General features: G+C 27.5%; 2 protein-coding genes, 7 long non-coding RNA genes and 2 other non-coding genes across 28 annotated transcripts; 7 read left to right on the forward strand and 4 right to left on the reverse strand.

The window, feature by feature from the left end:
* Positions 1 to 33,022: 33,022 nt before the first annotated feature.
* On the reverse strand, positions 33,023 to 197,003 carry LOC147802184 (uncharacterized). Its single transcript, XR_015429616.1, has 4 exons — positions 196,875 to 197,003; positions 175,861 to 175,991; positions 104,811 to 104,844; positions 33,023 to 33,502 (listed from the first exon to the last, which is right to left on the reverse strand). It is a non-coding gene; the product is annotated as an uncharacterized LOC147802184 (long non-coding RNA).
* LOC107450669 (homeotic protein antennapedia-like) lies at positions 195,318 to 435,499 on the reverse strand. Of its 7 annotated transcripts, XM_087152612.1 has the most exons (7): positions 435,290 to 435,497; positions 402,366 to 402,412; positions 347,510 to 347,786; positions 318,052 to 318,419; positions 316,198 to 316,288; positions 241,834 to 242,667; positions 195,318 to 198,426 (listed from the first exon to the last, which is right to left on the reverse strand). In XM_087152612.1, the coding sequence occupies exons 6-7, from the start codon at positions 242,540 to 242,542 to the stop codon at positions 198,152 to 198,154; spliced, it is 984 nt and encodes a 327-aa protein (XP_087008738.1). In that variant the 5' UTR covers positions 242,543 to 242,667; positions 316,198 to 316,288; positions 318,052 to 318,419; positions 347,510 to 347,786; positions 402,366 to 402,412; positions 435,290 to 435,497; the 3' UTR covers positions 195,318 to 198,151.
* LOC147802185 (uncharacterized) lies at positions 225,039 to 244,145 on the forward strand. The gene is made up of 2 exons (XR_015429617.1): positions 225,039 to 225,501; positions 243,938 to 244,145. It is a non-coding gene; the product is annotated as an uncharacterized LOC147802185 (long non-coding RNA).
* Positions 245,897 to 415,756, forward strand: LOC107450670 (uncharacterized). Of its 3 annotated transcripts, XR_015429618.1 has the most exons (11): positions 245,897 to 246,132; positions 268,806 to 270,390; positions 274,742 to 274,818; positions 275,492 to 275,571; positions 285,347 to 285,407; positions 300,317 to 300,397; positions 334,095 to 334,161; positions 335,693 to 339,651; positions 399,916 to 400,009; positions 402,368 to 402,521; positions 415,653 to 415,756. It is a non-coding gene; the product is annotated as an uncharacterized LOC107450670 (long non-coding RNA). The 3 variants fall into 3 exon arrangements; XR_015429620.1 differs by lacking the exon at positions 274,742 to 274,818 and having other exon boundaries at positions 245,984 to 246,132; XR_015429619.1 differs by lacking the exons at positions 399,916 to 400,009; positions 402,368 to 402,521; positions 415,653 to 415,756 and adding an exon at positions 371,750 to 371,861.
* LOC147802186 (uncharacterized) lies at positions 356,480 to 364,366 on the forward strand. 7 transcript variants are annotated; one of them, XR_015429557.1, is made up of 5 exons: positions 356,480 to 356,774; positions 358,486 to 358,515; positions 359,874 to 359,969; positions 360,521 to 360,565; positions 364,197 to 364,366. It is a non-coding gene; the product is annotated as an uncharacterized LOC147802186 (long non-coding RNA). The 7 variants fall into 7 exon arrangements; XR_015429556.1 differs by having other exon boundaries at positions 359,874 to 359,907; XR_015429561.1 differs by lacking the exon at positions 356,480 to 356,774 and adding an exon at positions 356,781 to 357,185 and having other exon boundaries at positions 359,874 to 359,907.
* Positions 397,677 to 397,749, forward strand: TRNAV-UAC (transfer RNA valine (anticodon UAC)). The gene has a single exon. It is a non-coding gene; the product is annotated as a tRNA-Val (tRNA).
* On the forward strand, positions 418,528 to 457,104 carry LOC122269178 (uncharacterized). Its single transcript, XR_015429622.1, has 4 exons — positions 418,528 to 418,653; positions 437,802 to 437,966; positions 453,542 to 453,616; positions 456,966 to 457,104. It is a non-coding gene; the product is annotated as an uncharacterized LOC122269178 (long non-coding RNA).
* On the forward strand, positions 437,367 to 437,438 carry TRNAA-CGC (transfer RNA alanine (anticodon CGC)). Its single transcript has one exon. It is a non-coding gene; the product is annotated as a tRNA-Ala (tRNA).
* LOC139426192 (uncharacterized) lies at positions 456,565 to 483,018 on the reverse strand. Its single transcript, XR_011637386.2, has 2 exons — positions 482,596 to 483,018; positions 456,565 to 457,202 (listed from the first exon to the last, which is right to left on the reverse strand). It is a non-coding gene; the product is annotated as an uncharacterized LOC139426192 (long non-coding RNA).
* A 4,581-nt stretch (positions 483,019 to 487,599) lies between these two features.
* LOC107450673 (uncharacterized) lies at positions 487,600 to 519,384 on the forward strand. Of its 3 annotated transcripts, XR_015429629.1 has the most exons (5): positions 487,600 to 487,708; positions 502,331 to 502,427; positions 505,404 to 505,516; positions 512,841 to 512,999; positions 519,264 to 519,384. It is a non-coding gene; the product is annotated as an uncharacterized LOC107450673 (long non-coding RNA). The 3 variants fall into 3 exon arrangements; XR_006225032.3 differs by lacking the exon at positions 519,264 to 519,384 and having other exon boundaries at positions 512,841 to 513,240; XR_001584979.4 differs by lacking the exon at positions 519,264 to 519,384 and having other exon boundaries at positions 505,404 to 505,476; positions 512,841 to 513,240.
* Positions 494,322 to 541,640, reverse strand: LOC107450671 (homeotic protein ultrabithorax-like). Of its 2 annotated transcripts, NM_001323822.1 has the most exon segments (3): positions 494,325 to 494,536; positions 497,791 to 498,540; positions 540,570 to 541,170. In NM_001323822.1, coding segments are annotated over 2 exon segments (798 nt in total). In that variant the 5' UTR covers positions 541,009 to 541,170; the 3' UTR covers positions 494,325 to 494,536; positions 497,791 to 498,181.
* Positions 541,641 to 576,716: the final 35,076 nt, after the last annotated feature.

Here is a 576,716-nt window from a genome sequence, read left to right on the forward strand (position 1 = left end):
GGAATTTATTCTACAGTAATAAAAAATCTTCATTACCTTTTTTATATATTGCTTCTTTTTTCTACTAATAGTAGATATTGAGGTGAGTTTCATGTAAATTTTTTAAAATTCATTTGAAATTTATTAAAAAAGTATTTGTAAGCGCAAATCATTTTATTTCTTGTAAGCATTTTATTTTTCTCTCAAATAATAATGTTACTTATAAGTTATGATAAAAGCATACCTGAAAATTATCTTCTCCTGTTGCAGCAATCTTTAGTGATTTATCATTTTACTACCTAGAAAAAGAAATTTAAAAATTGAATTAATTTTAAAGTAATAATAATGAAAAATATGCTTTTGCAAAATAAACATTTACATAATTTGACCCTTATTATGGGCTAAAATTAATTAAATATTATATAGAGCATTAAATGTAACAATATTGTTAATTGAATCACATCGTATATAGTATGAGAAATCAAAATTTGCAGGATATTTTGCTTGGATTACTAAAATTTAAACAAATTTGCAGTAACATTATCGTGGTTCAAAATCAAAAAATTTTTAACAATATATTGAACCACTTAATTTTAAGTTTAAAAATGGGCAAACAGAAAAAGAGAAAGCTTGTTAATCTTGAAATTTCATTTATGAAAAGTTTTTAAAAAAATTTTTATAACTAAAAATTGATGTCATAAATCTTTTAAATAACAGATATTGTGTTCAATTTTTAGCAATCTGATGTTCAAAAACTTAATTTAATCAATAATTAACTACTTGGCGTTTTTATTTATCAAATTACTAAGCTCATCAAATGTTAGCTGCTTGATGGTGTTCTTTCAACTACTAGCATTTTTCATTCCTACTTTTAATATTTATATTTTACTAATCAACACCCTACCTTCAACAATTTACCTTCAACTAATTGATTTTTTATTATTATTCCCTCACCTAATTGTATTTTTCATTCCTCTTTAACAACTTCTATTTTTTTCATTCCTTTAATTATCGCATTATCAAATACATGCATCAAGTAATAGTGATTTTAAACTGTGTTTGATCTTAACTACTTATGTTTTAGTAATTTTTTAACTACTTGACTCTATTATCAGTTTATTGAACTCTGTTATCAGTTATATGATTCTATCACCAGTCTATTAGTTACTTCAATTTTGAACTCTTTTACTTGAATTAATTCTTCAAATTCAATTTTTTTTTTTCAGAAATAAAGTTAAAAATTATGTTAATGGAGGAAGAAGTTAAACAGGGGTATACCTTTTTTCCCCAACTTCTTTTAACAGAATGATATTTAAAAGGAAACGCCTAATTATTACTCTTCATTGTTTGATTCCGAAATTTATTTTCCAAAATTATTATAGAACGTTGAATTATTGAATAATTTCTAACAAGTTGAATCTGTTGTTAAATTATCAAGTACATCAAGTAATAGTTTCTTGCTAGTGTTTTTGATTATTAACTACTGATATTTTTTATAATTTTTTCAACTAATTAAGTGTTAAAAAATTATCAAACACATCGGTCATCTGTTATAAGATGTTGTGTTTAATCTTATAACTACTTATATTATTTATCCTCTAACTACTTGACTCTATTATATTAAGCACATCAAGAATTAGTAACAAGAGGTTTGTATTTAATACACTAACTACTTTTTTTTTCAAAATTTCTCAAACTATTTCACTCTCTCAGCAAACTTTCACGCACATCAAAAATCATTAAATAAATAATCCCAAGAAACTGAAGCAGTAATATATTACTTGATTCGCTTCAAAAATATACAGATTGGAAATGACGGCTATTATAATTTTTTTTTAATCCAGCAACATCAAGAATTAGTTATATGATGTTCCTAAATTTAACTTATTGCATTTTCCATCGCTGCACGACTCTATTATCAATATTTTAGTTACTTAAATTTTGAACTCTTTTTCTTAAAATTAATACTATAATTGCCATTGATTGAATTATGAAGATAGCATCAGATAATAAAGGGGGTTTAAGAAGCAACCTTGAAGAACTTCCTGATTTTGACTTTGCAGACGACTTATGTTTACTGACCAACACCCTTCAAAACGTGCAAACAAACCCAAACATTTTAAACGCAGAGACAAGGAAAATGGGCCTTATTATCAACCACACTGTTAGAATTTTCATTTTAAAATTATGGTAAAATAACAGGCAGCAGTCTGTCCATCCGTAAATTTAGCAGTAAAGAACATTTTTATCTTTATTGTTCTGAAACCATTTACAACTAATATGGTTATGAAACCATGAATATAAAACTATACGATTTTTTAACCATTTACAAACAGCATGGTCGCATAGCCGTAGAACGGAAATTTAACTGGACATAGGAGCTAGGCTTTACGTCAGGTAATGGGAATTGGAGAGTGTAGGACACAGGAAACTCTTCATGTGTTGAAGGGAATGGAGGAAATATTGTGGTGTTGACGCCGGGACTCGAAAGACAAATAAGCCCTCTCGGCTATGATATGTACGCAGTTGTTAGTAAATAAGTGGCTTCATTAGGTGAGCTTAGTTGGTGCAATAAAATCCTAGTTACTTAACCGTATTAAGTGAAAGCAGTTAGTAAACTGTTTTTCTCACAGATTACAGTTTGGTTGCTAACTTCTTTATAGTTTTTTGACTGTTTTGTTTGATTATGGTACAGTAACAATCAAATAAATTATCATTTAATAATATTTTCTGCGAAATTTCTAACAGTACAAAATAAAACTAAGATTTTAAATATTAATCCTAAGTAATTAAATGACATATTCTTAGAAAATAATAAACTGGAGGAGGTAAGAAGTTTTATACGTATCTTCGGAGTATAATTAGAAACAAAGGAGAAACTGATGAAGATATAATAAATAGATTAGACAAAGTCCGAAGCAGTCTTAATAAATTCTTAAGAAACAAAAAAAAAAAAACAAAAAAAAAAAAAAAAAAAAAAAATTTCTGCAAAAATTCAATACTAATGTTAAATCTGTCCTAGTATATGGATCTGAGATATGACACTGCAATAAAAAGAACATGAAAAAACTACAACTGTTTATTAACAATTGTTTAAGAAGAATCTTGCGTATCAAGTGGTTTCATAAAATTTGTAATGCAGAAATCCTTAGAAAAGCAGAACTGAAACTGATTGATCTGGAAATTAAATAATGTAAATATAAAATGAATTGGTCATGCTGCACGTAAACCTGAAATTTTTTAAGTAAAACAAGTTTTAGATTGGAACCCTCAAGGCGATAGAAAAAGAGGAAGACCTAAAACTATTTGATGAAGGACGATTCTAAAAGAAAACAATAGGAAAAACATGGAGAGAGGCAAAATATCTGTTGACAAATAGATTGAAATGAAAAGCTATGACAGAAGCCCTATGATCCGATTCGGAGTGAAAAGGAATGTGTGTTTGTGCAATTCTTAAATTCAATTTTCTTTTTCTGAAAAATAAAGTTATTTAATTATGTTTTTGAAGAAATAAGGTCAGACTGAGGTAAACCCTTTTTCTCACAACTTCTTTCTGACAAAGGAAAAGACAATAATTTCTCTTCATTGTTTGATTCTGTTATTTATTTCCCAAAGTTATTAAAACATTTTACGCAAACATAATAAATATTTAACAGAATGAAAATTCGAGCATTGCATTATTGAACATCTTTACACTACTTGACTTGATTATTAAATCTATAGCAAGCAAATATAAGTACAAGTATTATTTACTTGTTATTGTCTTAGACCTTTTAACTACTTCTATTTCTCCTCTTTTCTTTAATTACTTGAATCTATCAAATTATCAAGCACATTAAGCATTAGTTATATATAGTGCTTGATATTTTCACTACTAAATTGAAATCAGTAGCGCGACAGCCCATTGAGAGCCAAGGCCTACTGTGCCCATCTCAGTTTTCTTGACCTTTTGGCGCTGGGGTGCAAGAGCACGCGTTCCGGTTTGGTGGTCAGCCCAACGCGGAACCCCCAGTGTTTAGCTCCCAAGCATGCTTGGTACTCATTTATCGACCCACTGAAGGGATGAAAGGCTGAGTCAACCTTACCCTGCCCGAGGATCGAACCAAAGACCTGTAGAACGACAGGACGTAGTCCTACCACTCAGCCACCGGGTGTCTGATATTTTCACAAAGTATCTATATTTTTCACCATTTTTAACCATTACTCAGTATTTAAGTTACTTAACTCTATCCTCACACTTTCAGTTACTGACATTTTGAACTCTTTTTTTTATTTAAATTAATTCTTTAAATTCAATTTTCTTTTTTAAGAAATAAAGTTAATAAATTATGTTTTCGGAGAAATGAGGTCAGACTGAGATATACCTTTTTTTTCCTTCTCTCTAACTTCTTTCAGACGAATATTCAGAAGAAAGAGCCAACTATTACTCTTCATTGTTTGATTCGGTAATTTATTTTCCAAAGTTATTAGAACATTGCATGTCGGGAGATTTTTTTTCTCTTCTTTTTCTTTCTTTTCAGAATTTGATCCGTCAGAACAAGAAGAATGGACATTCAAATTCTTCTTTTTTCTTCTTCAACAAAGACCAGAATCTTTTCTTTCTTTTCGTCCATAGAAAAGGACGTCATTTTTCCTCAAATGTGTCAACAGCTTCAAAGGGGGCTCTCTTTGTTTGATTCTTCAGGCAAAAGGTTTCTTAATTACTCGGCGACAACCTTTCCGGAAAACTTTTCTGGAAAACTTTTCCTCCTCCCCAAAATAAAGAAAAATTCCAAATGAGTCGATGTATTCGACATGGTCGATCCGTCGATAGCACAGAAAGGGGTGAACCCAGCCGACATAGTAGATCGTGATTATTGGAAAATGTTTGATTAATGCCAGTTCCAGGTAGCACATGACGTGTTCCTCTGCTAGCTTGTCGAACAACAGCCCCTGGAAATAATACTTAATCATAGAATGGGTTGAAAGCTTTGAAATTTTGCTTCTACTATGTCCCTTTCTTACTCGAATGTTCAAGAAACATTTGGGGCGTTGGAAAACATCCATTTCTCCTGTCATCAATGATGACAAATGAGAATATTTAGTATTCAGAATGTTTTGATTCTTTCGAAACGAAGAAAGAGAATTAATAACAGAATATGGCAAAATGTTTGGTGAATAGACATTGAGCATCTCATAGCTTGAATCAATATGCAACTGTTTATAATAAAATCAATTTTTCGAAGATGTTGCTGTGATTAAAATGTATGCGAAAAGATATTATAAATATTTAAATGTAATAATTACAAGATCCAAAATATTCCGCATAATATTTTTTAATTTTAAAAGTATCATTTGTATGATGTCTGTGATTAGGGTTTTCACCGGGTGTTCTCAAATGACAGTTCTTAACATGCATTTTTTCTTAATCTTTGCTTTGTAGAAACTTTAATTTTTTCTAATATGTCGAGCGCTTTAAAGGCACTTAAAAGTGCCTTTAAAGCTTTAATTGCTTTAAAGCTGATAAGTGATTTAAAGGCACTTTAAAGCAGATGATGGTTGCACCATTATTTGGAATTTTTTAATGCTGGACAAATTCGGATGGTAAAAAATTTAATAATTTCCGTACGTGCTACTCCTTTTTTTTTTTTTGGCACTAACAAGAACTTCGATTTGAGCTTTCATATTTCATAAAATTCTAAGCATATTTATTTACTGGAAAAAAAAGTTATTTATTTAGTTTATAAAATAAAATTTCACTTTCTATTTAGTTCGTGTATGGGTCATTATTATAGGTGTTGCACGAATGCGTATTTCGCCTGTTATCATCAAACAAATTAAACATAAAAAGCAAAAAAAAAAAAAAAAAAAAAAAATTTGCGTACAGTTTTTGCGAACTATAGTTATTGTGAAAAAAATTATTTAAAGTTGACAAATAACAATTGTTTAAAAGAATAAGGGCAAATATAATACTAAAAATATGTGTGTTTTTCTAAACGAAGTGTTTTTTCAACTAAGCCATTAAATTAATCTTAATGTGCTTGAAAATATATGTTTAATTTTATTTTATAATTAATGTTGAGCAGCTGACCCAATTCTGAGTTTACGACTATCATTGATCAACTCCGCACCCTTGCAATTTTGAACCCAATCCGAAAGACAAGGGAACTGCTGAATCAGCTAGCCTTCGCGGAGGACTTTTTGATGGAATTAACCTGCATTTACATTACATTGAGAGGAAAACCACTAAAACCTCCCTACGGTTAGCTTGACGGTAAGGAGACTCTAATGCATGATTCGTCCCCCACTGAGGACATTTTTACGTCAGCAATGTGGTCGCTGCGAACAGGGAGCAGAATTCGTATCAACCACCTACAGTTGGGATTTGAACCTGAATCACCTCATTGATAGGGGAAAACTCTATCCTATAAGCTACCACAGCTCGAAAATGAGTTTTGTAGGTCAACGAATAAACAAAAAATGAAAAATAAATAATAAACTAATAACAGTAAATAAAATATATGACTACATACATTATCAGAAACTTTAGTTTCTCAACTGTAAAAATGGTGGCACACCGAAAATATTTACAGCTTAAATAAATAGATATTTGAGGAAACCAAACTTTAGTACAATCATTTGCACCATGGAGGTATTACGCTATCATATTTACCAATATATGGTGCAATCAAAATGCTTTTCAATCAAAGTAATTTTTGCTTTTACAAAATTTTGGTGCAACTAGAAATTTTGCTCCAAATATTGGACAAAGATTTACCACGTTTTTTTTTGCAGTGAATATTTCATATAAATTCGTTATGCAGTTTATTCATTATTTGTTAAATCGATCAGCTATCGAATCATAATGACAAAATAAATTGCTTCATTATTTTCATTTAAATTTGTTTTTTTTTTTTTTTTTTTTTTTTTAAAGGCAACGGACTTTCTGATCCTGTATGATAGACTGATAAAATAGATATTTATTTATCATTATTTAAATCGCAAAATATAAGAATTATAACTTACATATAATTTATATTTAAATAGCTTAAAGTTTATGAAATATAACTTGTTATTTAAATTATATATTGTAAGAACAACATTATTCAAATCATAAGTTGTTATAAAATTATTATTTAAGCCAAAAATTGCGAGGACAATATTATTTAAAACCATAAATTGTAAGAATAAAGTATTGTACACGCAATCCGTACAAAAACGTATATTAGCAATGAAATGATTCTTAATAATTGCAAACAAATTTAAAGGCAAGAATTGCAAAACACAAAAGAATATTTCGAGTTTTGAGTCGCAATATATGTACATTGCTTAGTACAGTTCTTCTCTTTTTCAGTGAAAATAGAGAGAGAGAGAGAAAAAAAAAAGAATTTCGTTGATGGCCCATAAGAGGATGGTTGGTTTGAAGTCATTTCACAGGAAAGAAGAAAATAAATAAAAAAAATTAGTGATTGTTATCTGTTCATTGACAAAGTAAAGATGTGAAAATACTTTTACGGATCGTTTGATTGTTCTCGGAACATTCTATGTTATTACCAGACTACCATCATACCCACCTCCCATTCACGGTGCAATCGGATTTCGAAGTCGAAAATTTTCTCAACCCCTTGATGACTATGTGTCGGCGATCTCTTTTATTATATTTTTTCCACAGGTAAGAAATGAAAAAAAAAAAGGGGGTTGAATGATTGGAATTGTTGAAAGTTTGTCTCTCTTTTTTCAAGGTTACCGGGCCGGTCCTCGGTCCACCAATGAAGCAAGGATTCGACTGAAAAAGTCATTAAAGGTTGCAACGGAGCTGCTTGGATTTTGCACGCGATTGTTCACTCGTCCAACCCCCATTCCTGATTATTATCATTTTATGTCACCGCCGGTGTCATGACAAGTTTTTTTTTTTCTTCTCTTCTATCCCCCATTCACCCCAAGAAAAAGGGGAGGAGAAGTGGAATGAAGTTCGTCCACACTTTATTTCGAGAAAAGAAAGAAATCCATTATATAGCTATTTTTTCGTGTTGATCGTGCGAAAGTTGCGTTTCGTGACTTTTGTTCAAAATAACTTTTTCTTCTCTTTTTCCGGAGGCAGAATTTTTTTTTATTTTTATAAATCCTATTTTAAATTATATTTTTGCATATCAGTCTATTATTACTTGGGTTATTCGGCCAACCATTATAATGATTTTTTTTTCTTATTTTGTTGCTAAACTATAATTTCTTTTTATAATCCACTAGAGACCATATTTTTTATAAGAAAAATTTATTGATTGTTACGATACTTTAATATACATAACTAATTATGCTAATTTCTTAACACTGAAGCACTAATAAAAATCAATCGATTATTACGGCATCATATCAAATAACAGAATTTACAGGATTTCCCTTCAAATATGTATATATATATATACATAATACTAAAAGAAAACACAAATATTTTTAATTCTAAATAGATAAAACTTCTTTGAAAAAAACGCGCTAAAAAGCAGCAGAAATTTCAGAAAAAAGTATCAATAAAGGAAACGAAGGAAAAATTATTTTGATTAAATTTCTAGGTTTAGGTGTTTTCTAAATATTTTAAAACGTCAAAAGGGTTTTGTTGGATGTCTAGGTTTTATATGTCTAATTTAGTATTTCCTTTTAGGTTAATTTTAAATCAATGCAAAGTACAATATATTTCATGTTTTTTCCTGGACATCTATACAAAACCATCGGGGTACTGAGGGAGCTAATTTAAGCATTTGCTTCTCCTTCAATTAGAAATGGTTTTATTTTTATGGCTACCGAGGCCGGTACCCCCTGAAGACGTTGGCTTCGGTGGTCATATTTTTATTCCTCATATTAGTATATATATATATATAGTATATATATAGTATATATATAGTATATATATAGTATATATATAGTATATATATAGTATATATATAGTATATATATATATATATATTCTGTTATTTAATATGAAATTGATTAAAATAGAAATAATATGAAATATATAATGCATAATTTTTGAAAGGGAAATCAAAAAAAATTAAACTTTAGTTGTTGCAAGATTTTTCTTGCATTAGTTTATTAATTTATTTTGGCAAGAATGAGAGCAATAAATTATATAAATTTAATTAATTTAAAATACGTCAAATGGATCGATTTTTTAAAATCAAATTCGTGGCTTACGAATTTCAAATTATAAATATAAATACATAGGGAATCAATGAGAAATTTTGTTACAAACTATTCAAATAATTAGTTATTTTAATTTAAGAACAAAATGTGCAAATAATGTTAACTTTCAAATAATGAATGAATAAATATAGATATAAACTTTTTGTTAATTAACATGACAATTTTGATTCATATTAAAATATATGAAGAAATTCATAGTTCAACTGCAATTTTGATTTACCAAATCATGTAATATGTTAACCAAAAATTTAAATTACATTACAGCTGCTTCATGTGAGAACCTTACTTCAAATTTAATGAAAAACTTAGAGAATTTAAATTTATGCTTTTCGCACTTCTTTCGCTTTGACGGTAAACCTAAATTGTAGCCTAAATGAATTTTGAGCTACAAGTTATATTTGCCGTCAAAGAAGCATAAAAATATATTTATCGTTGCTGCGCAAAAATAATCCTACTACTTTATATGAATGCCATTATCATTATAGTTTATTTCAATTAATAAAAAACTTTGAGATTTTTATTTAACTTTTTTTCTCTCCGGCTTCTTAGTTTTTGTGAACATTAGATTGTAATATATAATCACTGTAAAAGAAGTACTATCTACTCTTGCTTGAAAATGATCCTTCTATTTCTTATGAATATTTTTATAAAGACTTACTTAATGGGATTAGAATTTTCGAGATTACGATATCAGCGCTCGTTTTATTCTTTTTGTGCATGAACTTTAGATAAAATTACTAATCACTGTCAAAGAATTATTATCCATTTTTCGCCAAAAGGATCCCATATTCTTAAATGATTATTTTCATCATGGCTTATATAATGAAAAATTCCGAAAATATAATTCAAAGTTTTTTCTCCCTTTTCTTATTACAGAAATGTATAACCACTGTTAAAGAAATATCTATCTTTGCCAAGAATAACAGAAAATAAATAAATAAATAAATAAAATATTACTAAAACTTTGAGATTACAGTCTGAAATTTTTTCCCTAACTCTTTTTATCTTCTTTTTTCTTCCTTTCTGCTGAATTTAAACTACAATGTCAAAACATTTATTATATATTTTTGTATAAAAATTATCCTATCCCTTGAAACTGATCCTTCCCAGATTTCCTCATAAATATATTCATGATCAGTTATTTAATGGAAAACTCTGAAAACACAATTTAAGTTTTTACTAATATCTATAATCACTGTATAAGAAGTATTTTCCATCTTTGCCTAAAAATATTCCTAATAATTTTTATGAATATATTTTTTAGGACTTATTTAATTTTTTAAAGAACTTAGCGATTGCAATTTAACGTTTTTTCTATTTCTTGCAATATAATGCATAACTTTTTTTAATAAATACGTTGCGTATCTATCTTTGCTTAAAAATATGCTTTGATACTTTGAGTGAGTGTTATTTGTGTTGCGTATTTAATTTATAAAATTTTTTAAATTCTTTAAGACATCAACAATACTTTTTAAAGTGTAGTTATACACATTACGCAGCCTCAAAAATTTTATAGATTTCCTCTCATATTTTTTTTTCTTTCAGAGCTTCAGGAAAGCTAGTAATATTCCGCACTTACAAAAAGAATTATATAATACATTCTATAATGATATACAACAGAAGTTTATAATACCTAAGAAATAAAAAAACGGGGGAGGGAGTGAAGATAAAAGAAGATTATGTGTACCAAAAGAATATGCTATAGACGAAAATATCTTTTCCCACTTTCACATTTTTTGTAGTCAAATAAACACACTGACAGAGTTGGGACACTTCCCAGATTTTAATGAGGGAATTAGCACAGAGCCTCCAGCTGCGTCTGCTAACTCAGCTGAAGATGATGAATCCCTAAAAAATATGAATCTCGGCAAAGCTAGGAATGATGGAATGTTTATTCCAATGGAAGCACAAAGGGCATCTTTGAAGAACATTGCCTGTTTCTAACGAGGCAGCGAAAAAACTCATCAGTTATGCTTTTTTGTCTTCTTTGGAAGATGTATCACATCATTCTAACTCCCATTGATCTTCTGCGAAGATTCTCTGCATCTTCCTCCATCCCCCTCCCGAGACGGCCACTGACTCCTAAATAATAAATGAGCTCAAAGACGGGTGGGGGACAGAAAAGAAAAAAAAAAAAAACTAAGAAAACAAGAAATGATAGAAAGAAAAAAAAAAGGAAAGAGATTGGATATATCCAAGTTTTGCTGAGAGTTGCACACCAGTTGGAACGTTGACAGGCGATGGTGCCCATTTAGCGTTGATGCAAAGGGCTTATCGGCCTTATGCACCATCTGGGGTACCCTGGGTTCTTCGCCGAATGATCTTTTCAGATTAGAAATCCTTCCGATTTCTTGAAGGATACAGAAAGGATGAGATACGGAGAAAAAGTGAGGAAAAATAAGATAAAAAAAAATAAGGAGAAAAAGACGAAATTGTGAAAAAATAGATCTTGCCAAAGAAGGATTCTGATGTTGACATGTATTGAACGACCGTTGCAAAATGGATTTTGCCCTTTTTCATAAGTTTACGTTTTTTTCCCCCTCCTCTTTCTTTCTTTTTCTTTGGAGGTGCCATCTGCTTGCTCTTGGACTCTGAAGATCTGCATTCACTGATTTCTTTTCCAAAATAAAAATCACTTTACTCGGATTTTTGTTTTCGTTTAATAAATAATAACTATAAATGGAATAATAAATTTTAATAGTTTAAATTTTTGGTTATTTTATTATTTTTCATATTTTGTAAACATAATTTGGAGACAGCGTCACTAAAAAAGTAAGTTACTTTAATTGAAAAAAAAATATTTTTTTGTGCATCTAGCGATTTAAGAAGATAAAATAAACTAGTAATAAATCAAGTCACAATCATAAAAATCAACTAGTTTAATATTTTTCATATTATTTATACATAATAAGCAAAAAAAGTACTGTAATAAAAGTCGATATTTCAATATATTTCAAACTTCCTATGTCCAAAAAGCAGCTTCCGTCAAAAGGAAAAACTGAATCAGTTATTTTAATAATTTTTATGTTTATGTTTGACAAATCCCTGAAACAGCGTCACAAAAAGTTGATTATTTTATTAATTTCCATGGTTTATAAATATAACTAGTCAAAAAAGTATAGCCTAAAAATATCAGTTAGTTTAATATTTCATATGCTGTGCATATATAATTAGTTAATGTGAGTAAGAAAAGTCAATAATTTTAATATTTTTCATGTTTCATAAATGTTACTATTTTATAAAGCAGCATCCGCCACAAAAAAAAATTATTATTTTACTAATTTTGATGTTTATAGCCAGTCCTAGAAGCAGCATTTAAAAAAAATAGGTTATTTTAATAATTTTCACGTTTTGTAAATGTAATTAGTGAACGAAGTAACGCTTCATTTATTTCTTGTATTTTCTATATTACTAGTCCAAGCTGTATTACTAGACTAGCAGATCCTTATAATAGGCATATCTTCTTAAGCAGATACGCATATTTACTGTTAAAGTAGCAATAAAAAGACTAAAAAAGGAAATATAGACATGAAAACTTTTTATTTTGTATAATATTTTGATTAAAAATACATAATATCTAGAGAGTACACATCTTTTGCCTGTCTTTTGAAGTGAACGACCGTTTTTAAAAATGGTGTAAAATTTCGCTCGTTATAAAAAAAATAATAACTTAGCCTTCAGTCACCCACACATTGTTTTTTAAAAAATTAGAGATTTAAATTGTGAAAAGTGAACATATTTATTTCCTTTATTAATACTAGAAATAAATAAAAATGTCTTAATTTTAGTTCTTTTCGCATAATATTGCTCACTTTGAACAGCAAAAAATATATTTCCTAAATATTTTTTGGTCATAATAGAGGAAGAATTGTCATTTTTAATTCGTCAAAAACACACAATTTTTGTATCTTTATTAGAATTTTTACGATGACATGAAAATTTGTCGTAACAGCGGACTTTTCGTAATATACCGTCTGCATTATATTAAGATTTCATTGTATTTATAAATTTCTAAAACGAAATGGTATTGAGGGTTGAAACGCAGAATTTTTCAAACTATTTTAATGGGTACAAGCTCAAATAAAAAAGCTCAACTTAGCTGAAATAAAAAATAAATTAAGTTTAAATTATTGGGAAGAAAATGTCTGCATTCAGTGTGAATTGCATTTTAATATTTTTAATTGTAATCGAATTCTCGTTTTCAAATTTAGAAGCACAATCGGAATTGAAACATAGTTCTGATTTGTAATAAATACTTTTATGACTTATTTATGATTTGCTATTAATTTTACCTTTATTATTAATTATGATTTATTATTAATTCAATTCATTTGAGCGAGTTGTTTTGTTTATAAGCGAATTGGTGTACATAGGAGAAGCAGCTTTTATCACATAGAAAGCTTTCAAAAAATAAATTGAAAATAATTGCTTTTGAAACGCAATGAACTATAATGTTGTTCAAACTGCTGCAACTTTAATGTGGGACCAATTTGAACCACATCAAAGTATAATACAAATTAATCGTTTTTAAGCTTGGTTACACAACAGTTTCAACTTGAGTAGAAATTTGGTTGAATTTACCACCTTATAATAGTTACGTATATTAGTTCCAGCATATTATGGTTCATGTTAGTACTGCGGTCCAACGTTGAATAAATTTTTCTAAGATTGTAATAATTAAAACAATTAAATTGCAAAATTTGTACCACTTTGTATCTCAAGATACAAATATTATGGTACAACGTTGAACCAATTTTTCTGCTAGTGCAAGTATTAAAATATTTGAATTTCTTAAGGTGATAATAACATAATGACTATTTAACTGCCAAATTTGAACCGTATTATGCTTCAATTTTCTAATAGTAAAGATCAATGTTGAACCAATTTTACTGAGAATGCACGAATTAAAATATTTTAATCTTATATGATGATATAATAATAGCTTTTTAATTGTTTAAGTCAACACTAAAAATTTCTTATGGAATTTTTTTTCTGCCACGATATATTAGAAATATTTGCCTTGTCTTAAGTTCTAAAAACATCTCAAGATGTTCTGAAATGCAATAAAATTTCCCTCCTTACATCGTTAAGGATTTTAGAATCAATCTGATCCAAATTATGCCGCATCACGACAATTCCTTATGCGAAGGTATAATAAGAGATTTAGAAATCGAGAAAAGAGGGGGTTAGAATTCTGCAAAATTACAATTTGATTACACCGCGTATGCCTCATTCAAGTATGTTCCTCACGTTAACAACAATCGTCAAAAACTCTTCTTCGTGAAACGTCGAATCATTAGATTTTTTTTTCTCGTGTTAAACGGCTTGAGTTTCGTTTTAAAAAATAAATACGCTGCAGGCGAATTGCTCAAAATGCTTTTCCGACCAAATGGAGTAAAAATTGGTCTTCACAATTTTTTTTCCTTCTTCTTAAAATTGCTTTACATCTGTAATTCGTCACAGTAATCGCTTTACATCATTGGCAGGTATTCAAAGAAATTTCACGAATATTTGGTTTTAGCTATTTGTTTTCTTGCATAAGGATACGATGATTGTTTTTTGCTTTAAAAAAAAAACGATATCGAGCTTAAATGGAAAAAGTTTCAAATGATTCGAAGGAAAAAAGAATATTAAGAAATCTACTTATATTTTTTATTTTACTTTAAACTTGTTTTGGATTCAATCTTTTAAATAAATAAAACGATCACCATGTCGAGCAAGCTATAATGTAGGCTTTGAGTATTAAATATTACTGTGCGGCTACCACAAGAAATCCTACAGACACCAGACTTGAGTTCTGGCGATTTCTATAGTTACGACGATAAGCGATGAGTAATTTCGTTTAGGGGAGGAAGATTTTCACGAATTTTTCGCCACAGAGTCTTAATTATTTTAAATTCATACATTTAGTTGAAAATTTTTCGAAATAAATTTGGTGAAAGCCTATTTGAGCAATCTGGAATTTTTTTTCTTCATATTTTAATACCAGATATATATTTAAAAATATTTTTATTTGTGACGAACAATCTTTAATACTACATTTTCAGGACTAATGAATATGTTGTAAAATTTTTATTGTCAGCTTTCAAAAAAGATTTTTTGGCGGCTTTTCTATTAATTAGAGAATACTATATGTAGAAAAACATGATTTTGGTTAATAAAATCAAAATATACGGTATTTAAACCATTCATTTGGTAACTTTTTCCTTTCATATAGTAAAGGTTTACCGGAAATTCTGATAGTATAGTTATTTACCACACATTTAGTAAAAATACAAAACTGAATGAAGTAATTATAACGGAATAAATGCTTTTCATGCCATGCTCTAAGTTATCACACAAATTACTCAAATTACAAACTTTTACCGCATTTTCTACCAAACTGCATTGTAAAAAAACATATTTTATTGTTAATTTCACCAAAAGTCAATGAAAAAGAGCTTCGGTAAAAATTACCGAACTGTGTAGTGTTCACATTAAGTCAGAGACACGGTAAATTTTGCCCTATTGGGGCAGTTTTGACCATTTTTTTTCTGACTTATTTTAATTAAATCTTATGACTGATATATATTTCGAATTTATCTGTGTTAGAAAAATATAATACGAAAATAAACGCATTCCACACTCCGTCCACTAAAACAAAGCATTTGCACGACAGCCCGTATTATACTTTTAAGGAAATTACTTTGGAAGAGTCGGTAAGAATAGCTTTTATGGAAAAACTAGAATTTTGTGACTAACAGCATTTAGCACCAGCCGCCTTTACACCCTAGACAAGCTGGTAACTATCGAACTGAAACTGAGAGGTTTCATGCCCCACCAGGGATTGAATTCCGGTCCTTCACAGTTAGAGCCACCTTGACTTGATTAATTTGTCAAATGCATCGAAAAATTTTGCGTTGCCACAGTTGTAGGGAGAAGCAATTTTCAAACCGAGACTTCACCCTGTGTACACGAGCTTTATTTTCCATATTTTTCAACATGGTTATAGATTTTTAGCACCTGCACTTAATAGATTTTGACTGGAGTAGTTAAAAATCAACCATCTTGTGATCATAAGTCTTAAACTATATGTGAATGAGCATTCATTTGAAATGCTGAGTCATAAAAAAATTTAGCTTGTACTGCATTTAAAATCTATATAATTACACAACTTATTTTAACTTTTCTATGATTCACATTCTTGTTTATTAAACGAAGTAGAACTAAATTTTTATTTGCAATACTTTCGATGAACTTTAGCAATTTAAAAGATAGAGATGTTTTGCGCTAAAAAACAAGGTACTCGCATAATAATCAAACTAACAAAATTCATAACCAACAAAAATGTAATAAAACAAGGTAATCCATTGATTACTTTTTTTAAACTTATTCTTATGAATATTATTTTTGTTTATTAAGCGAAGTAGAACTTAATTTTTTATTTGGTATATTTTCAATAAACTTCAGCTATTCAATAGATAGAGTTAGATAGAGATGCTTTATATCATGAAAATTTATAACCAACAAAAATGTTTCAGGAAACAAATTTATTTTAGAGAAATTTCGATTTTCTGTTGCTTTCGTCCTATAAATAAATAACATAAACCAGAAAATTGCAAAATAAATTCGAGGCATTATTATTATTTTATTTATTTATTTCATCAACTTCTAGTGAAATTTTTTTTTTTCTCTTTACATTCTTTTTTGGTTTGAAAACATTCGTCTTTTCTGCTCCTTTCTTCCATTTGTAATAAATCTTCCAAACTTTATAAAAGGTTTGTTCTCTAGAAGATAGATGAGGCAATTTATCTGTTAAATGTAAACAGGAAAACCATAGTTCATGGTATTGAAATTGTCTGAGTAAGAAAATCCGATCCAAAATTAAAAAAATAAATGATCCTTTCTATTACAATATTTGTCATTTATTAATTTAAGCTGATTTCATGTATTTAAAAAAAGAAGAAAAGTCCTCAAGCTTCTTTGAGAATTTTAACCATTATTATGAAAACGCTACAAAAAATTTCAAAAACTTGAAAAAAAAAAACAATTTACATACATAAAAATACTGATATTCTAGATCAAAGCTTTTCTAAGCTGTTTACGTTTCTTTAAGAATTTTTACTATTATTACAAAAATGGGAAAAAAGTTTGAAATATTAATTAAAATTTACTTGAATTTTTAAAAAAAAAATTATCCGAATTGTATTTTGTTGCCTTTCTAAGTTCTTTGAAATTCGTTCAGAAATTTTACTATTATTACAAAAAATGGTAAAAACAACTTTCAAAAATTAAAGTTGTTTTCCTAAGTTCCGAATAACTCGCGACCTGAGAGTACGCAATTGCTAGACTTCTATTGCTGGCTGCCGCTGATGCGGAGGTGGGTTTTCATTTATTATTGGTATGAGCCTCCCAGGTTGGGTCGTGTTTGAAGAGTGGGAGGTTTTTCGTGGTTTTCCTCTCCATGTAACGCAAATGCGAGTTTAACGGCCTATTTCCGAACTCAACTATCAAAGAGGTGAGGACATGAAAGAAAAATTCTGTATATGTTTTTTTTTTAAATTTTTAAAAACAAACTGATGGAGATGATGTATAGAGCGTTTGCCTTCCGATGACGTGAACTGGGTTCGAATCCCAGCGATGCCTGTTCGATACAAATTCTGCACCCGACTCACACATACCACAGTACTGAAGTAAAATATCCTCAGTGGCAGTCGGATAATGTTTTAGAGTCCATTTGAGGTCAGGCTATCTGTGGGAAGTTTTCGTGGTTTTCCCCTCCATGTCACGCAAATGCGGGTTAGTTCCATCAAAAAGTCCTCCACAAAGCAAATTTCTCGTAATACTTGATCCAGGAGTTTCCTTGTATTCTGGATTGGGTTTAAAATTACAAGGCTATGGTGTTCAATATTGGTAGTCGTAAACTCGAAATTGGGTCGGCAGTTCAACTAATAAAATTTTAACTAAAAACGAAAAAGAATAATAAAAATAACTTGAATTAAAGAAAAAAAAATACTGAGGTAAAAATCGTAGTTCGCCGCTTTTTCTATCTCCATTGAATTCACTGACAATGTATTTACTTATTAATCCTCTTCTTCTCACAGGAATAGTAGACGAAGGAAAAAATATCTATAATTATATTTAGCAATTCAATTTTCCGGAATAAACTGGTGATTCATAAATTCAGTTCAGAAGAATCATTGAAAATTTGTAAAATAGCACAAGGTCATTGCTCTATCGGAATAAAGAAATATAGCACCGCCTTATTCTTATTTTTTCTGACAAAATATACCCAAATAAATCAGCATTTACAGCGAACTAATTTGGTATAGCACGATCCTTGTTTTTTGGGATCTTTGTCCTTGCATCTTTTTTACTGTCTATCCAACTGAAGAATTCTTCTAGCCAAAAGTGTTAAACACTGTCGGTAACCATGGTTTCGAGATTGAATTATTTCAAGCAAGGCTCAAGGTTTCTAGCAAGAAACAAAATTTCTTCTCTTTGAAAAGCATTTTTCTTGTTTTTATCGTAACGGACGTTGAGGCTGGAGGAGTTCCCTGATTTGACCGATAATAGAGTTTTAGGGCATTAGTGTAAAAAAAAAAATATATTATAAATATTTAGAATGAAGTTAACTTGGACAACTTGAATTGAATAAATTTTTATGTATTAACAAATACAAAAATATTATGATAACTGTCAAACTGGAAGAATAACTGCATTCGGTTAAGGGAAAATTGGATGCCAAGGGCCAGCATATTTTTATATTAAACTTAAAAAAAAAATAATAATATTAATCACTTCAAAATCTATAAAAAGTGATCCAAGTGACTATGATTTAAAGTAATTTTGATTTAAGGTAATTTTGATTTAAGGTAATTTTTTAGTACCTTTAGAAAATCAATTTTCGTCTGTTTGATAGAAATAAAAGTAAATTGTAAGAGCTATTCAGAGACAGAAAATGCGCATCTATAGAGACATAATTTTATTGCATTATCCTTTTATTTAAAGGAATTTCGTAAAATTTCTTAAGGTCATCAGGTCATTTTGAATCCAAAAAAAAGAAATGCTGTTCAATGAAATTTTACTATAAAAAATGTATTAAGAACGGAAGAAAACAAGAAAATGAATATTAAAATTAAACCTAAAATCCTAGAAGGCCTTGAAATCAATTAATTTCATTGAGCATATTTGGAAATGTGTTTTTGTAATAGACATAAGATATTGAGCTTATTTATCAAACATATGGAAAATTACCTAGAAACGCATGCCTTTATGTTATTGTTTTGCAATTTATAATGATTATTTCAAAGTTAAAAAATAAATGCCACGATTAATAAAGACAAAACAGAAACGAAAGCCATTCATAATTACTTTTATTAAATTTTTGATAGATTATCTAAGTAAAATGCAGCATTTGAAAAGCCTTCTACTATGTAAGCTTTATTATTCTAATTCACTAGATTTCTAAAAGTAGGCCACCTTTACATACAACAGATTCTTACAAAATATTGAATCTAAAAGACGATCTACTTAATTGAGTCAAATATAATTCAGCGCCACTTTCACGCCAATCTCAATTTACGTCCATCACCATTTCACGCCAAAAAACGCCGCTATTAAGCCTTAAAAAAAATCCCACTTTTAAGAAGAGTAAGTGTTGGAGGAGTTATACAAAATGATCGAACATTACTTCGTCTTCTTGTTAAACAATCATTTTCTGGATTCGCAATAAATTGATCCCGTTCAACATCGTATGTCCTTACAAACGCTTTTTTCCCCTTCCTCCACCCCCTCACATGCTTTTTGAGCGTTTAAAATGGCGTTTATTTGAGAAATGGCCATTGCTATTGAGAGTAATCGAGAGCAAATGAAGTCCATAAGGTTTATTAGGTGACTCCTTTCCAGACATTGAAAATGGCCATCTTCTCGTCTGAATGAGGAAAGACATCCCCACAAAACTGCCCATAATCGGCCTTCTCTCTCTCAAGATATCGTCCCGCGAGATGTTTTCCTGAAATGGGGGTGAAGTACAAAATTTCAAATCACGTGTTGCAACATCTCTTTTTACATATTTTATTTGAACCCTTTTATACTCTGAACTTCATTTTTTTTAAGCTGTAAGCACCATTACAATTTTCATTCTTTCTTTCTTTATTTTTTTTATAACCATATTGATGATTTGCTAATAAAAATAAAAGATTATTGTTAATAAATTGTAATATTGTTAAATAAAGGTTATTGTTAATGGAAAAAAAATCATGATGAAATAAAAAATAATAATTAATGGCAAAACAATAAAACTTTTCATAAAAAATAAGTAAAATGTATATTTAATCAACGTGTTGTAACATCTCTTTTTACATATTTTATCTGAACACTTTTATACTCTGAACTTCACTTTTTTAAGCTGTAAGCACCATTACAAATTTCATTCTTTCTTTATTTTATTTATTTATAACCATATTGATGATTTGCTAATAAAAATAAAAGATTATTGTTAATAAATTGTAATATCGTTAAATAAAGGTTATTGTTAATGGAAAAAAATTACGATGAAATAAAAAATAATAATTAATGGTAAGACAATAAAACTTTTTCATAAAATAATAAGTTAAATGTATATTTAATTTTATTATTTTACCGGTGATAAAAAATTAAAACAGATGGATGTTGTAACAAAATTTAGAGATTTATAGATAGAATTGATATAATGTTTAGACCAGTGGTCGGTAACCTATGACTCGAGCGTCACTTAATGTTATTGGATAAGGTATAATGGTTTATACCATCTGTATAACGTTTTTATTTTCTACATTGTAAGATAATGCGTGATCTAAAGTGGGAGTGTGTGAAATCTTTTTCCTTTTTTAAAAATGACAAACTTCGAAAAAAAAAGAGTCTGGTTTAGACCAATGCATATTTAATTAATGAAAAAAAAAGTTACATGTATGGTAGAACTGGGAGAAAATGCAGTTGTGATTTTACAGGTAACAATTATAAAAATAACAAACCAGAAAGCATAGAATTATATGCATTAATTAATGACGCATTGTTTGGTGAATTTGCACTGCAATAAAGTAGGCGGGTAATGCCAACCCAGAACTTTAAATTTGTTTGTACCATTCAAGTTTTAGAGAAATGTAGCACTTGCACGTAGCCCCCTGCCAGCTCACTTAGATGTGCTCTGAGCAAGCTCTGTAATGTAGAGGACGACTGAGGTTGTTTTGCAGATACTTAGCTATGCAGAACATATTCCATAGTGTAGAATTTAATTCATCTCTATTGAGGATTCTTTGTGAAAATCTATCCTCCATGAATTACGCGAAGAAATCTTCCCACGGTTAGTCTGATGGCAATCTGATTGCTAATTCATCTATCATGGATGGTATTTTATGCATACGCTGCTTTTGCGAGCGCACATAGCCAGTCTTCGAATATAAAGCAATAAAAATGTAAACATTTTATGAACTTTCAAGACATTCTAATTTAACAAATATTAGAAATTTTTGTATAAATATTTAGTTGGCTCGTTTTTGACTGCTTTTCATTTATTTACTTTTTTTACATAAGGTTTTGATTATAGTTAAGGACTCTGTATTTAATTTCTTCTTTTTTATTTTTCTATTTAATTTTTAAAATAAATTTTGCAATCAAAAACAACTGTTTGTGAATTTTAAAGCAGCTCTAGAGAACATTAAAGCGGAAAAAAGGCTAGATGAATCAAAGCAAAGTGTTATTGAAAAACCGATTTTCATGACACTAAATTGAATAATTGTATTATGTTGCAGATTTTTCACGCAAAGCACAATAGACGTTACTAGTTTAAACCTAATAAGTTATAACAATCAACTTATCAATTATTTTTTAATATAATTTAGCATTAAAATTAAACGATAGTATTTTTGTAAAACAAGTTTTAATTTTCTCGAGTTTGTAAAGACAAATTTTAGAACTAGAATGTTTGAGTACTAAGGTCATTGTATAACTACGTATCTTTAATTATATCTTTCTTATTTATGTCAAAAACAAGATAATTTTAATAGTAAATACATTATATGATTCAACGAAGTACTATTTAATTTACGCCTTTGCCTCTAGATGGCGTATTAACCCTATTCCTGCATATTTGTTGGCATCAATTCAAAACTATAGAAGGAATAGCCATCAACTTATAACTATGCAGATATTATTCATTAAGAGAATATAAACTTGGCAACACGAAAAAATAAAATAAATATTTGGCTATTTTTATTTAAAATTTTTGTTTACGCAAGTCATGTAGTTTTTAAGTTTCTCAATTTATCTTTTTTTATTTATTTTAAAGCAAAATGTAGTAAAATAGTGATTTAAAACTAAATTTCATTATTAATAAAGTCATTGAAAGAAGAAGAATTAGATAATTATTTACACTGAGATGAACAAGAGCAAAAAATTATAAACCTTTAAACGAATTAGCTGAGTTCTAATTATAAAAGATTTTATTTTAATAATTAGAAACTTAAAATAGGTTGTAAACTAGACATTAATTACTTTAGAATACAATAAAGGATTGCCAGTGTTAATATCATACTGTTGTATGCATTAAAAAATTCAAATGAAATTGTTTAATTGATTTGCATTGATATATTTGTACGTTATTGTTTTTATTATTTTAAATTTACTTCGTTATATTGTGCATTCAGACGTATCGCTTTTCCCTTTTTTCTTAAAGGTAGCAATGGAAACTTAAAATTATTGGTCATAATTTGTATACATTGACGTCATGACACGAAAAATTATGACAATCATCGATGTATGAATGTTATCATCTTATTATATCGCTCACTCAGATATATCACATGTTATTTATCGCTCCTACAAACTTTATATTACAAGGTTTAGATGTGCAATTAAAAAGTTTTGTAATTAAATTCTACAGTTCTCGATTCTGTGGTTTAAATAAATTAGACCAACTAGCCAGTATACTGAATAACTTCTTCGTTATCCATAACTAGGAAAAAAAATATGCATGGTTAGGGGGTTTGGGAGAGCTATACGGAGAACTGAGGATATATCTCCATTTGCTTCTTCAATCTAAATTGTAGTAAGCAACGCATGCATAAAAAGGCATTGTCTTCGTATAGTTCTTAAAGATTAATCTCAGATAGACTCCAATTGATCATTTGTGAAGTTGTACACACTCAAAAATAAAACTCTGATTTTGAGCAGTAATTTGCTAATCTTGGCAATTTTTTTTTTTTTTTTTTTTTTTTTTGGCACGAAAACATTTAATTTTTGACCAAGCGTGTGAACATTCAATTATTTGATTAATCTATTACCCCCACTTGTGTGTTTGCTAAGTGGGTTCTGAAAGTTCTTAAACATTTTAAATTGTTGTAAATTTGTTTTCTCTATGAGACAAAGTTGCTAACGAAGCATGTCTACCGTGTTTGGATTCCGCTGGCTTATAAGAGCTTATTCATTTATGCTCCTTTTTCTTCTTCTTTTGTACTTACTAATCAATTGGTTCATAGATATGATGCATTAAGGCTGCTTAGTGCTAGTGCTTATGTCGAAATCCTGTCGTATACCGGAAAAGTAAAGCTGGTAATTTCTTGAATTTGACGAAATACTCGTTTGAATCCTTTTTAAATTTAATTTCATCAAAAAAAGTTAATTTTGAGTATTAATTTTTTCCACTGTAGCGTGACGTAAGCAAACCAATTTTAAAAAATAATAACTAAATTATGACTCAGCTCTCGCTTAATAAATATTGCTACCTGCATTTCTAAAAGAGTTAAAGTAACATTATTGTCTCCGAGTGTATAATTCAATTGTGAAAGTAACTGCGACTCATTTGTTTTACACATCAAGTTACTCCTTACTTTGCAACAGGAGCATTTTTAAATGAGCTTTCATTACCATAAAATGTGAGTGAATATGTATAATCATGCAAATGTTACATTATATAAATATTAAATTATAAATTGTACTACAAAATATACGATTTCCTGAATAAAGACAGGATGTTCCACATCGTAACCTATCTTTCAGTTCTCAATTGAGCCATTTTGTAAATCAACTATGTGTGCAAATGCTATCATAAGCAAAATCATGTATTTTGTCCAACAATATATAATTAAAAACTATATCTTAATGTCATCTCGTGTCATCAAAGTTACATTTTAAGTTATCCACAACGACCTTGAACTCTTACAATTGATAATCGACCAATAAAAAGAGAGTAAACCAATTTAAGTATGGAATCACGTGATTTCTGCATAATAATTAGGATTATGTCAGACGCATTATTGTTTCCTGTTCTTTTAGTTTCAGATAGCTTTCAACTCCCCCCCTCTTTTTTTTAGCATTATGTAAATGGCTTAAAATGTAATGGCAAGATGTAATCTATTCGTTAAGGTGAAGATCGTGAGAAAAAGTTTCAGCGTTAGGATTTACAAAAATCATAGTATTGCTTCCAACATTAATACTACGTTAGTGTTATTGAATTTGTCTGAAGTATGCATGTTCATATAAAAAAATTGCAATTTGAAATTAGAAAGTGTCTAGTGATTCGAAACATTTAAACGCCCGAAACAAGAAAATGTGATTTTTTTTCCTTTAAAAAATAAAAATATATATATATATATATATATATATATATATATATATATATATATATATATATATATATATATATATATATATATATATATATATATATATATTATCTTAAATATATTATCCTGTTTTTAAAATAGGAGGGGAAAAAAAAAACAAATAAGAAACAAATTGTGAGTTTTAATAGACCATAACTTTTTTTCCCCAACCGTACTGAACTTCAGATGAAACTAAAACTTAGTATGCTTTTTATTTTCTTCTTTCGCATTTATGAAACTTTTAAATTACATTTTTTAACTATTAAAGCTATCTGCAAAAAATTTGAAATGAATATATTTTAGTGAATTTATTGTAATTATATTTCTGAAAATTAAAGAAAAATGTTTCAATTTTAATAAATAAATCAATAAGCAATTTATAATGTGTATAATATGTTATTTATATAATATATTACAGTCGAACTCGTTTATAACGAGCACAAAAGGACCGTAACATGTACTCGTTAAATCCGAGTGCTCGTAATAAACGGGTCCTTAAGACAGACGTGCAACCAGAAGAGGGAGGTCAAATGATTGAGTTTACTTAGAATTTAATTAATACTTACTTACTTTAATTACATTATATATTAATAAAAATAAGTAATTTTGCTACTCATTACAGTTTAGAGAACTTTGAATATTTTATTTTCCTTCATGTTTACTTTTTACACATATATATCAAACTTCAAAACTGCATTTTAAAAAATATATACTGTTAAAGAACGGTATATATTCATAGAAATTCTAAACAGTTACAGAAATTTAGAACACGCATATTTCAAACATTTTCCTTCAACTTGCTTACAATAAATTGAAGAGAAATTCTCGATCTCAATAAAAAAAAATGAAATAAAATAAATAAATAAAATAAAATGCATAAATAAATAAAAAATATGCAAAAGATAATAACAAAAATTTATGAAACCAAATTATAAACGCCTTCAAATTGAAGAAAACTAATTTTGATTTTGATAAATAAATTTCAAAACTAATTTTATAAATAAATAAAAATATATCAATTTTAAATCGTCGAAATTTACAAAATATAACAGAAATTTAACACGAAGCAAATATGCATTTTGATATAAAATAAATTAAAAACTTCGAAAGCTTAATTTTAGCTACATAAGAATTTTTGAAAATTCGCAAATTAAAAATTCTAAATAACGAATTTTTTTTAACTACTTTAGACTTTATAATTATATTTAAAAAAATAATTAAAATTACTTCTACTGCAAATTACTTATATTTTAAATTAGAAAATTATGAAAATGTGACATTAACTTCTTATCAAGCATTTCCTGAATTTTTGAGATAATTGAAGAAATTAGAAGTTGGTCATTAGGTCATCCAAAGTAATATTTTGGTAAGATAAAACAAATGAATTAATGAATTTTTTTTTTTTAAAACTTGAAGAATTATTAGCGAAGATAATCACATGGTTTAACTATTTTACATTGCACACATGTGAGATGTAATTCAAAAAATATGTGAAAACCAGTTATCAAACTTTTCTTTGCTTTTTTTTTATTATTATTATTAAAAGAGCATTTGAAATCATGCAAGAAGTTAATTTATTTCCGTAATAATAACGCAGCCATGTTTGTAAAAGCGTTACCGTAATAAAGAATTTTATGAATTACTATAAATAAAGAATTTTATGAATTTTATAAATTACAAACAATAAATTATTGTTCTTTCAATGTCTTCTTCATAATATTTTTCATAAGACTGTTCATTGACGATTCTTCCGTCATATAAAATATCACTTTTTGAAGATTAATATGCCATTTTTGTTACTGTTGTGTCTTCGTAACAGTTAATGGCGATTATTATAACCAAGTTTTATTCATCTCTCATTAGCACTCTCTACGCTGATTTTAATCGGATCAAAATTCCAATTTTCTTGAAGAAAAAAAAATGAAAACTCTTACCAATCTAATTTTTTTTATTTGTTTGCAATCTAATATTTTTTATTTAATTCTTTCTCGCATATAATTGTCATCTATAGGCAAAGAAAATCTAGTCTAATTAATGATTTTTTATTTAAAAAAAAATTTAATAATTTTTAAATATTCAAATCTTTTTCCATCACTTCGTTTTAGCTATATAGCATAAGTAGCATTATGCTATACTCGTACTTGGAGTTGTATTTAAATTCTAGTTCTGTTTTCCTTCAGAAAAAGTTTTGAAATATAGTCTTAAATAAAAGTTATTTGTTTAAAATGCGTAACAAAAATTTAAAAATGCTATTTTTCTGCAGTTAGTACACAATTACACAAGAGTGATTTTTGTACTTGCTAAAAGATTTAAGTTTAATAATTTTAGAGTTATTTGTCACGTTTAGAGTTACCTTTGTCACTTTCAGCTTCAAACGCGACTCGCCCAATAAAAAAAATTATACATTTAAACTAAGAATAATTCCTTTTTGTCAAGATAGAGGCAAAATATAAAATTAATAAATACGTTTGATATAATACAATCCAAGGGTAAAAACATGAAGTCAGTACTTATAACTTTTTTTCACCGCCAAGTAATTTCGGTGACTGTAGAAAAATTTACAAGACAAGGTTTACAAGGTAAGTTCTTACCAATGGCATAAGTAATCCCTATTAAGGGATTACTTAAGTTACCATCTTTAACTTCCATGTATGAAAATAAAGAGGTCAATTGTAGACACAAATTTTACAAAGACTTATTTGCCTCTGAAGTAAATACACTTGAATTGGCTGTCGTCTTGCAAAGTATTTGAAGTAACTCTGAATGACGTTAACACTGATTTAAATTTAGTTATCTAGGGTTAATTAGTACAGCATCAAACTTCTGACTAAGCGCCCAAATTAATTATTTCTTCGTTGTTTTAAGAGCTATTTGCTTCCTTATCGTGTCTGTTACCTTTGTCACGTTCAGCTACAAATGCGACGCATCCAACAGAAAAAGAAATACATTTAAACGCGGGGCATTTCCTTTTGTCAAGAGAGAGAGAGACGGAACACAAGATTAATAAACGCGCGTGTAGAGATCTAATCCAAGGGCAAAAACATTAAGTCAGTACATATCACCTTTTTCCCCGCCTTTCCAAGTAACTGATTGCCGTAGAAAAGTTTACTTTACAAGGCAAAGGACGTCTCCTCTTTCGTCCATCAAGAACTAATGACACTTAGTAGAACAATGGCCAAGAAAGATTTCAAAAGTGCCATGATGTCTTCATTAAGTGTCCTGCTTTTGCCAACCTCCTCCCTAACTCACTTGTAAAAGGTAATGAGGAACTAAATGTTTTAGATTTTCTTAAATGTCCCCCATCTTTTGCAAAAAAAAGCATCTCCTTTTCCTTCCGGCTGCGGTTTTGGATATTAATTTCTCATCAGCATTTTGTTTGGTGCGCGGTTATCTCATAACTATGCGCTGTAATGATGACCGGGCATTTTTCAGGATTGTTTGACTTTGTTTCCCGATTTCTGCCGGAAAAGTTTTAAAATGTAAATAAATAAAAAAAGAGCAATAAAGGAGCCTTCCCTTTATTGTGTAGTTTAATCTGTTCGAGTTTTATTCAGGAATGTTTAAGGAATTTGATAGTAAAGTGCGCTACTTGAGAAAACCATTAGTTTACTTTAATTATAATCTAATCAAAAGGGCGTTATTTTTTCTTTTTAAAAATAGAATTTTTAAACTTTAAGTTATCTCTTGCAAAACTTAACTTCTTAGAATTACTTAGATAATAATTAATTAAACTTGTGATTTGTTTAGCTAATATTAGTGTTGAAAGAAAACTTTAGGTTAGGGGTTGTACATAAAGTACTCGTTTTTAGTAATTCTGGCTCTCTTTTTTCCCTTACAATGTCAAACATTAAACGATATCACGTACATTGTACATATTTGGTATCAACGATAACACTTTATATTTGCGTCGATTCAAATGATATCAGAATTCCTCTTTGTATCAAAACTCCTATAAGTACACTTTCATTTTGTCCCGTCTTTTGAAGGTTTCATATAGAAGTGTTGACAGTTTCGTAATGATTTTAGTTTACAAGCAATGAGCAATGGACCTGGATTTACTGGATTTGTGACACAACCAATATTAATATCCATAGAATTCTGGTCTTTATTTTAATCCAGAAGAAATGGGAACTTTTGAATCAAGGATTGAAACAAACTCGTCTTCTTGGAGAACTTTTTAAGTGAAATTAATCCGCCTTTACGTTACATTGAGGGGAATACAACGAAAACCTCCTGTAAAGCAAAATCTTAAAACTGAAATATAACTGGCGTCATCTATCGTGAGAGATGAGAAATACTACTCAATGTGTTAACCAGGTTTGTGATTCTCCCACCTAATACGTGAATGAGAGTTTCGTATTCCAATAGGCCAGGGTCAACCACTGAGGAGTGCAGAACACTAGAAACTCTTTATGTGCTCAAGTCATGGAGGAAATGATGTGGTGTCAACGCTAGGATTCAAACCCGCTTTCAACCGGTCCTGAAATTGACGGATTACCCCTCTCGGATCCAGGAAGCAAGGACTAAATGGATTCATAAGGTGTTCACTGCACGATCATTACTACAAGATTATTGGGTATCCGATGATGGAAAATAAAAATATGAATTCTCAATTCTTATCACCTGGCTTAGCATCCAGCTTACTGTCAATAATATTTCTAAATGTAAATAATAATAATTTCTAAAACTATAATTTCTAAAACTAAACAGATGGCGCTCTGCGCAGTAATGTGAAATCATATCATTAATTGTAATCAGTTTCCTCCATGCCACTGTATCATTACCATCATCCGTGTTTGTTATTAAATATATTTTGTGTTAAAGGCGTTTTGTAATGATTAAATCCCGAGATCATCTCACCGTATTTAACACTTACGGTGCAGTGCTCTCAATTCTCTTAATAAATTGTCATTTAATCTTTTTTTCAGAGAAATTCCGAGCAGTGGAAAGGAGAAAGTTATAATATATATATATATATATATATATATATATATATATATATATATATATATATATATATATATATATATATATATATATATATATATATATATATATATATATATATATATATATATTTTTTTTTTCTTTTTATTTTTTTTTTTTTTCTTTTTATTTTTTTTTTATTTTTTTTAACAAAAATAAAGTTTTGTGAGAACTGTTCAATATACTTAAAATATCTTCGTGACACAAAATTCCAAAAGATGTCTAAAATTTAATACTTCTAGGAGAGCATTCATCATTCGGTTGCAATTTAGACAGAAAACAACTCTCATCAAGGGTTAAAATGATGGATGTTTATTAAAGTATTACTAAGTAAAACATCAAACACACGTTTTTATTTTTATTTTCTTAATTACGAGGGTAGCGTAACAAAATAATAAAAAATAAATAAATAAAATTGCATGGGGACCGGTTGCAGAATTTGAAATAATGTAATAAGAGGGGAGGGTTCATGGCCTAAAGACTAGGAAGTTATCAAGCCATACATCAAACAACATGCCTTCTCAACTTAAACAACTAAAAAATAATAATGACTTATTTTAATCTAATGCCTGTGTTTTATGATGTTTCACAAGGGCCCGCGCAAATCGGGTGAACGTGACTGAAATAATTTATACACCTCGCTGGTATTAATTTCGGTTCGTAAACAGAACTGCGTAAACCACATTTTTGTGGTTTATAAACACGCACAATTTCTTTTAAGGTTTTTTTTCTTCTTGTTATCATTGAGAATTAATACATAGAAGCAAATAGAAATTTGAAATATAAATATTTTAGAGACAACCGTTTCGGTGAATCAAACAATTTTTTGATTCTTTAGAGATTTTTAACTTTAGTTGTCAATATTTTAAGTATGAATTGAAATAAATAAAGCTATTATTGAAAATGACGTTGAAGTAAATTATTGATAAAAAATGTATTAATTTTTTTAAATTGATAAGAAGATTTATCACAAAGTTCTAATTTAAATAAGTAACATATTTGTAAGGATTGCTTTATTTCAAATTGGAAAAAGAAAAAAAAAAAGAAAAAAGGAAGCTAAACTAATCATTTTTTTTCTAAGCAAGAGGAAGTTCTTTTCGAGCTTTATTGTAGATTGAAAAAGTAAAGGAATCAGTTATTAATTAGAAAAAATTTAAAAAAAAGTATTGGAGAAAATTCATTAAAGCTGTATTCTTATTGTATTGTTTAGCCTCTAATTTAAACTTTAACACTTCCAAGCTATTTTTGCTCAATTTCCAATCTGAACTTTTTTATACCTCCAAGTTATTTTTATTCAACTTCCCTGTTTCTGCAGCTTTTTTTTCCCTTCATTATTCATTAAGTAACATATTTACTAACTTGATTGAACATTAAAAAAAAGAAATAGTATCTAAATAGTAGCAGTAATAGTAATAAAAAAAATCTTATAAGTGGTGCAATTTTTGCTTAACCTTAACTACCAAGTTTAAAACTAAGACTTTATGCCCCCCCCCCCAAAGAAAAATAAACTTATTAAAATTTACTTATTTGACTGAAAAAGTAAAGGAAACTTATAATTTTTAATTGTAAATAATTAAATATTACAGTAAAAATTTAATACAGCAAGCAAATATGTATTCCAGAAAAAAAAATTAGTTTATTTAGGATCTTTTTTAAAAAAATGTCGGACAATGTTTAAAATCCTATTTTGCAAATATTTAAATTTGAATAAATTTATTAAACTTATATGCACACTAAAAATTTTCGTACTTATTAACCACGCCACGCAAATTTATAAACTCAAATTAATACTTCTAAATGAAAAAAAAAAAAATGTTTTTTTTAATAATATTTATATTTTAGACATAGTGTTTTTTTAAAATTGTTTTAGTAACTAATTACTTCATTTTTCATAATTAAACATTAAAATAAGTTATAGACATCAAATTGGGGGACGTTTTTTTTTCAATATTAATTTTCTTTTAATTATATCAAAAAAAAATTTAACATTACTATTTTTTTATAATGCGTTATACTTCATTTTCTAGTGAAACAAACTTAATAACTCTCTTCACAAATTTCAATAAAACTTAAAAGAATACAGAAAAAAATTGTTTTTATTATGGTACATTGCAATATTGAAACAGCTTTTTTTTTTAAAGTATACCATACCGGAAGTTGAACTATATTATTATGTTAGGAGCTCAGCAAAATAAAATAACTTTTAACTTTCTGAGGAGAAATTTTGTTAAACTTACCCTATATTTTTTAACTAACTCAAATTAAGCTGGAGAAGTCTTAAACGCTTTTGTCGCCCATAATCGATACCATTATCGGCAAAAATAACGACATTCTTTCAAATTAGAGTTAAAAATCTTTTTAGTTTAATTGCTTTAGATTTCTTATTCAATTTGGTTCGTAAAAGAGTTCGATGCTCCACCTGTTTCTTGTCATCGTTTATAGCGGCTACTGTATAAGTCTCCTCCTAGAAAACTTTTAAGAACTCACTTAGTTTATTTAATTGTACTTTTATTGACCGTAGCCTAAATTTTATTAACTGTCTTTTAAGTTGTACAAACTAATCACTTTAAATAGTTCTTAAGAAAGTGTACTTAAAATGGGCATGATTTAAAAGTAAGGGGAATTAAACTAACCATTTCGTTTCTTTTACTAAATTAAAATTTTTTTTTTTAAAGATTATTTTGAAAACATATAGTAATTTATTCTTAAAGGAAAGGTATTGTTAAAAAAAATGTATATGATTGTTATACATTTATCTTAAAAATCTAGCACAGAATGCCGTAAATTTAACATAAATAGTTTTAGGACAAATTTCAAAATTTTGCCCACTTTTTCTTTGTGTAATTAAATTTCAACAACTTAAAAATACCATATATATTTTTTATTAAAAAAAAACAATTGAGTGTATGAAAAAAATTGTACCGTCATTCGGGGCTACTTTGTGCAGGATTTCGCAGTTTTTGAACTTTGAAGTGTAAAAAAACTATGTTAATTCAAACTTCAGTAAAATTTATTGATATTATATTCATAACTGGACTCAGACGAGAGAATTTGATCAATATTGGCATTATTTGCATGTAATATTTAAAAATAATAAGTCAAAACATGCCTTGTACAAAGTAGCCCCCAAGTGGGGTTACTTTCTGCAGGCGATAGGAATTCAGTTTAATAATCATGTTTTTAGTAAAATATTGACATCAAGATATGTAAAGATATTAGTTTAAAATAATTTTCAGCGTTAAAAAACCATTTTCTATTAAGAATTTTTTCTTAAAAAGAATGTTTATTTCTAAATATTTGAGTTTAAACAAAAGGAAACCATATACATTTTTAAACATTGAAATGGATGAAATTTTAAAAATAATAATTATTACATATTCATTAACATTTATAACATTGTTAAATTTGAACATAACATCCTTGAATGAACATGACAGAACTTGCTCTTCAGTTTCTGTCAAAATCACCTGATGTCCTAAAAAATATACTTTTATGAGTTAAATCGCTTGATTAATTCATTAGAAAAATCTTTGTAGAAGAAAAATAATAGTTTACCAGGAAGTTTCACGTGTTTCTTGTGAATTTTATTAGAGATAGTATTTTTGTGGATTTTATACTTCCGAGAAGCTTCTGCAATCGACATACCACCAGCAACTGCTTGCAAACATTGTTGCAGTTTTTCCAAAGTGTAATCACGGTAGTTTCTCGTTCCAGGTATTTTTTTATAACGTCTGACCATGTTTCTGTCGAAAAAAAAAAAAAAAAACGAATGAAACTTTGCACAAAGTAGCCCCAAAGTGCATTTTTTTTCATTTTCCGCTTATTTGTTATTAATTTTCAAATTTTTTTTAACGCTAACATGATATAATTGTTTATTAATATATAAATAAAAAATTTTGCACTTACGACAATTGTTTTATCAACGTCTTTGCATTTCACAGTTAAAGTTTCCACGCACACTTTTCGACATCCGACGTCCTCGGAAAGTTGTTGACATTGGATGAACGAAACACACTCTGAGACTATTTTAAAATTCGAAAAAATGTTTGCAGTAATAGAAGAGACTTCTATCTTCAAATTCCACACATTTTTAACTTGAAATAAACATAATACTGAATAGCAGCACTTGAAAAATGCCAAATTCGAATTTGCACAAAGAACGACGGTATTTGAAAGAAATTAAAATTCATTGTAACTCACTTTCAATAATAAGTTACCCAAAATTCGATAAAAATTGCGATTGTTATACTTAACAAACCACATCCTGAAAATTCTTATTCTTGCTAAACTTTTGATGAAACTTCTTTTTTCATTTTACGCATTAAAAATTGCCTTAAAAATAATCTAAAACCATTTTTTTTTCAGTATTCAAAGATCAATTCAGTGTATACCGACAAAAAAAAAAATCGCCTTAAAAACCATTAAAATAAGTGATAGTTCGTTTGAAATGGTAAGTAATAGTTCATTTCATTAATAATAATTATAATTTAATTTTTTAAATTTCTCATTGAACTTCAGAATTTTAATGTTTACAGATTTTGGACAAAATTTTTAAAGTGCTTCACGTAATTGAACATTGCAACAATATTGAGAACTCACCTTCGATTCGAAAGCTTAAGATCTAAGATATTAACTATCTTAGAATTATAAAACTTAAAATTTACATTAAAAAAAATTTTTTTTTTAATATAAAAATGTGAATAACTTTAAAATAAGAATGCCGAATTCCTTCATGCCTATTTAATTAAATATAATTAATTAAATTTTTATTAAGAACTAAAACGACGGTTTTTCTATTGAAATTGCTATAAATTACTTGTTAATTAGTGTAACTCTATTTAATCCTTTTAACATTAGTTTCTTTTAAAATTCTGCCTGCTAATTAATAATTTTTATAAAAGAAAATTGTAAAAAATAATTTTTATAGAAAGTATATTTTTTATAATAAAAAAATAAGTAAAAATAAAATAAATTTTATAGCTGTATAAATCAACATACAACAATCACGTACAGCTCATACATTTATTTTGCATTATGTAATTTTGAGTGAATCCTATTTCTAACGCCAGAGTGCGCTAGCGTACAGTGAATTACTTCTTTCTTCAGTCAGCTCGCAATGAACGGATATTTTAAAAATTATTTATTCCATGAAAAGAAAAATAAATCGAATCTAGTTTAGAACTCTTTTTAATTTAAAAATGAGAAATGAAATTTTATAATTCATTTCTTATTATGAAATTTATAAAGAAAATCAAATATTTTAAAACAGTACAACATTTCTGCGTTTTTTGTTTATGATTGACACCGTTCTTTATTGGTCTGAATATATATCTACCATACTTATTATTTAATTTTATGATACATATTTGTAATTTCGATATGATTTGTTTATCATAAATTTTATTTATGAAATAAATTGTTTCGTTTCTTCTTGGACAAAATGGATAACTATGACATTTATTTTAATTTGACCATAATATGATTGTTTCCTATACTTTAATTTATGACGACTTACTTAAGATAAAATTTATTTATTAACTAATCAACGACATCTTTTTTTAAACTTTAGCTTAAAAAAATTTAGTTGGTTAACTATGATAATTATTTTATTTCATTTGTTATGTGACTATTTTAAACTTGATTATAAATTTCATGAATTCTTTGATTTATGGTTGCTTGTAATATGATTATTTATAACATGATTTGTGTACAATTAATTTTTCTTAATAATAAAATGATTGACGTAGTTTCTTCTCCGCTAAATACCTATGAAGTTGTTTTATCATTAAATTTTTCATGAGACGGTTAACGCAGTTTCTTCTCAGACGAAAGGAATGCTTATAATATTTTCTACACTTATCAATAAATTTTCTATAGGTGGATTGTTTAAGGATTAGATTTCCTTTTTAGTCAAAATATATATTTATGACCTTATTTTAATTTCTAGTTCATAGTTTTATTCTAAATAAACTAATTTTCCAGCATTAAAGATTTTACAATGATTGAAAATGTCTTTGTTAGTAATAACCAGCACGTCAAAATATTTTTACGTTGAGTTTATTCTCTCCTTGCCCATCTCCAATTTTTATGTATAATTTATTTTTAATTAATAAAGTTAAAATAATTTTTAACAGCTGACATTTATCAACGACCAATATTTGTGACTCACTGGCGAAAAAAACATAAAAGTAATTTTTAAAAAATAGATATTATTCTAACAACATTTGCATTTATATTTAACTATTCGTTTGGTTTCAATTTTATCTTGTTAATACAATAAATTTATATTTTTATCATAATGGATTGACTACACATAGGTTCTATCTACTTACATTTCAATCGATTCAATACCATTATAATTTGTTTACATTTCTGTGATTAAATTTAATTTGACTGTATGATTTTTGTCCATATTTGAAGAGATTCAATCCAATCACATCCGATTCGATGATATTTGAATTAGGCCATATCCATCATGTTCTGTTCTCCTGGTTTTGTTTAGATTTTACGTTTGATTAATCAATAATAATCAGTTATATATATATATATATATATATATATATATATATATATATATATATATATCTGTAACCATGTAACGATGTTTCGTTATTAAGTCAGCTATGAAATTACGCTATGTATATTTGTTTACTATTTTTTTATACATAGTTTAACAGTGTGAATTTCTGCAACTTTTCAACTTCAACTCTTATGAATCAGATACTTTCACATTTCGGTTATTAAAATTAAGACTTCTATCAAGTTTAAAATTCACGCGTTCAGTTAAAATATTACTGCTCACACTTCGTAATATAAAGAATTTGTTTTGCAATAAAAATAGCAATGCAATTTCGCAATGTATCTTTCTTATATAAAGTTTAAAATTCAACATTTCTGCAATAGAGAGCATTTATGAATCGGTAACTTTCAAATTTCCTTCAAATCTCGGTCATTAAAGTTTAGACTTCCATTCTACTTTAAGATTTACGCATCCTAATAAAATATTGCTTCCCACACTTCATAATATCAGGGATTGGCGGACTCTTTGGCATCAAAATTCTCAGCATCATCCATTCTCAGAAGAGGTTCACTGCCTAGAGGCTTAAGTCCCAAATCCTTCTATAATCTCACGTCGCCGACAGAGGAGGCTTATTTTCTGTCAGGACAGATCGACGAAATATGAGCTCTTCATAACAAACAACGATCCAAAGAAAAGCGAGAGTAGAAGACGAAGATGATAAAGGCCAACTCTTTGCATATTTATTTCAGCCAATCCAGACACAAATGACAGATTCCATCCATCATGGCATAGATTTTTTAACGTCCAGAGCTTGGCTCGTTATCATCCTGGGTTTCGTTGTCGTCTTCTGACATTGATGAAGTCCATTGCGTCATGGAGCTAATAAATCCTGGCTCTAAGCAGCCCTTTGCCTTTTCTACGATGAAACAGTGTTGCCAGAACTTAAGATTAAAAAGTAGCGAATGGGAGCTCCAAAAGTAGCGGATTCGAACATTTTGTAGCCCAAAAATAAATCATATATATATATATATATATATATATATATATATATATATATATATATATATATACACAAATTAACATGAAAAACATGAATAAAATAAAAATAAAAGACTAAATGGTAGAGAAACAAGAATGGTATAAGCAAATAGTCGTTGTCAAGACACATCTAATTGCCATAAATAATGCGATATTTCTGAATAAAGAATAATTATCCTAAGATAAAAATTATTCTTTATATGTGTCGATATCGCAAAAAACCTTATTTTGAAAAAAATCATGAAATAAAAGAAAAATGTAATAGGAAATCAAACTTACCGGCGTGAATTAAAACGCGGTTTAGGTTTAAAGGTACAATAATAAAACAGTTAACAAAAATCGCGAAGATGTAAAATATTGCTTATAGCTTGAATCGAATATAATAAAATTAAAAAAACATTTGATCGAAGAAGAAGAAAAAAATGTTTAGGTAAAAAATATTAGTGCTGCCATCTATGAGAAACAATTAGTAAAAAGGTAATAAAATTGAAATAATAATAAAAATGTTTAACGGATTGAATAAATTAGCAGTCTTAAAAAAACAAAAAATAAATAAATAAAAAAATAAAAATAAAAAAATAAATAAATAAAAAAATAAAAAAATAAAAATAAAAAATTAAAAAAATCATTAATAGGGAAATTAATTTAAAAGTCAGTCTGTCAGGATAGAAAGCCGTTTATAGACCCATCCTTCATTCATAATTTTACAGAATACACATATCCATCTTTCATAGGGTGACTTATTTAAAAATCAGAGCCTGCATACAGGAATAGAAAACCGTTTATAGGTTTTATTCTTCATTCATACAACCTTACATAATTTTAAAGTATACACGTATCACCTGCATTTATCTGGGGTGGTTCTTTACGAACCAGAGCCCATTCCACTTATACAAAAATAAAAAATAATTAAATAAATAAATAAAAAAAAAAAAAAAAAAAAAAAAAAAAATAATAAAAAAAAAATAAATAAATAAATAAATAAATAAATAAACTGTTTATTATACTGGACAATTAAAATTAAATTAATTTTAAGAGGCTACAAATATTAAAAAGTAACTAAAAAATACTTAACTAATCCAGTATAAAAGGTCATACATCCAAACTATTCCGTCCAGTGGCTTTAGGAATAGTTTATCATAGTTAGTTCCTACCTTGAAAAAATCAGAGCTTATTCTTAAAACAGAAAAATTAAATAAAAATTAAAAATTAATGTACCAAGTTTTTTAAGATATTTTTAAAATAGAAATTAAGAAATGAACTAGGAAAATGGCTATTAATTAAATCGTTTTTATATATATCAGTATCTAATAAAAACTCGTTATAGTTAGAATTATTCCTGTAAAATCTATGAATTTGATTGGCAATAATATTAGAAAAAACCTTATTGGCTAAGTTAGAGTTGAAATCTATGCATTTTTTAACTGGAAATTTAAATTCATTTCTTTTGTCAAAAAGTTTAAATGTAATATTATTATCTGCATTAATATTAAGAGTCAAATCTAAAAAATTTGCTGAAGAATTACTATTATTTGTTTTATTAAGAATTAATTCATTTGGATAAATATGTTTTGCTAGAATATCGAAATCATTAAAATTAATAACTAATAGATCATCAATGAATCTGAGAAAGAGAGAATCAATTGGAAAATTAACATGTGATTTTACAAATCTATATTCTTGTAGAAAAAGAAAAATATTGCAGATGTTAGTACTAAAATTATTTACTAGTACTAAAATTAGTACTAAAATTATTAGTATTATATTTATTATTTAAATATATATATATATATATATAATATATATATATATATATATATATATATATATATATATATATATATATATATATATATATATATATATATATATATATATATATATATATATATACAGTAGACGCCGCTTAATGTGATCACGGTTAATGTTATCAAACGTTTAATGTTATCAAAATCGCTTAGTCCCGTCCGCTTATATCAAAATACATTGAAAAATCATCGTTTATTGTAATCAAATGTTCGTTTATTGTTATCAGTTTATAGGTAAACTTATTTTCCTGAAATCAATAAAAACAAGAAGGAAAACTTTTTTTGTGTTTTGTGAAGTGTTTCCTGAAACTTACCAGAAGTCCAAACGGGGCTCGTATATTATCTTTTAAACACGTGTTATTATGAGGGGGGGGGGTATTTTGCCATTTTCGATCAAGCATTGTAAAATTCCGTAGCACTGTGCGATTCGAAATTCCCGGAAATCCTAAATAAGGAGAAAAGAAGACCTGCCAGTAACGAGTCAATGTTTGTCACGAGCCCCTTTTTAGAAGAACTAAACAATGTGACAGATGATATGTCCCAGCCACTATGGGAAGGGGGGAAGGGGTGACCTTCAAAAGAGAACATTGTTTAGGGTATGCCACTTGATCTGGGCGGGTCGCTTAGCCAGTCACTATTGGTCAAACAATAAAATTGGGGGAGGGGGTAGTGGAACTGCCTCATCTAAGTGCTTAAAAGACGCATTTAGAAGAAGATCAGCATAAATTTTCACTTTACCATAGTTCCTACGGTTTGTAACCTGATTTGTTTTTTATAATGGAAAGGAAACGGAGAGATCTTACAGTGAAAGAAAAGGTTGACATTTTAAATCGCTACGATAAATTGCCGAAAATGAGCCAAAGGAATGCTGCTGTTTAATTGAAAGTTTCGCAGCCGCTTTTGTGCAAAATTTTAAAAAATCATGAAGATATCGAAAAAAAGTGCACTTTAAACGAAAATCTGAATTGTAAAAGAAATCGAGATGGAAAAGACAAAGAGGTTGAATCTGCATTAAAACTTTGGTTCGCAAACGTTCGTGAGAGGTACGCTCGTGTTAATGGTCCAATTTTGCGCCAAAAAGCTGAAGATTTGGCTGCAAAATTGGGTAAAGGAAACTTCGTAGCCACAGAAGGATGGTTCCACCGCTGGAAAAAGAGGCAGAACATACTCTTCCGAAGGACACATGGTGAGCAAAAAGATGCCGATAATGTAGCCGCAGACCAGTGGATTAAAGAAGAATGGCATAAACTTATTGCCACATATTCACTTGAGGATGTATATAACGCTGATGAAACTGGCCTATATTTTCGTGCGCTGCCTGAACACACCTACATGTTTCAGAAGGAAAGTACGCAAGGGTGTAAAACCTCCAAGGAACGCCTAACTGTGCTATGTTGCGCTAGTATGGCCGGCACTAAAGAAAAACTTTTAGTGATTGGAAAAAGTAGGAAGCCCCGCTGTTTCAAAGGTGTGAAAAATCTGCCCGTCGATTATTTTGCCAACAAAACGGCGTGGATGACTACCACCATCTTTAACGAATGGCTGTTGAAATGGGACAAGCGTCTAAAACGGAACATACTCCTGCTCATAGACAACTGCACTGCGCATGATGTAACTGTTTCATTAAAAAAGATAAATATCGTGTTCCTACCACCAAACACCACTTCTTTAATTCAACCGTGTGACCACGGAATTATCCGCACCTTGAAGGCATATTACAGAAAGGAAATGCGTTCAAGGATCTTAGAAAATATGGAAGACCAAGACGCTGAAGATCTTAATGCTAACGCTCTAGCCAAAAAAACAAATGTTTTGGATGCCATACATTTGTTAACAATGTCATGGAATAATGTCTCGGAAAAAACAATTCGAAATTGTTTTAGTCATGGAGGATTTTGTCAACCAGAGGACAACAATGCTGCTGTAATGAAAGAAATGGAAGACGTTTTCAATCCCCCGCCCGATATGAATGCTGAGGATTTTGAAGCATGGATGGAGATCGACGAGAAGGTTGAGACTTCTACTTCGTTAATTGATGAGGACATTTGCGAAGCCGTATGTGTCAAAGATCCAGCTTCGTCACAAGATTTTGATGTCGATGATGAACCCGAAAGTGCTATCGAGGACATAATTCCGACGCCTGCTCAGATGAGGGAGGCACTTCGAGTCTTACGGCTAGGTGTGCAAAACAAAGCCGACGCGGAACACTTTCATAAACATTATGATTATGAGCGATTCGTAAATGACTTGCTTCGAAAGAATGCTAAACAATCGACAATTGATGATTTCTTTTTCAGTTAATAATTAACCTTTTGTATTTTGTATCGTTTTCTGCAGTTCATCATTAAATATGTAACTATACTAACTAATTCTTTTTCTTTAGTGAAAATTAATTTCTATTAAATACTTTAAAGTTTCACAGCAACAACTCCGAATTTAAAATAATTTTTATTTTAATACGTATGTAAAAAAATCATTTTTTACCTTAAATTTTTTTTGTTTATTGTAATCAATCGGTTATTGTTATCAAATCATGTTCGTCCCGATGTGATCACATTAAGCGGCGTCCACTGTATATATATATATATATATATATATATATATATATATATATATATATATATATATATATATATATATACAGTAGGGAACCGATTATCCGGAACGATCGGGACCATCGCTATTCCGGATAACTGATTTTTCCGGTTTTCTGTATCGCTACAAAAAGCCGTTTTTTTATTGTTAAACCCAACTAAAAAATAAAAAGTTTTGGAAATAATCTTAAAAAGAAGAAAAAACGATGAAGTAATACACTAATGATCATTTCCAAAATGATGGTAAGGTGAACATCTTTCATAAAAGAAAGAAAAATCCGAAAATCTTATGAGGAAGAAAAAAAAATTTTTTTTTTAAATGGCGGGAAAATTTATCGAATTTCGTTCCGGTTTTTTGGTTTTCCGGTTTTCTGATTTCCAGATAACGGGTTCTGTACTGTATATATATATATATATATATATATATATATAAAAATTTATTTACTACACTAATTTATTTGGCAATATTTATGTAAAACAGCGCCGTTTGCCAGAAAACACTAAAATTATAATAACATGGGCTAGCTCGTTTTTTTCCAGCTTTTTTATGTGTAAAAATCAGACGGAACTGTCTTCGATATTTTAATGTTGGTGCGGTCTTTGAGCTGCATAAGAATACTAAGAGGTTTCGACCTCAGCTCGCTTCGTTCCCCAACCTCAAGAATCTTAATTACTCGCACATAAAAATGTTCTCACTAGCTAATTTTTTTTTTAATAAAAATTATCTCGCGTTTCGAGGAAATTAAAAATAAGACCTAACTAGGACCCAATCTCCAACAAGAAATTCAGAAAAGTTCAACTTCATGGGCCTACATCAGTGTGTATTTAAAAATAAAAGGCAAAAAAATCTTTTTTTGATAAGCAAAATAATTTATTTAATCATTTCTGCTCTGAAGTTCGAAACAATACAGAGTACAAACATTCAGCTCGCAGATGAGAAATATGACTTTGCTTTTCTTTGTAACCGCATCAATAATTGTTTCAAACTCGATTGAGAATAGTTTTGATAGTAATTTAGTGAACAAATGAATATTTTGATTTGAACCACGTATGAAACAGTATTTTAAAGTATTTATATTATGAACAGTATTTATTTACAAATATTTTTAACTAATTATTTTTTCATTTATAGTAGCCGTAACATCTGTTGTAAAGTTAAAAAAAAAACAATGATAAAAAGATAGATTTGCACTAAATGCTCGTAAATATTTTCTTTTCTCGCAGCTCGCCTTAGTTGCTGTGCTTACTTTACTTGCACAGTGAAACCTGTTAAGTTGACCATCTCTATAAGTTAATCACCTATCTAAGATTTTGATGATCAAGTGCAAAACTGGTAAAAACAATTTATTATCATTTTTATAAGATGACTTCTCTTATAAAACCATCAAATTGTAGTTCCACTTCTGATCAGTTTACGCCAGTTTCACTGTAGTAGCTTTAATAATTTTCTAAACTCCTTTTATAACACGCAGCATATACATTACCGAGTTTATCATTTAAAGTAATTATCTTTCCTAGTTATTTTGCAATTACTATAAATGTTTCGAAAGGTTTAAAATGTTGACATTTTCGAATTAAAAAAATTGTCGTTATTCAGTTTTCCTGATCCCTAAGTGCATTATGTTTCAATTAACTTAGTCATTTTTATTCATAATTTCTTTGTTATAGTTAATTATTATTTGAAATTTCATAGTATATATTTTTGTTTTAAAAACAAAATCCATCTTTTGCGTTTCATCGTCATCATTGGGTGGGCCTTGGCCTTCTATGAAATATTTCTTCATGTCATTCTCCTTGATGCCAATTCTGATTATCATTTGCGGTTGGTAATACGAATTTTATTTTAATATGATAACTATCCAAAACTTAATTTTTATTTGTTTCATTTATTTATTGCATATTTGGCAAAATGAGGTGAAAAATAATAACTGTAACCATAGCAATACATATTATAGCTTCCTTAAAAAAAATAATTTCATCATTTACAACGGGCAAATCTAAGCTCTAGAGCAGGGATGGGCAAACTTTTTTGGTCGAGGGCCAAAAATCGAAAAAAAAAATTTTTGGTGGGACACATAAAACTTTCAAAATTTAAAAAAAAAAGCGATATACAAGTTTTAATTTAAATATTTAGTGAGATGAATGAAATTGCGATTTCGTTTTTAAAAGTTCCTTATATTAAGGTTCGAAGCGAGATGTGCCTATTTTACGGAACAAGGCTAAATGCTTTTCTGTTAGTCCACTTCTGAAATGATTCTTTCTAAGGTTCAAAGTTGAAAAGTCTTGTTCACATATATAAGATTAAGCAAACATAGAGCTGATTTTCTGGGCATGAAATATTAAATTTTGGAAACTAGCTTTTGGTAATGATTTGTAAAACTTTGGCATATTTAGAAACAACTGCTTCAGATGATTGTTAGATTGTCCGCTCGTTGGATCTTAAAATGCGTAGTTTGCCAAATGTAAAGTACAATTTACCTATATTAGATTCCTCGAGAAAGACAAACGCTAGTTAGAGCCAATCTAAGACTATTCTATGAAGAACTTCAGCTTTCAACATTTTACCAATTGAAGCTGTCTGTGCTAACTATTTCCATCAATTTATGTTTTGTAGAACAAAAATAGAGAAAGTAAAAAGGTCATCAGTACTTTGTTAAGAAAGGAAAAACAGTTGACAAGAAAATAGACAAGTTGTTGACAAGAAAATGGATGTATATTGTTTATGTATATTGCCACTGATCGGCAAATTAAAATTATATCCGCGGGCCGGATAAAACCTTCCGGCGGGCCACCCCTTATGAAAAAATCGAGGCATAAGTGAGGTATAAACGAGGTATATTTTAAAGGTATAAAGGAGGATGAAAAGGGTGCAAATGAATACCTCAAAATCAACCTCGAATATACCTTAAATATACCTCCAGAGGTATATATATTTCAGCCTGAAGTATATTTTTTTACACTTGTGGATGTATTTATTCAACAACCTAAGGTGTGTCATTTTACACTTCATGTTATTATAAATCAACCTCAGGTGTATTTTGTTCGACTTCAGGTAATTATTCTTCAACCTCAGGTATATAATTTTATGCTTGTAGAGGTATATATTTTTTAACCTTAGGTGGGCCATTTTACACTTCTGGTTGTTATAAATCAACCTGAAGTGTATTTTCAACAATTGGAAAGGTTATTTTTAATTAGCGCCATGTGTTCCATGTTCTACCTTAAGTTATTATTTCGTAACCTCAAGTATATATTTTTGTATTTTTAGAAGCATTAATTTATCAACCAAAGATGTTTTTTTTAGCACTTACGAAGGTGAGGTGTTATACGGACCACCTAGTTTATTAATTTTTAGACTTACTATATAAAAAATATAATATATATATATATAAAGATATTATATATATTATATGAAGAATAATGTACATTACATTTTTTTCACTAGTAGAGATCATTTATCAACCAGAAATTTTTAATATTAAACCTTCGGCAGTAATTGCTTCTCTTGTTAAGCTATAAAAGAAAGTTTCAAATGCATAATTCTTCTATAATTTTAATAGATTGATTTAAATCATCTTAAAATAACACTTATCCAAATTCTACAGTTAGTAAAAATTATTTATGGGACTCATACTCGTATTTTTAGAAGATAGTTGTCTAAGGTGCTTGAATTTTTAAAGCTATAAAACTATAAATTTAAATAATTAGTCAGCTGAAATTCAAAGTACTTTTATTTAAAACTAAAATTTCACTTTTTTTACAAACCAACAAAATTATTTTAAATACTGTTTCCGTCTACATGTTGAAACTTGTAATTATTGGAACCTAAAAGGAAAAAAAATATAAATTAGTAGGAAAGTCATATTTACAATAATAGTGGCAGGTCTTAAAATATTAGAAAGTATTTTTTTTATCATTTAAATTAACTGGATGAAATTAATTTTCCTTTTCAGATAAATATCTTCTGCCATTTCTATTCAATCCTCGTAGCTAAAAAGCATGACATGTATCACAGCCACAATATAAAATACACTGAAGACAGTATTACCATTAACAACATTTACAGAAATTCAAATCTACAGGGTGTTTATAAAGTTTCGGGCCCATTTTGATGTTTAATAACTCATAAAATAATAAAGATAGATTAAAATTAATAACATAATGGTTAGATAGACTCAAAAACTTTCATGAACCTTGTCAATGAACTTCCAAGTGTGCCCCCTTCGTCGCACGGAGAATATCATGTCGATAGTCAATTTCACGCCAGGTAGCGGCAAGCATGTCGGCATCCACAGAGGCTATTGCGGTTGTAATTCTGGCTTTTAGGCCATCAATGTTCGACACGATCCTCCTGTAAACATTGTCCTTTATAAATCCCCAAAGAAAAAAGTCCAGCCGCGTTATATCAGGTGATCTGGGTGGCCAAGGAATTGGACCTCCTCGCCCAATCCATCTTCCTGTAAAATGGTCATTCAAAGAACTACGAACGATGATACCCCAATGAGGTGGTGCACCATCTTGTTGCAAAAAGACATGTGGCTGAAGCTCTTCTAGTTGTGGAAATACGAAGTTTTCCAACATGTCTAAGTATACGACTGATGAGATTGTCTTTTCTGTAAAAAAGAAAGCTACCTCTCGTGAAATTGACTATCGACTTGATATTCTCCGTGCGACGAAGGGGTCACACGTGGAAGTTCATTGACAAGGGTCATGAAACTTTTTGAGTCTATCTAACCATTAATGTTATTAATTTTAATCTATCTTTATTATTTTATGAGTTATTAAACACCAAAATGGGTCCGGGACTTTATAAACACCCTGTATAATTCTAATCTTATTATGCAATTTTAACACTTTTTATTTTTCTATACATCTGTAACATTATGGTACTTGTAAGTTTAATAATTAGATTTCCTTCCCTTTCTTTTTTAAAAATCTTTAAACTCAATAAACCTAGTCTATATTTTTCAACTTTTGGTCAGACTTCATGAAACTAGCAGCCGTTTTTTAAATTTTTGACGCTGATTCTGAAAAGGACTTATGTTATAGTCAATCACATCAGAGTTTCTTAAAAAATAGTTATTTTAATAATTTTTAATCAATGTAATCAAGAATCTACAATCGTTTAATAAATTAAAATTTTAAAGTTACGTACCAATTTTTATTCTTTTTTTACACTCAATCGAATAGAACAAACTACAAGCTGATAAGGAGCATTTATTTTAAAGTAGTGAGTAATTTTATGTGAGGAAAATGTCTAGGAGAGAATGATTTGAAATAATACTTTTAAAATAAGTTGAGTATAATATCTCCTATATAACTTATAATACCGAGCAGAATAAAACTAATAGTTGTTACAAACACTTGTTTAAATATAAATACACATCCCATAGGATGAAACTCAATATAATGCATATTACTTTCAACAATAAATGTTTTTATTTGCAATTGATTTTATTCAATTCAGGATTAAAATTGCATACTATACTGACTTATTTCTAAAATATTTAAGATTTCTGAAATTCGCACATTTTTGAAGTAGTGAACCATAAACAGCTGCATGAAAAAGCTCATAACCTTGAAACAAATTGTCATATAAACTTGAAATTGGATTTAATTTAATTCTGCCCAATATTCGAATAAGTAATAACAATCTGCTTAGTAAATAATTAACGTGGGTAAAATGCGAGAAAATAACATGTTGTGAAAATAGCAGTTTTGTGATCAAACATAAAGAAGTGAGCTAGTACAGTTACTAGTTTTCAATTATCAAATATCTAGCAAACTATTGTTATCAACAATTACATAAATTCTGTAGTTTATTAAGAGAGATTACTTTTTCTTTTAGGTATAAATTCAGAACTATATCCTAGGGGAAGGCTGAGCAGTAGCTTACTTGTCTCTTCTTCTGCGCCGCCGCGCATGTGCTATTTACAGCCTAGGCCATCTCAGTAATATCAGGGAACTGTATTTATATATATATATATATATATATATATATATATATATATATATATATATATATATATATATATATATATATATATATATATATATATATATATATATATATATATATATATATATATATATAAACTTTGTACAGCTATAGTAGAATTTTAAAGCAAAATTGCTATTTTAAAAATCTTTCAATTTTCAATGATTTATTTATAAGAGAAATTGTGAACATTTTTCTCAATTAATCAGCGTGCATACTGCTACGTTAAAACATTTACATTTAAGCAAAATAAAAAGAATAGTTCTATTTGACTGAACTACAAACAATAAAATATACTGTGCATAACCTGCTGTAACGATTCACCAGTAATGTTACCTAAAACAGTGACGAGAAATATTTCGGTTATTCTCTCTTATTGCTAAGCCTACAACGATAGCCTATAAGAATATCCTCCAACTTAAATTATTTAAGATCAGGACGCGTCGTTAAAACAAAAATAATAAAATTTAAGTTTCAAAATTGAAGCATATTTGATTAAAAGTGATAAAATTAAATTAATAAATGTCAAGCACACTTACCGAATTTCGAATAGACTTTCGATTGTCAACACACACGCCATTTGCCGGCTCGCATGGAACTCTGGGAAGTGAGTTAGTTAATATGAAGTGTACTTTAAGCAACCTTAAAACAAGCTTAGGTATAAATAAAACGACTTCAACTCCTCAGTAAATACCTCACTCTCGTTAGTTGAAATAAGGTTGATTTTTTTATACCTCATAAATACCTCTTTTGTTACAAGTGTAAGAGAAACAACCTCGTATACCTTAAAAATCATCTTATCAGTCTGGATGATTTGAAGTGAATTTTAAACAACCTCAAAACAAGCTGAAGTATATATAAATCAACCTCGTACACCTTAATTACAACCTTTACGAGGTATAATTTTTATTGCTGTTTTCTCTGCAACCTTAAATATACCTCAAAACAACCTTAATACCTCAAAAATACCTCAAATCAACCTTAAATATACCTTAAATTTTCATAAGGGACACTTGGCCCGCGGGCCGTAATTTGCCCATCCCTGCTCTAGAGAGATATAAAAATTTTCCTATTTTTCGTGCAACTGTGAATTGATCGTGATTTACGAAAGTGAAATGAATTCACTAAAAAGCATTTAACAGTACGATATTTTTTGGAAACTCATTGTCATTCACAACAACTATTTTCATTCTTCACGTAAAATGACTTTGGATTTAATTTTTCTAAGTTTCAAAGCGAGTAACGTGATTTTTTTTCTCCAGAAGATAAACGATTAATAATAGTTGGAGTTAAAAAACATTTCCCCCATCATACTCTCCGTGCATTTTTCCATATATATCTTTGCGATTTCCCGAGTCTACGATTTGAAACATAAACATGTAAGGATTATAGACTCGATCAGTAAAACATATCAAGAATCCAAAACTGAAGCAACAACGTTTTCAACAACAACAACAAAAATGTCCTTTTTAAAAATGGTAAAGAAGCTGCAAACTTTCAGAATCATTTTATAATGGGAAGGGAAAAAATTAAAAAAATATATATATACTAGGAGGCTTCGCCCCCTGCTCGCTGGCGCTCACCATCCCCCGGAACTGCTTTCCCATTTCATTTCGGATTGCTTCGCAATCCAATGCTCGCTTTGCTCGCTCATTGGATACGTTCTAAACGTCTAGTTTTCGTATACTTTTTTGAATACTGAAGTTCCGAAAACTTTTCACTGTAGAAAATTCTAAACCTGTACATTTCAATATTAATTTGAAATTGAAAACAGTTCACATATTTTTCTTAATAAACTTATTCCAAATTTCAGTTGTTGAGAAAAGTAACTGTTGTAGGTTTTGTTTTAAAGTCTTTCCCACCAGAGGGCTAAAGCCATGTGTTGTAAAACAATATGAAATAGTAGTCAGCCACTGAACGCCGGATGTAAAGCATCGGCTTTGATGAAGATAATTTTGTATTTTTAATTCTCTGAACGGCGCCACCTTAATAATATGGAATTTGTAAAATAAATGTATATATTTTTGATTGTTGATGAAGCCCATCATTTTGTGTTTTCATCAGTGTTCAGAAGTAGAACAACTATAAGTTTTTTATTTTATCACAAAAAAATAAAATGTGTAAAAAGCAAAGAGAAGAGTAAGAAAATGACTATAGTCATAGAAGAAGTTGAAATTATAATATAGTATTTGTCAGTTAAAATAAAACATTTTGTTTAAGTCATTGCTAACAATTCAAATTTCTCCGAGGCAATTCTAAAGTAGTATTGTTAAGGTAGTATTGTTAAGTTGAAACACAATATTTTTATTTTTGATGTCAACAATACAATTCAATTTTTCACAAAAACGATTGTTTCCATTGTTAAGTTCAATGTCAACAATTCAAATTTTTCTTAGGCAACTCTTAACCTCTAAATATTAATTTTTTTATGTACGCGTTTCTAAATGTCAGTATTCAACCACAAAACAACTTAAAGTCCTCAAATTTAGCATGAAGTTGTAAAATGTAATGAAAGAGGGTCATAGCAATAATGAAAATAGAAGTAAAGATAGTACTGAAAAATTAAAACAATATTTTTAATCAATGAGCCAAGTTCTTCAAGAAGCAGTTGTAGAAGTAGGTTGTTTATTTAAAACTTTTTATAGAATTTCTTTAAGAACACAATTGTTAATTTGGGCATTTGGCGATACAACACTTTTAGAATTGAAGGATTTGTTACGTCAAGCGCTTAGGTATCATAATTTTGATCTAGATGCGCTTCTATGTCATTTTGATTTATGTTGCTAAGTTAACTTTCAAAAAATTCTATGGCTGGCAACAGCATTTTTATTTTTTAAGTTGTTTATTTTTATTTCTTTTAGAATTAGTTATTTTTTTAGCGAAATGTTTTTTAACCTAACAGAATTCTTTGCCGACTGTTTTATCTATGAATGAAGAAAATAAAGTAAATATTTAACTGTTGTGAAAAGAATCTTATTTAGTTGTACAAAGTACTTCAGCCAAAATTTGGGAGCCACGTAAGAGAATTATATATATTAGATCAGAAACACATCATTAAAAGTCAGAATGCGTTGGTGTTTTCAAAATAAAGCAAACGTTGCCACCGACGGAAAAGAAATACAGCCAAAATTTGGGAGCCACGTAAGAGAATTATATATAATAGATTTCAGTAAGGAAAAAAAGTAGCGCATATTTAAGATTTGTAGCGTTCGAAAAATAATAAGTAGCCCAAAAAGTAGCAAGTAGCGAAAATTCAATTTTCAGTAGCGGGGTCTTCTAAAAGTAGCCCAATCCGCTACTTGTAGCCCAATCTGGCAACACTGCGATGAAATATTCGCTTCGTTTGCTCTTCGGGGTGGGATGGAAAAGCTTATATCTTTGGTGTGAATGACCACGAAGTATACTTTTGGAAGGGTTGAGGGGAAGGGAAGATTAGATAACAGTAGATGACAACAATGAGCTTTTGTAAACAAAGCGTTTGTTTTCGCGTTGCTGAATCTCTTCTTCCGTTGAGAGGAAGAAGAATGGGTTTTGCAAGCTTTCGCACTTTGCAACTCTTTTGTTGGATTAGTCTTTTGTGGAAAGTTTCAGCTTTATTTTAAGAATTAGACTACATCTGAGAATGAAGAACTGCGTAAAATTTGGCTGAGGGATGATCTAATAATAAATGGTTATTTTGGACCCTCCTCTGTCTATTTTGAACTCTAGGCATTACTTAAAGTTACCTAGATGTAAGCATTGGAAGTCTATGATCAAACACTACGATTTATAGTAAAATTTCAACAATCAGAGCATGTAGTTTTTTTTTTCAGCAAAAAAAAAAAAAAAAAAAAAAAAAAAAAAAAAAAAAAAAAAAAAAAAACAAGCACAGTAAAAAAAAAAAAAATTATCATTAAAAATAGCCGAATCATGTGCCAATATTTATTAAGGAAAATATTAAGAATTATATATTAAGAATAATATTAATAATAAAAATTTATAGTTAAAAAAAAGTATAGGTAAAAAATTTACTTCGTTTTTGCAGGGATTCAAATCCATGGAACTAATTTGACAAGCTCGTATCAAGAAGCCTTATCAACAAGCTCGTATCCAGAAGCTCGTATTAACCTTTTTACTGGATCGTCTCACAGTATAGACGATTTTAAAATCAAATGAAATATGACAGAAAACCTGTCGTGACGTCTTTGTGAATGAGCGGAAGGCTACCACAGTCCTCTATTAAAACATATCTAGAATTCTTTTCCCGTATGATTGTACTGTATAAGTTGAATATTATTGAAACAAGATTTTATTGGAAGTAATTAATAAAGTGCGCTAAGATAATTGTTCTCTATAAAATAATGAGGTTTATTTAAGTAATTTTTGAATTATAAAATAACTGACTATTTGATCGATTCCTTATCCGTATAACTAAAATTAATTTGGAGACCACCATAACCGAGGTCACAATCTTACGACGCAGTAGTCGCAGGTTCGAATCCTGGCTAAGACCAATAAATTTTATAAACTGTTTTTGAAACGAAAGAATTCCTTATACTAATGCGACTGTGATAATATATTTGATAGTTTATGTGCAAGATAACAAAGATACTGAAGTGAATGTAATAAGCTCAAGTAATAGGGTAGTGTAAAATGGTATGAGTATAAACGTTTGTTTACGACGCAGACTGTTTCAGTAGTAAACTCAGAAGTGGAGGTTTTATATAAAGCTTATGGTTTCAGTGTTAACTTAAAATAAGCCATTAACATCAATCTAACTTTGATAAGTATTCTTTAATTATCTCTAACTCGATAATGAAGTTTAGTTACAATACAAAGTGGATTTTGTTATGATATATAATTATTTGACGTGCTCTGAGTTGAAAATTTAGTTTCTCTCAAGTTTTCATAAGCTTAATGGAAGAAAAATTTTCCCCCCCTATTTATAATTCAGATATCTCGGTGCTGCCATCTAGTGTGGCAGAAACTAGACTTCCAAATTAACATGACCAACGGTATCTCACCCATTGTGGTGGTTCTGCAAGAGTGGATACCACCTCTGGAGAACGCACTAGGTCTGTTCATCGGCAAGACCGATTAAGCAGCTCATTGCAAATAAATAATAATAATAATAATTCAGATATTTTTATTCATTTCCCCGTCTTCCAATAAATAAATAAATTTACTCAATGCATCGACAAATAAATGAACGTACAATTAAAATAGAAATAGAATATTACTAATCTAAGGGATTTTTAAACAGATGAATTAAATGTCTTCTCGTTCAGATAGAAAATGTAAATATTGAATTTCAGCATTTGGGAAATTCAGCATTACGTAATTAAAATGAAGCGCTAAATAAAAGTGTGCCCCATAACAGAAATTCCTCCACATATTTGATTCTTGGTGCTATTTAAAATCAAGTAAAATAAAAGGTTAAAAAGTTACAATAGATGGCAGATATCAGTCCTCAGTGTCAAAGGAACGATTTATGCGAGGCAGCAGGTTCAAAACAATCCTCTCGCAATCCGCGCTATCAAACACACAGAGCAACATATCTTGTACGGCCTTTTAATTGGAAAAGCGGGAAATCTAAGCTCCCGAGCCTCACACAGGTGTCCCAAACTACCCAAACTCATCAAAGTACTGTTAGCCAAGGGAATATCGGAGAACGTCACATTTGTCAGCTTTTAATGCCTTGGAGGTGGGGCTCTAATGGTCTGGGGAGGAAAAGGCTTCTGATAAGATGGCCGGGGATTCTTCTCTTAAGTCCTCATGCTGGATGTCTTTTCTGAAAAGTCGCTGATCGGATTTAATTTGCATGTAGATTTGATCGGAGTGATTGGGTGTATTTGCAGACAGTAAAGATAAGCAAGATTGTTAATATATGTCGTCGTTATTATTTTCATTTAGTTTGATTCGAAACTGGATTTAAAATACTTCACATATTTAACAAGGATTCTTTTGTAGCATGAAATGTTTTTCAATCGAAATATGCACTGTTGTTAACTGCAATTTAATAATTTTAAATCAAGTTTAATGTCTAGCGTCCGCCTTACGTGGTAATAAAATGATATTAAATTTTGATATAAAAAAAATAGGTAGTTTTATAGAAAGGAAAGGCCTCAATGTGCTTTTCTTTTAATATTTGAAAACTTGTTTCCTGACCTAGTTGCTTAGGCTCATACAAATATATGAAGAAGCTGGGAATTATTCATTTCAAATTGGTGATTTAATTTTTTTTTTTAAATATGTGTTTGTTTCTAAATGCAATCAATTAATTTTAGAGAGATAATATGAAAGGTGTTCCCTAATCACCGCCCTTAACCTTGACAAAAGGAAATGGAGTTACTCAACTTGAATGGACAAAAAGAAAATTACACGATACAATTGCTCAATTTGAATGAAAATATGATTTAATTTACTTCCTCAACATAGGTACAGCAAAATTGCACGGTATTATTGTTCAAGGTACCGATATTATGGTTCAACGCTGAATTAATTTTTGTGAGAGTGTATAATTATTGAAATGGAAAAATTGTACAACCTTGGTCTAAGTTGAAACTAACTTTAAAAATACATTGATTGGTATTTTTCTTCTTTTATCAAAATATACATTTATTTTTTTTTCCCAACGAAATTAAGTTTCACTAAGAAAGATGAATGTAGGCTTTCCAGTTCAGAAAATATATATTTTACTTATGTTAAATCCATTCTATTTTCTGGGTCGAATCGATTAAATTTTACTGTGTTTACCATTGAAGTTTCTTTTTTCATTTTCTTTTCTTTCTTTCTAAAAGTAAATCCAGAGGAATTGAAATTACATGTGAAAAGGTAAACACTAGAATTCCAATGTATATCGATCAGCTTTAGTATTCTTAAAAGAAAAGGAAGATTTATAGAGAAAAAGGAGTAAAAGAAACGGAAGAAAAGGGGAAAAAAAATATTTTTCTTTTCAAACGGAATTGAAAAGGGGAACTCTATTGGCTCTGGACTGATCAATAGCATTCCTGATGTAGGCGGAGTCCGGTTCAATTCCAATCTACGGCACACGTCATTCTTCAAAGGGTGTAGGGGTGGTGGAGGCAGGAGTGGACTTTTCTTTCAGTTCTCTTTTCAAAATCAAACAACTTTATCAAAAACAAGTAAGTAAAAGAAAGAGGGGAAAAAAAGTCTATTACATACACATAGACTTAAAAAAATAGAGATGAAAAAAATACGCAGATTGAAAATAAGAGGGAAACAGATTCAAGACGACGAATAGGGTTCCCGTGTAAAGGTGAAAATGCTTGGCAATGCGTTTTTTTACCCCAAAGATATTGGCGACTTGGCTTGGCAGTCGAGGAAGAAAAAAAAAAGGATGTTCGAATTTGAAAAGTTCTCGGTGCTTTTTTGTTTGTTTGGAAAAGATTTTTTTGTCGTATCGCCTCCAAGAACGATATGGCTTTTTCGTGTTTCGTTACGAATAACAAGGAAATCATTTCTAGAACGCTGCATATCGATAACGGAAAAGAATCGCCAGTGTTCCCGCAGTAAAACGTGATTGCTATGAATGAATTTGAATCGTTTGTCCTTCCTTTTATTGAAAGCGATTCAATATTGCATTAGTTCGAATCGTTTGTTTTCGTTTGGCACACAAGCTGAGAAAAATACAATAAACTGAAATAAAGCGCTCGAAAAGTAAAGACAATCGTAAAGCGACAATTTTATTGTGAAAATAAACAAAAGAAATAAGTTAAAAGAATAAAAACACAGCTCGTTTAGTGTTTCAAATTTGACACAAAAATAACTTCCTGACTTTCTTTTCCTTCAAAGTATAGAATATAATAAATGGTGTTCCATAATGAACACACGTATATTTTTCGAATGTTTTGCATATTTCTTGTATATTTTTTGAATTTTTTGTATATTTTTTTGAATATTTTTTGTATTTTTTGTGTATTTTTTGAACGTCTTGAATATTTTTCGAATGTTTTTTATATTTTTTGTATATTTTTTTAATTTTTTGTATATTTTTTTAATTTTTTGTATATTTTTGTATTTTTTGTATATTTTTTGAATGTCTTGTATATTTTTTGAATGTTTTGTATATTTTTCGAATTTTTTGTATATTTTTTGAATTTTTTGAAAGGGATAGAAAATACATTGCATACACAGAATATTAAAAAATAATTATAATAATTTTGTTTGATATTGGATACAGTTTATCATCGGAATCATAAGATATCCGGGGTACTTACATCAAATCACCTCCCTCCCTCACCTTTATACTACCAGCCTGATGTTGAGTGTATACTTTATGGGTGTTTTTCAATGTTCTTTCGAAGTAATAATAAAGCTATCGATTAAGTGCCTCATTCCCCAGTCAAAGCAATGATTTTAAACTTATATGTCATTGTGTCTTAAAGAATAATCTGGATTTTAGAGCAGGCAAATAGCTTAAATATTAAGAAAAAAATATAATTTTCTTTTAAAAATTACCAATTTTACAGACAATGCAACATTGATGCAACTTTTGAAACATTGAAAAATCGAATCACAAACACTTTTCTTTTTCTCCAAAACTTTATAACTTGACAATTTGCGCAATTTTCAGAATCGACCTATGGGGTGCTGTTTGATAAACATAGCTTAACCTAACTGTCATGAATAACTGTTACAATATCACAACAGTAACGAAAACAGCGCTATTTCATTTTAGGACGCTCATTTTATCAGGATATCTATGCATTCATAAACAGAGATAGACATAAGGATATTTATGCACATCTCAATGCTTTATAGTTGATGTTTAACATCGGTTTGATCAGATTAATTGAATAGCTAAGACATTAATGTTTATTATATCCAATCTTGACTAAATTAAAGAGTAACAAATAACAAAATTCTCTACTAAACCTTTATTTTATCATACTTGGCTGCTTAATAATTAAGCATAATGTAATTTAAGCATATAAAACTAATTTACTTCCTTTAATCTCAGTTTCGAATAAATGCTTCAAGATTATTAATTCTCTAAATATAAATAATTCAAGTATGACTACTACCAATATATGTACAAGAATTAATCTAATACCATTTCGTCATAATGTATTCTTTCATATTTCACTTTATTTACACAACAATAAATTAACATGCAAATTAAAAACTAATGTGTCTGAAAGGAGACCAACTGAAATATATGAGATTCCCCACTTTACAAAAGAAATTTCACGAAAACAGTTTTTTTACTTAGCACCTAAATTATATAATAAATTACCATTTCAGTTGCAAAATATCCAAATATATTCTTCTTTTAATTCAATTTGTGATGAACATTTTCGATTTAGATCTCTATTTTTCACTTTAAAGGAAGCATTTGATTTTTTATACCAGTCTTGTGCCAATCCAAATGAATTTCTTATGTTACCTTTGTTATTATTATTATTTTTTTTGTATAGTCTCATGTATTTTTTTTCTCTATTATTACAGTGTTCAACAATATATGATGTCTTATGATGAGCAAAATAATTTATGATTGTAATATTCCCCCCCCCCTTTTTTTTTCTATTTTAAATTTATTGTATTGCCTTTCTTTGTCGACTGGGCAGGGTTTTCCTCTTGGCGACGAATATATATTATTTGTATTTATGTGTTTGTTTTTGTTCCCAATAAAGTTTGTTTTTTCACTTAAGAAGGAAAAAAAAAACTTAAAATTTCACAGCAAAAAGAACTGCTTGTATGTCTATACTTTAGCTTTTAAGATGTCCAAAGAAAAAAAAATCAAACAGTTTGAATTATATATTATAGCAGACCCTGATTAAGTCCAATTCTTGAGGGGAAAAAACTATTGCGAAAACTTATATTATCAAATAATCTGATCACACTATTCATTAAACTATTAAAAAATGCTTGTTTCCTACCACTGAGATTTTTCCACTTTGGAGAAAATTTTCTTAGATTTTACAACATCAAAGGAGAACGTATCAAAACTCAATTTATTGATGCACATGAAAAGAAAAGTTTGGACTCACAGTCCACTGTAACCACGATGGATAATTTTGCATGTCTAAAATGGTAGTAAGTTTTTAAATTTCATTGTCAAAGTTTTTAAAAACGTTTTACAATTTTATGTTGTGTAAACTTTAAAGATTAATGCTTCAGAATTGTAAAATTATTTTGAAAAGCTTCATCAAAGCTTACAGAAATTTCGATATGCATTTTAATGCGACATTTACTCAGACTGTAGTTTGTGTACAAAATAAAAAAATTTGGTACTATTTTGAAAAGCTGAAATGAGATTTTTAAAAAAGTAATAATGTTAGGAATAAATTTTACCCAGTGCTAAAGCTACTAAAACTACAGTGCTTTTATAAATGAAAAACAAAACAAAAAATCTGTAAATTAATTAAAAATTAACCATAACACAATCGAATAAAAAAGAGAAAAATCGAAATGAAAAAAATGGCTACTAAAATACATTTAGAAACCACGTACTGGCATGACTGAAGAATAGTTGTCGGGTTTATTTTCCCCAGTTTTCTTTGTCCTTTCCTCCCCACCCCCCATTTTTTATGATTAAGTCATACATATTTTTTTAACATTAATTATTTTACATGTATGTAGATGTGTTTTGAACTACTTTTTTTTCAAAAGAATGTTTAAATTTTGATCGCGAGTAATAGTTTGTAAACTTTTTGTTTCAAAATAAATGATGAAAGCTTTGATCACAGATATCTCAATAGTTTTAAAATATGAATTGAAAGGAATAAAAGTTATGTTTTTCATAGAAATAAAATGCATTTGTATGTGAAATTTTTGAACTGAACTTTGATTTATGTTAATTAATCTCATGTTAGTGGATTATTTAGATACAATATTAAGTTTCCTTCCAGTAATAAATCGTTACAAACTTACCTCTCTCTATATATGTAATTGAAATGTTATTGGAGTATTTAGATGCAATATTAAGTTTCCTTCATGTTATAAATCGTTACAAACTTACCTCTCTCTATATGTGTAATTAAAATGTTATTGGAATCTTTAGATGCAATATTAAGTTTCCTTCCTGTTACAAATCTTTACAAATTTATCTCTCTCTATATATATATAATCGAAATGTTATTGGAATATTTAGATGCAATATTAAGTTTATTTCCAGTTATAAATCTTTACAAATTTATCTCTATCTATACATATAATCGAAAATCTATCTGGATGTACATTTGATGAATGTATAACTCAAAAACAAGAGCATCGATTTGGATGGTGCTTTTTCCAGCAGTTTTCAAATTTTTTAAAGGGTGGTTTGTAAACAATCACATCTTTCCGCTATTATCTGGTTCGGGCACAATACCGAAAAAATGGAATTTTAATTGATGAAAACCATTGTTACACGAAGATTAAAACGAGTGCTATCATGGAAACAGCATTTTTACACAATATTTTTTTAAAAAAATAGAAGCAGACGAAACGACTAGAAAAAATTATATATTTTTAAAGTTTGCTAAACTCATAGTTCTATCACAAGTCGCAAATATGCAGGGAAATATAATTTATCGAAATTTTAATAAATATTATGTGTCACCATCAGTTTTAATGTTAAGCATACATAAGCTTTTTCGGCCAAACATCATTTCAATCTCAGGCCTTTTAAAATTATTAAATTCTAATACTAAAACAAATCAGTGACCAGTTTTATCTTGACAAAGTTGCTAATTTGATTTGTTATCCATCAAAGAAGTCATGGAGATAGTCAGCATATTTATTTCTTTTAATTATCTCGGTATATGTTGTATTAAAACATTTTAATAACAAATTCACCATAATACCTCGATACCATACTAACATGTAAGAGATAAAAATTAAAACCTCACTAACTTAAGCAAATTATGCCTACTTGTTGTCTGCAAATTTTAAATCTCGTAATACTTAAGATTCTATTTATTTAGCAAGGTGGACCAGCTGGCGGATAGTAAATAATAAAATTATAAATATTCTTTTGAATTTCTTTTTTTTTTTTTTCATTTTTATAAATACAAAGTTCAAAAGCTCGTTTTTTGCGACTTTCTCAAATGATCAACTAGTAATGCTTTAAGGAAGAAACATTTAACTTTGAGAATTGGGAAAGGCAGAAGGGGAAGGGATGAAACCATTATCCCCAAAAGAACGCGACTCATTATTAAAGATAACAACCCTACTTTTTTACGTTTTAGAAAAGTCGCCAAAAATGACTCGATGTTCCTGCCTTCATTATCTATCTAATGAAGCCTGACCGACGTAAATATCATTTCAGGTTTTCCGGAACATTACCTTGATTTCCAGGATTCTTCCGTTTCTGATTTTCTCTCTCAAGTGCTGCTTTTAGAAACGATAACTTATTTTGGTAACTTTTGTTTCGACATAGATTTTCGACTCTAGAGTGCAGAGTTTTCCGTAACTGCACCTTCCCCACGGGAGTTTTTGATGTATAGAGTTGAGGTGCCGACTTGCTGGAGCGATGAAAGAGATGCGCAAAACTGCTAATTGGAATAAATGGGAGGGGTATTTGCAGAAAGTGGGAACTTGCAAAGTTTAAATTGCAAGCCTTGCACTTGCAGATAAAAATATTATAGCAAGCTTTTGAAAAATTGTTACAATAACCAACAATAGCACATGAAAAGTTATTAACATGTTTCAATAAATTTACTCTTTGAACCCACACAATGGTTGGGGCTCTCAGTTGCCATTGAGACTGATCCGGGTTTTATCCCTGGTGACGGGTTCATACACATCAAGCTTCAGATCTATAAGTACCAGACATGCTGGTAAGTAAAGGTCACTAGTGCTGGATGCTGGTCACTTTGTGGCCATAATGACTTTGGTCCTGAATTAGCGGTCCCTTTCATGACCCCTTCGAAGGCAAACCTGAAGAAGCCTTTAAAGTTAGCAATAATTCTAATCAAATCTAATTCTGAGACTATTGTTTAATTTATAAAGAAAAAATTCAAGTTCAACTAGGTACAAAAATATAAGGTATGTAATAAACAACAATAATATATATTCTTAGAAATAAAATGATATGCAAAAAACGAAGACCACAAAAAAGATCTCCCATTTATTTAGAAACACAACTAATTAGTTCAATTTTTTTCATATTTATGTCATTTTAAAAGTTATTTTCTTATGTAATCTCCAAATTAATAATTTCCCATCTGTCAATACCGTGAGATTTTTATATATATGCATGTCATACCTCATACCCATTTCCATGACCTCGTCAAAAAGCTGAATCATCTTTTCGCCAAATGTTCTGAAATGCAGCAGAAAGCATTGATTTTCAAATCCACAGTACCATATGTTGACGAAACTTCAAAGCAATTTTTAAACTTGGTGAGAATAACATTATTTTCCTAAGCAGAAAACAGCAAACCTTACATTTTTAACCTCTCCTGATTTTTTTGCTCATTTTGTGAGCAACCTAGAGCAGTTCATAATATCATATACTAAGTTAAATATACATTTAGTTAATTTTCAAATTTATTTAGGTAGTTCGATTTGAAACGAGTGTTTATTTAAGAGCTACAATTTATTTAAAATGCTTTAACTCTTTTTTATTTGCATCTACACATCCGGTCATCTATCTGAATTTAGTCAATTGATAATTTGTTGGGACTTACTTTATCTTAACCAATTATTAATTTCCATTTAAATATCTTTGTATTTTCAAAAAAAATTCGATAGCTCCCTTAGCTTTATTCTGGAAGAAATACCAGTAAGAGATCACTCACATCTGAAAGTTTCTAGTTCTGAGTCAGGTGCCAAATCTCAGTTCACACCATTTATAATTACAAGACAAAAAGGACATTTTCTCAAGGGAAGATATTTCTTGGTTTAGGTGGACATGCCATTTCTTCAACTTCCGTTCCCAAGAGAGAGAGAGAAAGATACAGCTCTTCGATGGGGGTGGGAAAGGTCCATTTATCTGCTTTGCCCAGTAAATAAATGACTGTAACAACAAACAATACAGATGAAGGGGGGCCGGCCTAAGACCGAAAAGAAATGAAAGTGCGACAAGCGATATTTCACTATTGGGCACAGAGAAATGGCCACAGAAGAAAAAGAATGGTAGAAAAGAGTTCAAACTAGGCTTAAGTTTGAAAAAGCCGAAAGAGAAGAACTTGTGCAAGAGAAGATGGAGAGCATGTCAGAAAAGAGACTTTCTGAAAAAGAAAGTCTTCTTTCTTCTTTTCCTGGGTGGTTGTCATCCGATTTGCGGCCGTCCACAGCAGGTCCACGAAGAAATATGTCGTCTCTGACAATTGGTAATACCTTCTTATTTTCGAAAGGTCCCGGATGTGGTCCAAAAGGGATTAGCATCGTGTTGTGGTATGTGTGTAGGGATTTTGAAAGTAAAAGTTTTTGGTAAATCCTAGCTATTTTTTTCCCTTAAAATTATTTTTTTAACCTTTAGTTTTCCCATATAGAGTAGTTTTTGAATTCAGAATTTTTTTCTATATGTTTTTAACAAACATGTTTTTACGTTTTATCACATACATTTTTTAGTTACAACTTGAGATGCATGTTTTCAAAGTGGGGCTAAAAGGGGCTGTTCACAGATATCGTTGCAATTGTTTTGTTATTTTTCTTCGCCTTTCTATAAGTTAAGAAAATATTATCAATGACAGAGTTCCGCTATTTATAATTTATCAGCATCAATAGATATCTTATGATATCGGTATCTGTCATTTAAGTACATGAAATTCTAAATTCATTTTTTCAGTTTTTTTTTAATTAAAAATCCTTTGATTTTGCATATTTGTATTTAGATTTAAAAAAATTTTCTCGCAAAATATATGCTCTCGAAATTCTCTTCCAAACTATAAAGTGCAATTAATTTACATTAAAAGAATTTTTTTATACATAAAAAATAAAAGATTAAAAACAAACTAATGAATTTTATAAGAGATAAAAAGCCTTATTTCATGGCTTTAAATTTTTGAGAAAAATACTGTGAGTTTCTGGGAGTTATCTAGTTCAATTTATCACACTCCATTAATTCTTACACTTATACGATTTCATGTACCTTTTTAAATATTCTACCGAATGGCATTCTATCTTCAAAAGTATAAGAGCAAAAACATCAAGAACATATGAAATTTACGAACATATGAATCATTGAAAAGTTAAATAATGATCTGCATTTAAAAAAGCGTAAAAAACTTTGAATAAGCTAATAAGACTACTGTAATTAAGGTAAAGAAATATAATTTTTGAGGGAATAAAAAAGAACAGTCAGTGAGTCCTAATGAATTTTTATTACACTAAGCTCATTCTATTTTCATAAGCATCCCATCTTAGCTTAGAAGAAGCTCTAAATTCTCGATATTTTTGTTCGTAAAAGAAGTGGAGAATATCTATATCAAGCTTAACACTAGATTAATTTAACCAGACGAAAGAATTAAAGGCAAGAACCCAGTGCTTTTAAAATAATCAATAAAATGTAAGATTTTTCTCAATTTTTTTTTTAATTTTATAAAATTTTTCAACCATCTCAGAACTCAATGGCAGAACACAAACACTTTTTGTTATTTTGTTTTATGTATAAAACTTACATCGTAAATGTATAAAAATTAATGGAGATACATGTGATTCTTGCAAAATGGTTAAGTTTTGAACATAAACTTAACCTTTGTTAAAAGTATAAAGAGTTTGTATACTTTTTCCTAAATAATAATACGTATTTTGTGTTATGAATATGAGAGATTTTTAGAGGGATGCATTGACAGTATCTTTTGATAAGGCTTCAAAGAAAACGTAATTTTGAAAATAGAAAAATGTCAGGAATGTTAATGTAAATAAGGTATTATCAATTTATTAAAATCTAAATGAAAAGCTTTTTTTTATCGTGAAGGTGATATAAAAAAATAACTATTTGGTGTAACGAGTTTATTTAAACTGACAATACTTTGAATTTAAACAAAATCTCACCCTCTTTTTCTTCTTCTTTGAAACAAAAAATAATTTTCATTTCACAAGTTTACAAGTTTCAGTTACAAGTTTCTATACTATAATGCCATTTCTAGTAAAAACAATCCGGTAATAAAAACCGAAATATACGATATTTAAACCATTCATTTGGTAATTTTTCCATTTTTAACTTACTACGCAAAATTCTGTTATATTTTATATACACACAAAATTGAAAAGTAACTATAACCGAATAAGTGGTTTTTATACCTTACTCCAAGGTACCATGATTTACCACATTTACCAAACTTTATTTCATGTTATAAAATCATATTTGATTGTTAATTTTACTAAAATCATTACGAAAGCGCTTCGGTAAAAATTACCGAGCTTTTTGGTGCTCTCATACATCCAGTAACAGGGCAAATTTTACCATATTCTGGTAGTTTTGACAATGCTTTTCTTCTGAGAGTTCAAGGCTATTGGTTTTGAATAAAAATAAAAATAAAACAAGCAATATTAACAGCAGAATATAATATTTTATATATTATTGTAATAACAGGTATAACAGCTAAATATATACTGCGATAACTTTTATTTACCTCATCTACTGGATCATCCTAACTCTTTTTTTTGCTGAGAATCGTACTATGTGACTTTTATCGAATGAGAATACTCTGAAAAATTTGATAAGGTTTAAAGAAATTGACCATGTATGAAGAAACTTAGATTAATAAAAGTGGGCAATTTATTTAAAGAAAGATACATTTAATTCCTTTGGAACTAATAAAGATCAAACAATAAATCTTAATGGATTCTCCATCGCAATTTATCTTATTATATTTTAATAAACACCCATCTTAATGAAGGAAAAGCTCTAAATTTTGAAACAGTCCCGAGACACCCCCTTGATAAGGATGGATGCGAATTTCCAGAATCTGAATTAAAACAGTCTGCTGGGATTATCATTGTCAAGGCACGACGCTGATGTATAAGGTTAAAGCGCGGTAGCTTGGCTGCAAGAGTAATTAGTAATTTCGGGCATTAAAATTGAGATTAATGATTTCAGAAAGAATTGATGACAACGGAATGTGTTTAATGGCCTGTTTTGTCAGAATAAAATATTCTTTCGAAACCTGAAACGGCGAAGATACCAAATAAAGCAATGAATATGAAAGAATAATTATTTGTGAGCTTCTCCGGTATAAAGCGAATAATTACATCTCACGAATTCCGAATCCCTCTTCCCCTACCCTGTTAAAAGAAGCCTTCTTCTTGGAGATAATTCTTTCGAAAAATGAAACTTAACTCCTTTTCCTGTTCGAAAGTTTAATCTTCAAAATGCTAATAGTTGTTTACGAATTAAATAAAAAGAACAAGTAAATAATAACTTACTGTTTCCAATGAAGAATGCATAATTCGAAATGTTGCATATCGATTTTCCGAAATTATCATAATTTCATGTTTTGTTTTTATTTAATAGCAGATTATAGCTTTAAAAAAAGAAACCATGAACTATTTATTTATGTACGCAATTACTTTTAATTGTTTAAGTGAGTTAATTTTATTGCTGCAGATGCAAGTATTTTATTGTAGATTAAGTATTTGTTTACGTATTGAGTTTCATAGCATATTTTAATTATTTATTTACACATTTATGAAATAATCACTAAATTAAGTTAAAGCTCTAAAACTTTCATTAAAAGAATTATTATTAGATTTAGGAAAATGAGCTCTTTTATAAGGATTTCTTTTGTTATTTCGAAAACTTAAACACATTTAAACTGAGCAAAATAAATTGAAAAGATAAACTTTTAATAAACTAAACTAAGCAGATGACTCTAAAATTTCAAAATAAACTTCTTAAAAAATTCAACATGTAAGTACGTTGAATACGTAAAAAATGAGATAGTTTAAGCCAATTCTATTAATTTGAAATTACTCATATACGACATACATGGAAAAAATATTTAGACCAGCCCTTCTATTATTTATGATAGATTTTTAAATACAAAACTAAATTAATTTTTAAGTCATTAATTATGCTTTGTTTTCAAAAATGAAAAAAAAAATCGTGCAAACATGTAAATTAAAATAGTTTTCTAGATTTTTATGGAAATTATATGCATGTCATATTTTAAATAAATTACTAAATTATTTAAAGTTAAATATTATAGGTTTTATTAATTAGAAATTATAATTACAATTATGCATAGCTCAAAGTTTTCTTTAATTCTTATTAAACAAACTCCGGAAAATGAAAATGTTCGCACAAGTATTTAACCAATAGAAACTAATTCCAAAAGTAAGTGATATGATTATAATTATTCACTAATTAATTATTTATATATGAATTAAATTGAATTCCTAATATTTAATAATATATTCCGCAATTTACTTTATCCATTGTTATTAAAACTTATATTCATACATTCACTTTCTCCATTAGTATTAAATATATTTTTGTAAATGTAAATTAGACTGGGAAATTTTTTTTCTTCTTTTGCCTGAGATTTGACAGATTTTAGAAGCTTTTATACTGCTGATTTCAAATCTGCAATCGTTTTTCTGTCTAAACAACGTTTATTTGCTTATTTATTTATTTTTTCATATTTGTATGATATTTTCAATTTTCGGTCTAATATCTTTTTGCCGAAATATACAAACTTTAAAAAGCTACGTAAAAAAAAGGGCTCACATACATGTTGCGACAAACTTCTATTGAAGATAAAACACATTATCTGGATTAAAACCGAATTATGACGTCATTATACGCCGTTAGGTCCTTTGCCTGCTATGAACTATTTCTTCGTGTGTTTCTAAACCTTTAACTTAATAGCCTCCAGCCACGTACGATGATGTTTCCAGGATTGGGTCCCTATGCAATTTTACTTCCAATTAATTTTACTTTTTTTCCGAAAGAAGTTTGCCTCTGTTAACGTTTCAAATTGTACATTTCGACAAAAAATGGATTAAAAAATTTTTTAGCTTTTGAAGCAAATCTAGTTTCAGACTTGAGATTCCTTTAAATGAATTAGAGTAGAACAAGCATTTGAACAGATGCAACAAAAAATTTGTCTCCAGGGTTATCAATAATATGCAAACTTATTTTAGAATTTAAATTACAGTCACAGATGACTTTGAATGTATTAAATACAATGAAACCTCCTGGGAGCGACCACTAATAAAAAAATTTTAAAAGGAGGTTAGTCGTTCTTAGGGATTACCTTAATTAACTTAAAAATATTATCGAAGTTAGATGAATTTTTGAATGCAATTTTAATTTTATTCAGTGGGAATTTATTAGTGCGGAAATATCATGTGTGTCAGCATCATGAAAACCAGATCGATGTATAAAGTTCAGTGTCAGTAAAAATAACCTTTACTTATATATTTATACTTAAAAACAAAGTTACCAATTATGAATGATAGAACTATTTTAAATAAATAAAAAGTTATATTTAAGTTTGCTTTCAGTTTTACATTAGAATAATTAATTAGCTTTAAAAAATGAGAAGAAGTTTGTTTGTTTGGTTGAGATGCTTAATTTTTTTCTCAAATAATTTTTCTTCTAAATTTAACTTAAAGCTTTAAAAATAAATCATTTATAGCATCGTCTTCAGTGTACTTGGACTGCAACATGCTGTTGTCGACCTCTTTCAGAGATCGTCAAATCATTTATAGCATCGTCTTCAGTGTACTTGGACTGCAACATGCTGTTGTCGACCTCTTTCAGAGATCGTCAAATCATTTATAGCATCGTCTTCAGTGTACTTGGACTGCAACATGCTGTTGTCGACCTCTTTCAGAGATCGTCAAATCATTTATAGCATCGTCTTCAGTGTACTTGGACTGCAACATGCTGTTGTCGACCTCTTTCAGAGATCGTCAAATCATTTATAGCATCGTCTTCAGTGTACTTGGACTGCAACATGCTGTTGTCGACCTCTTTCAGAGATCGTCAAATCATTTATAGCATCGTCTTCAGTGTACTTGGACTGCAACATGCTGTTGTCGACCTCTTTCAGAGATCGTCAAATCATTTATAGCATCGTCTTCAGTGTACTTGGACTGCAACATGCTGTTGTCGACCTCTTTCAGAGATCGTCAAATCATTTATAGCATCGTCTTCAGTGTACTTGGACTGCAACATGCTGTTGTCGACCTCTTTCAGAGATCGTCAAATCATTTATAGCATCGTCTTCAGTGTACTTGGACTGCAACATGCTGTTGTCGATCTCTTTCAGAAATCGTCAAAAAGAACTCTCTAAATAAGAGCCACTCACAAATGTTTTGAATATATTTGACGCTATTAATTTCTTTTAATAATATTTTTTCCTTGGTATTTTTTCGTGTTTTTTTAGTTGACCTTTTTTGCATTTGTTGCAAAGATTTTGCACAGTCAGTTGGTTAATGGTCTCTCCTAAAGGGTTTCTTCAGCAAAATATCTATGGAAAAAATTCCATGCCTTCTGAAAGTGGTCGCTACACAGAAGTGGTCTTTCCTGGTGGTTTCACTGTATTTATTTTAGGATTTTTTTTTGGAATTGACATATCTTTTATTTTTAACAACAATACCTTATTTTTAAAGAAATATTTTTTTTTACAGATTTATTATGCTTCTTTTAATGTAAAAACAGAATTAAAATTGACTCAATAAGCATGCAATTTATTTTTTCATAATCTTTTCTAACAATATATTTTAAAAAATAGGAGTTAGTAAAGCATCCATTATTATTTATTGCCTTAAGAAACTGCAATTTTATTCAAATATAATTGTCTCATCACAATTACTATTGCAAATTAGCTCAAAAAATGCAGTTCTTGGTATAAACTTTTCAAATTTAATTCTGTACTGAAAAAGCTAAACAGTTTAATTTAACCAAGAAATATATAATGGCATAGTTTTTTTTTTTTTGAATAATGATGTTAGTTTCGAGATTGTGAAGGGCAAAAGCATTTTTTAAATAAACTTGTCACGCAAAAGCTTTTTTGTATGTGTCAAAATTTTTCAAAAGTCTTCTTATTTTAGAAACAAATTGACAAAATTTGCATTTTATTTTGATTTTTAAGCGCAGAAGTTGTAGTTTTTTTCGTTGCTTATTTTAAACAAAAATGACTTATCAAAACAGAAAGTATGTGAAGTTCGGAATCTAACGAAAAATTGCAAAACTGATTTCTTTCAACTTTCCATTTTTGGTTCTTCTGTATTTTTTCCTTTCTTTTTTTTTTTCATTTCCTTTACAAACATACTACTATTTTTTTCTTCTTCCATCTATATGAAGTTCTCTACACATTTAAAAAAATAAGAGAGGACTGAAATTGAAAGAAAAAAGTGAAGAAAAAAAATTCTTGATAAGCGATCTCTGTGAAAAAGTGAAAAGAAATTGAAAAAGAGTGTCAGTGTGAAAAAAAAGAGAGTATATAAAAAAAAAAGTGATTTTCCGTAGCGAGGAGTGGAAATTGTGATCGAATGTGAAAACGAGCTACAGGAAATTTTTTTTACCTCTTCCCTTTTTAACTTTTTAAAATGTCGCTCCGATCTCTAAACCTACGCAGGTTCGAAATCGATTACGATTAAGTTCATCGTTTGACTGATGAAATGGGTCGTAAAAATTTCTGATGACAAATGGCGTTTACATATCAAAATGAGATCGTTAGAACTGTTTGGCGCTGCTATCAAATATCCGTTTTACTACATTATTTCCTCCTCTTTTGCTTCAGCTCACAGAAATTACTTTGTTTTTAATATCCGTAAATGCCACCTTGATGACTGCCCATTTGCCTTTTTTTTCCTCATATCTCTGGATTATTTGAACTTTTCTGTCTTTTTCAACGATTTTTTTGTTTCACGTTTTGTTTTATTTTAAAAGTTCAATCTGCTATCGTTCGTAAACGACCTGGTTTTTCTCTCTATGTGTGTATGACAGACGGAAAGCTAATTTTGCCCTTTTTATTACAGTTTTATCAGGAATGAGAATTGTAAAAAAAATGTACATTTACATTTTTTAATAATGTTTAAAAACTTTCGATTGACTCATTAAGAGTTCGTCGAACAGTCATAATTTTGTTAGGTACGAGGAACTAGAATTTGAAAAACTAAAATAAATTTTAAAATGCAAAGGGGAAAACGGAAGGGAAGTTAAAACTTCAAATGAATGAAAACAAACACCCATTTTTAATACGAAATAACAGATTTTATAATTTTCCAATAAACTAATACTGAATCAGTGTAAAAGAATAAGTTGCATACATATATATATATATATATATATATATATATATATATATATATATATATATAGTTAAAAAAATATAGAGAAAACATGGATAATAATAACGAATAATTAAAAAAACAAAGTGGAAAAAAAATTATTAAAATAAAATATTTTTAAAATAATTTAAAGCCATAAGACAAAAAAAGAAATGAAAAGATATGATTGCTTCATCAACTCACACGATTATGTCCGCAAAAGGGAGTGCTTTCTAATATTGTATCAACATAGCCAAAGCAAATTATATCAATACAAGCGAGTAGCGAATTTACATGTACCGGAATCTTTTAAGAATGATTCAAAATATTTCCGTAATAAGATTGCCAGATTATGAAATATGAAAACAGAAGATGATGCTAATGGAGTAAAAAGCGTAAGTAGATTGATTTTGTTTTTTGGTGCGTTCTACTGCAGTACTGAAGCACGTTTGATTTGTTAGTTACCAAAGGTTGGCCCAAAAATGGATGTGCGCTAGATAATAATATTATACTGGATAATTTAAAGGAGTTTACAATTAATAAGGTTGATAGTTAATTACACAATTTTAATGATTTTAGAAAATATGCATTAATTTAAAAAAGAAAAAGACATAGAGAGAGAGAGAGAGAGTATGGTAAAAATATGGTAAAAATATAAATTAAAAACGAAGTTTTTAGTAAATTTATTAATAATAACATACAATTAACTCAATTATTTTATATAGAACTTAATTACTTTAGTTGGGTATACATTGTTTTTTATCAAATTTTGAAAGTGTTTGTCTATTTGTTTTTTGGATTAATAAGCATGACTACAGATTCTTTTAGTTCTATTCATTTGATTAAAAATGGTATTTAAATAGAGGTTTTTAAGAAACATTAGAATTTTAAGTAATTAGTTTATTTACATTAAAATTTAAATCATTTCTCTTATCGTATAAATCAAGAAAGCAGATATTTTCTTCTTTTTCAATACCGAAATCCGAAAAGTTAAAATTAATAAAATCATCATAATTACGAAGCAAGATTAATTCCTCAGGGCAAATATCATTTAATAAAATTGCATAATCTTGAAAATTAAAGATAATTAAATCATCAATAAATCTAAAATCAAATTTAATATTAGGAGTACTCGTATAATTTTTTTTCTTCATAATAGTGCAAAAATAAGTTAGCTAAGAGTGATAAAAGAATTAATAAAAAATTCCTAGACGAATTAATTCTTCTTCTTAATTTTCTTCGTTTTCCTCATTTTTCTTTTTTTCTGTATTGTGCTTGCTTATATATATATATACATATATATATATATATATATATATATATATATATATATATGTATATATATAATATATATATATATATATATTATATATATATATATATATATATATATATATAATATATATATTTTTATATATATATATATATATATATATATATATATATATATATATATATATATATATATATATATATATATATATATATATATATATATATATATATATATATATATATATATATATATATATAATCCTGTCTATGCCATTCCTGCAATAGTGCAATGATTGAAGCTGAGCACCTACTCGTTTACTCAGCCCTCATTCAATTTAGTGCTTTTTCTAGGTACTGGGAGACTACCGAGAGCATATCTTGTAATTCCCAGATAGTAGAGACCTTTTAAGAAATTTATCCCCTTAATTACGTTTCAATTTTTCATATGCGCTTTGTGGTTTCTTCATCTGTTTTTCTATAATACTACTTAGTTTTTTTTTTTTTTTTTTGAACTTTTTCTTTGTAACTTGTGAATCTGTTTTGTGGGTTACTTTATGTATTTAATTCTGTTTTTATAGTACATTATTCATTTTCTTTCTCTCATGTAAAAAATGTCTATAAATCAGCAATTGAATCGGAAAATTAAAATATTTTTATGTTCTTCACAACGCTTGAATTGTGTTTTTACTTTTTCACATTATTTCAGTTTCATGAAACAAATATATATATAGTTTTGTAATGTTATACTACTAATATTTTACTATTAGTATAACATTATGTTGTTATAATTTACGTATTAATAAAAATTATATGGATTTTTTTTTCTTGTTCCAATTTTAAGAAGGAAATAAAAACATTCCATGTTTTATTAATGCATTTTCTATATTATTTCATTAATTTTATTTACCTACTTACTTTTTAATTTTGTTTCATGATTTTATGAAATAGAAATTATATATTAGTTATTTTATCTGAAATGAGTAGAGGAAATAATCGCTACATTACCATACGTTACGTTTCTACAATTTTATTTTATTAAAAAAAATTTTATTTATATATCACTCTATATTTTTTTTCAAATTTAAAGAAATGAGAGTAATGTTATATTTCTAGTCATTTATTAATCATTTATAAAACATGATTCTGTCATTGCTCAAAATTAGGAAAAACAGCGATTTCAATTAAGTAATTACATATTTTGCAATTTTTTTTAGCCTAAGAAATTACAATCTAATTTCCTATATTATTTGAATTAAAGTGATGAAGTCATAACTGCTAATTTTTTTAATAATTTCACATTTAAAAAAAAATTCTTCATGAAACACTAGCAGGAAAAGAGATAGACACAGATTGAGATGTTTAGAATTAGAGAAGGCAAACTTCTTTGCTATCTAGGAAAGATACTGACGCACAAGTGTCTAAAATAGATCTCAGTGGGACGAAAGTTAAAGAAAGGCACTGGCCTAGCCTTAAATATCTGCTCAACTACATTGATGTTCAAAACTAAGAGTGATTTTTTTATTTGATTGATTATCTGTAGAACTAATTGGCAGATTTTAATAAAATTTGGTTTGAACACAAGTTGATATAATACAAAAATAATAATCATTCAACAGTTATAACACACATCCATGAACACTTATCAGAGATGGATGGTATCAAAAAGTAGTTACTGAATTTAATAAAAAATGGTTTAATAAATGGTTTGTCCGCCTAGTACAGATATATAGACCTCACACCGGGATTTCATGCTGTAAATAAGTCAGTTAATGAGTTCCTGTGGAATATGTGCCTTACTCATTCAGTTACTGCTTTTCTGGATGGTTACGCGTCACAATTGTCTTTCCCAAAGCGTCCCAGATGTGCTATATAGGGTTGAGGTCCGGAGATCTGGCTGGCCTATTCAAACCGAAAACATCTTCATTTTCCCAAAAATAGTCAACCAAAAGTGCTCTATGAGGCATTGTCAGCTATTAAAATGGAATCAGGACACACCGCACCCCTGAAAAGCGAACATATGGCTTCGTAACTTCTTCCTTATACCTCATACCAATCACAATGCCTTTTACATTGACATGGAAGGAAGTGAGGAAATCCAGCTTTATACCTGCCCAGGCCACCGAACCTCGGTCGCCATAATGGTCGATTTCTCTGAGATTAGAGGGCAGGTAGTAGGTCTCTGGTTCTCCCATATAAAGACAAGTTGAGAGTTAGTGGTCAAACTGAATCGGGACTCCTCAGCGAAGAGGGCATTTGACCTTTGATCCATGCCGGTATCTTGAAATTGTTTCCATAAATTGCACGCGATCCTGGCAGTTAAAACTGAAGTCTTCACAAATTTGGTTTTGAGACTGGCTTGCTTCAAGACACCCCACACTTCACCCCTTCATTCCATCATTAAAAAAGTGATGGTTACTCATTTTTGTTGTTTGAAACATTAAAATAATCAGTTAAAATTGTTGCAAAAAAAGCAAATAAATAATTAAAAGACACCAAGAAATTCGGCAAGAAGTGCGAGTGAAGGATATACAGATTTTACCATGCGCGTTTATCAAGTCTTATTTCTCTATTAGTTCCGCGCACACACGTATATGCATGCTTAGATATTTTATACACAAAATTTGCTCTAAGACAGTAACTGCTTTCAGAAAATTCAACAAAATATGCAAATTCTCTTCATTTTGAACATCAGAGTGTGATGATGAAATTTGATGAGGATATATCTTGCACATCATCATCACCCAATCATAGCTAAGCATCTAGCCGTATTTTTAGGGTTCTATCTTTTAACGGATTAGCCATGACAGATTTTAAGTGCTCCTAGCTGATTCAGTACGTCGGTTGTTTCACCAGGATCGAACTCACTACTCCCAAGTGCTCCAAATAGCGGTGTGGGTGACGCCTTTACCATGTGTGCCAACAGAGTCCCAATATCTTACATTACATATGTAATACTAAATTAAATATTTTAGATGATGAATAAATGTGAAATCTTTCAAGTTTCCTTAATATTCAGAATGTATCAATGTATTATGCTTTATTTAGTATTTTCCTTTTAGAAATTATTCCTTGAATTCTTAAAGTTTTCCTGATAATGATTATAAACAATTACAAAAAATTTTGCTTCCAAGTTTAATTACTATATGGACAAAAACTAACGAAACATTATTTATCATTGAATGATTTTATCATAAATATCAAAAATTCAAAGCAGTATTTTCTGAATTTTCTTAATAATAAACAATGCACAGTGAAATGTCGAAAGTTTTCATTTTTGATACTAGAAATTAGTAGCAAAGCTTTCAGGCTTTCATATAATCGTATAATTTTAATTCACATTGATTGTTTAATTGAGTTTATAACATTTTTTCCCACTTTCAATATAATTTTTGAAAAAAAATTTTTAGGGAGAAAATTAACTAAATCAAGATTTCTTTTTACAGAAAACTATCAACACTTGAATGAAAATTGCAATATAATATTTCAATAGAACAAAGCTGTAAAAAAAAAAAGGAGAAAAAAATGGCATTAACATGCAATGCATGCGTCTTTCAGAAGAGCTCAGGAACGAATCTTTTATTTATCAAGTATAGGTGTAATTGAATAAAGTGAAAATACATTTCCATATTTTTTCATTCATGCAAATTTTAACGTTAAAAGAAGTGATAGGGAAAAAAATTGAAACTCTCCTCCCCAGAAATATCTTTTTTTCCTTGGAGCTGTTCCATCTACAAAAGCTTCCAAAATAAAATTCTAAAAATATGAACAAAAAAGAAAGAAAAAAAAGAAACTTTCCATAACAATATTGTTTACAAAAAAAATCTTCTTTCTTTTATTATTGTTTTCTCACAGAATTTTCTTTTTTTTCTTCTTTTTTTTTGCTTTCACTTTTTGAAAAATATATCGTGGCGAGCTAAATAAAAAAGAATAAGAAAAAAGAAGAAAATAAGAAACGAAAAAAAGTCAGACAATGCCTTTTAAATAAGTTTTGACGTTCAGAAATTTTGGAAGTCTTCCAGTGACAAACAATCGATTTGTTCTACTTTTTTGGCAACATTGTAAATGAATGAATGAAAAACGCATCTTTTAAGCTCTGAAGGCTTTTAAAAAAATTTACGAATGTTGTAAACGTTTGCCTAATTAGTCTTTAAAAATAAGCAATAATTACCAAGATTTTTTTTTTCTTAAATTCAAAAGTTTTGAAGAAATTGTTCCAGGTTTTCGTCAATAATGAATTGTTTGGAAGATATTTCATAATAATCAAAAGTTAATTTAGCGTAAATTAAATTTCCATGGCTGGAAAAGAAATGCATGTAAAGCAAACTTTTTTTTTTACTCAACCTATTAGCATATGCTTCAATTTTATTTATTTAAGTGCATTTGTTAGCTTCTCGATTGCACGGTACTAAAAATCAATAGTAGATCTTACCTAAAAACTGAAATTTCAGCAGTTATTTATTTTTTAAACACTTATTAGTGATAGACATTTCTTTCTATAAATTGATTTAAATTCTTGTACTAGAAATTAATCTGAGTTCAGAGATGCATAAATTATGATTAAAAATAGCTGAATATGACACATGAAATACGTAGAATTTTAAAGAAAATACCTGTTTGAAATATCAAAGAAATACATTGCAGGCTAAATAAATAAGGAAAAAAAATTGAATTTATGTGTGCCTAATAATTTTAAGTAATTAAAATAATTTTTAATTAGGTAATATCATTTTAAGGGTATCAATCATTATAAGCAATTCCATTTAATTAAATTGAAGTAATATCAATTATAATGAAAAATTACAATATAAAATGCTTATTATTATTATTATTAAATGAGGCAGTTATTGTTTCCAAATCAAACATTCAAAACTCTTTTGCAGATTAAAACCCTAAATATGCATCAGATTTTTTTAAAAAAATACCTAAACTTCTTAACACAGTTAATTGCCTAAAATATTAATTGATGCAGATTTAAAAATAAAATTAACTGGAAATCATAAAAGTTGTATTTAACTCAATAAACTGATAGATTTTTTATTTATGTGTCCCAGAATATTTATAAATAAAATAGATGAATTGAATGCATTTAGCATACACCACAGTAACGCCCTTTTCAGTTTCGTTTTCGGACTCGTGTGACTTAATCTAAAGTAGATTTGTTAAATAAAAATATTTTAATGTGTTTAAATAACGAATTTACAGCATGAAAGTTGTTTATATATCAAATTAAACTCCTCATATCTCTTTGTAAATATTTTATACAAAAATATTGCTTTTAGTAGAGTTTTTAATCTTTAAGTATCTAGATAGCTGATACAATGCTTCAAGTCATTGTTAAGAGAAAGCTGTATCGCGCGAAAAACCGTTTATGTCTACTTCTCTTTCACTTACATAAATAATTCGAAATTTTAAAAGTATAGAAGAAGTGAATTCTCTTAAGCCTAAAGTAAACCATGAAGTTTAACTAAAACTTGAAAATAAAAAATGCAAGGAAATTATGACAGGATTACGTAGTAGGTAAGTAATTCTTCAAAGGACTCAATTTTTTCAAAACTGTAAATTACACAATACTAACGGGGGTAAAACAGAATTATCCATGATAAGTTTCTTCCTTGGTATAGCGATTTCTTAACAGAGAAAAATATTTGATTACACCAAGAGTTATCCTTAGGAATTTACTGTGCTATTTTTGGTATGAAGTAGTTTACCTTAGTTTGGTGCTAGGATACACCAAAATTGCTTACAGTTAATCAAAATATAGTTTCTACTTTTTTGATACTTTATAATGTACCAACTTATAATAATCCTTGGTATTAACAACCAGCTGTTAATACCAACTTAGTTCTTCAACTAAAACCCTAAAAACTTTTACGCAGATATAAACTCTAAAACAAATAAAAAAAAGTCACTTAACTGCATAAAAGTTTCTTTAAACTTAATAAACTGAGACTTATCAGAATTCTTCACAGACATTTTACCTTTTAACATTTACGTTCGTTAGATTATTGATAAATGTCAAGTAGAAAGATTGTATTTAGATTAGAATCCGGGAAAAATTGCCAGAAGTCAGACTAGACGATAAATAACCGAAGGGATAGAGGATCCGATCTTTAAATTGGAAGAAAGAATAATCTTCACCCAGTCACATGTCTCAAGAGATTTGTCATGGAATACGCGAGTATTATTTTTCACTGGAATAATAAAAGACTCGGATCGCATATCATTCGCACTGTTGCCACCGTAAGGAAAAAAAAAGGGATGAAAAATTCACTCTGTCTTGCTGTGCAAAATATATTAGTGTCTCGCTTGGAAAAAAATTTCTTTCTATCAATTCCTGCCACTTTTCTGTGAAATTGGAGTCAAGACCAAATAATATAGGTTTGGGAAAAGGAACGAAAAAGACGGGAAAAGAAATGCCCGGGCATTGGAGTGTTGGACATTAGGTGAGGCGCGTGCCAGCTATTAGTCTCCTACGGTAAGGTCTTCTAACGGTAAATGGGAAGCGGCCCAGTCATAAGCGAATGCCCGGGCACCATCCTTCAACCCGGGTCCCTGTGACACAATCGAAAAGGAAATCTTTCACGGGGACCCCGACGCCTGTGACAGTTTTCCTGTCAAGTGTGCGCCCAGAAATGGATAGATGCTATAAAGATGACGAATGGGGCTTGTTTCATTTTTGCAGCCCTCCCCCTCACCTGCCCGCCCACGCAACCGGGTTTCAGGGGAGGGTGAGGGCTTTAAAAATGACCCCACCACACTTGCGCCAAAATATCTTTCATTATTTCGCGTGATGTCGCTTTTTCTTGAGAGGTGACGTGAAGTTGGAAAAAAATTCGAATAGAAAACTCCAAAACGGGGTGGACCAAGGGTAGAAGAAGAAATAGGAGAACTGTTTTTACCGAACCGCCTTTCGTTTTCCAAAAAGCAATGATAAATCGGTTGCAAGGAAATTGAAACTATTTTGATAGAGATGTATCGGAATTCGAGTAATATTAGACCCTGAGGGTCATTTGAGAGGGGTTTATTTTGAGAGCAGAAAGTTCCGAAAGACATAACTTACTCTTTAGTGAACCCCGATACTACTACTCGAACTCCGGCAATTTAAAAGAATTTTCGAAAAATTGAACAATTCAACTTCAAATAAACTTAGATTACATATTTTGGAGATAACATAGATCTGACGTCTCTTCGATAATTTGTAAATTGAGATTGAATTAAAGTGCCCATTATTGAATCATTGAAATCATTTTAGCATTATATATATATATTGTACAGTGAACAATTTAGATAAAATTGAAGTATTCATCATTGAATCACTGGAATCATTTCAACATTATATGTTGTACGATGAGCAATTAAGATTGAATTAAAGAGCCCATTTTTGAATCACTGAATTCGTTTTTACTCTATTTATTGCACAATGAAATATTGAGATGGAATTAAAGTGCCTACATATAATATATTTTATAATGAACAAGTGAAATGAAATTAAAATGCCCATTGTTACATATTTTATAGTTTAAGGCTTCATTTTTGACTTCCATTTTTAATTGTTTATGCACTTCTTTTTCAAAACAGGGATTCCAACTTTCTCGCAAAAGAACAATAAAATAATATCATGCGACCAGTGTAGCTCAGAGCATAAAATGATAGCTTATGACACGAACTATCCAAGTTCGATTTGTGGTTATAACTGATGTATTTGTTACTGTCTCCATCTCGAGTAATCATTTTATAAATTAACTAATTGCGGTTCAGAGTTTCATCGCATATTAGATCATTTATGAGTTATTTTTGTGATTTTTTCTCCGTGCAACAAGCGCTGAAAAATTTGTTTCATTAAGTCTTCTAACGAGCCGAATTTATCCAATACTTAATTTATGAATTCCCTTTTATTTGGAGTTGAGGTTCAAAATTACAAGGAAACTGAGAAATAAATTAAATAAATGTTATATGTACAAAGTTCATACACTGTCAAAGGAAAAAAAATGAGTTTACAGTTGAATTTCAATGCCTTGCAAACTTGATCCAACTTTAATGAAGAATCAGGTTGAACCATATATGTCTGAAAGTTGAATTATAATATCATGTAATCAAATTTAAGAGGAATTGATCCATACAACATATTACGGTTCACTTTGACTGCATATTAAGGTTGTAGTAAATTTGTGCTATATTCTGGTTCAACATGCTGCAAAATTCTTAGAGAATCTCTCGTGTCAGAATTTATACTTTGGATTTATAAACCACTGACAATTAAGTATTTACATATTATGTAAGTAACTAATATGTAAATAATTGAGGGTTTTGTGATTTTCTTACCCGCTAGCACCTCTACTACAAATTGTAATGCATAAATCTCAAAATAATTGTTTTTGATCTATAATGTGATTACCTGTGTTTAAATTTTAAAATCTGTTAAATCTTGAAAGCAAAGAACTTTTAAAAAAATTTAAAATTCATTGAAAAATAGAACTAAATATATTGCTCAATGTTGAATTTTTCAAGAAAAATTCTAAATATTTTTACTAAAGTAAATTCAGGCTTAGATCTTAGCTTTTAATTCAAAACATAGCTAACATTATACAAAATCTACATACAAAATTTCAAGAAATTCTATTTTAAACTTTTTTTGCAATGTATCCTAGCCTAAAGATTTTTTCTCAAAATCAACGGTTTGAAAATATTTTGAATTGAACGAAAATGCATTTAAAAGCAAGAAAATTCTGAAATACAAGAAAATTTTGAGATCAAAAAGAATAATAATTCGAAAATTAATTACTGAAATTAAATTTATTTTGTATTAAATATATAATTCAATCCAATCAAAAAATGTTGAAATACCTAAAGTATGAAAAAAAAAACAGAAACATTTAAAGAAACAAAAATATACATTTTAGTTTACCTAGGTTTGGGTTTCGACTATAACTTTATTTCTAAAAATTGATGATCAAAAATTTAAAGAGTTTTAGAAAGCTAAAGAAATAAAGTTAAAATATGGAAAATAATAAAGAAAATCAAACTTTTCGTCAAAATTGCTGATTTTTTACAGCCCCATTAAATATCACTTTAAAATGTATACATTTCTTCTATGTCACTTGGACTATAGCCCAGAATGACGAGATACATTAAAAAAATACTAATTTGAAACACTTTGTAAAATTATGAACTTATAAAAGTTTCAGAAAAATTTAGAATTAAAATTCCGCATTTTGACAATATCTGAGAATTTAATAAGTTTTCAAATTTCATTCAGCATTCAGCTATTTTATTTAAAAATATCATATATAGAAGGGGGAAAAACGAAATTTTGCAAGTTCAAAATGCCTGATTAATTTTAAACCGAATTATTATTTCCGAGAACAAATTTGTTAAGACTTATAAGACATTTACAATCTAGGTAGTCCCTATTTGCCTCAAAATATTAGTTCAAAAAATTTGTAATTTTAAAATTTCAATAAAAAGTTTTCAACAAAGCTCATTCAAAAATATTTCCATTCTAGAAACACAAAATTCTAAGTAAAAGCTAATAGAAATTAAATTTTCAATAAGAACCATGTTTAAAACAACGACGATAAGGTTTTAAAAATAAATTTCTTAGTTGCTTTGCTAATATTTTAGAAGAAACGTGTGATTTTACAACTTTTTCTGATATTTTGCAGGGTAAAATTTTAAATTATCTATTTAAATTTCATGGCAAATACTCATCGAATAAAAGTTAAAGTGCTAGTAACTTTAGTTCTGACGCAGCATGAATAAACTTTAAAAATCATAAAATTTCTTGGAAAAAAAACACATATTTGTTTTGAATTTAATTTTAAATTCACTGCAATTATTTAAATTAATTACTTCGTTAATTAAGTTTAAATTTAAAAAATAAAAAGAGAACATATCAATCCTTTCATTATTTTTCGCTAAAATGCTGAATTAAATTTAAAAAAATTAATTTCCCTTAAACGAGCACACGTGAGGCTTTCATTTTAAAGAAGAAAACATGTAATTAAAATTATAGTGTAACATGATTATTGATTGGATTTGAAAACCAGAAATGAAGAAAAATAATAAGCAGTGGAATAAAGAACATATAAACAAGTAAAATGTAAATAAGTAAATAAACGCATTATCAATTTTAAATGTATGTATATAAAAGGAACTAAATGATCAAGTTTTTCTCTATACAAGATTCCGCATCAATTGGATGCCAAAATATTTTTCAAAACTTTTATTTCGAAATAATGAAAAAAACTTTTCAATAGTTAAATAGCTGTTCTTAACTAACATTTATGCATCAATCATTTAATTCTTTTTCGATCTTTTTTTGAAAAAAAAACTCAAACATTTTACTCGTTCGTAAAAAAAAAATAATAATCTTTTGAGATAAAATAAAGATAAAAAAATATCTGAAAGGCAAAAACTTACATCAAAGAAAGAAAAAGAAAGAAAAAAAACTGGCAAAAATTGCAAAAGAATTTCCAAAACCTCCCCACATCCTTACACATCCTACTCTAAGATAGAAGAAGACTTGAACCAGAAAAACAAACAGCGTCGATCCATCCAAATGTTTTTTTAAGCCATGAAATATTCCGTTCATCCATTTGCCTCTACTCGGCAAGCGTAACATCAAAGTAAAAATAACAACGACCACCAGAAAAAGTATAAAAAAAAATATCTTGATATAAATAAATAATAAAAAAAAATTGATGTTGGAAGAAGAGCAAGAGGAAAAAGTTTGAGCAAATGCTGGTGAATCGGAACATGGGGTCATTAAGAGGACTGACAGACGCAGGAAACATTAGCGGCATCTTATCTAATGGCTGGTCCAAAAAGAGGTTTGCAAACAAAGACGTATCCAGAATTTTTCTTTGGAAAAGTTACCTTGCCAGTTTTTTCCCCTTTTACTATCCAGCTTACCAACACTTTGCTCGTCCTCTTCTTTTTCGAGTGAGTTGTATCAAAGTTAGTCAAGATAAAGAAACTAAAACGTAAAAAAAAATAGTTTCTTTGTATCCAGTTGGGAGACAACGACAGAAAAAAGTTCTTGGATTTGATGAAAAAGAAGAAAAGTTTTACTGATGGGATGTTGTGATTTTTATAATCGAATAAGTTAGAAAGCATCATAAAACAAGCTCTTAAGTTGCTTAAATTATAATGCAAAATAAATATTCAAATTTAATCTTATTTTTAATAGAAGAAATTATATTATGGTCGTAAAATTGCCGTACTACAAGTTGCATGTTTATTAACAAAAATTTATTTATAAACTCTTACTCACTGTTTTCGCCTACTCGCTGTTTTCGCCTACTCACTGATTTGCCTATCTGGTAATTATCCCACCTAAGAATTCACTTATTCATTGCTTTGTATATACACTAATACACTGTTGAACTATAATATCATTAAAATATGCTGCAACCTTTATTTAGTGTTAAGTTGAACAATATTATCGTACTTCTTAAAAATGCTTAAAACTATGGTTTCATGATAACTACAATAACACTATACTATGGCAAAGAATGGGATTTTGTGGTTGCAATAAACCACACATTATTATCAAAAATTAAATTCCCTTTTTGAATAATGATTCTCTTCTAAATAATGAACAATTATTAATTTCTAAATATTTATAAACCAAATCTCCTATTCACTGATTCTCTACATAAATATTGCACCCTTTTGATGATCCACTGACTCGCCCACTCACTGATTGACTTATTCAGTAAAAAAATGATTCACTTATTCATTCATTCACTAATTCTCCAATCAGCTAATACGCCTTTTAGAAGATGCACCTACTCACATATTCGTCCGCTCATTGAACCGCTTATTCATAAAAATGTTGATTCACTAATTCGCCCATTCTCCTATAGATTGATTTGTTTATTTTCTTTCCTCTTGCTTGTCCAAAAAGAGATTTGCAAGCAAAGATGCATATGAATTTTTATTTTCTTTGAAATGTTACTCTATAAGTCCCCTTTTACCATCCAACTTATGCTCGTCCTGCTCTTTTCAAGAGAATTATATCAAAGTTAGTCGAGGTAAAGAAGCTAAAACAAAAAAGAAAAAAAAAATAGTTTCATTGCATCCCGTTTGGAGACAATGGCAGAAAGAAGTTGAAAGATTTTTCAGAATGAATTTGGAAATTTTTTTGAATTTTACTGACAATGTAATCAAAATATTTGATTTGTGTTTCGGTTTATTTATAATCGAGTGATTTAAACAGTATTATCAAAAATTAAATTCTCCTTCTGAATAATAATTCAAAATAAATTCCCATACTCAATCTCACTTTTAATGGAAGACGGAAAAATTATGGTTGTAGACTGCAAAACAGAAAATTACAGGTTTGTAAATATTTTTTTATTAATAAACTGATTCTCCTATTTCCTGATTCCCTTTTTACGAAAACACTGAATCACTAATTTGCCGATTCACTGATTCTTTGATTCTTTTACTTTCTATTCTGTTTTTTTTTTTCTTCCTATCTCTATTCACTCGTTTTATTAAGAGTCATTATTGTCAACAGTCTTTACGGTGGCTCACATTTATAATTTATTATCAGTTTATTCTTAAATTAAATGTAAGTAACCTGAAAAGCTAAAAGAGTAAAAAATAGACTTAAAAAATAGAAAAAAAGCATATAATTTCAAGCTAACTAAAGAAAAGTGGGGGGAAAAAAAAAGAAATGATCTCGAGTAAAATATATTTGGGGAAAAATAGATGATCTTTATAGAAATGGAAAGTATTAATTTAATCACTGAAGCTGGCACTGGTTTCTAAACTTATATAAAATTTTACCGAAAAAAATATAGAAAGTTTTTGTTTACTTTCTACTTATGCACAAATCTAATTAGTTCAATAAAATTTATATGCCGATATTAAGTACTGACGAATCAACTGGAAAGCTACCACAATTTTTTTCAGTTGGAAAATTTGTATCATCTATAAAATAATGTATCCAGAAAGAAAAGAAATATGTTTTAGTGAAAGTGCTCTCCACTCCAAAAGAAGTAATCTGACGTTTGCAATGGTTAAAATATTTGTTAAGTGCGGAGTAAATTAACTAAAAAATAGATTTGCAAACCAATCTTTCTTTTTCTAACAGTACAAAAAATTACTTGAGTATAAAACTTAAAACTAAAAAGCTACCAGCCGAATACTTAACTGATGCAACTGTTCAGAAGTTAATCACTTGTTAAATGTTAAAGTTAGCACACTCTAATTAGCATCAATGTTCGAAATTTTTTCTATGGTTTTAAAGCTAAGCCAAATTCCTGTTAGCAGTTTTTCTGACGCTTGTATTTTTTTAAAATTATACAGAAATCAAATAATTAATTTTAGCCTCAGATGGTAGTATAGCACAAATTAAAGTACGTAACGTATTTCCTTAATAAAAGTAAATTCAAATTCTTAACATTTTACTTTGCGTTAGTTAGTTATTTCTTTATCTTGGATTTTAAAATAAAATTTTAATTTGCTTCTTTTCTTTTTTTCTTCTTTTTACTTAAAAATTTTTTGATCATTTGATCTTTCAGAAAATATTAAAAATAAAGAGGTCTTTTATTAGATTAGAAGAAATAGGGTTTGATAATTTTTAGGAATTCTATTGATTTTGCCTCAGTAATGAAAAACAATAAAATTACGCGAATTGTGGTTTTAGTTAATGTTTTTATTTACTTTTTGAATTCAAACTTTATTACAGTTTAAATTAGCTAACCGACATAGATGATTTTATAAGTTTTTTAACGTAAAATGCGCAGAAACAACGATCTTTAACAAAAATCTAAGAACGGACAACTGTTTATTGCCTTTCTAAAAATACTGATTGCAATATTTTATTGGAATCAAGAAGAAATTAATAGAGAATTTAAAAAACCACACAACTTACATTTCAAATCCTAATTAGAGGACGACCTGGTATTTAACTTGTTTCAAAAGAAACTGCCAAATAAATAAATTACATATCCGCCATTAGATGGTTTTATTTTATTTCATAAGCATCGTTGAACAGTATTTGGGTTTTCGATTTCGAACGTTCAGCTCCGTAGCCTTCTGATTTTGAACTCAATCCAGAAGACAAGGGAGCTCCTGGATCAAGTATTGGGAGAAATTTTGCCTTCGTGGTGGACTTATTGATGGAACTAACCCTCATTTGCATTACATGGAGAAGAAGACCACGAAATCCTCCCGACGGTAAAGGGACTCTAACCCACGATCTGTCTACCATTGAGGATATTTCACGTCAGCACTGTGGTCGGTGCAAGCCGGATGCGGATTTGCATCGACCAACCATCTCCGGGATTTGAACCCGGTGCACCTCACTGGAAGGCCAACGCTCTATCCCCTGAGCCATCTCGGCTCCCATTAGTTAGTTTGTAAAAATTAAAACATATTTAGAATTTTTCCTCCATGTCTTCACTTCTTTGACAGTTGAGTGATGAAATAGGCCTTTAAATGTGACTGGATGAATATATTTTTGTTAAAAAAGTTCTTATGGAAAAAAAAAAGCTAAAACGATCTTTTTAAATTTTTTTAAGAAATTGCGAAAACATGTCACAATGGACATAAAAACAAGTAAAGTAACAATCCGACTTGAATCTGAAAAAAATGCAGTTTCGATTTTCGTCCTGATTATGAAAACACATTCATAATCAAAGGCTTCATTGGACATTGTCTAGTTCAATGAGTTGTTTCAACAAAAATCACTTTTGAAACTTCCTTAAATTTTTCCATGAGTCTGTTCCGAAAAACAAGGAGATCATTTTTGGCACGATCTTATTTTACGACTCCCGCTAGAGCTCTTAGCCAACCGTTTCTATCTATCAAGCCTAATTAAAACTAGATTCATCAGCTTTTGCCGCAGTCATGCTACAAAGATGCCAGGATTAAACTCGCATCAGTTGCCTGATGACTTTCCAGAAGGAATTTGTATGCTTACAACGTTGGCTTCTTCTTTTCCCCGCTTTGAAAGCAAAAGCAAGGGTCTCAGGAGCTTCGAGAAAGAGTTTGAAGTTCTTGTATCTTGGCGTCCTAATTCATTTAATGGCAAGGGAAAGGCAGCTCTCAAGTAATTAGTGAATCTTTCCTCACCGTCCCACGAGAATACGAAATGGCGAAGGCAAGCCACGACTTCGCCAACAGTTCTTGCCGCAGAGATCACTTTTACCTTTTACCCACTGGGGCTTAACCCACTGCTTGAAGCTAACAGACTAATTAGCTTATCCAAATGGATATACACCGCAGGAAAAAGTTTTGCCACTGTGAAAAGAAAGAAAAGTAAGAGATGTCTTTATTTGGCGGGGATTTTTCGATCTAATCTTCTTTGCCAAAAGTCGGAAAGGGAAAAATAATGATTGAAGATGCTACTTTTACACTTTAGCCCTACTTTCTTTTTCCTTCTTGCCCCCGGTGGAATAATTTAAAATTTTGAATCGTCAAAATGTAGGGGAAATTAATTCAAAGAGTGTTTAAGTTTAAAATGCATCGTTTGCGGAACCAAACTTCGAAACCACACCTCATCTACTCGCTGCAGAACATTTTTAAGAAAAGAATATTTATGGTAGTTCGTTATCATAATCTTGTATGAAATATAAAAGGGAAATGAGCCAATTACTCGGTTTTCGTCTAATTACTCTTGAATTCGATCAAATTTTTTTATTTAATTTCAAATGAAATATCTTGCGTATAGTAAAACTTTAAATTTTATCGATTGTCTTAAAACTTTTCAGTGTCAAATACTACAGGTGTGAAAGCAAAGAGAGGATATTTTTTTAATACTGACGTGGCACAGTATATGTTGATAAACATCATGTAATACCTTGGAAATAAAATTAATTTGAAGTTTTCCTTAATAAAAATGCTATAAATTGGAAAATACATAACTAACCCAAAGTAACTAAATATAGATTTTGATAAATTATCAAAATATAGGAGCTAATCAAGTATTACTATAGTAGTCTAAAATTATTGTTCTTTGCATATCTATATTTGTTTACGTATAATATATAAATCTTACGATTGACGTAAGTCGAAAGTTATGAAATTTAATTAATAATGCTGTTAATATTAATTGCGATTTGGTGTTCAGAATATATGTTTGTAAGTGGGTAATTAGAATATTTACTGTAATAAATGGAATCAAAGAGACTTATTGAAAGAATACAGACAAAAAAGTTTTTTAAAATCTAAGTTTAGCACAACATTATATTTTTCACAAAGGTGAATTTCAGTTTTAATAAGTTTGCAGATGCATCTAACCTTTTTTTTTTCTTTTTGAACAAAAGCATCGTTACTATTCTTCGTAATCATATAAAAGCTACTTACTTTCAAATAAATTTTTCAGTGTCTTATTTTTAAATAACATTCTAAAAAAGTTTCACAGTTTTTAAATTTATAATTACATTATAAGTTCTGTATTGGAATTATATTCATTAAATCTTTTTAAAAAACAGCATTGCTTTTTTTTCTTCTTTAATCCTAAATTTGTAAGATAAGCTTTTTTGCATAAAATATATTGGAAGAATTTATTGTACAAATGGCATTTGAACTGAATAATTTTTTCAACGCATTCCATTTTAAGTTGATCTTTCATTTATGATATTTTTCAATGTGAAAGATTTACGATGTAATTTGAGCACTTTATGATTTCATAAAGGAAATAATTCAAGATGAAATTACATGAATTTTTTAACCCCTTAACATAATATTTTTTAATTTTAAAAAGACTTATGAAATTATTTTATAGTGCTTCATTCTTTTTATTCAAACCTATATCAATATATATTAAGATATGAAACAATAAAAACAATTAAATTAGATGTAACCTAATAACATAATCTACTTTAAATTTGTTAAACTATACTAAATTATCTAAACCTACACCAAAGTACCATTATTTAAAAAAAATCTACTGCAATTGCATGCTTAGCATTCCAAATTAAAACAATTTCTTAATCAAGATAAACTTTTTTGGAGATTAAAGAGAATCAATTTGAAAATTAAATTAAAATGTTTAAAATCAATTTAATTCTTTTAAAACTTAGCGTAGCAATAATAATAAAGTTTAAGTTCATCCTTTTAAAAATTAAATGTAACCTTTTCTAGGAATCAATTTTATGCATTTAGAATTATGAAACGAAGTTTTTGTAATTACAACTCCAAAAGTTCAACTTAATTCTGAAAAGTTTACTATTTCATTAAATTTAGTGTGATTTATAAACGAGTGTAATTAGTTTGAAAAATGTTAACTGATTCACAGTTTAATTTGATAAAAGTTTATATTCTATAAGAAATTTTGACACCTTCATGTTTAATTAAGAGTCTAAAATATGTAATGATAATGAATTTTTGTCATTTATAACTGACCAATTAATTCTTAAACTTGACTGTATAAAGGTTTAGAGACGCTTTAGAAGTATCATCAATTCATCTGAGTTCTTCTTGGATAGTTTCAGACTCGTAACTAATTCTCATAAACACGTTCGGTGAATAACACAATCTTCAAAAGTGAATCAATTGACATACCTAAACATGTCTAAATACTTAGATATAATTAGCATAAGATGAGGTTCCCCATTTTAGAATCACAAAAAGATATAATCTCTTTGCTTCCACTATAAGCTGTTCTAAAACAGTTGCAAAATCTCTCCTTCTCTATTATACACTCCAAACTCTGCAAATCAGTATTCAGCTGAAGCCCCTGTTTCACCCCCCATCCTCTAATTAAGGTCCCTCCCTCCGGAAAAGCTAGTTAATTAGAGCCTTCATAATTACTCACACTCTCTGACTGGAGAATGTTACGCGGGATTATAATATAAAGAATGTAGGAAAGGGGAACGAGTTTCTGAAATCCGAAACCGTAGCTATGGTCAGGGGGGGATTTACGGGGAAGGGGGACGGGAAACTTCAAGTTTTCACAAACGAAGAAAATCCTCTTTCCAAATTGCCAGTTTATGGAGATTAGCATTAGATTTTACTAACTGAAGAAGCAAGAAAAAATAATTACAGTGGAGAGAAGCTTATTTGGCTTATCAGACGCCTTCTAGAATGTTTGTGTTTTCCTGAAAATTGAACCCTATCTTCAAAAAGACTCTTTTCGAATTTCGGAATTTCGAGAGCTGACTCTCTGACTTACAATCTTCCGTGATGGAGTTTTTCTTGCTCTTTGTTTCCCTTTGGGCGTCTATCTCAGTTCTGCCAAATTGCATTTTGCTCGCCAAACGAAAGGGATTGCGAATGGAAAGATAGGAGATAAAGAGTAAAAATTGATGTCTGTTGTCAGCCATTTGAACATATTATGTTGGGAATTTGTTCATTAATCAAAGTCTTTTCCTCGAATTAGGTATTTTAACGAGCTGAAGATGCATTGAAAAATGAGGGGGGGAGTAAACATTTTTCTCCCTTATCTTCTTAAAATTAATTATTTACATTCGTTCAGTCCAGATTACATGAAATATTAAATCCAACTTAATTTTTTTTCTTTTCTTCGTTATAAATGTGATCTTTGCATACTCTCCGTGTATAGATTTGGCTGAGTGTTCCAAAAATGAATCAAAATTGGAAAAATCTACTGAAGGAAAATGGAAAGATTTCAAAATGTGGGGTTTGCTTTGTTCTTCTATGAATACAAGAAAATTCGTATCCGCCAAATTTAAGAAATTAGTTGAAAAACTCGTCCGAAGATGGTGTCGCTGACTGAAAACATTATTTAACAATGTTTTATGTGGTATGTTAAACCATCCCTACTGAAATATTAGTACCGGTATTTGTTAATTACTTACACAGACGCGTCATTGTTGTAAATGGAGGTGACTTCGATAATATTATGTCATATGTTTTGAATTTATTAACGGTATCAATTGACGAACTTTGTAATAATTTTTGAAATTTGGGGAGAATATTTTTTTTTATTTCCTTAGTAAAAGCTTCAAATTGCATAGCTTCCATTTTTCTTAAATTTTCAAATTGTCATTCATTTTTAAAACGCCATCTTGAACTAAAGCACCGAAAGGGTGTAAATATGTCATGACGGCGATTTGTCATCTTTAACCAAGACAATTTTCCCATCTAAAATTTAATAAACGATTTTTATTAACTGCATTGTTTTCTGCTTAAATAATTTTCTATGATACATAGATTTAATGAAAGAATATGCGACCATCATATCATCGAAGTACCCCATAAAAAAAGAAGAAAAAAATAAAAATAAAAATGAACTAACTAGACATAAAAATCTAATGATGCTTTTGCAGTTTTGTTATCGGTGCATTTTTATTGGCCGGAAAATCACAATTTAGGATCCAGTTTTCCCATATTGGTTTTCATGTCGGTTTGATTCTCATCAGCATAAAATTCATATAAGGCATAAAGATATTGTTTTTTTGTAAATATGTTTGCATCCCATATTTAAAGGTATTTTCCCTGTACTGTTATTATTAAGTTTTTAATTTTGCTTGTTTTCTAAATTAAGAATTTAAGAGCATAGTTTATACAATTATTATTATTAGAATAACGTAATTCTACGCTACATTTTAAGATAAAGTTATTAAAATCAGTGTCTGATCTAATTAATCGTTTTACAATTATTATTTTTCGGCGCAAATTACATTAATATACGCAAAATGAAAGAGATTCGATAAATAATTTAGAACTTAACTTTCAACTTGTGTCAATTTGCACGAAGTGATGAACGCAATTGTATTTAAAATATACATCCGTTCGTTTGATAAGCAAAAATATTAAATTACAGTTGTACAGCTGTGAACAGTCGTTATAATAATATACTTTTCATTACAATAACAATATATTTCAAATATATTTTAAATGTTTAATAAAAAATTTTAAATATATATATATTTTAAATGTTTAATAATATAACAATATATTTTAAATGTTATTTCAAAAAATGATTACTTAGAAAAATGATTTATGTTTGCTAATAGATCTTAATAGTACAATAAGGGAAATATTTGAAAGTGGGAAGAGGTGAGATAAGTGATCTTTTTGGTATACATATATTTTTAGTTGAATAATTTAGACTGCTGTACTCCAAGAAACAGCAATTATTGCGAAGCAATCATCTGGGTTATTGTAAGCCAAAACTGTATTATTGTAAGCCAAAGCAACTTTGCCTTTTGATGACAACTTTAATGAGTTTTTAAAAAATTATATTCGTACCTCCTCTACCTTTTTCATACTTACTTTCGTACCTCGTCTCCTTTTATACCTCCTCTCCTTTAGCACTCTCCTGAGCGAGTTTAGAGTTCCAAATTAATACAAACATACAATATCTGGACACAATTTTAAACAAGTATTTTATATATAGTTAGGTTTTGGAATTTATGAGGGAACAAAAATAAATTTGTTTCCATTTACGGTACTTTTTTTTCATAAAAAGAAAATAAAAACGAGCAAAAGACTCAAATAATCACTTTTTAAGCCAAAATGAGGGAAAGTAAATCAAAAGATTCTTATCAAAAGTCCTGGTCTAATAAATTATGCCTAGCTAATGCTTGATAATAATTTGCTTGGCCGAATGATTAATTACCGAACATATTAAAATATATTTTATTGGTGGGACAACATGTGGAAAATATTGGATGCATGCAAACATATCAATAATTAAGGAACTCATTTTTCAAAAAGTCTTAATTAATCTAACTTTTAAATGATTCATATCCATTATAAAGTTAGCAATTTTGTCAAAATCGATAAGAAAAAAGAAAGAAAAAAACTAATTAATAAAACTCTTCGAACTTCAAGAAGGGAAAAAAAGCGATCTAAAATCCATCAAATCCTAATTTTTTTCTAATTTCAGTGAAAAATCTCGGGAATTAAAAAAAGAGAAAAATATTATTTTTTTCAATTAAATTGGAGAAAAATAATTACTGGTTGGAGCGAAAATCACTCCAATTCATCAAATAAATGATTAAAACTTGATTACATTAGAGTAAACAGAAATATGGATACTGTGGAGGAAAATTTCAATATCGCACAGCCATTCGTTAAGACTCCGGCCTTATAGCCAACAGATGTCACAGATCAGAAATTAGAAGGGGGAAAGTTTGCTGATTAATATAAGAGTTCCCTCCCCCCTGAACGGCCCCCTATACCCAAGATCCCTTTACTGGAAGGTGCATTAAAAAGCGCTGAGGCCAGAAGTTTTAGGACCAAACTAAACGCCGAGCTGTGCAACTTCGAAATTCGTAATTCCGTTCCTTTTAAACGACAGTAATTAGCGAAGGGTTCAGTTAAGTATTCGGACTGAAGGGGGGGTGGTTCAGAGGTGGTGTGGGGGCATTTCTGAACCACCAGCATTTCCGATCAAGGAGGAAAATGGAATTCAGGAAGATTTAAATTTCCATTTTAGGTGTGAGGGTTGGTAATTAGCAAAAGTTTTCTACGTTTTAAGGCGAGGGATGCAATTTTAGCTGAGTATTTACTGATATTGAGAAGTTTTGAAATATGCAAGTCATGCACTATGTGGCTTCGTTTTCAAAAGTAATTTGCTCGCGATTCAAATTATATTTACATTGAAATCTGATTTTTAAAGAAAACTTGCATCTAGTTTTTAATTAATCTGTAGAGTTTAAATTCTTTGTAGATTTCTGTTTGACAGCATTTAGGCAGGAAACGGTTATATGAACTATTTATAAAGGCTGTTTTTCGAAGAACCCGTCGTAATATTAAATGATGCTTTTTCGCCAATAATATACTATATTTAGAACTGCTGTGACTTTGCAACTGTTACTCAAGACAGTTAGGTCAAGTTTAGCCTAGCGCTGTCTCCGCTTATTTTGAAAATGGCACAAAACTTCAATGTCATGTATTTTATCTTCAGTGTAAATGCGCCTTGCAGCGACTCAACTCAACTCAACCTTTTTGTTATCCCGCGCTAGTCAGTTGTTGTTCAACTTTAAACGTAACAAGATGTAAACGTCACCTTTTCCTTAATAAAATATGATTTACCTTGATTCTTGTATATAATAATTTGGCGACGAGGATGGGATAACAAAGGTTGAGTTGAGTTGAGTCGCTGCAAGGCGCATTTACACTGAAGATAAAATACATGACATTCAATATGGAAAAAAGCCACAGTTTTGTGAAAATGTAAAGTGTTTGCAGTCTAATTTTATAATATTTAAAGCAGTGGTTACCAACTGGCGGCCCGCTAAGCCTGTTTTGTGGCCAGTGAACTCTAATATATTAGTTGTCATTTTTTTGTTGACAATTTTCATAAAAAGTCTATATGGGTTTAAAATACTTTTCTTTCTTTCAAAAAAACCCTAATTTCTCCGTTTCTGGAATAATTAACATACCAACGGTGCAAAAAAAAAAATTTCTCAAGTTTTGCATTCAAGAAAATATTTATTCAATTACAAAAATAATCGTGTTTGTTGCACTTTTTTTATTTTGTAAATATAATTTAGCATATGTGTATCAAAAATTTTCTCGAAGAAATTTGCCGATTTAACTTCTTGAAACCACTCATTTTGGACGAAATTATTTACACTCGTAAATTTTGTAGCCAGAATTTTTTAATATCTGATTAAATATTTTTAAAAATCTACTTCTTATTTTAATTTGTAATTCAATGCTTTTGTGTCGCACAACTTGATAAAAATCTGACAGTATTATTTAATGCTCCTTCGAATATAAAAGAGTCCTATATAAAATTTTGATTAAGTTGCGATCCGTCATTTGACTGGTGTTTTTAATTATGGCCCCCGACCTCATGTAAATTGGAAGTCCCTGATTTAAAAACTTCAATGCTGCACTACCAGGGCTCATAAAAATTTGCAAAAACTGAGAATAAGGCAGTTATTTTGAAAGTTTTCATCTGGGACGAAAAATGTCACCAAATTGGCGATTTTTAAAATATTTTAAAGACTTTTAAAATATTTAAGTTATTTGTCTGTTCTAAGGCCCAGGTAATTCTTCACGGCAAGATTGTATATATAGTTTAAGAGCGTTGCATCGATTCAACACTTAATACATATTCCCCTGTATATATTCCATCACATTTCTGTTTACTAAACACTGAATTATGATGGAAACATAATTTTGCCGTGCAGTTATACTTAATAAAAACAATGTAACAGCAACTATTGATTCTGAAGTTTTTTAAATCAAAATCAAATATTAAATTGTTGTTAATTTAATACATATCTGTAATGCTGATTACAGATATGTATCAATTACAATTAATCTTCATATTATCCAATGCTTGTGACCTTCTGACATAGATCTGTTTTTGTTAAATAATCACGTGCATAATTTTGCTGTGTAGTAATTCTTAGAAAATAAGAGTCGAGACAGTAAACTATTGATTTTCAAACTTTTGAGATCAAAATCAAATATTAAATTGTTGAGAATATTTCAATTATTTCAAAAGGCAATGATAAAAAAAAAATATTCGATTGTGTTTATTAGAGAAAGGAAATAACAGAAATGTTCGAAAAGGATTGCTTTGATGTTTATTATCTCGAAACAATCTCTCTTTTCGAAGTCCGAAATGTGAAGGGGCTATTTGGACGGCTCACTCCAAATAATAGGAAAACGATTCAGGCTCAAACATGGATCGAAAATAATGGGTTCTACTTTTTTTTATTATTTATTTTTATCCAATCGATTCACAGTCGAGATTTTAAGCCGAGAATAGATACTATAAGAGTGAAAAAATAATGAAAGCAAATAAAAAAAAAATCGTCTGAAACTTTTGTAGGCTGCGCGATTTTTCTGTAATATTCAGGTAATTAAGGAAGTAAGCACGACTTGCCGAACGAAATTGCTTTTTCTTTTGTTGATAAAAGGCGACGACGACAGAAAAATCGCTTGGTATTTTATTTTTCACTATTTTTTCCCTTTCGTTTTATCCGTCACCAACCTCACACACCCCAGGTTTTCTATCATTTCTTTTTCTTTTTTTTTTTTCTAAATTTCTCCCAATACAGTTCTAGAATTTTTTTTTTTTTTTCCTCCCAATTCCCTATTCGGTTCCCGGTGGCATTTTCAGATCGTTCTAATCGAAAACTTCTCTTATTTTTACAATTTCAGATGGATTGGAAATGAAAAGAAACTTTCTCGCGGTGTAAAATAGAACGAAAGAAGAGGGGAAAAATTATATACGAACGCTTTGACGGAAGGAAAAAAAAAAAAAAAAAAAAAAAAACTGTATTGGATTTTCGGCTTTTTCTCTTTTCTGATAAATCGAAACTAACATAAATAACTCAAAAAAATTATCGAAAAAAATGTATTACGAATGTGCCATTTTTTACAGACATCCAAAGTTATCGAAAACTATTGATTTTGAGAAGAAAAAAAATGTCCATTATACTTCATCAGAGTTTCATTGGTTTGCTCAATGCAATAAAAGATATTTGTATTTTTAATATCTCAATAGCTAAAAAAACAAATATTGGTAAAATGTTAAACTTTTGTTATGACTTTTCTAATGCAAAAAGTGACAGCAATAAATTTTGCTTGCAAAGCTGAAGAAAAATATCATTACATAATATGTTTATTTGCTGTTATTGATTTTCGTAGTTTAATACATTATAATAATAACACTAATCACCACTTAGCATATCATCAAAGTATCATATCAGATGTCTCAGATTCCTCGCAGAATATCTAAATTTTATTTTGATCCAATCTAAATCAAACTTTAACATTGTGCAAGTTAGCAGTGCTAAATGTACAAATAACGTAACATGTTTACATTTTATCACCGTTCTCATTTGATGTTAAAACATAGTAAATAGTAATACTATTTTAATTTCGATAATTAATTATAAATTTGATTATTACTTTGTCCTAAACTATAATCAATAGAAATTAAAAAAAAAAAAACGAATCCTTTGCAAGATATTTCAGAATGTTATGGTTTAGTGATTACATTCGATTCTGTGGCCAATTAAGCACAAATTTTAATTTAATTTAATTGTAGTCTAATCAAAAATAACACTACAAAAATTTTTGATGCGCAAAATGTCTTTTGATGCACAAAATTGTCTTTGATATCTTTTGATGCACAAAATTGGAATATTTATCACTGAAATAATGTAAAAGCAGCGTACAAATGTATAAAATGGAGTAGAAACAATGTAAAAGGAACAAATAAATTAATTTGTGAAAAAAAAAATATTTGCTGTGTTTACTGCTTCTATGCTAACGAATGCACTTGCTTATGGTACCGAAACAAGAGACTTTCACTAAAAATGAATTTATTTTTGTTTATTAAATATTTGATACGTTACTTGGTACATTTCTATGTTGTTTCTATGCTACTTTACATTGCTTCTAAGTTTCACAAAAAGAACCCAGACTCTCTAAGCAAAGATTTAACAAAAAAATTTCCAACAACATTTCTAATGTAACAAGCAGTTTATGTAAAATTCATTTAAAGCGTTTTGTAAAATTAAAAAGAAATATATTAACGTTTCTAATGTACAAAATTTCTAACGAGGAAAGCAGTTTGAGTAAAAATTTATTTACAGAGTCATATAGAATTTTAAAAAAAATTGCGTTAACAATTTTTTCGGATATATTTAAAGAAATATTCACATTTTGAACAGAATTTTGTTAAAATTCTCATTAAAGAAGTTTCTTATTAGGAAATGCGACTGTATCTTAACAGCACGTAAAATTATTAATTAATTATAAAAATTAATTTAAAGGATATAATGTCAAAATACTTGTTACACTCCACACTTCATCTTGAACGAAATTAATGAAAAACGAACAGAAAATAAAAATTCTTTCATCAAATTATTCGAGCATTGTATAAATAAGTCTTTAACACGCTCATTCTTGCGTGTCTAATTCACAAGACTACCCCCTTCCCCCATATTATAGAATAAAATCGTCACTCCATAATTGGATTACTCGAATAAAGTTATTAAGAAGCTGCTCAACCCTCTTCTAAAAATTTGTTTTGAAGTAAGAAAAAAAAAATTTATATAATTTTTTCTTACTCCCGTTCAAGTCTTTTCTATAATGTTCTGTGGCATATTACGGCAAGGCGTTGCCGTAATATCTTTTCTCGTAAGGGGGAGGAGTAAAAAGGGGGTAATGGGGGAGGGAAACTACTTCTTTTTCCTAAAGTGACCTTAAATGAACTGTGAAGTCGAATGCATTGGAACAAATGACCTATTTATCATGCGAAGAGCATGCTAGGCCCTAGCTTTTTAGAAACTCCGCTACGTTAAAAACGTTTTTTAAATTGATTTTGGGGACGAGCTAAGGGGGTATGCGAAGGTAGGGAAAAAAACATGATGCATGATGTGGTAGAGACCTACAAACGAGTTTTTAATTTATGGAATTTGAAATAATATTCTAGGAGGGTCGTTTCCTTGGGGTAAGTCAAACAAGAAAAAAGACTTTTTCGATTTGCTTCTTTAGTTTTTAAACAGAAAGACTGTTATTTCTTAATTTGAATTATTAGCATAGTAACAGAGTAAAGTAAAAACAACTCTAAAATTTAACACAAAATTTAACAAACATGATCTTAATGATGCTATTTTACTTGAAGCAATATTAGGAAGGCTGCGTCGACTTTAATTAATGCATCATGCTTTGGAACAATTTTAAGGTCTACAAAAAAAAAAAAAAATAATAATAATAAATAAATGAAAAGACGGAAAAAAAATATTGGTAGTTAAAAAATATCATGGAAGTTTTGCTCTAATATCGATGTTATACCAGTTTTCCATAATGCCATTAGTACCATGATGTTTTCAAAAACTGTCCTTAATTAAATGACTGGTCCGTCGTATCAACGCAATAAACGAAATTTCGTATATAAATAGCTAATCCGTTTTGGTGGGTTAATTAAGCTTGATTATTTTATGATTATTTCCCATAAAGATTATTTTCCGTGGGTATGTTTATTTTCCGTAAATAATAATATAAAAATTTTTTTTTAAAAATTAATCATTTATTTTGATAATTTGTGTAGAATTTAACTCTAAAAAAACTTATTTGCAGCTGAAAATAATAATTTAAAAGTTAAATGTAAATTTGAAAGAAAAGGCAAATAGTTATACTTTTTCTTTGATCTAATAAATTTTCTGATTAATCAGTTCTAAATATTAAATAATATTAATTTTAAATTATAATTAAATTAATAAATTAATTAATAGTAAAATTAATAATTAAATTAATAGTTAAATTAATAATTTAAATAATTAATAACTATAATTAAATATTAAATAAATTTCCTACAAACGTTTATTTTTTATTTATTTTCTGGATTTTAATTTACTTTTTCTTAACATAACTATTTTACCCCACAGTATGAATAAACTCTCCTATTTTATTGTTAAAAATTCATGAAAACGTGCTAAAAATGAACAAATGACCGAATGATTTGTAAATATTTTAATAATTTCTTCTAGTTCTAATCTAAAAAAGTTTAAAATTTCAGAAGCCCTTTTTTAGTGACCAAATTACCCCTTTCGACTTTAAGTTATTAGATCTGTTCCTACTTAATTTAAGCACCAGCTGACACAATAAAATGAAATTTATTTTCAGAATTATTCTCTTTACACTAAGCCTAATATATTACCGTGAATGATAGAAATTATGAGAATGTCAACTTTTGCCGGTGAATGTCAACAATCGTATAGTCGCTCTGGTGAATGTCCGAAGTATTTGTTACATCCGATTTTATATAAATTTATTCGTTTATTCGTTTATTCGTTAAATTTATTGTATTAATTTGATATTTTAATATCTGCTTAGGATGGATCAGGATAAAAATCTGTGTTCAGAGTACCGGGCAAATATATATAGTTTAGTTTCTAATTTTTACAAAGTAGAAGAAAATATAGTAGGCTATAAAATCCGAGATGTATTTGGATATAAAAAAAAACAAGAAATATTATTTTTGATCAATTTTAAGGAACTGAAAAAACTTCTTTGAATTACATTTCATGACATTAAAGATACTTTATAACGATAAAGATACGCAGTTTCTTAAGTACTCGTATTTTTTCCAAGTTAGAATGAACATTAACCTCCTTCTACTAATCACGATTTAGCTCAAAATGTTCATTAACTGTTTTAGGTCACTTCAAAATACATTTTTAAAAGCTCCCGAGATTGAAAAATAGCTGCTGCGACAGATGTATATATTTTTAAATGACCTACCAAAACTTTTTCACGACTGAATTTTTATTTCTGGGAAATAACATCTTTATAAATGTCAGTAGACAAATTTATAATATTTAAACAAATGATTTTTTAAAATATTTTAAAATCACAATTTATATTGTTTGCTGATTTTTTTCACATGATTTTGGATGAACGTCCCTTTTTTTCTTCCAGAATTAGTCGTATGTTGAAAAAAAAGAATTCTTATTATTTAAAATAATAATAATAATAAAATTATTAAAGTTGTTTTTAAATAAAAAATGGCTACAAAATAAATTTTCTAAACATTGATAGCTTCTCCCATAAACTCAAAAATATACCATATTATTTACATGTATAAACCTAAAGGTGATAAGAAAAAAAGTTAAAGATAATTTCTTACTTTGCATTTTATTTAGTATCTATTATCGTTATTGTTACGGTTAGTAGCAATATCGAAATGAATAAATTTATTTATAACTACATATTTTAATAAAAAGTATTCATTGTTCTTTACGTATTGATCATTAAATCAAAAATTAACTTCCTTGTTTTTATGATTTATTTATTTTTAAGTTTCAAATCTATAAATATTAGAATTAACCACGAAAAACTATTTTATATTAAGGTTCAATATTATGATTTAAAGCATCTAAAAATTTCTTACATTGTAATTGTTCATTTTATTAACAAAGTTATGAATAAAATTAAAAACAATTAGAAATTAAATGAGCAACAAATACTATTTGACAGGCATGAGCTCTACGTAATGCTGCCTTTAGTAAGGTCGAAGTGGTTCTCGTGTATACTAGATCAGGGATGGTGAACCAATGGCACGCGTGCCATTTATGGCACCCGACACAATATTTCGGGCACGCCACCGATCACATTTGTTATTGCACAAATGGTATTACACTATGAAGCATATGCAACAATTAAATTAAAATTCACCAAAACCACACAAAATAATAAACAATTATTATTATAAAATTAACAATTAATGCTAAAAAAACCAATTAATAACCATAAAAAGCAAGCTAACAATAAATAACTAGCAGAAAAATTAACAGTCCTGCTCAAACTAACATCTTACAACCTAAAATAAGTTATTTGTCATCTAATCTGCAACAACAGAAGTCACACTGATGTTACTTTAAGTTGAATTACGCGTATAACTGAAACATTGCAAAAGAATTTTTTTTTTCAATGTAAATAAAGAGTTTTGAGTTGATAGTATTTAGTATTATTATTTTCCAAATAATCACGAAGTCGAAATTATTTGACGGCACGTCTATGACCTCATCAAACAATTTTTTAGAAAAAAATGGCACGTTGATGTATAAACGTTCGCCACTCCTGTACTAGATACTACAAATTATACTACTTTTTTTTTAAACAAAATTTTATACTTAATAATATTTAGCGTAATGTTTTTTCGTTCATGAATGGTGCATAATAAATTATTTATTTAGATATTCATTTCTCTTCTTTATAATTGGAAACTAAGCAAAACCGACCATAATTGGATGATATGTAAAATGAAAATTAACTTCTCTGGTACTTTTTTCATGAAAGATTTTTGAATGGTAAAATCACGGAAACAATTGAATTTATTATCAAAAAAAAACTTAAGCAACAAATTATTGTTCCCATTATACAGGAATAACTGATGCTGTTTCTTGCTTTATTAATTTAATATGAAAAGGAGAAAAAGAAAAAAAAAAATAAACCATTGCGAAGTACGGAACGAGAGTATGGAGGGGGAAAAAAATGTTCGAAACTTTTGTGATGAGCTAAAAATGTTTTTACTCCAACCTCGAAAACGAAGTTAAAACACAATTACACGAATACAACAAATGACATCAAAGTACTACAAGAAAGATGAAAAAAAGACAAAAAAAGGAGGTTAAAAAAAACGCAGTAAAAAGAGGAAGGGTGAAAACTCAAAATGGAAAGCGAGGAGTGAAACTAGAAAGACTAAAACACAGAAGCAAAGGTGGAAAAAAAAATAAGAAACTATTACGTGCCGACAGAAAGTTTAGAGGTAACAAGTGTTATATTAGAGAAAGTATACGGAGGGAGTGTCACGCAACGGTAGTGTGGGGCCAAATCAGGTGGGTACGGGGAATGCATCGAGATTTATTACGTGAGGAACGAGGAAAGTGAGACGTGACGGCCCCACTGTAATCAAACCCAGATACGTTATGAATACTTTATTGCGGTGCGCGAGCCCGTTTTTGAGATACGACCTAATCTAGTAGAAATGGCATAGACGTATACGGTAGTTTTCTTACGGCTGCCGTATTTTTGCCCATCCCCTAGTCTCAAAATACCATCAAACTTATTAAGACTTCGCATGAGATGGGGCTTTACATTTTTGAGACTTCCCGTTCCCGAAATATAAATCCTTCAAAGGCAAAACCCATTTATATGAGAGACTTTTTTCTCCTTTTTCTCCGGATTTAAGGATTTTTTTCTTCTTTTTATACACATTTGAGTGGTTATCTTTTCTTCTTTTTTTCTTTAAAAAAGAATTTCGAAGTATATAAAGGTTTTCAAACTCTTGCTGAAGTTTTTCTTTATGATGGTTGAAGAACTTAAATTTTTAAGGATTTTAATTGTTCAGTTCATATAATTCTGTATTACTAAACCAAAACAAAAAGTTTACTTACATCTAATTTTTAAAAAATTGTAACAAATAAAAAAAAAAAAGATTGTTAGTGTTTATCATATTGTGTTTTTTGAAATAATAAGGAACTTGAGTTATAAGGAAGTTAAAAATATTAATACAATGAAACATTTTAGGATCTTTTTATGGAATACGTTTTAAACATAGATGTAACAATCCATTACATTATTACATAAATTAATTTTTTAAAGAATTGCACATTTTTGAAGAAAAAAAATTTTCTTAATTCATAATTTTTCCTTAATTTACCTTAGAAAAAATCCACGATAATTATAAATGATAATTAAAAAATTGTAAGCAGTAATGACATTTTTGAGTGTGAAACAGAAACATATATTTTCTAATAAAGTAAAAAAAGTATCCTCCAATTTACAAAAAGAATATGGTTAAAACGATGACTACTCAAACATTTAGTAAAATCGTGATTATTTTTAAGATAAGACCTTTTTAGTTCGGATTAAATGTTTGATATAATTATAAATGATAATTAAAAAATTGTAAGCAGTAATGACATTTTTGAGTGTGAAACAGAAACATATATTTTCTAATAAAGTAAAAAAAGTATCCTCCAATTTACAAAAAGAATATGGTTAAAACGATGACTACTCAAACATTTAGTAAAATCGTGATTATTTTTAAGATAAGACCTTTTTAGTTCGGATTAAATGTTTGATATAATTATAAATAATAATTAAAAAATTGTAAGCAGTAATGACATTTTTGAGTGTGAAACAAAAACATATATTTTCTAATAAAGTAAAAAAAGTATCCTCCAATTTACAAAAAGAATATGGTTAAAACGATGACTACTCAAACATTTAGTAAAATCGTGATTATTTTTAAGATAAGACCTTTTTAGTTCGGATTAAATGTTTGATATAATTATAAATGATAATTAAAAAATTGTAAGCAGTAATGACATTTTTGAGTGTGAAACAAAAACATATATTTTCTAATAAAGTAAAAAAAGTATCCTCCAATTTACAAAAAGAATATGATTAAAACGATGACTACTCAAACATTTAGTAAAATCGTGATTATTTTTAAGATAAGACCTTTTTAGTTCGGATTAAATGTTTGATATAATTATAAATAATAATTAAAAAATTGTAAGCAGTAATGACATTTTTGAGTGTGAAACAAAAACATATATTTTCTAATAAAGTAAAAAAAGTATCCTCCAATTTACAAAAAGAATATGATTAAAACGATGACTACTCAAACATTTAGTAAAATCGTGATTATTTTTAAGATAAGACCTTTTTAGTTCGGATTAAATGTTTGATATAATTATAAATAATAATTAAAAAATTGTAAGCAGTAATGACATTTTTGAGTGTGAAACAAAAACATATATTTTCTAATAAAGTAAAAAAAGTATCCTCCAATTTACAAAAAGAATATGATTAAAACGATGACTACTCAAACATTTAGTAAAATCGTGATTATTTTTAAGATAAGACCTTTTTAGTTCGGATTAAATGTTTGATATAATTATAAATAATAATTAAAAAATAGTAAGCAGTAATGACATTTTTGAGTGTGAAACAAAAACATATATTTTCTAATAAAGTAAAAAAAGTATCCTCCAATTTACAAAAAGAATATGATTAAAACGATGACTACTCAAACATTTAGTAAAATCGTGATTATTTTTAAGATAAGACCTTTTTAGTTCGGATTAAATGTTTGATATAATTATAAATAATAATTAAAAAATTGTAAGCAGTAATGACATTTTTGAGTGTGAAACAAAAACATATATTTTCTAATAAAGTAAAAAAAGTATCCTCCAATTTACAAAAAGAATATGGTTAAAACGATGACTACTCAAACATTTAATAAAATCGTGATTATTTTTAAGATAAGACCTTTTTAGTTCGGATTAAATGTTTGATATAATTATAAATGATAATTAAAAAATTGTAAGCAGTAATGACATTTTTGAGTGTGAAACAGAAACATATATTTTCTAATAAAGTAAAAAAAGTATCCTCCAATTTACAAAAAGAATATGGTTAAAACGATGACTTCTCAAGCATTTAGTAAAATCGTGATTATTTTTAAGATAAGATCTTTTTAGTTCGGATTAAATGTTTGATATAATTATAAATGATAATTTAAAAATTGTAAGCAGTAATGACATTTTTGAGTGTGAAACAGAAACATATATTTTCTAATAAAGTAAAAAAAGTATCCTCCAATTTACAAAAAGAATATGGTTAAAACGATGACTACTCAAGCATTTAGTAAAATCGTGATTATTTTTAAGATAAGACCTTTTGAGTACGGATTAAATGTTTGTTTTAATGTTAAAAGTTTGTTAATTAAATCTTAATTAAATGTTTGTTTTAAACTTGCTAGATCATATTAGTAACTGTAATTCTGATTATTATATGTGTGGGGAAAGACCATTAGACAATGCCAACCATCATCTATCAAGAGGTACCTCAAAATTGGATCAGGTTAGCATGTCTTATATACTAGTTAATTGATGCTTAATAATCGTAGTGGTAGTTACGCCACATATCTATAATTACTAAGAGTCATCTGAAACATTTTAGATGAAGGCACTACTAAAGAAAGAGGAATCTCTCTAACTTAAGACAAACTTTATTTAAAATGTCATTTTACGTTACAATATTATATTATAGGAAACTACTTTAACAGAACAAGCTTTAAATTTTACTACCTTAACTAATTCAACATTTACATAAATTCGTCTGATAAAATAATTGTTATTAAAATAAAACAATACTTAATAAATAATTATATGCATTGACATAACATAATTGTTTTTGTTTTTGTCACACAGTAAATTAGAAACAATTTAAAATACATACCAATAAACGTTAAGACAACGCCAGCTTCATTAATCTGTAATTATTTAAATAAAAAAATTATTAATAAAAGATTAATAAATACATTAAAACAAGATAAAATACTTAGTTTTCGAATTAGGAGAATAAAATAGAAGATGTGTTGTTTTGGTAAAATGTGCTGATTTGGATACTTGGATTTTGCTATGAACATATTAGGGGGACCGGAAAGTAATGTCGTGTCGGTGCAATGTGATGTTTGTTATCAAGATTTTATTTTTAATCAATAATGTATTCACCCTCGTGAGCAACAAACTGTCAATGCAGGATTGAATTGATCGAAAAAAATGAATTGGTTTTCAAGACTAACGAATACTTAATGCGCCGAAACGACGTTACTTTCCGGTCTCCCTCACACATTGAAAATTATTACTGAGTTAGGTCGAGAGCTTTTTCCACATTAAAACTGAGTTGATAACTAGCAAACCGGATTTCTAACCTACAAATTAAGTTGATAACTAACAAGTTGGGTTTATAAGCAGTAACAATTAGGTTAATAAACATCAAATTAAAGAAAATTAATGAATTCCTTATTTACATCAAGCTACTACATCTATAGAAGAAAATTAATGAATTATCTATCTACATCTTACTACTACAGAAATCGTGAGAGTTCAATTTTCTTGGAAATTTATATCTTTTACAATTCATAAACATTAAGTTTAAAACTCATTATATTGAGCTTTGTCGAAAGATTGCAAACGTTATAATTAAGTTGATTACGATCAAATTGTCTTGATAATCGAAAAATTAGGCTGATAAACAGCAAATATTGGGAGAGATAACAGATTAGAATAATAAATAATAAATTCATTCGATCAACTTGGGCTCATAACCGACAAATTGGTTGATATCCCAAAAAAAAGTTGTGCTGATTAATATTAAATTAAATTGATAAACACCAAATTGAAAATATTAACGCATTCGGAATTTATTTATCAGCATTTTACTACTACTTTGATAAACAATAAACAAAAAGAATGAAAAATCAAAGATTTTTTTTATTTATAGCTCATCTTACTAAACAAATAATTTAAAATGTATTTGGTTTTTATTACATTTTGAATGAGAGTTTATGACTGATATAATGTGCTAAATGGTTTTGATGAACAGTAATCTAAATGAATGAAGAATTAATAAATTTTTCATTTGCTTATATCTCCTCTGACTGTACACATAATTTAAAATTTATTTGGTTTTTATTGATTTAAACAAATTTATATGATTGTTATAGCATTCTAAATGGTTTTGATAAACAAACTAAATTAATGATTTTTTTAATTTGGTTATATCCTATCTTACAATCCACATAATTTAAAGTAATATTTGGGTTTTTTTTACATTTGAATAAGAACCTATGACTGATATAAATTGCCAAATTGATTTGACAAACAAGGAAAAAAACAAAGAATTAATTAAGTCTGAATTTATTTACTTGCATACCTTAATCAAGAGAGATTTTAGCGTTTTTGCATTTTGTTAAAGTGCTCTTTTTGCGAGCAATTTTTTCTAATTTTGAACAAAAAGCTATGTCTATAAGAGCAAAAATTCGTTCGATTTTTACAAGAAAACTGTTTACGAGAAAGTAGAAATTTTATTGATATTGATGTAGTCCTATCTCCGATTGAAAATAAGTGAAAGGTTTTTGATTCAATTGTGTGAAAAAGGAACATATATCTTTTACCTCAATTACCAAAACATTGAGACCAGTCTTTTTCTCGCGAATACAGAGCTAATGTTTTTCGGTAAGAAATAAAAGCTAGCTCAATATTATTAGCCTTAAAACATCAGTAATGCAATCGCTTAACAGCTTTTAAAACAACTTTTTCTGTTGTTCTAAAATGTTGTCTTTTTTTCTCTTTTTTTTTTTCACCAATTCTATTTTACGCAGATAGTTTTTCACCTGAAAACAATATTCCAAAGTGGAATTCAATTACTCCCCCGGAAAGCGAAAATTTCTTCCCATCCTTTTGTTCATTCGAATATTTTTTTTTTCTTTTCGCAGACGATATTGCATTTCGAAAATAAGTACAAACAAACGATTTTGTTCTTTTTCTCGTTTGGCAACGAGCGAGAGCTTTTTTGAGCACAAAAGGAAAACAAATGCCCGTTATTTGGCGAGCATTTTTTCCGCCAAATCATAGTCTAATAGAGATTAATGCGGATATTATTCCGCTTCTTCCTACTAAACTATTTCTTCTATTCTTCCTAATGGCGACAGCTCCTTTGTTTGCCTTTGTAAAGATTCTAACAAGATAGGAAACAGAGATACGGACGATGAAAAAGAGCAGGTGCTTTTCCTTTCCCTAGTCTCTCCGTTTTCTATTACATACTACAAAGTGCATGGGTAACGTCTTAAATAACGTTGAACAGTAACGAAAATTCCAGCATTCTTTATTAATTGGCGTTTCTATCATAACCTAAATATATGATCATCATAACAAAGAATTTTCTTTTATATTCTTTAGGTGGTACTGCGGAAGATAATGTAGTACATCTTTGAATACAATTCTAATTTTATAATAAGATAGATTTATTTTACATTCTACTTCTGTAATAAGATAGGTACATGAAAAATTCTAAATTTGATTTATATATTCGATTTTTAACATAGCAAGTCTCGACAGGAATCAAACTTCTTGTAAATAAATTTAAAATTCTAATCAAACTATAAAATACAATTAACTTTGGTTAACAGAAAAAAATTTATTTCATTTCATTTCATTTAAAACTAATAATTTAGCTGTTTAGCCTTGTTTAAATTACTTGCATTCTTCGAGGGAAAAAAAACGTTAATTTTTATCGTTAGCTGTGTCAAAATACTTTAAGGAACCTGTTATACAGGGATCCCTGTTATTGTAATGGATCCTATACCCAGACCCAAGCCATTGGAATCAAAATTAACGAAGAAGAAGCTTTGAGAAATGTATTCATGTTAATTACTAACGTGTCTGTGTAGAAGAGTTTTTCCCAACATGGTAAAAATTCTTTAGTATGGTAATTCTTTAGAATAAAAAAAGCTTTTGATTATTTTATTTTTTTACTGCAGCAACACTTAACTTGTGGGAAAAAAATATTACTTTAAATTTAATTAATTAATTACAAATTTATTAATATAGAATTTCAAACATAAATATTTGCGAGTTATTAAGAAATTTCAAAGAAAAATATAATTTATAATTCGGTTCCTGATTCAACTCATAACATTTAATCTAGAGATTTCCATTATGAATTGTATAAATCTTTTCAAACTTGTTGAAATCCTAGTTAGGCAGTGTTTCCCATTGAAATTTAAGTATTTTTAGGATTTCAATTGATAATTTTCAAAAAAGATAAGATTATTATTCTTATTCATTTCTAGAAAATTAATTTAGAGACATTCTTTAAAACAAAATTGATTTATTAAAAATTTTTAAAAAATTTTGATCCTGTCATTTTGTATTTAAAAAAAGAAAAAGAAAAGCAATTAACGATTTCCTAAACATCGTAACACTTAAGCCATGAGTTTCTATTATGAAGTACTGTAAAACTTGTGTAAGTTGACCACTTGTGGTGCATTGTTTTAGTGGTCAACTTAGACAAGTGGTCAACTTATAGAGGGGGTGGGTCATTGTTTACTTTTTCGTTTCCTAAATCATGTTGCTATACATTTACATTTTTTTTTTTTTACCTGACTTAAAAATTTTATTCAGAAAATACGCAAATGAATACCCTAAGAAATGTGTTTAAACCTGAATGAACTTCAATTTGATACAGATAATTCTAATATTTAACTAATTTTTTTTAAAAAAATTATTTCGTTATTTATGCATGTGAAGTGTTTAATAAGTATAATTTCTTAAAATATCAGAACACGAAAACATGTAATTTGAAAATTTTAACAAGATAAAATTATTTGAACACTTTAAAATTTATTTACTACACTTAAAGATCAAAGACCATAAATAAAGGATCAAAGCATATTTCAGAGCATTCACTTATTCAAATGCTCACTATTGCAACTGGAAGAGCAACTTTTCAACTAACACACCTGTTTTCAATGAACGGATGAAAGAAATGGTCAAAAGCTGACCCCTTACAGTTTCCCCTGAGGGTCAACTCACAAAAGGGTTTAGATTAGCTTTTTACACTATTTCACCAAACAAGTGAAATTTTAACATACATTGCAAAAATGACTGAAAATTTTCTGAATTTTTTTTCTTATGAGGGTTTTGGAATAGAATTTCATAATACTCCTAGACAAAATTGAATTATTCCAGTGGTCAACATACAAGATAGACAGGTGGTCAAGCTACAAAGGTTTTGCTTCCTTATATTATATAGGAAAAATTCCGTTCTTGGTAATTGAGGTCAACTTATGCAGATGCCCAACTTACAAGGGTGGTCAACTTGGCAGGTTTCACTGTATGTTAATGTATCAGAAGTTTACAAATTTAAGATCCCGACTTTGTGCTTTTTTTTCTTCTTTTATCATCAAAGAAATATTCCTTAGCATCTTTAGAAGAAAGACACATTTTTTAAAAAAACCAATTCTAGCATTAAAAACCAAAATATATAGTATATTTTCCTTTAATAATGGTTTACTGAAAAGTCTGCCTTTCAAAATCATAGTTCTTATCACCACACATTTGAAGGGGAAAAAAATACAAAACCAAGAAGTATAATTTATCAAATAAATAGTTCTTTTACCATGTTCAAAGGTATCATCATAAAATTACCAAATTTTATTGAATATTGTAAAACCATAGTTCATTTTTATTTTTACAAAAATCATTTCCAGAGCATTTCGATAAAATTTACTGGGTTTTTTGGTGCCCCATAGAGCCAGAAATGCGATCAATTTTTCCATATTCTTGATTTTCATAATCTTTTTCATTCTAAACACTATAAAAGACATTATCCAGAACAAAGTTATAAAAATAAATTATTAATGATTTTTTTCAAAAATATTTTTTTTACTTTTCAGCCCAGATTTAAAACAAATATTTTTTGATTCTTAAGGCCTTTTTGGGATTTTAGTAAATAATACTTTCTTTTTATTAACATTATTTTTTTTTTTTACTTTACGGTATTTAATTAAAAATCCTTTAATAGTAATTCATACAAGTCAGGCCAATCTTTTAATGTGATGGGGTACTAACTGTTATCTATTTCTAATTATTTTCAATTAATTACGACTGTATTTCCTTAGAACAAAATTAAGTTGTTTTTTATTTTGCTTAAAATCATTAATTTACGCCAATGTTTTAACTTTAAGAAGCGAGATCATGGTAATTTAATTTTTATCATTATTATAATTATTAAATTTTGAAAAAGTTTCATTTACAATTCTTCTCGATTTTACACCTTATTTTTTTTACCAAAAGATTTTTTTATCACATTCTTAATTTCTTAAAACAATTTATTTCTATTTATTCTGCAGCAATCAATTTATGGATTCATTTTGCAAACAATATAAATCTAGTCTAAAATTTATAAATTAAGCAATCAATAACCAAAAAATGTTTCTAAATAAATAAAACAAAAATATTCTTCAATTGATTTATTGTACAACATTTTATTTATAGATCCTTTTCGTTGTAAATAATATAAATCTCGTCTGAAATTTCAAAATTAAGCAATCAACCCAATAAATTCCAATAAAATTACTAAAAAAATAATTAATAAAAATATCTTTTTATATGATTTATTTTACAGCATTTAATTTATTTATCATTTTTTTTTAAAAAATATAAACCTAGCCTAAAGTTTATAAACTAAGCAATTAAAAAAAATTACTAAATAAATACGATTTATGGATCTTTTTTGTTGTAAAATTATGAACAATATTAACTCAGTTCACAAAGATAAATTTTCGTTGGACTTATTCTATATCAATTAATTTATGGATTCATTTTGTTGTAAATAATAATAATTTATAAATATAAAGTAGACAAAGCAAAAAAATGCAAAATAAATATTTAAAAAATAATAATAATATTTCAAATAACAATAATAATTCTAATAATAAAAATAATAATAATTCTTCGGATATATTCAACAAAGTTTCATCTATGGATGCATTTAAATGAATATATTATCCTAGCTCTGAAATAATTCAATCAAAATTTATAAATATGAAATAGAATCATAAAACAATACAACACGCATACAAAGCACAAATCTTTTCCAATATTATAAACAATACAGACATCCCCATTCCAAAGAATACAAGATTAAATTCTCCACACTAAATGATGAAATGTTAATACATTTAAAATAAAAAGACCAATCCTGCCAAAAACAATATTTTGGCGCAAATTCCTTTTCTTTCTTGGCTCTTTTCGTTTCTTTTGTTTATGTATATTTGTATTTGCTTCTTCGCGAATGTTTACTTTTATGATAAGAATGTTTTGTTCGATTCCTTGTTCACGAGTGATATGAGGATTAGCAACTGCTCAAATATCTTAACAGCTTGTACAAACATGAATTTTCAGGTCATCGCATTAAATATGTGAGTAAACAAACAAAACTCGTTTAAAGTATTATTTGTACAGCAATAACAGAAAGGAAAGATTTTTAAAACATATAAAGCATAGAGTTTAAGGCAATAAATTTAAAAATATCGCTGATTTTTCTTTATTTTTTGCACTTTTTCCCTTTACTGTGATACAGTTTGTTTATTAACATATTTATTATATATTTTATATTTAATATACTTAAGCTTACTATACCTACTACTAATACTATTTAGTTTAAAATAATTAACGAAAGTAGTAATTGCAGCGAATTGTCAACTTGTAGTGGCTTCATTTTAACGACAGCTTACAACAAATACTTTTATAACGATAATTTGCTATAATTTTGCTTTAAAAAATTTAGGTTTAGTGTTTAAGGGTGTGAAATGATTGTATTTTTTCCCTGACCTGATTAATATCACCAAAACAAATTGATTCCAAATATAAACTATTATAAACACTTTTCTACAAATGAAAACCGAAAAGTTCTTTTTTTTAATACCTTACTCAGCTGTCAATTATTAAGCTTCTGCTTACAAAATTAACCCCTTAAACTACAATACTCCTTTAACCAATAATTTTACGTCAATTAGTTAATTTATGAGTGGGAACATAATATTAATTCATTATTATAGTATTTCCCCTCAGTTAGAAAAACATTCTGATTCCTCAACTTATAATTGCATATCAATTAGTTCATGAATGAAAAAAATAATATTAATTGTTTATTATTGGACTTTCATTCATTTAAAGTTCAACATGCTACATTCCTTGGCACAGGGTATTAAAAAACACTATTTTTTAGTTGAGGCATGTCTGAAGACATCGTTATAGTAAATGTATTTGATGCAAATTGAAAAAAAGTATACCTCATATAATTAAATTTAAATAAATGTAATTATAATTAAACTATATACAATAAAGCATGAAACTCGTTGTTTTTGAAAAGCGTAATTTCAAAAACAACTAGTTTTGATCTTTAAAATTGCATATAGCTAAAATTTAAATACATTTAAATAAATTAGTTAAATATTTTTTTCAATTTACATTAAATACACTTACGCATGGTTATAATAATGTTTTATTTCTTGTTTATAGTATCGTTACAAATCGTTTTTGCTACTCATCAAGACTTTAATAAAAAAATATTTAATTTTTCTTCTGCATAACATTGTACAAGAAAACAAAATACTACATTATTACCTTTTGAAGGTAAAAGTTAAAACTTATGAATTAAGTTTTTATAAATATGTCTTTACATTGAAAATTACAACCTTTTCAAAAGATTTTCAACAATTATATTTCAGCAACTCATTGAAGTAAAATTTAAATAATTCCATATGATGACCACGGCAAAGGTCAAATTTTACTTTAAAATGTCGAAAGATGTTCAGACGAACAATACGTTCAACATAAATGGAGAGATTTACCTAAGTGCATTATTTTTCCAAATGTTGTAATATTTTTTTTAGTGTTAATGTATACAATTCCAGCAAAGCTTCTAACTTTGCTACATAGCTTATATAGAGTTCATCACTTATCTAAAATTTCTGATTCTGAATTTTGATTTAAAATTTTTTTCTAAAACTTCATCACCTTTGAATTACAATTTTTTGGAAGAATTTCCAGAAATATATTTCAACCATTTAATAAAACGAAATTTAAATAATTCAAGAGGAATACCGTAGAGATCGAATTTAACTTTAAAAAGTCATAAGACGTTCCAACGTGCATTACTTTCATCATAAACAGCAAGATATATCTACTGTACATAAATTTTTCAACGTTAATGTACAACTCAATTCCAACAAAACTTCTAACCTTGTTAGATGATAATCCAATAAAAAAGGACCTTCCGAAGGCAAGTCCCGACCGCAAACAGTTACTTAAGCAAATGAAAGTATAGCTGGGACTTAAGTCCAGGTTGGATCTGCAACCTCACGTACCTTTCAAACTTTTTTTTGCTCTTTTTTTTTTTACGTTCTTTCTTTCCCATCCTTGTTCTTAGATTCCAGAATGATTCAAGAGACTCACGTCCGTATTCAGAATCCCCAAAAGTAGCAGAAGAGCATACCTACTCCTGGGGAAAAAAAGAAAAAAAAAAAAAAAGGAAAAAGAACACACACGCAGAAATTGACTAGTGAATTATTGACAAAGTCAGACTCTCTCGGCAAACTTTTTCTCCCGGAAATCCCTAAGGCAATATCTGGAGAAAGGAAAAAGAGAAAGCAAAAAAGGGAAAAGGAAAAAATCGGGAAAAAAAGGAAAACTCCGGAGGCTCCATTTTCTGCTCGTGTTCTGCCAAATAATTAAGTACCCAATCGATTAATTGATCACCTTCACCAAACAGTAAAGAAAGATTTTTGCCCGGGTACAAGAGAAGAAACTTTTTTCGGGAAAAAAAGGGGCCAGGAGATGTATAGTCTCCCGAATCCCGGGCCCTTACCCCAGTGGCCATCAATTCTGAGGAAAGAGGGGGCTTATCGCTCGGAAATGACTCGCAGGCAGGGGCTTTTGCGGTCGAGGGGCCTCTTAGGTGCCAGGAAGAAAAAGAGGCCCTTTTGCCCATTAACCATGATGCGGGATATCATTAAGGTTCCTTCGATTAGAACTTTCTTGCTGCCGTTCTATGAATAAACAGGTGTGGTATTTTGCTTCGAAGATGTATTTATATGGTCACTGGAAGTGTTGTTTTTATTTGCGCTACTGGCTAAGTTTCATTTTTGCTATTTTTTTTTTTTTCATTTAATATTCTCCATAAATATGAAAGCGCCTTCAATAAATTAATGGTTATAGATTGAAAAGTAATATTATGTTAACATGATAGTTAACTGATGTTAAATTGTTGATGATTTTAATAGGTACAATAAAATAGAAAAAATGGGTTTAAATGAGTATCTTCATATTTGCATTTATATTTTTAAAGTGCTGGAAGCAAATACTGTAATTTATTCTATTAATTAATTATAAATCAGGACACTTTAATAAGATAAGGAAAGTTATTCCTTACAACGAATTAAAAGGTTGAGAAAAAAAACTTTGAAAACATAAATAATGAGATTCATTCAAACCTATTTGTATTTTGATATTACCAGGCACATTTTTATCAATAGGATAAAATGGCATGGACCACGCAATAGAATTGATACAATAGGTTGCTTTAACTGATGAAATAAAAGTGAAAAGATATATTTAAAAGTAGATACAGTTAGAAGAGTGAAAGCATTTGTAGATGACAAATAAGAAACAAAAATTTAGTGATTTTGAAATATTTGATAATTGTGGTGCAACCGCGAGATCATTAAGTATGGGTTCTGTTTGATGATATGAAAAGTGTCCCAGAAATCAAGGTTGGAACATAAGATGCATTTGTAAATAATATGGAATGAGACATACTCTAACCCGTGACCTTCAGTTGTTTTGTATTTTGTATATTACTGTGGTATTTCATGTATGAAAAAAAAACTTTTTTTTACACCTATCTAATGTTCTATTGTTTTTTTAATCTATTTCTAATTTGTTAAATTTTAATTAAAACTTGTTATTATAGATAATAGGGAAAAATAGGGACTCTAATGTTCATGGTGCCTTATGATTCAAATGGTTTCTACGAACGGATGCTACACCGAGAAAAGATATCAGAAAATAAAAGAATATAATAATACTAAAATAAATTAAAAATACCAAAATATGGTAAAATTTAACGCATTTCTGACTCTGGCAACATCAGAAAGCTTGTTTCTTTTACCTGAGCGTTTTGGTGACGATTTTGATGAATACCTGATAAAATATGGCTAAAATTGATAATTTTATTATGATACTTTGTAGCATGACGTAAGAACCATTTATCCTGCTGCATTTACTTTCCTGTTGTTTTTTTTTTTTTTTTTTTTACAAAATTTGAGGTAATAAGAACTATATTTTTTAAAACCAGAATTTGCAGTGAACGATTCCATATGAACTGAAAAATTACCAAATGTACAGTCCAATGACCATTTGTTTTTTATCAACCATATTTTTTTTACTTATTTATTTATTTTACCAGAAATGTCATTACCATACAGTATGTAATTTTACAAAAATTGTATTCTTTTTCTTTAAAATACTCAACAATTCAAAAATCCAGTGCCATGTTATCGCGCTGTAGATAAAATTTCATGGCACCTGCGAGCAAAAGTCTCAAATGCTCGATATTTTTACTAATCTATTTAGAATTGAAAATTTATATAAAAAATTTTACAATAAAGTGAATGTTTAAAATCAACTTTCTGAATAAAACTAAAACACGTTATCATTACTCAAAGAACTGTCGTTATTATAGAAATCGCTTTCATGATACATTTTTCAGTTTTCTACGCTGAGAAAGAGGCAAATATAATAGATTATTTACAATTATAATAAACTAAAACTAGTAGTAATGCAATTATTTTAAAATTCAAACAAACTTGGATAATTAACAATAAATTTAACAAATGAGAATGTAGTAAACAGAACTCAGCATCGTAAACAAAAAGAAAAGAAGAAATCCAATTCCTTACAATAGAGACATGAAAACTAAGTAAATTCGAGATATCTCAAAAGGACATAAAATATGACTAAATTAAAATCTATGGCTAAAGCCTTGCAGTGACATGAATTAGTAACTTCAGCTAAATATGAGTCTACGACTAATAACCTAGAATTAATTAACGTTCCCCAACTCCGAAACTACTCATCGGAGACTAAGAGTTACAATAATTAAGCGTCAAATGAATCATTGAAATTATTTGACTTATTCAATACCCGAGACTATTCAAGAGTAGCTAGATAGTAGTTTTAAACTAACAGGAAAATAGTAATTCATTTAAATAAGTTTTAAAACAATCTGAACTTTAATAATTTTAAATGAAAGTTCTTTTAAGAACTTATATGTTAAAAGAAACTTTATTATATTTTCTAGGAGTTAAATAATTGTTAAGATAAAAATTTGAAATCATCATTTCTATTTATTTCGTTAGTTGATTTGCTTGGTTCTATCGACGTGCCTTCACAATTAATTTAAGCACAAGTTTAAGCTTGGTGGTTAAGGTTGCATGGAAACAAAGTTGCATAAGACTAACATTGGTGGCTATGGTGATAATGGGACGAAGACAGGTTTTTAATGCTCTGATAGTAAAAAAAAAAAAAAACTTTTCATTCACAGTTTTATTAAACTCATTTTAGAAAGGGAATTTTAAAATTTTTTCAATGTTTTTTTTCTATTATTAAAAGCATTTTCGTAACAAAACATATATTAAACTCTAAATTTGATTTTTTTAAATACATATCTGTAAAAATTTTGAAAGGCCCTTTATAAAAATTTTTAAATGTTAGAAGAATTCAAACGGGAAAAAAATTTAAAACTGATTCAATGTCATAGAAAAACATTTCAAATTTGGTTATTTAACTATAAGGCAGGATAAAAAAATGTCCAGCTCCCATTAAAAAAGATGTCCCACAGTGGAAAAACAGTAAGACACGGTTTTCCAGTAGATTTCTGAAATGTGGAATCCCTAGCTGCTGTTAGTGATGACCCGAGGATGCTCGGTATCGGTCCTCGTTAAACTGTTCTATCATAAAGTGCTTGACGTCCTGTGAGGATCTTCGAATACCAAGATGGGGAGCCACGTCCTCTGGAAAAGGATTGAAATTATGATGGCATGTCTTTAGATCATCCTCAGGAATGTTTCTAGACAGTCACCAATTGTGAGTTGCGGTAGCTCAGGGGATAGAGCTCACACTTCAAAATGAGGTGCCACAGGTTCCAACCCCTGCAATCCAACACGAATTCCGCACCCGGCTCGCACAGACCACAGTGCTAGATGGATCGTGGGTTAGAGTCCTCTTGCCGTCTCGCTAAGCGTGCAAAATTTTCGTGGATTTTCTCTCCGTGTAACGGAAATGTGAGTTAGTTTTATCAAAAATTCCTTCATGGAAGCAAATTTCTTCAAATACTTGATCCAGGAGTTCCCTTGTCTTCTGGATTAAATTCAAAATTACAAAGCTACGGAGTTGAACATTGGTAGTCGTAAACTCATAATCAGGTCTACCGTTCTATTGTTGGTTAAAAAAGTAAATAAAATAGCACACTGTGTAGCTTCAATGTGTCGTAAATAAAGTGGTACAACTTCTCCTTAAAATAAAGATTTATTCTTACAGATATAAATCATGATTTCAGTTTTTCATTAGTCATTTTAAACAAACAAAAAAAAAGTGGACTACATATCAAAAATATTTCTTTTTTAAATATTAAAATAATAATTTCAAAGGAAATTGATTCTAGAACAGGGTAACCATTTTGAATGAAAAGCAATCGACGAACCTCAATCGTAAAATAAATAGTATTGTGCAATCATATGTAATGCAACGTTTATTCTTATTAAAATTATAAAGGTTTATGACTTTACTAGCTACAAAAAAAATCGATAAATTACTAGTTAACTATAACATTAAAATACATATTAGGAAAATATTAGTTTCATATGAAAATTAATCCCGACAACATCCATTTACTTAAAGCAATCGATGATAGGTTTAAATAAATAAAAGTTATTAAAAAATAATAAAAGTTATTTTAATACTTGAATTTAAATTATTAATTAATACAGCAATAAACTAGGATACTTGCTTGTTGCTAAAAAAAAAATTTAAGATTTGTATCTCGCTTTATTAAAAAATTATTGTAGGTGCGTCGCCTAAGCTGATTCGGATGTTCAACTTAACGTTACATCCGCATAGAAACTATGCCGCTTAGAAACGTGAAAATAGATGTGTAGAAAAACAATTCAATAACTAATTCGAGAATTATTAATTGTTAAACTAGTAGTAAAAAATATAATGCTGGACACTCTGCAGACCACAGACAAGCAGCTACTGTATTTAAATTAAACGGTCACTTTTATGTTTAAACGCGATTTTTTTTTCTTCTAAAGTTCTAATTTTTTCAAAAGTTATTGAAATTTAATTGTTTTTTTCTTCTTTTTTGCATTCAATGTACGAAGTTCATTGGTGAAAAAATAGATATCTTTCCCGTGATCTTCATTTTAAAGCAAAAAAAAAAAAAAAAAAAAGGATAAATGTCATTAAAAAAAGGGAAAAAAAAGAAGAGATAGAGAGATTAAAATTCCTTCATATAAATTCTAACATTTGTATAAAAATGTTTGATAACATAAAAATTTCCAGATAGGTAAAAATAAGCATTAGTTGATTCTTTTAAAAATCTATTTATCGGTTAATTTTGTTGCAATTAACATTTTGACAATATGTGCTTGAATAAAATTACAGTAAACGAAATATCTTTTTTCACGACTTTTAAGAGAAAATAAATAATAATGCATGAAAAGCAACCACGGGGGTTGGTGAATTACGCAAGGGGTGGGGGCTCATAATTTTTTAATTTTTATTTATTTTTTTTAATAAACAAATGAGCAAAAATTGAGGCATGAGCAATGTTTACATTAATATTTTGAATCACTCTTTAAGAATTTACTTTAAATAAATCGTGAAAACAAATCTGATACTAATACCTGTTGAATACCATTAAAACAACTAAATGAATATAACATTTTAGTATATGCTTCCTATATCATTTTAAGCTGCATATTCACCACCATAAAAATTATGACAATAATTTTTTTTAAAAATTTATATAGTTTTCAATATTTAAGTTGCTTAAATTCATTAATCTTTAACCTTTAAAAAAAACTAGTACCATATTTTGAATTTTTCTCAAGTACCCCATTAGATTGCCACTGTAACCATTTATACTGGGGCAATAAGCATGCCAGAAAACATTAATTTTATGACATTCTCCGACATATTCTAATGGCAAATAATAACATTCAATTGTCTTAAAAGTCTGTATAAAAAAAAAAATTTAAAAAAAACAAAAACAATTTTCCTATTTTTCAATTACTGGTGCAAGTATGAGAAAAATGATCAAAAACTGTTTTATGCAAATAGTCATATATGTGTAAAACAATATAATGTGAGATCAAGATGTAAATTTTAATTTTCATGACATAATAATAATAATAATCATTAGTACTTTATAAAATTCACTTATTATAATTAATAACATTATTATATTAAAAACTACTTTTTTATCATGAAAAGACACAAAATAGCAACTGAAAATACACACATCAAAAAATATAAACTATAAATGGGCATTAAGAATTTTTAAATAGCATAATTATTTCGACAAGATTATTTTTTGTTAGTTTAGTTATTTCGTAACCTTTGAAAATTTTAAACTCCGAAAATATTGTGAACTTGATGTTTGAGTTGCTACGCTGTAAAAAGATTGTGAGTCAAATTACAGTAAAAAGTACCGGCACTTAGAATGCAATTACTTTTCTTACCGTAAAATTCATTTTTACCAGAAATTATTACGAAACAAAAAATAAATAAATAAATAAAATAAAATAAAAATCTGGTATATTGTAATTTTTACAGTAATAATTACCACAATCACTGAATCACTCTAATTAATTAAATATTATTGTTAAAATTACGATATAAAATTTTACTGTTTAAGTGGATCTTTTGGATAATGCACCCAAAGTGCCAGTATTTTATACAGTAATTTAATAAGGAATTTTTTTAATTGTGAAAAACTATCAAAACTTCTTTAAATGAAATTGTTCCCGAAAATCCTTTATATCATTTATGTTTTAAAGCATTATTATTAACGTACTAATTTATTATTTTGCTTACATTACGATTTTTTTTTTATCCTTCAAAATAGTGGTTATTAGTTGCGCTCAAATTAACTTTTCTTATTCTTTATTAAACATCTTTATTTCAAAAGAATAAAATTTCAAGTATATTTCTTGATGGCTATTTCCTCTTAATTATCGATTGGCGGTTATGTGTCGCGAACATTTTAAATTCCCAACTTAATTTTGCATATTATTGTACTTATATTACTTTCAAAAGTAAAGCAAATCAACACAACTAAAGTATTCATCCTTTTTAATTAACATGTAGAAGACCTAAGCCTATAAAATTTTTCATTCCTAGGGTATGTGATCCGCCATTGATTTTAGTTTGTCAATTAGCGTTCCTAAGGTATGAAAAGGTTACAAATCACTGATCTAAATTATTTATGTAAACAATGAAAATGCTTTCCCTTCTAAAAGAAAACCGGTATACTCCCGGGTTTTCTCCAACACAAATAAATCACATATGGAGAGGCTCCAATATTTCTATTACTTTATAATAACGAAACAATTTCATTTCTATGATTAGATACAATCAAATCAGTCCTACCCTTTTCCAAACACAGGAGTGATAAACAGCTTCCACCCCCTATTAGGAAGGGGGACTTCCAATAAGGGATTGAACAAGCTTTGGGAGGGACGGCTACCCACCCGCACGGACTATATGGTCCAATGGGCTTTTAGCGGAACACAAATCTCTGACCCCCCGATAACCCTTGAACCCTCTCAGGAAGGGAAATAGACAGCAACATTACGGAAAGGTTAAAGTAACGCTACATTACGATACGAGGGTTGAGGTGTTTACAGGTGATAGATGCTGGAGGGGCTTTCAGCGTAATGAGGTAGCACTTACGCAGAAGATAATCAGACTTATCACTACGATACCCCCTCTTCCTTGTTGTTCTTTAATCTCTTTCGCCCCTCTCTCAATTCTTCCAATTAGATGACCTTTTCAAATTTCCTTCGAGTATCTTTATTTGTATGGGTATTATCAAGGAATGAATTAAAAGTCAGTTTTTCCCCATTCATTATTTAATAAAAAAAAAAAAAATAAAAAAAAAGCACTTTTTATTTTTGATTCTTCTTCTAAATAAAGTCAAAATTATAATACATAAAAGAAATTTGCATTTTTGCACTTAAAATTCTAACTCACTTTTACATTTTATTTTTACATTTTTCCTAATAATTCAATGGATCACTTTTTCAACAGGTCATTTTTTAATAGTAACATATTAAAAATGGCTTCCTGCAGCCTCTTATTTACATTGTTTCCTTACATTAATATCTGTGTTAAATTTTAGACATTTACGAAAACTTAAAACTGAAAATTAAACGAATGAATGTATGCTTTAAGTACTCCCATAAAACTGCTATTCTAAACGTAAATTTTTGGGTACAGATTTAATTTAGATAAAATTCATAGGTTCAAGCTTTTTCGGTCAGGAACTTCAAGTCACAATATTTTTCGATTGGAAGATTTCATAACTCCTTTTACAGTTGACCAAGTGTCCAGAGCTTTACAGTAAGTTATCGTTAAATAACTATATGCACAATTGTAATAAATTCATTTTGTTCTTCATAATAGTGTTCTTTTTATTGTCCTACAGAAATTTAAAAAAAAAATGTTCTTAGTAACTTTTAAATTATTTAAAATATGTATTGAACAATATATGTTTTAACACGTTAATACTTATGTTATTTATTGTAATTTATAAGTTCTTAATTACTTTTTTTTTAACAAATGTATTTAAAGGTATAATTTTTCTCATATAAAAGATGTCTGACCACTAGAACTTTAAATAAATTACCGTTATTAATAAATCCACGATTTAAAAATGGACAATTTTTTTTGTCACTTCAAGGAATTATAAATTACACTAACTACAATTTTTCTTTGAATAGTGCCTAACTTATACATTAAACTTGGAACTTTGCTTATTAGTTAATCATAAAAAAAGAAAAATGAAAGGGAGAAAAAATGAGCCATATATCTACTTTTCAAAGAAATAAGTTTACCCTTTTTAAAAAACGGACGAAAAATTTGAAATATTTACCCAGAAAATGACTCAACTAATTAGTCTTTAATAAAAGTTGCCCCAACAACTCATAACTCACACGTGCAAAAGCCTTCTCGTAGCTCAAATTTCACTCTCCCCTCCCATCATCTCGAAAGATTTACGAACAGAAACTTAAAGTTCAAACTCCGAAGCCAATTTAAAACCAACATCAAAAATCGCATCGAACCGCACCAAACTCAATAACTCATTTAAGAAAAAGAACTAGAAAAGTCAAAAGTTTCGGTTGAAAAATCTTTTGAAATGAATTGAGGAAACTTTATAAAACGCGGGTCCCATATATTGAAGTAGTAGAACACTAAATGACTCAGAAGCAAAACTTAACTCTTTTTTTTTCTCCCCTTTTGCTCAAAATCCGTTCATATTAAATGAACCCCTCCCTTCGTAATGGATCACCTGCAAAATTGAATTTCACCCCTTGTAACAAGCCTACCTTTGATTAATGCAGCCAAATTATTGATATTTATCGTAAAGCGCAGCGTTTAAAAGTGTTTGCCCCTTTCAGAAAGCATAATTATGATTTAATACGTGCAATATACGTCTGATAGATGTCCTTCATACATTATACGGACACGAAAACTAAGAATTCCCAAACTTCAAAATTAATATTATTAATTACGAAATAGATTGCGTGGAAAAAGAACGGAGGGTAGATTATGAGAAGAATTACTCTTTTTACCTTGCTACTATTTCTTTCATTTTTTTCGCAAAGTATTAAAATAAATAAAGCTCAGCCTTATTTACTTTTTTTTTCGGCATTTAGGAGACTTTTTAGAAAATAATTTCTTCAGTAGAAAATATTAAACGAAATCTTTACGAAAAAATCTATTTGGTTTAGATTTGTTTATTGCTTCATTTGGACAAAAAAATTTTTTTATCAAAAGCTTAAAAAGTTTTGTAAAAATTGTTCAAAAATTTAATTTTACTTGAATAAAATTAACTTGAAAGAAGGTTAATTATGACCTGGGCAAACGGGACATTTTAAATCTCTAATTTTATTATCCAGATATCCGTATTTTCCCATCAAATTGAACCAGAGTATTATGATTCTTAGTTATTCATGTACCCATAAATAATTTTTTTTTTCATTTCATTGTATCTATTGTTTAAAAAAAGCACTCTTGTTAAGGAAAGCACTCTCAGAAACGAAAAATTATCTTTTTTTATTACCATAAGATAATGTAGCTTTTTTACAAGTAAATAGTAAAAGCCTACAGATTTTAGAAGATATTTTAGAAAATAATTTCTTCGGAAGAAAATATTTAGACTCATTAAATCCTTATAAGAAATCTACTTAATATTAATTTTTTTACTTCTTTATATTGACAAAAATTTTTTTTATCAAAAGTTTAGAGACTTTTAAAAAATAAACAAAAACTAATTAAAAATTTTAATTTTACTTAAATAAAATTAACTTGAAAGAAGGTTCATTATGGCCTGGGCAACCGGGACATTTTAAATCTCTAATTTTATTATCCAGATATCCGTATTTTCCCATCACATTGTACCAAAGTATTATGATTCTTAGTTACTTATGAACCTATATATACATTTTTTTCATTTCTACTGTTTAAAAAATTACTTAAAAGAAGTAAAGCATTCTCAAAAACGAAAAATTATCTTTTTCACATTACCATAAGATAATGTAGTATTTTTCTAGTAAATATTTTTCAATATTTTCAAATTTTCCATAAGGTATGAAAAAAGTAGATTCAAGTTCTATGGAAAATGTTCATTTTTACGACTATTTTAAAATCTACTGTATGTCTTCAATTTTGTTTCTTGTCTACTGATACACCGAAACCAGATTTTAGTCATTCAAATATTTTGAAATTAGGCATGCTGTTTTTGTTACAATACAATTTTTCATTGTAATTTTATTTTAGGCAGAAGGCTTGTAGGAAAAAAGAACACTAAAATTTTGGAAATGACTTATTTATTTTATCTTTTTATGTAATGTATTATTCATATATATTAATAACAAACTAACATGGCTAATTTTTTTTAAAAATCAATTTATGTATTTTTTACAAATATAATATTAAAAATGTTGAACCATACTTATTAGTAAAAACACAAATATAATAGATATAATTTGCTCAAGTGATTAAAATTATCAATTTACCATTCAAGTTGAAAAAAAATTTGCAGGGAAATAACAGCTCAACGCAGTTATTTCTTCTAAAGACGAAATAATTTTTGAATTATTTTCAGCCTTAAAGGAAGGGTTGAAACTATTCATTTTATTTCATTTTTATCTATTTAGAAACTTTTGGTGTTTGTTTCATAATCAAAATAAAAACCGAAGTTTAAAATCAGAAAATTTTTATTAAGTTCATACTTAAGCCTAAATGATTGCATACATTTTAGAACAATTCTAAAATCTAATTAGCTCTATAAAACGAGAAACTTTGGCACTAGTTTGAAATTCTACATTTAAACCACACAAATTTAGACCTAGCGCATTAATTAATGTGGAAGAAACAAAACGTTCTCTTTGAAAGTTTGCAAACAAAGCACTCCATATAGATGACATATTACAGAGACAGTCCCTAATTTTGTGCCATGGCACTCTAGAGTTCTATAGAGTGAGACATCGATTACCACGAGAAATTTATGACTTCATGTCCATTGCATATTTTATTTTATAATTTTATAACCATTGTTGAACAGTCGATCCATTTTTTGGAGTTTATGGCTACCAATGTACAACTCCGTAACCTTGTAATTTTTAGCCTAATCCAAAAGACAAGGGAACTCCTGGATTTTATTCAACACAATCCACAAGACAAGGAATTCCTGGATCAAGTATTGGGAGAAATTTGCCTTCGAGCAGGACTTTTTGATGAAACTAATCCACATTTGCGTAAAATGGAGCGAAAAACTACAAAACATCCCGTGCTTAGTCTGACGGCAAGGGGACTCTAACCCATGATCCACCTGCCATTACGGATATTTTACGTCAGCACTGTGGTCGGTGCAATCGGATGCGGTATTCGTTCCGACAAGCCATCGCCGGGATTCAAACCCGGTTCACCTCATTGGAAGACGAAAACTCACTCCCCTGGACCACCATGGCCGTCTAATACATATTTTATATTTTATTTTATAATCGTCGTTGAACAGCTGACCCAATTTTTGGATTTACGGCTACTAATGTTCAACTACGTAGCCTTGTAATTTTCAACACAATCCACAAGACAAGGAATTCCTGGATCAAGTATTGGGAGAAATTTGCTTTCGTGGAGCGCTTTTTGATTAACCAGCATTTGTGTTCATGGAGAGGGAGACCACGAGAACTTCCCGCGGTAAGTCTGACTGCAAGGGGACTCTAACCCATGACAGAGGATATTTTACGTCAGCAATGTGATAGGTGCAAGCTGGATGCAGAATTCGTATAGACCAGCCATCGATTTGAAACCGGTTCACCTCATTGAAAGTGAACGCTCTATCCCTTGAGCCATCGCGCCTCTTTAATACATATTATAGAAATTTGTTGCAATTCAAAAGTTGTTATTTTGGTGTTATGCTCCTTTTAATAGACATTAGTATCAAGTCTCTAGTGAAAACGCTATGGGGGTTCTCATTACCTTTGCTTCTACAAATATATGCGAAGCTGGATTTTCAGCAATTGCTGATTAAAAAAAAATAATATCGCTCGTAAAATAAATATTGGAGAGGAAATGCGAACAGTTAAATCAAACTTTTTTCCACGATTTTGAACGTTACGCCAGTTTACCCATCGCACAGTACAAATGCACAATACCATTGAAAATGAATAGTAATTTCTCTTTATTTACATTTTTCCTTATATTTTTAACTAACCGTCTACGGCAATCAGCTGCTTCGCTTATATGAACTCATCATTTTTTGTTTCCACATTGTCTTTCGCAAGCTCAAGCTCAACTCTTCGTGGCACCAAGCTTGCTCCAAACCTTCCACATTAGTATTTAATGTGTAAATCAGAGGATTTAAAATCTTTTTCGGATTCCCCTGCGATGACCAGGTAGTCTACTCAAACCAACTCACCACTTCGATATTCTACATAGTAATCCACTTGTAAGAATTCATCTCTTTTCGGTTTAATGACACAAATGCTGTAATCGGCTGTGTTGTACTAAACACTTGGATGGAATTATTATTTAGCTTAACTATCAGTTAGGTAAATTACCCGGATCAATACAAAATATCGTAACAAAGCCTTTATAGATTTTTTTTATTTGCACATAAAAACATGATTTTAATTTTTGGGACATCTATCTAGGTTAAAACGTGTTCTTTAGCATTGCTATTTACCCCTTATTTACCCGATAATTAAAAATATCGAAATAAAACTTACATAGTTTTCCTATAAATTTCATAAAGACATGGTTTAAATTAAAGATGTCCATCTACGTAGAAACGAGTTATAAAGCGCTAATGTCAATTTAGGGCTAAATACAACAATAGGGAAAGCCCGGGCAAGATGGACCGCTTAAGGAAACTTAGTTTAAAAAATAATAAACTAGAGCAATTTTATATCTTTCATATTGTAAACACATGGTGGGAACATTGCTCTTACATATCTCATACAGAAAATAAATAAATAATAAAGTTCAATAATAATAACTTAACGTAAACAAAAATAGAATATTGTCCCATCTTGCCCGGGCTGCCCGGGCAAGATGGTAATAAGTTATTTTTGGTCAAGAGTTGACCAAAAATAACTTATTAATTACTACCAGTTACTTATTATGGAATCAGACAAAAAGAATCCAACTGATTACACATTTGGAACCATATTTACAGATTCGGACTGGCTGTCATATTTTTATAATCAAGAATCCAAATATATCCATCGACAGAAAAGTATAAGTTTATTCAGAAAAAAACTACATTACTGTGTTTAATTTCATTACGTAATTAATAAGTTACCTCTTGCTAACTAGCATACATGATACCAGCTCGTTGAAAAATTATTATTGACGCCAAATTCGTAAAAATCTGATCATTAGAACAAAAATTATTCAGAGTTATATACATCTATTTTTTTGGATCATTGTGTACATTTTTTGGTCTAAATAGCAGTCCAATGCTCCAGCTATTTCATTTTCCGTCGTACTAGGAAAAAAATTGTTTTATACTTTGTGTGTGGTTTTGATAAGATAGATTTTTTTACTTATCAACTATCGGCTCAAGAAATTGAAGTAAAACACAAGAAGGAAAGAAAAAAAAGTTAAAAAACTTCTTGCACTGCCGGTCAAGCTCGAACTCCAAACTATTCCAGAGGTGCCATCGCTCAACACACAAACTTTTCACCTTTGATGATCAAGTGAACCCCCCCCCCCCAAAAAAAAAGAACGATTGTAGAAACTTAATAGCCGTGAAAGCGGCGAAAAATGTGCGATTGCCTGTCCTGATGATAACAAACGCGCCAAACTGCCCGAAGTGGCTGCATTGCGCAATATTGATCTTATTTTACTTTTAGCCAGATAAAAGGCAAAATCTGCCAAAGAATTTTCACCAAACTCTTGCATCCAATGTTTGGCCTAATATCCATCAGTGTCGGGCTAAATATAGAAGCTTCGACCCAGGATGCTTGACTGGGGGGTCACAGAAATTTCGTGGACGCAATCCTTTTTGACTCAACTCTTTTCAATAGTTTTCCATAGCTGGCGTAGGAGGAGTCCGTCTTCGCAACCCTCATTCAAAAGACACAATGGCCCAGGGGTAAAAATCGATGCGTTTTCGACCCAAAGAATATATGATGATGTTATTCTGGCCATTAATCAATGGAAGGGAATTGAGTTGTTTGTCCGATACGCCTGGCTTCGCGCCTCGACTTTATTCAAGAAGCTCCGGCGCTAATGAATCTTTGCCTGAAAAATCTGGCTTTGACGCTGCTGCGGCCCCTGGAGAGTGCCACTTTTCCTTTTGCTCCAAAAAGATGAAAAGCATGAAGAGGAGAAAAAGAACTTTCTTCGGAATAAATACATTAAAATAAGCTGGTAGTGAAATAAAATAAAAATGCTGTTTTGCTTTGAAGAAGCTAAAAAAATATTTCATCGTGACATGGCGGAAATGATTAAATATATATAATATTTCATTTATAATTTTATCTCATGATAAAATACTGTCATATGTTCGAAAATATACACAGACTGTTTCGTATCTAAGTTTGTATATAGGGTTTATATATCGAAAATGGTTTATATATCCATAATATAAAATTCCATTAGTTATTTTATCTTTAGCACAATTATATGCTCTTACACTCTCAGAAAACTCAGTTCTATATTGAACCATAATATCGGTACCTTGAACCTCTTTAATAAAAACTTAATAGGATGTGAAATCGAATCATATTTCCGTCCAATTTGCACCATAATATCATGTAATCAAATTTAGCAAAGATTAATTTGCAGAATAATATGGATCAAATTGGGTGCACATTAAAGTTGAGGGGTAAATTTGCACAAGTTTTTAACAGTGTAATTTTTTGTAATTAAAACGCTACAAAAAAAATTTAATAATTTATGTCTTTGTCCTCTACTTTTTTGTCATGGTTTGTAATTTAGTGTTAATTCTCAAAAATGATCAAATATGTATATATAACATTTTTAGTAATTTTGAAAAAATTTATAATGAAGCACTGTCTCTTCAAACTTAAATACGAAGATTGATACCGCAATGAGAAGTGATAGCTTTCTTTGTTTAAAAAAATAGTAATAATAATAGTAATTCAAAAAAACAACATAATTCTTGTAAATAAAACCAAAATATACGGTATTTAAACCATTCATTTGGTACAATTCATATGGAACAGGTTTACACAGATATTCTAGTGCCGTAATGAAATACTTAATTTGTACTGATCATAAAAATAATTATTTCCAAAACTATGTTAAAACAAGCAGAAAGCCGAGTAGCACGAAGCGGGAGTTACTTGGTTTATTTATTCAAAATAAGAAATTCATCTATATATCACGATCAATTCAAGCTGTGGTTCGTATGTATCACGATATATCATAAAAATATTACAACAAAGACAAACACTTTTCTCGTCCGGTATTATAGAAGCTGTTTAGAAAAGCTGTGGTTCGTAATCCTTTGACCATTTTCTTTATATAAAAGTTATAAACATTATAAATTCCATGAAAATTCTGAATTGGTTAAGAGCTAATGAGAATAGATAGAGTAGAAAAATATGCATTACTTTGTAAATAGTAAAATTCAACAAATGTTTTTCCAAACATATAAACTTAATCTCTATATTTTAATTCTTTTTAAAATAGAATGTTCAAAGCAAAATGCATTTATGACATCGTAATTATTTTTTTTAAATCAGAGTTTTAAATCTTTTTAAGGAGAATATATCTATAAGAAAATTAAGAAGAAATTAAAAATGCTTTGCTTCAAAAGGCTGTTTTTTCCTGCAAATTAAACTGTGGACAAATTATAAAATATTTCACTAAAATAATAATCGTACAACGAAAATATATAACCATATATTTATTTGAATGATATGTATCTTTTTTATGAGCCTATATTTAAAAAATTATTATTGCTTTTTGTTTAACAAATATTAATAAATTGCTTGGAGATATGTAATCGTTCGTTTGAATGCTTTTTATTGTAAAATTTGAGTATTATTGCACTTGCTTCCACTTTAACTTTCTGACAATTGTTAAAAACTACTGTTGGTTTCATTTTAATAATTTAAAATTAAAATTTATTCTTTTAACAGGGGAAATAATCCATTTTTGAGCCTAACGTATAGTTCTGTAGAGAAAATATTTAACTGAAGTTGTATTGTTTTCTTCTTCGAGAATTAATTGTTTTAGTGTGTATTTTTCTGTTGAATAAGTTTTTTTATTTTGATATAATGCTTTTGTAGTATAAAGTATTTGTAATGAAAGTCTTTTTCCCAAATTAAATATTAAATAAACTAAAGTATAAATAATAAAAACCTTATTCAAACCGTTTATTAAATAATCATGAAAAAGTGCTTTTTTTTTTCTTTCATAGTATGAATATTAACTGATGATATTTCTTTTATTACAGTAGAAGACTGATCACACTTTTGCAAGAAACGTTTTTAACGGATATCGAAGGACGAACCCCCCTAGGCAAGGCAGGAAAAAAAAAGTTTAAAAAATGTACTTAGTTATTGTTCGTTTTCTCAGCGGAAATCATTAACGAACTTCAGATAAGGAATATGTGTCAGAGTGTTTACTTTCAAACAAAGTTTAACGCCAATAATCAATGAATGAGTAAGTTATAGCCTATCTTTGGCGCACACTTCTGGCATCAAAGCATAGACGCTTTTCCACAATTATCAGGAAATTTTCTGAAGCGTTGATGGTTTTTCGATCGCCACTTTGGATAATTTCTCTTCCATTTCCTTAGAAATTTCATATTTTAACAGTTAGTGGGATATGATAACAGCACACAGCCGATAGTGATTCATTTTTAAATGTATTGTGAAGCGCTGATTTTGACACAAGCGCAAAAGATTTTTGCCTTATTGGAAAATAATTCATCAATAAAAATCATTCTCGTTTCCAATAGCATAGTTTGAAAGTCGCTTTCAAATACTAAAGATTTGAAAAGATCATTTGAAAATATCCTGTTATAGTAAAATTGTTAGCTAAATCTTTAAGGGGTATGAAATTTTCTGTCGTCAAATCGACTTGAGAAACAATTACATTTAAATAGGATTTAACTCAGAAGTTTCTACTTAAATTTAATTGGAAAATTTACACTACCCTCCCCTTTGTACATGCTCACAGAAAAGTCAGAAAAGTTTTCAGTTGCTTCTGATTATCTTAAGCATTTAATGACGAAAAATTTAATTAGGGTAGGGGAGAGTGGGGTCAATTGTAACAGGGTACGATTGTAACAAAGCAAAAATTTCGAGTGTTGGGTTCTAGATTTGGTTCCTAGGTGGTGCACAAGGTGTATTTAATAAATCTACATGTACACCCCTGATGGCAACCATTTTTATGTACTTTTGAAAGAGTTACATCACAAAAGATATTTTCACGCCACGCAAGTACTTTTTTTGGTATTAGAATATTATATTGTAACAAAGTAATTTTGTTTAAACAAATAAAAATTAGTAACCGAATATGTAAGTGGACACCTTAATTAACCTTTCAATAAAAAAAAAGATTAGTTTTGCTAATTAACTAGCATTTTTTTTTACAAATGAAGCTGAAATGGCGTCTTGGGGACAATTGTAACAATAAGTAAAGGGACGATTGTAACAGCTGAAAATAAATAATCTTATGTTTACAAACCATTACTTAACTCTTTAAGAACCACCAATAGTTTCCTATATCATTTATATTATGTTGCATGTGCATTATTTTATTTGTCACTTTTCACAGCATAAATTAAAATTTTTAACCCCTTAAAGTTAAAAGTTTAACCCTTTAGGTTTCTGCTCATTATTATTTTTACTCCTAAAATATCACTACTATTTTGATCAATAAAAAAATATATCACAACTATGATAATATATATAATTAACTATGTTTTAGTTGAATTTATGAACTGTTACAATTGACCCCGTAAGTGGGGACAATTGTAACAAGTGCACGACTGTCAAAAATTGTTAATAACTAATATAATAATATTTAAAATCAGGTATTTATTTTTTTTCTAGTAGAGGATAGTCTACTTTACTCGTCTGTCAATTAATACTAATAATATATTGGATTTTTTGTTAGTTAAAAATAGTTAAGTAAAAAATGTTACAATTGACCCCACTCTCCCCTATAGTATAAAACGTAAACTTGTTTATAAAATCTGAAATGTATGAGGTGTTTCTTCGTTTTTTTAGTACTTAGTGTTTTTATGATTGCTGTTTTCTAAAATTTCTGAAACGCTTTTTTAAAATCATTTTATATTTTTAGAAAAAAATAAAAGTGCTTTTAAAATTATATTCTGTTTGGCTTTAGCATAATAGGGAGCGTAATTTTTACTACATTTCTAAAAACTTTTTAGAGTTCGACAATAAGTATTTACTAAATTAAGCTACTATCTTTTGCATCTTGAATTTGTATTCTTAAATTATTATAATAATTTTAATTATTATTTATAAATTATCAATGTTAATAATTATTATTTATAAATTGTCAATGTTAATAATAATTATTATTAATTAGTATAATAAAGTGTCTTTAAAATAATTAAGTGTCTTCAGTATAAACTTCTCCCTTTTAACTTCCCCCTTCATAGGTATTAAAACTACTAAAAGTTACTCCATCTGAGATATTTAAGTTATTCCCTCCATGCTTATCAATTTTTTTTTAATTTATCTGAACTCCAACAATTTATAACACAATATATTGTAATATGGAAATAATAATAAAAAACTAAACTTTTATTTACAATTTCTTCGAAAAAGAAGTTCATAAAGTAATGAATCATCTGAAAGTGATTAAAGTGTCTCCAGTAATAACTTCTCCATTTTAACTTCCTCCAGCAAAGGTATTGTATACTACCGAAACTGCTAAACTATCGAAAGAAACTACCGAAAGTTAGTCCATCTGAGATGTTTAAATTATCCCCTTCATGCTTATCAATTTTTTTTTTAAATTTATCCAAACTCTAAACAATTTATGATATATTATAATATGGAAATAATAAAAAAAAAAACTGAACTTTTATTTACAATTTATTTGAAAAAGGAGTTCATTAAGTAATAAATCATCTGAAAGTGATTAAAGTGTCTTCAGTAATAACTTCTCCATTTTAACTTCCTCCATCAAAGGAAATCCTTACATTTGAAGCAAGAGTCATCAAAATAGACGATGAAGTTTTCTTTCGGATTCCGATTGTTCCGGGGACACGTTTTCTTTTCATCTGACCGCTCCATGGAGCCCCTGTCTATTAAGAATAAGAAGAAAAAAGATTCCTTAATCTAAATGAAGGGGATCTAAAAGAAACTTCTCCTCTGCCTCCAATTCCATCTGAAGCCGAGAATTTTTAGATCAATACCCAATTTCACAACTAGACTCTTTTTATTCTTTTTCTCTGATCTTTACGTCCTCCATCCCCCCTTGCTTCCTTACGTCAGTCCTCTTCTTCGTCTTTTAGGGTAGAAGCATCTGAAATTGGAAAATTATCGAACATTTGATTACGCCTTCCAGTAGATTTTTTAGTAAGGTCAAGGGCATATATAAAGATCATGTCTTTGCTTGCTATTTCAACCCTTTACGTTCTAATTTTTTTTTCTAAATAAATAATTGATTATTCCCATCATAAATCATTATCAATTCTAAATATTTTAAAAGCGCCAAGCACATCTACTAATTGAAAAAATTTCGTTTTAATTTACAATTCATCATTAAGTACCAAATATCTTTGTTGAACTATATTTCTATGACCATTATTATATCGCATGTTCTAATGAACATGTGTTCATTTTTGTTTCTTTAAGGAATTGATTATTCTTAGCTTAAATAATTTTTTATTCGATATATTTTGAAGACACCTACCACACCATGACAAACATTTTTTTAAGAAATAAATTTCGTTCTAATACATGCAGTCGCAAAATCTTAAGGGGAAGCTAATACCACAGAAGAGACTGCATCGTGAACCTCCATAACCTCATAAGCACCTCCATAAGTACCTCTCACCTCCATAAGCAATTTAAAATTCAAAGTATAGATCGAGTGAGTTCATGCAAACTTTGAGTAAACCATGAAGTTTCAAATGCTGAAGGAAAAAAAAATATTACAACATATCAAAATGAAATATGCTAGAGGGAAGTTCTCTTTTAATAAGTTTGCATTTCGACATTTTGTTTTTAGCAATTAAAACTTCAAGGTTAACCTAAACTTACTTTTTCATAATTTTAATTTAAATTAGTTATAGAGGGGACATAGAATTTGTGATGAAAAGTTTTTCCCGTGGTAAAGCATCCTCTTTACTAATTATCGTAATTTTGCAATATTTTGAGACCATAATAATGATACAAAATAAAATATAAGAACAGGACAAAAAATAAATAATGAACGTAATTTAACTAATTACCGTAGCACCCCAATATTTTTTTAACATAATTGCTCCTTACATTCAAATTTTTTTAAATAAAGAATTGATTATTTTTGTATATTTATTTTAAGGGCACCTGCCACATTTTATTTTTTTTAATTTTACAACCGGTGTTAAAAGGCCGACACAATTTTGAGTTTACGACTACCAGTGCTCAATTCTGTGGCTTTGTAATTTTGAACCCTATCCAGATGATAATGGAACTCCAGGATCAAGTATTGGGAGATACTTGCCTTCAAGGAGGACTTTTTGATGGAACACATCAGCATTTGCTTTACAAGGAGAGGAAAACTACGGAAACCTCCCACGGTTAGTCTGACGTCAAGGAGACTCTAACCCGTGATCCGTCTACCACGTAGGATATTTTACATCAGCTCTGTAGTCGGTGCCAACCGGGTGCGGAATTCGTATCGCCAGCCCTCGCTGGGATTTGAAACCCGGGTTACCTCATTAGGAGGCGAGCACTCTATCCCCTGAGCTACTACATCTCTTTACCACTTAATTTGAAGTGACACAAAGTAGTTCAATTTTATAAGCTCTTTTTAATTCAAATCAATGATACTGCTTTTAATTTTCGTTTAACATATCACGCTATTTACATGGTTTTAAATTGCCTTTTGCAATTAAACCTTAATTCAAGACATGCACATTAAAGTTGGTGATTAGAGAACACTCTGAATGAGACATTTATCCCTTCAGAACTTTAAAAAAAACTTCTCTTTTAAGTAAAAATGATCACCTAAGTTGTTGATTATTTAAAAATTGCACTAAAAATATTGAAGCTAAACTTACATTATTAGTTTTAATATTAATAATTAAGCTTTTCTTAAATCTAAAGGAACGACAAAAAATATTCCAGTGATATAACCATTCTCTTGGAATGTTAAATTACCAACGAAAACTTATAAGTTATATTTAAACAATAATTATATGATACTTAGAAAGTTATTTATTGGCGACAAAAAGAGAAATTATCCGCCAATCCAGAATAGCAGTCAAGAAACTATGGCTTAATTAAGCTGTAACTGCATTGCCATGTCAGTAAGTGGAAAGGATGACGTTTGTCACTGCTACTCGAAGCCCCAAGCCCTGCCATTTGGGAAGCTAATACCCAAGCGCCCTCATCAAGCCCCTGCACCATTTTCTGCCACCCCCTTCTCGCATAAGCCCCCGTATGCGTGTTACGCACATTAACAATTCGGATTTCGACTGGAGACACACCTTATGTTAATACTAAGCGGTTCAGATTTAAGTTTAATGAATCTTGGAAAGGCAGGAAATTAAGAATTAGCGTTTTCTTGATCTTAAGTTGATATTGTTTGTATAAAGTTTGATACGAATTAATCATCATTAAGAGGTGATTAATTCATATTTTTATGCTTTGTATTTCAGCTGATTTATGTCATATATCTAAATTTTTAACACATATTTATATGTTTATCATTCTATTTATATTTTTATCAATTTCTGATATGGACGCTAATTAATTATCATCAAGTGATGCATTTTAATGATTTTTATGCATAAGGCTCAACATAATAATTATTTGAGTGAAGATTTATTATTTAATCAATGAAACAGATTTTGTATTAAAATTTAACTATTTTTGCAATAAATGCTTTGATTTTCAGGTTTGGGGAAATTTATCATGAACTACACTGACCTAAATCTACAGAGTAAAAATTTATTTTTTAAAAAATTAAAATTCCTTACAAAAATTATTAGTTTTTTGATCAATGATTGTTTTATAATTCAGCCCTTTCCATGAAAGTTAGCATATTTTTCTTCAAAAATTTATTTTGAAAGCCTCTTTCTTTAAAAACAAGTAAATTATAATTTTTTTTAGGAAATACGCTTTTAAATTGCTATGCTTTTATTTATTCACTTTAACTAGTTTATTCAGTTGAAGAAGATGGAGAAACTTGATTAATAGTAATTTTTTCATATTTGCTTGTTATTTGAATTTCAAAAAATTTTGCATTTGATTATATAAAAAAAATTACACAGATTTTTCAGTGACAGGAACACTCGCCTAACATTTTAAAAAGTATATTGTATAACGAATTAAACTTAATTTACATACCATGCTGTATTTCTTATAGCACACTTTAAATGAGCAAGTGGTAGTCATTTAGAACTCAAACTAATAATAGCACTAGAGCATATTCTATGTACACCTTGTAAATAGAATAGGTATCTCAACGTTGCGGTATTTCCCGCCTCTCCACACTTTTCCCCTCTCCGAAAACAAGGTAACGGAGAAAGGAAAATCTGTTCGGCATCCATTAAATCACGCAAATCACCATAAGTATGTGTTCGGGACTTTTTAGTAGAGTGGGCAGCAGAAATATTAAAATTATTTTCATCTCTGCCGTGATATAATATTAAAACTCTTCTCAATGTGTGCTTCACACACCTCTTGAACCATAACCTGTATGTCGTATTACATTCATACTATTGCTGGAAAAAGGCAAGTTCCGTCCCTAATAATTGCTATGAAAGCATGTGGCACCATAGTATCGTTTATGTTTAAACTTTCTGCAGACGTTTCAGAAAGGATCAAGAATAAATTCATTCAATTATTTATTTTTGAAAAAAAAACGACACACATTTTTAGGCAGTAAAATTAACTTCAGTAATAATTTACATAAATCAGATTTTCATCACATATTAGCAGAAAAATTTTTTATTTAATAAAACAAAAACTGTTATTTTATTTATAAGCTGATTTTTTTTTCTCATTTAAGATCTAGCCATTTGCTACTCACTTATTTAAGCGGAAAAAATCAAATTATTTATTTACTTGAAGCAGCCAACAATTTTACCTCCACTTTTTAAAATTTCAAATTACAATCAATAATTCCTAAATTTATTTCTGATTACCTTGTTTAACTTAATTAATTCTTTAACGATAATAAAAAAAAGCTGTTAAGGAATAAGTATTAAAACAAGTTAACTGCCAAGTTATTTAATTCACAACTATATAATAAAAGTTGAGACTGACTACCACTGTAAGAATTCATGTTTTTCATAACTCTTGTTTTTAATATGTTACTCATGTCAGATATTACCAAAATGTTGCATAATCAGTGGAAAACTCTCATATTTTCGCCATAATTAAAAGCATTACAAAATCACAAATCACAAACATTAAATTTTTACTTTACTTCATGTAATAAACAAAAAACAAGAACTTCAACTTTCAAAAAGATTAAATTAATGTACTTGAAACCTGCAGTACTTTGTGCTATTATTGTCATTAAATTACAACATTAAAATCCAATTATCAGCTCATCAAAATAAAAAATATAAAACTTAATAGCAGCAAGAAATTTAAAGTAAACTACTGTTCCAAATAACTCGATGATATGCGATAAAAAAATATGATAAATAAAATATAATAGGTAATTACATCTTTAAACTCCTAAAACGTTGTTTTATTAAAAATATAAACTTCTACTTTTATTTAATATGCATTTTTCTTCATCTTAATTCCCCATTGCATATCACATTCTATATTCGATTAAAATTTTCTTCCATTCCACAAAGCAGAACCAATTCTATGGGATGAACCCATAAATTCATAAGAGCAGTTATTTCCCAACGGGTCTTTTTATTTTTAGAATTTGCATAATTACACAATTTTCCTGGCTCTGAACTGTAACAGGACTATCTTTTTAGAATCTTTTTTTTCCTCTTTCTATTTTTCTTACGGCGTACCTACACTCGATTCAGATAGTAAATAAGAAAAACTCACCATAAAAGTGCTCGCGATGAGTCCTGGCCGATGAAAACGTTTACACAAGGCTTTCGATTACTTTTCGTTAAAAGATTAATGTTCGAAATTTAACCCCACTAAATAGCATGATAAATTATTAATTTAGAAAACGGTAATGAAATTGTTCCGTGTTTTTATAATGGCTTTCATTGCGTGTTGGGGATATATTAGCTCACATTTCGGTTTTTATTTTTTTTTTCCTTTATCGTTAATGTTTTTGCTAAATTGCTATCATATTTGATGATTTATTCATTTCATTTTCGAAAACCTGTGGATGCGGAATACTGGTAGCGATACATTTCCGTAAATAAAATAGGATCATTTGAAAATTTAACTGAAGTTACAACAAATGAGTTTACAGTAAAATATATATCATAGCTTTCTCTTTTCAATGAACTCTACACAAATAAAACTTTCATAACATTTTGATAATTTATTTTCAGGAGTTGAAGTTTTGCACATTGAATAATTCATTATAGAAAAACGTTATTTCAAACATTTTACGTGTTCATAAGTTATTTGCAGGCTGAATGATATTGAACTTTACATTAATTTTAGGCATTTGTTAAGTATAATCTCTACTCAACTTTATCAAAAAGTATGTTTTAAACTGGTAAGTTGATTCACTTAACATGTTATGAAACTTGTAAGAAATCGGAACTTTGCATATTAAGATTCAACATTATTTTGTCGTGCTTTTAAATTAGATCATTGTTGTTCATATATTGTTCAAAAAATTAGTTCACATTGAACCATAATATTGGATCATTAAATTATATGAACCCTAAAATTTGTATCATACAAAGAAACAAATTTCAGTCACATTGTTTAAAAATGTTTCACATTGTTTCATATTGTTGCTTCATGTAACCATACAAAGTATTATGAATCAAAATAGAATTGTTAACATAACTGAAGAAACTAAAAGATATAAATTAAAATGTTACGTTAGTTAAAAAGACTTACAGAATTGGATCAATTTTAAAAATTATTGTCATTGATAAATTACTGACAAATATTTGTTTTTTGATTAGTTGTGAAAATGGACTGCATAATAATTTGATGATCCTGATAATGTCCTAACTTACTGCAACTTTTATAAGTGTGAGGACAATAATATGTTTTAAATCTGCTGTAATTCTAAGATATATTTAGATATCTTAGCTAAATTAAGGTATGGTAAATCATAACATGTTTTCCTCAAATTCAATAAGCTATCTACTTTAAACGTAGATATCATTTAAATGCGTTTAATCTAAATAAATGAAAGATGAACCATAGTATATATATATATATATATATATATATATATATATTTGTTGTGATATTGATCTCCGAGCAGTGACCACGATCATGGGAGTACTCCATGACAATTAGCCAACAATTAGCTTTTGCAAAATTACTTCACTTTAAAATAAATTTCGAATCAAATTATAGAGTGGTTCACGTAAGTTGTAATAAATTGTGGAGCAGTTTATTTAAATAATTAATTTATTTTTTAAATATAGTCATTCTATCCTTTACAAAATATTAATGAAAAAATATACTTTCTTAAATGCACATAAACATTAGCTCCAAACATTAGCTTCAAACATACTCGTATGATGTTTAAATTTTAACCAGTAACCCTGAAAACCCAGCCAACTTCTGGAATCATACATATCAATAAATCCTTTGGAATAAAAAAAAGATCCTAAATTACTTGAATTCTTTTCTATTGTTCCACTACGAAGATTATCAATAACCCATCGATGGATTTTCTATGACACACACCTCAATGGCACATAATACGGGATATAATTCAGGTTTCAACCCGAGTCCTTTTCACAATTCCTAACAACAGATCAATATAAAGTGAAAATCATAAATATAGAATAAAACAATAGAATGATAGGGATAATTTCACTTTTTTTTTCTTCTCTCCTAGAAAGGTCCCTATTTTTATTGCATTTGCTTTATTTTTCCTTCCTCTCACAGAAAAGAGGGTCTTATTTTCTGGATTAAGGATCGGAAAAAAACGGGAAAAGAGATGGGGGATTTATGGAGACTCAATATCATCTATAGCGGGTGATGGAGGATCATGTCAGGAAAGAAGATACATCCTCTGCCTTGGAAATCTAAAGGGAGGATCAGGCCGCCCATTAACATGTTAATAAACAGAACCGCGTCAATGGTCTTTCTTGGATATTTTTTCGAACATTTTTTTTTTATCTGTAGGGGACCATCAAAATATTTCTGTTAACACAATGCAATATGAAAATGCAAAATGTTATCAATAACAGCAATTTCTATTTTTTTTTTTTCATACGTCTATTAAGATGTTAGCTTAAAGAAAAAAAAATTATAAAGTAAAGAGAAAAAGTTATATAATTTTTTTTTCTTTAAGCTAACATCTTAATAGACATATGAGAAAAAATAGAAATTGCTGTTATCGATAACATTTTGCATTTACAATTTAGGATAACAATTTAGGAAATATAAAGTAAAGAGAAAAAGTTATATATTTCCTAAATTGTATGATCCAGTTTCATACTTTGCAACTCCATCTAGTTAGTCAGGTCATACCTAGTTGATTGATCAAAACGAAATAAGTTTTTTTCTGTTTAAAATCGGCCCTATCTAGGTTATATAGCACAAATTTAACAGATTCAAAACTGACAAAACCTAATTAAAATTCATAAAGCAAGATTTGTTTCTTATTTGCGCTATGAAAATAAGAAATATTCTGGTAAAAGAAACTAATATTTTTCGTATGTACATACAGCTTTTAATTAAAATTGCAGCATATTTTATGATTAATCATGGTTTTCATTTTAAAATCCTCTGTGACTAATTGCTTTGGTTCAAAATTTGTAAAATCTAGTTTTGGACTTCAACTTCTAATTTGCTTGTCATCTGGTTATTTTGGGCAAAGTACTACGTCTTCTTTGGTTAAGATAGCTAGATCAAATTGTTTATTGAATGCTCATATGTACTATTTTCTTTTTTTCCTACAAAAAATGCATATTAAGTGTACTAAAAAGTCTCTTTTATCTGAAAAAAAGCTCTCTTTTTAATAATATGCTAACAAATTCCATGAAAATTTTACCCATTTTATTTGACTTTTTTTTAATTAGTAATTAAATTTGATTACTTTCTTCAATCTTTCTTTATCTAGTCTTAATGACTTTATATGACATTAATAACAAAACATTTAAACATATACTTTCCTCTGTCTTTCTTTAAACATCCATATACTCTAGTATATGGATTCAGAAGTCGCAAGTTTAAAGAAGAGTTAGGAATATTATTTTTGATTAAAGTTAAACTTTTCCTTGAGTAAATAAACATAAATTTGTTTATTTAATTTACAAAGCAAAAATGTAGTTAGATTTTATTTTACTTTTGAAAAATTACATATCATGTTTAGCAGCAAACATCTATTTCATCCTTAGAGCTATTTTATTACGAGGAATCCGACCTATAATCTCGCCAAAGAAACATTTGATAGCTTTCATTATTCAGAATATACTGTAGCAAAAGGGGGATTCTATTACATGTGACAGCGTGTAAATAGTAGCATATGTTGCAGTCATCAAAGAAATAGAGTAGCCAAGAAGAAGAATAGCCCATATACACAGCCAAGATACAGTTTCTGCATTATTTCGGTTTATGGGGAACTGATATAGGCATATCCCATGTCTTACCTATATCGTTTCTTTTCATGCACATATATCACAGCTAAATGATTCCTTGATGAAAATACAACGGAGAAACGATATTTGTTTCTTACTTTTATTTTTTTTTTATTTTCAAGGATTCTGCAAGATTGAAATTGAAAGCAACCTGTAACGGGATTATTTGAAGAGTAAATGTTTTAGGGAAGTAGTACGCGAAAAGGCAATTAAGACCATATTAACATAAATGCATTTTGATGAAAATAAAAAGGATAAATACAAATTTTGTAAATTTAGAGCTACGTACAATTTTATTTTTTATTAATTACTAGTCGTCTCAAGCAATTAGCTGGTTTACCTTTTTAAAAAGTAAAATTTCAAGTATTTCGGGATTTAAAATCTTACAGTCAAAAACTAAATCAATATGTTAGTAAAATTAACTGATATTGCTCAAGTGAGAATGGATTTAGTTTTAATCTCTGACAAGTTCGAAGGTTGTCGTGGTAAATTTAATATTAAAAAGCTTACATGCAACATATGCTAACATTAAAAAAAAGTTTGTTAATATCCATGGCGCGTTTGATTGGTAATTAATTAATTTAGCAACTTTGTCGAAATTAAATTGTGTACTTATTTTCTATTATTATTTTTGCGAGACAGTGAATTTCATTTATAAGGGTTTTTTCGCCAAAACGAAAAGAACTTTAACTAGTATAAACTTCTTCAAATTAAAAGAACATAGATCATCAGAAAATAGAATATCTAAAAAATATAGAAAATACAAAGAATATAGAAGATCTCAAGCATTTGAAACAAAATTTATTAGTACAAATAATAAATTTATAAGTACATAATAAATTTATAAGCACATAATAAATTTTTAAGTACATAATAAATTTATAAGTACATTTATAAATTACATTTATAAGTAAAAATCAGTTTTTACATTTACTTGAAACGTTTAATTGGTAACCAAAAGACTTGCCGACCAGTTTTATTGTTTTGTCTTTATGATTGTTTTAAAATGATTGTTTTAAAAACAATTTTTTAATGAGACCCAAGAGTTAAGACTTAACTGAGTTGAGTTTTGAATGTGTGTATTCAAATATATAATTTATGTACATTTGAGGCATCTAACCTCTGTTGGATCCATCCTATCATCTTCTAATTATCGGTTATAAGAGCTATTTGTTTCCGATTGCTTTTTCGAATGGTCACCCAGCCAAACATTAACATGTGGTGTAAACACAATAAAAAAAATTAATGTGGTGCAACTTCCGCTATAAATATTAAAGGCCAATTCACTAGTATGAAAGACATGTTAACCTGATTTAATCTAGAAGTACCTTTTCGTAGATGAAGGTTGACATGGTCAATAAGTAAATCCCCATAAACATCCATGATTAATGAGTACAAATTTTAATATTGCGATGCATTGTCAAAAATAATCAAATGTCGAAATTAGTATCCATATTTTTTTTATTCAAATAAAATTTAGCAACATTTACAATAATATCGTATTAATGAGTACAAATTTTAATATCGTGATTCATTGTCAACAATAATCAAATGTCGAAATTAGTATCCATATTTTTGTTATCCAAATAAAATTTAGCAACATTTACAATAATATCGTATTAATGAGTATAAATTTTAATATCGCGATGCATTGTCAAAAATAATCAAATGTCAAAATTAGTATCCATATTTTTGTTATCCGAATGAAATTTAGCAATATTTACAATAATATCGTATTTAATAACAATAACTTTGTATAATTTTCGCGATATTGTCATATTTGATGCATCTATATGTAGTATTATTAGCCAATGACCTATGCAAATCAGAATCTGGCATTTTTCAACTTGTCGGCAAACTTGGCTTCATGGTACCAATAACCATGGTATCAAGTACTGATTTTTTTATAATGTTTATGATATTTTCATTTAAAAGATAATTATTTAAAGTTTGAGAGTTTAAATTCGTGATAAAAGAAAAGATGGGAACAATTAATTATTAATATTTGGTATTAAAATGCTTTAGTAATAGAATTTAATAAATTTAAAAGCCTGGAAAATGAGATGCCGTTTAGATAAATAGGAATAAACATATAAAATATAGAAACATTGTCACTAATGGTGAAAAATAACATTTCTTCAATTTTTCGACAACTTATGTTAGTCCGCATATTTGTCACGATGTGATTTGCAATTGCACTATGAATTTAGCAAGCTTTAAGAATATTTAATTTTTTCTAGTAATTTCGTCTGCTTCATTTTTTCTTTCTTTCTTTTTTAATATTTTGAAAAAATTCTGTTTCTATGACAACGCCCGTTTTAATCTATAAAAATGGTTTTCATCAACGAAATTTTGTATTTTAGATACTATGCCTGAACTACGTAATGCTGGAAAGAGGTGACAAACCAACCCTTGAAATTTTGCTAACTACTGAAAACAAAACACGATTTAAATCGGTGCCCTCGTCATAAGAGAACCATCAGAACCATGAATGTTGGGCCATGAATCATTAATGAAATATATTGAAAAAAAAGTTTTGCATCATGCTTATCTACATAAACAAAGCAGAATTTTTATATGTGTGTGTGAATACATCATATACAAATCCGCAATTTCAGACAGATCGGCACCAAATTTGGTGTACATGTGTTCAAAGACACGGCGGACCTAACTGTTCAGTTAAAAACTTCCTCTGATAACCAATTCTTGCATTAAAAACCAGAGAAAGATTTTTTAAATAGGATTTGATAAATATCTCATATAAAAGATCCGTGGTGGCACAAAGGATAGAGCGCTCGCCTCCCAATAAGGTGACAAGGTTCGAATCCCAGCGATGGCCATTCGATAGGAATTCCCTCACCCCGCTCACACAGGCCGCAGTGCTGACGTAAAATATCCTCAGTGGTAGATGGATCATGGGTTAGAATTCCGTTGCAGTCAGGCTAAACTTGAAAGGTTTTCTTGATTTTTCTCTCCATGTAACGCAAATGCGGGTCAGCACCATTAAAAAGTTCTTCAAAAGTTCTCTCAATATTTGATCCAGAAGTTCCTTTGTCTTATGAATTGGATTCAAAGACTACGTAGGTCAACATTAGTAGTCACGAACTCACAATTGGTTTGGCTGTTCAAATGCGGTTATAAAAATAAAATATTTCATAAAATGAATGATTTGTTAGCTTGTAGAACTAATAAATCAGAAATAGGTTTTATTGCATGTTCTTATGAATTATTTATCTTAGGTCTCCTATTGTAGATTGTCTTGGTGTTACCAATTACTAACCTATTAAAAACAACATAAATAATTTTGTAACGTATGGAAATGATGCAACTGAATTCGTATTTTAAATGTTATATGAATCCACTTGTTTCTTACATTGATACTCATGCTCTTAAAGCTTATTTCAATAAACTGGATCAATTAAAACTCAACAAGAATTAATGAAATAAATTGTGATAAAATAAATGTATCTATTTAGCCATTCAAAAATTTTGATAAATTTGAACAAATAATAAAAATTAAAGAATATTGAAGGTTGTTTATTAAGTGCCATGAATGTGTAGGATGGTGGTATTAGGGTACTTATTCGTTTCGGAAGACTGTGAAAAATCCATTACCACAGTGCTTATAACGGCAATACCCGAAGTATTTAATTCCTTATTTAATTAAGCATTACTGGGGTCCATAATAGTTGCTGCCTTCAAAATAAGTACTCATATTAGTTCGCTTGCCAAAAATGATTTTAAAAAATATTTATGCCGTTATTAATTATTTTGGAGAATTACAGTTGACTAATTTTGGTTATAGGTACAAATTAAAATAACATAAATTTTTGTAGGTACCTTTTCGTGCACGTAAACCGTAAAAAATTGCCATATTGTTATTAACGCTAACGATGCGTAATTAATTTTGGTAATAGGTACAAATTGAAATGAGAAAATAATTTTTGTACTTAAGAGTGAAATTAAGGGGGAAAGATATTTCTCCATCTGAAAAAAACCATAAAAATTGTTGTTGTTTTTTTATTATTGATGCCAATGGATGATACTGCTGTTATGTTAAGTGGTGTATTTTGAAAAGTACTAAATATACTAATATTGGTGCCTCTGTGGAAATAGGTTTTGAGTGCTTACCATAAGGGGAGAAAATTACTGATTACGGTAATTTTTAACTGTCAGGAGTTGACCTCAAACAATATCATTATGCCAAATGATGAAATATATAAATAATCCTTATTTTTAAGGGATGAGCTTCTAAAAACACGTTTTATTTAATCTGATAGCATAAAGTCACCCGGAAGAACAACAATAAATTTTTAAAAAATTGGTATTGTTTGAACTTAAACAATTGTGTCATCATTTCGTAGTGTTGGTTAATACTGATTTATTGATAATTTACTTTTTTTTCGACCCGCATGAAAAATTAGTGTTTATAATTAATATTGTTAGATATTTGTTTATAATTATAACCAAAAATATCTACAATGTATCAATCACTTTCGAAAAAAAAGTATAAAATACAATAAATTTTGATAGATATAAGAGCAATTATTCGTAAATAATTAAATAAGTTTACATTTAATTTTTACTGATACTGCTGAGATTCAGAAATTTAGTTATTAATTATGTATTTACTACACATATATAGTCCTTTGCTACTGAACATTTTTTATAATTGAAAACTATTTTCGTTTCTTTAATTTCTCTTTTCTGTATTGTCCATTAGGTGAAAATGAAAAGTTATTTATTTCAATTCTGGTAGATAAAATTTGAGAGCAAGAAACAACATCAATAACAAAAAAGTAGTTGGATTTGTACTAGCATGAATACATATAAATACCTCGAAAATCTTCTGGGATATATGTAAAAAAAATTATTTTAGCGATTCGGTAAATTCTAATGTATATTGGTTTCCTTATTTATAACTCATCAACTGTGAAGCAAATTGAAAATGTAATACTATATATATATATATACTATAATAATAAAATACTATATGTAATACTATAACTACATGTAATATTATATGTAATACTATATAATACTATATGTAATACTATATATATGAAGCAAATTGAAAATGTAATATATATATATATATTAATAATGTGTTACATTAATAATATGTAACACATTATTAATGTTTAAAAAAAGTAACCAGATTATAAATAAATAAAATATTTATTAAATAAACAATCATTAGATGGAAAAAAAATTTTATTAGAAGATAAGAAATCATCGAAATATGTTACTGATGCAATTATTAATTCACCCTTTGCTTTTCTAATTTCATAATAAATATTTTTTAAATAATTGTTACTGATGCAATTAATAGCAACCTATTTATTTTCGTAACACGCGCAAACCAGTTATCTTGTTTTAAAACAACAAAATAGCAAAATATTTCTTTGTTCTTACTCTGTTAGAATTCTCACTCTAAAATTGCAGTAAAATAACTGAAAACTGCCTGTATATATATATATATATATATATATATATATATATATATATATATATATATATATATATATATATATATATATATATATATATATATATATATATATATATATATATATATATATATATATATATATATATCATGAGGTAATTTTTCTACATATTTACAATCAATAATTTAGCTCTCTTAAAGAAATAATACAACGTATTGAGTTTGCCAGAATTTTTTTTTTTAATTTAGAATTTATTAATATGCTTGTTATCTTGCTGAATGACACTTTTTAATTTCAAAATTACTTACTTAAATAACTCAATATGGTTTAATGTCATGAGAGTTTATACTTTCCAGCTATAGAAACTATACATTCCTATAGTCTAACAAAACTGTCAGAAATGCATAAATTCCTACACCCTCTTGTAAGTGATGGGGGGGGGGGAATACAGAAACCACAAAAATCATTCGATTATAACATTACACCCCTCTTACGCCCATATAAATGTTCTGGAATGTAGGGGTGTAGATACTAACGTTTTCCAAAATGATACCCACAGCATACTCTTGCTTTAATCTATTTTCCTTTCCCCATTCCCGGAGGTGAAACATATTCCAGTTTTAGAAATTCCATCACGTCTTCCTTTTTTTTTTCCTTCAAAACTCTAGAGCTTCTTTTCGGGATGTGCCCGGATGAATAAAGAAGAATCGCTGGAGCAGGGATGAGGAAGATGCGGAGTTAAATGGACGCATAGCCCTCGGCTCACAAGATCTGGGAAGTTTGAATCTTGAGTTTTGGCAGAGAGCAATGGTTGGCTTGTCCGAGAGCTATGACCGGGAACGAAGATCATCCTTTTGAATTTCTGAGGCTCGGGGGTCGGCTTGTGTACACAATAATAACACTTCTTTGAAAAGATAAAAACTTTTTTCTTTCTTTCTCTTAAAGAAAACAATATATAAATGTAGTCAATATTCAGTCCAGAAGAACTAAATTTAAGAAGTTGGTTGTTGGTTGAAGCGTTGCTAAAAGATAGAAAACTGAAAAGTTCTGGAAACAACAAATAGTTATCCCTTACTCAAAAAGTACCAGACTATCCCAACAGTGACAGAAATACCAGAAAATACGAAATTCTATTTAAATTACAAGCACGTTTTTTTTTTCCAACAATTTCTAGGTAGTTTTAAAAATGTTGTATGATGTAGCATATCATTAAGCAACTCTTCTGTAAATGTAAAACATTTCAATTTAATAAAAATAAAGTTTGAGCCATGCATCAAAAAATAAATAAATAAGTTCTGCCAAAAGGAAAAATGTTTCCTATACTTCTCTTACTGTGTGGTAAAAAGTTTAGCACAGTAGTTTTTATTGGGTGCGTTGAATCGAACGAATTCGAGACGAAAGAATAAATAAATTAGAAGTTATTGGAATTATAGTATTAGAAAGTACAATATTTGACTGACATCCCTTTACGGTATGGGTAAATTTCTACCTATGAAATATTTGATTCTTGTACATTTGATTAAGCTGAATTAAATAAGACCAAACACGATGCAATAGTGCTAATAGGTCAGAAAGTACAATTTTTTTATGAATAAAAGGTATTATTTTTGATTTGTACAATAATTTGTGAAAATTGTAGTACAATTTGTGAAATCACTATCTCAAAAGTGTTCATCTGTGGCCAGGCCATACAACCATTTTTATAGATTTTAATCATTTTTTGATACTCGAATTGGTAACAATAACTTTTGTTTAATGTAAAACTTTCGCTTCTTCCATTTGAATAGATTTTTTACGCTTTGGGGACTATATTGCATGCAGAAAATAATTCTGGTAAAAAATTTCGAACTGTATAATGTTTCTGTTCTTATTGTATCGTTTTACTGGAAATTCTAGTTTTCGAAATTATAGTTCTTATTACCACATGTTTAGTAAAAAATACAAAGCTTAAAGTAAATTTAACAGAATAAATGGTTATGTATTGCTCTAAGATATAATGATAAAATTACCAAACTTTTTCAAACTTACCTAATTTTATCGAATATTATAAAACTATATTTGATTCTTAATTTTACCAAAATCATTGCGAAAGCATTACATGGAGAAGAATCATCGGGTATAATATTTATAGGTAGAAGTTGACGGATCGTGGGTTAGAATCCCCTTGGCTTCGAGCTAACCATAGGAAGTTGTTTTTTTTTCGTTTTTGTTTTTTGTTTTCCTCTCCATGTAACGCAAATGCGGGTTAGTTCCATTGTAAAGTCCTCCGAAAAAGCTAGTTTGTCCCAGTGTTTGATCCAGGAGTTTCCTTGTCTTCTGGATAGGATTCAAAATTACAAGGCTATGGAATTAAACATTGATAGTCATAAACTCAGAATTGGGTCGGTTGTTCAACGACGCATATAAAATAAAATAAGGTCACATAGACTAGTCACGTATTTTTAACTAGTCATAAGTAAAATAATTTGGGCAGCAATATCTATTTGTTAAATGCAGGATTATAATGTAAGAGATTCCGGATAAAATTATGGTAAAAGGTACTATTGCCTTAGGTACAGCGTCAACAATGTCCATTTTACTATAAAATCCATTTTTACCGTAAAAGTTTTTACCATAATTTTACAGTAATTACAAGGATTTCATTTAATTACAAGGATTTTACAGTAAATATTTCTGTAAAAATTACGATACATCAGATTTTTTGGTCCGTGAAAATTTAAGGTTAAAAATGGAATTTTTTTCTTTCTTTTTTTTTTTTTTTTTTGCGGTAAATATGGAAAAATGGATTGAATGGATTACCATGAGTGCCAGCACTTTTCACAGAAATTCACAGTATATATGATGAATTATTTTTAACCGGAATAGAATCTTGAAAGAAATCTTTTTCTTTTCACGTAGTCTGGTTTCGTTTTGCTTTCAAATATGATACTAATATATTTTATTTTTTACAAATTTTGCTTTCAACATTCGAACATTGTTAGTGAAGAAAAATAATTTGAGAAGATTTTATGAGGCTTTCTTGATGTTTGAGAAGCATAAAGGATAAGTTTTAATAGATGTAGCAAAAAGGCGAATATTTATTTATTTGTAGGAAGACACAAAATTTCAAGAATATTTTATTTTATTTTATTATTTCTTTTATTATTACTACCCTCGTTAAATAGTACACATATTAAATTTCCTTTCGTTTTTATTACCATTTATATTGAATAGGCATAGTCTAAAAAACAGCTAATTGAAATAAGATTATTATGAGTTTTACTACAGTAGTTTGACAGAATCGCTTAACTAAAAAACATTTAACACACATGAAAACGCATCATCAGTTTTAGAAGCATCCCTCATCAGTTTAGATTGTTTATATTAATGTTGAGAATTGAATACGGAAGACAGCCTATATCTCTTTTGCTTTTTTCCAAAGCTGTTATCTAACGATACTTCAGTTAATAAATAAAAATGGATGAAATAAAGATGACTAAACAGTCAAAATGTATAACAACAGTAAAATATTTTTTTTCACTTTGTGATATCTCCCTTCCAGATATACGTGATGCTCACTCTGTAAAAAATTACTGTAAAAAGTACCACCACTCAGGTACTTTCTACCGTAAAATCCATTTTTACCGAAAAATCTGATATACCGTGATTTCTACAGTAATAATTACACGGAAATCACTGAATCACATTAACTAAATAAAGTTTATTGTAAAAATTACGGAATAATATTTTACTGTAAAAATGGATTTTACTGTAAAAAGGATTTTGCGGATGACACACCAGTCCGGATCCAACTTTAACGAAACTATAATATGTTACTTTTTAAGTACTCTATTTTTCTCCTATATGACACGAAACCCGATCTAAATTGCTACATATAACTGGATCTATTTGAGTATCACATACAGCTACATTTATTGAATCGAGATGCATTTTTTACGATTATAACTGTTTTGGATAAAATATTAGATGGTTAGAGAACTATGAATCGTATCCCTTACATCAAGAGTTGGAATATTTGGAATATTTTGCTAGTTTTTCCAACTAAGCTCTGGCATAAAGTCAAACAATCTTTCCAGCAATGATCTGCATTTCTTATAATTACAGTATCTTGATCCCCCACCCACTAGAAATGAATACTGAGATCTCATGATTTTCTTTTTAGACAAAATACATCCGAAGCCGAGTTAATTCATATAGGGTATTTTTATCTGAATTAACTCGGCCTTCATATACTTCGGCTTGATAACTGCCCTTCATATACATTTCCAATATCTTTGATAAAAAAAAAAAACATAAAAAGCTAGGCACACTGGGAGCCGCTAATAAATAATTAAGTCAGAAAAAAAAATTCAGTCTATTATCTATTGAGCCTCGAGACAATAAAAGCAAGGTCATGAAAAAAAAATTTATTTGATGACTAAACCTCCTTTGCTTTTCCTGATCTTAATAACAATTTACCACAATTTGGAAAAAATTTTGTTTTTTCTCACCTAAACATTATATTACAAAACGTACTTAGATTTTTCCATCTTTTGAAAAGATTCTAAAAATATACGTTAAGGGTGGCCAATAGAGTACACCCCATTTTATGCGTTACAATAAAAACATTACTAGTATTTATGAGATAATTATTACCAGTATAGGTTTTGATAGTATTTAATGGTAGAACATTGAAAATGTGGGTAAATTATGTTTCGCACATAACTGAAACAAAGGACTTTTTAGAAAGTTAAATTGCAATTTAAAGAATAAAAACATTAAAAACCTCATTTGTGTAATTATTTTAATATAACGAAAGATAGTCACGGTGGCTCAGGGGATAGACAGCTCGTCTGTCTCCCAATGAAGTGACCTGGGCATGAATCTCAGAAATGGCGGGGCGATACAAATTCCCACCCTGTTCGCACCGACCACTGTAGTAACGAAAAATATCCTCGGTGGTAGACGGATCATAAGTAAGAGCCCCCTTGCCACCAGACTAACCTGGGGATTTTCCTCGTCATGAAACGCAAGTGTGGGTTAGTTCCATCAAAAAGTCTTGATCCAATACTTGATCCAAGTTTTCCCTTTGTCTTCTGAATTGGGTTCAAATTTGCGAGGCTACGGAGATGAACTTCTTAAACTCAAAAATTGGGTCAGCTGTTATAAAATTATAAAAAAAAAATACAACAAAAGAGTTATTTTATTCAAAGCTTAAGCTTACAAAAAATAATATTTATGCAATAAAAAAAAATAAAAATCTGAATAAAACTAGGCCGTTGATTATTGATTTTTTCAGACCATGTAAAAAAATGTAGATAAGTTAAAGTGGTTATAGTTTTTAAAAAACTAATACACCGATTTTATTGAGTTCACACAGTTCTTTTAGATAAAATTTGCTTATTATTGGACTAGGGATTTAAAAAAATAATACGTATAATTAGATCATGTTTGTTTTTCAAAACAAATTGTGAATAAAGTAAAAAATCCCTCAACAAAACAATTGTCAATTCTATCTACAAATAGCGCATCAAATCAAGAACTTCAAACTTTTAAACCATAATATTGGTAAGGAAAAATATGATTTTCATCATTCAAGTATCAGTACGGCAGATTTGTTGGCCACTCTTTCAGAGAATGACAGAGCTTCCATGCCTTGTCCGGGATTCGAACCCAAAACCTTTCTGTGGAGAGACCAACTCCCTGGCCACTACACAATCCAGACGGCTAATTTTCTTAATTAAAAAGCTTCTATTACCCTAATTTAAGAACACTAATATTTCCCTATTTTGAATATTAAATTTTTTTATAATTACTCTAAAATTAAAGAAAACTGCTGCTTCCTCAGTTCAATCAATGGACATTTTTAGTTTAAAATTACAATTTGTATAGAGTCCCGATACAGGCAATGTTCCGGACTCCCGAATCTAGGCCGAAGATCTATGTACCTTTCCTGAATCCAGGGATTTCAGTATTTCCCCTTCCTCGAAGCCCAAGATAGATGTCAAACTCTTTCCTTCTGCCACAACGCTAACTCCACCTTTCCGTTAACTCTAGTATTCCTGGATTTTATAGAATATCCTGAAAACCAAATTAATGTCCTGTCTCAAAAATCTCTATCCATGCTTTTTCTTTTGCTCTGAGGGACAGAACTTTTAGATTAAACATTGCTGCAAAGTTAATAGATGACCCAGTATTGGATTTCGAATCCCATTTGTCCATCAAATATCACTCCCCATTTTAACTATTTTTGAGTAAACATCGGAATAAAAGGATTTTTTTTTCTTTATTCCTGATGTCGTTGATGAATCTATTCTATCGGATTTAGGTTACTTCCTATTGCTGAAACAGTATTGATTGTTTGTTTTTCAATTGATTTTAGCAAATTAAATTGGAAAAATAATCTAACTGAAAGTTCTTACTGATATTAATCATGCGAAACTAGAAAATTTTAGTTATTCGAAATTGATTTGTTATTATGTTTGGAATTTTTTGAATTCTGTTTCTTCCGAGACAAGCTAGCTTTTCGAATAACTTAAATAATTCCCTTTCACGCTAATCATGCGACCAACTCAGAGTTATTCACTGGAGTAATCAATAATTATTCTATTCAAGAGAATGACACACTGTACACTAGCGTGTATGCAGGTTTTTGAAATTTTTTCTTATCAAAGGTAATTGCGCACCAGGAAAGGACCACAAGATTTGACTGCGAAACAAATTACTCTGTACCTACTAAATGATGAGTGAAGTAAGTCAAAAAGGAATAAAACACCCGTAGTTTCCTCAAATGTAAAGATGCTGGAAAAATTCTTAACCATACCCCTAAAATTTCTTAAACTATACCCCTAACACCTGTTTAGAGTAATAAATGGGCAGGAAGTCCCAATTAAAGTGACCATCTATTGCTTTCTCATCTTCTTAACTAAAAAACGTGAATTCCATTCTAGAGGGCTATCGTATATATATATATATATATATATATATATATATATATATATATATATATATATATATATATATATATATATATATATATATATATATATATATATATATATATATATATATTATCATAGAAATTTTACTTTCTTTATCCTTATTCTTCTAATAATTAATTACTGTTATGGGTTTTTTTTTTTTCAAATTGTTTGAAACTTTGAATAGTTTCGAACAAACTTAATTAAAATATTTAGGTACCGTCATTCGGGGCTAATTTGTGCAGGATTTCGCAGTTTTTGAACTTTGACATGTAAAAAAACTATGTTAATTCAAACTTTAGTAAAATTTATCGATGTTATATTCATAACTGGACTCAGACGAGTGAATTTGATCAATATTGGCATTATTTGTATGTAATACTTACGAATAATAAGTCAGAAGATACCTTGCACAAAGTAGCTCCCAAATGAGGCTACTTTGTGCAGCGATAGGAATTCAGTTTAATAATCATGTTTTTAATAAAATATTGATATAAAATTGTTAAAAAAATTCATTGTTGACATTTTTAAAGACAAAACATCAAGATATGTAAAGATATTAGTTTAAAAATAATTTTCAGCGTTAAAGAAAAAAAATTTTTGAAGAATTTTTTCTTAAGAAGAATGTTTATTTCAAAACATTTGAGTTTAAACAAAAGGAAACCATATACATTTTTGAACATTGAAATAGATGAAATTTCAAAAATAATAATTATTACATATTCATTAACATTTATAATATTGATAAATTTGAACATAACATGCTTGAATGAATATGACAGAATTTGCTCTTCAGTTTCTGTCAAAATCACCTGATGTCCTATAAAATATATTTTTATGTGTTAAATCGTTTGATCAATTCATTAAAAAATCTTTGTAGAATAAAAATAATAGTTTACCAGCACGTTTCACGTGTTTCTTGTGAATTTTATTAAAGATAGTATTTCTGTGGATTTTGTACTTCCGAGAAGCTTCTGCAATCGACATACCACCAGCAACTGCTTGCAAACATTGTTGCAGCTTTTCTAAAGTGTAATCACGGTAGTTTCTCGTTCCAGGTATTTTTTTTTATAACGTCTGACCAATTTTCTGTCGAAAAAAAAACGAATGAAACTTTGCACAAAGTAGCCCCAAAGTGCATATTTTTTCATTTTCCGCTTATTGATGAACGATGGATGAACGAAATACACTCTGAGATTGTTTTAAAATTCGAAAAAATGTTTGTAGTAATAGAAGAGACTTCTATCTTCAAATTCCACACATTTTTAACGTGAAATGAACATGATACTGAATAGCAGCACTTGAAAAATGCCAAATTCGAATTTGCACAAAGTAGGCCCGAATAACGGTAATAATTAATTCAAAGATTTAACTAAACAAAAAATTAATCAAAGACTGAAAAATTAATTTTATTGTTAATAAAGAATAACTGTATTCTATTGCTCTAAGATTAACTTTTAAGTGTAGTCTAAAATAAAATTAAAATTTTGCAAGAATTTTTCTCACGAGGATTGTGAAAGAAAAAAAAATTTCTTTTTTCCTTTAACAATTTTTTTTTTTTGTTGATATTTTACTAAAGTAGCGAACCTTCGAAGGGAACACAGCGGGAAGCTATTGACGCTTAAGATGTAACTTAAAAGAAAAATATTTTTTTTTTCTATGTGTTCTTTTTGTATTAATATGTGTTTGTCATGTGTTTTCTTTGTTTGTTATTGTAATTTTGTTCCTTTTTACTCCTTGTTTGTGTCCACTTAAAGTTGAACATTGTATATGGATTAATATTTCCAATAAAGCCATATGTAACAACAATATTTTGCATAATACCGACCGGCCTGTGTCGGGGGCAGGAAACTGTCCTTGCATCAGAAAGGTTCTGGGTTCGAATCCCGGGCAAGGTATGGATGTTCTTTCCTTCTCTGTACTATCTGTCCTTACTGTGGGAACGACGATGGCCCCTCTAATATTGAGCCTGACCTCTCTTGCCCTGTAAGAGAGGTCAACAAAATCGCCCTGTAGATGCCTGAATTGACGGATGTTAACACAGACGGGCATTAGGAAAAGAAAAAGAAGAAAAAAAAAACATTTTACATAGATGAATTTTTTTTTAATACATTTGATACTGTTAGTGATTAAAATAAATTTTTAACGGTATCATTTAAATTTTCACCGTAGCTGTAATTTAAATTCGAATTTAAGCCTAATCCAAATTATAATAAACCAAAGCTAAATTAGAATTTTATCTTGCGAAATAAATTTTTATTTTAATGAATTAGAAGAAAAAAAATATTGTTATTACTTATTTTGCTAAATCTATAATTTGAAAATAAGAATAATCGAGTACATATTTCTAGGAATTTCAGATTTCCTTTAAATTAAATTTTTAGCCTTCTCTACCCCCTTATTATTTTATTTTTAAATTTAAGTACAAACAGCAACGACTGTTAAAACTAAATGAATTTTTTTTCACAACATTTTGATTAGTATTGAATCATCAATTCATTTATAATTTGCCGTTATATATTATGACAAGAATAAATTTAAAATTTAAAATTAATAACTTAAAAAAGATTTAAAGTATAATACCATGCATACGACTTAAAAATATTGCAATACATAAATTAAAATTAAATTAAATTAAGTCCAATTATTATTAAATGAAATTCCTAATTCCAATTATTCTTTCTTATTTTGAATTATATTGGAAATAAATTCTAAATTTGAAATAATTAATGAATAAAGCATATTACATATGTTAATCAAGGAACTAAACCTATTGTTAATATCATTTATAAAAATCTTAATATGTTTTTTTGACTTTTTATGATGAAAAACATAATTACAAAACCTAGATTTAAAATGTATTAGGAAATACATTAAAGTAAACTTGATTAATTTTTCGTTCAAAGACAATATACACTGAATTATTTTTCTTTTAAGAAAATTGGTTTTTATTAAAATAATCCTAATGAAAAAATAATAATTGCACTGAGCGAGGAAAAAGTTAATGATTTCAAAATATTATCTCTCTAACATCGGAAGTACTTTTATTCAAAACATGAAATTAATTTTCCGAATTCAATCTTTGTCATTTAATTATCAAAACTTTTCATTTGAAAATCTATTTACGAAAATTAATGTTATGAAATTAATTGAGAAAACAATTTTCTTCTATTTTATTCACGTCAGGAAATAAACATAAAATAAGCAATGGCCTAATGTTTGCTCCAAAATTAAGAGTTTTTATCATTTTAATCACGGGAATAATGAAAGAATTTAATCTTTCTCGTTATTCTAAAATTAGAAGTTGTATCAATATTAAATATTGTGATGAGTTTAAATTTAAATGTTATTATTATAAAAGAAATGGAACAAATTTGTTCTTGCTTTAATTTCATGGAAATGAATATCTAGATTAAAAAACGGAAAAACATAACACGAAACTAAATTATTTTTATTAATATGATACTATTATTTTTTTCGTCTCAGCACGTCATATAATTTGAGCGGAGAGTAGTAGTATTTTTTGAAGAGAGTATTAATCTTGAAATTATTTAGAAATCATGTATTTTGTCTGAATGCGGACAATCTCGCAATATGAATGAAATGTGAATAAAAATATGAATAATATCCGAAATATGAATAAAAATTTAAGTTTCAAAAAGAATAAAATTAAAGTGTGAAATAATCTTAAAATGCTTTATCAAAATAATAAGTTAAATATTATTTCAAATATGAAAAACTATTAGGTGATTTCTACAAGAATAAAAACCAACTGTTACTCAATATATTTTTCCCGAAGTTCTAAAAAAATTGATTTTATTTAATAAGGAAATTCGTTTTGCAATTTTTTCATAAGCTAAATCAAATTTATTTCTTAAAATTTGATTTTCTTAAAATGGAAATTGTGCCTTTTGTGAAAGACATTACAGATATAGCAAATAATTTAATAATTTAAATATGAAATTCATTTTTCTATTAAGTTTAAAATTAAACACCAGTAAGTTCAAAAATGATCTTTTGTAAAGTATTAAAATTATAGGCGCATTTTCGTATAAAATGACTCACTATATCTGATTTTTATTTTATATGGAAGATAGTTAATGAATAAAATAAATTGCTTTACTTTTACTCCTTGAAATATTAAATGTTTGAAATAGTATCGTTGGTTTCCATTTTATTTGGCATAGTTGACAAAATAAAATGCATGTGGCATTCTTTGTACTCTAGAACAACAGTAAATACATAGAATAGTGGACAAAATTAAATACACTGCATATGTGGCATTCTTTGTTCTAGAACAGAAAATTCATAAAATAGTGTGACTGATTCTTGTTTTACAAAATAACAAATTGCCTTACTTTTACTCCTTGAAATATTAAATGTTTGAAATAGTATCGTTGGTTTCCATTTTATTTGGCATAGTTGACAAAATATAATGCATGTGGCATTCTTTGTACTCTAGAACAACAGTAAATACATAGAAAAGTGGACAAAATTAAATACACTGCATATGTGGCATTCTTTGTTCTAGAACAGAAAATTCATAAAATTGAGTGACTGATTCTTGTTTTACAAAATAACAAATTGCTTTACTTTTACTCCCTGAAATATTAAATGTTTGAAATAGTATCGTTGGTTTCCATTTTATTTGGCATAGTTGACAAAATAAAATGCATGTGGCATTCTTTGTACTCTAGAACAACAGTAAATACATAGAATAATGGACAAAATTAAATACACTGCATGTGTGGTCTTTGTTCTAGAACAGAAAATTCATAAAATAGTGTGACTGATTCTTGTTTTACAAAGCAAGTGTAAATAAAGAGTTAAATTAGAAATTGCAATACTTTGTTCTCAAAATCATTAAAAATATAAAATAATGTGATAGGTTTTTGATTTGTTAGAGAAGCACAATTATCAAATTCAATTGCAATAATTCTACTTTCTATAACATTAAAAATATGAAAAAAAATTTCTTATTTTATCAGTCACAGTGAGCAAACTAAGTTACATGCTGCATTAATTTTACTCTTTAAAACATTATATGCTTAAAACAGTTCTTGTTTCGTAATACAATCATAATAAAGAATTAAACTACAAATTGAATGACATATGGCTCTTTAGAATAAAAACTGTATAAAAAAAAGCGTGATTTACTCTTGTTTTGTTAGGCAAGCATAGTTAACATAATAAATTATAAATCGCCTTATTTCCCTCTTTCGAACGGTTAAGGTATATAACTGTGGCTAACTGTTCTTGTATTATTAGAAAATATAGATAACGAATTAACTTATAAATTGAACTAATTTTACAAGACTAATTAATCAATAAAAAAGTGTGGTTTATCCTAGTCTTATACGATTAATTAGTTTGCTTATTATTATAGTACATTATTTCATTTTATCTCCCTGCTTTACTCAAACATTTACTCTCTGTCACTGATCCGTCACTACATTTAATAAATATCACTTAAAACGAGACAAGATTAAAATTGGAAAAACCCTTGAGGGAAAAAAAATCTTTCAAATCCCATCGCCAAAGATAAGACCATCTGCTTATTGGTCCTTGAAAAATTGAACTTAAAATCAGCACACAATGAGTACTGACATTAATAAATCAGTCACACACTTCCACTGGAATCAATTTCTAAAAATAAACCCATTAAATACACAGCACATCAAAGCAGTTTCACCCCTTTCAACTTCATCAAAATTAATTAGCGCCATTCTGCAAAACCTGTCCCTTTCTGTCCGAGTTCCAAGCTGTTGCCACCGCCTGCAAAATAATGAGAAAAAAAAACGCAAAGCGTTGATCTTAATTGGGAAGCGACACGTTATGTCCGATAAAGATAGATCTTTGCACTGTATCAGCGAGCGTGATAAGCCAAACAAGGGATTATCGCTTCCTGGGCAATGATTGAAATTCTGAAACAGATTAATGTTTGGGGCAGAAGCGGGACTGATTTTATTTTTTCCCCTGACTGAACTATTAGATTCTTTTTTTCAAAATGTATCTTTCTGAAACAGATGAAGTAGTCAATTTATTTTTAGGAATCTATTAAAATCTGAAAAAAGTGGCGTAAGTCTAGGTGAAAATATTTTATGATTTTAAATGAGATGTTTAAAAATATTTTCAAATTTTAGATGATGTTATATTTATTTGAATGATTTAATGGCTCTTGAATGATGTAAATAATGATTCTAAAATAGATAAGGTAACCATGTTTTAGAATATTTTATTAAGATTTTATTAAATAAACAAGGCAGAGTGGCGTTAGTCTTGGAAAATGTTTAAATGATCCGATGATTTTTTATTTTTATTTTTTTTTAATGATGTTCCAGCATTTATGTAGTTTCTGAGCTAGCAATTTGAAATAAAAATATTTATCTTGATATCTATTAAAAAGTTGGAAATAACAGCCTGAAAATTACAAAAAAAAATTTTTGATCTTAAATGTGGAATTATATTTTTGTTGTAAATTAGTTGGCCAATTTCTTTCAGAATTTTATTTTACATAGGATGTTTAATACTATGCAAAAAAATTTTAATGATTTTATGATTCTTTTAAATAATGTTTTTTTTAACGATTTTAAATGAGATGATTAAAAATATATATAAATTTTTTAGTGACATGATGATTTTTTGAATGACGAGTCTGAAGCAATTAAGCTTTCAAGTTTGTTTAAAGATTTTTTTTTCTTTTTCGAATCTATTTGAAAAACGAAAAATAACAGTTTGAGCTGCTTTTAAAATTTTTACTGATGTTAAATGTTATATAAATTGTAAATATGCGCATACATATTTGATATGAAATGATTTTTTTTTACTATTTTTATAGTAATTGGCTGATTTCTTTTAATATGTAATTTTACAAATAGGATGTTTGAAACCCTTTTTGAATTTTTAAATGATATCATGATTTTTTTGAGCAATGGGGTTTTTTTTTTTCAATTTTGAATGGGAATTTTAAAAACATTTAGAAATATTTAAATGTTGTAATAATTTCCAAAATACTTTTTTATAGCAAATAGATTTTTTTTTTTTCGTTTCCCTTACATTGGATGTTTGAAATTTTGACCAAATTCTTAAATAACGTCATGATTTTCTTAAATAACGCTTTTTATTGATTTTTCAAAGATGATGATAAATTTTTAAATAATATTATGATTATTGAATGATATTTCTATAGTAAATGAGATGACCGATTTCATTTTACTTATGATGTTTGAAATACATGCGAATTTTTAAACGTCATAATTTTTCTTAACCCCTTAACGATCGGTTAATTTTCAAGAAAACGGTCATAAAAGTGACTATTTTTTTGACTTTTGCATTTGTATTACGTATTTGATTAGTGTTGCAACTAGTTTAAAAAAAATAACTATCTACAATTACCGTAAAAATATCCTGGTACTGCCATCAGGTGCGTAAAATGAGAAATAAAATTTTTTCCGGGCAAAAGAAATGAATTAGCTTTATTCTTATAAGCGCGTTACTACTGAACACTCCAGCCCGTCAATATCACGGGAGCGAGAAATAAGCTGGCGAAATCTCACCCCGTCATTTTTATTGGAGCGAGAAGGAAGGGGTTAATAATGTTTTTTATTGATTTTAAATTAGATGTTAAAAAATATATACAAATTTGTGAAAGATAAGAGAATTTTTTGTACGATGGTCAATACGATGGACCATAGATGGTCGATTTATTTATTACCAAACTATTAAAATTTTACGAAAAGTGAATTATTTCTTGTGTGAACTAATATTTCTATTAAAAGGGGTGTTTTTTTTTCAAATTAAGTTTTGGTCACTGTTCAGTAATATTTAAATTTCAATAATTTATATTTATTTAATTAAAAAATGACAGAATTTGTCGGATGAACACAAAGATTTTCGATCAAACGCAGTAATTGAATTTAGATAAAATAGAGTAAATTACGAAGAAAAAAATTTCCAAACCCTTGAAAAAGTTTTCGTTTTCAAATGTTGTTCTGAGAAGCAAAGTACGGTCAATACTGCTAGAATAAGATAAAATTTTTCATGTTTCTGGCACTATAGGAGTACCAAAAAGCTCAGTAATTTTTAACGAAACGCTTTAGTAGCGATTTAGGTAAAATAAACAATAAAATATAGTTTTATAATGAGTGATGAAATTTGGTAAATGAGGCAAAATTTCGTAATTTTATCATGAGACCTAAGCGTAGAATATAAAAATAATTTATTCATTTAAATTTACTTTTTATTTTTGGAAATTTAAACACTTATATTTTACCGGTTATGTGTGCTTTGATTCGCTTTTTCTTTCAATATAAAATACACGCTTTTTTTTCCAGATAAGGTTGTGTAAAAATTAATTATTAGATTTTATTGCACAAACATCTTACAAAGTTTCCACCCCTTTCGTTTTTCCAGATAAGTTCGATTTATTAACTTTTGACATCTTACAAACTTTTTATTTAATAACATCTCATGCCTACTACATCAGCGAGATTCTTATAATTGTTACGCAGATGAGAAAACAGTGTGTCTTTCATAAATTTTTTTCTGATGCTTAAATTACAAGCAAAAATAGAATGATTTTTTTTTTATTCTTATTCATTTTATCATTTATTCATTTTGTAAATTATGAATGGTAACTGTTTCTCTTAGATCTAAAAAACAGCAAAAAAGTGCACTTTTAAAAAATTATTCCTTGGAGTAAGCCATGTTTGGATGATTCTACCACTAACACAGAAAAAGACATTGGGGTTTCAGGCTGTATTTCATATACATAATTTATTAAAGTACTTCATGTAATATTTTTCTACTTATTTTGACCTAAATTAATACAAAATAATAAGCAAAGTATGAAAAATATGTTTTATAAAGATTCTGCTCCAAAGTCTGCGTTCTAAATAAATTTTGACTATTATTTATTTTATGTTTGTTATCTTTTTTGTCTTTGTCCTTTTATTTTACATTTGTTACATTTTACTATATTTTGAAAGGGACTTCAACGAAGATTTTATTAAATGAATGTGTAAAGCAACGTTTGATGCATTTTTTTTTTAAATCAACTTTGGAATTTATACGAACCACCCAACAACCTTAAATACTCGAGAGTATAAATATTACTCTTACAGCCAACTATAAAATATGAAGTGAATATAAGATCATGAAGTGAATATCCGAAGAGCATTCTTTACTCTTTAAATATATAACTCTCATTATTAACCTTATTTATTTATTTAATGTTTAACTATCTACAAATAGCAATCTGATAATCTTACAAAAGTTAGATTTATTTACACTCCATACTTTTTTGCAGGGAGTTATTTACAATTTACATTTTTTTATACTAAAAAAAAACTTTTTTTTATTTTACTTTAATCTCGCCTCAAAAGTTTCTAAAACATCCTTAAGTTTCGCGTTAAAACTTTCAATTCTTATTTACGGTTGTGCTTTTATTTTTATTAACCAAGTTGATTTATTGTCACCGTCATAACTATACTCCTTTTTAAATTTTCCTATGAGGCATCCTCAAATATTTGCTCGAGTAAAAGAATATTAAATTGGGACAGTTAGTACACCAGTTTCACTCTGAAAAATAAATCTCGAAAACGAAACACTTTTTGGCGTTGACGCGTTTTTATGTGAAGAATGAGGTGCCATGACCATCAATTGCTTTCCATGGGATCATCGGAGCCGGAGGCGCATCCCATGGGTTGTCATTTATTTTAATCAAAGGGGCTCACACAGGAGGGAGGGAGGGGGCATTAACATAACAAATAGTTGGACTTTTCTGCCGGCCATTCATCAAAGAGCGAGCTTTGGCATCGTTTTGACATGGTCCGTCCGCCAAGAAAAATGATTTCTGTCTCTCCAAAATCCCTGGCTCGGGCAAAAATCGAGACCGCTTAAAGAGCCGAGGAATATAAAAAGAGAAGAATATTTTTTTCTTCTTTTTTTTTTTTTTTTTTGTTCTCTTTTTTGATAGAGTGGGCTCAGGGTCCGAGGATTTGGTAAAAAAAGTTTTTATTGCCCACACCACAGGGATAAAGAAGCAATTCTCTACGGTATTTTGCATTTTTTGAAATTCGCCGGTAAAAGCGCATTATCGGGTGAGTGAGCGGGGTGAGCTGGGATTCGCTTTATGTACTGCGTGTGGTCGAGACAAAAGAAATGGATTGGCTACTTTTCATAAAAAGTCCTTTTATATAAAGCATCAAGTAGAAAACCTGCTTGACTTTTTGTTCCTTGGCATATTTCATGGTAATCGCGGATTGCGATGTTTACATTTTCTGAGTCAACATTTCTGTTTACTTTATTTTTGTTAACTTTTTTGATTCATCGGGTTAGCTTTTAAATTAAAATTGAATTGACATTTAAATTGCATTGATTTTAATCGACTTTTTGACTTCTAAATTTAACTGAAAATGATATTTTTTAAGGTAGTTATTCCTGATAGTATTCAGTGTAGCATATAATCAACATATAAAAGTTCTTAGATTTCCGCACACACAAACTAAAATTTAAAATAATAATAATAGATGAGGGCAAATACTAAACGTTTTATTGTCTTTTTCAAATAGACTTTCATAAATTTTCATGACGTATCTTCGTTAAAGAGCAATGCAAGACATGCAAGCGAGGTATTTTTTTCGTTTCGAAACACTTTAATAAAAATTAAAATTACGAAGAGTTTTTTTCCTATTATTATTATGATTAATTTTGAATTCTTTTTTAAATATTTTCTATCATTTTATTTTTTCTTCTTTCTTTTTGAATGAAAACGATACATATACAATAAACGATGCGTTTTAAACGTTTATTTTAAAATTAAGATAACAATACATTGAAAAGAAATCGAAATCCTTGAAGAAACATTACACTACAGCATTCTGTGGAAATATCATTAAAATCCCTTTTCTTAACATACTGCACATTATAACTCATTTGCTTTTCATTGTTGCAATTATAAGATACAGTTCAAGAAAAGACGTGCAACATATTTTTTATTGCACGTCTTTTCTTTGAAAAGACGTGCAATTGACCAGTGCTGGTAAATTGACCAAAGTAACATCTGAATAATATGCGTCAAAAAAATAATATTTGAATGTTTTCTGTTTGAAATTTAAGAACCAGTTTTTCTACAACACTCTAAAAAAACTACTTCAACAGAGAACTCTAATTTCGGTACCTTGGACCATAATAATAAGAAAAGTTTTAACAACCTTAATAAAGTGTAGATTCAACCAGAATCAAGAATCCAGAAAATTTCAACGATGTTATGGTTCATTATGCTCAAAAAGGTAGACGAAAGAGTGTAGACGGAAGAGTTAGTAAATCAACTATTTCTATACCAATAACTCATAAGTAATTTTATAAGCATTCATATATTTGATAATCCTTAAACATCTGTCGACAATGGAAACAAATTTAGAGCCAACCTTTGGCACGAACATAAATCCATTCCCTTTTGGCGAAGACGTAAATGCACCCAAGCGCGTAAACAGTTACACTTTTCTTTTCATAATTTCACACCTTCAACGCCAATCCTCTCCTCTCGCCAACAAACGGTTGAAATATTTTCGTTAATGATTTGCTGCATATCTCATTCTTCAAGAGGAGATCATCAGGGGGGAGCGGTGCATGAACCACCCCTCCTTACTTAATTTACGGCATCCCTCTTGATTTAGGTGCATAGTTTGCAGATTTCGAATTCCACAATGCATTTCTCTTCACACACTTCCATAACCCTTTTTTTTCGTACTTCCCTACATTAAAGCAGTACCAATGAGAATATGCTCATTTATTAATTTGCACCCCTTTTTAAAAAAGGTGAGATAAAACGCCGCCAAGGAGTTAAGGCGACTTTCTTTGTAGTTTAATGATCAACACCCCCGCCAAGTGGGATGGGGAGTAGGAAAATTCCTGAGGAAAGCCTCAGGAATTTCGAAAGAATTTTATTTCCATTTTAGTGGTTTTCCCAGAGGAGCATTTGTTAACCATATTCATATTCACAGCTACGACACTGCGGAATATTTTACGAAAACATTCGGTTTCACATAACTTCGAAATCTTGCTGCAGGATTCCAACGAAAATTATTTTGTCCTTCCCCTCCACCTTTACGTTAGATAAATGATTGGAAGCATATTATGATTATCTCTTGGAATTTCGGTTTTTGAAATATGCTATTTTTAGAAAAATTGATGTAGATTTCATACTTTTTTTTCTTCTTCATAATACAAAGTATACTTTAAAGGAACTAAATAATACAACCTTAAACTGACAGGAGTTAGGAGATCAAGTTTTGTTCGAATAAATTGTACTTTTTTATGGTACTTTTGTACTGTATTTTGCTTGAATAAATGTACTTTTTTACATTAATTACTTGCTTACCTGATAACAAATGGACTGGTTTTATTGGAATGTGAAGAAGGTTCTAGAAAGTTGTTATTTTGCTATAAAAAACTGGTCAACCGAAAATTTTTGTTTGACTCTATACCCCCAAAGCTTTTATGGCTAAAACAAATTTTCCGAAATAAATTAGAACTGGAAGCTAAAGATTTGAATTTTGACTCGGAATTATAGCTCTCTGTCCCCTTAAATAAAAATATCGTTCCGGCAAAACTTTTTCATGGCTTAATTAATTTTAAAAAAAAATTCGACTTTTGGTACGACATGCTTGCCTATTGCGGATTTTCACTAACCTTCATAATTTTACCTTACCTCTCACGAAAAAAAAAAAAATATTTCGTTCAGATTTATTTTTTATTTTTTCTAATTCTCAAAGCAATAATTACAAATTTAAAAAATACCGAATTTTTTGGTTGATGACTTGAAAAAAGTTTTGATAGACCAACGAAAATTTTCAAGAAGTAATGAAAAATGTGAACTTTTGTTGCCATATTTACATATTAATCTGCTTTTTTTATAGTAATAAATAGGGAATAAAAAAATGCCCTCATTTGATCGCAGTTCCTTTACTCACTAATATTTTTTATACCCAATATCTCCATAAATAAACTTCAATATTTTTTTTTTATTTTTTTTTACATGTAGTAGTGTTTCATAAATATTAGAGCTGCACAATGGGCCACTGGCGACGGTCTGGAAAACATCCCTGAGGATGATCAGAAGACAGACCATCACAAGTTTGATCCTCTGCAGAAGAGATGGTCACAATGGCATTGGATGGATGGCATTCACAAACTGATCAAAGTGTTCATTCATTCACTCACTGCCCGCAACCAGTGATGATTGACTTCGGTAATATACTCGGAGGACGATCAGTCCACTACTTGAAATTTTTTTTTCATGAACATTCAGAAATCATGTGAAATAAAATATTTAATTAATTAAAAGGGGAAAAAAAATACCGATGAAGATAGAAGCATAATGGTTTATTTCTAATGCTAGACGTAAGACTATGGAAATAATTTTATTTTTTCTCTAAATCAGTTAATTTGACAATGAAAATTCATTTGATTACTCATTTCGTTTAATCAAATTAATATTGATTTTTATTATTTATTCCAATGAATCAAAATGTATAAAGAATAATTATAAATTATCATCTGAATCTATTATATTGATAGAAAATATTAGAAATTATATATTATACTCGTATAATAATAAGATTTGTAACAACGCAATTATAATTTTTTTTTTAAATTTTCATAATTTAAATTAAATTCCTTAATTTCAAACAAGTTTTAAGGGGATATTTACGCTCAAATTTATATAAAAGAATTTTTGAAGAAAATTACTATCTCCTTGCTTTTGTAATTAGCTATAGTTTTTATTTTTAGTGAATTCAATATAAGAATAAATTTTTAAGTGCGGTGTGATCGTTTTGAATAAAGAATAATTCAAGATGAAAGTAATTCAATATTTTAATAATTTATAAAAGTTTCTCGCAGAATGTAGATTAATAAAAGGTTTAAATTACTTATTTGAGGCTTATAAATTAATTATCATAATTAAATTTTGTTTGAATTATTTATTTATTTCCTTATCATGAACTACAGCTAACAAGCACTCATGCGATATTTAAAAGAGAATGTCTTTATTAGTATTTATTTGATCAAAAATTAAGCATAATTTTAAATGAAAATTGTTTCTTTTTGCGAGAAAATTCATTGTTCGAACGCATTGTGAGAGTTCACGTATTTTCGTAATTTTCACAGTTTTAAAAAAAATAATACTTCACGATTGGTTAGAAAAGGAAAATTTATAAATCATCTCGCGCATAAATTATATGAGAAGGATTCTAGGAATTTTATTCTAAACTTTAAAATTTAAGTGTGAATAATGACTTTACGTTCCATGCACTCCAAAATCAATTCATTATATCCAGTCATATATAAATCATTCTATGACCTTGAACATTCCCATGCTTTGCGAAAGTTTTCGGCACACTTCAGCAATAAATCATTGATCGCATAATTAGGACCCTTTCCACCAACCACAATTCTGCTCGTTGCATGTATAATGTATTATGGAACTTGTGCTGCCATCTATATAATAAACGTTGAACTTGTTATTTCGAGGGACAATTTATTTCTTCAAAAATATCACTTTCTTATAATTCTACTTTAACTTTAATCAGAAAAGGTCAATGCGCAATTGATGAAGTCTTTCTTGGCCTCACGCTCTTTTATGATCAGCACGAAAAATTTTGAAAGTTTTTATAAAGTTTCTTAATCAAAAGTGTAAAACAAAGTGTAAACACACTTTGTAATAAGTGTAAACACAATTTGAAAGTATAAAACACATTTTGCACTTAGATCCTTTTTAAACAAATTGATAATAATACAGTGACGAACTAATTAATTATAAAAGAATTAATTAAAAAAAAATTTACTCTCGAAACAAAATGTTAATTTTATAACTGTAAATTTTTCTGTTGCATTAATTTGACTTCTTGGTCTAGCAAATATTTACTTTTTCATTGAAAGGTTTATTACAGCAATGTTAACCTTCCCTTTAAATCGCTATGAGTTTTAAGAGGAATTAAAATAATTTTAAACTTTTTTTTAAGGTTTCTGACAGTGTAAAATTCCTTTGCTGATTATGTATTTTAGAGATATTCTGTAATTTATGGGGGAAATATATAGTAAACAAAAAAAATTCTAAAGGGTAACAAGTTTTATCTTTCGCATCTTTTATTAATGAGAAGCCTTTTTTTATGAACTTATCTCAATAACTTTTGTTAAAAATAAAATCAAGTATGTTTTATATCATTGTTTCATAATGTACTTCATAACAGTATTAAATTTTCGATTCCGAAGATATAATACACATTATTTTATTGCGTTGAATTCTTAATAAATAAAAAAAAATAAAAAGTACACTGAGAAAAAAAAAGTTTGAGCAAAACTACCAATGTTAAAATTTTTTGAGTTTCTGGTTAAATGGGAACGTCAAAAAGCTCGGTAACCTTAGCACTTCGTACAAAGTATTTTGATAAAATTAGCTATAAAAAATGGTTCTATAATATGGAATAAAATTTAGCAAATGTGGTAAAATTTGGTAATTTTCTCATGATACTTTAAAACGTAGCATAAAAATTTCTTCGGTTAAATTTATTTTACAATTTTGTATTTTTTTACTTAACGTGTTGTAATAAGAAGTATAATTTTGAAAACCAGAATTTCCGGTAAAGCGTTACAATGTGGACGAAAAAATTAAAGACTATAAAAAAAAAATGGTTTAAATGCCGTATATATAAATATTTTTTTTACCAGAAACATCATTACCATACAGTACAGCAATTTTAGCAGAATTTTGTTTGTACAAAGCACTATTTCTTTATCTTTAAAAAAGCTTTACCTTCCTTTCCCCATCATTTTGTTTTATTTATTTTTATTTTATTTCTTTTATTTATTTTAAATCTATAATACTATCAAATGATACTTTATCATAAAAAGTTTGTTTGGAATAATAATAATAATAATAAACATCAAACAAAGACCTAAAATATTGTTAATTTTGTCATTTTGTCAAACGTTAATGTTAGTAAAATGTTAATTTCGCACTTTTGCCATAATCCATGAACAAGCATAAAATGTATTCATTAAAATAATTTCATTCAAAAAATAGTTTTCAATAAATTGTTTTTAGTTTTAAATTTTTAACTGTTTTAATAAATAATTTTAACTTCTTGATTGAATGAATTAATCAGGTCGAAACTAATAACTGCTAAAAAAAACCTTCTAATAACTGCTAAAAAAATCAGCAGTTAAAAAGTAACATTTTTATTCCCCAAAACTGTTAGAACCGATCCAGTTCAAATTTTGAAGTTTTGTATCAATTATTTAGTATTTCAGCATTAGTTTAAAGCTGTTATTTCTTAAATTTCAATATATTTGTTCGTATTTCGAAATTAAATAATAAATAACTATAAATTTTATTTTTTACATAACATAAGGTAAATAAATTTTACATTTAGGTTCAAAATTGAATTTCAAAATAAAGCTTTTTGGGAAACGTTTCTAAGGTTGGAAACCTAAATATCCCTTCTTCCTATGCAAAAAAACGTTTGTTATTTAGAATCTAAATATAATTAAAACTCAATTTTGAAGAAAGTTCCAATTGGTGTTTATAAAACAGAATCGAGTTTCAATAATTGTTCAAACCTGTTTAGATTAAGCACAACGAAGATTCAACTCAATATCGATAGTATTTTCATTACTTAATAGCACCTTTAACTTTTCTTGCTTTTCATGCATCGTCCTTCTATTTTTCATGCAATCGGGCAACACTTTCTTGGCGATCGTTAGGCGACCATTACGGTCTTCTTAGACCACCTGCGTTCCTCCCCTGACGAAACTTTTATTTTGCCTTCATTAATATGCATGGTGAAGGACCACCTGCTAGCTCACCCACTTTAATGTTCTCCCCACCCTTCTACACTAATGTAACTTCACGCCCCCGATTTTGTAATAGCCCCTTAACACTCGTGTCAGTAGTTTGCATATTGAAAAACTTCTGATGTTCCACACCCTGATGATTTTCAGCAGTGCTGGACGCACTTAAAGATTTCTAGAACGTTGAAATTGCTCTCTAGATAAGCAGAGTTGTTTTTAGAATAGTAAACATTGATTATAAAGTTTGATTATCATAAACGTACAAACCAATTAAGGCTGCTCTTTTGAAAGAAAAAAAATTAACCAATATTTGGTTTCTCTAAGTTTTTGTCCACGTTACACACGCAAACTCAAGTACAGCTTTAATTATGTACTATATACAGAAATTTTTGCAATTATCGCTTTTCAATGAAGTATTAAATTGTACACATTCTTTAATGAATATTTAATAGAAGAAAAAACAAAAACTTTGAAACTAGCTTGATAATCTAATGAAATTTAGAGGTATTTCTAAAAAACCCTTTCTAACACCTCTTTCTCCCTCTCTGGCAATCAAACAAGTTTTCCCAGCCTTCCTCAGTAGCAATTCGTTAGATTTTGGTGGCATTTTTTTCCTTGAGTAAATATTGATTTGCGACCCCTAATGTATGTACTTTTTTTCCTTCAAAGACTCTAAAAAAATTTGCAATAAGGGTGGGTAATATGGAACATCTAAAATGCAATCTTATTGGAGTATATTGAAGAAGGGAAATACAGAAAAAGGATGCATATTTTAAATATTTAAGAAAAATTATTAAAATTTGCTAGTTGATAAACAAAAAAAGTATTTAATTTGGAAATAATTTTTTAGCTGAAATGAAAACTATATAATCAGTTCTTAATTTTTGCATATTTTTATGAGTCCATACAAAGCCCAAATGGATTAAATTTCCAAACAATAAAAAAAATTGGGTGGGCTGCTCAACGACGGATAAAATAAAAATAAAAGCACGGTATATTGAGTCATGGTGGCTTAGGGGATAGAGCGTTCGCCTTCCAATGAGGTAACCCGGGTTCGAGTAAGAATTGGTTGATACGAATTTCGCACACCTCTCGCACCGACCACTGTGATGACGAGAAATATCTTCAGTGGTAGACGGATCATGGGTGAGAGTCCCTTCGCCGTCAGGCTAACCACGTGAGGTTTTAGGGATTGTTCCTCTTCGTGCAGCGCAAAGGCGGGTGGGTTAGTTTCATCAAAAGTCTTCCACTAAGGCAAATTTCTGCAATAATTGATCCAGGAGTTCTCTTATCTTCTGGATTGGGTTAAAAATTACAGGGTTACGCAGTAGAACATTGGAAGTTGTAAACCCAAAATTTGGTAGGTTGTTCAACGACGGTTTAAAATTGTAAAATAAAATATGTATTAGACTTAAAATCATAAATTTCGAGAGGTAATAGGCGTCTCACTCTATAGAACTCGAAGTGGCATGACACAATATTAGGGACTGTCCTTGTAATATGACATTATAGAGTATTATATACTAGTTAATACAGGGTACTATACAGAGATACATAGAGTACTATATTAATAAGAAATAGGATTGACCAATAAAGGTAGGGAGAATAAGCATAGGAAAAAAAGAAAATAGCCAAACAGGATGAGAGATAATAAAGAAGTTTTAGGGGTAGAGTGAAAGACTCGGTTGTTGCAAGATGTTATCATTAAAAGAAAACTGCATTTTCTAGCATATCATAAGCTTGACTTATGACTTGCTAGTTATGATGAGCTTAGTTTTCGTCTGCTAATCATCAATTAGAAATTATTAACGTAGCTAGACACTGTTTTAAATTATATGAGAATTTTTTCCAGTTTTGAAATATTCTCGTAATTTAGTTAATCTCTTTTTAATTCTTTATTCTAGCAATTCCATTCGTTGCAACTGGAAGTCTATTTTCTTCCAAATTTTTCTTCCTTCATACCTGACTTTTTATACTGTAATATACTGTAATATTCTTCGACATATTTCTGTTTCTCCCTTTCATTCTATGGATATTCTATGAATATACTATGAAAAATATTCGTTTTATGAATATACTATGAAGAATATTCCTCATTACAGTACGGAAACTATAGTGCGTCTGTTGTTGATGTGGCGTTATTTGTGCTCTTGCCATATTGTTTAGCTTTATTCATTAAAATTGTAGCTTAAGGGTAGAAAAAGGATCCAAAGTACGAAGCAAAATAGCACACTATTTTTCTTTATCATCAGTTTTAAATTTAATCTACCATTATTTTACTATTATGTAAATTAAATTAAAAATTAAGTATATTAAATATTATGTAAATTTTTCGATGATTCATCTGAAACTGCATACCATTAAAGCGATTCGGTGTTAAAATTTTAATTGAATTCATATGAATGCAGGCTTGAAATGCAATGTAATACAAGGTATTTTAAAAATTAATTGTAAATTATTTTTGAAAATTAAATGTAAATTAAGAATTAATTGAAAAAAATTAATTTTTATGTGCTTCGCCAGCTACTCATTTCACACTTTAAAATGTTAAAATGACCAAGTTGTCATATTTAAGCTCTGTACTAAAAACTATAGGCAGATCAACTGCGCATTATTGACTAATAATAATATTAATAATTAAAAGCATTGATTGACTTTTAATTTGAATTTTTAACTTTTGGAAAGCTAGTTAATTTATAAGAAATATATATTTTTTATGCACATTTATTTGTTAAACGTTTGCCGCAAATTTATAAGTTAAAAAATTACGGTAATGATGTAATATGTTTTTAAACTAAAAGTAAATTACTATTTCCTTCAGTTCAGTCTGCTTATTATTAAGTTGTCTAAATTAAACTTAATTGTTCTATAAGTTTTCAAAAACAATATTTTAATTAAGAGACAAAGAAAGATATCATGTCTATCCGTTTGCTGAAATAACAATTATTTTATAAAAGTGTAGTACATAAATGAAAGTAATTGAACTTCAAACTCAGTAAGTCAAAATGGGTAATTATAACATATAGTAATCAAATAAGCAATCTAAGCAATAAATATTTGAAATGCAAAGTTTAGTTCAAGTGAAAAACTATTAAAAAATTCTCTTTCTTTTGCGATATAGCATATATTTTTACTTCATCTCTAAAGTAAAAGATCCAAAGATTAATTATCAAGAAAAAAGAAAGAGGCACAATCACTTAATTTCATAAGTGCCTTGATTAACAACATGCTAAAATAGTCAAATTAATAAAATTTTCTAATATTTCTTTCAAATAAAAAAGTTTGCTTTAAATAAATATAGCAAGCTACGTTTCGAAACGCAAATACAGTTAAAAAAGTGTTTTTTTCAAAATCAGGAAATCAATGCCCTAATTTCAACTGTCCAAACTTTGATTTCTCCCCCCCTCCTCTTTTGATGCATATTTGCAATTTTGAGTTTTCAAATACAGTTTAGAACTGAAAATTGATTCACATATAAAGAAAATAATTTTAATATTTTCGTTGTTGAACTATTCGATTGTATTTGCAGTTTGAAAAAGTTTTCTTTGACTAAAGTGCTGAAAAATAAATGCCGTTAGAGAAAAATTTATTTTAATATTTTTGTTGTGGAAAAATATGTGCCATTAGAGAAAAAATGATTTTAATATTTTTGTTTTTGAACTATTCGACTGTGCTTGCAGTTTGAAAAACATTGGCATAATTAAAGTGTTGAAAAATAAGTGCCAGTAGAGAAAAATTAATTTTAATATCTTTATTGCTGTTACAGACAGAATTTGAGTTACGTTCAGTTTAAATTAAGTGAAAGCATTATATAAAATATGCAGTATTGAACAAAGTAGTGAAAAAATTTGCTTACTGAAAGTACTGAAAATTAAATACCATATAAGGAAAACAATTGTAATATTTTAATTATTGATATTGATTGTATTTAGTATAGTTTTGAGGATTATATTTAATAGAATCTTTATCATCAAACAAATTAATGTAATACTTATTTTTGATAGTAAAAGTATTGAAAAATAAGTAACATACGGAGAATAAATTTAAAATTTTTCATCTAAGCTGAGACTATTAAGAATTAAAAATTCTTAAATTAAGTCAAATTTATACATATGTATCCTTAAACAAGACAGTAATTTTTTCGTTCACATGGAAATGGTTTACCGGAAATTCCAGTTTTAATAAGTTATAGTCCTTATTACTGCACATTTAGTAAGAAATATAAGATTATGAAACAAATTTTATCAATTAAATGGTGCTTATGCCATACTCTAAGGTATCAAGATAAAATTACCATAATTTATTTCTTATTATAAAATTATATTACATTGTTAATTTTACCAAAGTGCTTCGGTAAAAATTACCGAGTTTTTTGATGTTCTCATAGAGCAAACATTTCACCATGTTCTGTTTGTTTTAATTACACCTTTTCTCTTAGTGAAGAAATTAATTTCCACAATTTTAATTAAATTTTATAATTCATCTTGACTGCTTCAATCAATAGTCAAACAATTTTAGTTCATTTAAAAAATTTTAACTTAAAGCTATTTGACATAATAAAGTACATAAGATATAATAATTAAAAGAAAAAAATAATAAAACATTTCTACAAGCATTTTGTTTTAAATTACATTTTATATTTGTGATGAATTATAAATAATTTTTTGTCTTAGAAAAGATATCAAAAGTAAATTAAAAGATCCCTTTTTAAAATAGTCTAAACACCCCTGTAATAAAACTTATTTGCCAATACGTGAATTGTGGTTTATTTTTTCCATCACCCTCCCTGTTATTCAACAACAAAGAACGATCGATACTCAAAATTTGGTTTTCTACTTTTTCCAAGTTACATAATGTGTTCAGTACTTTTAATATTCAATATTCACATACATTGACATATCATTTTCAAGTACAATAAAACACATAAACAGTACTCACCGGTAGATGCTGGGTATTTTCGAAACGTGCTCTGCTCTTCCGGCATCTTGCATGGAGGCCGCCATATTGCCCATAAGTCATTAGTGGTAAAGCTTCCTTTGGTATGATCCGTTAAAAATACGGCCTGGTGCCTAGACAGTGGGGAACGGATCTTATACAAGACCGTAAATATTTATGAGAATTATCCTGTTTATTCAACTGTTTCGGTTACGAAGAATCTAAGGAAACCGGTTTTGTTTATTTTCTATTTTAATTCTCATGAATATTAATGAAACACGACAAAGCATATATTAAATAAGCTCTGGGAATCTTCCATTACATTGAAAAATGTTTGTTTACTGAGGCAAAACAGTTTGTCATGTAATACATCTTATCTCATACTGAAGACTGTTACTTTCTATGAAGATGAATAGTTAGGATAGTTAAAATGAAATAAACATGCTCATCAATGTTTGCGTTAAATGAACCATTCATATATTTTCAGAATAGTTTTATACGACTTCAGGTACGAATAATTTTTCTCTAAAACTATCTTTAAATATTTCTCGCATGGAATCATCGATATCAATCTAAATTGGAAATATTAAAAAAATAAAGTCAAATTGCTCAATCTAAAATGGAATTAATTATTGATGCGCAATTTAATGCTGCAAATGCATTATTATTGATTGATTGTAACGTTTTCCGAAACTATTTATTACATTTTATAGCAGTAACTATTAACTATTCATAATTAATTTACTAAATGGGATGTTTTTCAGAGAACATTAATTTAAAGCATTACATTGCAAAAGTGTAATTATTAATTGTTTTTAAAAAAGTTACATTTTGAAATAAAATTAGAAAAAAAGTAATAAATTTTTTTTAAAATTTAAAATAGGAATTAATTTAATAAATTTATGCATAACTAAAACCATAAAATACATTCATTTTTCAGTTTATTAAGCTATTTTGAAAAGAGTATTAATCTAGGATATAATGCAGCCTATAAGATTCATTATTGAAAGTAATATTTTGAATTACAACTAGAAACATTAAGTAACAAATACAAAATCAAAATATAATATAATATGATTTATTGTACAATTTATAATTCTAAGCTCATATGTATTAATTATTGATTTATTGCAATACTTCTTAAAGAACATTGATGTAGGATATCACAATTAGTTACTATTTAATTAAATGTAGATTGAGTTTTAAGTAGAAATGTTAAGCAAACAAAGTTAAAAAATATTAATTAAAACTATAAACGTATTAAATAGTATTAATAGTATTTATTTTTTAACTGGCAAGTATTAATCAAAAGTATAAACTTATTAACTAATAAACAAATATTAGTCATATATATAAGCGTACTAACTGGTGATTAAGATTGGGTAACTAACTTTTAATCTAGAGACGTTTGTGCAATCGAAAAAAAACTATACAACGTCATGTGGTATTTATTCTGATTACCGATTATATTAGTTGGTTATAGCATAAATAATCCTAAGAATGAAATAAATTTTGTCAGTATCATTCTCATCTGATATTCATTTCTAATAACTGGCTTACAAGTTTTTGTCTAAATAAATCTATGGCTAAGAAACTGTTTATAACATATTATATCATATAATATTAATTTTGATTAACCTGATTTAATATTTTTTTCAATCTAAAGAGCACATGATCTACTCAGTTTACCGTACATTATGATAGGATATTCATTTCAAATAGCATGGGTTTTTTAAGCTAAATTAGCTAAAAGATTTATTAACATTTATTGCCCATCGAAATGCCTCAAAAATATAAACAAGAAATAATATTGTTTGCATGGACACATTTCATAACATTTGGTTGTGATTTCCATTAGTTATTTTTCAACAAAAGTTTTTAAAATAGATGATGAGATAACGTTCAACAATCATTTCTAAGTGTTGTATGGGCAATATTCAGATATTGGAAGTATTCAGATAATTTATAATATTTCTCAAAACTGTTATTTTGTCCCCGCCGTTCCTAATAAAAATTGAAACATCCATCAACAGAAACCTATTATCGTACACTAACAATAGTGATCTATGCAGTCTTACAGGAGCGAAATGAATGAGATTTTTATGCGCGACAATCCAAACAAATTTAACGCAATTTACAAAATATTCAAAAAGAGCACTTTTTAATAGATCACTCCGTCCCAACTTCAACAAACTAGTTCCAAAACTCAAACAGCATCAACAGTGAAGATCATTAAAAACATCTTAACTTGCGAACGACATAACCTGGACATAAATTTTTGTCAGTGACGCTTATTTTAACCGTTTTACGAACCATAATTAGAAACCCATAAAAGAACCCGCATAATGAACTGATTCCGATAAACCGTAATTTTGAAAGTGAGGGTCGTACGTTCGAGGGGAGGATCTTTTATATTTTTCGAAGCAATTACTGATGACCAGATGATGATATCTGTTGCTTTATTCCATCCATTAGCTAATGTTTATATCTTTAACGGCTGATTTCCTTCAAAATGAAACTACCACTTTTAAAATTTAAAAAGAAAATTGTTAAAAAAAATTAAACGGAATATTCTGGAATATACTAGAATGTGACTGAGTCACGATAGACTATTAGTCCTTTTGAAATTATACCCCCGTAGAAGGAGACACAATATTATGCGCTTGGTTGTGTGGCAAAACTCTAGGCAGCCAATAGGTAAGGGGAACTTCAGAACGGGGACATTACCAAATAGAAGTTTCACAGCTAAGATCAGAAAAAGCGTTGATTGGTTTTGCTATTTCTTGCAGTGTTCGTATTTTCAGTTATTTATCGGTGATGAATTGTTCTTAAATTTAAAAAAAAACACGCGTAGAAACTTATTACGCTTCTAAATAAATAATGCGTAATATAATATGAGGTTGATTGGTATTATATGTATATATTATATAACCTATAGCATAGCGCAAGCTATCAGTTCAAATTAATATTATATTATAATTCCAAAATATCAAAATAAAATTATAATTCCATTTTAGGTCGATTCTGAAATAACTTCTGGTATTTTAATGATCTTTGCTCCCTTGCCGTCATCTCCCAAAGCTGTTATAAGCATTAAAATTTCAATTATTTTAATGCTTATAACAGCAATAGAACACAATGAAGGTTAGATAACACAGAACATACACTCAATTTATTAATAATGCAATTAATAATTTGACTTAATATTTTTGAATGATTTTTTTCATTATGAATCAATTGAATGATGAATCATGTTACAAAAGAATTATGAATGTTGCAACAAAAAAATGCATTTATAAATATTAATCTACTGAACTGAAATTAAAGTGTGAATAAACTTAATGACAGAATATATTTAAGTTTTTAAATCATAATTTTAATTCAATAATCGTAATTCATAAATGATATTTCAGAAAAATATGCAAATATAATCATCAATTCATTATGAAAAACTGAAAATTGGAAGAAAACCAGCGATGGAATGATATTTGAATTTGACAAAATAGTTTTGAATAATTTTTTTTATTCAAGAATCATTAATCATACTTGAATAAGAAAATTACAGTTACAAATATAAGTTCACTAATTTCAATTGAAAGTGGGTAAAAACTTAATGATAGAATAAGATTTAATTTCGGAAGAACAGTTTTAAATCTTTATTTTTATTCAACTAAAAATGGGAAGAAATATTTTTATCCAAGAATCATATTTCATAAAATCAAGACTTCTTTCAAAATCTAGATTCATTTCATAACCTGAAACGATTTATTAGATTATTTTGGATCAATAACTCACGAAAAATTCTTGCCTATTCTGAAGCATTGATAACTTGGTAATTAGTTTTACACATTAATTAAGCGATAATCAATATAATAGATAGACGGTCTAACAAATCATTTATTATAAAAGAGAGAAGAACGAATAAATCAATGTTTAGATTCGGAATAAACCATTATTTAGCAAGATAAGCGTCCGATTTATTTGTTTGAGATCAAAAAGGTGGTTCGTAATGTATGGAGGACTAAAAATATATGACATCAATACTCTGCTGAAGAATTTATTTTGGTTCTTCTGTTAAACTAAAATGTAAATAAAAAGCAATTATATGTAACTAAATTAAATTTCATATAACCAAATCAAACCTAATGTTGAATCATAAATATATAATTATATTGTTTAAACGTTGATGCAGCATCTATTTTAGTTAGTATTTTAAACTGAAAATAGAGCAAAAATGGTTTTATTACATGAAATTTATGGAAAATTTAAATAAATATTTATCCAACACTATGCGTTGTTTAAACGTTGATAAAGAATTTATTTTATTAGACAATTAATTTGAAATAGAAATAAATAAACTAAAAATTGAGTAGGGAAAATAGATTTATTTCATTCAATTTATATGAAATTACAGAAAAAGTTGACCCAAAAATATATGTTGTTTAAATAATGGCAAATAATTTATTTTAGTTATTATTTTAAACTAAAAATAGAGGAATGAAGATAATTTTTAATAAGTTCAATTTGTATGAAATTAAACTAAATATTTTACCAAAAACGAAGGTTTTAATGTTAATAAACAATGTTTTTTTTTAATCATTTTTTTGACCTTTATTCTAAATTAAAAATATAGAGAGGAAAGAAAAACTTAATAAGTATCGGTTCGTATAAACTTAGACTAAATGTTAGACCAAAAAATTTGTTGCTCAAACATTAATGAAAAATTTATTTTAGTTTGCAAGTTAAACTAAAAAAAATAAAGGAATGTAAAAAATTATTAAATCTAATATTTTAAAAATAAAAATAAATTTTTGAACAAATTATTCTCTTGTTAAAATATTTAATAAAGAATTTTTCATTTACTATTTTAAACTGAAATTAGAAAAATAAAAAAGCTTCATTAAAATCAATTTGGAGGAAATTAAACTATTTCAAATATAATTAATGTAAAAACGGTGATGAAAAATTTATTTTCGATGATTTAGAAGTTGCGCAAAATAGAGTAGAATGTTGGACAAAACATGAATTTTATTTAAGTATTGGTAAATAATATTTTTTATATATTTATTTATTTTACTGTTATTCTATAATAGAAACCCTTCTGTATTAAACTGTTCGATATTAAACCCTTAATTAACTTGTATAAAATTAAACTTATTGTTATAAAAAAACTTTTTAAATAAAAATGTATTTTGATATTTAATTTATTTTAATTATAATTCCTATACTTAGGTATTTATTTACATTTTTTTTAAATTTATTTATTTTACTGTTTATAGGATTCTAGAATATTATATACCATTTCCCTGTCACCTAGACAGAATCAATCTCTTGGTGAACAAAAGGTTTCAATATTAGTATTGTATTTACTTATTTGTTAAATAGTATTGTAAATGTCTTGTAAATAATATACATTTTTGAAATGCGAATGAGGCTTCAATTTTAGTTGATATTTTAAGAACAAATTCCGTTTGCTTAAAATTACAAAAAAAAATTTTATTAAAAATTATTTTTTCCAAACTCTACAATAAAAAAAACTATTTTTAGAGATCAATATCAAAATAAAAAATAATCTTTCATAACTCAATTCTCCAAAAACAAGTATTTTGTTTTAAATTGTTCAAAGTTTGATATGAATAGTGAATATTAATAAAAAAAATTAAATAAAATTTGTAATATAAGGATGTAGATATGTAGAACTTTAAATTAACCATCTGTATAAAGTAGACGGTCCCTTTAACAACAGTGTGAAGACTATCGCCCATTCAAATCGAAATAAGATGTAATTTTGTGAATATTAAGACATTAGCGAGATTCGCGCTCATCGTGAATCCCTTTCTAAAGATAGGGTCGATGAGCTTATTGCAAGAAAGCATGGCTATAATGATGCAAACAACAGCCATTTACGAACGCAGTTCATACCTGGCTCCTCAATTAGCGTTCGCTTTTTACCTTCTTTATTTCTTTGTTTGGGTTCCAAAATAACTCTATTACAATTTCTGTCAAAAATAGACATCTTTATTTGACTCACGCGAATCGTTGTTATGTCAGGAACAGTATAATTGTTTCAAGTACTGATTCGAAAAAAAGAATGTTTTATAGTGTTAAAAACCTGATGTCGATCATTAAATGCACGCACGTCCATGTAATACAGAATATAAATTTGAAGGTCAAATTTTATTACACCAGACACCGTTAATTGAAAAAAAAATTATCCCGTTTTTTCCTTAGCTTAATATGCATACGATTATGAGTTTGTCCCAGTTACAATTTACTTTCAAAGCATTAAACCAGGTTAATGTAGCCCTTAACACCTTAAACATTTTCTAGATTGTCTATAATTTGCTAAAAACTAATAAAATAAGCGTTAAAAATTACATAAATTTTTATTTCTTAAAAAAAAAAAAAAAAAGAAAGAAAATTAAGCCATATTATTTTGGTCTTTAATTTGAAAAGACCTAAGGAATTTAACTGCCCTTCTGAAAAACTTCCTTTTTTTTTTTCTTGGGTATTTTAACTCCTTCTTCAAGATAATGATTTGAAAAAGACTAATTAGTAAGCATTGGAGATTTTTTAATGATTTCTGAACGTGAAGCTATTATTCTAAAATTTGTTTTTCACAGCATTGTTTTAAATGACTTGTAATAAACTAAAATATTTAATCTTAAATAACGTTTAATAATTTGATTTAAACATATATTTCCTATTTCTTTTCACAGTATTTAGCTTCTTAATTTTCAATGATTTAAAATGTCCAAAATTAGTTAGCTGTAACAAATACTTATAATCTAATCAAAATTTACATTATCTTTCTTAAATTTTCTCTCATCGTCATGCTTTTTCACCATCAATTATTTGCCAAGTACTGAAATGATTACAAATTTATCTTATATTAAGTTTTATCAAATTGAAAATATTTTTTAAGGTCAGTTAATTTTTAAAACAGCAAATAACGTTTTTAAAAATATTTGTGATTAGATTTTAAAACTTAGTAAACGTATGTGATACTCTCTTAAAGAGATTCGAAGCTTTCCTTTTTCTTTGAAACTTTCTTTTTAAATGCTTGAAAACGTTTTCTGTTGATATTCTTCTTCTATTGTACCATATAATTTGCATACAAAAAATTTTGGCGAATATTGTAGAAGCCAAATTTTTAATATGACTGAAAATAATATGTTCATTTTATTTTAAGTAATATGTATATGTTCAGTAATATGAATATTATATATGTTCAGTAATATGTATATTAAGTATATGTTCAGTTTATTTTAAGTAAAATTTACTTTTTATTTAAGTTCAGCATTTTTCTTGGCATTGGTTTCAAAGAAGTCCGAATAATAAAAGCAGCATATTTTTACTTTTCATTATTTTTCAACGAATAATAATTATATTTTATATCAAAAATTAATTTTTTAATAATTTTATAACTTAAAGGTTTCAACAAAACTTGAAGTTAAGTATGTAGAAAAACGAAACCGAGTCTGCATGCTAAATAAAATAAAAACATAAATTTCTTTTCAACACTTTAATGATTTTATGTTTAAATTTTTTTTAAATGTTACGAAATTTCCAAGAAGGATTCCCGGGCTTCGTATCCCTTGAAAGTTCTTTTTTTTGTTTTTTTGTCTGTATTTTCAATTCTATTTAAAGAGAAAAAAGAAGCAAATATCCTAAAACTGTGAAATAACTAGATAATTAAATTTAAAAAAAATCATAAACCTGAAAAATTTTATGTTAATTTTAGAAAATATATTCACATTTAATGTTAATTATGTAGTAGCAAATGACGCTTATTCTTATTAGAAAATAAAAGAAATATGTAGAGAAATGTAATTGAAAAAGAGCTGAAGCAAAATATTAAATTGTTCTACAATAATAAAAGCAACAATTACAGAATAAAAACTTTAAATAAAGAATTTCCTCAAAATTTGTTTTTCCCGCAATTTAAGAATACAAAAAAATAAAGTACAAATCGATTTTTTTTGACAAATTAATGGAATGTTTTCTTGATATTGACTTCAATGACAGCTAAATTAACAACAACAAAATTATTTCTTATAAAGTTGTTGAGACTAATTTTGTTCTATAAACAGGTATTCAATTGAAAATCCCTGAAATTAGTTTCGATATCACGTGACCTTCAGCCCAAACAACTTCAATCCCCAATATACTTTCACATGCAAGATATTCAACGACTAAGCCCCAACAATTGATAATTCTGAACATCGACGCGCGTGGATGTTCCTTGGAGACGAAGAATAGTCTTTCTCATGCGTCGTAACTATGAAACAGAAGCATCCCCTTTTCTCGCCAAACCATATAATGCTGATTAATAACCACAATCTCGCCAAGGCATGCCACGCTCGGTTGGCTATCTATGGCCCCACAAGTGTGAAACAGTCCCCGCAAGAAATGTCAAGGCTTAAACAGGATTTGGCATCAGAATAACATAGTCCAAGAATGAATAGCTACTGAGGTTTGGGTCTTAGGGTACGACTGGACGTCGAAAATCCATTTTCAATTAAAGCCCTGGCGTCGATTTATAAGGATCCTCAGATAGGATGCTCGCCAACTTCTATGACATAATTGCAGACGGGCTTTCAAAAGCCTCTTAAGTGGGAGACAGTGTTACTTTGATGAATTTAAACCGGGTCTGTTATTTAAGCTTATTAATTGAGGGTAAAGTTTATTTGAGCCCATTTCCTGGCGACTCAAGAGAGCCCTGCAGATTTATTGTGTAGGCCCATATGTAGGGACTTTCGTTGAGAATCAGAGATTCATATTAAGTTCTAAATCTTATGCAATACCTTGTAAGCAAAAGAAAAAATAATCTAATTAACGACGCAGTAATATTTTTAAAACTCATTTTGTCCCTTAATTTAAGTTTCTTAGGTTGGCAAGGAGCATTTAAATGAATTAAACTAGAATAATTGTCTGGTTTTATTCATCGGTTAGAGTTGGAAAATAGTCTCGGTGAAAAATGAAAAACCTTAAACTAGTATCATTTCAATCTAACGATATACTTTTTTTTAAGCATAGCAAATTAAGATCTATTTGTTATTACGAAGAACTGGGGTTCGATTCACGGTGGCGGTCAGAAACTTATCCGGCTTCATATTAATGGGATGCAAACTTGTCTGGGAAGTTAAGGCAATTGGTAAGCACATTGACAGTACCGTTGGTCATAAAATTGTGAAGCCTTAACCTCAATCACTGTCCTGGCTTACGACAGGCTGTTGTGGATTCGCTTTACTTTTAATTATGGCGAATTTTAATAAGCTAATTAAGAAATGATGGCCTAACAGCCCTAATTTTTTCAGTTTCTCTAAAAAATTCGTGATTATTTTTTTTTTTTAATTTAAATTATTAATGAACAGTTTAGACTGTTGAATTGCACTTTACACACATGAGTTAGAAGCAAAATTCTACTCATTAAATCATTTCATAGAATGGTTTAGTTGTAGTTTTCATCTATGTAGGAAGAATTTCAAAAATTAGATGAGAACCTAAAAACTTTAATGACAATTCAGGAAATCAATAGGATAAATATTTACGTATGCTTTCTTACAATATAAATGAGCAAGACTTTTAAAGGATTAAAATTTTAAAAGTTCCTAAGAAACTCTTTTAAAACTTTGACTCAGAATTTTTATTGCAAATCTTTTTATTATTATTTTGTATTAATGTAGGTGAAAATAAGAGAAAAATATTATATTTAGCATTTGAACAATTTATGGTTCAATACAGCATTATGGTCAAATACAGCATAAGATATCGGTGTCTTTTTCTGCGTTAAAAGTAAAATCTCCCAAATACGGCTCACTTCCAAAAAATAAATTTTTAAATTTGCACTTATTTTGATTTAAGAGAAACAGTTATTATTCATTGAAATTTCTTTGATTTACAAAATCAATTATTGATAAATTATTTAATATGAATAAAATTTGTTTTTTAAACTACTTTATTTTTAGATATAATATTTTAATGCAAATACAATTCCGATAATCTAAAAAGTTTTTTAGTAGCTGTTAGACTGTTTTTTTATCATTTAAAAATATATTCTTGCTTGCAATTAGAACGTCAGAAAAAAAAGACATATATATATAAGGGACACCGATGTCCCATTTGCGATTAAGGGCTAAACTTTACCTTTAGTGTTGAAAATAAAATTTGCTGCAGTCTCAATATGGTGCCACGTTGAACCATGTGAAGTTTAACATATTTTTGTACAAATTAAACCATCTTGGAGTTGATTAAACAATGCGATGATTTAGTTCGAGAGAAAACGTGGTAAAATATAACATTTTATTAAAAGTGTTGCAAATTTTTATCATATTATTGTTCAAAGTACAGATATTATAGTTCTCTTCTAAACTAATTATTTTTGAGATTGGAGGAAAGGGGGGGGGAATTATGTTTGCTTACACAAAATCGAATTTGCATGAACTCTGTAACATTAAATTAGTTTTTATAATGAAAAACAACTACATACACAAATACTGCATACTTTTACTCTAAAAATTCCCAATAACTTTTTATGCTTATATAGTGCTATTTAAATTACAGTTATTACTCGTTTTTTATCATACATTTACTTCACTTTGATATATATATTTAAAATTATTATAAAATTTAAATTTCAGTCAGACGTAGTGCTTAATTTTATCTCCTGTATTTAATATATTTAAAAGTGAGATTTAATGTTGTAAAAGAGATTATTTTAAACATTATAAATCAATAGTTTTATGCTTTTAAAAGAACACAAAAATTTAATGCCATGCTTTTAAAAAGAACTTAATATTCTAAAGTATCATCAAAAAATATTATTTTAAAAATCATCAAATACTTCCTCAATATCAATTTTCTCCTCTTGCACTTTCTCATAAAGCGAAATTCAATGGCGGGAACAGTGAATAAAAATATAAATAAACTGAACATCGGCCGCAAAACGGTGACAAAAAAAAAAGTTTTCGTAAAATAATCATAAACAACCTGTTAGTCCCCGTAACATTCAAAACAGACAAGTTCCACTCTATTCTAGAACGAACTTTATGAGATTCGAGAAGAATAGAATGCAGTGAAAGTAAAGTGCGCAATAAAATTTAGGATCCTACTTAAGTGCCCCTCGAAACGCACATAAACCTGTCCACGACGCCGTTACGGTCGCAATACACGACTGTGACGACGGCGATCTCGGAGCCGGGAACCAGAAGACGGAAAATTGAACGATCCGAATGCGGAGGAGTGCCGCAGGAAGAGAAAATCCTTCCCGTCGAATTTCTCCAACCCTTTTTCCCCCTTCTTTTTTTTGAAGTTCCTGTGTATAGGAATTTGTTTTAAACTTTTTAGGATAGAAAAAAATATTATTTTGAGGGATAAGTCATTTCTTGAAATAGGCATATTTTTATTTTTAGATAATTAATTTTAGATAGAAGACAATTTTTTTGATTGATGAAAAGTTATACATGTTCGTAATTTTTCTTTTCAATAAAAAAAAATTTTTTTTTCCTAACTAATAAAAGATTTTTTGAAGCAGAGATATGATCGATTCTGGAAAATATTTTAAGTTAAGAATTATTTACATAATGTCTACATAATTAAAAAAAATTAATTAAATTGGTAGAATAAAATTTTTTGACAGATGCAAAATTGTGCGTATAAGTAGTAGTAACTTTTTGATGATAAAAATATTTTTTTAAAGTATTAAATCATGTATTAAAGCAAGCATATAATTATTTTTAGATGATGATCAAACTATTCTTCACCTTAAAAATTAAGTTTTTAGAAGACAAATTTTTTAAATAATAAAAAGCTATGCATAGTTGCAACTTTTGTTTTCTAATGAAAATTTTATTTAAACACTAAATCCTGTTTTGGAATATAAATATGATTAATTACATAAAATACACAAATATTTCTACACATATAAATGAAAAAAAGTCATTGAATTTTTAGATTAGAAATTTTTGATCGAAGCAAGGTTATGCACATTTGTAGTATTGTCTTTTAGATAGAAAAAAAAATTTTTTTTAAAGCAATGAATCATGTTTTAAAATCATACACAATTAATTGCAGATAATACACGTTTACTTCTTGCCCTTTAAAAAAATTAACAAAATTGAATTCGGAGAAAATAAATTTTTTGAAAGATGAAAAGTTTTTCTCACATTTGCCTTTATATAAAAATTATTGTTCAGAGCAATAAATTATGTTTTTAAATCGTATAATTGATATAATTCATTCCAGAATTTTAGAAAAAAAATTATTCATCTTCAAAAAAAAATGTTTTTTTCTAAAATTAATTTGTAAAATACACATTTTTTGCTAAGGCTAAATCCTGCAATCCTATTAGTTTAAAAAGTGTACTTTTTTTCTTTTTTTTTTCATCATTTAAACGTTTAAAAAAATAAATAAGTAATTAAAAAAATAAGTCAAGAAGAAATATTTTCTTAAATATTCTAAAAATTTAACACTAGAAAGAACATACCGGTTCGTTTCAATACTGGTGTTTCATTGTTTTGGTTATTATTTTTTAAAAATATTTTTTTAAGTCTGATTTTGATTTTTCACTTTTTTGTTTTAAAGTTAATTTTGTGAAGCTATAATTTATAGTTTAAAATGGTAATACGTAACTGATTCGAAATAGTATGCAAATAAATTTGCGCCATCTTTATAGAATGGAAATCGTTTGACCAAGGCAAGTTATATATTTTTTCTTTGCATTGCTATGCTATTGAAAGATTTAAAGTCAATAATAAAGAAATAAAGTTATCTTCCTAAGTCAACTTTATAATTATTGAATCATAACCGTTTCTATGGCTTGTCCAGCTGTTTGATTGTTTGACCAAGGCAAGTTATATATTTTTTCTTTGCATTGCTATGCTATTGAAAGATTTAAAGTCAATAATAAAGAAATAAGGTTATCTTCCTAAGTCAGCTTTATAATTATTGAATCATAACCGTTTCTATGGCTTGTCCAGCTGCTTGCAAATCGAAATCAGTATTGAATAAGTTCCTCTTTCCCTTAAAAAATAAAAAATTATAAAAAGTGTGTTTTGTTTTAAAATGTGTTCAACGTTTCAACAATGTTGATTATAAATTTTTTAAGAACAATCCATAATCCATGAGCCCCTTTTTAATTTAAAACAGAATAGTATACCAAAATTTAAAAACTTCTTATGACGTTTTATAGACTATATAATTTACAAACACAATAAATTAATAAATTTTTTGAAAAGCTTAAACATAGGAAATTTTTTACCGGGGAAAAAAGTCTCTAATCATGTTTCTTTTTTCGTTAATTACAAATAGCTCGTGATTTCTTTTGATTAAAGGAATACATTATTAAGTGTTCATATTTTTATGAATTTTCATGCATATATAATGACACAAAGTTTATTCATCTCGTGTTAAAAGTAAAGAGATTAAAATGAATTAACTCAATGTTAAGATAAATCGGTAAACATTTTATAATTTTTAATAAGAAGTAATAAGAACAGAATGATTAAAATTTAATATGTTTTACTATGTTAGTTCAAATGATCTGAATTTAAATAAGATACTATAGTTTACTGTTTAATATCACAAATTTATAAAATCAAATATAAAAGTCAAATATATTACCTAATATTTGCAAAATATAAATTATAGAAAATACTAACTTTGTACTTTATTCACTTTGTGCAAATTCTTTACCAAGTTTTAAGCCATTACCCTTTGTTTAAATTGAGATTTAAATTACGAAAAATTCTAGATAGGTCAAATGATTTTGCATCTTTATTTCACTCTTTTCTTTTTAACATGTGTATGATAATTTCAAATTTTATTGTATAAAAAATTATTTCCAAATTGGTTGCTTTTGGTTCAAGATTTTATCCAAGAAAATTCGCGCGCAAAAAAAAAAAAAAAATGCAGATCTTTAATTATATATGTGTTAAATAATTTTTTACATTGAAACAAGTTTTGAAAGTGATTGGCGACATAATTTCCCACAATAGCGTTAATCATATATAATTTAGAATTAACTCCTAAAATTATTTGTAAGTGTATTAAAAAGTCGCACCTACTTGTTTTACTTAAACGTTGTATTATTTCTGCGTGCGTTAACTATCCTTACCTTTGTGTGTGTTTACTACTCTTAAGTGTGAGTGAAATGCAAAATAAAGATTTTAAAAAAATTATAATTACTTAAATAAAATAAGTTGTTTCCTAAATAATTTAATCCTGAAATATAATTCTTCTAGAGTGACCCATATTTTGAGTTATAAAAACACGAAATATTAAAATCCAATTTCCTACATCAAAAATTGGTCAACTAAGGGGAATTAGTTTCATCGTACCGTGGCAAAACGTTTTTATCTCAGCTGAAATTTTCGCCAAATGAAACGAGAAACTGAATTCACTGAAAATGAATTTTATCCTCAAAAATATCCTAATTATAATCAAAAACATTTCCAACCGTGAAATGCATAATAAAGATTTATTAAAAAAAAAAAAAAATTAAGTATAAAAAACAATTATCTTCTAGGAATTTTTTTTTAAATAATTTATTTCCAAAATATGAAATTATTTTAGAGTGATCCCTATTTTAGTTTATAAGAACACGAAGTATTAAAATGTAATATTAAAATATGAAAAATATATAAAAAAAATGGAATGAATTTAGTGAACTGCTTTCATCCTAATGTGACAAAATGCTTTTATCTCAGCTGCAATACTCCTGAAACGGAATATATCCAGAATACATTTCACCCTCAAAAATATCCAAATTAAAATTACAAAAATTCCTACACTGATGAAAAAATAAATAAAATGTTTAAAAAAAAAAAAAGCCTAAATAACCGGTTTTCCGTTACCATTCATTTTGATATGTTTGTTGTAAAAGGGATTATGGACCCTAATCCATGCACAAGAGTTTGCAACGTCTGGAAGAGTGGCGAAGTTGGCATTATTGAGCCATTAAACTTGGCGTAATGTCGGAATGGGAGTTAAGAATCGATGGCGCGGACCCGAGATTTAGACGCCGCAGGTTTTATGGCTTTACATTTTAAATCCTCGGGCAAACCGGAGAACGAGAGCCCTACGCTTGACGTATGACTCTCTGCCTTGCAGAGCTAGCTTCTTGGAGCGCCCCTACTTTTTCACTGTCAACCGCTAAGACCCCCGTATCCCGCCGCCTATCCTACTGACTAATAAGTTTGCTAAACCCCCTATTTTTCACCGATTCCAACACCGATCGAGGATCGAACGTTTAAAATATCTGGCCATGTCTTACGAAAAGTCTCTCTCGATATAAAAGAAGGAAAAAAACTGCTGTATAGGCACGAAGAAAGGGAGAGAAAAAAAAATTGATGCATACCGGTATATGTTGTTGATAACTGGGATTTTATGCGTCCCCCCCTTTTCGTTTTTTTCCCCTTCACTGGAGTAATTCCCTAAAGATTCTACTTCTTTTCCCTTTTTAATCAGGATCGAAAGTTTGGGTAAGATAACAGGAACGCCATTTGGAAAGTTTTGGGAAATTAACGTTCTTTTTGGAAATAAATAGCCCCGTTATTTATTTGTGAGCTTAAGTTGTATCAAGACATCAAAGCCTTCTCCCTTTTTTTTATTTATTTTATTATTTTTATTTTGCTTGTAAGCGTACTTTAAGTATAAATGATCGGTCACTTAAAATATCGTTAATTATTTATCTTTGTAACGTGCATATATATCTCCGAGATTTGCAACGTGAAAAGTAAAATTGCACTTTTCATTTGGTGAAAATACTAAGTTATTCATCGTTGGGTTATCTTGGAATGAATCTGCTCATCTTATGCTGGTTTGAGAGTAAACAAGTGGTTAATGAGAAAAAGAGTGATATTGATAAATAGGGATGGGTTCGAACAATAAATAAATAAAAACTCGAAACATTTAACAAGGAAAAATTAAAAACCATTACTGGAAGATTTACACCAAAACATTTAACATTTCATTACCCCAATACATTAAAGAAATGAATACTTGCTCTGGAAGTTTGTTTTTGGCTCTCTGAACAACATTCTAGGCTCTTTTTGTTATTCAATTTTGTTTTTATAAAAAGGATGGGGGAAAAAATTTTTTTAATCAAATGTATGCTACAATTAATAGGGAAATGGATAATATACTACTACCTATTTTGATTTTGTTAAAAAATAAAAATTACATTAGTAAATGTTTGCAATGGACTCCAATTAATGAGTAACATAAAGAGAGCTGTGATTAACAAGCTTTTCTGGTTTAAAACATGAAAAATTTGTGTTTTTAAATTATTGGTAGGTGGGAAAAAGAACACTGGTAAAAAGAGCACCCGGAAAAAAAGCAGTAATAAAAAGAGCACACGAAAAAAGAAACCATGAAATCACTTTTTAGAATATATATTTACAAGTTTTAACATATTTTAATTAAAATAACTCAAAATAATTTCTTGTGAAATTTTATTTCCCTTATTGAATTTCAAAAACGGGTTTTTCGGAAAACCTATAATAGCTTCTCAGTTGACATTTAATATTAATCAGCGAAGCTCAGTTTATAAAACAAAAATCCCATTCCATTTAAATAATTAAAAAATATTAAAAATATATTTGTAATTTAAACATTGTTTTCTTTTACTTAACTGGAATTAAGTTCCCCTGTTAATTATAAATTAATATTTATAAAACCATAACAATAATTAAATAAATAAAAGTTAAAATTAACTAATTCAGAATATATTTTTAGATTAAAATCAGTTCCATTTTGATTAAACTTGCTCTTTTAAAAAGCAATGTAGTTTAAATAATCAATTTTATTATTTATTCACACTTACCGCTTTACTAACTTAGGGTCAAAAAACCAAAACTGCACGTATATTGATCGTAAGGTCATGCTTTAACCGCTAATCTGTCATAAATTTATTTGACATTAAACAGTCATGAATTATTTTTTTAAAAATCTTTATATTAAAACTTAATGATTCCATTTTTTATGGTGGTATCACATGGACTATATGTTGATGCTTTTCCTTCCCGTTACTGTTTTTCCGTACTTTTTTTCTGTGATTCTAGATTATAACCATAAGCTACAATTCGTCAAAATGTTACTTACCAAATTATTAAAAAACAGCTAAACTATTTTATATTGACTAAATTTACGAAATTCATAAATTGCCTAGATGATTATCAATGATTAAATATATACTGCTATTTCTTAATTATCTTGGTTTAAGCAAACTAAAAAAATATAAATCAGCTGCTATGCTTTGAAAAAACGATTTATTTAAGCTCATAAATAATAAATTTGATATTTCAAACATATCTATGAATAGATAGACAAATAGAAACTTAACAATAATTACGCAACTGTTAAATAAGAAAGAACTTAAATTTTAATAAAAATTTTCGATTAAACATAAAGAATTCCCGGAATTTTTTTTTTTTTGTAAAGAAAACTGAAAATAAAACTGAATAGAATGAAATTGGAAATGAAAACTGAATACTTAAAATAACATTTATATAATTAGTGTTTTTATTAGTGTCAAGTTGAAATATTCGATTCGATTATTATGATGCTTGTTTATGAAAACCTTTTCATCAAGTGCAATTGCATTTATTATTAATAACAATTTCTCCCATCCATGCGTGTACAGGACCGGTAGTACAAAAAATAGCTTTCTCGATGCGTAGCAACAAAATTAGAATAAAAAACAAATCAATACAGACTGCCACCAAATTATTTAATATAGTTTACAGTGACTTGGAAATAAAAATTTAAATAAAAAATTAAAATATAATATAATGAATGATCGAAATCAAGAGAATGTCGACTTTGACCGGCGAATGTCAGCAATCACATAGTCGCTTTGGTGAATATCCGAAATATTTGTTACATCCGATTTGATATTAATTTATTCGTTGATATTATTATATTTATTCGATATTTTAATATCTGCTCAGGATAGATTAGGAAAAACATCAGTGTTCGGAGTACCGGGCAAATGTATACCGGGCAGTGGCACTGAACCTTAAAAAAACATCGATGTAGGGTATACCGGGCAAATGTATACTGGGCAGTGGCCCTTAACTGGACCTAGTATACTTCGGAAATTTGCCAAAGCGACTGTGTAATTGTCAGCATTCACCGGTGGAAGTCAATAGCCACCAATTTCGATCATTCACAGTAACATATTCATATTTTTAACGGCGAATTTAAGTTTTTGCAGATGAAAAGCAACATTGAAAACGACCAAAAACACTATCCAACTCGTTTTCGGTTGTAAACAGATACAGAATATATCGAATTTTTTATAAAAATTGAAGTTTGTGGTAGCGAAAATATTTAAAGTAAGAGGTGCGGGATCTGGGTGTAAACTATTTGCATTTTGGGTGTGTTTGGACTCTGAATAGTATATATACGAAATCTCGACTTGGTGATAACTTGAAAAAAAGTGGTTCTTTACAAAATTTTTAGGTTTGTTCAACATCAAATTCGGTGAGATATTAATCCACAGTATTTACAGTGTAATTTCTAAGAGAGTTTCTCTTGCATAAAAAAAAAATCTAAAATTTGTTAGATAGACAAAACACAAGACGAAATTTTAAAGATCAATGGGCGTTTGTTTATTTTTATGATGATGTTATTTTTAGCTTATGTTAGGGTTTATCTTTATGTTTAAGCTATTTTTTTTATATCATCAGTCGGTACGCATGTTACTTAATCTTTTATTACTATTTCATTCAGTACTAACGGACAAATGTTTTTTTCTTTCTTAATATCATAAATTTCAAATAATATCTTAATATCTCAAATTTTTTGTTACTATGTTTGTTCAGCATCCCCCTTGAAGTATATATATATATATATATATATATATATATATATATATATATATGAAGGGGAAAAACAGATGCCTTAAAAACAAATATCCCCATTTGAAAAATTAAAATGAAATATTAATTAATTAATATGAAAATAAAATATTACTTCTTTTAAGATTAGTTAATATTTTTGATCATCATAATCTAAAGCATTGAACTATAAGCATGAATTATAAACTCTAATTTTATCAATATCAATTGCTTTAAAATACTCAAATAAATATCCATTGTTTCAAAATACCCAAATAATTAATTTGGAAAAGTTCTTTTTTTCTGCTGCTTTCTTACTTTTTTTTAAAATAAAAATTAATGTTTTTTTTTTACTAATTGTTATATACTACTAACTTATATTTTTTACTTACTGTTACATTCCTACACTCCGTTCCTTTTTTAAACAAACAAGCTATACTACCTGTTATATACACACACTTCCTCTTATAAAAATAACGAATATTTAAATTAGGTAGCTTTATCAATGTAAAGTGCTAAAGGTACCTAATTTAGATATACGCGTTCTTAAATATAAAATAATATTAAAACTTACGACGAAAATAAAAATACACAAAAGAATTAGAAAATAAAGAAACATTTTCAAACTCATAAATCTTTTTACTGTAAGTTTTGTATTTTGTACACTGTCCACTGTCAATACATTATTATAAATTACAAGATTACGTTAATTTTACACCGTTCGTTGATTTATCATAGAGCAGCTGCCAAGCATCAAGTAAGTAATGTCGAAATAAAAATTAACTTTAAAAAATATTTCATCAAAAATTCTAACAAAATACTGAGATCATAAACAAAATATTGTGAAATAAATGATTATAACAAAATATTTTTTTAAAAAAAACTTCTAAATATTTTACATATTTGTCATTCTTGAAATTATATTCATTCCCATGAGTTTAAGCAAAATTTAATGTATTTATTTATAAAATTGACCATGATTATACTATATGCTTTGAAGCTTGATTTCTACGCTCATTACACATTTAAATAACATTAAAAAAAAGGCGTCACATTGCACAAAATGAAACATATAGATAGAATGATTTGATGACTTTACTAGGACATAAATTACTCAATACAGATAATTATTACTTATTATTATAAATTCAGTTAAATTCATTAATCATTTGTTTAATACCTTAATGTTTACAAATTTAAAAATTTGTAAACATTAAGGTATGCTCATCTCCTACTAAATTACGAAGAATTGAACCTCCTTATAATCTTTCATTTATTATTTCTTACTTTTTTAACTGAAAGGAGAGAGAGAGATCAGAAATGAAAAAAAAAAGAAATAGAAACTTAAAGCAGATAAGAAGAATGAATGTGAAGAGGTTTTAAATTAGTTTATTCTTATTAGATACATATTTTATACTTATACTCTTATATTTTGTTCTTGATATATTTTATCAATAACTTAAGTAGAAAATGTTTTATGCCATTTTAAAACTCTAAAAGTAAACTCCAACTTCCTTTAATCAGTAATTAAAAATTTCGAGTTCCCTTACATTATTGACGAATTAAACTTGATATTTTCTTCTCAAATTGATTATTAATTATAAATGTCAATTATAAATCCATTCATTTAACAATTCATAACAATTTCATGGTTAAAATTCTACAGAGTTTTCCTTTTCTTTTTTTTATTGATTACAAAATGTGAATGTTTCAATAACTAATTTATTTAAATACGTATTATCAAATACGTATATTTCAATTCGAGAAATAAGTACTCGTCAAATAGATAAATAAGTACAAATATGTTAATTAAAAAAGTATGCATAAGTCAATTATTTGTTCATATGAATGACATAATTCTATACATTGTTTTAAAATGAATATATAGCCATATTAAAATGAATTTAAACCCATATGAATTTATACCATATTTATACGCATGCTTTACACTTATTCTATATATCACTAAAAACAATAGCCACGAGAAGATTCATAAAAAAATATCCTATTGGATACACATCCCTCTGGCGGAATTTTATGGCAACTTGTTTGTACTAAGTTTACTTGGCAGCTGCACTAATAGAAATCTAATACACTTGGATTTTCTGGTCAATTTCACAAACCGGATACATGCACATGTCAAAAATTTAAAAGATCAAAAACATTTAAACTTACAATTAACAAGCTTTTCTCCAGAAACTATCCCTGGTCTAAAACAATTTCACGTCTGTACAGGAAAAAAAATAGCTTTTTTTAAAGAAAAAAAAGAGAGCACATAATCCATAAGGAGTCCAAAAGGAACACACAAAATAATAATGACTTAGGTGGACTCTTCCGAACATTTTTGTTTATATGTAACTGAGTACTATTCTTCTGGGAATTGTTCCACAAGGTTTCTAGAAGTCTTTTGCTTGATGAAAAGACGTTGGCTTTCTCTAGGGGGAGGGCTCTTCCCAGCTGGACGCTCACCCTCAGTTTCTTCTTCTTTCCCCTTGTTTCGGGGGTCGAAGTTCCCGAACTGAAATATTCGCCTTTCAATTTTCGTTTTCTGGGTATCCCCATCTTTAGAGCAAGCGCGAATATTAGTCGGGGTCCTAGATTCCATTTGTGCAAAGTAGTATCCCCTCAAACGATTCGAATTTGATTTATGGTGGAGAGGCCCTACCCTTTGGAAAGCTTGGGTGCGAGAGAAAGTTGCATGTAAGCAATGACATAACACTTAGCAACGACGTCAGCGTCGCTGATTTACATAAAGGCCTCATAGACTGTAACATATTCATTTAAGAAAATGCTTTTTTTTTTATAAATTGGTTTGAGCGATATTATTTAAACAAAGTTGATTCTTTCGTTTTTATAGGCAAATTTGCACTTTGTTTCAGACATACCATTCGTCAAATTTACTTGAATAGTCGAAGTTCGAGGCATTATGGCTCTTTCTTTAAACTATATTACTTACAGATTTTTTTGCGATAAATTTAAAGGCATCTTTGCTCTTATTTTGAAGATGTTGTAGTTGCAACAATCTATTTAATAGATTTGTTGCTTTGAATGATATTATTTCACAAATTTGATATTTTGAACTTTAGAGGCGGTTTCGTTTTTGCGGAAAACAATTTAATGAATCTGAAGTTGTTGAGTACCTCGAAAGATGAGCTACATTTAAATGAGTATTCAAAACGAAAACGTGTAAAAAAGTTAGCAATGATCTCCAAGAGAAAAATTCGTATGTAACAAGCATCTGTGGTAAAATCCAATCCAATTTGAATGGGCACAGCCCAAACGTTTCCTGCTCGAATACTGTAACAGTATATGCACATCTCTCGTTCGATTACTTTAACAGTATATGCATATCTTCGGTTGAATAAGTTTAACAGTATGTATATACCTCTCTGCTAATCACTAGGCAATATGCATTGAGGTTTGATTTCAAAGTCATCATCCAGGCCATCTAGTCAAACGGAAGTCATGGGTGGTCTGTCCAAGTGGTGGTGGACCAATTCCGGGCCACCAGGTCCCATGACTAGGCCTGCTTCCATCTTTGACTTGTTTTCTTTTTTCCACTTCATGCGTCGGTTCTGGAACCAGATCTTGATCTGTCGCTCCGTCAAGCAGAGAGTGTGAGCGATCTCGATCCGACGCCGACGCGTCAAGTAGCGATTGAAATGAAATTCCTTCTCTAATTCAAGGGTCTGGTAGCGAGTGTAGGTCTGCCGACCACGTTTCCTCTCTGAAATGAAATAAAATAAAGACATTTAGTAAAATGGAATAACGTTTTAAAAAATAGTGAATTAAATTAGATTTATTAATAAATTAACATCCAAGTTCAGCAATTAAATTTCCTTTTTACAAAATTTGGCTCAATAGAACTTTCACATAAGCGACATACAAATACTCTTATAAAATGCTAATGAATACATTCTAAATTCTGACTGGAGCTAGAGTGTTTGCATTTGACAGAGATGATCCAGTTTCAAGTCTTATGAAAATCCTTCTAACTCGCACATTTTATCAATATCGCCAGTGTGTTAATGGATCGCAGTTAAAAGTCGTGTATTGCTGTCAATTCTAACCATGCGTTTCACATAAAAAGTTTTTTTTTCTTTTCTTTTTTTTTTTTTTTTACCGATAATTGATTTAAAATTTCATTTTATTTTGTATTAGGTTCGAAGTTTTAAGACTGAGAAGTGAAACACGGACTAATTGTTTAATATGAGTGATAAAAAAAGAGAGTGAAATGTCAAGAACTCTTGCGTAAACTTGCACTTACTGAATATAGCCTTTGTGTATGGTGTATCTCTGGTTTCAAGAGAACTCTAAAAATCAAGGTAATTTTTATCGAAACGCTTTGGTAATGACTTTGTCATGAAATTAACAATAAAATATGGATTTTATTACCATGCTAAGTCGTAGTAAATATGGTAAAATTTGATAACTTTAATCAAACGTCTGTAATTTCACCAATATTTGTATAGTTTGAGATGCCTCAAAAATGTTTTGTGTGATAACCTCTATTTTATTTACCAAACGCCTGTTATTTTTTTTTCCTGTGTAAGTGATAAGTTATCATCTGCCAGCATTTAACATTATAAAAGATTTGCATTTGTAACTGTACATAATCCGTGACAAGGTTAAACTACACCAGTAGCGTAATTGTTATGTATTACGGCTGTCCATGCATCCTAAAATGCAAGCGTAAAGGTAGCAGGCGCAAATCCCACCGAAACTCTAAATACATTTATTTATATTTATTACACACACATTCGCAGGTTTGTGTGCTCAATGTAAAGCTCGATGCGTATGCCTTTGTCAAGTCGAAATGAAGATATCGCAGGCATATATTGTGGGACACGGTAGAATTCGAACCCGCTTTCACCACGTTACAATAGACGCATCTTTGTGGTAACGTCTTTCTCTAATTTGAGCAATCTGTTCTTCAGCTTGACAAGATCTTATATCGTACTTTGTAATGAGCACACAAGTCGGCATATATATGTGAAATAATAAAAAATAAATAAATAAACTCTTGGAATAGTAATACTTTTTTGAATCATTTTCTTTACAACAGCTTTTATTCTCCACCAAACGCTATTTAAAATGTAGGCAGCGGATTCGAATCAGAATGCAACCATTGATGAGAAACAGTAAATAAATAAATTTAGTTTGGATACATATACAAGCTCGTTTGCTTAATCTAAAGAATGGCTTACTTCTTGTTAAATTACAAAACAGACAGTACAAAATTGAAAGAAAAAAAAACAGAATAAAGATAATGAACTCGTCACCTCTACACTTCAGACCAAGCATTTGGCGGCAGAACAACACCCTGAGGCAATGCAAGAAACAATAATATAGTTGTTTTGCTTGCACCTCGCCGTATTACTGTTCCGATAACCGGTCTGAAGCTTAGATGTCGTGAGTTCGAATCCCGCTATAACACTGGATGTATATTCTCTGCGTTTTTCGTAAAATTAATGCTGCTTTTTTAAACGGAAAAGTTTTTAAGCTAGTCTATATAGTTACAAAGAAATTCACATTTGTGTAAATCCCACTGCCCCCATAAAAGATGGAAAATACATTCCCCATAGTTGGATATATTTAAGTTTAATATCTTTTAAACAACACTTTTCTGAAGAAAATTGCTAATTTTACCTCGATACCTTAGCATGACGTAAAAAACATTCATTTGGTTAAATTTAATTTTCTGTTCTGTATTTGTGATTAAATGTATGGTAATAAGAAATATAATTTTTTAAAACCAGAATTTCCGGCAAGCCGTTACCGTAGCTTACCAAATGAATAGTTTAAATACTGTATAGTTTGCTTTAATTACCAAAATTATGGGCTATGGAGCAGAAAGGTGCTCCAAGAATTTTGTTACGTCAGATCATAAAAATGGTATAACATGCAGTAGGTAGTCGATGCTATATAATTCTATGTCTCATGATAATGGGACAAAGAAGGTGACTTGTTCCAGTATTTTGAAATATCAGATAATGACTACACTATAACAGTTGAAGAAACTTTACTGCAAATTATAACAAAACAACAAAGGTTCTGGTTGTCTCTAGTGCAACATTAAAAATATCAGCTCAGTCTCATTTTAATCCACATTTATTTTTTAAAAACCTAATTTACCTAATAGGGATTTATAAAAAAAAATATTTAAACTTAAATATTATAAATTTTAATATGTTCGTTAAAAATATTTGCAGAAAAAAACAGTTTAGAGTATGCGTTATTTGGAGGACAGGGATTGAAATCATGATAATTGGTCCCGAACTGTCGTTTTCGTTTAGTAAAATTTCGCCAAACTCGCAGTACTCTTCTCAAAGAGATTTTCATTTAAGAAAAAGGAGGGTTAAAAATATTATAACTTGAATTTAAAAACGAATAATAATAAAAATTATCAATTAAAATTTTAAGCATTATTTTTTTATTGCAAGCGTCCATCAAACATTTAAATCAAAAGCAAAAGAAAAGGCATCAACCACAACTAACCAAGTAAATATACAAATGGTCTATTTGTGTATTTTTCTCATGGTCTAACATTAAGGAAAGTAAACAAAATGACTTTTTCCCGAGGCAATATCGCACACCAAAATGAAAATTTAGAAAAGAAATATCGCTCATCGCGTGTGCAGGTCAGTTAAATTTCATGCATACGAAATTTGAGCAAGTGGGCCAAGAGAAAGAGTGAAATGAAGCCAAGACGAAAGATCTTTTATTCATTTCTTCATCTGCACCCACAAAACTTTATCCACTTTAAAATGCATGCGCTTCTTGGCTTCATTCCTGCTTGGCGTATATTTGTTATTTTTTTGAGCTCTCGCCACAATGCATGAAAATATTTCATTTCCCTCATCTATCTCCAATACCATTTGAATTTTTCTCTCTTTTGATAGTTTTTTTTATTTTTTATTTTTTTGCACGAGCGCGCCAATGTAGCATCTAAATTCATTTTCACAATTTTTCGGGAATGAACAAGATGAATGTAATTACTGTGGAATATTCGAATTTTGTATACAAATGAATAATATTTATATTTGCTTGAAAAGGTCTAAGAAAATTTTATTATTTAATTTGACTAGATGATATATGTTTGCTTGCAAATGCAAATTTCATCCTATTACTAAAGAACATAAAGGCGAGCAAATTTTAAATAAAGCATAAGAGTTATTAAATGTTTGCATAAAATTAGAAATTGTGATGAAATATTGTTAATCCCTCCAAAAAATTATTACGTTTGATTTTTCTGATATTATAAAAGAGTTGCTAGTTCTTATTTTCAGTTCATACTATAAGAGATTTATAGTATATGTTCCAAGAGACTTATATGTTCCAACAGCTATTTCAAATTCAAAACAATAATTGATGTAAATTGCATATTTCCATTATGTTAAGATTAGCATATATTAATAACATGAAGCTATCAAAACAAAAAATATCTTAAAAACATTTGAAAATATATTTTAATTGCATACAAATTACGCGTGAACTTCTTTGTTTCAAATTATAAGAAACATCTAGATAATGTTTCATATCGAATCGAGTAAAACAATTATTGAGAATAGGGAATATTTCTTCCTATATATCGTATTAAAGCAAAGAGTAGAGTTAAAGCAACTAAAAAACTTCGGGAAAAATTCAGCATATTGTAATAAAACCTGAAGAAATTGTTCCCTTTTAAATATATTAATTTATGTTGAATCATATTATCAAGCAATTTTACTATAACTTTGATAAAACCATATTAGTCCAGCCATATTAGAGAGATTTTGCATAACGTTACAGACTTCCACAACTCTATTAGTGCTTCAAAGAGTATTTAAAGAATTTCACTAGAAATATCGGAATCGTTATAAAGCGTTATAAAAATGAAATCAGCTTTATGGTTAACGTATGCTAATATAAGCTATGTAAAATCCTTCGATTATCTTATGAATTTGCTAAAATCTTTATAGCATGTGTAGTTTTTTTTAATATCATCGCACACATTAGTTATATTGTTAACTTCAAACATATTATTGTTCGAATTTGCAAAAAATGTTAATTAGGGTGTGAAGCTGAACTCAATTAGAATGCTTTTGCAAGGCGTTATAGTTTCTCCTAACTCTAACACTAACGCTTTTTGAGCTTCTCAGCGTATGTGAAAAACTTTCACTGTGAATAAGAAGTGTAGAAAATAAGGTTAGAGTTTAGAGTTATGGTTTACATAAGACAACGCTTCGCGAAATATCTTTATTATCGCGCAAATAAACCTAATGCAAAGTGTTACGCTGGGCTGCATTATCGCAAATTAGTTATAACCGTAACTTTTAAGTTGCACTGTATTTCTGTGAATGTAAACCTTGTTTAACTAAAACTGAACAATTCCATGGTTCAATAAGAAATGAAGTTGGGAAAGTGAACCTGTTTTTTAAGTTCCCAAATCGCAGAATCTTTCGCTATTAAAAACCTTCTTCTAATAAATGCAAAGAAATGTGACTAAAATCACTTTAGCATTAAGATTTAAATAAGCTTTGTCTTAAATTAATCATTCATACATTTTTAATTAATAAATAAATAAATTTAAAAAAAGAAATTTATAACCAAATGTGACATACATTCTCATGAATGTTAGTTTAAAAAGAAGGGTAGGATCTAAACATCTTCTGATTACACAAAGTTAGAAATTTTAGTTACCATAACCTTAATATGGTGCTAAATTGAACCATATTATCGTATTTCGTAAACGTGCCTACAACAATACTTGAAAGGAGAAATGGTATCGATGTTGCACCTCATTAAACTTGCAACAATTTGCATTGATTGAAATTGAAGTATCGATATTATAATTCACTATAAAACAAATTTCTCTGAAAAGTTGTGTATTTAATTACCTAGTTATTAAAATAGTATGAATAGTATCCCTAAAGGACAGAAATATTTTTATTTTTACTTTTAATAACTTAATATAATAAAGGAAAAGGAAAGCTGATAAAATAAATTAAAAGTTAAATTTAGCCTTTACAAGTCGCATAGAAAGTTATTAACTCCACGTCAACCCTTGTAAAGAACTTTTAATGATCATTGAAAGTGCTTTAAGAAAATAAATAAAATGAAAATAATGACTTTTAGATTAACAGATGGAATTCTTTACTCTTCATTTCAATTTTTTTTTTTTTTTTTCAATTTCGAAAAATGTAATTTAGATGCGTGATGCCATCCCCCTTTGTTTCCTTTATTCTATCCCCTTCTTAATAATCCTATTGTGCTTTTTAATGAAGGCTCTAAAATACAATTCCATAAGAATGCTTCTAATACCTTTGGAGTTGAGCAAAAAAAAAAAAAAAAAAAAAAAAAACACTGCAGTTGTCGAAATGAACTCTGGATCATACTTCGCTCACACCTCTACTGCAATTATTAAAGCACGCAGGACATCTAATGACTGTACATCTTCAAGCGGGTGACAGAGATAAATGAGGCTTAATAAGACACCGGGAAAAAAGGGGAAAACTAGCGTTCCTTGGCGCTTTCCTTAATTAAAATCAATTAACAAATACTCGCGTTTGCGGACGAGAAATACTTTTCATTTTTAAAACTGGGAAAACCTATTAAAAAAGAACTGCTTTCTCTTCTCTGAGAAACAAACTGCCTTTTGTTTATGCCTGCAGCTGCAGGAGTTGAGCTTCAGTAAGCATTTTGTGCATAGCTTCCCACCCCTTGAAAGAAAAGAAAAAAAAGCATAACAATAACAATAATCCGTGGGCATCATTTGTAGAGTCAAGAATCCGCGGAATGCGAGATTTTCCAGACGCAGCTTTGATGAATGAGGTGCGAGGGGCTTATTTCCGTGTGCACGAAGGGGCTAAAAACGCACCTCATTTATGTGTGGAGCGCCCTAGCACGCAAGGGCTTATGAATTTTGTTAAGGTGGATGAAAAAGAGGGGAGGGCAGATATGGGGGAAGGAGAATAGGCGATGAATCATTCTAGACAGAGATGAAACGATGCAATGCTGCAATCAAGCTGAACTATTGTGCCAATATATCTGATGCGGTTAGCAGTTAAAAATTAGAATCATCGCTCAATGTATACCCTTTAAACAGTTTAAAGTTACCTTTATAGAATTGAAATAATATTATAAAAAGTGTATAGTAAAATATATTCTGAATTAATCTTAGCAGATATGAAATGTTGCAATTTGTAAAGTGTAGTCAATGATGGATTCGTACAAAGAAAGAGGATGCTATATGTGACTGAATGTATTGATGTGGATGATTGTATCTTTAGATATATTACATATACACATGAAAACAAAATTAAAAATAAATTTTAAAGGGAAGAGGGCAAAACATAATTAGCAAAAAAACAATATTTAATTTAAATAAAGGAGAAATCAGAACCGAAAACATAACTAAACTGAAATAGAAATAAAAATTCTTTTAACAAAAATGTTAAAAATTTTACAAAAAAAGATAGGGAGGAGAGAGACAAAAGAAGAAGATTGAGACAATAAAAAATAAAAGTTTGATAAAAATATAACTTTAAGGACAGCGTAAAGAAAAATAATTAATTGATTAATTAATCAATAAAAAAGTCAGCCTACATCATAGAACCCTTAAAGTATGGACTAAAAAAAAATCTGTTTTTTCTTCCTTTCTTCACATATTTTCTTATTTTTATTTCAAATTTCTGTGCTAACTTTTTTTTTGCATATTTTATTTTACGTTTCATTCTCTTAGCTTCGGTATCGTAAGTTATAGTTATTTTCAATTATTTATTCAAATATAGAGACGGCTTATGAATTATTTGAATTTGATAATAAAATTCTTAAAATTTGATTATTACATTAAAGGTAAAGGCAAAAACAAGGTTGGTGAGACTCTTGAACTTAAGCATAGAAAGAGTTTACGCTTTGCTTATTTTTGCTGACAAGGGGATAGGAGTTTAAAATTACCAAAAACATGCGTACTTAATACTTTAATGATCCCTTATTAAGGTTGCGGCAACTTTTCATGATATTATAGTTTAATGTACCATTATTTTAGTTAAACGGGGAAATCGGGTATACTTGGCAAAATTAAGCCTATATCATAGTGACATATTTTATGAGTAACATATGACCAGATAAGAATTGGTTCGTTATTTGTCCAACTTTGTAAATAGACGCAACCTTCAATTAAATTAATTTCAAATGTATTGTTAAATAAGAATAAATTTACACGAAATGTAAAAAAAATATTTTAACACCTCTAATTATTTATATAATCCAAAGAGTAATTTTTAATTGATATTTTTCAATCTAAATTCCTTTAAAAAAAAACCAGAACCTCCTTTCTCCATTTATAGCTGAAAGCTGGATTTGAAATAATTCATGATCAACGTAATCCCTAAACATGTAAAGCTAATTATTGTTTTAATTACGTAATAGGTTTATTTAAAATATAAATTCCTTAAAAAGTCCCTACCCAGCAAAAATGTGCTAATCAACAAAAAAACAATAAAAAAAATTCAAAATAACTTATAAATCATTCGAGTCGAAACGCTTTCATTAAGGCAAAAACTCACATTAAAAAGCAAAATAAGGGCTTCTTTCTTATAGGGGGAGATATACCAGAGGGGAAAAGTGATTTACGAAAGAAATAAAAATTACGGCGAAAAACCGTCTTTAATCTAGGAAAAGAAAATTAAATCGCCAAATATTTTTTTTTTTACTTTACTCTTTAGGGTTTGATATTCTTATTATATATTTTTTTAGAAAAAAAAATGCTACATTGCTGAATTTAAATTAAATCGAGTTTTTAGAGTGCTTTGAGTTTAATTAAATCTCGGATTGAAAAAGTGTGTTGCACTGTTTTTAGGTGCTTTATCGGCGGCGGTGGCGTTTGGCGCGCGAGGGAGAGTAAACATTTAAAATTCGTTTTGCATAGTGCAGCTAGCATTAACCTAAGACTGCCAAGGCGAACTAATGTTTCGCCAGATTAATGAGTAAACTACGCCTAATGAAATTCGCATTACCCTCAGGAAATCTCCGGCATTTGCTATTGGCGCCAAGGGGACTCTCTCTGTGATACAGGTTCACACATTTCCAGGTCCTCATGGTACATATAAAGGGGAGCATTTAATTTAATCCTGGGAAATATAACAAAGGAAATTGATTCATTTATTGAAAATAGGATACCTATCTCTTTATTTGAAATTTATTGATGCTACCAGACACAATAATCTCTATAGGATAAACTCTAAATAAGGTATGCGATTTAGTTATTGGTTGGAGAATAAATATGGGGGTAAAATTAATCTTCTCCTCCTTGATATAGTACTTAGCCATTTACGTTTAAAGAGATAGTTTCCGTTATTATGAAAAACATTTCATGTTATATTAGAGAGATTTTGCAGTTCGGGGAGGGGGGGGGGTTCCCGTTCGCTCACATTCATAAAGTGCAAGCTCTGTAGGGAACCGAAATCGTTCTGTAATCATTTTGCAGCGCAGAACTTGCGTAGGTGTAATTGCGGGATGTGACGTAGATGTGCAAAATATCGTTGTTAGAAACATTTTGCACTTCACATAACATCCCGTCCGTTTACGTATGTGGGGTTTTATCACACTCTGCGAGAACTAAGATTGTTCTGCAGCAACTACACTGCACAGAAATTACGTAAGTGAAATTATGGGATAGGACTTCACCTAACATCCGTACGTTCACGCATGTCGATTCCACTACGCAACTGCAAAATAATCCATTACGTAGATTATTTTGCAATTCACAAGGTTTCTCGCTCGGTCACGTTCATAAAGTCTTTGCAAGCTCCGTAGGGAACCGAACTTGTTCTGTAATAACTTTGTAGCCCAGAACTTGCATACGTGAAATTGCGGGATGTTACGTAGATGTGCAAAATCTCGTTGTTATGAATATTTTACACTTCACATCCCATGCGTTTACGGTAGGTTTTGCTCACGCTCTTCGAGAACTAAGATTGTTCTGCAGGAAATACACTGAGCAGAAATTACTTAAGTGAAATTATGGGATAGGACATCACTTAGCATCCGCACGTTCACGTGTGTCAATTCTACTACGCGACTGCAAAATAATCTATTACGTAGATTATTTTGCAATTCACAAGGTTTCTCGCTCGCTCACGTTCATAAAGTCTTTACAAGCTCCATAGGGAACCGAAATTATTCTGTAATAACTTTGTAGCCCAAAACTTGCATACGTGAAATTGCGGGATGTTACGTAGATGTGCAAAATCTCGTTGTTAGGAGTATTTTGCACTTCACATAACATCCACTGCGTTTACGGTAGGTTTTGTCCACGCTCTTCGAGAACTAATATTGTTATGCAATAACTACACATGTCCCGCTGTGGACTGCTCGTTAAGACACGGTTCCCATCACATCACCGAAGTCAAGCATCACTGGCTGCGGTCAGTGTGCGGGTGGGTGACCACTTGGATTAGTCTGCGTAAGGACCGAGGGTGTGCGGTATTGGTCCTCGTTAAACTGTTCTACCGTAAAGTGCTCAACTTCGTGCAGATCGTCGGGCTACCAAAGCGGGGGTGCCATCCCCTCTGCAGAGGTTCAAAATTGTGATGGCATGTTTTCGGATCATCCTCAGGGATGTTTCCCAGACCGTCGCCAATATCCCATTGTGCAGCTCTAGTGCAACGTAAATGAACAACAACAACAACAGCAATAACTACGCAGAAATTACGTTAGTCAAATTATGAGATGGGATTTCGTTTAGCATCCGCACGTTCATGGGTGTAGATTTTACTCAAGCACTGTAGAGAGCAGAGGTTGTTCTGTTATGACTGCGGTAGGCAGGACTCATGTACATGAACGCATGGGATGCTACATGAAAGAGCAAAATCTCTTTATTATCATCGGCTTTGAGATATTCATCCCTATAGTGGATGGGTGGCTGAAAAGTTTGAATTCTGTAATGTATAAGTAATTCTAATAAAGTTAGAGTAGAAAAGGGTAATTGTAAGTCAAATATCGAGAAAATTTCGATTTCGTTGGAAATCTTATCGTTAACTGAAAGCTATCGTATTTGCTTTTCAAGAAGACACAAACCACTAAACTATCTGTGGTTTTCTCTAACCCATAATCCATCTGCTTATACAGCTATTTAATGCATGAATTACAGAGGAGAGCTAGGAAAGAGATGTATATGAATCAGACTGCTGAACCAAGGATTTGGTCCTGTGTACTCTGTGTCAGCTAGCACTTTTTCTCATCAATCAATACATATGTCATGCAAAGACAGTTACCATCCTTCAACCTATAGCTTATCTTTCATTAACTTGTAATTGTAAACTTACAAAGGACGAAATGAATCAAAAAATAAATAAAAGAAACCTTGATAAAATATTGTGTTAATACTGTACCATGGCCATTAATTCAAATATATCTCAATGTAAGGAATATCGGACAAGTGTAAACCGAGCAATGGAGCTTAAACGTGAAAAAAATCAGTGTAAGGAGTATCGGACAGGAACAATTAAATATTTTAGAAATATATATCAACATAGAGAATCCGAGGCAAGTGTAAATTGGACAATGGCCCTTTGCCTTATATATAACCGTCGTTGAACAGCTGACCCAATTTTATGGGTCACTACTAATGTTCAACTCCGTAGCCTTGTAATTTTGAACCTAATCCAGAAGACAAGGGAACTCCTAGATCGAGTACTGGGAGAAATTCGCCTTCGCGGAGGAATTTTTGATGGAGCTATCCGCATTTGCGTTACATGCAGAGGAAGACCACGAGAACCTTCCACGGTTAACCTGACGGCAAGGGGACTCTAATCCCTGTTCCGTTTACCACTGAGGATATTTCACGTCAGCACTATGGTCAGTGCAAGCCGGATGCGGAATTCTTATCGACTGGGATTCGAACCCAGTTCGCCTGATTGGAAGGCGAACGCTCTATCCTCTGAGCCATCGCGGCTCGGCTCTTTACCTTAAGGAAGAACATTGTAAGAAAAACGTGCAATGATCCACACATTACTGCCAGGTTCTTTATCAGGTAAATCTGTCTGAACCACGTTCTCTGATTCGTCGTCTGAATCACTGACCATTCATGTAAGTTTTATAAATGAGCATATTATTTAACAAAACGCAAATATGAAACTAAAAAAAAAAAATATTTGAATAGCTTCTTTCTGGTATCCTTCTAATTACTAATTTTTGAAACAAATATTATAAGACTAATTTTTTTTCCTTGTTGGGCTAACAATAATTGAAATTCTGATTAACAAAATAAACAAAATGAAAAAAAAAGAACATAAATAATGAAAAATCAAAATTATGCGTTGAAGGAATCGTTGTTCTCGGGAAAATCAGTTCAGCGTAGAAATATAACATCGGTACCTTATACCATAATGGTACATATTTGCAACCCTTAATGTGTTAAATCGAATCCTTTTTCCTCTCAAGTTGAACCATAGTAATCTTTAGGGAATTTTAGGTCGTCAAATCTGGGCTCGAAATCACAACTAAATTATTTTGTTGAAAAGTGTTCGCAAACAAATAATATTATATTAGGAAAACATGTTGTTATTGTCGTAGGCTATTAAGGCAAAGGGTACGTTTGTTCTTCTTTTCCGGTGGCGCCATCTATGATCATGAATACGACTTCTGCCACATGTCGTTTACAGGGCGAACCCATTCATTCGTCAACAGATCGTAATTTTGACCCGAACCAGAGAACAATAAATCTCCAATTCATTACCCCAGAGGTATAATTTGTTATGAAAACATGGAGGACTTTGTGACCCGACAAATTGAGTGTACGCTAGTCACCATTTACTACACGGGGAGTCTACGGCTGGCTGGATTCGAGCTCCCGTTCTCACGAACGCTAGTCCATGGCAATGTCAAATAGGCCCATTCCATTTGGATAACATATTTCCGCTAAATTGATAAAAAATTCGAAAAATAATAGAATTTTTAAAAAGAAGAAAAAATTAATGAATCAGGGGAAAAAAACTTTTGTGGAGATGGATTGAAGTTGTTTAATTTGAGGGCATCTTTTTGTTAGTCTCTCTTTTGCGCTGAAAATTGCGTAATCTCCCTCAAGCATGGAATGCCCTCCCCCCCTCCTCTTTCCTAGCATGGGAACAAATTGCCATTTTTCCTACGTAGCAGAAGCGAAACTCTGGAAGTTAGGGACAAATGATTGCGAGGCATTTAATTTTTTCATATTTTCAAATAACGTAAATTTACATGGCACAGTACACAATTTGCGAAAAATCGGTCGAATAGTTCATGAGTAATAGAATTTTAAAAATACGACTTTTTTTTTATTAGTTTTTGAAACTAGGAAACTATGAAGGAACTATGAATTATAAAAATTTAAATCCTTGCCATGAAAGAACAAAGAAAAAAATTTTTATGCTTTAATCTAGCATTTCTTTTTTGTTATTATTATTATTTTTCATATTAATTCATATTCATCGAGTTCCTTTTAAAAACCAAGAAATAATTCTTACAAAAACGCATTTATTTATTTACTATTTTTAATCTCTAGAAGGGCATCGATAAATATTTTTAAAACGTTCAAATAATAAAACGGTCATTTATTTCCAACTTTATTAACTACGGACCCCATTTGAGATTAATTGCTAAAAAAAAGTAATTTGTGCACAATCCCCAAAACTTAATGTGATTTCGTTCGTATTGTAATAAGCGAGTCCGGTCAGTAGCACACATTCGAATGGATCCACCAATCACTGTCTTCGACTTCATCAGGAGAAGCTGGGGATTAAACTGACTTTTTCCCTGATTCCTTTACAATTGCCCAGCCGCTCATTAATGCAGAACCCACTCCAAATTACGTACGAGGCATCCGTCATAGTTGATGGTTATTTTTATGCCTCCGAATACATTTGCCTAAAGAAATGGTCCTCCTCCTTCTTACAATTTAAACTAAAAAAAAAAATTCGATGAAAAAGTCCTCGTCGTGACAAGAGATGAGGGAAGGTGGTGTTATGGTATGGGGAGGGATAAAATATAGCTTGATCATTTTTCTACTAAATAAGATAAATCTCTTTTTGAAAGAAGATTATTTTCGTCTTTTTTGTTCCCATCGATTCGTCATTTAATGTTTCATAGACTAAAAATACTCCATTTTATAACAATTAGAGTTGCTACATTGTTAGAAACTTTTGCTTTGAAGCTTATTGAACCTAATCAAGGAATGGATAAGTGGCTAGATTTCTTGCAATAAAGTTGACTAAGAATACTCTATTTTATAACAATTAGAGTTGCTACATTGTTAGAAACTTTTGCTTTGAAGCTTATTGAAGCAAATCAAGGAATGGATTAGTGGATAGATTTCCTGCAATAAAGTTGACTAAAAATACTCTATTTTATAATAATTAGAGTTGCTACATTGTTAGAAACTTTTGCTTTGAAGCTTATTGAACCTAATCAAGGAATGGATAAGTGGATAGATTTCTTGCAATAAAGTTGACTAAAAATACTCTATTTTATAACAATTAGAGTTGCTACATTGTTAGAAACTTTTGCTTTGAAGCTTATTGAATCAAATCAAGGAATGGTTAAGTGGCTAGATTTTTTGCAATAAAGTTGAATAACTTAGAATTTAGGCATGAACGCAGACCCTTTTATCTGAAAATGCACAAGTAAATATGCATTACAGACATACTAATGCAAATTTCATTTTTATGAATAATTTTGTAAAATATAAATAAAAAAATATCGAATTTAGAAAAATAAATTCTGCCAGTGAATACAACCCCCACCCCCACCCCAAAAAGAAACGGTTAGATGAGGCAACAAAAACTTTAACCATAACGAAAATTAACTAGTGATGTCTCCATTTTCTAAATAACGAAATGGCAAACTTAAAAATTTGTCTGCATGACATTAAGATTCCTTACTTTTAAAAATGCTGTGACTCCTTAACTATACTTTTCAGAACAAACATTGTTCATCACAAGAATAAAAATTCTTTTCCTTTCCCAAAGGTTCGATTTTATGGTTTTTCGGTGGATTCTCACAAAAAAAAATCCATGGTTCAAGATATTGAGAAGTCGAAGCACGTGGAAGCACTCGTCAGTGATGTCAAAAGTGAAGAATGAAGAACACTCGTGTGGAAGGAAAACTGAAGAAAATGAAGAATTGTTGATCATAAACGAGTTTATACGCTGTCTAAGCATTGTTTTTGTCCACATTTCTTCTTTCAGGTCACTCATAAAAATCCATTAATTTCACCTTCGGTTGAAAGAAATTCCTAAAATAAAACCTTCCGTAGGTGGCTTTAAAAAATTTTATGTCAGCCTTCTTTTTTTTACGATTCTGATAGTTTGGACTGCTAACGTACCTCATTTTCCCCCCATTTTAAATAACAAAATACGTTTAACGTATTCTGCTTAAAGAAATAGTAGTATTCAGATTAGAGTAATAGTATCTGCTTAAAGTAATACTTGAAGTATTTCAAGTAGAATAGCAAACTTGCTTATAAAATTCTTTAAGGAAAAATTTTCATATTAAACATATTTCTCGGTTATTCTACTTACAGAAAAAATAATAATTCCTAACTATTAATAGTTTAATTCCTAAATGCCACCATCAAACCGTTTGTTTCAAACTGTAGAGTCTTAATCTCCGTAACCACTTTGACTGACAAATTGGTTGTTGTGAGGCTGTATGTATATGTATGTATATATATATATATACACCGAAGAGCCATTACATTACGACCATCCTGCTAATAACATGTAGGACCACCTTTAACCCTCAAAACTGCTAGCACCCGCCGTGGCATTGATTCCACAAGGTGCTGATAGGTAGTCTGAGGTATCTAGTACCAAGCGCTCACCAACTGGTCCTGCATTTCCATCACATTGCGAGGGGGGTAGCATGGCAGCACGAATTTGGTTTTCCAAGTAGGACCACAAATGTTCTATTGGATTAAGGTCAGGTGAATTTGGGGGCCAAGACATGACTAGAAAGTCACTGGAATGTTCCTTGACGATTCGACCCTTATGACATGGTGCATTATCCTGTTGGTAAACACCATCCCCCGCAGGAAAAACTGCTGTCATGAATGGGTGAACCTGGTCTGCAACTATGTTCAAGTCGCTTACAGACGTCAGGGATTGTTCTATGATGATTATGGGTCCTAATGTGCCCCATGAAAATATTGTTCCGGGGCGAGAAACCATGATAACCTGGGCGAGACCATTGTTATAGATGGAGGGTGGTCATAATGTAATGGCTTTTCAGTGTATATATGACGCATTTCGAAGTAAAAAATAATTATCCTGAGATCGAAAATAATCGCTCTCCCTATCCATGCTTACTTTAAAAAAAAATAATACTTAAAATTTAAATATTACTTAAAAATTATTAAAGGAAGACTACAAATTAATAGCTTAATTGGGTACTTGCACTTTGAAAGGAAGAAGATCAAACATATCCACTCATTTGACCTATGACGTCAGCACCAACTGATCGTCAATAAACAAAATGGCTCGTCAAAGTTAGTTAAGTTTTTCACATAGTTTTTTCATAGTTGAGTTAAGTTTTTTCACATAAGTTAGAATGCTAACTATCGAGAAGTTAATTAATACAGCGCCGTATCGAACATTGAATTTGTTGAAATATAATTCCTTCTTAGATTTATTATTTGTTTATGTATTTTGTAACACGTGATATATTTTTCTTTTGCGTACTTGGCAAGTTCGATGCATTTTTATGTTCTACATGACTTCTTGTCTGTCTTTGTCGTAAGTAAGAAAAATTTGGTGAAAGAATTTAAATCTTTGTGAAAGAGTCTTAATGAAGTTTATAATTTATTAAAACAAAATTTTATTAAATTTAAATAAAATATAACAAAATTAATAACCAAAAAAATCATCAATAAATCTGAGAAAGTAAGAATTTGTCGGAAGATTTGTATAAGTTTCTCATTTCAGTACAGAGTTAAAATTTTAATCTTTATGAAAAATTAATCGATTTCTTCACATATGAATGTTAAAATCATTAATAATATTTTCTCTTCAAAAAAACCTTCAATAAGAAAATTATGTTTATTGATAATTTTGAAATGAACTCATCAATATTTTTAATAAGAATTAGAAGAAATTACCTTTTAGAAGAAAGAAAATATGGTCTGAATTTAGAACCTAAAGACATAAATTTTTTTAAGTTTATCATTATTAATCTCCCTTAGATTTCCTCCTCCTAATCTCTTCAGGCAAGTGACAAAAATTATTTCCTATTTAATGAAGATGAAATCATCCTCGATTCCTATGCCTACGTCATTCTTAAAAATAGTGAATCGAGGAGTGATAATTTAAGGAGAATTCTTATACAATATTTTTTTATGAATTCATAGAAAATTGTTTAGGTGTCACAGTATGCTGGGAATTCTTTCACATTAATTTGTAATGAATTCATAAAAAATACTAACTGTTTAGGTCACTTAGGATGAAAGAAGTTCTCGTACAATATGTAATGAATTCGAAATTATAATTTTCAGGTGAATGGAGGGAACTGCTATTCATTAACTTGTAATGAATTCATAGAAAATATAATAGTATGAGGGTAAATCATGTAAATATAAATAATGATTTTCTAATAAAGCAGAACTTTTAAGGGTTTTTATTTGTTTTTTCAAGAGTCATTAAAAAAGCTGAATATATCCAATGGTCCGATGTAACGCAAGGTCATTTTATTTAAAAATGAAGTTCTTACTTATTTGATGATAACTTTTAGACAAATATTTCTCAAATTAATAGACAGAAAAGAGAGGAAGACCGAGAAACGCAGAAGGAAAAAAAAACATGAATGAAGCTTTATTACACTGCAAAGCCGTGCACAATAAGTGTTTGATGCAATACAATCCAGAAAAATGGAAGGACACGAAAAACTATTTCACAAGAATTTTCATACCTTCAGAAAAAAAAAGGAGAAAAAAACAACTACGTGAATTTTGTGTAAATGATGTACAAAGGAGCCAACTCTCCAAAACTAATTTTATCTTCTAACAAGAAGAAAAAAAAAGGGGGGAAAGAAGAAAAAACATAAATTACCTTGTCAGAAAAGTATAAAGAAAAGTCTCTGAAACTTTCTCTTTTTCACTTCAGCGTTCACAAAAACGAAAAATTAAACCCACACCAACTACATAACACAGTTTGCGAAACAGTTATCAAAAAACCAGAGAGGAAAAAACTTTGGAATGTACGAGCACACAAAACTCTTGATTACTTTAGTTGCTCATATAAAGCAAGAGATATATAGATAACATAAGTTCCTTTCTGGAGAAGGTATGGAGGGGAAGGGGAAAAAAAAGGTGGACATAGCAGAATAAGAATAAATAAAATATTCGTGGTGTATACATGCTGTAGTAAAAGAAACAAATACCAGCACGAGCCGGAGTATGCCGCATGCGGGCGGAAGTATGCGGTAGTTTTATGAAATTGAACATTTGTGGCTCTACAGTCATTGATATAAATAAGTAAGCACGTAACGGAGCGGAACAGACACGGAATGCCCGTTATTTATTCATATTCATACCAACAGCTCGATTTTTCTCTTTCATTCCATTCGAGAAAAAAATAGTTATGAATCCACCCTCCAAATTCCATCGTTGTTGTTGTTGTTGTGCAACGGTATGAAAAAATTCGTCGCTACATTATTTATACAGAGAAAAAAAAATATTATGTACAGAAGTGTATTCTGTCAGTCAAAAAATAGTATTATCGCACTTTTATAACGATATCTTTTAAGGGGGCACTTCTTGTTTTTCGATCCAAAATCACATTTTTCAAACGATTCTAAAACATTTTTAATTCTTCCTAAGTTTTATTCGGGCTGCAATAAAGTATTGCAATGGTTGTGCGAAATTTTATAAGCCTTTGTTTTGTATTGGTATACAAAATACTGTATACCTTCTGAACTGTAAAATGCAACACGAGAGCAATATTTTCTTAAGAAATCTGAATTCATTCCAATAAATCTGAATTTGGGTGCTTACATTGTATATATTTAATAATGTATAATATTATATATATTATTTTCTAAACAGTTTCGCGATATTTAAGTGCAGTTTTTCTAATTCGATATCAATTATTATCGTTAATATAGACAATAAATTTGAATTTAAAACGATCCTCTATTAATTTAAACATGTCCTACACAATCGTAAACAGAAGCCTTATGATAAATTTCAGTTAATTTGACGAAAATTAACTCTGACTTCGAAATCTGATTAATTTGGGGTTTATATATTGAAATACATTGAGCACAATAAAGACAAAAAGTATAATAAAAGAGAGAGAGAAACGAAGAAAATTAAGAAAATTAATAAGTTTTATTTACTGTGTAATAAGATTTTAACTTCTTCTGATATTGCAAGCCCTTTTGGCTTTTGATATTACAATTTATTTGATTTTATTGTTCTCTTAGATTTATCTATCTCGACACCTTTTAACTCTTTTTTTTTCTTCTCATCTTTAAAATCATCAATTAAACTTGGTTGTCTTATACTGGTGTTTTATCCCCTTGCATGATTTTACTTTTTTATGGTTTATTTGTAATGGTTTTAATTTTGCTGTTGCCGGTCAACCCAGTTTTAGTGGTTGTTTATTGCGATATTAATGAATCATTTTGTAACTTATTTGCTCGTATCATTGCCTATTGCTGTAGTTTGTTTGTATCATTGCTAATTATGTTGTGAAACTTAATCTTTCTTGAATTGTGAATTAAGCTGCATGCCCTATTAAGGGAAGGTTGGTTATTTATATTTATATATTACTGTGCATAAGCTGCAAGTATATAGTACCCACAAAATAAGTTAAAAATGCAGAGAAAACATGGAAAATAATAAAGATTAATAAATAGAGAAAAATATAAATTATTAAAATAAAATATTTTGTAAAAGTAGTAAAAAATACATGAAAAAATATTTATATATATAAATATTAAAAAGCCGGAAAACTGGGTAATTCAAAGTTATAATCTCTTCATCAGCTCACACGATTATATCCACAAAAAGGAGTGCTTTCTAATATTGTATTAATATAGCTAAAGCAAAATATATCAATGCAATAGGGTGAGGAGCATTAAAAAGTCTGAAACGAAAACAGAACACTAAAATATATATACGAAATAAAACATATCAAGCAAAAAACAGAAGATGAAGAACAGAACACAAAACGAAATCTATAAAGCTAGTAACGAATTCAAAGAAACTTCCACGTACAGGAATCTTTCAAGAATGATTTAAAATATTTTCGTAATAAGATAACAGAAGCGCAAATGGTGTAAAAACCGTAAGTAGAGGGATTTTATGGCGCGTTCTTACTCCAGTATTGAAGCGTATTTGATTTGTTAGTTACCAAGGAATGGCCCGAAAACGGATGTACGCAAGGTAATAATATAATACTGGATAATTTAAAGTTTATAATTAAAGGTTCATATTTAATTATGCAATTTTAATGATTTTAGAAAATTAATATTTATTTAACGAGAGAGAGAGAGAGAGAGAGTAAACACGTCGTAAAAATATAAATTAATAACGAAGTTTTTAGTAAATTTATTATTAATAAAATACAGTTGACTTAATGATTTTATATGGAACTTAATTACTTTTGTTGTGTATTCATTCTCTTTTCCAATCAAATTTTAAAAGAGTTTGTCAATCCAAAAAATTTAAATTAATATTATCATCATGTTTATGAAGCAAGATTATTTCTTCTGGGTAAATATTATTTAATAAAATTGTTTATTCTTGAAAATTAAAGATAATTAAGTCAACAATAAATCTAAAAACAAATTTAATATTAAGACTATAATTTTTTTTCATAAAAGTGTAAAATTAAGTTAGCTAAGAGAGAAGAAAAATTAAATCCTTGTGATATTCCATCAATTTGAATAAAAATATCTTTTCCAAGGTAAAGATAATTATTAAAAAGACAAAAATTAAATAGAATTTCCCAATAATCAAAACCACAAGTAAGGATATTTTTGAAATCATAGTAATAACTCAAAAGAACATCATTTAGTTTAGAAAGGAGAATGTTATTGAAAAGACCCCGGAAATCAAAATTCGCTTTAGAATTCATTTTATTTTGCTTAAAAAATTCTAAAATCGGTTAATTATTAGTGATATTCCAAGAAAAATCTTCATTAATATTGTTAATAATTTTATTTAAGTAGTTAGAGAAAATGGTGCCAGATTTAGTTAGGTAAGTATTAAACCCACATGTGATTTTAATTTTATAGGAATTTCATGAAATTTCGGACTGATAATTAAGTAAGGAAATTGTATATTGTTAATTTTAATTTTTAACCTCTTATATAAAGCTAAAACTTTTTTTAATGATAATATTGTTATTTAAATTACTAAGCTTAAATTTTTTACTATTATTTTAACTCCGTATTTAAGAGTTAAACATAGAATTTTTTACAGCATTGAATTCAATTAAACATAGAATTTTGCATAATTATTGTTAACTTTGTCTATGGGGGTAATTACAAAACTTTTTTGTAGTTGCTTAATTGATCGATCAGTTTTAGAAAAATTTGTTGAATTGTTACCGTTTTTTAAAATTTTTCTTATTATTGAAATCAAAGTTTTTAAAGTAATAATAAAGAGCCCATTTCCATTCTGTTAACTTATCTGTAGGTAAAGAGAACTTATTTGATATTGTTAAACAAAAGTTATTGAGATCATTAAGAAAATATTTTAGAATTTTATTTATTGATGTAAGGTAAATGGATCTTGGAGAAATAAAAGACCATAAACACACTGATATTTTATACTCTGTTTCAGGTCAAGTCAACGAATACTTGGATTACACACTTATTTTCTGGCTTTGCGATTAAACTTTTAATTGCAAATTGAGCCAGAATGACATCGCATTCATAAAATTACTACCTTACTTTGGTGAGCTATGTTTTCTCACGAAACTCATTACTAACTTCTTTTATAGTAATTTTATTTAGCGAAATTACAAAAGCGCGCATGCCTGATAATTCGTTGGATATGCCTAAATATTTCATATTTAATTATTGTGTGTGTTACGTTACTCTGACTCGACTCAGCACGGACATTCTCCGAGAATGGAACTATAAATGTGAAATAAAAAAAAATCAGTGGCTATTTTCTTGCATTCTTTTTCAGACTTTACAGGCAAATGGAATCAATCCAACCATCTTTCTTGAAGATGGGAGAGAAAAGGGGGTTGCTCTCTTCCCCTACTGACCTTGATCTCAATGTCCTTCAGTTGCGCAACCAAGGCTTCCTTTTCAAGAAGATCCCCAGGAGGTTGCGTTTTCATCTGTCACCTCGTCAGAGTCGTCCGCCCACGTGTGATTCGGGGAGTGTCAAACCAGAACATCACTCAGGTCTGGGGGATGGACGGACTCAAGTGATTGATGACTTTCCAGTCACAACAGCAGGTCCTCCTTTGAAGAAAGTCCGGAGGGTTCCAGCCGTGACGTACCGTGTTATGCCATTTCCACAGTCTTAGCACATCCCTTTTGAATGGAAAGAAAAGGGAGATGCCAGCGGGTAAACAAGCGTAACACTGGTGTTGACCCCTTTTTCCTGAAAGTTGCTAAGTCACGTGAGAAAGCAAGTGGGTGAAATAAGAAGGGCCACCCCAGATGGTCACCTTTCTTTAAGTCTTTAGAAACGTCAATTTTCTAATCAATTGATGATTAATGCTTGGACTCAGAATTTCCAACCTACAACATTTTTTTTTTCAAATCAAATAAACAATAAGAAATTTACCTCTTCAGAAAGAAATTGGAAATAATTGAGTTTTTATTTAATTATTATTTTTAATGTTGCAAAAACAAGCATTTCTAAACAATTTTTAGGAAGGTCCTGGGCATCTGGATGAAAACGGACTTTATAATGGAATTATTGCGGTTTGGTTTACTTCGAGAAACAACTAGGCAAAATATTAAAACTTCTACTTCATGCAAATCTGACAAAAAAGAAAATTAACTTACGAAAAAGAAATGTCTCGACTTCAAAAGAGATTTTGCCAAATCCATGAAACATTGTTTTTACATAGACAAACTGGATTCCATGTGGAAATATTAAAAAATACAAAATCAAAATATAAAAGGCAATAACAAGTATCAAGGAATAAAAAAAAAATCGAATATCCTGTTCCATAAATGGTTAATAGTAAATAAGTAGTAATAAGCTTGAAGTTGATGTCCACAATATCTGACGTCTTAGAAGATCTGAAGGGTTAAAGCAAAAATTTTATTTATTATATAAGTAAGTACGCATTGAAAACTACTGCCGTAATTTTGATGCCGTCTTTACTATATATTTTGAAACAAATAAAAGTGAGTGAATTACTATTTTCCTCAAGTAATCAACTTGACGCTAAGTGAAAAGACAACTGTCATGGAAGAAGGTCCCTGACAAAGATAAAAATGACCGTATAAATAAACATCAACATATTCACAACAAAACGGTAATTAATATATAAATCCAAAATATATTTGTGCAATTCTAAAAAATTAAAACATATAATTTCGTAAAATATCAATACAAAAATTAAAAAAATTATAATTGATATGAAGTCATAAACATTTTATAATAAATAAATAATACATTTTTAAAAGCCCTCATACGTTTACGGAAAAAAATAACCTTTTATCTAATTTAATCAAGCGCCAATTGTTTTATTTGTAAAGCATATTTAATCAAGATTTTATTTCTAAAATAAAAAGCTAATATAAAAAAGTTTAAAATAAAAGCTTTTTAAATAAAGTTTCTAAAATAAAAAGCTTTTTTTCTGGAAATAGCAATAAAAAAAACACAATAAAAAAATCGCACCCTTTACTTATGTAGGAAAAAATAAAACGAGCTGAGCATTAGTCAAAATTTATAAATATGACTTAGTTAACTTTTATTTTAATATTTTCTTTCATCATAATAATAAAAATATAAAAAAAAGCATTCATTTACGAAATTTTAAAAGCTATCGAAGTGAAAATTGTTTCCACTATCATGAACGAATTTTTCAAAAAGAAATAAATTGAATAAAAATATCTGATCAAATAACAATCAAATAGCAATATTTATTTTGTTTTCTCAAAGCCTTAGATCTCATTTCAAAAACAAGATATTTTTTTAAATAGCCTAATAAAATGAAAGCAAAATCAATCATGCAAAACGCATACAATGAAAAAAATTGAAAATTCTCGAATTTCAAGGCGAACAAGATAAATAAAAAAAAGGGGAGGATAAATAAAACTTAGGGGTTTGAGGTAGCATAACAGATGTTCACTTCTTTACTCGTTGTCACATTTGCAATAGAAACGAATAAAAAGTAACAAAAAAAAGCACATGGAAAAGCATCTTTTTATGCTGCTTCTGTTTTCCCAGAACCCAAATGATTGCAGCAGTCGTCCCATAAAACACCTTCGATCCGAACAGGGGAGTGAAGGGGGGAGTGAAAAGGAAAAAAACTTTTTTTCCTGTTTTTCCAATATACCCTCCCTTTTTCCCTTCTCCATTGCACAGTGTTTTCTTCCCATTGGTCTAGAAGGCGCCAAAAAGAAGCTTGGAAAATAAGAAAAAAAAATTTCTAAGAGAGAACACAGTTTAGGCCAGACTTGGGAAAAAGGATTTTGTATGTTTTCGGTGCGGCAGGGCTTTCTAAGCCAGCAATTCTTCTTGGTCCACCATTAGCCGACACAGGAAATAAATGGGGCCTAGCATCGTTAACCCTCTAGTCTTCGCCTCTTGGCCGGGGGCCTATGGATTAGGATTACATTAGTGCGCGAACACGGGCACGTTCTTTTCTCGAACTCATTTAGATCTGGCACCTCTCTTGGGATTTCGTTCGAAAAAGGAAAAGAAAATTTTCTTTTTCTTAGGGCTCAAGCGTTAATGAAGCGTGTCTGCAGAAACCTTCCAACGCACTCACTCCCACTCACCCACTGTTTCCCGAAACAAGTTTTACCTTTTCCTAAATCTAAGGATTTTTTTTCCTTCTTCTTCTCTGGTTCTTATTTCGGAAAGGTAGACAACCCCTGGCCCATCTATATTAATACACGCGGTGCAACAGTTTCTTTGCACCTTTTTATCAAAACGCGTGTTGCTTGTAAGTTGCCTTGATTAGAACGAATTAGTTCTCATTTTGGAACTTTCATGAAGATTGAATCAGGGATCAGACACTAGAGAGCTTGAGAAGAACATCGAAACGATTTTAAATATTTTTTTTTTAACTGCTCCGACATTCAAAACCCTTTTCGACGAAAGAATATCATTCAATATATGATTAATATATTTTAGAAAAAAGTTTTTATGGATGGAAATTATGCCAAGTTAAATGAAGCAGATATGTGAATTACGAATCTAATATCTTGCTTAAAATATAGGGAAGAAAGAACTCATTCTCAGAATGGCATATCCAATTCAACTTACTCACATATTTGTTTTGGAAAACTTCTTCACAAAAAATTTTCAGTTTATCTTCCGAACTAGGCTTTTAAATTCAGCTTTCTTTTTTTTTTAAATCAATTTTTTTTAAACTTTTATTTTAGTTTTAAGCAAAAATAATGCAAGCGTTGAGTTTATACAGGTCTTATATTAAGAGTTGCTAATTTTAGAAAGTTTTTGTCGAATCCACAAGGAACATTTAGATTTTACGTAGGCACCTAATGTGCAAGGTTAGCCTATTTTTGCTGGGAATGAAAAAAAAAAGTAAAATAAGCACTTTATTGAAAAAACTTTTTAAGTGCGAAGAATTTCAAAAAATAAAAAATACTCTTTTAAGTTATAATTGAAAATGGTCCTATCAGCACGTCAAATTTCAACTCTTTATTTCCCCTTCAGCGGATAAAAAATTGATCAACATTTTTTTTTTAACTACAAGTTCAACTGTTATTTATTTGAAAACTAATAATCAAACCGTACTTTTTTTTTACTCCCTCGAACTCTTTGTTCATTTTTCTACACGGCTCCGTGATTTCCAGTTTCTAAGTCTTAAAGATTTTGAGCAGCAAAGCAAAATTTAACGTAAAGGAAAAATAATTTTAAAAAAATTTGGAGAAAAAGCAAGTTAAATTATAATTACTTTTAACTGAATTAGAACGGAAAAACTCTGTGTTTAGTTTAAAAATAATGTGGCCCATTAACCATGCCAAAATTTAACTCTGTAACTTCATTCCTGCGGCCTAGGGGCCCGTATGGTATTTTTTACCACAAGTTTAACAGTTATCGTGAACTAATTATGGAATGCTCATTTTTTTGTTTCATCGTAATCAATGAAAACCTTTCTATGCATCTTAGTAATTTCAAGTTTCTAAGTCTTATAGTTTTTGCACACACGAAAAAAAAAAAATGCAACGCCAAAAGTGCTGCAGCCCTTAGGATTTTTAAATATAGAGAGTTATATTGGAAGCATTATTAGCTATATATTGAAAGCATATCTAGCTAAGAAAAAAATCCAGATCATGATACCACAGAATTTATATAGCTATTTGACAATGAGTCCAGAAGCTTTTAATAAGTCATTTTTGGGAGTTGCTGCGTGCTAATTCTGCTAGTACATTCTGCTAGCTGCAAGTTAATTTTGCTAGCACATTGTGCGAGCACATGCTTTCTTTTCAAACAAAATTCTAAAACATATAGATAAAAAATTTGAAAAAAGTATAGAAAAATAAGTCTTGTACTAGAAGCGAAATCCCAATTAAAATAAATTTTTCAAACTGAAAATCCTTGCCTCGTTTTGTAAATTTTCAACACGATATTTTTATGAAGGAGTCAAGAACATTTCTTTGGGTTATTATTTATTTATTTAATTTATGATTATTTATTTATATACTTTAATATCTAATTTACTATCTATTTAAAAAAATTTACTACTTAGAGCCAACAACGAAAATCTTCCTCCAGATTTTTCTTTTATTTTTAAATTTTCAGTTATTAAACAAATGCACCAGAAAATATTACTTTTTTCCTTATCAGTTAACGTTTTTTAATTCTCAGTAAATATATGTTTTATATGTAGAATAACTTACATTAAAAAATTTTAACTTCTATGCAAAATAACTTTTACAGCAATTTTATTGTACAGCATTATAAAAACATATGAAGATAAATACGCAATTTATAAATTTGCACGAAGTAAATATTAATGTCTCTCAAAATTTATTTGCAAACAATTTTGCAATAGAAATAACAGCTATCACTCTCCGTTGAAAACATATTTGATAAATCTTAAAAAGAAGAGACAATTTCAGATAACTTAAAAATAACAATGTAAAAACCATTATCAATATCAGAATCAATTAGCAAGAGTCAAATAGAAAAATGAATTAAGCGTAGTAATTAGTCAAATTGAATGCATTCCCATTAAAAGTTAAAATATTCAAAACTGGACGTAACTCCGAAAATATAAATATATATAAAAAAAGAAGAAAGGAAAAAAAACTCCCCTAAAGCTGTAAATGTATTCTTGAGTGCCTCTTCTTAAGAGTTATTTTATAAATGAGGCTTTCATCAATGGTGTTTGAGATTTCGCCAAAAATAATAATTTTTTCGCCTCCTTGAAGTGCCGTTAAAAGCATAGGTTATCTAAGTTTTGTTTGGTTAGAACTCTTTTTGATGGGTGATGTTATTATTATAAAAGTGTACGAGCAATTTGTCGGCTATGTTTGTCTCGGGTCAACAAAAATGGCGTCGGGGCAAACGGGCATTTAATACAGGATTGATTGGCTATCCCGCAGTGGAGGAAATGGACCGTGAAATATCGCCAAAATGCACTTGCACATATTTCAGTGGAACTGAAGTGCGCCAGAGGTAAATCTATTGCTTTGTTAGTTTGATACTCTCCTAACATCTATTATTTGAACTTCATGAATAGTGCAAATTTATGTCTTAGAAAAGGGTAAAGGAAGAAAAGAATAAAATGGCGTAAAAATAGCTACACTGTTAAACAAAAACATAAAATATAGCTAAAAAAATTTTTTAAACACGAACTATTTAACTTAGCTTATATATATTAAGTATTTTTATCTTTAAAGGTAATTTCCTCTGAAACAGGTCATTCACTTTTTTTTAATCTGATTTAATTTTACGGGAAACTTGATGCAAAATATCTACGGTTAAAAAGTCCTGGGGTGAAATTTCCGGAGCCCGAGTCTTTCAAAGTAAATTCTAATTAGCATATTAATATATAGGGTGGTCTGCACAAAAGAGATAATTAACAGCTTGTCTGCGATATAAAACAGACGTCACGGATATTAATATTATTGCCTAATTCGGGTATCAGCCTTGAAATTGTAGAACCTTAACCATACCAACAACTTTCTAAGGGGAAAGCTTTCCAACGTATATAATTTTAAAATCATAGTAGAAAATTAGGTATTAAGGGTCACCAAGAGAAAGTAAAAACAAACAAAAAGGTTCTCAAACCTTTACTGAGGTCTAGGAGTGCAAGGGAGAGACTAAAATCAGCAAAAACCAGAATAAAATCAAATAGAACTCAAAAGCATTCGTCTCCTGCCAGGAGTTGCCCTTAAGCTTCGTTCTCAAATATTCTAGTTTCAGATAATTTTAAATTTTACTTTACTTCTTCCAACTGCATTATGTATGATTTGAAATTTTGTTTTTCTTCACTTAAGTGTTAATTTGCTTCATTTCTTACAATAATTTTATATTATGCACTGTTGTTATGAAACACCCTCTATATATTTATAAGCAGGAGTCCTTGTTACTCAATTTAGGATCACTGTGACTATCAAAAACTTAAAGTAGATTCACAATATAAAAGGGAACAAGCAGATTAAGGCTCCTTAATTTCGTTACTAACAGCATGATCATGACAGTATGGACAGCAGCATTACACACAAGGCACCTTCACTTCACAGACAAGCTGTTGGACAAAGACTCCTTCCCAGGCGTGTTCAGTACGATCGTCAAGCAGTCACTGGGAATCGAACCTTATAGTTCTTCTGAGCAACAGCAAAATTCTTCAACCACTGAGGCTCAACGGATGACTAGGCAATAGATAATATTTTTGAGCTATGTATATGGAATATTATCCTTTATTTAATGACCTATTCAGTAGTTATGATATTTAACTTGTTAATTTTGGTATGTTATATCGCTGGTTCAAAGTTAAAACGACACTTTTGCACTCACTTCTCATGTTATTTGAATGAGAAGTGAGTGCAGAAGTGTCGTTTTAATTTTGAACCAGCGACATGGTCGAAAACAAAAATCAAAGATCGTGCACAACTGTATATGGCGATTAATTTTTTTCTAACTATGTACTTTATTGAATAATAAATTTTTCTTCCCCAATTTTCAAATTAACATGTCCAAGCATGCTGATATTTAAACGTTATAAGTATCAGAAGGATAATTAAGTATCACTGTATTAGGATTATAATGCTAAACTAGTTTTTCTAAACAGTAAAAAACTTCTTGTTCGTACAAGAAAATATTTTGTTATTACATAATTATGAGCAATAATAAGTCATAAAGAGACTAATAGCTTCCGAATAAATTATTGCATCCCAATCCCAACCAGATAGTACTTTTTATTTCCAGTATGTCTTCCAAAACAGTTTTTTTGAATGCAACAAAATTTTAAGTTTTTTTTCTCCTTTGTTTGTTTGATTGGGCTTATTTTAAACAAACATGTAAGCGTTTTTCAAGCAAACGATATGCACTTCTCGGTAAAGTATGCATGAATAGTGACTTAGTCTTTTACTAAGAGTTTCTCAAGCCTCTTTTAGGTGACTATAGACTTCAAGACCCCTAGGTTCATCTCCCAGTGATCTTCCATCCCACCCACCCTGTTTTATTCTCTTCCTCACTGATGTGATTATTTTTTTTTACCTCGACTGGATTTGCTTGTGAATGTATGTGCGATTTCGTTATACTTAAATACGAAATACTTTTTAAGTTAGCGCAGTAAAGCTGATTACTACTCCTATGTACTTACACTCTAGATGCAATGAAATGTAATCTACACAGAGCTATAATGAAACATTGCATGTGTAATAGCTTTAAAAAGTAGATCAAAATGAAAAATAGCACCCAAAGCTACAACATAAAAAAGATTACAGATACATTTGAAAGTATTAGTTAATGAATTAATTGGTTCATAACAAATTAGTTAAAATTAATCAATGTAGGTATATTTCCTGGCATTAAATAAAATATTTTAGCTTAGTAGAGCAAAGAAAGTTCTAATTTGTATTAAGTTTTCTTTTCTTTTTTCTTTAAATTGATTTTTTATTATTTGAAAGTTATAATTTGTACTTCATTATTTGTCAGTACAAGTTTTAAAAAAAATCAGTGTTTTAAATTTTTTTCGAGATACTAAGATCTAAAGCTTTAAAAATAAAAGAAAAAAAAAAACCTTTTTACTAATAACATTAAGTTTCAAGTTAAAGCTAGAATTTTTTTCCATCCACGTATTCTATCAGTGTAATTTCTTGATCGGCGAAAACTTTTTTTATAAGACTTAAAAGAATTCTTTACCCTTTTAACTCTCATTTGAATTTCAAAAAAGGACAAAAAAAAGTTTCTCTACGAAGAATAATTTCTCTTTTTTTAATACTGGTAAATATAAAAAATTCAGACAGGTTCAGGATCAAATAAAAAACATAAATAACAGAATAGAGTTAAAAACTGGCGTCTAAATTCCAAAGTAGACCTGTTCCTCCCCTTCCCCTTAATCTTAAGATCGCGAAAGATGGTGAATCGCGCAAAGAAGCCAACTTTCTATTTTTTTTATTTTGCGCCAAAAGAAAGCACGGTCATCCATCTTGACGTCTATGTACGGGGATAAAACTTAGATAAATGCGCATATTTTAAAGTTTTTTTTTCTTCCCTTTTTCGTCCTTCTTCCCTAAGATTTAGCTGTCAGGCGAGCGATTCTTTTTCCAAAGTCCTTGCTTTACATCGCGGCATACATTAGAGGGAAAACATGAGGCAAGAAGGGGATTTTGAAAAGGGAGAAAAAGGGAAGGGCGTAAGCAGAATTTTTATTTTATCCCTAGATGTGCCGTTGCATGTCAAATGTAGAACGATAAAACTCCTTTTCTGGAGCACTGCGACAAAAATGAAATAAAGCAAGAACTACAAAATGATGCGCCATTATTGGCACATGCGCGTGTGACACCTTGCATGGAAAAGATTTCTGTTTGCCCTTTGGCGACATTTCTACTCTCGTTTGGCGACCCTACGAGGAATTATGAGTATGGCTGTCCTCTGTTGTCAAAACAATATTATGACGTAACATTTTTCCTTTAGCCGAGTTTTTGTTTTCGAGCAATCAAAACTTAAGGAGGATGCTTAAAAATACTTTATCCTTTAAAAGAAAGTCAGATTAAATTGTTTAGAACTCTATTTCTTTAGCAGCAAAGAAATAATAAAGGATAATTTATTCTTTCTATCACATTACATGGTAGATATAATTAGTTTAATATGAAATCATTTATAAAACCACGGAATTTTTTCTAACACTTTACTTACTTTACTTACTACCATGTCAAGAGACTCTTCCTGAACACAAAATTAATTAGTAACTACTAATAAAAATATTCATAGTTAATTATTATTAGGAACGGAATAATATATATATATATATATATATATATATATATATATATATATATATATATATATATATATATATATATATATATATATATATATATATATATATATATATATGTACTGTGAGTGACCAAAATCGGTGGTTGTTGACTTCCATCGGTGAATGTTGACAATTACATAGTCGCTTTGAAAATGTCCGAAATATATATTAGCTCTAGTTAAGTGCCACTTCCCGGTCTACATTTGCCCGGTATGCCCTACATCATTGTTTTTTCAAGTGCCACTGCCCAGTATTCATTTAACCGGTACTCCGAACACTAATGCTTCTCATAAGCTATCCTCAGCAGATATTAAAATATCGAATAATTATAATAATATCAACGAATAAATTTATATCAAATCGGATAATATTTTGGAAACCAATGGAATTTCACCAAAGTGACTATGTGATTGTTGCCATTCACCGGTGAAAGTTATATATATATATCATTCTTTAGTGTTATAAAGCGTACGTACACTCCTGGAAAAATTGACTCAACGGTGAACCTAATACCGGTACTTTAAGCCATAATCCAGTTCAAAATTGTAGCAACTATAAATTTTCAAATTGAAATCTGTTACGGCTTAAATTAAACGTGTAACCATATTAAAGTTGCAACAGATTTGGTTCAACGTACTTTGAAATTCCTAGCAGTGTAAGCAAACTAGTGCGATAATATATTTGAATCCTATTGATATTTTGGTTCAAAATACACCCATATTTTTAAAGGTGACTTGGCAGAATCTTGGACAATCATATCTTTACATTAAGACGATTGTAAAGAAATTTTTTGCACGATATTCAAAGCAGTTCACACAAATTTAAATTCCAGAATATATAACTGAACTATCACTCTGATGCCTCCGTCATGCGCCATTAATCACATAGAACATTCTGTGTGAACTGAATCACATACAGAGTGAACTATAACTTTCCTTAAAAGCCTCACTAATAACAGGAATTTTGGAGATAGGACATTCTAAAAAGACTGCATTTTTTAACTCATTAACACAATCCTGGATTAGTAAAGTTTAGCAGGATTTCAAATTTAAACATCTTAATCGGTTTATGGATCAACTGTGCATTCCCATAGATTTAAATAATAATAATAATTACTAAAAAAAAATCTTTAAACTAAATTCGAAAGTTATCTTTTCTTTAAAATAGGTTCAAAATCACAAAACTTCGATAATTGCGCTATTAATGTTTGATAAATTTCTTACGTACATTACGCAAATTCGAAATTTTTGATTACTCATATTACGCTAACACCGAGACTTACTCTTAATATCATGTGAAAACTATGTATATTACTCTAATCGACTGAAAAGAAAATAAGACTGGTCATACTCTCGCCATTATGGATTTTAAGTTAAATTTTTAATTTATGTTTTCTTGTATTATTTAACAAACTTTTAATGATACAGTATTATTACAGCACAACAACTTTCAAAAATGGTCTGAAATAAAAAGTTCCTTTATTAAATTGGCAGAAATAGTGCTTCATAATTTTTGGAATTTCTATGAATTTTTTAGCAAAACTTTAAATTAATAAAAAAATGCGGCTTTCTGGCTATCAGTAAGTAGCTTAAAACTATACTTTTCTCATTGTTGAGATTTTTTTTAAAGAATCTAATTTTATCAAAGTTTAAACTAGTGAAAACTAATTCGGATGACACTAAAAAATTTCTTTAACGTTTATTGCATAAAGATACATATCAAAAATTTAAAAAACATTTCATTGTGTACTATTTAACCTACTCATCAAAACTGTTGATTGCAGAATTACTTTGGTATAATTTTTTCAACAACAAATATAGCATCTACAATACCGCGTGCATTATATCTCGAACTAGGTGACAGCCTTGTATTTTACATGCATCGAACGATACTACCGAATAGAATAAATATCCGTCATCAGTTAATTTGGGAAAATTAAAATAAGAGGATCAAAGTTCTATTTGGAATTTTTTTGCGATCTCTAACTCCCTTCAACAGTAGAGTTCGGTCGCGAGAGGAAGGACTACAGTCACTAATTCAATCAAACACAAGCAATTACAAAATGTTTGAGTTACAACAAACAATACTTATGAATATTTAGCTCTATATACTGTACAACATTTTTTTTTAATGGAAATGCGAATTTTACATTGACTAGGAGTCTCGAACCAGAGAATCGGCATATAGGGACAGTTTTAGGTGAATGCCTGGAGTCACCATTCTAAAGGGATTCTCTAATAATTATCCCATTCGAGAATTTTAACCAATTATCCTTTCGTGTTTGAATGATACAAATGATTTAAAGGCACATATGTGTGCTTTATTTTTCTTTGGGTATAATTGAGATAAGGAATTTTATCAAAATCAATGTTTAGTTCTATATCTATCCTATGAATAACTGATACACCTTTTATTTTTCTGGTGTAAATAGAGGACACACTGCGCGGTCCCTGAAAATGTATGTTTGCAAATCGGTTCCTGAAAACGTATGTTCACGCTTAATTCCCTTTGCGTTTCAGGTATTCAACCGACATCCATCGTTTCTCAATTTCTACATGAAAATGTTTTTTTAATTAGTGTAAATCTAATCAGTGATGAATACTGTCCATTTTTCTAAAATTCTGAAAACGTCAAAAAGAATAAAAGTGAAAGAAGCAGTAACACATCCGACACTTCTTTAGCTAAAATCCCGAGAGGAAAAGAAGGTAAACTAATAAAATCTTCATTTTCACGTTTGAAGTTAATATCCCTTGGCAGGCAAAGGCACAACAGGATCATTTAAAATTCGTAGCAGGATTCTCGAACGGGAAAAGAAAGCTCATTCTTAGACCACCCCTCTTCCCTCAAGGAAAAAACTCAAAGAAAACTTTTTCACCGTTGCAAAGAAAGAAAAAGGAAGAAAAAAAATAGTTTAAAGAAGACATTGGAAATTTATTCGAAAGTCTTCTGAAGAAGACTTCTATTTACATCCTTCAAAGTAAGGAAGGCCTTTTTGGCCCATGTCCAAGTCCTTAACCAAGGACTTGGAAGAGAAGAACTCGGCCGACGTGACTGCAATAAATAACGCAGCAAAAGTTTCTCATGTGAAGCAACGATGAGGAAGATATCTTAAATTAAGTCCAGATTAAAATATATCTGGATGGTGCGAGTCCTGGGAATCTGTGTCCGGCCACTGCTTATCCGGGATCGATGGTCCTGGCGTTCATCTTTTCCTTCCTAGTGTGATATGATTATATGGGTAATTCAATTAACTCCGAGTCGTCTTCTCTTATCTGGGAAAGATAAGAAAAATTTCAGACTCGGAAAGTTTCTAAATTTAATTTCTGCATACTCCAAGGAAAGATTTGGCGAGTTTTTTTTTTGTTTCTTGATTTTTTTCTTTTTCTCATCTTTGATGTATTTGATTAAAGAAGAATTAGCTTTAAAATAGTTTTTTGTAACCTGTATCATATCGATTATTTAGAAACATTTTGTCATCGTCATAAATGATGTAAAATTTTTAAATATTGAAAGATATCCTATTATGTTTAAAAATAATGACTCTGTTTAGAACGTCGAACACATCTATTTTTATAATAAGTAAGATGCCAAATTTAAACTTTGTATTGAATTTGAACAGTTCCCTCTCCAAATAAATATGCTTCAAATTATATGTTGATTTCAAATATGACTATTTTATTTACAATAGTTGGACTAAAATCTTAATTCAGTTGATTTTACACACAGTTTTTTTCGACATTTCTGATATTTCATTAGGTTTCAAATTACTATTACAAATGCTCCTACTCAAGGTAAGGCTAACTAGAAAATTACTCTCAAAATCACTTTTTTCCCCTTCTTCATTACAAGTTTTCATTTTTTAATATTTTGAACTTTCCTTTACTCCAAAAACTGAAAAAAAGCTTGTTATAAAATATCGAGCGGAGATTTAAAAGATTTTTTCTAATGAAGTTTAAAACAATAAAATCTAGACGAAAAGGAGGGGTCAAGTGCGTGATGTTTTGCAAATCAGTTCTAATATGAATTTTCCTGTTCATTATTACGGAATGAAGTTCAATATTTATTGTAAATATTATAAAATCAAGTTCATATTAATGAGAGAAAAAATAACTACAAAATATTGATAATTGAGTTATTTATAATTACAATTTTTTTTAATTTTCCGTGCAATATAATACAGTTTAATAAATAAAAATTTCACTGCTTCTTCGATGACTCTATAGTTATTGAAAATTTCATTTTTTTAAGGTTATCAAAATAGCCTTAAAATACGACCTTTTAATATTACAAAAATAAACGCTTAAAGGTATATAATATAAGGTATATAATAAAGGTATACAACAAAGGTATATACTTTTATAAGTGTTCGAAGCCTAAACGTACATTATAATTTTTTTTAAATTTATATTTTTTCTCTCTCGATAAAGTGGAGTATTTTTTATAAAAATGGAACTTTCACTGAGGTAGATAAGTATGTGATGAAGAGTATTCCTAAATCTATGTTATATTTATAAATGGCAAATCAACGAAACCACATTTATAAAAATAAGCAAAATAAACAAACTATTAAGAGAATTTCAACAAGCACAAAATGCGCTTATTTATAAAATACGTAAATAATTAATTTATTTTATTATTGTTATATAAATACTACGTAAAGCAAGGAATAAAATAAATAAACGTTTGACGATAATTGATGACTTCCGTTAAAGTAAATTAAGAATGGGTGTGAACTGAGAGGGCGGAGAAAAAAAACTATCATCGCTGACATCTCGGTCAAATGTTAAACGCAACAAATTGATTACTTTAAAGATCATCATGAAAAATTCTATGTCAACTTTAGTTAATATTTTATCCTAAACTGTTGATAAACTATTCATAGGGAAACTCCCTTTTTGATAACCTAACGATGCGTGTCAAATATCAACACCCTCAGGTCACGTGACTCTGTTTTGTCAAAAGGTTGGCCGCAGAAATCCCAGCTGTTCTACTTTGTATTGTGCTGTTTAACCCATGACCGATGAATGGTTGAAAATTTTTAAATCTAGCCAATAGGTTGCCTTAAGGCGGAGCTTATATTATTCAAATATGAAAACACGTGCGTATGATGAAAAACTGATAATTTTCTCATAGTTGGATTTGATATGCTTTGTATTTGAACTAATAAGCAGGAAATTACAAATCTATGATTGAACAGGAAAATATAAACCTAATTTGTGTAATAGTAATTGTAATGCTAGCGTTGCAAATTTATTGTCACAGGCGTTAGGCTCTATTGTCAAATATCAGGTCACAAAATTTATATAAAACAGATTTGCATCACTTTTGTTAAGAGTTCCATGAAGTTTATAAATTATTTACAGAAGCTCTTTTCATTTCTTATTTCACTCATGAAAACTTTCTAAAAAAATATTCTATTCATTCTTAATTTTATTCATTTATTTGCATTTTATAATTTTTTTCTCTCCTCATTTATTAAAAATTCAAAGATCTTTGTAGTCTAAAAATTTAAAAACAGAATATTACTGGAATCATTTAGAAATAAGAAAAATCGAAAATAAAAAGTTAAGAATAGAAAATGAAAAGTTCAATTATATAATAATAAAAATTACAAGGTAAAAAACTGATTATAAATATTTTTAAACATAAAAGAATATATTTCATGTAAAATATTATGGAAACAAATGAAGAATTGTGAAACTCAACTTTTGATTGACTTCCGGGAGATTCACTTTATTAATTTTTATTATTATTAGTTCTTATCATTATTATTATTATACATTTCATGTATATTGATCTTAACGTTCATAGATAGTTAATCCCATATCATACATTCTCCTTAACTATTTTAATAATTTAAAGTTATTTGGTAATTATCTTTTATTTTACCTTTAACAACTAAATTTCATGTTAAAATTAGGTTTCAAACAATAAAATATTATGTTTTAATTCAATAATAAATTAATATTGATGATCATGGTGTTAAACAATTATATTTTCTTGCTTAAACTAGACATGTCATTATAATTTCAATATTCAAAGTTCCTTTAAAAATGTGAAAATCGAAATGATCAAAACACGTCTAATATGTTTTTTTCGAAAATGAAAATTATTTTTTAATTAAGAAATCATGGATTTTTTTTAGGACCTGAATTCTTTTTCTAACACTGAATTTTTTTAGCCGACTTATTAATTTATTATTATTCAAATCAGTTATTAAAGAAATGAATCAAAATTAAGCATTTTGGTATGCTTATCCAAAAAATACGAAGTAGTATATTAACATGCAAAATGGATATTAATATGTTTATTGGGTATTATAATATTTCATCATTATTACTCAAAAGGAATATCGACTATTCATAATGATTGGTGAGACATTTTGTTACGCTTAACCAATAAATACAAAGTAGCATATCAACATGAAAAGTGAATATTAATTATTGAGTCTTATAATATTTCAGCATCATTACTCAAAAGGAATATCGATTATTCATTATGATTGATTACATATTTTTAAATATTTTTTTATTTGTCAATATTTTGGTACGATTTCTTAAAAAAATTTTAATATCCAAAAATCCGCTTTAATATATAATACGTATTAATATTTTGGTTTGGAATATTTCAATATTTTTTTAATTTGAAGCATTTTAAAATTGAATATGAGTCTTCGAAATGAGTATCAATAAAACCATCTTAAAATAGGTTCCTTGAACAGCAAAGTTTTTCGGTGGACTTTTGATATTAAAATTTCATATAACAAAAATGAAATTTTCTATTTTTATTTAAATCCAAAAATGGTTTTCAAACATACATTATTTAAAAAAAGCATAATAAAAACTATGTAGCTTATTGCAAAACATAATAATTTATAAAAAAAGTTTTTAATTTTTAAAGTATCAGTTAAGATTTAAATTGCTGAAAAGATTACCATACCACATTAGTTTTTAACATGTTAGGACCTTAAATCAGGGCATGAGTATCAATACACTTTTTAATCTGAAAAATTATTTTTAGTGTAATTACATCGAAACAAATTTTTGATAGAAGTTAAAGTTTAAACCTTGTATAATTTTTATTTATTCAACATGAAATAATTAAAAAATTATTTTAGAATTGTTATATATTTTGAGCTGAGCAAATTTAGTGAGTGTCTTGAATAAGCTCGATTTAAAAATTTATTTAAATAAGGATCTTCTAAATTTAAATTTAAAGGATACAGTGCAATATTATGCACGCTGTTCTACTATACATAAATTATAATAGTGCTATTATAACACTATCAATTAAATTATTGGTTTGAAGAAATAATTTGGAATATGACTTTAAAATTTGAATCTTGTCGACTTTATTTAATATATCATTTGTTTAAATAATTTTATTGAAATTTTTCCTTAATTTTTTTTCATCTTCTTTGTTTATTTAGATAGATTATTTATTTGCGAAGAGGGCAGCACTCTACAGTACACAACTTATTAACACCTCCTTTTCTTCTTTGTTAAAATCTGTAGTAAATAATTTGAAAGAAAATATTATTTAAAACCTAAAACAATTTGCTGGATATGGTGTCAATAAAATTTTTTGATTATTTCAACTGTTGTACTGTCTTTTTAATTGTAAGATATTTTTAGTTTTTTTAATAGAGTTTTTCCTTTTATCTTTTGTATTTTGTGCAATACACTTTAATTAATGCCTATAAAAGATATGCGCTAATTCAAAACACAATCATCAAAATGTTTCAAAAATCAAATAAAGGCTTTTATTCAATTAAAGAATTTAAGTTTTATTTTAGTAATTTTGAAGAAGTATCAGCATATTTTTAAAAAGAGGGCGACACTCTTCAGTACACATTTTTGTCTCAGTACCACTAACTTTTACTATCTTTAAAAGTTTTATACCTTCTCTACAAAAATTTTGAGTCATTTTGAATAATATCGTTCAAATTTGCTGCAACTTCAATAAAATGCCAAATTGAACCAGATAATGATGTAGTTTAATCCTTCTTTAAATTGACTACATGATACTATGGTTACTATGGTTATGGATTTAACAGTACTTAGTTTAAAAACTGAAATAAAATTTCTCTCTTAAAAAATAAGAATGAAGCAGCTATTATAATAATTATAACATTATTGCATAGTATATTATATAGGTATATAGTATATTATATATGCATATAGTATATTATACATGTTATATAATATTATAACAGAATATCGAGTAACAGATTTAACAGTACTTAATTTAAAAACTGAAATAAAATTATTCTCCTGAAAAATAAGAATGAAACAGCTATTATAATAACTTAACATTAACTAAGTTTTTAATTCGTGTTTTAAAAGACAAATGGTTTTCTTTGAAAGATTAAGTTTCGGGGGGAAAAAACCATATAAGAATTTTTCTGCTAACAATGTATTAAAATTGGTATACATATAAAATTATGAAATTTAAATTTCCATGAAAATATTTTGGTATGAAATGTAGTCTATGAATAGTTTCCCACTTTTTATTTGGAATATATTTTTACACCCACCTTCCTTTTTTGTGACAAAGAATCTCACTATTTCCTCACCTCCCCCTTGTCACACCATACTACATATACTTGCAGTCCAGAAACAGAGAACTATATTATAATTTCATGTTTTATTATAAATCTTAAACTATGTTTGTTAATGAAATTAAGAATATCTTTTCATTAAGATTTATTTTGTATTTAAATTAACACTATGTAACTAAAAAAAAAAAAAAAAACCCCGCAGTTGCATGTTTAAAGTAATATATTATTGTATTAAAGAGTTACATTTTTGCATTAAAGAACAAAATCTTTTAAGTCGAATTCCAATTAACTTTCACAATCAAATTAATATAATCTACATAAAGAAATATGAATAGTTGTTGTTTTGTAATATTTTTTTTTCTTTTAGTATTAAAATTTAATAAAATCTTATATAATTAATCTTATTATATAATTAATCTTATTATAGAATTAATTCGTATTCAAATTAACGAAATCTGTCTAAAAGAAAAATTAAAAGTTGGGTATTCACAATAATGTTTTATATTTTTTATTAAAAATTAAGAAAATCCTGTCATCTGAATTTACATTAACTATTGTATTCAAATTTAAAAAATATAACTAACGAAAAAAAAATTGCATTTTATTTAAAATAATGTTTTGTATTAAAAAGTGTCACAATCTTTTCATTGAAGTTCTAATTTCTTTTCGTATTAAAATTGGCAAAATCTAATTAAAAAAAAGTAATAGCTGTGAGTTAAAAAATGCTTTGCATTTTTGCATTAAAAATTGGTAAAATCTTTTCCAATTTTATATGCAAAACATGCGGGTATTATTTCTACTAATATACCCATATTACAACTATTATACCAATATATTAGTATTAATTTGAAATGTTTAAGAAAATTGTAAATAGTACAGCTGTTTGAATTTAGCTACTAATCATTAAAAGTTTACAAATATGCTTCCTATTCTATATTAATAAATATTAGAGAAGATATAGTCTAGGGACAATCGAAGAAAGAATTATAATTTTACTGGAAAACAAATGCAGAAAATAATGTTCTATTGATAATTTATTTATTTATTGTGTTTTATAATTTATTGCATTTTATGATTGATTATATTTTATAATATCTATTACTTATCGAAGCAAAATCATACTTATTTCTTTTGCCACTATTCAAACAATGATATTTTTTGTATTTGTATCTTTTTTGTAGATGAAAGAAACGCTTATTATTAGCATATAAATTATGCTAATAATAAGCGAACTCTTTTTTTTTCTAATAGTATGTACTAGAGGGCAGCACGGAATGTATAAAAGAAATTAAATCTTTCCCAGCGAGTAGGGAATATAACGGAAGAGGAAACAGGTTTTTGGTTTCGTCTTCATTCGCGGGGATGATTTAATATTGGATGGAAAATAATTTTGCTCGAATTTTTAGGATATTTATCTATAAATGTCATTAAATAAATAAAAAAATATCATTTTTGTAAAACAAATTTTAAAAAAATTAAAAATACAATGGTATTTAATTTATCTATCTATCTATCTATCTATATATATATATATATATATATATATATATATATATATATATATATATATATATATATATATATATATATATATATATATATATATATATATATATATATATATATATATATATATATATATATATATATATATAATTTAAATATTCGAACTAAATATCAGGGCCAGATGTCCATAACTCTTCCCTCATTAATATTCTGAATCAAAATACCGTTTTCCTGATTCCGCCCACTGTTTAGTGAAGAATTTTCCATTCTGGACTCTATCCAAATCAAAATTAATCGAGATCCGTTTTGAATATGAAATTGAAGCTCATCACTCGAGTTCCGACTGAAAACTGTGAAAGTTGACTGATTTTGAACTAAGTTTCACAAGTTCCCTTATTTTAAAGTTATCTTGAAATTAAAATTTGATTTTTTATGGGATAGGTAACTTAGTAACCACTTTTTTTCTTTATTTCTTAATGGAATGTTGAGAAAAAAGAAGCATTTCGACATTCTTCTTTTTGTTTTTAAATAAGGTTCAGATGCAGCAAAAGTTGCTCGTGATATTAGTGTTGTATATGGAGATGATGCCATAGCCGAAAAGACGACTTATGAGGGGTTTGTCAATCGAAACATTCGGCCAAAAAATGCACCTCTCTCTGACCATCTCGTTGAGTTCGATGAAGAGTGATTAGACCAACATTTGAACGGAAATTCGCACCAAGTGAGAAAGGAAATAGAATTGGTAAGGAAAATGAAATGCTTCCAATCATTAAACTTATAAGAAGAAGAAAAAATCAAGAAGCGGTGAAAGCTTAGTTGAAAACCTTCTGTTTTATAATTAATTCAAAAACTCTATTTAATCGCCGCATATCAGAATCTAGAAAAAATTGTAATGACTACTCATGTAATCCTTATCATAACCAGGATCGTATGAAGTGACCCTTTTGATATGACCATTAAAGGAGGGTAGTGTTTCAGACGTGCGCGCGATATAATCACACTTTTCACCTTTCCCCCAAATATGAATTCTTCCTCTTCAATTTTACAAAGTAGTTTTGTTAAAATTTTTAATATAAGAAGATTAAAAATGCATTGCATAATCATACTTTACATGATATTTGAGTGACTTTTTTTAATAAGCAACAATTCTGAATACCTGTTCTGGAAACAATTCTGAATACCTGTTTGATATAAAAATATTACTTTTGGAAAAAGCGCGGCTTATTCAATTATTGCACCTGACTAAACCGTTAAATCAATCGCCCCACATTGATATATTTTGGATATAGATTTGCATCTATTTTTTACATTTATTATTTCATCATTTAGATGAGATTTAAACACATTAGTCTTCTATACGACAAAGAAACCATGCGCAGAAAAGATAACCACGTGTAAAAAGTGAAAATTTTGGTGTCAAGAAGAACAAATAAATTTTAATTTTGCTTTTTGTCATCATTTTTTTTAAAAAACTTCTTTTTTTTTATATACTTCTATTTTATAAATACTAAAAAAAAGTAAGCCATTAAAATTAAAAAAGAAAATAAAAAAGGAATTAGGAGATTTTTTTCATCATATTCAAGAGAAAATTGATCAAAGGGATTTTCGACAATTGCTTTAGGTTTTTTATTTATTTATTTTTTATTTATAATGGATACAAAGTTTAACTTTCAAAATTTAGATGAATATACGAGATGAAGCCCGCTATAATGATTAAATATAAAAAGAAATGTAATTAAAAGAAACTTCAGCGTAACTTTTTCTTCTATATTTTACAATCTACCTCTTCTTTGCCCTGAGAACATAAAATTTGCTCTCTAGTCTTGCATGGAGTTTTGCTCCAAGATATCATAAATTTGAGCAAAATTCATCAAGATATGGTAACAGAACAATCCTTGGCTGTCAAGTATCGTCGTTATGTGGCTGACTTTGACTTGGTGATGATTTTCTGCCTATAACGTGCAAAGCAACGCCCGAAAAAACAACACGTTTGTTTATTGTGTACGTGTGACGTAGAAAAGTTAACTGTTAACCGAACTTATAAGCAGAACACAAACATTGAGTTGCCTGGCAGTGTCTATTTAATTCTAATACCGAACTAGATGATAACCCTATGTCCAATCAAGTTGTTGAAATTGGCAAGAATTTCTATGATTAAATCTTTCACAATTCCTCCCATGCTACTTCTGTACCTTAATTCTGTAAAGATGCAGGAACGTTTAAGTACTGATTAGCAAAACTAAAGAAACTCAGTTTACTTTGAAACTAAAGTGCCGGACTGTAACAGAAGAAAGTAACAGTTTTCTGGCCCTAAATTACTGAAACATTTCAACGCTTGCCTAACTTAGGGCCAGGAACGAACGAAACGAATATTACGAAACAAGCTATTAACTTGTAAAATTATTTAACCAATACAAGATATTTGAAAGATCTTAAAAGACAATTTACTCACCAAACTGACTCCGCATCCATGGATACAAAGGACTAGGTCCACCACTAGCTGGTTGAACTTGGTTGACGTTCTGTGGATTGGGAGGCTGTTGTTGTACGTGATTCGGTGGGTACATTTGTTGCGGGGAATGTACAGGACTTTGACAGTGTTGCGGATGCATATTGTTGGCAGCACAATCCGGATTCACAGGCCGATGTACTCCGTTGGGATCCTGCATCATCACCTGCTGATTCGGTTGCTGTTGAAGTTTGCAACTGGAAAACTGCTGTGGTACCATACTTTGGGCTTCCGTCGGGGAGCCCCTACAGTTCTGTTGTACACCATCCTGTGGTACATAGGCGTTAGGATGTGTTAAAGGTGTGTGTTGTGGTGTCTGATGTGCCGGTTGGGGCATGTTGCCCTGAGATTGACTGCACTGGGTGTAATAGTGTCCTGGTGGGCTTTGGGAATCGTCGGAATGTGCTGTGATAGGTCGTATTTCCAGTCTGTCGTAAGGTGGAAACCGGGGGTAAGTCGCCCCTTGTACTGGCGAAGAAGCGTACTGAGGCTGCATGTACTGACGTTGGTCACACGAGTCCCCATTCTGAATTGATGGCGGATTATAATGTTGTTGTTGGTCATTTCCACCATTGCGGATGTCTGTAAGGTATGGTCCAGGAGCGTTGTAGTAAGATGTCATGCTACAATGTGATGAGTCTTCGAGTTTCATTAAAACTTAAGTTATGATTAATACTGGTACAATACTTTTGGATTTTTTGCACTTCACAGAATTTGAGGTCACATCACAGAGAGAACACGTTTGAACACTGACTAGAAGCTTGCGTGGTTTTGCATCTGCAAGATAAAAGGATAGAAAACTTAAATATAACAAAGAGTGGTTTTAAGAAATTGAAGTGCTTGAGGAAATATTATAGTAAGCTATTTTTCGTATCAAACTGTTTCACTTAATATCTCCAGATAGTTATTTTACCACCGCTAGATGGCAGTACGACTACTAGACAACTTCTTTTTCACTAGATGAACACATTACCTTTACAGAAGTGGAACACATTATCTTTACAGAAATGGAACACATTACCTTTGCAGAAATGCTGGAGTTTCAAACCAAAAGCATTGTCCTGAACAATTATACAGCTCCGAACTATATTATTTTGTTGGGCATACATATTCTCATGCAGTTTCTTGCATGAGAATAAGATATTTGAATTTCTTCTAAAGCTTATAACTTAGATTGTGGCTTTTGTGTGCTTAAATAAATGTATTTTTACGCAATTTGGTACTAAGATTTTTATTATAGCTCTAATTTAAAATGCTTATTTCGATAAAAAAAATTAAACATTAATTAATTCTCATGTGACATGCATCTAAATTTGACTTTAGGTAATTGACACTATGACACTTGAAAATCATTTACTATTCTTAACAATTAGATTACAGAGATAGAAAAAAGTATCTCATGGTGGCATGATTCCTCAAAAAATAATACACGGATTTAACTGAATTTTTTTCAAATCACACACTTCTTCTAGTTAAAATTTTTGGTTTAAAAAAAATTAAAAAAAGTAATTCAATTCCAATGGGCACTAAAAAATATTCTTAAGAAAAACGTGTTAGTGCTTTTAAAATATAATTTTTTTAAATGGATTTGTTATTATTGAAACTTTTTTCTTCCAATGCCCACCTGGGGAATGACATTTCGTCAATACAGGCATCTGAAGGGCAGATTTGTTGACCACTCTTTCAGTCAGGGGGCGCCATATTTGGTGGGCCAACGTTGCTCCAGTAGGGACAGATAGAACAGAGAATGAAAGAACATCCATGCCTTGTTCGATTCCAGTACCTTTCTGATGCAAAGTCAGTTCCCTGACCCCTGCACAGATAGGTTATTATTGAAATTCATATGACTATATATCTAAAACCTAATTAACGAGCAACTGGTAATACCAGAAACAATTTTGTTTTCTAATTTCTTTAACTTGTTCGAACACTAAGTTATGAACTTCAAAATATATTTCAAATTTAAAAATAAATGTCATTTAAATTGTTTTTTTTTTACACATGATTTAAATTCGAATGTTTTATTATATCTTTTTTATTTTTGCAGTGACAACTATTTCATTGTGGATCCTTCCAAGACGGATTTAATATCAATTTTAAAACAGGATTATCAGCAGAAATTTAAAGGAACCTTATATGGCTAAGAGTGTTGTATAATCTAGTTAAATTATATATGTCCATATGTTCTCGAGTAGACAATGTTTTTCAATTATTTAATAACTGTAAAAAAATCGTTGTTATGTCCTTTTTTGAGTCAAAATAAAAGAATTAAAAGTTGCATTTTTTCCCTTTTTTATCATTTTAAAGATGAAGATTTCACAAAGAAGAACTCTGTGGTATTCAATTTTAATTTTGTCACGATATCCATTCTTCATCGAAAATTTTATCAAATTCCTTCCTCTAAAACGGAATGAAATTAAATTTGTAAAAATTTTTTGACTTCGCCCGTTGATATCAAAGTCTTCCTCGTGGTTGCTTAGCAAAAGACTTTTCCATTTTAAAGGATAAAGAACATGCTATGGTCGCATATGGACATAAAGGGGTTTAATGACGTTCTGCAATGTCTTTTTGGTGTTTTAATTAATCCTAAAGCTGATTTTTGCTATTTCATTTAAAATATACTTAAAATATTTGTTAATTAAATTCTTAAAGTATTGTTAGATATATTTCAAATTTTTCAAATTAAAATACTTTCATATATATGTATTCATATTTCATATATATTTTCATATATTTCAAATTAAAATTTGTTATAATGAGTTAGTCACTATGATCCGGTAATGGAACTAGTTTCCTTTGCAGGATTCATTCTAACTATTTCCTCCGAATCTTTGATTATTTGTCTGACTAGTAATTTTCTTAATTTTACTGAATCTAATTCTGTTTTTAATATTATTGTTCTAATATTGTTTTGACTTCAGTTCTTAATTCTTTTTGATACTTGTATTAATGCAACATCCATATTTACATTTAAATTTATCTTATACAATAGCAATAGGATAATAAAATCGTATTGTTACAAAAAAGAATGTGCTAGAGAACTCGGAGAACCATTCTCAAAGAACTGGATTGGTTACCAGATAAGTTGCTTTTTAAAGTTACCGGTATTTTCATTAGATAGCAGCAAAATAAACAGAAGCATTTTATTACCTACCTGTAAATCACGGAGTTCCCCTCCCCCTAAAAAAAAAAAAAAATCTTTTGGACAATTTGAAAGAGTGGCATAGCATTAAATTCGCCTAAGCCCTTCAATGAAGCCTTATATTTTCATTTAACTTAAAAACCAAAAAACGCAGCTAGTTTTTGAAGTATTTTTCTTAATGCAGAAAAAATATTACGCATCGATGATTTTTCATTCATTTTTTTTTTTTAATTACAGGGAAAGAAGATAAATTTTAATGTTAAAATATAAAATTTTGTGTTATTAGTACTATAATACGCATGGTGGTTGTATTTTGTATAGTTATAAATCAATTTCAAGGTTCCTTAAAATTCAATTCCAGGGAGCTATGTCGTTTTACTTCTCATTGTTCTTTTTCAGATATTACTAAGTGTAAAATAGATGTTTTTATCTATTTTATAATTCGATTAAAATTAAATACCTACCTCAATTAAATGCCTTTATTTAAACCATTATTAACGTTAGACATGAAAACTAATCTATTACAATAATTGTTATAAGGTATAAATAAACTGTGATCTGAAAATAGCTTTTTAAAAATAAAGTTAGACGATTGTTCTCTACTTCTGTATTGGCTAATTATGGACTAGACAAATTTCAGTGAAATGTAAAAGAAAAACAGGTTGTTCCCTCCAAGTATCTGGAAAATTAGACACGGACTGTCGCAAAGGACTGGTTTACACCCTTCGGATAAATTTGTCCTTGTTTGGATGTTAGAACCCTCTTGACCCGCGGCTATTTCCGCATTTCGTAAACCGCAAAGTTAGCTAATCACCCGCTTATGGGGCTGTACAGAAGAAAGGCACCACAATTTGACCCCCCCTTCTCGTGATGATTTTGCACGGACACTGAAAAAGTTCTGAGAAAATTCAGTGCTTCTTGAATCTTGACCATTTGAAAACGTTTTTATTTATGGTCTAGTCAGCAGTCGAGAATGGTTGTATTTATTTTATGTGAGTGTTCTTAGCAAAATCTCGGATATTTATGACTATCGGATATTTTATTGGATATTTATTACTATTTTATCTCATAAAGGATATTAGAATAGCTACTGTTAAAAGGTAAGTGATACTTTGGTATATTTTTTATTGTTTTGGTGACTGGGTAGCGGCAGTGATTCTTAGGAAAAGAATGTCAAAGTACTCTGTGGGGATATAATCGAATTGACTTTGATTCATTTGATTTATTTTTTGATGAAATTGAATTATTCTTCCAGGAGAAAGTGCATTCACTTTTCTTATGAGAGGATGTGTAACCCCTTGTTCTCACTCTAAAGACTTTAATTTTTGTATAAAAAATTTGTAATCATGGTTGTTTTATAGCAGTTTTTCGGCCTGGCCATTTAAATATTTACTTGAGCATATTTGTGGTAATTTTGAACTCCTTTTTCTTCGTAAGAAAATCACAAATTCCCTCCCATACTTGCATAAGAAATTCACGACATCCCCTTTGTTTTTGCTTTAATCTGATGTTAATTGCAGCATTCAAACTTTAGATTTAAATTCAAATAAAAGATGCAATTTTACACAAAACAATATGTTATGAAATGTTACGTTTTAATTCATTTTGTCAAATTTTGAGGAGAATGATTTTTGTGTCTTCCTTTTGAGTTCAAAACTCTTGACCTTTAAAATCTCTATGGAAAAAAAAAATTCCAAAATTTTTCTTTCCTCGAATTTATTTTTATTCCAAATTTCAATTTTCTTTCTACATATGATATTTGTGATTAAATTTCTTACTATTCCTTTGAAAATGTTGGAAACAAAAGGATTTTAATGTCTTATGTAAGCAAAGCTCATAACCCTCCTTCCCCTTCATTTTATTTTATAACCGTTATAGAACAGCAGACCCCATTTAGGGTGTACGGCTACTAATGTTCAACTCCGTGGCCTTGTAATTTTGAATTCAATCCAGAAGACAAGTTAACTCCTGGATCAATTATTGGGAGAAATGTGCCTTCATGGAGGACTTTTAGAAGGAACAAACCTGCATTTGCGTTACACGGAGAGGAAAACTACGAAAACCTCCCACAGTTAGTCTGACAGCAAGGGGACCCTAACCCATGATCCGTCTATCACTGAAAATATTTTACGTCAGCACTGTGGTCGATGCGAGCTTGTGCGGAATTCGAATAGACCAGCTATCGCTGGGATCGAATCTGGTTCACCACATAGGGAGGTGAGGGATCTATCTCCTGATCCACCACGTCTCTTTATTCCCTTTTATAGAAATAATAAAATCCCTCATCGCCGTCAGGTGCTTACATAATATTTGAATGGCCCTTTTTTTTCCATATTCAAGAGCCGAACTCATTTGATAAGTTTTTGGAATTCTCATAGGACGTCACTTACTGGGTGAAATTTTCAATCGAAAGACATCATTTACTGGAGAAGCTTTTTTAAATTAATAGTTTTTTGCAAGTTTTCAGTAAATATCTTTGGTAAGGTTTCAAAAAACATCATACCGTAGCCATGAAAAAGTTAAATTTTAAAAGTAAAAAGTGCAAAGCTGACAAATTTGGTTTTGATTCTAAACCTTTCAGTCTCCGCATTGTAAAAAAAAATAAATAAAAACAATCACAATCACAATCCTATGATTGTGTAAGGAAGACTGTAACTGTAACTTGAAAGAAACCGTAAACAGATGTTGAGAAACAAAAAAACTGTCAGCTTCGAACGGTGTTTGTACCAAATAGGCATTGATCATTGCTACTGCAATATGGTTGTGCTCAAAATTGAAGAGGATAAAATCATTTTCTCTAGTTGTTGTTGCCGTCTTAGGCCATTATGGCAACGGGTGCGATTGCTCTTGTTCTCCAGTGGCGCCATCTATGGCCAAGTTCAATACGTCTGCCACATCAATACATCACACCCATTTATAGGTCATGCCCATTCATCCATAAATTCTTTAATCCGTATTCATTCATTTGTAATTTTGACTTGAACCAGAGAACGATGAATCTCCATAATTTGTTATGGGAACCTGAAGGACTTTGCGACCGGCAAATTTAACGTGCACCAGTCACCATTTACGACATGGCGAATCTTTGGCCGGCTGGATTCGAACTCTCGTTCTGACGAACATGAGTTCAGCCCAATTTCTCTAGTATTAGGTGATATTACAGAAAAATAAATAAATAAGACAAATAAAATAATTGAATGTTACTCCACACTTAAATTGTCTTGTTTATAGTCTAAAAATTTGTTTTCAGTTATCTCTGAGTTTTCAGTTCTTATAAAATATTGATGAGAAAATTAAGGAACTTTGAGTAAGACATGATATTTTTATTTTAAAAATGAAAACATCAGAAATATTAAAAATATGTGCTGTTTTTGGAAAAGTAATTTAGTATTTAACATTTTTTTGTTTCAAATTTATTAAAAAATTTTGATTTTTCAGATAGTTTTAATTGAAAAAAATAATATTTGAATTATTATTTATCTGTTTATTACTTTTTTTAAAGTTTATTTATTTAACTTGAATTGGTCGCGTTCTTATGTTGACTCGAAAGCGTGGGTGCCAGGGTTTGGAAGTTTGATGCAATCTTTCCTGAACAACAAAGGAATTTGAGTTGTAAATAACCATTTATTTATCTAAAAAAAAAAAAAAAATGAAAGAGAAAAGAAGAAGAAGAAAAATAAAGTAATAAGAAGTGAAGGGTTTCTAGTTGTTTTATTTTACCACCATAGCTAGAATAACTGCATATATTTGTTTTTTTGACAGCAATTTCAAACATTTGTAAATCGCTATAAAAGCATAATTCAATTTATTTTCTAACCAGCATTGAACAGCTAACCCATTTTCGAGGTTTACAGCTACCAATGTTCAACTCCGTAGCCCTTGATTTTGAACCCAACCAAGAAGACAAGAAAGCTCCAGGATCAAGCATTGAGTAAACTAGCCTTCGTGGAGGACTTTTGTGATGGAACTAACCCGCATTTACGTTACAAGGAGAAGAAAACCATGAAAACTTCCAGGCTAAACTGACGGCAAGGAGACTCAAAATTATGATGCATCTACCACGGAGCATATTTTACGTCAGCAGTGGTCACTGCAAACCGGGAGCAGAATTCGTATCAACCAACCAAGACTGGGTTTCGAACCTGGTTCACCTCAATGGGAGGCGATTGCTCTAATCCCTGAGCCGCAGCGCCCTCAGCAGAATTAGTTATAGTTTTATCACCCAATAGAGTCTATCATTTATCAAAATTCTGATAACTTTTTGACTAGCTAGAATATTCAAATTTTAACTGGAGCTCTTTACTGAATGGCATTACAAGCTTCAATCGTTTTCTGACCGTTACAAGCAGAATTTATCATTATCTTATCTCCCAGTAGAATTTATTCTCAGTCCAAATTCTGATCACTTTCGGCTTGCTAGGAAAAAACTATTCCACTGGAATGGAGATTCTGATCGATAGGAAAAAGTCGTAAGAGATTTTGTTACTCGATATTTTTGCCTTTATCGAGTTTCATCCAAGATATAGTCTTCACACGAATTTCTCTCTTACTATATCTCGACAAATTACATCTAAATAATGATTCTAAACTCATGTGCAATAAGTTGTAAATATTTCACATTAGTAATATAATATTTCGTTATATTCATCTAATAATATTTCATTATTAGATAAGGTAATCAGTAAAATTAATTTTATTTCCTAATTTGTAAATCTCTTCTAGTTTTATCTAAAAAAAAAAATTTTTTTTTTTTAAACTTCTTATAATATTGATTATCATTTCATTTTGATATCATTTTTTTTGAATTTATAAATACCGCTTTATAAACAATTCATTTACTTTATAAGCAATTCATTTACTTATAAACAATTCATTTAATATATAAACATAAACAATTTAAATAAACTAGTCTATGTTTGAAAAATTAAGAGGTGACAGGCATTCAAAATAAACACTTCTCATAGCTCAACCAATCAGCGTGACGTCGATAAATAAATGGCGAGATTTAGGAAAGAGAAGGGGAAAAAAAAGCAGGTCGTAGGGAAAAGTGGTAGGGATTTTGTGTAGAATGAGGGATGTGAGAAGAGCGTGCCTACGACATGAGGAGGCCATTTCGCAAATTTACGATCAATTATAAGTGTCTGGGTGTTTCATGCGGGCAGTCAAAACAGACGTCTTTTTTCCTCGTAAAGAAGATTTAAACAGTCGATAACAATCCCTTGTCCTCTTGAGAGGATCACTTAGTAAATAAAGTTGTTTTCGGTGTAACCAGGTAATAGAACGACCAGGAATTTCGTTTAGTAGCCAACTTAAAAGTATTCGAATACCCTCGAATAGGATATTGAATGGGTGATACTGATTCGAATTACCATTTTAAAAATGATTTGGATCAATTGAATTTAATCAATAAAATCCAATCTATTGATTTTAATCTATGAATTCAAATATATTGATTTTAAATTTATGATTAATTTAAATGATTTTGATCGATGAATTCATTTGATCTGATTGATTTTAGTCCAAGAATTCAATTTGAGAGATGAAATGAATGAAATTATGTAGATTGATTTTTATTAATATATGATTTGTTTAATTGATATTGAATGGGTGATACTGATTCGAATTACCGGTTTAAAAATGATTTGGATCAATTGAATTTAATCAATGAAATCCAATACATTGTTTTTAATCTATGAATTCAAATATATTGATTTTAAATGTATGATTAATTTAAATGATTTTGATCGATGAATTCATTTCTATAGATTTTAATCCAAGAATTCAATTTGAGAGATGAAATGAATGAAATTATGTAGATTGATTTTTATTAATCTATGATTTGTTTAATTGATTTTAATCCATGAATTCCAATCTATCAAATTTAATTCAGAAATCAACACATTTTAATCGTAAATTCATTGGTTTAAAAATAAATCTGTTTATTCCTTTTTTGCACTGATTTGAATCAGTAATTCTGTTTAATTGTTGGAATAAACTGATGACTATCAGTTGATATAACTCCTTTCGTTTAAATTGGTTATATGATTTTGTTGATTATAAATAATTAATTTTAATCGTTTGGATTGAATCGCTTGATTTTAATACGGTGATTAAAATAAATCCAATTTGGTTGTTTCGAAACAGAGCGTTCGCTTCCCAATGAGGTGACCCAGGTTCGTGACAAGAATTCTGCTCCTGGCTTAAACCAGCCACGGTACTAGCTTAAAATATCCTCAGCGGTAGACGAATCAAGGGTTAGAATCCCCTTGCTGTCAAGCTAATCCTAAAATGTTTTCGTGGTTTTATTCTCCATGGAACGTAAATGCAGGTTAGTTCCATCAAAACAGAATTAGAAGTCTACGGACGGTGATCTACTTGGAATTGAACACTGATATTCATCTATTCAGAATTGAGTAGGTTCAGCGCCGGTTAAAAAATAATATAAAATTTTATTGTTTTTTATTTTGATTTAAATCTGGGATGATATTTAAATGATTTGAATCAGTGTTAATCATAATAATTTTTTTTAATTTCAAATTTAATTAACTTATAACAGTAACACCTGTTTGATTTATTCATGCACTGATTATAATAATTATATTCAACTGATTATAATCATTTCATTTAACTGATTTTAATTATTTCATTCAAAAGATTATAATCTTTTGATTCAAATACAATCCTTCTATTTTGGTCACGAGTGCATAAGTTGTTAATTTTACTCAATGGTACCTATTGTTTCATTCAAACAGCATCTGCTTAGTATTTTGATACTAATTTTTAATCTGCAGATTTAATTTATTACATGTTATCAACTGATTTGAATCAGTAATTTCAATGATCACTTATCATACCCTTTCTTATGTAATTGACCTCTTTCATTTTATGTTGATATGTAAACGAAAATATTTTGTTAATGGTTGAAAACTATTTAATTACCTCTAGAATTTCACAATTTAATGAATTTTATAATTTAAAAGACGATTAAGGGTAGAAGTAATCAATATCCTGTTGAACTGTAGAATCTAATCAAATTATTTGATGACATTTAACTGTACACTACTCATAATTATTTGTTTGTTGCGTATTTGATGCACAGTTTATCGATTTTTGCCATTATATCACATTTTTAAAATAATAAACTTGTTTATACTTCTATGCTATTTCATACTATAATATGAGAATACGTTACGTTACAGCGAATAACAGCAACATAGCCTATCTATAATGCATCATCATATTTATAATGATGTACTATGCTATACCATACATCATATTTATTATTATATCCATAATATATAGTTGGTTCTATCTCATCATTATTATGGATTGCTGTCTTTTAGGCTATTTTTTACTATTTATTTCGTCGCAGTTATCATCTTTTCATTCTTATAAACTATCATTATATTAATTTTATCATATTGTACAAGATTTTAAAAAAATCATACCGTCTATTTAACTATCGACTTAACATCTAAATTCAAGTTACATCATAATATATTATAATTCATATTACATCGACTGAATATTATCATAATAAATGGTTTGTACCTGCTTGCACTTAACTTGTTTCCGCATATAATATTGAACAAATGATTTTTAGCCCTCTAATCGATATTGTTAGGGGTATTGGTATATAGTTATTAATACAAGAAACCTTTGAAGTTGAATGTGGAGGTGTGTGTTTACCACTGATATAGTTTTAATATTTATAGGCGTCAATTTGAATAGGGGTTATTTCAGTGTTCATAACAATTTTTGACTATTAATTTCAATAGTTATAAAAAGGCATAAGTTGATATTAGCAGAATGCACTGTAAGTTAATAATTAATAAATGAAAATGTAGAATTTTTTTATTCTGCAATAGTTGATAACACATAATTATGTTAAATAAGAGAAATTTAAATGAATATGAAATTTAAGTAAAATTAATGAGAAGAAAAAAGTATAATAATAGCTAAATTCACTAAAAGTACATCCATGATCATTGTTAACGATGTTGTTTAGAATGTGAGGTTTCAGTGAATAATACATTTTAGAGTATCAATAACTACTTATTTTATGAAAGTACATCGGCTCTTAGATAACAATAAGAGAAGCGGATTTATGAATATGTATTTTTCAATTTCATTCATTATAAAAATAAAATGTGCTCTAGAAAAAATGTAGATTTTACATTATTCTTGAAGAACAAAATATAATAACTATGAAATCAATGTCATGAATTAGAATCATTGATAAAGATATCATTTGGTAGAAGAGATTTCGATGAATGATATCTTTGGTTTTCATTCACTGATGTAGAGCGAAGTACAATAACTATAATACTAAATAAAAGTAGTACTACATAGCTTTACAGTTAACGATATCATTAAGAAGAGAGGTGTCTATGAATGAAATTTTTTTACTTAATTCACTTAAAAAAATTTATAGTAACCACGAAACTAAAAGAAAAAGTTTACACTGACATTTAGAAAAGGGTGCTTAGGATATCAATAACATAGATTCGATAACAACGATAACATTAGGAGAAGAGGTTTTGATAACTGAAATTCAAAATCTAATATTGTAGAATAGATACTGTCTCTAAAATTATCAAAAACTGTTAACTCATAACGATAAGTTTAATCATTATATTATCTAGAAAACTGATTAAAAATTTCATTACAAGTTATTTTATTATATATTTAAATTGGCACGACAATAAACATATTACTGACGTTAAAAATTCAATATTTAAAAAAAGAAAGTTATATCTTACAGCTAAATACAGAAACAAATGTTCAATTGAAAGCTGCCTTACCCAACCGAAAACCCGTGTTGACAACATAATACCGCTGCTTACACAATAAAGAACACGTAATACTCCATACTTTTTCCTCTCTGAATTTATCCACGACTAATTCTAATTGGCTCATAATGACCAGGTGTACACAGACATCCAACAGAGACAGGCCTTTCACAAACTAACGCAATTTGATATGAATTGCGCTACAGGCAAACACAAAAAAATAATAATTTCTGACTTGAACACCCCACGGGGTGTTCAAATACTAAGGATGGTTTCGTAATTGAGTTTCTAAAATATTCCCCGACAGAGGACCCCTTGGTCCAGACAAGATTTCAACTCTTGACGGATGACTTTTACACCAACAGCTCATTTTTCGCTGTCACAAACCCCTGACTTTTTCACCAGGATTAAGTTTCCAGTTTGCCGACATCTGTTTCTGCAAATGCCTTTCATTGGATTGGAGGAGGTGGAATGTGAATAAATTTAAGACATATATTCTTTTTCTCTTTATTATTCTTTAATAATAATGTTAGCTACGGGGAAGGAATTTTGTGAAATCTGATCAAAATCATAAGATTAAATAATGTGACTAAAGAATTAACTAAACAACATGTATCCGATTTAATTTGAGTTAATAAAGTTTATCCATTAAATCACTATATGATTGTCTGTCTGGTAAAGCCAGATTACTGTTTAAGGTAAAAAGAGTGAAAGAAAAAAGAAAGAAAACTCGTAGTATTTTAAGACAAAAGCGAAAATTTGAAGGTGTGGTATTTTAAGACAAGATAAATGTACCACCTTAGAAGAGTTGCTCCGTTATTTAGGTATATTGTTGGATTGTTATAGTTAGAGAATTGCTGTTACAGGAGAATTAGATATTTACTGCTAGAGAGTTGCTGTAAGTGAATTGTAACTGACAGTTTTTCTTAGAGTAGAGTATTAGAGAAAGAGAGAAGCTCTTAGAGTACAGTTAGAAAATTAATGTTAAAGTAGAGTGATGGAAAGCTACTATTGAGAGTAGAGCTATACTGTAAAAAATTCTGGATAAAATTACAGTTAAAAGTCTTGCAAGTTGGGTGCAGCATCCGTAAAATCCATTTCACCATAAAATTGTATGCCGGAATTTTTACACAGTAATATTTATTTAATTAGTGTGTCAGTTTCTTTTTATAACGAATATTAGTGCAAAATTTATATTATATAAGATATTTTTTTGTTCCGTAAAATTTTACGGTAAAAATAGTCGTCACGGAACGAAAATAGGCTCACTGAGGGCTGAATTCTTTACATTTTAGAGAGTTACTGTTATAATAGTGTATTAGTCAATTATTGTTTGACTAGTTCTTGCAGTAATTTCATGCAGTTCGAATTTTTTCCATTGTTGTTTACATCATAAAATGTCTGCAAAACAATGCTAAACATTTCCTCTGAAAATAGATTAAGGTTTTTTACGAAAAAATAAATTCTGCTAAAACATTAAATTTAATATATAACTAGTAATTTGTCGCACATTTTTTTAAATTAGTTATTGTTTTAAAGCGTTTAAGCTGTCATAAGTATAAACGATTAAACGCGCATGTTCACAAATTTCTGAGGGAAAATTCTCGCGTGGATAACGAAAAGCTGAAACAAACTGAGCTACAACCTGGAAAGATTAAAAGCGAAAAATTTATATCGGCAAGCAAAGTGTTTCATATTATGCAGGTACAATAATAATAATAATTTTATTCATTGTTATTTTCATTCAATTAAAAATAAGCTCTAGTTGAGCAGTTATGCTTTTTAACTATAATAAAAAAAAAGCATATTCGAAGAGCAGAAGAAAAGTGTTGATGACAGTTCTAAAAGATGTAACATTTAAAGAATGGATAGAAAACATGCCATCATTTATGTTAAAGCATAATTATTGTTTTGTTTTCTATTGCATTAAATTCAATTCAAAATTATTTATTTTACTAACTTATTGATGTAAAGTTTTTATTTCTTATACGAGGAATTTACTTTAAAAATTTTAATAACTGATTTGATTTTTTAAAATTAGTAGCCAGCGAAGCGAGCTTTGTTTGCAAAACAAACTATATAAGATTGTATAGCAATCTTCGAGGTTTGGGAAGCATCAGCGAACAGGGGGGGTCGAACCTATTATTTATATAATTTTTCACAACAATGCAGCTCCACTGCTGACAGAACAAATTTTATACATTTGAACGAAAAATACCGTTAATTTTCTTAATTTGTCGTTGTTGCTTATTTGCTTGAAGTTTTGCGCCAAACTTTTTACGAAAAAAATTGTTTAAACGAATAATAATGTTAATTACGGAAAATAAGAGACTTGAAATAAAATTGATAAAATTTAAAATTAAAATTGTTCTTTCACATTCACGCCAAATGCTCTGCTTGATTTAGTGTCTGTCATTTGACTGAACATGCTTACATTTACATAAATACGCTATTTGTGACATAATATTACAATAACTGTTTTAAAGCTAAAATTTTATTTTTCTATAACAAGTAAAATTCAAAAATAACAAGAACAAAAATGTTGCAGCGCAAATCTTTTTACTTAAAAGAATATCGGTTAATTATAACTTAATTAATATTAGGCAGCGATTATCAGAGAAAATTGGATTTTCATGTGGGAAAAATGGATCACATCATGGAATTTATTTATCGAATTTTATCCATTGAGAATAAAAGTGAATAAATCGAGTGAGAATTAATAAGAGAATATCTGAATTAATAATTCAGCTAGAAAATCATAATGTCTCATTTTTATTTAGAATTCCTTTTTGTAAAGGTAAATAATTACGTTGTTCTTTTTTTAACTATTATTCGTATCATAAACGTTGTCTAAAAAATGTTTTTTTTTTTTTTTTTTTTTTAAATAAATAATAGTTCCTTTTTTCAACTTGAAACTCAGATTCTGGTCGATCAAAATATGAGAAGTGGTATACCCCCCTTTTCATATTTACCAGCGATTACGACCAGCAATTAGGAAAATATGATACCATATATAATAACTTTCATGCAATTAATATCAAGTCTGTTTTCCGTTATTTATGTGGAAGTAATTACATGGATCAGAACATTTTGTCACGTAATTTTAAAACTAATTTTCATTTAAATAATTTCATGTGAAAAAATAAATAGAAATAACAAGTTCCTTTTGTTTGGTTCAATATAATTATGATCAATAAGGGAGTAATCGTTACAATGATTTTTACATCATATTTTAATGAAATTTTTTAACAAGATCGGTCAAAAATTATTGTGATATACAAATTTTAATACTAATGATCTCTTAAACATATTTTTAATTTGAATTCCTGACTGGCAAAATTGATGAGACCTACGAAAAACATCTATTTATGCTGTTTACTCAAATATGATAGGGTGCTATGTAGACTAAAGTAAAAAACTCTGTGAATAAAACAAAAATCGAGTACAAATAACACTTTTTTGATTTATTCACTTTAAGTTTGCTATAAACTTCTTTTAAAGCTATATTATTTTTAAGCTTGATAAATATTATTAAATTTAACAGCTTTATCATTAAAAATATTAACATAATTTATTTGGTACTCCGAAATTGTTTTCTTGAAGTAGTCGCAGATGGCAGCACATTCAATTCTATATAATCTATATTCTTTACAATAAAACTCTAAGAAGAAAAAGCGTGGTGGCGCCATCTATACTTAAATAATCAATAAATAAAACTGGTTCGAAATGAGATTCAAATAAGTTGTAATTGTTAAAATAATGTGGTGCATAGTTATCAATTTTAAGCTGTAAATAAGTCCCTTATAAAATTTACAATTTCAGTTCTTAAAATTTTTATATAATATAAAAGCAACTTAGTTTTGTTTTTAAAAATATTCATAACTTTTTATTAAGAAGTCGTGATTTTAGTATTTAATCTATTACGCGAAAATCCTTAAATTTTTTTTTTTTTATTTTATTTAAAAGATCCATTGAATTATTATTCTAGAAGTATAGAGGATTTACAATTTCTTTTTAAAAAAATGCGTTCAATAATTCAGGAACACTTGACTGATTAATGTTAGTTGCAAGGAATTGAAAAATTCTATTTTACTTTTTTATTTTACATTCGATTTATAACTGAGAATAAGGTAAACGAACATCTATTTTTTACACATTATTGCCAGCATATCTGATGCTATTGAACAAGCTACAATCAAGTTTTTATATAGCTCAATAAAGCTCGAAAATCCTTCATGTGTTTTCTGACATAGATATAGAATTAATGATTTATTATTTATTTCTTAATGTTCTTATGCAGATTATAAGTTTTATAATTTATTTTTTAGTGCTCTTATAAAGAATATAAGTTTCATTATTAAGTATAAGTAGAACAAATTAAATTGCGTTTCCTTGAATTTTATTTCAAAAATCTTTTCCTTCTTTTTTTTTTTTTTTAAATTTTTTGTGAAATTTTAGTAATTTTGAATCTAGAAAGAAGAACATTTGTGTATGCACGGAAATTCATGGGGCATTTTTCAAAAAGTCATCAATTACTATTAAGTTCAAAAAAAGTTAAATTTAAAAATCCCATTTTGCTTTTTTCCCTTTTTTTAAACTGTTGCTTCATTTCCCATAAGTCTGTAAATGATTATTTAAATTAACAAAAAATACAGCCATGAAAAAAACCATGCAAAATTTAATAGTAAATTTAGACTAACTTAGTTTTTATTTATTATTTTTATGAAACAACAGTTTAATACTGACTAGTAATAAAGAAAAAGTAATAATTTCTTTTTATAATAATATTTGCATTTTTAATTAACTTTCAGATTTAAAATTTATTATTAAAATAATAAGAAGAAGAAATTGTTAAAGTATACCTTGTTACAATAATTTTAAAATTGTGATATAATATAAATTATATAGAAATATTATTGTATAATAATCGAACCTTACAATATCTTAGTAAACTAACTGAAAATATGCAGTAAAAATGATTATGCACCACCAGGCTTACACACTATTTTCAATACGATATCGAAGTTGCGCAGATAGTTTCATGAGTACTTGTAAGATTTCTGAAAAGTACGAAAGTTTTAAATCGAGTAATCGAAGAATTTTAAATCGAGTAATTAATTAAACTGATGAATTTTAGTAATTATTGAAATTAGTAATTAATTAATAGTTAATATTTGATTAATAATGATTAATTTATAATTAATTTTCAGAAATAATGTTGGAACATAATTTAACGAACTCTTAAATACTTTTAAGTTCTTTATTTCAGCTGAAAAATTTTCTACAAATATTTCATATCTGACTTACGATATTATAATAAAAGCATAATTTTTAAAATTTGTTTATAAAAAATTACATTTCAGACCTAAAAAATTTTGTCTGCTTTGCCCATATTAATCTACATTGCACAAAGTGCACATGGGATCTCCAATTTGAAATAAGAGCGAAAAAAAAAAATTTATAATTTGCTACTACTTGATACAGAAACCAGTCTGTATTCAATTCTTATACAGTCTACAGTTTAAAGTGGAAAGACAGAATTTTTCCAAATGCACAGGTTTAACTGTACAGTTGAAATAAGTATAAAGTTCCTTTCTTTTTACTTTGAACAGGAAGAGAACTTTTCCAACTACACAGATTTGAGAGTACAAAAGAATTAAGTTTAAAGTGCATTTTATGTTCATCAAAAAAAAAAAAAAAATGTAAAATAAAAAATAATTAAATAAATGACTTATTCTTCCAAATTAAAAGTTAATTGATGATTTAAATCAAATCAAATGTGTTTTTCCGAGAGAAAAATTATTCCTCGTAATTTACACGTTTCGGTGTATTTCTTTTCACATACTTTCTGTATAAAAATTATTTACAACTTACACTGAAAGATGATCATGATGCTTTTTACTATTGTTATGCATTAAAAAAAACAGAAAGTTAAAAAATTAAAATTAATTCATTTTAAAGGGTACGTTACTGTATTCCTAGATCATTCACTTGCAATCTATGTAGTAGTCAAAATAAAATATATAATGAGAGCAAAATCAATGAAAAATGAAAGCTATTTTGCAAGCAATGAAGTAGTTAAAAAAATAATAATAATAAATGGTGATTGCGAATCATGAAATGAAAAATGAAAGTATATACATATATTGCGAGTTACGCTAGAGCAGTTAAAATTAAATTCATCTTAGAGCTCTGAAATATTAAAATATAAAGTTCCGAATTGGTCAAGACTAAATAAATGAAGACTCCATAATAACGTCAACTATTTTCAAGCATACGCTTTTTTTTTAAATGTCGGTCGAAAATGTTATGCGGAATTTATGTAACAAGTAGGCAGTGATCACTGATACGTGATTCTTTAAATATTTTAAACATTTAACATTTTGTTATTTCAATAGCAATGTCCATCTGTAATGCACACATTGATTGATGCAAAGGAAGGAAGCACTCACCTCTCTTATAAACATCCTTCAAATTCTCTTTTTTTTTATGATGATCCTTGGCCCGATTCTGTTGGAAACAACAATAGTCGGAAGACATCAAAAAGAATCTAAATCCTTTAGAAACAACTAAAGAGACATTCAAAGTCCAAGAAGGTTATTTGAATTGTAAAGATTAATTGATAGCACAATGCTTCTTTTTTATTTATTCATTACTAATCTCGTGTTATTTATTTAAATTCAATTCTTCGATTCAAGTTCGCGTCTTTTACTTTTGAAGAAAAAGCTGAAATGTACCATATACTACCGATTAATTTGTGGATTCAAAGACTTTTATACTTTGTAAAAAGTTTTGGTGTCCAAACCTTAAGTTTCATAGCTTCGGATATTAAACAGAGATGTGAAAAACTCCTAATTAGTGGTATTATTAAAAGTTTGTGTCCAAACCTTAAGTTTCATAGCTTCGGATATTAAACAGAGATGTGAAAAACTCCTAATTCGTGGTATTATTAAAAGTTTAAGTATTACTAAAAGTTTAAGTATTACTAAAAATTTAAGTATTACTAAAAATAAAGTTATTACTTAAAGTAAAAAATTCATAAGAGAAAAAAGTTGTTTTTTTCTTTTCTCTGTGAAATTTTCTAATGAGAATTTCAAACTTCTTTTGTTTCCAATAACATAAAAGAATTAAGTAATAGACAATATTTTAAAAAAAAAAAATGATTTTAGAATAAAAGAGAAAAATGTCCTTTTAAGTCATTTGAGAAAAAAAAAACAGAAACAAGTTAAATATAAATTTTAATCAGTTAAAATATTATTAAATCATTTTTTTTTTTTTTTTGCCATAAAGCATATTTTTCGTAATTGATAATTTCTTTATTTTGAACACGCAAACAACTGCTGATTTTCGAAAATGAAAGTTGCTTTAAAAATGTTAGACGTACAACTATAGCTTAAAAAGCTTCAAGTATGCTTTATTTTTTATCAAAAATTAATGATACAAAATTAAATCAAAAATAAAATATGAGAATAATTGGTGAAGGCATTTTTTGTTTTGTCTAAAATATAAATTTATTTAAGTTATTTTTTTTTATCAATAAAAGCATTAATTTCTAAATACTTCACGGAATCACACCAGAGCATTCTGATGCAACTCGTTCGAAATTTATTATGGTGAAAGTATAAAAATATTCAAGAATTTGAACTGTTAATTTTTATCGGCACATTTTCGTGAAACTTATTTTTAACAAATTTTTCGAAAGTTTTAAATTAAATAATCTTGTTATAATTCTATAAAAATAGTATTTATTATGCAGGTTTATTTAATTTTAATTAGCTACTTTTCTAAAAATTTATATTTGAATACTATTTTTGAATAATATGTAAATTTACTAAAGCTAGATTATTTCATTTGTAATTTTAAAAAGTTACAAGCATTTTTTTTTTTAATAGACGCGAATTATTATCTCTAAATATAATTCAAATTATTTTTTAAAAATCAAAAATGCCTACTGTGATTAAATTTTTTATTTTTCACTGACTATCTCGGTGAACGAAGTAAAAGAACAAAATAAAAAATAAAAAAATAAAATAAAAATAGTCGAGTGAAATATTGGCTCATTTCAGCCAACTGGCTGCCAGAAGGGAAGAGAGAAGTTCGAGAAGCTCTGCCAACTATCTAAACTTTTTACGAGCTCATCATTGATTTTACGATCAAGTTTATGGATTTCAAAACGTTTTCAGCACCATGGCGTGCCGCAAAAATCGTTGTTAAACAGAAGAAGATAACTTGTTTGAGTACACTTCAAATCTGTGTAAAATGATAACGGAAATGGACCAGTGATTGCATCTTTATTGTTTAGATAGTGACATAGATAAATCCGACTGTTGGCAGCGAATTGTAAACAAATATTTTTAGAGGAAAACGTTCGGAGTAATTTTAATGAATTGGAGAAAATCAGCTTCAAATGTATAAAAACGTTTGGAAAAAAAAAATGCTTACAAACAACGTTTTCTATTTGAAAATAACAGCATTCCAGATAGATTTAGCAGAGATTTTATGATTTGGAAGACTATAACATGAACTAAAATTCAAAAATTTAAATGAATTTTAATGTTGAAATTATGAATTAAATCCCTCACTTTGCTGTTTTAATTTTTTTTTATTCCATATCTAGTGTAGTTGTTTTCAAATGGCAATTTAAACCAATAACAATTAAATTTATATTTATTTAGAGTTCATTTTGCTGATCATGTTTAAAGGTAAATTCAGATAATAAAAAATTAAATTGAGTTTTAAAGGGCACACAAAAATTAGGAAACTGTTTATGAAATATTCTGCTTCAATGGGCAAAAAAAAAAAAAAATGTTTAAAGATGTGGCAAGAATTAAGAATCTTAATAAGATTGACAAACTAAATGCTTTATACGACTAAAACATGTTTTTGAAACTAACACTTTTAATATTTCTTGAACGTCAAAAATTTATTTTCAAATTCTCAATTGATACGTTAATTAAAAATAATCAATTGATACGGTAATTTCGTTGAGTTCGGTGAAACATAAATTTGTATGTTACAGCGAAAATAATAAATAATAAAATTAATAATAACTAAATAAATCAGCATATTTCCCACAAACTACATTAATTTTTAAATAAAATGGAAGCTATTTTCCCACTTATGATTTGTGTGGTAATCTACAAATATAAATAACTGAAAAAAATACGAAAAAAAACCACAGATAAACCAATAAATAAAATCAAAGGCTTTGTTTATATAAATGTGGATAGCAAAGGTTAGTGTGAATGAAGTAAAGGTGCCAATACCGGAAAGCTGCCCTTGTCTGCTGCCTTCTTTCATTTACTCCTTTTTCATCTTGTTTACTTATAATTATAAACACAGAATTTATAAATTAGTTGCTTTATAAACATAGAAGCTCAAGTTAATGATAAATTTTTAAAAATTTCACACCTTCCCACCGAAAAAGAAAAGAAAGAAAAAACATTGACTTTAAACAAGTTAATTTTACTCAAGAAGCTAAATTAATTTCTATCTATAAATAAATATTATCTCAAACGTATAACATCTAGAAAAAAATGGCCTTATTAAGGATAAAAACTTACTATGCAAAAATTATACATTTTGAATGTATACTCATATTTAATTAGCTCTTTGTTTCTAATGTTGAGTATGAAAGTTAAAAGAACGTTTCAGGGTGCCTATTTTTTATTACGTAAAATCACTTTTATAAGAAGTTTCTTTCGTATTAAATTTCGTATAAAATTACGTTAATACAGCGAGCAATGTTCATTATGAGTATAAAATTAAATAATGTGATTGTTGACGTAAGCAATAACATTAAAGCCCAAATTAAATTAAATTAGTACTATTAGAAAGTTATTTTTGGTTACTTATGTTCTTATGTTGGTTTTAATGCGATTCTAGATGCGATTCAATGATCCATCATTCAATGATCCATCATTCAATAATCCCTCATTCAACGATACATCAAATGTTCATGGTTTTTGATATGCCAAAAAATTTCCATCATTTCACGCTAGACAATATTGCTTTAATATTATTAAGGTTGACCATCAAGAAACGTTTGGTTTACAAGGGCCAACAAAATTTTTATATTTCACAATGGAAGATTTTGTTTCACAACTATAATGATCAATCAACCATTAAAAGCTGCTCAATACTGTTGGATCAACAACACACTAATTATATATTACCTAGATAATTCACCGGAACCAGTTCGGATTAGCTGAAATTTCGATTAGATTGATCTGCACGCAAGTTTTGACCAATCCCAAAATCGTGAAAATTGTGTCTTCCACTTATGTTACATCGCGATTCTGAGGTAATTCAGCTATAAGTTTTTGCTTTCGATACTATATCGTTACCCACATGGAAGCGAATCGTGTATTTATCACTTTCTGACATTGCATCACATTGCATCAAACATACACGTAGTCCATACTTTTCGTGATGCTTTATCGCGATTCATATTCATGTCACAGTTGAATGATAATATTTTGGATTTAAGAGTGAGGAGCAAATCTTTTCAGACATAAACTATATCACGCCTTACATGATTTTCGAATTTATACATTTGAACTCGAGATATTGTGATTTATTTTATAGCCGATTTTCCACTCCGCGATCTACATTTCAATTACAATCTATGTTTGTCTTTCTATTTTATTATTGACCAAGTAGTTACAGTTTCGTATAAGTAATGGATAGTTTTATAAAAATTTCTCAATTCATTTTCAATTTTGGGAAAGTACAAGTTATGACTAATCTCGGATTGCCAGAATTTAGATATGTGGGGTGATACTATAGGTTTATATGAGGCCATTCAAATATTATGTATGCATGTTATTGGCAATTTTGGACTGTTTTAAATAGGCAAAAATAGGCAGTCGAAAATAGGCAAACTACAAACCCTCTCCTATGCTAACGTAAAAAAGTCACATCACATAAATTCCCCCCCCCCCCTTTATTGACTGCATTAATCCAATTATTTGAAATTCACATAAATAAATGTTAATCCGCATAAAGCAAAACTTACACTTTAATTCATTTTATAAAATTCTGAAACTCCTCGAAGAAAAATTTTCTTCTAACTTTTCCTTTTCCCAAATTTAACTTAAATTTCAAATTTGAAATTTTTCTATGAGTTACTTCCTCGAATTTTGATACAGTTTTGCTACAGTGTTGTATTTTTTATTTATTTATTTTTTTCATTTAAAAAAAATTGAAAATAAAGTGATTTCTGGGTTTTAGGAACGCGTTGCTCGTACTCTCCCATTTGTCCCAAATATAAGGCAATCACCCCTTCCTTTTACCTTGTATTATTATGCATACTTGGTGCTTATGTATTATTTGAACAATCCCTATCATTTAAAAATTAATATGTTTCATTATTATTAAAAGTTTCTGCCCGTACATTGATGACCTAAAAAAATCCGTGAAAATGCCCTCGAGAATAGGAAAATATTTCCCTAAAAGCATCACAAAATGCCCTTAAGAATTCTTTTTAATTAAACAAAAATTCATTTCTTCAAAAATTTCTCATAACATATAATGACATTAAATCAGGAAACATTGAGATGTTTTTTTTATTTAAGTTTGAAACTAATGTTACATGAAAAAATAATAAAAGACTAATGAAAAGAAAACTGTTTTTTTATGTATCTACAGTGATTTACACTTCAAAACCTGAATTCTGTGAAGTGAAATTAGAATTCTTTGGATTATTAAATGCTTTTTGATATTTTTAAATGGTAAAGAATGTCTTTTGTTCGAAAGTAAATTTTTATATCTGGAAAAGCTTCTTTCAATATCTACGGATATTATAGGTGCATATTTGCACTAATAATATCTTCAATTCCGTTACAACGTTATATCTTCAATTGCAATTCTTTTGTCTTTGTTTCCTCTCTAGCACACCCAAAATCTTCAGAAGCTATTTCTGTTTACTGTCCCTATTAATAGTTCCTTTCAACGGTGGACAATGGTCAGCTTTTCAGAAAAACTGTAATGGATTAAATAGTAAAACTCAGTTAAAATGTGTGAAAGTTATAAGAATGAGCTAATACTTCTGAGCACTTAAAAAAAAAGCCCTAAAATTAAAAAAGGAAATATACTCAAATAATGTCTTAAAAAATAATAAAAAAGAGCCCAAAGATATATTAAAATGCAAAAAAATTTCCTATAAGTGCAAAAAAATCCGAAAATGCTAAAAAAATACGAAAAATGCTGAAAAAAAAAGGCAATTATTATTAAAATTTGAATATCAGTTATAATAAATTTTGTCTTACAGAGTATTCAAATGAAACTACAAGCATCTTTTTCAGATTGCGTTCTAAGAGATTTAGATAAATGAATATGCCTTATAATCGATTCTAGGATAAATTAAAATTTCTAACAACTACAGCATATGGCATCTTCACAAGCTAAACTTTCCTCCACAATAAAACTTTAATTACACGATTATCATTCTACTCAGTGCAATAGCAACTTTTATTTATTGAACCTTCTTATCTCGAGTGATGATAGTTGATTGAAAATAAAACATTTCTACGAAATCAATTTCGGCGAAGTCAAGAGCACAAGTACCTTTTCCGGCGCGGAACTCTTTGATGGTATATCTGCACGTTCCTCACATACTAATCGGGCACAGATGTTCGAGGAGCATAAAATTACCCCCCAAGAATCATAACTCAGAATTAGCCATCTTGGCGACATTGTTGCAAAACAGGTGGAAAACGGAACCCATTCGATACCTGAAGGTGCCGAAATAATAATAGGGTTGAGAAGTGTGACCATCTTTAGTCACAGCCGACTACGGTTACTACCTTTCGATTAAAAATCTTTTTGGCGATCCATTTATAACTTTTTGCGTCGAAAAAAAAGGGGGCGTTGAATATTTTACGAGTTTGGGACTGTTGGCGTTAAACTGAAGTGTAAATGACTTCCGATCGCCAACTGGAAATTGTACCTAATGGCGGGATGTGTGTGAAACGTGATGAGAATGTGTGAAATTTATAATCATAAATTGTCATTTAATAAGCTTTAAAAAATACATTGGCGTTAAATGCAATTCTGTGTCTTTGCAAATGCAGGAAATGGTATGCTATAGCGACTACTAAGAGTGAATCATTGAGCGTGACAGTGAAAATATCGAACTTTTATTGCCGCATCTTCCATGGACTTCTTAATTTATTACTTTCCCCTGTCATTAGTTCTACATTGTTCTTATTAAATTACTATACGAATCTGTAATTTTCAATTTATATACTCTTTATATATCATTTATTTACTTTTCTTATTCGTTTATTTCTTTCTCGTCACATTTACAAGAATTTACTCATCCGTTTTCATCTCGAGTGATGATAGTTGAACTGGTATTCTTGATTATAGTTCGAGAAATATCGAGTGATGATGTTTCTCAAACTGTTCAAGAATATTATTTCCCGTCATTTGAAGCTGGTAGTTTAGAGAAATATTTGAAGCAAGAAGATGAAATGATCTGTAATTATGTATATGTTACTGTGAATGGTCGAAATTGGTAGTTGTTGACTTACACCTGTGAATGATGACAATCACATAGTCGCTTAGGTAAATGTCCGAAATATAAACTAGGTCTAGTTAAGTGCCACTGCCCAGTTTATATTTGGGCGGTGAGACCTACAATGTTCTTTAAAGGTTCAGTGCCACTGCCCGGTATACATTTGCCCAGTATGCCCTACATAAAAAAATTTTTAAGGTCATGTACCACTGCCCAGTATGTATTTAACCGGTACTCCGAACACTAATGTTTCTCCTAATCTATCTTCGGCAGATATTAAAATATCGAATAAATCTAATAATATCAACGAATAAATTAATATCGAATTGGATATAACAAATATTTCGGACATTCACCAAAGTGACTATATGATTAGTGACATTCACCGGTGAAAGTCGACATTCTCTTGATTTCGGACATTCATATACATTGGTACACGGTAGTTGGTTATATATAGTTCTTCTCAATATATACTAATTATTATGATGCAACTTTGCACTAAATTTTTTAATTACTTTTTATTGCCGTCAGGTAAATGATTGAAGTGCTGCCTGCTTAAAATTTTAAATTTTATGATTTCCAGAATTTTCATAATTGTGTAATGCACTGTTAAAAAGTTTGGATCAAATCATGGTAATAAGTATGAACACTCAGGGTGTCATTGCTTTTTACCGTTAAATGCATATTTACCATAAAGTTTCATGGAACAAAAAATTTGGTAAACCGTAGTTTTTCAGTAATATTTTACCGTAAAATAACTGTAATGAAATGAATATTTCTGATAAAATTACGGTATAAAGTTTTACTTTAAAAATTAATTTTACGGATGCTACATTCATAGTGGCCGTACTTTTTATCGTAATTTAATCTGGAACTTATTACATTGCGGTTAAGTAAGGTGATGAAATTTTTATATAATTAAGAACACGGGAAAACTATGGACATAGTAATAAATTTTTTACTGTGTTACAATCAATTGGGCTTAAATTTTTAAGTTTTTAATGCTAGACAGTGTATTTAAATTGCGTTTCAACTTTTGTAAGAAAAACTTGTACTGATTAGTTGTATTATTAATCTGTCAAATTGAGAGGTACTGAATTATTTATTTATTTATCTCATTAAAAACTATTTTTATATTTTTTTTCTTTCAAATGATAAAAAGGTTTGTCGCAAGTTTCTTGCGTTTTTTTATAACTATCTGGAAATTCCAAATAAATAATAGAAACTATTTGTAAAATTTTTTCTGCATGATAAAAAAGTGAATCAGCCTAGTTTTAAAAATAGTCAAATTATTACTGCATTTTCAATTGAATGGCTTAACTTTTCTGATTCGAACCATTATAAAAATTAGAACTCTCATAAAAAAATGTCAAGTAGTTATTTTTTTTAAAAATAATGATTTCAAATCATATTACGTTATATTAAAAATATATCGTACTTTGATAATACTTTTCTTTTATAGGAAATATCGCAGCTTAGAATAGTTTGTTTTGAAAATTATGGACACTGTTAGGAAAAAGTTTGTGGACACGATGCTTTACCTGATCAGTTCACAAGTCATCACAGGTTACAAATAATCATTTACCAGATGGAGTTTACCCCATCAGTTTACCAGATGGATGATGCTTTGACAGTTAATCTTTTCTTTTATTTATACATTATTCTTTCATTTAAAGATAATTATAATAATTTTATGAAATTCGTTTGATTGTCACATCAACTAATTGGTCATGTTTATTTTTTATTTATAACTCTGTTAGTTAATTTGAACCTTTTTTCTGTGGGGACTGATTATTAATAATAATTATGTAATAAAAAGATATTTTGTCTGCATTGATATTTGATCAACAAAAGGTATTTTGTTTGTATTCATTCATTTATTTATTTTTGTCAATACATTCATTTTTCATGTGCGAACATCATAAGGTTTCTCACTTAATTGATCACCTCCTTAATAATTGTTCTAAGGCTTTATTATAAAACAATTTTTAAAAAAATATTGCCAAAAGTTACTTTAGACACTTGTTAGTTATGCATTGGTGTAATGCATTTTTGTTAATTGTAATCGTTTAAAATCGCTATTGGATTACAACCAAGTTTTGCATTTTCGATGATTTCAAAACAATGCTTGTTTTAAAATAAATGAAAAAGTCTCTTTTCATAATTTGTCAAAATAAAATAATAGCGTTGTACTTCGTTTTCCAATATTATTAATAATATAATCAAACTTTAAATTAGGTTAAGTTTTATTTTTTGGATTTAGGAGAGAAAAAAGAATCTCAATTTCTAGAACTTCAATTTGCTTCAGAGGAATTCTTGATTAAAAAAGTTATTTAATTAAATTGTGCAATTCACATTTTTAGAAGAAGGAATGTAATTAGTTTAAAAATCGCTAATTACTAGAAACAGAGCTGCAGTATATTATATTTTTTACAAGGTTTTTTTCTTACAAGCAAATGGCAATTACTGCAATAGATTAAAGAAAAATTTAATTAAAGCAAAAAATTTCCTCGCATGAAGCAGCAACATTTTTATTAATTAATTTTTTATTCGACAATCAAGCGTAAGATAATTTGATTAGGAAACTTTTTATAAAACTCCGAAGCAAAAAAAAAAGTTCTTTTCTTGTTTCATTTAACGTTTTTTTTTTTTCCTCCTTTCTAATTCTTTTTTTTTCTCCCTGTTTTTACAGTACAAAAGAATGCTTCAGAAGAAAAGCAGAAAAAAAAAAAGAAAAAAAGAAAACTAGTCCTGAAGAAATCTTGAGGCGAAAAGACAGAGTAGTGATTTCAATCTAATTCTGGCGTCTTTTTACTCTTGCAGGAATTTCGAGTTGGCGACAGTTCTGTTTGGGGCCCGGCTATTGTAAAAGTTGGATCTTTCATCAAAGAGCGGTCTGTCGCCAGAAACATTCTCTCTTTTCTTTTTTGGCGCTGAATTGGGTCAACAGCTTCAACGTCTTCTTGGGGACACTGCCAGATGGCAATCAATGATAGGCATTAAGTTTTACAACACAAAAGAATGTGAACAAAATCAAGAGGAGTAAGGTAAGAACAAAAGAGATACGAAAAATGCCAAAACTTCCAATTGCGTACAGTTCTTCGCATTCAATTGGAATGAACGAGAACAATTCCAATCTCAGAACTAATTAAATTAGAGACTGTTAATAAATTGTCATTAATTTAGGGTACTTTTTCAATTGTGTATCATTAATTTATGAACGCGAACTAATTATAATTATACAACTCGTAATAACTAGGAAAATGAATAAATTCATTTCAATTGTTTAATTTATTGACGGTTTAAATATTAAATATATAACGGGAATGGAACATTAGCTATTTATCCGACTTTAAAGCAATTGATTAATTGCCTCTTTAAACGTATCGTGCTTTGGGAAATTATTTTTCGGTAGAAATCAATATATTTTCTGTTATTTGAAATAAGGACTATAAATAATATAAAACAAGAACTATCTGAAAATCACACTATCGCAAACCATTTTTATATATTTCTCTTTAGAAACAAAGGAAAGCACTGTTTCACAGTATGAATTCAGAACAAAATATTTATAGTCTTAATCTTTTAGGTTTTAAAGAGCTTATTTTGAAAATAATGGATAAGATTATAGCAGTTTTTGGTTGTTGTCATAAATGATGTACTAAAGCAATAATTTGTTTATTTGCTCTAATCAAAAGGAGTTTAAGTTTTTTTTCTTCTAAATATTATCTTACCAACAATAAAATCATGTACAGTAAACTCTGTTTTTAATTTTGTTTGTTATTGAGGTAAAATATAATGTTACTTATTTCTTTATCATTTTATAAATTAAAATAATAATAAAGTTACAGCACATTTAAATTCATACAGCACATTTTACAGAAACTATTAGAATCTGTAATAGTTTCTTATTACAGTTTCTAATAGTTTCTGTAAAACTATTAACTTTCTATCAGAGATGTATCTATTAGAGTCCAAACACTTCGTCGGGGCCGGGTACCTGATAAAAATTTTTGCTAGTTATCCAGCCGGTTCTAAGTACCCGGTAAAATTTGAATTTATTACCCAGTTGGTTTCAAATATCCGGGGTACCATATAATTATACTATACAATTTACTATATAACTTTCTATATAATTTTCTTTACAAACAATATAATTTTCTATAGAACAAATATTTAAAATTGTAGTTTAAAGGAAATTTCTTACTTGGTTATATAGGTAAAAAATTTATTTTTAGATTTTTTTTTCAAACTAAATTTAAAAGCAGAGTTTTTAAATGTAGAATGATTGGCGTAAAACTACTTTACTAAGAAGTAGACTTGGGCTTTACTAAGTAAAGACATCAACTAATAGTGGACTTAATATTAAATTAACTCTTCATTTGATTTATTTAAATTGTCAATAGTATAATGTAACTTCTGCTAAACGTATGATATTTTAGAAATATTTCAACAAAATGACAATATATTAAATGAAAAATGTTTTAACTCTCAAGGATCAGTTTTTTTTTATCGTCCTATAACTGTAACGTAATTTACGTGCAATTATCCTTACCTTTACAGAGTTTCCTAAACTTTTAGATTTTATTTTATGAACAATGTTAAACTGAAGATTCATTTAAGTCTTCCAGCATTCTAATTCTTCAAAAACCTATCATTTCTTATCTCCCTCTCCACTGACCCTACAGGCTATCATTACACCGTCCGAGCCTTAATCTTGTAGCGTCCACTACAGAAAAGAGAGGCGACCGCAGCTGATTTGTTTAAGCAGCAAATAAGGAGCAAATTTGTTATCATGAAAAACTTATTCTGTGAAGCTTACTTATATTTACGTTACACAGAGAAAAAAATCATGGAAACCTCTTTGGGTTAGCCCGATGGTAAAGGAACTTTCACTAGACTGGTTGGATATTGAATATATTGAGCGAGAGCGAAGGAAACATGCTTTCCATCTAAAATTTAAACCTGAGTAATTATATTTATGCATGGTTCCTTTCAATATAAATGTTTTGAAAATGAAATAAAAGGTTTCCAAATGAGGTATTTGTTGATTTATGTAAAAATAATTAGTTTTTTTTAAAATTTTTAATCAAAAAAACTGCTTATTTATATTTTCTGTTAAAACAATCAGATAGGTATTCTATTCGAAACTTAATTTTCAATGATGTTTAAGTTAGTATTAGAATATTTAGTTAAGTATTAGAATAATTAGTGTATCATTCGTAAGAGAATACCGTTTGCAACTGTTTTACATTATATTTCTGTAAATTGCTAAGCCTACAAATCCCTATCATAAAATCATATTATTGCATTTACTCATCTGACGAGAAACAAACTTTGTATGAGATAGAAAGGGGGTGCCATGCACGAGCCATTTTTCAAAATTTGAAATTTTTCGCGAGTTGCAATTAAATACGTATTTAAAAGGTACGCAAAAAAGGTATTAGAACTTTTTTTTTCCACAGAAATTATGTTTATTGAAAATATATAATTTATGTTCATTCGCGCAGTTTTCGATGAGTCATATTATTCTTAACTTGTACGGAAATAAGATTTGTTACAACGTAGCACTTAGTCTTCCATATTTGTTGTCAGTTACTTAAAAGTCATTTTGAAGCACATACGGAAGCACATACACATGTGGCTCGCAAGCCGCAGGTTGCCCCCCCCCCCAGAGATAGAGTAATACACGCATTGTATTTTACTGCAGTTACCCATGGCTTTTATGATTTCATCATGATTTTATTAACTTAAAATAAATATAAATGTAAATCCTTATTCCAGTTTTAATTTTCCTTTTATTTTACTTTTATTTTAATTTTTTTTAAAATAATTTTCAGTATAAGATTTCTTAATTTGCCTTAATTTCTGGATTTTCCCAATCAGGAACTTCTCTTTTATGACCATATTTTTCCATTCCAAAGTTTCTATTCCATTTTCCCAGAATTGAAATTCTGCACAATAGTAAAATATGTCAAGTCTAAACTAATTACTTTATCTTGATTATTAAAAAACTGATGAAATACATGGATTTTCCAAACAGCAGCTATTTTTTAATAGTTTTAAAGTAACTCCGAATATGGCTACGCCGAATATAAATTAGTGTACTGGGTGATTGACGGGTACCTGGTACATCCTTATTTATCATAATAATGTATATCAAAGTAAACTAAACTGCTTGATTTAGTGTTACTATTTATTTAACTTAGTTTTGTTAATGACGAAAAAATATACCAAGTCAAAAAATGTATAATCTTCTCAGCTTTATATGAGATATTCTTTGTTTTAAAATATTTATTGGTGATTTTGTGAATTAAATAAAAATGTAATTGTCTACTTGTTATTAATCAATTCTTATTGTAACTGACAACTATTAATAACTATGATTACAATTATATTCAAAAATTACGTTTATTTATAATCAAGACTACAATTGTAATCATGAATAATGGTTACTTGTAATTAAACTTGTGCAAAATGTAATTGATTATATGCAATCAATTGCATTTTGCTCAAATTTGCTATTTAAGCGTGTATTCGGGCTATAAACGGAAAACAAGTAATTAATGCCTGTTAATTTACGAAAAGAAATTTTTTTCTGTTCCATTGTCATTTTTCAATCAGTCAACTAGGATAAATTACAATAAACATGAAAGGGTAATAAGTAATAATAGACATGAAAGAGTAATAATATACATGAAATGGAAAAGATATAAAAAATGCGACATGTTATGAAAAATGTTATGAAAATGAATTGTTTTCGTTTATATTTTTATTTTATCCTAAAATAAATTTCATAAAAACATTTTAGACTCGTACCCCTAAAACTTTTTTTTTAATATTCTTCTTGTACGTTTGAAAGTTAAAATATCGAGTAGATTTTTTAAAATTATAAATAATAGCATTTAAAAAAATAATAAAACAGTTGATTCTTAATAGTAAGTAAAAGTGAAAATGCAGTGCCCTTAAATGGGTTTAAAACATAATCCCATAGAGCAGATATCTGCCTTTCATTCCATTTTTAGCGAAGAGAAGACAAAGCATAATTATGCCATCCCTCACTAGTTAATTACAAGCAATAGTAAAATTAATCTACCGAAAAAGTGTCCCAAGAAACGCTTGCTTTTTATAGCAAATATAGCATAATATTGAATATTATTTCAATTTCGAACTCTGTTTGGGAATATAATTTATATACGACTAATAAAATAATAATTTTGATATTATACTTTTAATTCAGGTATATTATTTAAATTAAAATTTATTTATTTGAAGTATAAATTATTTCTTTTATGAAATAAGGGTTCTTGAAAAATATAATTTAAGTTATTTGAAGTATGTATGTTATTTAATATGTATATTAATTATATGTATTTTTAATATTGCTTGAAATTCCAGAACTTTATAACTTGTATAAATGAAACAACCTACAAGATTGTGTAAGAAAGAATTCAACTATTTTACATTTTTAAAAAGTAAATATGCATCTTTTTGTCCAGTTATTAATTTTTTTATTGTAAACTCAGTTGTTGCATTTATAAATGCTCTTTCGCAAATGCAGATAGCAAGAAAAGATTGTAATTCTTCCGCCAATCTTAATTCAATGATTACATAAAAAGCTCACACCAAATTAATGTTTTAAACTAAAGTGAAATGCAGTGAAAAAGAAAAAAAAGGTTGAATAGCTTTAGATAAATAATAATTTAATAATTTTAATAAAAATTAAATGTTGCAAAAAAAAAAAACCACAGTTATTTTTATTATTAAGCTGGAAATTTAAATAAACTGAGCACAAAAATACCATAAATATTACTTATAATATTAGCAAAAATCACAAAGGCAGAGTATTTTACACATTAAAATATATAAAATTTTTATTTTTCAATTTTACAGTAAAACTTGTAATATAGACAAAAAAGACCTGTCGTATAACCATGAATAAATGTAAAATTTTTTTGAATAAGGTGAAAGAAAAGAGTTGAAAAAATAAAATAAAAAAATACATGACTTCCGGATTTTTCTATTTTGAACTTTTCATAATGTTCAAAATAACTTTTATGTACAAATATTTATTGACTTTATAATGTAAATAATGCATTTTTTTATTACTATAAGATTGAAATATTAAAATGGATTATTAATTTTTAGAATACGATGAGTTTTGGAAAATGTTAAAAACAGCGTGAAGAAAAGGCAGAGCTGAAGCTAACTTAATGAAAATATGAATTGTAAGTAATATTCTTGCATAAACACATTTACACTTATAATTTCTATACATGAATTAATTTTATATTTGTATTTGCTTGGTGAAATCAAAATAAGTAAATTTGTTGATTGAATTAATTTCTGTGAAAAGGTTTTGCCGACAGAATGTTTTAAAAAATCATTATGAAAATTCATACTTTGAATATTTAAAATGTTAAATACATGACATAATATTGAATTGTATTGGCAAAATGCTCATTTTTAATGTATTATTAAACCAAATTTTTTTTTTACTTGATGCCTAGCATTCCCTAGGCTAATTGTCTCTAAAATTAACTATCAGTTATCTAGATCCATGTTGTAAACTGTTATCATTTGTCATTAATTTTATATCATTTATCATTTGTCATTAATTTTATAATCGATGTTGATATTATTATTATGAAACTAAATATCAATTTGATATAGATTGTTTTTCGCTGTAAAACATGCTGTTTAATTAGAAAATCAATTACTTTCTTCTTCTTTTTTAATTTAAAGTGTGATATATTAATACAGCAGAATAAAAATTATCTTGACTAGCATACTATGTAGTAAATCATTTAATATGTATCACAATGCATTTACCATTACTTTTCTCAGAAATATGCAGTGACATATTGTTTTTAATATATATTAAATTTTATTATGACATTAAAAAATGACATTAAATTTGCATGAATAAAAGTTAATTAAACTTACCATGTATTTATTTATTCAATTGTTTTAACACGTAATTTACTAAAAATAAACCAAAAAAAATGTTAGTTTGAGCAAACTTTATTGCATAAATATGACATTCATGATAAAGAAATTGTTAAAAAGAAAAAGGAAGACGTAAGGAAAAATGAAAGGAGTGATATTGAGTCATCAGAGGAGTAATATTAAAATTCCCTAGAGCGAAATATATTTAAACTACGTGAAAAAATTACCATACTTTATACAGTTTGCGAAATTCATTAATTCCTCTACCAATTTATCCATTATTTTTCACAAACTTCAGACAAGTACAAGTTAAATTAATGTAAAATTAGACAAATTCAGAATTATAATATGCTTGTGAATATTTTTTCTACCATTCGATTGTGCAAAAAAGGAAGTTATATCATGTTCAAATATCTTTCGACACGAAAATATGCTGTTAATTTTATTTATTAATTTAAGTTCGACACTCAAATTTTTGTTAAATTGCAATTGTCATTAATAATAATTTATATTAAATACATATTAAACAATAAGAAGCCATTACAAATAATCTCGTGTAAATCTTCCTTGCCCGCAATTTATAGAAGAGAAAGTTAATAGTTTTTCTGCAAATTTTGAGATGCAAATGAATTAAAAATATACCCTTCTTGATTAGACATTAAAATAACTGTACAATATTCCACTGAAACATAATTTGTATCGAATACTTAAAAATAAAATGTAATGAATTATACTTAAATATGAATCACCCTAAGTTATATTTAAATATGAATTGCACTAAATTATAACTAGTATATTATTCTGATCATATCATAATCAAATCATATCAAATATCATAATCTTATAAAGACGAAATCTTGAAAAATCTAAAATTTGTTCCTATATAAATATTACTAACTTTTAACTGTTGATATTTCAAAATAAATTGCGTTATTATTATAAATTATGTGAATGTGCTGACTAAAAATAATTTGTATTTTATTAAACTTTTCAAAAATTGATTTATAGCTTCATTCTTATAAAATAATGGTTAACGTTTGTATACATAGTGTCTTTACTGTAATATATTTCACAGATATAATATGTATTTACCATATTTTTAGTGTATACGAAGATTGTTACACTGTTACACCTTTCTTATATCTTTTTCTTTCGACGTATTATTCCATTGGGTATTATTCCATTCTATGTTCAAATTGGGAGTTATGTATGATTCAAAATTTCCGATAGTAAAACAGGCCATGTTGTATGCTAATATTACATAATTTAATATCGGAAAGTTCATAATCATATAATAATCTACTCTGAAATACTTAAATAAAATCGAGGAATGTGTTCAAAATGTTATTCGTAAAAACTGACAAAATTTAAATTATAGTAATTTATAAAAATACAAGTTTAAGTTATGATTTGTGAAGATATCAATGAGTTAAATAAAAAATAATAAGTTACGGAAAATAAAAATTTGTAGACGTTGATTTGCTTAGATATTCGTTAAAACTTCCATTTATGCAAAACAATATTTTGATATTGATATAACTATGTAGAAACAAAGCAGCAATGTAAGAAAAGAATGATATTTATTAACAATTTTGATACAAAATTTGATGGAAAAAAAAACTTTGAAAATTTTTTTACACCTGAATATGCATTACTGACAATCTGGGTCGCTTTGCTGACATTTTGCACCGACAATATGTTTATCTTTTGTACTTTTTATTTTTGGCAAGTCTTTTACTTTACTGCCCACTATGCTTTACTGACAATATTTTTGTTAGAATATTTTAGAGGAATCAAAATGTAAAATTAATTAATTCAAAAAATTTTAGAAATTAAAATTTAGCAATCAGTTTTTTAATATGACAAATTCTTTAATTATAATTTTCACAAAAATTTGGACAGAGTTAAAAAGTGAAACATTGATGTTTTGTGTTAAGAAGCAACACTTTAACAATTTTAACCATATAAGAATTAAGATGTTAGTTAAATACACACTTCATTCGCAAGTGTCAATATTATTATTTGTTCAACTTTACTTTAAAAAAAATGATTAATTATTTTTTATTTTAGCAAACATTTTAGTTAAATATTATTTATCTTTTAATAACCAATATATGAAGCTAAACCTCTATACATTTGAAATTATAAACAAAATTTAAATAGACAAAATAATACCTATCTGTGTTTAAATGTATTGCACAATTTTAAACTACATTTATTATCCAATAATATTAAAAAGTAGCATCTAAATTTGCATCTAAAGTTATGGTATACAAACTATGGCAAAAATGTTAATAAATGCAGGAAAAAACTAACGAACGTTTTGGTTTAAATGTTTACATTTTTTAAAAAATTCGTGCAATTTGTGCTAAAAATGGTGAAATTCCAATGTTAAAATTTTTTATTTTATTTAATAATTCTGAAACCTTAAGATATTAATTCATGTCTCATCACTTTACGATATTAAAACTTATACATTACAGCTAACGGATGAATTTTAATTTCATAATTCAATAATTCAGCAAAATTCGATAAATATACAAAGTTGTTTGTTTCTAAAAATGGAAATATTTAATGTGTTAAAAATTGTTGTTCTACACAGCTATTGATATTGCATTTTTTAAGATAGCACATTGTTAATGTACATTGTTAGTCTAAAACAAACAAATATTAATAATAGATGCAATTGATGAAAGTAGTTTTAAATTATTTGAAAAAAGACAAATTTAGCTGTTAAAACTTAATCTATTTGGAATAAATAACTAGTAAAAAAATTTAATGTGCCAAAATTGTTGTTTTATTATTTTTATAATAATAGTTGGAGTTTTTAAGATTGTTCTTAACTTGAACAAGTGATTTTAGCAAATGTTATTTTTATGAAAGAGACAAAGCTATAACAATGAAATAAAATTTATTTAAAAGTTTTTAGCGAATTATTGTTAAGTTATGGTTTAACTCCTAATAATATATTCATCTGAAGAATAAGACATTTAATGAACCTTATTTTTTAGTTTACAATGTACTACTAATAATAAAATAAGTAAATTTAAAACCAATTTTTGTCATATCACCTAAATATACCAAATAATAAGATTAAAACAAGTTTATTTCAAAAACTGCAATGTTTAAACTAAATAATTAACTCTGCGAAATTGGAAACAAAACAAAAATCTAATACAATAAAAAATCATTAATCCTGTATTTATCATTTAATAGACAGCGGAAGAAAAATTATTTATCTAAAATCAGGAATAGGTATTGTTACAATTAATTCCTATGAAATTTTAAGCGAACTATAAGGTAACATAGTAATTTCTTTTAAAATTATAGTGATAAAATCCAAAAAATTCTCTTAAGTTATGCACACCAATTATTTGTACTAAAATATTTTGATTTGCTTTTTAAAACGTGTTTCAGGCATTTATAATAAGCATATTACAGCAATCTTTTTATTTTTTTGCTTGAGTAATGGCTGCTTCAAAAGAACAGTTATTCTCGAACTTCTATTTGTTTTTATTATAACTGTTGATCATCTAACTATTGTTTCCTAGTAACATAGTAAATAATTGATGTAATTTCATAAACTTCTGATTATTTATTTTGTTATAAACGGAATAAGTTAATTTGTAATGCTTTTTACAGTTGAAAAATTCGTAAAACATGAAATTCCTACATCAAAACATAATTTTTACAGACCGCATGAAAAATAAGGATTTTTTATTTGATAAAAATGATTTGGATCATAAAATTTAGTTTGAGATATTGAAATATAAGCAACGTCATATTTTTGTTTTCAGAAATATACGATTCATCTATTTATACTATACACTAATAAAATTCTTATTAAGAATAAGAAATTACTCTGTTGATCATACAGGAATTATAAAGAAATAAAATTTCTCATTTACTTCAATAATAATACCATGCTTTAAATAGCTTTCAAGCAAAACATTCAACAAAGATTGATTTAAATGTATGAACTTAAGATACAATAATTTCAATAGTAAATATATGAACTTAATAAACAGTTATTTCAGTAAACATATGAACTTAATAAACAATAAATTCTGATCGGATATTGTTACACAAAATACGTCATTAATTATGTTTTGTAGTTTCTTAATATGAATCATAAGTTATTTATATAGTTTGTATGGGTGTTACTTTTTACACAAAATATATCATTAGATATGTTGTATAGCTTCTAATAGACTAATTTTTCCCAAATAATATACATCATTAGTTACGTTTTATACTTCGTTATAGAGTTTTATTTCATACATAAAATTAATAATTAGAAACTATTTATAGTTCCTTATGAAATTATTTTAGCACAAGTAATATACATTATTAGAATTATTTTATAGTTTCAATTATTTTTTATACAAAATGAAATCATTATTTGATTTATATATTTTTTAATAGAGTCATTTTTACACAAGTAAAATAAATCATGCTTCTAATCACACGAGCCTCTAATAGAGTAATTTTTACACAAATAAAATGCATCATGAGCTATTTACAGTTTTTAATAGTTATTTTTATACACATAAAATGACATAAATGAGTCTTGTTTTTTTAGTTTCTAACGGAGTTATTTTCACACAAATAAAATATATCATTATTTATTTTTTAATGGTTTCAAATAGAGTTAGTTTCACAAATAAAATACAAATACCAAATAGGTCAATGTTATTATAGCTATTTATAAAAAAATTGGATTGTTTAAAATGAAATCAAACTTGAAGCACGTGATATATTTAGAGCATTCATACTTGGCTTTTAAACAACAATTTTGCTGTAACATATCTATCGAAGGCTATACAGTATAAACTTTACGATCAATAAAATAGGTATATAGTTTTTTAATAAAGGGAAAAACAGCCCATAACGGAAAGTGGCTTCATCCTAACCTTTTAACACAGGCAATATCATAAAATGGTTGCCAAGCAGGGCCTGTCAAAGAAAAGACTTATGGTTGCTATGGGCGTCACTGAATACTTTATGAGGAGGCGGGAATCATTTGCTTTCCCCCCTCGTAAGTAACCAACCACTGCTAGTAGCTGATTTATATGTCAGCTTTTGCTTTAAGATATAAAGATTTTCTCTTTAGCGTGGGGAGGGGGAATTCCTGACAGATTATTTATTTCTTTTTTTATTATCAGTTAAATTAGAGATTAATAAAAGAAAAACCAGGAAAAGCATATAGATAAGTTTTTTTTATGTGAATAATTAATAATCTCATCTGGTTTAAAATAAATAAATTAATATGATGTGGTTGTGTTACTGTTAAAAATAAGTTTTACTTAGAATTATTTTATTGTTATTAAAAAAACTGCTTTTCTTTTTTGCTTTACATAACTAAAATACAATAAAAATAATTATTAACTGATTTACTTTAGAATATTAAGCAGAATATTCTACAATGAACTCAAGTTTTGATTATGCAACTACGCATTCAACATCTCGAACATAAATATTAATTACATTAAATGAGCAATCGTATTTAGTAAATTTAAATACATGCATAATCACTCAGTTTGTTAATTTCGTTTTATATTTAATTAAATTCTAAAATTGATTGATGAGAAAGTAATTTCATGAAGGAATTATTTCATGAAGAAATTAATGCAAAGCAATACAAAAATGTAAGAAATCAATGCAAGCTAATACAAAAATTTTCAAAAACAATTAATGCAAAACTATCCAAAAAAATTAAGAAAATAAAAACATAATTTAATAAGAGAAAAAAAAAATTACTCACTTTAAAGCAATTAATACATGAAATTTGAAAGCAATTAAACTATTTTTTCTTTATAATCAATGATGCCAGATTAATACTTCTTGTACATTTTTTCTTCTATTTTACGTGGCAGTTTAGCTTAGTGAAAATAATTCTTTCTAAATATTTTATTAATTGATTTATCACATTCATAATAATTAACTCATAACAATATCATTCTAAGAATATTGATATAATAACTGAACATTTTTACGAAAAATAAATAAATCGAATTAAATGCAGACGTTCGTTGACATTCAAAGTTACTATAGGCTTCATTAACATACTATATGAAAGCGTGAAATGTCAAATTCTGACATTTATTGGCTTCTGGTTAACTGAAATGTTAAGGTATAGAAAAATATTTATTGACAAATATTTAAATCGATTGTCAATTGAAATATTAACGTTTTAAAATTGTGGATATTAGCAATATTAATTAGTGCCTTTTTTGAATTGCTCTCCTTAATGATATTAATTGGTACTTCATTACATTTGCGGCTTTTATGGAAAATGTGTTAATAGCAGAGTTAATTTTTATGGTTTAGCACAAAAATTAGATGCTAAATTAGAGTATACTAATTGTTCAGCACGTTTTTTGTATTTATTTATTTTGATGAGAAAAAGCATGATTTTGTGATGAAATTAATTATGCTCTTATTCAGTTTAAATATTAATTAAAACTATTGTATTAACCATAAAAATTAATTGTTTATAATAATAAGTATATAGAATAAAATAGGAAAGGGAATGAAATACATTCAGTATCAACGGATTTATAGTGTAAAATTATAAAATTTTATATACAAAAAGTCTATATAAAAAATTGATGCATTTTAATTCTACATTTCAAATCATGTTCAATCCTACTGATTATCAATAAACCAATTTATAATCAGTAATTTAATGTCTTTTAAAGGCAACATATTTTTAATGCACCTTATCCCATAGCTTATAATTAACATATTTTTACATCGTAACTATTTAACAGAAAATTGTAAACATTATTGAAACAAATTTCAATAACTCTCAGAACAATTTATGAAATTTAGTTTAGTAGAATAAATAATAATAATAAAGACAAATACTTGAGCAGACATTTTTTCAACATTTAAGTAGATTTCTTTTTCTGAAAATATTAAAATATTTCTTGAAAGGCAAATTTATTCAGGCATGAAATTCAATTCCAAAATGAAAATAAAGTATTTGGTTTCAAGAGGTTTAGTTTATTATCTTAAATTCTGTAAAAAGAGTGGAAATTCGCAGCATGCCATTTTTACTACAATTTAAATGTGATTAAAACCCATCAGTTCGTGACAGGGTAAAAAAAAGGGGGTGGGGAGGAAAAAAACAAGTATTTCAATGCTTTTAGAAAAAAGCTTCATTTTTTTAACATTAGTAGTATTGCTTTCAACAACTTTGAAAACATCAAAATACATAATTTATTTTGACGAAATTGAAAGCGTATAACATGAGTTCTAAGCAATAATAATTATTACTATTACACCCTGGTACTACATTTGATGTTGGACAATGATCTGCCTAGCAATTAAACTCCAAAGTTGCCTATCTCATATCTCTGCGTTTTGATTTTCAATTGCATTTGAGCTACCTTTCTGATTTTCAAGCTCTTGCACCCTCATCTATTCATCACTATTAATCCACAAAAAAAAAAAAACTTTTTAATAAGTTAATGTCGTAAAAAGAAAACTTTATTTACTTATTGATCTGAACTGTTCACCTTGAAAATAGTTGAACCATTTTCTAGTTAGGTTATCACTTTTTAATGCTTAAAATTTTTTACAGTTTTTTTTTCTTTGAACACTGGTTTTCAAAGATTTCTGCACGCAAGAAATACAAATAATTTATAAGAATTTAAGGAGGCATTTTTTATAATTTATTTTTACTTAAAAATAAATTAGTATTACGTATTTATTTAAAAAGTGGAGTGAGATCATTTGAAAAATGAACAACCTGTGTAATACTTCGCAGTGGGAATTTTCCATCAATGAACATTGATCATTAACAATTTCGCAATCGTATCATTAATTATTGAATTATACATGAAGCCACCGAAAAATGCTTTAAAATAATTTTAATGTGGATAATTAACAATTTCTTTTCTAATAATAGCTTAAAAAATTAAGAATAAAAAGCCACACGAAATATCATATAGAAATAACAACGTTAATTATTACTGTTTCGCGTATTTTATTTAAATAAAATAATATTTTACAACATAAATTTTTTATCAATTGGTAACTAGCAATTTTGTCGAATAATTAACAATAAGCATAGATTGAATTATTTACATCACTTCCCATCTTATCGACGAAGACATACAAAATAGTCATAAAATTAATCTATTGAAAATTTTTATAGATAAATATTGACAATTTCATTATCGAATTACTGGTTAATACTTCCAAGCCATGCAAAAGAGCTTATCAAAATTATTACATTAACAATCACTTATATAGTATTTAATTTCAACGATTGATTTGCTTTATCGATGTAAAATCTATAAATAATCATTGGCAATTAACAATTTCACCATCGAATAATTAATAAATATCCAAAAAATGAACCATCTACTGCAATTATCGCTTTATCACACGAAGCCATTCTTAATAAAATTACCATATTAAATACTATTTATGGCGTTTTATTTAAAACAAATTTATTTACCGGTATAAATTTTTTTTTTGCAATAATTGATAAATAGCAATTTAATTGGCGATTAAAGAGTACTAATAACTGATTATTAATGATGCCAAGGAAAAATCTCCCAAAAAATGACTATTATAAACGATATTTCAAACGTATTTTATTTCAAAAAGATTGTTAACTGATATAGAAATTTTTATATCAATAATTATACCTAATTAGCAATTATCTATTAATTGCATAATAACTAAGAATTAAATAACCGACGAACCCACAAAGAGAAAAGAAAAACTCTATTAGAATAAACCAACGAGATCTTTAATAGTAAAATAAAATAAAACATTAATGCGCTACTGGTCGCTTTCATACTAAGTACCACTACTCAACAGCTACTTAAAAAGTATTAGAAAAAGTCACGCATTCTTTAATAACATATGCTCTGACAGGTGAACATAAATTATTGAGAGGAAATGTTAACTGTTTAGAATCATCAACTCTTAAGTATCAATTAAGAGCAGGACGTTCACCCGAAGGCATTGTTATAAACTTTCATAACTGTTCATTATCTGATAATGCTATTCATCAATTTTTTATTTTCTTTACAGATATGAAACTGGAAAATTGATGGATGATAGAGAATAGGCAATTTGATGCAACACCTCAAGTGTAGGAAATTTTATTTATTTTTGCAGTAATTCAGCTATAAATTTTATTTGGTGATTGGAAATTACATGTGAACGGTTATTATTCAATTAAGAAATTCTTAAATGCTGTGATTATGAATCAATGATTATATGATGTTATTTTTTAGTTATTCAGCTATTTAATAGGTTTGAAGACATTCGCGTAGTTCTTCAGCTGTACACTTTACTGATTTGAAAATTGTCCAAGTCTCGTTATTATTCGATCAAAAAAAAATTTAATACTGTGATTATAACATTTGTGATAAATGAAGAAATATTTTAGTTCATTAATCATAATATTTTTTTTACTTACTTGTCAATAAACCATATTATCAAGAATATTTTTTAATATATATTTAGAATATACATGTTAATGTATATAGTAATTTAGAATGATATCGAATTCCGTCTAATTCTTTAATTAAAATCAAACCTATATTTATTTATTATATTATTTTTATATTTATTTATTATGTTATTATATTTAATTATTATACTTATTTAATATATTATACTTACTTTATTACTTCAAGAACATTTTTTTAACATTTTACTGCAAGTAAGTTACATTTTCATTGTATTTATTAAAATATCTCGAAAATATATTTTATAAAGTTATTTAATTTAAAAATCAGTCAAAAATAATTCGACTGAAGTTAATAACTCAAATAATACTGACTTTTTGATCAGATATGATACATTGTCAAGATTTTTTTTAAATATTAAGAACTAATCAACTCACGCCACAGTGATAAAAAAAAAAGTACTTCGGTTAAATTGAACAATTTAAGACAAATGCTTAATCCTAGTGTACATAATCCTAGTTCAAATACTTCAAGTTATTAAAATGCTCTGTACTAATTAGCAATTTATGCCAACCGTTTAATTGATATATTTCGTATCTTCTAGTTGAAAAGCATACTCAATAATACATCGAAAATATTTTGTACATACGGAGAAAAAACTGAGGTAATAAAAACTATACTGTATTTAAACCAGTCATTTGGTAATTTTTCCGTTCATATGGTAACAGTTTGCCGGAAGCGCTCGTTTTCAAAATTGTGGTTATTATTACCATAGATTTAGTAAAACTGTGAAACTAAAAAATAAATTTCAATGAATTAATGGTTTTTATGCCATGCCTTATGGCATTACAATTAATACTAACATCAATAATTAATAACATAATAATTAATATAACAGTACATAACAATACATAAACATTAATAACAAAATAATTACCAAATTTTACAATTAATACTAAAAGGGTAATAAACAACAGGATAACTTATAAACAACAGGGTAATAAATTATTAGGGGTTATTCTTAATTTTTGCAAAGATAATTACCAAACCGTTTCGGTAAAAATTACCGTGCTTTTTGCTCACATCATTTGACCATACTTTTTTTCCTTTGTGTATAATTAAATATGATGTGAATTTAGGATGCATTGAAAAAAATATATTCTTAATAAATTTAATAAAATAATGTGAAAGCGATATTTAGTACAGTATGTACTTATAAATAGGTCGTGTATATATCTTAAGAATAATTTTTGGAAACATTCAATACTAGTACATATGTTGCAGTGACAAACAATTGTTAAATAAATTGCATAATTAAAGTTCAATTTTCTTCGAAAGAGAAATAAATTATTAAAGCGATATGCCATCGTTAATACACTATATTTTGATTGGTTTATTGCCTTTGTTTAGGCGCATTTTGTGAAAATTTCTGACAGAGATAAAGTTGAATAATTCAAGCATGATTCGTTTTTTTTTTCTCTTTACCTAATAAAACGTTTTTTTTCTTCTTCTTTTAGCTATTATCTAAGTTTGTCAATTTAACTTTTTTTTCATAGTTTATTATTTAATTTTTAGGATGCATAAAATTTTTGCTTTTTTCGCATATTTAGATGAATATCCAAAGTATGGATTCAATTACGCAAATGAATATTATGTTTGAAATAAAATTTGATTTTTTAGTCTATATAAAAATCGTTCCTCAACAAAACGTTCTAATATAACATGAAAAAAAGAAAGTTATCACAATACAATATATGTTAAATAGCTATTAAAAAAAAGATTAAATTCACTTTTTATGTTAAATTACAATGTGGATATAAAGCTGAATTTACTAAATTTATTTTCAACTGCTGCATTTTCTTCTCGTTGTTGTTTACAGAAAAAAAATTATCTCTTGTCGAAAACAAAAAAACTTTTGTAAATATATTTGCAGTGGGAATTTCTTTATTTTTTACATAAAATTACGTTTTACATAAAAACTTATCGGCAATATATTTTTAAGAATTTTGTAAACTTAAATAATAAATCTAAAACTTAAACTGACTTTTATTATTATTAATTCTACAAAACATTTGTTCTCTATTTCTACTTAAATAAACATTTTGAGAAAAGTCACTGACTAAGCTTCATTGTTTTCAAAACTTCATAAACAATTATTAATTTAATTTATCATCTCGTTTATATATTTATATTGATTTGTTATTTTTGATGGTTTTCTTTTAAATGAAAATAGATACCTAAATTTTCCGTGTTGATATTTTTGTTTCAATATAATATTGAAACAAAAATATGAAAAATAATATAATAAAAATATGAAATAAATTTAATTAATCAATAGAATATGAAAAATTACTTTTTTTTTATTAAGAAAGTGCAAAAACAAAAATTATTATTTTGTATGCTGTTTGCATTTATTGAGGGAGCTTTACGTTTTTATAGTTTATATTTGTACAAAACTGGCAATTTTTTTTCTAGTTTTAATTAATATACTGTTGAAAAATTAGATATTTGAAATTAAAAAGTGCATATCTATCACGTTCAGAGGATGGAAGGAAAAAGTTTAAATATAAAACAAAAACAGTGATATGAGCAGCAGAAAAGATTTTTTTTGCCACGTTCAGTCAGCTTAAAGTAAAAGTTGAAAGTAAATATTTTATTTTTAGTTAAAATGTTGAAATTAACGTAATGAAAGAGGTGTCGATAAACTATTTATTAATATATATTTATAAATTTATTATATAATTTGTTATTTGAAAATGTAAATTTAAAAACACTGAAAAAGTTTTCAAAAACTCTACAGCTATACCAATTCTGATTTCCTGATTAATATAATAACGCTATAACGAATTTAAAAAGTGATTATGCAAGTTTTAAAAATGCACGTGATTCTAAATAATAAATACAAATTATAAAATATTCAGTTTTGTGATAACTTTAGTTGATTGATGTCAAGAAATAACTAATTGGAAAAAGCTTTAAAATTATTTAATCATTATTTTTCACGAAAAATAAGTCACGTTTACATGTTTTCAATAGTTAAGTGAAAGTTTTTAAATGCTAACATGAGAAAATAGAAGGCTGGAATAAAAAATAATATTTGATTCTCTTATTCACGAAAGGAGTTCATATGAAATAAATTTAAAATACCTAAGAATCCTCGGAAATTTTTTTCAAATATCTAGACAAATATTTTAAAAGCTATACTAAATCCCTAATCACACACTAAAAACCTTAACTAAATTTTGATATAGCTTAGTAATAGTGAGTTATAAAAATCGAAATTTGAAATAACAAAAGAAATTGACTTCAATAAAACACCAATATCAAATTCTTGTCCTACCAAAAGAATTCATGCTGAAGGGAAGAAAAAATGAAAGTTAAAAAAAGTAAAGCTAAAAAACATCAGATAGGTCCTTCCAATTTTATTTTAACCTCTCTCAGATAAATTTTCGCTCTGACATCTATACTAAAGTAATAAGAAGGGAAAAAAAAGTTCGAAAATTGGAAGAGAAAATAGAAAAGAGAACGGAGCAAATAATAAAGCAAGATGCGGTTAAGTTTTATCGCGCTGAAGTCGGGCCGGTAGCGACCGTTCATCGGCGCAGGCCATAACAGTCGCCATAAAACCGACATCTATGGCCCTGAAACGGCCTGTTGGGTGTCATCGTTTCCCCCTCATATAAAACTCTCGTCTGCCGCGGCTCTTTTGATACGGAAGGAGACATCGGAAGCGTGAGAATTTTTTGATATTTACATACGATTGTTCCAATCAGATGGTTTGTTTTTGGAAATGATAGGTGCGATTGGAAATTTTCAAACAAAATTTTGTGAGATATCGAATGAGGAATATTTCAATAAGAAAATATTAATTTATTATTTTCTATTTAGAGTTTCATAAAAGAAATGATGCAATTGCTTCCTTTTTAAGTAGGGGTAGAAAATAAATAAAATATTTTCTTATAAATGCAACGTTATTTTAATTTATTTAAAATTATTATCTTAAAATCTGTGTAGGAAAATAAAATAATTAAATTACTTTCGTCTTAAATCTATGCAGATAAAAATAATGATTAAATTATTTTATACACAAATTCAGATAAATGAAGAAAATTATTAAATTCTTTTTAATTTAATTTATGCACAGAACAGAAAGTGTCACGTATAAATATGTTACGTGCTATTCTTATGAGTACAGCGAGAAAATGATTAATTATTTTCAACACAAATTTATATAAATGGCGAAAATTCTTGAATTATTTTCTCTTTAATTCTATTTAGGCTAGGAAAGTATCACGTATACATTTTTCGAACTTATTGTTAGGTAAGCGAAAATGTATATAGCGAGAAATGTATATTTCTTAGATATGTTCCGTGGACAAAATCAAAGTATATATTTCTTTATAAGTAATTGTACAAAGGGTAATGATTTGTAATAAATTTGACTTTATTCATTTAAACTGTAAGTTATTAAATTTGGAATACTTGGAAACAAAAATGAATTCACCTAAAGCTAAAAAAAGGGAAAGAAATTGTTTATACTGTTTAATAATTATTACCAACTTCTTTCCTTTCGTATTTTATAGTTACAATTTCCTACATGCAATTTTGTAATTGTTTTTAATAAAAAAGAAAAGAATACAGTCCATTATTGGATTGAAGATATATAAAATCATAAAAGTAAGTCTAGCGATTAGATTTATTTTCATTTGAATAAAATTGACTAGAGTCTAGTGACTAGATTTATTTTCATCTGAATAAAATTGACCAAAGTCTAGCGATTAGATTTATTTTCATCTGAATAAAATTGACTAGAGTCTAGCGATTAGATTTATTTTCATCTGAATAAAATTGACTAGATATTCTACAAATAAAATTAGCTTTTTTTCTACTCAAAAACATTTATTCACATTATAAAAGAAATGGATTGAAATGCATTATTTTTATTTTGAAATAAAATTAACGTTTAACAAAGGTATTATTTCTTCGCACTTCATAAGACTAATTTCAGGATAAACAAAAGTAACAAAGTATTACACGTTTAACAAAGGTATTATTTCTTCGCACTTCATAAGACTAATTTCAGGATAAACACTAAAAATTCTGCTTTTCCTTTAAACATAAATAGCTGTAGTGTGCAATTTTGTCTTTGTTTTTAGAATTAGTTTAAAATTGGTTCTATTTAAATTTATCTTTATAAATATGGAAAATTTTCAATCATAAGAATAGTTGGATGAGTTAGAATAATTTAGGATGTTTCAGGATATACGTATAAGAAGATAAAGGCTGCAAAAGTTTCTGACCTTAGTTAACTGATTGATTTTACTACAAAATATTAGTTAAATAACATAATTCGAAAACGCGTAAATCTGAGAGTAAAAACCTCACTTCAGCGTTGAATGTGGTCTTGAAGCTGAATTGAAATTTTATTTACAAAATAAGCAAATCACTAATCTTTAGAATCGCCATTCATATGACAATGTATTTTACTTTGTTATACAATATGTACGTAGCTTATTGTTATATAAATACTTATAATACAAGTTCCAATAAAGAAAACAAAAATATTTCTTTAAATCATAAGTGAACTTTTTTTTAAAATTATTATACCGCTTTTTGTAACTCCAAATGTTTTCGTTTAAATAATTTTTCGCTTTAATGCAATAAGATTATTTTAATGTCATTTAGTGAATGCCCTTAATAAATTTTTAAATATTTTAATAACGTACTCTAAGGAATAGTGCCTCATAGTTAAAAACGAAAAAGTTTAGTAAAAAGCTATTATTCATGTTATATTATTTAGTGTTATAAGCCGTAAAACACTTAATTATGTGTTACCTTTTTGCACAAATGTTGACTAAATGCAATTGAATGAGCCACATAAATTTTATATTTCTATTGAAGTCATATAAATTTGCGTAAAAATTTAAAAAATATATGTTTCATTATAATGCTTTAAGTATGCATTCTACTTGTTACAGTATTTTAATTTATTATTTCTCTAATTATGTATATATAATTGTCTTCTCTAAACTGAAAAACAGCTATACATATTTCTTCCTTTTACAGACAATTACACTAATCATTCTACACCTTTTATGTACATATTTAAAAAAATTACAGTATTTAAAGAGAATAAAGTTTTATTTAGATCCGATCAAATTAATCAATATTATTACTATCATCAAAATTTATTTGTACTATAAACTTACTAATTAATCATATAAATATTTTATTAAATATTGAAAAGGTTGTGAAGGTTGTTACCTATTTCTAATATAAGACTCAAATGTTGGTCAATTTTTCATTTTAAATTTGTTCTATGAGCATACAGTATTACATATTTATGCTAACAATCAGTTTTAAAGTGTTTTTTAGTGTTTTAAGTCTTTTCAGATTTGTCAGTTATTATTTATGTCAATAAATTATAACGAAAAAAGTTAAAGACAATATATTCTTACAAATTTACAAACAAATATGTATGCATTCACAGTAGTAAGTAAAATTGTAGTGAATTAATATTAAATATAATACTTTTCTGGAATTTATATCATTGTTTAGATGAATATTTGAAATAGTAATCATAACATTATAATGAAAGCTCATTGAATTTTTATCAACGAAAATGTCCATCATTTATGATTAAACATTATTAAATATTTTATGACTCCTTGTTTTTAATTTAGCAATATCAACTCATGAATTATTACTATTTGGCTGAAAATAAAAGTTTCGTTTTCAGTTGTTATGTTTTGAACAATAAGAACAGTAAAAGTTTTTTAAATAATCTATTAATGTTTAATACTTCCCAACTATATCAATAATTGTATTATAATTGCTTGATTCATGCTAATGTACATCTGAAGAAAGTGTAGATAAATGTAAGCAAAGCAAGGTCAAAAATTCAAATACGTTATAAAAATCTAGTTTATTTGCTGCTTTTTTATGAAATTAAACAATACACTAGAGATTTGGAAGATCTTTTTTTTTCATATACTTGTTCTAAATAGTAAAATAAGCGAATGCTAAACAAACGAATATTTTTAATAAAGATAAGTAAATTATTCCAGATATAAATCATTTCAGAACTTTGAAGTTAATCTAAAATATGTAAATATTACACAATTTTTTTTAAAATTATTTGCTGTAGTTTATGAAAAAATCAATCTAGTTTCAGATAAAAGAAAAGAAAAAAAAAGATTTTAAAATATTTGATGTAAATTATTAATTCCATACTAATAATTTCTATATAGTTATTTGTATTAATTCTAATTTCTCAATTCTCGTGATTTTAATAATTGTAGTTGAGAAACAAAAATATGTGTTTTTCATAAACCATTCCTTTTTTCAGCTATTTTATATATTAAACTAAACATGAATGTTTACGTTAAGGAATGAATAAAGCATTCTGTTTTAGATATTTAATTTTTAAGTAGATAAAAAATCAAACACTACATAAATTATTCGTTGTGTTGTTCCATTAAGCATTAAATTGCACTTAAATGCATTACCAAAATTTTTTCGGCTGTAAATGCTTGATGTTGTCAATCATTTATAGTTCTATTATAAATATTACAAAGTATGACTAGATTTTCATGCCTTTTAATTAGTATGTTATTTTTAAATTTAATTTAAACAATTAATGCATTTCCTATAAGATGCTTAAATATAAGTTTAATAACCAAATTCTAAATTAAGAATTAAAACTACACATTAATGTTGAGGAATTTCTACCACTCAATAGGGTTAAGATTGATCATATTTTATTATTGTATTGATATTTTATCTGTTTACAGTTGAATTTCATCACCTCTTAAGTGTTATTATGGAATGTAAAACAATACTTTAATGTTTTATTATTTAGGAGTAAGCCTATGATAAAATTCAACCTTTTCTGATGATATTTAATCAAACAAATAAGAGTACAATCAAATTACTAAAAGGATAAATAAGATTATAAGTTGCATAGCTAAAAGTTCCAATAAAGTCTTTTTATCGTTGGATACCTCGATATTTTTGTTAAAATGCATTATTTTCTAATTTATTTACTCAAACCACGAACATAAACTGCATTACCCCCAGATTTGGCTTGTGTTTTTGAAACCTCTAAAAAATTGCTTTTATATTATCATGGTTTCAATACATTCAAATATGTCACTCTTTTGAAACAATTAAAGCTAATTTAAACATAATATTATTCTAAATTCACTTAAATTTTTCTAAAATAATAATAAAAGATTTAGTATTAAGAAAATTATTAAAGTTAGCTCTGAATTTAAGTGTTATCTATGCAATATACAGTGACTTTCCTAACTTAATATTATTTTGATGAAGACCTGACAAAGTATTTATAAGCATTGTAAGAAAACAGTAAGGAAAAGAAATCTTCTACATGTTCAGTAATTTTAGCTGCAACCGCCTAAAATTAAAAAGATATAAATTTTTTAAAATATTTCTGGTTTAATATTTTTTTATTATTCTCTTGCTGATTTGTATTAAATTAATAAAGCCGGTTTAATTTTATGTTTTTTGGGGTGTCTTCTGCTATAACGGTAATGATGATGCTCAATGAAAACGAATTTATCGTCACTTACCCTCTATCCTGTAGGAGTTCATTCCAAAAATTGGCAATGTCCATAGCCATTATCACACACTAAAAATTAGCAACTATGAGTGATATTTCAATAAATATTTTTTCAAGATAACGTTATGAAATTGGTTGATTTAAGATCGAAGTTGATGGCGGGCCGATGTCATGGGACAGATAAGTGAAAAATCTCATGACATGGCTATGATGATGGCTAACTACACACTGAAGGATGACGACGTTCTGGTGCATAAAGCCAATGGAATGATAGCCAAGTGCAGAAGGCATCGCAACTCTGAAGGTTCATAATGGAAGTGCGCACACGTAGGTGATCTCTACAGACTGAAGAAAAAAAAAATTCCACTGCGTCCCTCCCTTCTGCTAACTTTATCAAAATCGAAAAGAAGATGGGGATGTGGGGAGGACGAAGAAAGAAAAAAAAGGGGGGCAATAGCAAAACAAGAAAAAGGCTTAATGTTACAGCGCCAGCGCAATATCAACATCCTCTTTCTTTCACTCCGGATAGAACGAAAACGTCTTCTTTTATAGTAATTGCGATCGTAGAAAGGAAAAGTACGTTGAATATTTGGGGAGGAGTGTAGCGAAAGTGTTGGGGGTTATTACATGCGGGGGTGGGTGTGAAAAAGAATCGGTTTATTTTCATGAAATTGGAATAATGGACGTAAAAGAGAGGTGGCGAGTGCTTTGAAATTTGTTGGCTACTTCATTTTCAGTGATATATGATTTTATTTTCTTTAGTTCAAAATAAAGGGTAGCTTACTGATTGATTATCGCAAAATATAGTTGGATTTCTTTAGAAAAATTGAATTAGTTGATTTTAGAATCATTAATTCTTTGATCAACTAAATAATTGGAGAATTTATAATAATTACTTATAATAATTTTTCATACTCACGATTCATTTTTTAGAAAAATTTAACAGCAATAATTCAATAATCTTATTAGAATGCTACAATTAGTTTTAAAATTCTTAAGGATTTGTGTACTAGCTGTTAAGTCTTAAAATATTCAAACCATTCTTACGTTTTCGTACTGTAATCTTAACAGTTTCATAATTTATGTCATCCTGAATGCGAATGAATAAGTCTGAATTAAAAGAAAATAAACTAAATACAGTAAGAGCTTCTGGATCATTTTAATTGCATATATTATTCCATTTTTCAGTATAACAATATTAAACAGTTGGTTGTTATGTTTAAAAATTTTCAAAAGATTATAGGAAATTCTGCAATAGGTTAGCATACTAAAAAGAGATTTAGAGATCTCTTGAAGTCTCAAATCCAAAACCCTGGCCTTTAGAGCTTAAGCCAATCACAATATTCTTTTCTATACGATATATGTGGGTGAAGTTTCATTTTTAGCTGTCTTATTTACTTTGAAACTGCTTTTCCTTGCTCAAAGATCTAAGAGTATGTTTCTTCTGTAGTATTAAATAGGCCAGAAAATAAGTAAAAAACAAATCAGAAGAAGTATCACCATCAGTACCGATTCTTCTTCCTGTAGTTTTACATCACAGACGTTACTTTCTCAGAAAAATAAGTTAAACAGCTGCAAATGACAGTTTCGATACTTTGACAAGTGCTATCATCAATGCCGAGAGAAAAAATTGTTGTTTGAATGATTGTGTGCGATCATTAATGACGGTAAATCAGAAAAATAGTTTCTAAAACATAATATCTGAACCTTAACCAAGATCATAATAATGAGTAAAATTGAAACACGGCTCCATTTAAGATGAAACAAAATAACGTGTAATGAAGTTTAGGGTGCATTATTTGCGCAATAATAAATTTCAGCTTGACATCTAAATGTTATTGCCTCAAATTCTCACTGTAAGGTTAAAATCACTCCGAAATTTCTAACAAAGTTCTTGCCATAGTAATTGAAGTAAAGGACTGGAGAACAGTTACCTGCAAAAAGAGTGGACAGGAAAAATCTTCTAAAAAAGGCAAAGACCCACCCTCGTCCGTCACGCCATCAATGGCGATGGCATGATATAGCACCGAAAAGATCATTCGTGACCGTTTACTACACTATCTGTTTTTTTTTTTTTAAAGTTCGTTTCTTTTTATTTCTTTTCAGATTTTAGAGAAAAAATTTCTTGTCTTGTGATTTTAAAAGAATGAATTTTAAGACTCGTCAATAAAAACTACTTTAAATGTAAATACATACCCGCTTGCTAAAATAAAACCCAGTTTCTCGCACCTTTTACCACCACAAATATACAGCATCCAACATTACCACGCCATTTCCACGGCGGCAAACGCTACTCTCAGCATTTTACAAACTAATCTTCTGAATCGCCAAACCCACCAAGCGTTATTTCGTGTGATGCAATTGAGATACCTAATAAACCAAACATAAAAAAATACACCTTTTGCGAACAGTAACTGAAAAAAAAAACGAAAGAAAAAATTCTTTTGATAGTAGTTTCTGAACATTGATAAATAGCCATTGGTGCTTAAGAGAGAGACCAGGTACACTTAATAATCCCAAGTGACTTGTGACAAGAGCACGTGCAATGCATAAGAGACACGCCAAAGGTAGGCTAACGAGCGTTCTTGAGTACCTGACAAGTGTCTAACATTCTTACATCCATCCTTTTCTTACGTCTTGCATATCTGTCTTACGTTTCATTTCCACTTTGGTTTGGCTGCAGATGAAAATCGCCAACAGCCGATTACCAAGATCCCCAAACTGAGTTCGTGACACTTTTTTCTATTAACACACTATTCATCTTCAACGATCTTCTGCTGTATCTGAAGATCTTTGACGTTTCACAAACTTACCCCAACTTCCTCTAGTTTTGTCAAAACTCTCACTCACTATTATATTCCTGTGAGCTAAGTTGAAGCAACTTTCCTTCTTTTTTTTAAAAAATGAAATTCCATACTCCTATAAATTTCAGTGCTACATTTATCTAGAGAAAGCTTAAACAATTTTATTTGCTAACTCGAAAGTTCCATGTCAAGTCTTAATTCGGCCAATGATAAATCATATTAAGTACAAAATTGGCCTGGAGTTAAACGGTACTTATTGAATTTGTTTTCAAGAAGTCTCAATTACTCTACTTAAACATAAATAACCTGTACTCATTTAACTTTCTGTATAACAAACTCATATTTATAGGTTTAAATATTTATATTTGATAACTCGAAACTAAAAGTTGTAATCACTACGCGCTAATTTGACCAAAAATGACACAAGACAAGCACCAAAGTGATACCGCAAATTTTTTTATTTAGTTCATATCTGTGCTAAATCTCTTACTGGAACCATTTTCATTAAGGCTCGATTTCACTGTACTACATAAGCAAAAAAACCTTATATTCCTATACATTTCGGTAGCATACTTTTACTATTTATAGTTGTAACTCAGTACTATATCATTACCATGATGCGTTTAATTCGATTAATGGTATCACAGGACGTGTATCAAAACGGCTCTATATTTAGTTCACTTTTAAGCTAAAAGTCTCAATTACATGACGTAAACAAAAATACTTTTTATGTCTATAAATTTCTAGGGTAAACTTTCACTTAAATAGTTTTAACTACTTATATTTCTTAACAAAGATTTACCATGTGAAAACTAAGTTCGTTACAATTTGACTATTTATTTAAAACTAAATCGGCCTTGCATTTAGTTTATATTCTTGCTAAACTGTCTATTGAAATATTTTTCATGAAATTTCAATAACACTTTATGTAAACAAAGCTAGTGTCTATTGTTCAAAATTTTATAAATCCCACAACAATGGTAACTGATGCACGTAAAATCTGTCGAGTCACAAAGTCCTCCATGTTACCCATAACAAATCATACCTCTGGGGGGTACTGACCCAGGAGTTTCCTTGTCATCCGAATTGGTTCAAAATTACAAGGCTACGGAGTTGAACATTAGTAGTCGTAAACCCAAAATTGGGTCGGTTGTTCAACAGCCATTATTCCAAAAAAAAAAAAAAAAAAAAATGGCAAGAAAAAATAACTAGGAAAAGTATTAGAGAGCTATATAAATAGCTAACTGAATGTTTTACTTATATTCCTTTGTAAATTTTTTCCAGATTCTTAACTTTTAAGTGGATTGAATACGTTTTTATTCGCCATGATTCCGTAAATCTTTCTTACACGTATGATTAGTCTGAAAAATGTTTTTCGTGATGAGTTAAAGGTAAACTTTTAAATTTAAATGGTTGGATAAAAACTTTTTTTAATTATGATTTCATAAATTTTCTCAAGAAATCATAAATTTATAAAGTTAAACAGTGTTTTTACCCATTATGAAATTCAATTTTGAATAGAATTGAATTGAATTTATATTCAAATAAAATAATATTGAAATGTAAATTAATTATAAATTCCTACAAACAGCGTCTTAACTCTGCAAAACATGAATCTAAATTCGAAATATTATTGATAATTCACCAAATGCAATAAATTAATAATAAGCTCTTTTAAGCACCACTTTGAAATATCAAGAATTGAAATTGAATTTAACAGAGAAGAAAATTAAACAAATAAAATAAATTGAAGGTGAATTCCATTTAACAACGCATTTAACCTGGAAAAATTGTATATAAATTCAAGATATAATAAGTAGAAAATTCAGCAAACTAAGTATAGATGAATGGTAAATTCTTATAAACGGCAGTTTACATAGAGAAAAAGAATAGTATTTTTAAAAATGCATAACTCGCGCATTTTTTTTTACCAATTTATCAAATTAGCTATTGACGCATCATAGGAACGTAGCATTATCAGAAATATTCTTACGTTGTTCTATGACGCATGAATAAAAAATTTAATAATTATGTTTTTTCTCTCTTCAAAAGTGACATGGGGAGACTTCAGTCATATCTCACAAATGTCCACCCACATGATGAATGAATAAGGAAGTTGTTCTTAATTAGGATTCTTTGTAAAGCATAACTTCATTTCAGTTCACAAAAAGGAAAATGATTGGAAAGAAGGCGGAGTAAAAAAATCTATAATCGGATGTCATTAATTGCTTCGTAATTAGTGTCATTTTTTCGTCCATCCCATCCTATTTTTTGCTAAACTCATATTTTTTAAAATAAATAATCGATGCAAATTTTATTAGTTATGGTCACATAATGACTTATATTCTACAGCCTCAGAGGTTATTACATATTTGAAGAAAAAGCATAAATTTTTCTCTTCAAATTGGATCTACAACAAAATAAATAAAATATTGCACAAATAAAATGAAACATTTTGGAATATGAATAAAAACATTTTTATTCATTAGAAAACTAATTGATTTGATTGATTTAAAAAAGATTTAATTTGGTGTAGCTATTTAAAGCTCAGCATTAAATCAGAAAAAAACTAAATCTTAAAGGGATTGTTTTTTTTTTTTTTTTTTAAAATAATATTACACCTTTATAAACAATTGTACATTGAGAAAAAAATCGCAATTTAATCTGATTTATATTATGATTCCTATATATACAATTATTTAATGTATATATACATATATATATATCAGATGTATGGACTATTAGATGTATATAATTACTGTTATTGATAGTGGAAATATTTAAAAAGAAATTATGCAGGTTATGGAGGAGATTTTTAAAAATTCATCATTGCACCTTTTTCTGATACAGGAAAGTAAAAAGATGCTTCTGTTTGAATTTTCTCTAAAAAATTTAAACACGTGTTGCGAAGTGAATTTCCTTTTGTAGCAGAAACTTTTGTATTAAATTGCCAATAATATTAAGTACAGAATTTTGTTCCGTTGTAATTCAAATATTATTTCAGAGAAACTGAAGAGTAAAAAAGTATTGCCGAATTCAATGAAAAAAAGTACTCAATGATTTATTAAAGAAAAAAAAAATGCTTTTACAAAGCTGTAAGAATAATATAATAAACTGTCTTTATTTCTTTCAAATACTTATTATATAATATATATCTTTAAATGTTATTAACCATTAATTATAATTATTATTATTATTACAGTTTTATAAGGAGAATTGAATACTTCTGGTAAATGATGACTAAAATAGATACACCTTTATTAGCATTTGAAAGGGCGATAAAGTAAGTAAATTAACATAATTATTTTAATTATATGTCTGTATGTATTAATTGCTAGCAGATGATTATATGCAATTTCTAACAGAATCTTGAACATGTAAATTTAAACACCCACTTTAGGTCACCAACAGCGCCATTTTTAAACATAAAGCAGAAATCAATTATTAATTCATTTATTGTTAATTCATTCATTTATGCTATATAAATCCATTTAAAAAAATAATTGCGATAATTTGCTAAATTAGTTTATCATACTTTTTTTTTTTTAAGTAAATTACTGATGTCATTATTTGACTTTGCAATTTTATTTGATGCATGTTATTTGATACATGCTGGTAGCTTTTTTTAAAATACTTGGCTTTGTTGATTGATTGATTTAAATTTAAAAATAAAATACAAACATGGGTCTAATAGTTGTTTTTCTTTATTTCTTCATTATGCTTTTGATTAATTAAATTAATTATTCTTAGCATAGCTTTAAATAAGAAATATTCAAAGAAACTAATAAAAAGGGATTACTCATGCAATAGAAAAAAGTAAAATGACATATTTAAATCATATAATAAGTTTTCTTAGAACTAAAAATATATTGTATGTTATACATAACAAAGTATGCAGTCACGAAAGCAGTCATACAAATAAATATGATACATTCATAGTTCACATGAAATAAATAAGCAAATTCAAATAAACTTGAAACAAATGAAACTTATTTTTATATCCCTTACAATTTTTGAGAAATAAATCATATTTTCAGAACATAAAAAAAATGCTCTTACATCAAAAACCCATTTCACGGGGCATAACTAACTCCATTCATACGCCAAAAGCAACGGCAAAAAGAAATTAATAAAAAAAAATAAAAAAATAAAAAAAAGACAACAAATAGATGGGTCTGACTCTCAACTGTACTCCTATACAAACATATTCGCACATGCTACTTTTCAAACTGAAGGGTAGAACGAGAAAAAAAAGCCAAGCCCTCCCACTATTCTATACATTTTTTTTCACACATATATTCCGTTGCAGGAAAGAAGAAGTATGAACAAAAAAGAATAGCTGTGTTTATTTAAGCGCTCGTCAATCAGGACTTGTGATCAGGAATTAGTTTTAGTGCAGATAAAATAGCTACAAAAGTCGACCTCCTCTGGTAGAGACGATTTGCAGGGAATAAATTCGACATGAAGGGGGAAGGAGAGAAGCGTCGTAAAATTTAATTGGCCCTCTTTAGAACACTCTTGTGGAGTGTAAAAATGAGATACAGTCGCCAACTCTTGTGACTGCCTTCGAGGTAGAAGAATTAAACGTTTAGTAAGAATTTGGGGGTTGTTTAATCTTACTTGCATTTTTTATTTTGTTATTAATTTAAGATCCAGCACGTAAATTTCATAGCACGCTGAAGAATTAAAAAGAAGAAAACAAAAATCGGTTTCTATTTTTTCTTAGTTCGATTTTTAGTCTGCTTTTTAAACAGTCAGTCCATATCGGAATTGCGATTGCTAATATTCTACTCGTAATTTTTAGCCTTACTCAGAAGACGAGGGAACACTTTGGTGGGGCATTGATTCAAACTCGGCTTCGTGAAGGACGCGAATTTTGTATTTTACGAATAAGGACCTACGAAGAACCTTCCACGTCTACCCCGACGCAAGACGGAACTGAATTGTTTACCAATAAAGATGTATTAGGTGCAGATGTATTTCGTGAAGATGTATTATGTGTAGCTGTATACGTGAAGATGTATTACGTGTAGAGGTATTACATACAATCAGTCCGACCCGAAAGTCGAACATAATTTATAAAACAACCATGACCGGGTTTAAACCTGAGTTGATTCATACGAAAACGAATGCTATAATCCTACTAATAATCCCCGCTCTATATAATTAACAGTCTATAGAATTAAGATCCCTGGTAGATCTTCCGCACAGTCACATAGCTATATTCTGCGCATGCTCCGTGAAGATCTGAAATAGTGAATGATCTGCCGTGACTCGAGGGCACAAAACATACCTACGTGAAAATTGGAAATGCTGCGTGAAAATGCAATTTTTTCCGATTATTTAAGTCTGATAGTATTTTATCTAACAAATATGTCAAAAATACAGTTCACTGTCATTGTTATTTTATAGACGCATTACCGCTGTACGAAACGGCAAATACTTATTTATTTTTATGATGATAATCTTGTTATATTGACCATCAATTCGAAGGCAATGGAATTTATGATTTAAGTATCGGGATGAATTTTATTAAACTTTTTTGCAGGCATATTATATGGAGTTATATTTTGTTTTATAAAAATATATTTTAAGTTAATACACAATATTTCTGCATTAAACAAAGTTTTAAAAAACTCATTGAGGACTTTCGAGATTAAGCAGCCCGAATTTGCGTTACAAAGGTAGAAGAAACACAAAAGCATCAGGTTACACATTTTTGCACATAATAAAAAATAAAGGACTGGCTAGCCTGGTTGGTAGGACGTTGAGCGCATGTTCGTGAGTTCGATCCCAGCCAGCTAAAAACTCCCCGTGTATTCTGGTGATGGTGACTGGAGCACGTTAAATCAGCCGACTCACAAAGTCCTCCATATCCCCATAACAAATCAATAGGATACTGGGTTGGGATCTTTAGGGATACTGGGTTGAAGATTCAATCCTGCGGAGGAACCGAGGGTGTGCGGTATTGGTCCTCGATAAACTACTCTACCTTAAAGTGTTCGACTTCGTGTCCAGGTCGTCGGGCTATCGAAGTGGGGTGCCACCCCTTCTACAGAGGATCAAAATTGTGGTGGCATGTCTTCGGATCATCCTCAGGGACGTTTCCCAGACCGTCGCCAATAGCCCATTTTGCAGCTCTAGTGCGACGTAAATGAACTACAACAAAATAATAATAAAAATCCTAAATTATAAAAGAGTCTTGATATATAATTTCCACCAGTCTATCTTTTGCCTTTAACAGTAATGGATGTTGATGCCGTTATGAATAGGAAGTCAAGTTTGTATTGATGCATGTCTAAAGAGTTAGTATCATGTTTTCTGCTAATTTTAAAATTTTAAGGTAGCGGATTTTCCCGATTACTTTAAAGGCCTGGTGCACAGTGATGTTGATAATATAAACAATGATGTTCACGATAAGGGATTATATACACAATCAATTGCACTATTTAGCAAAAATTTTAATGGATATTATTCTGAGTAATGCTAAGTATTGCATTAAATCGCAAAACTAATGTAAATTCTGTACTTCATTTTGCGTTGTTTCTTTCTATTCATAGAGAAGTAAAGCATAAATTTTTATCATTTAATTAGTTCGATATCATGATATAATTATTCATTATAGCTTTATAATTATTCATTAGTTCGCTTTGCAAAGTTTTTGCTCACATGGGTTCTCTTTTACATAAAATGTCACAGGTTCTTTTTTTTTATTTTTTATTCTTCTAAAGAATGGGATTGGAGGCCGATTAATTGTTTAATTACAAAAAGTGTTTTTTCTTTCCCTCCCCCCTTTTTTTCCTCTTTTTTTCTTTCTTTTCTTTTTACTGCTCACTCTTTATTGCTTCTACCTTGAGTATTGCGTCCAAGATTCTATCCGAAGCTTTTTTTTTTCGGGATTGGTCTTTATTTGTATTAAAAGCTTGTGCTTTGAAAAAAGATTGGAATTCCATATTCCCAAAGGGTTAGCTATTTTTATTCGAAAGCACTGAATTTTTTTTCGAAGAAGTATCCTTTATCAACATGCATTCGATTTTTTCCGTCGACTCGTTCGATAGAGGGGTGAGCGAGCTTGCCATGCACGACAATTGAATAACGCCATCAGGGGTTCCCTAAACATGTTTTCTATTTGCGTGGGCCCTCTCGCTGCGGGCAGAGTAATATCACGAAATCCATTCGGAAGCCGAAGTTAGAACACTTTTGCTAAATCAAGTTGCGGAGAAGAGTGTTCTGGCGTTGATGTACTAAGAACCTAGAAAAGCCATTTCCGATTGCTTTGATACCCAATCAAGGACTCGGTTGGAAAAGCTTTCAAGATTTGATGGAAATTCCGAGTTTAGCTCCACAACATAGAATTTCCATCACACGAGCTTTTCCTTTTCGTCTCTCTCGTCTTATTCCATTCTGTTTATATAGTTTTCTATTCTTTTCATTTTAATACAATGCTAAGACTATTTTGACATAGAATGAAAGATATAAAAAATTAATGAGATAAAAGAAAGAATTTGGAGAAATAAATAGTCGATGAGTTAACACTAGAAATATTGTTGTCAAATTGATTGATCTTTAATTTTATGTTTGTCAATTAATTAAAAAAATATGAAAATGTAATTGAGAAAATTATCTTGTCTTTTTCTATTGTGCCTTTATTGTTTTTTATTATTTATATTCAAACGCAGCAGTAGGACTATAATAGATTCGACTGTAAATTCAAAATTTACTGAGCCAAAAAGTATTCGGAATGATAGATAGTTCATTGGTTCATTCAAAGAGTAATAGTATAAAAATGATTGAGGTCTTTAATTTCAGGACAGTTTTGTCAATTAATAAAAAAGAAATTTTTTTGAAAAATTATGTAGCCAATTATCTTGTCTTTTTCTATTATGCCTTTATTGTTTTTTATCATTTATATTCAAATGCAGCAGTAGGACTATAATAGATTCGACTGTAAATTCAAAATTTACTGAGCCAAAAAGAATTCGGAATGATAGATAGTTCATTGGTTCATTCAAAGAGAAATAGTATAAAATTGATTGTGGTCTTTAATTTCAGGACAGCTTTGTCAATTAATAAAAAAGAAATTTTTTTGAAAAATTATGCAGCCATTTATCTAGTCTTATTCTATTATGTATGTATCATTTTCTTATTATTTGTATTCAAATGCAATGTTTGGACTATTTCGACTTCGACTGAAAGTTTAGGATTTACTGAGAGGGAATTTGGAGAAATATAGATAGTTAATAATTCAATATAAAGAGTAGTAAAGCTAAATTGATTGGTATTTGATTTCAGCACTATCCTAGTCAAATAAAAGTCAATTAATTTTATTGAAAAAATTACAGAGCCAATTATCTGTTTTTACACAATTATATATATATATCGTTTTCTATTCTTTCTATCCAAGTGCAATGGTTTACGAATGGTTTATGCCTTAACGAATTCAAATAAAAATTGAAAAAATACTGAGTCAGAGAAAATTCCAAGCCGAGATTAATAAAGAACGATTACAATTAATAAAAGGAGTTACAATTTAATAAAAGGAGTAATAGTTTTTTGTAGTGTTAGATATTTATTGAGTATTTTTTAAACAGAGTTTAACTTGAAGTTGCCTAAAAAGTATTTTTACAACATTATATATTTTTATTGTAAATAGAATTATATAATATGTAATAGTATTTACCCGATTAAAAACTTTCTTCGTTTCAAAAAATTACAAATATGAAATAACAGTCGACATGTTTCATGAGAAAAACAGAAGCCCATTTTCAAGATTTGCTAGGCTGGGAAGTAAAGAAACAAAAAAGTTTGGCTTCTGGAAAATCTTGAAAGCAAGCTCCTATTTTTGAAGCGCTTGAAACATGCCAACTTCATATTTGTACTTTTTTGAATAGAAGGAAGTTTTTATCAGGTTATATCTTACCGCTCCTGTGTCTTAGGATCATTTATTTAATGTTATAGTATTGCTATAAAAATCCATCAATTAACAATTCTCTCGTGGATTAATCTTTTGATAAATTAAAAATATCAGTAAAAATTATAAAGTATTACAATCTTTTTCTTTCGACGAATTTTTTTGCAGCACTTTTTAAAGTGGTTTTTATTTACCCTCCTTAAAAATTTAAAGAAAAAAAAAGAACAAAAAGAAAACGCGAAACAATGGCGATATCTATCTAGTTCAAAATATTACTGAGACTTCAAGCAACACAATGACAAGTAAAATTTCTAGATATCTCAAAATACAGTGTAAACAAACTAAAAATAAAAAAGTTTCAAGAAGTTAATTCCTTTGTGTTATCTTCATCGGGAGACAGCATTTTTTTCCCTTTCCATTCTAATCCGCATACCATTTTCAAACTGCATCTTCTACAGACAGAAGAGCCATTTATCATTCTTAACATCTGTTCAATATGAAGTCAAAACTCAATGCGAAGGACAAGAAAACCAGTTTATTTCTCTCTAAGATCTGCAATTTTTTCAAGAGCATAACTACTAAAATGTTTTTCTTTACTAAGATTTTATTTCATTTAGCGTATCAATAATAAACTTTAGTTCAGGGACTAGATATTTTTAATGGTTATTTAATTATTAAATTTTTATAGATAGCAAATATATGTGAAAATAATATATGGAGTGTTAGTTTCGGACTATTAATTATTTCACGTAATCTACATCGATTTTTGTTGTAACAACTGATTTACGAAAGAGTAGAATTAAGTTGAATTTCCTATTTATTTATTTTAATGATCCATATTTTGTACGCGTCTACGAATAACTTTTTATATATTTAAAAAAAAAAAAAAAAGTTTTTATTTCTTTTGAGGAAGGGACGAAAGGCAGGGGATAGAGCGTTGGCGCTCCAATTTAGCAATCTAGGTTTTGTTATTTTGTATCTAGTAATCTGCGATTATTTCATATACTGTTCATGTCTTGCGACGTGCACTGTGCTGACGAAAATTATCCCCATTGCCAGAGGTTTGAGACCCCTTGCCTTTGGGCTAACCATGGAAAGTTTTCATGCTTTTCCACGCCACATAGCACAAATACGAGCTAATTTCACTTAAAGTTTTTGACGAAGATGATTTTTCTCAGTGCTCAAATCAGGAGTTCCCTTATCTTCTTTCGGGTAAAAAATAAAACTACTAAGTTTAACAGTGATATAGCTGCAAATTCGATATCGGTCGACTGTTCGAAGTCAACTTTTTCACGTACTTATTCAAATAAACGTACCTATTTGTAAGAAAGTTGAAATAAAAATTAACATATAGATATTTTTCATTGTCTTCAATAATCTTCATATAAATTAAATATTATTATTTAAAGAAAAATAATATCGACAAACTATTGAATGTCTTATTTACATTAATGTCTTATTAATGTCTTATTTACATTTAATCGTTACAACTAAAAATTCTATGCAAAATCACAGAGGGGCGCAAAACAATGGAAAGTATATCACGGGCTACAAATTAATATAATATAATGGGTTTTTGTTTCGTTCTAGCTGAAGTTTAGATATTTCATTATCTTCCAAGAAGAAAACAGTATTGAATTTGTATTAAAAATTATTTTAATTTAAATAATATTCAGTTTAAAAATCAAATCGAATGAAAAGAAAAAAAATAAATGTAAGTAAATGAATATGTATTAATAAATAAATATGTACAAATTAATATAAATAAATAAAAACAAATAAATATGAATAACTAAATATGAATAAATAAATATAAATAAATAAATATGAACAATACCTACTTATAATACGTATTTAATCTAGGCATTTTTATATGAAGAGTATTTTTTTTAAAATCAATGGAAAGTGCAATCCCTTTTAGTTATTTAAATTACCAAAAAAAAAAAAAATTTGGTTGAATTAGGTTTAAATTATTTTACTTTAGATTAGGTTTTTGTGTAATAATACTGTATGCTGATTTCATTAAACGAATCTTGAAAAGCGAATGATGAAACAAGATTTAAAAAAGAAATTAAAATGTTTCAAAGATTGCTGATCAAATATTTTGAAAATTAATTATAAGTCTATAAAGTGCTATTCTTTATGCCTGTAACCTTTTATATGAGCATTCAAATATGCGTTATAAGACAAAAACTGTCATGAAATTTTTAGATATTTAAAATAAATATATTTAAGATGGCCAGTAATTTTACAAGAATACAAATAAAATAAATCAGTTTTTCAACATATGGAAATGTAAATAATTTGTTTTGCAACTTTAAAGATTCTATAAAATCGAAGCAAGTATAAGGAATTACCAACAAAATTGAAGGCAAAAATAAAACAAGATAAAAAGCTTTATAAGGTTCTTGAACAAAAATCAAGCATTTTAACTACATTATAGGATATCACAAATTTAAATAAAAAGGAAAAAAAAAAATGAAAGAAAGTTGTGAATAGCATGACTATTTATTATCAGAGTCAGTCCTGGTAAAGGCTACTATTATGAAATCAAAGATACCACTCTTTCATAAACTAAGACCAAAATGCATTTGGATTTAGCTTGCCTGATAATACTTAGAAATATTTAAAAAAAGAAAATTGCTTGGGGTTATTAAGACTGAAATTTCTTATCTAGTTTTCTTTAAAAAGGGACTTATTTAGAAATTATTTAAAAAAAAAAAATAGGTAATCACAAAAGCTGAGAAAGCTGACAAATCCTGCAGATGATAGATCTAGTGTTTAATTTCTGCTGAGTAAATCTTAAGCACTCTTTGCTTTCATTTACTTTTCGTTGTTTTTCTTTTCCTCCTTTTTCTTTCATATTTTTCCCTTTATTTTAAAATTAATATTCTGGATTTTGAAATGCAATATTCCTTTGTTACCACCATCCCGCCAATATCTAACTGCTGCTAATTAATTTTGGAAAATAATTACAAAAATTAAAGAAACTTCTTAAGACTAATACATCGCGCACAAACGAAATCAGTAAATTTTTAAGCAAAATCATAAGAAATTTTAACAAATTTATAAGAACGTAAAAGTGTGCGACAGAAATAAATATAAATATTAAACTTATAAGACATTCAATAATTTTATTCAAACTATTTTCAATAAGTGTTTATTGCTCCAAGTAAAAAATATGAAAAATTTTACTATTCCAATCTTTACATTTGATAAATAATGTTTTTCACAACAATTAATCATCAAAATAATGCAAAAAATAATATTTTATCTTACCAAAACCGCAAACTGTGTAATGAAAATAGATATAAAATTTTTTCTTTCTCTCTTTTTCTTCTTTTTCTTACAAAAAAATTCTTGGAAAGTAAAAAGTTTCGTCGTAGGAATGATTTTGCCATTAAAACTGCCAGGTGCAATATTGCTCTCTGAGGAGCCATTGTTAGAAAGCGCAAAATTAAACTTTGCACCAAACTCAGTGATTATATCTTTCGTGTTGTAAACATTTTATCTTTCTTGATTAAAATTCGAGCTAAGAAATAAGTATAACTATGGAGTTTTTTTTTTCTAATAAGTTATCGCTTTAATTTTACATTCTTACGAATCTAAAGAAAGAAAAGAAAATACAGAAATGTAGAAAGTGAACGTTGAATACGAGATGCATTTTTTTCTTTTATTATTCTTTTATTTTTTCCTTTTTAAGAATATTCATTTTTTTCCGTATTGTTTTTTTTTTGAATTATAGTAAGTTATTCATACAGAAAGTTTAATCAATATTTTATAATATCCCAATTTGTATGATTCCAACTAAGATATTGTTTATTTCTAGATTAAACAAAAACAATTAAAAGCAAAATGGTCTTTTTTTTAAAAAAATCTTTGATTGAATATAAAGTTTTTCTACCATTTAATTTAAGTTTTATTTCAAAATAATAAGCAATTTTAAGCTTAAATTAAAATAATGCGCAGCATATTAGTGAAATGAGTGAACCTCATTAATGTTGATTTAAATAATTCGTGTTATTAGTAAAAATGTAACTATTAAGTGGTCTTTGAAATTTTACAAGGATATATTATATTTTAATTGTTAGTATTGTTCAGATTTTGAGCTTTAAAAAAATGGTGCAATAAAGCAAGAAATGATTTTTGTACCGAAAAGTACTGCTTCAATTATAAAATTTAAGACCTTTTTGCTAAGAATATTTTATAAATAAGATGATAAAGCATATATTATCACCGGAAAAAAAATCTGGTGAAATTATAACATGATATGGTTAAGACATAACTGGTACTAAAACCAAATAACGCGGTATTTAAAAAATTCGTTTCTGAAATTTTCCTTTTATATCGTAACGGTTAACCAGAAATTCAAGTTTCGAAAATTATAGTTCTAATTACCACACATTTTGTAAAAAATACAAAGCTGAAAAGTGAATTTACTGAATAAATGATTTATATGCCATACTTCAAGGTGTGATAAAATTAAGTTTTACTACATTATTAAAATTAACACACATTGACAAAAAATATATTTTTAATTTTGCTAAAGTGATTTTACTGCTTACATGGAGGCAGAAACACGGTAACTTTCACGATATTCTGGTAGTTTTGACCATACTATTTTCCTCAGTGTAGAAACATCTTTATTGTTATACTTGTTTTAATGTAATTTTGAGAGAGAGCTAAAATTGCTTAAGAATATAAAATTTGTAGTAGCTTTGAAAAATAATTTCGAAAGCGTTTTCGGTAAAAATTCCCGGGAATTTAGTATTTACATAGAGTCAGAAACACGGTAAATTTTACCGTATTCTGGTAATTTGAAAATACTTTTTTTCGCAGTGTAAAAACATTGTTCTTATATTTGTTTTAATGTAATTTTGAAGTCGAACTAAATTTGCATAAGAATGTAAAATTTGAAATGTCTTTGAAAAATCATTACTAAAGCGTTCCGTAAAAAATTCATTTAATATTCCTATAGAGCCAGAAACACGGTAAATTTTATCATATTCTAGTAGCTGATAAAGTCTGAAGATTTTGTAAGATTTAACACTTTTTGATAAGTGTCGTTGAATCCGGAAACTTTTAATGATAGAATGAGGAAAATTATTTAGTGATGTTTAATGGTGTGTTTGAGACAATAACTGTCCTAATAATAATTTATTTTTATTGATTGATTAAATTTTATTTGTTCTATTCACTAATGAATTTTAAGGCATTCGATTTTCTCCATTTCAAAAGCATGTATGTATAAAAGCATGTAAGCAATAAACATACATATTCCATTGTAAAAATAATAATTCATTAAAAAAAAAAACTTTTTAAAATTTTATTTATTCTGTAGTTTTTCAAAATTCAATGTTTGCAAATTAAGTACTCAAAAAAATTTTAATTAATAATCTGAAATTGCTATTTTAGTATATTTTTAATATTTAAATTTTATCATCGTTGTTTCAAATATTAACTCCCCCCCCCCCTTTTTTTTAAGACGAAACTTGACACTATAGGTTTACGACTCTGAACAATTTTTAAAATATTTCAAAATTCCGTTTTTTTAATAGATTAAGTATTAAAGTAGCAAAAAATCATTTTTCTTTTCAATTTATTTTGAGTATTTTTTTTCTGACATTTTAATAATTATAGCATTAAATTATAAATTTCTGCTCTTAAATTGCATGAAAAACTTAGCTTCTATAAAATTCATGTCACTATTAAAAAAAAAAAGTCTACAATTTATTACAGCTCAGCAAAAAATGATTCAGAATCTTTTGTTTTCGAAAACAGAAAATGACGACACGACTCCGTGATCTATGATTTTTGGTGAAAAGCCAAACGTACAAAAAAGAAAAATCTAAATTTAGGCAAGTTTGTTTACTCAATTAGATTTGTTTAGAAAAATAAAATATATTTATTATTTCAGCTAAGTTTTAAACGGAGCTCAACTGTTCAAACTATGCGCAGATTTTTTTCCCCTCCAAACTGTTTTCGATTTATTACAAACCGCGTGTGAAGTTAGTTTATGTACTGAAAATTTTACAATATTTAAACCATGCTATATTTGTCAGATAAAAGAATAAAAAATAATAGAAAGAATAAAAAAGATATGATCACAGTGTGAAGGAAATCGAGTTTCACTATTTGTGAAAGAAATCGAGTGAAAAATATTGGTAAATAACTTTTAAAATATTTGGAATATCTTTTTTTAATCACAAAAAATAAAATAAAAGTAAAAAATGGAAGCAATTCCCTTAACCCTACAATACACATTAAAGAAATAACAATTAATAAAATCATTACATCAGTCAAATTATTAAAAGTAGGTGTATCAATTGATGCAAAAATAGTGAATTCTTTGCTTAATGTATTTTAGTTACAGATTCATGAGCTATATTCATAGAGCTCCATAATCACCGCTCTTGATGTATACTTAATGAATGCTTGCTTAAAATGTAAATTAATGTAAAACATTAATTAATGTTTAAATGTAAAACATTTTTTAACCTACCGAATCTGTAGGAGAAAAATGGGACGAACAACATCGAAACCAATTTGATTGTCTGTGTAAAATTAGAATTGTCCTAAAGAGTAGATCGAATAACCTCTAACTCTCACCGTTTCCTTCGGAAATCAAACATGATTTGATGTCATCAATCATAAATACGCTAACATCCTCGAAAATAGTTATAATTATTAATAGTCTTAATTTCTTCTTTATTAGACATCTTATATATTAATTAGGGATATATGTTATCCCTAATTGATATTCATATAAACTTCTGGCCTCTACTCTGTATACGATTTTGAAATGGATTTTAAGAGCATGTTTTAAGGATGGTCTTTACAGAACATTCTGTTTAAAAAAATTTATTTAAAGCTAAACTAAAAATACTCAGCATTTGATTTCTTTCAGCATTTGATCTATTGTTTTAAGAAGTCAAAGGAATGGTTCAGACTTGTTAGAAAAGTATTTTTATTTATATTTTATAACACTATGTTCTTCATCAAAGATTATAACAAGACTGTTTTTATTGAAGATTTTTACGCCATATTCCAGTTTCAAAGTTTATTTTGTCAAAATCATACTAATGAAATTTTGTATTTAACTTTAACTGATGTGTTTACTAAATCTTATTAATAATCCCTTTAATTTTAATTGTTTAGATTTTAAAACAAAGTTAAAAAAAATCGTCTTCATCATACTTTTTTTTTTTTAGTTTAGTCTATACTACATTATTTTGAAGGAAAAAAACGACATTAAAAAGTCGTTCTTTATTATTCTTGTTTTATTTTATGTTCTTTTTTATTTTTCTTTCTTCTTGGGTCATTTTTTTCAAAATAAATTTTGCCGCCTCTTAAATATATGAGTTCTATAAATATAAAAAACTAGAAATAAATAATAAATAAATTATCAAAACTGCAATGCTTTTATTTGTATCGATATGTTTTTTTTTTTAAATAAATAAGAGGAAAATAAAACACTGTTAACTTAAAAATTTTATGAATTCTTAGTTTTACTATCATTATCTTTTCTTCGTAAAACCCAATTAAAGGGTAACTTTATTTTTTCTATAAATAAATAGCTGCTATTTAACTACTTATTAATAGTGGTTATTTTAATTTTCAATTACTATTAATAGCGGTTATTTAATATTATTCTTCATTACTCATTTTACGCAAAATATTGGTTTCATTAAAAAAAAAAAGTAAAATACAAAAAAGTAATCAGCAAATATAATTAGTTGATTACATTTACAGTCTGCATTACTAATTTTTCACAGTATGGTTCCCTTCAATAATTCTACTCGATACAATCTAAATAAAGTTATCAGCTTATTCTCAGTTGGAACGATTAATGAAGTCATCAAATACCGATCGCCTGCTGAAAAGAGTGTTTTTTCTATTCGAATTTCGTGCAATTTCTCGCCCCAAATATAAGAGTAAACCAGTTCTTCGTGTTTGATCCCTGACCCCTAATACTTCACCCGGGGCATAATGTTTTGCGTTTTGCCCCTCCTACAAGAGCCAACCTTCTTTTAAATAAAGAAAAAAATACACAAAACTCGTTCGATTTCTCATCTCTTGTCTATAATGCACTAGAATGCCTTTGAAAGCTAATGTTTATCACAGTTTTTATAAATAACAGTTTGTAAAATTGAGATTTATTTATTGATAGTCTAAATATGTAAATAAAATATATTTGCTTCTTTAAATTTTATGTTAATTTATACTTCGTTTTCTTATAGTAATACTGAATAAAGTTAAATAAAGGGAGTCATTTAAGGTGATTAAAATAACCGAACCTGCAAGTTAAATCGAGGGTAAAGATCCATTGATTCAGATTCGTTAAACGTATCTTCATCAAACAAATTAATTCACCTATGTGATTCTATTATTATTATCATTTTTCAATCATATCATGAATTGAAATAATGATTCGAGTTAATAGAATTGGATGTTAAAATTTTTAGATTTAAAAAAATCAGTTTAAATTTCATGAACTATTCATTTTTCTAAAGTCTTACTTAGGAATATAAAATCTTATTATAATAAATTAATAAGCTTTTATCGGTAGAATAAATAATTTTTTGCTAGATAAAAAAACAACTTACTTATCAGTTCTTTTAATGTTTTTATAAAACAATATATGTATTTAAAATAAATAATTGATATTTTCTGAGTCAAAAAGTATTTTCTCCGAAACTTTTCTTTTAACTGATTAATTCAGTTTAACTAATTAATTCAGTTTTTATCTTATTAAAATAATTTTAGAAGCAATTTACAAACTTTTCTTGGATAATTTCACTCACAAAAACATTTTAAATTAATTATTTATGATTACAATTACATTAAATTTAAAATCTACATGCGTTATTATTTCAGTTTTACTTAATAGGAAAAAAAGAAAGAAATAATCAACCAACAAAATAGCTGACTTTTTAATTTCATTTTGAAGTATACAGTAAACCATTGGTTTACAAACGTTGAAGTAAAACAAATCGTTCGCAGTTTAAACAATTTTATTCTTTAAGAGAATTTTCAAATAATTCTTGAAGAATATAATTGTAAATTTACACTTTAAAAGTCAGCTTTTTCCTTGAATATACATGAGACAAACAGCTTTTAATTTTTTTTAAAATTCGGACAAACGCTCATCGATATAAATAACGTTATCCTTTAGAGAAAGGCTCGAAATAATTGATAAATTATTTAATTATAAATTTGTTTTCGAAAGTCAATTTTATCTTTTAAGGTTTTGACTAGAGATTTTGATTATTTTCTCAATTTAGAAATTTTAACATGAAACAAATTGTCACGGACTTAAAGATAACTTTATTTTTTACGAAAATTGCTTTTAAATATTTACGAATATTTCAATATACGCTTCAAAAGTTATTAAAAAAACTCTCTCTCTTTTTTTTTTAAATTTTTATTTATTTATTTATTTTTTTAACAAATAGCGTTTTAACTTATTGTTATTTTTTAGTTTTGATTTAGTACTTTTTATATTAAAACTGTATTACATATTTTTTAACAATCGTAAAATTAATATTATTTCGATTATCATTTTTTAAAAGGACGCAGCAGACCATTGGTTTAGAAATGTTTAATTGAAATAAATTGTAATCAGTATCATAAATTTTTTCGTTGCGAAAATTTTTCGCAAAAATTCATTAACGTATTAGTAATGAAATTACACTTTTAAGTTTATAAAAATGGTTCAGTAATTTTTCTTACACAAATTATTTAATAAATATTTGTCACTTTTATTTATTTATTTACAGAGAATGCAATAATTTATCTTTAATTCCGAACAAATTCTGATAATAATCAATTTATAATCCATATCCACGCATTATCAAAGTACTTTTTTTCATTTTGTTTAGATTAAATAAGAACAGCAAGAGAGCAATGAATAGCCAATAAAATAATCTTTATATCTTTTTGAGTGCGAGTGAACATAGATTGTTTACACACTTTTCGAGTCGGTCTATGGCTGTAGTAAACGGTTGAAGTAAAAGCGACAAGAATATGATGAGGCTTTTCATCCCCTGTGATAGCTCCACTGCCTCTGCCCTGTTGACTTTATGAAGCTATCCCTGCCACTTTAAGTGGCCTATAAAGAAAATTTAAGAGACGAGGGACGGAGAGAAGAAAAAAAAGAAAGAAAAACTCACCTGAAATGGTTTGTGGAGTCGGTTGCGGTGTTTCGGAAATGCAAATAGTTGCAATATACACAGCCGCAATATCAAATTATGTAATAGTTTGCTGAAAATAAAAATATTGAATTTAAAAAAAAAAAAAGAACATTTTTTTAGATATTTTTAATAAGCATTATGAATTTTAAAAAACATTGAATAACGAAAAAATTAATTATAAAATAATTAAATAAGGATACTAGGACAGGTGTTACAGTTCATTTAAAAAATAATGAATAATATATTTTTTTTTTTGAATTACTGTTTTAATAGTTAAGAATAAATAATTAATGCTAATAGATATACCATGGTTTATACTCGTATAGAATAATTAGCAATAAATACACTAGATATAAACAATTAAATACTAATAATATTTATTTGATATAAATAAATTTTATTACTGTTCTATTTCTAAATATAAATCAATAAATCTGCTTAATGAAGTCTTAAATTAAATAATATCTCTATGAAGTAAATTAATATAAAATTCAAAAAAATTGAATTTCGTTGTAATTTCTATGTAATTTATTAAATTAAAGTTGAGATATACAGTGAACTTTTATTTAAATAAATTTTCTTCTGAATTTTATGTATGAAAATGTAAATTATGTAAATTTTCTTCTGAATTTTATGTATCACAAAACTAATTTAATCTTTTTCAGTAAAATTATTAAAATATGTTAATAGTGCTTATGTGCAAACTTTAGTTTTAATCGCCCAGTTTTTCGAAAGTTAGACAATAATTATAATTTCATTTTAATGACAGCGATTTATATTGGTTATACTAATTGCATTATTCAGTTAGTTTTTATTTTGCGATCAATAGTATTTAGAAAAATTGAAATTTACGCAATTGAAAAATCTCCTTATAGTACTCGCAAGGCATTATAAATTAACCAGTGAGAAACGCGAATCAGAGCAAAGTGAGGAGATTAAAATTACTGCTGATCATTCTTAAAATTTTTTCTCGATTAGAAATTACGTTGCAAGTTTTATTTGAGATTGAAAGATCAACTGAAGTATTTTGTAGTATGCTTCTAATATTTTTTAAAAAAAATTTGCAACTGCTATGATGAATAATTTGATTTGATTTATATGAAATTAATTGCATGAAGTACATTGCACTTTTTTTTAAGTGTGATTTTTTTAAACACAATTGGTGATCATAAATTTTTATTTTCCTTTTCTGAAATAGCTTTCAAAATTTAAATTTGACGCGAGATAAAAGGGAAATTTAATATTTAATAATTATCAGTCAGAAGAATTGACAGTTTTAATTAAAATTTAATTCCATATAAGAATATTAGTTTTTCAAAAAAAAAATTTTTTAAAGAATATTTTTTCCTGGAAAAAGTATTAAATTAATTATTAAATCCTAAAAAAATTATCAAAAATTATTCATCAATTATAGAAAAAAGTAACATTAAACTTTCTTATTTTTATTAATAGAGATTGTTTTGTTGAAAGTCAATTCTGAAGATCTTCTTTGAGCTTTAGAACAGTTACAAAAAATATAACTTAATTTTTCGCGTGATTTAGTTGTTCTCTGTAATTTTTTTAATGCACAATTTAAGCGTATGGCGTAAGAAATACCAAAACAAAATTTGGTAACCAATTTAAAATTTAAGTTTTAATTAATAAAAAATCACGAAATTTTGATAGGAAGAAATTTTTTTATAAGGAAATAATAATAATAAAAAAGTTTTTTAAGTAAATGTTAATAAACTATGTGTTGAAATTTCCACAAAACCTGCCAATAAAAAACCAGTTAAGAAAGAGGTACATCCATCTCTTAAAAGGTTATAAATATGTCAACAAGAAAAATCTTACTAAAATAGTGGTGATCAGGTTTCAGGTGATAGAATCATTTTCAGGGTGTCTTCGGAGCCATAAACTTGAACACACAAAAGGTTCAAGAGTAATATCGTAAAATGACTCCCGGGAAAAGATGACGTCTAAGGTGGCCATATTTAACTTCAGAGCAAGAATCCGAAGTGGGCAGGGCCACGTAACTGTCAATCTGTCAGGAAGCTCGCCAATCACTGGATGCTGTAGGCGGTGCCATAACTCAGGGCGGTCGTTAATGTCGAATGCTTTGAATGATTAAAATGAAATTTTGAACACAAACTCTAATGATGAACTGGTGGGTGAGCTGCCGGAATTTTTTTCGAGAAGAGATATGACTGTAGATCATAAAGCTGAAAGATAAGAATTGTTGGGGAATTAGTTATGGAATTTTAAAATAATAAATAGAAAATTTATGTGGGACATAAATTACCTATTAATTGTAATGTGATAAATATGTAAGTTTCCCGGTTGTACGTTATTTCTTTTATTTTAATTTGAGGGATCGGATTTTTTTCACCTTTTATCAAAATTTGGCAAAAAGGTAACAGTTGTTTAGTTAAAAAAAATGGATTGGATTGTAAGGAAAACGGGAAAATGGTTTTTTTATATATTAAAATAATTTTTAAAGAATATCTATATACAAAAGTCCAAGTTACGGGACTTTTACTTTTTATTTTATTTTGATGAAAAGGAAACTATCAATTAGGCAAAAATATAATAGATTACAATTGTAAATTATTTTGAAATAACGATTACATATGCTTATGATTATTGGTAATCAAAATTAGATTTATGATAAATTGTAATGAAGATTACATTAGCAGTTGAGGTTATGTAATTATGATAAATTGTAATCAATAAATCTTCGTAATAAAAGATAAATGTAATTCTTCGTAATCAGTATTGCCTTTGTAATTAAGATTAAGTAAACTTATAATAGCTTCGAATGGAGATTTTTGTTTTTATTCATCGTGTTTTAATATCAGAGTTGTCGCTTCAAAGAGAAAACCTGGAAAATACAGGGAATTTAAAAATCACCTCAAATAACAATGAAAGTGCAGGGAATTTTGATTCTTTCTTTGTGAATTGGGAAAATAAGGGGAATTTTGTTTCTTGTTTTCGTCTTTTAAAAAATGGTGACCACTCAAAGCGTAATCTATGGGATATTTAAGCATGATATTACAGCTATACTAGACTATTTCATTTACTATAGCATTTAAGTATGTTCCGCTGTTCTTTTTTTTACTCTACGTTTCACCAAGAATTGAAACTAATAAATATAATTAGCCCAATATAGCTCACACAAGAGCACAGTAATTGTTCTGTTTCCTCTTAATATATTGTGTATCGTTTATGTATACAGGGAAAATATAGGGAGTTTTTTTTTCCAGATTTGAGTGGTAACCCTGAATAATGATCGTAATTCTGATTACAATTGTATTTATTAGTTATGATTGCTTATAATTATGATTAAAATTGTAATCATGAACCATGATTTATTTTAATCGGGTTAAGAAGTGATTGTAAAAAAAAAAAAAAAAGTGTTTGAAAAAAAAATAGTTGAAATAACAACAAGATCCAATATTTTTTAATACCTTTGAATACCAACTATAAAGTGTAGCTGCACTATTATGAAACACTGAAGAGTCTACAGCAAAGTTAAAATAATAAATATTAATAGTTTATAAATTTAAATACGAACTGAAACTGAAGTTTATTATCACTAATTGAATCCTAGTGATTCAAGAAGACGTCGTTCATCTTGGCGTTAAAAATACTCACCGTTAACAAACAGCAATCCGTAATAAAAACTTTTTCAGTGATTTTGGACTTGATCCACTTTTGCTCTGAGCCCTTCAATTGTAGAAATTAGTAGTTACATCATTAGCAGATTATTTTTATTATTATTATTCTTAATATTATTAATTGCAAAGAAAATGCTGAATATTTATTTAAGGAAGATAATTCATATAGAGGAGCCATCAGCATACTTTCCAAATGTCCTCCAATTAATTAATTTCAAAAAATATTATAAAACCATTTTTCATGAGCTATATGATATGCGAAACACGGAGGTTATTGGTAAGCAAGTAATTGGTAAGAATAAAGATTTATACACTTCTTTAAAAAAATATTTTAAAAAAAATAACATTGTCGACGAAGTTTTTAATTTTAATCAAAGAGTGCTAAAATCATTTTAAAAAAAATGTTACAGCACACTTCTAAAAACAATCAGTCGATACCTTCAACCTACATGCTCCAAATTTTTTAACAGAGAACAACAGTATATGTCTGTTAATTAGATCTACCTAAAACCAAACTGCTAAAAAATTTTATTAATTATTAAGTTTCGATGTTAAACTCAACATTTTGTAATTTTAAATTGCAAAAGAATACTGATGTTCGGGAATACGGGGGATTTTCATTAGGTTCCATTTTCCATTACTGTTTTTAATTTCACAGCTGGAAACTTTCCTGCAAGGTAAAAATTCGCAAGTAAATACGGAGTTATATAATCAGAGTTTTCATTTCCCATTACAGTTCTTAATTTATCAGAGTGAAAGTTACTAGCAAGAACTAAAAATTCGCAAGAATACGGAGTTTTTAATCAGGTTCCATTTCCAATTGCAGTTTTAATTTCGAGGCTTGAAACTTTCTTGCAATGACAAAAATTCGCAAGAGAATACGGAGATTTTAATCAGGTTCTTTTTCCATAAAGGTTTTTGATTTCTCAGCGCAAAAGTTACTTGTAAGAACTAAAAATTCGCAAGAGAATAAGCAGTTTTTATTAATGTTCCATTTCTCATTACAGTTTTCAAAATTTCTCAGCCTGAAACTTTTTTGACGACTAAAGATCTATTTTTTATATGTTGAAATGATACGTTGGGATATATTGTTAGAAAATAAGATAAACCACGGGCTCTTTATAAGACACCTAAAATCACTTAAATGTGCTCAACTGAATTTATTGTAAATTTAACCATTCATAGTCGAGTAAAATTATATATAGCTAAAAAATGTCTTTTGAATGTTGAGAAATATAAATATTCTTTATTTTTGAAAATCATGTCAACCAAAATTTGAACCCACTACACTTTTTCAGACATATTATAATGACAACATATTTTCAACATATTATAATTACAAATAAATAAAAAAAATTTTTACACTAGTTTGATGTAGGTTAATTTAAGGTTAGTATTCATTCATTTAAAAATTTATCAATTAAAGCAAGTATTGAAAATTAAACTGATGCTATCCTGCTCTTTTAATTTGAAGTCTGACTCTCGAGTAATTTTATGCAACATGAAAACGAAAAATCATAATTTGATTCATAAATTAAATTATTTGTATGTGGAAATTTTTTCTTAAAATTAAAAAAAATTTTTTTTTCCTTTTAAATTAAAAAATTGTATGATCATTTCGTTTTAAAACCAAAAATCAGGCAGTGCTGTTATTTGTAATTTTCCTTCAATTTAAAAGTTTATGCACAAAATATTTTTTAAAAATTCAGACTAAAATGATGAATTAAATTTAAAACGCAACAAATACTTCTAATAGTCACAAAAATAATTCATGCTACAGTGGCTGAATATACGTATATATTTCTTCTCACCCCACTCACTTCATGCAAAAGTTGAATTGTGCAATCCTGAAAAGGACTATAGGCCATAAATTTTTGTTCCCTTTTAAGGGGAAGGGGACCTCCCATGGATATCTTGTCATCTCTTGTGCAACAAAGCTGTGAAAGATAAAATTTCTTTGAAAATTGGCAACATAGTCATTATGTTTTGTTACATTGAAACATCTTAACTACGCACTTCTCTGAAATCTATTCCCACGATAAGGAAATCGTAAAAACATTTTGAACCAATGCTAATCATTAGAAGTAACAAAAATAAAATCAGGTTTTACCTGGGACAATTTGATGAAAATTGTAATTAGAATGCCTTTCTGGAATTAAAAATACATTGTTCCGTTATAACGTATTTAGATTTGTCAAATCACGATTATTTTTATGGACTAATTTACACTATTAATTCGAATAAGCATAAACTTATACATTAGTAACACATTGTTTTTAGTATAAATCGTATTCGGAATTAACATCAATATTTTTTTTAAAATTGTTCCAGGACGTTGCCAGGAAATAGTTAATTTCATTCAAATGTTTATTTTTTAAATTTGATTTATTTATTAAGAACCGTGATCTGTCATTTTAAAATAATTTTAATCACCGAAAAGAAAAATATAATTTAAAACTGAATTTGTTTTGTTACGAATTGAGTTGTTTTCGTCAATTTTTGCTCCAAAAACAATCTGGATAAATAAATAAATGCCCTGTTAAATTGCGTTACTTGAATTTTTTCTTTATTTAAAGAAGAAGTCAATAAAAGTTGACATTTTTTTAAAAAAATAAATCTGAATAAGTTATGGAAAAGTTGTAGAATGAGATTACTCTCTTTTTTTGATCAATTTTAAATTAAAAACAAGTTTTTTTTCTGAATAAGGTGTTATGTAAAATAAAAGGGAAAAGATTAAACCCTCAATTTTCGTAGTAGTTTTTCAATACGAACGCAACTTATTTTCAATTTGTTATTTATACCCAAATTTCCAATAACAAATACACTTAATAAATAATAATACCCAATTTGCTTTTTAAGGCTTATTATTTTTATTTTTTTTCATTCTCGAAATTTTAGTTATTTCTTTTTTTCTTTATTATTATCATAATTACTCTTCAGTTTTCATATTTTATGTACAAAACATAAAATAAATTTCTGTCTAAAAATTAAATTCCCTTTTTGCTAATCCTATCATCACGTATAATTTCAATTTTCCAGATGCTGGTGTTTTATCTTATTATTATACGGAAATAGATTAGATTAGGCAGCCAACCAGTTAAATACAAGTTTTAGTATTGATCAAATATCATATATTATTTTTCCCCGAGATTCGGCAATTTACAAACTGTTTAACTGGTAAGCTCTCGATGAGTGAATATTTTATCTTCTTTGTCAAATTCGTTGACGTTTTCCCAACACCCCATGAGTTATTCGTAACCATCATAATTCATGCTATCGGAAGTAGGGATGAGAGCTGAGTGGTCGACCACATGCAGAGCATGCAAAGGACCATTGTCGGAAAGTTTACGCAAGATATCGCAGCCCTGGCAGCTTTTCAATTCGACCACGTGATCAACAAGATGCTTCAGTTGACCAATGTTCATATTATGCTTGGCGCGCAATGGAACATTATTTCCTCATACAAAAATGAATCAAATCCGCGCCAAGCATTTAGGCCATTCATGATAATCCCAGCGTTCAAGCAGTATTTCACCACTTCAGTTTACACAGACGGAAATAGTTGAGACCCAGCAGGATTTTTCTTAGTTGCAAAAGACCGCCATGGCCATGGTACAAAACACCCATTGTGTTTTTTCTTCTAAAAGTTCTTAAAAGGGACAAAATTCAAAAGCACTTTGTGGTTCCCGTGGACATATTTTATAAGATATTTTTTCCCTCCCTTTTAAGACTCTCGAAGAAAACACGAAAACGTTTTGCCAGTCTCGGCACCTGCTGAATTTATTTCTTTCGCAACAAATTGTCTCTCGCCGATTACACCAAGATAATGGAACAAGTATTTTATAACCAATAAGAAATAAGCCACCTCCGAATAAAAATTCTCAAATAAGTTTATATTAATTGTTTTAAAACGTAGGTTATAATGTGTTCATAATATGTATATATATATATATATATATATTTTAATAGACAAAAACACGTATCATATAAACAGTGACAACTTTGCTACTTGAGGCAATAGTAAAACGGCTAAAGTTGTCAAAGAAAGGAGGAGACAATTCTTTAATTAACTTGTTTTGCTCAGAAGCTTGTTAAGAGTACATAACTTTTAAAAACTCGGCAAAAAGTTGCTCCTTTCGCGCATTATAACAGCAACGCTCTAATAATGCTAAAAAGATAAAAATCCCTGCAGTTCAGCGAACTTTGACTTAGTGCCAAATTTTTGGTGAAATTTGGTGTTTTTTTAAATTTATAGTTTTGTACACGTTGAGGTAAATACAATATTTTTAAAATATCCACTGGAAACAAAGCGGTGAGGTCGGAATAGTTTTAAGTTGTAATGATTTAAATGTAGCAGAAAACATTGCTTCATCATTTTTAGACAATCAATGGAGCCATCGGTTGAAGAACCTAGTAACTAATTTTGAAACTTGTAGAGAATAAACATTTTCCCTCCTAATAAACTCACTCTTTCGAAGGGTATATTTCTAGCCTTCCTTTTTTTTAAATTTTCAAATTGTTGGTTATTTTCGGGATGGTATTTAGTTTTTCGGTCATTGCACGCTGAGTTTAACTGTTAAATATTAGAGATTTTGGGGCTGGAATATTTGCTCCTTGAAAAGAACCACATTTATATTAATGAATACTTTTTTCTCCCTGAAGCCTATGCCTCAAATAAAGCACGGAAGGAATAGTATGGATCAAAATTCCGCACTCAACGAAAATAAGTTAATGATGGGTCCCGCTCGACTTGTGATTATGTTTAAATATACCTATTTCATAAAAAATGTATTATTGTCATAGAATATAGTCCTAAATTGTTTTCAAGGTTATGTACTCCATCCCTTAAAGCAGTGGTTCCCAAACTTATGACCTTTGCGTACCCTTTTTTAAATTTTTCGTAACGCTGTGTACCAATAATAAAGAAAAAATGAATGAATTTTTTAAAAAATATGTTTACTTTTCTTTTTGGTACAAAGTTTTCGGTAAAAAAATTCTTAAATTTTGGTGAAAAATTCCATGTTAAGGATAAAAATTATATTTTATTAAAATAATCAAAATAAGTGGAATTTATAGCAAACCTTTACTATAAAAAAATTGCACAAAAGTTACAAATCACAACTGACTGTTGACACCACTAATTATTAACTGTTAATTCTGCAAAAAAAAAAAAAAAAAACAGAAAAACAAAAATACGTAATCGTAAATTTTCATGACTGGCTTTGTTTTTAATTAAAATTTTCTGAAATTTTCGTTAGTTGCAAGATATTTCGCACAAGAACGCGTACCCCCGCTAAACTGTTCCCGTACCCCTGGGGGTACGCGTACCACACTTTGGGAAACACTGCCAAAGTATATCAATAGTTACTAAAAGTGAATCATTAATACAGCAATGTGTGCAGCTACACTGGAGATAAAATCCTTTTATTTATAGTTTCGGTTCTCTTTCCTATTTTTTTTCCTTTTGAGAAAGAAATTTTTTTTTTAAATTTAAATTTATTTTGTGAAATTTTATATTTTCCCGGAAACCAAAGCCAAAATCCACCAGGACTTGATTTTGATCTGTCAAAGAATTTCAAATAACGGGAAAATATTATGTATATAAAAACTCTTTATCGAGAAAGCGCAAGTTACAAAAGGATTTTTATAAACAGAAAACAATTATGTTGCATTCAACTGAGATTTTGGATCTTCAAAAGAATATTTTAATGTAAAAGTGAAAATATTTGGAGGGGTGAGAATTTTTAAATTTAATGAACAGATATTCATTGAAGATAAGAGAAAAAAGGGGAGTAATTCTGCGAAATAAACTATACCGAATCCCTCCTATTCTGTTCGGTGGCAATCAAATTATGAGCAGGATTATGAAATATAATAAAAAATTGACTATAATGTTATGAGTCTGACATTTGTCAATAATATTTATAATAAGCAATATCTGGCTCAATATCTATTTATAATAAGCAATATACTCAACTGCCAAGAGCTACGCAACAGATTTAAAGAGAAAAACATCATTAATATCAGCTAATTTTATCACTTGAGATAGCTTGGATGCTTATAGAAACAGGACGACCCTAACTCAGTCAAAATTTATGACTCTAACATTTAGTATGCTTACAAGTGTCAGGAGAGGTGGGTGGCCACCTACTAAATAACTTGGCAATGTTAAAAAATAAATAAAATAAATAAAAAACACCTTAGCTTGTTGGGTAACAGAAATTGTGGGGCGCTGGATAAGCAGCAGTAGCAGAGGCTGTATCGGATGGCTATGGCCTGATCTAGGCTGTAGTGCTAAAGAAGAAGATAAAACAGTTATATTCGGGAGTGAATCTTTTTTTCGCAGAAGTTTTTGTTTGCCAGAAGACAAAGTGGGAGTGATTACTTTGAGGCAAAGAATAGAAATATGGTTCTTTTCTAGCTGTGTGAAATTTTTCTCATCGAATTGTGCGAGGAGGACAGGCAGCCTGAAGAAGTGTTTATATGATGTGTTTGTTTTAATAATTTTACCGAATGTCTTCCGATAAGAAAAATAAATAACACCCACTTTCAGTTAAGACTTATCTAGGTTTTATGTGCTTTAGAATGGACAAACAACTTAAATATATTGAAAGTTATTTAACTTCATTAAAAGTCGCTAGATGGGTGAGATTTTTTTTTTTTCACTTCGAAGCACATTTTCAAAATTTAGCCAAGATAATACAGCGTTGAAGTAACTTTTTAAATATTAAATAATTTTTTGGAGTATTACAAATACCAAAAAAGTTTATTCCTAAAAATATTGTAAACACTAGCATTTTAATAAGCCTAAAAAAAAAAAAAAAAAAAAAAAAAAAAAAAAAAAAAAAAAAGTCGTTAAGCCGTTTGGTGGCATTGTTGCATGTAATCTTATCAGAATAAAATCTCGTTAAATTTCAATATGATAATACTTAATTTCATTTGCATCCCTTACTCTTAGAAAAAATGGAATCAGATGTGGAGGGGAAAATGTCTAAATTTTATTTACTTATCTGTTTCAGAAATTTCAACATATAGTGATATTCGCATACAGTTGAAAAATTGTATCGCAATAACGGTAAAATTCTTAAATTATTCTTAGTTATAAAACAAATTGAAGTGATATCCAGAAATAATCGTTAATTAAAATGAATTTTATAAATTAATGTTTGTGATTCTAACAAATTTTGTTTAAAATTGCTGTGTGAAAAATTTAAGCTCTTTATGAATTTCTTAGAATGAAGTGACGTTGTCCTGTAAAGCATGAAAGCAGACAGATTAACTCTAATCAATATATCTGGCATTCATTATGACGAAAGCTGCTGAATTCACAAAAAAATGATGTTGAGAAAAAAAAGGAGCTAAAATCCGAAAAAATAATAATTCTGAAATTTAAAACATTTTAAAAAGATCCAAGGGAGGTATTTATTAAGTGTTAAAAAAAGAAATGATTTTGTACGTGAACCGAGAAGAGGTTATCCACGTGCTGCGAATGTTCAGAATGCTTGGCAAATTCAGAGATCAGTACCAAGGCAATATATGTCAATTCACCAAATAAAAAACACTGTCGGTGACGCAGTATCTAAGGACATTATATTTAGATGCACTCGATAATGTAAATATATCATTTCGCGAAAAATTTGTCTCTAGCTACGTCTTAAACTACATCATAAGCTGGAAAGAATGAACTGAGGAAAAATAATCACATGTCGTATGGCAATAAATAGCTATTTGTTCTATTCGGTGATGAGAAAAAATGGAACTCAGATGGTCCTGACGCCTGGAACTCATATCAGCATGACCTTTGAAAAAAGCCTAGGATTTTCTTTAGAAGGCATCAAAAAAACAAATCTTTAATGGTTTAGGGAGCATTTACATGCAATGAACAGACATCTTAAGGGATAACAAACATTAGAAACGTATCAAGATACAACGAGGCAGCATGTATTCACTATTCCAAGACCTCCTGGGAGGAAGGGATTGTATTCTTTAACAAGACAATGCCTTTATACATTTTTCACGTTCTCTTAAATATTGGCTTTCTCAACAAAATGTTCACGTTCTTGATTAACATACCCTGAACCCAAATTTAAATCCAACTGAGAACATTCGGGGTGTTTTAATTAGCCAAGGTAAAAATATAGCACCCTTGAAGAACTCCAACAGTTTATTGAGAAAGCATGTTACGTTTCCTCCCAAAAAATACATAGGAAGCTAATTAATTCATTAAAAAAAAACATATCCAATGTTATTAAGATTAGTGGGGGATCAATATCTAAGTAAGATATATTTCAAGATCGCAAAATGGAGTCATTTTAGCTTGTATTTAAACTCTTGAAACGGCTTATTATTATTTTCAGCAGATAATTTATTTCCTGTGTTCATTAAGATTAAACGAAAACCTCTTTTGTTAACATTTTCTCTAATTACAATTGATCGTCCCTCATAATCGCTTCAAATTAATAAAGGACGTAATTGATTACTATTGAGACATTATGCTTTAAGGTAGTGGTATCAATTGTCTATTCATCATCTCCGAAAGTTTGTCAGATTTTTTTAAAATGTTTCTATTAAATAGTTTTCAGGCTAGGCAAATAATTGCTGGAGCTTAGTTAATCACTAATGCCATCTTTTGCTAAAATGACATTTTTTGATTTCCCCCATTGATACCAGATTTTCTCTCATGGGTACCAAGCATTGAACGCGTCTGAGAAAAATTTCAAGGACACAAGGATTCTTAAATGCTGGGTTAAACCAAAATGGCCTATGATTTGAAAAATAAATTAAAAGACAAGTGGAGGGAGGTAGAAAAGTACGGTTTGCTGCATTCTGCTGGTGGAACTGGCGATTTCACTAGCGCAAAGTTATAAAATGAGTAACAAAGCTTGCAAACTTATGGTATTAATGACTATGAAAGCTATCAATAAATGTTCCCTGCAGCATGTCAATCGAAATATTAATGCTGTTGTCTGTTGATTTTGTCCTCAGATTATGCAGTGTCGCTGTTGCAAAATGTGGTTATTTTGAAAACAGTTTATTTTGTTTTTTCTAGTATAGCAATGTTGTACCATATCCATGAAATCAAAGCTCATCATGTTTCAAGAAAATTTAAACACTTAAATACATGATGAAGGTAAGACCTGATCTGTTTTGTTCCTCTGTTGTTCGGTACAGAGTCTCCAGTCTCGTTAGTAAAAGACTGTTAGTAAGATATATGGAATGGCCCCTCAAAAAGTAAGAGAAAGAAGCCTGCTGCTTCCTAGGAATGCTAAGCAGGTGAATCCATTGTGGTCTATTTCCAAAATACCATGGATGACTTCAAAATGCATTTAAATTGATCTTTCTAATTGAGACGATTTCATAATAGGTTTGTGTCATGCCATGTGCCCATGCAAATTATCAGCAGAGCCAGTTTCAGACAATGTGTCAGCTATCTGATTACCATTCAGTACAACATAGGGGCCAGCCACATTGCTTAATGTTTTTTCTCTGTTAGTAGCACCATCGGTTGACAAATTTTGTTGCTACGTTTGATTGTTGGTGGAGAATAAATAAGGGAAAAGCAGATGACCTTTTTTTTTTTCATTATTATCAATTTTTAAAATCATTAGTTATCTTTAGGACTCCTTGTACAATAATTTTTACTCTAAAAACATTCCAATGTTTCTTTATATCCGTCATTGAACAGCCGACCCAATTTTGGGCTTACGACTAATAATGTTCAACTTCGTAGACTTGCAATTTTGAACCAACACCGAAGACTCCTGGATCAGTACCCCCAGAGATATTGATTTGTTATGGGAACATGGAGGACTATGCGGCTCGACAGATTTAACGTGTATCAGTCCCCATTTACGACACGGGGAGTCTTCGGCCGGAATGGGATCGAACCCACACTCTTGGGCATGGGCTCAGTGCCCTTCCCACCAGGCTATCTCGGTCCTCTTTTAATGTTGTTCAGAAATATTCACTATTGACGCAGAATATTTTTTTGCTGAAAAAGCATTAAGGTAAATGTATGAAAAATCTCTATTGATGGTTCATTCTTTCTTTCTCCATCTTGTTTTCATATTTTCTTGATTATAGTTATTGTCCGAAACGGCTGATCAAAACTTATTTCCTCTTTCTCATAGAGAGAATCATTTATTTTATTGCTTAGGAGCAATTTGAGAAAGTTTCGAAACTTCTCTTTTAAATTCGATTAAATTCATTTTTTAACTTCGAGGAGTGTAATTCTCTTCGACCTTTAAAGCTCTTTTCCACAAATTTACATACATTTCCTACTATTTTTTATCATTAAGATTTAAGAAAGGTATAAATTCGGCTGTTTTCTTATAAGCTTTGGTTAAATTCTGTTAATTTAAAAATATTGCATTTTTAATAAGTTTTAACTTCTGGTATTACCAGTTGTTCAGCAAAAGCGATTCGTATCTAAAATTGTCCACTCTATCAAAGTAAGAAGAAAAATTAGCATAATTTTAAAACATATTTTCAAACGCCATTAAAACTGCATAATTATCGTGTATTCGCAAAAAAATCGATTCAACTTTGAACCATAATTCCGTTACCTTAAACGGTGCAAATTTAGTAATAAGGTGTAAAATTGTACCTAGTTTTTGTTCAAGTTGAACCACAGTGATGTGCAATTCAGTTACAGAAAAATTATAACTTGGTTCAAATTAGGACCTTATTCAGAATGGAGCAAATATGAAAGATATAATGGTTCAACACACTCCAAAATTTCTAGAAGTGCTTAGTTTCAAAATATTATTTAACTTGACTTTCTGTTTGATCATTTGACTTGCCTACATAAATAGTTTAAATTTTAAAGGGATAAGTGTAGGTAAACTTGGAATAAAACATAACATAAAATTCAACATGCAGACATTAAAGAAAAAAAAAACTTTAAAATGCAATTAACTTATGACAAGACTTCTCATGAGTAAAAAGAGGGGAAATAATCCTGTTATAATTTTTCTGCACTTTGATGATTTAAAAACACTTTTTCAGCCTTTGAATATTCTCGATTTTTTTTCCAGGTTTACCTGAAATGACTTTTGTCTAAATTTTAAGTTTTGAAATAATAATTTAGACAAAACGGAATTTGCCATGAAAAATTTCTCTCGAGGTAATGTTCTCTTGTTAACCACAACGAAGTGAATGATTATCTGAATTTGAAAAATATTCGACTGAAAACATATAAAAAATGAACTTAAGAATACTAATTGTGTTAAACAAGAAGAAAAAATAAATAGGAAGTAATTTTACTTATTAACTACTCATTATGATAACCTTATATCATTGTAACAGTTTAAATTAAAAAAGGTTTTTATCTCTCTTCCATTAAGTTCTTTTATATATGTTTAAAATTTTTTACCTAATTGTGAAGATTTATATCTGGCAATATTTAATTTATTTTTCTCTTTTGTTATTTTGGACATTAACTCCAGCAAGAGTTATTGTCTGAAGCACATCTCGAGAGAGATGAACAAAGTTGCCTACAACAAGGGATTAATACTTCTCATTCATTCAAAAAAAAAAAAAAAAAACCATTTAAAATTGCATTATTTTTAAAAATTACGACTTGCTTTTGAAAAATTTCTGAGTTCAGGACTATCAATGTTCAACATCATAGCCTTATAACTTTAAACCTAATCCAGAAGACGAGGGGTCCAGTATTGGGAGAAATTCGTCTTCGTGCAAGACTTTCCGATGGAACTATCCCAAAATTGTGTTACATGGAGAGGAAAACCAAGAGAAGGTCGTTGCGAGTCGGGAGCAAAACTGGTATCAACCAGGCAACGGTGGGATTCGAACTTGGATCATCTCATTGAGGGGCAAATGCTCTATCCCCTGAACAACCACGGCTCACTGTAGAATGTTTGTAAATATTAATTCTTCCATTTGTTCTACACTGTAAAAAATTTCAGATCAAATTACTGTATTAAGAACTGGCACTTTTTACCGCAATATCCATTTTTTTCTGGACCATGTTACGGAACAAAAAACCTTATATACTCCAATTAAAAAATATTCTTATAATAATTACAGTATAATATATTTTACGATAAGATTGCCTTTATGGATGATGCACTCAAAAGACCGGTATTTTAAAACGTAATTTGATCTGGAATTCCTCACAAAGTTCACTTTTTCATTAGTAACAGGAACAATATCAATTTCATTTATAAAACAATTACATCATCGATGAATATATACGAGTATCTTCCAGGTATGCAGATTTACTAATATTTTGGAACATTTAATCTTAAAGAACAAAATATTAATAAAAAATTGCGAAAATTGCAGCCAATTTTTGCAATTTTTAAATTATATTTTGTTTAATAGGATAAAATATTGCAAAATACATAAAAAAAATTCTGTTGTTGATTTAATTGAAAAAGTGAAAAAAAAAAATTTCGTAATATTCGGGAAAAAGGCTTGTCATGTTTACATTTTGGGGAAAAAAACAAAATTAGAAATTGACTTCAAATCGGACTTCAAGTAAATACTCTTATAGATTTTCTGAATTTTCTACTAATTTAATTTAAATTCATTAATAATACTTCATGACATTTAATTTTAAAAAAGCAAAGCAATCTTTAAAATTATCAAAAACTCTAAACAATAATTGCAATTTGTCAATAATATTCTGTTTATTAAGATTAATAGCGTTGAAATATGTATTCTTACACAAATACGAAAAGTTATTTAAAAAACTCTTTTTGCTTTAATAGAAAAATTTATTTAAAAAAATTGTTAAAAAAAAAACGTAAAATTTTGTAAAACTTTTTTTCGGAGAAAAGAGCCTCTCTCATTTACAAATTAGAGGCAAAAAATTCAAAATATAAGATAATATGAGACTACAATCAAATTTTTCAAATTCATTTTCCAAATTATCGTCTCAATATAAATCAGTTAATTTATCATTTTTCTTCTTGTCATAACGAAAAACAAATTTGGGAGTAAAAATATTGAATAAAAAGCGCTATATCACGTTTGGTAAAATATAAAATATTCATGTAATTTCTTTTGTGATTGCGTTAGTGGTTCACTAATGAGTTAAAAAGAAAACTCTGCGTGTCTGCGTCGCATCATTTTTACCATCTCGCAATTTCATCTGCGTGAGAATGTTAGAATATCCGGTTAATAGCACCAAAAGTAATCCTTTTTTTTCTTCTTTATTTTTATTCATAAAGAAAACCGAAACACGATAAAGAGTTTAAATTTTAATCCCAAGTAATATATTTTCGTGTTCGAATGCACATTTAAACCCTTTCATTTTGAACACTTCATCCAACCTGAGAGGGTGGTGATAGTAAAAAAAATCCCTCTAATCCGATTTCTAACGCCATTATACCAAATTTAACCTAACGGAATATTCCAGGTTAGGTAATCTTTTCTGTAGGGTGGAGTACAGACTGGCTTTTTGAACATTCAGCGACATAAGGCTACCGGCGAAAAAGTCAGAACTTAGACAAGATCGTAAATTTGCGGCATTGACTTTTAAGCCGTTTTGTCTGCTGCTCCGAACGTTTTATTATTGGACGGGGTATAAATCACTACTCTCAATGCTAGTAGACATCTTCTTTAAAATGTATTGGAGAAGCTTTTATTGAAAGTTGGCTTCTTTTTCTTTTGTGTGTCCGCGAGCGTTGAAATTGGCGCTGTTTACGAAACTGTCTTATTGATGTAATCTCTTCATTTCGCATCAATAGAAATGGCTTTTTAAGTTGTTCTTCGCCAACTGGATTTTATTACAGTTTATTGACCGCCAAATTTAGATAGTGTTTGTGTTTTGCATTGCGTTGTGAAGCAAAAGATTTAAATTAATAGGAGGATTTGTCATATTTTGGTTTTATTGTATTATGTTTGAATGATTTGTCTTTTAAAAATACATTTCAATTTCTTTGTATGCAATTTAATTCGATGAATACTCATAGAGACGAATAAAAATAAAAGTTGCAACTTTGAATTAAAAAAAAAAGCAAAGTTGAATTAAAAAAAAGCAACAAATTCATTTTAAATTCATACAAACGTTGAAATTGGTTTGGTTTACCAACCATTTTCCAATTTGGCTTTGTGCTATAGAAACTGGCTTCTTAAATCCTCCTCACACAAGAAATATTTAACGAGAATGCCGAATGATAATATTAAATTATTAAAGAGTTATAAATTAACTATTTTAATTTAATGATATTTTTTTTGTTGTCTTTTTTCTAGATTTGAGATGGGATGACTAAACTTGAAGAAGACATTTCTATTATCTAAAGGCTTATCAAAGTGCCTGGTTGAGTATTACATAAAAACTAAAATATTTAAAAATAAAATTATACTTCACTATGATGCTTTATTTTTTATTATAAATTGATTCATAACATTAAGCATACTTTTTTAAGTTTCCCTTGATTTTAATTCGAAAGTATTATTTTATGTTATCAAAGTAATTGCTTAGATTAATAAGCATATAAAAACGGAACATTTCGTCAATACTGTTGTTTTTTTTAGGAATATCAAAGAATGTCTACCGTAAAAATTTCCTGATCAAATTAAGGTATAAAGTAACGGCTCTTTGGATTTATCATCCGTAAAATCAATTTTTTACCTCAAAATATACAGTAATTTTTGCATTGATTAAATGATTTTAGTGTAATTATTACTGCGAAAATTAAGCTATATCAGATGTTTTGTTCTTTAACACGTTCTGTAAAAACTGTAAAAATGGATTTTATGGAAAACGTATCGATAGTCTGAGTGCCGGTACTTTTTACCGTAATTTGCTAACGAATTTTTTACAGTTTTGTTTATTGGACCATCTGGAATAAGGGATTAAGAAATACAATGAAAAACAGATGAGACAAAACCTATCACTTACATTAATATAAATCTTTTTATTCAATTCATTACCAAGATTATTACTAAGTAAAATCCTTTGTCACTTTAATAAAGAAGGAAATTTAATACGATTTTGCTTGAAATTGGTTAAAGCTATGAAGCAATCATAACAACCCACAAACATACTTCTATGCTTGCGTGAGAAAATTGCGATTCCCCCTTCCCTGTTTTTTACTTAAACTCTGACTTTTACTATGAATGTTTTAAAGATGAAATCAAATTTAAAAAATTAACATCAATCTTTTCAACAAAAATCCGCTGCATGAAATTTTGAAATATTTTTCTTTCTTTAAAAAGAAAAAAAATTCTTTTCCCGAGCATTACTTTTATTTAAAAAATTTCTGAAAGCAATTTTTTTAAAAAATTTCTTATGTTACATTAAGTAATAAATTTACATCCTTTTTTAAAAAAAATATTAATATCAAGGGGGCTTAAGTGTCTTACATAACTATTGCTCGTACCCCTACCTCCCCCTTCTCAAGCAAAATAAGCAAATCATAAATCCTCAACCCTTTACATGGCTATGTAATATTCGAATAGCTCCCCAAGAATATTCGAAAAATGAAATAAAAATTTACAAATAAATTCTGAGGGAATATTAATAATTCAAGAATGGGGATAAATTTTCAATTAAGATCTAAAGATTAATACGACTCACACGAAATTTTTTATTCATAAGTAAAGATTTCATTTTTTATGTATTTTAAATTTTTTATTAAAATTCTTCATTTACTTTATGCACTGAAAATTTAAATAAAACGTTATCTAAACATACAAAAATTGAAAAAATTAATCACATTTAGTTAAATGTTACAACTTTCATTTAAAGTAATGTTTGTAGACTAAACCAAAAAAAAAAAAAAAAAAATATTTCAGTTTGATTATTTATCTATTAAATAGACTAATGGCTGTGTTATGATTTTCAGATACGTGCCTTTGATGATAGAAATACAACTGACGCACGCATGGAATTGAAAAACCAATTATACACTTGGACAATCAATTGGACTCAGTAAATATGGCTATATATGATCGCGCAGTTTTAAATTCAAAGGTTTATCAGTGTAATAATTATCAATATCAATTGTGCTATTGTTTTTACTTATGATAGTTTGATGATTTATGATAACTTGATTTTACTTATGTGATTACTTATGATGTTGATTTTACTTATGTATGATTATTTTACTTCTGATGTATTATTATTATATAATGTATTATTTTATTGTTATACGTCATGTTGGGTTAGCAACTAACTTCCCACCGTTTTGTAAAAAAAAGTGTGAGAGTATTAATTAATCTCCTCAAACTCAACTAAATGGATAGAATAAGTTGCGTATTTGAGGTTAAAATTTCCATTTTCAATATTGGCATACAAATCATGAGTGTTTTTTTTAGCTATCTCATCCTCTCTGGTAAAGGAAATAAAACTTAATGATTCTGTTCTTTTCTTCTTTTTTTTGTATTACATAGACACTTTTCAGGTGTTTTCTTTAAGGTGCTTTTTCCGGGGCTTTTTTTTTTTCCCTTGATTAACCATCTTCATGCACAGCACATAAGTTGCAAGCAGCTTTTGCGGAACCTTGATTAAGAATCACTATTCAGAACCTTAAGAAGAATTACTTAATTACTTAGTAGTAACTTATACTTATTACTTAATTACTTAGTTATTACTTCTTAGTAATTGACTAGTTCCTAGTAGTAATTCTTAGAATTATTCAGAACCATGAAAATCTTAAATAAACGAGGTGAAAATGCTCTTTTTTCTGAACTTATATTTTAACATTATATTTTAATGACCTGTATATTAAAATAAATTTACTCGGAAAAAAGGATCCATATTTTCAGGCAGCACAAAACAACCTCTTTCAAATAATTTAAAACAATATGCCAAAAATATTTGATGGCAAACAAACAAAAAAAAAGGTGTGAAATTAGTAGCTAACTCGATATAATCTCTGTCATTAAAGTGCAGTGTAGTTTAATATCCTATATCATGTAGTATTGTGTAATAGGTAATAACATATATTATTCCATAATACAAATTTTTATGTCTTATTTTGTCGGTTAATTTCCTACAATTCTTTATTTTATCATTATTAAATATTTTCATGCTTTGTATAGTATATATTAGGATTATTCCAATACTTGAAGAAACCCTTAGTAATTGCTTATGACATTACATTATTTCTAAAAATCTGTATATATAAAAATCTGTATATATAAAAAATATCAATTCAACAAAATACAATTTGGAAACAAAACAATTGCAACTTATTCATAAAATTGTAAATGGCTTATAAGAATTCCATTATTTAAATGTTTATTCCTATTTTAAGTTTGGCAAATGAGAAAAAAATATTTTTTTAATGTTTGCATACATTGATTGCTTCAATAAAGTAATATTTACTAAATGATGCTCTACCCTTGACATAAATTCATCAAAAAGAAAGATTGTGGATACAATATCTTACTTTATTTTATTTTTATTCTAAGGATTTCCCTTTATAAATTATTTGCTCTAATTCTCCTATTTATTCTTAATTCTCCTAATGGGTGAGTTTCCGTTTCCTGGAAATTGTATTTGAATGTAGATATGTCCTTTTCATTTAAAAATCCTGAATGTAAATAATCTAAACGTGATCGACATACATTTAGATTTGTTTTTTATGATTTTTAAATTGTTAAAATTAATAAAAGTTGACGAGTTGAAAAATAAGACAAAAACTATATTTTAATCTTCTTGGATTTCTCTGTTTATTATTCTATGCGTGTAATAATACATAGTAATACATAGAAGTAATAAATTTTTTATGTATTAAATTCACAAATTGTTTATCCGTAATTCTAGAAAATTTTTCTAAAAATTCATTCTTTCATTTCATATATTATTTACTTAAATAGACACGTGGACAGATTTTAGCGATATACAGTTTATTATTCTGTTTCGATTCTTGATTTTAAAATTTAAACTAGGAAAAAGTTGAAAAAATTCGAGAATTAATTTTCTGATTTGTATTGTATTTCAAGTGACAACTCTTAAATTATGATTCTGATATGACACTCTTTTGTTTGAATAAAATAACCGTTAAGAAAATGAAAGATTTTATTCTTATTCTGTATTTGTCATTTAAAAAATTATCTCGTCAACGATACTCAGAGGGAGATTTGTCACATTTTTTTTATTTAAATATAAATTAAATAAACGTTGGAAAATCCTTAGATTAAAATTCATGATCAGCATCATATTTTCATAGAAAACAATGATATACAGATTATTAGTCTGCTACTACATTAATTAAGAGTCAAATCTGAATTTTATTTTCATTAAGTTTGTCTCTAAGTATGCGAGGATTACAATTTTACAAAGTTTCTGTTACAAATTAAATAATCGTAGGACACTGCAAAAATAAAATTCTTAATCTGTCTTGTTTTTTAAAAAAAAATGTGAAAACCATTCACAGATTATGATTTTCGCAATTTTTATGTTAAAATATAAATTTGATAAGCATCGAAAAGTAATTCCGCAACTATATGAAATCCAAAGCAAGGATACGTAAATCATGATTTTTTGCAAATTTCTGCGTTAAATTTCATAAAAATTATTGTTACATCTTTTTTTCTTCTTCTTTTTTTAAATAAATAAAAAATAAATAAATAAGTGACATAAAAGGGAAAAATTAAAATTCTTATTATGTATTTTTTTTAAAAAAAAGGATTCATGTTTAGGTTATACATGATAGTATTTGTGTGTTTTTCTTAATAGAAAAATTACTTCATAATTAATACTAACCGATACCCAAATCTGAGTTTACCTTAAGTTATTTAAAATTAATGGAATTTTGAAAATTTATATTATATATTATGAAATTAAATAGAAATTACATAAGATTGCAAATATGGTTTGTAAATGTCCCTTGCTATTGCTGTTAAATTTTTTTTTAATAAACTATTATTTCAGACTGGCCCAAATTTAGTTATGATTTGTCACAAATAACGATTTATTAAAAATATTCAAATTCAACATGCGCGAAAGAAAAATCGAAGATTTAAACTTTCTGGCTTCCGTTTTATGTTAAAAAAAACTATTTATAATAAAATTAAACAAATCTTAGATCTTGAGTCCAACGCAAATTGCTATTTAGTTAAAAATTAACAAGCTTCTTAAACTGAAGACGGAAAAGTCACAATTTATTAAGTTTGTTGACTAAACATATAATGACCTTGAACTCCTTAAGTTATTTTGAAAATTTTATCGAATACACTATTATTTCGATAAATAATGCCTAAAAAATATAAAATTAAAACAACTAAATAAAGAAATTATTGATTTTATTTATGAATAAAAAAAAATAATTTCTGTATAAAAAAACTAAGTTTCCTTATCTAGTTAATTTCGCAAAACAATGACATTAGGAAAAAAATCATAATCACTAAAGACACTAACTGTTGACAAATTTAAATGCTTGCTTAGGGGGTATGTGCGGGGAGGGAGCAGGGAACAGCCAGAAGATAAGGTGCAGTAATTTCATGTCCAACGACGTCATCAACAATATAGCTGTAATAAAACTGACACCACTAAACCCATAAACAGAGGGCAGCTTGTTTATGACTTTTTTCCCACCCCCTCTTCCCCGATCCTCCTCCTTTTTTTACGCAATTCAGTGATGAAAAGAAATTGTAAAAACGAACACGTGATTGCTTTGAGGGTAAAACGTCTTGGATTGAGGTAGAAAGAAAGAAATCTTAGAATTTTTATAAAATTTTTTTTTTTTAAATGTTTTCTTGTGTTAAAAGATGGTTTGCGTTTATTTGAAATTAAGTTGTGTTACTGTCGATCGAATATTGTGGATTATTACTAAAGGAATACAATCAATACAAAAGGGTATGTTATCATTTACTGTTTTTTTTTTGAAAATTAATAAAATAATTTTATTGAATTTTTTTTCAAATTGTCAAACTATCAAGCAAAATTTCTGAAATATATTTATTAAAAAATATAGCAAATGACTCCCCCCCCCCTAAAAAAATGCTGCAATTCATTTTGTGTGCTTTTTACTTGTCAAAAGATGATAAAAACTAAATAAATATCTTGAAATATCATTGAATATTTTATTTGTTATTCTTCAAACATTCTTTTCAATTGTGAACTATTTCTAAGCAATCAACACATGAAGGGTACGTTATAATTTTTAAAATTTCCATCGATTCATAAAAGCTTTAAGGCAAAGAATTTTATTTGATACCTAAAAATATATCCAGTTTCGCTTAATATCTTTTTCTGTATACAAAAATATTTGTTACTTTTGCTTGTTTAAACTGTTAAAATACAATAAAAGTAAACTAATTAAGGAGACTCTTGTGAATATCAAATCTGTAAACACTGTTGCAACGACAGGTATGATGTCATAATAAAGAGTGAGAGTATATTGTATAATTTAAAAATATTCGATCAATTCATAAAAACTTTATAGAAAATAATTTTATTTGTTTTTAAAAAAAACAGTTAAGTATATTTAAAAAATATTTTTTGTACCAAAATTGCATACAAAAATATTTGTTGCAACTAGTTTTTTTAATAATTTTTAAAACGAAAATTCATACCATGGTAAACAAATTAAAAATTGTAATTAAAGTGTGTGAACGTTTCATTTTCTTTTTTGCAATTTTAAAATTATTGATTGAAGAAATTTTGTAGAAGAGATAACATTTCAAAATTTTTTCTCACATTTTTGCAATTTCAAGTATATTTGATACGATTTACTTAATTTTGTATAAGGTACTGTATTTGCAGTACTCTAAAGTATTGATATTTTAGATCCAACATATTGCAAATGTTTAGCTAAAAATAAAAATTCTTTGAAAATGTCAAAGAAAAATATTGTGAACTATGTATTGTAGAAGTAAAATACATATAATTATTTGTTTTGATATTATCATGCTATCTAAACGATAAATATAATTGAAAATCTTCTGAATACTTTTTTGTTACTCAGGGAAATTGAAAATTTTATTTTACATGTATGTCTTAGTGTATCAATTTTTTATATTAAAAATGTATCTCTTTGTAGACGTAAATTATTAATATTATAAATTATCGATTGTTGTTCGGAAACTTCTCCTTTACAGCTGAAAATGTATCAATTGAAAATATGAAAGAACTCTTAAATTTGGAATCATCATTTTGAAAGCGTTAGAATGAGTGATGTCGGTGATTTTGAAAAGTTTAAAAATGTTAATAAGCTAATATAGATATAAATATTTCGAATTCATATTTTATCTGAAAATATAAATATTTTTCAATATGTTCAAAATTTTTTATTACGTTATTGCCTAAAATTGGACGCTTAATATTTTTATATCATTTTTACCTGTATCATATTTTAACCTGGATCTTATTGTTTCATATTAGAAAAAACATGTTTATTTTTAATAATTGTGTCAGTTATGACAAAAAATTTTAATTTGTTTTTTGAGTTTTCATACAATTGTTAACATTGTAAAAAATTTATACAAAAATTTCCATATCATTGTTACAAAAAGCATCAGTCACAAAGGATCTTGAATAAGTTTTTACCCATATTTCATTATTTAATTTACTAAAGAAATAATGAATAATACTTCAAAACGTTAATTTAGGTGGATTTAAAATAAAGTAACAAGATTAAGAATTACGACTTATCTTTCTTATCGTTGTCTACCTATTATTTAGATATTTCTTTTGTTCATTTTGATATTCTTTATATTTTAAGAGGTTGTAATGAGAAATAATTATATTTGATTTAAATAATTTAACAGCACATAATATTTACTGTTTAACTTGCGAAATATTTTGCTTATTTAAATGACATCTCATGTTATGTATGCGTGCTAATTTTTGCAATATATGTAATTTAGATAACTTAATAGATAAATCAACACATAGTTTTAAACCAAGTTATTTTAATGACCATAAAAAGTTTTTGATTATTACATGATTTCCAATTTCTTATATTCAGAAAAAAATTAAGCAGAAGATTTTATATTCAGAAAAAATTATTTAAACTAAAATTTATCAATTATACATTTTAATTTATTCATACTTTTTAAATCAAAATTCACTCACCTTTAAAAACTCACAGTAAAAAATGCCTATTTTGGATATTTTGATTTTGTAAGCTGAAGACTATTTGTGGAAGTAAATAAAAAATTCTTTAATTTATGAAAGTAAAATTAGAATTTTTGATGAAGTTAGTAAATAATATAATAGTCAATAAATAAGATGAAGTCAATAAATAATAATAAAGATCTTACGAGGCGAATGAAAAATTTAACTGTTATTAAAAAAGCTACCTACCTGTAAATAATACCAAGAGCAGTTTTATATGAAATAATTTGTTTGGAAAAATTTTACATCATTTTATTGGCCAAATCCCTTCACTTTTATTTTGAATTCCTTTTACCTTTTTATGTTGGCCTAGTTGTCTTATTTTTTTTAAATTTAAATTTAATAACGTGCATAATCATTGATATATTTTATTTATATCAAAAAAGCAATTTTGGTACTTTTTATGGATTCAGATTAATAATTTTTGAGGTGAAATTTTTTCTCTTCGAGAATAACTGTTATAATTTTTATAACTGTATATCGCATGTGCTATTTCATTTCTTATGTTTTATACATGCATTATTGTGTTACGTCGTAAATAATTTTCGGTATTTCGTGTAACCGTTTTCGGAATTGAGGAAATTTTTTTTTAACTATTGACTTATATCTACAGTCTAAATAAGCTTTCTCGAAAATAATAGTAAAAATCAGAAAATAATTGAAATATTTATTAAAAAAAGAACACGCGAAATATTTACAGTTTAACCTGTAATGTAATTTAATATTTTTATTTATTCTAACGAAATTGAATATTTTTAAAATTATTAATTAATGCAAAAATTTTATATTTAAGTTAATTAAAAAGAACTTTTAATTTTTTATATATTGTTAACAGAAAATATAATTATGTAGCATATAAAAGTATTGCTATAAATATTGTCTCTATTAACAGTTATCTCCAACGAGGTTAATCTTTTGATTAATTAAAAATAGCAACAAAATTAATAAAGGAATAGGAAAAGGAAAGTTAAATACAATATTGAAAAAAAAAAAACACTAGTTAAAAAAGTATTAATCGTATGTTATTTAATGACTATACAATAAATGAAATTTATCTAAATCTAGAATAATTTAGATAACACAAGGGTTCTAACTGTTACGCCCAACTATATGAAGTTTAACAAAGTTCTTTTTCGTTTATTCTGAATTAATTTTTCGAAAAAAATATCTAATTTCATTTAAATAAATATTTTATTTCTAATTCTCGGTGCATTTTCTTATGTATACTTTCAATGCTCAACCATAAATAAAATTATAATCAGTTAATTATTCTGTCTTGTATAAATTAATATAATATTCCATTCAAGATTTATATTTTGTTGTATTCAGTTAATTTTTAATATAAATATAAAAAGAGTAGTGTTTTGGATTTGGGGTAGAATTATTGTTGCTGAAAATAGTATAAAATACTTAAAACAAACCATTTTATAACAATCAAACCAATGAATGTATCTTTATGATTAAAGAAATTAAACATTGCAATATTAGTTACATCAATAAAATTATCAAGTCAATTAGAATGAAACTAACATGTCATGAAATCATTATGCTATTTAAATGAGGGAATACTCTTTTTTTTTTCAGTTTTAATTCGTAATTCTAATATTATTTTCAATTGCATGTTTTTTACAAAAATATTTTTTACTTTTCAGTTATTCAAAATACTTACTTATTGCGGAGGTACATAACAAAAATATAGTTCTAAAAAAATCCAAACCCAGTGGGATTACTTTAAATAATGATAGAAAAATCTTGACACAGTATTTTTATATTTGGCATATTTATTGTATACTATTAATATTGTTACTCAAAAAAAATTTTTTTTGTTTTTGTTTTTTGTTTGTTTTTGTAGGTGAGAATTCAAATAATAAACCATATTGACTCAAATGAACGATATTAATCTTTGCTTTACCACACTGCATAAATATTTCATATGAATCATGGATTTGCAAACAAAAGCCCGAAAAAAAGCACCTCATTAACTATTATATAACGATTCAATTCGGGCCTCAAAATTCAGATTTAATTAAATTAAATAATTATTTGAACATAATTAGATATTTTTTTGAAATTTAATTGATGTACAATGTTTAAAATTTCATGTATTCTGAAAGAAACTTTTTTAATTTTTTATCCAATAATTAATATGCAAAAATATTGTTATGAATAATGTACGAATTAATAATAGTCTGTCAGGGGCTTAATCCTTTCATAAGTTAAAAACATTAACAAAAATTATAAAGCATTTAAATTGAATAAAACTAAAAAAAAATTTAGTTAATTTTTTCGTCAATAAAAAAATTCAGGAAAAAGTTAATTAAAAAATTAATAAAAAATTAGTGGGTGAAATATTTCTTTGTTTTGTTAAATACATTAATAAAAATTATAGAGCATTTAAATTTAATACAACTAAAAAAAATACTAGTAATTGTTTTTGCATATTTGTTACATCACAATACAACATGAGTAATTATTGAAATTAAGAAAAATTTTAGAACTACTTAAACGTTCTAATCATTTTGTTCAGTAGTATGAATTGGAAAAAGTTCCTTTCTGTAAATTTTAATTCATATTAAGTTATTAAATTACATTAAGTTATTTTTTGAACTAATTTTATTCGAATAAGCATCAAATTACAGGAAATTTGGTGTCCACGGCCCGAATTGAAATGTTTTTAGATTCATCTAATTAACTACGACATGCTTTTTTCCTTGTGCTTTATAAATGTGCTTCTTCTTTCCGGTATTTCCTTTTCAGTCCACCTATTAATTTTTACTAAGAAAAAAAAGAGAAAAAGGAATGTACTTGAAAAAAAATATATGTGAACATGTTCTATCAAGTATAAAATCCATATGGTGCTTTATTTTTCACGAAAAACCTGCTCAGTATTTTTGCATGAACTAGTTCTGTCATATTTATCACATATACTGTTTCTGACATAAACCATTTCCCAAATGTCATAGAAAAAATAACATCTGTTTCTAAAAAAAAGAAATGATTCTTTGATCTCTGGCATACGCATCTCCCTTAGTTTGAGCACCACTGTGAAGCGTATCCGAGCGTGGGTGGGGGATAAAAAATAAAATAAGAATGGGAAGAAAAAGAAGAAAAAAAACAGTAAGAAATAACATTCCACTCGCGTTATTGGATTCGAGTCTAATCCAATTCGATTATCCTGCAAAAGAAAATGGAATGCTACGGAAGTGTCCCCCTTCACCTAATGGTGTCTGCCACCTGTGCCTTTCTCCAAAGTCATTTTGAAATCGAAACGGGAGTGAGGGCAGCCAGTTCGATACCTAATAACGGCCAAAAGATTATCGATCCTTTCTTCGAAACGATCTTCAGATGGGGCTAAAGAAACTGTATTAGATAGCCTCTTGGGGGATGGAAAGAAATAGAGAACTTGCCAATATCTAAAAATCACAAATCCGTGCTAAAAAGAAGAAAATAGGAAAACCTTTGTAAAGCAAGAATAATGTTTTTTATTTAACATATTTTATTTAATCCTTATATTGCCTTTATAAGTAAGTGAGTAATTTGAACTTTACTCTAAGGAAAATAAATTCAACTTAGAACCAAATTAGGGTGAAAATTTGTGGTAATTTCAACTAAGTGTAAAACTAAATCGTATTTCCGTTCGAGTTGAATCATGGTAACATGCGATAAGATTTTATTAAGAAGTACAATAATATGGTCCAACTTATATCCTTATTTACTAAACTTAAAATGTTGTAACAAATTAGAGAGTTATTATAGTTTAATACTCCATGCTTTATCTAACAGTGTATATTATCAAAATAGACGTGATGGCTCAGTGGTAAGGTACAGGGAGGCCGGAGGTTCAAATTCCAGTGGTGGCTTGAAACCTATTCAGCTTATATTCGATGGGTACTAGCTGGTCTGTGAAGTAAAAGTGGTTTGGGATCAGTACCGAACATTCTACATGAAATTATAGAACCTAAACCTCTATAAGCCCCTGACCTACAACAGGATGTTGCGGCAACGCTTTACTTTATATTAATAAACCTTTTATTTTAACGAATATTTTACAGTATTACAGTGAAGTAAACTTTGATGTATTGGTTTCTTTTCAAGTTGAATCACAGGATCTTCTAATAAGATTTAAGATGTACAATAATACGATCTGATTTAACTTAGAACTTTATTAAAGATATAGCAAAATCGGTTAATATTATGGTTTAAAACGCCTCACATTACATAACTGTGTATTAAACAAAACTTGTTGCTAAAATTTAATACGATTTTAAATGGACCATAAGAAAAAGTGTTTTCTTTCATATTTTCTTAAGCAAAATTATTTAGTATTTTCAATATAGCATTTATAAGGAACGCATATTAGTGGTTCTATACACCAATACCCTAGTTTTTAAATCATAACCTTGTTTTGAATGAAAGAAAAAGAACTATACTTTCCTTATGTAAAGAACTCCCCTAGTCATTCGTCTGGAGTAGTGGTGGTGACTATGTTTACGAGGTTTAACTATTACAAGTAGGGGTGTTGAGTCATTATTAAAGACATGTTTTGGATTGGGTGGGCGAGAGAAAATGAATTAGATGAGAAAGAAGCTCCCCTTTTTGAAATGCGATATTTCTTGTTCCCATAGCTGCATGCGATCTTAGACCTTGTAGAAAAGGGAGTTCTTTCTGTTAAACTATATTCTTGAAAATAAATTGTCCAATTCATAATTTACAGCGTTTATAATTATTTTCTGGCGTACATACATACAGAAACAACACGTGCATTTTCAAGTTGAAAAAAAAAAAAAAAAAACAGCAACGCGTTTTAAGTTGCTAGAAAATGGCAATATATGGCAAAAATGATTAGGTAAAGCAAAAATGTCTCTACGTTTTTGATTTCCTATTCGATAAAAGAGCATGAACTATTTATAATGTATTCTAGTAAAAATATAATCAATTTCTTAGTCAAAAAGTCAAAACCATAAATTTTTCATTTGCTATTGCTATGCAATGGGACTTCATAAGGACGCAGTTGATGGGCACAGAAGCTTCAGGTTGACAACTGCAGAACCTTTTTAAGGTTACAAGCAAATCTCTTTAAAGTGAAGCGCTTCTCTGTCGAGCAGATGATGATGATGAAGTTTATAAAAGGCGTCTAAAATCTTTCAACATTAAAAAACTTAAGTCTTTTCTCAATTTAAAGCTTTGAAAATTTTAGAAGTAAATACAAAAGTTTGTAGATGTTCAAAAGTGAATCTACAGTACTGAATAATCATTTATGACATTCATGATATGATCAGCAGGATGAAGTTTAATTTGAAATATAATTTTGTTTGAAACAATAATAAATCACTAAGTTTCTACTTTCAAAAGCAAATCACCGTTTTCTTCTTTGTAAGCTTTTTTATTATAATTCTTCAAAAACAGCACAAGAATTAAAGCATGGTCACGATGGACGCAATTTGATAACCTCTTATTATTACGCATTTAAAATAAAAAACAAAATTCGAAAAATCCAGAAGTTCCTTTTATGTAAACAGATAATAAATCACGTTTTTAATACAACTATAACATTCACGTTAATATTGTGATGGTTGCAAGTCTTAAAGTATCTCACTTTTCGAATCAAATAGATGAAAGTTCGTAAATATTCAGAAATCTTCTTACATAGCATCAATGTTAGCATACACTAAAGCATTCCACAAGATGAAAGTACTTTTCTTTCTCAAAAAATAGATGATCATAGAAGCTAATCAAATTTTGGGACAAAATAATACCACATTGACCAATTATCAGGTACACTGATGACTCTGAGTAATAAGAATCACACAGGCATTGATGACAAAAAGGCCAGAGGAACGTTCAAGTAGTTTGCTGAGTTTCAGAGTGATGTTCTGCAACAGAGTATTTTTCTATTAAAAATGAATTAAAAGGTTACAAAGCAGCGTGTTTCAGATGAATCAATGAAGTGTTTAGCAATCTGTGTTGAAAAAATGCATAGAAGCAATTGCAAAATATAGTTTTCAAAATATGATAAGCGTTTTCAAAATTTACAAAAATTTGCTCATATTGGCAACTTTTATGCTTAATACTTTCACATATTTAAACTATTTCTCCGTTTTTAAGTCAAGACAATTGTTTTTTAGCAAGATATATATACATACATATATAGTAAATAATTAAAGTTTTACTTCCATTTTTTTTAAAAACTTTTTTCCGCAGATCATATGAACTTTTAAAGGCAGCCTTGTTGATTTAATAGCCAAACGGTGAAGCATTTGTTACAAGAAAGTAAGTGCCTGTACATCTGATTGTGGAAACGATTCTAGCAATTTTCCAGTCATTTTGTCTAAACACCTCCTATTTATTTGAATCACGCTGTATGAGATAGATCGTTAAGAACAATTTATAAAGCTTTTAATAAATTTCTAAGATTTGAGCAATAAAAGCTTTTTCAAACAAATCTTTTAATTTCTTGCAAAAAATTAAAAAAATCAATAAATAAATAATCTAACAAAAGTATACTATAGAATCGTTTATCCTTTTCTGCTTTTACATCAAAAATACAACATTCCCGTAAAAGATAAAATATTTTTGAGATATTTTCTCTGAAATATTGCAATTTAGTTACTGATGTAATTTTTTATAAATATTGTAAATAAATTATGGAAAGTTACATTTTTCAAATTTAATATTTCCAATTTATTAAGAAAAAAATGCATTACCTCATTCCGTAGAGTTTTGAGTTACAGTAGCGGGGATGAATCTTAGAGACAAGAGATCGAATTCTCTTGAAAGAGTATAAGGACGCATGGAATGCGGTGATTTGATATACATTCGCTAAAAAAATATGAGTTAAAGTTGTTTAGACGGAAAAATATAAGAATTTTTTTTAAAAATTTAATCTTGAATGGCATTTCGCACTTTTATGAATTAGTTCGATTATTACGAAATAGATGGCAGCACAAAGGTTCTACGTCATGACGTTTGAAATTTTGTGAATTTTTTTGACGTGCTTAGGATACGTTTCAGAATGCGTTTTCTGTCCGAAACGTTTTGGTAATGCATGGGTAAAGTTATGTTAATGGAACATTAAAAGGTTAATAGGGAAAAAATGTATCGTGATGGGGATCACTGTATAGGGAAATATAATACGAAAACGAGAATAGCTTTCATGATAAGTTATCAAGCACGTAATCCAGACAAACGTACTTATTGTTTTCATTTGATTTCAACATAACAATACTCTAAAGAAATGGCTCTTTTAAAAGCTAAAGTAATTTTATGTCTCCTTGATGAAAATCACTTTTCCTTTTTTCCGGTAACTCTTTTGTTCGATACCTTATTTTACTGCTCCCTTATTTTCCTAAACTTTTCATTTTCATGTTCTAAAAACAAACTAAAACAAGATTTGAATCACAAATGTGATATTGAATAATTTCAACAATTACTTATTGAATAAATATTTTGTAACAATCCTTTCAGAAGACCCGATAAGGCTAATTTTACGATGAGGCTAATTTTAAACCTCACAAATATAAAATACTTTATTTACTTTTTGATAAAGGCGACCATTGACCGAAGTTTGGTGTTGTTTGGCATAATGTGTCATGACATGATTATAAATATGTTGACAAGCGAATTTCTGCGTTGAAGTGCAAACGACCAAGATGAGAAGGAAGACAATTAAGGCGAAGGAAGGATTGGCTATAAAACGGAAGCTCCCTGCCTCTGTACCTGCAAAACTGTTTCTCAGAGACTGATTAAGGGTGATTTATGAAGCTTCATGAGAGGTCTTATCCTTTGGCCGGCTTATCATTTAAGCTGTCAATGCGACCTTACTTCAAGGAAACACTCCAAGCAAAAATATTTACAGGGAACAACTAAAAAGTTAGGAATTATAAAGTGTAGGAGAAAGATTTTTGTAAAATTCCTTTTTGGAACTTAAAACACAAGAGATTACTTCTAAATTTATAATGTCTGATGTTTAATGCTTGCGTGAATTAAATTTTATAAAATCCAACTTGACGTTAACTTTGACGTCTCCAATAGTAAGTTTCTAATGGGAAACAGAGCAATGCTTGTAGGAATGAAATTTAGAAAAATCCAACTTGAAGGTAGCTTTGAAATCTCCAGTAGTAATTAATCTCCAGTAGATAAATTATTTTCAAGCATAAAGTGGAAAATTATGAAGAGTAAGATAACCATTTTTGTAGGGTGCTTGAATAGTCAAGTTGAAATTATGCTTTCTAATTCTAGTAAGCAAGATTCTACTCAGCAGGATCTTAATGATCTAGGTTTTATTGAATTTTCATAAAATTCAATAAAGGTTTTATTAGATTTTTTCAAAACTTAACTACATAGTTATAAAAAATTTTTTTTACTACTTGTGGTAAGTTTGATTTGTGATCGTTAGAAATTAAAATTTTTTATAAAATTTACCTTAAAGTGCACACAAAATAATCTTAAAATCCTTAAAAAGTAAAGCTGAATTTAAATGTCTAAAACCAAAAAACTAATTTAAAAATGCAATTTTGTTTTAAATCATGTATCAAGTTGCCTTAATTATCCAATAACTTTTTTCTGAATCAAATATTTTGAAAATACATTTTTAAGTATGGTATATGATATACAGTGGCGTACAAGTCTCCGGCCCGTATATTTATTTGCACTTTTTTCAGATTTTTACCTTTTTAAATGAGTGATATATTATTGTAACCAAATTTAAAAAACATCAAATTCCTTTTAATTGTAATGTGTCTGCACATTTTTAAACATAAAATATGAAATAAACTACAATATTTCCGTGTTTATCCGGCCACATATTTTTTTCTGATTGATGGAATTAGTCGATATATCATCATAATCAGTTAATCCTAAATTTCTGTCATAAACATTCAGCTTGCATTAGAATGACTATCCTTACGTGTGGAAACGTATGTTTGGCGTAGTTAAATTTTTTCATAGACTACTTGAACTGGACTAGTGAGAATTCAGATTTTTTTCCCCCATGAATACAAATTCATTTTAGACGGGAGTGAGGGCAGGAAATATTAAACAAGAATTATGTTAAATATGAAACTGACATACATAGTGGATGCAATGTTGCTGTTTTAGGTGTCTCACGGATCATGCACTCGGACTACTAATGCAAAATATATCACTTCTGTAATAATGTATACTGTAAAAAATTCCGGAGAAAAGGCACTCAGGTACTTTTTACCGAAAAATCCATTTTTACCAAAACATGCAGCGAAATAAAAAAAAAAATCTGATATACCGTAAGTTTTACAGCAATAATTACTACAAAAACACTCTAATTAAATAAATATTACTGTAAAAATTACCGCAAAAAGGATTTCATGGATGATGCCCCCAAAGTGCCGGTACTACATACCGTGATTTGATTCGGAGTTTTTTACAGTGTAATTGCATTATAGATTTTTAATTGCATTGTGGATTGCTTCTCGGGCCGGTATATTTAATTAAACTATCTTTTGAAGTGTTCATATCAAATGTCAGCATTACAACTACCCGATTTGTAAAGAAAAGGCCATTTTACAATGGCTAAATCAATCTCCACATCTGAATACCATATATCATTTATTTAAAGAACCATGGAGACGTCTAAGAAATAATTTATATTCAAAATAAACAATATTTTGCCTTGTCATGCCACCTGAATGAGATCAAATTTTATCTGCATGCATCAAAACAGTCTTGAGTCCCATGCCGCATCATTTGTACTGCTGTGATTGCTATAAAGGGCATAGATACAAAGTATTAACAGTAATATATCATTTTTCAATTATTATACTAATTTTTCAACTTATATTAATTTTTCTTAAAATTTAAATAAAATTATAATCTGACTTTTGATTTTAATATAGTTCTTACAAATCTTTTGACTTATAATAATAAATAAGTAACAATGTAATATTAGTTGAATTCGGTCATAATAAAGACTAAAATAAAAATTATTTGTTTTTTACTTAACTATAAACAGCCAAAGAGCAAAAAATGTTATAAAAGTATACTAGCCAAAGCCTGGCACCCCACTGCGTATTTGTTTTCAATTACACTGTGCACGTTATGTAAAATTTAAGCTTTGGATATTGAACATTAATTTCAGAATGGTTGGAATAGTGTATTATTAAAATATTAATAAAATACGTTTCCATTATGTATGTTTTTAATAAATAGTGTTGCTTATAACTGCGTTATGTGCACATCCATTAAAAGTGTTTACAAAACCTTATGTATCTCTTTAAGTGTTCGTTACATAATTTACTTTATATGTTTTAAATAATTCGAAAAGTTTTTACTTCTTACTATTATTAATTATATATTTGTCTTTAAACGCAAATTAAATCTTAAATAAAGCGTAAATTAAATTAGCAATTCAATAGAATTTAAGCTACAAAAGTCTATGTGTACATAGTATATTAGGAAATATAAGTTTTAAACTTTCTAATACTCTAACTAATTAACTAATTATGGTACTCTTGTTAATTAACTAAATGTTATATTAAGTTTGTCTCTATTGTACCGATTATGCTTTTCTTTCTTTTAGATTTTATTAAAAAAGAAAATCCTTTTTGTAATTCTAGTTCTCACATATTTAAATTATTTCAAAGTATAGTATTTGATAAAATACTTCGAAATAATCGTAAAAAATAGTGTATATTCTAACATCACTATTTCTTTTTCTTCTTCTTCTTTTTTTCTTTTAAGAAAAAATTCTTTAAAGAAAGAAAAATGATTGCAAGTAAACATCTAAACAGTTTAACATAGGATATATTTGAATGCTGAACGTAAATTATCGAAAAGATTTCTTTTCCAAATGAATTGGGATGCAAGATGAATTCTAGGAGGAAAAATTTTTAAAATTAAAAAAAAAAAAAAAAAAAAAAAAAAGACGCAACAATAACAAAAAAAGATGTAAAAATAAAGACGTAAAAGACGTAATTATTTTGCTGTAGTTCACAACCATTCGAAAATAAGTAAAAAAAATTTTAAATTACTAGAGCTGCACAAATTTAATACCCTTAGTTCATCAAGACTTTTCCCCATTATGTTGATGAATCCATCATTCAGACCTTTTTTATATAAGAAAAAAAAGAACTGCCTGGTATTATCAACTGTTGTAACAGCGTGACTCATCAAAATCAATATTGATTCAAGGAGTATCATGGTTACACTTGTTTCAACCCATCCTCTGGAGCATCCTCCTTCCCATCCAAAGACCGCTTCTCCCTCATCCATTGTGTGGAGAAAATACTCCATGTTCATTGATGCATCCCTAACGATAACTGGAATCCCATGAAATGATCGGATGGAATCGTGTGAAAAGACGGGAGAGGTAATTTGGGATAGGGATGAACGAAGTTTTGGTATTTTATCAGTGAATGGAGTTTGGCATTAGGGTTGGCGAAGAACTAATTTTAAGTAATGATAACAAACGGAGAAAAATAAAATTCTGGTAAAATTGACTGGTACTGCATGGAAATGACATTTCTGGCAGAAATTCAGGTTAATAAAACTAAAATTTTTATTCATATGGTAACGGTTTCCAGATATTATGATTTTTAAAATTAGAGTTCTTATAATAGACATTTAGTAAAAAATACAAAACTAAAAAGTGAATTTAATCGAATAAATGTTTTAAATGCTATGCTCTTAGGTATCATAATAAAATTACCAATTTTATCACTTTTACCAAATTTCATCACATATTATGAAATTCTATTTTATTATTAATTCCACAAAATCGCTTTGGTAAAAATTACCGAGCCTCTTGGTGTTTCTATAGAGCCAGAAATACGGAAAATTTTATCATATTCTAGTAGTCTTGATCATACTTTTTTCTCAGTGTAGGAATTCAGAACTAGCAGTAACACAATAAGTAAAATATTTTTCTGATTTTTGTTTGATAGCTCAAAAATTATACTTAATTTCAAAATTGCTCCAAGCGAATTTGAATTCTGTAAAGTTTCAATTTCAATTGTACTACGAATATGAAAATAAAGTGTTTTAAAATTTAAATGCCTCATCACAGTCTATATTAAAAAGTGGCTTGTCAAGATTGTCATGTTGTTTCATATTAATAAGAGTTCTCAAACATATAAAATTTAGAAAGGAATAAATTTTATAAAAGCCATAATACCATCGGCTATGCATGACACATTTTGAAGCAGTTGGTTCAAGAGAATATGGTTCAATATTAAGAAAATCTTACCTTCCTTTTTCAATTCTTAGAAGAGTTTTAAAAGCTGTGTATCTTAAAATTAATTTGTAGTTTAGGCTGTGGCATGGATCTAACAGAATTGGGGTTTATTTTTACTCAAAAAAGTTATTATTTCAAAAATAGAGAGTTGACATTTACAGCCTCCCTTAATCTCACTATGTGAATAGACTGTGCATTTAGATCATCTGATAAAAAGAAAAAGAATCAGGGCTAGTGTAAAGAGCACAAGGAGGAAAAAAAGACCAGAAAGAGAAATCCGAATAGGAAAAAAAAAAAAACAATAAAAAAAAAATAAAAAAAAACTGCTCTGGGGTTTAATTAAAGTGTTTTAAAGATAAACACACACATATATGGTGATTTTGTTTTAATCCATCTTTTATGGGGGGGGGGGATTTACTTATCTATTTACATGAGTGGGCTTCTTTGCAAACACAAAAAAAAAATAATTTTAATAGCTCTTTCCAGTTAGAAAAATATTTAGGAAAATTTTAAAAAGACAGCAAGCATCCAGTGTTCAAGCGGGATTCGAACCCACTATATATACGCGTCAGAGCAGTCAGGGAAACAGCACTACTGCGCAACGAAGTGCAAGAAAAACAACCATATGTTATTGGGGAATTAATTGCAGTGGTTATTGCCCATCTGCGAAACGCTCTGAAGCGTAGAGATAGCGCACTCAATACCTTTTTTTAAAAATCAATTTTGCGGTATTCGCTCTTCAATTTGACAAAATTGATTCCAGAAGTATGATTGATTAAAAAACATTTTACATTGAATATATAAACCTTTATTTGCATGTAGAACAAAATGATTTTTATTGTTATACTTGCGTATGTGCTCATTATAAAACAGTCTCGCAGTGGACTGATCGTTTAGGTACGGTTCCCAGCATATCACCGAAATCAGGCATCACTGGTTGCGATCAGTGAGTGGGTGGGTGACCACTTGGATCAGTCTGCATAGGGACCGAGGGTGTGCGGTATTGATCCTCGTTAAACTGTTCTACCATAAAGTGCTCAACTTTGCTCGCAGATCGTTAGGCTACCGAAACGGGGGTGCCATCCCCTCTGTAGAGGATCAAAATTGTGATGGCATGTCTTCGGATCATCCTCAGGGATGTTTGTTTCCCAGACCATCGCCAATAGCCCATTGCGCAGTTCTAGTGCGACGTAAATGAACTACAACGACATTATAGAACACCGTTCATACGATCTAGTCTAGTTGATTAACAGATAGCTCAAATTAGAAAAATACATTACAAGATGTATTAATTGCATCGTAATCCAAATCACACTGCTTTCAAGGATATTATATTTCAAGGATATATTTCAAGGATATGATATATCTTTATCGTTTGCTATGCATGTATCTCGATTTGATAAGGACATAAAAGCCAAGTTCTGATTTCATCACACATGTTTGAGTATGTGTGCATAACAATAAATAAATAAATAGAAATTCCAGGTTTACAATAGGATTCGAACCCACTACCTCTACGCTTCCATTTTAGAATTTTGAGACAGCTCTGACGCGTAACTGTTAAGCGACTAATTTAGTTCAGAAACCAGAAATCTCATTGAGAGCTGAAAAATAGGCGTCAATTCTCAAAACTTGAATGCGAAGCAAATGTAAGAGGAGAAGCTAAAATTACCATACTATATGCTAATGAGATTTCTGGTAACCATTATATTATTTAATAAAACCAAAATATACGTTGCTTAAACCATTCATTTGGTATTTTCTTCCATTCATAAGGTAACAGTTTACCACAATTCTTGTTTTAAAAATTGTAGCTCTATTTCCTCTCATAAGGTTAAAAATAGAAAACTGAAAAGTTAGTTTAACTGAATAAAAGATTTTTGTGAAATGATCTAAAGTATCATGATAAAATTACGAAATTTTACCACAAACTGTCAAACATGTGTGACCTAGTTTTACCTAAATCATTTGCAAAGCGCTTCGTGAAAAATTACCGAGCTTTTTGGTGTTCCCATAGAGCCAGAAATACGGTAAATTTTTCCATATTCTGGTAGTTATGACCATGCTTATTTTCTAAGTATATCACTATTAAAACTTGTTATAAAGGATATATCATCTAAATATAAAAATTACTTTTACAGGATTTACCAATATAATAAATTCTAGAATGTATCACTTGGAATAAATCATATCAATATAAAATCTAGTTATGCAGAATATTCCCGAATCACACAGTCAAAAGCAGTGTTTTTTAAAATATGTCGGTACCTATGGAAACACAATAATGGAAAAATACATTTTAAATTAAATATTTATTTTAATTCATTTAAAATTATTGATAGTATAAACTGCCCAGCAAAAACATAAGTTCTGGCCATCTTCGAAATTACTGACGGTACTGATTGAAAAGTGAAGGTGCAAATTACTGTCAGCTGGGTTGATTGCTGGGCCACCCTATGAACTTTTGCCAACATTGTAGGAAGTGTTGGGCCTGTACATTACAAACAGCCGCATCCCGTCAGTCTGAATCTACCCAATGGGCCACCAAGTTAAAGTTGTCTGCTGCCGCCAGTGAAGCGGTCGAGCGAGTAACCGTAACTGTGAATTTATTGTTTAGAAAAAGAAGCACGTTGGATTCTTATAATTTTCAAAAAAGGTAAGGTTTTATTTTTTTCTATTACATTGAAGTTATTATTTTAATCATTTTTGATTTACTATTGTTCAAATATGTTTACGACGTGCAGATTTCGGTTTACAAAGAACCGCGTTTGAAGTGCTGTTTTGGTGCTATGTTTTAGATTGGCAATCATCTTTATTCAATTAATACATCATAATTAACACCTTTCTAAGATAGAATAATAAAAAATATTAAATTTAATTCAATGAAAATGTACAGACAAATGTTTTATCAACACCAAGATCGCCGCCAAATTTTTAGCGACAATCGAGCAGTAGCACGCCAAAAACAAATATAAATTCTGTTGTATGATGACTCTTTAAGTGCAATTCATAATATGTTGTAGCATATGATATAAATCAGGTTTATCTAAGTATATTATGAAAATAGGTTTGTATAATAATCAAGAATTTTCATTAAAACTTATTTCTTTATGTTAAATAATATTTAGATTTTAGTTAACTAATTGCTGTTAGTAATATTAAAAATTGTTTCTGTTATATGTATTTCATTTTAATGAAATTTTTGAGCTAAATTCAAGTGTAAAAATAGGTAAAGGTTTAATAATTTATACTAAATAGTTTAAATTAAGATGAAAAATTTATTTGTACATGTTAATATAAATAATTGCGAAGAATCGTGCTGTGAATTCTTAAACAACCTAAAAAAATATAGATTATGGAAAGTTTTTTAGCACGCAGTTGCTCATACTTAATTGTATATTGGCTAACCCCACTTATACAAAAAAAAAATATTACAAAATTCTTTTATATTTTGAAATCAATGTTAAGTTACTTCATAATTTTTGTTAAGAGTTAAGTGAATAATGTTTTTATTGTGAATTTCAAGTTAATATTCATATAAAATAATGCCCGATTTTTATAGGGATTACAAAAATATATAAAAGTTCAATACAATATGAAAACAAAATTCATACTCAATAAAAATAACAAACAACTCTTTTTCTATTAGTTTTAAAAATGTTAGAAAACCTGTTAGCGCTCTCCATGAATTTCTATAGGTTTTCTTATTTCTTGCTGTGTTTATTATTAATTTAATGAACTCGCACTCGTATTGGTAACATGCGATCAAAATTTCTACTTTTCGACTAGTTAGAGTACTAAAATCTACAGGAGCTCTGTACTTGTTGACAATTTAAATTACAATCATTTCCTGACCGCTATAGACAGAATATAATACCATTTTATTTACAAGTACAACTTCTTAAAAGGATGTTTGACCACTTTCGAAGTAGCCGAGGTGCTTCAAATTTAACTTGTATTCTATTGAGAAAACAAGTTATAACTGCTTCCAAATCACTGAAAGCTAAATTTATAATAATTTTTTGCAGAGAATCTTTCAGTGGAAATAAAAGTTTTTCAATTAACTCCTTGAAAGATTTTCAATGCTAACCTTATATTTTGTGATCCTAGAGCCGAACTTAGAAAATTTTGTTGTTTTATTGTTGACAATTCTGTTAAGAAAATTTCCTGACCTACAAGTTATTTTTCTCATTCTAATTTCTGAAAAATATTATTCTAATTTTCATTCAAACGTTTTGAGTGCCCGTTGTGTAATGCTTTTTAAATTTTTGCTGAAAGTTAAGCGAAATTTTTTTTACTGTATATCTCAAGTTAATATTCACATGAAAGTAAGACCTTTTTTTTTCTTTTACCTCTTTAAATGTTAGAAAACCTGTGCCAGTCCTCCATGAATTTCTGTAAGTTTTATTACTTAATGTATTTATTATTTATTGAATTATCTCGCTTTCATGTTTGTAACAATGGTAACTTGCAATTGAAATTTCTACTATTTTCCAACTGAGTGAAGTACTGCGTCTCTGTTCTCATCAACTTCACTTTCCAAGTAGCTGAAGTGCTCCAAATTCAACTCTTATTCCATTGACAACTTACATCTTATCACTTAAAGGAATTTTTTTTTTCTTAAACTAAATATCAAATCCTTATATTGAGCTTTGTATGGAAGTGCTAGACTAATATAATTATTAATAATAGTTTATTAGACACAATATGCTTTAATACTAGATTCCATTGAACACTAATTTAAACGTAAATTTACGAGTAGTTTGAAACACGGCTTAACGAAAAAATCTAGCCGCTTTTTTTTTATTGATAATTTTCTTATTTTATTTTCATAATCTGTTTTGGCTTGAGCAAAATAGTTGTTGTTTGCCTGTCAGTCTGACCACAAAGTGAGGGTTTAAACGCACATATTTTAAATTATTGTACTAGGGGGCGAACCATATGGAAACGACAAAAATTTGATTATAATCAATTTGAAAAGTTTTTTTCAAAATAAATTAAATTTCAAAAATGACTTTTATGTGAAACTGTTCTATTTTACATAAATTAAATTGAGAAAAGCAACTATTACCAACCAATTCCCCTGATACAAATTTTTAAATTTATTAATAGTTAAAATGATTTATCAATTAACTTATTTTTTTTTTCATCATCTGCAGAATCTTTGATGTGCATAAATAATTTAATATTATTTTGAGAAGTAATATTTTAATTATTATTATTTGAATTATGATTTTAAAGAAGGATTAAGGACATTTTAATGTATTAAGCGAATTCATTTATAAAGTACAGTGAATTCTCACTTATGCACCAGTCTTTGGGACCAAGAGAAAAAGCGTATAAGATTTAAAAAACAGTAAGTTCATGCAAATAAGAAAAGCTTCAGATTCAGCAAAAGCTAAATTTACAATAATTTTTTGCCGAGAATCTATTAGTGGGAATAAAAAAATAAATTTCAATTAACTCTTAGGAAGATTTTCAATGCTAACCTTATATTTTGTGTTTTTTTTTATTGTTGACAATTCTGTTAATAAAATTTCCTGGTCGAAAAGTTATTTTTCTCATTCTAAATTTCCTGGCCTACAAGTTATTTTTCTCATTCTAATTTCTAAAAAATATTTTAATTTTTATTTAATCTTTCTGGGTGTCCATTGGGTAATACTTTTTAAATTTCTGCTAAGAGTTTACCGTAAAATATTTTTACTGTATACAAGGTAATATTTACATGAAAATATGACCTTTTTTTTCCTTTTAGCTTTTCAACCTGTGCCAGTCCACCATGAATTTCAGTAAGTTTTTTAACTTTTATCATATGCAGAATCTTGGATGTACATAATTAATTTAATATTAGGTACTTTGAGAAGTAGTATTTTAATTATTATTACTTGAATTATGATTTTAAAGAAGAATTAGGGACATTTTAATGTATAAAGCAAATTTATTTATAAAGTGCAGTGAATTCTCCCTTATACCAAGAGAAAAAGTGTATAAGATTTTAAAAACAGTAAGTTCATGCACATAAGAAAAGCTTCAGATTCAGTGAAAGCTAAATTTACAATAATTTTTTGTGGAGAATCTTTAAGTGGAAATAAAAAAATAAATTTCAATTAACTCTTTGGAAGATTTTAAACGCTGACCTTATATTTAGTGATCCTAGAGGCGAACTTAGAAAATTTTGTTGTTTTATTGATGACGATTCTGTTAATAAAATTTCGTAGCCTGCAAGTTATTTTTCTCATTCAAATTTCTAAAAAATATTATTCTAATTTTTACTTAATCTTTCTGGGTGTCCGTTGTATAATGTTTTTTAAATTTCTGCTAAAAGTTTACTGAAAATTTTTTTTACTGTATATCTCAAGTTAATATTTACATAAAAATAAGACCCTTTTTTTTCCCTTTTAGCTCTTCAAATGTTGGTAAACCTGTGCCAGTCCACCATGAATTTCTGTAAGTTTTATTACTTTTATCATCTGCAGAATCTTTGATGTGCATAAATAATTTATTATTTTGAGAAGTATTATTTTAATTATTATTATTTGAATTATGATTTTAAAGAAGGATTAGGGACATTTTAATGTATTAAGCGAATTCATTTATAAAATACAGTGAATTCTCATTATGCTTCAGTCTTTGGGACCAAGAGAAAAAGTGCATAAGATTTTAAAAACAGTAAGTTCATACAAATAAGAAAAGCTAGATAGAAAAGTTTCAATAGCTGAATAAAACTACAAATAGTCGTGAATAGCGGCTAAACCTTCTAATTGTTTTTAATGATTTCGAGTAATGTTTTTGTCATCTCTGTTTTCGCGTAAACTGAGTAATAGTAATTGCTATAGCTTTACATTCCTTGACCAAAAACTAACGTTTTAATTGGTGGTGGGAAAGACACTGCTAGATAAATTTTGAAAGCATATGGGTGGTATATATGGTGGTTTCAATGTGGGTGGTGTGATAGATAAGACACCTTATTCAAATTCATATAAAAAAATGTCTTCCTAGAAACAATAAAGGTGAAAAAAATCCCATAGGGAAGAAAAATGAACTGTATTACTAGATCCAGTAACTTATTTCCTTTTATCTGTAACGAAGATTGTTTATTTGCTTTAAACTGAAAACTTTTTCTAAAAAATGGGATTATTTTTTTCTATTTAAACAAAAAATAAAATCAAAATTTTAGACTTTTAAAAAAAAATTGTGTGCTGAATTGAAATATTTATTTTCTGAATGATGCATAAAGAATTATAATTATTATTATTTTCCTATATAATGATCAAGGGCCTTTGAAAACCTTTGTATATATGCAAAAGGCACATAAAAGAGGTGGCGCAGAAGTGATTGGTCACTGTATGTAGTTTTATATTTTAATAATGGTTATTAATTTTCATTTTAATCGTTCACTTCCCTATTCAATGAAAAAAAGTGTTATATTTATAAATTTTATTGATGTATATAAAATATTTTTTTAAAAATTTTATTAAGTACAGTAAGATTTTGATTGTGAAAACACAATCATATTTAAAAACCTACCTTGTTAACATAGCTTAAAAACGTGTAGGTTAAAGAGTAAAAAAAAAAAGTAACGACAAAGTACTGATCTTGAAACTAACCTGTACAATATTGAATGCCTTCTAAGACATTATTTGGTAGAAAAAATTTTTGCGATAAGAACAATTTTTTAGTCCAAGCAAATAAAATGCCCCGTAAAAGTTAAAAAATTCTTAATAAAATGTGTAAGTAAATTTAATTTATGGTAACTAAGAAATAATGTTAATAACACCTACATTTCACTTATTTATCTATTCTTCAATAGTACAAAATATTTTTATTTGGCAATAATATATACACCTACCTTTTTAAAAACAAAAAAGTTTTCTTGAAACAGAAGTTTAAAATGTAAACACATTAGGAATCTCTAAACTAACATTTAAGTGCGACAGAAGCAAAAAGATTATAGAAATCTTACGATTTTATGAGTTAAACGAGATGAAAAACATCAGAACCAGTTTAATTGCATATTGAAATGTTGAAGTTTTTAAAGATTCTTTTTTAACTTTCCGCCCTATAAACGGGTTGTGGTTGTGTGACGTGGGCGACCCTGCTTCACCACAGGTGCCCACTGGGTAACGAGAAGAAAGTAGTAGTTCTGGCATTCCTGTGGCCAATGGGACAACCCCCCAATGCCTGCAATTTAAAAAAAAAAGGGAAAAAAGTCTATAATAAGGAAACGCCCATTGTAACGCTCCTGTCCTTGGGCAATCAAACAGGTTTAAATGTTTTCAGTCTAATTTTTCTCTGAAATATTCATTAGATTTAAATAAGTTTTGTTTCTTTTTATTTGTGGCCCATAATGTGTGTATCCTATTACAGAGTTTATTTGCTAGAATTCGAAAAGTATATGTTGAAAGTGGTTAATGTGCAACTCCTGCTATTCTAATCTACAGAAAATGACAACTAATTTTTCTGTATCAAATAAAAATGCAGTGTACCTCCTCGAGAAGGGCCAACCGTCCTCACTGCCCTTTGACGACACTGTCTGATAATATTCCTTTTAAAAAATTTAATGTGTAAATGATGATTACACACTTTTAAAATTATTCGTGTTAATAAGTTTGATTCAGATACCATTACAAATATTTACTTTGTTAATTCTCAACTGGTTAAATTTTTAAAAGATTTTTTTAGTATCAATAAGTTTATTAAAAGATTTTTTAAAAAAATTTGAAATGAATATTTTTTTTAAAAATATGTACCTTTCAATATTTATTTTTAATTAATCGTTTATTAGTTAATAGTTTAAATTATGGAAAAAGCCTTCAAGTTTAACAATATTTTTTTCTATTGCACAATGTTTTCTATTGCACAATGATTTTCTATTAGCATGTTTTTTTTCTTTGTAAGCTACAAATTTTTCTCATTTTGATAATGGGTGAGAACTACTTTTTGAAATATGCATGTAAAATAGTAGGTATAGGATGGTAATTTTACAGTCGTTAAGAATCGAATTCAGCTGTTACATAATAGTACACATTTTGTTAACTATTTACGGTGTTAATTAAAAGCCCTTTAAAAACTCGGTGTACCCTTTTTTTTTTAGGAAGCACCTTTCCCTTTTTTATTCCTAGGCATAGTAATGGAGTATTTAACAAATATTTTTTGTTAAAAGAAGGAACTAAATTAATAAAAAAATTTGAAGAAAAGAAAAGACATTACGGAAATCGTGACATTGGTCAAATCTGTCGTTATTCTTATCTAGTTCTTGTGTTTTTTATATGAGGAAAACATTAATTTCACAAAGCATCACCATTAAAGTAATTTAAGAATTTATTGATTTATAAAGTTATTACAGAATTGTAAAATTATCTGCCTTTTTAACTAGCAAATTTTGAGCAACCTTTTTTCATATGGTTTCAATTCTGGTTTCAATTCAATACATATTATTGTTTTGATGCCTATTTTAATATGAAAAATGTTGTAAATTTTGAAATTTTTTTTGTCAAGGGTATACAATTAAAAATTTAATCATAAAAGTAAAGCGAAAAAGAAATACTATTGATACATTCGTGCATGTAAGTAATATATATTTAAAAGTAATTTTTCTTCTACAGCTTTCCTTGAAACAATAATTTACATTAGAATATCATAATTGTTTTAAATATTAAATGCAATAAAATTGAGCACCATAAAATTAATGAAGAAAAAACTGCATGTTTTTTAAAATTAAATATTTTCTGAGAAAAGGTGAGCACAAAATTAAACACCCTGAATAACTTTTCATTTAACAGTTAGATTTTCATGTACTAGTTGTCAATCTTAATGGGTTCGTGAGTCAATATTCAATAATTTCATTCAGAAAGGAATTTTATGTTCAAAATCTTTCTAAATTATAAGACAGGTGTATGTTTTGCATGGTGTTACTAATTTGAAGACTAATTTGATGAGTCAAAATTTATCAATGAAATGATAAAAGCAAAAACTTTTCGATAGAAATTTTAGTTTTAAAAGCTCATTTTCACAAAAATACTTATGTTTTTAAAATATACGATTTGCATAATTTTTATTTTATTATCCTCTCTTTCAGGAGAACTCTTCTGTGCTATTCCAAGTGATTCTATGTAGACAAAGATATGATTTCTCTGTTGTTTTTATTATTTTTAAAATTAAATTGAAATTTGTGTAATATTTGTATTGATTAAGGTTATGTCTTTGTATTTATATGTCTTTGTATAATAAAATGTTTGCAAGAGACAATGTTGAGTATTCATTTAACTAATTTCAGGGTACATTCAATTCATTACATGACTGGTTACATTAGTACTTTTTTGTTCAATACACCTATTTTTTGTTAAATTTGCTGCAAGACTAAATATAATCAGTAAAACATGAATTCATGATCAGTATCGCACTAAATGATCATCTCTGGACAGCCTCTTAATATTATCGGCTGTAGGTTGTATTTATTTTTTTATAGGGTACAATAGTATCACTAGATTCCTTAAGAACACAGCTTTAATTTTAAAACATATATATACTGACTACAAGCTATTATAGACATATATATTGACTTCAAGTTAAAACTTGAAAAATTACTTGTGAGATACAGAATTTTCATAATTCTGGACAGCAGTTTTATTATTCTGCTTTTAAGTAGAATATCACTGTAAAGAAAAGATTATTACATATGTTTACCTAGTTTAAAAATGTATTGATAAGTGGAAGCATAGATTGTGCACAGCAAATCTTTAGGACTAAGGGGTTGAACTGTGTAAAAAATATTCTTTGCATAAAACAATTTAAATGAAAAAATTAACCTAGAAATATTTTCTTAGTTCATATATTAATAATTTATTCAGAAATGTATTAGATAGCTAGATATTTATTTAGCTAATTGAATTAAATAAAAATTAGGTTTGTGGGTTTTAATTACTCCTGTAACTAGGTCAATGACCTCTCGTAAACCTCTAAAAACTAAAGGGATGCTGTTGGGTGTATATAAATTGCTGGCCCTCAATTATTGATTCATTGATTACCCTCTACTGGAAAATGTCGGGCAATCACTCACCCAGCGCGTTTTAGACAGTAACTGCTGGGTTAGGTACTACCGGCCATCGATAGGCCGGTATTGTTGGCTCGACAGAAGGCCAGCCATTCACTTTAGTACAGTTGAAAGTGACTTTTGCCGGCACAGACCCGTCACTTTAGCTGGTGGCAAACAGCAGTTTTGTGGAGCTGGACCTACAGATTTGTTTTTGCTGGGTGGAAGCAAAATAAAGAGTCGGGTGTTTGATATTTTAAACAATATAATTTTCTGCATTTTTAATTCAAACCTATAATACACATATATCGGAAATATAAAATTTATTTAGGGAACATTGAAATTTGTTTTTAAGTATTGCATATTAAGATAGTCCCAAACACCTGGAGACCATTCCTATGAAACATTTTCGATGGAACAAAGTAAATACCTCATTTAAAAATTAAAAAAAGAAAGAAAAAATGCCTTGGCTAACATGCTTGTGAGCATTTATCATAATCACAATTAATGTAACGACTGATTGTTCTTTGCTTATCATTTTCTTAGACGAATTCATTTTTTTGACGAAATAAAATTTTTGCTCAGACAAATTTGCAAAAAAATTCTCAAGTTTGTTGGAAAAAACTTGTACTTTCTTGTAAAATCTTCATGCACAATGCAGCTCAACGTTGGTAAAGCCCTCTTGCAATCAAATCAGCATTTCCTATAATTCATATCCCAACATCTAAAAAACTAAATAAATAGTAAAAGGGGGGAATGAAAAAGAGGAACATTTTGCCAATTCCCAATGTCTCCAATGGTGATAGGAAAGGGGGGGGGGGCGTAAAATACAGGCCCACCCCCACCCACAACCAACTGGCGTCAAGATAGATTGTGTCTCCGCATCCATGATCCGATTTCCAGAGAAGGGGGGCTTCCAGGCTTTGTGCGTGTCCAAAATCGAAATTTATGGCCCCGGATTGAATATCGCGCTTGCCTGTCCGTGGAAGGGGGGGGAAGAGATTTTGGAGAGTGTGAACATAGTCCTGTCCCCCCTTCTTTTCTACGAATGAGGGGAGGAAGGCAATTCTGCGGGGGGTACACCGAGTGCTTTTGCCATAACCAAGTACATGGAACCATCTAGAATAAGTTTGTGTCAAAATCGAGATTTATGGGGGGAATCTGTGGGTTTGGGATAAGGCACGGCTGTGTTATGCAAGCTGCTGCAACTGTGCAAGATTTCGAAAATCGATGATTTCTTTTTTTTGTGTTTGCTTGTGTTCTTTTGTTTATCGATTATTAATATTGGATATCGAATGTGTCATGCTCACCAGTACAAAGGGATGCCCGTAGATTAAAATCAGAGAGGTTATTTTTTTTCCTTGCTCGGTTTAATGCTTTTGATGTAGAGTGGGAAATAGTGGCTCACAATTGATCGATAAATAATATACAATCAAAGAATCATTTAAAAAGGAATGCGCTCTTCTAAAAAATTTCAGTAAAATGAATATGCCAAATCTGAGTTTCCCCCAAAATGCCTACTTATTTTTAAAGAAAGGCTTACATGTTGTTTGTGAAAAGGTATTAAAATTAAACAATGAAACTTTTTCGAGTTAACATATGTAACACTTTTGAAATTTGTTTGAAGGATTTTATTTTTAATGGTAAAAAGAACAAAAATTCCTTCAAAGGGAAATAAATGAAGAATTACTTCAAATGAAAAATTTTAAATTAAATAAGAAAAAGCTTGAAATCTTTGTATTTATTTATTAGTAAGAATAAGGATCAAAACAGAAAGAAGTACCGAAAACTTATCAGTCAACTTATTTCTTTCCTACAATTTTAGTTTCGAAAAATACGAGAAAATTAAACAAATTAAGAATAAGAAAATAAGGAAAATTGGGAAAAATGAAATCTTAAAAACTAGTTCAATTTATCTTCATCCCTATTGAAAATTACGGAAAAAAATTCACTAAAAATTTCATGTAACCAATTTTTTTTCTTCATTCCGAATATGAATTCAGTTTAAAGTGCTTCAAATTAAAGACAGAAACAGAAATGGAAAAAATAATTAAAACTGGAACGTGCCTTAACTTTCTCTTAATTTTCCTTAATTACAGCTAAGAATAAAATATTTATAACTTTTATCGTAAATTTATTCGTTTTTCTTATCCAGAAAAGATTTTAAAAATATACAAGAAAATTTACTGAATATTAAAAATTTAATGTTTAAAAAATGAATTAAGTACACTTGATTTTTAACTGTATTGGGGAAATTCAGTTATTAAAAAATTTAAATTAGAATAATTTCTCGTATTCTGGGGGGGGGGGGATTTTCTCTATGTTTTGTTTAAAAATTTTCAACAATGAAATGAAAGGAAGAGAGTATATTAAGTTGTGTTTAAAAATTAACTTGCATTTAATTAGTTGTATATAGTACTAAAAATTAAACATATGAAAGGAAAATATTTATATTATTATAAAACTGACTAGAATATTTATATTATTATAAAACTGACAATTATGCTCAAGGTGTGCATGTGTCAAAGTGGTGGATGGATAAAAGATCCTCGAAAAAAAAAAAGAGTGAATAAAAGCTCCAAAAAAGAAAGGGGGAAAAAAAACTGGGTAAAAGCCTCTAGTTAGTTTATTTACTACTTTAACAACCGATTCAATTCGGGCATTTGAGGCAGAGTTCAATGTAATTAAATATTCATTCAAATGAAATTAAGTATTTTTAAAATACTAACGAAGTGTTTTTTTGTGATTTGTTATTTGACAAATAGCTATTTTGCATTAATAAAAGTAAAGAACCAGATTGTGTTATTTTTAACGAAAATTTACTATCCCATTCAATGTAGCAAAAATGATCTTTCTGTCTTATGTTTTAAAAAACCTTTACGGTAACATTTGTAAATCAGCAATAAATTTAGAAAAATTAACAATATTTTCAGAATAAATATTTTTTCTTCATCTTATGTTGTCACACGAAAAGGTTATATAACTTAAAATTTTCAGTGCTATTTAAATTAAGAAAAAATTTCGAAACATGATTGGTTTTTAAATTATTCATGAGAAGGGATAAATGTAAGCAACTCAACAGAAATAATTCAAAAAATATATCTGCCATTACGGAACTATTTGTGCGTATAAAGATTTTTTATTCGAAGATACAATATTATAATAAGTAACTATTATAACAAGCTTATACTGTAAGTTCATAAGTGACACAATTGATGAAAAGTTCATAAGTAAGTTCATGAGTGACACAATTGACATATATAACATAGCAGAAATGGTTAAAAAAGATCTTCAGTCAAGTCTAAACATACTGCAATTATGGTATAATTTGTGAGCAAAAATAAATTTATTATTATGAAATTATTTGTGATCAAAAAGATTTTTAATACCAGATATAATATTAGATAAGTATACACTATGTAATACTATAAGCCTAATACACTGTAAGCATGATACACTGTAAGCATATACGCTGTAAGCACATTCATTGTAAGCACACTCATTGTATACCCATAAGTGACAATAACTCATGAAATAGGACAAATATAGGTAACATATCAGACATGGTTGTAGAAATATACCAGATATAGTCGGGCACATCATGATTTTTAATTACAAAATCAAATAATTGATAAAATAAATGCCGTAATACACTATAAGCAAGAAAAAAAAAAGATCCTCTGTCTCTGTTTTTTCCCGAATTTATAAATTATGTATACATGTTTCGATTTTTCACATCATTTCTCGAGCGAAAGAGAAATGAAACGTTTTTCTTTCTATTTCAACTAATTACTGGACCTAATATTTTAATATTAACTATCAAATTTATATATTTTAAGTACGTTAAAATGTTTCGAGATATTATCTTAGGGTAATAATATTGTGCAAGTAATAGAACTTATAGTAAGTTCGATTCGAGTAAAAAATTTCCAACCTGCTACATGGGGCAAAACTAGAATTTATGTTTAATTAGTAACCTTGACAAATCAAGTTTTCTAATCACGTTTATTTATCTGAATAATCAAGTTTTCTACTTAAATCTTTACTACAGTTTTTATATATTAACTTTTTTTTCCATCTTAGCTATTTTCAGTTAATGTTCAATGAATCTGTTACTATGAATGACCAAAATTAGTGGTCGTTGACTTCCCCCGGTGAATGCTGACAATCACTTAGTCGCCTTCGTATATGTCCGAAATATATACTAGGTCTAGTTAAGTGCCATATACCCGTATATATTTGGCCGGTATGCATTATATCAATGTTTTTTTAAGGTCAAGTGCCCAGTACGCATTTAACCGGTACTCCAAACACTGATGTTTCTCCTAATCTATCCTCAGCAGATATTAAAATATCGAATAAATATAACAATATCAACGAATAAATTGGTGGTTGTTGACTTCCACCGGTGAATGCTGACAATCACTTAGTCGCCTTCGTATATGTCCGAAGTAAATACTAGGTCTAGTTAAGTGCCATTTACCCGTATATATTTGCCCGGTATGCATTATATCAATGTTTCTTTAAGGTCAAGTGCCCAGTATGCATTTAACCGGTACTCCAAACACTGATGTTTCTCCTAATCTATCCTCAGCAGATACTAAAATATCGAATAAATATAACAATATCAACGAATAAATTGGTGGTTGATGACTTCCACCGGTGAATGCTGACAATCACTTAGTCGCCTTCGTATATATCCGAAATATAGACTAGGTCTAGTTAAGTGCCATATACCCGTATATATTTTTCCGGTATGCATTATATCAATGTTTCTTTAAGGTCAAGTGCCCAGTATGCATTTAACCGGTACTCCAAACACTGATGTTTCTCCTAATCTATCCTCAGCAGATATCAAAATATCGAATAAATATAACAATATCAACGAATAAATTGGTGGTTGTTGATTTCCACCGGTGAATGCTGACAATCACTTAGTCGCCTTCGTATATGTCCGAAGTAAATACTAGGTCTAGTTAAGTGCCATTTACCCGTACATATTTGCCCGGTATGCATTATATCAATGTTTTTTTAAGGTCAAGTGCCCAGTATGCATTTAACCAGCACTCCAAACACTGATGTTTCTCCTAATCTATCCTCAGCAGATATTAAAATACCGAATAAATATAACAATATCAACGAATAAATTAATTTCAAATTGGATATAAAAATTATTTCGGACATTCACCAGAGCGACTATGTGATAGTTGGCATTCACCGGTGAATGTCGACATTCTCTTAATTTCCGTCATTCACGGTACCAAATCCATTTAAATATTGATCACAAACGAAGCATCACTTATCTGTAACTTTATGCCGCTATACTTATATACACTTCAAGCAAAAATTCATTAAGGGAGATGGAAAAATTCAAATTTCCTACCCACACAAACCCATTATCTCTTTGTTTAGAAATTCGGAGATAAGTTATCAAAGTTTCTTATATTCAAATTGAAAAAGAACTTTAGACACTAAAAAAAAAAAATTTTCTATCATGGATGCTATTTGAGTTGTTTCTGAGGAAATATATTCCAAAGATGAAGCCAGTTGAAAGCGATTTTTGATGTCAACAATGCAGTGGTAGCCCCGGAGCGAAGTCGATAAGGGAAGTATGAAAGGGTGTACGGAATCCAGGAACTTTTCCCTTCCTCCGGTGCGGAGGAAAAGTCATTCCAAAACGGAAATCATTCGGCCGTATCCGATCCATGGAACGGATGGAACTTGGCGTATCCGAAATTCGCCAGTAGGCTGGAGTTTGGCTCATATGTAAAAATATTTGTGCCTAGCAATCGCCATGGATCAAATAGTAATCTGAAAAAACATTGATGAATCATAAGAGATCGTGGATGTAGATAGTTGGTTGGAAATTGATTGTATGTTATCCAACGCATTTGAAATTGTTCAATCAATCGATACATAAATTGCATTTTACACTGCGACTATAAAAAGTTTTGCCTCTTCAAGGAATCAAGAAATTATTCAAATAAAATTTACGTCATTGTATAATAAATACAAATAACAAAAAATTTGAAATAAAAAGTTTAAAATGCATTTTTATGTCTTTCCAGTAGACTGGAGTTTGACCCATGCATATCAATATTTGTAGTTCGTAATAATAATGGATCTACTTGTAGTAAGAAAATCTATTGATGAATTAGAGACAATTTTGTGTACTAAGGCAATTTTATAGAAAATTGACTGCATAATACAAATTTCATTTTAAAAAGACAGTAAAAGCATTCAATTAGTTTAATAAAAGAATTTTGAACGTATTTAAACATGGATATTCTAGAAAACATAATTTCAGTATATTATTATCTATTTTGTTAGAAGATTAGCGTTTTGCTTAGTTAAGAAAATGGATTTTTATTATTGGAAATTTATATGGTTCTACTTGTAATTCGAAACTCTATTCACGAATCATAAACTGATAATAAAAAATATTTGATAGGAGGATAATTGAATTTTAAGTTAAGTTTTTCGGACTAATTCAGCTGTTAATAATTGTAACATTTTATTGAAATAAATACGGTTAAGATTTACTTCACGCCAAAAAAAAAGAAAAAGATATAAAAAGTGCCAAAACTTAATTTCTTCAGGAGCCTTCTCAACAAGTAAATACAGCTTTGCACATCCCGGTTGATATTTTATATGGAAAAAAGGAAGAAGAAAAGTTTAGAAACCACTTGCAGATATAACTTCAAAGCTATTTAAAGATATATATCTAAAGAAATAACATAATTTTATATAAACAGAGACTATTTATTTATATATATTTAATAATAGGCAGAAAGAATATTTTTAATGCATGATATTGTTTTTCAAAAATTGCTCTCTGCTTAAAAGACAACAACAATTATCTAGGTCTTTTTTTATGTTTTTTGTTGCGATATAAATTAATATTTTTATATAATATAAGCACTTAAAGCATTTTCTCCACATTAAGTTTTTAATATATTTATCACGATTAAAAATATTTACGAAATAAAGCTTTCCCGAAATATTTCATTGTAAGCATGGGGATCATGAACACTTCAGAATATTTTGGTCTACAACAAGATGATGACAATATGGTCATCAAAATGTTTATATTTGGCTATATATTTATATTACTCTGCTAATTTTATTAACTTTTGTAACCTTTCTTGAAGTATAAATGCTGTTAAGATTAAAAAAAAAGTCTTTAAGCGTGCTAAAAAAATTTATTACTACAATTACTAGTAGCAAAAAATTAAAAAAAAAAACTTGGAGAGAACTTATAAAAAAATTCAAGAGAGATTCGAATTCTTTGGAGTGTGTTCGCCAGTGGAATATTGAAAGTTGGCGGGTACTACGTCCAGGGGAGCCACCAACTTATATTTTTTGGAGGGGGAGAATTTCCATTTTACCGAATGAAATTCCTATTTTGACCTAATCACAAATTAACGCCTACAATTATTTTTACACATTATAATGAAGAGATAACAAAAGTTACTCTAAAAAATGTTCTTGTGATGACTCTATAAGTTATCAATAACACAGTTGTCAATTTTTCCTATTTTCCCCAGAAGATTTTACTTTTATATTTTAAGTGTTAGCAAAATTCATACTTTGATATTTTATGCACCTATGAACTATCTGACGATCAATAATGGGGTGAAAATTTAATTTTTTATGGCCGTTTGAAAATTAAGTATGGTTAATGTAGTATAAAATCTAAAAATAAATATATATGTTTGGAGTTCTTCAATCTTTTGTAATCCAAGTGTCAGAATAACTATTCAGGAAATCGCGAGGGCAGCTCGTGTATTAGATAAAAGTGAAGAAATTCAATAGCAGGAGGAGATAATAGTTCATTTTAGTATTTCAAGATATTGAATATTTTCTTTTTTGGAATTTTCTCTCTGGACGAATTCAACTAACAACGATTTCAACTATAAGGTGTTCATAGTTTGAAAAATGCTGTGTTGTCAAATTTCCTTTATTGATGATGTAAAAATTATAATTAAGCTAATTTGTATCTCTCTCTTTCGGAGGAAACTGGCTTGCATGTATTCGGAAATTAGACCATCAGGACGAGTGATTTTCAATAGCCGGGAGGGGATTAGTTTTCTTTCAGACAAAATTGTGAAATGACAACAATAAACTATACTTAATCATACTTTTATTCATAGCTATTTAAAGCTCTTTATACCTATTTCGACTATCATAGTTACGAGTATCACGGCTATAAAAGTCAAATAAACGTGTAATATTTTCACTTGTGTTTCTTAAAAGAAATAAAATTCAGAATATGAAATTTTGTAAGTATACCGAGTGGTAAGACAACATTTGCCGAATAGTGGAAATCTTTATGAGATCCCAACTGCCTCCCGTGGTATGCCGTACCGGCTCCCCTGACTACGTCAATTGATAACAAAAAGATAAGTCTTGCTTTTGTTTGTGTAAATCATAGAGTAGAGAGAAAAAGCTTTCATTTTAGGTATAATTAAAGTTGAACTATAAAGAAGACCACGTACCACGAGAGAAACTTCTGGTAGCAAATTCTCTTTCACTTCCATTACTAATTTAAAAGAAAGAAAAATTGAGTTCTGACAAAACCTAGAGTGAGCTATGAAGTTTCAAATGCCAAAAAAATTATTTTTTAAATATCAAAATGAAAATAAATTATGAGAAGTTAACTTAGGATTATGCAGTGAAGAAGTTCTCTTCCAATAATTTGTTTGCATTTTGATACAGTGGAATTTTTTTTCTCCACAATTGAAACTTCATAACTCACTCTAGGTTTGTCAGAACTCAATAAAAAAATTCCACAATGCGGAAAAAAAATACCACAATATCAAAATGCAAACAAATTATTGGAAGAGAACTTCTTCATTGCATAATTCTTAGTTATATCCTCATAATTTATTTTCATTTTGATATTTAAATTTTTTTTTATTGTATTTAAAACTTCATGGCTTACTGTAGGTTTGTCTAAGCTCATTTTTTCTCTATACTTAAATTTTAAATTAGTCATGGAGGTAAAAGAGAACTTGAGACGAAAAGTTTCTCCCGTGGTATGGCGTTCTTCTAACACTTAAATAAGTTTCTAGTTCCAACATATTTAAGACAATTGTTGCGCACAAAAAGGCTGTACAAATAATTTTTTTACCTTTCAACTTAAACTCTCTTTTCACTTCTTTTAGAAATTTAAATTCAAGATCTTTAAACTCCATTCTCAATATCAAGTAATAAAACTTATTCTTGCAAATGTGTGACAATTCCTGGATCGCATTTGGCGACTAAAATTCAGTCGAATTCTTTGGCAACCCTCCCAGCTCATGAAGAATTCCAAAATTCTCTCCTCATCTCAGAAGGGCTAGGAAATGATTCTCCTCATCCCCCTCGAGGGAGGGAAGAGAGGATGTAGATCTAATGGTCCGTGCATATGCCTTCCTTTTACGTAATAGGCAGCATTCACTCTGCCTTCTCCTCCAACAAGAAATAGCGCGATAAGTATTTTCATATTTAAAATACATTGGAAGTGGTACGTGAGTCGATTCGCATTACTACACACAGTGTGGCGGTACTTTCAAGTTGTGGGGAGGCTTTCTCTTTTTAAAGGAATCTCAGAGAATTTATTTACCAGTAATCCAATGTGAATGAAGTATCGTCTGAAAAAGTCACATGAGGAATTCACTCAATTTAAATATAGAAGTGAAGAAAATACATCATTTGATTAGTTTCGAGGTTAGAGTTTATTTTTAGCTATAAATTTTCTGTTATTTAAAGAAGTTTGTGAAATAAATCTTTCAGAGAATATTGTTTGTCTTTCTTCGTATCATTGAAAAAAGTAGTTAGGAAAAGGTAAACAGAAAAAAAAAAATACCTCCCTCCCCCCCGAAAAAAATGGGTCCATTAAAAATTGCATCGCAAAATAGTACACAAATTAAATGCAATTAAAATTCGAATATTATTCTAAATATAAAATTAAATATTATTCCAAAAATTAATGTTCCAGAAATCCTTTATTATACAAGGAATATTTTGAAATTTACATAAAGGAATACATGTCTCCTACTTTTCAATTAAATGTGTAGGGATTTTAAGTAGCTCTAAAAATCTTCGAAATTCGAAAAAGTTACACATTACCTCTATTGTATTGTGAAATAATGATCATATATAATATAAATGTTATTTCCTTATTTTTGATAATCTTGCGGCTTGGTTAGTTGTTATTTGTAATAATTTTCTAGATTTAGTTGGCTTTTAAGTCTATGTAAGGAAGTTGTGAATGCCTGGAAATCAACCTACAACTTCACACAGTTTGTTCCAAGTCCATAAAACAAATAAATAAAATAAAAGCTTTTGAAATGCTAACCGTTATACAATGACTTCGTAATCACATACAAAACACAAAGAAATCAGAACTCACATAAAATAAAATAGACGTAGAAAATTGTTCTTCATAACTAAATTAAACATGCACATTCCATATCCACTTTTATATTATCGAATTCTTATCTATTTTTTCTTATTTATTTGTTAGCAAATTAGAATTTCTTAGGAATATCAATCCATTTTAAATAATTGAAGGATTTAAATTAATTTACATGAACTTTAAGTTGATTTACCAAAGTTTCATTTTCATTTGCAAAATTCATTATTACAATGGATTTTAATTTTCGTTGAAATTTGTGATTATTTGGTTACGAATACTAACATAAATGTTTTAATTTTTGCAAGAATAAAAATAGAAAGCATGATTTTTCTTTTTGTAAATAAATTTCTGTTTCGCTAAAATTTCATTAAAATGAAAGAATCGATTTTTTTCATCAAAATGAAAGAAATTTTTAAAAATTTCTAACTTTTATCCATTAGATCCAATTTTAGATCAAAAAATTATAAAATAGTTTTTTTCTTTTGACAAAACGCCAATAAAAGCTTTTGAAATGCTAACCGTTATACAATGACTTCGTAATCACATACAAAACACAAAGAAATCAGAACTCACATAAAATAAAATAGACGTAGAAAATTGTTCTTCATAACTAAATTAAACATGCACATTCCATATCCACTTTTATATTATCGAATTCTTATCTATTTTTTCTTATTTATTTGTTAGCAAATTAGAATTTCTTAGGAATATCAATCCATTTTAAATAATTGAAGGATTTAAATTAATTTACATGAACTTTAAGTTGATTTACCAAAGTTTCATTTTCATTTGCAAAATTCATTATTACAATGGATTTTAATTTTCGTTGAAATTTGTGATTATTTGGTTACGAATACTAACATAAATGTTTTAATTTTTGCAAGAATAAAAATAGAAAGCATGATTTTTCTTTTTGTAAATAAATTTCTGTTTCGCTAAAATTTCATTAAAATGAAAGAATCGATTTTTTTCATCAAAATGAAAGAAATTTTTAAAAATTTCTAACTTTTATCCATTAGATCCAATTTTAGATCAAAAAATTATAAAATAGTTTTTTCTTTTGACAAAACGCCAGTAATTTTATTACAATAATAACGGAATATAACGATGCCGACGTCAAAGTATTTATTTGTAACCACTTTTTTAAAATATAAATAAATAAATAAGAGTAATAAACCGTATCTCCACAAAAATAGTTACCCAAGAACATAAAAAAGTAAGCTTGACTAAATTCCCTCAATAATTGTTTAATCATTGCAATCATTCAATTGAAGCATTGTTTTAATCAAGCATTGTTTTTCTTCTATTCTACTCTCAAAACTACTTAACTCGGAAAAGAGGAAAACCTGCTTCAACAGATAGTAAATATTTATTTGGTGAGAAGTGATAATTATTTTGTTTGCTAACTGTAATTAATATCGATCATGTTATGGTTATCTTTAGAGTTAACCTATAAATAGGAGGAGCAATAATAGATGCCCATCCCATATATCTAGAGTGACAGGCGGCTGTCCTCCAATAGAATTATGGCGTCAGGGGAATTTAAAATTATGGGCAACAGATTTTCTTCCCTTATTATATGTGGGGACGCCTTTGAAGATGAAAGCTGTTGATTTGTGGCTGGTTTTGTACAATAGAGTTTCTTTGGGGTTAAGCCGTAATTAGGATGTTCACTACCTAGAATTTAGAACTAAGCTGCTTTTTGCGAATTGTGTTCTATTTTATTGTGATTCTAAAGTGAATTACTATAAAGGAAATAATAAAGTCATGTATACATAAGCCACATAATTATTTCAAATTGAGTCGAAATTTAATATTACGAATTCGAATGGTGACACCAAAACTCTCGTTATATCGAAATATCAAACATCGAATATATTCGAAGTTGAAATATTTTTTAACAATTCAGTCAAAATAATAATTGCGCGGACATTTAAAAAAGTTATGAAAAGCATGCATTTACTAAAAAAAAAATAATAATAAATAAGTAAATAAAAAATTTTATTCGATTTTATTGTGTTTCTAAAGTGAATTACTATAAAGGAAATAATAAAAGTCATGTATTCATAAGCCACATAATTATTTCAAATTGAGTCGAAATTTAATATTACGAATTCGAATGGTGACATCAAAATTTTCGTTATACCGAAAATATCAAACATCCAATATATTCGAAGATGAAATATTTTTTAACAATTCAGTCAAAATAATATTGGCGCGGACCATTTAAAAAAGTTATGAAAAGCATGCATTTACTAAAAAAAAAAATAATAATAAATAAGTAAATAAAAAATTTTATTCGATTTATTGTGTTTCTAAAGTGAATTACTATAAAGGAAATAATAAAGTCATGTATACATAAGCCACATAATTATTTCAAATTGAGTCGAAATTTAATATTACGAATTCGAATGGTGACACCAAACTTTCGTTATACCGAAATATCAAACATCGAATATATTCGAAGATAAAATATTTTTTAACAATTCAGTCAAAATAATAATTGCGCGAACATTTAAAAAGTTATGAAAAGCATGCATTTACTAAAGAAAAAAGAAAAAAAAAACAATAATAAATTAATACATAAAAATAAAAGCTTAAAAAAAAATAATAAAATAAAAATTTATTTAGTTGTACATTTTGCTGAAATTTTTTTAACAGATTAAAAAAAATAATAAAAAAATAACTTAATTTCGTTAAATTAAAAAAAATATTTTTTTTCTTTATATTTCAAGCCATTTCTTTTGATTTGGTAGTACATTTTGCTGAAATCTTCTGTTTCGTTATCTTCCGCTTATGATATATCTCCAGATGTCTTAGTCTCTTTTATTAATTCTGTTTCTTCCAAAACACTACTTTCTAAAATTTTTTGCTTACAGTAACTACTTCCTCAAAAATATCAGTTTCATTTGGATTCATTAAGTTACCAAGTTACTATTTATTTACACATCTTGCATGTCCATTTTTTAAATGGAGAAAAATAAATCACATATGTCAGACATGACAAAATGTCATATTTTGTATGGTAAAGACATTTCTTGGGGGGGGGGACATAGTTCTGGTATATGATATTTAAACCATTCATTTTTTAATTTTATGCTCATATCGTAACGGTTTACCCGAAGTTCTACTGTCTAAAATCATAGTTCTTATTACAACCTATTTAATAAAATTACGAAACTGAAGAGCAAATTTTATCCGAATGAATGGTCTTTATGCCATGCTATGAGGTATAATGATAAAATAACAAAATTTTTACCCACATTATAAAACAACATTTTATTGCTGATTTTACAAGAATCTTTATCAAAGCGTTTCGGTAAATTTACTATATTCTGGTAGTCTTGACAATATATTTTTTCTCAGTGTCGGAATGAATAATTCAGATAATTTCTTTTCAAACGTGATGTTTTTTTTCTCATTAGAGTTTCAAAAAATGATTCATAAAATTGTGCATGAATACTTTTAAGAATAGGACTTCAAAGAAGCATTTTAAATCCTTCAGAAATCAGAAAAAAAAGGGTTATTTTTTAAATGCTTTGTAAAATCGTGATCACCAATAAATGTTAACAGTTCAAAAAGATTTCTTTTTATTTCTTGTATGCAACATTTTAAAAAAGAAAGGGAATCACATATTTGCTTGATATCGAAAAATTCGTGTTATCAACATGCGTGGTATTGAGGTTTTTTATTATAAATTCAGACAACAGTTTAAAACAGTTGTAGATTAAATTGTTATTTAATTTATGCTGTTTATTAGTTTTTGACTACAGTATGAATATTTCAAATACGAGCTGATCCAGTTGTTATTTTTACAAATTAACTAGCATACACTGAATCAAAAACTAATAAAAATTTAATTAATTCTTTATTAAATAATTTTTTTAATGGGGGAAAATAAATTACCTACTAAATGAATTGCTAACCTGATCATTATATTTCACTGCAGTTTTGAGGAGTAATATTTCATTCGAATTTTCGCGATTATGATTTGTTAAGCGAAATACTTCTTTTCATTACCCCCCCCCCCCCCACCTCACCGATCGTCTTTAATCATCAGAAGGTTATGGACATAGGAACAAAATATTAATAATGTTTATTTAAAATTTATAAAACCATTCGAGTAGTGCAGTGCTTCCCAAACTGTAGTCCGCGTACCCCCAGGGAAGCGGGGGGTACGCGTAGGGTATACGAAATATCTTGCAACAATGAAAATTTAAAAAATTTTATTTAAAAACAAAGCTAGCCATGAAAATTCACGATTACGTATTTTTCTACTAGCTATTTTCTGCAGAGTTAACAGTTAATAACTAGTGGTGTTATCAGTTAGTTGTGATTTTTAACTTTTGTGCAATTTTTTATAGTAAAAAATAAATTGATTTTTTTTATTAGTGGTACACAGCGTTACGAAAAATTTAGAAAGGGTACACAAAAGTCATAAGTTTGGGAAACACTGGAGTAGTGTGCCTCGAAACATATAACATATGGGATCATCATTCTATCAGAGAAACAAAACGGGAGTTGTTTTTAAATTACTTGGATCTTTTTTTTTTTTTTTTTTGGACAAAATTATGCTGATACAATTCTGCAATCAGCGTTTTTGAGAACGAAATTCAGTGATGCACATTTGCATGCTTTAGATTTTTTGATAAAAAGAAAAAAGTATATTTTTGCGAAATTTAAAGTTAAACAATTTCTTTTTATTATCCGAATCTGTATACATCAGTTTCAATAAAAATTTGAATAGAATATTTTAAAACAATTTTATAACAGACAAATGCAGAGTATTAAATTACCTGATCAAAATTAATAACCATATAACTTCTTTCCTGTAACTAGTTGAGAAAAAATTCACAGAAAAATATTGATTGCTATTTTTCACAACTTCGCAAGCGGTAAATGGACAATCTATCATTTGTCAAAACACGCTAAAAAATAATATGAAACGAAAATTTTGAATATTGAATATTTCATATGTAATTCCCATTTGGGATAGGGGGATAGGGTAATTCCTTTAGAGTCCCGATTTCAAACCTTTGAACATTCGTCTTAAAAAGAGTTAAGTTAGAGTAATGTTAAAGTATCTATTAGTCAAAAGTAAAACTAAACTTAATTATGAAACATTATTGGTCTTTGCTCTTAAATTATGACTGCACATTATTATGTCATATGAGCACTTGAAACCATAATAAACATTTTCGTAACGTTGACAAAACGATCCAGAAATGCAAACAAACACTTTTTTGTTGTTGTTGTATTAGCATTTTTTAACATTTTAAACATGCATATATATATTAAAATGATTCCACGAACAGCTACGAATTTCTCTCTAAACGTTTTTTTAAATGTGGAGTAAATACTCAGTTTTTCCAATTTGCTTTTAAAACGCTGCAGCCCCAAAATTTTTCAATTTTTCCTTCACAACAGCTAAAATAATAACCTTAGAAAAATTTAAAAATATATTATTTGAAATAGCATTTTATTTGAAACATGATAATGAGTCCTTGGTTCCCCAAAATGTTTATCGACCCCTTTGTATCCAATCTACTCGAGAATTCAAAACATTTGCCTTTGGTGCTAAGTCAGAGGAATACGGGAGAGGAAATGATACTTCCTCCACAATGTGGGAATTTAATTAATGCGTGCTGCTTCGGGTTTCCCCCCTTAATGGATGCAACCAGCAGTTAGAAGGATTAAAGTGAACGGCGTTATTTTAATGGAAAGAAAAGCACCACATGCTGAAGAATGTGCGAACACAACTATTCCATACCCCTTTGGGGAGTCGCCATTTTGATTCATTTCGCATTGTTGCTTTATATCGGGATGAATTATTCATGATTTTGAGACTTAGGAGAAATTGTCTGACAACAAGTAATATATGAGGGCTTAGTTATATGAATTGTTGGAAGGAGTTTTTATAAATACTTCGTTTCTTATGGAAAACTTTAGAGAAATTGAGTTTTGTCGTAATTCAGGTTGCATCATGTTAGCTTATTGGAATCCAAGATATGCAATTGATTTCGAGTTTCAGGATTTTAAGATTCTAGATTATAACCAAGTAAAAGAACATTTTACATAGAATAAGATTACCGTATATTCCGGCGCATAACGCGCACCCGTAATTTCCTATAACTTTTTTTTATATTTTAAGATATACTCTTCGTATAACGCTTACGAAGATTTGGATTGTACATGTGCAATATCTCGTCTAGTATCTATAGAAAACCAGAAAGCCTTTTAGTGTGGGACATGTTTTGGTTCCACCTTACAGATAATACAAAAAAAATTTTGAAAGTATGTAACACCGATATGGCTGTTATTCCGGGCATATTGACACCATTAGTTCAGCCATTGGACGTCTGCTTAAGCAAACCATTTAAAGCCAATTTAAAAAAACAGTGGAACTCTTGGATGTTTGAGGGCGAGAAAACCTTTACGAAAGGAGGACATATGCGTCATGCAAATTTGGAAACAGTGTGCGAATGGATATTAAAAGTATGGGATGAAATTAAGCCTGAGATGGTTAGAAAATCATTCAAAAAATGCAACATTTCAAATAATCTGGACGGATCAGAAGATGACTGTTTATTTATGGATGAGGGTAACACAGATGATGAAGACGAAACAGATTGTGATGACGTGCCTGAATAAATAACGGAGGACGAACATAATGAATTATTTACTTAATAACGAAAATCAATAAAGTATATAGGTAAAGGTATGTCATTTCTTTAAAATAAAAGTATTTTTCTATATTTAAATTTTTTTAATCTATAATTTTTTATATTCGGCGTATACCGCGCACCCGAAAATTCCAATGTTACTTTTTTGTATTAAAAGTGCGCGTTATACGCCGGAATATACGGTAGTTGAGTAGCGAAAAAAAAAAGAAAGATTATAGAGGGTAATGATATAAAAAAGCCACTATGTTATTAAAATGTATATAAAAAGATAATTTCATAAAAGTTGACTGAATGCATAATTGAAAGGTAACATAACATAACAGTGATGCGAAGTTTATGGAATGCTTGACTTAAGCTATTGCAATATTCCCACTTTATAAAACAGTTTTAATCTACGCTACAAAATTAGACAAAACTCAACAGAACACTTACAGAACACAACAATGAAACATTCACAACAATGCCAAAAATAATTCAAACTTCGTGACGAAATTATAAAATTAACAGACATATTCTAATAAAGAATGGTAATTTTGTCAGTAATTCGCCTTTTAAAAACAATGTTATAAGAAATTATTCCTACTTTATGATGAAAGTGGAATTTTAGCATTCATATTCATGTTCGTTGTTGTTAAGGATTCACACTTTCCATAATAATGTTTTAGAAGTAATCCGTACTAACTCCCTTCTAAACTATAAAATATAATAGTCGATAGATCGTTATATAAAATTCACACATATTATGACAATGAAATAATTCCTATTCCTATATTAAATAAGATAATTTATGGATAACTTTATAAAATATTCTCCCTTTCAAACAATTGTGTAAGAAATAAAACCCTACATTTTGGTGAAATTTTTTTCTTTTAAATCCACACAACAATATTAAAAGAAATAGTTTCTGAATTTCTTTATTAAATAAGATAATTAATAGACAATGTTATAAAATATTCAGTGTTGACAAAACAATATCATAAGTTATAGTCTTTATATTGTGACAAAATAATAATTTAATTGCACAAAAGATTCTCATTTCATAGAACAATGTCTAATGATAGCGTCATTCGGAATTATTTTGGCGACTTTTTAATTCAAATTACTTGTAATTTCAGAAGTATTCGTTTTAAATAGTTATTAATAAATGTTAAATTTGGGTCGTTAATTATAGTCTATGCTTACTTGCATGAAAAATTTAAAAAACATGTAAATATAAAATAAATGACTAAATAAACATAGGCTTAAGTTACCCCTTCATATGGGGTAACTAAATAAACATAAAAAGTAATAATTCAATATTTGGGCTACATTAGCTTGATAAGGTAACAAAAAGCTAAAATAAATATACATATACTGCCCAGAACTTTTATTAATAGTAATTAAAAAGTAAAAAGTTTAATAATTTATTATTTTTTTTAGCGTTTTTGATGATTAATTTGCACTTGAAAGTTTAAGGTATTTCATGGTTAATGATTAAAGTTCAGTTTACTAGTTCAAATGGAAGAGAAAGGTGGCATTTTTTTATTATTACAGGGCATGTGAAAGATCAGCAAAGTTTTTAATAATTACACCAAAGATTTATGGTAAAAGTTTAGTCACTTTAGTTACCCCGTTTAGGAAACAACTTTTTCCAAAAAAAGAAGAAGTCAAAATGAGTTATTAATTACTGTGCTGAACCAATCATTATAAAGTGCAGTTTGAACTTATTTTTAAAAGAATTTATAGTTTCAAGTAAAATTTAAAATACGAGTTTGGTATTTAAAGTTATAAAACCTATAAATTCCTGATGAGAATATTTCAAGTATAAGTAAAGGCTCTTTTATCTATCATCTTATCCATTATAAACTTATCTATTGTTATTAGTAAAGTTTTAAACTAAACTAAAACCAACTACATTACGTTAAATATTGCATTATTATAAAATATGGGAAAATCATTTAAGTAAGATAATCATTTAAGTTAAACTTCGAATTAATCTTTTTTAAAAAATACCTAAAAAAATTCGAATGAATATTTAATCGCATTAAGTTCTGACTCACTCAATGGCTCAAACTGAGTAGGTGATTAAATCCAATTAATAGAGTGGTGCTTTTTTTTCCTCCTTGACTCAAATCATAGTGTGACAATAAAAATAAATTTAATGAACTTTCAAAGGATTTTGACCTGGTCATCCTTAAACTTTTCAGTTGAAGATTCAACTAAAATATACCATAAGCAAAAGGAAGTTTATTTAGAGATTTTTAACGAGTCCCGATTCATTATTAAATTTTTCTGCTTAAGCCAGTTGAACTAAAGAATACACATGTAAGCAGGTATTAATTTTGAGATTTTTAAAAACTCTTTATCATAGATACAGAATTAAAATTTTTTTTTTGAAGGTTTCGAATCCCAAAGAATTTAGAGATTCTTTCAAATCATCTTGATCGCTGAATTTTCCTTTAGAAACATGAATTAAAATATAAATCTGTAAAAAGAAATATTTTTATAGATTTATAAAAGACTCTTAGAAGGTTTGACCTGTTTCCCATGGAAGCTTGAATTAAAATACACACATGCAAGAAGTGAACTAAGAGATTTCTGACTAAGAGATTAAAGGTTGCTGATTTGCTGACCATTAAATGCTTATGCAGATTTTTGAATAAAATATACAGGTATAAAAAGAAATTAATTTACAGACTTTTAAAGAATCCTGATTAATATTTATGCATATCCACTGAAGTCAGAACTAAATACACATATGCATAAGAAAATGAATTAAAAAAAAAAAACAAAAAAAAACAAGTCAAATATAAGAAGAAATAAAAATAAAGATTTTTAAAGGTTCATAATTTGCATCACGCTATAAAATATTCTCTCCAGCACTCAGGGTTGCAGTATTTGTTACCGACAATTTGTACGGATAGGGAATTTTTTACAATGTAACCTATTCATTATTATCCATTCGTAATTATACCAGAGGTTTGGAAAAAGAAATTAGAGATTTTTTTAAAAAAAAAAGATCTTAATTTAATCTTGCTTAGAGCTTCATTGCCGAAGTCTGAACAGAAACACACATAAAAAAGGAACAGAACTTAAGAGATTTTAACAGATACCGATCTGATCATAGTTGAACTTATAAACCTATTTTATCGACCAAATATTTATAGGCGAAACAAAATTAATTTAAAGATTTTTTAAAACACTCTTAGTCTGTTCATTATCCATTAATAATTTAACTTAAATACAAATGCCAGAATTAAAATACAGACAAGAAAAATGAATTTAATAATTAAACATTTCTGCAGGAAATATTTAAACATTTCTAGAAAAGTTAGAATTAAAGTATACATATGTGCAACGAAATGAATTTCGAAATATTTTGCTATTCCTTTCAGCAGTTTTAGATTTAAATTTATATTTAAATATTTTACTAGTTTTAAATTTATATTTAAAACTAATTGCTTAATCTGCTTATTATTTATTCACTCATATAAATTTTCTATAGATGTTTAAACTAAAACGCACATATTAATGTCTAAAAGTAAATTAATTAGGAGATTTTTTTAAGGGGTCCTAGTCTGAGAATCACTAAACCGTTCTAAAAAACATAAATAAATATGCAAAACAAAATGATTTTAAGATTTTTGGAGACTTCTGTTTCATTTATTAATCATTTGAATTTTCAACAAAAGTTCGAGCTAAAGTTCGTAAAGAAATGCAAATTTGAGATATTTTACAGGATGCTGATGATACCACAATGATTATCATTTTTTAAAAATAGATTTCTGAGATAAATTTCTTCTCTTTATAACATTTTCTGCGATAGGAGAAAAATTTTAATGTTTTTTAAGACTCCTGGCCTTTTCATCATTAAAATCTTCGATATCAGCTTTCATCAGATCATTTATAGGAAAAATCCAAGAAGTTAATGATTTATAAAGAAAACTGATTACTTTATCTTTTCTGCAAAAGCCTCAACTAAAGCGATAGACATTCAAGGGGGTTAAAGAATTAATTTTAAATTTTCATCTCAAATTGATACCAATTTAAAAATTTATTTTTACCAAATGTTCGTTCTGTTCTACAGATGTTGTTCTTTCTTCTCGTGGTCAATGGAACACCCTGTTTGCTTTGTGAAACCAATGGTACACCTACCTTAGAATCTATTGGGTGCTGAAGAAATGGGAGGGAGGCTAAATTCGAAGGATTAAGGGAGGGAGAAGAGATGATTCAGGACCCGTTCTGCCGCAACTAATTAGAATCGTGGAAATTCAAAGCGGATTTTAAATGTACCGCGAAGATCTTGCCTGACAGTGATTCATTATAGGGTCTTTGAGAAACCTTCACATTAATCTTTTCGAACCTTTGTAAAGGCCGCAGTAATTCATTTTAAAGAAATTCTTTAACTGAAGAGACTTTTCATAGAAATACTTAATGAAGGCGATTTGAAAAAACAGTTTTGGGTGTATTTATTTTTGGATTTTGATTTATTTAAAGAGTGGGATGGACAACTGCGAAACGGATATTGTTGGGGAAAAAATGAATAAATAAAATGTATAAGAAACGTGTTCTATTTTTAACAAAGAAATATTTCATGTTTGTAACGTAATAAAAAATATATGAATGGATTAAAATAAGCTAAAAATAGAAACTGAACACAAAATATAAAATCAAATCAAACGATATGAAAAAATCATCTGACAAAGATGTTACCAGCTACTTCACGTATTTATATAGAAAAAGTCTTAAAAAGATCTTAAATCTTATCTTTTATATTTAATAACATACAGTCATAAAGAATGTATGTTGTTAAGGATGAAATACAGTCGTTAAGAGGCATCATATAAGTTGAAAATTAACGGCATACCATTGTCATCATTAGTATAACTGCCCGGGGTGCGCCTTGGTCATCTGCAGAATATTTCTCCATGAAATTTTCTTCGTCGTCAGATCTTGCCAGATCTTGAAGGCTTTGAAATCCATGTAATAGAGACCAGCCATACCAATTGGCAAATATTCTCTGCAAAACTCATTTTGTTTATCTTAGTAAATTACGTTAATTTCCTTATATAATTGAAGCATTCTAACAACAGCCCGTTGGGGGTCATGGCGGTTAAGGCATCCCAATTTCGTGACCAATGGCATGATCGTAGCAATGTGGTCAGGCCTGCACACAGGCCACTTTTACTTTCCAGACAAGCTGGTACACATCGATTTAAAGCTTGGTAACCTTCAAGCCGCCACTCATGAGGATCGATCCCTAATTCTTCACAATGATAGTTCAGTAACTTAACCACTGAGCCATCGCGGATCTACAATTTCCTAATACATTTTGCAAATTTCTGCATTTGCTGTTCCTTGCATATGTCCCTGCTTATTAACAAAATTATGTTAATAAGCAGATTTTGCGACGCATTAATGTTACGTCTTCTTCTTCAAACATACCTTTTTAACTATAATATTTTTTTTAAAGAAAAAGACATTTTTAGTTACCGTCAAATTTCGCAAATCTTAATTAAATGGAAAGCTGGTTAGTTGGAATAAAAGAGGAAATTAAGAGCAAGATCAAATAAATATGATGGAATTGGGAACTAGCATTTCTTGGTCTGGAAGATTTCGAAACATTAAACTGGTTGATTGTAAATGAATGATGTCATGTGTAAGACCTAACAAATATCATAGGACATCGAATGTTTCTAGGTTTGGAAGACTGCTGATTCCAAAATTTTACACTGGTTGGTTGAAAACACAGAATGTTGTTGTGAGCAAGATTTAATACATATCATAGGTTTGAAAAAGCCCGTTTTTGTTCTGGAAGATTGCAAATTCTATATTTTTCTGAAATTCAGATGCGAGTTCTAGAAAATATTGGTTTTCATGAAAAGTATTAATATCTTTCTGGATTATGATGCTGTGGCTCAGAAAAGCTGTTGCAATAATATTCACCTCTGAAACTGCGTAGGTGGACTACTCTCTGGGAGACAATGCACCTTATTCCAGCGAAAGAGTATAATTTCAATACGCCAACTACTGTCAATAGTAGGGGAGAGTGGGGTCAATTGTAATATTTTTTACTTAACTATTTTTAACTAACAAAAAATCCAAAATATTATTAGTATTAATTGACAGACGAATAAAGTAGACTATCCTCTACTAGAAAAAAAATAAATACCTCATTTTAAAGTTATTATATTAGTATTTATATTATACCTCATTTTACCTCTGTTATTATATTAGTTATCAACAATTTTTGATAGTGGTGCACTTGTTACAATTGTCCCCACTTACGGGGTCAATTGTAACAGTTCATAAATTCAACTAAAACATAGTTAATTACACATATTATCATAGTTGTGATATATTTTTTTATTGATCAAAATAGTAGTGATATTTCAGGAGTAAAAATAATAATGACCTAAAGCGTTAAACTTTTGGGGTTAAACTCTAAGGGTTTTTGTAAACATAAGATTATTTATTTTCAGCTGTTACAATCGTCCCTTTACTTATTATTACAATCGTCCCCAAGACGCCATTTCAGCTTCATTTGTTAAAAACAATGCTAGTTAATTAACAAAACTATTTTTTTTTGAAATGTTAATTAAGGTGTCCACTTACATATTCGGTTAATAATTTTTATTTGTTTAAACAAAATTACTTTGTTACAATCGTGATGTAACTCTTTCAGAAGTACATAAAAATGGTTGCCAGCAGGGGTGTACATGTAAATTTATTAAATACACCTTGTGCGCCACCTAGGAACCAAATCTAGAACCCGACACTCGAAATTTTTGCTCTGTTACAATCGTACCTTGTTACAATTGACTCCACTCTCCCCTACTGAATGTGAATGAACATGAATAGTTCATGAATAGTGCCAAGAAACATTATTCTGTGCTGCTTATACTTGTTTATGGTAACCGAAATGACTGACTATCATTTTTTATTTATTTATTATTTTCTTTTTATCTGTGCATGTTACGTGATTACCCACAAGAACAATCATATATTGTGTGACTTTTTATACCAATACAATGCATTAGCAAATTCGTATATTTTCTCGATAAAAAAAATTTTTGAAGGTTATAAGGTAATAACCTAATAATGAGCCTATTTTTTTTTCTTTTTTAAATATTTATCCACATAAAAAATACACGTTACCACACATTTAAAGACACAATAATACGACAGATATTCAAACCATTATTTCAATGTAACTAAACAGTCTTCAAAAACCAATTTAATTTATGAAAATGTGGAATATTTGAAAATGCAGTGATGAGTACTTGACTGCAATTTCTTAAGAAAGCCGTTTCATGTCATCAAAATCAAAGCAGTAATTTAAAGTCTTCCAAAAATGAGACATGGTTCAACATTTTCCACCTCCTTATCTTATATATAGTGTTTATAAATCTACTGCTTATAAAGCACTTTTATATTTCTACAGTATTTATAAATCATCCTAAAAATGGGCTATACCTCCGTCATAATTCCTATAGAAAGTTATTTCATTTTTAAAAAAACTAAGCCGAGATTTAAAAAGTCTATACTAGGACTTGTCCCAACGTGTCCCTTATTTCCATTAACATAAGGTGTTGCTATTCTGCTTAATTTTTGTAACAACTGTATTTCACTGACATGTAGCATTTTGAGGAGTTTATAAAATTTCCTTTTCTTTTAACACAATTCTCCTAACAAACTTATCTTCATAGTATTTTTTAATTCCGCAAAACATGTCACTAATTTAACTCAAATTGAAAGAATTTTTCATCAGCATTCGCGGCAGCATTTAATCAGTAAATCATATATTTCTCCACACGTCGGATATCTTTAACTTCCAGAGAAAAATGATAACTAAGAGGAGGATCTAATTTCTAGCAGAGGATGAAGAGCAGTAAATAATAATAACAAAATTAAAAAGTATATAAATAAATAAAATAAAATAGGATATATATTCAAGAGTTATCAAGGCAGAATAGCTGCCTAAGAACTTCATTAAAAAGATATTCCCCCGACGTCCACAAAATGAAAAATAGACCGAAAAGAAAAAAAATAATTTATAGACGTCGGGAAAGAAGACGCTCTTTCATTTAAAGCAAAGAAAAGAATTGAGAATGAATATTACGCCAACTTTATTTATTTTGAAGCGTTTAAGAAATGCGATATGCAAGAGGAAATTATTTTTGGCGCAAAAGAGACGCGTTGTGTGGTATTTGGAATATGAATATGATAAGGCAGATTCAGATTCTAAATTATATGCAAGAAGTTAACTCATTCAGAAAGTGGAGTGTAAATTCTAAAACGAAACGAATTATTTCGTATCATTAAAGAGCTATGTTTTTGTATTAAAGTGCCAAAAATAAAAAAATTAATAAATAAATGAAAAAAATAAGACACCGATTGTTTTTTTAATTTTTTTTTATTTATTTTAAAGAATGGTGAAAAAGCAATGAAAAATATGACCTTTTGAGTAATTCTATGAGTTTAGTGACCAATTTGATTCGCTTTGTCGACAACGAATTCAAAGTGATTAATTATTTATTCTAATGTTATTCGGTATTTTTTTTTAAAAAAAGAAATTATTTTATAAGGATAAAACTGAGATTTATGGAAATAAACTTTCAATATTGTATGTTTTTAAAATGTGCATCTTCTATAATGATACTGTTATAGAAAATGCATAAATTAAATTAAAAGGCGCCTTCGCAAATGTTTCAATTTGATAGGTCTAAAATACAGCTGAAAATTTTTTTTAAAATTCTTTTTATCAGGCATGAGTACCATCTATTGACGAATGGTGAAACTAATTTTGAAATTTTTGGAGAGTAATTACCTTGTTTCCTGAGCAGAACTTCCTAAACTGTACATTTCATTCACGATAATTTTTTTTCCTTCAAATTATCAGTCATTTTCGGAACACCTTGTAGTTAGTTCTCAACTAATCAGCTCTAATACAAATTTAATGGACAGATTTTTACTTAAATCTGGTTGAAGTGTTTAGTTTTTACTCAATACGTTTCTTTCATGAGTTACATAGTGAGGAAAAAAAATCCAAATATTTAGAAACGTGTAAATTAAATATTATATCCCTTAAATATTTAAATATTCTATTTAAATACAAATAGAATTCATCAAAATTTAAACGATGATTATACTAATTTGAATTTTATCAGTTTTGCCCCATCAACAGAGCGGAAACACAAAAGGTTTCTTATCAATTGCCTTTCATCGCATGAAAATAAAAATAATAAACGAGCAGATGAAAAGATTGAGATATTTTTAAAAATCAACTTACGCTGTATCACGATAATACTTTTGAAGTTAGGCGTCCTTATTTTGAATAATAAATTCTGAACTGAACCACTGAACAATTTATCAATGTTTTTACTCGTTGATAGTTTCAATCGTTTTCATTAGCAACGGTTGAATGTTTATATTCCTTATCAAAATAAATGTTTTTTATTTATCTTTCATGGTAACTATTTGCATAGATTGTAGCAGATAACTTGAATATTGTGTTTGAACTGCTGCAAATGAATCGATAAATCAAATTGTTTGAAAGTATAAAGAAAAATACCATGTTTAAAAATAAATAATGAAAATCTATAATTTATTTATTTTTTCATTTTAAAGTTGGCACACCTTTCATTTTTATTCAAAAGGGCGTATATTGGAGAGCAAAAATATTCTTTGTTTAACTCCTTTTAAGGAAGGATAAAAAAACATGGTTGTTATCAATGAGTTATTTATTGCTTAAGACCAGTTAACATACGTATATTAAATAGATAAAATATTGTAATTTTATTTTGGGAGTTTTCAATTCTCCGACTTATATTTTTATGTTGTTGCTGTTGCACATCTCTAAGATCAACATGATAAAAATAATATATTTTTAAAAATTTTTAAGTTTCTGGTGATATAATATTCTATTGTTTTTACCATTTCAGAACGCAAAGTTAAATTCGTGTTTATTTTTTTACTTCACACACGGTGATTTCTTAAAAATACTTTTCAAAACAGTTTAAAACTGTTTACTGGGTTTCTTTTAGAGACTTTTTCCCCTTAGAAAGGGAGGTGAGACACTCATTAAAATAGAATAAAATATTGTTTGAAAAATTAGCAAAGCATTATCAAGTATAATATTCCAGTGTTTTTACCATTTACGAACGCAAAGTTGAATTCGCATTTTTTAAATTTTATTTCACACACTGCGATTTTTTAAAAATACTAAGGGAGGTGAGACACTCATTAAAATAGAATAAAATATTGTTTGAAAAATTAGCAAAGCATTATCAAGTATAATATTCCAGTGTTTTTACCATTTACGAACGCAAAGTTGAATTCGCATTTTTTAAATTTTATTTCACACACTGCGATTTTTTAAAAATACTTTTCAAAACAGTTTAAAACGGTTTAACTGGGTTTCTTTTAGAGACTTTTTCCCCTTACAAAGGGAGGTGAGACCCTCATTAAAATGGAATAAAATATTGTTTGAAAAATTAGCAAAGAGTTATCAAGTATAATATTCCAGTGTTTTTACCATTTAAGAACACAAAGTTGAATTCGTATTTATTTTTTTACTTCACACACGGTGATTTCTTAAAAATACTTTTCAAAACAGTTTAAAACGGGTTAACTGGATTTCTTTTAGAGAGGTGTTCCCCTTACAAAGGGAGGTGAAACCCTCATAAAATAGAATAAAATATTGTTTGAAAAATTAGCAAAGAGTTATCAAGTGTAATATTCCAGTGTTTTTACCATTTAAGAACGCAAAGTTGAATTCGTATTTATTTATTTACTTCACACACGGTGATTTCTTAAAAATACTTTTCAAAACAGTTTAAAACGGGTTAACTGGGTTTCTTTTAGAGAGGTTGTCCCCTTACAAAGGGAGGTGAGACCCTCATTAAAATGGAATAAAATATTGTTTGAAAAATTAGCAAAGAGTTATCAAGTATAATATTCCGGTGTTTTTACCATTTAAGAACACAAAGTTGAATTCGTATTTTTTTTTTTTTTACTTCACGCACGGTGATCTTTTAAAAATACTTTTCAAAACAGTTTAAAACGGGTTAACTGGGTTTCTTTTAGAGAGGTTTTCCCCTTGCAAAGGGAGGTGAGACCCTCATTAAAATAGAATAAAATATTGTTTGAAAAATTAGCAAAGAGTTATCAAGTATAATATTCCAGTGTTTTTACCATTTAAGAACACAAAGTTGAATTCGTATTTTTTTTTTTTTTTACTTCACACATGGTGATCTTTTAAAAATACTTTTCAAAACTGTTTAAAACGGGTTAACTGGGTTTCTTTTAGAGAGGTTTTCCCCTTGCAAAGGGAGGTGAGACCCTCATTAAAATAGAATAAAATATTGTTTGAAAAATTAGCAAAGAGTTATCAAGTATAATATTCCAGTGTTTTTACCATTTAAGAACACAAAGTTGAATTCGTATTTATTTTTTTACTTCACACACGGTGATTTCTTAAAAATACTTTTCAAAACAGTTTAAAACGGGTTAACTGGGTTTCTTTTAGAGAGGTTTTCCCCTTACAAAGGGAGGTGAGACCCTCATTAAAATGGAATAAAATATTGTTTGAAAAATTAGCAAAGAGTTATCAAGTATAATATTCCGGTGTTTTTACCATTTAAGAACACAAAGTTGAATTCGTATTTTTTTTTTTTTTTACTTCACGCACGGTGATCTTTTAAAAATACTTTTCAAAACAGTTTAAAACGGGTTAACTGGGTTTCTTTTAGAGAGGTTTTCCCCTTGCAAAGGGAGGTGAGACCCTCATTAAAATAGAATAAAATATTGTTTGAAAAATTAGCAAAGAGTTATCAAGTATAATATTCCAGTGTTTTTACCATTTAAGAACACAAAGTTGAATTCGTATTTTTTTTTTTTTTTTACTTCACACATGGTGATCTTTTAAAAATACTTTTCAAAACTGTTTAAAACGGGTTAACTGGGTTTCTTTTAGAGAGGTTTTCCCCTTGCAAAGGGAGGTGAGACCCTCATTAAAATAGAATAAAATATTGTTTGAAAAATTAGCAAAGAGTTATCAAGTATAATATTCCAGTGTTTTTACCATTTAAGAACACAAAGTTGAATTCGTATTTATTTTTTTACTTCACACACGGTGATTTCTTAAAAATACTTTTCAAAACAGTTTAAAACGGGTTAACTGGGTTTCTTTTAGAGAGGTTTTCCCCTTACAAAGGGAGGTGAGACCCTCATTAAAATGGAATAAAATATTGTTTGAAAAATTAGCAAAGAGTTATCAAGTATAATATTCCAGTGTTTTTACTATTTAAGAACACAAAGTTGAATTCGTATTTTGTTATTTATTACACACACGGTTATTTTTTAAAAGTACTTTTCAAAATTGTTTAAATCGGGTTAACTGGGTTTCTTTAGAGGGTTTAAGGGAGGTGAGACCCGCATTAAAAATAAAATAAAATGTTGTTTGAAAAATTAATAAAGAGTTATGAAGTATTTAGCTGATTCAGCGCTGCATTCACTTTACTTTACCAGTTTCTCCTTTTTCAAAGAAGAAATTAACGTTTTTGAGCATTGCGTTATTCTTCTTCATAGATTACGAACGGGTCAGATCTGTTCGTTACGCTTTCGGACTGGTTTGCGATAAAAAAATGTGCTGTCGTGGCACTTTTGCACTAGTCTTATGTGACTGTGCATTACGTAGATTATTTGTTCTTAACGCTGTTTCGGTTAAAGGTTTTTTCGGTTATATCAGTTGATTAATTTTGTACACATTGGTGTATTTCGTAACAGCTTATTTACTGAAAATAGTAACGGTTTCGGTAACAGTGCCATAAAACACAGATACAACATTTTCAGAACTTTAATAAATATAAAACTAAAATTCTTGAATGCATCCTTTGAGGACATTTACCAGCTGTTGATTAAAAAAAATTTGCTCGACTCCGACTTCGGTTAGTTAAAAGTTGCCAGAAGCTTATGTTAAAAGAAATTGGTTTTTGATCTTATGAAAATTATTTAGATAAGTATTTTGTATTATGTAAACATAAATATGATTCAAATGACAACTATTATGACAATGACAATTACCTAAATTATAACATATCACTAAGTTAATTTAAAAGTTGCCAGTATCTTATGTTAAACGAAGTAGGTTTTTGATCATATGAAAATTATTTAGACTAATATTTTTTATTATGTGAACATAAATATGATTCAAATGACAATTATTATGGCAATGGCAATTACCTAAATTATAACATATCACTAAGTTAATTTAAAAGTTGCCAGTTTCTTATGTTAAACGAAATAGGTTTTTGATCATATGAAAATTATTCAGACAAATATTTTTTATTATGTGAACATAAATATGATTCAAATGACAGCTATTATGGCAATGTCAATTACCTAACTTATAACCTATCACTAAGTTAATTTATCACAATCAAGCCTCTTTGTGTCTATGATTGATTCATTGAATCATTAATTTGTTTGAATAATTATAATATAATAAATCAACGAGTAGCCGTTCTTCGTACGGAGTGGAACAAAGTAAAAATCAGTACTGAATAACACTACGAAATCCTGAATAAAACTAAAAGAGACACCGAGACAACTAACAAAGCTAAAATAATTCCTTTCTTTAATTTCTTTATTATATTTCATACTTCCCGGTGACTTTACTTTATTTGCGTAAACAGAACACATTATAAGTAGTTTCTTCCAACAAAATAAAAAAATAATTGTATTTAAAATGAAGCTAACAAAAGATAGCCAAAATTTCCCACAATCACGTGATTTTCTCCAGTAATTATCACTTCAGAGGGATCGTGAACAAACTCTTTTCACAGTATCCATATTAAATAGTTTTAATAAATAATTACTAAATAGTCTTGTTGTAGTTTATATATGTATTGTGCGTTTAAAAGATATTGCTATAGTTTGTCTACTGTAATAACTCACCTCGTCACAAAGTTTGAGGCCGTCTGCTGCTGTGGAAAGCAGAATAGCGCATTTTAGGGAGGGTAGATTCTCTTCACTCTAGGGCTAAGAAAATTGATTCCAGAAAAATATTCCCTTTCTCTTTTCGACTCGAGCCAAAATCTGTCCTAAACAGTGACCCCACACTCCTATTTGAAATAGTTATACTTCGATACCATAGTCACCTCCACTGGTCCATACGAATGGTTCGGGGAGTTCTTACTTTAGACAAACTATAAGTAGTTCTTTTCGTATAATGATTTTCATGGAATTTTTATATCGTGAACAAATTTATTTCATTAACTATGGTAATTTGAAAAAAATATAAGTCTGAGTTGGAGTCCTATCGGGTACTTGCAAGTCGAAGAAGACGATCACTGATGAACAAACACGTGACCTACTACCTCTCCTCGTGCTGATTGTTTATAAACAAGGTTTGTTCCACGCAAGTTAGAATGTTAATTAAAGTGAAGTTAATTAAATACAATGACGTATCGCATATAGAATTTGTAAAAGTATAATTCTTTCTTGTCTACGTCTTTTACCCAACTTGCATTTATTATTTGTTTACCTATTTTATTGTAACCGTGATATATTTTTGTTTTCTGTACCTGGCTGCTTCGATTAATAATTAGTTTGCTTATTTTCTGCATGCCTTCATGCCTGCTTTGTATTAAGTTTGAAATAAATAGTGAAAGAATCAAAATATATGTAAAAGAATTTTTGTGAAAGAATGTAGAATGTGTCACTTGAAAGAATAGATTCTTGACTTTAGTGACTTACTCGAAATTGAATAAAAGGAATTATTCCTCACAAAAACAAATGCCACGTTTCAACAAACAATCAGGATTGAGATACCCGCACTACGTCCATCACTTGCACGCATCCCATTGTGTTCAAGTATTAATCATTCAAACTTGCGGCCACCTGATTTTGTTACGAAGTTGAATCACATTATCAATGCAAAATAAACAACCTTAACCTGTTTTCAAGGAACTATAACTGCACCGGAATGGAAAATAAAGTTAAACCTGAAACTTAGAAAAGTTTGCAGCAGATGTTGAATCTATAAACAACTCAAAACTAAGCCTATTTTTATGAACTTGTGATGCACTTAAGTAGGTTTTGTTGCAAGCTTTTACGCAGAAAAATGTCATACTTAAATCTTACTTCCAGAATCATTTAATTTGTCAAAATTATTATTTAATTTTTAAATAAAAATGTATGCCTTATTGGGTACACATTTCCTACGGTTTATGATTTTTATTTTTAAAACAATAGCTATGTAGTGTGTCTACGTCTACAAAAATGCAATTCCAATTAACTAGTATAGAAGACGTGTCAACTTTCATCTATGAAAATATACTCCAACCCAACATAGAATCGAATGACATTGTCTATTTTCCCCAGAAGCCGTATTAGAATAACTTCATCTTCATAATTCATCTCTATACATTGAAGGACGTTCACATCCTAACGAGCAAGGGTTCCGTAGTGTAGTGGTTATCACGTTTGCTTTACACGCAAAAGGTCCCCAGTTCGATCCTGGGCGGAACCATGTTCGAAATTTGTTCAATTTCTTTTTAATGTTAATGACAAATTTAATGAAATTTTTAGAAAGAGTAAATTGTGTCTGGTCCAAAAAAGAAAAAAAAAACTGCTGTTATTTAAGTTGTCTTCAATTGCTTAAGGATTATAGTATTTTTATCCTTAAAAGAATAGCTATGTTTGAAATTCATCTTTATATCTGAAGGAAGTGCAAATCATGCTTTACGCTCAAATTCGATCGAAAGTTCCAGTTCGGTGGAACAGCGCTCGAGTTTTTTTAATCCAAGTTTTTCTTCTCAATGACAAATCTTATGACATTTTAGAAAAAGTGTCGTGTATATATTTCGCGTCATAGTACACCGTAAGCAAAGGGTTAATATTGTGCTTTAGTTTTTATCTTTTTTGATAGAAGTGCTAGAATTAATTTATTTTAAATATGGATTCATATAGGAAGTTATAATTACTTTATATAAATAACTTTCATTTATTTAATAGTTTTCTTTCAACTTTGTTCTTCACTTTATTCAAGTAAGTTTTGTAAGTTTTTCGTAGCCTCTGATGTAAAAGTATATAAAAATAAAACAGAAATTTGGAAAAACGTAGCATTTTCTTTAAAAAAATATTAGGAGTTTTAATTTTTTGAAATTTTAATTTGATCGAATGAGTTAATTTCCATAAGTGTATCGTAATTTAAGATGTAAAAACGAAAATTTCAAAATGAAAATAAAACTGCCTTATTTAAAAATTATTTTATTTTTAACTATTGCAGCTAAAAAAGCGGAGCAAAGAATAAAAGAGAGAATTTTATTAGTCCGAATAATATATCCTCCTATCTTTTATCGAAATCATAAAAATTGTCATTTATGATGATTGGAGGTGAATTCGATGCAATTTTTTAATTGTCTGATCTTATTAAAGTATAACAATTTAAATTAGGAGATGTTGTTGATAGTAGTTCCATCTTTATTTGGGAGAAGGATATTATTACTTTAAAAAAAAAACATATTTTTTATTTTATAAAAGTTAAAAACCCAACGTTAACAACACTGAATCGAGGAAGAATTGTTTGACGAGCCATCGAAGGGAAGCTTAATTCAGGGACATTGACGGCGCCATCTATCAGACACTTTGAGAAAGTAAATCCTAAGTATCAAAATATACGCGACAACAGTTTATTTATTTTTTTTTTATTTATAGATATAATAGAGACTGTTTGTTCTATAATAAGATCTACAAAATGCTAAATATTTTTCAATTTACAAAAAATTTGTTGAATTGCTAAAAATTTCTAACAGAAGTTTATACATTATTTACATTAAATTTATCTTAATTATCAGATGAATTACAATCAGAAAAATTTTATGATTTTAAATAATTTTAAATCAATATGTAAAATATAATTTTATTGAACTCTATGAACATTTTAAATACTTTTTTCTAATTTTAAGAATTTATTAAAATATACTTGATAGTTTGAAACAACAATTAATGTTAATGTTGATTACAGATTAAATATTTTTTGTTTATTGCTATTTTATTTTTAAATATTAATATAGTATTTTGAAGAGATAATACTTTTAAAAAAAAGTCATCTGGGCCTTTTAATGTTTCTGCAATACTGCAAGATAATTTGAAAAATATTCGAAATTGATAAGTGAAATTATTTATGAGCTGATAAGTTACGTTATACTTAATTTTCTAGTTAATATTTTATTGTAATAAATATTTCAAGCTCATTAATTAATTATCAAGCTCATCATTTAAGTGGGTGTATGTTCAATTATAAATTAAAATAATTTATAATTGGCGTAGAAACAATTTTTTAAGTATGAGTGAATCATGAAATGATTTTCGATTTGCATAAAATTATTTCAAAAATATTAGTACAGCATGAAATATTTTGTGATTTTTAAAATTATTTCATATTCAGAAGTCTGATTGCAGAAGAGTAATTTTGAATTTAAACTTCATAAGAGAATATTTTTTAAGGAAAAATACTAAACAAATTTTTTTATTTTAAAAATAATCAAAAAATTATTAATGAAATTAAAATTGCTTGCTTTCATGAACAATTAATCAGCAATTTGCGCATAATCTGCTTTGCATAAATTTTGTTATACAATACAAATTAATAGATACTTATTCCATTAATTAACAATATTTTCTTACATTATAGGGCACTTGAAGGTCTGAAATTTCAGGATCAGAAGAATTTGGAAAATATCTTCAATATCTCCGAAATGTTACAAGAGCAACACAAGAAGAATTGGGTTTATTTGGATTTTTCCATAATTCCTCACAAATAATTATAAAGCAGAATACTAAAAATTAGCTTTATTTCAAAACAGATTAAATATAATATAATATAACATAATATAATCAATGTCTTATGAATTACTTTTATATTATCATTTTTGGTGAAAAAATTTAGGCAATAGAATTTAGACTTCTAAGCGTCAAAAAAAAGAAAATAATAATAACAATGCTTTTATTGAACAGTATTGGTTTTAGTGAAAAGTAAAATACATTTTGAATTCCATAAACAGTGATAAAAACAGGGACCATCTAATCTGCTAAAGTCGCAGTGTCAGAAAAGAAAAAAATAACAAATTTGATTGGTTAACAGGAACGGTTTTCTAACATCAAGTTCCTTAGTAACAGATATGAGTAACCGTTCTAAAATAACTGGTATAAATACATAGTAAATGGCTGCTATGATAATGCATTGCTGCAATTCGTCTTTCTAATTATTTGAACGAAGTAATTTTTGTCTTTATAATGCCTGGAATTGTAAAATAAGAGGAACAAAGTTCAAGAAATGATTGAGGTTTAGTCATAATGTAATAGATAGGATAATAGTATAGAATTTTTTTACACACTTTTTCAATAGATTTTTCTTAGGTAATAGGACAAAAACAGTTAATTTAATTCACATTTTTTAATAAAAAGAAATAATTAAAATAAAAAAAATAATGTTTTGTAACATTTGAATAAGTATGTGAAATATTAATTTTAATTATTTAACTATTATTGATAATATTATAACAGTATTTTATTGTATGTATAATATTACAAACTTTTATGTATAATATTGCAAATTTTTTACATTTTAGGCTTTAATTTCTCTTTAAGGAAACTGATATCGAAAAATCAGTTCAAAATCCAAAATTTACTTCAATTTATGAGTTTATTTAAATTGATGAAATATGCTAGAGAGAATTTGTAAAACATATTTGCAAACTTTTTATTTTCTAAAAATATATAAGACACACATTATGATAATGCAAATTTTTAATATATTAGGCTTTTAATTTCCTCTATAAAAATTAGAGTTTACAAGAAATGTAAAGTTACAACTAAAATGTAAAGCTTCGCTTAGAGCCGAAAGCCTTAAACTCAATTGTCAATTATAAAATGATATCAATTTTATAATTGTCCCTTTGACTAATATTGAATTAGATTCCAAATTCGTGCTTTAAGAGAATAATTTTGAGGAATTACATTTTTCAAAACGATAAAAATAAGTATTATATTTTATTTTCTAAAAATATAATACACACATTATAATAATGCAAATTTTTAATATATTAGAATTTTAATTTTCTCTATAAAAATTACAGTTTACAAGAAATGTAGAGGTGGTACATCTAAAATGTATAGCTTCGCTAAGAGCTGAAAGCCTCAGTTGTCACTTATACAATGATATCAATTTTATAATTGTCCCTCTGACTAATATTGAATTAGATTCCAAATTCATGCTTTAAGAGAATAATTTTGATGAATTACATTTTTTAAAACGATAGAAATAAGTAAGCAAAGAAATAAAAAATAAAGCAACACTGGCATGATTCTTAATGGAAAATTAAATTTGACCATCTAAAATTATTTTAGAATTTTTCGTTTCTTAAATCAGATGATAACACCCTCTATTCAATTTCAAACTACCAGAATACCATTGTTATAGCTTGAAATAGAGTAGTTTATAAAGATGATGGAATGCAAATAAATAAATAAATGCTTGTAAGTGCATAACTATTTAATATATAGACGTTAACTCTACTTTGTTACATATTTTTGAAGGCAACGTATTGTTGTTTTCAAAGAAATTCACAAATAACAAGTGCTGTAAAAGCTTATAACAGCTTTGGTTAATCTGATATGACCGGTTTATAACAATTTATTTTAAAATATAACTTATATAAACTAGTAAACAACTGTGATTTCAATATACATCTTTGAGCAAAGTTTTTCATTCATAAGTAAAAAAAATATATGCGTCTTTATTTGTTTCGTTGCAATCGCCAAAATATATAAATGAATGATATGATAATTTGGAGTAAGTTTTTAAAATAAAGGATTTTTTTCCACTTTTATCACCTGAACAATACCTAGTACAATGATTTATGAAATTAACTTTTAAATATGATTAATTTAAATTTATAATATTTAATTATGTGCTATTTACAGAAACCATTACTTAATCAAATATAATGAGTATAAAGTCGGGAAAAGAAAAATATTTTATGGAAAAAACTTATTTTTTATAAAAATATCTTTAACATATTTATTTTGCAGGAAAATGAAAAGCATATAATTATATAGAACTGATTAAATGTATTTACTTACAGAATTTGACTAAGAGAGAAATAGGAATCAGCATATCCCATCGTAATCTGCAAAAGTGAATATTTTGTTTCAGCGCCATCTAGAATACATTCCGAGAGTTAACTTTTATTGCTCAAAGGAAGCTATTGAGTGAAGATTTCCTTCTCGCTGTTTTAAGTAAGAATATTTATTATTTTTATTAATTGCTTCAATTAGAATTTTCTCTGCTTATTTTAATTAAGTAATATATTTATTATACAACTATCTAGAGTAGTAACAGGAATTTTTTGAAGAACAATTTACACTTAAAAAATAAATATTAAAATGGACTTTTTTTAATAAGATAAATTAAATAGGACATAAAAAATATCGAAATATATAAAATATGAATTGTGGTAATCGCTATAATTAGCAATTTTCTCTACGCCAGTTTTAATTCTCGCTTTTTTCCTGCTGACACATAACAATCAAAAACAAAAGAATTGCTGACACATGACAATAGCAACAAAAGAATTTTCTTAAAACACATATTTTTAAAAAAATAATTTGGTTCTTTATAGCATAATATAAATGAATATAATTAGGAAAACCTAAAAGCTAGGAAACGTAAAATTATTGTTATTTAAGCATTTATGAAGTCAAATAGTTAAATAATATTTTCTCCAAACTTACTTAATATAGCACATTTTAAATAGCAAAATTCTAAATTCAATCAATCCATTTTAAAATTTTAATTCTGAAATTTGAGTCATTTTCTAATGGTTATAATCTTTTTGAAACAGGTAAATGTTAAACTTCATTAATACTTTATAATTTTTCTTTGTTTGATATCTAGTAGCACGTAATGAAGTAATTAAAATTTCCCAATATCTGTTTTAGCAATCAACAATTAAATTGTTTTTCAGAATAATTTTAATATCTAATTTACTGGATAATTTAACAGGCTAACAGGAACCTTAGTAACGGTGAAATAAAATAATAAAAATTGAATTTTTGACAATATTTTCGGTCTGTATAAGAAGCGCGCATGATTAAATTTTAATATATATGAACTTAAAAATTTAACTATGCAGATAAGAAATGCTGTGCAGTGGCTATTTCATAATTTTTTTAATGCTCGCATTATTTTCTTTCTTATTCTTTCGCATTTTTTAATAATGAAGACAATAAAATAGGAATATGCATCAAATCAGCTATTCACACTGTTGGAATCGAACGTCATTGCAGGTTTCGCAGGTCCCCCAAAGTAAAATTAAAGCATATCGTTCGTAAAAATTAACTTGTGCTAATTAAAAAAGAATAAGTGAAAAAAAGTTTATATGTTGAATGAAATATTTTTTTTCTTGTTTACAAAGCAGATGGGAATTTTTTTTTTCATTTGAGCTTAGGTAGTTCAGAGGGTGGCGGATGCCACAGTACTGACTTTAAATATCCTCAATGATAGACAAGATAATAGGTTAGATTTGCCGTTTGGCTAACTGTAGGGGATTTTCGTGATTTTCTTCTCTATGTAACGCAAATGTGTGTTAGTTCCATCAAAATAGTTTATCCATATGCTGTGTCAATTGCCTTTTGGGCTGAGTTGAAAATTACAAGGCCACAGAGTTGAGTATTGATAGTCGTTTACATAAAAATCGGTCAGACTGTTCCACGGTGGTTATAAAATGAAATAAAACGTTTAATTTAATTAACAATAAGAGCTTAAATTAAGTACTTTTTTTTTAAATCAAAATAAACAATATTTTGGAAGTAAATTGGAACAAAGAATTTAATTCTGCTTTCAAATATCCATTTATTATTGCCCTTAATTGTAAAATAATTATTTCTCAATTAAAACTCAAAAAATGAAATATAAGTAAAAACGTAATATGAAAATAACAATAAATCTTCATAAATAGTAATAAAAGTTAAAATATAATAAACAGGCGGAAAAAAGCGTATAAAATGTTTGTTGAATTTATCATTTAGGGATTCTTTGTAACATTCATAAGAAAAACAAACGCAGCTAAACGATACGTAAAAATATGATGCATGGGGTGTTGAAAAAATGATCATCTTTATTAAAGCTTATGAATTTATGCAAGATATTCTCCTTATTCCGTATATTCCCAAATGAATACGGAACTGGAAAAACGGAATTAGAAAATTCCCTTTAATTTACGACCAGAATCGGTACCAGAGTAATTTGGTATCCTGTCTCTGGGACCCAGTGCACGATGCAGTATTCGCATAAATAAAGTCCGGGAGAATCGACCCAGGTCCAGAGGTAATTACCGATCCGGCAAAGGGACCAATAAATCCGTGGCTCCCTTTCTTCTCCACCCCCCGCATTCCAATATTGGTGGAAGAATGCAAGTGAGAATCTCAATGAACTGAGAGCCCACTAATAATTACAAGCCACGTCACGAGGAAAAACTTAAAAATAGATTGTCTCGATTTCCGAGGAACGAAGAATTAGCTCCTGGAAAATTAAGAACACCTTTTCAGTTTGATGAAAAATATTTAATTAGGCAAGCTAATTACATTTATACTTGAAGAATTAGAAAGTTCTATAGGAAATATATTTTGGAATATTATGAAAGCTAAATTAACTAATATTAACATGTTTTGATAGTAGAATCAACTAGTAATATTGTGTTATGAATTTTATGAACAGATAAGAGATCGTTCAAACATAAAGTTTTTATCATTGCAATATCATTTATAAATCCGGCTTTGTGTGATTTTTAGTATCTAACCAAGAAGTGAGATATAATTTATGAATTCAATTTTGTGATAATATAGTTTAAAAAAATTATTAATGAATCAGAGTTAATTATAGTTATAATAAAAGAGATAGAGATAGGTAACAAAAAATATGTTCAAGCATATTCAGAGTAAAATAATATTATGTAACTGCTTTAAAGTTAATAAACAAGTTAAAAGATCGTTCTAACAAAGTGCATTTTTAGATCATTGCAATATCATTAATAAATCTGGTGAGATATGGTTTTAAAACAGCTCTAACAAATAAGTATGCAAACACTGTTAAAAATGCAGTTTTCTGATAGTATGATGTGATGAAAAATACTTAATTGGGAAGAATTAATTACGTTTATTTATAAAAAATAGAAAAGTGCATTTCAAAATACTTTTGATTATTGCATCCAAAATGAACAAGCGTACTCTCTAGAAAACTAATGAAAATATAAGAGATGATTGAAATTGTTATTTTTATATCTCCCCCTCTCCAATAAGGATGTAAAACGATATCGCACATATATCTTCACCCCTTCTTTAATGTAGTATGTATCATTATCAACCATTAATAATTGCACTTTGATTTAGTTAAATCTTTTTTCTTTGTTTTAGCCAATCAAATTGTTCGTTGTTATAAATAATCAAAGTCCACTTTTGTACATTTTCTTTATCGAACATTTGATATTTTGCATTTTTGTGCAAAAATTCATTTTTGTTTGGATTATGTTTGCTTGTGCTTAAATTGTTCCTTGATATAGATATCACCGAGCAATAAGTGGGTGCACTTTTGTATAGTCTAGTTTTTTCTTCGCTTTGCCCATCACATTTTTTTTTTGATGTCGTAATTACCGATCAATAAGTGCAGTTTAAATTTTTTTTTTCATTTTTGCTTATTCGATTATTTTTTTAAACTATAACATAATGCGTAGTAAAGAGATCTCGATCCATGACCTCACATAATCTATTGCTAACATCATCTAGTCACACATCTACACAACATAGTTTCGTCACATCATCTAGTCAGACTTGAACATAAATCTAGTGCCACGATCGGATATTTCTCTTCCTGTAAACCACAATGAAAGCGTTGCGAGCAGACTTTGTCCAGTCATAGTTAGGGAAGAAGAATTGGTGGTTAAACCATTAGTCCCTTCTTTGGGAGAGTTAATACTTTTAACAAATAAATAATAACTGTTAACACTTTTATGTAATTTTTTTAAAAAGTTTCAAAACTTCTATTCAGTTATAATAATATCAGTTATTCTTTTTCTTTAATACGTTTAGGTGGTACATTATATATATATATATATATATATATATATATATATATATATATATATATATATATATATATATATATATATATATATATATAGTTTGTCAAGGTTAACATAAATTAATTTAACCTTAAACCTTAATCATTCGAGAGGGCGATGGAAGAAAACAAGAATAAATCAGAATAATTTTGGATTTACAAATGAAATAATTTAGGCTTTAAAAAAATAAGTTATCTTTATTTTGAAAGTTCTTCAAAATCTGAAACCTTTGCTTAAAAATTATGCTTTTAATGTTTATGTTCAGCCTTATTAGAAATGTAATTAAAAAATGACGAACAGTTTTTTAAATGCATTTCCATAACCAAGCCAAAAGTTAAATATGGAGACAAAAATTTAAACCTCAATATATCTTCTTAAAATTCAAGCCAACTACAGAACAACCAATTCTCAACAGCATATCCGACCACCCTCCTGAAATATAGGAACGTATTTCACGGAGAAGAATTATTCTTTCATTTCTATAATGTCAAGAAACGAAGAGGAATCTCTCACATACCCCTTACATCTTTTCTCTTGCTCTTCTTTTGCTCTTGCTGTTCTTTTTCTTCATCCTCATCTTTCATTTCCCCCTGCTTCCGCGGCACTATATTTCTCCTCGGATCTCTCCGTGTTTGAGCCTATACTTAGTCCAAGAGAAGAGAAATATGGCGTCGCACACCCTCGTTAAGTGAGATATGTGCCAGTGACAGTTTTTGCGGTTCCACATTACGCACAAGCCCCATGCAATAACCATGGTTGAAACGTCACAATACATGGGTCTCCTTGCGTAGAGGAATAAAAGGACATAAACTACACATCTTTCTGCGTGAAATGCTGCCCGCAATATATGGTTAGAGAACGATGTGTCACCTTCGTACGCTCTGTTGATAAAAATGAAGCTGAATTACATCTCCTCTGCATTACTCATTCTTGCCGTTCCCAACCCTCTTCCTCTCTCTGTGTGTGTTTCCTTGTTTTTGTTGTTTTATGATGAAGTAAAAAAAAAAATTGTCCCATAACTATGCGCCTTATTTTCTAGTTATTGTTTACATTACTTGTAACAAAATAATCCTGCAAACACTTTGCAATACATAGTTTTTAAAAAAACATTTTTATTTAATTGAGCCTTAAAATGTCAACAGATCGATAATTATGTGACTTCCAGGAACTGTATTTATTAATTTATTTATCTTTTTTTTATTAGATGTTTGAAAAATTTCTATTATATCTAAATGAACATCTGCATGAATCCTACTTAGTATATAAAGTGCTGAGAAAAAATAAACAAATTTCAAGTTTTAAGATATTAAATAATTTTAACAATAGTAAAGATACATTATTTATGTTATATTGATAATTTAATTAAATAAAAAATGCTTCATAAATATAAATAAGGAAATTATTTGCAAAAAACTAGAGGCTCCATTCCCATTAAGTATCGCAGTTATTGAGTTCGGAAAATGAATTTTTAAGATTTAAAAAATATTATTAAGGGTTTAGTAAAGCAAGAGATTTGTGATTAAATATTCTTTAAAGCAGAAGTTTTCTCTTTTGTTATAAATACAATTTAATGCAGAAGTAAAGCAAAATTATTTTTTAAATTTTTGGGATACCGAATTTAGTTTTTGGGTAATTAGAATCAGCTACATTACTGAATAATCTGACCCATATCTAAATAGCAAACCTGAACTTCAATAAAACTAAGAAAGAACATACAAATAAGAGATTAAGAAAAAAAAATGTGATTTACAAAACAAGATTGTACAGAGAAATCTACTTAGTTCAGTGTGAGATAGTTTTCAAAAGGCATCGAAAACTAATACTTATCATAGGAATGCTAAGTCCTATGCATACAACGATGTCGATACAATGATGCCTAACAATACAAAGAAGTCATAAAAATACTTTTGTTAGACGAAAGTAAAAGCTTCATTTACCATCAAAACTTAATATATCAAATAAAAGTCAAATAATTAGTTGTAGTATTAATATAATATAAGTAATTAATTAGTTGAATATAAGTAATATTAATATGATATAAGTAATTATATGTAATATATATAAGAATATTAATATAAGTAATTATATGTAATATATATAAGAATATTAATATAAGTAATTAATTAGTTGAAGAAAGCAATTTACAACAAAATTTGTCAGAAGGAGAAAAAAAACACTGCAAACTGCGAACATTGCACATTTTTTAAAAAAAATTTATCCCTCTTTTTGATTTTTTAACATAGTATTTTATCTATTTTATTAAAAAATTATTTTTGTTTTGAAAAATTAATTTAAGTTGTTTTAACCTTCAACAGAACCCAACCCAGAAAACAGAGGAAATCTTGGATAAAAACATTTAGATGAACTTCGTTTCGTGGGGGATTTTTGAATCATATTTGCGCAACATGGAGAGCGAACTACGAAAATCTCTACCAATCAGTCTGATGGAAAAGTGCAACATAAAATCTGTTTTCTGAAATTTATTTATATTTAACTATCAAAAAAGAATAAAGTAGAACTAAATATTTAAGTGTTTTATATATTTGAGTTATAAAAGATGCAGGGTTAATGAAGTTTCTTTTACAAAATTTTGAAACTCATTGAAGTTCATTTTTCCTTACATTTAACGGTTATTTCAAATTTAAAATCTTCCCAAAAGAATTTTTTTTCTCCAAACTTTTCGAATTTTTTTCCGATTTCTGTAAAATTGGAAATAAGAGGGTTTTAGTACTTTACATAAGAATTGTACGTAATGTTTGAACAGTCTGTTAATAAGGTTGTTCAAGTAGCTATGTTTCCATTCAAGTAAAACAATAGTAAACTATAGTAAAACTATAGTATAACAGAATAACTCATCTGAGCTCTATCTATCGCATTTCAAATGTTCAAATATATAGATTTATTAAATGCTTTAGAAAAATATTAGAAAAAAAAGTCCTAATTTCAATAGTTAAACTATAAATGAAATTTTTTTTTTGAAGAATTACTTGGCAAATATTTACTTAAGCAATAAATATTATTCTTAAGCAAAAATTTGAAAATTGAATTGATCTTTTTCTTCTTCTTCTTTCTGTTAAATAAACAATATAAAAAGCATTTCTTCCTTAGATCCGGAGTCTTTTACACAGAATAAATCTAATTTTACCGTTTATTATTCAATGAACCTTTAAAGCTTTTGATAAAAATTCAAAGATTATTCCACTTCGATGCTCTCATTCAAAAAATTCGACTACTTGTTTGAGAAAGCAAAAAAGTTAGATACGATCTCACATATGGCGATTATAAATTCCAATATTTCATGTAACATCCTGGGAAGAAAACCTACCCAAGTTGCTACATATAACCCAAGACTGCGATTTAAACCTTTTAAACACCCCATCTCAGGGGTTCCAAATCTTTCCTTTATCCCTTTACTTTCCTTTCGCTGCCGATATTTATGAGCAAAAGGGTTTAGTCTAGAATTTTTCAACTGCAAGGGTTAAAACTACATTTTTCGTTATTTAGGACAACCTTGTACTTCTTTCAATAAGATATATATTCACTCTATTATATTCGACTAAATACCTTCTTACAATGACTATTGAAAGAGTTCAGCAACATTAAATGATTCGCATCAGTTTATAATTTAGACATAAATCGGTGATTTTAGTTCTGTAACGTGGGAAAAACTTTTGACTTAAAAATTCTACCATGCTTTAATCTTGCACCTTTTTTATTTGCAAAATGTTTTCGTGTATTTTAAAACCCAGTTTTCTAGGTTCACAACGTACATTTTTGTTGTTGGAGAAATAACCCTATTTATACATTCTGTTATGAAAAATACAAGTGTGCCATTATTTAGAGTATAATATATCGCATTTATGTACAATACATCGTATTACGATGTAGGGATATATATTCACTCAATGATATTTGACTAAATATCTACTTATAATGACTATTGAAAGAGTTCAGCAATATTAAAGGATTCCCATTAGCTTATAATTCAGACGTAAATCGGTGATTTTAGTTCTGTAACATGGGATGAACGAAAGATAAAAACACAACTTTAGAGTTAAAAATTTAATTATATTTCAATTTTGCTTTTTTTAAAAAATTTTTTTTAAATATATTTTAAAGTCAACAACATAGGTTCACAACATAAATTTTTTGTTGAAAAAATAACCTTATTATAAAAAATATAAGTGTGATGTTATTTAGTATGATATTATCGTAACACACGGTAATTAATATAATATATAATATTAAAATGCAGAATTTGTCTGTGCGTCAATCGAGAAACATGAACAGCAGGTCCTAAATTCGAGTGACTATGAGTTCGTTCAGTAGAGCCGCTTGAAAAATGAAAAATGAAGCATTAAACATAGTTTTAAATTAAAATATATACGAACCTATTTTTTTTTTAAAAAAAAGATAATATCGGTGATGTTTAGAAGCTTATGAATGCATTTGAGCAACAAAGGAGTTTATTGCACATTTAATACTGAAATTCTTCAATACTGAAACTCACATTTGTTTTGTGATTTCGTAATGTTACCAAAATTATTCTTTCTTTTAAAAAAATTACTTAAGATTTTGATTTAAACTACATATGATTTTAAAATGTAATACACATTTTTTTTTTCATAAATAATTCCAGATAAATAATTCCTGCACATTTATTTTATGATCTGGGTTTCATTCCATACAAATGTAATTACTTGAATTTGGCGACTTCGATAAGAATTTTTTATTGCTTTCGTTAACATCTTACTTACTCAATAAAGTCCAAGATGAAGTATATGATTGAAATAAGGTAATAAAGTAGATAAAACCCTCAATAAAGTAAATGATTGAAAAGATTTCAAATTACAATCCCGATAACAAGTACTCCAAAGTACCAAACCAATTAATTTCCATTGATTTTAACACTATGAATTTTCTAAAAAATTTATTTCTGTATGTTAAATCAAAAAATTTACATTTGACCGATTATAATTTTTTTATTCATGCAAGCATACTAATATTTATATTTAGATATTTAATTTTTATTCCATTTCCTTTTTGCAAAGGAAGAGAAAAAGTAAGTTTAAGCTTAATTTTTCTTAGGGGAAATATCTGAGTTTCGTCCATTGCAATTTTGTTTTTACTTAAGCTTATGTTTTGTATTAAGAAAAAGTTGTACCAAATATTAAGACAGCTTGGTCATATTAATTGCAGGCTGCAAATCATTTTTCTTTTCAATTCATGTCTTCATAATTGCTCGGAAAAGCGAACACTCTTTCAAACATATTTTCACAAAAAGAAATAAACTTTTTTTTGGCATATTTTTCTTTTATTATTTAGACTCACCTTATTAATCAATTCATATGGTAAACGTCAATTCCGTCACTAATTACGGCACAAGAAAAATGAACCACAAAAAATCGGAAAACTTTCAAAAATAATGACCGTAACTTTTGTTTTATGGATCTCAATTGTCTTTCTTTAGGGAAATTTCATTCCAGTAAGCGTTTTTGGAATAGGAAAAAAATCGCCAAACAAAGAATGGTCGTTAAGAGCAAAGTTGTTTTATGCGAAACGGTGACAGCTTTCGGCGAAGGGAAAAAAATTTGGCACCCTATAATTAACCGCTGATATATTAATGAGTTTGGAGAATTTAGAAAAGACTTTAAATCACTTTTGGAGAATGTTAGAAGGGGTTTTGCGTCGCTTGGAGAAATAATGCGTTTATCTTGGATATTTATTTTTTTAAAAAAATTCTTTCTACAACTTGAAAATGGCGCGAAATGAATAGAACAGCGTTTAAGCTGTTGCTCTTTTAAAAATTATGCCAAATTGAAAGAATGTAGTTCGAATTTTTTTTTTTTTTTTTTTTTTGAATGAGTCATTAAAGTAAAAAACTCCTCCGTTTTTGAATAAAACGCTGAACTGCAAGAAAAAAATTAATGGTTTTTGAAAGAAAAGGCTTTGTTAGAAGGGTCTTAAGTTTCAGGTTTAATAATTTTCTTTAAAACGAAATTTTGAGATAATTTGGGACCTTGAACTTTAAACATTTAAGGAATGTTTCTAACAAAAGCGTAATTATTAAAATAAATGAAAAAACAAAAACAAATATTTATTTTTCGGCATTAAGTTAAACTATCTCATTTTATTGTACCCGTAAACAACTGGTATAATACGACAAAACTTTCAATAATAAACATAAAGGAGCATTAAAAAACAGAATAAAAAGTACAGAACATGTTTACTAAACAAAGCATTCATAACCATTACTGTAAAAACAATTTATTTAATAGAATTCTTGTGTTATATTCTACTGCTACAAAAGAAATCATTTTGAAATTGAATCAAAAGTATTTTAGAAATTTTTAATGAATATTGCTGATTCTGCAATGACTTAATGACTTTTACTTTATTTCGATCGAGAAATAGGTTTCAATGGGGTGTTTTAACTTGACAGGAATTTATTCAATTTCTACAATGAGCTTCTTTAAGAATTTGGGAAGGATTTTTTCTTTATTTTCCAATATTTTAAAGGGTTTTATTTTTTATTCTTCCTAAAAGACTTAACAGTTTTTTCACGTGTAAAACGGACATGCGTAAATGCTTAAATCAATTCTAAGAAGTTCTTTTGGATACACAGTAAAAAATTAAGCCTTCATGAAACAATCTAGCCAAAATGGTCGAAAATGCAAAACCTTCACAATTTCTTTTCTAACAGCATGATTGTGACAATGATAGGAACACTGTGATCAAACCGCCTTTCCTTCCCGAACAAGCGTATATTCATCGATCTGAAGATGGGTGGACTTCACTTGGGATCAAACCCAGTCCTTTGCAATGGAATCCATAAAAATTTAGCCATGTGCACTTAATAATCAATATCAGACATAAGCGACAATTTAACCAAAAGAGATTAAAACTTGTTTTTAAAGTCAGATAGTCTTAACTTAACTATATCAAGTCAATAGGACTGAAGTGTTGGAGCTCTTGCTACCCAATGACGTGACCCGAGTTCTAGTTTCAGTGATGGGTGGTGGATTTGAATTATTCTCCTGGTGCGATCACAGTATTAACGTGAAATATCCCCGATGGTGGATCATGTGTCAGAAATCCCTTTACTGTCGATTTAAGCTCGATATATTTTCATGGTTTTCCTCTCCATCAACCATTAAAATGTCATCCAGAAAGGCTAGTTTGTTCCAGTATTTGATTCAAGAGTTCCCTTGTCTTCAGGGTCAGGTTTAAATTACAAGGCAATGGAGTTCAACAATTATCAAAAACACAAGGTCAATCAGTAAATATCAGTTAGTAGCATCATGCTCAAATGGTACTGATTACAGTTAATCTGTATTTTGATGAGATGAACTTCTAAAAACAAGTTCATTCAATCTGGTTTAGTTCGTAAAGCCAACAATGAATTATTCATAATAAAAAAAAGGAATTATTTTAGAGTTATTAATTGTGCCAGTTTGCGTCTTTATTGCATATATGTAACAACCAATTTGATTCAGCCCATTGAACCCAAATTCAATGTAATTAATTAATTATTCGAAAGGAAGACGTTTTTTAAAAAATTAATTAATGTATATGCATTGATTTAAAAGTTACAGACAGGATCCTTTCTCAGTTCATTCTATTTAACAAATTGATTATGAATCTTGAGAATTTCTGAAATTGTTCTAAAATATCAATAATTTCACTTATTGCATTGTGTTATAATAATTTTCTCTAATTAATACTTTTTTAACTAGTTATTGCTTTAAAAAATATATTAAATTTAAATACTTTATCACTTTTGCTAATTTTTTTAACTCAACAAAATATCCCCCCCCGAAAGACTACATCAAATTGACTAACTGTTTATAACAGCACTATAATACGTAATATAATTATATTTACAATTAAAAATATATAAAATAATAAAAGTTCCATTGAATCAGCTTCAAACTTTGTATACTACTTTTTTAAGAATGTATTTAGTCGAATAAGTATTTAATTACGTGAAATTCAAATTTAACGACCTGAATCCAATCGGACTCTAGGATCGGAATATAATAGATTATGAGGTACTTTCTGAGATTAAATCCTGAAATTTTAATCGCGATATAAGGTGAGTTCAATTCTCAGTAGGCAGAAAAAAAAGAGATCTGGAATAAAAGCATTAAAAAAAAAAAGAAAATCGAAGAAAAAAGGTTTTTGTAAATACATGAATTCAACATCTAATTCAATTCGGGCTGCATAGCAAAATTTATATAATGTTAAATAGTTATTTATTTGAATAAGTTAGATATTTTTTTAAAAAATAATACTAATTTAATGTTTACGGAAATGATTTTCTCTTCACTACATATTATTTAACAAAATGAATAAGCATTTCTAAAACTGTTATTCATTTCAATAATTTTCACTTGCTGTATTGTGATTTAATATACAAATATTGCTTTTTTAAACAATCATTTTTTTTTTTAAAAATGTATTAAATTGAAATTTTTTAAAATGATTTTTCTTGATATTTTTAACTTATCAAAAGATTAAGACCCTGAGAAATTATTGTTTATCGGGCGTTTTTCCACCTGATTCTACATTTTAAACATTAGTAGCATGTGAGGTCCGCTTCCACCGAAAAATTTATCTAAAATCACGTGTTAATAAAAATTTTTTTTAAATTACGCTTGAAAAACGTGTTTCTATAACGCTAAAGAATTTAAGATTAACGGTAATTAAAATAAAAAAACAAAAATTAGCGGAGAAAAGATAATTGTTCGCATAGAGGAACTGTAAAAAGAAGCCCTAATATTGCTGATGCCAATTATTCATAATTAATTTTGATAATTGTTACTACTATTATGGTCAATGGTGCTGTTTTGATATGTATCTAATATACTAATACAGATACCATGCGCTTACTAAATTTATTGTGGTAACAGATTTTTCATAGTTCCCTGAAAAAGATAAGTACCGGAGAAAATTATATGATTGAGGTAAATTTCGATTATCATGAGTTACAGCATAATGCCAAATGATACTGAATACTTCCAAAAGTTCATGTTTCTTAATCTTATAACTAGACGGAATTATTTGAGTGGGCTTTCAGCTTTGTTAATGATTTTGCAGTGAAAATTAATACCGATTTATAGAATATTTACCTATTTTTTACCCAACATGAAGAACGGTTTTTCCGCTAGTTTTGCAGTAATTGGAAATGAGTTTCAGTAGTTATAAAAATGATGTATTTCAGTGATAATTTATACATGTTTCTTTTTTCTAGTTTCAGTGCCTATAATTTATGGAAATGGTATTGTGACTTAACTAAAGAATCAGCACACTGTTTGCTAAGAGTTTATTTAAAGCCTTACGAAGTAAAAATGAAGTAATGCTTTTTCTTTAGTTTTATACCTATTTTGATACTTCTGTCTTGTCTATAACTTTACGAAAAAGTGTTTTTATCATCAATTTCCTATGTTCCCAACGTGAGTACTACCATCCGCAGTAAGTGCTGAGAACTCATAGAGGGGCGTTAGACATTTCTGGAGAATTTGTACAATTTTCAAAAGAAAAATATTTTTAATATCGAATGCGGTTTAAACTTGACTTTTTAAATATAGATAGCACGTTGCTTGCTGTTCCACGCAGAAATTTTTTAATATACTACGAAACTCGATGTTTCTTCTTTTTGAAATTCCAACTGTTTTTCTTTTACGAATTTTTAACAAATCCTTCTGATAAGTTTTCATTTAACCTGAACATAATGTAATAACCTGTTCAAAATTTATTTTATACTCTATTTAGAAGTATATGATTATTTCCCTTCATTAAGTATAGTATCTTTAACTAATTATTACATAATCAGCGTTGCTTATCCTTACATCGTTAAACATATCATTAGAAAAGTGCTTGAGACAAGAGCTATATGGCTTTTTTTTCTTTTTAGAAGTTTTATGAGTAAAGAAATTATGAGTGATTAAAAATTTAAAATGCTAAAGCCTACAGCCTATATCTGCCTATTTTATAGACGTCAGATTTCACTGTATTTCACTGAAAAGGCTGTTCGTAGATGTGTCATCATGATCAAATTTATTAATTGGCAAAACTGTCCACAACTAAGTAATTTTCAATATAACCTTAATCATATAGATATTTGTGTAGTTTTTATAATTCGTGCAATTTTGACATTGAAAATTCAATGTCGATTTGAAACAATGTGATCAAAAAAAGTTTTAGTCTCTAAACATTTTTTTTTCTAACTTCCATGTGATTCTGTCCTTAATTTAAATTGCACGATGTTTTTTAACGACGTAGCAATTAAGAATAATTTCTATGTAAAATATTGAAGAATCAATTAGATTTCAAGTTTGATTATTCATAACTTTATATTTTGCGATTACCAGTTAAGAGAATTCTGTAGTATTAGTTTAATGTTGAACGGGGCAGTGATACTTTCATGAAATTAAAATTATTTTTATTCGACTTCTTTATGAACACGGGGTACAATTTCACCTAAACAGCTGTTATACTCTTTGATTTAATCCCATTTTATTCCCCCCCCCCAAAAAAAGAAAAATTTCTAGTTTTATTGTTTAAAGAAATTTAAGTTTCTTAAATCTTCTTCTCCCCCCTTTTTTTCTAAATCCTTCGAACTTCTTACAGTTAGCTTATAAAATTATAACTGTCTGAATTGATTATTAAAAATGTTTGACCAAGTACTATATATATACCGGAAAGCAGACATTGAACGATCTCAGTTTTACTCAATTATATCCTTTATTTTCACCAAATATATTTGAGACTGTTTGTCTAAACTAAGTTTTAAAGCTAAATCAAAGGTTTGCAACGCTATAAGCCCTCAGTAGGTGACTGAAATTTTTAAATAAATATTTTTGGTCTTTAACTGGTGTAATGTGTTTCCCTCAGTATTATCTGTATTAAATAACACAGGTGATAGATTTATCAACCTGATTACATTCATTCATTTCACATTTTTTATAATATATAGGAAAAATAATAATCATTTGTATAAGTATTTAAAAACTTCACATAAGTTAATTTGATCACAGTTAGTGTTAAAAAAAGCTTTCCAATATATTAGTTATATATTATATGACTTATATATTATTATTGTTTCTTTTCCATAAGAGCCAAAGACAAGAGTCTTCTGATGAGTCAAAATCAGTAAGTATATATATATATATATATATATATATATATATATATATATATATATATATATATATATACACTGATAAATGATAAGCATGGGTTGCTCGATAAATGAGTCTGGCATCATTAAAATTTTCAGAAAGTTATTAAAAAAACTGTTTTCTTAGAAATCAATACAGTTAAAATTAAAACATAGAGTAAAAAATAGAACTTAAAAAATAGAGTAATAATAACTCATGCAATAATTTCATCATTTAATTAACAGGTTTATCATTTACTTTACAAGTTTAATTAAAAGATCAGTAATTTTTAAAAATTATGCATTTTAATACTTTAAAACATTTGTTTTTAAATATTTTTGTTAAGGCTAAAAAAATAATAAGGCATAACTTTGTTTCAATTTTTTTTCAGTTACCAAGTTTAGTCACCAAGTTTTTTCAGTTAATTTAGTTTCATTTTTAAAAAACATATACATCAACATTGAATTATGATGCAGTGCAAATGTTCTGCAACCTCTCAAAATTTTAAAAGGAACCACATTTTCGTTCAATTTAGAAGATAGTATCGTGTAATCATGCTTGAAAACAATATTATGGTTCATCTTAGCACCATATTGACGTTAAAGCAAATTTGAACAATATTACAGTTCATAACAGTTCAGAATTTCTAACAATTAGTGAAATATTTATTTTCTTATATTTCGGTTTAAAATTTTTTTCACTAAATGTCACTTACAAGAACGTTATAAAACTTGAGTAATAAAACTTAACTTCAATGCTATTGCAACATTTAAAAATTCCTAAAAATTTATAATAATTTTAATCGCTTTCGCCTGTGGCCATTATTTACATATTTTTTCTGAACTCCTTTTTTCCTCTTATTTTGGTATTTATACATATTTAGCAAGCATCACTTTCCAGTTTCTTTCCAACAAGCTGAATCAGAAAATAATATTCTCATGTTATAAAATATTTGTTATAATATGTGATTTCTGTGTTCAAATTATTACAAGACAAATGCTTGTATGATAATTTTATTTGTTCTGTTTATAGGTGCCAGCAGTTAAACAAAGTAACTTGCTCAGATTTTGTAGGTGGCCTATTACAAAAAAAGTAAAATTTTTCCAATTCTCTTTTTTATTTAGCTTCTATTAAATAAATGTATGTTCTGTCAAATTGCATTTTTATGATTGATTTAATATTTATTTATTCTCTCAAAAATTGCAGATCCATGTTTCTTATCTCTGATATGTTATATAATATAATTATATTGAATGCTTGCTTTTTTTTAATATTTTAAATAGGAAATTTTAGCATAATTATATATTTTTAGTGGTAATTTTATAGAATGCTTATTATTCTATAGAATTGAATACTTTGCATTGTCGTTGTGTAGAATATCTTACGATTTTTTTCTACTCATCTTATAAAATGCTCAGGTGTGAAATAGTAATCATTTTCTACTTTTTCTGGACATTCTATATAGTGCTGGATACCATACATACCCAACATACACAAATAATTTTTAACTTAATTTTTGTTGACCAATACTAGGAACCAGTTAATTGTTATGATATTTACGTAAGCATGCTGTATTAATACAACATTAAAAATTATTAATCATTCATGTCTTGAATAATGCTTAATATATTTTAGAATAATTAAATAATTCCATTTATCTTATTTATAAAACTATTTTTGTCAAAAAAAAAAGACTTTTCAAACAAATGTATGTACAGATATATAATTTCAAACAAATATGTTTGTAAATAAATATATAATTTAAAATTAATTTAATTGCGTCTGGGTTTGATGCAAATGTTTTACTATTCCTTTAGAATTCAGTATTTAAAAAGAATTTTTTTTAACTATTTTCATTGCTTTTATAAAAATTATTATGGATAGGTACATACATATAAGAAAATGTCTCTGAGGATTAGGAATCATAGAAAAACACATCAGAAAAATATACTGTAAAACAGTACTCATTAACTATGAAATAAAATTTAACGTCTGATTCGATTTAGACCGGTTTACCGGAATTTAACGTAATTAAATAATACTCGAACATATTTGCATATTTTTAAATAAAATCAGTTGAAATGCAAATTTTCTTTTGAAGTTGACTGAGAGAACAAGTTCTGAAATTACATTAGTAAATATTCCAAGAACTTTGAGTAACTTAGGTATCGAGATAATTCAATGAGAAGAAATACAATAATTTGATTCAACTTTGCACCATATTAAAAATTGAACAATATTATGTGTACATTTTTTACCCTGTTCTTGAGAGAGAAATGCATGACTGTTTTAGAAAAATAAATAAATAAAATGACGCAGCACATTTGCATCCCTATACTGATTTAAGAAAAATATGAGAAACATTAGGTACTAATGGTATATTATTGTAAGGTTATTTGCATTGCCCTTGGGAGGTCATTAGCATTTGCAAATAATAATAAAGTTTTAGTATTCAGAAAAAAAGTCATTTTGTGCGAAGTATGGACAGTACAATAATTGATGAGATATAAAAATTTGAAGGTTAAAGTAGACTGAATTACTTTTAAGATCTTGGATTTTTAATTGCATTAAATTACTAACAATATCACTGGATTTTTATTTTTATGTTGTTGGACCTATTAACATTATTAGATAACTATTGTTGTACTTATTTCCGATATTTGTGAATTATTTCCGTGTAATTGTTACAATTCTGTATATTATTATTATTGTTGTTTCGAATATTATTGTTGATGTAATCATTTTCAATATCACTATAAAACGAGTGCAACATTTCCAAAATAACCGTTGTGGGCCGGAGAAGGGGACTCGCAGATGTTAAGCCACTTCAAAATCGTGACATTAATATTATTCTATTGTTATTATTTTTGGAATTATTACCAATATCATTGAATAATTAATGATATTAAAATTACTTCTATTATTGAAATATTAATACTATTGGAATTAATTCTAAATGGCTATTGAATCGAATAATTAAACACTATGCTGAAATACCGCATCAAGCATAAATATATCACTAGTTTGCTGTTTTACTGTCTTAAAAAAATATAAATGATGCTACTTTGATAACAAGCAGTATTAAAACTGCATAAACCAGAATGTAAAATGATATTCTTATTTGTTAAATTTCGGAGGCATAATTCAAATTTTGTTTCTATATTAATCTTTTGTGCTAAACTTGATTCCACATTTTTTATAAAATTCATTATTGCTTATTCATTTGTATTTTGCAGCAACTTAAATGGATCAATGGAGAATGCTCGAATATTTTTATATATTGTAGTAGAATTTCAACATCTGCCAAAACATTTAAATAAATATATGCAAAATTCATACTTACTAAGCTAACATCCATTTTCAACTTTTAATGGGTTTATATTTTTGCTTTATTGAGCTATGAGTTTAGGTGTCAATAATTTTATTTTGCTATTCCATAGCTTTTTTATTTTTTTATTTTCAAATTTGAGCTTTAAAAACACAATAACTCGAAGGAGCTTTTGAATTTCTTGACTACTATGGTTTTTATACGACTTTCAAAACATTTTATTCTGCAAGTTTTTCTATCTATACCTACTATATAATTATCTACAGGAATGTATTAAAAAGTTATATTTATCTATCTTAATATAAGAGAAGCTTAAATAATTAAGTTATAATGTAACTAAGTTATAATTTAGCTGTGTAATATTTCAGTAATTATGTAAATTTGAAAATGCACTTTTTTGATGAAGGAAAAGAAAAAGATTTTTAGCCAGTAAGCAATTTTATTTATATAAGATTTTTTTTTACGTTGGTACATTTCATATTTTGTATTGTTATACGTTGAATTTAATTTTTACAACGCATAATTAGTCTTCTTGCCCCTTTCATACATATTCTGGAAAAATATAGCAACCAATTAAATTTTATTGTAGTACTTAATATTGCATAAATGCTATTATTCATTATATGCTTCTATATATTATTTATTTTACAGTGTAGTAGATTAGTAAACATGAAACCATTCAAATAAGTTGAATACTCAGATTTTAACTTTATCGTTTGTCAGTTTTCTTAAATCTAAAGAAGAATTAAATTTCCTTCTAAAGCATTAAATCCATGTTATAAACTTTTCTTATTTCAATGCACAGAGAAGTAGCATAAACTAAACCAATTATTTAGCACTTGTTTCTGTTTGTTATATATTCGATTTCACGTAGTTCCATATTTTCGCTGCCCACGTTTTCAAATATTCAATTTTTACATAGTTCAACCTCTCTGTTCTCCCACGCTTTTTATTGCAACTGAATTACTCTGAGAATAAATAGATATACAAATAAAATGTCATTATTTGATACAAATCTATGTTAGCAAAAATTGTTCAAATCAGGAAAATTTATAAATGTTAGAACTAAATAGATAACTAAACATTACTATTTAGAAATAAAAGTTGCATAATATAATTTTACACATTGCTTGAATTTTTTTATGTCATAAAATGCTTGGCAATGTACTCACATATTCAATATAAAATGTGTATAAAGTATTCTAAAACTACATTTCTGAAAACTTTATACTTTGGTTATAAATTATTCTCCTTTTTACACTCAGTTGTGCTTCAGTATTTATTCATTAAAACGACGAAACAGGCAGCGTGATTTAAGTCTTATTAGGTCTTGCTATCGAATTTCATTTTGATACATTCTACCAGTTTTCAAAATATTTAGAAAAAAATAAAAATTAAAGTTAACTAAAAAAATGCATTAATAATTTTAATTTAATGTAAATCTTTTTCAATATGCATAAATTCGTTGCGAGCCATGAGCATTAAAAAAGTAAAACTTATTAAAATAATAGCATCTTTAAAGCGAATATAATTTTTAGAGTTGAAGCAAAATTTAATACGAAATATTTTTACTTGTGTATGATCTAATTAAAAGGTATAATCATTTATTTTACACATGGGTACATATTTTTATGTGGATACAAATCTGTGTGTCTTCGAAGACTTTAAAACATACTGTTTCGCTGCGAAACAGTTTTTTTATCGCTTCATCTTTGATAAAAAATGTTATTTAAAAAAATGCTCAGACTCCAGATTTTCTTAAATAATATACATTTCATTAATTCGAATAATAGAATCGCTCAAAACACTTTAGTTTCAGTTTAAAATTTTTTTTATTTATTTTTACAAATACTTTCTAAAAAATGAAAAAAAAAAAACTTTGCTTTGTCGTGTATTTCTTTTATGAACTCTTTTATGAACTTCTTTTATGAATATCCGACTTTTGAAATATTTTATGCGTATCTATATTTCGCAAACTTTTACTTATATAAATTTTTTTCCTCTATTATATATTCGTAAAATATTGTTAATATCGCAAATATTCCTTCACAATGCATTCTTATAAAAGTCATAGAGCAAAAGATATATGCATTCCTATAAAAGTTATAAAGAAACTGGATTGGAGATTTTTAAAATATTATCTAATATCTGAATTTGGAGAATTTAAATCACTATGATGTGACATAAATGGATAATTTACTTTACTAGTAGCACTTGAAGGCAACTTCACTGAAAAGCAATGATAATATTACATGATAACTAAATAATGGTGGTACACTATCAAACAACCATCACATTTGTTCAGGTTTTGCTATTTTTCCCGTCTATATGTTTTTATAAACATAAAATATCCGGTGTTGATGAATTATGTTTCTCTCACGGTCATCCGTCCTTTTTTTTCGCATGACTCAAATCGATTCCAATTTTCCACGGTCACCCACGGGAACTATGGGTAAAAGAAAAAAAAGAGAAATGATTGAAATCGAAAAAGGAAAGGAAAAAAAAAATTCAGATTTGGGCAGTGATCAACTGAAAAAAGGGAGAAAATCTTGTGTTACTAAAAAAAAATATACCTAGAATGAAAAAAAATACAGAGGAAAGAACTAGAAGAGGGAGAGAACATGTGAAGATAAAAGTTTGTGAGGAACGCATACCAATAGGAAGGGCCTCCAACTGAAAGAATTCGAGATAGAATATCTAGAGCCAAACGATCTGTAAAGGAATTGTACGGGAATTTAACCTTTTGTATGAGGGGAATTTAATAACTAATTCGGAATTAAATATTAGATTCATGATCTAAAATACATTTAATGTAGAAATTTTTCTGAAATTGCAATTTACTTTTTTATTTTTATTGGAATATTCACACTCTCGGAATATTTAAAATAATTACTTGTATATATGTATCCGTCAGGTTCGAAACTCGTTATTCTATAGAATATAATGCATGAATTGATTCATACATTGCCCAGTCATCATATAGAATAACTAATGAAAAATCTATAAGTATTTAATACACGTATTATATTTCTGATTTCACCTAAAACAGTTATGTATACGGCATTTCATTCATTTACAATAACATTAAGTACAAAATTCTTGGCTAACCCTTACTGGTATGATTTCATAATAAAAATATTGTACATGAAATAACCATTAAATTTTTATTTAAAAAGATTTGCTTCATTTTGTAAATGTGCACATTTTGTAAATTAAAACTATAATATGATATGAATATAATTTTAAATCATTGTAGAATATCAAGAACTTAACTATATGAAAAAAGAAGCATACTCGCAATTTTAAAAGAGGGGATAAAGATGGCTCTCAGTAATGATTTAACCTTTCTGGGGTGACACTTTTTTTATGTCAACTATGTGATTTAATTTAGATTAAATTATGATCTCATGAAAATACTAGGTATAACTTATACGAATTTGAGGAGATTTAAGCCAATTTTCATGCAGATGAAACTTTATTTTTTTTATATCATTTTACAAAAAAAGAGAAGAAAAAAAATATTATTTCAGTTGTGAGTAAACATTTACGAATCAAAGAGAAATTTATGTTTTTAGCCTGGAAAGAAATTTTATCAGAAAATAATTTTTTTAATGCTTTCAAAATAAAATATAATTCATTGTTCCCACTTTAAAATAATGACATTGCTTCAATGAATCACGTGAAAAAATGAGATGATAATGTCTAATGATTTGAAAAGCTTATGATTGTTCCTTTATAAATCATTATTATTTGACTAAAACTTATAAAATAAAAGTATCTTTTTATTAACATATAATGAACATAGTATGAGCTCTGAATTGAAATATATTAAAAGCACTCAAATTAAAGTAAACTTAATGAAGAATTTGTTTTAATTTCAGTAAAATCGAGCATAAGATGATTTAAAATAGTTAATTCCAAATCTATTATATAATAAATATTTTCTTCGGTATAAATTTTTTCTGCATATTCATTTTTGAACTATTAAGTGTTCTTAAATAAATAATCACAAGAAGCTGATGCGGCAAGAAATTCCCATATTAAAAGCATCATTCACTTCAAAAATTTATAAATAGGAAGAAACGTGTCGATTCTTTGTACCTAAACATGCCGCCTGTTATTTCCTATTTATGTAGCGAATGAAGTTTTTAATCAGGTAATAAGTTTTATTTATGAATATAAGCGAACCCATTATAAACTAAAATAAATCAATTCAACAGATGTTTACTTTTATGTTAAATTAAAGGAAAATTCTGCAGTTACGTTTATTTTTTAATGAAAAATGTAAATATAGAAACTGAAAATATTTTAACAATACTTGAAAATTACTTTTCGAATTCGTTCGGGTTTTGATTTTTTTGCTATTCAAAGAGTATTTTAGTGTATATTCCAATCAATTTAACATCAAAAATTAAAAAGGTATAATACTGAAAAATTGTGTAAATTACAAAATTTTTCTGAAATATTTTGTGCTTAGGATCCTGGGTCTTTTTACATTATTTAAACTCTATTTTTTTCCCAAAATATTAAAGTATTTGAATTCATATTAAGGAAGTAAATTATTTTAAAGTAATACATTTGAAAGTCGTGCAAATTTTAAGCTAGTTTTACTATAGAGCGTTAAAGTTTATTAATTAAAAGAAAAAAAAATATTTTCTTACATTTAAAATTTAAGAGGAAACTACATTTTTGTTATCAGTGGGATATTTATTAATTGAATAAATGTGTAGAAAGAGAGAAAATACCATTTTTTGCCTGGTATGCAAGTAAATAGATTCAAAAATTTAAAAATGTTTTTTTTTATTAATCCTTTTAGATATTTTCTTATTTTTAGTTTCAATTTATCGATATAAATATGTATTTTTTTAGATAAGATATCATTCACAAACTTTTTTTTATAAACAAAATTTTAAAACTTAGATAAAGGTTTGTTGTAAAATAATATAGTTAATTTATTTTATTCATTTATTATTATGTAGAAAACGTTTTTATTTCTTATTTTCTGATAGAAATTTGAAATATTAATGAAATTTTTTGGTTCCTGGAGAATTTGGATCTAAAGCATGGGCTTTGGATACCAAAACTCAAGTTAGAACCGGAATACAGGTCTAGTTTCTTAGATATTATAAGTTTTTATCTTAAAATGTCATTTTCAAAAGTAGAAGGATGTTCTCACCTTGTTATTCTAAATACAACAAAGATAAAAATTGTCAAGCTTAATTCCTTCAAAATATTTAACTTAGCTATTGTGTTACTCGATTATGTATGACTCAGAAGCTTAACTAAGAAAATGTTCCAGAAAAACGAAAAATATTGTCCATGATGAAACATTTTCCATGATGTCCATATTGTCCATGATGAAATTTTCTAAAAATTATTTTTATAATTCTTCCTTCTTTCTCGAGTTTGCACAAATGTTTTAAATACTCGGCACAACTATTTCTTAATTTCATTTTTTGTCCTTACTTATCTTTAATATAATAAAATATTGAGATGACAGTATTTTTGATATGAAAATTACGCATTCTTTTTAAAGGTGAAACTGCGTGTTTGGCGAAATTTTTATAGCTTGGAAGAGAGGCTATTTCACTTTCAGCGATTTTTTTAACAGATCCAAATTATTATAATGAAAAATATACTTGATTGAGAATAAAAATCAGTATTTAATATATCACTGATTAAAATCTACAATACAATCTTTTGATAGAGTACTCTTTAATTCTCACGTGATTACATGAAAATCAATTAAATATCAGTAATATATATATTTTTTTCATTTCTTAGTAAATAAATAATTAAACGAATTCGATTGCGACGTATGCCCTTATATTTATTATTTTTTATTTGAATGCTTGCTCATGCAAATTAAAAAAAAAATGATTAAAAAAATTTCAATTTTCTTAGGAAGGGAAGATGTTAGTTTTAATTATTAAATTAGCCTGCCGAAGTTCTTTATAAAAATACAAAAATGACTCTATATATATTTGCATTCACTCAACATTCAATCGGCAAGATTTCAACGATGCTATTTTAAATCTCGTTGCTGAGGAAAAAACTTCATAATTGCATTATTTTTATCGCTCTCCTTTTTTTTTATTGATTTTTTTACTTCTTCATTATTTTAACTTTAATTTCAACTGTGATAAAAATTTATTTCATGCGTACTGCAAGAAAAATACAACAGGAAATAAGAAAATACCGCATTATTTATTTTAGTTACTCATTTTGTACGTTTTATTGTTACAAAAGTTTTCGTTGGGGGGACGGAATAAAATGGTCGGTAGGGCATTGGGCCCATGTTCAAGAATTCCGGGCGTTCGATCCCTGCCGGCCAAAAATGTAGTGAATGGTGACTGATGCAAGTTAAATCCATCGAGTCGCAAAATCCTCCATGTTCCCATAACAAATAAATACCTCTGGAGATACTGATCCAGGAGTTACCTTCTCTTCTGGATTGGTTCAAAATTACAAGACTACGGAGTTGAACATTAGTAGTCGTAAACCAAAATTGGGTCGACTGTTCAACGACGGATATAAAATTCTTATGACCACATATTCAGTAAAAAATATAAGACTGAAAAGTGAGTTAACCAAATAAATGGTTTTTATGTTATGCTTTAAAGTATCATGATAAATTTACCACATATCATATTTAATTGCTAATTTTATCAAAATCATTAGTAAAGTGTTTCCATTAAAATTACTGAGCTTTTCGGTGTTCCCATAGAGCAATAATTGAAATTTTTAAATAATTTAATGTGGGAGCATTTTAAATAAATATATATATATATAATCATAAGGAAGGGAGCCAAATGATCAAAATAATGTTAAGGAACTTAAAGAACTAAATATGTTCCGTCATATTTTTTGTATGTTCTGATCTTTTATTACGTAATATATGTTCTCATTCTGTATGTTTTGGCAGAATAATATTATGCAATATAGAGGAAGGTCAGACCTAAGTTACACGCTGAACCAGTTTACCAACCACGTTGAATCAATTATTTTAATGCTATTAAAACTTTATTTTCTCTAACATGTTGCAACTCTAGTACGACAACTTCTGTAAAAGAATCACGCGGCACAGTTAAAGTGATCCATTGTTATTTTTAGGAGTTGAATTTTAGCATTAAGTAAATTTGAGAATTCCAATAATTTAATTTATCCTCAAAAGTTTGTTTCAATAGAACACGAAATTGCAATTATTTTGCAAGATTATCGCTTTATTTAAGAAAATATTTGCAGCTATTTAAATTTGTATGACAAAATGAGTTTTTTAGTAAAACCAAGGACATGGGGAATGTTGTTCCACTGAATACCAGGATATGTTGCACCATAAAAATAGTTCAGAGAAATTTTATTATATACATTACTCTAGTTATTTTATAGAGATATACAGTTAATACTCTATGATATAAATATACTCTCAATAGTAATTACTTAAACATATATATTTTTGAAAGAAGAAAAGTCGCCCTAATATTCTATCTTAAAAATTCAAGTTACGCATGTCTGAAAAAAAGAATGACAAAATTTCAGGAAATAAAAGCTATAAAATATTTTATAAAGTCAAAACAATTAATCTATTTTTTTGTGCGTCAACAAGTAGGAATTTTATTTACTATATTTACTGAAGTTCTACAAAGCTAGTTTTATTAACATTAAATAATAAGATTTGTTAAAAATATAACTTTTTACCTTTTGTTAAACTGGAACAAAATTTCGTTTATAGTTAGTTCTAAAGATAACCCGACAAAAAAGAAATTTCAAGTCAAATATCTTTATACCATTTATATGTTTAAAAATTACACGAGAAATTTGTTATGCACTTTAAATTAAAAAAAATATCAAATAGTATGGCATTCTTTTCAAGGAATTGTAACTAAAAGCTAAATATTTACAGGCATATTATTTTGAAATTATGTCCTTTGTTCGATTAAATTAAATGTCTTATTTTTCTATTGTACATTAAATTTATGCGATGCAATATTGTTAAAAGTATTTTTTCATACCTAACAAATATTGAAAAAGGTAATAGTAAATGGCATCAGGATTTTTAGGCAGTACTTCAGGCTTTTCACTTTCAACTCATTGTTGTTTAAAATGTCCTTTGATAAGAACAGTTAATATAGTTAAAAACTAGTTTAGAGAATTATGTCTTTTTCATTCTGAAAAATCTATTTTTTCTATTCCATTAATATCTTTTATTTTTTTATCATTAAGGATTGATTTTTATTAATCTTAAAAAATAAATCTATTTTAACGGAACTACGGAAAAAAATACAAATCCTGAAACGGGAAATATTTATACTACTAAATAGTTTTTGCATATTTTTTCTTATTGGTTTAACGTGCCCTATGTGATGAACAAAGGTACCGCATCTTCGGGATACTTTCGTCCAGTGTTCAGGTTTTTTTTAAAATTGTAGTAAAATTACAGTATTACCAGTAAAACATTTTAACAAAAATCTTGAGTGGTGAGAAGTAAGCAATTTGTTTAAAGAAAAAAATAGAATTATACTGATTGTTTTCAGTTTTTTTTTAAAACAATTATTAAGTTTTTGTATAATGTTACTAAATTTGTAAAACAAGAAAATATTTAAAGGGAAAAAAACAATACTAGATTTAAAATAATAATAATAAAAATAAACACTGTATTCGGAAAATATAAAAGTACTGAAAAAAAAAAAGAAGTTTCCAAATTGACCATTGATTTCAAGATTTTTAAATTATCTACACGAAAATCTTTTTTGATTAGTTAATTATATGTATTTCTTACATTTTAAATTTTAGTCCAAATGTAGAAATGTAGTCACTGAACTTGTTTTTGGTGTAACTGCACGTAATATTGAACCAAATACACATCTTGTTGGATTTATAAAATAAAAGAATCAGAAAAATTTAAATTATTTCAATCTTTGCTACCTCATAAATTCCTGCCAAAGGGAAGGAAAAAGAATCAAATTAGAGCTATCTATGGGAACTCTAGGATCGGGTCTGTCAGGTATTATTATAAATCTAGTATTGAAGTGATAATTAGACTCCTTCAATGAAATGCTAATAAGATTTTTATTTTCTTAAATCATTGTATTGAGCACTAAGTAAATATTTAGCTAAAATAAAAACCTTTTTTGCTACTGTTATATAAAATTTCCAATTTTAACACTCCCATAATGTGAAATGTTATTTTTCAATATAAGTCTGAAGAATAATCTCCCTCTAGCAACTTTTGTACCAGTTTCTTACATTGAGTGAATTAAAGTTTAATATTTCAAATTATATGATAACATCTTCTCAGCTTTAAATTTTAATTACTCTATATTTCATTCGAACATCAGTTTCCTATTTTTTTTATTGATGTGTATGTATTCATATTAGTTTCATACATTTCAAAGTACTTAAACAGATCAGTGTCATATTTTTAAATTTTCATTTTTTAGTCATTTTGTATTTAACTAAATTCAGTTTTAAAGTGTTGTGTGAGATATTGTAGTTTGAATTAAATTTTTTAATTGAGTATAGTTCAAAACGTGTAAAAAATGTTAAAATTTAGTTTTTTTTTTCATTTTTCTTTGATAAAATAAAAAGGGTTTTTATGTTGTTTACAAAACCTCTGAAGTAAGTAAAACCTCTGTAGTTACCTTTTAAAAGTACAAAAGGGCAAAGAGGAATTTTATATATTGTTATGTTAATAAAAAAGTAATATATATTTTTTTGAAAAATAAAAAATCTCTTCCTTTGAAGCAATGTGAAAAGTCACGTTTATTATTTAATTATATGTCACATTTTTCTCTTTACTAATTAATGTGATAGAAATAATTTCTCATGATCGAAAAGAAGCTGTTACTTCCTTATTATATTTTCTTATAATTGAGACTTTATCTTACTTGATTCATTTCTTTTGGAATATCATTAATACTTTTAGCTGTTTAATAATGGTCATTTACGTTTTTAAACTTCAAAGACAAAAAAAAAAAAAAAAAAAAACAATATTGTTATCTTTTTTCAATTAACAGATCGATATCTTAATTCAAGTTTTTTATTTGTAGTATTCTTTACCAAATTACCCTTTCAGTTTTAAATTTTTAACTACCAAATTTACATATCAGTTTTCTGCATATTACATTTGTAATTTCTTGAGATATTAAAAAAACATCATTACATCAATATTATGTTTAAAAATTAACATAATAATGCTTCCAATGGAAAATTATTATTACTTATTTAAAATAGTTGCATATTTCGAATCAGGAATTATCATATCTATTTTATACTTTGAAATAAATCATTTAATTTTTAAATAGTACAGCCATTGAATAAATTAGATTTTGAAATGATTGAGATTAAGTTTAAATTTCATTAGCTTTATTTATTTACGTAATTCGCTTATATATATATATATATATATATATATACATTGCTAACAATTTACAATTATGTTTCAAATTTTCTAACAATTTTTACAAGAGTAAAGAGTGTGAAAAGAAAACATTGCCTGTGTGTTTTATTAGCATTTATATGTCCAGACAAAATAAAGGAAAACTAGGATTATTTATGTCTATTTAACTGAAACTTTAATATAAAAAAATTTATCATAGTATTTTTTTTACAATAAACAAGGAGAAGTGTATTTTTTAGCAAATACGCAAAAAAATTGTCAATTTACTTGGTTGTTCGGGAATTTTAGTAAGAAATTCTATTTTAAAATTTTTAATTAAGTTTTTAAGTTTTGGATTTTTTAATATTGCTTTAAATTTTCGCAATTTTTGAAACATAAAATTTTTATTTTCATAATAACCACTATCGAAAGAAATCAGTTTAACGTATGTAGGTGATACATATATAAAATTTTACTCACATACCTTTACTGAGGAAAAAGAAATGATCCAAGCTACCATAATATGATTATTTAGTTGTTTCTAACGACATGGGAACACCGAAAATCTCAGCCTTTTTTACCGAAGTCTTTTTGTTTTGATTTTCGTAAAATTAGCAATGAAATATGATTTTATAATGTGCCTTTTTTATCGAAGTCCTTTCGTTTTGATTTTTATAAAATTAGCAATGAAATATGATTTTATTGGTAAAACTTGGTAAATGTAATTTTGTCATTATACCATGAAGCATGGCATAAAAACCCTTTATTCCGTTAAATTTTCTTTTCAATTAAATTTTTTTTAATTTAATGTGTGGAAATAACAACTATAATTTTTAATTATAGTTCTTATGCATAATTTAGAATAATTTTAATAAGAATTTCCGGTGAACTGAAAATTTTTCAAATGAATGGTTAAAATACCTTATTTTGGTTTTAATGAGGGAGAGTTCAATAATTTTACCAGAATTTTTACTCCATGTTTCATGTATATTAATATCCTATTTATAAATACCTAATTTTTAGGAATTAAATTTATGAATTTACTATTTGGTTAAACTTGTTTAGAAAAACATAACACATGCTTCAAGTGCCGATGTTGTTTTTATCATCAAATGATGTTGTCATTTTATTTCTCATGCATCATACTCTGCATTCAAAATTAGATAAAAACACACTCCCCACGTAAATGAATTAATTTAGGTTTGAAAATGAAACTCCTGAATAGCATATGTGATCTAAGTTGGCAATGCTCTATTTTAAATTTTCTTTTCTACATCTTTATTAGATAACGGGGAAAGTATTAATAATTGGCTTATTCAATTTTTTTCTCCAGCTGATTTCATAGCTTAAATTATTATGTGGACAATAATAACTGAGACTGCTTTTCATTGTTTGTTTTTTTTTTAAAAAAATACTTATAAATTGTTTTGATTCCTACGCAGAGGAAAAAAAATCTGTTAAAATTATATTAATATTTCCGGTAAAAAAAATATGACAATGAAATTCCAATATACAGTATTTAAACCATTCCTTTTTCTGTTCATATTGTAACGGTTTACTGGAAATTCTGATTATCAGAAATATAATCCCTATCACTACACATTATGTAAAAAAAATACAAAACTGAAAAGAAAATTTAACCGAACGAATGGTTTTTATGCCCTGTTCTAAGGTTTAATGATGCAATTACCAACTCTTAAAAAATTAACTATATTTTATCAATCACATATTATAAAACTATATTTTATTTTTAATTTTTTAAAATCATTACCAAAGTGCTTTGGTAAAAATTATTGAGCTTTGTGGTTTTTCCATACAGTCAGAAACGCGGTAAATACTTGTATATCCTGATAGCTTTGATCATACTTTTCTTCAGTGTAATTATATAACTAATTTTGTTCCATTAAAAAATGCTATCAATGTGAACAAATGGTGTTCTTGCATCGATTTCTTATAGTTAGGAGATAAATTTTGATATGTTTAAAACGAAAGATGGTTTATAAAAAAATCGAAAAAGATAAATTAAAAGAATTTAAATTATTGTTCTTGAACTAATGAAATATTATTTATAGAAAATCTGATTTTACACATGATTTTTATCTTTAAGCATGATATTTATACAACAATAAAAATTACATTAAAAACGTATGAGAAAATATGTTTACCAAGCGTCTTTATATAAGAAAGAATTCTTTAAATTGATAAATTTTCAGAATATTAAAAAAAAAAAAAATGTCATGTTCATAGGGTTTCCATAGTTTTTTTTGATATTTAAATAAATTATAGAATAGATTGCACGTTTCAAATCACGAGTACGAAACTTTATCATTGTACAAAAAGCTTTTCCCCGCAATAAAATTAAAATGTATTTATTCATCGATTTATTTTTACTGGATCCTATTTTTACTAAAAAGAGCTGCATCTTATTTTTATACAATAATAAAAAATAAAAAAATGAATCCCTTAAAGTAAAAGAAATTTCGGTGCTTGAAACAGCAATCCAAATATGCATATAAAATCCTGGAAAAATTAAGCATATTTTTTATTGGCTAAGAGCTCCTAATATGTATACTAACATGTAAACTCGTCACAATGTGTATAATAACTTGCACATTAAAGTAGTAATTTCTTTCATTATTCATTCACAAATATCTCATATTAAGTATCTTTTAATCAACTCAAATTTAAAATCTTCCGTAACAAAAAGATGTTTTGTATTTGGACTTGACCCCAATATGGATAACAGTTTCGTGCTCATCTATTTTAAGTCTCTATAAAACTTTTCACTCATTTGAAATATTTAGGAATCATTATAGGTATGGAAGAAGTCTCTTTTCTCTTCATAAAAGGAAAACTCGACGAATTGTAGAGTTATTTTAATTATGAAATAACAGTGAAGACTAATTATTTATCGCTACATAACATTAACTAAATTTATTTTTCATTGTTACTTTTATTTTTATTTATTGCTTCTTAATAATATCCTAATTTAATTTTATAGAATTAAAATGAAGAGTTTAACGTTTAATTTAATGTTTTAAATTAATGTTTTGTTTCTTAAAATTAAAAATGACAATTCTTCCAAAAGTAGATGATTTTGGAAGAATTGTGCAAATGTATAACAGTTAAATGGCTTTACGTCTTTATTAAATTACAATACATTGTTAAATATTTGCTCAAGTAAGTTTTATCAAATATTCATAGTAAAGGGAGGTTAGATATTTGAATTTATCCAAAAATTGGTTTTAGGAGCTTCTAGGTCTTAAAAACTGATTTCAAAATCTCTGATGTTGGGTGGTTTTCAATATTATTGTCGGGCAATTAGGTATGTAGATCAAGGGTTCTTGCCGTATAAAAATTATTATATTTTTTTTCCTGTATGAAAGTTATTAAGTATTCTAACTGATGTTATTGTGTTAAAACAAATTTAAATATTATTTGTATTATTGTGTTTAAATTGTGTTAAAACAATTTGTGTTTACAAATTTAGAAATTCATCTTAAAGTAACATTGCAACTTCGGATTCTAACGGTTTCATTAAAATATTGAGTGTTAAACATTGACTTTATTGTGCTTGAATTTATAAATTGACTGTGTGCAAGAAATTAAAAAAAAAATTAAAATAAAGAAATTCATCTAAAATTAATCTTTAAAAATTTCATTTGCTATTTTTTGTGTGTCCAAAGCTTGTATCATTTCATAAGATTTTAAATCTTTTGATTTCTTAGTTGTTATCGTCCTATCAAGTATTTTTATAGCTCAAAAAGAGGTTAGGTTGGGTGTTTCTCTCGATAATCATTCCATTGTCTTCTGAGTTGAAGTTTGAAGGCTCAAAACCAGCCGGAACACTTTCCACGTGGTTTAGTTTTTCGCAGTGTTAAAATTATTCTTTCCAACACATAACTCAATGTTAGTCATTCAGCGTTCCACATTGATGTGGTTGTATTTGAATTTATAAACATTTTCAAAAAATAAACATGAAAAAAAAAATACTTGAAATGAGCTTTAAAAAATAATCTCACCTGCCTAACGAGTTTCTTCTGAGCCAGTACCAAAGATCATCTCTAAACACTACGTAACAAAACGCAACTGAATATCGCGCCTCAAAGTTACAAAGCCGCGTCACATTCAACAGTTTAACAAAAATGCAACCAGAAACCTCACACAACATAAAAGCTCTTCATGTTTGGAAATATCTGTCGCTATAAACAAGGCGATTTGATAAGTAAATGACCTTTGCTTAGCCAATCCGCTCGGCTCTGGGGTTTCAGAATTCTTTACGAGCCCCGCTTTCCCTTTTTCAAGAATTTTATGACCCTTCCTTTGAAAATGGGTTTGAAGAGGAGACTATTTGACCATTCCAGACAATTGCCCTAGAACATGCGACCCTCTTCCATCAACGCAGGTGATCACTTCTCTTAATGAGGGGGTCTAGACCCCCTACCTGTGTCCCCAACAATTTCATGACTAGGATAATGGTTTGGGTGATGATTATTAGGAAGTTATAACACACACCAGGGAATATACAAGGGTGGTGAAAGAGGGGAAATGAAATTTCTATAAAAAGTTGAAATCCCACCGGTTGTTTAAATTGTTTGTTGTTTAAATTTTTAGATTCACATTTTTTAAAGAAACATAATTTTCGATTAAATATATAGTAGAACAATTGCTTAAACGCTTTTTATTTTATGTTGGTTGCATTGAGAAATTGGAATTAAAAAAAGAACACATAAGTAAAAAAAAAAAAGAAAACGAATTTTTAAAAATTATTTGAGTTTGACACTTTTTTAAACTTGTTATTTAAAACCTTTGATTTAGATTTTAAAACTAATGCACTTTATTTTGTTCTACTGTGGAGTTTTTTGTTCTACAGTGTTATAATTGAAGTATCCGTAGAAAAAAAATGCGAATATTTTCAGTTTAGATTGGGTACCATATAAAATTTACCAAAAAATGTTTTCCATTAAAGAAAAATGTTTTAATGCTTATAGTATTTATTTATTTCCAAATAAAATCGTGAAAGGTTACATTAATATTTTAGAAATACCTGATTCCCGATTTTATTGTAATAAATGTTAGGATGTGTAAAATAAACATGTAATGTAGAAAAGTTAAAATATTATTCATAAAGGTGAGTAAATACCGGATAGATTATTAAAAAGTGAGAAAACGTAAGCAACGATGAAATTACAAAATATTAAAACAGTATTTCAAGAGAAGAGAACATTCCTGATAACTTCATATGTGGGGGACTATGTAAGACAAACATTAAGTTACAAACACGATAAAATAATAATTACAGATGGAAAACAAATCTAGTACATTTTTTAAAGAGAGAATGTTTGTAAAGAAACAAAACTCAATATCAAATGTTTCCTTCACAGTGTATAGTTTACTAACCTTTTATCAAACTTCTTATGGTTAAATAATTATGGTGTTTAATATTTCAAAAAATTAAAATTATAGCTCTCCTTTATTTCTAATTTCAATCTCAAAATATTTACTATCAAAATAGATATAGTGTCCATTTTATTATTGATATTTTTAAGCTTTAGGTTTTAAATATATTTTAACAACGAACTTTTAAAAATAAAAACTTAGCAGAAAATGAATGATAATTTTACTTGTTATAAATGTCGCAAATTTCTTTCTAAATTTTTAATCAGAAAATTTAATACTTGATTTCAGTCGTGATTTTGTTTGCTTTCTTTGTATAATTAAATGCTTTCATAAACATGTTGCAATGGAATTGCAACTTAATTTTCTTAAATATTTCAAAATGATGCTTGGAAACTTGACAGAAAAGCATTTTTGTTCATAAAATATGAGTAAAAAAATTTTAGAGGTATTCAAAAAACATCACAATAATCTTTTTAATTCACACCTGCATATCTTTTATGTGTTTTTCTATCAAAAAAAGATTTTGCTGATTCTTTTCAAAATATCACTTTTAAAATAACAGATTCATGTTATTTTTTTTTTCATTATCTTTCTTTATATAAATATATTTGATAATTTAAAACCGATTCAGGGAAGTGGTTTATATCATATAAACTGCTGATTCCATTTATTATATTACATAAACTGCGCATTGCTGTCGGGGGTGTAGCTCAGTGGTAGAGCGCTCGCTTCGCATGCGAGATGTCCTGGGTTCAAATCCCAGCTCCTCCAAGTCTCCTGTAGAATTCAACATTTTACTCCAATGCAATTTCAAATCAATGATTAAAACTGTTTTTTTTTTTTAAATTTTTGAAGCAATTTTTAGTTATTACTTATAATTATTATATTTTTTTAAAATTTGTTTTCAGAACGTGGGTTACGTTACACACTTTTGCAACATTTAACATTTATGATAATTTTCGAAACATAATTTATTGCTTTTGAATACATCTATCTGCTTTCTTTTCTAAGTTTCAAACTATGTGAAGAAAGTATAAGAAAAAAACATTTCATTTAAAACATAAAATCAATTCTAAAAATATTTTTTCTAATTAAATTACGCTTGAATATAAATTTCTTTTTTTTCATCTGAAGTAGGAACCATTCTCTGATTGGTGCACATCTGTTTTGAAGCAAAGCAGGGGGAACGAAGCGGGAGGAAGACAGGCCATTATTCACAGAAGGGGATCCACATTTCTTTTCAGCCCTCTTCAGCCAATAGAAGACCATTTCAGCTCCACTCCTTGAATTCGGAATGAGGTGAGATTTTAAAAGGAATGATTAATGAATAGATAATTCTAATTCTTTATTTTCTCTTATGAAGGGGACAAAAATTGATTAGTTGACTTCGAAATGGATGATTTGAAGCATCGCTGATGAAAAGATCGATTCACTGCAGTGAAAAGGAATTCGTTTGGCTAAAATTTTTAATATATATTCATTAATGAAGTATTTGAGAGTATATTGCAACGTTTTTCAAATTAGAGAATGCTTTATTCTTCTTAATGTTATTACACTATTACCTTACAAGTCAGCATCCAGACGCGTTTTTAACCTCTTTAACTATACATTTATTGATTTGAAAAATCATTTAAATTAATGCAAATTTATTCATGTTTCGTCATTAGTCATTTATTAATTTGAAGGAGTATTTATTATTTTATAAAAGATCTTCGAGTAATAGTATGACTTATCAGTGCTAAAATTTTTAGTTTCATTTCACTGTTGTTACATTACCAAATCAGCCACCAAACAAGCACTTAAACACCCATGGATTTAAATTTAAAATATTTAACTTTTTGTCACTAAAGCTTAAACGAAATTAAATATTCAAAAAAAAATTTTTTTAATCGATTTATTTATTTTAAGAAGTATTCAAAACTTTGTTTCAGAGTTACTTACATAAGACAACGCTGCATTTCATTTTATTCTAACATAATTTGTTGTCTCATATAAAAAAAAAGCATACAGTTAGTTTTTTTTATTCCATTGGGTTAAAATCCCTAAGAGATTTAAACCCATAAGAGATTCATAAGTTAAATGCTTAGTTTCTTAAGATTGCGCTCATTATAATCGCATTTACTGTCACATTTAATTTAATTCAGACAATTTTAGCTACATTATTGATTTCATTATTTTAATTACCTCGTACAATATTTTATAACTTTATAGTTAAAATTCTAAAATTTCATCGTTCGTGTTCGTTCCTAAATTTCACCGTCCAATGCTGAAAATTATAGAAATTCATTAGAAATTTCGCAGAGATTCTAGGCTTTCATTTCAGTTTCAAATACTTAAATTTTGATCATAAAATTGTTCAGCTATAACTTCTATAACTGTTTGGCCAACACAAAATGAATAAAAATAAATAAATTAAAAAAGTATATAGTAAAAGGCACCACAGTAATAATCGTATGATTTTGGGGTCGTTGATTAATTTATTGTTGTTAAATATTTATATGAATGTAATGTGATATTTTTTTTAAAAAAAATGGCGAAATTCGAAGATAAAATTATAAATCTGTGGAAAGGATATTATTAGACTTCTTGCTTTTACCAAATGATTAGAATTCTTTAAGAAGCTCTAAGAATTTTTAAGTGGTAATAATGAAGCTTATCTTATTGGAAAAAGAGTTCACCTGAAAAAGAAAATACTGCAGACAGCACAGGAATTAAAGCACATCGGAGAAAAGAGCTTCGAAAAAAAAAAACGCATCGGGTTAATTATATAATAGTAACAGTACAATTGATACGGTCCGTAGAGCAAAATTTTAATATTTAGTATATATATATATATATATATATATATATATATATACTTTTAATATCAGATATATTTATATATATCTGATATTAAAAGTAGCTTTCAAGTGATCAAGTTAAACTCTGTGTTTTTTAATTGTTTTGAAATAATACCTAGTTTTGTTCGAGGAAATATTTAACTACATTAAATTCGATTTTAAGCGACTCGAATTTAATCGGTCGTTGCATTTATGAAAAATGAGGTTCTTTTTAATTTTTTTTTTTTTAAAAATCCAGTGCTCTTTTTTCAGAAGCTTTTTTCCCGGGTTTTTGTCTGAGTGTTTTTTTTTTTTCCTTGATTCATCGTATTGTGATAGTATAGTAATTGCAGACAAATAATACTTTCCACTAGAATTTTGTTAGAATTATGTTAAAATGATACATTGCAACATTTCTGTTAATAGTTTTAACCTTCACAAGATTTACCCCGAGAGATTATCATTAATTGATGAATGTACTATTATAGGTAAAACATAAAATATTAAAAATTTCTTAGACGTAAAATTCCAAATTAATAGCTGTGTCCTCTATTATTTTTTAAAAAATACTATTAATGAAATTTGAGCAAATACCTAATTGCATTGAATTCGTTATTAGTCATAGACCATTCAATTTTTGAAGTGGTGCTTTTTTTACCCGTGATTTTTGACCGACAGCTTATTTTTCCTAGATTATTTTAACTTCGTGTATTACTGTTTAGCGATGATTGCTTTGAAATAATAGTTTAAAAAAGGCCTTTATTGACTTACAAAATTCATTTCTGAGTTTATGTCACCGAAATAAAATTAATATTGAACAACGCTTCATGACAGGCGGAGATGGTAGTTGAAATAATTGTATAAGGCAAAAAAACCAGGTGTAGATGAAAAAGTTAATAGGCGAGATTCAAAAGACATCTTGAATAATAAGATTGATAGATTTCATATTCATTTTTATTATCATACAGTTTCTAGAAAATTATCGAAAAATCTATTTATTATTAAAAAAATAGTCTCTAATTTAACGGACTGTAATTACATTAATAGAAATTTTTTGAAAATTTCAAACTCTAAAATCATTGCCAAAATTTGACTTTGAAATAATACAAGTATTTTCAAACAAAAATTATTTTTAAAAGAAAATACGTTTTAAACTGCAAATAATACTTATAGTCTGATATAAATAGTGAAATGAACTGATATTTTAAGTTTAAAGTTTGCGTTTCCTAAAATAAAGGGATATTTTAATTTACCTGTTTACATTACATTTTCTTACCTGTTCACAATTTCTTGCATCATCGGCTACTGTTTAATTAAGTTTACTCTTGTCCAAAGAATTTCTTTTATTTCATAATATTTAATTATTAAATATGATATTTAATAATTATTTTGGAATGTTTTCTGAAGGAGCTTCATTTCCTTTCAGATATAATTTAAACACCTTAAAACGCCACTTTAAAAAAAAAAAAAAAGCATATTGTTGACTTTAATTGTATACTGTTAACTTTAATTGTATATTGTTGACTATATTGCATAACATATATACGATAACATATAACCATTGTTTTCAAAAGTTTTAAGAATTATAAGATTGTTCATTATTAATATAATAAAGGATATTCAAATATGATAAAGGCTGTTCAAGCGTGTTACAATACATTAAAGCAGCAATTAAATAAATGATTCTTACTATACATAAAGCATTATCATTAATAAACAGTCTAGACATATATTTAACTTGGAATCATAAAAAAGAAACACCTGTAAAAAACAATGAGAACAAAAAATCATCGAAAAAACAGTTGTTTTTGACAATTTTTTTTTATTTTTAATTTCTTAATAAATGTTACAATTTAAAAATACAACATAGTGAAAGTAATTTTGATTGAAATTAAAGTTTGCAATTGACAAAAATATATGTTTATTCAATTATCTAAAACTGTAAAAAGGAAAGTCTTGTTTTTTTATTTATTCATTCATTATATTGTAAAACAATTGGAAATATTTTTAACTCTACACACGCTATCAGTTACGTAATTTTAGAGTAAATTAGCTGTGGAAATTGTGTTGCAAGTGATATAGATAAAATGAATCAACAGTTAAATACACATTATTATGATGTCATTATCCCCATTTTTAGATGCGGCCTTGATATTTTTGGCTTGCTTTTCTGTTACTTCAAACTACGTACTTGTGTTTTTTTTTTCCTGGCTTAAAAAAACGGAAAAATATAAATAAAAGGAATTCATAACATTTGTCTTGCTAGTGAAAATGGGCAGTAATGCGTCAAAAGGTAAAGAGAAAAAAAACTGTAATATAATGCTTGAAAAATGTAGTTTTTAATAATATTTACTTTAAAAAATTTATTTTGCCATCTAAAATTTTTTATTATTGATATTGAATTTTTTTATTTAATTAAATGTATGAAAATTCGATCAACAAAACTGAATCTTCTAATTAAAATACAAAAAACCCGAACAAAAAGGTCTTTTATAAGCCTTTTTTCCGACTAAGCAAGAGAATATAAAGTGTTTTGAAACTTATTTTAATATACTTATTCTAAGCAATTGTGATTTAATTACGTAAATGAATTGTATTTCTTTTTATAAAGTTTTAATATAAAATAAGTAGAAAAAAATAGCAATTTAAAACATAAATTAAGAGGAATATTTTACTGATGTTCGATGTTTGAAAGCAAAGGGACTTAAAATTCTTCTAATATTTCAATCGATGCTTCCATTAATGGAGTTCCAGTTTTATGGGAAGAACGCATAGAAAGAAATGAAAAAAATTTAGAAAAATAAATTTTTATATACTATATAGAAAATTAAAACAGTTCAGCTTCATAAATATATGAGAGGCATTTTTTTGGAATTGATTTGAAATTTATTTGCTTTGATAGTGAAATATATTTTCTACACTCAAATTTATTAAGCTTAAGCATTTTCATATAGTTTTTTTTTTTATCTGTTCACGAAGTTAACAAAAACTGAAAAGGTTTATATTTTAGAAAATTTATATGTGCACTTCATTCATTTATGTGCACTTCATTTACAAAAGCTGTGTAAAATCAAAAAATCTTTTTATATATCTTAGATATTTTGAAACAAATTTACCAATTTTAGTTGCTTTTTAAGAAATTTTTTTTTCTTTACGTTTCAATTCAATGTCTTATAATTTAGAGACTAAAAAATTTCCTTTTATTTAATTCAATTCACTTTTAGAACATATTAAAATTTAAAAAATTCAATATTTTGAGGCATTAAATGCTTGAAGAACAGATTTAAAATTTGAAGAACAGATAGAAACAGAAAGAGAAGCATAATTTGTGAATTTGTAACTTCTAAAAGAACGAAAGTGAAATGCTTAATATTACACTGTAAAAAATTTCGGACTAAATTGCGGTAAAAAGTACTGGCACCCTGAGTACATCATATGTAAAATAAATTTTTACAGAAAAATTTTATACCGGGGTTTTTACATTAGGGTTTATTTCCATATTTTCACAGTAAATTTTACTGCAAAAATTACGGTACATAAAAGTTTACGGTAAAAATTGATTTTACGTTAAAATGTGCCGATACACTGATAGATGATACTTTTCACCGTAATTTAATCAGAAATTTTTTACAAAGTAACTGATTTTGTAGCAGCTTTATTAACAGGAAAATGACTGTATTTCAGATTTTTACTAACAAAAATTATTGATTATTATAATTTACTTAGGAAACTTAGGAAAATGAAAAATATTTGAATTCTCTCGTCAAATTTCATTGGTTAAATATTTAAAGAAACACTTAGAGATTTTACTAAAAATCCTAAAGCAAAATTTATGTTAAACACTCTCGAATGTTTTTGAAAAAAAAGCTATTAATCATACTTCATCAAGATTTCTTTGAAAAATCTTTCCGTGTATTTTCAGAAGCAAAAGAAAAGAGTGCTTTCAAACGTTCTGCACTCCAAAAGAAAATACATCGGAGGGGCCATAAAAAAATAAGAACAACACAAAAGAAATAATTTCATAAGAGCAGCCTCTATTTCATTCTTTCCCCATACCTATACCCATACAAGATATAGGAGGACAATCTATTGGCGCCGATCCAGACATTCATCTCTGCCAAAAAGAAGCCTGGTTTTTCGATTCGGACTATTCATCACAATATCCTTTCTTTTTTATATTTTCTCAGAAAAAGCACGGTAGAATCACTAGAAAAGAAGAAAAAAAAATGTTGGAATTTCTTCTTTTTTTCTTATTCTTTTTCTGTGTGGAGCACTGTTTTTCGTCTTCCGGCTGAAATTCATCAGAAGAGAAAAAGAGAGTCCCTCTAAAATTTATATCCTTGACAAAATAGAGGAATGGTAGATAGAGCTGGGATAATTTCTAATATAAATCTGACTATCTATCGAGATTTCAACCCGCGATACATCTTCTGAGTCATGAAATGGTTTATTTAAAGCAATTCGTAAAGGCATTTTTTATTTCCTAATTGCTTTTTATCTTATTTCGGAATAAATTTGTTTCAACGATGTCTCGAAAGGTTTTGTTTAAAGAACAAAAAAATAATAGATTGGGTGCAATTCAGAGTAGCCTTGCTTGTCATATTCTAGGATAGAAGATATTATTCTACTCCACTTGAAAACATGACTTACTCTTATTCCATACACAAAAAAAGTTTTTTAAAATTAAAATTTTGGTGAGGTATTTTTGATTTTAAAATGTGAAATTTTTGTATTCCTCAATTAAAATCGATGCAAAAAAAGTGGAACATATGATTCCAGATGTAAAAAAAGCATTTTTTCAGATAAAAAACTACGATTGCTATGTTGTATAAGTTAATAGCATTGTTTCAAATGTTAAATAGAATGTTTCACTGTAAAGAATTCCAGATCAAAGGTCGGTAAAAGTTTCAGCTTCCTTGAGCCGAAACTTTCTACTGAAAAGACCATTTTTTTCGAAATCATGTTGCAGAACAAAAAATCTGATAAACCGTAATTTTTTACCATAATAATCACCATAAAATCACTGAATCACTCTAATTAAATGAATATTACTGTAAAAATTAAGATACAATATTTTACGTTAAAAATGGATTTTACTGTAAAATAAATTTTACGGATGATGCACCGAAGTGCAAATTTGATCCGGAATTTATTACAGTATGAGGCCTATAAGTGACCACGCTTTTTATTATTCGGCATTATACTATCTACACTGATCAAAAAATTTGGTCCGCCTTGAGACGTTATTTAAATTTTCCAATTAAAAAAAAAATTGTAATACAATGCCGAATTGTTTTGCAAATCAGTTTTTTAAACTTGATTAGATGATAATATGAGTCAACATGATGAGCGAAAAGAAGAGCACCGAAAAAAAAAAACTGAAAATAAAAGCAGTGAAAAAAGACACTGGTAAATTAAAAATCGGGTCAGTTCGGATGATTGAGCCATAATTTAATGTAATTGAACATATATTAAAATGAAATTCGTTATTTTAAAAAAAAAACTAAATAAAACTTAAGAATAAATTTAAACTTCATTGAAAAGAATTACTATCCATGGACTATTCCTATTTCACAATATTTAACATTCTGAATTTCTACAATTACTTTTATAGTGTTGTGATAGCATATTATACAAATAATAATTTTTCATCTTCTTATTTTTTTCTTTCAAAATTGTATTAAATTTAAATACTTTGTCATTTCTCAGAAGATTAATACACGTGAAAACCTATTGTTAATTTATAAATTATGCTGAAATTATGAATGAAATTTGCTATTTTCAAGAAAAAAAAATAAGTAAAGCATAAGGATAAATTTAAACTTCACGGAAAAGAACTACTTTCCGTGAACTATTCCTCTTTCATAATATTTAACATGAAGTATTCCGCTTTCATAATATATAAATTTCCATAATTACTTTTATAATGCTGTGACAAAATATTATACAAATAATAATTTTTCATCTCCTTATTTTTTTTTCAAACTTGCAATAAATATAAATACTTTACTCGTTATCAAAAGATTAATAGGTATGAGAACCTACTGTTAATTTATAAATGATTTATTACAATGCTGTTATGCATTATATAATTGTATTTACAAGTAATAATCTCTAAAACATAAAAAAACATTTTAGTCGACCTCAGGTTAAACTTTGTAACTTAATTACATTTTTTTTTAAAAATATATTTTATAACGTAAGAATAATTATTTAGTTACATTAAATTTGGATGTAAAGCCTCGAAATGAATCTTGTGTTAAATTCGTACAATATTTAATGTAATGCTTTTTGCCAGTACATTTTCTCTGTTTTTTTCCCCCCATGATTCATCGATTGAGGATTATAATTCAACATTCGGCTGATTATTTTGAGGTTTACTTTGAATTAAGTGTAAGTCATGATCATAGATACCTAAAATAAGGATTTATTATTTATCGTATACTGCAATAAATTATCTAACAGAAATATTAGTTGCAAAACTTAAATATGTCAGATATTTCTCGTATGATACTTAGTAATATTATAGTATAGTAACATTTTAATAGTGATATTTAATAATAATTCCCGTTAATAAAGTTAGTGTCGTATTCTCTCAAGAAGGAATTCACTGTATAAAATCAACTAAATATATAATTACAAAAAGTAGTGCGTTTTGCAATCTCAATACTTTTTGACATTCTTTTTTTTTCTTTTTGGAGTGATTAGTGAGAATCCTTTTTTTAATAATAGCAAGATGCTTTATATATTTGCTTTATTTATAAATTTGTTTTATTTGTATTGCATCAAATTTTAGCAATAGTATAAAGCAGCGGTTCCCAAAAGGTGTTTCGTGTAAGGGTCCTGGAGGTTTTGTGAATTAGGATTTATTTTAGGCGATGGTTTTAAAAACCTTAAATAACATTTATATTCAGGTAATTATCCAATAGTTATTTAAGTGATAGGCTATTATTGTGAAATTACTTAAAATATGTGCCGATAAAAAGACACTAGCTCAACAAAAATATATTATGAAAAATACATGCATTCATGAAAAATAGCATTATTATGAATTTCTCATCAAATTTTTCAATTGAAAATATAAAAAACTCAACAGCAAATAATTATATTCTTCTGATAAGTATTGTTTGTAATAGCTCCTTTTCTTTTTCATTTCAACTAAAACCACGGTTTAGCTTATTTTATATTTTTAACTTACGCACACAGGCTAGGAAGAATGTGGAAAAATAAGATTGGTGTATTGAATATGAATAAAAATATTCAGCTTTCGAGAATTCCTGTATAAAAAATCGATATTTTTATTAAATTAATGTTTGTTACTTTACGGTTTGTTAAAGCTCTTGACTCCTCATGTCAAAGTAAAGGGGAGAAAAAAACAACGTGAATGTTTTTCAAAATTTTAAAGTAACGAGATTTTCTTTTATTAAAAAGAATAAACAAATAAAAAATTTTGGAATCACATCGGTAAAAAATAAAATATTTTTCTTTAGTGTTTCTTATTAAACATACTTTTTTAGTTGCTCATCTAACATAAAGTTGTTTGTAATCGTTGTTGTAAAATGGAAAAATGGTTACAAAAATAACAAAAATTTTTTTCCTCCATAACATTTATGATTTATGTAAATAGCTTTTCTTTTTTCCCTTGTTTACCAATCGAAAAATATTTTGTTGACTGTTTAGAGAAATAAATTTGAAAAATTCGTTGAATAACAGTATTTACAAAGAGGATAACTGTCATTTCGCTTTATAGTTTTGTGTTTTCTTGAACTCAAATTGCCTCCCTTAAAAATCACTTCCTTCTCTTACTATCTCCATGAAATTCGAGTGCAAATATTTTCGCCACAGAATCGTACTTTTTAAACACAAACTCGTCTAAATAAATATTAGAAACACTGCTGGAAGAAAGGTCAGCAGACGATAACATAAAAAAGCAACTCAACTCCGCATTCAGCTGCCTTTAGAATTTTCCAAAGCATAGAGTGAAAAGACACCAGATGTTATTTATCCAATGTCGTGCTTCCTGTTCGGGTCGACAGCTACTAACAAGAAAATAAAATAATAATCATAAGAAGAAAAAAAAGAATCAAATAAGAAACTGGCGTCAATTTTTGAGAGCCTTTCAAGAAAAGATTAATGGGTAACTTAGGGACATTTTTCCTGCATCGGCGTCCATAATAACTTTGATGTATTTTATCTAACTTTAATACATTTGCGTTATCTATAATCGCCACATAAAAAACCTGACTTCAGCATCATACACCTTGCTTACATCAATATATGTCACTCCTATGAGATATCTCTCAGACCTACCTTGGTTATCTATTTACAGTTGTGGCAAAGTTTGGCTTAATTGCCTCATTTGGCGAGTTTTACTCATAAAAGTTCATAGTTTCATCACTGAATCTAACTTGTCGCACTCCAATTATAAATCAATATCGAATTTTCTAAACTTGTTGCGTTAGTATTAACATTCTTGTTACGCTTGTTTCAAAAGATTAAATAGATATTTTTAATTAAAAAAATTAATAAATTCGAATCTGCTTTTTTTACCTTTTTCACAAAGATTTGAGAATCAGACTCAATAATTTTTTATCAAACATTAAACAATGTTTAAAAGTTTTTGTATAATGTATTCAAATTTTCATTTGGAAGTGAAATTAAAGAAAGTTTTTTCATTTATGAGGTTTTGATATGAAGCAAGTAATTATTAAAAAGTGAAAAAAATTGGGCCAGATTAAGTTCAGAAATGATGAATATTATTTAAAATGCAGCGAAATTCAAACTTCTTAAAATGTACTGCAAAATTTGACATTTCTGAAAAGAATTAATAAAAATTTCAGATTTATTAAAAAAAATCATCTATTGCTTTGTGAGAATGGAACGATGTAACTAAGATGCTGCCTGTGTTCATGAATATCATAATAATATGCTCCAGTTTTGGCTCGAAATTTTTTTGTTGGTTGTTAGTGAAATGTTTTATCATAAGATCGATACAAAGGTTTCATAAAAATTTCTTTCGTTCTTTATGCTAGAACTTTCAAAAAAGGGAAAAATATACTTCAAAACAGCTACGTGAAGTTACTTTCTGCAGTGACAGTTTTTGAATATGTAAATATCACTTTTCAAACATACTTAAAAGACTTGAAAGTAAAAAATGAATATTATTTTAAACTATATCATAATAAGTAAATAAAAAAAATATTTTTAATTGTAGTTTCACTCTGATTTTTAGTTGGTGTTTCAAATATATCAATTTACAAAAATTAAGTTACTGACTCAATATTTAGTTATTGTAATGTTATAATTACCTTTCATAAAAGTATACACAGTTTTAGTAGCATTTCGTAACAAAAATTATATTAATGTCAAACTTCCCCAAATTCCTTTCCTTTCACAACGAATTTTTGAAATTTCACAACTCACTTATACTTTTTGTTTGAAAATAATCACATTTGAAAATTTTTGGTAGAATGCTTAATGTCAGAATAATATTTTGCATATTACACAAATATAATAGAAATAGACGCTTAAATGAAAACGAAGAAAAATAAAAATTGTAATTTTGCATATTATTTTTAAACACATTTCTGTAATAATTGTATTGCATAACATTACATAACAATATACATCATAATAATTGCATAGCATTTAAGTATTTGTAAGTTTTTTAAAGTGCATTGAACTATATATATATATATAACATAAAACAGTACGGTTACAAATCACATTACATGTGATTTGTAATTTTTTTTATGTACCTGTATGTGGTCCAGCAGCAGAAAATATTAAAAAACTTAAAAATATATCTAAAAATTACAAATTTACATATTTTAAAGCAAAAAATTAAATGTTAATCATTAGCATGATGTGTATTCTTAATTACAGATGAGCATTCATAACTGTTTTTTCTCCGCTAGTATCTGCACTGCTTATCTCACAAAATATTAATTTATTAACTGTTTTAAATTGGTACTTTGGCGAGATAAATCCAAGATTCGAGGCGAAAAGATAAGAGAAAAATAAATAAATAAATAAAGTGCTTGTTTAATTAATCCAGCAACCCTATGGAAAAAGTGGAACTGCCTACGGAGAGATTCTAATCTCTTTCACCTCCGAAAAGATGGCGCATCTGTGGGGCGTCATTCGTCTTCTCAAAACATGGAGGGTGAGGGAGAAAAGGGACGCTCGAAGGGAATAGAAGCCTAGGCTTAGGAGGGAGAAATTGGGGTGCACCATCCTTGATGTATGCACTGAATATATAATGTGCTCCCTGCTTGCGTATGCGTTGCCATGCGCTTTTTCGGAAAAACAGCGGAAAAGCAGACGATAAATCTTAGAATAACAGATCGCTTTTGGCCTTTTTATTTTATTTTTTATGTTATTTATTGGACATTTTAAGGTGTTTAAAGTACAGTAAAATACAAAGATTGCAGCGGAAAAAGCAAAGCGAATGTAGTTTTCAGATAATAATCGTTAGTGTAATTTGCTACAGATGAATGCTCACTTTGTGTATTTATAACATAAAACAAAGTATATAATTCATTCCTAAATGTGATTTAAAAACTTTTTTTCAATACAAGTAAGGGTGGGAATTAATTCAGTTAACTAGTTTTATAAAGCTCGTTTTTAGTTCTAATAAAACTATTTTGTTATTCATTTTATAGGTTTTTGTTTTAAATAAGTACATTTAATATATTAATCAAGAATAATTATATTATTCACTTAAACACGAATGCACCTTTTGTGTGTATATATATATGACATTAAACAAATAATATGTATTTATAATTAATTCCTAAATGTGTTTTCATAATTCCCATTTAGAACAAATAAGTGTTTGAAATATTTCATTGTTAACTTATGACCGGTTTCAGTTTAATAAATTTATCTATTTGTGAATTTGTTCGGTTTAATTAGTATTTATTAATCAAGAACAATTATTTTATTCAATGTTAAAGGGATACTCGCATGTAGAAAGAAATTATTTCATCTATACCTAAATGGGATTTCAAAATTAACAATCCAGAATAATTCTATTAATAATTAAATATTAAAAATTTAGAGAGGAAAAAGTGCACTTTTTATTCCTATCATAAAAAGTATATAAATAATTTCATTTTTAATACTTATACAGCTTTTATTATAATTAAACTTTTATTCGTAGCTAATTTGCTAACTCCTATAATTTCCTGGTATTAAAATAATAATATTTTTCAATTCACCGAATAATTTCTTGAAAAAGTCGCAAAAAATCAAATTAGCATTAAAGGGTCCAAACTATGATTACCATATTTCTCAGATTGCGACAAACCCGTATTTTTTTGGGGTTAAAAATCCTAATCCGTTGGAAAAAAAAAGGTATATTTATTTAGAAAGTACTTATTAGAATCTGATTTCGCAACTTAAAATATCGTCTGCACTTATTAATTTGCATATTTAAAGTTAGCCTCTCGAAGAATTAAGAATGAGTCCTAGAACGTGAAGATCCGATCCTTAGATCCAAGTTGGTCCGTTTTTTATTTTACGAACTGTATAATTTATCTTTCGCTCTACATGCAGATAATAAAAATAATGTAAATAAATTTGAACTAATGTACTTATTAGATTATAAAACAAATTACGGTGAACTTAAAGGAATGCAAAAGAGAAAAAAATAAGGGTAACATAAATTAATTTTGTCCTAACAGTTAAATGTTATTTAAAAACCAAAATTTGCTAATATATTATTAAGTAAATGTGATGATTGATAATGAAATTTTGAAATCATAACTTTGTTTTTATTGAACTTATCAACAAGCATATGGAACTTTTTCTCTTTTTTTAAAATTTATTTGCACAAATTTTTTAGCAATTAAATTATATTTAATTGTAATGCACAAGCCAAGCTTTCATAACGAAAAAGTCACATTCTGATCCTTTGAGAAAGACTGTGAAGTTATTCTGTAACAATAAGTTACTGTGCAGTAACTATTCCCTAACAGTAAGTAACTGTAAATCTGTAACAGTAAGTATATGTGCAGTAACATACTGTTACAGAGCTCAACTAAAAAGTTTTCCGTTTTTTTTTCTCTTTTATATTTTTACTAATCTATAATAGTTCAAAAGCTAAGATAAAAAGCTTTGTCGGCCACTTTTGCCCAAGAGCCGTAGGTTTGGCATGCCTGTCATTTTTACTGGCAAATAAAACTACTTATTGATTAACCTTAATAGATTAATTAATTTATTAAGGTTAATCAATAAGTACTTTTATTTCCGAGTTTTATTTGCATTTTATTTAGTTTATTTGCACTTAATTAATTTAAATTTTTCTCTAGTTAAAAAAAATAATGATGATTTTAACACTTTATTATTTCATCAATAATTCTACAACCATTTAACATTAACTAATAATTCATCACCTAAAATGCAAAAATGCGTATTGAATTATCATTATTTTGCCAGTAGAATTCATTGAAAGTGTTTACTTACAAAATAATAACTTTATCTCTGATTAAATATAATTTGTGTTAACGTAATCTATTTACGTTGCACTTTATAGATGAGCGCATGCTTTCAACATTTATGATGTAAATAAACACATAATTCTCATATTAAACCCAGATAAGCATGCCTTTTAAGAAATTATTAGCTCTCTTAAATGGCCTTTCAGTTATAAATAATTATTTTATCATCTCTTTCAGAGCATTTGTATTAATATAATATGAGCGTGAAATATTTTAAGGATGAATACACACTTTCTGAATTTCCATGATGATTCATATCATTCTTAACTCAAATAAGCGTTTTCATTAATTTATTGATAGTTATTAACTCAATTCACTTAAAACGCTCTTAAGTTCTGATAGAATTTCTATTTACTCATAAAAAGCCGAAAGAAATTTAAATAAATAGTAAAATTACTTCTTTTTAGTTAATTGTATTATTATTTGGTTTTTTATGATTAATAAAATAAAGATACGCGTAAAGATGCAAGAAAAGGAATAATCCATAATTATTATTATAAAAAAATTTATTACCTATAATTTGTGAATAATAAATAAATAAAGATACATGTGTAGCATGATAAGTAATAATCATCTCAATTTTGATGGAAGAATTAGCTTTACCAAAAAATTAACCAAAACTGTTTTATTTGTAACTAACATATGGAACAATTCTTCAAGTCAATTTGTTTCATTTTAAATTGTTATATTATCTTCGTGTTATCTGACTATTTCCGTAAAATATCATATCTTTACTAATCAGCCTAGAATATAATACGAACATTTTTATTGTTTTAGAATATTAACATTATGAAATACTTTAAAATTAAAATCTACCGAAACTTTTCATATTTTAATAAATTTCTGCAATGATAAATTTGAGTAAATGCAATTTCTGCCTAGCACATAGAACTATTTTACGAATTTTACTTTGATATTCCACATTTATAATAACAATTATAATAACTAAACGGAGGGAAAAAAAATCTGGTAAAATTACCACTCTGTTATGGTAATAACATTTCTAGTAATAAAAAGAAAGAAAAAGCATAATTTTGGTCGATAAAATCAAAAATTTACGGCATTTAAACAGTTAATTTGCAATTTTTCTGTTCATATGGTAATGGTTTAACGGAAATTCTTGTTCTAAAAATTATAGTACTTATTACCACACGTTAAAGAGAAATACAAAGCTGAAAAGTAAATGGAATTTATGCCAGGCTCTTTAAGGTATCATAATAAAATTATCAAATTTTACAATATTTACCAAATTTTATAGCATTATTATAAAACCATATTCTATTCTTTATATTTATTGCTTTATTATTATTTTTTTTTTCATTATTTTTTATTAGCAAAGAGCTTGGGTAAAAATTACCAAGCTTTTTAGTGTTCCCATGGAGTGAGAAACACGATAAATTTTATCATATTCTGGTAGTTCTGATCATACTTTTTTTATCAGTGTACAATCATAATAGAAACGTAATTCTTTAACAATGATCTTAATTCAATACTTTTTGTTAAACTTTTTTTAATTTAATTACAATAATAATTTTTTTTTCTTCACTTGCAGATAGAGAAAAGGAATATATTTGAGCCCTTCCAGATTTGATTGCTGAAAAGAATATACGTCAAAGAAACCAATATGGTATGTCTGACAGAACGATATTTTTCTTTGTATAGTGAAATAGTTCGACATATGTCTTGACTTTGCCCTTACACATAGCTAGTAGTTCTCATTAAACAAAATTCACTATTTAAATGGTTTTGAAAATTTTTATTTTTCTTCGTTTTCATTTTAGCGTCAATTTCTACCATATATGCTTATTTTTCGTATTTTTGTCTTTCTGCATTATTTGCTATTAAACTGGATAAATGTAATAAAAAACTATTTCCAAAAATAGAAATCAAAGAAAATTAAAAGTATTATTAAAATTAAAGGTATTATTAAAGTACATTAGAATAAAGAAAAAATTAAAATGTATTTGGAAGAAAGAGTAAAGTGAATAGTTACCTGGAAATTATATTTTTGTACGTTATTCTGTTACACAAGAGGAATAGTTGTTACAATTTAAAAAAATTTAAGTTCTTCTTAAGAGAACTTATTATTTAGTTAAAAAGCAAGAAATGTAAAAAGTTCTTTTCCGTAAAATTCAATTTAATTGTTGTATATCAATTAATTTTTAAAATAACATTTAGTTACAGTCAAATTGAAGTTAGGCTTAATTCGGGCTCAGTTCTTGTTTTCTCGGTTTTGCTGCCTTTGTTGGTGAGTTGTTGAGTCCAATAAAGGATATTAACTAAAAATTCAAAAATGATTATAAAAAAAAAATATTTTATATTATTTTAGCCCAATTATAAATTTTTTCATGTGCGAAGAAAATTTAAGTCGTAGAAAATAAAAAGAGAACGTTTTAAACCAAGTTTCGTGAAGAGTTGAAAAGTGAATTGTTAGTTTTTAATCAAGTTTTATCAATTAATATTATAAATTTGGCATTTCAAAGCTGTAATTTTATAAATAGTTAATATAACTGTTTCTTTTGAGTATAGCTTTATGTTACGTTGAGTACGCAATTGCATATTTGTTGGATTCCATTCAAATTTTTCTGGGCTGCTTCATATAGCGACTTTTTTTATTCCGATTTTCGAAGTGGACATATTTAATGGTTGTATAATTAAAGATATATTTAAATTTTTATTAAAAAGTATTATTTAGATAAGACTATTATATCCCAATGATGAAAGCGTAAGGAATTTAGAAAACTTTTAGGTGTTCTAAAAATCCTATTCATACAGTTGAAAAATATAAAAAGTTCTTTTCCATAAACTGCGAATTTATTCTCGCATAATAATTAATTTTAAAATACTTTTTATTGCATAATAATTAATTTAAATCGAATACATTTAATCATATCCTGATACAAATTCGATTACATTAAATTAGGACGCAGTTGCATTGCAGTTTTCTTTATTTTTACGCCTTTTTTTATGAAGAAAAAAATCTGGGGATTTTTAGTTCGTTGCTTTTTCTTCAGTTTCCTTTTCTTTTTTTATTTTTGCATCGTGTAAAATTAGAAAAAAAAACCCAACTGTGTTAAATTTTTCTATTTTTAATTTTTTGGATAAAAATTAAATTATGATATTACAGGAATATTAATTTAAAAACAAACATTTAAAAATTTTCAGGAAATATTTATAAGTAAAAAGGTCGAAGCTAATAAACAGGGTGTTAATTTTAACTAGATTAAAAAATACGAAACAGTCTTACTGATTTTTAGATAAATTGATTTTTTAAACAAATTTTTAGATAAATGAATGGATTTTTATCTCAGTTTTGTTCATGATAAATGTGTACACTTTCAGATGCAATGGTGTAATATTCATAAAATGTTTACTACAAAAACTTGAGTTATATATATTTTTTTCAATCGTAAATCGACAATGTCAGAAAAATATATGTTTTTTATAAATGTTTGGATTATAAAAAATTTTAGAACGGTCAATTTTAAACGTATAAAAAATATTTTGATAATAATAAAAATTACATAGAATGAAACTGCAACTGATCAAATTTTTGATTGTATATATAAATCGCAATACGACATCATTCTAAGCATACCAACTCGGTAAAAAGTTTCGGATCAAAAGTACCATAAATTAATGCTTTACCGGAACATCTTACAGAACAAAAATTCTGATATGTCATATTTTCTGTAATAATTACCTTAAATTGCCATTTACTATCATAATTACCGTAAAGTCACTGAATCACTCTAAATAAATATTACAGTAAAAATTACTGTTCAATATTTTATGGTAATAATTGATTTTACAGTAAAATGGTTTCTACGGAAGATGCACCCAAAGGGCTGATACTCTATATTGTCTATATCATAAATTTATATGGAATATTTTTCAGTACATATTGTAATAGTGCATAAATATTGCATACTTACCTTTTCTTTTGCACGACCCTTTCTAATATTTATGATGGGACCAGAGCTTCTTAAACCCTAGTAGAACTTATATAAAAATGAAGCGTAATTGTAGTGAGGGAAAAAAATCATTGGCTTTGCAACATGAACATCGTGTAGATTTAGAAAACATAATTCCGATGAATCTTACATTATTTAAATTCAAATTAAGATTTCAGATCCCATGGTCGTTAAAAAATTTTTCAAATGTCATTCAGTTGAATTATGATTATTACACGTAGTGATTTGTTATAATTCCTCTTAAATAAAGAAGCAAATCCATTTTCTGATAAGAAATCTCTGTTTCAATTAAAAATGTCGAATAAAGTGAGAATTAAGCAAGCTAAGTTTTTAAAAACTGATAATTTAGTTCGAACAAAGTGTTTCCAATTATTCAAAAAACGTTCAATTGCATATTTAATAGTCTATACTATTCAAAACGAGAGAAAATCAATGCACGCTATAAAATCAACTTAGAATTTTTATTATAATTACATTTCTTTGGAGATATTTTTATGATAGTATTAGTTTTCGATTAGAAAATATTTATTATAAGCTTTATCAATTAATTCTCATCACGCTCCATACTGTGTCTAAAATTCTAATTAGTGAAGTAAGAAAAGAAAGCCACAATCGTGTTTTAATTAACAGAGAAACTTTTTTTTTCATTAACCATGAAAGGCACCTTTGATAGGAACAATTAGCTATATGTTGATGGAGGATATCTTATCGATCTCTAATGGACGTGAAAAAGAAAGAAAAAGTACGAAAAGTGGAGATCACTTCGCCTTAATTAAGGGAGTGTTACGTCCAGGGAACCATAAATTTCCCCTGCGTTCCTGAACTCATCAGGCAACCTAGTAAGCTAATTTTGTTCTGGAAATAAAATACCAGCATAAAAAAGAATATATATATTCTTTCGTTTCTATATATTTTTTTTCTCCTTGTGTGTTGTATGTACGAATGCTTAAGAGATTTTTCACACGTGCAACTATAATATTTTTCTTCATCTTTTTTTGACAGCAGCCATCTTGGAACATGGAGTTGAGTTAGTCGTTCGTCAAGTCTGTGTTCGTATGTTGCCACCACACCTGAGCCCGACACGAAATTTAATTACAGAACATCGATTTCTCATTCGGGGGAGTCTCTGGTGACGTCATTAAATAACTCCCCTTCCACTCCAACTTTTGCTTGTCTGCTGTTTCATCGATTTCAAGAAATTACTATTTTTAGTGAAAAATGAAGCGAAGTGAAGAAGACCTGTGAATAAAAAAATTGAAGTTGATTCAAACTTGACATTTAAGACATATATGCTGTTATGATTTACGTTATAGACTTTAATGTTATAGATTTTACTAATTTAAAAAAGGTTTCTATGTCAATAATTTATTTGTTTTATATTTTCATGAATTATTTTAGAAAATATGTGTTTAATATAAATTGAGGCTATTTCGTGTATTAATTATTACTTGTTCAACAGGAACATTAGTACTATTTTAGACATGAAACATACATCATTTTTTCAAAATAAATGACCGAAACATTTTATTAAATATCTATGCATGCTTTACTTAAAGTTTAAAAAAAAAGAAAGAAAGCTAGACAATGCAGCTTTAGAAACAACTAAAATATAATAGAGCAAAGTATACTTGGGAATTAAAAGAAAAACATTTAGTAGTTATATAAAAACTAATAGCATTAGCAGAGTCATCCATTTCAGCTTTTTTTTAAATATCTTCGTATCCCCCCCCCCCAAAAAAAAAAATTCTGGAAATTTGTGACGGCATATTTTAGGACACTTAGCGTATGTTTTAAACTAATAAATTTTGCTAAGAAAAAATTCGATCACATACTTAATAAATAGCTCTTTAAGGAAGTTCTTAAGATTTTAACTTTTTGAGTATTTCGTGAAACCTCAGTTAAAACATTTTATTTAATCCATAGTCCAATTATCCATTTCTCCAACTTTCCATAGCAATCTATCATAATTATACATTTATTCTAGAGAGAAAAACTGCACATAATATAATCTAGCGTTAGTTTAAGGGAGACGTATTTTAAAATTTGTTTTTAATCTTCAAAGTATGGCCATTTAATACTGTTACGTATTTCAATGGAATATGGATATACAGATTTTAGAGAATTAATTAAAGAGGCCAAAAAGGAAATTTTGGAACAATAACATGTTTATGCAAGTTACCAATTTATTTAGTTTTGTATTTAATTTTTAAAAAATATGTATTTTTGGACAATTATCTCTGCAGTTGTATGATTTTATCATAAATTCTTAATTATCAAAAAAACTAACAAATTCATGATCCTATAATAATCACTCAGCTAATATTTTGTTTCTAAAAATGATTTATTTCAAACGATGCAGTAACTTGAATTGTCACGTACCTTATTCAGTTTAGCATACAATAAATTTAAACCGTAAATATATAAATAAATTTAAATTTAATATTTTATTAATTATTTATAGGGTTGTTTAACTTCGAAATTAAATCAAGTAAAAAAATATATCTGAGGAAGTAATTCTCATTTAATTAGAAAATTTATTTTTTGAAAATATATCCTAGTTTTAGCAAACCTTTAATTGTTGGAAAACAACTCTTAAGAGATCTGCTTTAGTTCGAGCAATAGAATACCTTAAGAAATTAAATTATTATAACTTTATGTAGGGACAATTATCGTTGCGTTTGCACTATCATATCAACAAATCCTTGATTGTTTATCCTTGATACATATTCATCTATCTATTATTATTATTTAATCATATCATATTTTCTCTGAAATTTAAAAAAAATTCACGTATTTTTCTGAAATAAATTGTATTAACGCATATTTTTAGCGTTTTAATAAAACTATGAGACCTTGTCAACATAAATTTAATTCCCAATTCAAACCATCTTTTATTTTACTATAACTTATGGGCAAATAATAATTGTGAAAAATAACATCAAATTTCTAACGATTTCTGTAAAGTGGGAAAAAGAGACGTTAATGTGTCATTCATAACATTTAACGACCATTACTGTAATGGTCGTTTTCGGCCATTTCGGAGAGGAATCCTTTGACCAGTAGCCTAAAGATATGAAGGGTAATCTTGAAAGATGGCCTATCAGGGAAGGTGTTCTGGGGATGACACTTGCCAACCCCCTATTGTCAATTCTGAATGACTTTATTGAAGAGTGACTTATCACTCAAGAAATACGGATGTTTTTAACGTCTAGATTAGTGTTTAGTATTGAACAGTAGCTTCTTTATTTTGAAAACGGAAAATGTGACAAAAATTCGATTAAAATTTGGATTAATATTAGAAAAATTAAATGCGTAAGTATTAAATAGTAAGTAGTAATTGTTGATTTTTGAGTGACTTAATACAGCGTTTACAAATAAAGGTGTTTACAATATTTCAATGTTTTTTCGTTTAGATTCACAGTTGAAAAAAATTTTATTTAATAAAAAGTTTGTTTTATTAAATGCTGTAGATATTTAATAATTTTAAGTTTAACATTTTATTAGAACTATTGTGATTATTATAGCGAAATATAAGTTGACAAACGCTGCAGTTAAAAGCAATTATACCACAGTTGCTAAAGTTTTAATCATTTTAAAAAATTTTTTATTTAAATATTTTCAACAATAAGAACTTAACGAACCTTAATTTTAACATTAGAGATTCTAAATAATGTATGATGATGCATACTTTTTACGTTTAAAACAATTAACGGTAATAAAATATTTGCTTAAACTTCCTGTTACAACTAAAGATGAATTTATTGCTTTATTATAATTATTTTTGTTTGCTTGGTAAATAATTTTAAATACCTATTAAAATACATGAAATTATTTTTTTTACAAGTAAAATTTGATTAGTTACTCAAATTATTATGCTGTCCAATTTATGTTATTTTTATGTCATTCAGTATCTTAGTGTAACGTTATTATATTTTTTATTATGTATGTTTTATTCAATTTGATGTTTACTTTTGAGTGATAACAGTCAAAGCTGGAATAAATTGCATGGTTTAAAAATAATATCTTAAAGTACCTTACATTAGCGAAAGTTTCTTTGTTTAATGAAAAAATATATTTGAAAATGCATTTATATTAAATGATTCATGTTATAAAGATTAAAACAAGGTGTAATGTTGTTTGATGCACTTTTTAACATGTCATTCGTTGATTGATAAAGTCGTTGTTATAGTTGAGTTGTTGTTATATTGATAAAGTCGTTGTTGTGATATTTATCGAATTCAAATGTTATATGCGCTTGCTTATCAAGATTTCAAAGACAAATATCCCAGTTATTATTATACTTTTCTCAAAATTCTAATATTTGAGGAAATGTTTGTATGTATAGACATTTCTTACTTATAATTTCCTGAATAAATTCATTCGATATAATGCAACGTAATCCTTTCATAAAAGTATTCGCAGGTGCCTTTCGGTCTTAAGTTTTGTTTACCAAGTATTTTAAAGTAAATGTCTTCTAATTTAAAGTTTTTTTTTCTGATAAAAATGTGCTTCAAATATGCTTTTTTTTAAAATATTGTTTTTCTTAAAAATTTAATTGTATTCTAATTATTGGCACATTTGTTCAAAAATTTTATTTTTTTTATTTATAAAGTAACAATTCAATTTAACTAAAAAAATCTCTTGTTTAATTTTGAAAAACATTTTCAGTTGGGAAAACAAATTTGGTTTAAATTTTTTGTCCCAAATTTGCTACTTTTATTATCCCGGAAATTTTACGGTGTGTATTTTACAACGAATATTATTAATAACAAGATATTATTTCAGTCTGATGTGATGACTTAAATCGAGACATAGTAATAATTAATATAAATGCTATGGTTTTTCAGTTCATTTAGTTGCTTTGAGTATAATTAATATTTCAAAATTTAATTTAAAGCATAGAGAAGTTGAAATAAAAACCCATCCTTCACGCATATTGACTTATTTTTTTTATAAAAATATTGTTTGCAGAATCAACATTCGATTTAAGATTAATATGCATTTTTCCGCGTGTTAGAATACTTTATTGCATTAATAAATTTTTCATTATAATTATTATTTTTGTTAAAAAGTTTGTTTTAAATTCACCGTATAATTCAGCGCGTACGCTACTAAATAAGATAATTTCTCGTAAAGGAAAAAAAAATGAGAAGTTGATTACTTTAACATAAAAGAAACAAATGATATACAAGTGTTTTATAAATATAAACTGTTTACAACTTCTCTTTTACAATGTCTTCTGTACAGTTATGAATATAAAATGAATTTCATATATGTTTCGAAAACAAATATCCAGTTATGAGTTAGTAGTATGCTTATTTAGATATATGGTCAGTATTACTAAAAAGAGCTTAATTAAGCTATTTGTGATAAGTTAATGTTGTAAATTTTATCATATATATTTTATGTTGATAGTTACGAATGTGTAATAATGTTAAATTTTAACACATAATAAATGCATTATGTATGATTTTTATTCTTCTGATCTGTTTTTGCTATTGTATCGAAAATATTTAAAGAAACGCAGTCACAAATACTTCACATGCACGAGTAAAAGTAGCGAAGAGGCTCCCGTTTTTTTATTTTTTTATTTAGACGTTGCCCTAAATAATTTTAGTTATAAGTGAGTTATAGAAATTTAGTTTTGAAAACTATTCATATGATATATAATGGTTTCGTAAAACTTTTTACTTATTTTTCTTCAATTCTGTCCAAACATGTAGCTTGAAATCTTCATAAAAACAGTGCATATTCAAACTCAGTTATATTACTTACTCATATCATATCAGCCATATTAGATTGTACTGTTAAACGTTGTTTTAAAAACAATTTTTTAAAAAGTAATTAGTTACATTATTAAAATTTCATACTAGATTACAATTTTGCATAATTAGTGTAATTAGCATAATAATAGTGTTTTTCACTGCTTTTCTCCTGTTATGCAATAAAATTTGTCATACTACAATGCTTGAGTTTTTAAGATCGTCTACAGTTTAGTTTTAAAGTAATTTGAAAAATAGAGTATCAAGAATAATTTACTACAATTGTTCTAGCAAATTGTAACTTTTAAACCAGTTTCGTATATGTTTTTGTGAACAGAAATTATTCTAGAAATAGGGCCTCTTCTTTTTTTTGAAAAAAAAAAAATACATTCTTATGTCAAATAATAGCATGTCCTTGCGTGTTGTTGAATATTTTCACATTTATATGACAATAGTTAGTTCTTATTTTCTAATGTATTTTTAAAAAAATTGTCACGTGACAATTTTTCACGAAAATTTTTTTTTCCACGTGATTATTCTACTCACTTTTTCACCGTCACAATGTTATCGAAATGTACCAGAAAAAATCTTGTTGTAAATAAATTTCGTATTTAGTATTATCAAATAAATTTTTTTTTCAAGAATATTATAAATTTTGCTTATATCCCCCCCCCCAAAAAAAAAAGAAAAAGAAAAATGAGGATTACTTAAGTAGAGCAATTAGTTTTTGTAAATCGTAAAGAATGCTTGCGCATACACAATGACGTGTTTTTTTTATTCTTTTTACATCTGTTACAAATAGTTTATAATAAAAAAATCAAATAATTCAGATTGAAAAGAATGTTAAATACACTGAAAAATACAAGCATAAGTTTTAAATATTCTATTTTGAATTATTCTCAATTAAATTTTTAATGATGCAATAGTTGATAAAAGGAGAAAGAAATCAGTGACTTCTTCTAATAACTCAATACACTTTCCCAATGCCTTATCTTAAAAAATCAACAATGATTATTAATTTTAACAAAATTCAATGTGAAGCTTTTATTTAAGATTAAACCATTTAGAAAAATCACTTTTATTTACACAACTGGCTTTATTAAAAAGATATTAAAAATAAAACTAGTTTATTTACAGAATTTTTTTTTAACTAAGTATAGAGGAAGATTTTTTGGGCACTTCTTACACACAAGATGTAAGATGTTCTCAACCTTTGACACAGGCCTTTGTTTAAAAAACCTTATCAACGCACGTTTTAAAATTTTAAATAAACTTTGACAAAACATCTAAATTTTAACAAAGATAATTTAACTTTTTCTACAAATTTAAAACAGCTTAAAAAAAAAAAGAGAGAGAGAGAAAAAAACATGCTCCAGTTATCAATGTATTCAAGGATTTATTTAAAAAGCATGTGAAAAAGGTTAAAAACATTTATATTGAGAAATGCTACATTTTATTTTAAGAAGAATGTCAGCCTTTTTAAGTAATTTCTCCCTCTAATAATTTATAATAATTATCCCATTATTTTTAAATTAAAGAAAAATAACAAATTCAGTCACGCTTCATTCAAAATTGTTTTTTAATCGACATAACAATATTTTACAACGTCGCTACATTTGAAACCTAGTTATTTAATTCAGTGGCACCATTTTCCAAAAGTTTGTGTGCTATTAAAGTAGAACCTCTGTCATAATTAGTGTCGCGTATTGAACAAGAATATCGTTCAGATTTGCTGCTTCGTTAATGTGACGCAAAATTGAACAATTTTATTTCACTTTTTAAACTTGATTGCGCAATACTATGGTTCAACATGAACAAGGAAATGATGTAATTTAATACCTGATTAAAAATGAAGTAAAATTTTGCTGTCCGTTTTTTTTCTAGATATCAATATTATACAGTAACATCTAACCATCTTACTGCATATATAGAGGATTCTAAATTTTTTCTCTAAAATTTGCTTACGTAACATTAGAATGTCCCATAAAACATATTGTCCAGATCTAATTTCAAAATCCATATACTGCTTTCTTAATTTATTTTCTTTTAAATCAATTAAACGTAGCAACTATGTTCTAGTAGAATTTTTTTTTCTCTAACAGAAAGAAAAGAAAGTAGATAATGGCTGCAAATATCTTAAGTGCAGTATTAGAGTAGATAAGGTTAGACTTTTATGTGGATAAAATGTTTCCACTATCATCGATGTACTCTAAAGTGGAACGAATTTATAACCTCGAAACCAACTAAAAAAACTGGTCCATGCATTTTGAAGGTTAAGTATTTTCAAGACCTTGGAATAAGTTTGCGATAATTGTGGGTGCTGCGTGATGATTCACAAACGTGCGTTTCATGATGACTCAATTCGAGAAAGCCGTGAAATGAAAATTGCACCTGCTGCGATTTCTTCTCTCTATAATATTGAAACTTTTAGTTTTTAAGCTTTTTGTTCAAGTAGTTGGCAAAACGAATCATCAAAGTTGTTTTAATCAATTGAATAAGTTCATTTGAATGTCTGAACGCATTGTTTTTGTAATTTTAATGTTGTGTACAGATTAAGTGATTCCAGTTCATAATATTAACAAGGAAAGCAATGGAATAAAGCAAACTTAATGAACTTATGAAAGTTTCTGAGTTCAAAATTATACTAAACTGGGATCTCGTTAAAAGAAGAAAAAAAAACAGCATTATTAAAAATTTTGGATTTATTTACAGTAAAAAATACTGCCATCCTAAGTGCAGTTTCCATAAAATATATTTTACCTAAAAATCAATTTTTATCATAAGATTTTAAAAAGTAATAATTACAATAATTCTTATTCAATTACTGTGATTCAGTGATTTTTAAGTATATAGTGCTTCTAAAAACATAGTAAATCAGATTTTTTGTCCTGTAAAATTTTACGGTGACAATGGGTTTTATGGTAAAATGTACTGACATCTTGAGTGCCGGTATTTTTTACCAGAATTTAGTACAGTGCTGAAAAAAAGCACCTCATTATTATATAAATTAAACGCCAGTTTTTGGCTGTAGATCCTAAATTTTAATGTAATTTAATAATTATTCCAGCCAAGTGGGACATTTTCTTTTTGAAAAATAATTCATGTATAAAATTTAGTTTGAAGTTTTCTGAAAGGAACTTTTAATATTTTATATATATTTCATTTTAAACGCTATTAACACTATTTCTATTATATCAATATTATTATTTCTATTTCTATCATTTAAGAACAGCCTCTAAAGAGTTAAAATTTGGATTAGTTAACAATAGATACTAATAAAAATTAAAGAATTTCAAATATAAAATTTTTTTTAAAGAAAATAAATAACTAGGTAAAGTATTATTTGTATATTAATATTAAATCACAATAGAGCAAGGCTAGCTTTAGAAATTTAAAGCAATTTTAAAACTGCTTAAGGGCTCTTTAATAATTTTGTTAAATATTGAAGTGGTAAAAATTTCTTTATGTAATCTTTAAACTAATCATTATATATTTTTTTCAAAATTTCCTTTGAATAAATATTTATTTACATTAAATCTGTCACACTGGGTCACATTGTATTTGTTGTTGAATTCATGCAATGAATAACTTTTTACACCACTTCTGTGACTTTTTTTATGATCTCCATTGAATCGGATTATCTCGAACAGTTACGTATTATAAGTTAAATGAGTGAAAAATCACTAAAATACTTTTGACGACTGAGAGTAGAGAAGACTCCAAAGGATTGACCATAGTGTGACAAAACGAAAAAAATCTTGATATTTTTGAAGATCTAATTAGAGTAAGAGAACAAATTATTTTGTAGCAAAGTTTTGTCTCAAATTTTAATAAAAAAACGTAAATTGCCTTATATTTTTCTATCTATCATTCAATGTAAAACAGGTTAATTTGATATTTTTAACATATAATTATCTGCATAGCAGCAAACTAGAAAATATTTTTACTGGTTTTCGAACCAAATAGAAAAGAACCTCGTGAACGATAGGATTATGCTTAATAGATTTAAAGTAACTATTTAGAACATTATAAAATTGTTAAACATAAATAAAAATTTTGTGACAGGCTTACTTTTTGTTAGGTGTCATTTATACATTTAGAAATGCATCATTTTTTAAAACCAAGCTTTTCAAAATTGTAATTTTCGAAATACTGTTTTAAGGAATTTAAAATTTCATAATAAAATCTGCTCAATAGTTCGCTGTTTAATAACAAATTAATTACATTAATTTTTGTTGATAGGTTCAAAATGGAACTGATAGCAAAAAATCTTCCAAAATGAAAAGAAAAAAATATTTTTGATTACTAAACAAACAATACAGAAAAGCTGATGCAGTGCTTTAGTTGCTTAATAATAAATTGAAGAGACATTCAAAATCCCGTAACTATGGCAACAAAGAGCTGAGAGACAGAATAGGGGAGGTTTTGAGATAGAATGGAACAATAGAACTTATGAACATCGGTTGGAGGGCTTTTTATACACATAGAATAGGGGGAGGGGAAGAACCTTTTTGGGAGATATAAAGGATGATGCATGCCATTGTTACAAAAAAGAGGAAAAATGACACATTTATCTAAAGTTGATACATGACCCGAAAGTTTATTTAGTTCCAGGGCTTGCTTAATCCACAGTATGCTGAATATGGTAGAGTCTGGGGGGGGGACATGATAAGAGTTTAAAAATATGAAATAAATGTTTAAGAGTTTTCGAAACTTGGCAACATAAGCTACTGTACAGAATTCAATTGAAAGGCAGTAAAATTTCTAGCATGTTGATAGAGAAAATTTCCTCGTGTAGAAGAATTCAACATTTGGATGCTAATTTAAGGTAATATGGTTCTGTACTTTACGTGGAATGGTATTAAATTGACGAAACAAAGATTAAAAGAAAATAGTTCAATCAATTTCTGTTCTAAGAAGTCGTGAATCAGTTTCGTTAAAGGATAAAAGAACCTCTTACTCGTTTTAGGCATTATATATGCCTACCCAAGTCAAAATTCTTGATACCAACAAAACCATCAAAAATTTTTGATGGGACATCAAAAATTTTTGATGGGTTTCGTTGGTTTCAGTTCGATTTATGATGTTCCAACATCATTTGATGGTTACCATCATCCAACATTTTCCATTACTTGCTCATGGTTTTGGATAAACCAACAAACTTCCATCTTGGAATGATGGAAAATGATACTTTAATACTGTAATCGTTAACCATCAAGATAAATTTGATTTGCATGAACCAACAATCCATGATGTTCCGTGATGGTTCCAACTATGCATTTCCATGATGGTTTAACGGGAATTCTTGTTGGTTCTCAGGAAGCCATCAGAACAATTTTTTTTAATGTTGGACCATCGTAAATCAGTTCAAATTCCTGCATTGAGATGATGATTGTTCATGATCATTCCAACATTTGATTTCTAAGATACTACGATGCAAATTCGTGATGGTTCAAAATAAACAAACCATCAACGGAAGTTGCTATTCTTACGTTGGACCATCATAAATCAGTCCGAATTCATACATTGAGGTGATGGTGACGTATGATGGTTACCATCAAAAAATATAATGTTTCTTGATGGAATTATTGATGGTTACTATCGAGTCTATGTTGGTACATCAATGGAAAAACATCAGAAATTTTGACTTGGATGCACTCTTTGAAAAATTGGTTGAACATTAAATCATAATACGAGACAATATAAATATAAATTATTTGCTGTAATCTGAACTTGGGGCTGAAATTAAACTAATGCTTCCATTTAAGCAGAAAGGTATTATAGAATACAATTGCTTTTATGAATAAAAGTAACTCTTTTACGTTTTGAAGCAGATAACTCGAAAAATCATTTCAAAGTTGAGCCATAATAATTGTACATTTACAATAGAAATATGAATATTTTGCTGCTATCTAAATGAGTTAAAATTAAAAAACAAATTAACTTATTAGAATTAAACCTTATAATTGTGTAATACTATTATTTAACACAAACTAAAATTTTTGACTGAGTGCTTTCAAACCTTAAAGGTATATTTTTATTGTGAAAATCTTTTTCATAAGCTTAAGTATCACATATTAGACTCACAAAATTTAAAGTGAAACCTTTTGTATTAACGAGCTAGATAATTTAATCTTATATAACTCGAAAGATAAAATGAGTTTTACAAAAGCAAAATGCGTTTTCGACAAAATTTACAGTTTACAATTCATTATTTGTAAATGTTTTCCATCGAATTCTGAAAAATCGTCTTCTGTGGCTAAATTCAAAGAAAAATTTTTTGATTTCCGATTTGCAAAAATACATAGGCGTTCAAAATTACAGGGATTTTAAAATTTCGTTAACTACACTAAGAAAATTTTTTTTCCTTTTGCATGAAATTTTTTAATATATCTTGGATAATTTCAAGTCGGATTTCAAATCTTCAATTGATCTCTTTCTTCAAGTTACAGATTTCCTTAAAGGACATCTTTAGTCCATTTTTAATCGAAATTTCAAAGCTTAAGAACTTTTATATAAACGGGGCTCTCATAAAAGTTGTGACAAACTTCTATAGCAGTTAGGACTCGTCATCAGGATTAAAATTGCATAGGAACCCAAGTCGGGAAATGTCACCATACGCAGCTAGGAGCCCTTTCCCTTTAAGAATTATTTCTTTGTGTGCGTCTGAACAGCTCAAAATAGGGAAGAGTCCTTAGCCGCGTCTAATGAGATTTCCAGGCATGGGTTCCTATACAATTTTGAACCTGAGGACGAGTCCTAACTCCCCTAGAAGTTTATCGTAACATCTACTAAACACCCTGTTATATATATAATGTTTTTAAACCTGTACACTTTGACAAAAAATATATACTGAAAATGTTATTTTAAAAATTCTGATTCTTAGGGAGTAAAACTAATACTTCAGATTTTAAGTTCCTTTTCCCGAATCAGGCAAGATCAAATAGTTGTATAAATGCAACAAAAATTCGTTCTTTTGTGTCATTACCAGAGTTACTGCGCAGTTAAAAAGTGGTAGGAACATATGACCATAAAATACGAATAAAATAACCAATTAAAAATTTGAATTCGGACACGTTGCCATCAAACATCGGAATCAAAAGCTATATAACAGTAGTTACAGAATCGAATGAAAAAAAGGGATAATAGAGGCTATGGTCCCTTCTGATTCATTTTCAAAATTAAAACTGTTTAATGCAGTTTAAAAGTTTCCGTAGCAATCGGCCCCTGTTGTTAGGCAATGCTGTATTCAGGGCCTGGACAGTTTTCTTAGTTTAGTTGAAATCGTCCATCGCTGAATGTCCCACATAAGTTCTAAGAAAGTACGGTCAGGAGAGTTATCTTGATAATCCATCTGACAAATAATTTAATTTTCCGGGAATTCAGGAGCCACACGAACCTGTTGTCTACAATTTTAATGATTTTCTCCTTAAATGAGCTAAAAATGCCCTTCGCTGAGCACTCCTATGAAATTAAGAATATGCCATCGATTTGGATAAGCTATCTGACAAATGCCTTAAGTTTAGAGAAAATGATTATTCAGGTGAGATCTACGTCTACGCTCATTGTATTCTTTTCAAATGAAATAAAGGCCAAGAGTACATCTGAAAAGTTTATCATTAGACTCAAAAGATCTGATCCTTATACCTTTGACCATGTCTTATTACTATCGGTACAAAGTCGGGTGTGTGGATCACCAACATAAAATTTTTTTTTATACCATCAAAACTTTTGCTGCCATTATAGTTCGTTGCTGTTTTTCGCATAAATTGGAAACTAAGCAGTTTCCCAACATAAAAGTATAAACCAGGCGAGTAGTTCACCGTAAAACCAGATCAAGTAATGGTAAAAGTATGATCCGTTACCTGACCTGTTCAAAAAATTCGACCAATATAGCAATTGACGTTTCATTATATAGACAATAATCATAAAATGGGACCGTCTATCTTCTATGTTTGTAAAAGAGGCACTCTGACTGGTGAGAAGTATAAGGTTGAAGGTTTGGAGCCTTATGATCGCTTTTTCAGACACATTATTTGTCCTTGCTTCAGTAATTGAAAGTTGACAACAACGAGCCTCCAGACAGAGCTCATCTGGTCGATAATTTTATGGTAAATTAGGATATCTATAAGATAAATTGGTAATCTTGGAGCCTTATGATCGCTTTTTCAGACACATAATTTGTCCTTACTTCAGTAATTGAAAGTTGGCAACAACGAGCGTCCGGGCAGAGCTCACCTGGTCGATAATTTTATGGTAAATTAAGATATCTGCCGGATGGATTAAACGGTTAAATTGGACAACGAATGCGACTCGCTTTCACCCAAAATTCAGGGTCCTTAAGTAAAGCATATTAAGGAATAGGACGGCATGAAACTAAGGTGTGAATTTCTGTAATAGGAGAATATTACATCTACTATAGGAGACCATATCTCTATTAACATCTTGACTTGTACTGTAACCAGTGTTCAATATCTTCCTACTCAGACAAGCGTTAGTGTTTTCGAACTCTTGATTGTTTATTTCATTTGCACTCTTAATATATCAACACATGTTCGTACTAAATTTCAACAAAGTATGACCAGTTATTCTGGAGATAATCGATAATCGAAGAGTTGAATTGAAGTTGTATTTTAAGTGAAATGGGAAAATCCTTTTCGAAATTTTAATCTTCTTCATTCTAAATTTTATAAGACTTCCAGAAAAGATTTTTTATTTCCAAATTAAGTAATTTCGCAAAGAATATATGAGATATCTATTTTAAATTAGTTTTTCCTAGTGTTAGCTACTTGCTTAATTTGTGAAGCGAAATTTCAGATCCTGAAACAGTCTCAATTTTTAATAAAATCGTTTTTATGAGAAATACCATCAAAGATAAGACACATTATACACCTTTTTTAACTACACATTATACACATTATATTTGCGTAAAAACAATATCCATGAAAAAATTCAACTTTTTTTTTAAAAACTCGAATTACTAACAGTCAACTAAATGTACTTTCATTCATTTAGTTGACTGTTATTTAGGTAGCAGATTACGTATAAACCAATTATCTTATTAAATGTTTTAACTCCAATAATATAAAGGAAAACGTTTAATCTTGTTTTTTAAAACTGAGAGATACATTTTTGGTGCATTGGTTGTGACCATTGGAACATTACATTGGAGGTGAAAATTGAGCATAAATAGTAAGAACTAAGACTATCTATGACATTCTTGGTCAAGTAATTATTATTTAGGTGTCATGAACATAATGACTCATGTCATTATTGTCATGATTCCTGAACATCTTGGCAGTATTTGATATGCTTTTAAATATGCTATTTACTTCTAAATATGCTATTTAGGACCAGCTACCGAATTTTGAAACTAGCATTGAGCAACATGTCACATTAAAGGAATGAATTTTATTTCCACAAAGCGGTATAAATAATTAATTCCTTTAGTGACTACATTAGTATTAATTGATCATGAATGCTTTCCTGTAATATATAAAGTAATGTTTTTGAAAAAGTAAAGTATATTAAGGTATGTGAAAAATACATAAAAAAGTTCATCTTGAAACAATATATTTGCTTTTTCTATGAAATTAACAAGAACTACATGCAATTTAAGGCACATTTATTGTATCTTCTTGAGACAATATGTGAAATTGGAAAGAAAATTGAAACATTATTATTATTATTATATGGAATACTTGCTTTTAACTATTATTTTTTTGGAAAATAACAAATTAAACATAGTTTTTAAAATAAATGTTAAGCTCTAAATTTATTTAAATGTTCAATTTTTAGAAATAATCTGTTCTAAGTAAAAGAAAAAAAAATAAAGAGAATAAGACTGTTCCACAATTATTTCAATTGATGTGAATTTTTTGTTAAAATTTTTTTTACTTTTTATTTCACTTATTTATTTATTTTTGTATGGAATTAAATTTAGCTTAGCTTAATTCGGTTTGCAGTTAACAGTTTATCATGATAACCATTGTACTGAAACTTTTATTTTTGTTAAAGTTTTCCAAAATTAAAATTGAAGTTTTAAGTTGGTAAGAAAAGTGAAATATCCAGTGATAGAATGGAGTGAGCTTTCAGTGGAATTCTGGGAAAGGTGAGCAAGGAAGTATTACCCCAAAAGTATTCGGATTAAATCTTGCCTCTCTCCATGACTGAAGAAGAATGTGAAAAGGGTGAAAATTGAATTGGCAACCCCCCTTCCCCGATTTTTCATTATGCTCTGTCGGTTGGGAAATATCGATGGAATTTTTTTCTTAACGCAGTTAAAGGAATGTTCGATAGTTTTCTCTTCGATTTGTGCCATCCATGGCACAAACTTGTGCTCGCATTTGAAGAATTTCTTGAATTCGTTCGTAGTTACGTGAACAGTGGAATGAAACAATGGTTCCAATGAAAATAATGAATTAAATGGAAATAGGGAATTCATTTTTGCAAAAACAATTATCTATTTTTTAATAGGTAGATTCCCCGCACTTTTTAATGCTTCTAGTGTTCTAAATCTCAAATAGTTAAATTTGAAAACTAAGTAAAAGTATATATGCTAAATGGCAATGCATGCTATGAAAGCTAAGTGAAAGCATAATTTAAGTAATAGAAAATGTTATAAAACCATAGTTTAAATAAATATTTAATGTTATTAAATAATATAAAAGCTTAGTGGAAGTACATGTTAAGTGGTTTCATCAATCATAAGGAAGTTTAGAGAAAGAATATTTTACAAGAGCTTATGTTAGCTTAGTAGAAAATTATGTTAGAAATAAAATCTAATATTAGCTTAGTTGAAGAATTTTTAGTGATAGTGTTAAAGATTAATGAAAGTATATTTTAAGTAATACTAAATTATATAAGAGTTAAGTGGAATTATACAATAAAGCGTCAGCCAACTTGGAGAAAGCATTTGTAAATGACAGTAAATAATATAAAATCTGTTTTTAAATGACAGTAAAGGATTTTATTGAAAAAAATCTGTCCTAATTAAAACTCTGCCAAATAAAGATAAATTAATACATAATACAAGAAACCGTAATATGTTTTTGACCTGTTATGAAACTTGAGGGTTTTTTAAAATGTTACTTAACATTTTCTTCTATTAACCTATTCACCATTCTCCATGGTTTAGAGAAGAACTCATTTTTTAAGGCTTGACTTAACCATATATTGATTTTTTTTTCTTTAAAGAAATTTTTGTTACTGACTGAAACAAATTAATGCATAATAATTTAAAAACAAATTTGTTTTTATTCAAAACAAAACCATGACTTCTCTTATTGCCATTTTAGATTATAATAAAATTTTCGATTATTTTTGATAGACTGTTGATGATGGAGAAAAATTTTGTAAGAAAATGCAAAAAAAAGCTCTTTATAAATCTTTTCTAGATATTTTTTCAAAAAAATTCACAAAAAGACTTATGCACTTATTAGTTTTGAATAAATGACTTGTCAGTTATATAACTACTGTTCTTTTAAATAAAATAGATTACGCTTGTCTTGTAATACTATACATGCCTTTCATTTATAGATTTTTGAAAACTGAACTGAACGTTTAAAATGAAGAAAATTGATTTGAGTGCTAAATCAAGGTATTTTCAAAACTTTAAAAGTGAACAATCATTATTCAAAAACCATGTAGAATTATTTTCTGAACTATTTTAATAACTAAAGTGACATTAAATCATATTTTGTTATTTTGTAAAAAAAATGTAAGAATTGAATATAATAAAGCCCATCATTTCCTTCAGTTTGATTGAGAAACTGTGTTCGAAAGCTATTGCTCAGTTCAGTAAATAGTAATAATATTTTCTTCGAAAATATTAAATTATTTACTCTTGAAAAGTAAATAAAGTTTATTAAAAACATAATGAAGGATTTTTTAATTGCACCCTTCCCCTCTTATGGCATAGTTCTCCTTTGGAGACATAATCCTCGTAATTAGCAGAATGACATTGGATTTTACAATTTACTAAAACGATATTATAAACAATAATATTTTTATATAGCTTTTACACATTATTGTTACCTTTATTACTAAAAAATTATTAATATTTATAAGGAGGTTCAATACTTTCATTAATTGGCCCATAAAACTCTGAAATTTAAGAAACACATCAAATTCATATAAATTCTCCAGGGAGTATTTAATAATTCTAGAGGAAGAATTAAAATTAATGAGGTTAAAGGGACTTGAATTCAAATAATTTAGCAAAAACCAGCAGATTTTATAAATTTATTACTGAAAATTAAAATGAGGAAAAAAAATTCTTACCTTTAGTTTCCTGTTAATTAAATTTTATAAGATATATAAAATTATTTAAAAATCAAGATCTGTTATGACTAATATGTTCTTAATTGAAAAAAAAGAAGGAAAAAAAAAAGCGTATTCTATAGTATTTAATATAAATAATTTTATCATAATTTATTCAAACGTAATTTTTTAACAAAAATAGTTAGATAATTTATGTTAAGTAAATTTTCTCTACATTTTAAATGTTTTGGGTAGAATTAATTTATCAATTTTGATGATTTACTTTTCCCGGTTAATTTTATTTAAATTTTTAGGACCATATCGATATAAAAACCTGGTTGGTGAGTATCCATGTTGCTTATGTTTAAAGTTCAAAATTTGGTACACAGAAGGCACATTAATTTTACCATCTTTGGTACAAAAAATATTCAAATTTATTAAAATATCGATCTCAATACGTGTGATTCTAGCTAACTGTGAATAATTTGAGAAAAAAGCTGCAACCATTTAAAGTTATATTTAATGTAGGGTTTTTCTAAGAACCTATTTTTAAATCTGTATTTTTAAACTCAACGTATATTTCATTTAGTTACTGTGTATTTTACGAATTCTCGCCAAAAATACTATTCAAAAGATCCTTCGTTTAAAGGAATGTTTAATAGTTAAACACAGATTTGTTCTTTAAAAAAATCTTTTCCTAAAAATGGTAAAAAAATGACAAACTTTATATTACCATTCCAAGAAACTAAAACTAACCACTGATTTAGTTCAGCAATTTAAATGAAATCTTAAGATAATAGATTCATGTTTAGTAAATGTTATTTTCTCATTAAAATAATTTTTTGGTCCATTGATACACATTAGCCAATTTTAACAGAAATCTAAAAATATACATTAAAGACGGGCATATATATATATATATATATATATATATATATGAAATATGAATAGTCATGAAAATAACCAATATTTTAATATATAAAGGGATAACATTTGTACAGAGTTATAAGAAAATGAAAATCTTTATTTTTTTTTGTTCATGCCGAAAAAATCCATTATTTATTTTTAATAGTTCAAGAAAAAATATAAATAAATGAAATTTTGGGTATAAATATACATTTTTAAAATAACTTCCTCTTTTCCTTATCATTGTCGCATCACATTCACTTTTGATAAATTGGAATTTAAGTATGAAAGATAATGGCAATTTTATGAGGCGATAAACGTTCCACTCTTTTATGAGGTGCGAATTATACATAAAAAAAAGAAAAAAAGAAGCACTAATATAAAGTTACGGTCCTATTCCTGCGACACGCAGAGCAGGTTTTTGATGGAGGGTGTGCGACATCAACATGGTAACACGTTGAGAAAACTTTCAACATTCACATCACGTAGGCCATAACACGATGTAAATAAACCTCGGGCCATTGTTCATTTTAAAGAGATTCAGAAAAGTTGTACAGCCAGACAACCAGTGAGGAAACTTGTATATCTTCCTATTGTGTTGGGGTTATTTTTCTAAACGCGCCATTGGGTAAAAGTAACGTCCGAGACCACCCAAAAAGGTGTGCTCAGGTAAAAAGAGGAGGATAATAGATCCCGAACAGGACATAAATAATTAGAAGAACATTACGAATGTGGACATTTATGGCCAATCAAACTAAGAGAAAAACTGGAGCTTAAATTGTAGATATATATAATAGTTTGTATTTATTAATTTGCTATTAAAGCTTACTTTTCGATTGTTGGAAAAAGCTGTACTTTAGTCTTTTTAAGAATGTTTTTAATTTCTCCTCTTTGTAAATTTATTGATTCTCAAAAATGAGTAAATAAATAGATAAAAATAGAATCTTTTCTTCCTTTTTTTCATAAAAAAAGAAAAGAGAAGAAAAGAAATTAACATCTGAAACAATCTCAAAATCCACAGAACACAAAACGTAATTCAAAAACTTAATAGGTAAATGAAGTCTAACTCAAACTAACAATCCTATCTTTTATAATCAAAATGAAACGAATGAAACGATACAATAAAAGGGTTGTTACAGTAATAACATTAAAAGAAGTGTGGTTATTTTAATAAAACAAAACTATCTTTTTATTGTTTGTAAATAGAAATAAAGATTAAGTTTAAAATATTGTAAAAAGTTGAAGCTCTTAGTTGTTTAAAAATAATATTTTTACGAAAAAAAATTCATGGATTTAATATTCAATTACTTTTCCTGAAGATTCATTTTTTTTCATTGCCTTTTCAGATCTCAAAGGTCAATTGATTTTCTAAGAATAATATAGAAAAAACATCTGGTTTCTCAAATAAAAAGTGAATACACAAAATCCTAGTTACTACTTTTAAAATTATAAGACAAAAATGTCATAATTATTGGAAAGTAATAAATAGATCCTATTTTTGATGTAAAAATTACGAAGTAAATTAATATTGTAATTATGAATGCAAGCATTTGTTATAAATGATAATTAATAGGACAGAAAAAAATTTATGAGTTATTATAATTTTATAACAAACTAATGTTTTTTTTTTTTCAAAACTACCAGAAAACTTCGTAAGACATTTTACTCTTAATAATTTTCTTTACATTATTTATAATCTCTATAATTAAAAGACAAAAATGATGTATTTTTTTTAAATATATTTTTTAAACTATTTCTTTTCTCTTTTATTATATATGAAATCAAAGCTATAAACTTAAGAACATTTTAACTATAGACTATATGAGTCGATATATTTTATGGAAATACTATATTGTTGTTTTTCTTAATGCGTATTTTTATTTTTCTTAGTACTTAATATTTTTATAAGTCATTTTTTCAAAAGATGCTTTCTTAAATCCTTGTTTTAACTCAAGGTTCAATTTATTTAGAATATTATTATTAGAAAGATAAAGTCTCAATAATAATACATTTTTTCATTCTGTTTATTTGACATTTACTTTTATACTTCTTTATGATATGTTATACATTACTAATCATATTGGTTACTGTATTATTTAAAGCTTGTTAATAAGAAAATTACTTCTAATTATTAAATAATAATTTATTACGAATTGAGATTTTCGGATGTGCATCTTTTCAAAGAATTCATGGCGAAGATACTAAAATGTAAATGTAATACGTAATTTGTTTACTAAAAATGACTTTTATTCAACTAAATAAAAGTTTATTATCTTAAAAATACAGTTTTTCCTCATAAAGTTTTAAAATTGTGTAATATTGTATACATATTTTTTACTTTATTTAATAATTTTTAACTTATTTGAAAATGATTTATTCACAAAGTTAAATATCTTTTGCATGCGTAAATTATAAAGTAAAATTTAATTTACATAAAAAGAACTTTTTTTTGTTAATAAAATCATTGGAAGTGTGCAACAATGTACGAATTGTTTTTACCACCTTATCAAGGAACAAACAGCAAAAGTATTCAAATGGTAGGTGGAAATAAGAGCACCTGAGAACACCTGAGAAAAAGCACCAAAAGAAAAAGCGTCAGAAAATCGCTTTATAGATTACATATATCATTACTAAATTAGATTAATTAAATTAATTTTGCTTAAGTATAGAATTTCTTTGCATTCTTTTACCATACTTTCATAAATAATTTCAATTACGCTTGTACGAAAGCAAATTTATAAGAAACAAATGCAAATTTAATGTAAATTGTGTAAAAAAAACAAACAAATTTAATGTAAAATTAATGCAAATTTATGACAAACTAAATTCATAAGAAGCTAGTTTATAAGAAACTTATTTCAATAATAATACTTGAAAGTAATAATTACCAGTGGAATTTTATAACATTGATTATATTTATATAATGGGTATTTCCGAAATGCTATTATTGCTTCTTACCTGACATTAAATAATAATTTGCAAAGTAATGTTTATAAAACAAAAATTAAATTCGACATAAATAAAAAAAAATCTTTTTTTACAAATATTTAAGATACACTTGCTATTAAAACTTTTTTTTGCTTAGTTAGAATTACGTTTACCTGTTAATTGTATATTAATACTTATGTGACCTTGATATTGATTAAAGATAACTTAAGATTATTTACTTCGACTGTATTTTCAGTCCCATTTCTCTTCAATAGTTTAAATAATTATTTGTATAACTATTCACACTCTTATTTCAGATCAAAATCTCAAAATACGTGGTCATGTCATGACTTTAATCGAGCATTTAAAATTATGTGTCATTAAACAGTCGTAATTTTTTTTTTTAATTATTCACATCAAAACTTAATGATTCTGTATTTTTGTGGTATTACACGCACTCTTTTCCGGTTTCTTTTAATCGGGGGTTTTTTCCGTTGCTTTTTTTCGTGATTCTTTTAAATGTAATGCTTAATTTCTTTATTAAACATAAATTTTATTCCATTAAATAGAGTTTTAATTTAATAAAGTTTTAATAATTTTTTATTAATAAAGCTATTATAAGTTCAAAATATTGTGCACATATTTTTTCTTTATTGTTAATTTCTAACTTATAAGTAAATAAAATTCGTAATGAGTAAAAATACATTATTTACAAATAAATGTAAGTTAAATATATTTTGTTGCATTTATATGTATTTTAAAAAAGAAATTTTTTTTACTTAGAATTAATTTTGCTTACTAATAGAGTTATCATAAGCGTTTAACAATGTGTGTTTTTTTGTTTTCTTTATTTATCAATTTTAATTTTATACATTTAATTTATTAACATTATTTTAAACAATTTTATAAGTGTTATCTTAACAATTTTAATAATTATACATTCATAAGGTATGGAATTTCTCACCAGTTTGACACTTGATATTAGTCAGTATATTCACAAGATGAAAATAATAATAGTTTAATCTACAGAGATTTTACCCAATGTTTGTCTTACGACAACTAGGCTAACTACCTTAACAAGGTTAACTTTATCTTTTGAGTCCTTTGCAATACAGAGAATAGTAGGGAAATTTTCTGCATATGCGGTATGAAGCTTAAAGGGTACTAGTGAAGAATCAATAAAATTCCGAAAATTGTGCAAAATTTTAACTTTGATTTTAAATTTAGTTTAAAGTTAATATGTTATTAAGTTATCAGTTATTATAAGTTAAAAAATAATAAATAATATATCTTCTAAATTTTGTATTCGTAAATTTTATTTTTAAATAATACCTAACTGTCTACTTAAAATCAATTAATTCAATTAATTAATTTTTCCAAGGTAAGTAAAACATCAACATTCACGTCATTAACATAATATGTGTGCTAATTTGTTGGATTAATTTAGACAATGAGAAAATTAGATACTTTCTTTAAATCAAAATATTACATCAAAGCAAAATTAGCTTCAATTGTTTCGCATTTTTTGTGATAATTAATTACAACTTGTTAAAACACTTGCTTAGTAGCAGGCGTTTCACCTTTTTAAGATTTCATTGTTTATCAATTATCATATACCAATATATTTAAAAATATATAAATTAAAAAATTAGAAATGATTACATGTTTTTCCTTCTTATTTTCAGATGAACAAGAAGCTTTTAGGGAGATTTTAAATCAAGCAAATGCAGTATATGTTTAACATAACTTGTAAGTGAAAAATATTTTAAAAATTTATTACATTATGCTGGCCTATGACAATAATATTATTGTAACCTTGCATGGGTACTATGATAAGTTGGTAAAGAAATTTGTCTGAATATTTTTTAATAATTCTTGGAAATTATTTTTACTTTAAAAAATTCTGTTATACTTTTGTCAAATATTTGTTATTTTTAGCATGATATTTCTCAGGTTTATTCTTATTGTTTTATCTATTTTTAGTTATTTGTAGATATTCATATGAGAAATTTATAACCTACTTTCGAACTTATTAATCACTTTTACTCGTTTTCATAAGCTCTGATATAAAAGCGTCAATTTTTATGTTTTCTGTCTCACAAATTGTTGCTATTTCTTGAATTTTTATTTAAAGGAAAGAGAGGAAAATAAAAAATGAAAATACAAACTTAAAAATTCTGATAAAAATTATTATGATGTTACGTTTATTTTTTGCAAAATGCCTGTTACATGTTCACAATTAATGTATGTAAACATTTTTGATAAAAAGCAAATGTTGGTTTAAAGACAATGTTTACTCTACGGACCAAAATATAACATCAGTTTGACACATTGTGTTGATAGATAATTTGATTTTTCAAACATTATGTGTTATTATAACTTTATATAATTGTACATTCGATTTAAAGTTCCTAGTCGAAACAAACAAATAATTCCATCCCACAAAAAAAAAAGAAAAAGAAAAGTCTATTGACTGTTTTATATTCAAAACTGATCAAACATTACAAACAAGAAACAAATTAATTATTAAAAAATATTTAAACAATACAATGCATTGAAATTTCAACGACCATTCAGTAAAAATTAATTTTCTTGTTTTTTTATGAAATAATGTAAATGTAGGCATTACCTTAAATAACAAATGCAAATCTATTATTAAATTACTTTTAAAAAAAACAGTTTCAGAAATGTTTTTTTTTTCTTTAAAAAGTTTAACAAATTTGCTTAAATTTGATTTATTTAATGCGTCTTTGATCAAAAAGAAATGCTTTACGCAAGCATAAAGAGGTATAAATAATTTATAAATATACCTTCCTTTCTCACAATTATGAAAATTTTTTTGCATGATAAAAGTATTTAAATATATTGTTGAAGTAAAAATTTTCAAAACATTTTAAATATTGAAATGTAATAAGTAAAGTAATAATAATGAATATTATTCCTGCTAAAGTTCTCTAAACAAAAATGAGTCGATAAAATTTTAACGTTAAAGGATTAAATTTTTGGAACAAAAATTAATAGATTCGAAAAAAAAAAACCTTCCATGTTCCAAAACCTTCCAAACCTTCCATAAAATTTGTGAAAATCGTGTTGCATTTTTTTTCATAATAAATTACTTGTAAAAAAACTAAACTTATAACATTTAAATAACACAAATTTACCAAGTAACTCTATTTTTGCTTTAAGAATGAAAAATTCAAAAAATTGAAAAACTTCTATCAAAGCAATATCGATAATTTTTTATTTTTAAAATTGTTTAATAAATCAGTGCTAAAACTCCTTTTAAACAGTCACGAGCAAAGTATTAACTATATATTATGCGATACCTATTGTATCGCAAATTATACATAGCAACAACTGTTAAGATTGGAATGAATATATTTTGATGTAAATTGCAAGGAAAGAACATTTTTTTAAATATCTATCATATCAAATGTTTTTTTTCTGCAACTATGATGCTTATAAAAATTTAGGCTATGTTAAAGAAATTGCTAGTGTAAACATAATTGATAATGTTAATATATTGTATAATGTAAACAATTAATTGATAATGTAAACAAAAATGTAATTTATCACAACTAACAAAAATTAAGTTTTATTTTTAGATAATGTATAAAAATGAATTTTACTTTTTCTTATAGGTTATAAGTAATTACACAAAAACATTACACCAAACAAATAAATACTTTTAGAAGAAAAAATGTTTTTGGTTGGAAACAGTATTTTCTTCTTATTAAAGATATTTTTAAATTATAGTTCAAAAAAAGTATTCAATTAATTGAAAATAATAAAAAAAATATAATGAAAATAATCACAGATAAAATAAATAATTAAAAAACCTCTCGTTCTTACTCAAAATACACAAAAGATATCATTTTGAGATTGTTTTAAAAAAATTAGTAAAAGAAAGGAAGAGATCAAAAAATATTACTAATTTTCTTTAAATTTTCCCTTGAAGAATTCGATTTCTATGCAGAAAAATATTTGAAAAGATATTTGAATTTCTTTTTCAAATTTGGCCACTTAATTTTTTAGTGTAGCCTTTAACAATCCTGGCCCAAGAACGGGTTCTGAAAATAGGTTTGAAAACTATTTTTTTTTAAAAATATAGTAAGAAGAAAGATCAGACTTTTGCTATTGATTTCGAAAATTAATTTTTTGATATTTACTAGTTTAAAAATACTGATTTTAATCTTTTTTTTTCTTCAAAAAGTACAACTGTTTTGAAAACTCAGTTTATTGATACTTTAAATATTTAGTTGCATTGAATATTTAACTAACTTATAACTCTCAATTGTAATATTTTTAAAAAAATATAGTATTTGTTAGCATTGAAAAATAATTTTATCTCTTAAATATTATCTTTTTCTTTAAAAAATGAAAATTCTGAAATTCTGTAGCAATAACTTTGAGTTTGTTGTTAAAATTTTTCTACTTATTTATAAAAACAGTTTTAAATTGCCTCATTTTTTTTTCACCTAGGGAGTTTTAGAGTAGAAAGTTTACAATTATAACTTCTTTCTTCCATTTCATAATTTTTAATACAAACATAGCAGCTTTTACTACTTCTTCGAAATTCCTAATTTTTTTTACGAGTCATTTACTTCTAATTAATACTTAAATTGATTTTTTTTATGAAAGTAAATAAGTAATCAATGAAATTATTAAACATTGCTAATTTAGAACTTATTTTTAGAAACAGATATTTCATTTCAAAGATGTGATTAAAGAACCATTCTTTAAATGAGTCATGCAAGAAATCTATATATATTTACCTGTTCCGATCAAAGGCTGTTCTGCAAATAATTCAATCAGATAGTTGGTCAATCTTTTGCAGGGCTCGTGGCCGGATGTCCTTAATGGCTGTCATATGTTTCCAACTCCCCATATGGTCATTTATTTCTCAGCCCCAAGCAGCCAACTAGGGCTGTAGAACCGTTAATACTTTCCCCTCTTGTAAACGCCCACCTGACAGCAATATTGTAGGACCCCTTATTTTGAGGGGAGAGAGAACACTGCAATAGAAATAGAATAGAAACTCCCAAGGATGAAATGTTCTATCTGTCATACAATATTCCATGATTTCTAACCAATGAGGGAGAAGAGTTGGAAAATATCCGAAGTCAAACTTTGGGGATCATTCAAACATTGCGTAATGCAATCTGAATTACAAAATTATTTGTTATGCGTTATTTAATATCGTATGTTAGTTTGATTAACCAAATAAATGATAATTTAACCATAAATGTAATTTAAAAAATTTGATAAAAGCATTGTATAAATTTAAAATGCTGCATACCATTTAAATTACTTAAAATTGTCCAGTAATGCAATTTGACCAAATTTATTTGGTTTTACATAAAGCCTTCTATTTTAAACTAAAACTTTAATCTAGATTCAAATAGCTTGGGAACTTAAAAAATATTATCTGGTTTTTTATTAAACATTCCGCAGTTATTGTCTTATTGTTATACTGTTGTCAGAATTAAGCAATAGTAAAATGAAGAAAAAAATTATTTAATTGCGCATTGAGATCTCGATGTTTTACTGTAATAAAAAGGGATTCAAATACAGTTAGAATATTTTTTATTACAATAAAATTTAAAAACTTTAAAATTATGCATATATGGAATCTAGATGCATATATGGAATCTAGTTAAAAATATTTCCATGTTTATAACTACAATTATAAAAGTTTTAAAAGTTTTGAAAAAGACATCATTGGTAATAAAAGTCTGTAAATTTTACAATCACTGTAATTTAAAATTTGCTTAGTGTAATTAAAACAAGAATCCTTCACTAGTTCTTTTTGTATTTTTTATTTAGTTATAATTTCAGCAAAAATGAAAAAAAAAGTTATTTGATTTTGTATAAAATGTTCCATTTATTTATTATTGTAAAACTTTGAATATGATGTTAAATTTGCCATAAATAATGTATATATTAGCAGCAATAATTTTAACATTATTTATTTCTAGGTTTTTATTTTGTCTAAATAACTTAAGTGTGATTGAGTACTAAATAATTTATAATTTTAATTGAAATTGAATTGATTTAATTTTATGTGGATTTAGTAGACAAAACATTTTTGAAAATTTGAATTAATTTTTTAAATAAGAAATAATTCTTTTCATGGGTAAAAAAAAAAAAAAAAGAAAAAAAAAGTAAATAAATAAATAAATAAAAAACTATTTTTGCGTTAAAGAAAATTCTTATCTCGTAATCATTGTATTTCACTAAGAAAATTTAATGTGATCTTATGATATTCCGAAAAAAAACGATATTCATCATTTATTACTACCATTATCATTACTATTACATTCCTCTTGCCATTATCAATTTTTTTTTTTTGCTTTATGGAGACAAAATTGAACGGATCTTCAGATTTCTAAAGAAAAAAATCTGTTAATCTGAATTGCGAATGTGATATGCTGATAAAATCGAAATGTGATATGTTTCTAAAGGAAAAATATACAATCTGAAAAAGAAGTGGAAATATTGTCATTACTATTTTTTTGAAAGCTTTAAAGTTAATTAAAAAAAATTCTTTTAATACTCATGAGACTATATTTCAGATTTATATTCATCCACTTACAAATTCTTACTGAAAATAAATCCTAATGACGGTCACATCTCATTTTTTTCGTTTATTTATATGCAAAAGTAGACAAATGAAAATTAATATAAATCATTTATTTTTATTCATAGTTCCATTAATAATTCCACTAATTTTAAGAATAAGAAAATAAAAAAGGTTAATGAAAGGAGAAGAAAAATTACTTAAATAATTTCATTTTACTTCATTTTAATAAATTTTCTTCTTCTCTTTTCATGAATCATTATTATTTTTATATTTTTTTCTATATTTTTACCTTATTTTATCAGTTTTATATACCTGCAGCTAATGCGCAGTAAATAAAACCTATTGTTAAACTTATAAATTTCTTAATAAAGTCAACACACATAAGGGTTTTTGTTTTTAATGAGCAAATTTCTAAATCTGATGCTATTTTGAGATATAATGGTATAATAAAATATAATGAGATTTTACGACTTTCTATTTATAAAATTGTTTGTAAGGTTTCCTACATTGAATAATATATAATTCCTGAGAGCAAAAATACTAAGCACCATTTCTATCAATTATGCGTTTAGTTATACAGATAGAGATGTACAAGTGTTAAATTAGACATAAAAAAAAAATTCTTATGAGCTAAATATGTTTGAATTTTACGAATACAAACTAAATTTTTTTCCAAAAAATCATAAAAACCATCTCAAAAACAGAGGGAGTTTTGAATTTTATAATTTTAGCTCGCATTCTTACGCGTATAAGCAGCATCAAAGATATACGCAGCATAAACGCAGAATTTTCTTATTATTATTTTGAAAATATTATACATTCCACCGGGGCAGCAAGACTATCGATAATAGGTTAGCTGCTTCTAACACAAAATTCGTTTTAAGGCATTTAATATTTTGTATTATATACTTTATTCGCTCTTTTTTTTCCAAAACCTACAATTACAAGAGAAAACAGAATAACATTATTTGGCATAATAAAATTCCGATTCTGATTCAATGTAGTTCTAACTCACCAACAAATGCATCTTTTTAGGGGAAGGCCTTTAACAAATAATCAGCCAAATATTTGCAAAAATATATCAAATACTGGACGATTTAAATAATGTATTAATCTATAAGGTTTGAAAAGGTTTAAGGTTAAGGTTTTAATCTGAAAAATTTCTTAGTCTCATTTTTTTTTCTTTTGCTTTCTTTAAACTTAAAGATAATCTGAATTTTCCACTTCAACTTTTTTAACATGAAATAGAAAAAAAAAAAAAAAAAAAAAAAAAAAAAAAAAAAAAAAAAAACAATGATTTTGTGTATAAATGTTAAACAAGCGTTGTTTTGAATTTTGAAGAAGTAAATATTTTCTATAATTTTAAGAGTAATGAAGTAAATTAACTACTGGACTGAATTGCAGCAATTAAAAAAAGTCATAATTAAGTATTAAAAAGCTTACTAAAGAAGAGAAGCAGACTTATTAATAATTATTTTCAAATAATTGTCAATTTAATTATTTATTGCGAAAATAATTCAGCAATTTAAAAAAATATAATTCTGAATGAATGACTAGCCCGGTGGGCATATTTATCTTTTAAAACATTTATAAAATAAATATGCTCGTTTATTTAAATATTTTTTATAAAAAAAAGGGAATAGCTTAAATTAATTTCTTGGCGTCAAACGGTTCTAAGACAAATATTGAAAATTTAAAAATTGGAGCCATAAATTATTAAATATCTTACTTTGCTAATGAGATAGCGACATTTTCTTCATTAATTCAACTAGTAGACAGTTCAAACAGTTTAAATGAATCGCAGAGTAAACGTTGACTCGGTAAATGCAATTCTTACGTATCGAGGGACACCTTCCACACATATTTTTTCCAGCTGTTAATTTTGGTAATACTTTTAATTTGAAAATATCGTTCGCAAACTCAAACGGAAGAATTGTTTGCGCTCTGCAATAAGTTAAACGAAAGTACACCATTAGAGACGAAGCAAGCTTCTCGAGTCCTAATTAAAAGCGCTTCTTAATCGCCCTAATGAGGCTCGGTTCGCACCCAGAATCGTGTGCGTTTTAATGACTTTCCACTTTAATTACTTCTGAAAACTCTCGGAGCGTTATTGACGGAAGAGAGTAATTTCCAGCAGACGATAGTTTGCTCAAGATTCGGAGTTCGTTTTTTTTTGTTATGTTTATTCGTTTCGCTCTTTAAAAGGTGTCCCGTTTCTGATTTGCATATTCCGGAAAAGAAGTATTTCTTTTAGATGCATTTTTGAACTTGTAAAATAGCTGTTTTCATCTAGATAGAAGGAATCCAAAATTTTATAAGAATTTTTCAGTACGGAAATAAAAATTTATTTTAATCATGGAACTGTATAAATTGTATTAATCAAGGAAATTTCATTGTTTTTTTCGGTACTAAGACTTATTTTTATGTCTTTCTTCGGTAATAATAAATAATAATAGAAATTATATAATAATTTCAATCAATTTTAAGAACAATTAAATAAGTGAGTTTGTTTATACATTTCGGTTATTTTAACAAAATAAAATGCTTTTCATGGAATTTTTCAGCAGCTAACATCTTCAATTTAAAAAAAAGAGGATTTGCTTATCTACTGATATGAAATTTTTAGATGAAACTGCAATCCTTCATTTCAAATCATTCTTTAGATTCTATAATCACATTTAAGTACTGAGTAGGCTCACTTATGCCATGCAATTCCGAAAATAGAAGAGAAAAAAAAAAAAGGAAGCAATGGAAGAAAAAGTCCGTTGAAAAAGTGCTGGAAAAAAAGTCGCGAAAAAAAGCAATTCATTAACTAAAAAATAAATTTAAGGTCATAAAATATTACATAAATTAAGGGCATAAAATGAATAAATTCAGATAAAATAGATTCGGGAAGAATTTCACCAAATTTTATTTACTTAATTTCTTTAAAATTACTAAGTCTCAAGCCAATTTTTTGCTTTATTTTTTTCGGATGCTTTCCTTTTTTTTAACTCTCTGAAATGTAACATAAGTTTCTTGAAAAATTACTTTCAGTTAATTCTGGCACAAAATTCTTACCAGAGTATTTATTTATTTATTTTTCATGGAATGATTATTTGTTTTGTGCAATTATTATTTCATGATTTAAATACTTTATTTATTTATTTCGTATTTATTTATTTTTGTAAATGTGCTCTCATTTTATTTTTTGTAGAGGTTGAATCGCCATGGCAGATGAAACAGATGATAAATCTAATGATTTTTTAAAAGGAATGGTTGTAAGCTACCATTACGAACCCCGGAAATGTTTTTCGGAATTTTAAGTATGTATGATGAGCGTTTAACTAAGTAAAATAGTTATATGTATGTATTATGCACATATGTGTCCATGCTTTACCCAATTTTACTTGACAGAACGTAGAAGCTAGAGAATGTAATTTTGCGCCAAGAATCTTTAGTTCTCTGGAAAATAATATGGAAAATCTAAAAAAAGCAACTTTTCCTTTAGCAGCACTGTAAAAAATTTCGGATAAAATTCCGGTGTAAAGTACTGGTTTTTTGAGTGCATTATCCGTAAAATTCCTTTTACCGTGAAATTCTTCTTATATTAAAATATTATTCCGTAATTTTTACCGTTTTATCTATTTCAATTAGAGTGATTCAGTGATTTTACGGCATTTATTACTGTAAAAATTATGGTGTATAAGATTTTTTGTTCCGTAACATGTTCCGGTAAAAATAGGTTTTCCGGTAAAAAGTAGTGGCACTCACAGTGCCGGTACTTTTTGCCGTAATTTTTTGCAATGTGTAAGAAAATTTTGAACAACATTTTTTTTTTTTTTTTTTTTTTTTTTTTTTTTTTTTAGTATTGATTTTGAAAATCGTCATCAAAGTTTTTAGATTAGCTGGAGGAAGATCAAAGCTACAGTAAAATATTATACCGCAGTTTTTACTATATTATCTATTTAATTATTCAGTGATTTTACGGTTTTTATTACTGTAAAAATTTCGGTGCATCATATTTTTTTGTTCTGCTGCATGTTCCGGTAAAAATAGATTTTCCGGTAAAAGGTAGTGACACTCACGGTTCCGGTACTTTTTACCATAATTTTTCACAATGCGTAGGAAAATTTAGAGCTCCGTTTTTCTTTCTTCCGTTTTTTTAGTATTGATTTTGAAGATCTCCATCAAAGCTCTTAAAAATAATATTGTTTTGAACCACAAAAACTTAATGCTGACCAAAAGGAACAGTAGTTATACGATCTATTATTTATGGAAGGATAGAATTCAAATTTTGACAAAGAAATTGTGATTATTAGTGAATCATAATCTTTTTAATACGTGAAATAAGCACAAAACTATTCAGTAAACTATCACCTATAATTCAATAAATAAAATTTTTAATTTTCTCTTATTTTCACAAATTTCTAAAAGAAAACGCCTTTCTTTATTTGCTGGAAATGGTAGAAACAGATTTCATTTAATGGCAGTTTATATACTAAAAATATGAGATTATTTTAAAAATAAATGGCAGTTTTTTTTTAAAAAAAAAATAGGAATGAAGCATTTAACCTTTTATACTCATTTAAATTGATACACATTTTGCATGAGTAAAATTGATGCAACTGCTTTATCATGATCTCTTAAAAAGTTTTAAAAGTTTTGAAGTCTCCATAACTTTTGCTGCTGGAGGAAACTTTATTACCAAGAATCGTTGTATTCGTTGGTAACAATTTTTGGGCTAAGGGACCAAGGGACTCAAGCATCCAGTCAAAGGAATGTCTGGGCTTGTTTGAAACAAAAGGCACTAAAACTTAAAACCTTTTACTATCATTCAAAATCAAATATTAAAGTAATAAAATTAAATTCAAAATATTAAATTCATAATAATAAATTCTTAATTCCAAAAATTATAAAATAATTTTTTTTTCTTTTAACAAAAAAATATTTATCTCGACCAATTGACCAAAGAATCTTATTTTTTATGTGATTTTCAAACCAATTCGGTATTTTAGTTTTAGATTTGTAAACTTTGAATATTCGTTACTTTTAAGGAAAACTTCAGAATATTACGCAGAAAATGATTTTTTTTCCATAGAACGATTTCCACATATATTTATACGAAGATGAGTTTCAAATCTGAATTTAAATTTTTACGAATCAAAATCTCTCAAATGTTTTTTCCTATAGATTGTTTTATTATTATTATTATTTATTTATTCATTTAGCCCTCCAATGATTGCACACTACTCCTTCGCACGCCATTGGTGTTTACTCTTTACATATTTCGAATTTATATTTATGCACAATTTTTTCTTTTCGTTGAAAGGAGAATAGATAAATAAAATATGCTAAGCGTGGGACAAGTATGAAACAAAATTACCATAGCCAACATAAGTTTTAATAGTTGAAAAGCTTGTGGGTCACATTTGGCTAGCGTTTTTAACATACCAGTTTTGGAGGCATGCCTAAAATGTAATCGAATAAATGGTTTCTATGCCATGCTCTTAGATATCATGACCAAATTATTTAATGTTACCAAATTGCATCCCATATTATTCCATATTTGGTGCTTTCATAGAGCCAGAAACACGGTAAATGTTATTATGTTCTGGTAGATTTGACCATATTTTTTTCTCAGCGTGGATATGCTGTCTTTTAATGAAAATGCTATTAAACAAAATTATTCACTTTAATTTCGATTGAGAATCAAAACAATGGAAAAATTATAGGAAGAATACAATATGCAGGCGTAATTTAATGAGGTAATGTCAGTGGACAATATTAAAAAATCGAGTTTATGGAATAATCTTATTTACAAGCATGGCTCTTCCAACTCGACAAACTTTAACTCTGTTGTTGCTTTTCTGTGGTCTATAGAGCAGACCACTTGATATTTTTAATACAAGTTTAGCAGTTCTTGAACTAATTATCAAATGTTAAATTTCTCCACCGTACTTCTCTGTATTTTTTCGATATATCCTACAATTTCAAAATTTAAGTCTAAATATTCTTGGGAAGCAAAACAAAATGCGATTACGATTACGAATTATGATTTTTTTTAATATAGAGAGACAATGATGTAAAAATTGGCACACACAGAACTAAAACTATTCAATTATAGTATGCAACTGTAAACAAAATTACTTTTTACTATCTGCTGATAGTTCAACAGAAAAAGAGAGTTAAACTTAATAAAATAAAAGTAATTTGGGCAAGAATTAATCCTGATGTAGTATCCATTAGACAGATAATAATTTAACACGCGTTTTGATTCAAGTGTTGAACCCGAATTTAATGTATTTAAATATTAATGTAAATAAAACTGAGTATTTTAAAAAATTTATTAATCCACATTTTATACTATTTAACTATTATTTATATTACTTAAATTGATTTATTCTATTAAGAGCTCTAACATTTTTTTAAATTCAAAAATAATAAAATGACACGTATTGTATTTCAATAAAATAATTTAAACATATATAATAATATTAACATAATATTTTTTAAACTAGTGTATATTCTTACAAACTTTATTACAATGAATCACTTTTTTATTAAAATTTTTCCTTATATGAACTTTTGTATGAAAACGAAACTCATTTTTGTTAATATTTTTCAATTTATCACAACATTTATCGATAAGAAATCACTGTTAAAATACAATATAATAATTCAAATAAATATATTATGTAATTGCATACCATTAAAAAATATAATATTAAAAAATTGCTTTCGAAAACTTCAAACTATTCTCTCTTGGTGCATATTAATTAAACTTTAAACACATATTTAGTAAGAAACGAATAAATAATTGATTACTGAAATTCGTGTTCAGAGGCTCAAATTAATTTGATCCTTAAATTCGTATAATTATTAAAAAAGGGCTTTTTTCGATTCTTTTGCAGAGCTTTCTTTTCCCGTGATCCACTTCACTTCATGTGGCGCTTGATCACTGTAAAAAATTCCGGATCAAATTCCGGTATAAAGTACTGGCACTTTGGGTGCATCATCCGACAAGTACATTTTACGGTGAAATCTTTTTATACTATAAAATATTATACCAGAATTTTTTACAGTAATATTTATTTAATTAGCGTGGTTCAATGCCTTTATAGTAATTACTTTCAAAATCTCGTAATATGTTCCGATAAATATGGATTTTACAGTAATTTAATCCAAAAATTTTTATAGGCTTTTCGACTCTTTTTTCAAAATTATTACTAGGTTTTTTAAATTATAACTAGGGCTGCCACTTGAAGCATTCTTCAGTTTTATTTGCTTGATAATTAAAAATCTTTTTTTCGTAAAAGTAACAGAAAACGAATTTTGAGTATTTACTGAGTTTTTCATTTTTCAGTCCTCTTTTAATTGAATTACATCCTAAATATTATCTCAAGCAGCTGTTTTACCATATTCCAAAATTATGAGTTCGACAAATAATTTTTTTAGAAAAAGTTTCTCTAGTTAAAAATCACACACCCTGAAAACAACTGTTTGCATTTTTATTGCATTAGCAGGTGCTTCCTTCATGAACTTTTTAGGCATCCCAGAATAAGAACTCACGAGAAAAGAGGCACGAGAAAAAAGGAACATCAGAAGAAACAGCGGAAAAAGAGCACCCGGAAAAAGCACCAAAAATCACTACTTATACGGAAAAAATTCTGATAAAATTACTGTACTGTATAATTATCGAACTGTATAGTAATTACATTTCTAGTAAAAAAAAAAAACAACATAATTCTGGTTAATGAAACCAAAATATACTCAATTTAAACCATTCATTTCGTAGTTTTTTCGTTCAACGGTTTACAAAAAATTCTGGTTTTTAAAATTATCGTTCGTATTACAATACATTCTGAAAAAAAAAATTAAAATCAAATAAATAATTTTACGACAGACTCTAAATCTAAAGTATCATAACTAATAAATCACGTTACCGATACCAATTTTTAAATAAAAAATTGGTATAAGGTAGTACCAATTTTTACCAAATTTATCACATAGTATAAAACTTTATTTTATTGTTAATTTTACTAAAATCTTTATCAAAATGCTTTTTATAAGAAATACGACATACCATACGACAGAAATACGATGTTTCCATAGAGACAGAAACACGTTAAATGTTATCATGTTCTGACAGCTTTAACCATACTTTTTTTCTCAGTGTAAGCTAAATAATTATCGAACTGGTTAGGAAATCACAGTATATAAGATACCGTACGATTATATGTCATCACTAAATAAGATTAATTTAGCTTCAGTATAAAACTTCGCTGTAAACTTTCCTCATACTTCTGTAAATAATTTCAACTAATCCTTGTACGATGGAAAATTTATTAGAAACTAATATCTTAATACATTTTATTATTAATAATTCAAAATAATCTCCAGCGAAATTTTATTTCTTGAACTGTATTTATAAAATGAAGATTTCCGAAATGCTATTATTATCTCAGCTGACATTTAATATTGATTATATAAGTTCAGTTTATAAAATAAAAATGAAATTCGTCTTAAATAATAAAAAAAAAACATTTTTTTTCTAAAAAATATTTAAAATATTCTTAATATCGAAATATTTTTTTTATTTAGTTGGTATTACGTTTACTTGTTAATAATAAATTAATATTTAATAAACATAAATTAAAATTTAAAAAATATCAAGATTATTTACTTTAGATTGTTGTTTTAGGTTAAAATCAATTCAATTTTGATTATAGCTCCTTTTTAAAAGCAACAATAGTTTAAATAATCAATTTTATTGCTTGTTCATACTTATCCCTTAACTTACTTCGGATTAAAAATTTTAAAAATATACGCATATGGATTGTGAGGTCATGTCATGACCATCAATCGGTCATTAAACTTATGTCATTAATTTCTAAAATATATGACATAAAATTCTTCTTATCAAAACTTATTGATTCTGTTTTTTATTTATTTATTTATTTTGCGGTATTACATGGACTATTTCCTGATGCTTTTTACCCCAGTGCTCTTTTTTTGGCGAGATTCGAATTTATTGCTTAAAAATAAACTGCTTTAAAAAATACTCATTGAAAAACTTTTAATATCATAAAATAAATTGCTAGGCGTGAGTACAAACAATTTTATTCCTGCAGTTAAATTTGTCATTAAGCAAAAAAAGTAACCTTTTTTTTCATAAAAATTTAATATTTTATACTCATGAAATGTGTATCTCACTCTCATCTACTTGCCCGGTAAGAAAAAAGTGTTATTGATTTAATATATTTCCTATTTGCAAAATAAACTCACATCTGGAATATCACATTTATCAAAGAAGTCCTTTTTAACATACTAATAGAAGATTATTTTATACTCAAGAAATTTTTCAACTTTAATTTATCAACACTCTCCCTACTATTTATTCCAAAAAATTAAAACAAAATTCAATCAAAATGTCATATGAAAATTTAAAATCATATGGCATTTCATTTCTTAAAAAGAACAATACGTGTTTTAATTCTTAAAGCAGGAATTTATATTTTTAAAGATAGCTCTGTACTTAAAATAATGATGTAAATAGTTCTTTTTGTAAACTATAATGAAATTTTTTTTTTCGAAAACTGAATCACAAAAATAACGGAATGACATTGAATTGTCCGTTATGTATTGTTTAAGTAAATTAGGTATTGTTTGGGTAAATTGAGAGTTTTTACATTTTAGAAAATATTGCTTTTTTATCTACGCAATATTTACGAAAAAGCAAAAATTGCTTTTTTGTTTTTTATCTAAGCATACTTTATAAGTATAGTAATTATTATAGTAATTATATTTCACAAGTATGTACATAAGTATACCTTTTTATATAAAGCAAAATTTTTTGCATTACTTACATAAATTGTTTTTCGCTTTTTAGCAAATAAGTGGATTACGATAACAAGGCAGTGGATTAATCAACAATAATGAAGATTAAATACATTTTATTCAAAATTTTTACAACATATATTAGCTTGATTGCACCCGATACAGTGTGCAATATAAGCACAACAGATGGAATCCAATAGAATTACGGCAAATACGTATATTATTACACGATTTTGAATATTTCTACAGAAGTATATTTAGAATACTGTTTAAAATTTGTTCTCACTTTCTTAAATGACTGATTTGTGGGTTAAACACACACACATTTTAAAATACGTATAATCTGAACTCCAACATAAAAAAGTTGAAGATTTTTAAGTACTTTTAGAACTTTGGCAATCACATGAGGATAAATGACTATTTAAAGCCATTTTCACACTTAATATTTTGTTACAGCTTGCTTGTTATTAAAGTTGGAAATGAAGCTCGTTTGAAATAGTGGCTTTTTCGTTTCAGTCTTAAAAAGACATGCACTTCAGAGATAAGTATTTAAAAATTACTTATAAAAGATAAAATTTCTATCTAGAATGGACTGTATAACGTTTTTTTTAAAATAGGTAATGGTAAAAGTTAGTTTTTGGAGGACACAATAAATAAAAATAGACGTATAAATAGCGATTCCTACTAATTTGATTATTCCTTATCAAACAATAACGATTTGTTTTAAAATGAAAAGACAAAGCAAAGCAAATTGTATAGATTATTTGCTAAATGTAAATATTCTATATATGAACTAAAAACATTTAAATTTTCACTTTGTCTTGTTTAAAAAATTAAATTGTAGCAGATTTTTAACTTTATCTACGGAAAAATTACATTTATTTTTTATTTGCATCTTTAATTTCTAAATGTATTGCCGAACTACGTTTTATTAAAGAGAATTTTTGTAAGAAAAACAAATCTTCTCACATTTTGAATTTTTACCTCTACTTTAGGAAATTTTAGTGTTATAATTTTATAGATTAATTAATAATGTTGAGAAAAACAGTTATAAAGTTTTTAAAATGTTACACAAATTTTTCTTATTTTTCGTTACAAGATAAGAGGTTACACATTGATTATTCTAATGCCGTTGGTTAGTGCTCCTCTTATATCCATATAGCATTTCTTACGTAAGAATTATCACATAGCACTTTGTAAATATTTTAGTTTATGTTTTACAAAAATATATTTTAAGAGGTCATGTATACGTATTTCGTCAATAATTATTATTACAATTTTCTACAGTTTGAAATCAATAACGATTTTTCCGTAATATTTGAGTACATTATACAAATACGTATATATGGATAGAATAAATACGTTTTAATATGAGGCACTATTTACGTATATTTCCAAACGTAAATGCGTTGATGTATAAGAATTGTATTATTATTGATTTATAAATGAAAATGTTAATGACGTCTAAAGAGACTTGTAATAAGCTGATATTAATCAGCTTTTAAAGCTGTTTATAAAATAGAGTAAGAGTTAAATTGTTTGTAAGCTAAGAAATAAGAAGTTCAATATTTAAAAATTCTAAGTAGTTAAGAACTTTAATTTTTCATTAAACTGTTAATATTTGAACTGATAAATTACCAAATGAATGGTTTAAATACCGAATATTTTGTTTTATTACCAGATTTTTTTTTAAAACTTGAAATGTCATTACCATAGTACAGTACAGTAATTCTGTAAATTTTTTTCATCCGTATAGTTATTAAAACAGAAAAACAAGATTCGATTAGTAAGATATAAAGACATTAATTTAAAATATTAACTGGATATTTTAGGTTTCCTTATACTTCGGAGAGGTATGACACTAAATTAATTGATTTTCATATTTTTGTAACATATTTACTATTATAATACATTAATTAAAATTAATTTATTTCTGCAGAACACTTTTGATATTACCATTACGTATTAAATTGCGTTTGATTCGTGGTAACTAGTTTATAAGATTAAAGGTGGGACAAAATTTCTTTTTCTATTTTCAGATGCATGTTAATTCGAAAAAAATTGGATTTGCACTCAATATTATGTTGTAAAATAAAACAAAGTATTATTGTTACGCTGATTAACTGCCCTCGGAGCGGAATTCTTATTTTATTCATAAATTCACATACTCTAAATAAAAACCATTTTGAAATAAACAAACGCTTTTATGCCTGTCTTATAATGTTAAGCTGGTATTCAATTATGTTAGAAAACTTTTCAAGTTGGTCTCTAGTTGAGCTAAGTGAGCTTGAAGCTACCAATGGGGATTGAACTGCAGACCTTCACGGTATCAGCTCAGTGATTTAAGTAATGAGTTGTCGTACTTACAATAAGTAAATGTAATGCAATTACGAACCTCAAAACTAAATACATTTAAAACAAAAAATATATATTCATACATATTTTATTTATCATTCCTTTTTGTCTCAACATAGAAATAGTTACTTAAAAAGTCAGAAGTTTTTAGCGCAGTATCCGTGAACGGTTTGGTTTTACTTCGCAACAACTTGCTTTGGGGAAAAAAGTTCTGTAATGAATTAAAAGTTGGATTGATCTATGAAAGCTTATTTTCTTGAAGTCTAAAAAAAATTATCATGTCATCCTTAAATTATTTAAACCAATGTCAGAATGAAGCTACTAAAGTGGATCTTAAATTAGTTACACTGGGTCAAAATATGTTTTACAGCGAAGAGTATGTAAGTCAATAAGGATATGTCTAAGTCAATATGTGATCAATACCTAAGCGATTTAAGACAACTATCCCGATTTTTCTGCTATTCTTAGTAGAGTCTATTTCATAAATTTTTATTGTCTAAAAACGTTGACTTGTGATAACCTATGTTATGTGTTGCGTTTGCTACTTGATCCTCAATTTCTTTTCCCCAAATGCAAAATAGAAATAGTATTTTCTCAACTAAACCAGTTTACATGCATTTGGAGTAGCTGTTCTTCGTTATAAATTAAAAATATTGATTTCATTTTAGTTTTTATAGTTTTACTCTGTCATGGTCACATTTTTTTTAATCAAATTGTAATTTGTTTCTTCTACTACAATCGATTAAGCAAACAAACCATTATTAATATGCAATAAAACGATGTTTTACCTAATTTGGATTCAAACTTTTTAACGCCGTCAGTATTGAACAGCTATGTTATGATTTTAATAAAATTCTTAGAATAAGTAATAGCATTATTTTTTATTACTTTTAAACTTTGTGAACATTTTAGTAAAATTAAGTCCTTTATGCATTGATTGAAAATGTAAAATATTTTCTTAGACGTATTAGATGAGAAAATTGAATTATTTTACGTATTATTTTAGGTATGTACAACGCTTTGATTTCAGGATACTTCATAGTATTTATAAAATTCGGATTAAGAATTAACTCATATTATACCACTATCACAAGCGAGCTTCAAATACCAATGACATCTAAAGTAAAAATATGGTTGTTATAGTCTTTAAAAATCTCATTTTTACGTTCTCTCAACTGTTTGGCATCTGGTGGAAGTAATTCTTGGACACAAAGACAAAATTACAGCTAAATTATGAGTTCAAATATACAAGATTACACTTGATCTTTCGGCAATATGAGAAGATGCAGAAATACATTTTAGTTCAATAAATACAATGTAGGTGCATTGGCGAATAGTTGAAACAACATAATGAAGTGTGAACGGCGAACAGAGGGGAAAAATGTCTCAATTTACGTATTATGTACAGCTTTTCATCGTATACAGGGAAGCCGAGGTAAAAAAAAAGTCGTTGTTCAATCACACCAATTAATAATGTTCAATGGAACAATACTGAACAACATTAAGTCCCGGCTGAGTAGTGATCGTAAGATCATCAAGTTCAACTTGAGTATAAAAACTTCAAGCATTTTGGAACTTAGGTCCATGTGGATTGTCTTCAGATCTTACGTTTTTGTGGCACTGATTGGCGCACTAACATCCACATTTTTGGCGGGATTGGAATTGGTGGTGGAACTGGAGTGAGTCATATTTGAATTGGTTGATACAGTGGTAGTGGCCTTGGCTTGTTGAGATTGGCGTTCTTGTTCATTCAATTCTTTGATGGCCTGAATTTCTTTCTTCAATTTCATCCGCCGATTCTGAAACCAAATCTTAATTTGGCGCTCTGTTAAACAAAGGGAATGCGCCATTTCAATCCGTCTTCTTCGTGTTAGGTAATGATTGGTGTGGAATTCTTTTTCTAGTTCCAGAGTCTGGTAACGTGTGTAAGTTTGGCGACCTCTTCTCCTCATGCCATTTGGACCTAATAAGAAAAAAAGTAGAATTGTAATTTATTTTTGTATAATTTATTTAGTATATTTATTTTTGAAATAAATAAATTATATATTTCTTAAAATCATGAAAAATATCCGCCGGCAAAGTACGCTATGAGAATTGCACCAGAACATTTAAACTAAGTTGAATTAATAATATAGTTTATATCTTAACATGTGGTGAACACGCTCTCTCTCTTAGAAAAATACATTTAATTTGAATATGAGGTTTTTTCGCCAAGGAAAATAAAAATATATCTACAGTTTTGTTATAAATTAACTTGAAGACAACATTTATCTAAGACTGCAAAACGCACAAAATATTTAACTATTTAAATTATAATAAACAATTTGCTGGGATTTTTTTACTTCAATGAAAATTACTTATAATTTTTAATGGAAAACTTTCAATTTTTGTATGCTATTGAAATTTCACATCCTTTTCGGAATTAGTACTGACGGAGCTGTCAAAAATATTGACAAAAATAAACATTACAGTTATGGATAACTGCTAAAAATTCCCTAATTATTAAAAATGAAATATTAACTGCTAAAATGAGTTATTTAATATGATAAAAGAACAGCTTAAAATGACCAAATGCAAACTTTAAGGGAAAATGAACAACAATGCTAAAATCACATAATAGCATAAAATGCCAGGTGTAAATTCAGTCTGCAATTTAACGAACCTTTTTCATTTTGTAGCATTCATTTTGGGATGTTTCATTCTCTTTTTGATACACGTTTCAAAGTGTGGTCTTTTTTATCTGTTATTTACTTATAAAACCAAATTTTTGACAAAACAATACCGCAAATTATAAAACTCAGCATTAAAATTCTAAAATGGTAACAAATCCATTTGCAAATATTTTAGAAAAAAGATTTAAACAAATACAAAAATATTTTTGAATCTCAGGCAAACGATCACAAAATTTAATATTTTAACGTACTGCACGTAACATAATACTACAAAGGACCCGTCAAAATACTATATAGGACCCCCCCCCCCCGAAAACTAATGAAAAAAACAAATGTGTTTTATTAAGCCAGAAAAATGGAAAATACCAATTTGACTAATTGCTCATTAATAGTAAGTAAAATAAGTTGACTGTCAAAATTGAAATAATGATCTTTAAACATTAAATTACAATAAATTAAATGTCTTTGACAAAAAAAAAAAAAAAAAAAAAAAAAAAAAAAAAAAAACGTACAAGAAGTAATATACTAACGACAGCAAGCAATATTAGTTATCGAAATTGTCCTCAAATCATTTGAAAACGTTTAAGGAGAAGTGTAATTTTTTATCAGCCATAAAAAGAATAGTATATCTGCTGCGATGTTACATAATGTTAAGTAGCCGTTAGGGTGAGCTTACGGCCACTTGGAAAGCGATAAAGAGGAACAATAACCTGTCAAACGGCCCATAAAATCCAGAAGTCACACGGCTATAAAATCTTTCATCCCAGACAAGCCTCGCTGAATTTTACTCCGATCAACTTTCATTCTTTTATTCATTCATACAAGATTGCTTGAAATTCATGTCAGTTTTCACAGTGAATATTTTTTTAAATTTTTTATTTATTTATTTATTTTTGAAAAAGAATAAGCCATATTGTGCTTATTTCATTCACACATTATTTATATGTACACAAATACAGGAATTTTTTGTAAAACTTGTACAAGCAGGTTAATCTCTTAATACAAAATGTTTGATTTTTGCTAGTTTATTTCACAATATAAAACTAGACTTAAAAATTTTCAAAATCTAGTACTATTTGTACTATAGTATCAATGAAAATTGTTTGATCTAATAAGTAGTATTTTGTTATTTGCAAAAAATTTAGCTTTGCACAACCTGTAAAACCTTTCGAAGGATTAACATTTCTGAATATCTATCAGTTATATTATTAAAACGGTGTTCATTAATGATTTATCAAGAGTATAGAGTAGTAAAACGGACAACAATAGCGGATTGCTTAAAATATTACACAGATTCAAATTTTAAAATAACGCCTTAAAATACAAAATTAACATACCTGTAAATGATATTTTCTAACGCGACTTGATCTCAAAATAACACAATATACTTTTTTTGTCTATTGTGATTAAAAATTAAAACTGAGTTGAAGTTTTCACCAAAATTGGAAAACGTTCAAAAGTACAAAAACGGAATATTATAAGATTTTTTTGCTCGAAATAAGCGTTTTTAAAATCAAATTAAAGTATTCCAGATACTTTTTTCTAAAAATTTAAATTATAAAGAACTTAAATTGGTTTGTAAAAGCATTTTATTTTAAATGATATAGAATAAAAGTGACATGGAACGTGGATGGTGTGAAAAGATGCATGTTTATATACGTTTTTCTATAGATCTAAGAGACAGAAAAACATTTGAGAATATAAGTAAAAAAAATAAAATAAGAAAATCTTTAGAATACTTTATTACACGCTAACATCAAACAAAGAGTTAGTTGTTTTGTTTTGTCGGAAGAATCGCTTTTATTAATCTTACCATGTTTTATAAATCTATCTAGTTAGTTAATTAAACATAAATTTAAAAGGAAAAGACAGTAATAAATAAGCGAACGAAGGAATTTGCGTGTTTGACAACTAAGAAAACTTTTGAACGTATATCTGAAAATAATTAATTTTAAAACTCGTCTCACAACTCATTATTAAAGATTTATATTAAAGATTTATATAAGGTTTTAAATATCGAAGATTAAAGTAATCTTGTTAAAAACCTTATAATTGGATGCAATTCAGAACTTGATTTGTTCATTATTTTAAATTATGTAAAAAACTGTTAACTCTTTTTCGCATACACTGTTAAATATTCCCGATCAAATTACGGCAACCTGCGGACAATATCCATAAAATAAATTTAATCGCAAAATTTTACAGTAAAAATGTATTTTACGGTAAAAAAAATACTGGCATTTTTTGTGCTGGTACATTTTACCGTAATACGATCCGAAATATATTACAGTGCATTTCCAGCAAAATATCGGCACATACTTGATTCATTTATTGTTTATTTAAACAACCTTATTTCCATAATCCTATTAACCTATAATGTTTATTACTTACAATTAACACATTTCTCAAACATTTTGAGTGCTTCCGAAATCCGGTTAATTCACACACAAAAAACTTGAGTTTAATTGATTAAAATTACGCAAAATACCAATATATTGAACTATTATCGAAGTGAAAAGACAATTAGGGACTATTAAGGAAAAGAAATAATTTGATTCTATCCTCTTATTAAATCGAAAAAGTTTTTTTTTTTCAAAACGTACTTTATGTTTTAAATTTAACTCATTTGACTTTTTTATAGAGTATTTACGATAAAAAGGGCTTCGTGACATACACGATTCTTAATAATATCCCAACCCTCACTCCTCTTCTTTTCACCAAAAATAAGCAAACTGTTACACCCATGTGAGCTTGTCCCACCTTTATGTATGCATCCACATTCTTCTTTCTTTCTGCTTATCATGAAACTCGTACATTTTAGAATAACTACTCTTTAATTTGGAAGGAAAAATACCCTTATATTTTAGTGTTTTACATTTTTAATGTCAGAGACTTTTATCCAGACTAAGAAGAAAAAAAAAAGAAGTAATACAGCCAATAAATTTTTTTTGTATTAAAATATTTTTTATCTATTTATAATCTTAAATATTTATTTAATTTGCATAATTTTATAACGCATGACATATTGTTAATATTTTATTAGTATATGTAAGTTCACTAACAATTCTTTTTTAATTACAGAATTTAAACAACAGCAACAGTTTAACTAAGTTGAGGAAAAAATGAAGCGGGAAGAAAAAGAATTTCGCAATGACGGATAAGTACTTACGATGTTAAGGTATATATTTTGATGATATGACACAATTTAAAAATGAATTTTTTAAAATTATTATTAAATATTTTTCTAGATAATTATCCATTAAAATAAATAAGAGCCATAAATAAATTTCCTTCTCTTGACTTCAAAAATTATTTAGAAAAATTAGATTTGAAATTTTTTTATTTAATTTTAAAGAGAAAAGTCAAATCTAAATTTCTATGTCTTATTTATTTAAACTACTTGGTTCAAATCGGATTTACTTTATAAATTAGGTGGAATCATTTATTAGATTTAAAGCATTTTTAAAATTTTCTTTTTTTACATTAATAGTAGAATTTTACAAATTTATAACAAATTTATAAAAAAAACGAAAAAATAAAGAAATTTTATTTATAAATCTTACAGTTTCACTACTCAATAGCATTTCTTAATAACATACGGATTTTCAGATTTTTTCCAGTCTGATCTTTTGCAAAAATGCTCCTCGTTAAGAGATTAAGAATTAAATCTCACTACTTTTAAATTTGAAGATATTACATAAAATAAGTTTATTGGTAATATATTACCTATTCATCCTAACTTAGAATTATTTAATGAAGTCTAAACATTATTAATTAATTGAATTCAATGATTAAATAAGTTTTAGAAATTTTATATTAACCTAACCACAACTTGATCTAATAAGCTTTTCTAAAAGCGTTATATCTAAGTTTTATTTGTTGTCACATAAATTGTCAAAAAAAAAATGAATAAATAAATAAAATCAAAATGCATATTTACTTTTATTTAAAAAAGCTCTCCACAGATTTATCTATTATTTCCTCAGCTCTAAAAATAACTAAGAGAGAATGTTGATACCGTTAATATAGTAAAAAAGAAATCTGTTTCGCCATTTGATATGCATCTTTAGATATCCCCTTTATGTGCAAAAATAATAGTCTTACATCTCCTAATTGCGTTAAATAAGGTTTAAAAAATTGTTTTAATTATGAGTCATGTCTTCCCAGGAAAGCGGAGGTTAAACTTGAATAAGAAGAGAATCCATATTTTAATTGGATCTTAAAGAGAAGCATTCATTATATTCTTTTCGTGGCATGACTAATGTCTCGAGTGAAGGTGTAAAAAAGAGACAGATTCATGACTAATTTTTCACCCCATTAAACAGTAGCAGGAAAATAAAATAAAATACATGGTAGTTTTCAGTTATATAAAAAGAGGTTGTAAAATAATTTTTCGTCGTGGAGAAAATATGCGAAATTAGTTAGAATTTCATTTTTTCCATATTTGTATTTTCCATATTTGTATTTTCCATATTTGTATTTCCACATTTATTTTTTCAAAATTTATATTTTCTGGAATAAGGAATAGCTTATGATTTGTTGTATTATTAGCAAAAATTAAAATAGACTATAGCTGGTCTAATGAAGGATTAAATGCATAAAGCTAAGACACCTCATCCTATATGAGCTTGAAAATTTATTTACCTTTAGATAATGAAACTAAAATGAAGATGACACTCGAAACATAACAAACTGTTCACTTAATTATGTCGTGATAATAATTTTCTTATATCGATAAATGAATCGCGACATTTTAGAACTTAAATATAAAAATAAAAAAATGACGTGTAAATTTGAATGCAATCTCAATATTAAAACTTCCTTAAATATCAAGCTATTTCAGTGCTCACATTCCGTCTCGTTAATATAACAAAAGTAAATGGATACAATGTAAGTTTTCTAGACCCCATTCTGGTTTTAAAATCTTAATATTGCTTACACTCAATTAACCATGTGTAAATAACAGAAGTTTTCAAGCTCGGGAACTCGCTGAAGTTTATTTAACAAAACATTTTAAAACTTTATTATGGAGATCTCATTTTGCTTTTCGTCATAGTCCTTTTTTTCTTAAACGCGAAGTGGTTTTATTCATTTTGTCAACAAAGGTTTCCTGGTCATCTCAAAGTAAAAATTAAGTAGTTTTGGTCTCAAATTCAAAAACTCTCAATTGTTATCTTGATCCCTTTCTTGAATGTTCAAAAATTAACTCTCAGAAGCATTTAAAAATATTATCGGTAACATGAACCATAATATCTATTAATTTAATGCAACTTCATTGCGGTTTTAAATTCTTAACTGTTAAAATGTGTAGAGGTGTAATATGTTTCTATTTAGTAATATCATAATCGCCGCAGTATGATCATAATATCATGTTAAAATGGAAGAGAAAAGTAAGAAATAAAAAAAGAAGGAAAAAAAGAATAAAAAAATTAAGTAGCTGGTAGTACTTGTAATTAAAATGCATGCAAAAATAATAAACTACTAAATTTTGTAGTTAGTTCAATATATATATATGGTCACACTCCAAAAATCAATTGGGACGCCAATTTAATAATAGGATACTTAAAGCAATTTTTCATGCAAATGCTACATAGTTTCAAACCATTTGATAAACATAACTTTTTATAGATAAAATTTCCATTAAAATTTACAACGATAATGCACAGAATAGAATTAAAAATAAAAAAAATAATACAAACTTTTTTTTATAGACTTTTACAAATACAAATTCCTAAATGACTTAATAACTATAACTAACACGCGACACTTTTTGTTAATGTTTTACTTCTTATTAATAAAAAATTTTCACTTGTAAAAACATAATTAACATTTTACTAATATAGCAATAAAAGTACAAACAATTAAAAGAAAAGTTAAAAACATTAATTAATATAATTATTAATTTTTCAGAATTAAATTTAGAATTATAATTAAAACAAACATTGTAATTTTTATTTTGATTTCCAACTGAATGCAGAGGCAGGAAATTATTTATTTTAAAGTAAAAAATCGCACTTAAAATTTCTAGAAAAAAGAATGATATGAAGTGAAGAGGAAACAAAGGAAGAAAAATTATATTAAAATTTTATTCAAAAACACGTTTTCGTTTTGTTTATAAGTGAATTCATGTAAATAACATATTTTTATTTTGCAGTTCATTTTAATTTCACGATAAACAGGACTAACGAGGAATCTAGAGTTGAACTATCACGCAGTTTTAAGAAGATGTAAGCAATATTTCATTTTATGAAGATTTTAAAACTACTGGTAAACTCTTTTATGTATTAATTCTAAAATTTTAGGAAATACTAAACCTTTTCATGAATTATGATTTGTGTTCTACTATTAGCATAAGTTTTTTTATTTAAATCTCTTTGCAGGGACAAAAAATGCAAAAAATTGTTTATTTTTATCTGATTTATTCCTATCATAAATATGTATGATCTGAGTAAAGTATTCATTATATTCATTTCTCATTGAAAAAATAGCGAAAAAAAAATAAAGGGCGTTTACTTGACTGACTACTTCTTTTAATGAGAAATTACTGGTTGTGTAAGAAACTCAAAAATGAATAAATAAAGGAAAATTATTTTTCAACAGCTAAGAAATAAAAGTTTAAAATTAATGCGTTTCAGGGCTCAGAGCTAGAAAATTTCCTAACTACGTAATCAGCATAAAGACATTTCTTGAAATTTAAATTAGGGACCAAATGACCTAGGCCAAGATATACGATTTTTTCTTATTTGAGATGAGAATATTAAGAACTGTTGGAATATTTATTTCAGAATGGAGTAAAATTGCGAACAACTAAACATTTAACATTCTAAGGGCTAATTGGAATTTTGGAAGGACATAACCATTGGATTGATTTATAAGCTGTCAACAATCATTTTGTAAATCCACACGACTCGTGATTTTTCATCGTGTAGGAAGCATTATGTCACCATTTATTTAAAAATATTAAATACATCAGAATTGAAAAAAATTTTTTTTTAATGAAACTATATAGTTTTGCAACAACAATTCATAAAGGTGCAAAATATGTGGAAACAACTTATTAAAGTACTTACATCTTTTTATTTATTTCATTAGCTGCTGTTAATTTAAAATTGAAAATAAAACATAAAATAAACGCAAAAACTTACATAATTACCTAAAAATGTCAAGTAGTTATGCAAAGTTAATTTCGCCTTCTCTGAAACATTTTGAAGAAAATTGTAACAACAGTTACGATAAGAAATAAAGAAATATTATTCTATAATGAGCAAAAAGCAATTAGAAAATTTCTTAAAATATTAAAGAGAAAAGAATTTAAAAAGGAACAGTAAAGTTTATTGCAAGAAAAATATAAGATTAAAGTTTATAAAATTTATATGGAAAAAAATAATTTTTCAGTTAATATTATACCGATCAATATGTTATTCTCACAAAATAATGTTTTTAAAATCTGTATAGAGGTATTTAAATTTGAAATCTGTTTCAAGAAGTTAAGAATTAAAAAATGTGCTACTATAGTAATTTATTATTTAATAAAATAATTAATTTATCTAAAAAGATATGCTTAACAGGACCTACCCGTGAAAACAACGCCTTTAGCTCAATCATTCATATCAGGATGGAAAATCTATCCGTAATTACCATAATTCAACCCTTCTTTTTCAGTGATGAGCAAAATTCCCGTCACGATCTGCGATAGCTGGCGTGGTGACAATTTATATTTGCAGCTACATAACTCTGATTAACGAAAAAACTTGCAAGAGAGATTATCAGACAACCTCGTATATCTGTTTTCCCTTTAACCGATTAGTTATGATAGAGCCTTTACGCGGCCTAATACAGGTGTGATACGAGGTGGGTATTATGGGTTTCTTATCATTTAATGAAGGTAACGTCAGAGATACGGCTCCGAAAGTAAGCGAAAGGGCGACCAACAGTCTAGGCGGCATTGATAAGAACCGCCTAGTCATTAGGGATGCGGAGGGTTAGTAATAGGGTGGATGCAGTATGGATATTCTAAAAAGAAAAACATTTTGAGGTTGAGTTTGTAAGTTATGACGGTAAAGTCATACTTTACCGTCATAATACAGAAATTTGTAAGACTAGGTGGATAGTAAGTGCATTGACTTAAAAGTATTGTTTGTGACGAAATATTTTGAAACTTTATGAGTAGCAAATTTTCTCTTTTTACGGATCAAATTTGAACTTTTTTTTCTTCGGAAAAATAAATTAAATATTTAGATTAAAGTTGTTAAATTTTTAGTTTCCTTTTAAGGCTTCAAAACACTTTGGCAGAAAAAAATCCTCTCTTATAATTGAAACATTAGGCTAACATGAATGGTTTTTGTTAAAAGCATTTAAAATAAAAATTAACTTTGGAATTGAAAAAAAAATTATAATATTGAACAGAGTTATTATTATTTGAAAATAGTAAATACTATTTAGATATACGATATGTATTTAATAAAAATAATTTGAGATAAAAGTTCGGATATAATACAGTCGATACTAAATGAAAATAATTTAAAGTTATCTTATAAGTTTCAATAAAAGAGAATTTATATTGAACATAAAACAACTTATTTTAAAATTTTATTATTTAAATATGAAAAACAGTTCGTACTAATTAAAATCACTTACTAAAATTTAAATCTCTGCATACAAAATCCAATAGTTTACACTAAATAAAAAGTCATATGGACAATTTGAAATTACTGTGCCTCAAATAAATGTTTGAGGTTTGGACAAATCTGTTGTTAAGGGCAACCTGAAGAGGAGCAAATCTCATATCATCACGAAAAATCAAAGAATTTAATAGAATTCTAGCCATTTGTCTAGAAATGTAAATGAATTATGGTCAAAACTGTTAATATAATTGAAAATTAAAATAATATATTCGAATTTGTTTATAATTTCATTAATTTCCACTATTGAAAAAAAAATCAAGAATGTGTAAGAAAATAATACTGATAAATTTCAGAAATATTTAAGCTTTGAAACATTCATTTAATGGCCTAGTTTGCATCTCAAATTTTTGTTATTTTAAATGAGAGATAAATCAAGAAATGTTATTTTTAAATTGGAATAATAGATTAGGGTTAATATTTGTTACTATAGTCTTAGAAACAGAGCTGTTGCATGCAATAGTATAAATAACTTACTCCGTGCAGCATTTTGTTTTACAGAAATCTTTTGTGTTGAAAATTTTATTTTTTTATTAATTTTCTAATAAAATTAAATAAACACAAAGAAAATTCGGGGATATTTAGTTCAAAAAGTCTAATGTTTCAAAATTAAAGTTATAACAGTATAAAGCCTTACTATCGATTTGATTTCTAAAGAGTTTAGCATAAATTATTAAATTTAAATCTTGATAAGTAACCTCATAACTTTATTCGGTAGAAGGGAATGCTTTGAGGGAAAATTGGAACTAATTTCATAATTATTATTGCGAAAAAGAAAGAAATATTGATTTCATAAAGATTCCAATTGGGATTTTAGTTATGAAAGATAAATAAAGTTAGAGAGGATAAAGTTAAAAAAAAGGATGAAGTTTGAAAATTTTTAATATAACTTTGAAAATTTTAAAAATAACACTTTGAATAAAATAACGCTGAAAGAGTTTGAAACACAAAACATAAAATTTAAATCTTCATGCAGAAATGTGTAACTTATTTTGAATGGAAGGAAAACTTCTAGAGAATAAATTAGAATAAATTTCATAATTAAAAATATGAAAAAGAGAGAAATACATTTGGGCATTAAAAGGACCCGCCCCTGCTCACTCCGCACTCCAGCCTCCATATTTGCTCTGCATTCATCATTGTTTATCTCCACTTCAAAGTTTAAGATTTGTCACAAAAACAAAGAACATTTCGTTTACAAAGAATACAATTATTGTAACTTTATTCTGTCAATATGCTAATCATAATGAAATTATTCTAATTCTATTATGATTGTATTCGAGAAATAATTCTACTAGTCAAAGAGCTAGTTACGCATTACCTAGCAGTATTGCCCAGTAGTATTTATTGCTAGTAGTATAACCTAGTTAAGTATAACAACTTAATTAGGTAATATTGCTGGCATAAAGTTTTTTTTTTTTTTTTTTATCTCTCGCTTTCTATTGTAAAATAAAGATCTCGATAAAGAAATGTTAGTTTTTCTGTAACACAAGATAAATTGATGACAAGATGAATATAAGACGAGAAAAACCGAAACAAATTTACAAAAAAAAAAAAAAAAAAGCCCTTGAGATTCTAATAACTATCAAACAAAATATAATTTCCACAAAAAAATATAAATTACTCTTTCAGCATGCCGAATTTCAACTCCGCAGTTGTATTTCAGCGAAATACAGGTCATCTCGTATGGTATTTTTTATACTATAATAATATTAATAATTCTCGAACCAATTAATAATTCTCGAACCAATTTTTTTATTCCGTTGCATCTTCCATGTACATTTTGCTACATTTAATCGAAATTTAAATTGCTTTATTCTCATAGTTTTTTCACACCAAAAGCAAAAAGTAATGAGAAAAAAAAATTTAAAACAAAAATCGCGAAAAAAGGTCTTAAAAATACTTCGCTATTCAGAACAATTCGACAATTCGCTACAACTTTCGAACAATTCGCTATTTCAGAAAAAAAAACAAACAAAAAAACAAAAAAAAACGTCATGAGTTCATAATGAAAAAAAAATTTCTCTAGCATGTCTAATTTTAACTCGGCAATTGTATTTTTGCTGTCAGTAGACACGTGCTATGTTTTACTAAGAATTCTGCGTTTTACTACGTTGATTTACTACGTTCTATTAATAATTCTCGAACTAATTATGGAATTATTCCATTCAACTCCACGTACATTTTTCTACATACCTTCGTGTTTTAAGTTTCTTATTTCAATATGTTTCACGAACAAAACAAAATATTATGTTACGGTGAGTATACAAAACAACGGCGGCTGCGCTTACTATTCTTAATGTTATGTTATAATATATACAGAATCAAATCTGATCTTTCCCATTATTTAAAACAAACAAATGTTTGAATTTTTATTTTATATTATTAAATCTCTGAGTGTAGTTAAGCGTTATGGTTTCTAACATTTTTAAAATATGTAAATTAAAATCTCTTAAACATAAAAAAAAATAATGAAACTATTTCAGTTTGTAAAAAGTTAATTATAAATGGTATGAGAATTAAATTTAGCAGCGCACGGAGAAAGAGTTCTGTTAAAACTACCGTACTGTATGGCTTTCTGGTAAAAAAGAACTGTAATTACGGCTATTTAATTTAAAATATAGGGTATTTAAACCATTCATTTGGCAATTTTTCTGCTCATATAGTAACGGTTTACTGGAAAATCTGGATTTTAAGATTATATTTCGTACTCCAAAACTGAAAATAAAATTTTACCAGATAAATGGTTTTTATGCCATGCTCTAAGGTATCACGATGAAATGATCTAATTTTACCATATTTACCAGATTTTACCACAGAGTATCAAACCATATTTTATTGTTAATTTTACCAAAAGCATTATCAAAGTTCTGCGGCAAAAATTACTAAGGTTTTTAGTGTTTCCTTAGAAACAAAAACACGTTAAATTTTTCTGGTATATTTGATCATACTCCTATTAATTTTATTTGATCCTTCTCAGTTTTTAAAGCGTTAATGTTATTGAAGACGTTTATTAAAAATTATCTGAGTATTAAAAGCAATTTATTGAGTAATTATTTGAGTTTTTATTATTGTGTGAAAAAATTTTGGTGCGTCTTTATTATAGATGCTGCTTTCAATAGCAGAAAAAAAGAACTTAAGTCAATCTAAGTCTAACTAGGTGAAAGCAAGCAAACTATGAAATTCTTTTAAATTCTATACAAAAATTTTACGCCTATACTAACTACAAAATTGAACTGACTATAACGTAGAAGCCTTTTGTTTCTAAGGTTACAGTCACGCCAAATCCCCATTTAATGGTTCGTCGATCCCATATATCATTTTACATACCACATTAAAAATAAAAGAAAAACAAAATAAATGAACAAAAAAGAACATTTTTTAACGACGCGGAACAAAGCCGAAATTTCGGACAAGGAGAGTTTTGTTTCGAACAAGATAAAAAAGAAAAAGAGCGATGGCAACGGAATCCATTAATTTGTTTATTTTTTTTATCCTCTTCAGTTTTCTCCCCTCCCCTCTCTTTCTTGTTTCCAACACTTATCGCACGCGCGACGGGGAAAGTAAATTACGAAACGTTGAATTTTTAAAAGCTATAGCACGAGTGTGAAAAATCGATGAAAACATGCAGTCGAAGGGGATGGCTTTAATCATAAGTAGAGAAAAAATTAAAATAAAAGCGAAAAGCGCCATTTTCCCGCTATCGTTTTGATTTATAAAGCGTTTGAAACACAAACCAGAAGATTTAAATGATCAAAAAGGCCTGTAAATCATTTTGGAAGAACGGAGAAAAAATTCTTAAGAGTAAAATTGGAATTCATTTCATAATTTTTATTATAAACAAAACAAAGCAGTTCTGAAATAAAACTAACTGAAAAATGCAGTTTAAAATGTGGCATTGTTTATCATTAATGTGATAGATCATTATTTTACTGTCAAACTGTTAGACGATATCTTGCTACTGAACATTTCCTTTATAAAACATAGAAGCATTATTAAACACATTATTAATATAAAGCATAGAAGTTTCGAAAAATGCACACTAAAATGTGGTTTTATCTGTCATTAATGGGATTTATCATTATTTTACTGTTAAATTGTATGCAATCATTATTTTACTGTTAAATTGTATGTAATCATTATTTTACTGTTAAATTGTATGACTTACCAATTTAATACCGATACGAAAAAGAACATTGAAATAGATTTCATAATTTTCATCATAAAAATAAAGAGCTAAAAGATGTTTTGAAATATGCACTTAAAGTGGTATTATTGACTATTATTACAATTGATTATTATTTTAATATTGAAAAATATGCAGAACATATTATTCCAAAATTAATGCTTTATGATATTAGTAGATTGTTTACAGTTATATAGGAAAATCAGATTATGAGAGGTAGATATGCTGTTGAACGAATGTGAAGTTGTCTTTAATGAGTATCATATGAAATAATAATAATAACAATAAACTAAATATCATCTTACAAACATTAAAAATCCAGGACGCTGAAAAATTAATATAAAATTAAATTTTCAAATAAAAGTAATTCAATATGATGTAAAAGGTGTTGCAAATTGCGTATTTCGATATAACATTATCCATTTGTTCCACAATTCTAATTATGTGAAATATTTATGCAATTTCATTTCTTACTGTTTTAAATTTTATGAAATTAAATAGACTTTTATGATTTATACAAATTTGTCAACAAGTTAAAGTTGCCACAAAAACAGGAAAGTGTCACAATGATTATTAGCATTCAATGTTTACCCAGACCAAATATAGTATACCCTTTTCTTTGATTTTTTAAGGTTTCGTAATTAGTTTCACATAGTTGAAAAATGTTATGTAATGTAATTAAAAATGTATTAGTTATTTCAAAACAATTTTTTTATTCTTTTAGATTATTTAAGAACACAGACGACAAAGAAAAATCAAGTTAATTTGAGACTGAATTGATGAAATTTCCAGCAAGAATTTCAAGGACGACAGACATTCTAAGAAAGAAACTCTCAAGCAGAGATAGCCTAAAGAAGAAAGGAAAAGAACAGAAAAAATTGAAGTTATCCCTTTTTAAATCTTTTTTGTAGTCAATATAATGCGAGAATAAAACCATTAAATTAACGATCAATTAAGAAGGAATTTAAATGAAAACAAATCAATATTTTTCTTATTTTTTGTAAGTTTTGACAATTTCTTATTTAAGAAAATTTGAAAAATGATGCAAAACATTTTAAACGTTTACTATTTTAAAAATATTAACTATTTAAAAAATTTGTATCTGCATCTACAAAAGAAAACTTTTAATTAACTTAATTAGACATAAAAATAACAAATTAGAATTTTTAGCGTTTTTCGCATATTGAAAAACCATTTTTTTTTTCATTTCATATTTATAGCATATTTATGTAATAACATATTTATGTGTACACAAAATTGTTCATTAGGTTAATCGAAATGAATTTGCTGCCTTTCTTATCATTTTTATTGTAGTTAATAACTCTGACCAGCAAAATATCCTTGATTAAAACTTGTGACATTTAAACGCATTTTTCTTGATATTGTGTAAAACTACTTTTGAATTCAACTTAAGTAAAAATAAAACGTTATTATCAACTGTAAGTTAAAAGGAAATGAATATTTGAAAGCTGTCATGTCGAAAAAATATTCTTTTATTTTTATTTTATTGCAATGTATTTTTAGAACAACCTCGAAAATGGGCTGAGGTTACTAATGATTAAAGGTAGAGGGAACTCGGTTTATGTTGAAGAATAGAAAAATTTTATCGATCTGCAAATTAAGATATCAAAAGAATTTTATTATTAATTAAAAATTACCTATTTATGAGTTTAAGAAGAGTGTTCATATTCTACATTAGTTAAATGTTCGATGATTTATTTTAAAATATCTCATGCAAAAAAGAAAGTAATATAGTTAACTTCTCAAAATAGATTATTTCTAATAGTTTAAATATTAATATTCCGAAATTCAGGGGGAAAAAAGGAAGAAAAAATCACAAAATGCGATTTTCTTATATGCATTATATTTTTTGATGACTGAGTAGAAAATTACTTGTTAGATTATGATCGATGTACTTTCGGGGAAACATTTATGGTAACATGCATAAGTCGGACAGCCCAGGCGTGAAACTAGGTGTTTCTTAATTAAGTTGATTACGCAGATTAACTCAATTATTTTGTTTTAGCTTTGATAGGAAGTTTTTTATTTTTTATTTCACAAGTTTATAAATAAATAGTTATTCAGTTAGACTCGTATTTAATAAGTGGTCTGATTACCTTGCTTAGTTTAATTTGAGAAGCATTAAGTAGATTTGTCACTTTGACTTTCCAGCTATATTAACCTGTGTGGAAATCATACATTCAATAAGCCAATGAAACATCATGTATGTATAAATTAAATTCTTTTCGAACAATTTTGAAATTAATTATAAGTAAACTGAGTTAATAATAGAATGAAATTACGTATCAATAATTTTATTTCACTCCGAATTTTAAGCTAATCAGGTATGATGTTTATAAAAATTGATTTAGTGAATAAGATAATGTATTAAAAGGAAATAGAATGATAAAAATATTTAGTCTCAAAAATACTTATTTGCTAAAAAGAAAAAAACATTTAAAGTTTAAATTTTATTTAAGTTAAAAGTTAAATATTTAAGTTTATGTTAAGTAAGGATAAGCTAAATCAGTTTTGGTAAAAAAAAAAAAAAAATCGAATAAGAGTTTTAAATTTAATTGTCGAACAATAATTGCTGTCATACTCTGAATTATATGTTTTTAAAATAAATAATTGTAATTCCTAATGCGTTCAAATTACTTAAATTCAATAATCGTTTTTAAGCAATATTAAAAATATTAAGAATAAATTCTAATAAATTATAAATTTATAAAACAGTTCAATAATCAGTTGGTAAATGTTTTTGCCAATGTCCCCCCTGGGGAAAGGCCTTTCGTCATACAGACATCTAAAGGGACCACTCTTTCTGTGGCACCATATTAGGTGGGCCAACGTTGATTCCACAGTAAGGATAGAGAGTGCAGAGGGAATGAAAGAACATCCATGCCTTGCTCGGGATTAGAACCCAGAACCTTTCTGATGCAAGGGCAGTTCCCTGACTCCTACACAGGACGGTGGGCTCAGTTAGTAAAATAAAATTTTAGATTATTTCAAATTAAAAATAAATATAAGTTCAATATTAGAACAAAAGGTATTAGATAAAATACGTTATTATTATTTGTACATATTAATAATAATCAACTGAAACTTAAAAATGATATCAAAAAAATAAAATTAGATGTGAAAAATAACTATTACATTCCAAATTTAACGAAATTTATTTGACTAAATATAGTTAATATTTTGTTACGTTAAGTTCAAATTAAATTGCTTAATTTTCAACTTAAATTACCAAAATTAAATATTTTTCGATGATGAGAACTGTGACAGTTTTAATGTTAATTCAAAAAAGTTGTAAAATGGAAAAATATTTTATTGCTGAATAAAGACACTTTTTACAGAAAAAAAGAAGGCATAATACACAATTAATATATAAAATCATTTTTCACTCGAATATTATAGAGAAAGTAATCTCTATTTATTAGTTAAAACTAGTTGCCATGAGTTGAACATTTCAAATTAAAGTAAAACAGGCCAGTAAGTTTCTATGAAACATAACGTAAAAAAAAATTTATATGAAAAATATCGATAATTTTATGAATTTCAAAAAATCTAAATTACAAAACAACATATGGATACATAGAATCCATTTTAAAAGAAATATTTCAGAAAATCCATCATGCAATTTCCATAAAATTAAGACCTATTTAAACCTATGAAAATCGTAATTGATTTTTAGGTTATTATTCTTATAAATTGTTAAATAATCTGCGTAGCATGGAAAAATTCTGGTAGAATTATCGAATTATATGGTAATTATACTTCTGACAAAAGAAAATATAATTCTGGTAATGAAAACCAAAATATACGGTATTTAAATCATTCATTTAGTAATTTTTCTGTTCATATAATAACTTTTACCGGAAATTTCGGTTTTCAATATTATAATTTTTAATAGCGAAATTTAATAAAAAACACAAAACTGACAAGTAAATTTCACCGAATAAATGTTTTTTACGCACTAAGATGTAATGATAAAATTTCTGCATTTTACCACATTTATCAAATTATATTGATAATTTTACCAAAATTAGTACCGAAGCGCTTCGGTATAATTACCGAGCTTTTTAGTGAGCAAGAAAGTTAGCAAAGAGCAAGAAATTCAGTAAATTTTACCATATACAATTTAGACCATTTTTTTTTCTTCATTTTATGTTTAAAATAAAGTCCAGGAAAAAAAGTTATTTCCTGGTGTCTCTATTTTACTACTTCACTAAATTATCTACATGGTCATGAAAAAAAATGTTAAATAATTTAATGCACTTTTTTACGAATTTTTTCATGTAATTTATTTTACTATTATGAAATAGCAAAATACATATATAAAATTTTTTTTAGAAATTTCTCTTTATTGTTAAAATTAAGCAACATTAAAATCGTAAAATTTAAAGTTCGTGCTTTTAATTTTTACTACTACATATTTTTAATAATTCGCAAAACTAAGAAATATTGTTTGATATGCAAAGCATTATTTTGCAACATATTTATATCTATTAAACATTAAAATTAAATAATCAAAAACTAAAAAGACTTACATACTAATTCCATGTACATGAAAATAGCAAATAAAATATCATTTAGTTAGAAATTTATATCGTATGGGATCTTGTTAAAAATGTAACAACTAAAAACTCTCCCATATTTATTACTCTATCTAGATAAAAATTGTAAGTGCGGTATTGGTCAGCTAGAAATTTATATCTATTTAATATGCATCTATTGAATGAGTGGGATTTAAAAACTGAAAATTCAATAACTAAAATTAAATGTATATACTCTCATATAAAATACTCGATTCACGTAAAAATAATTTAAATGTATTACTTAATAAAACTTGAAACACAGGTGATGTTCAAACTAACAAATATTTTACTTTTGCATACGTAGAAATAAGAGATAATTGATGCACCCTATTTCACTATTTAGTTTTTTTTTCTTTTCTTGCTTACTAAAATCATTTCCTTGAAAATTTCAATGGGTTATCAGCGACGGTTCAAATGGGTAAATGTTTTCGTATCAAATGGTCAAAACAAGAAATTTTGTATTAAAAAAATTTGAATAACTATCTGTTTAAAAATTTCTTAATCATTTTAATTATTTGTTTTAAAAAGGATATAAAGCAAAATAAGTAAAAATTTGAGTAAAAATGTATTAAGGAAAAAAAATAGCATATTATGGTGCAGAAAACAGATTGAATTTATGCAAATCACTGACAATAATGAGTAGCATTAAACAATGAGATAGCACTTTATTAAAATTATTTTTGCCATTTTCGGATAACGTTGTCTCAAATGAATTTTACGATGAAACATTTTGAATTATGAACTATCAATAAAATTGGCCCTCATTTGTAGAAACTAAAAGTGCTTTAATAACTCGAAGGTTTCTTTACTAATTGTCTTAGATAAATAAATATTTTATCTCATTCAATTAATATGAGTTTAATATTGCTTACTAAGTTCGCTTCTATTCCAATGCCTAAATTGTAATAAAATTTTATTAAAGTTAAAACAAGTTATTTATTTTATAACTGAAAAATTTTCTTCAAATCTTATTTAACATCTCTAGACAATTTTAGAAAATCAATTGCATCTGTTTTATAAACTTTACAGAAATTTGCTTTATAAAGCGAAAAAATTCTTAATTACAATCTCAATTTTCAAGCATTAAGCTATTTTTTTAATCAAAAAATTGAGAAAGAAACATTTTTTTTAATTAAAAAGGAATAAAAAAACTTTTCATATGAGCAAAGAGAGACTTTTAAAATATATGTATTTAAACTAATAGTTCTATTTCTTTTAAAAAAAAATCAATCCTTACTAATATTTAAGTTTAAGTAATGTTAATAGAAAAAATGTTTTATCACTAAACAAACGCAATCTGATTTGGTTCTATTTATATATACAAATATATGTATAAAATTTAAATTCACCCAAATGTTGAGCGTTTTTGATATCATTTTTTTAAATAATGCTATAGATAACAACTAAAATTTTTAAGTCTTTGCAAAACGAGTATTTTTAGCTTATCATTTTATAATTTCTTATCCTATCTTTAATATCATTTTTTTCTTTCATAATATTTGTAATGAAAGAGTCTTTTTTTACTTATATTTAAGTTTTTAAAGGAAAAATTATAAATCAGATGTTGTTGAAAATTGCACAATAATTTATTTTTTTTTGATCAAGCAAACTAATGATTCAAAAATTGGTAAAGTTTCATACAAATCCATTCAAATATGTTTCTTTTCAAAGTATAAATTTTAAAAGAACAAGTACTATTTATTTCAAAGTGTTTTGAAATATATTTGTGTCTTAGTGCCAAATCAAATAAATCTTTAAATCTAGATAAATATAATAAATTAAAATGAATATTATGAGCATACAATAAAGGACTCAAAAATGTATATTTCTAATTACAAGAACATATAATTATCAATGCAATTTTTTGCTTAATTAAAGGTAACATTATTTTAGGCAATATATTCATAGCATGGTATTTTAGTACCTACTTAAAAAAAGAGAAAGTTATGGGCAAAATATATTCTAAAACGCTTATAAAGAATGAAAGTTAACTTCAACCTAAGAATAAATCTTCAAATTTTTGAAAACGTTTTCTTTTAAAAAGTTTTATTATTACCAAGATTATATGATTCGTGTAAATCATTTTCATTAGTTTAGTTCATTTTGTTTAATCGTTTTATGCTAGTTTTAGCGTGTTTACAATTCATTTTTATTATAAACTCCACAATAATACACTGGGAGCTGAGGGCTCAACTTATAATTATCAGTTTGCAGCGTAATCATAGATACAAAATTGTAAATATGTCTGCAACGAGAACTCGGTAAGACAGAAACCTTATACTACCAAACATACAAATAGTATTTAACTTAACATGAAGGGAATATCTATACATTTGGCAAGAAATCACTCAAAAATAATTTTCAGGAATAATTTCTCTAAAATTTTTAGGACTGCCAAAAAATTGTTATTTAATAAATTAGATTAAAAATTTAATTAATTATAATTATATTAAATATTAACTAATTATAATCTGAAGGGGTTTATCATGAAAAACTTTTTTTTCTTCATTTTATAACGTATATCTTAACATTACTTTTATTTTTAGGAATGGTTAGTTCTCAATTCCTTTTCAAGAAAGATTTCTTAAGACAGAAGAAAAGAATATAGCTTCAACAACCTGACCCTTTATTGTCAACGAATTGATGATTTTAATGAAAGGAAAAAGTTGAGCCACCATTATTAATTATAAATATATATACGTAGCATATAGATATTTTTATTAATGAGTATAAAAATGTTTTAAAATTCCTATAAATATTCATTAAAACAATAATATACCCTCATTCATATAAATATTCATTATAAAAATTCATTATAACAGAATTTTATTAATTGAATTAGTTATTTTTTAATGCAGAATTAAAATTGCATAATTTTTTCATATTTCATTCAAATTTAAATTTTTTTAGCAATGTAAGGGCTAATCAAGGCTACATATAGGAAAATGTAAAATGTATCTTGTTTTTATTGCATCTAATTTAAATATTTTTTTATAATTATTTGATTATCTTATGTCTCTCGAAAAGGGTGAAGACAACACTTGTCTAAACCATAATTTGATCTTCGGTATATGAGCAAATAATATTTTCTGTGTTACTATTAAGAGTACAGTTTTGAACCAGATCATGTTTAGGTGTTTTAATTTATTTTAATATGCTTCTGTTTATTGAATAAAAGATTTAAAATTAATTTTACTTATACTAATTACTTATACCAAAATTAATTTTACTTTTTATTATATAGTAGATTTTCTATATTACAAAAAGATTAGTACAGTTTTTTTTAAAATACGTATTTTTATGAACTGAAATTAATTACACCTTTGTTATTTACAGGTTTATTGAAGAACAGATTCATGAAGTGACTAATTTTCTATTAGTCGAAGAAGAAAATTAGTAAAAGATCTAATTGACGTAGAAAAATAGAATTGGAAAAGCAAAATATGTTGAATAGAGTTCAATATAAACAAATTACAAATTCGTATTTCCAACGTATTCAGAGAGACAAACAACAATAAATTAATTTTGTTTTTGAAGTGAAACTATAAAACAAAAAATGTTATGGAAAATAAAAGAAAAAAAAATCCTTATTAATTATTTTAAGATAAATTCTCACTATATTATATATCCGATTTTAAATATTTAATATGGGATAATTATAAAGTCATAAAAAATAAACTGCATTTTTTGTCTAAACATTTTATTATTTGATCAGCCTTATCGTGTAATTATTATATTAATATGATTTACTTGTTTGAAACAAATATTTTTTAAAGCTTAGTTTAAATTTCTAGAATTGCCACATCTCAACTCAAGCAGTTGTAAAACTAGAAATAATTAGTAATTTCGTAGTAAATTATAAACTTAAATAAACTTTTAAATACAAAATCATTCACAAACACCTGCAGGCCATTCCTTAAACTCACCTGCGGGTTGTAACCACAAAGGGTACACTTGGTGCCTGGACAGATCAAAAGGAAAATCTTGGGAGGGGTGAGCCATCTTCTCATTCAATAAAATACTTGAAAATTTTTATGGTCTTTAACAATGCAAAACACTTATAACTCAAGACACTAAAATTTAGCCTTTATATGCTAGAGGCAAATCTATAGTTAAGTTCTTTAAAAAAAACTCTTTTAACTCCGCCTACTTTGAAAGTGAAAGGTTACATCTAAACATACATAATGATAGCGGCACTTTAGTGCAAGAAATTCTTGCTCATGATAGGCTTGACCACCTAAAAAATGTTCTCAAAATGATTATAATCATGGTCACCCCTTAAGGAATTCCTGTGACGTTAGCCTGTCCTGATAGGACGTAGCATATGTCACAGCGGATTCCTTTTCAAGAGCTTGTAAGCAATGTCGTTGGAGATAATAATTATAGACTTTCTTTTTTCGGTAGCATTTTCACCCCCACCCCCCTTGAACAGTAGCTAGAAAATTCTCACTCTCAGAATTTCCAAATGTATTAAATATAAAGACCATTTGGTTGCTTATAAGTATGCTTAAATATGGATTTAAGATCATTTTTTTAATTTAATTAATTGATTTTAAAATTCCAAATAATAATTTTTTAAAAAATTGCTTGATAATATTAAATTTGAGTTGGGAAAAGTTCCAGAATGCTTTGGATATATTAATGGAATTCATGAGAAAAAGGTAAGATTAATTTGAATATTGATTAGTTAATTTGTTGATTTGTTATTTTTTTTATAAGAATGAGCGAATATTTTGGAAAATATATATGTAGGAAATATTGTTCAAAATTTAGTTTTTCAACTATAAACGAACTACAATTTGAAAAAAAAGGAAATTTACAAGACAGAAAATTTAAATACATCAATAATTAAAATTTTCGTTAGAAATTAATTATATGACGTAATTGTTTTTTATGTTGTTTTTTGAAAACAATTTAATTATCAAATTATTTGGGAAATAACTTATTACATTTTTAAAATATAATTGTTTTAACCAAGGAACAATGTTAAAAATCTTATAAAAGATGATTTTTGATTTGCCTTTACCTTACTTAATTTACAGACATTAGAGTTCAAAAAATAACAAAACAAGAACATTGATTAATCAAACTTTAAAATATTGTGGGAATTATTAAAAAAAAATTATCCAAAACAAACCTTCAACCAAAACACAATTAATTTAACACATAAAAATTATACATTGATGAATTTTGATCCATAAAAATCAATAAGAAGCCTTTTTAAAACGTATTTAATTTTGTTATATTTATTAATTAGATTTTGTACAACTTCAAGTACGACTCTGATATAGATCTATAAAAAAGATATATGAATTCACCACTTATTTGAACATAGTACATTCATATTTGATTGTCTCAAATTGGTTTTTATTGGATAAAAATATTATTGTTTATATTTATATTCACAATATAGACTTAACTTGCTTAAAAGTATCTATTTCAAATAAAACGATTAATTTAGAAAAATCTTCAAGTTATCTATAGTGTTATTTATGCACCTAACACTTCCTTTATGAAACTAATAAAAATTATTTTAGTTGATCAGTGCTTTTTGAAACTTGAAACTGTATGAAATAAGTATTTTTATAGTGACTCATTTGTCATGGAATTTTAAAATTCTTAAACAATTTTAATTTAAAAATGTTATTATAACATTCAATTTTTATTATCATTATTAGCTCATTTTTTACTATAAAATATTACTTTAAACATACGCATAACTTACGCATAATAATAAAAATAGAAAATAAGCATTTTTACTATAGTATATGTTATATAGTAATATTAATACTTTGATATTTTTACTCATTAAATTTAAAGTTGTATTTTCTGAAATTTTTTTTTATTTAATATCAAACGAAATTCCGTCAGAAAATTTCTTATTTGAAGCAAATTGCAAAATGTCAAAAAAAAACTTTTACAATAATAGTTATATAAATTTCTATGAAAAAAATATTCTTCTATTTATTTCACTAACTCTGAATACCAATCCAATAGTAAATAAAGCAAGAAACTTGACATTTTGATTTTAAAAAATAAAAAAAACTACTACTGAATGTTTATCAAATATAAAACTGGTACTTTACTGTCATTGATAAATAAGATGATGAGTAATAAAAGATTAAAATTAATGATGACAGTATACAATTTAGCTGATAATTTAAAATTTCGTAATTCAGTTTTTTGAAGGATATTTAAAATTATTTGCCAGCAATAAGTAATTAATTGTATATATAAAGATAAACAAATCATTATTGCGAATGTATTGCTATGTACCATAAGTAAAAAACTTAATCAATAATTGTTCTAAAGCAATTGACAAAACTATCCAGCCTAAAAGCTAAATTATATAGAAATAAAGATTAATTACGTAAGAATTAAAGTGAAAATAGATTGTTGATTTTACATTTATTTCTTTATTCCCCCCTTTTCCTTGTTGTTAAATTGATGAAACAATTTTTTGAACTTACATAAAAAATAGTTAAAATACAAAAAAAAAGAGAAATTTAAATAAGACTGTTATTTTTATTTCTGTTATAGATGAAGATTAATTACTGCTATAGATGAAGATTAATATTAAAAAAAAAATAGTACTTAAATTTAATATTGCTGACAAAACTATACACTGGATCGCATTCTTTGAGACACAAGTAGTGTAGTCTTTTAATAGTTTGTAGTCTTTTAATGCAATTATAAATTAACTTGAATAAACAAACAATAGTGAAAATCTTAGTGAGCAATGAAGCTAAAAGTCGTATAATAATATATTTAAAAAAATAATTAAATAGTTTTTTAAAAGTTAATATTATCATAACAAAAGATAACAACCAGCTAGCTAAATAGCAATACATTAATTAATGCCGTGATATCATCTTGAAGTTTGGTCTAACATTATTTTTCATTCATTAAACATTCATCTTTAAATAATGCTGACATTTACTGTTAAACAATTTATATTTCAATTTATATTGCATATTTTATTTTTAAAAAAAATTCCGATCAAAAATTCAAAGTTTATAATACCCTATTAAAATTTGAAATTATCTCTAGGAAATTGACTAAAAACTGCTTGCAATGTTTTATACGATAAAGAGGGAAATTTAGTGTTCTTTTAAAAATATTTTAAGTAGTCGTTATATCGCAAATTAAAAATGTAAACAGGGCATGCGTAAGAAACAGGAGTTTAGTAAATTTTCTTTCAAAATAATAAATCTTTTTATTTACAAATAAATTTCTGTAGAAAAAAAAATTTAATCGGAAAAAGTTTTTTGCTTCTAAAAATTCTTTTGCAACCTTTACTACTCACATCTAATAATACTTTACTCAACACACATATATTTGATTCGTCTAAATATTTTACACTGTTAAAAAATAACGCTATTCTGATAGTCAAAAAAATATTTTTTTATTCAATTCAGTAATTATTCAATACTAAATTATTTGTATTATTACAACTATTATTTACAAAATTAAACGTTTGAGACTGGACATTTTGTAAAAACTATTATAATTCAGTAATATACTCATATATTATGATTTAAAAGTTATTTCCCACCTAAATCCTCATTTTAATTAAACAATTACTATATTACTTTATATATAGTAGAACTTTCCAGCGCAATTGTTCTGATGCAATAAGGTTAACAATTTCAGCTGAATTTTTAAATTCAGATAAAAATTATTTATTAAATTGGGTTTAATTTTTTTTTGCTAGTAACTGTAAAGTAATTGCAATAATGATATTAATATTATAATATTACTAGCTGCCTTCTGCAACCAGCCAAGTCACCTTTTAAAATTATCTTGTATAGCAAAAAAACAACTAAGTCACTTGTGCAGCACAACTGTATTTAAATATTCTAATTCTTCAACTCTTCCTCCAATCCTAACACCTTAAATAAATTTAAACAATTATACTAACCACTATTGCTTAAAAAAGGCAGGATCAGTCAGTCACCAATAATTGGAATTGGATTCAAAATTATTCAAAATAAATAATTAACATGTAACTAAATTTTAAATTTTTAACTCTGCTTAAATTATTACTTAAGCAACCTAACAAATTGAATGAATAATAAGTATAAAAATTTTATTCCTAATATAGTGACTTGAATCAGATTAGATATAATATCAAATTAAGTAACTAAACATTTAACTGATTTCACATGAAGCTGAAACTCTAAATTCAATTTGTAGCGCCTGTCATTGGATAGTTGTATTATAAAATTTTAGAGAGAAATAATTTATTAAATTGTATCTATAAATTTAAAGTAATTTCAATAAAAATAAATCAGAATTAATTTATCGATTATGATTGATTTTCATACTCAGATTTACTTACTTCACCAAAATACTTTTTTTAGTAAGTTATAATTTTTTAAAAACAGGATAATACAATTTATGTTAAATATTCTACGTTAACACTTAAAAATACAGATAACTCATTCTTTAAATCTATTTATTTATGAAGCTTAATGAATTTATTAAATTTAATCTATTTCCAATTTGAAAACAATTCATTCATCAAATAATGTTACAATTGTAAATTTATGATTAGGAAACAATATCACTTCGGTGCATTATTAGATTACATATAACTTTTAAAGATATTAAAACAGTAATTGTTTCGGAAATGTCATAAACATTTTCGAAGCATAAAGATAAACAGACTAGCTTTAACATTTTTTTGAAGCATTTCCTTATGGATAGGCTTTATTTATTTATTTTGCTAAAATATATAAATACTATCAATAATTTTAATTTATCTTATTCGTATGAGCGATACCATGTAATTTTTTTCAAAATATGTGTCTATCAAATTTTCAAATTACGTCATCAGTGTTTTGAAAGATTAGTAACAAATTTTGTATCAAGAACAATATTAAAAAACTATATTTATCCATTTTTAAATGCATAATTTTTTGTTGTATAACTACAAATTTTAATCAATTCTTTTTTAAAATAATTTAATTTAGGCTCTTTTCAATCGCATTATTAATAATATCTTTAATATGCTACATTCTTATTTCGTTACAAAAGTATAAATATTACTAAAATATTTGATATGATTTTTTAAAATTATGATAATTTAGGCCAAGTAAAAATTGATTAGAAAAGCTTGCAATCTGGCTTTTTTCCCTTCTTTTTAACAGCCAAAACCTGATCTTTTTTTTTTTTTCATTTTTAAAAGGAATTAAATTCTGTAGTATTTTAATTTTGAAGATGCCCTAAAAAATCATCGTTCTTAAATTGTTAGACAATTAATTAGTGTTAATTTTTAATAAGTGTTTCTCGCCGATATATTCTAGACATAAATCATTAGAACTTTCTCAATTGTAAGTTTTATTTTTATCTTCATAGAACAACACAAAAATATTAAGTAATGTTTAATAAAAAAAGCATACACAAACACATGTAATATGTACATTCCTTTTTAATTGTGAAGCTGCATTACTTTATAAATTTTATAAAAGAAAATTTTCAAAAAAATTAATTCCTTAAATTATCAACGATGATCCTAACGCCTCAGCAGAAATTATTCACACTGTAGAAAGCCATTGAGTATTTCTTTAATTATTGTTTTTCTAAATAAGTATTTTTTTGTGTCTCTAGCATTAAATTTTTAATGTGACTAATTTCAGGAAAAGGCAATTGACTAAATGTTTCTGTCTCATATGATATGATCTAGCATACTTTACTAAATGCAAGTTTAATTTCTTCTAAAAAAATTCTATATTCTTTAAATTAAATTCTATATTCTTTAAATTAAATTCTGTATTCTTTAAATTTAATTTTATATTCTTTAAATTAAATTCTATATTCTTTAAATTAAATTCTGTATTCTTTAAATTTAATTTTATATTCTTTAAATTAAATTCTATATTCTTTAAATTCTAACTAAATTTTAACTAAATTATTTTTATTTTCTATGAATGCCACTGTAAATATGAATGCATTATTATGAATTTGAAAGCGGTATTTACATAATTGTTTACAATATGTTATAGTTTGTGCTATGAATATAGTTGGGACTAACATTATACTGATTATTATATATATATAGTTGTAGATTACTTAAGCTAAAATGAAGTAAAAAGGCCGCCAACTTGACTTTGAATGCTTATCAAAACAATTATAAATTTTTTTAATATTAATTTTGAATTTAGCAGCAACAGTTAAAAATAAAGAAATATTCTAATTTATAATAATAATACTTATTTATTATAATAAATTTATTATATAAAAAGATATTTTTTAATATGAATGCTAATCTGATTGAAATTATGTAAAATAACAAACATCTGTCAAATTTTTTTAACTCATGCTAACAAAATTTATTTAACTTTGAATTTTTTCTCCAGTTCATTAAAGATCAAAGTTATAACTATTTATGGATAATGTGCCTCAATTTTTATTAACGAAGAAAAATTTTATATTAACCCTTAATTAGTGTCAACTTTAGCCATTCCAATAGTTACTTCCTTTATGCACTTTTTCTATAGTTATTTCGTTCATGCACTTATTGAATAGCAATTTAATTGCAATAAGATAAAACTAAAAAAATAATTTCCATTTCAATTACATTTTAATTGCTAATAACTATTCGAATTTTTCAACTAAAAACATCTTAAAAATCTTTAAATGCATTTTAAATGTTAAACATAATGCAATTGAGGCGTTACTCTTTTAACGCACCATGAAGATAGGAGACCAATCCTCGTCAGAAAGCTCAGTGGGATCCCGACTCTAATAACCAATGGAAATGTGAGAAAAGAACAAAAGCTTGTATATCTCTGCATTCTTCACAACACAAATCTTTTTAAATTCTAGAAAAATTAAAGAGGAAATAGGATTTCGGACTTCTATTAATATGATATTTTTTTATTACTTGTAATGAAAATAATAGGGCTTTTATAGAAACTTTATATGCAAACCCCTATGAAAAAAAATAATTTTTTTTTTGTTTATTGTTAAATACAAATATTATCGCCAAACCTTTGAGAGGATATTTTTGTTGTTGTTTAGAATAAAATAAAGACTTGATTAATCGTTTATGGATTAAACGTTACAAATATATATTTTTATTTAGGGAAAATAACCATTTTTTTATTTGTTTAGTTTATTTATTTTCCCATGAAAAGTAAAGTAATGATTTGCGTTTTTATTCATGCATGAATAATACTTTCATTGTCCTTTTATGAACAAAACGTTATGAAGACATATTTTTCGTTTATGAACAAAATTGCGTTTTCTATTTCCTTTTCAACAAAAGGCTATGATTTTTTTATTGTACTTGAGACATGAAGTTGTATGGAAAATATAAATTTTTGAACTTAAAACCGTTTGAGGGGACATTTCATTAATGAATAAATAGCGGTTTTATTGACATTGATGTGAACAAAATTTATGAGGAAATGTTTGTTTACAAATAAATATTATAAGTTTACACTGAAATTAAAAGAACAAACATGAATGAAAACACAAAGTTTTTTTATATATACATAGTGCTTGAGTAAAAAACTTTATAAAAAAATATTTTCGGTTGTGAAAAAATAAATGTTTTGTTAGCATTTTATTAACAAAAATTATTATTGATGTTTACAATAGTGACAGCTAATGAATGTATTAAATAAACCTTAAGAAAATAATGGAAATTTAAAAAAAAAAAAGGGTTTTTATTGTCAAAATTAAAAACAAACCACTTATGTTATCGTATATTTCACTTGCGAGGTATGAATTATTACGAGTTATTGACATTTTATTAACAAAACATCATGATTTCTATTTTTATTTAGGCCATTTAATTCATATATTAATTAAAAAAATAATTTTATTATTTCAGCTTTAATAAATCTTTTTATGGCGGACACTTATATGAAAGATATAATTATTTTTCTTTTTGTAAAGATACTATTATTTGCATATTATAAAGCTTTTACTGTATTTTCCTTTATAAAAACGCCAAAGCAATTTCAAATATAAATTTTTAATGCGATTGGCTATGTGTTCATTTGCTGTTAGAGCTGAAAAGACTTTCTTAGTTCTTTTTTTCTTCATAATTTCGTAGTTTTTCTCATAGTTTTTTATATCATATAATTTTTTTTTATAGTCATTATAAGCAAATAGCAATAAAAATCAAATGTATTATTAAATCAAAGATGCGGCGAGCTTATCAATGTGTCGGGAATATATTCCTCGTATATATCATTATTTACGAAAAAGATGTTGGAAAAATTTATGCAGTCTAAAACATTAAATTAACTTTATTTTTTGAGTTATAAAAACAGCAAATGATTTAGTATAACATAAATTTCGAAATATAAATTCAAGCAACTCTGACTGATTCGGAGGATGGAATTGCACTCGTATACAAAGCAAAACGCTAAAATATGATCAAAATTATGATAATAAATCAAAATTAAAGAATATCACAGGTTTTTGTAATACCCAACTCTACATACGTTGCAATAAATGGAACACATAAACACTGAAATAGAAATAAGGTTTAACTCATGAAATGATGAATCAATTTTATTTATGATGAGTGTAATAATAATCAAAATACAATTTTAGGGAATTTGGAATTATAAACTGAATCCTTAAAGTTACAATAATTTTTAAAACCCTTAAATGAACACAAATTATTTTTTTAAGTAATAAACTGCATGAATATTTAATTAATTAATAATTTCTATAAATATTATAATGATGCAATAATACCTCAGTTTGCAATAATAAATTAATTCTAAATTAATATATTAGAAATATATTTTGATGTAGAAATTAAACTTTCTGAAATCAAAGTCAAATTAATACTTTAAAAATTCAAATAAAGCTGTTTTCGACTTAAACTTAATTTTTTTTCAATAAAAAGTTTTTCACAACATGTATTATAAATATAATAAGACAATAATTAATTTGGTTTATAAAATGTTTAATTCTGACTTGAAAAAGCTATAATTTTGTTAATAAAAATTAAATCCTCTTCTTAAAGTTTAATTTTGAATTTAAGAAATTTTTGATTTAAAGTGCAAACAACAATTTAAAAAAAAAACAATGCGGAAAATCTATTAAATTGCAATCGTTTTGTAATTAAATTATGTAATATTTTTAATATTGTGCCTAATTTCAATGTAAACTTTTTTAATAAAACACAAGCGTTGGTCAAAAAAGTGTATAAATTGAATACAGAAAGATAATAAGATAAAATACTCAGAACAATTATATATATTTATTATTACTTCACAGACAAAATAAATAATATATATTGAATAAATTTCGAATTTTTTTTACTGATTTAAGATACTTGAAATAATTATAACTATCGACACGTAGCATGCAAAAGTATATCATCGTAAGGAATTTCATAATATATAATTTTAAAAATTATTATTATATAATATATTAAAATTTTATGAAACATTTAATTAAATTCTTAGAAAAAATTTAATTTGATTCATAATTCTATAACTAAAATACGTAATTTTCCAAATTATACTACATTAAATTAGCAAAAATGATATTTTTTTTAATTCCCAATTTAATTTCAACGCATTTGATTAAAAAATAAGCTCTGCATTATTTTAATTATGATTAAACATATTTAAACTAAACTTAACTTTATTTTATAACTAAAAGCTAGCGATTTGAAAAAAGCTACTTTGATAATTTATAAAATCGTAAACAACTAATAATCATATCTCGAAAACCAGTTTCAATCTAAATATAACTGCTCTTCGACATAATTTAATTTACTAAATTCTGTGTTATTCTTATAGGATAATTATATTATTGTTTAGGATAAATATTGTTTATAAATATTATATTGTTGATGTTAGAATTAACGACAGAATTAAGCTATGATAATTAATAATAAAAAACACTCAATTAATTCAGCACATGCATTTAAAAATAATTTCAGTAATAACTGAATTTAATTAAGAAACTGCGGAAAATATAATTTTATTGATAATTTAAAAAATTAATAATATTAATTTTCACAAACTACATTAGAAAAACATTCATAATGCAAGAAATAAAACAGTCTGGTTATTGATATATAAGCTAAATTTTAAGCTACTGCTTAAATTGAATGAATAATTTCACATAATTTAACCTTTATCTATTCGTGATATATTAAGACAAACAACTGAAAGATATAACAAAATGCTATCATCCCTATCAGTGTCAGAATCAGAGTCATAAATTAACTCATATGAATTAGTTAATAGTAATAGATCTAACGCTAGCTTGAAGAAGGAAACAGTAGTGTTCGTTGACAAAGTATATACAAATAAAAATGAAAAAATGATTTCATAATTAAAAACTTTAAATTTGAATTGAGATAGATTAATAAAAATTGCTTTTTAACGCAAAATTTTTGTTTAAAACATTTAATTAAAATTAATATTTTTTGATAATTTCATAGTTGAATATATCGAATTATGATTAAAAAACGCTGTTCATAATGCAAAATATGAAACTCTCTGAGGATTGATGCAAAAGTTTTAATTCCAGTTACTGATTAAAATGAATAAAATATAATATCCATTATACTAATCAATCCATTTATTTGTGATCTATCTATTAGTGATAAAATTTAGACGACGAGCTGACCGATATCATTACAAAACAAGGTATTCAAATCAGTATATTAAGCACAATCAGAATCAAAAAAATAATTCGTAAAAATATTTATAAATATTATCAGATCAAAAACCATCTTTAATAAGGAAATAGCAGTAGGCATTGAAAAAATACATATTAATTAAATTAGATGAATTATTTGATAATAGCATTAATTATTTGGTAATTGCATTAAAGTTAACTTTGAGAATAAAATATTGTTAATAATTAATAAAAAATTAATTTCTTAACGCATTTAATAATAATACTTTTTTGATAATTTTTTAAGAAAAACAAATTTTTTGAATTATTCTACATAGATGATTAATAAAAAAACGCTATTCCTAATGAGAAAGATGAAATACTCTGATGATTGATGCAAAAGTTTAAATTCCAGTTACTGATTAAATTGGATAAAATATATACTCATCACTCAACTTTAATCAATCCATTTGTGATATATTAAGACAAACAACCGACCGAACCCATATCGCAAGCATTACAAAACACGGCATCTCGATCAGCGTATTAAGAGCAATCAAAATCATAAAATAACTCATAAAAAGAATTTATAAATATTGCCGGATCAAAAGCTCTCTTGAAAAAAGGAAACATTAGTAGGCGTTGACTAGATATTTAAGATTGTGTAAGAATCATAAAAGTTTTCGTCAGATGCATTAAGAAATGATAAAGATCCCGACTCACGGGGCAGCGGAGCATTAAAAAGCAATAGGGCCGGATAAAAAATGCCGCCACTGCTCATAGATAATTTCTTTCGTTTAGGACGTGTTTATTTTTGTTCAGTTAGCTTGAAGTAGAGATATGTAAACGTAAACAGGTGTTAGGAAGTGATGATTTATATATATGTATTTCCGTAGTGGGAAGAATCAGATAGAAAAATGAAAATCAACAGTTCCCTACCCTCTGTCGATTATGTGATGGAAATCACGTACTTTGATCTTTCAGAAAAACGAAATGTTCTTGAAATGTGTGCGGAAAGCATTCGAAATGAATAAGAATGAATCCAAAATATTTATCTAAGGGAGTTCGAGATACATTTGTGAAACACTTCTGAAAACACCCCACTTTTTTGTACTGTTGTATTATTTAATAAAAATACAAAAATTTTCGCAAATTTAATAATTTATTTTAAAAAAATAGATAACTGATATTTCTTTATAAAACTAAATGTTATGATTTAAATGTAACAACATTTATTTTGTTTTGAGTAAAAGTATTTATATTTTCTCCTTAGCATTACAGCATTATTAACTGTATTAGCTTTTTGTTTTTTTTTAAAAAAAATAATAATTAATTATATTAAATAGTTAAATTTTTTTCTCTTTTGTGTCTTAACTCGTGTTCTAATTAAAATTAAAACTCATTATTTTTTTCAATTCTTTTCACCATAAATTCTCAGTGAAATATTTTGTTTCTTAATTTCATTATTTTATACCCAATTAAGTACAATGAAAAATTAGTGTGCTAATTTTTCTATTATTAATTTTTGAGTATTTAATTAAAAAAAATGATACGTATGCATCAATGCATAGTACGCGTTATAAAATTCCCCATATACTCCCAAAGTGAATTAAATTGCTGATTGTACAACAGCGAAGAGGCCCATAGCCCATTCAAAGTAACCCCAGACCTCATCACTTAACACTTTCAGGAAAAACTACGAAGAGAATGTTTAATAACACCTTTGAGACTGATAACAGGATTTAAAAGAACGAGAAAATGAAGGCAATGCTAAGTGAGAAGAATCATTAGCCAAGAACTGGGAAAACCCTCCCTTTGTTTGACTCACTCAGGGAGGAAATAGGGAGCGTGATCTGAAATTACTATCTCCCAACCCCTCTTGGCTGAGAATTGAGTAAATTAAAGGGGGGAAATAATATCCTTAATTTAAAGGGAACGAAGAAGGAAACCCTATTTTCGATCCAGGTACCTGAAAAAGAGTCATATCCAAGTTCATCTAAGAGAAAACCTAATAGATCCTAAAGTCTCACCTAATAGTTGTTCCGGATACATAAATATTTTAAAAGATTTTTAAGAAAATCACAAACGCATCCTTTTTTCGAAAATAAATCCCTAAGATAAAAAAATGATTACTTAGGTATCATTTATAAATGAGTGCATCAGTTATTACTGAGCTAACATTATGAACAGATAAAACTGACATTTGTTAAGCAGTTAAATTCCATATTATCTTATAAATGAAATTCTTTTCAGAATTATATATATACATCTTTAACTAATTTTAATAATTGTGAAAAATAAAATACTATTATTAACGATTTTCATGGGATTTAATTTAATATAAAACGAAAGAAAAAATACAATTTCATATGACTTCGAGTCATTATTAAAGATAAATTCAGAACTTCAGTCAATTTAATTTTGTTTAAACATTAAAATATAGATATTAAAATATAATTCTCCAACGATTTAAAACAATAATAATGATTTTTGCATTAACGTAAATAATACTCTTACGCAAGGGTATTATTTTTAACTAAACTACAATAACATAATTAACAGGCAAAACAAAAAAAATTTTTCAACAGTTAAACTTCATACCATCTCATAAATAAACTTCCTTCAAGAAATCTCATCTGCACCTTTTATAAATGCGAGTAATTGTGCAAGATAAAATACTACTGATAGCTATTTTGCATGGAAATTAATTTGATAAAAGCAGATAAATTAATGTTTCAGATAACTACGAGTGTTTCCTTCTCAGATTATTAAATATAAATTCAGAACTCAAGTCAATTTATTTTTGTCTAAACATTAAAATATAAAAGTAAGTAAGAAAGATTATTTAACTACATAGCTTGTATAAATAAAGATTGTCAAAGCTCTATTGTTGGCTTTAAAATCCCAAGTAAATTTATAAGAATTGAAAATTGCTAACAATATGTTTTTGAGCAAAAACCTTAGTAAACATCTTATATTTATTTAAAGTCATAACTAACACACTGAGCAATCTGAGTCTTTAAATGATAATAATTTCTACTCAAGTCTTTAATAATCACGTATAAAGCATTTCAAAATTATTTCATAATTATTTATCTGAATATAGAGAAATTTTCAAATGTCTTTATATGTTGTTCTTTTTATTGAAATCTTAAACAATCACTTACAAAGCTTTTCAGACTTATTTAATAATTGTTTATGAATGCGTCTTTTAATGAAGTACTAAGTGATTTTAAATGTACTTGGCAATAGTTAACTTCATTAAATTCTAAATAATATCTAATAACGTGTTTCAAATTCCTTTAATAATTGCTTATCTGAAAATAGTGTTAATCGTAAATTCTTAATCTGCTGTCTTTTTTATCGAAATCGCATTTGAATCCTAAATAATCACGTATAAAGCTTTTTAGAATTATTTAATAATTGTTGGCTTGAACGAAGTGCTGTTTGCAAATACACTTAACCAATGATACTTAAATCAATATTTTATATTCTTAAGGCATAATTGCTTAATAAATGATAAATTATTCGAAAAACATCGCCTTAATACCTCCAACATCGCTATGACAGGCCCATACTTCATAATGCTACATCATTTAGTTTATTGGGTGAAGAAATAATCTCTCTGATAACGCGATCGGCACAAGATCAGACTTCCAAAAAGAAGCCGAGACTTTGACATGCCATGCCACACAAGAACTACCATTGGCAATGGGGCCCCCAGGTGATAGGGGCCCAATAAACGAGCTCCTAAAAGACAAACAGGGTCGACTGGCACCTGTCAGGAATGCAATATTCCACTAGTAGAACATGAGAATGATCGACATCGACCTCTAACACGTAAACATCGGTGCTTTTACGTGATCCGCAATGGTAAGTAGTTGCATGGGATGCTGAAGATCGCAAGGGATGGAGGATGCTGCGGAGGAAGAGAAATGGAGGCACGGATAGTTTATTTTTATAACCTAAACAGAGGAGGGTAACATGTGATATTTCAGCACACTATTTTTGGATCGTTTCTTTTTTCCTTCAGGAAAGAGGGATGACACAGAGAATAAATTATTGAAATAAATGTGAAAACCATTTGAAAACTACAAACGCAAAACGAATTAGTTGAAATTCTAGCAGGCTGAATAAATCAAAATAAGTGCTAGTTAAATAGGTAGTAAATTTAAAATATATCAAAACTATTGGCGTTTTTTCTCTATAACTCTGATTGTAATGTAATTTGCTCACATTGCATGGTCTGTGCTAAATATTATATCAAATCATGAATAATGCTATCACATAAAACATCTGATAACTTTAAAAAATGACGACAAAATCGACTTCATTATTGTATAATCCTATAAATAAAGGAATTAATTTTAAAATTCACTCTCTTTAATAAATAAACGATATGCAAAGTATTCCGTTAATTAAAATTGATGCTTTCGAATTTTAATGAAGAAAAAGCAAAACTGTAGGTATAAAAATGTATTGTTTGATATGTAAATGTCTCTTCACTTAAAATTCATTACGTTAACAATAATACAATTTTGATTCAAAACTATACCTTTTTATGAATAGAACACTAAAAAGTTTTGTTTTTTTTAACTTATGGATTAAGCTATTGAACAATTCGTTTTATGCCATAATACGCGTTTTTTATGTGTGGTGCAGAAATTGAAAGTTTTTCATTTCATAATCAAATGAAATTATATTTGAATAAATGTGTTCAAAAATCTAGAGAGGAAACTTTTTTGTTAAAATTAGTTTAATTAAAAAAAATAATAATTTGTAAAATGATCTGGGAAATCCAATATTTTTTTCTTATTTTCTTTCTCATAATCTATACAAAATAATATCAAACAGCAATTTGTTATATAAGAGATCTGCCAACAACTTAATAAATTAAATTCTTGAATTTTTTTTTCTCAGATATTTTAAGCTTTCATTTTCAAATTTTATAACCCTCTTTGAAGAATAGATCATGGTCTCCCAATCCTGAAACATAATAAAAATAAACTCTGCATTCTTATTTTCTGTGAGAAATAAGCAACGTTTATTTTTAAACTTCTCTCCAATAATATACTATTCTTTCAAATTCATGATCTAAAAATGTCGAGATATCAGTTTTCGTTAATCAAAAATAATACTCCTCAATATTAAGAGAAAAAAAAATTTTTTCATAGAAATAATTGATTTTTCAGAATGTTTTTTATTTATTTATTTATAATTTTTAATAAAATGTGACACCATGATTATCTTTGCTAATAAATTAATTTTTAATTTATCAAGCAGCGTATTTATTTAAAAAAATTATCATTTTGCCGTATTTTTTACGGAATGCTGAATTTTTCTACTGTTTTACTTTTAAAGACAAAAAAAATTTAAATAAATAACTCATTATTCTTAAATAATTATTAATTATAAATATTGATTGAAAAGTATAATAAATATTATTTACATTTTTTAATCTAAAATAATACTTGAGAAAAGTAATAAGTAAGAAAAACAACACTATTTTTAGAAAAATAATTTTTATATAATTGATTTTTTTAAATGCTCTTTTTCGATTTAAAGTTTAAAATAAAATGTGACACAAACAAGACTATTTATGATAATAAATTAATTTTCAATGATCATACGTTGAGTAACCTATGAAGAAAGTTAACATTTCTCTAATGGAAATTTTGAGTGAAGAATAATACGATTAAACAAAGTACGAGGGTTAAAAAACGTGAAATAAGTATTAAAACAGAGATACTATAGATATATATCTCTATTTAAACATTTATACGGAATCGAGACAACTACAGAGAGCAATAACGAAAACGAATCGCTCTCAAAATGCGTGCCATGACAAAATCCAATGAAGCGAAAGTCAGAATGACGCATAAAGTCGGCCTTTGAAGACGCTGGAGGGTGGAAAAAGGGGGGGACTCTGATGTGCGGGGGGATGGAAGGGAGTACTTTTATGACCCATCCACTACAAACGGTAAAAGGGTGAGTCCTAAAATAGTTTCCAATCCAGGCAGCTTTCTACAACACTTAACTTGCAATAAAATGATGTTTACATGCACCTGAGAAGTGTAACTTGAAAAGACTACACCAAGAATTTACGGGCGCCATAAAATTCCTTCAAGCACCCATAAGCGACCGTTTAACAGGTAATTACAGATCACACTATAGGGTTTATATAAACTACTGAGCATCAAATAGACACTGAAGACCTTTTTTGACTTTATTAGGAGTCTTAAATGTCAACTCTTTAAGAACTGGTCGAAAATGCTTTGGCTGGAGGTGGAAAAAAAAATGATAGGGCTGTCAATTGTAGCGTAATAAAAATATAATAAAATGTGCTAGTTGATTAATGTTTAAGTATTTATTTTTTTAGGGCGGCTGACATTTATTTCAGTTTACATGAATAGAATCATTATAAAATTTTACGTAAACTATAATAAAAGGAAGAAATTATAGAGAAAATGTAGAGTTAGAAAAAATTGGATTTACTTCGTCGAAAACCGTCACGAACATAAATTTTTTTTTACTTATTTATTCTTTTTTCATAAAAACAACCTTACTGAAGAAACAACCCCTTATTGAGAAATCTATGTTTCAAACATGGCTATTGAGTGCTTTCAAAATATCCCTTAACATATTACTTTTATATATTTAACATGGCTATTGAGTGCTTTCAAAATATCCCTTTATATATTATTTTCATATACTTAACACATTTTAAAATCCATTTTGTTTTTTAGCAGAATAAATAAATAATTGAAACCTCGAAAAATAAATGTTTTAGAATGGCACTTTCTATTATTCACACATAGTTTATTTGTTCTCCGTAACAACTTTCTTATTTTATGCTTGAGAGGATAAATAAATGCTTTTATTTTTCAATGTTTCATTGAGTGTTTTCAAAATATCACTTACCATGTTCTTTTTATTTCCTAAAAACCCAATTTTTTAGGGTTAACAGAATAAATTACTGAATCCTAGGAAATTAAATGTTTTCGCAATGACATTTTCATTCATTCCCAACATGTAAATTTTTTCTTACCTTATTTGATTGAGTCTTGAATAAATGAACGATTTTTTTATTTTATGATGAAGAGTGTTTTCAAAATATGACTTAAAATATTCTTTTTCTCAGTAAAAGTCTCCTAATTAAAAAATAAATGATTGATCCAAAATCTTGGAGAGTAAAAGTTTTCTAAATGACAATCAGTGTGTAGGTTCATTTTTAAAATTAAAAACTTCCAAAGATTTAGCAGAATTAACCAAAGTTTTAAAAAATGGAAAAATATGTGCTTTTAAAACGTTACTTTACATATTCAGTCCCTAGGTTACAGAAGCAAAGACTGGATAGTAAAATATTTCACTCAGGAGAATTTTAATACGAAGATTAATAAAAAATTATTTACATAAAAATTTTAAAATATTAATAATTCGCTTGTTTTAATAATTAATTTCATAATGATTGTTTCAATCGATAATCAAAAAGAACAAAATTAAATTATTTTTTTTTAAAGTTGTTCGTCGATGGATTATTTTTATATTTCAGAAAATATTAGCTTTTTTTGAATACCTGGCAAAATGATTATTTTTACATTATTGCTATTATGAAGAGAGAAAAAAATTAAAACTGTTATGAACAAAATTAGAAAATTATTTCAATACTTTTAAGAACTATGAACATTAGAAAAGGTTGCTTTTAACAAATTGTGGAAAAATTAGAAAACACTAAGTTAAGGTATTCTTTAAATTAAGAAAAGATTTTAGCGAAAAATTATATGATTGTATATTAAAATTTTTATTGGAATTTAAATTTAGTACAGGAAGAAATTAAAACTTAGAAAAAGGGATTTTTTAAAAATTTAAATGTTATTTAAAATGATAAATTAAATTTAAAAAGAAAACTAAAGAGTTAAAACTCACATGAAAAACATTAATGTTTTTAAGCATTTAATTTTTAAAAAAAAATATATTCTGCCTTCCGAAATTTTTTTTTGTTGTTTTTTCTTTTCTCTGTGTTTTGGGAAGAAACATTAATTGAAAACAGGATCATAGTCAAATGCTCACACAAAGGAAACCAAATCTAGTTCTTGTTTAAAAAATATGCTAGCTTAATTAGATGAAAATCTAGAACATAAGTTTTATACACTAACATGCATCTAGGTATGCATTAAATTTCAATACTGTCATGTGTAGCATTTGATAGTCATAATTCTATATAATTCGTCATAACTGCAGTTGTAATAATTCTATTGTAAATAATTATGTCAACTGTTGCTATATACAGATATAACCGTTTCATAGAAATGATAATTGTTATGTAAACAAAATGATGGTATTTCCACTTCCTAATAAATAAATTGTCGTAATTTGTGTATAAAAATTTGCACTAAAGAGAATTTTAAAAAAAATCATTCGTGGTATTTTTTGACTTTTTATAAGCATTTTTGAGAGTGCTATTAATTAATACGATATTTTCATTTCAGTAATAAACCGGAAGATATACGTTGACAAATGTACAGTAATCCCATTCACCGTTCATCATTAATGTATCCAGTTATACCTATAGTATAAAGAACGTTAAAATATTATGCTTGTCTTGGTCGAAAAATAAAACTTCATAACTTAATAGTATTTATCTGTTTCAAATACACATTTCAAGGAGTTGTATTTTTTTCATTTGTTTTTCTAGTGAAAACCAAAAGCTACATTCAAATATATGCACAGTATAAATACTTCATTAAAAATAAACAAACCAAACTTTTTGATTTATATAATAGCTCAAAAATATTATGGATTCCTTGAAAACAAAATAATTATTTGTAACTTAAAAATTACGTATCTTAAACCTAGCAATACTCTAGAAATACACATTATCATTACCCCTTTATGTGGGAACCCATTATCACAAGCGTTTCAATTTCACTGAAAAATTTAATAACAAAGCTACATTACGTGCATTTAATTATACAATAACAATGGGTCTTAAATTCGATAATATTTTTGTTATTTTTTACTAACGAGTTTTAACTAGAAAAAATTGATAATTTTTCCACCTAAAAGTTCCTTAAAACAAAAGTAACTAATTCCAATCCTGCTACAAATAAACAAACACAACTTATGACTTATATTGCGAGAAAAAAAAATTATGGTATAAATATATTTTTATGTATTCGTTAGTTTTATATGAATTTATAATTTTCTGAAAATGTTTAAGACATGGTAAACGAGAGCATACAGACCTTGTACGGCCATCCATGGATAAAATGTGTTGCTCTGAGTTTGACCAATGGTCGGAGAACTTTGACAGCACTGCTGCCATGACTCATTTGCTCTGGGGGTCACGGAATTTTCCGATGCAAATGACCTCATTTGCTCATTGGCAACTCTGGCCGCCATGGCGGGCCAGTTCGTGACCATGTCTTTCACAAATCCATTAGTTTCTTTGGCCAAACACTCAGCTTTAAATGTGGGTTCGCCGCTTGTATATAGCTTGCAAGCACCGTTTGGTCCACCATTTGCATCTGCATAAGGGGTTGATTCGTGTGCATTTCTAGGTGTCGGACCCTGGCCGTACGGCGGTACGAGCAAACTCTGCGGAAAACGGTACGACTGCGGTTCGGCAGCAGTGGCGGCAGATCCGTTATAGAATCCACCCTGCTCAAAATACGTATTCATCATCAGTTTTAAAGCGATATTTCAATAATAAAGCAGACGATCATTCACAATACGAAGGAAACTTATCACCCCAGAGGTTGATGCTCAGTCACAGCACGAGAAGAAATCAAGGGGGGATATTATTTTGGTTACGTCAAGGGGTCGGTGATATTTTTTCTCACCCTAGAGTTGGATTAAATTTGCCCACGGCCAGGCGCGGGGTTGGCGAGATAGAGCTGGTTGGGCTTAAACCCCGGAAGGTCGATTTTCAACCAATCAGAGCGCTCCGAACTCTTTCTCCTGTATTGTTGTATTCTGCCGCCATTCAAGAAGACATGAAACCACGCACGTCTGTAGTGCCTGCTTACGCGAGATGCTGTTTCTCTCTCTCTCTTCTTTTATCTTTTTCTTTTTTTATCATTTTTTTTAAATACGTGGGATAATGTAGGTGGGGAGAGAAAAAAATAAAAAGAGCTCATGCCTATTGTTCGACGCATCAGTCTCAATATAGAAGATTTTTTTTTTCTTTCGTTTTGTATTGGTTGTACTTTTATCATTTTTTTTCCGCTTTGAATTTTTCTTGGCGCAAACAATATTAAGGGACTGAGTCAAAATTGATATTGCACATGAACGATCTATAAAACAGAATTTAGTTGCAATAATAACTTTACTCAGACATATATTGCGGATTTGCGATCGATGCTAAGAGTTTTATAAATTATTGAGAAAAATCGTAAATTTGCTTTAATTAAAATGCATATCAAATGATCGAGGATTCAAATGATAATGTGAAGAATTAGTTAAGTTTTAATTAGATGCTCATATGTAAACCAGTCGAATGTTTTTTTTTCAATTAATTTACTGGTTTTATTAAAAAATTAGATATTTATATAAGCGTGACTTGTTTTTAACAAAATTCAACCATCCGACTTCTATATAAATTTAAAAAAAAATGGAATTTAATATATTATCAAATATTATGAAGTATTATCAAACGCATAATATTAATAAAACAAGCTGCAACAAAATGGTTTGCATGTTAAATTTTTTTTGTTGAAAAAAATTACTTTCAATTAAAAATGTCTACATGCATGTAGAACTAACCGTCAAGCAATGTATATAGTTAAAACTGTGTAAATTTTCATTGGAATAAAACGGATATATCTTTAATAAATAAATATTAAGATTTTTTTAATATTGCCAGCAATAATGTAACTCATTTTACTGCCAAATAATATACCATACTAATACTGCTAAAAAGATAAATTATAAAATATTACTAACTTGAAATCCTGAATTATCGTCCGAATTTTAGGGTGCAATTTGTTATGAGCAGCAGTGGATTGAAATACGAATTGATTTTGCAGGTGTGTATTGATATGTAAATTTTGATAAGAATACATTAAATAATAGATTTATTCATGAAACTAAAAAGTAATTTATAAGTTCATTTATGAGATTGAATATTGAATTTAAATATACGTGACTAATTTTTTACTTCAATTAATCCTTACTAAGAATTAATTAAGCTGCTTATAATTTTAAATTTTTAAATAAGTTTTACTTGTTGTAAAAAATTTTCAACAAAATATTTAAAAAAATATGCAAAGAATAAAATCTAAGTCTCAAAGGTTTTTTTTTTTTTTTTTTTAAAGTTATATTTGAAAAATACAGCTTTTCAAGTTACACTAAAAAATGCATGTAAAAGCTATTTCCCTTAAATATCACCTAAAAATTTAAAAATTCTACTTCATCTTTTTATCAAATTAAAAAAATAAAAAAGAATTTTCTTCAAAAACTTTAACAGTTTTTGATAGTAATTTTTATGAGATATAAATTTTAAAATTCTCTTGAATTTAGAATAGAATTTAAAATAAATTTCTCAATTTTTTCACAGAAAAATAAAATACACATTCTTTTTTTAAGTAATGAAGAAAATTAAAATAATTTTGTACCATCGGTTTTAAAAAAATAAGTGTTCTTAATCATACTACGTAAGTGTGATTTCAATATTTAGTTTTTAAATAGTTAACGTTTGAAAATTCCTCAATAAATGTTAAATTATTCGTTTTGGATGTGATTTATAATTATATAATTGAAAGCATATTTCGCTTTGTTTAATAAATAAGGGAACACCTATTTGCTAGTTCATAAAATAAACAAGCACAGTCAGATTATTATCAGTATTTATCTATAATGAAGGGATAAATTTATTCATGTTTATCAGTATAAGTATTTATCAGCATATGATCAATATAAATGGTAATAGATTAAAAAAAAAAAAAAAAAAGCTGCGTGTAAATTTTTTTGAAATGGAAATTATAAATATAATTTCTCTAAAAAAACATTTTTTTTTTCTTTCGTATAAAATTATTTTTTCTAAATGGAAAATATAAATATAATTTCCCTAAAAAAAATCATTTTATTTTTTATTTTTCTCCAAAATTATTATAGTACAATAATTGTGAATTACATTAATCAATAATGAACTATTATAATTTCCAATATAGAAAGCGAGAATGCTTTTGTAGTTTCCTTTCTCTCTTATATAATAATGATTCCAAATTTCGTCATTGATTTGATCAAAGCAAGCAGTTACTTTATACAATAAAATTTATTTTACGCAGTTCCGCCTGCTTTAATCTAACATACAAACCTCAACAAAAACGATTTTTGCACCATAAACTCTCACCAATTCAAATGTTTGTCTTACAACGGCAGTATTTCAGAACCAATTCATTCCCATCGCTATCATTTTATTTTTGAATGGTGCATGCACCCCTTAAAAATGAACTAGGGGGGCAAGGGACCACCGTCTATGGTTGTTCTCAGGACCTCTTGCTCTCATCCGGAACCTCTCCAACCAAAGGGGCCGCAGCTGTTACCTGGGGCAAGACCCCCTTTAAAGGCACCCATTCTTCTAACCGCAGCCCTATCAGCCAATTGGTTTTAACTCCATAGAATGATTTACACCCTTCGTAACAGCCTTTGCAGAGAAGAGGGGTGGCCCCACCAAAAAATCTTTAATTTTGCATGAGCTGGACGTAGCAGCTGAGGATGAAGGATTACCTGGGATGATATAATGGCTGAACATGACTAGGAGTTTTAAATCCCATGGGATTGAACAAATACCACAAAAATCCTGTAGGGGTATTGTGCCCTGAACATGCCTGGAGTAGCTTACCTGTATGGGAGATTTTTTAGAACCTATAACCACCTGATAAATTTAAGGATTTCATCGGATTTGATAAATTTGTACGTGGTTTGAGTCTCAATACCAGATCATGAATAAGCTTATCAGAATATTTTTAATCGTTTTAAAATTTTGTCTTATATATCAAGTCAAAGAAACATGTAATCTTCGTAGTTGCGCACAGCTAAATTCTTTTAGAAATAAGCATATGAAGCTAGGCTAATATACATTATTACATTCTATTTTTATTAAAAACAAATTAATCTATACATAATATTATTATTATCTACATCATTATTGTTATCTACTGTTACTAAAGGCAAATTAAAAACGTCTATATAGGTACTCTATAGATAATTTGCAGCTACAGTTTATATATTTTGCTATACACTGTAGCATTCCTTTAAGAAATTGTTATATGAAATAAGAGAAATATATTTCATTGCATTTTATATGGCTGAAAAAGAAAACATACAGGTTTCAATAACTCGTTATGCTATCTTCACATAAAATAGAAGAAAGATGTCTATGTAGGTAACCAGGATTTAAAATAATCTACATTTATAAAGTATCTAACAGAATTATGTGTTTTTCGAAAATAACTTTATCGAATAAAATGAGTGATATTTCATTACATTTTATCTCCTTAAAGATGAAACATTGATCATTATGTGAAATTGTTATGTTTCTTTTTTCTTCTCATAAAATAAATCCGAAACATTTATATGGATTATTTGCATAGTAATCTACATCTATAGTTTATTTAGAGGACTATGTGAAGTTTAATCCTTACAGAAATTGAGGCAAAAACAAACATATAGTATCTTTAAATTTTATTTTGATTAACTATAAAACATTCAGTTTGCGCGAATGTTGCTATGCTACGCTTTCTTAATGTAAATCTAGGAAGCTCAAATATCGTTAGTTAGTCTACATAGTAATCGACATTCATATATATCCACAGAGTATTGTTAGATTCTCAGTACAAAATGCATGAAAAATAAAATAAATATACTTATTCAAATTTTATGCACAATTTAATTATCTTTCAACCATATCATTATGCAATTTTTAATTTAAATAAATCCGTGTCATCTGTATATAAGTTCTTTACATAACTATTGATGGCATTTTAAATATAGTTAAGCAATATCTGTACTTTTTTGTTTATTTAAGTATTTTCCTTGATCCTTCACTTTTGTTCTGTCACTGGCGAAAACTAATACATCTTATTTTTAAATAATATGATTTTTTTAAATCCGTTGTTCTTAATAAATAATTTCTGATAAGTAATAAATAAATAGTAAGTAATAAAATAATAAATAATTCTGAGCTCCCTTTGAGCGTCCTAAAAAGTTATTGAAAGTAAAATAATAATTTAAAAGGAAAAAGATACGAAAACCTGAAAATTTGTTGTAATGAAGACAACAGCTAATCAAGAGTAATTCAAATTAATTGTTCTCTAGGATTTTAATGTATATTTCTTGAATTAGCTTAAGTTTCATAATCTTAAATCATTTTTAAACATATTGTATTCATATTGGTTCACTATAGTTGCAAAATTCTCATAAAAATAAATAAATAAATATTTTTAACTTAGAAAACTTAAAATGATATCTGATAATTTTAATTTCCTGAAAGAAAATTTTAACCTATAATCATTAAATTTTTCAATGGTGGCTCGAAATCTCCAAAAGTAGTTGCCACATTTTGTCCTCAAAACAGTTCAAAAAGTATCTATCAATTTCAATTCCGCGGGAAAACGTGAAAATATTAATTTCTATACTTATAACCAGTAAAATTGTAAACTCATTATGAAGAAGAAAAAAAAACTTAACACTTTAACCACCTTTTTGAAAATTTTACGTTAATTTTAAATCCATTGTGGAATTTAAAATATTTAATTTTATTTTGTGATAGAAATCTACTTTAAAAAGAAGCTATTTCTATCATTACTGTTTTCAGAATAAAGGAATTAAAATAAAAATAATAAATTTTTGTCTAAATCTTTAAAAATTTATACTCCTCTACGTAAAGCAGAAGTTAAGTTTTTAAATTCCTTTAAAAACATTTCAAATTAAATATTTTTGGAATAAAGTTAAAAAATGGAGCAATCTGATTTTCTATTCTCTTCATCTTAAATAAGTACATAAAATAAAAAAATAAGTAAAATGCATATCGTAATTCAAAGCAGTTGTTGAACTCAATAAATCAAGGTTTTTGTTCTTTTGTGACATTCAATTTGTTGTCCGAAAAGGAGAACAGTTTCCCCCCTTTCAACAGCTGAGTTTTATAACATTGGGGTTCTTTCTTTACTTTCCGCTCGACTGTAACCGCGTTGACAAAACGAATGGCTGGTAACCACTTCGAAGCTTTTGAATGCATATGTCCAGTACAGGTATGTGGAATAAGGAAAAGCAAATAGTTCGAAAGTAAAATGATTTGAACATGGAAATCAGTCACGATTTTGTTAAGGACCAACAATTATTTATCTCTTATTGCTTTCTGTTTATGCAGCTTTTATTACAGTGTGGAAACTTTGTTTTTAAATGATACATTTAAAACTAATGATAACACTAAGAGAAAAAAGATATATTAAAACTAAGTAACGAAGGAACAACCCTACTCCCACAAGAACCTCCTGAAAGTTAATATACTTGCTGTAGAAAAACTATGTTGAAAATCCTCTTTTCTATAAAATTGTAAAATGTGTATTGATTTAAATGATACAGAAGTAATGATTATGTTGATACAAAAGAAATGGTTTTGATAATATGAAAAGAATAATATCGAGTCTATAGATTCATGATTAGGATTTTTATAAGTTATTAAAAGAAACTTAACGTGTATTGATGCTACTGCCTTGCATTGATTGAAATTCTGTGTCAAATTTTAGTAAAAATAATTTTTTTACTGTAAAATATATTTTATCCGAAGCATTTTAATGAAAAACAAAAAAACACTGATATACTGTAAGTTTTACGGTAATAATTACAGTAAAGTCACTGAACTTCTATAATTAAATAAAAATTACGGTATAATATTTTACTGTAAAAATTGATATTATGAAAAGAATAATATCGAGTCTATAGATTCATGATTAGGATTTTTATAAGTTATTAAAAGAAACTTAACGTGTATTGATGCTACTGCCTTGCATTGATTGAAATTCTGTGTCAAATTTTAGTAAAAATTATTTTTTTACTGTAAAATATATTTTATCCGAAGCATTTTAATGAAAAACAAAAAAACACTGATATACTGTAAGTTTTACGGTAATAATTACAGTAAAGTCACTGAACTTCTATAATTAAATAAAAATTACGGTATAATATTTTACTGTAAAAATTGATTTTATGGATGATGCACGTAAAGTGCCGGTACTTTGAACCGTAACTTAATCCGGAATTTTTTACAGTGTGGAAACTTTGCCTTAAGAACGGTACCAAATCATTTATTAACTATATATTAAAATGAATTATTTTGAAAAAAAATTCATAATGAAATTGAATACTCAATATTTGAAAGAATCTTATGATAATTTAGTACTATTCAGAATAAATGAACTCACCAAAGGAAATATTATAGCAAGGGCATTAGGTTTCAAACAAAATGTTCTTTTAAAAAGTTTTTTGAACAAACTGCAGAAAAAATTTAATTTTGTTATAATCTGAATATAGTTGGAAATTTTTTTTAACGATTTTTAAGGCAAAAGTTTAAAATCTGGGGTATTTTATGTCTTATGTAAGCATGTTTTTGACAGTTTTTGATCTCCCTTGTTAGAAAAATAAGCGAATCGCAAACCTCCTTTTATGCTTACGTAAGAAACACCCCCCCCTTGTTTTTTGTTTTTACTTTTATTGTAGCAACCTATTTTTTGGATTAAACGCAAATAAAAGATGCAACTTTGCATGAGACAAATTTACATTTTGATATATCTTACAAAATTTTGAGTAGAATAATCCTTTAAATTTTTTTTCGGTTTTTCTTCTCTTGTCATAACTCCTGACCTCGGAAGTTCTATGAAGTAATTTCTACTCCCCCCCCCCATTTCTTTTCTTGAGTTTAATTTTAAATTTAAATTTTCCACACAAAAATGGTTTTTTTTCCTTAAAAAATTAAAATAGGGGGAATTTAATGTCGTAAGTAAGCATTTAACATACTCCCATTGTCAGCCAAGATAAGAAACTCCGCACATGTGACTACGCAATATTCGAACGGAAGCGCTTTATAGTGAATTGAACTTATAGCCCAATAAGTAGGGCCCTATAAATTATGCGAAGATGCGGAAACCCGCATAATTTACAATTTTCCGCGTAATCGCAGCATATCTGTATAATTTTTATTTTTCAGCAAAATGTATTCGTTTACCAGATAAATTTCTCCTTAAAGGTTTTTTTTTTCAATTGAAATATATCTTCTTTTTCAATTCCAAGAATCTTTATGGACAGGTGGACGTTTGCAAAGACTTTCAGTTCATTGCAGAACACGCTCAGATATTAATGGATACTCTTCTCTTTTTCGAAACATGTGGTGTATCTATTCACAAAGCTTACAATAAGATTTTTGATCTGCGGTCTAAACTTCGATGTAATTCTCAGGCATCATACTCACGAAAAGATTCACGCAACGTATTTCTTCAAGAAGTGTTTCACAAAACAATTGCAAAGTTGAATACTTACTACTCTCCAGAACTAGACGTATTCAAAAAACGCGGGCCCAAGTTTAGTCAACCTGCATTAAACTTCGTGAAAGCTGCTCGAGTTTTCGATCCAGAACAAATAGTCAACCTCAATATTGAAGACGACGATGTATTCAAGAATATTCCAGGAATGAGTGGTCAAGATATAAAACTCGAGTATGCTACTTACGAAGAATATGTAAAAGAATGTTCAAACCAGGGCTTAATTAGATTCTGGAATTCAGAGGTAGTCTCAGAGAGATTTCCAGAACTTACAAAAAAAGCACGACAAGTGCTCTCAGTGCTTAACAATTCAGTAGATTGTGAAAGAGCTGTATCCTGCTACGGCCAAATTTTCACAAAACAAAGACAGAGTTTGAAAGAAAGCGCAGCTTCTGGACTAACTTCTCTCCATTTTAATAAACTTTAATAATTGTTCTGATGTAGAAAATGGATGTACAATACATAAGAAGGTAATTTAGTTGAAATCTTTGCTGTATTCATTGAAATTTTTTTTTATTAAAGCAGGAAAGAAAGTTTAACTTTTTTAAGAGATTTTTTTTTTTCAGTTTCAATCGTTTTCTGGGTCATTCGCAACCTGCATGCAAAATTTTTAAAAGACACCGCATCCTTGCCGCATAATTTTTAAAAATCGCCGCATCCAAGCCGCATAATTTTTAAAAAATTTCCGCATAATTTATAGGGCCCTACCAATAAGTAATATATTTTCGTATTAACCTAAAAGTTTCTCGGTTCATTGCATTAAGACTAGACTGATTAGACTTATTAGGCTGATTAGAAAACACTGGAGACTTCTTCAATTAGCCCGACGTATTGCACAATGACAGAGTTGATTTTCAAAGGGCCAAATTTTTCTGATAAGCCTTACATCCAAGGAGATGAGCCGGGTTCGAATCCCAGCGATGGCTGGTCGATACGACAACCCACCCTGCAGCGATCACATTGCTGACGTAAAATATCCTCAGTGGTTGACGGATCATGGATTAGAGTTCCCTTGTCGTCTGACTAATCGTAGGAGGTTTTCGTGTTTTTCCTCTTTGTGCAACGTAAATGCTGGTAAGTTCCATCAAAACGTCTTTCGCAAAGGGCAAAATTGCTCCTAATACTTGATCCATGATTCCTTTTGTCTTCTGAATTAGGTTCAAATTACAAGGCTACGGAGTTGAACATTGGTAGTCGTAAACCCAAAATCGGGTCGGCTGCTCAACAGCGGTTGTAAAATATGAAATAAAATAAGCCTAGCAATATTCCTAAATTCAAAAAAAAAAAAAAAAGAGAGAAAAAAATTTTGCTTATAACTTTCTTCCATTCATTTATCAACGCACACAATATGAGGGAAACAAGGAAAATTTTTTGTAGTAATAAACGTTGTAAAAATAATGAAGCACTATTTTTTGCATCATTATAAGCGTCTTATTTGGGAACCATCTCTCTGCTAAATTCTCATAAGCATGGATAAATGTTTGCTTCAATTGCTTTTAGTACTCTAAAAGGGTAAAGTAATGAGAAAAAATATTTTAGAATATTTATTTAAGACTCAACCATGTAACATTTTTAATAAAATGTTGCTTTTTATACATATAAATTCACCAGTAAAGGATCAATTTAGAATTGAATTGGCAACATAATAAATTCTAGAGCTATTGTAGAAATTTTTTTAACCATTTCTTTAGCTTTTTTACAAAACCGAATAAAAAAAGGCGAACGTCATTAACAAAAAAAGAACATCTGTCATACTCTTTCTTTCAAAAGAATGTTATTTCAAATAGGAGATGTATTCTCGCGGTAGGCGGTCCGGTATACCTCACTCATTGGAACCGGATTCAGTCCGGGCGTCTACGGAATCGGTCACAGTTCACTTCGACAAATAATGAGTTCTAAGAAGAAAGAGGAAAAAGAAAAGAAAAAAAGTACTTAAAAAATGAACGAAAGAAAAGTATACGAAAAAACTTTTAACAGGATTAGAAAATTCAACTGTGGAAAATGCTTCACCACATAAATCTTCGAAAAAGCAAAGGTATAAGTTACGAGTTGGCTGAGACCCCTTTTTTGCCCATCGGCATTACAAAGACAGGGTGGAAGACAGAGCACCCCTCTTTCCAAAACTGGTGTTTTCGTCCAATTTATGTGATTTTTACCGGCAGAAAAGCGTGTTCTCAACTAGAAACTGCACCATTAGGGGCGACGCACCAATTAAGAAAATGTGATTTTAGATACATCGAGCTGTTGAAAGATTAAATGGTCATCCAGTTATAAGGCCTGTTTATTGAATTTCCGTAAAATTATAACTATCGGAAATCTTTTTAGTAGAAAATCTTGAACAAAAAAATTGTTAGACGCATGATCATTCGATTTATGTGATTTTATCAGCAAAAAGGCGTGTGCTAAGCTAGAAACTGTTCTGTTAAAGGCGACGCACCAATTAAGGAAAAGTGTGAAAATAGTTTATCATCAAATTACAAGGCATGTTAATTAAATTTCATTGAAATAAAAACTATGGAAATCATTGAGACAGAAAAAAAAACTTTTTAATAGTGAGTTTGATAACTCCTTCGCTTTCTTTAATTTACATTTATAGGAAGACATTTGTGAAACGATGCATGATTATTCGACGCTTCGACATTCAAACGAGATTGCTTCTGTCTTTGCTCATTAACTTACAAGTTATATAGTAATTTGATGCTTTCAGATTCAAAATCCCGATGTTTGAATCATTAATCGCATGAAAACAAATTATAAATATAAAAACGTATGAATATGAGTCATCACGATGCGTGATTCAGCATGACAATTCATCGTGCCATCTTACATATAGAGATACGTGTTATTGTTACGTGCTATTTTCTTTTTTGTGTGTGTGTGTGTACGGAAACCCGAAAAAAAAAGCACCTTGTTAGTAATTATATGAATATAGCAAATGATTCAATTCATGCGCCCAACCGAGTTGGAAACCCAGTCGATACGAATTCCGCATCCAGCTTGCACCGACCACAGTGCTGACGTGAAATATCCTCAGTGGTAGACGGATCATGGGTTAGAGTCCCTTTGCTGTCAGGCTAACCGTGGGAAGTTCTCGTGGTCTTCCTCTCCATGTAACGCAAATGCGGGTTAGCTCCATCAGAAAGTCCTCCACGAAGGCAAATTTTTCCCAATACTCGATCCAGGAGTTCTCTTTCTCAACTTATCAGAGGATTACCCCCTGAGAGATTGTCAATTAATACAAACACTATTTATAACACTACTATTATGCTGGGTGTTCCTTAAAGACCGCTATCAAACTGCATTTTTAGAATCCTTATCAAAAATAAAAACAAACATTTATACACGTGAGAAATAACTAGCAAACTAAAACAGAGTCGAAATCTGTCAAATTACGGAAAAGGACGGCGAATGTAATGAAAAATTAAAGCATGTTCAATTGGAGGTTGAAACCTGGAGTTGTTTTTAATATTCATCTTTTAACTCTTGCTGATTTCCTAATCTGTCGTGTTGGTCATTCACCTCTTGTACTGTGATGTGTCAGGTTTCAACTTTACACGCTTAAAAATTAATTTACGACCACCACTGCGCATACTTTATTTTTATTTTTGACATGAATCCGAAACAGGCATATTAAGGTGGTCTTTGCAAGGCAACCCTGTATAATAATTAATAATATTTACAATTACAAATACACAAAATATTAAAAGGTTTTTCCAACAACTCCAAATTAAACTTTATTATTTAATTAATAATTTTCTAGAAAAACCATCTCATTACGTTTGAAAAATTAATTAATTACATTGAATTCGGGTTCAAATGCTCGAATTAAATCGAACCTTAATTTATATAATATGGCACTTTTTTGCCAAAGCTTTTTTTCCAGTGTTTTTTTTTTTTCCGATGCGTTTTCAGATATTATTCGTGCGACGAGCATTTGAAATTCTATTTCTGTTATGCATTTACAGTCATTTGCAGATTTCGGTTTTTCTGTCTCAAATTTTCCATCTTTTATGCTAGATTACGATTATTGATAAATTACAGTACACAATGTACATGTGTGTTTTAATAAATACGTGCCATTATTAATTGTGTATAGAGATTTTAGTGGGCGCACACAGCTTTTTTTCATTTTAAAAGTTTTATTCATTCTTCATTTAATATTGATAAATGAGTAATGAAACAAGTTAAAAATGTGTGTTTTCATTAAAAAGTGTAATTGTGCAGCATAAATATGGGTATTGTGTAAAAGTTTCAGATGACGGCCTTGTTTACAATAACGCATTCTAATGTTAGTTAATATTCCATTTTATTTGTATCTTTCTTTTTCTTTTATTGGAAGTTACATATTAATATATTAAAAAACAAATTGTAAATGTAACCATTGATAAATATACTTATTTTAAAAGTGTAGACAGATAAATGAGTAACCTTTGATGTTATAACTGAACATATGTCAAATGAGTGCCATTTATTATTATTAATATCTTTTGTGATAAATGAGTGCCTTTTGATTGTCATTCATGTATGAGATTATAATATTAACATGCATATTGATAGATAAATAACGACTTCGTAACTATGCTGTTAAATAAAAGTCACAACAAAATATTGTTTTCAAAATGTGTATATTTAGATCTCGGTAACTAAATGGTGATATCAACCTGGTAACCTGGTAATATCATATTATGATACAAAGAATTTGTAACCTTTGTTCAAGTTTATGCTCTGATAATAAAACTGTTTGAAAAAATATACGCTTGTTTGTATTAATATTTATTGTTTGCATTGACTTAAATAACTACACATATATTATTCTTATAAGATTTTTTTCAATGAAGAAGAGGAAATCCTTATATGAAGAAAAACTATTTTAAGCATACTTTTTCAGCACATTAAGATTTCTAGAAAATACGTGGTAAAACGGAAAATTAAAATAAATAAAGAATAAATTACCTCCGATTTCCGATCTTGAATTTCAGTGGAGGGTAAATCAAGGCAAAACAAATAATAAGGAACAAAAATTAAGAAGAACAAGTTAGCGTATTCAAATAATTTCATTCGAATTGACGATTCGTTTACTGAATCAAGTTATAATAGAGCATTTAACATAACTACTAAATAAACAAAATAAAATCTCTGATTTAAAAAGTCAAATTGAATTAACTTACTTCATTTGAATCTATAGATCCTATTCTAAGTAACTTGTTCAAATTCATGTATTAAATCAAATCTAATGTCTTATAAAATCATGTAAAGATTTGAATTAAAGTCAAAATTATTTACCGTATTTTATTCGATTAAAATATATTATACAGAAGTTTAGATCAAATTAATTAAATTAAAATATACTGATTCAAAATAATATAATTTAGTTAGAAAAATTCGAATCAGCTAAAAAAATTTGATGTATTAATTTTATTCAGCTCCAACAGATTTGGATTAGACGAATAACATCACTCAAATTGAATCGATTGATTTGAAAAAGCAGATTCGGAGGGCAATAAACACTTAAATCAGCGTATTTCTTCAAATATTTGAATTATTTCTTCAATCATTGATTCTTGTGTATCCTTGTTTTAGACTGATTTCAATAAGTGCTTAATCGTTCATTTGAATGTTTTATTGGTTATTGTTAGAAATTACATCAGATATATTCGATACAGGTTTATTCAGTTTCTGCAGTATTCTGTTTATTTCGTAGTTCAATAAAGTAAGTACACTTATTTTTAATTCTAAAACAAACAATGAGTGAAATATGGCATTACTTTCAAAGCTTATCTTAATCATTTGACTCATATTGGCATATTAATCAAAAAACTCGTCCTAGGAGTATAAAATTTAATAATTAACTTATAAATTAAAAATTTGAAAAAAATTGAAGATTATAATATTTGCCTATCCTTTTGTAATGTATAAAAATAGATTATGTTCTAATAAATCTAATTATGACTTAATGAAATACCAGTGTTTTAATTAATACTTTTCAATAAGACATGCGCAGAAGATCTCATTTTTTCCAAGTTAGTTACCATTTGTAATTAAATGTAACAAAAAATCGGAAAGATAAATAAACAAATGTGTAACGTTAAAACAATATATCTTATTTAATTTATTTTCATATTGTATTGAAAAATTAAAATGTTTTCTGTGATTTAGCATATATTTAAATTTGTTCTAATTGCATCTGGGATCACAAAAACTTAGATTCTAAGTATCTTTTTTGCTATCTATTACTTGATTTTATTCATTTTTGAATATTAAGTGTTCAGTGAGTTCCAGTGAAGCATTACTCAATGATAGTAGTAACATAAATCAAGGATAATAGATAGTATAAATAAAATATTAAAAAAATGAATGACATTATTTTTAAGAGATTTTAGCAGAAACGCATCAAACTATAAAATATCATTTTCGACGCATTGCACAATATCTGAATACTGTTTACAAATTACAATTTTAGTATTATTCGTAAACTGTTTTTAGTTTTTCTCATCCTATTTTATTTTTTTATAAAGTGAGTATGTAAGATTTTAAATATCAGGTATATAAATATTCGATTTTTATAAATGATTCTTAAACGCTATAAATAGATATTAAAAAAAAAATAGAAAATAAGAAATAAAATAAAAATAGAAAATAAGAAATAAAATTAAAATAATTGCAAACTTTTTAATTGCAATATTTAATTAAATAATTGCAGAGAATTGCATTTTTGGAAAATAACTACATTTTGTAAACAGAATTGCAATTTATAAGGGTGGTCAGAAAAAATAACTTTGCTATCAAAGTTATGGTGGAAAATAATAATAAATAAAAATTTAAATATATATATAAATAAATAAAATAAATTTTTAAATTTATAATACATCTCCGTAGACAACGACAGAAGTTGTCATTTCTTCTCCACAATAAAGATTATTAAATTTTTTAAAACTGAATAGAATTCAAATTATTTCTTCCACTCTTTAATGAGAGTAAATCACAATAGATTTATACAATTATAAGATAAATTAAACTTAACTAATGTTTCTATCTTGTAAGTAACATTGATTTTTAAATATTTGAATAGTACCTATTTGACTTTACTTTATTTCCTCTAAAATAATTTGAATAAATCCTGTGCGTTTTTGAACAGCCATAAAACTTACAACTCTGTTTCACGGTTTATCTCAATGGTTACTATTGTTTCATGGTTCAAATAAATTTTGTTTTATGGTTTATCCATGGGACAAAATGTCATCCACCTAAAATATCCACATAGAAATATCATTCACATAGAATAGTACCCCTATATAATGGTATAGTAAATAAATTTAAAAAAAGAAAACGAAATTATAATGAAGGGAATTATTACGACAAAATTATTATGCCAAAATAAATACGACATTGGTTAAAAGATGAATCGATCTGTCATCAAAATGATCATTCGTTACTCATCAGTTAGATGAACTTTCTACAAGCAATGCAATGAAATCAGTGTAAGTTGACCAGTTTGACCACTAGTGGGGCAGCAATTTAATAATCAACTAAGAAAAGTAGTCAACTTATAAAGTAGAAATTTAATTCATTTTTTCAAGTTTGGTACTTGATTATTAAGACTAATTTGGACAGGTGAAGAACATACAGAGATGATCAACTTATCAGATTTCATTTTTTTAAACGCATCTCGTGTTGGTTAGGTTGGATTTTTTATTTGGTAATTTGAAGAAATGCTTTGGTAATAAGAAGAAGGCTTAACAAATCTGAGAGCAGTTATTTTCGTTTTTTAATCCAATTTTATTATTTTCATATTTCAGCCATTTTTGTTATTTTTTATGTTTAATTAGTTTTATAATTTTTAATATTATTATTATTATTACTATTGTAGTATAGTTTTAATTATTATGACTTCTGCTACAAGGTGGCATTATCTATATATCTCTGAAAGAAAAATATAATAGGCGAATGAAGTAATTTAATGTATATTAAAGAAAAAAAACTTACATAGCTTGCATTAACATGTTAATTAATAGAATCAACGCAAAAAAACAAAACAATTAAATCAGTTTTTTTAATATTAACTTTGTTTTATACTACAAAGCCTATAGTTTTTTCTTTTCTTTACACATTTCTAATTTTTAATGATACACTCCATGTATTCAATAAACTTAAAACAATAGCTGAATACTTTTTGATGAATTTAGGTAACTATCAAAAACTAGTTTGTGAGAACTTGGAAAACAGGACTTGGAATTCTAAACTTGGAAACTTGGATTTCTGAAAACACGTTTTAAAACTGCGACAAATGATATAGCGTTTGTTTACAACCAAGACAGCTAGAACTAGAATTTTACACCGAAATAAATTTAAACCATGACAGTTATATCAGTTTTCGTGCGACAAACCTCCTACTTAAACATGTTTCGAAGAGATATAATTTCCGTGTTTAACACGTTCTTTAAATAAAAATTTTTCCTTTCGTAATGAGTTCGAAAACTGGCTAATTGTGAAACTGTTTTCCATTGTGATTTTTTTCAACTGAGTCAACTATTTCGACATTGAGGGGAAACGAAAAGTCACGTTTTCGTGCTTCGAGTTCAAAAGAAGAATAAAGTCACGCTTTTCAAAGATAATGAATTAAAAGTATTTATCTTTAAAATACAAACTTCTTTATGCATTCAAATCATGAACACAAATAACAATTTTAAAAAAATCAATTATAACGGAGCTCGGAAGATAATTTTTAATTTACCATTGTCTGCAGATAATTACTGAAATCTTGATATTTATTTATTGAAATATTTTTTTTAGCATTACTGTGTTAAACATTACGTATAATTAGTTTGATATCATTAAAAAAAGTGAACATTTTTTACATGATTCCTTACATTATGTTTCGTTTCGTTAAAAACCCTAAGTGAAGTAGACAAACGATTATGCACATTTCCAATACATATTTCGCAATTATTAAGTATGAACGCATATTATACTTGTTGTCATGCATGTAAGTATATCTTATCTAACTTAACATTAATCATATACTAATGTTATCCTTTTTTTTATCACGCATATGCTTATATTATACTTAGTATTATGGATATTTCCAGCAATTAATTGCCGCAGTTTAAGTCTCAGTTTTCTTAATATAAAAAAATTCGCATATTAAAAAAAATATTTTAAAAAAACATAATTAAATATTTTAAAAACCAACATGAATAATTAAATATTTTAAAAGCCAACATGAATAATTAAATATTTTAAAAGCCAACGTAAAATACAATAAGCTTTGAAATCCAAACAAAATAACAATAAAAAATCGAATTCATTCCTCCTAATAGAACATATTTAAAATAAAATAAAATCGTTTGCAAACAAATTAAAACGTTTGCAGATTTAAATCATTTAAATCATTTGCAAATCGAATAAAATCATTTGCAAATCGAATAAAATCATTTGCTAATCAAATTAAATCGTTTTCAAATCAACAGTTTTAAAATAGAATTGATTGCAATTTAAAATTGAATAATAAATATTTAAAGTTCATTCGTAAAAGTCAAAATAGATTAGTATAAGATTTAGTTTCATTTTAAATTTTTTTGTTTTCATATGCAAATGGTTTGAGTTTAAAAAAATAAAATCATTATAACATTTTTTACTCTTTAATAAACTACACAAAACATATTTGTCTTTTGTAGCTGAAGTGACAATTCACACTTTCATTTGTTTACTTACTTCATTTACGTTTAACTCTAGGAATAAAAATTTTAAAGCAATTTTAACTTTTTAAAGATTAATTTGCATTCTTTGAAAATTATTTTAAACTATTTAGGAATAAAATTATACTTTTTATACTTAAATTTGTATTATTAAGTTTAATCTTCCGTTTTCAAAATTTTTGATTTGATTTTCAAAATGTTTTAATAATCGATTTGAAATGTCTATAACGGGAATTTAAACTGTTTAAAAATAAAAGTTTTAAAGTTTTGCTTTAATTTTCAAAATCTTTAATGTCATTTAGAATAGGTGTGAAGTAATTTTATAAGAAAAAAATAAATAATGAAAATGCAAGTCAGGGAAAAAAATTGTTTTGCAAAATGCTTAAATTAATAATAGGAATAGAAAAAAAGTGTTTGACTATTTTTTCTTGCACTCCTATGTTACGAAATGAAATGAGTGAAAATTAATAAAAAAAACTTGAAGCCTTAATGAAGTTTTAATAACCATAATAATTATAATTTCAATCACTTATGTATTTTGATTTACAGATGCAAGGGGGGAAAAAAGTAATAATACCTCCGTAGCAACACCATCTGAAGGAAAACTTAGAAAATTACATGATTTTAATTTTTCTGTATTATCACTGATACTACTTTGTATACATTGACTTTGTTCTATTTAATGTTGATCTGTATCTCAAATTACGGTATTGAATTGCAAATTTTGTTTAATAGTCAAATTACTTTTTTGTTATAATATCCAGTATTATAAAAAATATTTCGAATAACTATTAACATTTTTTATGATTTTTATTAATTCCGAACTATAATAACATAATTTCAACTTTCAAGGTAAAAACAATCTTTTTCCTTACCCCATTTAAAAATAAAAACACGCCGTATGAATTATTGACAAACTTATTTGTGATACCAGTTAAATTTAGAACGAGAACGTTATAGATATCTGTGATTATAAAAATACCTGTGATAAAATCAATACCCAGTATTTCGGAACAGCTACTTAAACTACTTGCCTTGAAAGTGTATCGCTCGAATTTAGAAGCCAATCAAATTTTATGCCTAAAAATTGGGATAATCGATTTCTTTTTAGCTTCAACATTTAAAGTTATTCATTTTTATAAAAGTAACTTTCTTTAACAAAATATTTGCTGTCAAAACATTAAGTGAACTTGTGAAAAGTATTTGATGCTTCATTCATTCCCAGTGTTTCAAAATAAAAAATTTAAATTTATGTTTGATTCGAAAAAAAATGGTATTTCGTAGGTAAATGTTTTTGTTCGCAAAGATATATTCAAAAAAATATTTTTACCAAAGCTCAAAGAATCACTAAGGAGACTATTTTATTTCTTAACTAATCATCGCGAAGATCTTATTATTTTTTTCCTAAGTGGCGCCATCTAGAATACGATTTTAAAAAATAAATTTTTACTTTTGCCCTCCTTCCTTACGTGGCGCCATCTAAACATATGATTTGAAAACTACTTCTAAATGATGCGATTTCTTTATAATAAGAAATCAGAGAATCAATGCCTCTTCCATTATTTAAGATTATTACCATACAGTTAAAAATGAATATTAATATATTTAGCTTTACTTAAAAGTTTCGAAAAGCACATTTCATAAGAAGTCCAGTTTCTATCCTAACAAATGTAGGCCTTTTCGTGCACTTTATATAGAAAAAAATTTATTTTCATCGTAAAATTAATGCTTAAAATTATTGAAACTCTCCAGAAATCTCAGAATTTTTTGTATTTACTTAAAAATTTAAATAAATTTTAAAAAAATTTTACAAAAAATATTTTTAGATCAAATTATATTTTTAAAGTTAGTTTTACTAGAATGTTAAGACAACTGATTAGCGTAATAGTACTGGTGCTTAATATTCTAATTTATTGGTTTCAATTCTAGTGGATAATGAATGAAGTTACAAAGCAGAACACTGTAACTAAAACTACACAAATAAATTTTAAGTTTTAAATTATTGATTTTATAAATATTTGCTTAAATCAATCATAATTTGAAACTTAGAAAATCAATAAATGAAGCAAATAAGGGATTAGCCGAACAGCACTGCTATTTTATTCTCAATGACATGTTTTGAATTGCTTTACAAGTAAAAAAATTCTATAAATAAATTAAATAAATAAAAATAAATAAGTAAAAATAAACTAATAAATAAATAATTCGATAAAAATTAATAAATAAAAGAAATTTTACTTAAAAAAAGTCTTGCGAATAAAGAGAAAAATGAATAAAGGAATACACTGTATTTATCACCAGAGAATCAATGCCTCAATGTATTTATCATCAGAGAATCAATGAGAATCCATCCCATCACCAAAATTTATCACCAAATATGGATACATATCAATTTTATATTCATTTTTTAAAAAAATAATTGATCAAATTTTTTTGAAACTATAAAAAAGAACTATAGCTTTTATAAAGAAATACTGTAATGAGAGGACTTAGCTCTTGCTTAAGAGGGAACTTAAAAAAATGTATTGCAACGTTACAGCTGCTTTAATCGTTTCGTATTTTATGACCAAAAAACTATTCACGTTATGCTATTACTTGGAAACGAATAGAAGTTCGCAGAAATGCTCCAATACCGAGGTACTATAAAACATGTAGTAAATGACACAGAAATGTGGAAAAAATTACGCATATTTAACTTTAACAAATTAACTTTCAATAAATATCCTTAGTTTCGCCAGTTTTTAAAATTATAAGTTGTTAATTATTGTAGTTATATAATAATTGAATTTCTTAAAATAATATCCATCACTTTTACGGGGATAATGGTAATCGCAGTAAGACTTCGATTATTCGAATCTGTTTTATCCTAATTAATTCTGAATCGTTATTCATTTATTAATTATTTTTTTAACACACTCACTTAGTTTTTAACCCCTATTTGTTTTGTTTTAAAAGAACTTAAGTGATTAAATAAAATATTTGGAGACCTGTTGTTATTTTCTGAATGCTATAAGCCCAAATGGTGGGTTTCGTTTACCCTCTATGCCTCATAAAAATGTTTTAAACGTCTTAATTCAAAGTATATGGTTTTTTTTCAACAGAATTCATTTTTTTTTTCAGATGCTCTCCTTCACTAAAATAGTATAGAGGATTTTTCTTTTATTTATTTAAAGGGAAATAAATTTCCAATTTGAATTCCAATTTTTCCCTGAGTCTAGGCACTGTCCTGAATTTGGTAAATATTTGTTATTTATCGAAGATTTTACATAAATAAAAAGAAGTTTTCAATCCTTTATCTTTAAGAAAAAAGTTCTTTCTTTTTCTTCTTTTCATTTAAAAAAAAAATATTGATTTTATAAATCGTTTTGCAAACAAAAAAATAAATAAAAAAGTGAAAAATAAATCCTCGATAAGTTATTAAAGCTTAGATTTTTGAAAAAGAAATGATCCCTAAACCATTTAAAATTTAACTACTTAAGAAAATATAATAATAAAATTCCATAATAATTCATAAGTCGTTAAACTAAACTACTTCTTTAAGGAAAAAAAATTTAAAAATTTAAAAAAAAAGTCCAGAGAATAAGTTTTTCTCTCAGCTTTCTTTTTTGATGTGAAAAATAAATGCTCTCCATAGCTCTTCATGCTCTGCAATGCAATTCATGCTCCCATATCTTACATAAATGCCATATAATATCATATTATAAATGTATCTCATATCATATCATAAATGCTCTTACATTTATCTCTTTAATATAAAAAATCTTATAATTCATAAAAACTTTAGTTGTTATGTCAGGTGTGGAAAATAATATTTTGATCCCATTCCAAGTATTATATAAATTTTGTTTTTTGATTGCATGACTTTTTTTTTAATCAAAAACTTTTAATATCTGAGTATAACTGTGTGTTTGTTAAAAGTTAAGTGCGCTAAAAGAATTACGACTCAAGTTTCGTCTGGGCATCTTATTCTTACAGAGCTGGATTTGAGTATGGAGCCAGCACTTAAAAATGGTCTCCCGGAAAATGAACTATTTTTCAGTCAGTTAGCTTTTACAGATTTCGACAAAATTTATTAGAAATTTTAAGCATTTCTTAATAAACTAAATATTTAATGTTTTATTTCTAAAAACATTCCTTTTAATTCCTATTTTTAAAAAGTCTCATTTATTTTTTAAAACTATTTTTAAAAACTTCTAAATCTTTCGCTCTTTTCTTCCTAGTAAATAATTTAATGTTATATTATTGAAATTTTTATTGCAACAAATTACAAAATTTCTGCTATGTATTTTATACATAACAAAATTATTTATAAAAACATGGCAGAAAAATGTCTGATTTTTTTTCATTGAAATATTTTTTTCTTCTATTTTTTGAGGAACCGCCTGAACTTAAAAATCTATCGGAAGGTCCCTAAAACTAACTCTAATATTATATTTGCAAAAAGCTGAGATATTCTTCACTAAAATATTTTGTTCGTAAGATAAAAGAATGAAACAAAATCAATTTTTCAAACCTAGTTACTTATATAAGTACCAAAAATGTTACTTTAATTGTATATACAATGGCATACATTGGATTTCAGCACGTTTAAGGTAAATATGATTGATTAATGGCTGGTCAATCGTCGCATTTCGATAGCACAGGTAACCAAATTCCTTCGTTGTTAATTTTCTTACTAAAAAAACATTAAAGAAAAGAAAAACGCTTTATTTTAGGAACTTCACTTATTTGAATGCAATTTGTAAGTTTTTGCAAATTTAAAATTTTTCATAGTATTTTATTTATTGTGCTTTTAATTTGAGTATTAAACGAGTTTTGCATTTTTTATTTTTTTATTTTTTCAGATAAATCTTAAGATGAAGTGTGCACAGGTCAGAAGTTTTAGTAGATCCTCATTCTGTAGAGATGGCGCTACGTATACCAAGATCAGCAAAAGATTTTTTCTTTATTAAAATTATTTATGCATGTTTTTCTATGATTTTCTGATGTTGCATTTGATCAAAAGATTCGAAATGTTTACCTACTTCTAAAAATTTAATCTCATTATTCTGTTAAATTTTGAAAAAATTCAGATTAAAATTTTTTTTGTTTCTTATCAACACTACTTTATTAAACACTACTGTAAATTATTTTTACTTATTATTTTTTTTTTTTGAATTTCATTTTAAGATAACAAATATTTAAAAACTAATGTTCAATCATAAATTATACATTTATTTTTATTAATATTTTTTCTTGTGTAATAATTAAAATATAGTTTTGAAAAACTACAATAGATGGCGTTTTTTATACATAATTATATAACTGAATTCAACTCATACAGTTCATGCTATAATGAGTTTACAAAAATGAAGTCCTTTAAAACATTTTGTAAAAATTAGAATTATTTTTTCTGATCGATTTTTTAACACTAAAAAAATAAATAAATTAGGTGTTATAAGAAAATCACCGAAAAAATATCAAGACTATAGAATAAGTTCATTTTATTATTTAATTAGATGTATATTTATTTATTTATTATAACAAATTTCGAAATATTATTTGTTTAAATTCTTTGAGTAAATTGCTTTTTACACTTTTAGTTTTATAATATAAATCAAAAAGTATAATTTTTAATTTAAACTACTTTTTTACTGCAGATGATGCAATTGAGAGTGTATGAAGAAATAATTTTAAAAGTATTATTTTTAACAATGAAAAATAATATTTTAGGTAAATCACTATTAGTCATATGTGATGAAGTTACTGCTTGGATTGATGCTCAATGTGAGAGGAATGCTTTCTTAAAAAATGTAAGTACGAAAATTATTTTATTTACTTTTTCATTAATTTTGAAACTATTTAAGTTTGATTGTTGATATTGAATAATATTTTTTTCATAATTAAAAAGGATTAAATATTAAAATGAAAGGAATATTTAAAAACTATTCATTTAGTAATTGTTTTTGCATCATTCATATGATTTTGTATCATTCATCCGATAATTATTCTTATATTTTTGTTGATAAATAAATAGTTGATAAAAAAATTTTCAGTAACTAACTATAAAAGTAAATATTTAAAATGCTATTTTTTTAAAGTTTACTTTATGTATATTTTTGTGCTCTTTTATACTAATTTTAATTTCTATTTTAGTTAAATAAACAACTAATAAATAAATAGCTAATAAATAAATAAATAAGTAAATAAATGTCAATACTAATTAAAAATAATTAGAAACTAATAAGTCTTTTAATGTAATACTAATTATGATTAAAACTAATTTTAATGTCAGTTCTTATATTAAAAACAAATATTAGTGTATAAACTAAAGTTGTATTTGCGATTTCGCTTGTTTTGAATCTTAATAAAACTACTAGAAATTCACTATCTTATTGACTTTTTTTTATTGAGTAACTAATGCAAGAAAAAGAATTCAAAAAAATTGATTGTTAGATACATTAGTGAGGATATGTGAAATATTTATAAAATAAATAAATAAATATAATATGCATAAAATTAATAACGCACAAAACAAGATAAATTCAGAAATAATTTTTATATCTTCAATGCTGCCATCTAGCGGCAAACGCTGAAGCAGCTTCTATTTGAAAAAATTTTATTGCATTTGAGAAATTTTTGCTTACGAAAACATCACCTTATGTTTTGAGTTTGAAACTAATTTATTTGCTAGTTGGTTATGAAATAGAATATTCAAAAATAAAGTTTTTGATGTAAGTTACTTCTTGCTTATGCTAAATCTTTAAAGATAAATGTTAAAAAAAAAAAAAAAAAAAAACAATTTCTTCTCTCTTGTATAAATAATAAGACAAAACTAGGTTCAAAGTTCTGAGTAAGTTACAACAAATAACAATTAAGTTATTTTTAAAAGGTATCGAGATATCCATATTTGTACAAATTAAGAAAAAGAACAAGTAAAAATTTTTGGAATTTTATTCTGATTTCTTTGTTTTCTTAATTTTATTTTATGAAAAAGGGACACTTTCTGAAGTTGGTAATTGTTATGTCGAATTTTTTTATAAATTGTTCAATATAATAGAATTACTTTTAAAATGTATTATTCAAAATACCAGTGCAGAGTAGAATTTTGCTAAATTTCAAACATCAGGATTTAATGTATAAAAATTAAAAATTCAGCATTTAATAAAATCAGCAACTAAATCTGAAATATTGATCTGAAAAACATCATATTCATGATATCTATAATCTAAAATAATAATTTCATGATAAAGCAAGAAGCTACATGATTTTGAATTGAAAGAAAGGCATATTATTTAGCTATTTTGTAAGATTCTTTGTTTGTTCTTGTAGATGGCAGCACTATGCTCAAAATTTTGTTCACCCTAAGTAGAAAGAAGGTGATACAATCTACACTCTGGCAAGGAGGCGTGTCTACTTAGATTGCAAAAAAATTGCTATAAAGTTACTTTTAAAACGTGTCTCGGTTTCCAATTTTGTTAACTGTAACTAATTATAATTTATCAAAAGTTACAAAATACATTTGCATTTTATAACTTATGAAAAAATTTCTATTATTTAAATATTATTAACAAATTTTAGCATTTATGCATTAATGAAGTAATTATAAATGTCTCTTTTTAAATTAAATTATAAAACTGTTAAAATGTAGTTCATATTGAAGTTGCGATAATTTGTTGTATCAATATAAATTAAGAAGAATGGAATCGTATATAATAAATGCAGAGTACATAAAATATGTGTGTATGTATTGCCTTATACAAATTTGTAATTCTGAACTAATTCGTCCCAAAGTTCGTGCATATACGTCCAAAGACGTAACGGACCTAACTGTCTACTTCAAAACTTTTTCCGATCTTCAATTTACGTGCTGTATTCGGAAGAAAGAATTTTCCATAAAATTTGATGTATACAGCTTGCAGCCAACGCTAGATCAATAAAAAGTCAATCAAAAATTAGTTTTATCACACGTTCTTACGAACTTTTTATCTTAGATATATGTTAGCTTTTCAAGAAAAAAAAATCAATATTATAATATCGCAACTTATGGGAGTGACATTACCGAATTCGAATTTCGAAAGGTACAGGAAATACACGTTTCTTAGTTTACCACGCGTTTTTTTACGCGTTTCTTGATACTCTTTTATAATGTGTTTCTTTAAAATTTAATTGGTGGAAACTCAACAAGTACTAATGAAATAAAACAGAAGAACTAATGAAGCAGAATTGGTTTAAGCCATGAGAAAATTATGGTAAATTTTGAATATCCAGTTTGATACAATATGTATAAACTATCTTTAGTGAGTTGAATTTTCTAGCTCAGATTATTATAAATCATGAAGTTGCTTTAGAATATACAACAAATAATAAAAAGATTGTTTATTTGGTGCCATGAATGTGTAGGGTGGTGATATTAGTGTATTTATTCGCTCTACTACCGCAGTATCTATCGATGCATCTTGGAATAATAGGTTCTTATTGTCGCAGTACTTAGAACGGTAATACCAGAAGTATTAATTTACCATATTTCGTGAAGCATTACTGTCGGCAATAATAGTTTGTTAAAAATTGTATTTAAATGCTAAATTAATTCTTCTTATTTAGCATACTTATTCGCATATATAAATTGTAAGAAATTGCCTTGTTGTTATTGAAACCGCTGATGCCTAAGGCTGTTTTTCGAAGTCTCCGTCGTTATAGGAAGGGATGCTTTTTTTGGGAATACTATGCTATTTTACAAATATATGCTGTGAGTTTGCAACTTTAGGAAAAATTTAGCCTATCAAAAGACAGATCTGCCTAGGCTTACTTTCAAAATTGCGCAATAAGTCAATATGGAGAAAAGCCATAGTTTTGTGAAAATGAAAAGCGTTTGTGGTCTAATTTTTTAATATTTAAAAACTTACTCCAATGTTAAAAACTGAGAACAAGGCAATGATTTTGATCTTGGCTGAAAAATGTCGCCAAATTGGCGATTTTTAAAAAAGTTTAATAACTTTTAGATTATTTAAGTTATTTTTCTGCTTTAAGGACCAGATTATTCTTCACAGCAAGATTATAGCGTAAAATTATAGTATTGCTTCAATTGCAGGGCACTTAAACAATGGCTTTTTTTATTTTCCATGGAGATATATCGTCGAAAAATAGCGTTAATTAATTTTGATAATTGGTACAAATTGAATTGAAAAAAAAAAAAGTTATGTGCTAAAAAGCTAAATTAAACGGAAAAAGGTGCTTTTTCGTCTAGATAAAACCATAAAAAAATAACCTTATTATTATAGACGCCAATGATGCTTAATTAATTTCAGTAATCGGTACTACTGCTATTACGTTGATTGATGTTTTTTAATAAGTACTAAAAGTACTACTATTTATATCAAGATACCTTTGTAGAAATACGTTTTTACGGCTTTCCGAAAGAGATATGTACAGAAGAAAATTGTTGAATATAATAATATTTAATTATCAGGAGTTGACCTCGAGTAACAGCATTATGCTAAATGATACTGAATGTAATTTATCCTTATTTTAAAGAGATGAACTTCTAAAAACATGTTTTTCTTTATCTGATAACATAAAGCCTCCGGGAAGAGCAACAAATAATAAAAATAGAGGAATTGGAATTGTTTTAGCTTAATTAATTGTGTCGATATATTCTTTCAGTTTTATGCATGACTTCGTAGTGTTGATTAGTAGGCAGATAACAAGCAAACGTCGTATTTCCATTTTCATTTAGTTGGCATAGAAATAATGACTATTAATCAATTCTTAATTTTAGTACAAATATTAATATGCCAAGCTTGCTTCCTTAAAGATTGAATAACGCCATTAAAAAAAAAGTTTTTTTTTTTAGTTTCTTTTTAATTTTTACTGCAAACCTTTTTTTTAAATTTTTTTCCTCCTAGCTTTGTTGAGGCTTTTAAATGCAACATTTTGTTTGTGTTGAAAATCTAATGATTAGGCCAACCTTCACTTTTAAATTGTTAAAGAAAGTATATAAAAATCTGAGCAAATAAACCTTGTTTCAGCGATGATCATAAAATCTAAAATAAACCTTGAGAAGGTGAATTTATCCTGAACTTGATAACGCTTTCTACTCTTGATTTGTGGATAATGATTCATCCTCGATTTCAGAAGGCTTTTCCAGCCTGGTTTTGTAAAGAATAATTAAATCTCGACATGAAAGAGTTGTTTATGCAAGCTTAATGCAATGCGCAAACTAGCATAGAGTAATACAACGTTGTTTCCAGCTTCCATGGCTTATTTGCTAATGATTTATAAAAATTTCTTGCTTTTTGTGTTAAAGGTTGTCGTTGTCATTAAAATCAACCTTACACTGCTATCTGTGTACTTATTCATTGATTAGTTTCTTTTTTCTTGACCCCGTAGGAGGAGCAAGTATTTAACTATACTCATTTAATAAATTGTTTTACACCGTGCAGATTATAGTCTTGAAAGTATGACACTGCAACCGGAATCTTAAGAAATGGTTTGGTTTAGAAATAGGATTTTGATTTCAAATCATCAAACAAAAGCCCTTCGAATGTAGCGTTGATACAATGTGTATAAATTTTATGAATTGCTTGATATTTTTTTGTTTTTTCCCCGAAAAAGCAACAATAAAAAAAATTTTGATTAGGAAAGTAATAACTATATTCTAAAAAATAATTGTTTCGTTTTAATAACGAAATCTCCAGTTCATTTAATTGAGCAGAATTTAATCGAAAAATACATTTGATAACGGGATAGTAATTATTTAAGCAAATATAAGGTTTATAGTTAAGTGTCTCTTTAGTAATATCTTCAATAGAATGAAAAAGTTTCAAATAATTCAGAACAAGAATATTTTATTTTTTTGCTAAGTAAAAGCAATAACATATTCAAATGCAAAATTATAAGATAATTTTTGATCCGATTGCTTTTTATTCAATTGCTATTCACCTATTGTTTACGAGATATTTTACCAAGTTTTTTTTAAAATACCTTTTCAATTTATTCCTTTTAAAGCGTTATGAGACTGTGGGATACTTTGAGTTTCTATGTTTTCAAATAATTTGGAGTTTTATAGTTCAAATTTATACCTTTATTACAGAGTATGGCTATTTACAACATAAAGTACAGTCATAATTTTATCTATTTATCTATTTTTAAAACAAAGAACAAAGTGTATTTCGAATAGGTATTCATGATAGTTATCTCTCATGATAGATATTTTTTAAATTTGAACTAAAGTAAATTTAAAAAAAAAAACTAAATTTAACAAGGAAAACTCACGAAATTGGAGTTTTTCATAAAACGGAATTAAAATAGCGGAGTTATAAAATTTAACTTAATTTGATTTGAGTTATAAAATTAATTTGAGTTATAAAATTTAACTTAAAATATAGTCTCCAGCTTTTAACTAATATTACATTCCTAGCATACTCAGTTACATAATACATGTTTCTCAATGCATATAAATTAAGAAATTGTTTAATTTATTTTTAATTATAAATTTTTTAACTTAATGCAAAATTGATTCTAATAAATCTGAAAATACAACTTGAATTCTTCTTTCAACTGAACATTTCAGTTTGTTTGTTTGCTAACATAAAACGCTTGAAATTTATAATACAAAAAAATATTGAAATTGGAAATTACAAATATTGTAAATAGGTTCAAATTGCTCTAAAAAAATATTTAATTTAGTAATAAAATAATAGCTATTGTTTTCGTTTTGTGTTAGATAAGGATTCGACATTTTAAATTTGAATGTAACTTAATTTTTTTTCAACTTAATATTTCTCTTTGTTTGCTAACATAAAACGTTTATCAAAAACAGAAATTATGAATTAGTTCAAACTACTGAAGAAGCACAATTTTTATACTGATTGGTATTTTTTATAACAATTAAAAAGCAATTATAGCTTTTTTTTCTTTTTGTGATACATAAAGATTCGACATTTAAAACTTAAATTTAGCATAAATTTTTCTCGTTCAACTTAACATTTCTTTTCGTTTGCTTGTCTACTAACTTAAAATGCTTATCAAACACAAAAATTATGAACTAATTCAAACAATTGTCGAAACAATATTTTTACAGAAATTTAATAGCAATAATGGATATTTTCTTTTTATGATAAATAAGATTTCGACAGTTTATACTTAGATATAGTTTCAATTTTTGTTTATTTTTGCTTCTTTGTTCGCTAACAAAGACGTTTATCAAAAACAAAAATTCTGAACTAGCTTAAACTAACGTAGGAACGCAATTTTCATACAAATTTAATAGCAGTAAGCTATTATTTCCTTCTTATAATAGTTAAGGATTCGAAATTTTAAACTTAAATGTATCGTAAATTTTTCTTTTAATTCGACACTTCTTTTTGTTTTTTTGTTTGCTCATCAAATACAAAAAAAAAATTATTAATTGCGATGGATACACAATTTATACAACTTTATTAGGCAATATTTCATTTTTATTTTACATAAAGATTTTACATTTTAAACTTTAATATAACTTTTATCTCAACTTAATCTTATCAACTTATCTAAACTTTTTATCTCAACTTAACATTTTTATTTATTTGTATGCTTTTCTGTTGCGTTTATTCTTCACTAAAATTAAGGACCGATTATAGATTATAGACAATTGTAGAAACGCAATCGATGCAGATCTAATGCCAATAAAAACAATAATTTTCTATTTGGGATATCAAAAGAATTCAATAATTTTAACTGCAATGTTACTTAAATTTTTTTTCCAACTAATAAGTTGTTTTTGATTATTTATTGGTTATCTGCTAACTTAAAACGCTTATCAGAGAATTGAGATAGACTATTGTATGAAAGTAATTTATAAAAATCTAATGGTATTAAAAATTTGCGATAAATGAGGATTCGACACATTAAACTTAAAATTAATACAAATTAATACCGATTTAGAAGCGTTATGTTAGGAAAAAATGGCGTAAAATTAATAAAAGTATAATTAATTGTCGAGCAACTAATTTATAATGTTTTATCAATTTGCAAAATTTATCTTTTAAATGCCCAAAATGAGTTCCATTAGCAGTTTTACATGGACATTTAAAATCTTATTTATGCAGCTTAACTGAAGTTACGCATGTATCAACATTGCCCAAAATTTTCAATCCCACAATAGTAAATTCTCTAAATGGGAAGCAAATAATTAAATATGAAACAAATCTCATCATCATAATTGGAATGATATCTTTGCATATACAATGCAAAGATACATTTACATATACAATGTATCTGAGATCTCTTTATTAAATTATTGCTAAGATATGGTTTAGGATTAAACAAATGCAAATGATTGACTGAAATTTAATAAATTCTTCTTGATAAGTTCTTCATTTTGCCTTTCCAAATGCTTGTGATCGAATTGAATCAGATTTATAAGAGTTAATAAGTATTTATTGGAGTAAATATTAATGATCTGTTTCAGATACAAGAAAAAAGTTATTGAGTCGTAAATATTAATAACACCATAATTAAAGTTATTTGTGTATATATTCAAATCACTTAATGATTAAAATTTTAAATTATATACTGTTTTACTATAAGTTAAAGAGCAGTTATTTCTAGTATAATCAATTTTTTATCCGCAATTTTTTATTTATCAATTTTTTATCCGTTAATCTCTATATTTTAGTAGCTTTGAAAGGAAATGTAGTATTTTTAGTAGGATTTAGTAATACAAAATATATGGTAATAGTAGTACAAAAGGGATTTATTCATGAAAAATTTTTATTTCGAAAACTATAATATTTTAAAAAGACACTTATAAATGTTTGAAATACCATTGTTTTAAAAGTATGCGAACACGTGAATCATAAATATATTAAAGGAAATGATATAAAGTCATTTATAAAATTACAGCATGAAGGATGATTTAGAAAATTATTGCTGGATACATGATATATGACAATCTCTTAAATTTTAACTTATTGACCGTTAACGCTATTCTTTATCCCACAAGAAGCCAACTTTAGTTCCGTCCAAACTTAAAAATTCTTGTTATGAAATTATCGATCATTTATTTTATACTTATAATCAATTTGTATCTATAAGCTGGATACTTAAAAGATTTGATACATTACTTTAATATGCAAACTAAATTACTTTACATAATAATTATTCACAAAATTGTTTATATTTTTGAAAAGGATTAAATTTAATAAAATCATAACCAATACGTTTTGCATTTCTCAAATCTTTCTGAAACAAAACAATGTCGGAAAAAAAATAGAGCGAAATTCCAAATAAATAGTAAAAAGTTATTGTATACTAAGACAATAATAGAAATAAACTAATCTTTGCTAATTTATTAGTAATAAATAACTAAATACTTGAAATAAATATTTTTATACATGTGTGACTTAATACAAGAATATCCAATGTCATTGTTGACGAAAGGTTAAGTAATAGCCTAACAGCTACATCTTCCATCAACAAGAACAATGAAATTTCAAGAGAGATAAAAAAGGTCATTCACTGAACTTATATTATATCGAAAGTACGGCAGAACTTTTTGATTAATGTTCAACATTCTTAATTGATTTCAATAATTGAAATTTTTTCGTTTCTCTTACATTAAAGTATAGATGAATTTTCTTAAAATAACCATCAAATAGATATAAATAAGGTTTCTCTCATACTTCTGAAATAAAATACTCTCAGAAATGAAAGATTTAAAACTCTACAAAAAGTAATACATTTTGAAAATAAATAAATATATGTAGAAATTAACAAGTAAATTTGGAAATTAATAAATAGATATACTAATTTGTATTTATAATGTACTGTTTTTCACACTTTATCATATAGTGCTACTTGAAAAAATCACTAGTTGTTAACCATGCTCAATACGAATATTTGTTTGCTCTTGATTATGTTGCTACAAGTAATTTTTGACATGTAAAAATAAATAAATATATAATTAAATTATTTAAAATGCAAAGATAATATAGATTTTGATTTAGTAAAATGTAATCTTTGCATCTATAATCATGAGTAATTTGCTTATATAAAACGATTGATTATTATATAAAACAAATAATTATTTTGATTTAGTAAAATGTAATCTTTACATCTATAATCATCAGTAATTTGCTTATATAAAACGATTGATTATTATATAAAACAAATAATTAGTTTATAAAAGTAAACTGCTAATTTTTCTTATTATTTTTCTCATTCATTAATAATTAACCTCAGCTTATAGTTATTTTTATAAAATCTACGAAGAGAAAGAGATATTCCTACATAATAACAAATTAATAGATAAAATGATAGATGGATAAGTGACTCTGTTAAGATTAAATTATGATTCTAATTTCTAAAATAAAATATTTACATCTTTAATTCTCAATTAGTTATCTATCTCTCCGATAATAGGTTTATGTTTATTTCCTTTTATGTTCCATGTATTCTTTGTAATTGGAATATGTTCGTTCATAAATACACGAGTAACGATAAAACGAAAGAATGATTAACTGTGATGACAAGATGCATTGCTTTGATTTATCAGATAAGTTTAAAAGTATTTGTAAGTAATTTCAGTATTATTTTTAGGTTTCTTCATATTAGTAGAAAGTTTATACATGTACGTGATATCAACAAGCACTAACTTTATTCTGTTAGAATGTATAGGAGAATTATTTTTTTAAGCAAAAGCGCACTTATAAATGTGGAATAATACAGTAAAAAGTGTAATAGTTTAATAACTACGTTTTCTATCCAATCAATCAATAATATTTTTTCAAATTGTTGCAATAACATAGTAATTACAATTTTTTAACAAATTTGTGTTATGCTTTATTTAAATAAGTTTAAGGGCACTGTCACATAAACAATCTAATTTAAATTCTTTTAAAATGTTTCACTAATGAATATATGGAACAAAAAAAATCACTGAAGAAGCTGCTATTCAAAAATACTCTGAATAAAAATAATATTTAATCATCTTCTATGAAAGAAGAAAACGAACAAAATACTAAAGGGATATATGCAAACTAAAATACATATTTGGTGCTTTAATAAATTTTTAATTTTGTAAATATTAACTTAATATAAATGTTTGTTTTCTTTAGAACAACTTATTTAAAATAAGTATGCAAATTATTTTTGTCAACGTTTTTAAAAACTATAATTTTAATAATTTCAGAAATGTTCACATGAGTTTAGTCAGCATCATACCGTCTGTGCCACTTATTGTTTTTGAATGAACTGTTGGACTAAGTGAGTTTTATTTAATCTATTTTTTATGAAATTTCAATTTTTAAATAGTTTAATTAGCTATTTGGAGCATCACATTACATGTATGATACAAGCTGTGCATTTTATAATATATAGTAGTATTTTTTTTCTCCGAGAAATAAAAAGATATAAAATATATGCAATGCAACGTGCGAATCAAATAAGCTTCTTTAATTTATTTGAAATTTTTTGAGCTAGTTGTTACTAAAATATGAAAAAAAATATTTCTTTAATCTGTCAACGGCTTTATAATATTGTTTTATATGTTTATATATGTAAGTAATTTTTAAATGATCATCAGAAGATATTAGAATTTGTTCTAGCTTTTAGTTGGAGTCAAGCTCTCTGGAAAAGTCGGAGCTAGATATATCACTTACAATTCTGATTGTAATCTGTAAGAAAACTCGACAATGCCTAATGCAATCGGCCATACCTAATGAAAATTATCATAAGTACCCTTTGCTTATCTTACATCATCTTATTACTATAACAAAACCGTATTATCTATTTATCTATGATTACAGTTCTTAATTATTTAAGGAATTCACCAATGTAATTGGAAATTAACGTTTCATTTCAAATAATTAATAAATATTAAACCATATTTCTCATACGATATCAATATGTGTTGCTTACATTCTAATACTAAAGTTTTTGTAAATTTTTTTTTATTTTGTTAAAACATTTTAACACATTAAAAGAACAACGCAAAAGCAAAATCTCAGTGCTTAGTAAAAGTTTGCAAAAAAATCCAAAAGTACTGAAATGGAAGTTTTCATCACTAAAAAATATTAAATTAAATCTTTCAAGTAAGACATTTTCCCTATATTCATTCCAAATATTATTATTTATCTTGATATATAAGTCATATCCCAATATACTTGGTTTTTTAAATTTGTTGTTAAATATTTCATAGCTAAACATTAACATGTTAATTTAATATTCAGGATTTAAATTTATTTATTTATTAATTTGGTATAATAATTTCATTTTTTTTTAGAAATGATTACGTTACCTGAAACAAGAAGCTCGAGAAAATAAGTTTAAGTAGTAGTTATAATTCATTGGTTTTAATAATTGGAAAGTAACCGTGAAAATATTCCTCTGGTAAGAACTAAGTCAAAAACTTACTGTTTACTAACTTAAAGAAAATTAAATACATTTGAAAATTTACTATATTCATAGTTTAAAAAGGAATCAATAGAGTTTTTAAAAGTAAAACAAAATATTGATTTAAATAAATTTCTCATTAAAGTTGTTTGTTATAGCAGTATATATCTTGTTATGGTAGAATATATCACCTTACATCAGATTATAATTGTAAAGATTCATAGTTGATTTTAATAGTATAATTGCCCAAAACTTTTTGAAAGGAAATAATAAAAATAATATCTATACATTATTTTGTTTCCATGAGAATAAAAATGCTAATGTGTAATATAATGAAACTTAGTTTATAATTGGTATTTTGTCTCAATTTCTTACCTCCATTAGGGTATCTTTAGAATTAAATTATCAAGGTTTAATTCGTTTTTTTTCAACAAATTTTAAATTTTGATAAATAATTTTGAATTATAAGAGTCAAAAGCTGTTCACAATTAGTTTATTTGATGGCGTTATTAGACGTCAGTCTAATAACGCCATCAAATAAATTAATTGATGGCGTTATTAGACGTCATGATTGATAATGATTTTTAGTGTTCTGAAAAGTTCCAAACCAAACAATGACTGAGGTGTAGTAGTTTATATAACATTATTTATTAAAAATATGATTTCGTATTTGTCTGTCTTAATAATTGTAAAAAGCAATATTAAACGCTTATAGTAAACGTTAAATATTATTAACATGATTTTAATTTTGTCTACATCGGAAAAATACCTATACCCTATTTATAAATATTGATTGACAAAAAAATTT

This window comes from Parasteatoda tepidariorum, chromosome 10 (assembly GCF_982258835.1).
Source record: "Parasteatoda tepidariorum strain Cologne lab strain chromosome 10, Ptep-v5.0, whole genome shotgun sequence".
Taxonomy (NCBI): Eukaryota; Metazoa; Arthropoda; class Arachnida; order Araneae; family Theridiidae; genus Parasteatoda; species Parasteatoda tepidariorum.

Excerpts from the sequence above, each read along its gene's own strand:
- LOC107450669 (XM_071183845.2), bottom strand. The coding sequence starts at position 242,542 with ATGAAACTCGAAGACTCATCACATTGTAGCATGACATCTTACTACAAC. Across the intron at positions 198,427-241,833 it reads ATGGATGCGGAGTCAGTTTG|AGAGGAAACGTGGTCGGCAG; the intron begins GTGAGTAAATTG and ends ATTTCATTTCAG.
- LOC107450671 (XM_016066522.4), bottom strand. The coding sequence starts at position 541,008 with ATGATGAATACGTATTTTGAGCAGGGTGGATTCTATAACGGATCTGCC. Across the intron at positions 498,541-540,569 it reads TCCATGGATGGCCGTACAAG|GTCCAAATGGCATGAGGAGA; the intron begins GTCTGTATGCTC and ends TTTTCTTATTAG.